The sequence below is a fragment of the Tachypleus tridentatus genome, chromosome 7 (assembly GCF_004210375.1).
Source record: "Tachypleus tridentatus isolate NWPU-2018 chromosome 7, ASM421037v1, whole genome shotgun sequence".
Taxonomy (NCBI): domain Eukaryota; kingdom Metazoa; phylum Arthropoda; class Merostomata; order Xiphosura; family Limulidae; genus Tachypleus; species Tachypleus tridentatus.
Window position 1 is genome coordinate 76594720 of NC_134831.1, and position 532669 is coordinate 77127388.

General features: G+C 33.5%; 12 protein-coding genes, 1 long non-coding RNA gene and 1 pseudogene across 32 annotated transcripts; 6 read left to right on the forward strand and 8 right to left on the reverse strand.

The window, feature by feature from the left end:
* Nucleotides 1-342: 342 nt before the first annotated feature.
* LOC143256012 (protein lev-9-like) lies at nt 343-55138 on the forward strand. The gene is made up of 8 exons (XM_076512562.1): nt 343-1268; nt 29183-29359; nt 42931-43119; nt 46058-46147; nt 48914-49042; nt 52777-52941; nt 53289-53477; nt 54846-55138. The coding sequence occupies exons 1-8, from the start codon at nt 1199-1201 to the stop codon at nt 55121-55123; spliced, it is 1287 nt and encodes a 428-aa protein (XP_076368677.1). The 5' UTR covers nt 343-1198; the 3' UTR covers nt 55124-55138.
* On the reverse strand, nt 24393-82807 carry LOC143256014 (uncharacterized). 4 transcript variants are annotated; one of them, XM_076512565.1, is made up of 2 exons: nt 82469-82695; nt 24393-27842 (listed from the first exon to the last, which is right to left on the reverse strand). In XM_076512565.1, exon 2 carries the CDS (start codon nt 27821-27823, stop codon nt 27140-27142), a length of 684 nt encoding a protein of 227 aa, XP_076368680.1. In that variant the 5' UTR covers nt 27824-27842; nt 82469-82695; the 3' UTR covers nt 24393-27139. The 4 variants fall into 4 exon arrangements, 3 of the variants coding, with proteins under 3 accessions (XP_076368680.1, XP_076368679.1, XP_076368681.1); XM_076512564.1 differs by lacking the exon at nt 82469-82695 and adding an exon at nt 52077-52503; XM_076512566.1 differs by lacking the exon at nt 82469-82695 and adding an exon at nt 30030-30156.
* On the forward strand, nt 61710-69612 carry LOC143256013 (uncharacterized). The gene is made up of 3 exons (XM_076512563.1): nt 61710-61787; nt 63619-63691; nt 68537-69612. Exons 2-3 carry the CDS (start codon nt 63633-63635, stop codon nt 69477-69479), a joined length of 1002 nt encoding a protein of 333 aa, XP_076368678.1. The 5' UTR covers nt 61710-61787; nt 63619-63632; the 3' UTR covers nt 69480-69612.
* Nucleotides 82808-88811: 6004 nt separating the features above from the next.
* LOC143256017 (mitochondrial import inner membrane translocase subunit Tim10-like) lies at nt 88812-89578 on the reverse strand. The gene has a single exon (XM_076512580.1). It carries the CDS (start codon nt 89262-89264, stop codon nt 88950-88952), a length of 315 nt encoding a protein of 104 aa, XP_076368695.1. The 5' UTR covers nt 89265-89578; the 3' UTR covers nt 88812-88949.
* Nucleotides 88812-150128, reverse strand: LOC143256018 (zinc finger CCCH domain-containing protein 15-like; annotated as a pseudogene). Its single transcript, XR_013030963.1, has 12 exons — nt 149934-150128; nt 146909-147010; nt 143624-143726; nt 138619-138759; nt 134974-135065; nt 131942-132127; nt 124284-124360; nt 120956-121025; nt 118166-118270; nt 117112-117238; nt 115259-115400; nt 88812-89584 (listed from the first exon to the last, which is right to left on the reverse strand). The product of XR_013030963.1 is annotated as a zinc finger CCCH domain-containing protein 15-like (transcript).
* A 12-nt stretch (nt 150129-150140) lies between these two features.
* LOC143256015 (electroneutral sodium bicarbonate exchanger 1-like) lies at nt 150141-323346 on the forward strand. 8 transcript variants are annotated; one of them, XM_076512570.1, is made up of 26 exons: nt 150141-150314; nt 155839-155898; nt 281314-281429; nt 284381-284533; nt 285214-285349; nt 285575-285735; nt 286841-287038; nt 287377-287484; nt 289099-289247; nt 289696-289941; nt 290759-290905; nt 291607-291710; nt 293617-293791; nt 294994-295127; nt 296070-296247; nt 296569-296865; nt 297613-297726; nt 298449-298610; nt 299981-300159; nt 304402-304474; nt 304861-304929; nt 306226-306402; nt 306595-306732; nt 307309-307326; nt 309573-309820; nt 315896-323346. In XM_076512570.1, the coding sequence occupies exons 2-26, from the start codon at nt 155870-155872 to the stop codon at nt 316110-316112; spliced, it is 3726 nt and encodes a 1241-aa protein (XP_076368685.1). In that variant the 5' UTR covers nt 150141-150314; nt 155839-155869; the 3' UTR covers nt 316113-323346. The 8 variants fall into 8 exon arrangements, with proteins under 8 accessions (XP_076368685.1, XP_076368689.1, XP_076368684.1 ...); XM_076512573.1 differs by lacking the exons at nt 150141-150314; nt 155839-155898 and adding exons at nt 260302-260620; nt 271548-271794; XM_076512574.1 differs by lacking the exons at nt 150141-150314; nt 287377-287484 and adding an exon at nt 150519-150905.
* Nucleotides 323347-324407: 1061 nt separating this feature from the next.
* On the reverse strand, nt 324408-361702 carry nop5 (nop5 ribonucleoprotein). 2 transcript variants are annotated; one of them, XM_076512576.1, is made up of 17 exons: nt 361550-361702; nt 353084-353160; nt 352065-352117; nt 350370-350494; nt 348961-349097; nt 347974-348038; nt 346738-346872; nt 342265-342410; nt 338490-338616; nt 337506-337669; nt 337019-337153; nt 335884-335945; nt 332497-332657; nt 330275-330358; nt 329909-329980; nt 328025-328125; nt 324408-324466 (listed from the first exon to the last, which is right to left on the reverse strand). In XM_076512576.1, the coding sequence occupies exons 1-16, from the start codon at nt 361592-361594 to the stop codon at nt 328067-328069; spliced, it is 1647 nt and encodes a 548-aa protein (XP_076368691.1). In that variant the 5' UTR covers nt 361595-361702; the 3' UTR covers nt 324408-324466; nt 328025-328066. The 2 variants fall into 2 exon arrangements, with proteins under 2 accessions (XP_076368691.1, XP_076368694.1); XM_076512579.1 differs by having other exon boundaries at nt 324408-326885.
* A 13546-nt stretch (nt 361703-375248) lies between these two features.
* Nucleotides 375249-376929, reverse strand: LOC143256019 (uncharacterized). The gene is made up of 2 exons (XR_013030964.1): nt 376756-376929; nt 375249-375964 (listed from the first exon to the last, which is right to left on the reverse strand). It is a non-coding gene; the product is annotated as an uncharacterized LOC143256019 (long non-coding RNA).
* A 3265-nt stretch (nt 376930-380194) lies between these two features.
* Nucleotides 380195-383875, forward strand: LOC143256020 (uncharacterized). The gene is made up of 2 exons (XM_076512581.1): nt 380195-382137; nt 383234-383875. The coding sequence occupies exons 1-2, from the start codon at nt 380374-380376 to the stop codon at nt 383363-383365; spliced, it is 1896 nt and encodes a 631-aa protein (XP_076368696.1). The 5' UTR covers nt 380195-380373; the 3' UTR covers nt 383366-383875.
* Nucleotides 383876-385670: 1795 nt separating this feature from the next.
* Nucleotides 385671-386172, forward strand: LOC143257697 (zinc finger BED domain-containing protein 5-like). Its single transcript, XM_076516738.1, has 2 exons — nt 385671-385748; nt 385900-386172. The coding sequence occupies exons 1-2, from the start codon at nt 385671-385673 to the stop codon at nt 386170-386172; spliced, it is 351 nt and encodes a 116-aa protein (XP_076372853.1).
* A 4253-nt stretch (nt 386173-390425) lies between these two features.
* LOC143256021 (uncharacterized) lies at nt 390426-406965 on the reverse strand. Its single transcript, XM_076512582.1, has 2 exons — nt 406855-406965; nt 390426-399295 (listed from the first exon to the last, which is right to left on the reverse strand). Exon 2 carries the CDS (start codon nt 399280-399282, stop codon nt 398677-398679), a length of 606 nt encoding a protein of 201 aa, XP_076368697.1. The 5' UTR covers nt 399283-399295; nt 406855-406965; the 3' UTR covers nt 390426-398676.
* Nucleotides 406966-418388: 11423 nt separating this feature from the next.
* Nucleotides 418389-479443, reverse strand: LOC143256022 (motile sperm domain-containing protein 2-like). 6 transcript variants are annotated; one of them, XM_076512584.1, is made up of 17 exons: nt 460381-460604; nt 460225-460269; nt 459755-459907; nt 458283-458429; nt 456353-456439; nt 447723-447877; nt 446287-446347; nt 441805-441843; nt 439940-440064; nt 436541-436627; nt 435371-435430; nt 434727-434815; nt 431621-431720; nt 430923-431019; nt 428982-429108; nt 421216-421351; nt 418389-420537 (listed from the first exon to the last, which is right to left on the reverse strand). In XM_076512584.1, exons 3-17 carry the CDS (start codon nt 459876-459878, stop codon nt 420361-420363), a joined length of 1611 nt encoding a protein of 536 aa, XP_076368699.1. In that variant the 5' UTR covers nt 459879-459907; nt 460225-460269; nt 460381-460604; the 3' UTR covers nt 418389-420360. The 6 variants fall into 6 exon arrangements, with proteins under 6 accessions (XP_076368699.1, XP_076368703.1, XP_076368704.1 ...); XM_076512588.1 differs by lacking the exons at nt 460225-460269; nt 460381-460604 and adding an exon at nt 479304-479443; XM_076512589.1 differs by lacking the exons at nt 460225-460269; nt 460381-460604 and adding an exon at nt 461110-461311.
* A 63-nt stretch (nt 479444-479506) lies between these two features.
* Vps25 (vacuolar protein sorting 25) lies at nt 479507-491679 on the reverse strand. Of its 2 annotated transcripts, none has more exons than XM_076512591.1 (6): nt 491524-491679; nt 489803-489948; nt 489431-489484; nt 487774-487862; nt 481593-481668; nt 479507-481176 (listed from the first exon to the last, which is right to left on the reverse strand). In XM_076512591.1, the coding sequence occupies exons 1-6, from the start codon at nt 491634-491636 to the stop codon at nt 481064-481066; spliced, it is 591 nt and encodes a 196-aa protein (XP_076368706.1). In that variant the 5' UTR covers nt 491637-491679; the 3' UTR covers nt 479507-481063. The 2 variants fall into 2 exon arrangements, with proteins under 2 accessions (XP_076368706.1, XP_076368705.1); XM_076512590.1 differs by having other exon boundaries at nt 491404-491588.
* Nucleotides 491680-491768: 89 nt separating this feature from the next.
* Nucleotides 491769-513001, forward strand: LOC143256024 (NEDD8-conjugating enzyme UBE2F-like). 2 transcript variants are annotated; one of them, XM_076512592.1, is made up of 8 exons: nt 491769-491840; nt 493804-493897; nt 497952-498090; nt 501160-501323; nt 504768-504870; nt 505516-505574; nt 505911-505973; nt 510410-513001. In XM_076512592.1, the coding sequence occupies exons 3-8, from the start codon at nt 497973-497975 to the stop codon at nt 510461-510463; spliced, it is 561 nt and encodes a 186-aa protein (XP_076368707.1). In that variant the 5' UTR covers nt 491769-491840; nt 493804-493897; nt 497952-497972; the 3' UTR covers nt 510464-513001. The 2 variants fall into 2 exon arrangements, with proteins under 2 accessions (XP_076368707.1, XP_076368708.1); XM_076512593.1 differs by having other exon boundaries at nt 491784-491889.
* Nucleotides 513002-532669: the final 19668 nt, after the last annotated feature.

Genomic DNA, 532669 nt, shown 5'->3' on the forward strand with positions numbered 1-532669 from the left:
TTTTTATAAGTATTTTATTTCAAAAATAACAAAAACAATTGTAAAGGAGACGCATTTGAATGTTTTTAACAAAATATAGCAAGTAACAAAATCTTTACGTTTCACGTACTGTGCTTCTAACGGCTGACAAAAATCGAGGTTCGTGATGTTCTATTTTCTGAGATGCAATGACCCATTTTTCTACATTTTCTAGTTCCTTGACACCTTCGAGCTCGTCTCGCTTGTTTTTCTTCCAGTTGCAAAACTGTGTTGTGACATGTAGAATTTTATTTATTTATATTTCCGCCAGATGGAGCATCTACTTTGGGTACACATGTGGTCGCTTGAGTAATTTCTTCATTACACACATGGTCTTACGTAAGACGTTTCACACGATTCACATCCTTGATGACCTTCTATTGGTATACATGTCAGAGAACAGAGAATAATTTAGTTTCATCTTGTGCGCTACCCTACGGCGAGCACGACACATGAATCATTAGCATTTGGAAAGAAATTATTTTTTGAAACTAACTTCGACGCTACAGCTAAATGGACTATGAACAAGTTGTGAACATATTAAAGGATTATGGGTAAAATTGTATTAAACAAATTATAAATCCTCTAGCCAAGGAAGCAGAACTGAATGTGCTCTGTTGTTAGGTCCTATGTTGTCCACTCTACAATTCTCTTTCGCTCCTCTACGTTCGGTGTTAAATTTCTTGTGAACACCAGTAGTAGTCGTCGATCTGGTGGGGTTACATTCGGGGAGGTATTCCGAAGAAACGCTAGACCATGAAGTGTAACATCCACTGTGTCTTATTATAACGTGACAGTGGTGTCCCTTCAAGCAGAGCGGGGTCGTCATTCTATCAAGCGTCAAGTTACTTAAAACTAGTATTAAAACGAGTTCAGGTCCAGTCAGTAAAATAGTACGACATTAATATCAAGTAAAAGGTCTGTATGTTAAATCGAAGCTTCGACTTGAAGAATGAACGCTTTCTTGTTCCGTGGTATTTTGCTAGCCATCTACATATAAAAACCCCTAACATCTCATTACGATGACTAAGCGAAAGAATACAATCCTGTTATTGTGACTAAATTCAGCACGTTGATGAGTGTCGTCGCTTTCACCTGTATAAGACACATTCCATGAAGTACCTTTCTAAGTTGTATACAGTGTTTCCAGACGTTACGATGTAGTAAGTGATGGTGAAAAATGGCTAATTTATTCTTCAGGATAATTATAAGTACCCTTCTGTATGTCCACGTATTATTTCTTTCAGAAGGTGAGTAAAACGTAAAACTCTCTCAATATCAGCTTTATTACTACCAGTTGGGCTAGTGTCGGAACACATATTAGATATAAGTACATATAATGATACATAGTGTGAAATATAACTTGGGCTAATGTCGGAACACATATCAGATTATAAGTACATATAATGATACATAGTGTGAAATATAACTTGGCTAATGTCGGAACACATATCAGATTATAAGTACATATAATGATACATAGTGTGAAATATAACTTGGGCTAATGTCGGAACACATATCAGATTATAAGTACATATAATGATACATAGTGTGAAATATAACTTGGGCTAATGTCGGAACACGTATTAGATTATAAGTACATATAATGATACATAGTGTGAAATATAACTTGGGCTAATGTCGGAACACATATTAGATTATAAGTACATATAATGATACATAGTGTGAAATATAACTTGGGCTAATGTCGGAACACGTATTAGATTATAAGTACATATAATGATACACAGTGTGAAATATAACTTGAGCTAATGTCGGAACACATATTAGATTATAAGTACATATAATGATACATAGTGTGAAATATAACTTGGGCTAATGTCGGAACACATATTAGATTATAAGTACATATAATGATACACAGTGTGAAATATGACTTGGGCTGATGTCGGAACACGCAATAGGCAGAGCCGGATTATTTATTAGGCGCAATAGGCACAGTGTCTAGGGCCTACGAATACTATGGGTCAATGAAAATTTTCCTTAGAAGTTAATCTTAGAGGGCCTAAAATAACAAACACAAAAACATGAAATACACATTTTACTGTGAAAACTTTATTACATCTTTAAGTTATACGATATATTTTTGTATATATGCATTAGTTTGTATACTCACAACCGATATTTAATTACAGTGTATTAATACACATGAACAGGGAGTATACATTATACACATATAAATACTTACATTTAAAAATAAACTTGTATATCTATAATTGTATTGTTGTAACATGCCCCATCGTTGGGTGGATAATTTTGGTAAAAATATTGTGAAAAAGAGCCTTCGGAATGATTATGGATTAATTTATCTCTTATTTAATACACGCTATAGGTTACGTTCTCTACTATGCCTAACTTCACACAAAAAAAGTTCCAACAGGAATTCCAAAACTAATTTACATCGAGCCTACAAATAAACTTATTTGCAGGATTTTCTCGCTAATCGGTCGATAATAAACATAAAAAATACGTTGATTAATTCGGACTAACTTAAAAACTGAATCGCAAATTAACAGCTGCAATAACAATCACTTTCTAACTTAGTAACTGCCAATGAACTGGTTTGGTTTGATTTGAATTTCGTGCAAAGCTATACGAGAGCTATGTGCGCTAGCCGTTCCTAATTTAGCAGTGTAAGACTAGAGGGAAGGCAACTAGTCATCACCACCCACCGTCAACTCTTGGGCTACTCTTTTATCAACGAAAAGTGGGTTTGACCGTCCCATTATAACGCCCCCACGGCTGAAAGGGCAAGCATGTTTGGTGTGACGGGTATTCGAACCCACGACTCTCAGATTACGAGTCCAGTGCCTTAAGGATCTGGCCAGTAAACTGGAAAAACGAATAAAATCGCTGATTAACTATCTCATTCAATCTGGCGCTTTTATATCGCAGTGTTATTTCTATATAGTACAAGAAGCTTCTAGATATTACGTCATCAGCACATCATAATAAGCTCCCTCTAGCAAACATCTTAATCAAGATTAACGACGTGTTAAGTTTATTTTGATATCATAATATTAATTTTATATTTTTACATTACGGTCGTACTTTAATCTTTTTTACACTTAATTTAAAATACCATAGTAACGTAACCGAAGGTTAATATTGAAATAAGTAATATTTTTGTATAATTTCAAAATTTAATATTCTTTGGTGTCCTATTTTAGTGTATTTTTACACTTATATCATACCGGTAGGTTTAGTCTACATTATAACCATATTCGTAACTTCTAACTACATTAATAAAAACCTGGTATGGCCAGATGGTTTAAGCATTCGACTCTTAATCTGAGGGTTGGGGGTTCGAATCTCCGTCGCACCTAACATGATCGCCTTTTCAGCCGTGGGGTGTTATTGTATGACGGTGAGTCTCTTTATTCGTTGGTAAAAGAGTAGCACAAGTGTTAGCGGTGGGTGGTGATGACTAGCTGCCTTCCCTCTAGTCTTACACTCCTAAATTAGGGACAGCTAGCGAAGATAGCCCTCATGTAGTTTTGCGCGAAATTCAAAACAAACCAAACCATTCATAAAAAAAAATTACGTTTACACCCGTATAATAACGCAAAGTTTAGCTTACGTTTGGCTAACATTTATAAATTTTGTTTTCCTTCATTGAATATTACTAAACTTATTCAATATTGTGATCATACTTATAATTTCTGTTTATTAAGCCTTCTCTTGCTCGGCAGTAAGTCTGGAGGTTAAACATTTGGTTTTGACACGGATAGTCCAGCGTGTAGCTTTGGATTTCTGAACGATTTGGTTGTTGAAACAGGAGCTGGGAAACCGTCATCGTCAAACACTAGATAGATTATGGAAAACAATCAAGGACAAATGACGTGCTTTGGACATGGCACCTTACAACAGATCCTTTTGCAATGAAATATATATTTTATGGCTATTATCAAATAGGATTTTCATGCTATTTCATTTTCCAAATACTATTTTATCCATTTCTCACCTTAGATCATGCTTCTACCCTCTATTGTACATTGGTGTCATATTGTTAAGCTTAGCTTACATTTAATAGTTTCAAAATTCCAACACTACTGATTTCATATTGTTAAACTCGGTTTAAATAACTAACATATTTCTACTTTCTGTTTATGTAATATGCAAGCATACTCGGTAGTGTTAACTAACTCCATAAGTTGATGGTTTACCAGAAAATGAGCTGCCCACTTGATGAGAAAAATAAATACTGCATGGTCGTTGAAGGAAGAAAAGTTTGAAGGTGGTCTGAAATGAAACTTAATGTTCTTCTTGACTCAAATTATGACCAAATGCGACTATTATTTTTAATTCAACGAGCTTCTAAGACTTCAAGACAACACTAAAAGCCAAAACAAAAGATAAAAAGAATCGTTTTAAACAAAAGACGAAACTTTCTCTGAAAAATAAATCTAAGAAAACTATTCGTTTTGTCGTTCCTGAAGACTTGAAAACGAACTTACACACGTTGTAAGTTTACAAATCCAATATATTGTCATGAATATAAACTTTACTTTTTCACTACCATACGATGTATACCAGCTACCTACTGAATCATGCGAAGGAAACGTTCAGGAGTGTATCCTCCATTAGACAATGTATGACTATATATTCCTAAGCATACTAGCAGCGTTCTATGTCTTTTTATTTAGAAGAGTGGACACTTAACATTTCACCTAAAAGGAACCACATTATAGATATTTTTATATAATGCTTTGGTCTCTCAATCTGTGGCACATCTTCGTACAACTATTCAACAATTTTGTCCTTTTGGTGAAATCCAGCGAAATATTCGTTTCTTTTTTTATTTGTTCGTGAGATAAATAAATATTTTCACTGATATATAAATATCTGTCCAGTCTCTTCCTTTACTGTTTCTCAGTTAAATTCAAGAGAAAAGAGATTTATTCCACAAGAAGTTTCTCGGAAGAAAAGTTTATTAGCAGATACTACCCAATTTATTGAGGAAAACAGTTTATCTGGAAGTACCATAGTGTAAGGTAAATGTAACGGGAGTTGTGTTTGTGAATTTTTACTATTGACAAATTAATTTAACTATATTATAAGACTCTTGTGCTACTAATTTTAAATGGTGTTTTTACAAGTCGAAATCCTTATATCAACGAGAACGAATTTTTCATTAAAGGTAGACAGTTGTCAGAAAAAAGTAGTTTGAACCTGAAGAAACTAATGCTTAAACATCAGAATTTAACTGATGGGGCAAAGAGTTGTAGCTTCTTTCTTGGTACAGGCACAGACTTAGGAAGGAAAAGTTCAAATATGGTGTCCTCAGTACTGTTAATTGATTCATCTTCCGGAGAATTGATATCGGTACACATCAGGCATAGGCAAGTCATCAGAGTAATGTATTGTCTCTACAAGGCTTCAAAGCATTTTGCTGGTAAGGATATCTCAATATCAACTCTGGCTGATGCCACCAGTAACTAGCCAAGAAAAAATGCAAGTATTACTGCTGAGTGATATCTATTAGCCCAACCTGTTTCACGAAATGATGACAGTTGGGGCAGTTGCAAGCCTCTCTGTGAGAGGCGGTGCACTTCGAAGTAAAACATGCATTATGGAGTGACTTGTAAAGCACATGGTTAAGTTACCAATTATAACTCATTATTCTGATGCTCGGGTGCGAAAAAACGTTGTATTTGTCTGAGTGGAGGGTTTTCCTCAACATATCTATTACATCATGCCCTTGACACTTTGAATTTCTCAACCTAGTGTAGGCTGACAGCCTGCAGGATAAAGATTTATACCACAATCGTAGACATGTGAATGAAGTTAAATAAATTTCTTCCCCGACTTTTATAGTTGCAATCCTATAAGATCTAAAGTATTTTAGAAGCTTGAAGCACTTCAAGCAGGCTACTGTTTGGAAAGGATCGAAGAAGAAGCAAACAGGGCAATGCTTGCTCTTAAGAATTAGAATAAGGAGGAATTCATTGAGGGACTACCAAGTTAGATGATGAGGCATCACTTGACTGTTGGAGACATCGTTATTCTGACATAGACAGTTTCTAAGGAAGAAAGTTTGAGGAGGTAACTTAGAATAAGCTGCAGAAGACAATGAAGTCTGAAGTGGTTGTGTATCTGCCATAGTGCTTTCTAAAGTAATTACATCACATCAAGCTCACTGATGGTCAATCAACAGTCAATACATACTTACACTGTGGTACAAATCTACTAGATTACAATGAGTGTATAAGACTTCCCTAACTTTCCTATGATACTTCTATTACACTTGTATCAATGATGCTCCACCCATGAACCACTTTTGAAAAGAGAAGCAAAGTCTTCTTTAGATGTAAACAACTGAGTTTAGTTTTTCAAATTGATCTGTTTGTACCTTGCTATACAGCAAAATAAACGAGGTTCCCAGTTTCAGCCCTTGGCATAGCAGGTGCTGAAAAGTCACTAACAAGCTTTAGCTGCTGTTGCTTTGACTTCAGAAAACTAATGTAGCCCAGAGTTGGTCTTGCCACTGGCCTTAGGGAACACAACAGATAATTTGTGCCAAACATTCTGGCCATCAATCCAGCTCTCACAGGGGCAGATGATACTTAGTATGTGCTGATAAAGTTTCAGAGGAGAGAGGTAGTTTCTGTTTGATAAAGAACTGCCAGGAAACTGTCAGTGAAGCACTACTAACCAGTTGATAGTTTACATTCTGGTCCATTGCGATAGGCTTGATGTAAATAATTACACACCTTAGACTGCATTTAGTTGATATTAACCACAGAATGAAGACTGTAATCTCTGGCCTTAGTTCTGGTATTGGATTTCTAAGGTGGATTTACTGTAAAGATTGTTAGGAAATTTGCCTGCGCAACAGGTAAACATTGTTTCTAAGAGAAAATCATCCAGTACTGACCACATCAGGTCTAGGAATAGTGAACTACACGAATATATATCATAGAGGGGTTCCAATGCTTCCAAATATACATGTGGTGTTCGGTGACACATTTGAAATCTAGTACAAGTCACTGCATAATGTAGTGGCGGAACCAATGCATGAAGTGTACTATTTCTTGTCAAGAATGCAGGCAGTGTTAGCTCAAATACTCATTTATCAAAAGGGTAATGTAATGAAATGGCTGTTATGAAATTGTAATTGATTGAGCATTCAGCTACCCTCTGGGATGGTTATTAGTATATGAGAAAGTGGAGATATATGAGATGACTGGTACTGCTAAGTTTCTTCTGCCACACTATATCAGAAGCAGATGCACAGTTACTAGTATATATTAGGTTCTAGTTGATGATTGCAAGAGTAATCTAGGTTCAATAAAGTTGCAAAAAGTCGGTAATTTGTTGGTTGTCCTTAGTTTTGAGTAAGAAAATGGATAATTGGGTTAAATAAATGTAACTTGCCATCACACAAATACAGACAACGCATATCTAATTAAACACTATAGTACATATAGTTCCCTAGGACTAGGAATGTAGTTAATGCAGAATTACAAATGATGTTGAAGCAGGGACTCGTACAGCCTTTACAGAGTGTGTGTGCTCATCTGCAATAGCGATTGTCAGGAAGGAATATTCACCAAAGTTCTGTGTTGAATTAAGATAGGTCAGCCGAAGCCTTTTCACAAATGTCTGGATACTTTGTAAGGTGCTTAATGGTTCAGCACTTCAGACCTGGCGTCTTAATACTTGTAAGTCAAAATAGAGGATGAGAGCATATCTAATAGTTCTTACAGTACTTATGTCTTTTGTACGAGTTTCACGTACTGCCATTTGGCTTGTATAATGCGTTCATCTTTTAAGAAGCTAGTAAAGCTTGAAGGGGTTGTAATGATGAAGATGTGATGTTTACGTCAATGACGTCTTCGTGTTTGGTGTCATGTTTAAGTTTGCTGCTGAAAACCTCAATCCGGTATTTCAGGGAATAAGAAAAGGGGATTTAAAGTTGAAATAACGCGTGCACCCTTACATGTGCAAATTGTACTTCTAAGTCATGTTAAATGCAGAGACAGAAGTTCCACTGATCTTGCACAGATTGCACTGATGCAAGACTGACCTTAATCCCTAACCAAGTGAAAAAAGTAATTTTTTTCCTTTGGTTTTTCATTGTACAGGGTGTTCGGAAAGTCACTGTGCAGTTTTGTAATCATATGTCTATTCAGTCTATTTCAAGCCAGCAACTGATAGCGGTGTTTAGAAACAAAATAAGAAGGATCCAAGCCTGTATTGATGCCAACGGGGGTCACTCTCAATATTGTTTATAATTGTGATTCATATTTACCTCCTGTATTCTATATTGAAACATGTCTGTTAATAAATATATAAGTGCACAGTGACTTACCAAACACCCTGTATTACTAATGTTTTATGTCCAATACTTCCAAGATTGCTGTATAATTATCTCTTTTATGCTGAAGATAATTCACATTTTAGATGGGCTGAAGAATTTTGCCAAGCATTTCAGAAGAGAAAGCATACTTTAATGGAACTTGTGGTAATGGCATATCCATGACAAGATTATGAATTTCTAATGAATACTGAAGCCAGTGGTAGTTGGATTGGAGCAGCATTTTTTCAATTGCAGGATAAAGTGGAACATGCGATCATATATACTATTTGCACAATAAAGAACTGCTTAGCTTTTACCTTTGTTAAACATTACCACCATCACCTGTATGACAGAAAGTTCACCATTTGTAGTGACCATGTGTCACTGACGTGGCTCATGAAATATCCAACAAAAATGAATGCACATTGAATCCAATGTTAAAATAATATGACTCTGTTTGTGCATTAATACAAAGCTCTTTAATCTGTGATTTTCTTTACAGTTAAATTCCATGTTTTGCTCATTTATTTCATGTAAGTATTATATGGGGGCAGAATTAAGTTAAATAAGAAATAACCAACGATTATCCGTATGTAAATAGAAGTATGCAAACACAATATTAATATTTTGTATCTCTTTTATACAGTAAAGTGTGCACCTGAAATTAACTTACAACTTTTAAAACATTTCATGGATGTGCATGTATGAAGTTTTAACATTAGAATGTTCGTTCTAGCTACCCTGGATCATTCCTTGTTTGTTTCATATGTATATTCTCGTGAAAAAGATCACTTTATAGTAGGTCATACAGGACATACTTTATAAAACTAGTCAGTGAATTCTGTCACTGACAGGTCAGGCGGCACCCGGAGGCTATTCTTTATTGTTTGATAGCAAGAAGCAGGAGCGACGTGCGTATAACGTGTGTATTTAAGGGATGGCACTATAGATATATAATGCTATGCTCTCTTTGTCTGAAACTGATCTTCATGCATGCTTTCAAGGGTCTTTTACTAGTCAGATTTCTTGTTGCCAGCGAATATCACTGAATATATTAAGAAAACAGTTTATTTAGTGAACTAACCTTCGTTCACTTTACAGTCAAATTTTTACCTTCTAGTGATAAGGTCACGCGTGTCCTAGTGTTTAATGTCGAATTGCGTATCGAAGGTTGCAAGATACGAGATTCGATGCCCCCGGGGGAATATTGTAAGAGATAAATCGATTTATTTGATCCCAAGAACCAGGCGGAGTCTTTGTAGGCAGGGTGGGGTGGAGTCCTGCTGGCTGATTGCCTTTTCTCTAATCAGTAGTTCAAACTTAGGGGAATCTGATCTGGCTGTTTCTTTCATGTGAGTATAACGAACATTAAGACTGTAAATTCCATTTCTAATTGAAAGTTATTATCACAAGCTTACCATTGATTCGCATTGATGTTATGCTGTTAATTCAGTTCACATTAGATACATATCTCTAACCTCTATTTATGCTGACATCAAACTGCTAAGACTGTTTACAATACCCCGTTACACCTAACATGCGCGCCCTTTCAGTCAATCCCACTATTCATTGGCAAAAGAGTAGCCCAAAAGTTGGCGGTGGGTGGTGATGACTAGCTGTCTTCCCTCTAGTCTTACACTGCTAAATTAGGGACGGCTAGCGCAGATAGCCCTCGTGTAACTTTGCGCGATATTCAAACCAGACCAAACCATTACAATAACATTTCTAACTTTGTTTATGTTGCTGTGATATTATTAAGCCCATTTGACATTACGTGAATATTTCTTTGCACCTCTGATTACTGTTTGACGATTATGATTTTCGTGACACTCGATTCTATTGTCGTGACGTGACAAGACACAGACTTGTATATAGATTAGATACGTTCATTACTTTTTTGTATGTATATGTAATGACGTAAGAGGAAACAAAAAATATACGCAGCTAAATCTTGGTAAATAATATTATCAAATACCTTTCGACATTACGATACTTAATCACGCTGTTCTTCACTGCCCAGTTTTCCATCTTACTTTACGAACAGCGATGTGATTAATTTCCTTCATAACGATGCATGTGAGACATTTCCTAATCGTGTTCGATTTACCCACTTCTGGAATGGGTGTGTTCGTGAATATTTACATCACCACTAAGCCGTACACCCAAACTGATTCTCAAGGCTGTTTCTTCGAATAAAGACGTATCGTCTGCAGAAAACATATTCCAAACACCCGAGCCAGATTTAAACTGGCTGTGTTCCAATTTCCTCGTAACTGTATATTATTTTTGAGAACTACCCTTGAAAGCCTGCAATAACGTAATCATCGGGTCGAGGTTGCTATTTCAGTTAAGCCTCTTGTTCTTCTATGTTAAGAGTTACAAATAACATTACGATAAAGTAAAAATAAAAGTCGATTATAGATCACTTGCAACATATCTAGACAGAATATCAACCTCACATACGATATAGGAATAACCAAATGTTACTTTGAGTATCTGTATCTATTAATATCGTCTATGTATTACTAAACAATTAGAAGACCACTTTAATTATCCGGAATCACTTTTCTCTTTCTTTATTTTTTAAAATAAAAAATTGCAACTAACAAATTTTATAAACTAAACTAAACAGCTTACGTAAGGATTAGTATAACAAAACGTAAAAGACTCTCACGTGTAGCGTCATTATATTCAGTTTATAAAGTACCACATACTCGTATGATGACATGTGTATTCGACCAAATCACAAGAACCTGTAAACTTTGTTTATCGACTACAAAAAATACACCTATAATTGATGCATCTCAAAACAGCTCGGGGACCCGTTTCTACCACGACCTGTCTGTGCACAACTTTCAAAAAGTAAATGTCCTAGAATTATACAACTTTGATGAATCAGTCAAGTTGACTTTATGATAGAACTACGTTGAAATTATTTGTCTTCCAATATTTTGAGAGAAAGATTTATTTGTTGATGACAACAGGATTCGTATTATATTAATCTAGCTGAAAATTATCCATTAGTTATTGTTAAATTGGCAGTTGTTAATGCTTTCGTCCAAAACAGATAATCAACGCCAACTTACACGACATTTTTCTAACAATTAGTTAACGTATCGGCTCGGCATGGTCAGGTGGGTTCAGGCGTTCGACTCGTAATCTGAGAGTCGCGGGTTCGAATCCCAGTCACACCAAACATGCTCGCCCTTCCAGCCGTGGGGGCGTTATAATGTTTCGATCAATCCTACTATTCGTTGGTAAAAGAATAGTCCAAGAGTTGGCGGTGGGTGGTGATGACTAACTACCTTCCCTCTAGTCTTACACTGCTAAATTAGGGACGGCTAGCACAGATAGTCCTTGAGTAGCTTCGTGCGAAATTCAAAAACAAACAAACAATAGTTAGTGTATCCAATATTTATTTATACGAAGAATATGGTTAAAAACAGTAACTTAGTTATTTTCCTACTGCAATAAGATGTGTTGATCAAAAGGTTAATAAACGGTGTTGATGACTAAGAAAACCTATTAAAGACTGTTTTTAATATAAATGTTGCAAATTGTAAATCTGTTTAGAAGTCAGCTTCGGTTATTTCTAATAGAGAAGTTTTGTTTGTTTGTTGTTGTTGTTTTACGTTTAATATTGAGATGAAATGGATTATATTAGATTTTATAAATAAAAATAAGTTATTACAACATTCCAGAAAGTTTTGCTTACAATATTTACTAAATCACGTACAAAAGAGTAATAATAACTCTACAGCAATCGTTTCGTGAAATTTTCTCGTGTGGAGTGGGGTGGGGACAGCACGTGTAGAAATATCCTTTTTAAACTTCCCTAACACTGGATAAAGCGTTATTTTCAGAGAATTTGTTATTTGTTTCAAGTGTTGTTGAAACTGTTTTGAAATCGTTTTTTCAGTAAAAGTAAAGTACTCCACATTGGCTATTATTTAAAATGTAATTGAGTTCAATGTATGGTGATTTGAGCTGGAGTCTTACGTTAAAAAGTGTCAGTTTTAAAGTTTTGTCATTCATAAACAACTGAGAAATAACTGGACAGTAGTAGCTACGTTTTCATTAGGTTAATTACCATAGTGTGAAGATTAATGTTTAAAAATCTAATTTTACATCTGAAAGTTAAAAAAAAAAACACATTAAAACCGTGCATTCTAACGTTACGTTTTCTTGTGTTTTTTTTTATTATAATTCCGAACAGTTAATATTAGTTCATGATAATACATGACACAGTCCTGAGTCAGGCGTGAATTTAAAGAAGTCTGACACAGCAGATAATGGGAATGTGTATTTATAGTCTCTAATTCTGGTGTTGTTATGCCAAAGATTAGGTGATGCTAATGTTTGTGTTGAGACGCGGGGGGAGCTTACTTCCATGACCAAAAGAATTATGTCACGGTAACTGAAAGGTTTGGATAAAACCTTTATAACACATGATACAGTTTAATGTGCTAACCAACAAACACGTGTTGTTGTTGTTTTTCTTTGCAGAAACAGCTTACTTAAAACTCCCGGCAATAGGGACTTTAGTAAGTCAGTAATGTAACCATATTAACTTTCGATCATAGTTTGAAAATCTGATGAAACGTTTTTGTTTCTTTTTATTTCTAAAATTCACATCAAACAGAAAGTTCAGAATGTAAACACTAACAGTCACTCAAATTACAAAGCCAGTCGTGCTGGACGGCAAACGAAGTTTTTTATCACATTTCTGAATAATCCTTAAATTCTCTCGAACTTAATTCTTTAAAACATTATAACAGAAAAGCTTTCATTCAGTACCAGAACCAATCATGTGGACTTTGATGTTGTTGTTTTTTGCACAAAGCTACACGAGGGCTATCTGCGCTAGTCGTCCCTAATTTAGTAGTGTGAGACTAGACGAAAGGCAGCTGGTCATCACCACCCACCGCCAACTCTTGGGCTACTCTTTTACCAACGAATAGTGGGATTGATCGTCACATTATAATGCCCCCACGGCTGAAAGGGCGAACATTTTGGTGCGACGGGGATTCGAACCCGCGACCTTCGGATTACGAGTCGAACGCTTTAACACACTTGGCCATGCCGAGCCGCAACTTTGTTAATTAATTGACTAATTAAAAAAAGGAAAGAGATAAACACTTTTCAATCGACAGCGATATTCATATTACTCGTTGGTCATAATTAATTTCACGTTTAGATGGTTAACACTACAGTCTTTACGTTTTGAACGTGTTTGTAATAAATCTTTTTACTGTTTCTTACGTTATTGTCATGATAAAGAAAATACTATATATGTATAGGTTACAGACCTAAACACCGTTTTGTCAGAGATAAACCTATATTAAGAATTCGTTATGTTTCCACAGCAAAACGTATGGTTATCTATTGTTTCTTCTATAACACTTTTTTAAATAGATTGCCATTCCCTCATTTCTCGAGGATTAACGGGAAACTCGATAAATTTATACCTTGGTCCAATACTTCTAGACAGCATCTTTTATTTGTATAAGGATTTTATGTCGTCAAAAAGCAAACAGTTCAAAACACTACATTTTGGGTTCTTGTGCTGTTATATTTACAGCAGTCAAATAATGAACATAGGCACAAACATACATTTCTATGTGTCCAACATATTGGCATACAAAGAAGCTGGATTTATCTATTTTTGAGTCATCTTAAGGAGAAAAATCTAGTAAAAAAATCAAAATTTGGTGTTTTGATCAATTACCGCCCACGTTTTGACCAATTTACATAGGATTTAGAACAGAGACATATTTCTACAAACCCCAGACACTGACAAAAAAAATGTGGACTTGCCCATTTCTAACAATTAAAGAGGGATCAAGAGGCCACATAAAAATAATTTTATGATTTTTTTTTGAGAATCACTCTACGCATTTCAAGCAATTTTCATAGGTTTGTTACAAAGTTATTTTTGAAGTTCCCAAACATGTACATAAAAATGTGGGATATGCACATTTTTGTCATTTTTGGGGTGAAGGATGTCAAAACGTTAAATGTTAGAAGCTTTGGTGAATTTCTTTGCTCCATTTTAACTTCTTTACTCGCAACTGGTTGCCTTGCATCAAGACAAACCAGATATATTCAAGGGCAACATTTTTTTTTGCAGGGAATGTTTTAAAATATCACCTATTGATCAATATGTTAGCAAATTACACACAAACACTGGTAACATTATAGACGTATAATGTTCTTAAACATTTACGTGAAGTAATTTCGCAAAAATAACTTACTGTGAAAAACCAATAAAAATAGGAAGTGAAGGAAAAGCTTTTGATGCTACGATATTTTACAAAAAGTCATCAGAACTCAAACCTTTAATGGTATATACAAGATGTACCTCTTCTGTTCTGTTTCAAGAGTTACAAAAAGTCATCAGAACTCAAACCTTTAATGGTATATACAAGATGTACCTCTTCTGTTCTGTTTCAAGAGTAAATGAAACCAAAATTAAAAGTAACAAACATTTTTATTTTTTGTTTTTGAAGTTCATATGTCATGCTCTGTTACAGCCTACAGAGTGCATAATTCTTCTCGTGATTCATGGCATGCGCACGTTTTACTGATGTCAGGAGAGTACAAACTGCAACGTTAAGCGTCTTTTGTGTTGCATCTTTTTAATGTCTACTGATTGACAGACAACACACTACTGCATAATGGTGCGAGGAGTTACAACAGGTGAAATAATGAAACTGACGTGAGTGGTCCCAGCCTAAGCTTTATTAGTAAAACGAACACAATACAAAACATTTCGTTATTATTGAGAAAAATAATCGATTTTTTATAACTAGTAATTATAATTAGTAACGATATTTATATTGAGGCAACATAATTGATTAATAATGATAAATATTAGAAGCTCATGTTGTTTTGTGTAAATCAAATATAACTTGGAAAGATTAATGCTGGTACAAAACATCCAGTGATTTTTTAAAAATATATATGTATGTATGTGTTTGAACGTTTCCGTCATAGTAACTGGACTTGAGTTTTAGTTGGGAAAAATTATCACTTTAGCTAAGCCTAATTATTCACTTCCGATCGGTAAGCTGTTTTTCTTCTTTATGAGTAGGCGAAAACAAAAAGTTCCTATTCACTTTCTTTTACATATGAGTGCAAATCAAAATACAGTAATTAAAACCTGTCGTATTTATCACTCGATTACCCTGAAGGACCGGTACCACTTACACGCATGCTATCCTTATTCTTCAAGATGAGCCAGGTGTTGAATTTAGTATAGGGAATCTTCCCGCTTTGCAAGTAAGGATATTACTTCCTCAATTCTTTATGTACGAGTTTATATTTATACGATCTCGTTGTACTTCCTGACTGCTTGAAGTATTATATTTATTTTCAGGCTACTAGCAAAAATTATAATTTGTTTTATGGCATATATAGGTCCAGCATGGCTAGGTGGTTCATGCGCTTGACTGGTAATTTGAGGATCGCGGGTTCGAATCCCCGTCGCATCAAACATGCTCGCCTTTTCAGATGTGGGGGCGTTATAATGTTACGGTTAATCCCACTATTTGTTCGTAAAAGAGTAGCCAAAGAGTTGGCGGTCGGTGGTTTTGACTTGCTGCTTTCCATCTAGTCTTTCACTGCTAAATTAGGGACGACTAGCTTGTGTAGTTTTGCGCGAAATTCAAAAACAGTCATATTTATAAAAATTTCTCCTACAACAAAACATAAAAAGAAACATTTGTAAATAAACTATATATTATGTAATTTCTTTGAAACTTATTAACATACGATTTTGAAAGCATGCTGTCAATTTTTTTTCACTAGTAAAAAAATGTATATATAAATCGATCTTTAATACTATCAGAGAGGCTGCTAGAACTTAAATAGCCGAACAAAAAATATTGAACTAGACGTAACAAACGTGTTTTCTGATAACATTATCTCTTTCGAACATAAAAATATGACGAAACAAAGCTCTTTGTTGAAATGTTTTTGGCATACGAACATATCGGGGACAGTGAACAAACTGTCGACTTTTAGTATTTCATGTCTCTATTCTAATCTGTTTTTTGTTTTTTCAAACACCAAGAATTTGACTTTCAGCGACAGAGTTATGACATTTTATACGTTACAACAGTAAAAGAATAAACAACCTATGAAATATATTTATCGTATCAAATATGTCGAAGTTCGTAATGTTAATCCAATCTTCAGTTTTTATCATTCAGCACAGGTAACAGGACAATGTTAGTCACCCTGTTTGTAACGGTTAGCAAGCAATAACACCCGATTTCATCGACGTAGTGTAAATATGTAACGAAGTTTGTTTTTTTTTATTTTAGTTAAAATGTTTCTATTGTTCAACACACCATAAGTAGAAGTTAACTGTTTGTTTGTTACTTTCTTTTCAAGACACGAGAAGGCAAGCAGAACGTTGCCCAGAAGTTAGCATGTTGGGCAATAAATCTTTGGTCCTAACGTTAAAACCCCGTGATCAACCGGTCTGTAAATCTATGGTTGCAATGTTAATGCCCCGTAATCAGCCGCGCTGTAGCTCTACGGTTGCAATGTTAACGCCCTATCATCAGCCGGGCTGTAAATCTACGGTTGCAATGTTAACGCTCTATCATCAGCCGGACTGTAAATCTACGGTTGCAATGTTAATGCCCCGTAATCAGCCGCGCTGTAGCTCTACGGTTACAATGTTAACGCCCCGTGGTCAGCCGGGTTGTAACTCTACGGTTGCAATGTTAACGTCCCGTGGTCAGCCGGGCTGTAGCTCTACGTTTGCAATGTTAACGCCCCGTGGTCAGCCGGGCTGTAGCTCTACGGTTGCAATGTTAACGCCCCGTGGTCAGCCGGGCTGTAGCTCTACGGTTGCAATGTTAACGCCCCGTGATCAGCCGGTCTGTAGCTCTACGGTTGCAATGTTAACGCCCTATCATCAGCCGTATTATAGATCTTCAATTACAATGTTGATGCCCTATGATCACAGAAGAATAAAATCAAAATGCTTTCCACACCAACATGATGGTGGCAGTCAAATATCACCTTTCGGTTAAACACGAACAACCTAAGTGCTGTACAACGGTGGACGTTGTTAACTAGCTATATTTCCGCTAGTCTTTCAGCTCAAAATTAGGGAAAGTCTTCGGATTTACACATCTAAAACCTGGGGTTCGATTCCCCTTGGTGGCTACAGCAGATATCCAAATGCGGCTTTGCTATAAAAAAAAAAAACAACCACAAAATTAGGGACGCTGAAAACAGGTAACCTGTGATTAATTTCGTCTGAAAAACAACAAAAACAAAAAACGCTCAAAGTTAATTATAGAACCTGCACTATAACCAACTGGTTTGCTTTTCACTTATTCAGGTGAACGTTTTTACAGCATTATATTTTTACTATTAACATCCTATCAGTTTTATATAGCATGCACTTTTTTATTTTCTGAGTTAACTCCGCACACTGGCGTTTTTGATCTAAATATGTAGTTTTGAATATAATATTTTGGAATCTATAGAACCTTAACACTCCTACGAAAAGACGTTTCTAGTCCTGATTTCTCCAAGCCCGTTCCCCTGGCTGTGGTTTCGCTAGATAGTAGATAGGGACAGTGGGAATCTCGTTAATCCATTCATTAATGGATTTAAATAGCAATTTCATTTAAATACAAAATTATTAGCCTAATATTAATAACCTTTCAAGTTGCTCTGGGGCCTATTAGGCCCCACTTTTCGTAGGAGTGTTAAGAAACATGTCTTGGACTTCGTACTCGTATCAGTACATGTAATTCTATACGGTTGTTACAGGGTGGGTTAAAACTTTGATAAAAAGTTTGTAAGGTTAAAGATAAGTAATATTAAACAGAAAATCGGTAGTATGATGATTGTTGTATTTCATCTGCATACCTACCTGCATACTGCACTCTGAATTCTTGAATATTAGTAACATTACTACTCTGGACTAATTTCTAAGTCATACAAAAGCAGTGCCTTTCGATACCTTAAATTTCTAACTCTAAAACATACCTTTTCCTGAACATTTTAAGGATAAATAAATAGCTAATTTTATGAGGTTCGTTTCTAACTGCTTATTCTCTTAAGCTGCTAGGGTTAAAGAAACGCATTTTCTGCTATTTTTGCTTTATCTTTCAATCTAGTATGAGGGTTCATACTGCTAAAAATCAGGTAGGGACAGCATTGCTGGCCCATTGTGTATTCTTGCGCTTAACAAGAAACAGAAAACCTCCAATGTATTGATTCAGTTATGAACATAATCTTTCGTCTCGATACTAATGTTAAGAAATGTACTAAAGCTCGAAACTATGTCACATTTGTGTATTAAAGTTATTATAGAAAGAAAGGTAGGTTCATAAAAGTGAACACTTTGGGCTGTGCCTTAATATATTTGCGATGTCTATTATTTTGTATTTTTGGCTTTTTGCCACGACCGCAGAGGACAAAGTAAAAGAACATATGAGTGACCTGAATTATTTCAACAACACTAAAATTTGTGAGTCATGAAACTTCACGTGTGACTCGTAACATTTTTTCAGTTTGACACAACAAAGGCTTAACGGGCACGTAGATGTTGTATACATATATATATATATATACACACACATATATAATTTAGAGGTATTTAGCGCCACTTAGAGGTCTTGCCAATGGGGGTGAAGACAAAGATGTGGGTTTTTTACTTCTAACCATCTGCTGTTGTTTGGCAATTTTACATGAAAAATAACGTATTTTTGAAGACAATGTATCATTCGTCTGTCCGTTTCAGCGTGTAAGAGAAGAACTGTAAACAGTTACTATAGTAACAGTCACTCTTTTTTTTATAATAATTAAAACCGTCTTTCTCCCCTAGCATCACACATACATTGTTCTTTTCTTACTTTTTCCCATGGTGTTTCCTGAGTAGCTACGTCTTTCAGTTCCTTCACCACCGTTGATTATACTGTGAGAAATCGAGTTTCGATACCATTGAGCAGAGTAGCTTTGTGCTTAATAACAAACGACAAAACAACAGTGTCTGTTCGGTTTAACTCGAATATTATGCGTTTACATTTGTCTGATCTCGGAGACTTGTAGCATCGTGTATTTGTTCTTTAATCTGATTGGTACCTAGAAGGAACTTATTCAAAATTCATGAACACAGATTATAACTTTAGGAGGAATAAATTGTCAGTTACACTTTTCAATTTTGTATTAACGCAATAGTACGTACTATGTTTAAAACCTCTTATTTTAAAATCCACGACTTAAAAAAACCTGGAGTATTGTGGGGTTATTCGCCTGGGTTGATTTTATCCTTCACATCAGCTGGCTTGTCGTGACTAGTTGTCTCCGCCATCGAAAGTGGACGGAGGTTATATTTTCACCTCTGTGTGTGTGTGTTTGTCAGCATGATTTCTCGAAAACATCTCAATGGATTTGAACGAAAGTTGACAAAAAGTTGGAATGTGACCCAGTTTAGAAGTGCTTTGTTTTTGGAGGGTCAAGGTTACGAAAATCTAAAACATTCCTGTTTGTTAACATGGGGACCGAGTTTTCACACTGTTTGTTCTGTAACTCAATCAAAAATTACCTGATTCTGATGAAACGTGGTGGACATATGTAGAATATTATTATTCATTGTCCAGCTCATAATGGTCTATGTCCGTTAATAATGCTGGATATATGGTCACGTTTTCTTATTTTTTAAGAGCTAAAAATGACCAACTCTGGACACGTGCTCCGCTGAATACCCCTCTAATGTCTTACCTGTGTTTCACTGAAGAGACGGGTCACATCCAACGCCCTTAGTCTATTATTATTATCCTGGTTTATTGCGTCAAATGGGGAACTTGTTCAGCCGTTTACAGACGTGTGTGAGTGAATATAGAGGCTTACCTATAGACGTGTGTGAATGTACGATGGTTTACCTGAAGACGCGTGTGTAAATATACGCAGGTTATATGAAATACTATCAGTCGTATCTTTACAAGATACAGTATAAATCCCGGATGTTCATCGCGCGCACACACACACACACATTACCATTAATGATAATTTAGTTTTTGTTTGAACACCTCAGCTGTGCATGAAAGCAGTATATAAAATCGGTTCATTTTTGTTTTCGTTTTCTACATTTGTACTTTAGGAAACGAAAGAAAAGATAAGAGACGAATTTAATTGTACATTTACTTAAGATGTTCAAAGGATGCGTTATTTATTTCATAGTATTTTATCAGAGTAATTATCAACCCAATCGCAACGTGTCAGGTTTAGCACTTTTTCTGGCTTTAAAGTAAACTATTATTTTATCAGATCAGGACATTTTCTATTATCGCTATCTCTACCTTATCTATCAACATTTGTTGTTTAAATGCTTGGCTGTTGCAGTACTTTGAATGGGTTCTGTTGACTAGTTACCTTCCCTCTCTAGTTAATCAGTTCAAAATTACAGATGGTTAGAATATTTGAAACAAAAAATCACTGATGCGATAAACGTGTACAGGTAGCATTGAGAGGAAAAACACTAACACTGGTTTAATCCTAAGATGTTTTATAAAATTCTGAAAATAATATATTTATGTAATAAAGTACAAGTGAGTAGCTATTGCTTGTTACTGTTGTGTTGGGCCCCGGCATAGCCAGACGGTTAAGGCACTCGACTCGTAATATGAGGTTCGTGGGTTCGAATCTCCGTCACACCAAACATGTTCGCCCTTTCAGGTGCGGGAACGTTATAAGTAACGATCAATCCCACTATTCGTTGGTAAAAGAGTAGCCCAAGAGCTGGCGATGGGTGTTGATGACTAGCTGCCTTCCCTATAGTATTACACTGCTAAATTAGAGATGGTTAGCGCAGATATCCTTCGTCTAGCTTTGCGCGAAATTCAAAAACAAACAAACAAATCCTCGTGTTGCTTTGCGCGGGGCCTGGCATGGCCTAGCGCGTTAAGGCGTGCGCTTCGTAATCTGAGGGTCGCGGGTTCGCGCCCGACTCGCGCCAAACATGCTCGCCCTCCCAGCCGTGGGGGCGTTATAATGTGACGGTCAATCCCACTATTCGTTGGTAAAAGAGTATCCCAAGAGCTGGCGGTAGGTGGTGATAACTAGCTGCCTTCTATCTAGGCTTACATTGCTAAATTAAGGACGGCTAGCGCAGATAGCCCTCGTGTAGCTTTGCGTGAAATTTAAAACAAACAATCGTTTAACGTTTTATTGAGAGTTCCAAAAATGTTAATATGAAACTGAAAATGGTAATTCAGAATTTGTACATTTAGACTTTTTATTAAGTATTGTGTGTTTTCGCTGATGTTTATTTCGAAATAAACGCATCTGACCACAGTTAACAAATAGACTACTCTGATCGCAGTTATAAAACAAATAAATCTGATCAAAGCCAGCAAATAAACTAATCTAATATGTTAACAAAACAAGCTAACCACAGTTAGCAGCAAACCTAATATGATAACAATTAACAAACTAATACAATGAATGTCAGTAAACAAGTTAACCTGACCACAATATGCAAACAGATTAATCTGGCTACAGTTAGAAAACAAACTAATCTGACAACAGTTAACAAATAAGTAGGCCACAATTAGAAAACAACAATCCTGATAAAAGTCTGTTAACAAATTAATCTCACCCCAGTTAAAAAACAGACTGATCTGACCACATTTAACAAACGCATTAATCTGACAACAGTTAGCAAACAAGCTAATCTAGCAACGGTTAACAAACAAACCTTACCACAGTTAGAATTTTCAAAAGACAATGCATTAATTATTAAATTTCCATCAACAGAACCTATCCAGTATTGGTAAATCAACAAATTCATCTGTCAAAAGCACTTTTCCTGTCTAAGACCATTCTGTCCATAGACCATTTACTCTCAAGCTATTCTGTTCTGTTCTACTTAGCATTTCATTTTTATTCTGTCAATATCTTGAACTTTTAAATAATTTACTTTTAGTCAGTCACAAAATTGACAAGTTACTTTTACGCCACTCTGATTTGTCTGAGAAAAAAAAAAGTTGAACTGGTTATTTTGAGTTTATGAATACTTTTTAACTAAATAATTACTCTGTAAATACTAGATGTAGACGCGTCATGCGGAAGTACAACTGGATACCCAACACATTATTTTTGACAATCTCCCTGGATGTAGTAATATTCTTAGCATTGTAATAAGGGTGACAGTTAGAAACTAGTGGTGCTTGACCTTTCATGCCATCTCAGTTGAGTGTTGAAGCAGTTAACCCGACTTATCTTGAAAATAACATAAACTGTACCCGAGTGCATACCTGTGTTTATATTAGCTTATGCCAGTTGAGCTGAATTTAAATCTCTAACTACTGCCTTTAACTTACTTTTCAACAGCTCAAATTTCCTTGTTATCACAAAGTAACAACTTGCAAGCACAAGTGTAAAGAAATGGTGTAGTTTTTTTATTATCACAAACAGCGCTTGATGGTCCATGTACAAGAGGTTGTCCAACTTCTTCAAACGTACGGTTGTTTCACAAACTATCTTCCATAAAAGTAAGAAATGCTACTTTTATGCAGACGTGTAATGTGCACACTACGGTGACGCAACACAAAACAAGAATCACTCATGTAAATGTATTTCTAACAAGATTCGGTTAATTACTCTTGAAAAGTATACAGTAAAAACTCACACAGTCTCAGTTCATCGAATTACCAAGTACCATTACGAACCTGGCGCGAAAGGGAGAGAGAATGAAAGAACAACAACTTCCTATTTGTCACGAATCATTCACTGTGGTTTGGTTTGAATTTTGCGCAAAGCTACACGAGGGCTATCTGCGCTAGCCGTCCCTAATTTAGCAGTATAAGACTAGAGAGAAGGTAGCTAGTCATCACCACCCACCGCCAACTCTTGGGCTATTCTTTTACCAATGAATAGTAGGATTGACTGTGATATTATAACACCCCCACGGCGTTGGATGTGTCGTGTAATGGAATAGTGGTGTAGTCACTAATTTTCATCTTGATATTTTAACCCTTGACCTTTTCTAGCCAGCACTAAGCGAAGATTCAAGATCATTGTCTATGGATTCCATGTCCTTCACATTCGATATTTTAAGTTAGGATGTAGCCTGTTTGAAACTACGGCACTCGATAACTAAAGTGGTGACTTGAGCCCCAAAACTTTTTTTTTAGTTTATTTTAAAACTGTATGCCATAATTAGGGATCTTTTTTTTTCTGTTATTTAATTTATGTTGATTCTGATGAACAGGTGATAAAACAAAATCAGCATCCTATGATTAACATAATGTCTGGAAGTATTCCAAATTAATGATTTTTCAAATTCATTTAAAATGGTACGTATGAATACTGCTAGTATAAGTAATAAAAAATTACAATATCGGTATCTATCTGCTTTTCTGGGCTTGCAAATATGTTACACTCATAATCTACAATACAGTAAAAACATTCACCTTTCCAAATAAACAAGTATGGCTGACATATGCTGGTAGCAAACAATATTTTTATCATCCTTTATCAGTGCCAGGTTACACTTGTTTAGTTCTTCACGAATACAGGCACCGCTGTTACTACGCGCAGCTAAGGCAAGGGTTCAAGAACTGTGATCAAAAGAAGCTGATGACGCCGAGAGAACTGACATCGAAGACGCAAACCGGTCTCAGGAAATGTCTGTATTCACTTCCTGATTTCATATAACTCCAGTTATCATAACTTAGACAAAAAAGCTGGAGATAAGCGTGCCGTGCGTTGAATAATACTCGAATAACGAGGTTGTGAATGGGAAGAATATTTCCAGAAAGGTTGAACGCCCTCAGGTGGCGTGCTACTAACAAACGTTACAAACATGTAATCCAAATTAGTATCAAAGTTAGTCAATCTGATTTCGTTTATTTCTTTGTTGTTGAGTTGAATTTTGCGCAAAGCTACTACAATGTTACCTTATCTAGCCACTCCTTATTTAAAAGTGATAGACAAAAAGAAAGTAGAGTTAGTATAGCCGGGTGGTTAAAGCATTCCAGTCGTAATTCGACAGTTACGGGTTTAAGTCCCTGTTGCACTATGTGGGTAGATGATTCTTAAGGTGAGGTATTTTATTTTTAGAAAAAAAAGCATTATTTGAAAACTGTAACAAGGAGAACTCAATGAAAAACGATGAAGATAAAGTTATTTTTGAAAGGCACTTTTTGTAAATGACAACAAACATATGTGAATTTTTCTAAAAAAATAAAATTTAAATTATTATTTGAAAACTTGTTTCTTTATATTCTGATAGCAAAGCCACATCGGCCTATCTGCTAAGGCCACCGGCGGGAATCGCACGCCTGATTTTAGCGTTGTAAATCCGTAGACGCACCGCTGTAACAGCGGGGCACATTTGAAAACTACAGCACGAATAATATATCTAAATATGAGTTTTGAAAAATCGCAATATGAAAAATACGTTTGAATATAATCTGTTTGAAAACTGCAAGAGGAAAATTGTATTTAAATACAGTTTGTTTGTAATAATAATAATACTTAACTCAGTACTGTCGGAGAACGACAAATGTAACGAACAATAAATAAGCGCTGTTGAATAACGACAAGTGTATCTAAATGAATACACGCAAGCGAAGCTATTTTCTTTTCCTTGGCCAGTGCGTTCAATAAACCGTCATGCCTGAAATGCACAAGTTCAACAGTTTTGAATCGTGAAAAGCATTCAAAATGTCCACATAAGTACACGATTGTAAATCATAAAATAATGATATCGTGCCTGGATCAACAGTTCTTTAATACACATGTAAAACATGAAACGTCGTAATGATATCGTGCCTGGATCAACAGTTCTTTAATACACGTCTAATACATGAAACGTCGTTTTTCATTTACCTATTAATCCTTAACCAGATGACAGAAAACCTGACAAAAAAATGCTAAACTTACACACGCGAAGAACTACATTATATTTACCAAGTCTGTATGTTTGTTTGTTTTTTCTGTTATACTATTTTGATATTCTGTTTACCTTTACAAAGAATTATTTATCTTTATAATAATAATGTTTTCAAACCAAAACAGGTTCCTACATTAGTAATAAAAATGTGTTTATTGTATCAAAGAAATGTCTTAAAACAAAACAAACATCATGGTCACGTTCAAGTACCTGCTTCGTGATTCGCCGCAGCCAGTTAAGCCAACTTCCAATCAGAACAGTGAATTCACAATAAGCCCTTTTATTCTATGTACGAAGATCAGCTTTCATCTGAAGTACACGATTCTCATAACCCGCACGAGGTTTCTTTATGCGCTGAATTCTAACATTACAAGAGAAATAGTGCTGTGAAAAAATACTTGTCACTGCTGTTCAAGGTCTCATGTGCACATATTTTGCGACAAAATGTGACAGGAGAAACATGACCTTTGACTCACTGATGGCAGCGTCAGATACAAATACTGGATGCTTTGCATACCAGATATTAATAACATGAGTCAATCTATCTTTACCGAAACGCCGAACTTAACATTAACGGTTCACGAGAGAAATATTACAGCCTTTAACTAAATGCTTGGAATTAAACCAATGAGATCTGGTTTAACATTTCAAATATGTATTATTTTTTATTTTTCACTAAATTTTCAATTACGTACAACAGCACTTCCTTTTTTCAAAACTGTATTAAGACACCAGTTGAAAGCAGCAACGGTTCAGGTTTCCTTCCAAACTAATGAACTAAAGACGCAGATATCGCAACATGCAAAGCTTTGTATGCTATAGTTCTAGCACTTAGCAGCAAGATAATTAAGAACACGGAACTTAGCTTTACATTTCGTAAATATAGTTTATGAGTGAAGCTGAAAAAAAAAAATGAATCGCTTCGAATGTTACATTTACCTTTTAAGTTCCTTTCTTGTTTCCTGGTAGGACAGCGGTAAGTCTTCGGATTTACAACGCCTAAAATAGGCGGTTCGATTACCCTCGGTGGATATAATAGACAGCCAGATGGCGCTTTACTGTATGAAAAGCACACACGTTATTTTATTACCTGTATTCTCTAATAATTCAATATTCAGGACAATTATGAAGAGGTATAAAGAATGTTATTAATTAAGACAAAATTACGATTATATACACACATTCACACTACACAAAATTACGACCGTATGCCTGAATACAGGGTGTCCCAAAAAATGTATACACACTTTTAATGATTATAAGTACCATGTTTATTAAGATATATCTTGGTTTTATAATCCAAGTTTAAGAAGACAAGTGTAGAATGTTTAGAGCTATTGCAAGTGTTTGAACTGATGACCGTTCTGATCCAGGCACTGCTGATAACGCGGACAGATGGAATTGCAAACTTCACAAATCATTTCATTTAGTATTTGGGTGCATGTTTATTAAGATATATCTTGGTTTTATAATCCAAGTTTAAGAAGACAAGTGTAGAATGTTTTGAGCTATTGCAAGTGTTTGAACTGATGACCGTTCTGATCCAGGCACTGCTGATAACGCGGACAGATGGAATTGCAAACTTCACAAATCATTTCATTTAGTATTTGGGTGCATTCTTTTTCAATTTCTGCTTTCAGTTCATTGATTGTTGCAGGTTTTGTGCTGTAAACCTTATCTTTGACGTATCCCCATAAAAAAAAAAAATCCAGAGGTGTGAGGTTTGGTGAACGTGAGGGAAATTCAGTGCTACCTCTTCACCCAATCCATCTGTTCGGTAAATTTTCGTCAAGATTGGTCCTCACATTACGATGGTAGTGGAGAGGTGCTGCATCTTGCTGGAAGTAAAACTCATCTCCAAGTTGTTATCAAATGCGTGGAACGACAGATTCTTGCAGAAAATTCAGATAAACGAGACCAGTGACTGTGTTTTCGAAAAGGAATGGTCCAATTACGCTCAACGCTGATAATCCACACCACACTGTAACCCCTGGTAAGTTTACGTGGTTCTGAGGTGCCCAGTAGGTGCAATTGTGATGATTAACTGAGTCATTTAATTTAAATGTGGCCTCATTGCTCCAGACAATCTTGTTTGGAAACTGTGCATCCTTTGCAGGTTTTGCTAGGTAACACTCGCAAAATTCAATTCTCCGGTTTGGATCATCTTCATTCAGGGCGTGGACTAATGTTGGAATAAAACTTTTCAAATGAACGCACTTCAACATGCGACGGACGCTCGAGTTTGAAATTCCTGTCTCACGGGCTGTTTGCCGAACAGATTTTCTTGGAGATCGGTGGAGACTTTCCAACAGCTCTGCTTCTCGTGTGGGACTGGTGGACGACCGCGGTCTTCTAGAACGCCCTTCATGGACGTCTTGAACAGTTCTATATGTTTCAAACTTATCTCTGATGTGAGTAATGGTGAGTCGCGTTGGTGGATCTGTTTGAAACTCCCTTTTAAACCGTCTTTGCGCTTCAGTTACGTTCTCACACTTCCAGTAACACTTTAAGATAAATTTTGTTTTCTCAAAGCGTAGTCTTGCTTCTGCCATTACTTCAAATCAGTTGCAGCTGTAAAAAAAAGAAAGTTTAAGTAAGTTATAATCATTCAAAGTGTGTACACATGTTTTTGGGACACCATGTATGTATAAATACACTATACATTCACGGATGATATCGTGTGACCTGCAACCATTGGTTTAAACTATGTATTAAGATTGATAAAATATTCATTTACTGTTGATTTCCAAACAAAAGCTCGTTTTGAGTTCTAAAACAAGCCAACTATGTCCTAAACGTATTCGCTCAATTAGCCTCAATATAACACATGTCAAGTCTTTCTTCTGTCTAAATATAATCCAATTATCACTGAGCTTCAATAAATCTAAAATAAGGCTTAACAAACTCAAGCTTGCCTGACGGAGTCCCATTTTTATCACATTATGTTTATTTAGAAATAACATGCTTTTATCTATCTGTCTATGGAATTCATGTCTGCAAAGAGAATAAATTAGTTTTGAAAGAATGATTGGTTACGTATTTAATCAATAAGGCATATGATTTTTAACTAGGTTAAAAATGGCCAGCATGGCCAGGTGGTTAGAGCGTTCGACTCGCAATTCGAGGGTCGCGGGTTCAAATCCCCCATCGCAACAAACATGCTCAACTTTTCAGCCATGGGAGCTTTATAATGTGATGATCAATTCCACTATTAGTTGGTATAAGAGTAGCCCAAGAGTTGGCAGTGGGCGATGACGACTAGCTGCCTTTCCTCTAGTCTTATACTGCCAGACTAGGGACGACTAGCGTAGAGAGCGCTCGTGTAGCTTTGTGCGAAATAAAACAAAAATTAGCTTATAATTTATTTCGATTTACACAACACTGTTATCCGGGAAATTTTAAAATGATTATATCACGTTTGCTTTAACCTAATTTATCAATTTACTCTCTACTGAAATAATATGTATGGCGGATATAAAGTAAAATTCACTGTTCGCAGGCTCAAGATGTTTTATTTTTAAACCAAATAATAGTAAGTAAATAATGACGAGCACTTAACAAAGAATTTAATATCTGTTGTTTTTGTTATTGAATACTTCCAAAATGGTATATGCAGAATGGAATAAAAAACACCATAAAGATAGTCCTAGAGGTTGGTATAGTTGGTTTAGCTGGTATCAAAAGTGGTTCTGGAGGCTGGCATAGTTTGTTTAGCTGGTATTATATGATAGGTATTATATAAGAAAATACATATACAAAATAAAACAATTTAATTATTTTTGTTACAAACTAACAACTATAAATTAAACGTTTTCCTAAATAAAACAGATGTAGAGTCACTTTTGCACCACTCTGAGTTTTAAAACTTGTGGGATGGTTTTAACAACATATTTTTTATCCTTATTTTTTAGCTCAGCATTGTGGCTATCCGGGAAGTCCAGCTTACGGAAAACCTAAAAATGTAAGAAATACCTACGAGCCAGGAGAAAGGGTTACTTTTAAGTGCAACAGAGGGTATTTCCTAATAGGAGCTAACACCAGACGTTGTTTGTCAGACGGCACGTGGTCTGGACAACTTCCAGTTTGTGGTAAGTTATGTTTGTCTAATTTAACGTGATATTTCTTCTTCTTAATGAAACTTTTGTACTAGTAGTCAATGTGATAGTTTTATTGGATAATTTGACGAGCTTCATGTGATGCTTACTTCTTAAATGTGAGATTTACATAATTCAATGAAATGCTTATAATAGACAATGTGGTAACTTCATCAATTAATTTGATATTTGACAACATTGGTGTGATATCTACTGTTTTAATTGTAAAAAATATTCATGTAGTATTTATTGTAAATTTATTATCATGGTGTCTTTTGAAGTTAATCACATATTTGGTTGTTTTGGCGTCACGTTTTCTATACGTTTACTATCAAACTTTTTGAAGTTTATTCATGTAGTGCTTTTCTAGTTTAGTAAAGTATTTGTGTCAATCTAGTGCCATGTAGCAGTTAAAGTGATATTTCGTGGTTACCTGATGCACTTATATTGGTAATATGAAGTTTGTCTAATAAAACATGGTAAATTGTCACAAACTACACAAAGATCATCTATTTTATTGTTATGTTTGGGAACTTTAATATTGTTTCCCAGATTTAATGTGAAAGTAACGTTTAGTTTAAAGTAGCAGTTGTCTTATTTTTAATTCCTCGGCCTGTATGTGGTGAGAGGGGCCTCCCAGAGAAGGACTACACTTTCAGTTTACCTCATCTGGGATTTAAACATCCACCCACATGTTTGCCATGCGTGATGACCCGTGAAGGGAAGAAAAGGATCCTGGTAGTTGTCTAACATACCACTTGGCCTTTAAATCCTGTAGACGGGCGGCCTTGGGGTTCAGCCCCCCAGGATCAATCGGCTGGTTCACTTGGGCTAGGGTCAACCACGTACCAGTGTTGGACGTTCTCAACAGCTGTTGTGAACATTGTATCTGATGCTGGTGGTGTTGGGGTATATTGCTCACGAAACCCCGGCGTTGATGCAGTGTTCTTGTTTGGCATGCAGTGCATCTCCTTGTAAGGAAACATGGTGGGTGGGGACGGCGCGCACTGAAATGCTCTTATTTTATTATGAATACCCCCATTTATGAATAAAAATAAAAAATGAAAAACAGAAAATAAACAGTTTATCGGAAAACGACAACATATGGACAATTGTTATACTGTCACCATCAAAAGTCAGATTCAACACCTCGATTTCTTATTCTGCATTCATTGTCTGAGAAATCATTAGAGCAGATGTTCCATTTTTCATTCAAAATGGATTAAAGGGGCTTGCTGGCACCCCCAAATCAGCAAGGAAACTAGGCTCAGGAGAGATTTTGAAGGAAACATCTTCACCACAACACACCAATCTCCTCTTGACGTCAAAGAACATGGGCGATATACCCATTGAAGTAACTCCTCATGCAAGTTTGAATTCTTTCAGAGGAGTGACAATTGCGAAAAATTTAAAGGACATTCCTCGCTGGTTTCTCCAACCAAGGCGTTTCTGTGGTGCGCCGTATCTCCATTTGGAAGGACGAAACGATAACACCTAGAAATGTACTTATTTTAACGTTTGCATCGTCATGTTCACCTGCCACTGTTAAGGCAGGATATTTAAACTGTAAGGTTCTGCCAAATATTCCCAGCCATCTCTGATATTTCCAGTGGCTTCAATTTGGACATTCAAAGATCTCTTGTCATGGATCTTTAACGTGCGCTTGTTATAGTTCCAAAGGCCAAGATGCCTGTGAGTGCAAATAGGAATTACACTGTGTTAACTGTAATGGTTCACACTCCTCGAACTTTCGTTCTAGCCCTAAATGGGTGGAAGAAAAAGAGTTGCAATGTTTAAAAACTGTAAACAATATTTCGTATCCCGTAGCTCGGAAGATACTGTCCTTCACTCCATCTGGGACGTATGCTGCTGCACTTCATTCCACTACTAAAATTGAATTGCAGACAGATCCTTCCGTGCTTTTAAAAGGGTTGTTATCCAACTACTTGAAAAGTCTTTTACCCTCTGTGGTTAAGAAAGTAGACGAGTCAACGTCTACTCCAGTCTCTGTAACCACCAGATTTGGCAGGAGAATGTTTTTCCTGATCCCTGGTACCAGGCTATTGTCCTGCCTTTCTCCAAGCCTGGGAAAGATCCCAAGATTCCTTCAAACTACCGTCCAAGTTACTTTGACGATCTGTCTCTGTCAGATCTTAGAGAGGCCGATTAATGCTTGTCTTGTTTGGTTCTTCGAATCAAACAACTTCCTCTCGCCCACCCAGTGTTGGTTTCAATGACAGCTCTCCACCGTGGACCACCTAAGTCGACTTGAAACGTCGATCAGAGAAACCTTTTTCAAGTGATAACATCTTGTATCAGTATTCTTGGACCTGGAGAAGGCTTACGATACTATGTAGAGATATGGCATTCTACGAGACCTCCATTCATATGGGTTGTGTGGCTATTTGCCAATTTTCATCAAAAAGTTTTTAATGGACTGACGATTCCAAGTTAATGTTGGTTCGACACTTTCCCGTTTTTTCCTACACAACCGTGTCTTGAGTATCACATTATAAAGATTAATGCCATCACTGGACAATTCCCTTCTACAGTTGCAAATGAACTCTATGTCAACGACTTCCACATCTCGTGCCAGTTTATTGAGCAACAGCTACAGACTTCCCTCAATCATTCACTGAAGTGGACCACAGCAAACGGCTTTACCTTTTCTCTCTCTAAAACCTTTTGCATGCACTTTTACCACAAACGGGGTATTCACCCTGATCCCTAGCTCGTTTCGGTGAAGTTGTGCTTCCTGTAGTCTCTGACGCAAAGTTCTTGGGGCTTATATTTGATCAGAAGCTGACTATCATTCCACACATAAAGCAACTAAGTGTCAAATGTACAAGGGCACTGAACATCCTTTGTGTCCTCTGCTCCTCCTCTTGGGGAGCAGATCGATGTTCTGTGCTAAAGATCTATCATGCTCTCATTCGATAGAAATAAGACTATAAGTCTTTGGTCTATGGCTTTGCCCGGACCTCGGCCTAGAAGTTATTGGACTCTATTCACCATCAGAGGCTTTGGCTCTGACGAGAGCTTTCCACATTTCGCCAGTCCAGCGTTTATACCCTGAATCTCATGAACCTTCTCTATACCTGTTTTCAACTGTCTTTACTGTATGCTTCAAAACTGCGATCCTTACCACAGCATCCCAACTGGGTATTGTGTTTTCCTTCCTCAGTGGGCCATGTGTTTGCAGAATAGACGGTCTGCCATTGTTCCTTTTGGCCTTCGTATACAAGTGCAGCTAGATGAATTGGGTTTGACCTTGGATGACGTTGCTGTTTCCACTGGTCAACTCATCCAACCAAGGCTTATTACCATCCCCAAATATGACCTTTTCTTTGAGCCATTTCAGGAAGACGGATACTCTCGATTGGAAGTACCATCTTATATTTGCCGAACATCTTAAAAATTATCCTTCCATTCCCATTTATACCGTCGATTCGAAATCAGGTGACTCTGCGGGATCTGCCGTGGTATGTTGTGGTTCTGTGGTTGCAAACAGGATCCCCTCTGTAGTTTCTGTGTTCACTGCCGAATTATACATACGTCATTTCTCTTGATTTGAATCATGTAGAAGTTATGCAGTACACGAATTGTATTATTTATACCAACTCAATCAGCTCTCTAGTGGCCCTGGAATCGCTTTACTTTAGTTTTCACCCTATTCTTGTTGATATTCAAAACCGACTGGCCCATTTCTCTCTGCCATCTACCTCTATCCAGTTTTTCTGGATATCAGGCCGCGTTGGTATTCGCGGAAAGAAGCTCGCTAACACCACATCAAAGTCCGTCTGTTCTGGTGCTATCGCAGCCGTGCCTGTCCCATACATGGACTACAGTCCTGTATTTAAGACTTGGCTCCGCGCCAGTTGGCAATCGACTTTGAATGAGAAACATGATAACATGCCTTTCCAGATAAAACCTTCTGTTGCTCCTTGGCCGGTCCTCCTTCCGTAGGGATTGGAAGAAGGAAGTTGTCCTGGTTAGGCTATGCGCTGGTCAAAGTTTTTTAACTCATCGTTTTCTTTTATTTGGGACTGATGCACCAATGTGTGACCTGTGTGTGTACACACATGCCACAATAGCCTAATTTTACTTCGTGCTGTCGTTACGACCGTGAGCAACAGCATCGTTTGAGATATGTTTTTACCATGGGTTCACCCTGCGTTGGACAGTGTTATTGGCGATAGTGACTCTGTTCACCTTAGTCTTGTTTCTAAATTTTTATGGGCCATTGGCCTTTTAAATTCTATTTATGTTTTTAATTCCAAAATTGGCCTTTGTTTTGTTTTAAAATGATTCATTCTTACATATTTTAATAATTTTACTCCTATTTTTAATTTTTTACCGGTTGCTTGGCGCAGATAGCGTAGTTGCTTTGCGCCAATAAACGTCAAACAAACAAACGTCTCATTTAATATAACGTATGTTTTGTTTAACGTGAATATTAATTAATTTACTATGACGTTTGTCAATTCTCAATTTAATTTTAAAGTTTGTATTCACTACGACACTTGTCTAGTTGTGCATGATGCTTGCCATGTTTAATACTATGGTTGCATAATTTAATATAATGTTTGTTGTGTTTAGTTCAAGTTTATTAGATTAAATTTCATTACATTTGTCTGCTATAATATCGTAGTCTTCGTCTTTAGTGTTTCAACTGTCTACCATACTATTTCACTTTGAATGTTGTTCAGCTTTCTGTTATGTATTTCTAGTTTAGTATGGTATTTGTGATTATTTTGTTCATTGTTAAGTTTGTCTAGTTTAATATTATATTTACTATGGTTAGTATGAAGGTGTTCAATAGATTATTTTAACGTTTGTCTAGTTTAATATTATATTTACTATGTTTAGCATGAAGGTGGTCAATAAGTTATTTTAACGTTTGTCTAGTTTAATATTATATTTACTATGTTTAGTATAGGCCCGGCATGGCCAAGCGCGTTAAGGCGTGCGACTCGTAATCCGAGGGTCGCGGGTTCGGGCCCGCGTCACGCCAAACATGCTTGCCCTCCCAGCCGTGGGGGCGTTATAATGTGACGGTCAATCCCATTATTCGTTGGTACAAGAGTAGCCCAAGAGTTGGCGGTGGGTGGTGATGACTAGCTGCCTTCTCTCTAGTCTTACACTTCTAAATTAGGGACGGCTAGGCGCAGTGGGCTACCAACCTACTCACTTAAATACCTGTTGAAGAATCCGCTAGTGATTGCGGCCATGTGTTCCTTGTAGGAATCGAGTAGCAGATGATGATGATGCTTAGTATGAAGGTGGCCAATAGATTATTTTAACGTTTTTCAATAGGTTTCTGTGACTTTGTCCAGTTTGATATAACATTTGTCATGGATATTTTTAATATAGTCAGTAGATTACTATGACGTTTGTCTAGTTTAATACATATTGTATTTGTTAAATGTTACAAACATAAGTTGAACAAAAAACAAAACAATACCCATTATGATAAAATATTATGCAAGAATGTGAAAGCGTTACAGCTCATAGCGGTATATCTCTGTGTTCAAGTAGATTGTGTGGCTTTGGTCCACTGATATGGATTATATGTTACGTCGTTGTCTATAGTACTTAGTATGCCTGAAGATGAATTCAAATGTCTTGTTTTCGCGTTTTATTGCCGCAAAACTGTGGTCTATACATTGTGACTGTGAATGTGTGATAAAAGTGATAATCAGATACTGCTATTCGGTCAGATAGTCATGGATAAATAGCTGCAGTGGGTGCTGTCTTCCGTCTACGAGTAGTTTATTGGTTCAAAATTACAGGCAGCTAACGCAGATAACCCTTATGTAGTTTTGGGTAAATATCTGAAACAAATAGACAAATGTAAGTTTACATTTACTGTTCTTACATGTTTTGAAACTTCAACAATTCTTTCAATTGAGTAAAGTGCTAACGTTATCAAAAGGATAAACGTCCATTTTTCAAAGTGAAAACTATAATGTGTAAAATGACTAAAACACTTGGAACAACACATTGTCCTATTGAACATAAAACTTAAACACAAAATTAGATTACGTATTGGCTTTCACACGTGGACTTTCCTGTTGTCAAAGACACTAAACACGACATTTCAGAGACACATTTTTTCACATAATATAGTGCTATTTCGGCACAGAAAAACTGAATTACCAACACCGACACTCGGTTTGTGGCTGTGTCTATTACATCTCTAAATCACTTGGAATGACCACAAGTACACTGCGCAAAGAACAATGACCAAAGTCAGTAAATATATATGTAATAAATAAAATTCAGCACTGAATTAGACAACTAATAAAATAAAAAGTATATAATGTCACATAGCTGCTCCCTCCACACACACTATACACTTTAGTGTGCAGTATACAAGAACATAACAACGTAGAAAAGCTTATTAAAACCACATGTGAACATGGAAGGCTTAAAATAATACAACTTAATAAACAGAACCGAAAATATTGAATCTTATAGTTTGAATGTGGATCAGCTTTAATCCATATTATAGATTCTCGATTGAGAATAACAAACATTTCCGAATGATATTTAAAACGTGTTTGTTCTTAAGACTGAAGGCAGTGGTTACACAACTGTTGTATTGGAAACACTTTTTATGTAAATTACGTAAAGACATGAAAGTATTATTTAAACATGTGAGACTAAGACAAGTTATTTTAACTTTTAATATGTTTTCCTCCTGGAATGTACTACGTAAAGCAGAGGTGAGAAACAGCAACAAGAAGTACGTTTTACAACAGTGTTTGCAAACTTTTATTGGGTGCTTCAATACAAGCACCCACTTGTATAGGCCTTCATATATAAGTACAAAATAAAAGAACGCGGCGTGTCAAGTGTTTCTTTTAACAAACCATGACGAGGTATTTAATAAATAGTACTAGTTCTTGCGTTATGTCCCATACTAGAAAGTGAATATATATTAATAATGCCAGGAAAACACGTTGGTTCAAAAAATCAGTTTAACTCCAAAATACGATATCCTATAACCTGAGTACTTTCTAAAGGTGGACCTTTCTTCTTCGGGGGTAAACTATTAATGCCCCTGAAGAATAAATTTACAGCGCTCGAGTTATAAGGTTTGTTAGTTTTGACTGAATACATATTATAAGTACCTAGTCTCTCTTCATCATAAAAATAGATGTAACATATCTCTGAAGACTGAAAAACAAAACGGCTTAGAACACGTTCCTTTCCATCATATAGAAAACTAGAAATGTTTAAAGAAGAAAAATTGCACGAAACGTGTTCCTTCCTTATAAACTACTCTCGTTACCAGGATACAAAGTGGTCCCTTTTCATGAGAAAAGTATGGCTGACGTAGGTAGCCTTTTAGTGGAGCTTTTCGCGAATATCTAACACAAAGGAAAAAAAAATCATAAATTTTCAGTCATCTTTCGTTAGTGTTTTAAATTTCCGTGAGCTGATTGCATTAATGATCAGAAAAGTGCTAAAGTCAATGAAAGAGTCTTCAGTTTTCAAAGTGAAAATGATACTAAATATTGCAAAATACAGATGACTCATGAAACACAGTCGAATAAATCAAGCTTAATGCATAATAATATCGGGCTATTAAATTAACCAAGATTACATTTAATGGATCACTCATCACTTAGCAAATATATCCTGCACAATCTCACGACAGACGAATCAGCTCCAAGTTCTAAATACATCCGCCAGGGGCAGTCAGATGAGTTATTTTTCTAAGTAATTTGTTTATTGTAGAGATAGCTTTTTCTAGCATTTAAAGTATCAGCAAACTTCACGTATACACGTACTACATTCAGACCTTCCTTCTATACCGTGGTCGCAAGCAACGAGACATTTAGGTTGTAAAAAAAATAAACTCCTACACAGTGCTCCATTTACTGCTACGTTGCCATATACGGATTCTCTAAAATTCACGATAAAACAAGTTCCATAAGCTTTGGCTCACTGAGATATGACGCAAGACCATTGTTTTTCCATGATGCCGAAGTATATTGAGAAAAAAGTAAAACATTTGTCGCAAACGTATGTTGTTTCTCTATTTTAAATCGTGGTCTCGAACACTAATACTGATAAATAGTTTTCCCTGGTGTTTTCATGAATAAAAAATAATAATAAAAGTTAATTTTCTTCAGTTAGTTGAAACTGTAATTTATAAAATAGTAATATAATTTTGTTGTATATCTGGCTGTTCATCCTTATTCACTGTTATTCCTAAAGTTTAAGATTTACTAGAAAACTGGGAATTCCGAATCGGTAGAAATAATTAATCTTTTGCCGGACAGAGGTCAAAACCACCCTTCGGTCTGTGCAAGAAAACTGGTTTCTCAGGGACGGGGGTTTTGAGTGTTTTGTTATTGGTAAAAATCCTTAAACATATGTGTTAAATCAATACTTAACAAAATAATAAAAAAATCACATGTAACTGCATTTAGAACCAATCTAGAGTGGCACAATAATGTAAGGGTATATCTGTGTATATATTGTTAAGAAGTCACATTTCATATTGTTATTTTAAAAATCGTTGCTTGAAATAAAGTGGCCCGGCATGGCCAGTTGGTTGATGCGCTCGACTCATAATCTGAGGGTCGCGGGTTCGAATCCTCGCCACACCAAACATGCTCGCCCTTTCAGCCGTTGGGACATTATTATGTCTCGTGCAATCCCACTATTCGTTGGTAAAAGAGAAGCCCAAGAGTTGGTGATGCCTTGCTGTCTTCCCTCTAGTCTTACACTGCTAAATTAGGTACAGTTAGTGCAGATAGCGCTCGTGTAGCTGTGCGCGAAATTCAAAAACAAACAAACAAACAAAATCTTGAAATACGTTTAAAATAAAGGGTATTGTTATTGTAGCACGTGGTATGTGTATACAGTAATAAAAAGACATCTCTGTGTGTATACTGGTATGAAGTCATCTTGTTAGTTTTAAAACCGTTTTTTTTTGTAATAAGTTTCAAAAACTGTATTGCTTTGTAATAAAAATAGTTACTGATTGTTTTTAGTTTTGGTAGTTATATATAATTAGTCGTATGTGTGGCCGATATGCGGTGGTATGTTTTATAATGTATGACATAAACTAATTATGTAGTACCCCTAGCTATGTTAATAAAGAGGGTATAGTTATATTAAAGCAAATTTGAAGTATCACAACATCGTTATGTTCTATGTTGCCACCACCGCTCATGCTCTATCACAACCTCTCCTCCCTGTATGCTTTCCATAATCTATATAGCGTATAAGGACAATTATTTCACAGGGCTCGTTTGAACAATTGAATTACAAATATATACAAACACTGCTTTCGACGACTTGACCACTATATTTTTATAAGGAACAAAAAGAATATCTATTTAGTTCTGTTGGGCTCTTTTTCCAGACAAAAATCCTTCTTGATTATGTTACGTACTGTTGCTTAAAACAAGTAGACGAGTTTTGCCACTGGCCTTTGCACTCATAAATTCTCTTCTGTTGCAAGACGCCACACTTCGTTTACCATGGTACGACTTGCTGCAGATTTCTTTCTGGATGATACTGGTTCCCCCAAGCTCATTCATATTTCGTTGTTTTCCAATGCTATTAAGTACAAAGAATGCCCTCTCTTTACAATTCTAATTCCAGGATCAAACACGTCTTTATGATCTAAGTGTATGAATATTTTACGTGGGATAGAACTGTTACATACCATTCCCAAAAAATAATTATCTTGCAGTGACACGACACTATCTACAATGTTAAAATGCAGTTCCTATATATGCTGCTCCGTCGTGACTTTATATTGGATGAAGCTGTTGCATCATTTGCTGATTTACATGTCCAAAATCGTTTTAATTTAGCATATTAAATCCTCTATTCAAAGTGATGATATGACAACTGTTGAAAAATATATCATTAGGACGAGTTGGATAAATATACTTATAAATAAATAAATGAATTAGGGTTACTGAGAATCAAAGGCTATAAGAAATGTCAGAAAATGAAAGAGCTTCTGGAAACTTTACTAGCACTGTTTAAGTTTAGAATTCCATGAGTTTATAAAGTAACCGGACAATACAACATGAGACATTGAATTCCATTTGATAATAAAATTAACAACACATTAATTAGTTTATTTCTCAGTACAAAATAATTTGTTAGTTGTGAACCACAGTTTCTGTCCGTTCGATCAATCTGCTACATCGATGGAAAGGAACATGTTTATAATTAGACTTACTGTTACAATAAGTAAATAATAACTCATGTACATTTGATTCTAAATACCTTTTAGTGGTTCGGTGGTAACTATGAAGGTTTATAATGCTAAAAACCGCGTTTCAACACCGGTGGAGTGAGGGTACTACACATATAGCCCATTGTGTGGCCTTGCGCTTAACAATAGATAGTTTAGTAATGATACAAGGAAATGGAAGTTAAGCAAACAAAAGTTTTATTTTAATCTCTATTGAAAACTGAAAGTAAGGGGATGAAGAATGGATTCTATACACGTTGAAAGAACAAATGTTAAGACTTAATAATAATACTGTTGAAGTGCGAGAGTGGGAATCTCCAGTTATTCCCCTCCATGGGTTAAACCCATGTCATTGAATACCACATCTTGTAACTGATTTAAACATAATTATTAATACAAAACTATCGACCACGTACTCCACTGTTACTGAGCCATTTGTCATGCTTAAGCCACAATGTAAACAACGACAAAACAGAACCTTCTGGCCAGCACTGCGTGGAAATAACAACTGGCTAACTTTTGGAAGTTTTTAAAAGTATAAATATTAATTACATTTGTGTAATTCATAATTAAAATACTTTTAATTAATTGACGTGGCGTATACAGGATTATTTCAAAGAAGAACGAGTAGTGTGTCCGTCAAGAGCTTTGAAGTGATTTTTCCAAAGTGGCCACATGTATAATACATACCGAAAAAGTCGCCTCTTTAGTCTGTAATTTCTAGACTTCCCTATAGTGTTATAATTTCATTATGGCGACTGTTAAACTAAATTAAGTCCTAAAAACGTTGCGATAAAACAAAAGCACATTTGTTTAAACCTTTGTAAATTGACGACGATTCAATAGCACCACTTTTCAATCCAACGGTGCCATTATTTATTCTATTTGTTCTGGAAAAACTGTTAAGATATCATAAACAACTGGTAAAAAATAAAGTTTATTTTATATTTAAAAGTTAAAAACGTCTAAGTTAAAACCGGCATTTTTTTTTTTCAAAGAAAGAAAGCATTGATCTGATGTCACGGATAGATTGGAGAAGCATGCAGTGCCTTGATCGGTTTACTTTTATCAGGATGTTCTAAAACATTCGCTAGCCCGAAAGGAAACCATATAAAACCATTTAAAAATACTCGATCAGGACTCGTCAATCATGACTTACGGCCCGGCATGGCCAGGTGGGGTAAGGAATCCGACTCGTAATCTGAGGGTCGCGGGTTCGGATCCCTATCGCACCAAACATGCTCGCCTTTTTAGCAATGGGGGCGTAATAATGTGACGGTCAATTCCACTATTCGTTGGTAAAGGAGTAGTCCAAGAGTTGGCAGTGAGTGGTGATGACTAGCTGCCTTCCCTCTAGTCTTGCACTACTCAAATAGGGATGGCTAGAGCAGATAGCCCTCTAGTAGCTTTGCGCGAAATTCAAAAAACAAATAATCGGGACTTCTAACAGTAGGAAAACTACTTTTTTCTTTACTCGTTTTTGTTGATGCTTAATGAGATGTTTCGAAAATACTGAACTTTTTGTCGTTCACAAGAAAAATTACCATATAAGAGGTAATATCCTCATCAGTCGTCATTTATCCTTATTTAAAAAAATATAACATTGGAAAAGGTTTGACTTCAGAGCTACCGTCACGAATCACAAGAATAAATAACCGTTAAAGTTTTAATAGTTAATAATACTTCCATATAGCCTAGCACGGTCAGGTGGTTAGGGCGCTGTACTCGCAATCTGCGGGTTTGAATCCTCGTCCCACTAAACATGCTCGACCCTTCAACTGTTGGGTGTTATAATGTTACGATTAATAGTGGTAAAAAATTAGCTTGTGAGATGGCGATAGGTGATGATGAGTAACTGCCTTCTCTCTTTTATTGCTAAGTTAGGGACATTTAGTGCAGATAGCCCTTATGTAGCTTTGCGCGAAATTCAAACCAAACAAACTATAATTCTGTAATTTATTGTATTTAAACACCTGAATAACATAGACAGTGTATGAAACATTGATTGAATGTTTTCGCATTATAATGCTTGTACGATTATGTAAGAGTAAATGCAGAACTATAGATTAAATATAATATGTATTACTACAGATTTATCAATGTTATAGTGTTTTTGAAAATATGAAGCAATTTCTTAAAGGCATTACCATTTAACCAATTTCAAAGTATATGTTATGTTTATTTTCTTTGGTGGTGTGTGCAAATTTGTCAATTTTTTCGAAAAAAAATTAGAAAATAATATCTAAGAGAAGCTTATTCGGAGGAAATAGTTTCCTAACGGATTCCAGTGGAATTTATAAGATATACGATATTATAATTCTTCAACAAAAAACAAAATGGCGACAGAAACCTATAGAATAAACCATGTTCATTGGAACCAAATGCCAAAAAAAGACCAGTTGTACAAGAATCATGAACATAAATACGTTGTCCTACACACAACACCAATGAATATTTTATAATGAAGAGCATCCACTATGACAACAGCAGTTTCAGCCTTGCATAATGAGTTGTCTTGATGGACATCATGTGTTGAAGTCGGTAACACACTATACTGCTTCTGCACTCCACAAATAAAATGCAACATTTTGGTCAAACAACTTTAAGCGTTGGTGAGCTAACCTCTCTGACATCATAATCAGAATAATCAGTAGAACATTTGGCTGTTACGTCACTTCTCTACTTTAGTTGTTGTTGTTGTTTTTTAAATCTAAACTGGAGATCTTAATAGCTTTTGTAAACCTCTAAAAATCTAAATCTTGTGTTTAAAAAAGTATCTTTCATTGTTATATAATACACGTCAGCCATTTTTTTTTCCGGGTCACCTCTACGTATTACGCTTTGTAATAAGATTATTTTCGATGTATATTCTTCAAGTTAACTCAAACTACATTTAAAAGTGAGAGTTAATTTTGTGATGTTGAGAAATGGTTCGTTTTGTCGAATTTCGAACACCACCTATACTAGCACTGTCCCTGTTTTAACAAGAGGGCAAACAATCAACATCACCTACCGCCAACTGTTAGGCAACTCTTTATTTCCAACGAATTCACATCACCTTATATCGTCCCTACGGCTGAAAATATGAGCAGTGTTTGGTGATAAAATTCGAACCCACGATTTGCGACTCGACTACCTTAGCCACCAAACAGGCTGACATGTTGAGAATTAATTAAGTTTTACGTTAAAACAGTATTTCTGCATCTTACAAATCATAGCTTTTCCCTCCAGAAAGTAGTGTTTCATGAGACTATTAGAACAACAGTATCAAAATGGCTGCCTTTCTCAGAAAGTTGTTTCTTATACTTGTTGCTTTTTTTACCCCCTTTAGATACAGCTTTATCACCATCTGGCGTTACCTCAGCTTCCAGTTCTCTGGACTCTTATCCTCCTGAGAATGTAGTAGACGGGAAGAGGCAGAGTTGTATGTTCACAATGCGCGCGAAACCGCGATGGTGGCGTCTGGACATGAGAAAAACTTACCACGTGCTCTCGGTGGCAATCACCATACCGTACTCAAGTGAGTAACACTTCCCTCCCTTGTAACGAACTAGTACGTAACCCTACTTTTTTAACTCTTCTAGACAGCGTAACGGTTGTGTTTTTAATATTTAAAAAAATTCACAATGCAGGACATTGTACATGTGAAGGGAAAAAAATACCGTTTGCAAAAACAAGGAAAAAGGTCTAAGAAATTAAAAACCATACCAGCATGTTGATACGAAAGTAAAAACTCTCAAATACAGTAATATATACTGTAAGTTATATAAAACCTCCCCCCTTGACATAGCTGTACTAACGACTTAAACGTTGATTGGACACTTCAGAGATGCTTTATTATAATGCATACGTGTGTATGTATACATGCATTCTCCTGTTTGTAAAATATAAATAGACCTCAGACAGTACTATTATGTTTAATGGTTTCATTTATTTAGTATGTATATATATATATATATATATATATATGTATTTAGTATGTATATTTAATATGTATATATTCTATAATATCGATAACCGTTGTTAGCGTTGTAAGTCCGCAGACATACCGCTGACCCACTGGAGGGCTCTAGAGATGTCTCATAAAAGTTTTTTGTTTTGTTTTTTTAATTTGCAAGATATTTTATACCCATTTATCCCCACAGATGTCCTTTCATCTACATTAACTTCGGGACTATAACTTCCTATGACATTGGAAATAAAAAGAAAAGCAAATTCTATACAATAACAACTTTTCTATTAATCTGTGAAATAACACTATTTTAAAACTCATCAGACATTAATCATTAATTAAACAGCGGGTAGATTAATAAAGGAAATCAACATATCATAAAAGAAATGTTTAAAATAGAACACCTATAGACACACACCGCTAGAAACCGGGTTTCGATATCCGTGATGAGCAGAGCAAGGAAGAAATGTTTAAAATAGAACACCTATAGACACACACCGCTAGAAACTGGGTTTCGATATCCGTGGTGAGCAGAGCAAGGAAGAAATGTTTAAAATAGAACACCTATAGACACACACCGCTAGAAACTGGGTTTCGATATCCGTGGTGAGCAGAGCAAGGATAGACCATTGTATAGCTTTGTGCTTAATACTTAGCAAACACACAAAATACAAATAAACACGTGGATATGAACAGAGACGAGCTAAACATCTGACATAGAAATTATTTAACATATGGATCAAGATGGCCAAACTAAACACATGAGGTGTTTTTAGTTAAACATCTAATGACTTATTAAACAATTGAACTAGACACATGGATTGTTTCCAGTTAAACATCTAATGATTAATTAAACAATTAAACTCCACACAATCTAAACACCTTAGTTGTTTAGTATCTAAAAGTTACGCTAGATTTATGTATCAGATTTTATAGTAATTAAACGTTTATTTATTTAGTTAATTCATATAATTTTGTTAGCACGTTAGAAACTACGCATTTTGTAGTTCAGTATTGCTTTTAAAGTCATTTTCCAAAGACATGTTTTGGAATAATAAAATAATCCCCTCACATTGAACAAAATAAACTAAATTGTGGCCATTTAGTACCTCTCGTTTATCATTATCTGTCATATTAGTGCTAAAAATGTTCATGACATCTGATTTGAATTACACGGTTTTTCATATATATGGTGTTAGTAAAAGTGCTCAACTGCTTAGGCCTTTTAGTTTGCTTAATAATTATTGTGAGTTTATTAGTTGTTTTTACAGATTTCTGTATGTAGATATATTGCATTTTGTTTAGAAAAGTTCAAATTGTAACGATCAATTTCGTTATAAAAGAACGAATCGCCTAAGCATTGTTGTACTTATTTAATGAAATGAAAGACTTAGTCAAGTGTTTCTAGACAAAACAGCGATAAACATGTTATAAAAATCAGTAAAACATTTTCTTATCACCCCATTTTGAAACTTTCCTTCTTTCGTAGATACATCAGGGTTACTTTCTGTGTTAAACTGCTTTTCTTTTTAGGCAGGGTATTGAGTGTAGTTAGCGTATCGAACTAGGAATCCAAGGTATTGGTTTCGAGCAACACATATCCAAACGCACCTCGTACTCTCAACTTTGGGTGCAATATAAGTGTCAATCATCTCAATAATTGGCTTTATCTCTAACTATACTCTTGCTTCAGCCAATATCTCTTGAAACAATTCGACTGTTGTTTTTTTTAAATAGAGATGTATTAATATAGAATACAGAATATTGATCAGAGCGCATATGGAATATGATTGTATCGTAGACCGTTTATAATCGTCTTTTGTCAGTCCAGATTGACTGCAATTCATTGTAGGCAAAGATGTTAGACTTTCCATTAAATGGATGTATTGGACACAATGGAGCGCTCATATTCAGTAAGAAGTCGCGGGATTTGTTTTTCGATGGATGCCACTGCTCCTTGCCATTTTAGTCAGTGCCAGAAAAATACCACTACCTAAATGGTCGCTTTTTGCCAGTTTTTATTTCTATAAGAAATGCGAAAGAGGAGATATTAAATTCAATTCAAATCAGTTTATTCGACGTAGTTCAATGAAGTCATGGAAGTATATAATATAAAATAATCGTTTTGATATATATATATATATATATGTTTTTTTTGTTCCTACGATAAACTGTTCAAAAAATAAATAGTGTGGCACCCAGTTAGACATCTATCTAGTATAGATATAGATAATATTTTCATTTCCGAACTGTATTCTAATACCGCAGAAACTACTGAAGATCAGCTATGTATAATCCAAAACTTACAAAATATAATTTTGTTTTTATGTAATAACGTAATTTTCCAGAAAGTTTTAACATGACGTCACTTCATATTTAAAAAAGACAAAACACATACGATAATCGATATGTGTGTAAATAAATGAGTTTAGTTATATAATACGCAGTGTTTCAAATGATTTACTATATAAGTGTATGTTCACTGTTATTTGTTGTTACTCTTTAGACTCATATCAACAATTCACCGCATATGTTATTAGTGTAAAGAACGAAAGCGCCCTCTACCACAGGTGTTCATCTTTCAACGGTAAATTCGGTAAGAATGTTTGTTTGTTTTTGCTGTTGTTTTCATTTTAACATAACTGCCTTTGTTTATTCTCGATTACTACACCATATGGGATTTATTATGGATGAGCTCTAGTCTGGCAGCTTGTCAAAGTCATGGCGCGAACGCATATGCATGCAGTTATTTTCTTTAAAAATGAGAAACTAAAATATGCTAAAGTATCAGAGATACACCTAACAAAGATCCAAGTGAATAAATCTCTAAATTAATTCAACTGAAATAATATGATAACACATCTCAGATGTATTAAATGTATTTCACGTAGTCTTAATCGACTTCTCTTTTGTGCCCTATATAAAACTGAAATGTGCAAGTTTCTGGCGATGGCTTAACCAATAGAAACTCTAAAAGTAAGCATTTATTTGTTGTAAAAACAATACGAAAACACGAAAAACACAAATTATTCAGTCCTCTAGTGGCTAAGCTGTAAGCTTAAGGACTTAAAACGCTAAGATTCGAGGTTTTTTCCGCTGTGAGAACAGCACAGATAGCCCATTTTGCAACAATTTTGTGCTTAGATAAATTACACAAACAAACATACAACGTTTTTAGATGTAATATATACAGGATTACGTACATCTGTTTTATAACGGGGTTAGCTTGTTGGATTGTAGATCTACAGGTCTAATATTTACGTCCCGTTAGTGTAAGTGCGTTGTAAGAGTAAAGAGTCCTTATGGAGCTTTGTAAGAATATTTGCAAATAGGCAAATCACGGAAGATATATTGAAAAGTGTATTGTTTAGAAGGTGCGGATTAGCCCATTGGTATAATTCGGAATTTCGAACCTGACGAGTTGGTTTCGAATCCTTGCGATGTCATAACATAGTCCCCACACTTTAAATATAAAGTTCGTTATCAGAGTAATACTTAATCCCATGGGTTGTATGGTGGGTTATAGGGCGCTGTTGACTGATGGCCTTCCCTCTGGCTAGTGTATCAAAACTATGTACGGTATCTGATAGTATCAGCAGCTTTCCCATAAACACAGAACTGTTTTATTTTTTATTAGAAAACTACATATGTCATAATGTTTTATTCTTTGTTTGAAAGTTTGTTGGGAAGACTAGATGAGAAGCAACTAGTTATCACCACCCATCGCCAACTCTTGGGCTACTCTTTTACCAATAAATAGTGGGATTGATCGTCACATTACAACGCCTTCATGGCTGAAAGAACAAACATGTTTGGTACGAAGGGGATTCGAACCCGCGAACCTAAGATTACTAGTCTAGCGCCCCTAGCCACCTGGCCATGCTGAGTTTGTTTAAAAGTAAATGTTTATTTTACACGATTTTTTATCTTGATTAATTTTTCATGTGTACGTGTGAATATTTTGATAATTTTAGGTAATTAAAGCTTCAAGACTGAAGTACTTTTATGTGATTTCTACAAGTTAATTACCTCTTAAACAAATACGATGTTTCTGTATAGTGCAAGAAACTGAGGAGCATGCCACTTTCAAGACTGTCCAACTTATAAAGTCGAAACCGAATTAGGTTTAATACTTAATACTGTTCAAACATTGTAACTGAAGTTACAATAGCATGTGTGTCCTCATATTCGTGAATTTTATTTGTATCATCAACCCTTGTGGCTTAGGAGTAAGCTTGACGTCTTCTGACGGTAAACTTTGGAGTTTGATCCCTCTGGTGAGCACAGCGCAGATGACCCATTTATGCGTCGTTGAGCCTAAAACAAATAAATATTTTATATTGTTACAAGTTACGGTTTGTTTGTTCTTTACAGCGAGAAATAGTTTTCAAAATAAGGACGACCTTTCGATCGCTGGTACGTGAGTGATCGAAACGTGATAATTGTTTTAAAATATTCTTCCTTACTTACAATAAAATCATACTTTTAATCAGCCTTTTTAATTCACAACGAAATTATTAAATAAATCTTTAATATACCGTTATCCTTAACCTCTGAATACAACAAATCCGTTTAGTTTTCATCATAAATCTACACGGAATGTTAACTATTCAAGAAAGGATTCAGTGTGCTATAAATGTATTTTTCACCCTTTTGTTGATCGACTTGTGTGTATCACGAATAGGGTCAAGTCGTCAAGTTTGTGTATCGATTTCTCTGTGAACTCCCCCCATCCAACTACCTTTTCCATGTATTGAGCTTAGTGGACTTTGTCTTACCATCACGTGTCATGAGATTTTTGAACTCTATTCTATTACGATCTGTTTCGTGTTTACGTGAAAATGTAGTCAAATTGTTTGTGTTGTAAGCTTTAATATCAAATACTATAATATATTCTGTCATCAACTGCAACGCCCTCGCCCTGAAAGTTATGGCCTTTCCTTTAATGTTTGTTGTTGTTCTTTTTATTCCAAAGCTACAGAATGGACTATCTGCACTGTGTAAATCAAACCCCGGATTTTAACGTTGTAAATTTGTAAACTTACTGTCTGCTGATCCACTGGGAACTATAATAAACTATCATGTTTCTTAAACGTAATAAGTGAATTTTTCTTTGTTAATACGTTTTCATTAATGAACTGTCATGTTTTTTAAACGTAATAAATGCACTTTTCTCTGTCGGTACGTTTTCTTCAATAAAACACTATATTTTTAAACATTATAAGTGCACATTTTCTCTGTTAATATATTTTCCTTGATGAACTGTCATGTTTCTTATACGTCATATGTGCATTTTTTTTCTCTGTCAATATGTGAACTGTCATATTCCATAAATATAGTAAGTGCTCATTTGTTTGTAAAGCTTCGCAGACTGTGGTTCTCGTCTGTGGTGATGGTCAGGGAATATTTGGTCAATACATTCATATTGAAGACAACCGGCCGGAGTTTACTTACTTTGCTTTGTGTCAAGTGGATGTTATCGTACTTAAAGGTAAGTTCCATCGAGTTCTTACTGCTTTTATTTATTAGTTTTTTTAGTGTACTGAAACGTTTTTGGAGCTTTTGAATTGTTCGCAAATTGTTTCTTGAAACTGAGCACTACGGTCTATTTTAGTATCTATACATTCAGTTTGCCGATAAGATAGTCTAATTTAAGTGAGCTAGTTGCCCACTCCCAATATTTTGTAACCATCTATATTATAATACCAAGATAAAAAGTCACTTAGCTATTCCTTATTATAGATATGTTCGAGTAATTAACGTTATGGAGTCATTAAAATGAGAATCATTTATTCACTCCCGTTCGTGTTGTAAACAACTCTCTGTCTCTCCATATATACATTTATCTCTCTCTCTGTATAAATAGTACAAGTAATAATAAACAAACAAATTATCAGCTGAACAACATCAAGTGTAACTGGGCGAGAAACATTACTATCGCAACACGGTTAAGACAGACAGATACAATTAGGGTACATCGTGGGAATTATGTAATGATCTTTGTGGGAGAGGTATCAGCAGGAGTAGAACCCACGTAATGTTGGGAAATTAATCTGTATACACAGTCCTCACGTGCGAAATGAAAGAATAAAACCAAATGAAAACTAAGAACGGATGTGATCTTGTATCATGCCACGTTTACACCTGCATCATCCATCTACAGTCGGCTATAGGAAGGAGTTAGTTTGTTTTTGAATTTCGCACAAAGCTACTCGAGGGCTATCTGTGCTAGCCGTCCCTAATTTAGCCCACACGGCTAAAATGGCGAGCATGTTTGGTGCGACGGGGATGCGAACCCGCGACCCTCAGATTACAAGTCGCACGCCTTAACACGCTTGGCCATGCCGGGCCCAGGAAGGAGTTAGTGCCTAATGAAACAGAATGAAGCAAAATAAAAATATTATACTCTATGAAACAATTAAGAGGATCATGAACTCATATCTGTGAACTCATGCTTCTATAAATCGGGTTTCGATACCCGTGGTGAGCAGAGTACAGATAGACCATTGTGTAGCTTGGTGGTTAATTCTAGAGAAACAAAACGTACATAGTCGGTCATAAGAGAAAAAAAAAACGTTTCACTGTAAAAAATTTCATTGTAATTGAGCAAAAAATTGTTAAATGTCTATAGAAATAATTGTTATTACAGGTGAAGGAAGTCAATAAACATGAAAAAAATTAAAAACTGAAAAATAATATTTGTAGCACACCAGTCACCATTTATGTCTACGTCTTAAACTAAAAAGTTTGAATATCACATGTTGTATTGTTTTATTTCTAATTCAATACGACGTATAGTCTATTAATGCATGACTCCAAAGAAAGAACAAACTTTGTTTTTAAACATACTATCACTCAGCAGATAGTCCAATGTGGCTCTGCTATAAAAAAACACATACACACACTGAAGTATCGTTCCTTGTACTTGAAATACCTAGGGAACCCGGGAAATGACTTAGAGGAATTAGCACCGAACACTGACCCTCTTTTGTCACTTTCCGGTTGCCCCAAGTTTGGTCATAATCGGTCCAGCAGTTCCCCAATTATAAGCGGACACACACAGAGGGTGTTGTCAAACAATGACTTAGACTTACCTATCATAACTATTAGTACTTTGCAAGACGTGGTATCATGCGATATAAAACCAAGTACCCTATAACGGTGTCACGAATCAACAGGATAAGACAAGTAAGATTACTACATCATGCTCTCATATCATAGTTTCCCATATTTTTTGCTTTAAGACAGCAAGATGGATAGTTTGTTATTCACTATTCTATCCGTACACTCTGGAAATTATTTTGATATCTTCTCCCATGTAGTAGCCTTATCACAAAAGAAAGGTTCCCCAGCATAAAAAGTAACTCGAACCCACAATTTATTGCTCTATAATCGTAGATATAATTCTGATTGGTTCGGGTTCCCTTTTGACTCGTCCCCAACGCAATTGCGGAAGCTACCTACGAGAACCTACTGCTCCTATGGGCCCTTTCATCTATATTTTACAGGGTTTTTGACTGAACAGTTTATATGAAGTGACCAACTAAATTACAGAGCTTGGTTTGACAGTATCCTGGCTAGAACTGTCCAGCAATTACATATAAAACTGCTGAAGTAGTGGTAAGATATGTACTTTTATCCCAAATAGTAAACAGTAGTTTAGCTTGTAATTCTTTGGTAAATACAAAAGGAGTTGTGACTGACTCGATCTTTGCTTTTACCAGCTCATATTATAAATATTTATTTCTTTAATTCATGTTATTTCCACCTCATTAATGAGCTATAATCCTTCTTGTATGTTTGTTTTGGAATTTCGCACAAAGCTACTCGAGGGCTATCTGTGCTAGCCGTCCCTAATTTAGCAGTGTAAGACTAGAGGGAAGGCAGCTAGTCATCACCACCCACCGCCAACTCTTGGGCTACTCTTTTACCAACGAATAGTGGGATTGACCGCACATTATACGCCCCCACGGCTGGGAGGGCGAGCATGTTTAGCGCGACGGGGGCCCTTATAATCCTTCTACACTTCATAAATCTATTTTTGTACTTCAACTTTATCATTATAGCCCCTCTGTACTTCGTCGATATTTTTTGTAATCCCTCTATACATCTTTAGTAACTTCATAGATCTTGTCTTTAATCATATTTGTTTTCCTTCTTAATTATTATTTAAATATTGCATCTCTGTACGAAATTAATTATTTTCTTAAATTCCTCTCTCTTCATTACTTCTAGCAGTTTTGATCTCGTTTCGTGTCGGTGTTGACATCTTGAAATTTAGACAAAATTCTATTTTGCTTTCACAAAAATAAGTACCACTCCTAAATCCCAAAATAAATTTATAACGTTGTTCTGTCATTGGACTTGTTCGCTATGATTATTTGGCAAAAATAATACAAAGTTCAGTCCACGTAATAATTACAAATTAATTCATTTTTCCATATCGTAGGCCTAACTTCACAAACAGCGTTTTAACAGGAAGTTAAAAGCTAATTTACCTTCAACTTACATATAGATTTACTTACAGTATTTTCTGGCCAGTTGATAAAAAACTAATACGGTGAAAAACCCGATGAATCACAGAAGAATAGGCGCAATGACTTTCGCTGACTCATTATGTGATATTTAACTGATTTACTCGCTGGGCACTTATTTAGAACGCTGAATAATACATTAAGGCTAATATATATACATATTTCTCGCTTTCTACTCACTGCATGGAAGTTCTAGATCATTGGATCATTATTATAATTAACTCCCTCTAGCAAATAGACATATAAATTAAAATATTAGTTATAAACCTATGATAAATTTTTGATGCTTCAGCAACCCAAAATTTCGTTTTCTGCCATAATTGTTTTTATAATATCAGTGCTGAGCTTACAAAAATTATAATAATTTTATCTTGCTTTAGTTGCCCATTATGACGTTTGCAATTTTAAGCCTCATTAGATTTTTTCAAAGTTCCAATGACCACGGTAATTTTTTAAGCCTCATCTAGCCAGTTTAAAGTTTTTGTTCATTTTATCACATAGTCATTCTCAAGAAAAAGTGTGAATAACATGTCAGTTAAAGGCAAAAATAACATGTTGGCACATTTAACACATAAAAAAGTATAAAGCGACTGCAATTAAAGAGTTTCGAAGCTTTGAAATGTCAAATTATTTTATTTAACTGTTTCTGAAAGATAACTAACTGATAAGAAATGCTTTTTTTTTTTTTCAGACTGGTATGAATGCGGTGAACCCGACCACCCACCTCAAGCTTATACAACGAGAGAGAATAACGCAGTGGAATACCACTGTGTGTCTGGTTACAGATTGAAAGGAAACCCCAAACGTCGCTGTCTTCACTCTGGACAGTGGGATGGTGTACAACGGACCTGTCTAGGTTAACATTACAAAGATACATTTTTTCACATACACAGTTTTAGCAGATAATTACCACACTTGCATAATGTTTAATTTAAAAATCTTTCTTTACCTCAAATACTGTTTGACATCAAATCTGACATTTTTTTTTTCGGATGTGTTTTTGAACTAAGTGTCGTAAGAAAAAGCAAAAAATATAACTTATTTTTTCTAAATTAAAAATACATTATTCTTTTTCCATAGTATGAACATTGTTCTATTTCCCTTAAAAACAATAACAAATGAAACGCAGTTGCTTCGTTTTTATTTCTAAACAATGTCAACGAAATACCAGTACCTGTGACTACGTTTTTCAATACTTTACAGAGGTAACCTGTCGGCGACTGGATGAAGTACAAAATGGAAGAGTGAGAATGACCGGACTTCGACGAAACCGCCCTGTTCAGGGCAGTTACGCTTTTTACTCTTGCGAAGGCGGGTATGTTTTACATGGCAATGCCACAAGAGTGTGCCAAGAAGATGGACTCTGGAGTGGTGGAGATTCCTCGTGTTATCGTAAGAATAGCATTAATTACAACAGCGAAGGCCCTCAGTAACTCTTTAAAGTTCAAGATTGTAGTTGCAACATCAAACGTCGTCCTTTTATTATTTAATCTTTTTAAGGCGTTATACGACGCCTTACACAATTGAAACCAATAACAATAAATGCAATTTGATTCCTACTTTGTTAATATCATACGCTCTAGTGACTCGTTTCTCTTTTTTTTTTTTACTACCGTTGGTTATAAGGGGGTAACCCTAAAACAGACTCGTGGATTCACTTCTCGTAACAGACTACAAACAAGCGAATTTATCACATGAACTGAATGTTAAAACGGAATACTGAATCAGATTTTTTTACTGACAGTCTCCAACTTGGTAAACTTGTTACACCACAAAAGTGTTGACATTTTATAACTTTTCATGTTATTGAATGACACTTTAACTACAGTTCATAAAAGAGAGACGAGCACTGTTAAGTTAAGAGGATGATGTACAAGGTGAAATTATTCTTGTACACCCCTTCTCCCCCCAAAGTACAGTATTTACATTTTACCTTCGACATTGGCCAGACATGGCTAGGCGGTTATTGTGCTAGCTGCCGGTCACGGGTTTGAATCCCGTCCCACTAAACATGCTCGCCATTTCAGTCCTTGGGGCATTGTGGTGTTACAATCAATTCCACTATTCTTTGCTAGAAGAACAGCCCAAGAATTGGCCGTAGGTGATGATGAATAGCTGCCTTCCGTCTGGTCTTACACTGCTAAATGAGGGACGGCTAGCGCAGATAGCCCTCGTGTAGCTTTACGCGAAACTTCAAAACAAACTAACAAATAAACCTTCGACTTTACAGATGAAATTAACAAAATAAAAAACAAACATGTTAAGACATGTAGTAATTAGTATAGGAATTTGAAAATGTTTTAATTAAAATGTCTAGATGTATTAAAGCTTGGGAGAACTTTCGCTGGATGGTAAATTGAACCCCAGGAGGTTATTGGATGTGGATCTTTCTCGGCCTTTGAAACATCGAAAGCAAAATAATGTATTGTTAACATAATAGTTGCATTAAAATAACGAGCCACAATTCAATTTTTAGGATTGTTTAAACTTCAATTTAACAAACATTTTTTGTTCATATATTTTCGAAAAGTCTCATCTTTGAAAAGAAACTATAACCTTTAATAGCAACATATAATAAAAATACTCAAAGTTATACAGTTATACACCAGGTGGTGATAGTGTCTGTGCATAAATTTAGAGCTTGTATATAGCCAAAGAAACCGACCAAAATTTGAGACTTTCGAATGAAATGTAACAAGAATTGCTTTTAATATCTACATTTCATCCTAAAAATGGTGCTTATTTTTGTTTGTTTTTTAGCTATTAATTGTGGTTTTCCACAACACCGAATTGTGGGAGGGAAATACGAGCTTCTCAACGAAACCACAACCTACCAAAGCATGGCAAAGTTACACTGTCTAGATAAACATAAAGCCTTTGGCCCTTCGTCTCTCATCACGTGCCGAGAAGATGGAACCTGGAGTCGACCACAAGCTAGTTGTCTTAGTGAAGGTCCGTCTAATTATTTGATAAGTTGTTTGATTTTAAATTTACTCACTTTTCTAGGAAACAATCGTTCTATTTTCGACCTATCGTAAATCTTACGCCATGATATTTCAAAATAATTTTATCTTTATAAAGTACATTTTAGTATTCTTTCTACATCTAATTGTGATACAGCTGAAGATACTACGAAATAATATTATTTAATACATGGTTTAATCGTGACGAGTTTTGTTGTTCGATACTCACTGTTTTTACAATAAACACCTGTATTAGTTTTCAATATTCATACACGACAAATTTTAGGATAATCTAATAAAATAGATAAATGTATTTATGAATTTACTATTAATCATTTAATGACGATTGCAAAGAATTCAAGGTATGTTTCTAAGATTATTAATATATGATGTTTAAGAAAGCAACATATATAAAGATGTATTAACTGTAGTAAACTATTCTGTGACGTATCGGTTTATTCTAACAAGATTAACTTTAAAAAATCACATTTTCTCTCCAAGGCGACGGGACTGGGGGGTAAAGAGAACAATTACCCAAAGTCCAGATAATTTAAAATCCATACAGGTTTATAAATACAAATAAAAGTAGGACAATATTTCATAAAGGCAGAGTCAAGTGATTATCTGATATTTATCGTTATCCTGAAATGTTTTGTTTTACGGATGCTTTATTTCAAGTTCTTTCTCTATGAGATAGAGTTTATTGACCTTTCTCTGTTTGTTTTTTGTCACTGTTTCTTCTCCTTTAAAAATTGGAATATTTCCCACGTTAACTGTTTCAGTTTTTGCTAAAGTTTCACCAGATATTCAAAGTCAGTCGATATATTCAAAACGAGCTTATTTTGGTTCTCACTTCTCTGAAAGGGAAACTAAGTTATTAACCAAGTTTTATCACATCTGTATTGAATCTGCCTGGTGTTGATGGCAATGATGAAAAGTCATATGGGGTCGAAGAAAAAAACAAGTAAACGCACAGCATCAGGTTCGATCGTTTTTAGGCTTCATACTTCATTCTTTATACCGAAAGTTCCAGTTAAATGTTTCGTAATAGTAGTGTACTGAACAAATTTAGTATCTGGTTACATTTCGTGTTGTCAACCGCACAGTAAAATCCAGTTAAAATATAGCTCAAGCTTTGCATGGATCGTTTTGCTGTTTTTCAGATTATTACTGTCCCCCCCCTCCCTCACTGGTATGTCCGCAGATTTATACTGCTAGAAAGCGGGTTTCTATATCCGCGGTGATCAGAGTACAGATAGCTCTTTGTACAGATTAGTCCTTAATAATAAACTGCAACGGACGTCTTCAACACTGCTTTCATAGAGCTTGAAAGTCCCAGAATGCAAGTCAGTCAGTTAAAAAGTAAGATAGGGTGGGTGATAAGAAGAAATTAGTTTGCTTTATAATTGTTCTTCCTTGTCTAGTCCTCAGTCCGTTGGAAGCTTTAGTTTACCACAATTTTCATATATTTTCTGTTACCGTTTGTAAATTCATGACTTTGAGGCTTTCCTCCAGATGACGTCGTAGTTCCACGCGTCACCGCTGCTGCGAATCCGCATGTCTCGAAACATTAACGTACACTTGAAGTTATCCGAAAAATTGTTCGTCGTCGAAAATTACCCGCATTGTCTGTGTTTTGTTTCTAACAATTAAATAAATAATGAAGATTTGGATCAATGCTGTACATCAGCTATTCGCTCATCAGGTGTCATGAAACTCGTACAACACACGATACTTATATGTGAACGATCTTATTGCTTCTACAAATGACTACAAGTTACTATGACCAACGGTATGTGTATTGAAAAACATAACGTGTACCTGTAATGGTTTAGTATTTCGTTCAACTTTTTTGCCATGTGATAACTTATAATGCTAAATTTCGGGATTAGATCCTTGCTGTTTGTCAGCATCGATATCTCATCGTATAGCCTATTTAATGATAGCGTGATTAAACATGTTATATTCAGTAATATTTTATCGTATTAACTACATTGAAAACCGAGTGACCTATTACAAAATAAAAGAACTTAAATAGGTTAGAAATCTCTAATTTTTTTCAACATTCCAGTTTAATATACTAATTTAATATACTTTTTTATATATATTCAACAACAACAATAACATATAAAGAAAACCCATAAATTTAAAGCACTGTTTATGTATTTATTTGAATTTCCTTTCATCTGGCATGTTGTAAATTATGTGAAGTAACACACACGCACACTCTATCTTTTGGTTTGTTTGTTTGTTTTGGAATTTCTCACAAAGCTACTCGAGGGCTATCTGTGCTAGCCGTCCCTAATTTAGCAGTGTAAGACTAGAGGGAAGGCAGCTAGTCATCACCACCCACCGCCAACTCTTGGGCTACTCTTTCACCAACGAATAGTGGGATTGACCGTCACATTATACGCCCCCACGGCTGGGAGGGCGAGCATGTTTAGCGCGACGCGGGCGCGAACCCGCGACCCTCAGATTACGAGTCGCACGCCTTACGCGCTTGGCCATGCTATGCTATCTTTTGGAAATTATCATATAGCTTCCTACCAATTTGCGGCATTTTTTCATTCATTCTAAAATGAGATAAATAATTTTGTTCCCACACAACAAGAAAGCACTGGAGTCATCAAGTGGAACGTCACACCTCAAATAATAAAAACAAACACCTTATTAAGCTTGTGTAATATAATAATAACTTCAATGCAGTCTTCAGTTTTTGTATATATATATACATAAGTACGTCTCAAATTTATGTTAATGCAGAACATATACAGTTAAATATCTTTCAACATGATATTACTTTTTTTATTTCTAATTTTATTTTCTCTACGTATTAAGATATTCTTAAATTCGTGTCCCTTTACTGGCAGTTAACTTTATCTTTGTCAAACGTTTCAGTATATATATAATATTAAAATATATGAATGGTCCCTATTTTAATGTCGTACATTAAAAGTTATGGATTTAAAACTTTAAGTTAGATTCGTTTTTGTTTTATTTTTTCTTCCATGCTTCAAGCTTTCTTCTAAACATGATAAACTGCTCTCAAATGAAGACTCCGAAGTAGAGGTGCTGTTTTTACACGAGTTAAAAGTAATGAGTTACTACAATTAGATGGTAAACTTATCATGGATGTCGTGAATTGTTACAGAAAATACAAAGAAAAACGAATAAATTTTATAGTGTACTAATATTTTGTATTTGGTTTAAGCAGAGCAATACATCTTGATTTTAGGCTACCATAAATTTAACAATGTACAATGATGAAATATTCTTCTAAATGTCCTGTTAAAACAATGAATTCATACTGTCGTTTATCTTTCACGGTTTTATTATAAGTCCATACAGCCGTGATTTGAAGGGTTAGGGTTCTTTCTAGGTATTGTTTCGCCACATTTGCTGAATGCTTGGGATCGTTGTCTTACAGAAAGATGAATCCATTGTATCTTCTTTTTTTTTTTTTAAGGAATGGCATGATGAATAATAATCTGCTTGTACCTGTCAGCAGTCAAGGTTCTGTCAATTTCCTGTTGACCTTCAACGCTACTGGCTGAGGTGTAACCCACATTTGTATTGTTTCTTCAGATGTTACATTTTGACCGTAATATCGTTCTTCTCTCTGCCATTGGACAAATTATTGTTCACTGTTGTTAAACAATTTGAATTTGGAATTACCTGTAAAGAGGTGATCCAGCTATTGAAGCCTGCTTAAACTTTCTGGTTTTGTTATATTTCCTAATCAGTGGTTTCTGAACAGTTACACATCCACTGAGGGTCACTTTGTACTAGTTCGTATTTTACTCTTCTGGATGTAACGTTCACGCTTGTGCTAAGAACTAAATCATTAGTAGAATGTTAACCAGATTTTTGCGTATCACGAAAAGTTTCTTCGTTTTAGAAGAGGTCAGGCTATCTACTCCGACTACTGTTACGATTATGAACAGTAACAGTTTTAAAGTATCTATACAACTCCTACTTAAACATGATATTTCACCTCAGACTTTCACATGATATTTCACCTATCCAGTCCAAATTAGGCTTATACACGTTTCTAATGTAGCATTTATGTCGTGGGAGCTATGGCTTACATCACCACACTACTGCTGGGAATAGTATGTCTAATTGTGATTTTACTCTAATCATGCTGAAACAACACTGTCTAATTGTCTCGATGACAACCAATAACGATGTAAGCTATCAGCACGTGATTATATTGTGGTGCAGTTTATTTTCATCCAGTAGTGGTGGAGCAATCCCATAATATTTGCATTTCATTCACTGCTTCAATAATTATTTCCAGTACTGTATATGTGTATACATAATCTAATATTTTTTACTTATACTGTTTTTCTGTAAACTACTTAACATCCCTCACATGCGTAACAGTTCGGGCTGGCACACAAAAAATCTCATTATAACTTTCAATAATTCTTGATGATATTTTGACAGCTGGTGGAAACCACGATCGTCCTCCATATATATTCTTCATTTCTATATTGTTGTTGTTTTCTATAAATGCCGACAGGTGGTGTTTGGTACAACTTACAGTATGAACCAGGAAAGTTCAAAGCTTCCTCTGTATATTTTATCGCTATAGATAAACCCAAATGCTGCAATTGTGGGGAAGAACACACGGCAAATTATAAAGGTTGCCAGAAATATAAATCCATAAAGACACACTTATACGAAATTAAAAATCCCAACATGAACAAGCCGCCACCACCACGAACAATTAAGGAACCCACACCTACCACTCCAGCACCACAAAGTACAACTACACAGACAAACACATACGCTGCAGTGGTTAAAAAATTCATCATCCCGACATGAAAAACCATTACCAAGTGAAGAGGAAATACCAAAACCACCTCAAAATACACAACCAACAACAATTGAAACAACATTGACATCTGCCATAACTTCCACCTTCTCGGAAATAATGGCAGAATATACAAATCCCACAAACACCAACAGTCTCACAGACATAATTGTTAAAATCATATTGAAAAACATACACAAGTTCTTGCCGCAAATTTTAACCTCCATCATAAACTCTACTAGACATGGATAACTTCACAGTTCTACACATCAATATCCAGGGTGCTCTTGCTTCCAAGAAACATGAGATTGAAGATACAACAAGCTCCATAAAACCTGATGTAATCATAATTAGTGAAACTCTTCTATATAACTACCATAGATTTAAATTAAACGGCTACTCTACTATTAGACATGACAGGAAGGATAATAGAGATCCAAACAGAGGTCTTTTATTATTGTATAAGACTGAACTTATAGTTCAGGAACTTACTATCCCTTCCAGTAATGAATCTATAGTTATTAATGTAAAACGCAAAATCAGACAGACGTTACTGTGGCGGGCATCTACTGCTCGCCTAGTACCATGTTAGATGTAAATCTATTGAATATATTGTATAATAGCAACTGTAATCTTATTATTATCGGCGACCTAAACAGTAAACATATAGCATTCAACTGTCGTTGCTCAAACGCAAATGGCAAATTACTTTATCAATTTCTGGACGAATCAAACATGACTTTATTAAACGATGCAACACCGACACATATCTCGTACGCACATGGCACCAGTGAAATACTGGACCTATGCCTGTGTTCGTCAAATATGAGTCGCAAATTCATAAATTTTCATGTTGGTCACGATATAGATAGTGACCACCTTCCAGTTTGGTGTATCTTCAATCTCACCCCACTTAAATAAAATCATAGTGAGAGACCAACTGAACTACAAAAAAGCTAATTGGCCAGTTTTCCAAACTATATTAAATGAAACCTTACCTCCAGAAGTACTACATATTGCCGCGGACGCATCAGATATAGATGCATACTGTCATATCATCTCTGAGTGTCTAAAACATGCAGCCAACAGTTCGATACCGAAACAAAAACACTTCACAACAACTCATTCATGGCAACCACATAAAGATATAATACACTTAATTAAAAACAGACGTATACTCCGCAGACAGTACATTCAAAATCGCAACCCCACACTTAAAACTCAGATAAACACAATAAGAAATAAAATACGAAACTTAATCAGACAACAGAAACAAGAAAACTGGGACACCTTCTGTTCCGATCTAAATCATAAAACTGATCCTAAACAATTCTGGACACATTTGAAAAGATTTACAAACACAGGAACAACAAAGCAGTATATCCACCACTGGAACTGGATGGAGAAACAGCATACACTAACACAGAAAAAGCCGAGATATTTAAAAAACACCTAGAAAACACGTTCAAAACACATCATGAACCAGACATGAACAGATACTTTTATAATACAGTCACAAACTTTATTGACCAAAACAGAAGCATTTTTACACCTAAATTTCCAGTCAACAATATTACACACCAAGAAAAAACAAAAGACTGGAGCACTCATCAACTGGTAAAACATATCACTGTTACAGAAGTAGTAACTGCTATTAAAAACACAAAAAACAAAGCTCCTGGAGAAGATGGTATTCAAGCTATCCTCCTAAAACAAGGCACTCAGAGATTATATGAACACCTAACAGCGTTATTTAATCTCTCACTATCAGCTGGATATATCCCCGTTTCTTGGAAGGAAGCAATAGTATTAATGTTCCAGAAGAAGGAAAGTCAGCGAATAAACCAAACAACTACCGCCCGATTAGCTTAACCAGTTGTATTGTGAGACAGTCAGAGGATAGTGACGAATTTTCCTTGAGTAAGTATTTCTTATTTGATTTTTAACACATAAATCTTGCACTTACTATTTATGAAAGTGTTTTAAGAACGTTTAAAGAAAGACATTCCCTAAGTCTCCCACGGGTACAGCGGTAAGTCTACGGATTTATAACGCTAAAATCTGCAATTCGATTCCCCTTGGTGGACTCAGAAAAGAGCCTGATGCGACGTGTACTAAAAGGAAAACACACACTCTGAAATAAAAACAGTCAACTATAATACCATATATTCTAATTATATTTCTTTTTTATTGGCCCAACATGGCCAAGTGTGTTAAGGCGTTCGACTCGTAATCCGAGGGTCACGGGTTCGAATCCAGGTCGCACCACACATGCTCGCCCTTTCAGCCGTGGGGGCGTTATAATGTGACGAAATCCCACTATTCGCTGGTAAAAGAGTAGCCCAAGAGTTGGCGGTGGGTGATGATGACTAGCTGCCTTCCCTCTAGTCTTACACTGCTAAATTAACGCAGTGTAGCTTTGCGCGAAATTCAAAATAACTATTTTACTCTTTTTCGTGGATGATTAATTAAAAAACAAACGTACGTGATTTAATCACCGTAAAAATATATCGTGTGTTTCTTGTTCAAACAAGATAATTAATTGTTTGCAATAGGGAAGGAATAATTAGATACTTGTATTCTAGCGGCCATGAGGGTTACGTCGCCATAAGGGTTACGTTGGAATCTCGTAGCACCCGCTGTCAGTAAAGGTTTATCAGTATCAAATGAAAGGCCTGTATCTCAGCTTTCAGGAAATGTATGTTAGATAGACAGATAAGTGGTGAACTAAACAGATACGAGGGGTTGAAAAAGTTTACCTATTGTTTGATGCGTGCCACAGAAAGAGCATAGATTTTAACAAGGGGAATTTATGAAAACCCCACAGCAGGTATTTAAATTAATAACTTGCCATGTTTAATTATTATAATCTAAAAAATCATGCTGGGGCCTGAGTTTGGCACTTACCCCAGTTTGTGCTGGAAACGTGACCGTTATACATGCATGACACATACATGTCTCGTACACACATAACCACTGACCAAAAACTACACAAGGCGCTTTTTGTAAACTTCTGTACGATCTCCTTGTCTCCACTTCTAGCCATCTTCATTCTCTCCAATCATTTCAATTTTCTTATGTCAGTTTCATATGATCTTCATACTGTAACTGGTACATATGTCAGTTTCACATGATCTTCATACTGTAACTGGTACACATGTACTTAGAATATCCTCATTTCGGCTGGACAAAAACATGGTATACGTTTTCGTCAAGCATTTATACACGAATAAAGGTACTGCATTATAACTAAAATTACCAAACATACATCTATTGGCGTATGAACTTATAAACAATATCCTCATTCGGTATTTATTATGTTGTTCTCATAAGAATATACTAAACGTTCAGTACAATACGCTTCTTATCCAAATATAGAAAAATGAGAAAGAAAAATAAAACATGATGGATTAGCATGTAAATAATAGCAGAATGTTTGTATACTTACATCGTTAGAAACAAGTTAGGTTTTACATAAGTTCGCGGAAAATACAATCACTTAACAAGTTTATCGATACTTGAAATTCGCACTAAACAATAGACAATAAAATGACATGCTACAGATATCATTGTTGTAATGGTGCTTTTAACATGCTTTGTTACATTACAGGTATCGTTGTTGGAATGGTGCTTTTGACATGCTTTGTTACATTACAGGTATCGTTGTTGGAATGGTGCTTTTGACATGCTTTGTTACATTACAGGTATCATTGTTGGAATGGTGCTTTTAACATGCTTTGTTACATTACAGGTATCATTGTAGGAATGGTGCTTTTGGGGATTATCATCGTGATCCTTGTGATTGGCTTCCTGGTAATTAGAAGGTAAATATTTTGTACGTATTTTAGTTATAGCCTCAATTTTATACTAACTATAACGCAAAAACTGTAACTGTTTACCATACGTTATGATCAACAATGATAAACAGCCATTATTGACATCCATTTAATTAGTTGTAATTAGCTATAAAACTTAACTTTTAATGGTTTGCCATGACCTGGTAGTTAAAATACTCAGCTCGTAACCTGAGGGTCTCGAGTTCGAATCCCTTTCCTAAATACGTTCGCACTTTCAGCCTTGGAGGCGTTATAATGTAAAAGTCAATCCGACTACTCGGTAGTAAAGAGCAACCCACGATCTAAGAGCGGATGCCTTCCCCTTAGTCTATTACTTTAAAATTAGGAACGAATACTGCAGATAGCCCACGACATTTAATAACAGGTATCTTTATATTTCAAGTAAACCATTTCATATTGACAGTATTTCTGTTTATGAAAATATTTTAAAAGAGTAACGATCGTGGTACCAGCACTAACTTTGAACTGTCAGACACTGATAAAAAAAACATCCTTGAACGGAAGTAGAATACGTTAACACATTTAATATCATTTACCTTTATGGAACGGAAGTAGAATACGTCAGCATATTTAATATCCTTGACCTTTACTATTTTCCATCCGTCTGAAACTGAAAACAAACATACAGTTACGACAGAAAGTGTTCATACCCCTGCGTCCCGAGTAGTTTTTTGCTCATAACTTAAAAAGTATCACGATATAGACGTATAACATATTATAAATATTATACTAACACACATCTACATAAATTTTTATGTAAATTAGACGACAAATAAACTGTTTATAAACAAATAACGAAAAATAGGAAGAGCAGAAAGTGTTCGTACATTTCAGAACGTGTGAAAAAACTGATATTCCCGTAAAAATTTTGTTTAGTTTGGCGATTAAACTACATTATACCATTTCAGAAATAGACACTTGGTTCATAATTATTAAAATTTAGCCAGCAAAAAATGTACTTCCGGCAATTTAGCGCTGTCTCCGTCATTATCTGCTTGGTCATCATGGCGAACAGGAAACAACTGCCCAGTGATTTAAAAAACCGAATTATTGTAAAATACAAGTCTCGTGTGTCTCTTTCCGGTATTGCTACACAACTTAATGTGCCGAAATCTACTGTTCAAAGCATAATTGCTAAGTTTAAACTAACAGGATCAACTGCTAACCTCCCTCATCCGGACGCCCCACCAAAATTCCAGAGAGAACCAAGAGAAACCCTCGTTTAACACGTAATGACATACAGAAACTGGTAAGGAAAACTGGGGTTGAAGTAAGCACCTCTACAGTTACGAACATGTTAGGCTCTTCTGGGTTCAAAGCATGCCGTCCTCGTAGAACTCCATATTTAAAACCTGTTCATTTAGAAGCACGATTGAGGTATGCAAGAAAGCATGTAGATAAATCCTTTACCTATTGGAAGAGTATTCTTTGGTCAAACGAGACTAAAATTAAGCTTTTCGGCCACAATGATATTCGCAATATTTTCCGTACGAAGGGGGAACGAAATCTTTTAAAAAACACCGTCCCTACAGTTAAACACGGAGGTGGCTCGATCATGCTATGGGGTTCCTTCAGCTTTTCTGGTATAGGCAGACTTCACCGCGTTAACGGAATCATGAAAAAAGAATAGTACGTTGATATATTAAGCACTTATATCAAGAATGATGCTCAGAACTTGCGGCTTGAGCGTCGTTGGATCTTCCAGTACGACAATGATCCTAAGCAAACATCAAAATATGTGCAATCCTGGTTGCAGAGGAACCATATAAGCGTTCTGGAGTGGCCATCGTAGTCATCCGATCTCAACGCAATTGAAAACGTTTAGCAGGAATTGAAGACCAGGGTTCATCAGCGTTATCCGAAAAACTTGCAAGAGTTGAAGGCCTTCTGTAAAGAAGAATGGAAGAAAATACCAGTCAAGTACTGTCAAACGATCATGGAGGGCTATGAGGAGAGATTGCGCCAAGTAATTCACTTGAAAGGCTACACAACTGACCATTAGAGTAGACGCACAAACACTTTCTGCCCCCCCTATGTTTCGTTATTTATTTATAAACAGTTTATTTGTCGTTTAATTTATATAAAAATTTATGTAGATGTGTGTTAATATAATATTTATAATATACTGTACTTTAATTATCCTAATCGTGATACTTTTTAAGTTATGAGGAAAAAACTACTCACGACGCAGGGGTACGAACACTTTCTGTCGTAACTGTATGTTCTCATATTAAACACCATTGACCAAATACTTGGATAAATATTATGATTTTACATAAAAAGTTATTGTACTGCTTGGCCTGATGAAGCTGCACTGGCGAAATATTGACCGAAATAAAGTTTTTTTGTTATTATTTGGAGAGTGAAGGTCGTTCTTTGTTGTTGCTTTCTAAGTTTATTGACAAAGTGTATAAATCTCTGTAATGTGTAATATAAATTATGAAAAATAACGTAATTCTGTTACACATACCTTGGTGTTAATACACTACGTTATCTTTGTTAAAACAATAAACAAAATGTATCCTTGTGTTGATGTAATATGTCATTGAGTTAATATAATATACAATGTAAAATTTATCCTTGTACTGATATAATACGTCATAGTGCTAGTAGAGTACGCTCTAAAGTTTATTTAGTGTTTCATGTTCTTTCTAAGTTTAACATAAGTCATGTTGCTTGTACGCTGTAGGCCCAAAACATGAGAAACTTCATTATTTGAAGAGTAAATAAGCAAACCAATTTCCCCGAATTTGATTACTGCTCCAGCTTCCTTCTACTACCATAACTAAGTTTTTGTAAGCTTCAGCCTTCATCGAGACAAATAAAGTTAAAGATATGTCTGATTTCTAAAGAGGCATTATTTTTGGATCTGACTAGCTGGAGACTTAATAGCCAAACCTAGGAAACTGATTAGGTAATGAAACGCTATCTCAAGTCTATGTGATATCGTATAAATCTGAACAAACTTCTGTAAACAGAGGAAACTGTACCAGAAGGAAACTCTTATGAAAGAAATACAGATGCAGTCAACAAGGATTATAACGGCGAATAGGAACTAAATAGTAATTTAGTTCTAATTTCTAATTTTCAATTTTTTATTTAAATTTGATCGCTATCTACTTATATTTTCATTACGTGTAACAGTTATGTAACAGATGTAATTTTGCTCAGAATTTTCAGTGGCACAGCGGTATGTCTGGGGACTCACACCGCTAAAAACTGGTTTTCGATATCCGTGGTAGGCAGAGAACAGATAGCTCATTGCGTAGCTTTGTGTTTAATTGTGAAACGCACACGCTCGCTTAATATTCCAGATAGTACGCACGCAAGTTCTTTGAATTCTGCACATGCGCCTTTGTCGTAAATTGTATGATCTGATGAAGAATGCTAGCTCGAAATGTCAGCTTTCAATAGAAAAAAGTTGTATAAAAACGTGGCTATCGTTCAAGCTGTTATTTGATTTTAATATCTCGCTGCCTGTGTGGTTTTAACTATATTTGTGGTCAACAATATACCATGAACATCACAATATCTGGAAGCTGATTATTTGTTATGTCCAGACAAATCACCGGTATAAACAGCCATCTATGGAACAATCAATAGAGGGATAAAAAACAACAGAATAATCCATGTAAAGCTATCTCAATCTATCTTCGTAAACCATTTTGACATAGTTTTCAAGATTCAGAGTGTATTCACTAAACTTGTCACTACAGTTCTCACAGAACAATGTCCGGCCTAGACGTCCAAAGCGGCAGATGAGAATGTGGCGCTTTCCACAAATCATATGATCAGGAAATGTCTAAATCAGAAACTATGCAAAGTCTTGGAGACTCTCTCCGTAGATTCTGATAATCGTTGACCTCTTATTAGGGCCCGGCATGACCAGGTGGTTAAGACACTCGACTCGTAATCTGAGAGTAGCAGGTTCGAATCCCCGTTACACCAAACATGCTCGCCCTTTCAGCCGTGAGGGCGCTATACTGTTTCAGTCAATCTCATTATTCGTTGGTAAAAGAGAAGCCCAAGAGTTGGCGATGGTTGGTTATGACTAACTACCTTCCCTCTAGTCTTACACTGCTAAATTAGGGACGGCTAGCGCAGATAGCCCTCGTGTAGCTTTCCGTGAAATTCAAAACAAACCAATCTTTTACTAGAAGCCAGAATGAGAAGTCACTTCTAGTTGTGACAGTTCTTCGCTTCCAATTCACTCGCGTGGGAAACTCGTAGTTAACTTCATAATAACTAATTTTTTCCGCACCTCTGGACTCCAGATAAAACAGATAGAAAATCAGCGCACCTCAGAATAAAACAATGTTGTATCCTTACTTTAATATAATGGATTGTGTGGTCATATATTGAATACACAATGTTGTATCTTTACTTTAATATAATGGATTGTGTGGTCATATATTGAATACACAATGTTGTATCTTTACTTTAATATAATGGATTGTGTGTTCATATATTGAATACACAATGTTGTATCTTTACTTTAATATAATGGATTGTGTGGTCATATATTGAATACACAATGTTGTATCTTTACTTTAACATAATGGATTGTGTGGTCATATATTGAATACTTATTTTGATCCAATTCGTCCATTTGTTTATATATTTATTTATAGTGTTGATATAACACTTTCTTGTGTTGATATAATGTGTCCTTTTTTTTCAGTAATATTGTGAACGAGGTTACTCGTTTAATGCTTTATATCATATAGATTAGCTCGTGCATATTTGGTACTATCCGTATTAAATAACTTTCGTTACCTCTTTAATATTATATAAAGGTTTTTTTTTTTTCAGAAGAAGGAGTGCTTCAGAAAAACAGAGTGTGTCCCTCCCTTCAAGAGACTTTGATAGCCTTGGATCTTCTTGTGTGGCCAGCACTCGTTCTCTAGCAAATGGCTCCCTCTACCAGAATGAAGATTACTATTCAGAACTTCCACTGGAGAGCATCAGTCAAAAGTCTAGCGTTGACGACTTCACCAAGAAGAATATATCTCATATTGGTATCTACAGTAATTTGGATCCCTCTGACAGCTTATGTCGCATAAATGTGTCCGAAAGCTCGTACAACTCAACGAACCCTTCCATTAAACGAAAGAGTAAGTCTTCAAGCAGGAAGAGTTCTACTTCTAAAGAAAATGTTTATGAAGAGATTCCGTTTACCAGAAATGCTCTGAATAATCTAAAAAACATGCAAAACGAATGTGACAAGAGAACTCATAATGAAACAGTGCTTTCTTCAGACGCCAATAACAGTAAAAATGAAGTGATTTTCTTGCCTTCGACTCTTGAATCTAACTCCAAACCTTCAACTTCTGTGATAGACCCCGCTATCTTAGCGTTATATGCGAAAGTAGACTTCGAGAAAAAAAGAAAATCGAGGATTTCAAAAAATCAAAACAGTCCTAGAGGTTTCGAGTCTGATAAAGAAAACGCGACGAATTCAGACTTAGGAACTGAAAATTATGATGCTTTAAGTAAACAGCCACAGTCTTCAATATTTAATGACAGCAACACCGAAGAATCAGGTAAGTTTGACATTGCACTTTTCCGACCACGAAAACGTCCCCCCACTCCGGTTAAGGACACAGAATACCTTGAAAACGAGGGCAATCACACAAACAGTGCAAATAAACAAATGTCTGCTGCACCTTGCGTTTTTCTCGACAACACTATATACGCTGGGAACAACGATAATACCACTTTCATGATTGAAAATGATTTGTATTCTTCCGCATGATGAAAATAATCCACCAAATTAGCAAGAAGAACAAAACGTTTACAAAAATCTCAGTTTACGAAATGATGAATTTGTGTTTGATTAAAAATCCTGGAATCTTGTTATTCAATAAAAGTAGGAAAAGAATATTAAATGACGAGAAAGATTTTTAATAATTTTTCAAACTCAAAAAACGTTCAAATAAACGTAAGTCTTTACTAGACTAGCATAACCTACCTAAAACCGAGCAGGTAAAGCTATATATCTTTGTTAAGTAAAATTAATAGTAAATATTTTAACTTGTGCAGGCTCTCTTACGACTGAAAGATGCATTTAGAATGTGCTTTGTTTCTCGTGAGTGTTCAAACAGTGCGTGTACTTTACATGTATCTGTAACCAAAATCAGTAACAACCACATTCTGTTAATAACATTTAGGACCCCGAATGACAACGGAGCTTCTCTGATCAAAACCAAATATGTTTTTCATTTTTTGTATATGTATTGGTGTTGGAAGCTGACATTATGTATAGTGTATAATATATTCAAGAAAGGCTAACCTGCTTGTGTTAATGATATTTCTTACACAAGGACTTTATAATTATTCAAAGTAACATAAAAGAATTACAATTAAACTTATCATAAGGCATTAATATTAGACCTATTATATTCTTTAACATTAGATTCATAAAATGTAATAGGCTTAATGCTAATGTCTTATGAAAGGTATAATTGTAATCCATTTTGTCGCGCGATGAAAGGCGTGTACACCATACCAGTTTTTGATGTATGAAATATGAAAAATTCTTTTGCGGCGTTGATTTGTTATTAAATAAACGTGAACGTAGGAAAAGTACGAGTTATTATGCCTGTATGAAAAGTTTCTGCAAAAACACGTGATAAAATCCATGTATATTTGACGTTTAATATATAAACACATGGAGAAGAACGTATATCATCTCTCTATAAAAATTGACATACATCAGTAAAGACGCGTGATAAATTCGAGCTATCAACACGAAACTCGTACACATTATTTATGGTGATAATACGAAACGCACAAAAACTAGGTTTCACACTCTAAAAACTTGTCTATTATGTTCAATGACTTCTTCTTTCTTGTGACATAAGAAGGCAGTTTCAGGGCGTCCACGATCCTGCAAAGATTGGGGGTTTTAGTAAAAGAAAATTGTAAAATATTACAAAACCTGGAAAATCCCTGAACAACTTTAGTATCTTAAAATAAACGTAAGTTATACTGCTTTGTGAGAAATCCCTGAACAATTTTAGTATCTTAAAATAAACGTAAGTTATACTGCTTTGTGAGAAATCCCTGAACAATTTTAGTATCTTAAAATAAACGTAAGTTATACTGCTTTGTGAGAAATCCCTGAACAACTTTAGTATCTTAAAATAAACGTAAGTTATACTGCTTTGTGAGAAATCCCTGAACAACTTTAGTATCTTAAAATAAACGTAAGTTATACTGCTTTGTGAGATATTTCAATTTATTGACATATTCTTTAAATGTAATATTGGTCATTATTATTATTATTTTTCATATAATTCATTATATTTTATTACAACTAATATTAAAAACTATTTAATACATTAAAATGTAATATATTATGGTCTGCCATGAGCTTATGATGTCTTGTTCGAAGATCTTTCTTTGTAGTACTCTGATCTAAAGAAAGTGTTTTTGAAGTGTGATTGCCTTTTTCTAATTATTTTACAAACTAGAGCGATGGTAATTGGATAGAATTATGAGGAAATTTCAGAGTATTACAATTCCATTAATGTTGTCCGGAAAGTTGGGGATTTGGGAAGAAAGTGGCCACTCTGATGCCTTGTTCAGAATTTCTTTGGTTTTATTCTAAATCTGAGTAGTGTATCCTTCGGCATAACATTTAATAATTAATGTGTTTATAATCTCAGAAAACTTAATCTCAATTTATTTTATTCACCAATAAAGTTTAATACCAGCAGAGTCCTTTTACCATGACAACTGCCACTGTTTTATTTCATCGACATGTTGTTCTGGTTATTTATATAAATAACCATTAACTACAGTATACACAAACAGTTTATTCTCTGTAGTGTAAAGATGTGGTTTCGAGTCGAAAGATAATATTATCATCAGAGATACTGAAAAAGAAAAATATCGAAGACGTTGTTATTTTCAAAGTTACACCGAGTTAACTGACTTAAAAGTACACAATATATGAATAGAACTTTTTTCTTTGTAGTATTTATTCGTTTAAACTTGTATTTTACTTTTTACCTTGCCAACAATAATAATGAAATATATCGACTTGTTAAATAATGCCGCCAGTCACACACACCCCAAATTAAGCGAGACAGTTTTAACTGCAGTGACTTGGGCAAGAATAATGTTATGGTGGTACTGAATTCGTGCACTCCCTATAAAACTGTAACTACACCAAGTAGATACAATATTTACACAAACCATCTCAGCAGTAAACTTAATAATAAAAGCTAAATATACTTAGATTACATAACGATGGTTTTTACACTGAAAGGTGTTTTCAAAACGTACTTGGGCCAAACATTACTAGGTTGTTAAGGCACTCGACTCGTAATCTAAAGGTCTCGGATTCGAATCCCTGTCATACCAAACATGCTCGCTCTTTCAGATGTGGGGACGTTATAATAATACGAGGCGCTGGGTGGTGATAACTAGCTGCCTTCCCTCTTGTCTTACACTGCGAAATTAGGGACGGCTAGCGCAGATAGCCCTCGTGTATCTTTGCGCGAAATTCAAAGCAAACTAGGTGTACTTTACGTGTCTGCAAACAGAAACAAGAGGTAAACACACAGACGCTACTAATGATATTTCGAACCCGAACTTTAGCTGACGATTCTCTGATATACACATTTGATATTCAAACCGAAAGGACCTCTTTACTTTTACATTACGAATGTCGTTATTTTTCTGGTACAAATGCCACAATTTGTGAGCTTCTAAATAAGGAAAAGATTTATGTCATTTGATGATGTAATTAATAAATTAAAACATTAACTTTTTCCCCAATTAAACAAGATTTCGCTACAAGGAAATCATAACGTGGTATCGAATAATCTTTATAGAATCACAAGACATCCACGAGGTAAATATGCAACGTATTTCACTGTAATAAGTCTATTTCTTTTTAAGTGTCAACTATTGCTTTAATTACAACGAAAATCTCACTTGTCGTCAGTTTTAATAATCTTTCATATTTAATGTCTTTTTTATACTTTCAAAAGTTTACATTTCGCGGATCGAATTATAGACAATATGTCTGCTTTATCTGAACAATTTGCCTCATTAATATGATGTATAATAAAAATAATTATAATAATTATAGAACAGTAGTAATTCACGACGCCGTCATTAACTTTAAACAGGCCCCATCATGGCCAGGTGGGTTAAGGAGTTCGACTCGTTACCTGAGGATCGCGGGTTCGAATGCCCGTCGCGCCAAACATGCTCGCTCTTTCAGCCGTGTGGGCATTATTATGTGACGGTCAATCCCACTGTGAGTTGTTAAAAGAGTAGCTCAAGAGTTTGCGGTGGGTGGTGATGACTAGCTGCCTTCCCTCTAGTCTTACACTGCTAGATTAGGGACGACTAGCGCAGATAGCCCTTGAGTAGCTTTGCGCGAAATTCAAAAACAAAACAAAGAAACTTTAAACAGCTATGTACGCAATATAAAAAAATAGTGGGTAGGCAACCTTTTGGTCGAATGACCGGTTACGTTCTCCAAAAAAAAAGGACAACTTGACAAAAGTTATGTTCCAAATTTCAGTAGACGAATCTAAATCGAGGCCATGAAATTTATGTTTCTACATTGCCAGTAATCTATTAATATTATAAGTTAAAACAAACAGTGGTAAAATACTTTATTATTCATTGCTACAAAATTATAAAATAAAACTAGCGCTGGTCAGATTTGTTTTGTCATAACTGTGCATTTCACGTGAGCAATGCTTTAACACAACAAAATTCTGACCGTTGGATACAATTAACCAAATACCGCACGAGAACCAGTATCAACTGAAAGTAGAACCCAATCAAATTGCACTTTATATTTAATATTATGGGAACTGAGGATCAGACCCAATGAAACAAATTTAGAGTTCACTTTCTAATCAATAGCGAAGTGCTGATTTTTAATGTGTTTTTTAATAATAGGAAATGTGGTTGTACCAAATGGTTATGTTAATCCGTTTTCGATAATTTTATCTATATTTAATCACTTCTAAAATATCTTTTAAAGCTATCTTCTCGGGAGTAAAAATATATTCACCATAAAAATTTCAGTAATAACTTAAGGTGATATATAAACAATTTTTTTAATGCACATTTATGCCAAAACAATACAGGTTTTTGGATTTCAAGCTTAGAAGCCACAAAAATAGGTGTCCCCCGCTGGTACAGCGCTAAGTCTACATATTTACAACAGTAAAATCGAGGCTTCGATTTCTTTCGGTGTACTCAACAGATAGCCTAATGTGGCTTTGACATAAGAAACGCACACACACACAAAAGGTTTACTGTGCGTTTTGGCTTCAACACGTGGAGAGTAAAAATGAAAGTCAGGGCTTTGTTGAGCAAGTACAATATCGCTTTCTATAATTTATGATAAATATAAAACACATTTGTATTTAAAATTATTTTTAAATTAAACCATATGACAAGTTTGTTTGTTTGTTTGTTTTGAATTTTCGCACAAAGCTACTCGGGGGCTATCTGTGCTAGCCGTCCCTAATTTTGCAGTGTAAGACTAGAGGGAAGGCAGCTAGTCATCACCACCCACCGCCAACTCTTGGGTTACTCTTTTACCAACGAAAAGGGGGATTGACCGTCACTTATAACGCCCCCACGGCTGGGAGGGCGAGCATGTTTAGCGCTACTCGGATGCGAACCCGCGACCCTCAGATTACGAGCGCATGCCTTAACGCGCTGGGCCATGCCGGGCCCCATATGACAACATAACTAGCATAACGTGTACAATGTGTCATTTTGTCCACTGTTGGTAATACCAAACATGTGAGGATAACACTGGTAAAATAACTTATTTCTGTTTTGATGTCTGTCTTTGAATCTAGTTAACAAAGGATATAGCAGTTGTGTAAACATGTTAACAAAGGATATAGCAGTTGTGTAAACATGTTAACAAAGGATATAGCAGTTGTGTAAACATGTTAACAAAGGATATAGCAGTTGTGTAAACATGTTTACTTCATGCTATTTACAATATGCATAGTTTTGCACACAAACTTTGTGTGTAATACGTTTTCGTCCGAAGCTCAGCCCCAGAGCCTGTTGGGAGAGTTTACAGCACTCCCCTGGATCACCTAGCGAGATATGTCTCTTTTTTTTTTTCTTAAAAGAGTCAACAACCTCAGACAAAAGGTGTATTTTTTATTATCTAATTACTTCTAAGATCACAAACGCCTGAAAGGCTGTTTTTGGATCTCAGTATTTTGTTTAAAATTACGAGCAAGTTGTCGTAAAATTTGAATATCGGTTTATTTTTATCTTTCCTTAAATTCCAGCCTATAGAGGGGGTAACGGTGTAATCGTCAAAAATAAATTAGCCCAAACACGAAATACCTTATTTAGAAATACGGAGTGAACCGAAACGCTACTTCTATTGCAGTTATTAATACTAATTAAAGACTACTCATAACGATGATTACAGAACGATAAATTAAAGAAACAAATCATGAATAAGTAAGAATAGGTCGTAAAACTATGTTAGATAGAATGGCGTTAAAAGTTTGTTTTTAATGGACAACACTGCTTTTGTATACCACTTTAATGATATACTGATCCAGACCATGGTATTATTATGACAATATTTTGGGATTGGTTTCATCAAGGTAATAGCACAGGCTCTTTGGTATTACCCAAAAATGGAAGCTAAAGTAATGTCTATGATAATACCTTTAAACTGTTAGCACTCTCAAATTAGCATAAATACTTTGATTGTACTGTGATTCACTAGAAAATAAAAATACAATGTGATAGACAGATGTTGTATTTAACCAAACTTGCTCACATACAGTCTTAATAGAATCTAATAAAGCTAAGATAAACACTTACTGTTTTCAAGTTATATTAATGAAACTTCGTGCATGGTTTCTTCTTGTTAGTGATTTACGTTCGGAGAGGTTTCCAAAACCAACAAACAAACTAAATCGTTAATATGTTGTACAATTTTTTATAATCAATTATATGCATTCCAATTTGGCCCGGTATGGCCAGGTGGGTTAAGGCATTCGACTCGTAAGCCGAGGGTTGCTGGTTCGAATCCCCGTCGCACTAAACATGCTCGCCCTTTCAGTCGTGGGACGTTACGATGTGTCGGTCAATTCCGTTGGTAAAAGAGTAGCCCAAGAGTTGGCGGTGGGTGATGATGACTAGCTGCCTTCCCTCTAAATTTACACTGCTAAATTAGGGACGACTAACGCATATAGCCCTCGAGTAACTTTGCGGGAAATAAATAAAAAAGCGTTCCAGTTTAACGTTAAATAATCGAAAGGCTGTCATTGGTCGCTCTAGTCTAAGTTTAGTATTAAATTAATATAGGGGTGAAATTCTCGAGAGGTAAAGAGGTACTGAAGCGGACGAAAGAGATGTATGAGCATTAAAAAAAACATGTAAAAGTAGCTCAAATAACTCCTGGTACTAGTACCACCTTAGAAAATAAGTTCCTGTGTAAAGTATCTGCAAAATTTCACGCCTGAATTAATAAAATGCTTGTTTGGTTATTTTTTAATTTCGCGCAAAGCTACACGAGGGCTATCCCTAATTTAGCAGTGTAAGACCAGAGGGAAGGCAACTAGTCATCACCACCCACCGCTAATTCTTGGGCTACTCTTTTACCAACGAACAGTGGGATTGATTGAAACATTATACGCTTCTAAGGCTGAAAGGGCGAACACGTTTGGTGTGACGGGGATTCGAACCCGTAACCCTCGGATTACGAGTCGAGTGTCTTAACCACCTGGCTATGCCGGGCCCAATAAAATGCTATCGGTGGTCGCGGTACGTTTTAAGTTTACTGTTAAATCAAGTACGTACTACTTGCGGTCGTTCTACGTCTAAGCCTTAGACGGTTTTACTGTGAAAATAATTAAACAGTATCGGTGGTCGCTCTATTTCCTCGTTTACTGCTAAATTAATGAAATGCTTTCCATGTTCGCCGTGCGTCCCAGTTAACTGTTTTAAAAATAGATCTCTTCACTCAACGTTTAAAAATAGCTTTCCTTCAGACTAGAATCACTCAAGTGTATACTGATAAATTGAGTTTTTAATGAGGATAAACTTGGTTTGTTTATTAATTTGTCGTTTGACACAAAAAAGGTACAAGATATGCGATCTGTACTACGTACACCATGGGTATTGGATCACGAACCATTCGATTTTACAGTTCGTTTTGAGATGAAATAGAAAAGCACAGCGACAGTTCGTTGTTCAATTAAAATACAGCTAGCTGGATAAAAGGCCCGGCACGGCCAAGCGTGTTAAGGCGTTTGACTAGTAATCCGAGGGTCGCAGGTTCGAATCTCGGTCGCAACAAACATACTCGCTCTTTCAGCCGTGGGGGCGTTATAATGTGACGTTGGTAAGAAAGTAGCCCAAGAGCTGGCGGTGGGTGGTGATGACTAGCTATCTTACACTACTAAATTAGGGACGGCTAGCGCAGATAGCCCTCGAATAGCTTTGTGCGAAATTGAAAACGAACAATACTTCGATAAAATGTTAAACATCTTCAGTTATCACACTTCATGATTAAGATAGTAAGCTGAAGTGATTTTATTGTCTACTGCCCTTGTAAATATTTTTCTGCGTTGGGATTCAGTAAAAATAGAATTCCTTTAACAAAAAAATGTTTTGTGGCAAGGATAAGGAGGAAACCTTATCACCACGAGACACATAAGATAGGCAACATTAACGAGAAACATACATTACCACGTATCTGTATTGTGGGTGAGAGACTGACAGGATATTTCGTTAAAATAACACATATATTAACTGTGCATGCTAAGAACCGTTGTTAACATGATACAAAGAACCGTTGTTAACAAGATACACACAAAGAATCTGTGATGACGAGAAACCAACTTAAAGAAAAATGTATCTCGAGACGGCTAGTATGGGTATTAAAACTTTAATTAAAATAAAGTACAGGTTATCCTGCCGTCTTGAGAATACGTACAAACGATCGTCGCATCACGATGCATTAAAAGTTAATAAACAATAAGCAAAAATATCGCTTTCATGTTTGTAACATTAAAGAAAGAAAAATTCAAATAAAGCATTAACCTTCTTGAATATGTTAAGTAATAATAGAATAAGTGCTAAAATATGTGTGTTCTTATCTAAATGAAACAGTAAATCACTTTAAGATTGTTATGGGTACGTACTACAACATGATGTGGTTGGGTGTTAACAACTGATGATATTCAGTTATTTCAAGCAAGTGGTAAGACAAAACCTCAAGTAGATCTAACGATCTAAAATAGAACTTATATGAATAGGGTACAAAAATATATCATCATTTATACCTTCCTATTTGAGCTAATTTATTTTGTATCTGTGTGCAGGTTTCACATAATGTGTGGTCTAGAAAGTCTTCTGTCAAGTTGCTTTGTTCCTTGTCATTCTTTTGAGAAGTGTGAACTTTTACCAGTGTGAACAGGACTGTAACGCTGCACACAGTGCAGGAATGTCGACATTTAATGCCAATGATAGTTCAGGTAGCATCTCTAAGTTAGAGTCACCTTATTATTGAAGTATGAGTTACAGTAGTGAAGGGACGTGCAAAAGCGAATAGAACACTTTGACCAGTTGAGTGATGAGTCTCTGCTCTCTGGTAGATTGGTTTAGCCGATAGTCAGGTAAGAACATAAAGACCGTCTTATTCAACTGTGATCGTTAAGGTAAAGAAGAAAGATCTGTAAAGAATAGATATGGTGAACTCGCTTCATACCTTTAGGCAAAAGACATCTTTGATGGTCTCCCATATCATAAAGCTATGATTAAACCCGATGATACAGCAACAAGGATAATCAATCAATGAAAAGAATGGGTGTTCCTTGCTTTCTGAGCTATAGGGAGCTACTGTGAGGTACACTGTATTATTATTACACAGCCATCTAAAGTTGTGATGGTTAGATCATCGCAAGATTACGAGGACTTAAAGGAATTCACAATCTTGCTTTCTGTGCCGTTGAGCGAAGCCTCACGACAGAAGGCATACATAATATATATTGGATAGTAGGAGTTACTTGGTTAACACAGTTTAAGGCGGCTGGTACCAGTAGCTGTAATGCATAAACAGTTTACGCAACTGAAGACTAGAGACGATTTTAAAACCTCATTTGAAAGGGTGTTGTGACCATTACTTTACAGGATCCTGAGTAGTTTTTCCAAAGGCAAAACACCAGAGGTTTTGCGAGGATCACCCAATTAATCTGGCTGACTGTCAAGATCTCTACTCGATCTTTTCCGGTAAACCTTACAAATATATGACTTCACGACTTTGAGAAAGTTGTGTTCCATCTAAGTGTATATTGGTATGTACTGTAATAACAGCATTAATGTTGACTCTGAATTATAAAAAAAGTAGCTGAAACTTCTTAGCTTTGCTTAATTATGTCAGTCATAATTTATTAAGTGAAGCCTGAAAAAAAAGGATTGAGTGTAACGACACTAGATGGCAGCACATTACTGTATTTCAACTATTATGAAATTGCAAAATTACCAAAGTTGTTTGCGTGGGAACCAAAAGCATGCAGTTTTATACTTTCAAATAGGAAAGTGTACCAGTCACAAGTGTAGCGTTATTTAATTTGAATAAATTATACATTACCTTAGGCGTAAGTAACCTATAAATTAAAACAGTGTATATGGTTTTGCCCTTCTCAGTTGAAGATATATAACATCCAGTAAAGCAACCATCCTCTGTTTCATAAGAGTGTGTTGTTTGCGATTTAAGAAAATATTGTATACTTTGTCCATTATTCTGTATCCAGTAGCTTTCTCTCTCAGATTCAATTATTGACAAGTTTAGTACTTTTCATGATAAATATTGTTGTGAGCAAAATTTTTAACATTTTAAGTGTTTCTGTTGTTGTTTTTGAATTTCGCGCAAAGCTACACGAGGACTATCTGCGCTAGCCATACCTTATTTAGCAGTGTAAGACTAGAGAGAAGGCAGATAGTCATTATCACTCACCGCCAACTCTTGGGCTACTCTTTTACCAACGAATAGTGGGATTGACCGTCACATTATAACGCCCCCACGGCTGAAAATATAAAACGGGCAATTATATATGAATAAATGATTCAGTTCAATGCATATCAATGAATTATTCAATTAATAAGCTACATGATTAATTAATTAATTTGTTTTTATCGATTGATTAACGAAGAAATTATGCAAATAAGTTTATAAATTAGTTGGGCGCATGAGTTAGTTTCGGAGTTTCTGTTCAAACGTTTTTTTGGTGGAGTCAGACTATGCGTGGATGTAGCCTCTAACAACTTTAGTGAAGAAATATGTTAATTGGTTATCGTTACGTACACTGGACTTGGCATTATTGTTGCAAAATAATTGAAAAAGAACACGTCAAAACATAACGAGAAAAGTCCTTTCATTGCGGATGCCAATTTAATTCAGATGGATAATAATTATACTCTATACACTTTTAAAAATTGGAAACCTTGAGTTTTTGAATGAGTGCAAAAGCCTGAAATTAAAATCAAAGTATTTTCTAGTTCAGACTTAATATATTTTTAATTATATCAGTAATCATCCAATCAGGTCCAGGAAAGTGTATAATTGAAAATAAAATCACTTTTCTGTTCCCAAGTGCAAACATTAACCTGGGAGTTATTCTGAGTTTGCTAATGGAGAACGAAGCCACTTAAACCTAAAGCAAATAAAAACGAACCCAAAATCGTTGATACAGAGACATTTAGTTAGTATCTTTGTCAAATCGATTGAGTGTGTGTTTGTTATAGCAAAGCCTTCGCAGGCTACTTGCTGTGTCCACCGAGGAAATCGAAACACTATTTTTAATGTCGCAAACCCAACGATTTACCATTGTCCCACTGAAGTGCCACATCGACTGAACGTCATATTACTAAATCACTGGAATTGAAATAACTTGTTCACGATTCCACTTCATTAAATGTCCGGCAAATGGATTTTAAAATTAAAATTGTATCCTTTTTTGCTTCTATTTTTTCCTTGTTATTGTGTAAGAGTTGTACTTACAGTTCTAAGTGTTTAATTTCTGACAGAAATTTCAAAGTTAAAAGTCAAAATTAACTAATTAATTTGCTTTGTAATTATTATACGTAAAATTGTGCTTCCTTAGCGGCAAATCTGCGGATTTCTAACGTTAAAAGACCAGGTTTCAATACCCGTAGACTTGGCATGGCTACATGTTTAGGGCGCTCGACTTGCAACTGCGAATCCGATTCCCCGCCCTACCAAACATGCTTACCCTGAAAATTTTTAAATTCGTCTTGTAGCTAAAATAATAAAAAATATATAACTTGCCCATATATTACAACTGTATAGTAATGGATATTATAAAATTGGAAAGTTAATTATAAATGGACGAGGCTTCGCGTAATACTCTAAATTACAAGTCATGTTATCTTTGTCATTTTTGGCTCGGCATGACCAGATGATTAGAGCGTTCGACTCGCAATCTGAGGGTCACGGGTTCGAATCCCTCACACTAAACATACTCGCCCTTTCAGTTGTGAGACATTATAAAGTTGCGGTCAATCCCAACATTTGTTTGTAAAAGAGTTGTCCAAGAGTTGGCGGTGAGTAGTGATGACTAGCTGCTTCCCTTCTAGTCTTACACTACTAAATTAGAGAAGCTAACGCAGATAGCCCTGGTGTAGCTTTGCGCGAAATTCAAACCAAACAAAACGACACCCATGGTGAATTCTGTTTTGAATTTCACTCAAAGCTAGTCAGAGACTATCTGCTGTAGCCGTTCCTAATTTAGAAATATTAGACTAGAGAGAATGCAGCTAATTAACACAACCCACCGCCAACTCTTGGGCAGCTATTTAACAAACCAAATGTGGAAATTACGGTAACATAATAACGTCCCTACAGCTGAAAATATGAGCATGTTCGGTGACGGGAATCCGAACTTCCGATTCGCAGACTGCGAGTCGAGCGCCCTAATCATCAAGCCATGCCACGTTGGGCACAGCACAGATAGCCCAATATGCAACTTTGTGTTTAACTGCAAACAAAAACATATAAAATTCAAGTTAGCCGTATCTTCTGTAAACCAATAAGCGTATTTTAATGGTTTGTTTGAGGTGAAAAAACTCTTAAGGCTACTATTGAATGAGTACATCCGAGAGAAGTGAGTCATATATTTCATAATAGTTTGTTTTTTTCATAAAGATAATTTTAAACATTTAATGTAAGATTAGGTATAATATTGTTTTGAGAAAAAATTAAATTAACATTAAAATAACAATATTTCTAACGGGAATTGAAAGGATTGATGATAAACATACAAATAGGCTTAACACTTCTAATAAAATTACACTAGACTGCAGATTATTTTCATATTTCTCACAATCTGTCCAATAAAGAACTTAAAAAGGGAGTCTGTACAAAATCTTTTGGCAAACTAAAGAGAGATTTGAAATGCTAATGTTACACACATATTATTTTGAAATTCATAACAGTACTTGGTATTTTCAGCCTGAAGGTAGACTTTATAAACAACGTGTAGTAAACTGTTACGTCAAAGACCCAAATGTTCAGATAATGCCACCACTAACTTAGGGCTGTTGACCAAGAGAAGAACAGCCAGCTAGCTACATAAACCGCACTTATTCTTAACCGAACAATGATATTCACTGGGAAAATATAACGTCCTATAACCGAAAGTGCAAAGTATGTTCAATAGAATTTTATGATTCAAACCTTTGAATCAAACTTACGATTTTAAGGCTTTATCGAGTCACTTGTCAAGGTTCATTGCCATACTGGGCAGTGGGTCTAAATCGTTGTATCCACACTGGCCTCGAAGGCACTTCCCACAAATGCCACACTTACAATCGATTTTCATATTTTCCTGTAGTAACGTTGCTTTATTAATGCGAGATCAATACACTTACTCACTGAATATTGATAATATGTTGATATATGTTTTTCGACCAGCTATGGATCCGGTTTTACAAATCGCCTACATTTTGTCCAATCAGGTTTTGGAAAAAGTGTTAAACATAAACGAATGATCCAGAATGACTTGAAAAGCTAGGTTCTGCAAAATACTGTGAGCCTGATCCGTGGAAACACTGTTAAAATACTTAATGTACTCCTTTATTTAAATGTTTACTTAGTGTTCAATACAGGCGTTGAATACTACTCCAAATCATATTTGAAATAAGTGGTTTTTAACTAACAAGCTCATTTTTTTTATTTAAATTCTACGTAATTTAACCTCTGTTTTGTATCTAAGTTTCTAATACAATGTAAATAGCTCAAATATAAATCATGATCGTATTTACGAATTTTAAACAATCACAGATAACCTGAACTAGAAAGTATTTGATATGTAGCTTCGTATATAAATTTGCTTTTTTTTTCGTAAAACGAGTTTCATAAATGATACTAATATTTGCCAAACACTTCCTGATATCTTTAAAATCTCTCTCTCTACCAGTGATATTCAGTTAAACTAGTGTCTAACAGAAAAATGAGAAAACTTCTGCAAAAATGCAAGTTCAGTTCACGATTTATTAATCAAAGTACAAGTTAAAAACACACAGCAAAGATAAACGTAAGTACAGGTTAACTTTTATTCACAGCTTTTACGTTAATATACTGGCCAGACTCTAATCTCTGTGACTGTATCCTCGATATTGGGGTTGGTAAACAAGTTTCCAAATCAACAGAAACAAAACATGGAACTTTGACAAAATCCCACTTTTATATTCAATCAAAGTCTTTGTAAACTTTCCCATACGTCTGTGGATTACATACTCAACTGATAATGTGGTTACAATACTAAATCATCCCAAGCAAGTTGTACACACTTTTGTATTACATGTTTGAATAGACTACCTTCCAGGAATCCATAATGAAACGCTTTACCAGCTTGGAATCCATGTAAATGATGTAAAACCATTAGCACATGCGAAATCCGATCAACGCGGACAGAATTAATCGCAAGAAAATCGCTAAAATTACGCGAATATAGCTGAAAAAAAGATATATTCTCTAATACTTATAGAAAAGTGTAATTGTGTTTTTTGTAATAAAAGCTACACAGTGGGCTATTTATGCTCTGTCCAACATGGGTATAAAAACCCCATCTTTAGCGCTACAAGCCATGAAGAGTGAGACCAACAACTGTTTCAGGTACGATATACATCTACTGCCATTAGGTCTAATTTTAAACAGGAAAAATTATTTCAAAACTTCCCCACATGTCTAAACATTTCGTATTTCTGTAATTTTACGTCGTCTTTAATATTTCATTAATTAATTTCTCTAGCTTGTAATTGAATTCACCACTTATATTAACTGTTGATTGCCACATTAATTACTACAAGAAATATAATTGAGAAATTAAAAAAAAAGTTTTTCGTTTTGTTTTTTAAATAAATTGAGCCTCTTATTAGTGCCATCTTGGTGAATACTTCTAATACTATGTTTTTGAGATGATGTTTGAGAACCAATCAGAGAATGTGTTCTTCAGAACACACAATTCATGGTTAAAAAGAATTGTAAAAAATCATAATTTTGTATTAGGTTGAGGAATAATTCGTGAGCGTTTTTAAATAATTTCATTCAAGCATTACATGCAAGACTATACAATACTTCAATGCATGAACACATTACACCCAAAACATTTATTATGATACTTTATTTCATGTAATACCTAGGTATATAGTATGCATTGTTTTAAACGAAATTGCAAGATATTAAATGCGAAATGCTCGATTTTGTCCACTTGACATTCCATTTAATGAGCTGAAAATGAAAGCAAAAATTAAAGACATATGAAAATCAAACACACCATCTATTAGATCAAAAAATTACCTAGCAAATGACATGAAATATTTTGCGAAAGCGTTTCATTTATGAATATATTTTTGTAACTTGAAAAAACGCTCACGAATTATTCCTCAACCCAATATTTCTTTTGAGCGATGCTACATTCCAAAATTCTGCACCCTTTATACTTTGTGACATATTTCAGTGTATTTTTAAAAGGACCGACTTGGTACAAGAACATACCTGTTAATACATTAAGCTTATTTTTGTAGATACTTCACATAAGATGATCAAAATATAATTTAATATTTGAAAAATTTCTTTCCAACTAGTCATTTATAAACCAGCAAATTCTAATCTTTTAGTGACGCCGATTAAGGTGCATTTGGAATAAAACTATTAGGCAGAACCACCTCACGGCGTGTGGGCTGAGCAGATAGCCCTTCGTGGGCTATACGAAAAACACACAAACACACGCATTTGGAATAAAACTATTAGGCAGAAAAATTGTAAAAGTTTAGAAAAGAATACTAAAAATAAGAGAGATATTTGAAGTGAATGTTTTTTGTTAGTGCACAAAACATAAATTAATATCGCGTCGAATAATGAAATTTCAGATAAAAATTTTAATATATTTATGTAACCTATGTGCAGCCCTTGGAATACCTTTACAAGAAAAAGCTGATACAAACCAATTAGGCCTGGCACAGGTAGATAGATGGTTAAGATACTCAACTCGTAATCCGAGTGTCGCGGGTTTGAATCCCCGTCACATAAAACATGGTCACCCCTTCAGCCTTGGGGGCATTATAATGTTACGGTCAATCCCACTACTTGTTGGCAAAAGAGTAGCCTAAGAGCTGCCTTCCCTCTAGTCTTACACTGCTAAATTAGGGATAGCTAGCGCAGATCGCCCTTGAGTAGCTTTGCGCGAAATTCAAAACAAACTAGTAATAAATATTGTATAGACGAAGTTTAATAAAAATATACCCACTTTCTTACATTTCTGATTTACAACGATCATCTAAATACACGTGGTATATTAGGTAAGAACTTATTACCATGGTATGTTTGTTTTTAACTAAGTACACCAATATTTCTAATATACTGCAACTGACAGCCTAATCATAACCTTACCAGTTTTAACATGAAATTGCACTTGGTTTCTAATCCTTTTTTCGAGAGTTTTGAACCTCAAAACAAACCAGTTTAATTTCATCAGTAAATTACTTCAAATATTCAAAAATTGAGTAGAATAATGAATTGAACTGTAGTTTGTAAGATATTAGATTACATAATTTAAACGATTACAATTTAGGGTTTATTTTATTGAATAGGGAATGTGAAAGACTATGTTTTAAAGAAACACAAAACTTTATTTTGGTAATTAATTACACTCACTTATAATTTTGAAAACAAGTATTACTACTTACAGCAGTTATTACCAAGTGCCTACTTTTAGAAATTTATTTCAGTTTCATATTTGTTTTGTAAGCACAAAGCTACACAAAGGGTTACCTGTGCTTTGTTCATCGAAACCCAGTTTTTAGCAAGAACCCTCAGACTTAACACTGAGAGCCTTCTGTTTCAGTAAAACATATGAAAAGATAAAATTTCAGTGCAAGTCTTGCTTCCTCAACAGTGTTTCTGGGATTACTCATCAAAAAAATTTAACTAAAAAGAATGGAACATTTTCTGGACCAATGTGTTGCTGAATTTCACCTGGATTCAATCAATCAATCAGCCACAGTATATTACAGAAAAACATCACTTTTACCAATACCCGATATTTTTGTTTTTAATATGTTTTATTAAGTCACATGCTCAATACATGAATATTTCTATTTCTGTATAGTGTTTTTTTTTTGTTTATAGTTTACACATTTGACGCCTTCAATTACTGATGTTGACTTATAATGAAATGTTTGTAACAAAACACAAACTGTTAATTTTCTTTTCGCATTTGTTGGGTAAGTCTATTAAATCCTCTAACAATTGGTACTGTGCTTAATTTGTTTACCACTTGGTGGTTAGATATTTCTACAGTTCACTTAGTAGAAAATATCAATACACTTGCAGCTTCAATGCTGGTCAAATGAATCTGTATTACATTTGATTTGTAATAGCAGCATAAACAACCTTATAATGTGATATTACACACTAATAAATGGGTTTTATGAAGAAAAAATGCAATACTATGATAATTTTATTTAAACAAGTTTGATAAATCCATTTCTAATATTTTGCTTTTTATTCCCAATATTAGTTTGGAAATTAATAGTAAAACCAGATTTTACTACAGAACAGTACTTGTTGTAGTTTAGCTGTTAAAATGTGCCTTACTTGTGATAGGTGGTGGGTTCAGTTCAGTTAGTATTGTTTATTTAGTAGACAAGAGATTCAACTTTATCTCAAACCCAAAATATATAGCTGTTGGTTTACCACAAGAAATTGACATCCATCATGGGGTCCAAACTAAGATAATGTCCAAAAATTAGGGAGGTACTGTTTTTGTAAAGTGAAAGAATCTTATAAGAGTATAATTCAGAAATGATCTTTCTAGCATCTTCTATCAAGTTAATCCTTTACCTCAGATGTTAATACAATACTTTTGTACGTGAAGTTCCAAGTTCAATCCTGCTCACAAGAAATGCTAACATTGGCTTACTAAACTATATTAAAAAATAAACAGTTACAGTAGAACTACAGATGAATTACACTGATTAGTGTCACAAAAACTAATCGATTAATTATTTGAAATTACTAATTATTTAACCAAAGTTTCTGATTATTGCTGTTTTGGTTATTCCAACAATCAATTGAAATTAGGGTTTCTAAATATTACTATTTATGATTATTCTAAAACAAAGGCAACTCCTGCTGACAAACGTTTTTTCTTGAGCAAACGACTAACAGGAAGGCATATTTCTTGCAGTAACTGCTACCTATGGTTCCATATTTTCTTGCTTTTATATACAATGGTTTGAAGAACATGGTACTTTTGATTAATTAAGTGTAATAAATTACTGGGGCCACTGATAATTATAATAAATTAAATACAATTAGTTGTCCAGCTCTAATCATAGATTAATGAAACTCATCAAATTCAAATAAAAATATTAACAATACAAAAAATAGCAACTGTAGTTTTTACTTGCAAATTATTTCTTTCCAACATTGTCACTATTCATAAAGTAGCTTATTTCCCATTTCTCTTACAAAAAAAGTTAACTACATACTCTTATCTTAAACTTGCATTTGAATATTCCAGGACTATTTTGAACTTTACTTTTTATTGTTACCTCATTTTTTTTTTCAGTGTGAAGAGATAAATTTGCATTTATGAAAGTTGTTTGCTACTGTTAAGTATTTTATAATCAACAAACACTTGTCCATAAATCATACGATTAATTACAGCTTTGAACCCAGAACAGCACCTACCACAGAGTACAAAGTTTATTAATAAGTTTGATATCTTGTAAAATGGGTTGAATTAGACAATCTTCAAACACAGTTGAGATGTGCAGAAATTTCCAGTTTGTCTTTGAGATCCAAAGATTATCCAGTTTCAACATGTGGTCATAAACCAAATGCTTCCTCTTTAATTTCTATTATTAACTAAAAAAACATGATTCAAACCATATTACACTTTGATGCCATTTCTCACTTTTTATCCACTATACTTTGCACAGTAGTACAATTACTTGTGGGTTATTTATAGTAAATCAAAAGTGAAAAATGGTTGGCACAACAATTGTACTGAATACAAAATAGGAGGTGAGGAAGAACATGTACTACACAAAAATTCCAAAAATATATTTGTAGGTAACTTCAGCTGATTTTCTTTGAATCAACTTATTTGGGCCTTATTGCTGGTTTCCATCTATTAATTTTATCACTATTAATAACTATGTCATCTAAAAACTTCAGAGCAACAGAACTGATAATTCAAGTACATCACAAATTAACAGAATACAGCATCAAAATGTCAAATACAGATCTGATGCTAATGAAATTAGTTTCCAAATATTTTGTTATGGAAAAATAGCTAAATTACTTCATGAAAAGTTAGAAAGAACCCACACAATATCTCATTTCAATTATAATTCTATATTCTTGATGTCACAAATCTGTTTTAAATATGTTGTTGTAAACCATGACAAAACACCCAAGTCACACATTTTGATAGCATATGTAGTCTTAATGTGCTTGTGTGACCACACTTTACAAACAATTTTTTAATTTCACTAATAAATTCATTTATCCCAACTTTAAACCATATTTTCTTGAAAACTTTATTCCATGTCACAGTTAATCTACAAATAATTTCTTCTACTAGCGTCAGTTACATGATGCATCTTAAAACAATTTTCTATTTGGTCCAAAGTTTACTAAAAAAGATTTCGAGTTTTTGTTTGGCTATTTTTTCTGACTTAAGGGTTGCTGCTGCTGTTCTTGTAATTTTTTCATAAGCTCTTCATCTTGCATGGACATAGTAGTGAGTTTTTTACCAATTCTTTCATGGATATCTAGATACTTTGCTACACACCTGTCCAAACAGACCGACTCCCCTTTCGAAAGTTCAGCATCTCGATACTTAGGAGGAACACATTTCCGATGGCAGGCAGCTGTCATGCGATTGTACATGTCAGACATCATTTCAATTTCTAGCTCTGCCACGAGCTGCATCTTTGAAGGATCCAACTGTGGAATACCTGGTGGTCCTGTGGCCATGGTAACCAGATGTTGGATTGTAAGCTGAAACTTTTTACTCTTAGTTGCAAAGAAGTTGAAGAATTAAAAACAAATGCAAGAATACAGAAAAGCTAAAATTTTCCAACCTAATATTGATAAGGAATGCGAGTTATCTTTCCTTACAAGATTTCTAAACTTAAGTTAAATATCAATCACTAAACCGTCTTTCACTTGGTTCATATTCTCCTACGTTGGCCTCTCTCATTCGCTGTCTTACTTTCATAGCTTCATATCGATTCTTGTCGACAAACTTCTTTGTGAAGATAAATGAGCCAACCCCTACAACAATTATCAAAGCCCTGGAAAATAAGTTTTGAATCAATATAGGTTTTTAATTAGTTTTTTTCAGAAAATGAAACTACTATCAATTTATCACAAGTTATTGGTTATATGAACTTATTTTCCACATATAAAATGATGAAAGAAGGGTGTCATTTATAAACAGAGTATGATTTTTAACTTTTCATTTACAATTGAACTTGCAATTTCCAACTTATATGCAACTTTAGGCATTGCAAGTTCTGATAAAATTAGCTTTGAGGTTTGCACATCTTCAAGTAAAACAGTCAAATTTAACATTTTTTAAATACAATACCAAGCCATATAGGAACTTATAATATTAACTGAGTGCATTGTGAATTTGCAGTCAACATCATAAAGGATGCTACAATTGTTAATCATAACAGTTCTGGCCTGAAATAAAATATAAATAGATTGCACTAAATTGTTCTGAAATTTGGCAAATATTTACTTCTTTTAGTGATACTTTTAACAATGAAGTGAAAAAACTCGATAAACTAGTAGAATATTCATATAATGAAATCAACAACAGAAGTGATATAAGTTTGCATCTGTAGTCTGTAATCAATAATATTATAAAAACAGATTGAACAGAGTAAAAAGTGATGAAAAATATTGTTACTGTCACACATTATTGATTACAAACACCATGAAAGCTGTCTGTCATAACCCCAGTATAATGTTCACATGGCTCTGTTTGTTGTTTTTTTTTTTTGTAAATTCTTTGCACATCTCATTACATAACAAATGCAGACCTGTAAGCCGTGGCTAGTGCAACCAACCTTTAAAATAATGAATAAATTTGATAAAAGCTGAAATTCATTGAAATATAGACTATTTTTAGTGAAATCTCACAAATGCACTTGTTTCCCACATTTCAAGAATAACCTTACCTTTTAACTAAAAATAATCGTGTCAGTTACAAGAAATATATACTTCTAAGGACATGCATAATAGTTACAACTATGAAGAAATTGACATTTTAAATGAAGTGAAAACCTATTTCTGGAAATATAAATTTCATACAGACTGACAAATTAAAAAACAGGATGCCATCAGTTACAACAGGATCACTGAGCAATTACACAAGTTTTAAAGAATAAGTGTCTGGTTGATTTAGTGTTTTATGGCACAAAGCAGTGAGGCTATCTGCACCAAACGTCCGATAAAAAGGTAAAAGGAAATTCAGTAAAATTCATAAAAGGAAATTAAGGTAAAACAAAACAAAGCTTAAACATAAATAAATAGCATAAAACCATTGTTTACATCTAGTCTACAATGTCAAGAGAAAAACGACAGTAATTCAAGTTGTAAAAGACTTTCTGTAGCATGACTGTAATAATCATATCTCACCAGGAAGACTAATAAGTAAGTACAAAAACCACCATCAGTCACCAGAAGTTGGCTTTTCCAGTCCTGGTTTTGAGTTACTTAATGTTATGGTCAGTTTCTAATTTCAAATTGAACTAGATGAACTGTGATTTTTAAAAGGGAGCCACATTAAAAAGGTGTAAAGTATAAATTAAAAACTTATATGGCATTAAAAAGATAGTGGCCTTTAAAAAACTAAAAACATTACCAAGGTGGACAGTGTCACCATCACCAATAACACTGTCTAACATTATGGACAAACCTTGGGACAGAACATGCTCAAAATGGTGCTGTTGTTGTGAATCCTAATGATGACAAGAAAGTAAAATGTGGCTTATTGTGAACTGAGTGTTACACAAACTACACAATGGCACATCAGTTTCAGATAATAGAAAACGATGAGTTACAAAACTGTGATCAACGTGTAGTCAAGTTAGAACAACTTCCTCTTTCCGATCCTTATGGCAACAAGACGGCCAAAATCCAATACAGGGTTTTATTTGAAAAGCTTGCTTTTGCATTGCTTACTCCAAATCAACTGCCAGCTGGCACAGAGCCGAGCCTTGAATACAAGGCCATAGTCCATGTATGGGACAGGCACAGTGATGATAATGCCAGAGCAGAGAGACCTAGCTGCAGTGTCTATGAGCTCATTCCCGCAAATACCAACATGGCCCGGTATCCAGAAGAACTGTATAGAAGTAGATGTTAAAGAGAAATGGGCCAGTCAATTTTGAATATTGGCAAGAACAGGGTGTGAACCAATGTGAAGCAATTCCAGGGCCAGTAGAAAACTAAGGGAAATCATGCAGTATGAGTATTGCTTAACTTCTATGTGATCCAGGGCAAGAGATATGGCATACAGTTCAGCAGTGAACACAGAAGCTGTAGAGGGGGTTTTGCACGCAACCACCGAACCACAACAAACCATGGAAGAGCCTATGCAGTCACCTGATTTCGAACCATCTGTATAAACAGGAATGGAAGGATGGTTTGAAAGATGTTCAGCAAATAGCAGACAGCATCTATAATTAGGAGTGTCGACTTTTCTCAGATGACTTAAGGACAGGTCACAATTGAGGACTATAAGAAGCCATGGTGGGATGGGCTGACCAGTAGATACAGCAATGTAATCCAAGGACAGACCCAATTCTTCTAACTGTACCTGAATATGAAGCCCAAAAGGAGCAATGGCAGACTGCCTGGTCTGAAAACACATGGCCCATCGAGGAAGGAAAACACAACCCCAGATGAGATGCTTTGGTAAGGAACAAATTTTCGAAGCATATAGCAAAGACAGTTGCAAATGGCGGAGGTGTAAAGAAGGTTCGTGACACTATGTATAAGCTCTGAACTGGGGAAGTGCAGAAAGCCACAGTGCAGAGACGAAGTCTTTGATGATAAATATGATCTAGCATCTTTAAGGCCAATGGTCTGGCAGAGCCATAGACCAGTGATCCATAGTCGAGTTTCGATTGAATAACAGCACGATATATCTTTAGCACAGAACATCGATCTGCTCCGTTAGTGGTGGTAGAGATGACACGAAGGATGTTCAGTGCTCTCGTACATTTGACCTGTAGCTGCTTGATGTGTGGCATAAAGGTTAGCTTACAGTCAAAGATAAGCCCCAAGAACATAGTCTCAGAGACCACAGGCAGCACAACTTCACCGATACAGAGTTCAGAATCAGGGTGAATATCCCATTGGCAGCAAAAAATGCATGCAAATGGTCCACTTCAATAAACAATTGAGGGCATTCTGTAGTTGCTACTCAATATATCTCATGTTCGATGACTGACACGAGATGTAAAAGTCGTTGACATAGAGCCCGGAAACTCCTGCCCATTAAAAGATTTTTAATAAAAATGGGCAAATGGCTATGTATCCCACATATATGGAGGTCTCACAAATTGCCATACCTCCATGTTGCATCATAATCCTTCTCAATGTCAAAGAATATTGACACAGGATGTTGTCGTTCGAGAAAGGCTTCTCTGACTGACATTTCAAGTCGATTCAGGTAGTCCATGGTGGAGCACTGTCGTCGAAACCCGCACGGGGTGGGCAAGAGGAGATTGTTTGATTCAAGGAATCAAACAAGATGAGCACTAACCATCTCTCTAAGGTATTACAGAGACAGCTCATCAAAAGAATTGGACAGTAGTTTGAAGGAATCTTGGGATCCTTCCCAGGCTTGGAGAAAGGCAGGACAAAAATTGTGCTAGGCATCAGGAAAAACATTCTCCTGCCAGATCCGGTTAAAAAACAACCAGAAGGATAGAAAGAGAAGCAGGAGATAGATGGCACAGTATCTCATAGTGTATATCATCAGGTCCAACCGATGTACTGCCAGACCAATGAAGAGCCAGTTTGAGTTCCACCAGTGTAAAGGGACGATTATAGTCATAAAGACAATTAGCTCAAAAGGGAAGAGGTGATTGCTCTGCCTGAGTCTTGATGGCTAAGAAGGTGAAAGAAGAGGCAGAAGTGCTAGATACCCACAAAAGCTTTTACCTAGAGTGATGGCAATGATCGGGGTATCAGTTACTTCCTAGCCATCAGAAAGCTAGATCGAGAGGAGGACAAAGTGATAATGCCCACTGACCTTTCGAATCTTGTCCCAAATAACTTTGGAAGTGGTGGTAGAGGGTATGCTAATTGTGAACTTAATCCAGGATTCCTTTTGGCTTTGACTCATCGTGTGTGTACACGGGCTCCCTGGAAAGCGATGCAGTTCAAGAGCGTGGAATATCTATGGAAAGTATCCCACGTTTGTTTTTGAGCCTTCTGTGCTAAGTGGCAAGCAGGATTCCACCATGCATGAAGATATAGTGGAAAACATGTTGAGGTTTTAAGAATACATTGAGCAGCTGCTTGTATAATACAGTCAGTTACTGCTGCCACACAGTCGTCTATTGATGGCTTACAGACAATGGCAGGATCAAGTTCTGCCTGATCCAGATTCCACTGGAACACACAGGTCGGGTGGCAATGACCATAACCAGTCTCTCTCAAGATTATAAGAAAATGATCACTGCCTCATGGATAACTGTCAACCCTCCATGAAAAATGGGAAAATAATGGAGTGTAAATTGAGAGATCAACAGCAGTAAGAGACTGACAAGATGCATGGAAATAAGTAGAACAACCAGTACTGAAAAGAGAAAGGTTGTGATCAGAGAGCATATGCTCTACAGAGTGACCCCTACTATCAATACCAGCATTTCCCCAGAGGGGATATGATGTCCATTAAAGACCCCCATGATAAAAAGGGAGACAGCAACACTGTTCAATGAGAGCATCAAGATCTGATTGATCATGTCTCTCCAGGTGACAGATAGAGAGAACAAACAGTGATGGTATGACCCAAAAAAACATGGATGGCTGCAGCCTCCAAGGGTGTGTCGAATGGCAAAGACAGGGTAGATACATGCTGATCAACCAATACTGCTACCCCTCCATCACACAGCCTGTCATTTCTGTATAAAGAAAACTGCCAAAAGGTGACTGTATTGACAGGTTTCAGAAATGTTTCCTGTAAGGAGAGACACACAGGATGGTAGGAAGCAATCAGTGTTTTGATGTCATTCAGATTAGAACGTAAACCTTGACAGTTCCATTGTATCACGGTGGTCATTTTTATTTATGTGTAGACGAATTGGGCAGAGAACCCTTCTGTTTATGGTCATGTCTGTTTTCCTTACTTTCCTTATTCGAGGGAGTTCTACTGACCTCCATGAATCCTGCCCTGGGTCGATTGGGCAGGTCTTTGCTGTTGGAAGGGGATTCCAGAGACTGAGAACGTGAACGAATGATTGTTTGGCATCTTGGGGTGAGAGAGGAAGATGGATCCTAAGAAATGTCTGTACCTGGAACGAAAGGATGTGGATCTTGGGGTTTGTATATAAGGGACAGAGATAGGTATTGAAGTTAATTCATCAAGTTTTTTAATCATGGAGGTCAAAAGACTTTTCATTTGTTTGGAGAACGATTCTTTAGGAGGCATAGAATGACCTGTCTGCACTCCCACAGTTGTTGTGGAACGAAGTACAGCAGCATACATCTGAGATGAGGTGGTAGACAGCAATTTTCGAGCCTCGGGATAGGTAATGTTGGGAATAATTTTCAAATGCTGCACCTCTTTCTTTCAACCATTTTGGGCAAGAACGAAAGTAGGATGGATGAGAGCCATTGCAATTAATGCAATGAGCATCCATTTCAGACTCATATGCATAGTGGTCCCTGACACCACAATGAGCACACGTCAAGGAACCAGTACATAACATCTTTGAGTGATCAAACCATTGAAACTGGAAACTTCGGAGAGGGTTTGGAACATATGGCTGTACTCTGCAGTTAAGATAACGTGCCTTGATGGTGGCAAGCAGATGTGGTGAATGTCAGAATGAGGACATTGGTTGGCACCATAATTCCATCTTTGCAAGTAGAGATATGCCTCACTGCAGAAATTCCTTGGGTGGAGAAACCAGCGAGAATCTCTGACTTAGGAACGTTCTTCAAATCCCTCTCAAGAATAACTCCTCGTGATGAATTCAAAGTAGCATGAGGTGTAACCTCTGTAGGTATATCCCCAATTGCCTGTGAATGCAACAGGAGTTCACTGTGTTGAGATGTGAATGTTTCCACCAATATGTCACCAGATCAAAGCTGTTTTACTGACTTTGGAGAGCCATGAAATCCCTCTAGTCCCTTGTGAATGAAAAAGGAAGACATCTGCCCTAAAGTTTGTCTGAAAATGTGTGTAATATAAGAAAATGAGGTACAACAGGTGGTACGTGCATTGTAAGGATTGCTGCTCAGAATCTTGAAGACGTGGTTGTTTACCTATAGACTGATTTTTCAGTCTATAAATTTTATTTAAATTTTTAATTGGAGTATCCATAATAAAGAAAGGGAAATTTTGTGCTCACTGACCCCACCCACCATGAAGCCCTACAAGGGGACACACTACAATGTCAAACAAGGACACTGCAGCAATGCCACGGTTTCGTGAGCACTGTACCTAAACACCAGCATCAGATATGTCCACAACACCTGCTGAGAACATCCAACACTGTTACTTGGTTGACCCTAGTCCTAGTGGACCAGCCGATTTACCCAAGGGAGGCCACCCCAAAGCTGCCCATATACAGGAATTCAAGGCTAAAGTGGTGTGTTAAGGTTGGACCCCTCAACCACCAGGATCCTCTCCTCCCCTTCACGGGTTGCCACGCATGGCAAAAACATAAGTGGATGTTTAGATCCCAAAGGAAGTAAACTGAAAGAACAGAACCTTTCCTGGGAGTTGCTCTCACCACATACAGGAATCCACACCAAAAAGATAAGTGTCTGAGAAAAATAAAAAAAAAAGTATTAAAGTTTCATTGGGACAGGACAGTAGCTTCACACTTTTTTTTATTATTATACCAACTATATTTATTATTAACATTTGTTGGGAAATAAAGTTATTGTATCAACTAAATGCTACATAAGCATACTACAAATTACAGAAAATTAATATTTGTTGTTTTCAAGTTGTCACCGAGTTTTATCAAGATGCTAAAAAAAACAACAAGTTTTTAACAAATTTTGATGGCCACTTTCAAATTAAAACAAAAATTCAGGAAATCAAATCCCTTTCTGAAAGTTTCCTATGTAATATGCAAATACTTTTATTCGGGTAATTTTCTCAAAATGTTACCTGTGATTAACTAGAATATACCTGACAATGAACAGCATTTAACTCTGCTTGTAGACAGTAAGTCTGGGTGATTAATGGATTTTCCTAATCAATTAATCAAGGTTTATTGATTGATTGCATTCAAATAATCCATTATTCTAATAATGTGACTAAAAGATACTTATTATACTGCAAATCAGATTCCAATACCATTGAGTGCAAGGCAAAAATAGCCCACTGTGTAACTTTGACTTTAATAACAAACATACCGACAACAGTTCAATTACACAGATAGTTGGAATAACTGAGAATAGCAATAATCTAAAACCCAAATTTTGATTAGTTAAATATGCAAACTTGAATACTTATATGCACACATCTTGATCATTGAATAGCTGGAATAATCAGAACTGCTTGATATGCGACATTAATCAATGTAATAGATGCTTATATGTACTCAGTTAATAGACTTAATCACCCAGCTACAGTAGGCAATAATTTATAGTCAGGGTTAGTGTTGGTGTGTCTGCATCTGTTTGTTCTCAGTATACTACTGAATTAAATAACTGGTTTTCATGACATCTAGCATATTGAACATATACAGAATTAAAGGCATGGGAAACCTTTTTTTCATGATGATTCTAGAGAATAAAAAATAATTTGCATGTACTTGATGATTTTAAAATTGATAGCAAGATTTTTAAGGTACCATATTAGCCCAATTATAAGTCTATCTCAAATATAAGGCAACACACCTTTTTCAGAAGCATGTGAAAGATAAAATTATATGATAATGTCCTTTTTAGGTCCTCAAAATACTAACTGTACAGCCTGCAGCTGAATTAGTTTCACAAAGTGGGAATGAACACCTGGCACATGTGTAAAGGGATAATATCTGGATATTCAGGAATATAACAGGCTAGAGTTGGGGGAAGGGGCATATGGTCATCCATAATTATAAGGTAACTATGAATTTTACAGCTTAGTTATTAATCAAAATCATCACCTAATACAGCATTTTAAAAGTAAGAAAAATGTTAAAACTAGAATTAAACCCTTAACCCATTGAATGTGGATTTGCCACACAAAATAGTCTGCCTCTGGCAATTTAATGCAAGTGTGCTGTATATGGTGTACGGCTTACAAAAATTTTGCATGATTAGGAAAGTTACAATCAAAGATGTAATTATAATGACAGGTGAATAATTTGTAATCTATAGTTTACTTGTGACATTGAACTATTGGGTATCTTTAGCTGTAATTGACGAGTTACAGAATGACTTGAATCAATTTGTACATTAGACAAATAACCTTTCTATTATATTGAGTGCAAGACAATGCATTTTGTTTGTAATCTGGACTACAGCTTACTAAGTATACCACAGATAGCAACCCAATCAATAGCATTACTGTGGAAAAAGATCTAGGCATTACAGCAGATTAGTCACTTAAGCTATTGAGGCATTCCTCTGTAATTAATAAAACTAAAATTAGTTCAGGATGCATTTATAAACCCATCAAAAAGCAAGTAATTCTCTTAATATAAAAAATAACTAGTTAGACCTCAAAGCACTATGTACACTTATGGCATCCAAATTAAAAAAAAAAAAAAGGAAGAATATAGACTTATTGGAAAGGGTTCAGACAAGCATTATTCGAATGACTGTGGATGGAAGGGTTATCTTATGAAAACAGAAGAGATTGATATTAAGTTACATTTTCTCAAGAAAACAAGGGTAAAAAGGTAATCTTATTGAAGCTTTCAGGAATTGGTAAGATTAAGGCCTCCAAATTATTCTTTAGAATCCAAAACTTGTCTTCTCCAGTCTTGTATCTACAGAATAAAGAAATCATTTGTCCATCTGATACCTGAAATAATGTTGAAAATGTCATGTCTTATCCTTCTTTCCTCAACTTAAGATATCTTAATCTATCCCTATAAACTAACTCTTCCATTTTTTCTTTGACAGATTGTTTAGGCAGAATATTCATGATGAAACTTTGTAAAATGGACAACAACTGACTGTTGTGGAGACACAACCGTAGAGGATGATGTTTCAAAAAGACTTCTCCCTTTGGTCTTCAAGTCAGAATGTGTGTGTAGGTGTTGTCGGTCTTTTACAGTGTTCTGGTGGATTGTGGAGAGCATGTTATGATTGGTTGAATTATCACTGTTTCTGATTGCAGGAAGAAAACTAGCGACAAGAATAAAAGCACCTAAAGATAGTACAAGACTCATGAAAACACAAAATTCAGCCATTGCAGAGCATGCCATGTCAACTGGACAGAGAATAAACTGGGAGAAAACTAGAATCACTGAGACAGACAAATTCTGGAAGACAAGAAAAATCAGAATCATTTTATATCAACACTAAACCTTCACTAAACAAAGATTCCAGATTAGAGGTAAATAACCTGTGGCTGCCATTGGTTGAATCTACAGGAAATCTCTCCCCCAATAAGAAACAGTGATAATCCAACCAGTCATAACATGCTCTCCACAATCCACCAGAACACTATAAAAGATCAACAACACTGACTTGAAAATGAAAGACAGAAGACTTTCAAAACATAGTCCTCTACACTTGTGTCTCCACAACAGACAGTTATCATCCACTCTTCCATTCCTGGAATCATCCATGTAGCCTTCCTCTAATACTCTTCAATAAGTTAATATCTTCTCTTTAATAAGGAAACTAAAAGTGATACCTAAAGAGTAATTAATGTGAGCTAATTACTGGTTTTGATTTCTAATCAACACTCATATCTATATATTGACCTTAAAATTCTATTAGCTTTAATACTAGTAACAGAGCACTGATCAGACAGCTTGAGTGATTTATCCACCACTATTTCAAGATCCTTTTCTTCAGCTGTGCTATTGAGTGGATTCCTATTTATAATTAAATTTATAGTAATGTTTAAACAAGAGGCTTCTTCACACATCTGTACACTGATATTTAAACTTTGTTTCATAAAGTATTAATCAAACCTTCTTTTGAACTCTTCAAATTTATTTCATCTACCATATCTAAAAGCAATATTTTCCAATGGCTGACCATTATATTTAAAAAATTAAAATTGCAAATGACTTGTACTGTGATGAATATTAGATCCATATCTCCTTATTGTACTACTCTTACCATTAAACACAAAAGAGCCACATCTATTGCCTTTACATTTTTACCACTCCAACCAGCTACCTTCTAAACCTTTTTTAAAATAGAAAAATAAGGACCTTGACTTGTTCTCAATACAACAGCTCCTTCATTTTTACAATTGCGTATCTTTCTCAAGACCTTTATGCTGTTGTAATTAAATCAGTTACACAATTTGAATATTATTGTTTGTTGTGAATGGTTAAAAAATCCTGTGTGAAAAAACTACCACATTTAGCAATTATGTAAATGTGCAGGTTATGTGTTCAGCCATTTAAATTTCTGTAATACTTGTGAACTAATTGGATAAGCAAGACTTTTACTTTTGAGTTCAACCTAACTAAGATAACTTGTAAGCCAACCAACAAAAAATTTCTGCATTTCGTTTAAAACTTCAACAGAACACAAAATTTGTGTCAAACTATAGTAAAATATTACATGAAATTATAAAATACAAAATATTCCGGTTTTATATGCTTTTAATTTTATTTTGATTTAATACATGTACAATTCATTTATCACCTACTAAGAAAAGCTTGAAGTTATTAAAATTACATCAACTGAAAAGTTTAAATACCTTGCAAGTTATAAAAATTAAAATCGGTACTTTAGGCTTCTAAAATAGGCTTAGCCTTACCACTAATAGCAATGCTACATTACTGATACTTTATCTTAAGCTAGGCTTAAATCCGAAGTTTAGTTTATAGCTAAAGAAAACACATTAATTTTAAATTTTAAAATCACCGAAGTTATTATCCCTACGTAATATTAATCATATCGATGAAATTTACTTACCAAGAAATATTCACCTTAGCAAGATTTCCAAACCTCATTACCTTAGAAAGCTTATACACGTGAGAAAGAACGCATTTATCTTCGTCAAAGCGACACCTCTTGTTAAACTTTAGTATCTCATTCGTAGTATTGTTTCTAACCCATACACTCTTAAAATTGAAATAAATGAGACAGTATATTTTCTAGTCTACGCATTATTCAATATTTAATAAATGTTTATGTATGAAAGAATCAAAAGCATAGCTTTACACAGCTTGTTAAACCTTGCCAAACAATATATAAACATATAAAAAGACAGTTTGTTTTCAAGCACAAAGCTACAACACTCGTATTAAAATCCGGTTTTTAACAATATAAATCCGCAGATATGCCGCTGTGTCACTGGTGTAAGGACATCTAGTAAAGTAATTAATTTTCTTTATTTATTTATTTTCAACTCCCTTTCTCCTATTTCAATGCAAATCTGATTGCCCTTACATCAAAAGCAGGTTTCGATACCACAGTAAAAAGAGCATAAATAGCCGATTGTTTTGATGAAAACCTGAAATTCAAAGCTACAAACAGGTAATTATTTAACAGTAAAAAACTTGAGCTTTAACCTGAGAAAAAAAGAAAACGCAAAGCTGCTAACACACCAGAGGATTCGAATTGCGTTAAATATTAAGTTTAATAGTGAGATGTATTTTAGCGATAAGGGGAAGAGTAACCGCTATTGTACAAAATTGTGCTGAAAGAATTTGTTTTACGACTTCTTTTCGAATTTGGAAAAAAAAGTGTCAATCATATTTATTTGTAATAAATATTAAGAAAAAATTATCACATTGAAAAATTGTTTGACTGTGTCTTAAAGACAACAACGACTTAATTATTTCATAATAAAACTTACTCTAATTTGTCATCAAACTCAGCCATTTAAATGTTGTTAATTTATATTCATCTTAAGTATTATAATTAGTATTTCGTGTACCACTTATCTGTCGCTTGTGTTTGTATGTTGCTCAACCTGTAGTTAACTAACAGAATCACTGTTTTTGACTTATTTATGAAGTTGAGTTTTGAGGATTCCCTTTCAAAATTTGTCTTTAGCTTCCCAAATCCTTAATTTGGACTTGGTTGTAGAAGCTTGCTTATTTTTACGTTTTATACTTTGGCTCAACTGTTCCTTTATAGATGCGTCTCGAGAGTCATTAATGGTTATTAAATAAAACAGATCACTCTTACCTCACTGATTGTGTCTTACGTGAATGTGACATGCATTTCAATAATTTAGGTTTCTTAGCAATTCTCCAACACGGGTCTATATTTACTTGGGAATCAATAATTGAAATCAAACTACCACAGCCATCTTGGCTTATTTATTTCACACGACCCTTGATATCTTACTTTAAGTAGCAAGAGTCAAAGTTACATTAATAATACGGTCTATTACGTCATTTCAGTAATTAACTTCGTGCATCAATTTATATAGCTTCATGTTCCATGAGATTATCACTATTCATACATTATACGTGACTGTATAAAATATACTGACAATTCTTGTCTTTCTTTACGTATACTTAAGTGCTGCCAATATTAAAAACAACTATCTTAACATTTGTGATAATTCACTGTATACTATTGTGGTTGAATCCCGACTCTTGGATGTGTTGTTGTTTGGCAAATCCTTGGTTGGTCTCCAGTCTAGTGCAACATGGGTTCCTGGGCAAAATGGTTTGAGGTGAAGTCACTACAGCTGTTGCAACAGGATTCCTCTCTTGTAATCAGTTCAAAGTTATTACTTTTTACCACGTTACGAAAGGACGATATCTGTTACACTCAAATAATGCCACCTTATTTCACTGCGTAGATTTTATATAAAAATGTTAACAGGGAGATAATTGTGAATTGACGAGGCCACTGTAGAATATGGCTTAAAATGCAAAGAATATCGGTTACGTTTTTCTTCCAAATCTTCAGTTCAACCAAATATATTTTTTCATTTTTCACCAAGTTGAACCTGTGTCACAACTTAGTAATAAATTTTCGTTTTTTCAAGTGTTGAGCCAGGTTCCATTCAGTTCTTCCAAGCAGTTAAATTGCTTGAAATGCTTTGGGAAATTGTATCTCAGAATGACTGGTATGGGTATTAATACTTTTACTGATAAGGAGAGAACAACGTTTCGACCTTCAGTTTTCTTAAGGTGGCCCAGGAAGGTCGAAACGTTGTTCTCTCCTTATCAGTAAAAGTATTAATATCCATACCAGTCATTATGAGATACATTTTTATTTCAAGTGGGTTTCTCGTGAGAAATTATCAAAGTCCTCCATCACTGTATCCTCAAACGTCAACAAAGTGATCTGGTTAATCTTTCTCAGAGAGAACTGTTGAAGGGGAGAGAGCCTCTCATTCACGAATTTATAGCTAGAATGTGACCAATATGCTCTTAACATCGTAAACACAGCATTTTAGGTGTTCTCAGGAACCTCAAGAATCATGAGCAGTAGACCTTTTCATTAGAGTGGCAGCTCATCCATCAGCTTTGCATTGCCCCAAGCTTCTCTGTGATCTATAGTTATCTTAGCAGTATTTCTCCTGGCTTAGAGAGGTATACTAAAATACTATGGTCCATTTACCTTGCCGCTGAGTGCCTACCATCTCACCCGCTCTGTGATAATAGTTCCTTTTGCCAGTGTAACAAAGCTGGTAGACTTGTCATTTGAAGTTCGACTTTAACACCAGTTACAAACGAATTTATTTCAATCCAGGGGTTTTGCAGTTGGGAGTGGAGTATACAAGTCACCAACTCGAGAATGTTTACAATTGGAATAAAGAACCGACTTGGAGACTGAGATACAAACTAACATATAACACTAATTCACAATATTCAAATATTCATTCAAATCTACAGTACCCAAACTATCTTGAAAATCTTCTTCATTAAAAGTATCAAGTTCTTTGTTCTGTGGAATCAACTGTTCCTTGATTAAACCCTTAACAAAATTCATTAGAACTGACACAACAGTAAAAAATAAATTAAAACACAATTCACACACTTTACATAATCTGGTTAACACTTCTTATGAAATGTCTCTCAACAAATTGATTCTTCAATAAATCCACCAATGAGCTCTCTCAACAATCTTATTCACACACATTATACATCATTTCATAACTATGCTGTTAGACTAGAAAGCACAGTAAATAACAATCTTTGAGAGTTTGTATACTGTAATTGTTTTTGAATTAAGCACAAAGCAACACAATGGGCTATCTGTGCTCTGCCCACCACGGGTACTGAAACCGATTTTTTAGCGTTGTAAATCCGCAGACATACCACTGAGCCACTGAAGGGATATACTGTAGATTCTGGATCAGATATATTGTCATTCATCGTTTTGTAGCTTTCCAAGAACTTGTGTAAAGTCTGTTGGTCTCTGAATTGTGGTTGGAGAACTGATTTCTGGCCCAAAACATGACCTATCATCACATTTTTGTATGTATGATTCAACTAGTACAAAATGATTACTTTGCAAGTAGATCTGCCATCTACTTGATTTGATTCTGATGTTTTATTGATGAAAATAAAAAATATTTGATTGTTTATGGTCGTAAATCATAAATTAGCAGACTATTAACACGTATTTCTCTACATTTTCCTTTCAATCGAAGTTTTGCCAATCATTTTTAATAAAACTCACTTCCTTTAAGTAGTGTTGATAATATAAACTTTTTTCAACCTTTATCTGTGCTATCATCATGTTTGTTAAATGTAAGTAAAATAATCCACTGGTTTCGATTTCACATTATACCTTTTTAGTGCATCAGAGTATTTACCTTAATATTTTTATTTTCTTATCTGGACAATCATTTCTACGTACCTGAAATTTCATTACATGTTCACTTGTGTATGCCTTTCATTTTTTGACGTGTGTGTGTGTCTTGTACTTGAATATTCATGAAACATTATATTCTTTCATTCACCAAAGCATTTACAATTCTCACAAAATGCCCAAATGATTCCATAAATGTCATCCACTAATGGCAACTCCAGTTTTCCCTGATTTTCTTGGAGAATTTTGAATGGATCTGGGGTTGGTTTACCCAGGCTGGAATAAGTCTCTACCATATTTGGTCTCAGACTACTCAGACAACACATCACTGCGATGATCATCAGTTTTCTGCCTTTCCCGTGGAACAAGGTTTATCCTTAGGGGAAGAGCATGAATAGCCATTCTGAATGCACCAGAAACTGGTTGCTCTTCTCTCTCAGTTGTCTGCTGTAATGAAATAGAAGAGAGAGACCAGATTATTCTCTCGGACAACCATATTCCTTCAGTGACCAACTTTCCTTCTTGGTTAGCAGCTCTTCTAACTGCTCTTCATTTGCTTTAATAATGTCATTTTCTTTAAGAAACATTTTTAAACTTAAAATACACAACGCCAAGCAATGGGCAGTACACGCTTCAGCAAAAATATCAAACTTTACAGTATAATATCATGTGGTTACAGCACCACTTTTCTACTTTCTACCCATTTTGTAGTCTATTCAAGTAAAACCGAGTTAATCTTAGAGCATAAGAATAGGTCATTTAATAACACTGTTTGGTCAAATACCTTTTGCTGAGTTATGCTATATTTGAATAACTGGATTGTGAGGATGAATGAAACTGAGACACACAGAGTGAAACATGAAATGAACACAGTATGAACACTTTCTTTATTGACATATAACTGCTTTTACTATAATATGGAATTATCACCTGACTTACCACTGAAGGATACTGCTTTTTAGATCCTTCCACACTGTTCATCAATGTAGAAATATTGACCACAGGAAGAGCAGGTTGTACCTACTTGAAAATACCAATGGTTTGGATTGTTTTGAATTTTGCACAAAGCTACACGAGGGCTATCTGCGCTAGACGTCCGTAATTTAGCAGTGTGAGACGAGAGGGAAGGCAGCTAATCATAACCACCCACCGCCAACTCTTCAGCTACTTTTTTACCAATGAATAGTGGGATTGACTGTTACATTAATGATGTTGAGAAAGCCCACTTGTAGAGAAATATATGTAAAAATGGCTCGTTTGGGTTGAGAAAATATTTTATGTAGAGGAGTTAACAACGTTTCTACCTTCAAACTTGACGTTCAACAACCACAACTATATACAAACAAATGGCCTAAGCATTGGCAACCCAATATCACCAGTTCTAGCCAATATTTTTATGACACAAGTTGAAACACAAGCAATTAACAAAGCATTACATCCACCACTATAGTGGTACAGATATGTATATAACACTGTTGTGGGATTCACATCTACAGAACACACACTTAATTTTTTCAATCACATAAACTCTATACATCCCAACATTAACTTCACATGTGAACAGGAAGAAAGCAATCAAATATCATTTCTTGACGTCAAAATTATAAGAACCGACACACAATTTAAAACAGAAATCCACTGAAAAATCACCCATACTGAACTATACATTCCTTGGGACTCAGCACATGCAATAAAACAAAAACTCAACATACTAAGAAACCAAATAAACACAGCCATAAAACTATGCTCACCAAATAAAATTAACGATGAATTAGACAAAATAAAACAATACTTCATCAACATCAATAAGTTACCTCCACAAACCTTAGAAAACATTATATGCATACACCTACACAGAAAGCAAAATCAATCAACAAAAGTAAATATATCTCATGAATCAAAAATTCACGAAACCATAAACTGCTGCATACCACATCAACAGAAAAATAACAAACATTTGGCAAAAACTAGTAACAAAATATGACATTCCAGTTAATACCAAACTTATTCAAAAACCAGGCACAACACTGAGGTCTACACTATGTAAAAACTACACTGACAAACACCACACCAACATTATTTATAAAATACAATGTGATAACTGCCACGATTTCTATATTGGAGAAACAAGTAGAAAAATGGAAACCAGATTCAAAGAACACAAAAAGTCACCTTCACACGTTTTCGAACACTGCAAGTCAAGTAAACACAACATAACCATAGAAAACACTCAAATACTAAATAAAGAAACAAACATAAACAAACGCAAAATCAAAGAAGCCTTACTTATACAACAACTTAAACCCAAAATAAACTAATACAAAGGAACACGGTTATACCTATATTAAAAATAATAAAATAAATAATAAAATTATATAAATACTGTCCTCTACATTCCGACACTCAGTTACACAACCCCTTTCAAACATGGTTAGCTTCGGGTGAGTTACCTCTCTCTTTCTTTGTGAACCTGACGATGACTGAAAGTCGAAACGTTGTTCGCTCCTCTACATAAAATATTTTCTCAACCCAAATGTAATTCTTACATATATATGACGGTTACATTATAATACCCTCATAGCTGAAAGGGCAAGCATGTTTGGTGAGACTGGGATTCGAACCCGCGACCCTTGGATTACGAGTCGAGTGCCTTAACCACGTGGTCATAACAGGCCTGAAAATAACAAAGAAACAAAGGCAGCAAAAATGAAAAACAGTTAAGGACCTTCTCAATCATGTGTTAAATGAATCTTGCACACATACAGAAGAAAGAACAAATAATGAATAGATATAAAATAATACAAATTATTGATGCACATGGTATATTCATATACTACACAAATACAACTTCTAGCATTAGTTCAGTATACTCTTTCTTACTTCTGCCACTTTTCTTTAGATGCATTTAAAAAGTATCAAAATAGGTGATACCTTAGTTCTGAACAGAATTTACAAAGTTATCTTATATTCCCTAAAGAAATCAGCTAACGTGGAACATGTACATGAACAAGAAATAAAACACGGTCAAGAAGCTAGAAATTTATTTTGTCATATTCCACATAAAAATAAAGCCACATAAAAAACAATGTGATGGCCAGTATTCAGGTACAGAATAGATCTTGGAGTTTGAGGTCATTTTTATTTTCTGCTATTATAAGCATTGTCTATCTTTTTTTTTTACCTTAATAATAATATGTAAAAAATATTACAGTAACATATCTGAATTTTGAAATGTGAAAAGGATCAACTGTCATTGTCTTAGTTATCTAGTTTTCTCCTGTTTCTGTTTCACATTAAAGGGAGATTGGCAATTGAATTGGTAAGAAACAAGTATTAATGATTTTTTTCAAAACTGTGTTTGTGTGTGTGTTTTTCTTATAGCAAAGCCACATCGGGCTATCTGCTCAGCCCACCGAGGGGAATCAAACCCCTGTTTTTAGCGTTGTAAATCCGGAGACATATCGCTGTACTAGCGGGAGGCATTTTTCAAAACTACAATTAACTGTTTAATTATTTTAAATTCAACAACTAACTTTTTCTACATTTTCATTTTTATTGAATAATATAAATGACAATGCCTCAAAAAAGAAAAATATCATGAGATGAAGCTTCTTAAAGTTTTAGTTTCACTTTGGCTGTGGAAATTATTTACACTGGAAAAGAAAATATCAAACACTTTGTTAATCCAGCACAGAAAAACTATTAACTTTTGCAGTAACCTTTTATTTGGGTTATCCAATTATTTATCATACAACCACACAATATTTGAATGACCACTTATATTGCTTTATGCTAGAAATGATCAAAGTTTCTGCATAATTCTCAGCAGAAAAAGTGTGCAAACATTCTTATGTTATACAACCATAAGTTTTTATATTTAACTGAACTGATCAAGCTCCTTACCTATTAATGTAGTGACGTGAAGGCAGAGGAAGTATAGTGGGGGCTTCAAAACAGTTCTGAATGTGACATGATGGGAGTACACAGAAAAGCATAAAATGAGAGAAAAAAATGCCTTTCTTTGCTGGATTCAAACATATAAGCTAGACAGGGATTATTAATAAAGGACAGTAGGAATCACATTTTACTTTGTATTTTGCCTACAGCTCCATAGTACCTAAAGCTGGCAATGAACTATGCCCATGAGAGCTGATTTTCATTTATAAAGACCATATTTTCTCTTAAGTATTATAAGATGGATCTAGACCCACAGGTACAATGTATAGAGTGGATAACACAACCATGTAAACCATGACCATGAGAAATGACTTTGGTACAGATTAAATATTCTCCAAAAATCACAAAGTAGGCCCAGATAACTGATCTAATGAAGTCCTTAAATATAGTTTTCACTCTTAAAAACTCCTATAAAAATCAATAATTTTTCTTTTAATATGTACAGATATGTAAAATTCTTCTTACTTCAGGAGTTTGTTTGTTTGTTTTGGAATTTCGCACAAAGCTACTCGAGGGCTATCTGTGCTAGCCATCCCTAATTTAGCAGTGTAAGACCAGAGGGAAGGCAGCTAGTCATCACCACCCACTGCCAACTCTTGGGCTTCTCTTTTACCAACGAATAGTGGGATTGACCGTCACATTATAATGCCCCCATGGCTGGAACGGTGAGCATGTTTGGCGCGACCGGGATGTGAACCCGCGACCCTCAGATTACGAGTCGCACGCCTTAACACGCTTGGCCATGCCGGGCCTACTTCAGGAGTTATCATCAAACTTAAACATGGCAAAAATTCACTGTGCCTTGTAATCAATACGATCTTTTCTATACAACATACTTGTACATCACTAAAAGCTTATCACATTTTGTATAGGCACGTATAATAAATACAGCTTCCAAAAGTACAGTGATTGATAAAGTTGGTTGCAAACACTTCTAATTAAGCTAAGGGCCACTGTAAAATGGGTTATTAAACAAATAATTATAAATCAATAACAATGCAACACTCATCTGTTTGAAACAATATAATTACTTGGTAGGGTTAAGCAAAAATTAAATGTTAAAGTTTTGATCATACAGAATATTATAATTCATTGACTATAAGCTTTATTGGTATATTTAAAAAAATCGTGACAAGACAGAAATTATTAATAAATAAATAAAGATCATTGGTTGGTAAAATAAAAAAGAGAAAAGAAGTGAAAGAAATTTTATGTAAAAAATAAGTCTTCCTCAAAACATAAATGAATGAGGAAAACGTAGTAGTTGCCAGCAAGACACAAGTGGTGATCCAGATACAATTTGGTTCAGAGCTTTATTACTACCAATACAAATTTCATAACATTTTTCTTTACTGTAATTTTTAAGATGAAAGCAAAAACATTAATAACATGAGAATTGTTTATTAAAATAAAAAAGTACAAGCAATTGTGTTTTGATCCATAGTATTAAATTTTCTTTATTTATAAACAAAGCAAAAACTAAATTTTATTTGATAGGTTTTCTAGCATTTCATTTCATAAAACAAAATATAAGTTGCTCTGATCTTGTAATTTGTTTTTATGATACATACTATTCAAAAAGCTGGTTAATTTTTTTTTTAAACAGTAAATATTTAAGACTAATATTGTCCAGAAAAGTTTAATCGGAATTGGATGATACATTAACATCAAGAAAAAAATATATTTTTACGAATACAAGTAAAACAGGATCCATTGTTAAAAGTTTATTCTTAATATTTTGAGCACACACTGAAAAGTTTGGAATACACGATGCTGACTGAAGTTTCCCAGATTTAACAAAAATCTAGATATAGATGATAAAGGTATCTTTAGTCTGCTTTAAACTAGCACAGTCAATACAACTTTTTTAAGTGGTACTTAAATTTTGTCATATAGTCTCAATTGAACATCTTCAAAAATGTCATATCAAATAGTTTTTTAATAGAAGCAACTGGATGAAAATAACCAATCACTTAAAAAATAAAAATTGGCATTAAAAATACATTTAGCATATGTATACACAATTCACTCAAATATCAGTACAAGAAGACTTAAATCTTGCATTTAAAATGTTACTTTTATTTCTCGGAAAACATCACACTTTCCTTGTAAGTAATACAATAAGTGTTCAAGTTTTTCTTCCTTTAGAACTATTGATTTGAATAAGTTACTCAATACAATTTCAACAGAAACATTACTACTGTTAATATAAAAATGACATTTTTTTTGTGAAACAAATGCTGCCACATTCATTAGAAATTTACAGACAAAACTATACTTTCAAAGAATCTATCATAGATGAACAGAATAGGGAACCTACTGAAACAAACAGCTAAAGATAGAATCTGCTGGAAGACTATCATACAGTAATTTCTATTTATATCCTGTCAGGAAAGACCTTACAGCAATACAGACCATTTTCATAAGCAATAGATACTTTTTCTAGAGAAATATTATCAGTACTGAGTGGGGGAAGAGATCTCGCAAGTACTTCACCCATACTGACAAACAGCTCCATTTATGTCCAGATTAAAAGAAATTACTAATGCATTCATTGTACAAAATATAATGTTGAATATCTTGAAATTTACACTTTCTATTAACACTTTTATATAAAAATATATTTACAGTCACAGTGAAGTCTGTTTACTATAGGAGGTGATGTATTTCAAATATTAACAGAACTGCCAGCTATTGAAGTGTCTGAAAACTGACTCCTGGTTAAGAATAGAAATATATCTTACTGACACAATTAACATAATTCTCCTTTAAGTGGTATTTCTTAGCACCATACAGATTTGTAAAACTCAAATCTCTGGCATCTTTAAGTTGAGAAAATGTACAGAATGGCCTATTCCTAACACTTGTAACATATTAAAATAGTTATCCAAATCTAACACTTGTTAACCACTTAACCAGGAAAGACAAGTTAACTTGTTTACACAATTATTTCTTCCTTTATAGCTATTATGTGTTGTTTAATGGATGTTTTGGTTACATGGCTATGTACTGGTGGTGTAATTTAGCAGTTTTTTACTGCTGAAATAATGGTATCAAACAGACATAAGCACACAGCTGCGTCAATTTTGACTTAAATTTTAGCTACTGACGATTCGTTGTTATAATTAGATTCTGAAATTGATACTGAGTCTGAGTTTGACTACTGTCACCTTCTAAGCTATCAATGCCAAACTTTGACTTATCAATTTCAGAATCTGATGAAACTGTTTAATACCATTATTTCAGCAGTAAAGAACTGCTAAATTACACCACCAGTACATAGTCATATAACCAAAACATTTAGTAAACAACACATAATAGCTATAAAGGAAGAAATAATTGATCAGATGAGAGAAAACAGTCTCTTCATTTCAGAAACGGTAAAAATGACATCAGGACAAGTTAACTCGTCCTCCCCAGGAGAAACACAACATGTGGAAGCCAATTAACTATGCTAAATTTGACAGTATTCAGTTAAAATAATTCCCCTTTGAGTGAAGGTTTAACCACTGGGTATATCCTTGGTTAAGGGGTTAATAGTCCTCAAGACTTATTAAAATGTGATATATGATACTCCACCTCGAAACTTCTTTCATTATGATACAGGGTAGCATAATGAGTGAACTGTTGATTTTAAATCAAATCAGCTTTAAATTGTTGTGATATAGCCATGAAAATTCAAAGGGCAACCTAATTGTGACCCAATATTACTATCTGTCAAAGTCATTAAGGTCATCAACATGTTGAGACTCCTCACCACAACTGAGGATGTGTGCAGCTGGAATAACTAAGTGTGTGGCAATTGATTGGTTGTTGTGCAGCCATACAGCTCAGAGGAAACATTGACTGACTCTACTTAATATTTTAATGAGTGAACTCAGCCTCTCCACTAAATATTTTATCAACATAGAGTTTCTTTTAGTTTTGTATATAAAAAAAGTGATACAATAATACCATATTTTTAAAATTAAGCCCAGTACTTGTATCAAGTGTGGCTAAACTACTCATGTAGAGTTTCTCAAATGTAGCTGAACTAGTCGTAGTTTGTTTCAGGTATTCTTGAAGCATGCATTAACTTACTGGGTCACACCCTCTCCAAATTTCACTCATTTAGCATAGTCAGTAATGTGAATGTGGACCATTCTTGTTCATTGGTTTCTCTGTCAAAGACTTGTGACTCTGTTATCAATTACACCACAGCAATTAGCTTGCTCAGACATCAGTGATCTGAGTGATAAAGTGATTTATATAAGAACACACAAAATTTTCCAAGTACAATTCATCTGATGATAATAGGTTTTCGAATTGTAAGCACTTAAGTTTTTACCAGTTTTCTTAATTTGCCAATATTTTTTATTTTGTTTATTTATAAAAACAAAAAAAAGATCCCAACTGGGGTGTTCAGGGATACTGATATCCCCCTTTGCCCTGCTCACGATAGAATTTTGATGTAAATACTGGGAATTTGGATTAAATTTTTGGTCTGGGTTGTTTTTGTTTTACTCAATTGATACTGAAGATTGAAGTGGTGAAGTAGTTTCAGAGAAGAACAAACATAAGTCAAGAACAAATTAAATCGGAATTTTATAAACCTACTACAGTTTAGAGGAAAAGAGAGTGCCAAACGTAAGAAAAAAGACATTTTTACACTTTAGTATTTCATGACACTATTAATAAAAACTTGGAAATTGCAGCACATTCAGTACTGAAGGAATAAAACAGAAGCTGGTACACAAAATTATTGTATTGTAGGACAACATTGAACTTCTTTATATTTAAAAGTATACATTTCTTGAATTAAATATATATTTTTTTATGTTTATCTTCATCAAACATCATACTTTCTTTACTAAAAACGGAACAAAAAGAAATCTTGTTCTTAACCTAACAAGTTTTCTTTCACCTAATATTATTGGTTTACTCACTATTTATTCATCAGATGTATCACCACTGTCAATGGAGAAAAACATCTTATTCTAATAAAATACTTTAATCTTAGTGCACAATACAAACATTTTCGGGATAAGTTTAGGTTAAAATGAAAGAATCAGCTCTTTCAGAGTTCAGCATTCCTTGTTAAGAACTACTTCTTAGAAGTACAGAAAATATTTATTGGGTTTCATTCTACCCATGAAGCTAGTTCTTAAACACTGTTTAACATTCTGAATGATGTTTTGCAAAGATTAAACCTACTATTGCTACAAGCAATGCATGAGACAAACTTAGATATGCAAGTAAAGGTGTTAAATGTGAAACTTAGAGCAGGTGCCCAACACATTCACTTACTTTAGTATTTCAAGGCAGTATGAACTTAATATGATCTGCAAGCTAATAAAATCTTTAAAAAACTCTCTAAACCTAATGCCTTCTTTTACTACACTGTATTTAATCAACAGTGCCAACCATTAATCGTAGTACCAGATTATATGGATATGAGGATTTCGGTCTCTGTCACCTGTATTATCCAGTGACTGGGACTTGCGTCACTTCAGAGAATATGGACACTTACTGAAAAAATTAATACAAGAGAAAATTATAGCATTTTTTAAAATATATGTTAAACCTTTTGATATCTATCTCCCATCTGTGTTTCTTTATAAGAAAGTTTTGCTGTATCAATCCTGTCAATGTATTCAAGAATATAAGAGTGTGCCAATATTAAGGCAGTGGGGGTACTGATCATCTAAGAAAGCAAACTGATGTGTTGAATTAGGAGATGCTGAATCAAAATATCACACAGGGTTCCAATCAATCATTAATATGATACTGACTGCAATGCTTAGAAAAGTCTTAATTTTTAATATTCAACCAAGATGTTAGATACAATGATTTTCTACTACAATCCACGTCAGAACTCTTATTAAGTATAGGATGAAGTTAGGGGGCACAAGTTAATATATAACATCTCTCTGAACCTACCATGATTCAATGATGAAGATTTAGCCTGAAGATGATTTGCCAAAAGATATGTACATACAATTTTATGTTAGGTGTTCAATAATACAACTGAATGTTTAAAGACTCCGTGTGGAACACCAATGGGCGTGTGTGGAAGCTGATTAGAATTTTACATCCTTTTTTCAAACCAGTCTCACTCTTCGTATTGTCAATGCTGGCATCTCCTATTCTCTCCCCAGTTTATAACACTCTATATACAGTTTGGGATGTTTGGTTTGTTTCTTTAATGTAGTGCCTTTGACAGGTTGCATGTAGAGTGTGCGCGAGCGTGAATGTATGTGTGTGTGTGGGGAGGTGGGGGTGGAGGAGGAGGAAAGAGATATTATTTACCTTTATCTTCAATCAACCAAGCTCTTGGTGTTGGAATTCTTTCTCAAACTTTTCATATATGCTAAATCTGTTCCTGATCAGGAGTAAGGATGATAAATATTCATCAATCTGTAGTGCTACACATATGATGCAAACAATCAGTGTCATCATTTATTCTTACATGTTACATTAAATCCTGGTTAAAATGTGGTGTTTATCTCTATGAAATTGTGATCATATTGTATGTACTAGTACATCTGTTTTTGTACAATGTTGTAATTTTAATTCCATAGACATTATCAGACAGTGTGTTGAGCACTGAAGTATCTCAGTATGAAAACTTATTAGGAATAAGACGACGAAGCTGCAATGTTAAAATCAGTACAATATTCTTTGTTGAAACTTTGCAAAAAAAAAATACCTGAATTTAACCAATGTGTCAGTTGTAGCAAGAAATTAAAAAAAGGTATTTACTCATGAAATAAAAAGCTTTTGACAGTTTATCAATACTTCCAGAATTAAGTCAGTGAACGATGTCTTGGTTGCTTTTGATTTGGACAAAAATAGCCAGATTTCAATTTTGATAAATTTACATAAATTCTACTTATTACACATGTTATTCCACCTCCAACCTTTCTAGATCTTCTTCCAGTTCTTCAAGATCTTCATCATCTTCATCAAAGAGATTTTCATCAATTGGAATAGCTTCTTCACTAATTTTGACTGTAATATTATTTTCTCCACCTACTGCTTCAGGAAGCTTTTGTTCCTCTCCTAAATGTTTAGTTAAAACAATTAGTGTGTCCTTGCTACCTCAAGCTAGTTATTATCGTTATGTCTACATTGGTGTAACACTTCAACATATGTTAAATAGCACCTAAGGTCTCGAACTTCTTTCATTATAAATTACAAAAAGTGAAAAGAGTCACAGAACTCTTAACAAGGGAAGAAACATGCATCAATATATTTGACCAATGAGAAATATTTAAGACCCCTGATCACAAAAAACTGACCCATATTTAGGAAAAAAAGGTCAGGGCTGAAAAACAGATTATATAACCATAATCCAATAACAAAATCTAAAAAAAGCTTATTTTGATTGACAAAATATACACATAACAAAGCCTCAAACTATTACCAATGATATACAGCTATATCTTTTCATACTTCATGGATTTCAAATCTGAAAAAGTATCGGAATAGTAAAGTCACGTGGTTTATTTCTACCAATCAGCACCTTCTGGGACCTAATATTTTAAAATTTGGCCTGACACCTTGATGGGTCAGTTTGTCATGACTGAGGTCTTAAGCAAAAGCTTTATTGCAACTAAGTCTAAAAATATCTTAATAATGTTACCATATGAGACTGTAACATCTGGACAGAAGACAAGGTTATGTTGTAAGTGCATAAACCAATAAGTGAAACACTACACATTCTAAAACACAATGAAAGAAGATATGGAAATGAAAACGGTTTTGCAACAAAAAGATCTTTCTGAAATATGTTCTGATACACACTACAAAAGTTCCATTACATTGAACAACAAAAATGTAACGATCACATTGTGCAAGATAAATTTTGCTAACATAGCATTGCTTTGCGACTTGTATTTAAGCATAGAATTTCCATCTTTCATTTCTATTGGTGTTTGTTTTTAACAGTCATACACAAGCCCACCCCAACGAGTGCCAAAATTGACATTTTAATAAGCAGTTCTTATCAATATGACAGGGTGAAGGGGGTACCAAATAAAAAGTGTATAAGCCAAAACCACAATTTCTCCTCGGCTCATCTCTCCTCATACAGTGTACTGATGAGACATTAGTTAAATGTACACTGAGGTTTAAACAATTTTCTCTGCATTTATTTAGCTTTTTTTATGGATAACTTACTGTACCAAAAGTATTTTATATATTTTGAAGTTTTCTGAATAAAATGAACTTCATCATTATTTATAATTAACCCTTTTCAAACAAGTTTTTGTTTCACTGGAAAGGAGCTTGAAAAAAGATAGTTTTAAAAGCATATTGTAATACAAGATAACATGCACATAAAATTTGGACAAATAATTAAAAATATGCTGAGAAATAGTTTGCCTAAATTAACTTGGGCAAATCATACAAGAGGCTAACATACATAATGTATAATTTTTTACAAATATGATAAACACAGTTCAATGAAAAACTCACTTTTGCATAATAAATGTTACCTAAATCACTAGTGCAATACATAACTTGTGCTATGTTATAAATACAGCTATCATAGCTCACACCTTGTGATAAATTTCAGCAACAACTTTATAAAGCAATGTATACTTTGTAGTAAATTTGAAGGATAATTTTCTTCTGAATTGCACATCTTATAACAACTTTTAGCTGCAAATCTCTAAAGTAAACTATGTTTAAAAAAACATTCTTAGTTACAGATCCTTTGGTTAGGTCTTAATGCAACATACTTTGTCAGGTTGTAACCAAAATACCATACCATCTAATTTTTCTTTTCTTCTGTTCACTTCATGAAAATTATTTGGGGCAGTTGTTCCAATGTTTTGAAACTGCTGTGCTTGAAGGCTAAGGGCTTCAGGTGTTATTTCTACACACAATTCAGAGTTCTGTAACAAGTATGGAAAAATCAGGTTTTATGATTTTACATGGACTTTTGAAAACAATTTTAAATATAATAAACATAATTTCTTTTTCATTACCATTACCAAAAGTCAAAAAATAAAAAGGATGCTATTTTTGATGTCATTTGGAAAAACTCTGCACTTATAATCACGAAATATTTTATTAAAAAAATATAACTGCAGGCTCACTGAAATCTGTAATGACAATTCTCACTGAATAGACTCTTCATTAACCAAAGTAGTGAAACATGATAACACTAACACACCCATTTAATAACAAACAAGGTAAATATTGGACATTAAAACACCTAACTAAAGCCAGCAATTGCCAATAGAAAAATTCTTTAACATTTTCCCAATAGATAGCAGACATTTACTGCTGCTCCCAAAAAATTAACCAATATCTTAGATTTATTTATAATAATTAAAACCAAAGAAACAAAATCACGCTGGAAAAACACTGCTCTTCTCACTAGACAACTCCTAAACAGTTTAATATTTCATCTATGTTTACATTCACTTTTCTAACAATTTGTAAATTATTCTTCTAGGCAAATCCCAAAATTTTTCATGCTATTTAGTAATTGAAATGAAACTACTCCAACAATAATTAAGCCTAGTGTCAACAAGACATCATTTCATTACCTGAGATCTCTTATAATGCTGGTTAAACTTGATTTTAGCAATGTGTGAAATATTTAAAGCTAATTAGGAAATAGTTAACCAGCAAAGTTATCTACTGTCAAGAAAAAACTTATTAATGAAACGTAAAAGACTGGTACATAAGATAAAGTTATTTTTTACATTCAGAATTTTTTTATTACAAGTATCTTAAGTAGTCTGTTTCTTTGTGAAACTACTAAACTCGCATGTTTAACAATTTACTAAGCTAAGACATCAGAATAAACTTACTTCTTCATCTTCTCGAGGCAGAAGATCATAAGCAGCCTCATCTTCATCCATCTGGATATCCAAAGCTAATTCTGGATTGAATGTAAACATCTCTCGACCACTAAGCTATTTAAACAGTTCAAGAACATAACATCTTTTTGTTGCACTTAAAACACAGCCCAAAATTGTAAAGATAGCATTGTAATCACTAGCTTTGAAAAATAGGTAAATAAATCCAAGAACCCACACACACTCATAAAACAGACATACTAAAATATATACAAAAATAACAATGCCTTGATCAAAAATATGATTATTTTTATCTGAAAGTTTAAAAGCTTAATAGTAATGTGATACTACATAGTCAAAATATAAATGAGAGACAACTCACATTTATCTGTACCATTGAACACATCTGCAGACTAATTTAGTTCAGAATTCAACATCTAAATGAGAAGACTGTCTTACCTTAAATAATGTTAAAAACTGGCCATTACAATAATAAAAGATATTTAGAAGACACTACTTTATCATGCATTGTTAACATCTAATGGGGTGGAAAATTTTACTGATATATTGCTGATTTTTGCAGCATTTTAGTACTGAAATAGGGAATTTAGTACTAAAGTAGAACAATGAAAATATATTTTAAAGGGTGTTTTTAGTTTGTTTAGGTATAAATACTTGAACTTTTATTATTGTTTGAAAATTGCAATTTTGGGTAAATTCTCCAGAAAACCACATCCTTTTCCAGGCCATTTTTCTCTTTATTTTATTGTTCTAATGCTTTTTCCTTCTTTCTTTCCAGAATATAAATGCAAATAAATGATAATTTTGTTATTATTTTGTTGTTTTTCAGGATGAATATTTATGTTGACATTTGCACACGTACAGAATTCATAATGAAGCATCCCTGGACTCCAACTTCACTCACTGTTTGCCTCTAATTCTCTTTCTATTTCATTAGGTTGATGTTGCTTTTAATTTTCTTCTCATCAGGAAACTCTTTGATGGGATTTGCCTCTTTATCATCTTATATCTTTCTAACAGAATATTGATAGAATTATCACTAGGTTAAGGAAGACTTGAATTTAGCTCCATTATGTCATGACAGAATCAATACACAACAGTTTAGCCAATTATCTTCTTTTCCAGCTTAAATAACCCCATGAGACTAAGAACAAATTTGTATCATGGAGCTATGCATTAGGTGTTAATAAACAAGATAAACTTAAGCTGTTCTTACTCCACAAGTTGAATATTTCTTGATATCGTGATATACGATAAAACAAGTTCTCTACAGCCAGGGTTTAGGCTTAAAAGTATCTGTCAGAACCTCAGCCCAGTTAAGTATACAGTTAAAATCACCACAGAAAAAAAGGTGAAGTCTTTTTTCGAAAATGTTATTTCCAAGTTCACTTGAAATACTTATTTAGATAAACTGTGAAAGATCATGACATTTCTCAGATAGAAAAGCAGTACTAAACTCCTTGTGCAGAAGATAAAACATGGGCTTATCCCTCAAAGCCAAGTATTTTGTCACTCATGGAAAGCAGCACAATTTTAATGCCTCAATGTTTTTTGACTTTTCATGAAACTTCCATTACCAAAGTTAGTTCTTTTAAGCAACATTACGAAATTTAGCCTGAAATTGCATCACACATCTAACTTTACATGCCAAGTTGTTTGAAAGTAATTATATTGTCTTTAAGAATTCCATGCAAAATACAAGTGTTTAACAATCTGTCACTACAAACATTAGCAGGGTTAGCAGTATTTCATTTACAATAATCTATTTGAGAAAATTAATGTCTGTCCATCTCACGATTAGCTATAAATAGCTTTATTCAGGGCATGGTCATTTGATCAGTTTAAAACTTGTATCTTCGTAAGTACAAATATTGCATACAAGGAAATTTTGTAAACAACTTGTCAACATGAATTCAATAGTCCTTAACTTCAGACTCTGGCTTCAAATATAACATATTGTCAAACTTCATCCTATTATACTAACAGAAAAAATTACAGACAGTTTGCTCAGTTCACAGTAAGATGCAAGACAGAATCAAGAACATGTCCACTGGAACAATGAAACATGAAGCTAAGTAATGGGAATATACTAATTTAGGTTGAATCTGTAAATCAGATTCATTCCTGTTTTTATAGACACATGATCATATAACAACGGCAGAAGTGTAACATAGCTAGAAATAAACATAAACAAAAGTATCAGCCTCTACAATATGTTCAATAGTAACATTAATGTTGCAAGATTACATGATCCAGTTCATACAACCCTTTATGGTACCATCTGCTGGTACAAATGACCCTGATTGACATACTGTTCAAAAAAGAAAACCACTGACTGACTAAATGTAGCCTTTAATCCCCCTTAAAATGTATGAAAAATTCTTTACAGATGCATTCCATCCCACCAATCATTTTTGTGGTCAAGTGTACCTCAGGACTTTGCTGACACTCAGATTTCTAATTACACAACAGAAGTTTCTAAATGTTCTTGTACTTTGCAAGTGACCATATGCTGTATGGAAGAGAAATTTTGTGAACTGTAGAGAAGTACCAAGGCCACCTCATGTTTTGTATCTTCATTTATGAACTGAATGATTAATCACTTGCTTTTCATTAAAGGTGGGTGGATGATGTTATTTATAACCATAGCTTTCCTTATTTATCTTCTAAATATTTTGTGCAGTATAATAACTTAGACCATGTAAAGATTAGTTTTAGAATAAAATCTATAATACTAACACAAAGACAGTTACTAGGAGAGATGAACATGATATAACTTACACCAATGTGATGACCAGCTTTAAATTCAGCTTTTTTTCTGTCCTGTTCCACTTGAGCTTTTTCTTTTTATCTTGAATCTGAAAAAAAAACAAAAAACATTTAAATTGATATTTAAAATCTACTTGTGCAAAAAAACGTTTTCAAAAATGTAATACATCAACATGGACAAAAACAATTTATTCAACAGTGTGCTGCTAAAAATACATCATACTATTAAATATACTACCTAATTGCTTGTTACATAAATACATTTATCAAACCTCCCAGACATATGTAGTTTAATTTAGAATGCAAAAATTGTTAGAACGCAAATTAATCTAGTATTTTTTATATACATTTTATTCATATAACGTACAAGTGTTACTACAAAAGAGTAATATTCAAAACTTCTATTTATATTAATTTTTTTCACTTTACACACATTCTCCTGAAGTCTCATGGTAATAAAATGACTTGTTTGAATACGCAATTTACCCTAGATTTGTATTTTTTAAAATTTTAAAAAATCAACCAACAGTGACAGGATTTGTAGATTTAACTAATTTCAACTTTTTATGTTTGTTTTTTAGCAAAAGCATTATTGTCTGTAGTTCTATTATGGTTTAGTGATACTACTAAAAAATGTAATATAGTAGTTCAGCAATTACAAAAATATCATCTAAAAAAGACATCTAATTCCACAGTCTATGACTTCTTAGAATAAGTATCCAAAACTTACAACTAAAATGTACAGTTCATGAATTTAGTAATTATACACTTCATATACTGCATGCTCATATGAAAAAAAGTTATTTCACAAAACATGGTTTGCAAGTATTATTTGGTAGTAGTGGTATTAAGTTTTATAAAATACACTAACAAGTTTAATAAATCAGTATCTGTATTTATAAGTTATATTATATTAATTATATCTTATATTACTTAAACCTACCTACTGCCTTAAATAAATATTTCCAAAGAGAAATAAAAGCGTCAAAGACTTGTCTATTACAAATCTCACTTTCAACTCTAAACCTGAACAGTTGATGCCAGCATCTGATAACATTTGTTTTTTGGTTTAAAACTAATCTATACCATGTTCTTAACTATCTTTTCTAAATAGGATTGGACATTTTGTAAGGTGTGGTGATAATTATTTGGGCATCATTAGCATAATTCAGGCAGAACTTGCAAAGAATTATGGTTTTAAAGAGCTAAAGATGTTATGAAATTAAAATCATATTCTGAGAAATTAGGTATATTCATTTCCAATCAGATAAAATAACTTGCTTATATTATTTGTGATGACAAGAAACCCACTTGAAGTAAACATGTATTCTAAAGACAGCTGGTATGGGCAAGTGCATCTGTAAACATAGAAATAAGACAGATAAACATATAGATTTATATATTATCTTTATAGGTAGGCTCTGGTAACGTAGAACTATCTACTAGTCACCAGGTACGACTGGTATTACTGGAACTTGCAGTGCAGATAGTTAAAGTCTGCTGATAAAAACAACAGCTCCTGTTGAAAATTTGAAAGGGTTTTGACATAACATATGATTATGAAAAGTCATTGTGAAACATTCTCCTACTGATATACATCTTGAGATAAAAATGTATTCTATAGATGGCTGGTATACATATTAAGACTTTTACTAAAATAAAGTAGAAAACAACAAGGTCAAAATGTTGTTCTGTATTTTAATTAAAGTTCTAATACCCAAATCAGTTGTCTTGAGAATACATTTTTTCTTATCCTTCAATATTTGTAATTTAACCCAGTTCTTTCATTTGTCTTTCCAGGCTAACAATTTTTGTCATGTTATTTATTTTAAAATGTACAAGTTCATGATGAAACTTTGTGGAATGGATGACAACTGCCTGCTGTGGAGACATAAGTGTGGAGGATGACATTTCAAGTCTTCCACCTTTCGTCTTCAAGTCTACAACAAGCAGTTGCCGTCCATTCTACAAAGTTTCATCATGAATACTCTGTCTAACGAATCTATCAAAGTGTACAAGTTTATGTTTTCGGTCTTCTATGCAAATTTAAGTCCTTCAACTATGTACTGTGTATTCTATTGTTTCTCTTCTTTCTTCAGTTTCTGATCCTACAAGCAAGCTAACATTTGGGCTGGTTGGTGAATTTTTACTTTTAAAATTTCTCATGCATGTTTCTTTTTAAATAAAAGCATATTTTACCTTAGTCTACCCATGTAACAGCAGCAGAAACTTAACTTCTCACACAATCTCTCATTACACTCTACATTCAATGAATTTCCATTTTACTGTACAACTATCAGCTGTCCTCAGAAGGAATTTGGGATCTATTTGACATGTATTTCCATGTTGGAGACTACTAATATAGAGTATCCCAGAAGTCTGGACCCATAGGGAAAACAGATGTTATATTCTTAAAGTTAAACCAACACATTTCTAATATCAGTTGTATATATTTCAGGAAAGAAGATACCCTGATTTTACAGGATACCAAGAATTGTAATGAATATGGTTGTTGGTGGTATGCAATTTGAATAATACATTAAGACTAAACTGTTTATTTCTCTCTATGGTTTCAGACTTCTGAGAGACCTCTAATTGGTTTACAAAGTAATTTAAAAGTACTTTTAACAACAGTAACTTTTTAAAGCAGTCCTTGAAATTTTGGATTGTACACGACTGGAATTCAGTTGGATAAAAATTTGGAACCACTGTTCTACAGAATATGATAATGTAAAGAAACAATTCTGCACAACAAGATAGTCCTGGAACTCAAGACAGATTGTAAAGATTTTCTGTTAAAGTATTTCTGATTGTAAATTCAATAGATTCCTTATCAATTAACCTGTTGACTGCCAAGTATTTCAGCTGCTATGGCAGCTCCTATGATGGTTTTTTTTCAGCAAAAATGAGTAATTTTTAAAACACTGGATCGAAAGTGAAACAGTTTGTAAGTAGGTCACATGCATGTATGGTGCTGACATCTACTGTTGAAGTTAGGTATTATTGAGAACGAATTAACTCATCCGTGGCACTGTGTTACCAATCGGCTTGGACGAGTTATCTCGTCTATGGCACTAAACAGGTTAACTAACTCGACTTTACTACTACGTCAAGGAGACCGAAGTTTCCAAAATACTTCCCAATTTCATAGTTACTGTTACCAATGCATTATGCATATATCAAACCAAACATTTGTTATTTAAAAAAGCAACTTTACAAATTCATAGTGTACAGATCACATTTTATATAATTCGACTAAGTTCAACTGCCATTTACCAAGAAGTTATGTCATACTTGAATATTCTTATAGCTTCAATAAAATGTATTAAACAGAAATAACAGTCAAACCTTTTTCTTTTTCCAAGCTAAAAATGTTTCAAATGTTATCTTGCAAAGGTCAGACCCAAGAGCAGCTCTCTGGAAGTAGACAGAAAAGTTTGAACATATATTAAAATCTACAAAGTTGTGATATTATAGCAAGTAAAATAAAATAGTAATAATTTTAAAATTCTAAAATATGCTTTTTTAATATATTTGTTTTGATGTATAATAATGTATAATTTAGCTTAACCAGTAGGTCTAAGCTAACTAATGAACATGTTACTTGGCTAATGGTCAGAAACAGTTCCATATGACAAACATTTATACCAGAAAACCAACTACGAACATTTATCTTATCCATTACAAAATGTCCATCTTCTGCAGTACAAATAACAGGTAGATTAATTAATCAATGTTGATAAATATCTTGTTCATAAACAAATCACCTATTCACACTGCAGTCCAATATGACATATGAGAGTGAGCAGGAGCCATATCAAATTCAAATTTCATAGAGAAAAAACCAAAAGATATGCATATGGCACACTGGTCTGCACACAGCTAGTACTACAAACATCATACAATACAAGAATGCAGTTTCACAATCATCAGTGTTGCAAGTGCAGTTTGACAGAACTTTCTTCTCAAAGCTAAATTTCTGAAGGTCAAGCATATGGACAAGCCAACATACCCATCAGATTTGAATACAAAAGGCAATAAAAGGATGCTCTGTAGCATAATTCACATGCAGGTAGTGTTGAAGAACTTGAATAAACTTCGATAAAGATGTGAACTATGATATCCCAAAGCAGCTCTGATTATTCACTCATATAAATAAATGTTGCACATATGGATAGGTTGTATTATTATCCCAAGTAATCATGTGACTTAATAAAATTATGATTCTTCTGAGCTACAGAATCCATAGTAAGAAATGAGTATTTGTCTTAAACTTGAAGGTCAAACACTTGCATATCAAATTATATAACTACTCATATGACACTTGTTTTATGTAAAATTAAGTCAAAGGTGTGACACTGACATTTATTTTATAATAACAATATAGCCTTGTCTTAGCTAAACTTTGTAAACCCTAATTATGTTTTAACCATTTTGAAAAGTTTGCTTAGTATCATAAAATCTTGTGAAGATAATCACAAATATTAAAACGAATAACAAACTTATAATATAGTGGCTAGTCACTGTATGTGCTTGGACTCAAAACTAGCCTATTTTATACTTGTTGAAGAATGTAAATGTTTGATGTACATTTAATAGCTTACAGTTAAATAACACGGTAAAGTTTATCATATTTCAGGTTTTTTAAAAGTTTAATCTGGAAGTTCTTTAAGAAATATAAAGATACATCAAAAATTAAATCTACAAATTCACACTCTGATGTGTGCATGAACATACACATATGGCACATCAGGATATATACAAATAGGCCTCTTTAAAAGTGCATTCAATACAGGAGTTTCACTTACATATTTCAACTAATTTTACAGTTACTTTTGAGAGTTTGAATGTTTTCAAAAAATACATAGTTAAGTGATAGTTTTCAGATATAATCAAAGGTGGGAACATTTTATAAACTGATGATATACAAGGTTAAAAGTGCATTTAATTAAGTGTTTGTGCACGTTTGCTTTGTTTTTTTAACCTTGGGTATCATCAGTTTATAAAATGTTCCCACCTTTGATTATATCTGAAAACTCTCACTTAACTATGTATTTTTTTGAAAAACATTCAATCACTCAAAAGTAACTGTAAAATTAGTTGAAATATGTAAGTGAAACCCCTGTAAAACAAACACAAGGTTATTCCTTCTTTTCACAAAAACACTAATCATATCTTCTTCAAAAGTAGGTGGGTAAGTTCATTTTAATTTAATCTAAAACAACTATAACCTACCAGTCACAAATATACTCAAGAAAAATGAACTTGTACTCATAAAATGTATCTTATTGTTTAATAATCATTATAATGTATCTGAGTTAAAAATTCTTACAGTATAAAAATATACAAAACTTATATGAAAGGCATGTTTTTTCTTTTTTTTAAGAGAAATAATCTATAATTCAATTTTACACAAATTATACTAATGTCTGAAAAATTAAAATTTTTCTTCAAAACTTTAGAAATTTGGTTAAGCAACTTTTTAAATGAAAAAGTATTTAACTTTTCATAAACTTTTCACTGTGGAAAACTCAATGTTTTTTATAATTTTTTTTCACACACAAAAATTAAACATGTATTTCACACACACTCTTGAATAGAGTAAATCTCACATTGCACAGACTTTTAAGTTAATTTAAAACATTTATTTATATTTACAAAGCTCCTGCAGGTGATTACCTAATGTAGCTGTAAGGTCACAACAGTTTAGGTTCTTCTATTTTCAAGTATATATTTTAAAGGACACCAGCAATCAAATTTGTTTCACATTTTAAATACCAGATTAATTAGTATCAACCTGTGAAAATGATAAATGACATCAATAAAGAGCAATATCCTTTATTCCAACATCAAATCCAACAGGAATGAACACTGTGATGTTACTTTAGTTCATCGAGAAACCTGCAATATTTAAACATTTTCATACACAAGCTGGAGCACCCATCTCCTGGATGAAAGTTATGTAAATTCATGATTAATGATAGGTTATCTCGGGTCATTGTAATGATAGGTTATCTCGGGTCATTGTAATGATAGGTTATCTCGGGTCATTGTAATGATAGGTTATCTCGGGTCATTGTAATGATAGGTTATCTTGGGTCATTGTAATGATAGGTTATCTCAGGTCATTGTAATGATAGGTTATCTTGGGTCATTGTAATGATAGGTTATCTCAGGTCATTGTAATGATAGGTTATCTTGGGTCATTGTAATGATAGGTTATCTCAGGTCATTGTAATGATAGGTTATCTCAGGTCATTGTATTGATAGGTTATCTTGGGTCATTGTAATGATAGGTTATCTTGGGTCATTGTAATGATAGGTTATCTCGGGTCATTGTAATGATAGGTTATCTCGGGTCATTGTAATGATAGGTTATCTTGGGTCATTGTAATGATAGGTTATCTCAGGTCATTGTAATGATAGGTTATCTCAGGTCATTGTAATGATAGGTTATCTTGGGTCATTGTAATGATAGGTTATCTTGGGTCATTGCTTTCTCCACATTTAAGGAAAAAAAATGAAAGAAAGAGCCCATTAAAAACTTCAAAACACAAAAGGTGAAACTGCAAATCTGCATGTAACTCCACATGGACCAACAAAACTTTATGACAAATTTGGTAAAGATCAATCCAAACCCTGCTAGTTACATATACATACAACAGAAAGTGCTTTTTACATAAATACATCTCAATAGTTTGAATACATAATAACAATCAATGGCAATTAAAACTGAGCAAATAGCATATACCAATCTGCTAAGGAACATTTTAGAAGTTACAAGATAAAACAGCATCAATTATAATGTATATGCCCAGATATGTGCATGATCACTATTTGAAAATGTACCAAGTCTGGTAGATATATACTAACATTAATTGCACAAGTAACTGATATTTTTGACATACATTTCTCCAAAATCTTATTTTTCGTATACAACAGTATACTGCATTGCAACATTTTAAAGAAATCTTAATCTTTGTTATTATTAGAAATAATTGATACAACCACCTAGGATATACACAATAATTTTTCTTCTCATAAAGAAACTTATTTTTGCATAATCCAAACATGGTTAGGACTATTCAGGGTAAATTCCTTTGTAAAAAACAAAAGTTAGTGATCTGAAATCTGTGTATCAATTATTGATAACAACAACAAATGAACAAGACATGAATATCAATTTCCATATTATAATTTGTTTCTTATCTATTCTTTTCCTAGGTGTTCATGCATCATACATTCGCCAACGATAACTCAAACCAAATCCAGATACTGTTTCTCAGTACTTGTGTTAAGAGAGTGAAATGAAAGAACATTTCACAAAACATGGTAACTGGTGATGAAAACCAGTTCAAAAGCAAGCTTCCCTTAGTTCCCATTTTGATTTATCTCTATTATTTATCATCCTCTTTTTTTTAAAAAAAGAATATGCAACTCAACAAACACATACAACACAAAAATTATTTCAACAGTATAAATCCATGTTAATAAACAATTTTTCAGTAATCATATTAACAAACTGATTTTTACCAATGAAATATTAACAAGTATTTAACGACCAATTTTTAAAGTTTTCCTTTTCAGATGTTACACTGACTACTCACTTCACAAGGTCAGTGTGGAATTGTTTGGAAAGAACAGAAAAGCTATTTCCTCCTGTGCTCTTTGAACTATTAGAGATGCTTTTCCATCCAAATCACATGAAGGACTCAAGTACCCAAGAGGTTTCTGATATTAAATAATTTAAATTTCTATTTTGCATCTTGGAAGTTTCTACAACAATTTTGTTGGCATATGATAATGGTAAAGCAGGATCATTTCTATCATGTGCTTGTATCGGCACATGTATAAACTTCCCACAGGCCAAAATTCTTGTATTCCGTCGAAAGAAAACAATATCACAAGGCTGTTTTCTATAATCAAAAGATAAATTAAATTACGTATATTGAAGGTGTTTAGAGCTTCAGAATTCCTTTGCTGTCACTGTATTAGTTATTGCACATGTTACTCAGTTATACGCATTTTAAACAAGATTCAGGTAAACATTTTACAAGTTTACTATTAAACAAAGTGAAATGTAAGAAAATGCACTGAACATGCAGTCTTTAATTGCTCAATGTCTCCTTTGTTATGTCCTCTTCATCATCTCATAAAATGTCTATTGGTGATTCCCAGTCCTCATTATTTGCCAAAGTGATCTTATCAATCCTGTGTCTGCAGATCAGAAGTCAAGAAGTCTCACTGAATGTCCATTTCAGTTGCGTCAGGTAACATCATGAAGCTATTATAGGTGGAGTTCTTTTAACACAAGGTTCTGGCTGACTGGTGATGCAACAACAATATCCAATTGTTTTCTTTATATAATGCTGAAATAAAATGCAACTGAAAATTACTTGTACCTCATGCACTACTAGGAAGTTAAACTACAGGAGAACTTGGCAAGACCACTGACCTAAAGATATTTCAGTATTCAAAGTGTCTCATTAAAATACAAAGAAAAACTGGAATTTGACACCAATTTTAGATCAATGATGCCAAGAGAAACAAAATGTCTGACTCTAGTGGATTTTGAACAAAGAAACAACAACAAAGACTATTTTTCTAGCACATTTTCTGTAGATTATGATATAAATGTCTATTTTGACACTACAAAATGTTATGTCATAGTTTTCATTGCACTTATTACACTGATTACCTAATTATCTTCATTGAAAATGTTTGGATTTTGTGCAACAGCAATAACAAAAACTAAGAATTTCATGTAGGTTTTGATTATATTTCCTTTCACAATATTTTCTGTAAAAAAAAAGCATATTACAGAAGCAGACTTAAAAAATCATTATTTACCATAATTAAGAGATATTTTAACAAATAGTTTTCTTTTTATACTTGATACATGTGGAGGAGTCAAACATCACTGATTGATTTTATTATTACACTAATCTGTTTTTCATTCACTTGTATATTTCTTTATATTTTATAATTAGTTTTACTTTTAAGGATAATGACAAAACAAATTATGTTGTATCTTTGGCATTAACAAGGCCATATATATTTCCTTATATTATTTATAATAGAAAACAATCAATAAAACAATGAGCTGACAAACATAATAAATATCACAATACTATGTTGTTTTTATTTGCTACACTCACAAGTTTTATGACATTTGACCTGTATCATTCATCTTTGCTCAACTTGCATTGTTTTGTATTTTCAGTATGTCACAGAATATTCAAAACTAATACAAACATTCAAAACTGTGAATTTTGCATTATGGTGAATGATGAGGAAATTATCACATTTTCTACTTTTTTTAATTGTAGTAATAGATTCCATTCTTTTATCTCCAATAAAAGAACACTGTAAAAACATTCAAGTGAATTTATACATGAAAAGAGATCAAACATACTAAAATGGCTTTCTATAATAATTGTATATGCACAAATATTTTTCTATAGAAAAATACCACTTTCTCTGGACCTAATGTTATGTTGTTTCTGTTGACCCAATTGAACTGAAATTCATGTCAATCATCCTGTATATCCAACGATACTAAATACTAATTGTAACTACAATATCTGACCATTATTTTTGTAATTCCCCTCCAACAGTTGTGGAAGTTCTAAAATAATTAAAATTAAGCTATTTAAAAAATTGCTGACCTATGTAACATACTATAAAAAATATCAGTATTTAAAAGTTGATATCAAATTACCATGAAACAAATATCCTTTTTCAAACAGTATTATTATTAAGAGTAAAAAATGCTGAACTTAAATTAGATGTAACACAGTGTTACCTTGATGTAGATGTTTATCTTGACACCGCAAGATGTCATAATTTTCACTGCACTTATGATACTGATTACCAAATTATCTCCAATGATAATCTAAGTCGTCATCATATACTGAAGATGTCACAAGCATTAAAGTTGAATTGTTCTAGGCTTTAATTGCTCAAAATATGTTTGTAGTATCTAAAGTACTTAAGCACTGTTATCTTCTATGGCATTATAAAAACAAAACAAAAAGGACTGGAAAAGAGAAAACTAAATATATTTTCTCTAAGCTTGGCTTTAATAACTGAGTTCCATGATGTACAGACTTAAATTTGAGCATTACTTGACTAAATATTTTATGCATACACACACTATAATTTAATACATCACATATACCACAAGAATATTATTCAAGAGATCTATTACACACATGCAAAATTAAAAAATGATACACATTTGTCAACTTTCTTCAAAGATATTTTTATGTTAAAAATAATTTTGACATACCCTTTTCTTCTTTTGTAAACAGAAGATGATTTGCTTTTTAATGCCAGAGATGTTGTCCAGTTCATGTTGTAAATCTCAAGAAAACTGTTTCCAACAGGATCTTCCAGAGGTTACAGATGTTTGTCTTGATTATACTTTATAGCACATACAGTTCTCAGCATTTAGCTAGCTCAAGTGAAATTGTCAAAACAAGTATGAAATTTGTGTATGGAACCCATAATTTGTCTGCAGAAAAACTCTGATCACAGATGTCCACTCATCCAACTGTTACAATCTATTACATGCACAATGTTTCCTTTTTGGAGGCCATTAAAAAACAAAAAAACAAAACAACAACTTGTCCAAAATCTTGTCCAGCTGTATGTCCAGCTGCAATGCAGTGTACCAGAATAAAGAATTCTATCTAGGCTCATACATTTTAACTTTCATTGCAAAGAATAATTTCGAAACCAGACAAACAAGTGACACTGATGATCTAAATATATACATTTAGGAAGGTATCAAACAAAGATGAAGTTTGGAATTCATTTAAACCACCTGTGCAGTTACCCAAACTAGTAATAAGTGTGTTTAGTAACAAGTTATTTCATTAAGAATAATAATATATTAGTTTTAAAACAATTTCATTACTACTGTTCTTCACACATACACATATATATAAATCCAGTAAAACAACTGTCAATATATCTTTTCACATTCAAACACACCTCTTTTTCAACAAGATCTTCAAGGGAAATATCATCTTTCTTCTCTTGACTTTTCTTCTTGTCTTTATTGAGAACAAAACCAGGTGGAAGCGCATGTCGATAATGGCACGTGTCTCCCCCATTAGGGCATTCCCAGAACCAGCCATACTTATTATTCTCAAGAGCTTCCAAGAAGAACTTACAGATCTTTGAGGCAGGGGAAAAAGAAAAAAAAACATACAACTGCAGAATCTAAATGTTTAATCGTAACCTAGAACATTTAATGGAAATTTTTGTTTTCTACCCTTCTGTGATTTCTTCAAGGTAACTCAAGTACTTTCCATGTTTCATAAAGTATTTGTCTGAGTTAATTCAGACAAACTGTGTTTCACCATACTTTTAATTAGTTGCCCAAAGTTACTTGCTTGTTATTATATATTACAATCAGTACTCACTTCATAGCATGGGAAATGTTGTTTGTGTTGAACTCTATTGGATTTACTCTGAGTTACGTATGAAATCTCAGAGAAAAAAATCCCATTCTATACTGTAGATTTACTAAACTAATATACTTCACAAACAAATCTAGAAGTGTAAAACATTTATCAAGTATATTTTGTGTAAAAATATAAAAGAAAAAAATAACTTTTCTTTTATTAATATATAAATACAAGCTAATAAAAAGTGAAATAAACATTTTTCAAGCTTGTCTCCATAAAAAAGCCTTACATGGAAAGGACTAATTTTACTACACTTTAAGCTTTACTCAATTAAGACTAACATCATCGGATTTTTATTTTAAGAGGTGTATTTACTAAAAAAAACTATTTAAAACCTAAACAGATCATGAAAAGTCTTTTGAAATAAAAATGGTGTGCCACAATCTCCAGTAACATCACAGTACTGCTTAATAAATGAAAAAACTGTTAAGCAAAATGTGTACTTAACAACAAATCAGTCTGAGGAATATTTAATATTAAGTTACATGTTTTAGTTGTGTTTAATGTATTCTTTACATTTGTGTTTAATGTAGTCTTTAAAAACTATTCAAATTTGTTGTATAAATAATTCACTGTTCAACATTAGCAAGAACAAATACTTTTTAAAAATTTTTTGCACTGAGTGTTGTAACTGTAATATTAACATTTAACGGTTTCAGTAACTGTAATAAGAGGTATTTTCTCCAACAACACAGACTTCCAAATTCTGTAAAAGCTTGTACACTCTTTTCCTTGTAACATACACACTTGATGGAAGAAAATTTACAGTTACACAGAATATTTAACTATTGGTGAAACATCATAAAAAGAAAACTATAACTGAGAAGTCTGTTAAAGTATTGTAATTTTTTCTTTGTATTAGCAGAAGAGACCAAAAATCAAAATCTGTCTCCAAATATACACAAACAGTTTATAAAACCCCACACAGTAAAATATAAATTAAGAGTGAAAAAAATAGAAATAAAAACAATTACAGAAGGTCTGATACCATGAGCTCTAACAATCATACTGGTAGGAAAAAAGTGACACCTGCAAAGACATCTATACAAGTGTGGAAACGCACCACAAATGTATATAACAAAGAATATTTTAAAGAGTATGAGACACTATCAAACAAGTACAGTTAATATCTCAAACAAATTAGATTAGAAAAAATAAATTTACATTAAACCCTCTGACACACAAATCTGCTTTATGCATGTTATGATGTTTTAGTGAGTTGTGTTCAAAATTTCATTTAACCACTTTCTTTATGTGGTATACCATTAAATATAGCATAACAACATGGCAAATATCCATATTTTAATCATATTGAGATTTTAAATTATTACTTTATAAGGCAATATTTTTTTTATATCTAGAATTTCCTCTAATGTAAAATTTGTAGCATTTGATCTCTAGGTATTCCCTCTTCTTTAATATATTTGTCACCCCTCCAAGAAGTATGAAAGTTAACATTAATTACTTATAATATTGTCATCTCTCAGACAATGCATAAGTTTTATAGCCTTCAATCTTATTTGATTACAGAACCATCAAATAGAAAATTGGACCCCTCCTGCCTCATTCATTTCTCACACCCTTTCCTTTAGTAACTGTCAATAATTCTCCCTGATGTTCAATACTATAATATTTATAACCATTTGAAAGTCAAGGCTGTATCTACCAAAAGATATATTACATTGTTTTTTGTTGGTGGTGTTTTTTACAAGATTGTTAGTTTCTTTTCCAGTTTGTTTTGAGACAAAGAAAAGTATTTTTAATCTTAACTTGGAAATCACTTCGTACTTTAATGAAATCTATATTCATGGACAAACCTTTAGTAAGACTTGTAATGTTCAGCTAAAAGTCTGCCACATGTTGTATATTAAAAGTTATAGCATGGAAACTATAACAAGTACAAAACTGGTTATGAGGTCAGTTGATTTGACTGCTTTCTGAAAAGTTACCTTATATTTATGTAAAGAATAACATCTGCAGTTATAAATTAGTTTGGGGTCTTCCAAACAGTGGTCACTTAATAAATTAAAACTAACATTTTTTAAAGGCAATGTGTGTTTTGCTGTTTTTAATACTTTTATAATAGTTCCACACACACACATGACAAAGCATGTTTTGAAAACAAAACACAGAAATGTTTAGAATGAACTTATATTACTACAAGTTGCATAAATAACTGAGAATAATTTTTATATTAGCCTTATATTTAAAAAAAAAGGACAGATAATTCACAAATAAGTTATCTTTAGCTCAGCAAGACACCAGTATCAATCTATTTATTATTGAAAGTAAAATTACAGGTAAGCAAAAATAATAAAAATACTAGTATACAAACCGTATTAGAAAATTTTGAGTTGTGGATTACTTTATTTGGATCTTCAGTAATTATATTATCAGAATGCCCAATTCCAGTTCTGTACAATTTCTGTATTCTTTAAAGGTAAGAAATAATCCTGCATTATGGAACTGTGCATCCAAGCAGTAACACCAACAATAGTCAGAATAAACTTGTTATTCTAGAAAACAATAATTATTTATTATGCTTCAACTTACTATGTTTGTTGGTGGCTTCTTTTTATCAGCCTCTCCATGTTTTTTCTCAACAACCTCTTTAAGCTTGGCTTCATCCCAATTTTCCATTGAATCTGTAACCAAAAATCAAACTGTTACACATAAAATCTTACATTTAAATGCAAAAAGTACAAAAGATTATTTTCTAAAAAAATGTCTACTACTTTAAATATTAGCTCTAAGTAATATACTAAAGAAACAATAAAAATAAATGTTACAAATTAAACACTAAACTCTTTACATCCTGATATCTATTGAGTTTTAAAAGAGCATACAGTCCTTGAAATTAGTAACAGCTTATAGCAAAGCCATTGGAAAAGTCTTGGCATTTTATAATAATAATAGAAAAATAACCCCTCAAACATTGTCCCTTTTGATTTTTTAATTATTTCTGTGAATAAATTTAAAGATTAAGATTTTACAGGATGATAAAACTGCTCCTAAATATACAGAATGTTTAAATACAAACATCTCACTTTGCGTAAGTTAATACTTGAGTTACAACTATTGTAGTGGACAACCCCTTAAAGCCATGATTATTATTCTGCTACATACATTTACACTGCTTGAAGAAAAACCAAGAAAAAAGTAGGAGCAGGTAACATTCCAAGTACAGTTTCTGCTTCAAATATCTCACTATATTTTTATATTTCCCACAAGTTACTGAAAATATACATCCTACTGAGGAGCTTTTGTGCTATTAGTTAGATCCATTTGTTTTAATCAAAATATGATTCAAAACCAAAACTAACATGCACTCTGTCAAAAAATATATAGTTTTAATTTGGATTAGTGTTCTAGTACTGGAAGAGAGAGAGAGAAGTTTATTACTTTTTACATAAAACAGAACGACATATTTCAGTTGCTTCATACATAGAAAAGATCAGTTTCATGCTACTTGAATAACAGAAAATATAAACGTCTTGCTATTATTGAACAATACAGCTATTTGTTTGTTTGTTTTAAATCGGTATTGTTCAATTTCAATTTCCCATGAATGTTGAATATCATATGGGTAGAATATGACAAAGTTTATGCCTCATGTTTAACTTGGAGAGCTGCATATAATTCTATGATTTCACCAAAAATACTTAATCAATATAGAAATCTTATATAATATCTTAATTACCTTGCCCTGTATTCTGCTAGCATATTAAGTGCTTTATAGTAAAATAATTTCTTCATACTGCCATGCATGTTTTACAGTAAAGCCATATTGAGCTGACATGTCTACTTGGAGGAATAAAACTCTAAATCTGTAGCCTTACTACTGTCCCACCAGAGGACCTTCAGAATGGAAAACACCATTTAAAATGGTGTTCTGTTGACTAATGTACTTAAAATTGCATTTCTTTTGTTGTTAACTGATGTCAATTTGGAGGATTGACATATGACAGCATTAACTTTTTATAAATCCTGTCTGAACTTACACCCTCAAATAACATACTAAATTAAACTGAAATGTTGAAAATTTGAATTTTGTTTTGATATAAATATTAAGATTTGTTTCAGATAAATACAATGAAAAAAAAGAATTCAAACTTTTACTTAGGTCGTAGAAAAATATAAACTTTGGGTTTGAATAAATACAACTAGCATACAAACACAGCTGCAAGTCGGTTGTTTCTTACCATACTTTTTGCTTATTTCTAATTTGAATAGTTTGAAAATGACAAATTTAAACTGATAGTGTCAAAACTGTTAAATTAAGCTAAATGTAGTTTTCATTTTAACAACTTCAAACTTATAAATCCAGGAAAGCTGTAAATAAATCTACAATTAATTTCTTTTTATAACCTACAATAATAGCTACTTTTCTGATTTTCATGAACTGTAAATTCCAAAACTTTCAGTTTAGTGCTTAAGACAATTTTTTGCTCTTAGAAACAATCACTTACAAAATTCTGTCAATAGGAATTTTGTTTTTGTTTAATATATATAAAGTGCAGTTGTAGCATTCTGCAAAAAAGTAACTTAAGAATTATTTCACAAGATGCAATATGGCACAGGATTAATTTGGCAAATTAAATCACCAGATGTAGTCATAATAAACACAAATAATGATGTTACAACTTTTTTTTACCTTTCACAAGAACACCAAAATAAATTTAGCAGTTACAGTGCCCTTACTATTGCAGCTCTACTGTGTGATCTTGTATAGAGCTACAAGAATGTGCCCTTTAATTACTGTACTTCCATTAAAATGGCTTGAGCCATATTAGTTTTCCCACAGCAATGAAACAACTTTTCAGTGTTTGTTTAAGGCTGTAAAATGTCTATTTCTGGTTAACAATTACACCAGTATGCACATTATCTGGAGCACTGGTTATTACTACACAATTTTGTTTGATTACAACAAAATAACTGAATTGTTTCATGGTCTTGTTTCACATAAATTGAATGAACTAAGTTTATTGATTTACTTGCATGTTTAGTTTGTTGGAGTTATTACTTTGGAAGTTTTAATTTTTCACTTTACAAAAACATCTGGAAATTTGAAATAAATTACTATAGATTTGACCTAGCATTAGTTCAGAGGTTAGTGAGGGATTGTTTTCACACAGTTGTACATAATATGTGAAGGAATGCATAACTAAATTTATAAACAAAAGAAAGCAAAGTGTACTTTATAGCAAATTTTTCCTTTTGACAAATTGGGATGGAATATTAATCATTAAATCTGTGCTCCACACATTTATTGGAATAAAATAGATTAAAAAACAAATAAGTGATCATGAACAAACTGACATATTAATGTAGATGATGGAATTCAGGTAAATTCCAAAACATCCATATTAAACATATTTTTAATATTATCAAATTTTTAATATTTATTGCAACTAACACGTCTTTATAGTAAATAGGCAATTTATAACCATCATGAAATGGTTTATTTCTGGGGAAACATGCTATGTGTTTCAACATAAAGGAGAAGACTGACCAATGTTCTGTCAAAGCTGTTATAGAGCATTATGCTCTTTTAGACACAAGTAAATAACATGGTTGTACAAGTGTATAAATACTGACTTTTATGTTGAATATAAACTTTTTTTTTTATAAAGCAATAATTTTATTTTTCAAAATGAGGTAATATAAGAACAAAAGGCCAATGAACATTCAACACACAATTGGTGCAGCCTTTATGACAAGTTTGAGTAATACAAGATTTTTTAGCCTATGGTTACAGGTATATTATGCAATGATGCAGTCAACAGCTATGTCTTAAAGTGTTTCTATTTCATCATAAATTTACCAGAAAAAAGTTTTACATTTGAAATGAATGTTTCAGACATAGTGACATATTAGATATTATGTGTGCAAATTCAAAACTGGCAATATAATTTTCTGGAAAAGGTTATTGCTTATCTTAAAATTTATTTTTTAACAGTAGCAGTGAAGCACAAAAAAACAACACAGCATTACATTTATAGTTCCATTTTGTAAAATACACTATTCTATTATGCATTTCAAATAATTTAAATAATACAACCAGCATTAAAAGAAATTTACTCAACTGCATGTTGCATTTTTAAATTTTTTCTCTGATCCTTAATGTCACTGTAATGCACCATTATACTAAATAAATCAAACTGAACAACCTATGAAAGAAGAAACTGCTTGTGTTACCTTCATCCCGTACATCAAAATATATGTTCTTCTTTTCACTTTTTCTTTCAATGGTGACATCATGGGAGAACTTGCACTTATCACCTTTCTTACACTGACCTTGCTTATAAAAGGCGCATAATACAGATTTAGGGTCAATCCCTGAAATTAAAAAAAAATTACTTAATTATGAAAATGAATGATATCAAAATAAAACCACTGAAAGAAGTAGATGACAAACAGCCTCTTACCACTTTACAGTAGCTATTTTAGTTTTCTAAAGGCATGCAATATTAACCCTCTCTAACACTTATACATTGCAATATTTGAGTCACAAACTCAGTTCTTTACGTTCTGGTGTTGTGCAAATAGGATTAACTCTCACTACAAGGTCAGTTGGAATGATAGACTTCCTAACCATTTTGCATTCAGTTGTTCCAATACTATACCTTTTAACTCTTTTGTGATGGGTCAAAGGTCATGTCATTGCATTTTTTGACTTCCATTAAAAATTTTATTGAATTACTATTTTATGAATTTATGTCAAGTTTGGAATCAAATTATAGATAATAATTCAAATACTATACATAATACTATATAATTATAACTTTTATATTATACACGAATTATTTTCTTAATTTAAAAGCGAATATTAAAAAAACATTTAAATTGATTTTAGTGAGTTGCATGGTATGTTGAATGCAGCACTGTTTAAAATTAAATGTTTGTGATCTTCAAATACTAAGTCTACAATTTTGTAGAAATTATGATCTCACTGATGAGCCAGAATATAAAATAAGAACCTCATATCTTTTTATTTTGCTGAGATATAGTTTATTTACTGAATCAAACATGGTGGCCCCATTCAACTCTTTCCATTTTTTTGAAATGATCCCTTATATGCTCTTACTACAGTATATGACATGTGAATAATCAATCAACAGCTTATAATGACCCCTAGAGTGGCTTTCTCAGCCATTTCAATCTTTGAAAAAGCTACTACATTCTTTTGATCCAAGTTTCCAAGGAGATAGGCTATATTATTAGTTTGCTCAAAGTTTCACGTTTTAAAAATCTATATACATTTGAGTTATTAAGCTTAATAAATTATAGTAGAATTGTATGGCACCAGTGGTTATATATTTTGTGGTTAATCAACTGTATATATGAAACCTTTAAAAAAAAAAAAAAAAATATCCTCAGCTTATGTCCAGCAACAACCAAATACAAAGGTTGTAGCAAGATGAAATAATTGTTTGCTTTACTTCTTGATTATTCAGTATTTTAAGAAAAATAAGTTCAGTAATTTATTTCTAAATAGTAATAACCTATATATATAATGTATAATAATTCAAATATGACCACATATTACAAAATACTAGTCCAATAAAACACAGCTTTAAAATCATAACACTATACATTTACTTAAATTTTGTTTAATTGTCCTTTGAACCATGTTTAACTACTATTTGTGTCATTATAAGTTGGTTATAAATAATAGTATTAACCATCAGTGAGAATTATTGGCAATTCCTGAAGGAAAGAATGTAACAGGTATGAGAAAATGGGTCTAAGTTCTATATTTGTAAACTAAAAATTATTCTTTGTCTGACTGATAACGACATTATAATGAGTAATTTATGTTAAGTTTCATACTTCTTGGAAAGGTAATAAATCAGAGCCAGTGAGGAGGAAATCAGGATTTTTTAAAATTGACATGTAGAAACTGAGCTTAAAACACATGTAGTATTAAAACTTGGATTATCAGCTACATTTTTATGCTAAAGTTTGTACACCATGATAAGAAAGCAGTTTAATTTCATTATAACTCATTAAACTTGATGACATGCACAAATAAAGATGCTTGTAGTAAACAAGTTAATGAAAAATACATTGAAAAATAAAATGTAAAATCTTTAAATCAGTTTTTTTCTACAATTTATATCACTAGATTTATAATTACCCTTTATCCACGACTTCTAAGTCTTTAACCAAATATGCAAACCTTAGAAATGCTCTTCAATTCTTCCTCAGTTATGCATTTCAACTGATCCTTGTTATTTGGTGGCTTGGTTTTAAACCCTCAAGTCCTGTCACGTTCTAGTGAAATTAAAATCATGTGACTGTATTTGCCACTCAAGCTTTTGACATTCTTTCTAACAAACTTTTGCATTAAAAGCAGGAATGGGGTTATTTTCCTGGAATATCCATACATGACCACAGAGATCCTTTACCTCACTGTACCATTTTCCATTACAAAATTTCTCAATACATCCATTGATCTATACTGTTATCTATGAAAATACCAGCAATACAAGTGAATAACAAAATTTTACCATCTGGGACAGTTCCTGCAGCAGAATGTTTCCCAACTTTTGATAAATACAGCATTTATATTTCCCATTTGAGTAGAAAGTTCACTTTTTTTATCATCAGGACTGAAGTTTACTAACACACCAGCATAATCAGACATTATTTTTAAGTATAACTTATTTACTTTTTGCAACTTTCTCACAAAAAAATTCCTTGCAAATCCTTCTCTTAGCAGTCTCAGAACTGCTATCTTCTGTGCATGTTAAGTTCCTGCTTTTTGCAGCAGCTTCATATATCTTACAATCAAGCATAAAACTATTTCATATGTCACTTCAGTGTACCCAATGTTTGTTGTTGTAATTATCACTTCACCAGTGGAATATCTCATTTCTGATATGTTTGTAATTTTCAAGTTCATCTCTACTGTTAACAAGAAAACAAATTTTCAAAAAAGGAAGTAAATGTAGGAATGGCTAATATCAATTTTTTAAAAACAATAGGATAGTAAGGATAGTATCTGCATCATCCCTACGTAATGGCATAGTGTAGTAGAATGTTAACAGATAAAAATCTGATAAACTAAACTAAGTCGTAATTAAATATATATTTATCTACTGATACATGTTAATTCTCGTCTTATGTACAGACGATGCAAATGCCATCCCTACTATCTTCAATGTACTGTTTTTTTTCAAGGGTTGATATTAGCCATCCCTACATTAACTTCCTTTTTTTTAAATATGTTTTGTTTACTTGTTTTAATTCAGTGTTTCATAGACATAGGAAAGTTATATTTATAGCAAAGTTTTAAATGCAATAAAGTTCCAATTGTAATATTTATTATTTATTTGTCAATAGCTAGTAATTCTTGTTTCATCTTGTATGCAAGTTTCTGAAATAAACACAAAATTTCTGTAAGAAAGCTAACTTCAAGGGGTAAATATAACACCAAATACAACAGAATTATGTTTTTTTTGTTGTTTTTTTAATTACTGTTAGTTAATAATTCTTATAACAGTAGATACTCCATTTGAAACTATGTCACCTCAGTGAAATCGTCTGAAACCATTGTTTTGGTTTTTGAGTTATCATGTCACGAAAAAGAAGACAAAAATAAATTCAAACTGTTTGCTATAATATTTATAGACATTTCCAGAACTTGTGACTCAGTTATTATACAATTATAAAAGAAAACACTGTATAGTATTGTAAAGTTCTGATGACCTGTTGACCAGATGTTTAAAATACCATTTCAATAAACAATCTAAGCCTTCCCTATACAGGCAGTGCTACTACCTGTCTGATATCTTACACACAGACAGCCTACAACCAGTAGGTACTTCTTTTTATCCAGGTTAATTTTATCTTTAGAATTAAGCAGTATGCAGCTGGAGTTGTTAAATACAATTCTTTTCTTCAAAATGTATAGCTAGCTGCTTAATTCCTATGTTTCTTAGTAATTATAGAATTTTTGTTGACTAATTATACATTTCTTTTGTTTAAAATCCAATATATAAAGAGTTAAAATGCTTTTTGTGATTTCCTACAATGAAGTTTGTTTATATATTGGTTTTCCTTAACAAATGTAAATCAATTATAGAATTTGACATTTGTTACAAATTAATATAAAATTCATTCCACTATACCTCTGTTAGTGTATACTTATTATAATAGATGTTTTGACAGTTATAATCACAAATGTTTCTATAATTACAAGTCATAAAATAAGTTTCGCTTTCCGTGCACATTCCAGTATTAACAGAATTAAAAGCATTGTAACATACCCTACTCTACTCTGTTGTTACAGTTTTGAACGTTCCAGTATTAACAGAATTAAAAGTGCTGTATCATACCCTTCTCTACTCTCTGTGTTGTTACAGGTGTGAACATTCCAGTATTAACAAAATTAAAAGTGCTGTATCATACCCTTCCCTACTCTGTGTTGTTACAGGTGTGAACATTCCAGTGTTAACAAAATTAAAAGTGCTGTATCATACCCTTCTCTACTCTGTGTTGTTACAGGTTTGAACATTCCAGTATTAACAAAATTAAAAGTGCTGTATCATACCCTTCCCTACTCTGTGTTGTTACAGGTGTGAACATTCCAGTGTTAACAAAATTAAAAGTGCTGTATCATACCCTTCTCTACTCTCTGTGTTGTTACAGGTGTGAACATTCCAGTATTAACAAAATTAAAAGTGCTTTATCATACCCTTCCCTACTCTGTGTTGTTACAGGTGTGAACATTCCAGTGTTAACAAAATTAAAAGTGCTGTATCATACCCTTCTCTACTCTGTGTTGTTACAGGTTTGAACATTCCAGTATTAACAAAATTAAAAGTGCTGTATCATACCCTTCTCTACTCTGTGTTGTTACAGGTGTGAACATTCCAGTATTAACAAAATTAAAAGTGCTGTATCATACCCTTCCCTACTCTGTGTTGTTACAGGTGTGAACATTCCAGTGTTAACAAAATTAAAAGTGCTGTATCATACCCTTCTCTACTCTCTGTGTTGTTACAGGTGTGAACATTCCAGTATTAACAAAATTAAAAGTGCTGTATCATACCCTTCTCTACTCTGTGTTGTTACAGGTGTGAACATTCCAGTATTAACAAAATTAAAAGTGCTGTATCATACCCTTCTCTACTCTCTGTGTTGTTACAGGTGTGAACATTCCAGTATTAACAAAATTAAAAGTGCTGTATCATACCCTTCTCTACTCTCTGTGTTGTTACAGGTTTGAAAATCTGGTTTAGTTCTTCTACCTCTTTTTTCTTCTCATCTTTCTTTCCCACCTGTTTCAACTGATCTACCTAAAAGTATTAAGATAATTTAAATAAGTAATGAAACATGCTAATACTATTCAAACAGTCATTAACACCTTGTACTTCAGTTTTTAAAGGAACAACAAATTTCTCTACAAACAATTGCTATGATATTTACAGACATTTCCAGAACATGCAACTCGAGTCATTATACACATATTGTCATAAAAGAAAACACTGTATACTAGTGTAAAGGTCTGAAATGTTTTCTCTACATTTAAAATATTCGAAAATTGTTTTAGATATCAACCATGGCCAATCTCTTTTAAGATTATAGAAAATGATCACTGCCTCATGGATTACTGTGAACCCTCCAAGAAAAACGGGAAAGTAATGAAGGGGTGCAAATAGACAGATCAATAGCAGTAAAGGACCGATGAGGCGCATGGAAATAAGTAGAAAATCCAGTATTGAAAAGAGAAAGGCTGTGATCAGAGAGCATATGCTCAACAGAGCGACCCCTCCTATCAATATCAGCAATTCCCCAGAGGGGATGATGTCCATTAAAGTCCCCCATGATGAAAAAGTAAGACAGCAACTGTTCAATGAGAGCATCAAGATCTGGTTGATCATATGTCTCTCCAGGTGACAGATAGAGAGAACAAACAGTGATGGTATGACCCAAGGAAACAAGGATGGCTACGGCTTTTAAGGGTGTGTTGAGTGGCAAAGACAGGGTGGGCACATGCTGATCAACCAACAGTGCCACCCCTCCAAGCACTCGTCCATCACACAGCCTATAATTTCTGTTCAAAGCAAACTCCCGGAAGGTGACTGTATCAACAGGTTTTAGAAATGTTTCCTGTAAGGAAAGACATACATGATGGTTGAAAGCAATCAGCACTTTGATGTCATCCAGATTAAAATGTAAACCTCCACAGTTCCACTATATTAAGGTGGCCATTTTTATTTACGTGTAGGCGAATTGGGTGGAGAACCCTTCTGTTTACGACCACATCTTTTTTTCTTTACTGTCCTTATTCGAGAGAGGTCTATGCTGTTGGAAGGGGATTCCAGTGACTGAGGACAAGAATGAATGATCATTTTGCATCTTGGGGTGAGATAGGAAGATGGATCCAAAAAAATGCCTGTACTTGGAACCAAAGGATGTGGATCTTGGGGTTTGTTGGAATATATGTTAAGGAAAGAGATGGGTGTTGAAGTTGATTCGCCAATTTTTTTAACCATGGAGGTGAAAAGACATTTCATTTGATTTGAGAATGATTCTTTTGGAGATCTGCCTGCACTCCCACTGTAGTAGTCGAATAAAGTGCAGCAGCATACGTCTGAGATGAAGTGGTGAACAGCAACTTTCGAGCCTCAGGATAAGTAATGTTTTGAATAATTTTCAAATGCTGCACCTCTTTTTCTTTCAACCATTCAGAGCAAGAACGAAAGTAGAACGAGTGAGAGCCAATGCAGTTGACACAATGAGGGTCTGTTTCACACTCGTAGGTATCGTGGTCCTTGCTATCGCAATGAGCACATGTCAAGGAACTATGACATGACGTTTTCGAGTGACCAAACTGTTGACACTGGAAACATTGGAAGGTTTGTAATGTATGGCCATACTCTGTAATTAAAATAACCTGCCTTGATGGTGGCAGGCGAATGTGGTGACGTAAATTTTAGAATGAAGACATTGGTTGGCACCGTAATTCCTTCTTTGCGAGTGGAGATACGCCTCACTGCAGAAATTCCTTGGGTGGAGAAACCAGCGAGAATCTCCAACTCTGGGATGTTCTTCAAATCCCTCTCAACAATAACTCCTTGTGATGAATTCACAGTAGCATGAGGTGTAACCTCACTAGGTATATCCCCAATTGCCTTTGAATGCAACAGGAGTTCACTGTTAAGATGTGGATGTTTCCACCAATATGTCACCAGATCAAAGCTTTTTTACTGACTTTGGAGAGCCAGCAAGTCCCTCCTGAATGAAAAATGGAGACATTTGCCATAAAGGTTTTGTCTGAAAGTGAGTGCAATATAAGAAAATGAGGTACAACAGGTGGTATGGATGGTGAGGATTGCTGCTCAGGATCTTCAAGACATGGTCGTTTACCTATAGACTGTTTTTTCACTATTTTAGTAAGATTTTTAATTGGACTATACATAATAGAGGGAAATTTCAGTGCCTACTAACCCCACCCACCATGGAACCATACGAGGAGATGCACAACAATGCTAAACAAGGACACTGCAGCAACGCCAGGGTTTTGTGAGCACTATACCCAAACAGATATAATGTCGACAACACCTGTTGAGAACATCCAACACTGGTACTTGGTTGATCCTAGCCTGAGTAGACCAGCCAACTGACCCAAGGGGGACCACACCAAGGCCACCCTTGGTATATACAGTAAATTATTTGTATATATGTGGATGATCTCAAGGAACTAAATGACTTTCGGTCACTTTGATTTTCTTATATATTTATACAAGATTTACAGTCCTTTTTACTACAAAACTTGTTTAAATTTGTTTAACAATTTTAGCCATGACTGGTGTGCAGAAGTTTGTACACCAATAACACAGGGCTATGATACTTTTACTGTTTTGAAATCTTTACATGTTCTTCAGTAATTGCTGCATTTGGAATCCAAAAATTTTATCCAGTTTTCTCCATTGTGTAAAGTTTTTCCCAAAACACCATAAAGCAACACACAAGAGAAAAACCACAGCATGTAGTTTTGAGACTAAAAGCTGTAGATTTCACAAAATAATCAGGTTGAAAGAGGATGCACATTCATTTGACATCAATGTTCTTCCCATTTCTTCATTTTGTCTGAATTTTTGTTAATAAACAATAAAAAAATGTTCATTGTAGTAAAAGAAATAATTTGGTCTAAGTAAGACGTTTTCTTTCCAAATGGTAAAAAACCATTGCATGACAGAAAAAAAAATCAATATTATTTTCAAAATCAGCATAGCTGAATTATAGAAAAATTTGTTATTAAAACCAAAACTTTTATGAAATTTAAATTTTCAGACTTGTGTTATTTAGAAGTTTCTGTTACCACAATGCAATGCAGGTATGAATGTAGTGAGTACCTAGATTTGTTATTGGGAGCTGTTATAAATTCTTCTTAAAAGCCAATTAAATTTTAGGAGAAAACAAAGTTCACAGTAATTTGCACAGCAAAATGTTTGTTTTTAAACTCTATACAAACCTTTCGAACACTTTGGTTTCCAAACTTTACTTGGTGTTGAACTTGCTGGATGAATTTCTGGCTCTTAGCACCCTTCTTATTTTTTATACCAAAAGTTTTGTCCTAAACACAAAAATATATAACAGAAAAGTTACTAATAATACTGGCACGCAAAAATATTAATACACACCTATTAATAAACGATAAAAAAAAGAATACAATTTACATAATACTTAATTTTTTACATAAAATAACTGATGTAAACTAGAAAGTTGTATTTATAGCAAGTAATGAAAAAATACGAATGTAGTTAGTAAACAAGTAAAAAAAAGTTAAATATTTTAAACATTAATCTATGACTGGAATAAAGTATTTTGTGTGATACAATTTTTTACTGGTCAAGTAAATTGTAGAAATTTCAATTAATTTCAACAATATTTTATGTACACTGTATGACATACAGATTAAGGAGAATTCCCAAATTGCTTCTTGAACGACTTTGGATGATAGCAAATACACTGAAACTTATCACCTGCAATCTGGTAAGTCTAAGTATGATAATTGGGTGGAGTGGTCAGCACCCAACACCCTGTGAGAAATTTCTATGATGTAACTAATGACTTTCAGTTTTAACCATCTCAAACCACTTGGTGATTGGCCAAGGAAGAAATAGCATCATGTGAACTAACATTCCCAGTAAATTTTATCACTTTAGTTTGTAAAAGCCACTGGCTCAATTTCTAAATTCAAACAGCCATGATTGTCTGAATACAAAATTTATGATCCACATGAAAAACAAATTATTAGAAATGTGTAGGAGAAATGCAGCCATGCTAATATATATCATTTTGTACCTTAAGCACTTTGTGTAACAATATAAACTACTGTTTAACAAGTTTTACAAATTAAAAATACTTCATATTCATTTGAAGATACTTTTGGAGTTTTTATACCATGTATTTGTCTGAATGCAATATGGATTACTTAGTTTGTTACAAGAGTATGTGTGTGATATTACTTAGACATGTAATATGAATATTGCTAAAATAAAACAAATAAATGTAATAAAATTGAGAAATTTATTTTTTCATAAATCTTTTATTCAATTTTAAAATAATCACATGGTTTGAGTCTTATAGCTTGTGTAAGGTAATAAATGCTTAAAAATAAGTATTTTGTTGTGATTTACCTTTCTGTTACTTATAATTCAGAGGTATCAAATATTTGTATTTGAGTAGGCTAATGCTTCCTCAACTACAAACATCATGATGATCAGTGAGAACCTGAGGAAACAAAAACATTTGAACCATGTGCTTATGGAGATAACAAAATACATTTCTGCAAGATTATAAGAAACATATGTTGCATAGTTTTTCTGTGTACAATGATAAAGTAAAATTACTGTAAGCAGATCATAATAAGTTCATTATCACTTTCAGTGTATATTGGACTAAACTGGACCAACATAAGAGGAGGATTTCTACTGAAATCATCTTGGACTTGATAATTTCAGAAAAACACTTCTCATTATAAAGAATATGTGGATATTGAACAATACAAGGATACCCTTAAGAATAAAAGCTCCCTCCTGCAGAAAAAACAACAAAACTCTGTAGTGATAAAGGAAGTAGCACACAGTGTATCTCGCAGTAACAGATCTACACCAAAGTTGTTTTGAGTACTAATCCATGAACATTTTTACCCTTCATATAAACATCACATGAAATCTAGTGTAATAAGAATACAAGTATTGAACAATAATTTAAAGTATAACAGAATATGACTTGATGTTATAAATAGATAGTGATTACTGTCCCTCCTGTGAATTTACAGTACATACTTTTAAAAGCCACTTCCAGGTACATGTGTTTAATGCAATGTAAATTTAATTATGTTAAACAGTGTGCAATCAACAGATGCTGTAAAGTTTGTGTTCTGACTGTTGTGCATGTTCTAAGAATTAATTTGATATCAAAAAACTTATTCTTGGGCAAATTTAGTCCCTATTTTGGTGAATTTTGTTCAAGACATAAAATCTTTATCTTAACCTCTGTGTAATGTTTCAGTTTACTGACAAAAATCTATTTACATTTACCTGGACAATGGCCCTATTCGTCTTGCTCTTACTCATCTTAGAGTATGTACTGAACTTCTTGGAAATTTATAGCCCATAATAAAATTTCAAGAACTACATTTGAGTACATGGTTTTAATGCAAACTATTTTTCACATCTGGTCAACTGTAAACAGCACACTGATGTGATTGAAAAAGAGGTTGTTTCCCAACTGCCATATGCATTTAAAATATACTAATAATAAACTTTAAAAAATCATCAAAATTAGTATTTTGCTGTTATATATAATGTTAATATACTATCTGTTACGTTTTATACTTCCCATGCATATAAACATAACTTCACAGACCTATTTTTAATAATTAAAACGTTTGCTTCCAATACCAATTCTTTTTTACTTTTTGATGTCCTGTTTATGCTTCTGTAGTATAGTTAGCCTGAATTAGCCATAAAAATATGTACAGAGCACATGCAGCACTTTGCAATCACATGTAAGTAACCTTAGGGGAGCCCAAAGTTGACCCTGGCAGCAGTTGTTGAATTAAATTGGCTACAAATTTGTGGTTCTTTCAACCACAAACTATTTAGGTGCATCTTCACTGGATACTTTATAAAAGGACAATTACCTGAATAAGCTTAAAACTAACAGCATGGAACGCTTTATTTGTTACTGTTAGAGGTAGAACTTACATGTTACAAGAAGATAAATATAATCATCCTTATTTTAGACTTCATAGAAATTCCTCAACCATCAGCATACATGAGAGTTATACCTCTACACAAATCTAGGGAGAGAAATCACTTCCGCGGTTCCCTTACTCCAACTTAGCCCTGAGCTTAACTTCATTTGAAGTTCATTGGTAAGTCAAGATTTGTACTTGTATAATTTTTTCCAAGCTTCCAATTTATTAGGCCTATTTTCATGTTTCATTGCTAATTTGAAACTATACTATAATACATAAATATCCCTACTTCAATAATTTTTTCTTTTTTCTTCTGATCAGCTTTCTTTCCTGGCTCGTTTGGTTTCTTTTTTGGTGGCATTTGTTAAAGCTGTTAATTTAGTCCAAATTAAATTTCACTCTACGTTGAGGTACACAACTTGTCCAAATACCGTGATTAACGAATTCGGTATTTCTGGGTTTGCGGGTATATCTCTAACGGAGCGACCTCTAGAGATTAAAACAAAATGTGTGACGTACTAGCGATTTTTTAGGTTCCATTTATATATTTTTGATAACAGATATTTTTGTTTTTTCGCCAAGTTAAATCTTGAAAGTTTGATGTGGATAAGATTCGATTTTCTTTCCACAAAAATTTCTAAATATAAAATTTATTCAAATTATCTTAATAGTAAGTTCTTTGTATTTCTATAAATTTTATACACTTCTAACTTTAATTAATTACTTAAAATTAAATTTAAAGCATTATTAATTATTGTCGTATGCAAAACCTTATGTGAGTGAAGCGTGATCTGCATATTACAATACTTGTTTGTGTGACATCACAATATTTTTATTTTATTGTAAATTACACAAATAGTCTAAACGTTGTATACGATTACGAGATGCAGACTTACAGAGCAAACTAATTCTAACGTCTTCATCGTAGTAAGGGTAGATAAAGTTGTAAGGACGAACAAGTTTATATTTTCAATGTAGCATAGTATCTTATGTAAATAATATCAGAATATTTAAGGTTTTCCCTAAACTTTAACTTAAAATTAAAATGCCTAAAAGGATTTTGTTTGAAAATATATTTCGATTAACTTAAGTAACTATAAACAAATTATTACAATATGCTTAGTTGTTCATGAATACTTGTGATATTTTATAATTTTTATTAAAATCAAATTTATACTCATCAAGTTAAACTTTATTTCCCAATGTTTTTCAAATCTTAGAATATTTTGAGTATTGCTATATTGTGGATCTTATTTAAGAGGTAAAAACTAGTAAACATATTTTATTTAGTAAGCTATTTAAAACTATTTTGCTGTGAACATGAAACAAAGAATCATGTTATTAAACTGTATATACTGAACTTGTGGCACAAAGTATTAGAGTGATATGTGAAATAAGTATACTTAGAAGAACATAAACATTTGCAAAAACAAACACAATGATACTCCTTGAGTATTTATTTTGTATAACAATTTCTGCATAAGCTCATTGCAGGAATTATAATGAGTTTGAATATTCCACTTTCGTATCTTAAAAATAATTTGCAGATTTGAATAATCTGTGATTTTGTATGATACATTGATAATAACAATAATATTTAGCAGATTTAAATAATGTGTAATTGTTTTTGATATACTAGGCCTAATAAAATTTTCAAGGAATCTCTTCTTTTTTTTGTTAGAACATAAAATTAAATAACATTACTTTTTTCTCTACTTTATTTCTGTTTGAAAAGTGTAAAAGATTATTTTAATATTTAAGTAATTTCATGAAATTGTTTCAAAGCCCAATATGTTGTCTTCACTACATGATAGTGCTGCATTACAGAAAAAGTAAATGTTTTATGTTGAATTACACTCTTCGCAGTTTAAAAACTCATTTTTAAGTACCTGTGCCCTTGGTGTTTAAATTTTAAATTTATAATAGAATGCATATGTTTTTAAGTGTTAGACTACTTCCTGAATCTGAATCATGAGTAACAGAATTCACTGTTCCTGGCACATTAGTATAATCAGCAGCTTGTAATAATACATTATTAGTGGTAATAGTAATATAATTACATATAATAAAGAAATAACAAAGGCATTTGATATAAATCCCAGTAAAAACACTTGCAACTGTTAGCAGTTGATATTATTCTGAATTAGATTTGTATTTTGAAAGATATATCACTGACACTGTAAGCTAAAATTTTGGGGTTTAACTCCAACCATGTTTGTTATGTTGTAATTCTGAATAATATAATTGGTTGATTTATAATGCTGGGTAGAGGTTGCATAGAAGTTAACTTTTTTAACCTATTTAATAGAATGTTGGTCCTGTAAAATTTATAAACTTTTATAAGTACAATCAGGGTTGAACTTGATTGTATTCTTTTTACATTTTTGTATGGAAAATTGGATTAAAATAATTTCACAATATTGGCTTCTGCTGGTCTTCTGTGGAAGTTTTTGGTCTCAGCTCATGAAAGTCCCTATGGACTATATTTATCAGGATAGGATATGGATAAACTTCTAGACATTTACATCCATTTCTACAATCACTGTCTGTCATTAATTCTGCTGACAGATTTTATCTACTTCCATGTGATAGTACTTCTCTTTTTATGTACTTCCAAGCAGTTGTACTTGCACCTATTTTATGTGGTCTGTACCTACTGTCTGTCTTGTTTATTACATGGTTGTATGTGTTAAGATGAGATATGTGGCAATCTATCATCTTCTCTACCTTTCCTTTTGTGCAGAATCATTAATAGTGTAGCTCAGTGCTTCTCAACCATGGTTCCTTGATAGACATTGAGGGGTGTCATGAGATATTGGGTTTTTATAGGGTTTCACAAAATGTAAGAATCCTGCATATTTTAATGTATAAATACATGTTAGTCTGATAATTACAATCTGGCTACATTATATTTCTTTACAAGTGTAGCAGGTTTCATACTGAAATAACGTAACAGCAAATTATTGCATTATTTTAAATTAGTGAACAAGACTACAAACAAATAGGTGTTGAGTCATTTAAACCATTATTATTTGAGAGAGCATGTTTCTTGTTATGCATGTTTGAGTAATAGTGTCAAAAAAATTTCACGCCTTGTATGTATACGTGTGGGTATATATATTCCTTGTACGTATACGTGTGGGTATATATATTCCTTGTACGTATACGTGTGGGTATATATATTCCTTGTACGTATACGTGTGGGTATATAGATGCCTTGTACATTTACATGTAGGTATATAGATACAATAAACATACACGCTCTGTCTGGAATTATTGATATAATATTGCAGTAATGTGTTTTTAATAAATGCTGTGAATGTTTTCATTGCACAAATGTAATGCCAAAAGAGTTCCATGAATTCAGAAAGGTTAAGAACTACTAATGTAGCTTACATTAAAGAAGGTGACATCATCTGAACACAAGTATCCTATAGAGGATGCCAAAACCTCTAAAAGAATGATTTTAATTTTATTAAGAAAAGTTTGGCGTAATTATTGTGAATGTAACATGTATACTATACCCCACAGTAGAAGTAGGGCAGTAACTGCTACCCATTAGTGTCCCTCTTCTCATAATCCTGCATATGTTTATTGTATGTGCACATACATATCAGGATGAATTAGTGGTTTTCTCACACCAAATTAGCATTAAAATATTGTAATTCAGTTTATAAAGTAATTGGACGTACTCAAAATAAAGTTCATGAATCTAATGTGTTCTTTTATGCAGTTTTTTAAAAACTATATCATGTTTTTCTTGATAGTTAAATTTGATTTTCAATTGGCTAATAATAGCTTTTAATGAAGGCATTCATGTATACTGCACTCATTAAAGTTTTAATACTAGTTAGAGTGGAAGAATTAATTAGCAAAGAAAACACGAATTCTTCGGTAAAAATATACACTTTTTAAAATTAATACAGGGAAATTTCAACACATAATTTAACTTTATATAGCTAAAGTTTGAAGATCTTTTTTGTTACAACAATAATATTCAGTTGGTAAGGAGGGGTTAAGAAAGCAAGCAGGTTTGAAAGGATAAAGCCAGTCCTCACTCAGAAATTTGATGTGCTTCACCTATTTACTTGTTACTTTAATACAACAAAGTAGATGTTCAAATGTTTATACATTGATTTACAAAACCATCAGTGTACAGTCATCTGTAACTCTCTTTTTTTTTAACCACTTAGAATAGGAAATTTTTTTATAAACCATTTATTGATTTCAATTTGATAAGTCCAAAAACAATAAAAATTAATGAGCCAAGTAAAACTTTTTTATTTTTGGTTTTTACATGATATCATTCAAAAGCTGAACTTTCCTAAAAATGATAGTTAACTCTAGACTATAATGCAGAAAGGGCTAAAGAAACCATCTCCAAAAACTGTTGAACTTGACCAAGTTAACTCAAAAAATAAATTATCTTTCTTTTATAGTAGTACATTTTGAATTGAAAACAAAGATAAGGTGAGTCATGTGCAATACCACATGTATTCAATACATTCTGCTTAAATAATGAAAGTAATAAACTTTTATACTTATGTCAATTTTGTGCACAGTACATATACATGATACAACTGCCAGCACACCTGGTAATTTTGGCATCAACTTTTGTGCAGTATCTTAGTTTCTTCAGTTTAATTTAAATGAAGTGACCATCCCTATGATAAAAAAAAAAGAGTATTGAATGCATTAAAGAAATGTTGTAGCAAAAGTTGCTTTCTTGTTTATTCCTTCAGAATTTATATAATTTATGAAACATTTATTGTGGAATGAAACAGGTACTTTCAGTTTTCATGCCGAGTACTGGAAACTCTAAGTAAGCCTTTAATTAAAAGAAAATATGTAGCTGAGGTATAGAAGTATTTCTGTGTATGTGTTCACATCAGATCAGAAAAACAAATCTTATGTTGGTACAGTGTTTTTTTTCACTGCTTAAATGCGACAGGTTCAGTAAATTCAACTTTTAGCTGAGGTCATCTTTTTTTAGCTGAAGGTCATCCTTGATGGCTAAGAGGAACTCATATTCAATGTAATTTGGTATTTTCAGTTTTAGTGAAATAATGTCTGTGCAGTGTTAAAATATTTGGTTATGACTACACATTGTAACAGGTGAGATGAAAGTTGTATGATTTATACTTGAGCTTGGTAGCTCATTTAGTAGGGGGCCAGTTTAAGCCAAGAGCCCCACACTCAATCCTAAGATACTGGTAATATATTTTCTGGTAGTCATTTCAACTGAATAAGGGTTAAATCAAATCATCTGTTACATTTTTAGCTTAGCATTTGACCTGATGTTTAATGTATATAGTTGTGTATGTGGCCAGAGTAGGTTAGCTGTTTATAGCTTGGTGATATAATATTGTATTATGTGTTTATGGCTTGGAAATGTTTGACTGTGTAGCCACAAGAAAAAGCATTGGTTGAATATGGAAGCATCACATTATATTTCAGTGAGATTGGTAGGTCATTTTGTATAACTTATGTTTTCAGGTTTAAACTATATAAGAGTAGGTTGCTTTTCGTTTATTTGAGGTTATTATAAGTTTGTGTACAGTATAAACACAAATCTATGTTTCATGTGTGCTACAATATTAGTATAAACTTATAAGTACATATAAGATATATTTTTAGGAATATGAATATATGGGTTAGAAAGACATACAGTGCTCTTGTGATGCTGGTTGACTGTTTTTCCTTTGAACTGTCATTCAAACTTAGGAACAACTCGACATGTATCCAAGGGGTCTATGGCCTGGCAATTTAGCCCATATGTCAATTATGTGCCATTCAGGTTAAGGATTTTGTTACACTGTATTTAGTTGCTTTGGGTCATATAAACTCGGCTATTATTAGATTTGTGGCAGGCATAAAATGTCTACAAAAATATTAAGAATCACACAGTTACACCGCCACTAAAATTTATATTTGTATTAGTTGAGAGATTATTTTTACATAATTTTATATATTTTCAAAAATGAACATGAAACCTAATAAGTCATTTCGTTCACCACTTGCCACTGAGCTATATAACAATAAATTAATATTATCAAAACTGTCTTTGTTTAAATTCTGAATAAATATGAACCACTGTGGCAAGTAAAAGACACCTTATACAATTAATGAAAATTGTAATTTGTTCTAAGTATAAAACTGATGCCATATATATATGCATGTTTTTTTAATTTTAGGCACTTTTACATTATATCTTTATATTGGTGAATGAAAAAAGGAAAGAAAAGGTGGTCTAGGTAAGGATTTTTAAATGTTATTCTATTTGTTTTGGTGCTATACTATATTAATTTGAAATACTTACTAAAAATATTAGTCTTATGCATATGTTCTGGTGTGATTACTAAGTGTATGTTATTACCAGTGGTATACATACACATATGTGATTACTAAGTGTATATATATATATAGGTGTAATTACTAATTTTACATTTATACAGTTGTTAAGACTAATTATGAATGTGTACGGGTATGATTACTGGGTGTAAATATACATGCTTGTAATAAGTAATTGTAAATGTGTACCAGATTGATTTTAGTATGCAGTTCTTCAGGAGCATCACACAGCTAAATATGAGGTAGGAGGTCACAGTGAGAAAACAAAGTACTTCTGTTATTAGTGATGGGTTAATAACGTAGAAAGGAGTTACATTCTACTTTTCATATTGTTAAATTTCTAGTGATACTTTAATTGACTTACTGATTTCCAATACAAACAAATATTTTAAACATATTTAATTCAATGTTTATACATGCATTTATGATTATTAAAACTGTGAAAAGCATAGGGTTGGGAGGCACACTCACCCATAGCGTATGGACATAATACCACTGCAAAACATCACATATGTACTTGTAATACATTATATACAGTTCATCTAGTTGTACAGTTTATAAATTATAATTTCAGTATTCCTATGAAAAAAAAAGAAGATAAAATTCTGGTTGGCTAGAAGAAACATGGCATTTTTTTACAGGACTACTATGGTACACACACAGACCTTAGCTATAGATGAAGCCTTCTAAACTGTAATATTGCTTGTCAGATTTCTTTTTTAACCAGTTGTATTCAGAGCAAAACAGTGCACAAATATGTTAGCATTGTCCAGCTTTAGTTTTCAATGAACTTTGGTACTGCATAATACATGTCTCAAAATAAAAATTAATTTTGTGTGTTTTAAAAAAAATCTTTAATATAATTTATAATGTGTACAGGTAAAATTATTACAAGGTATAAACATATATGTCTGTCTGTCTGTCTGTAATTACTAGCAACATAAATATCTTTACTGTTGTGTTTACTTATACATTGGTGTGATTACTTAGATATATATATGTATAAAGTATAACATTTTTGCATCATTGTAGAATTTTTTTTTTTTATTCGTAGTGCTGGTTATGTGTAATACAAATATTGTGACTTGAATCTAAGTCATGAAATAAGGATATTTAAATGTGCATTGTTATACTACATAATATCATAAATTTCCTTTCAGACACTATGTTATTCCAAGACTTGGAATTATAAAATTCATAAAAACTGTTATAATAATAGATTTGCAGAAATAATTAGCCAATGAAAAGATTAATTGTGTTATAACTTGTTATTGGTGAAATTAAAGAGATAAGGCTTAACTGTGAAGTGAAATACCAAAATATCATATTAAACTGTAGGACAAATGAATAAAGTTTGACAACATATGATACAAAGACAAACATCAATGAAATAAAAATGGTTTCATTTATGACAAATAGAAAGTCGAAAGCAAGATAAAATAATTGTCAGACTTAGACTGGGTTGAAATCAAAAATACAATACACAATCAGTTATAGTAATAAAACAAAATAGTGAAGAATCTGTTGAAAATGTTAGAACATCACAGACTGCAAATTTTAATAACTTCTGTAATGAACAAGAATATTTTAGACAAGACAAAATCACTTTTACAATGTATGTTGCTTTTTATTGCTATCCGATGGAAGTCAAGTTCTAGGATTTATATGATAGCAATAAAATAATCTTAACACAAAGCTGATGTTAGTCAGCAGTACAACTGTTCAGGATTGTAACAATCACTAAAGGCACTATGTGTGAAATATAGACCTATAGGTTGGCACTCTGTTTGCACACAACACTCACACTACTTTGATACAACCTTGGGAACCATCTCATGGGGTAACAGATACTGTTCTTGATCAACTCTTTCTATCATGTTAACACCTGAGACTAAACTTAACATTGCTTACAATGGATTTCTCTACCTCATCAGAATAGTGAATGATAGAGGACAGTCCAAGTCCATTAGCACTGGAGAATGCAGTTTTTCCATCTCACTGAACCCTTTGGTAACTGCCATCTTGATTAAGCCCTCCAGAAGCACATTTGAGTTAATATCAAGCATTCTTCTACTGTTGTGGCAGGGATAAAGAATGTTTCACGGCACAAGTAAACACAAGTTAGATCATAAAAAGAAAAGAAAATTTAAAATATGACTTTATACTAAGGAAAAAACAAGGAGTCAACACTGGTTTGTTTTTCATGTTACAGATCAAACATTCACTAAACTCCAGGGTCAGCTTTTCCTTGGCATTTTACAGAATTGTTAAGGTGAAACAGATCAGAATTATTTCACACTTACAAGTTAAAAAGAAAAGTTAGCTGGAGCATCTGCTTTTATTATATTAAAATCACCTTGTTCCTTTTGCCTGTTCACTGATACACACCTTAGTGGCTTAATGCTGTTAATTCATACATATGGGCACAAAGTTCAGTTCAGAAGTACTATGACAAAAATAAACTCATTTTAATGTTTTTAGACTGTTTTTTGCTTTTCACTGAACCTTTTACTGAAACCCTGTAACAAAAATTCATGGCTTAAACTAATAAATCATTCAGTTATTATTTTCTTTCTCATTAGTGTTACTTTTTAATTGACTGTTGTATTGTACCTTCATAGTATTTATTGTATTGTAGATAAGGTCCAGCATAAACAGCAGTGAAGTATTTTGTTTGAGAAATCTTGAAACAGAACTCTGTTTATTTACACCCAGTTATGGTGACTTGATAACTTGAAGGACTATATATATATAGATCTTATAAATTTGCTGTGGACATCTCTTACTAATTTATTTTCATCATAAATATTATTGTTCAAGAAATATTGTTGGCAAAAGTTTGGTTTCAAAGTATGCAGTTTCCCCAGTTGAATTAAAAGTAACATTCTTAATTTTGATGTAACATCAGATCTTATGTAATAGTGTAATAATCATTATTACATTTTTCAAAACTCAACAATAAAGTACAACATAGCACTTCAAGATTCTAAAATAACATTTATTTAAAAAAAAGGAATTTTTAAAACCAATAAATTCACAGATTAACTGTAAATTTCTATGTTAAAAGAAATGTCTTATAACTTTTTAATAATTCTGAATCAGTCGTTACAATAGGGATGGGTCCGCCAGTTTTCTAGATGTTTTCTGAACATGCTTCTTCCCCCTGAAAATAATCACAACCCAGAATTAACACATTTCCTGAGGTTAGTTTGAAGTTTCCAAAATATGTTAAAAGCACTAGAAATGATCACTGATTATCAAAAGTACTAAAATCCTACAACTTTGCAAGTACTTGTTATGTATACTAAATATGACTCTAAGCTAATAGCAAACTCTTGAAATCCCATTCTATGAATAATAAGTATACTTAAGTAAGAAAAGTGTGAAAGTACACTAATCTAAATTTGGCTTCTCTTGAGTCAAACATTTATTAAAAATACTTGTCTTAAATGTTCTTTGAAGCCTGAGTTTTTCTTATTTATTCTTTATTTGTTCATATTTTACTTCGTTTTCAGTTAATTGTCATAAAAGCAAACATATTTTAGTCTCTCAGTGACAGTGTTACAAGTAATTCTCATGTAATTCAAAACTGCATGTTCAGTGTTGTATTTACCCTTGTATGCTGGGAGAGCAAAGAGCAAGATACTTTCAGCACCAAATAAACACAAATATTACCATTGTCCTCGCTCTTGTGACCTTATACCTCTCACAAAATATAGAATATAGATCCATTTTTAATTTGAGATAAAAAAAATGTCAAAATGAACCTGCATACCTTACTTTTTAAGGTAGAAAAAACTGTGTTAATTATTAATTGGTTTTACTTTATCATAACCATATTGATTCAGAACTGAACCAGCTGTATTGATTTGGAGTTAGACTTCCAAAGTATCATCATCACTTTCTCTAAAACACATCTAAGTAAGATGAACTGGTGCTTTCATGATGGTCATGCTATTTATATACATTGCTTTCAGCTTCCTGTTTTAGCCAACATTTCAGAGGTTCACTTATAACATGTAGCTTCAGCTTATCTACATGTAATAAATAACCTATGGTGACTAGGGAAACTCATTGTATGATGGAATGAATTTTTATAGGGCAAGATAAAGTCCAGTCTGTTGAGGTTCGATGCTCTTTTCCTAAGTCACATAATCTTTTCTGCTGTTTCAACACATTATTTATTTGTTGGTGTGGACATTCACATTTTTATCAACTAATACAGATGTTAATCACATCAACATCAATCTAAACATTATATCTGTTGATAGTACAATGTCTCTTTAAAATATTAACAGCCAACTGGCTGCTGCTATGTTGCATGGTGTACCATGTAGTTTAACAGTCCTAATTAGCTGAGCTGAAGCATACTCTTTACAATTTAGATAGAACTAGCAGCTAAACAATCAGACTTTGATGATAGGATGAGTCTTTACCACATCTACTCTTGTTAAGCTAAATTGTGAAAGTTTACTTCTTGTTCACTTCTTATATTTTACAGAGTTCTGAAACAAGCCATTCACTGTTCAGTTAACTTGTTAGTGACTGATCAAGCAGACATATTATCAAGTGGATAAGTTTCAACTCATTTCATGAACTAATTGATAACATCTAGCACATTTTCATTGCCATAGCTAGTTTTCAGTAGAAGCCTGTCAATACCCAAGGCTATTAGCTGCACTCACAATACAGTGTCTGCACCAGGTCTCTACATCCTTACAGGAAAGAGGCCAAGAAACTTACCTCTGCAAGTGCTGAAGACAGTTTCTGCAATTTGTTTTTCTTAAATTTCACCTATAAGTAGCCAGATCTAGTGAACCAAAAAGCTTTGCGATCCTTCTTACACATTCAAATCTTCATTTGTGTATGTTAGTTAACGTCTTGGTATGAATTACCATGCTCACCCACATAAAGTTATCACAAAATCTTGGAGTATTTCATTTCTTCATCACAATTACTATTGGTGCTGGATGATTGAATACCTTTTTCAATGTTGGCTAATCTCTGTGCTCTTAGGTTCTCTTGCATAGCACTTGTTTTTTGTGATGAACATAACAAGTGACTATTAGGGTTTATACAATTCCTTGAAAGTCTTAAGGTGATTTAAAAGTTATCATAGAAATTTTCAGGCCTTAATACGAAATCTTGTTATCAGAGTTAAACCTTGAAAAATAAAAAAAATCCACTATAAAAATATATTTTTCAGTGAAATTGCCAATTTTCAAAATGCTGAAATTTTAATTAGGTGTTATGAAAATTAGTTTCACAGTACTCAAGTTCTAAGATGTTGAGCTCTGGGGGAAATGCTCAGTAGCATGATAATTAAGTGGATGACTCACCCTTATTTATTGGACATTTGTACATGTATTTCAACCTCAAAGCTTTTACTGATCAGAACAATAGGAAAGTGCAATTCAAGCTGATAAGGCTATAAATAATTTGACAAATATAAAGTGTGGTTGGCTCTTCATTCTGACTCACAATACAAGTTGTGATGTAATAAGTTTTATAACTCATTTGCTGTGAGGTGAGGGTGCATCTTTGAAAAGATATATGAACAGTAAAAGCATGCTGAAAAAAACTAAAATCCAGGGGCATTGGTAAATATGGGACAAACATTAAGCCATTCTTTTGTACAAAATTAGTATTATACAGACATTCAACTTGCTTGTTGAGGTACAGCACTGTGTTGAAAATTGTGGAAGAAACATTAAGTTATTCCTTTGTACAAAAATAGTATTACATAGGATTTTAACTTACTTGTTGAATTAAGGTAATTAGGATTGTGTTGAGAAATGTTGAACAAATATTAAGCCATTTTTTATGCTTCAAAAATAATATTAAGCAGGCATTTTACTTACTTGTTGAAGTAAGAAATTTTGGGTTTATGACTAAATCTATGCCTAACTATTCCAGGTAGTTAGGGCACTTGACTCACAATCTAAGGATAGCAAGTTTGAGTTCCTGTCTTACCAAATATGCTCATCCTGTCAACAGTGGAGGTATTATAATGTGACAGTCAGTTACACTATTTGTTTGTAAAATAGTAGCCCAAGAGTTGGCAGTGGGTGGTGATGACTGGCTGACTTCCCTTTCATCTTTTACAGCTATATTAGGGATGGCTAGTGCAGATAGCCCTCATGTAGCTTTATGCAAAATTCAAGACAAAACAAACCACACTTCTTGTAGATGTGAATCAGATTGTGTGAAAGGTCAAGTGTTTATATATCATTGCATCTCATTACTTATATAAAAGCAATGAGAACATTGTGAAATAATTTCAGCAAATATTTCTGGAGAGCATAATGGTGAATTATTCATGTGCTGAGAAAACATTTGTGCTTACCTCAGTTACTCTGGTCTAGCACAATCTTTCCAAAGTGAAATGGACCACAAAATCAATAGTTGAAAGATCTCTGTGCTTTTGTTTTTTACAAACACCTGAATCTCAAAACTCAGAAGACAAAGTCTTATGTGCTTACAAGCACATTCATTGAAAATACCATGCTGATATCCAAACTACATTATAGCAACATTTACTGGTTATGACACAACAGAAAATGTAATGAAGTGGCTGAGGAAGTAGTGAACTGAAATTGTTTCCAAAATCAAATACTGTAAAACTTGCAAAGATACAATAAAACTTTATTAGTCAGGTGTGAGGTATTTAAATGTATCTGTATCCAATAGACACATAGAAGTACCCACAAAATGAAGGTATTTAAATGCAATGCAAGAAATAAAATGAGCACAATCAGCAAAAGAAATTTGAAGAAATACAAATGTATAAATAAACAAAATCTCAATTCGCACAACATTGAGCTTCAGCTACAACTCAACTGGCTAGTTTTCAGTTCACGGTTAACTTTATTTGGCTACTGAAGCAAACTGAGGGTTTGCACTTAGTAAAGACCAGAGATGAGTAATCAAGATATTATACTATTAAGTCCAATCCCATAATCCTGAGATTGCCTTCATCACTGATCATTCTCATTAGATATATTCAAGGGAGATAAATTCTCAGCTCATACTAATTTGTACCACAAATATTTGTATCACTTTTTAAATGCATATGACTTTTGTATAGAGAGTATTGTGGTATATTAAGGTAAAACTGAATTTACTGGAGAGCAATGGAATAGGTCTGTAAAGTAACAGGAGATTTGATCAAGTTACTTATTGCAAAGTAATGGTAAATTGCTGAATAACTGAGTTATGTGAATGGATGAAATAGAGACAAAAGTAAAACACAACATAAATGATTTTTTATTAGCATTACTCTTTTCACAAGCACAGTGCACATACACTTATTATTCCTTGGTTCTGTATCTTCAACAGATCAGGCCAAGTTCATCTATCATACTGTTTAAATTCAATGTTCCTTTTTTTACAAGAAATGTCATATTATAACAGGACAACTGGAACTGTCCAAGTGAGTTGTCATTCTCATTCAGTAGTAGGTGAGACCATAACATTGAAATATCACCTGGACTACCATTAAAGGACACTTCTGCTGAAATCCTCACACAGTACATCTCGTGAGCAGAACAGATATTTCTTCTTCAAGATTAACAAACAGCAAAGGCAGCTAGAAAAAAAAAAAAACTAAGCAACTCTGTCAAATGTGCTATGTGAAAATTATAAATATTCAGGATAAATGATAAATTCTGAGCGAATGTTATAGTAACAATACAAGAAAATAGAAATGTGTGATGTCTCCATATACTACAGTTTAACACACAAACAGAGCAAAACAAAAACGTGCTGTATAAGAGTCTCATTGTAGTGCATATGTAACTTTTATCTAAGATAGAAAATTAGTGCCAGTGTACAACCCTTTCATACCCATATTATGAAGATATCTTAATTACATGCAGAATACTGGCACATAAACTTAGAAAAAATATCATCTGAATGTAATTGAATAATATATTTTTCAGTAGTTATATGGTAAATATGAAATTTCCAGTAATTGTATTCAACTCTTTATTATTTCAAGGTCTTTTTACACCTAACCCCTGAATTTTAAAGGCTAAATTAGTGCTGAACTATAAGGTCATAAATTCCAGTCATCATCTTAGTTGATGATGACTGGAATTTATGACCTTATAACACCATCCCAGTTATAGATATATATACACACATAAGAAAAGGTTTATTAAACTTGAACACTAAATGAATCTCAAAATGGCAAAACAAAATAAAACTCAATAATGTATTTAACTGAAATCAAGTTAAACAAACTGAACCTGGGCCACTGTCGCTAAACAAAGTAAGTTTCTTTTAGCCACAGTGACATTTGTTTAGCCACAAGTCTAGGTCACCAAAAACTGTGTGGTGCGTGACTTTTAATATGCATCAATTCCAACCAGTAAAAAATAGTTGTAATTATGTGAAAATCTACAAAACATTAAGTTTTGTACTATATTTTATTCCCTAGCAATCTTCCCCACCAAAAAAAACAAAACAAACAAAATAACAAAATAAACATGATAAAGAAGAAAATAAAGAGATACATTTCTCAAAATGACTTAAAACTAGAATACGGTAGCATGACTAGTAAGTAGATAAATCCAATGGCAGCTCTTCAGCCAAATCATTCTCAACAGAAGATGTGGTAGAAGTTGGCACCTGAGGTTCCAAAACACATTTCTTCAACAGGGAATGGTACCCACATCTGTCTTTGTGAGTGATCCAGTATCTGAATGCAGAGTTGAAATTAAAATGATCCAAAGGTTTGGACTCCATGGATAAGTTCAGTAACATTTCTGTCTTGGCCACAGACAGATTGCTCCTGGCATCTGTTTTGATGCTGTTGTACCTGCTAATTTTCTGCTCACAGTCAACAGATGTAACAGGAATTATTAATCCAATTGTTGCAAGTTGAGACAGATTTGGAAAAGTTTGACGGGTCTGGTAGAAGCTCTTCATGTTTCTGTTTTTGTGAGCATCCTGTTCCATTATGTTCCTTAGTAGCAGCCATTCAGTCAGTGCCTCATCCTCATTGACGAAAGGAGAGAAGTGCTGGATGAGTTTCTTCAGGTCATCCTCATGAGATACTGCTCTGCTGTGACATGGGCTAAATATTGAAAAAATGGCATGATGTCTGGGAATGCTTGCTTCCAGAACCCGACACAACTTGGGAGGATATTTCAGGCTTTTTGCAAACTGGTTCAAAACTGAAATGCACTTCACAAGGTATGGCACCTGGTTTGCTACCTTTTCAGCTGCCAACTGTAATCTGTGTACCAAACAATGACTTATTATTATCCAGGGGCATTCCTCTTTAAATTTTGTAGCAACACATGCTTTTATTCCCACCATGACATTTGCACCATCAGTTGCAAGTCCAATCAAGTCAACATCAAACAATCCTCGATCTGCCATGACTGAGAGCATATTGTTGTAGATAGAATAAGCCCCAGTGTTGGTCAGCTCACGCAGAGCAAGGAATCGACTTGTAACCTGACCTAATGATGAAAGATACCTGATATAAAATATCAGTATAGAGGTGTTTCCTGCATCAGTTGCTTCATCTGCTTGAAGAGCAAAAAATGGGAAAGGCAATGCCCAAAAGTCTGCCTGCATTTCATCCTGAACTACATGATTTAGGGCACTGTACATATCATCCAGAGACTGGCTGTGGGTGTATATGAAGCTCTCTGTTCCACTTTGTGACTGCGTCTGTAGTTTCTTTAGAGAGGTCACTCCCTCTTAAAAATATATATAAGAACTTGTGTTTTGAAATAAGACCACTAATTAAAGTAATAAACAAAGATATTTGGAAGAGTTGGCTGGCTACTTAATTTTTGATAAATATTTTCAAAAAGGTTCACTTTTAGAAAATTGTCAAATTGCCTTTTGTTTTAAGAAAATACTGTAGAAAACAGAAAGTATCTTATTAATACTAGAATGAAGAATATTCTTACATTGAATACTTGTAGTGAAAGGAGGGAATGAAACTTCACAGTTGGGATGGCTTCCTTTGCTAGTATAAGTAATGTGGCCATCTGTGCCTGAATGCCACCTTTACACCCCACTTACACATTTACAGCACCAGTTGACATGTTCTTCAAAAGTTGTGATGCTGTTGCATTGCGATGATCTTCTGACCATGCATGTTCCATCAATCATCTTTTTTAGGCTTATTAGCAGTTTTCCCAGTGGTAGCATAAATATTTGCCTTTTTTGTTGTCCCTGCATAATTTGCAAAGAAATGTATTTTGTTGGGAAACATGTTCCAGCCAAGGAAACTATGAAAACCAAGTTTCTTTAACAACTCTGTGAAAATTGCGGGTATATTTTGTTTTTCACACCAACAGTCTGATCACTGCTGCAAGCTTCAGTTTTTCAGAGCTGTCTTTTCTGTTGGAAGTGGATTTCCCACCATCAGTTGATGTTGTTGCTTTGACCTTCTTTTGAAAAAAACTTGATATATCTAACTGTTTAGACGTCTTTTTATCTAATCTAGGAGTTGTCATGATCTTAATTCAAACACATGTCAAACGAAACTTGGGATTTCCATTTGAAACAGACCATATGTTGGTTTGACGAAAGTCATGTTTTCTCTGATTACTGTTTGTGTACCACAGGCAGAATCAAACATGTAGCATAAGAAATGAAAATAAAATAAATCATTAGCACAGCTGAGTAGTAATTTTTTTTAAAATTTAATTTGTTAGTTGTCATATCCCTGAAATCATAAAAATACATATATAAAGAAAATATAGATTACAGTCAGTGGTAGTTTTTAAAGACGTTTCTTGTTTCTTCAACTTGCCGGGGGCGCCTCTGGTCCTTTGTCATCATTAATGGTGTGAATGGCGGTAAAAACCATGAAAGCTGTTAAGACTGAAACTTGAGCAGAATAAATAAAGGAAAACCATTCAAGACCAAAAAATTATTATCTTTTGCCACTGTAGCAAAACCAACACTAGATGTTTTTAGCCACAGGCTGTTTCTTTTCACCAATGGCAATGTGGCTAATGGCTAGCAGAAGTCTAGTGAACTAAATCTAGATAAAAGATCAAAATACAGAGAAATTTGCATGTACAGACACTATGTAATAGGATAAGCCATTGCTAAATCATGAAATAAAACTAGATATATATATATATAATTCAATATAATAAAAAATGTCAGTCAATGAACATTCAAATTTAAATATTCAACAAAATGTAAAAAATATGTATTTTTAATTAGAATTGTAAGACATTTTAAAAATGGAACATGCACATGGTAAAATAAAACCAAACAAAACACAGCTTGAATCCAATGCAATGTAAAACAAAAGAAATGTTAAAATTCAAGATGCAAATGCCCATAGTAAGAAAAAAAACACTTTACACTGAATTAAAAAATAGATACTTAATTACACTCAACATCTGGTCAGATTGTTGGCAAGAACCACTTATGTACTGAGATGCCTTTTTTGAATATAGTAGCTGTTTCTCAGGGTTCCATTCCAGAACAAAACCCTATTTCACTACTACCCATTAGTAATATGGAAGACATAACAAGTTGGCTCAGCATGGCCAGGTGGTTAGGGCATTACATTCGTAATTTGAGGGTCAGGGGTTCAAATCCCCATCACACCAAACATGCTCACTCTTTCAACCGTGAAGGTGTTATAAAGTGATGGTCAATGTCACAATTTGTTGGTAAAAGAATAGCCCAAAAATTGATGGTATGTGTTGATGACTGCCTGTCTTCCCTCTAGTCTCACATTGCTAAATTATGGATGGCTAATGCACATATCCTTGTGTAATTTTGTGAGAAATTAAAAAGCAAACCAATGTAACAAGGTGTCGATTCATAAAGATTTATTAGTAGTTGCCATGTGTGGTTACAGCATATGGTCATCACCTTCACTGTTGTTTTATGTCAGTGATGTATCCACAACATGCTGAAGAAGAAGTCACCACTAAGTTCCTTGCTTCAGTTTTAAAAAAAGTCTGGAATTTCATGTGACTCATAAATCCATTGATAAGTCAGGATTAAAACTCTTTATGACAGGTTAAAAGTTCAGCTAGCAGTATAAGATTAAACATTACAGTAATTCAGACAACAAATAAACCTTTTCTAGAAAACTTTGTTGAGAGACAAAGTACAAAATGTAGAGAATCCCAAAGTTTCTCAGTGCTGAATACATTGACCACTGTACTACAAGAATGAGTTTGTCTCAATAACATACACGTAGCTCCTATGGAATAGTGCACCAACAGCTACATTATTTAGGCTCCTGGCAATAGGCTTATAAAACTGTAACTACGGTCATCTCACATACAGATGAGTTTTCCCACCATTATCTGGTTATCTAAAAAGTGCAATGTCAGTTCCAGTGTGGAAAGGATTGTTTGAATTGCAAACTAGAAACTGGAATTAAATAAATTGCTTAAAAAATGGTGACTAATACTACTAACTCAGAAATATTCATAATCAATCTCTTCACAACTCCAACTTGCAAATTAAATCTATTACAAGTAAATAAATAAAATGATGCTTCATTTTGCAGATACATTCAGAATTATTTTCATGTGTCTAACACAAAACTTGCCATAATACTACAATTGAATCTAACTAAAACTGATGTATAATAGCTACCTTGTTCAAAAATAATATTGAGATAAAATCTTCAGTACTATCCAGAAAGCTGAGATATAATAAAATTGTACAAATAAAATATATTTGTAAATAAAAACTTCTTGAATATAATGTGTACACTACATTTTCTTTCATTTGTAATAAACAGTTAATGGTGATTTCACTTTCAAATTCTAAATAACAGAATCTAACAACAACTTTTTCAGTTGCCTGAATTACAAAATATCTTTCACCAACAGCAATGAAAGCAGTAGTTGTACTGTCTCATTTGGTATGATGTAGACTATCCATTAATTTTGTTTCTTTTTTTCCTAGTTAAAAATCATATATTTATAAGTGTCCCACTTTGGGACCAAACTGAAAATATCCTTCACTGGCACTTAGAAAGCACAGAACATATCATGTTTCTCTATTTAATGTGATTTTAACCAAACACCTACTTCTTATTATTTCAATCCAAGATTTTTATATGTCCCATGATATTGTTCTTGTATATGTTACATTCATATAAATATTATTTTATTATAAGTTACAGCTTTTACATTAAGGAATATTACCTTTATAGAATAGGTAAAACATTTCAATCACTGGTGTGATCATTCTCAAATATTTAAGAATGATTGCACCTGTGATAAAAACATTGTACCTGTTTTAAAGAATAATCTTCTCTGCTGTAACTTGTAATAAAATAATAATTAGTCAGTGAGTAAACTCAAAGTGAAACTATTAATTCATATAAATAATTAATAATGCCCAAAATGACCCATATATAACATAATTAAGACACACACACACACACATATGTATATACTATACATACACATCCATCTAAATGTTATACATTAAGTAGCACATACTTGCAGTAAGAATCACTTTTCACAGGCAGTATTTGATGTCACTGTTCAGCAGTTAATCTGATAACCAAAAGCACCAACTTAAGAGCTGGGTTACCCCAATTCAGATGATATCATAAAAATAAGCAATTGCAGAAATGCCCATTCCCACCATAATCATCTATTCAGTCACATCTAACTATATCATATGCAAAATAAAAACAATATACGTATGCACTGCGACATAGTAGGTGCACAAGTAATAACAGCAAAATTACTTTTGCTGCCATAACAAGAAGTTGTAAAGAATCACTACATAATATAAACATGAAAAATAACTCAGTTAAAAAAACAACAACCTATATATGTTTCAACTTGTGTCATGAAATACAAGCAATTAACACAGCATTACACCCACCATTATACTGTTACAGATATGTAGACAACATGATTGTGGGATTCAAATCTACAGAACACACTTAATTTTTTCAGTCACATTAACTATATACATCACAGCATTAACTTTACATGTGAACAGGAAGAAAGAAATCAAATATCATTTCTTAACCTCAAAATTACAAAAACTGATACACAATTTAGAACAGAAATCCACTGAAAAATCACCCATATTGGACTATACATTCCTTGGGACTCAGCACATGAAACAAAACAAAAACTCAACATACTAAGAAACCAAATAAACATAGCCATAAAACTATGCTCTCCAGATAAAATTAACGATGAATTAGACAAAATAAAACAATACTTCATCAATATCAATAAGTTTCCTCCACAAACTATAGAAAACATTATATTCACACACCTAGACAAAAAGCAAAATCAACTAACAAAAGTAAATATATCTCACGAACCAAAAATTCACGAAATCATATACCACTGTATACCATATATTCCCGACATCAGCAGAAAAATAACAAACGTTTGGCAAAAACTAGTAACAAAATATGACATTCCAGTTAATACCAAATTTATTCAAAAACCAGGCACAAAACTGAGGTCTATACTATGTAAAAACTACACTGACAAACACCACACCAACATTATTTATAAAATATAATGTGATAACTGCCACAACTTCTATATTGGAGAAACAAGTAGAAAAATAGAAACTAGATTCAAAGAACACAAAAAGTCACCTTCACACGTTTTCGAACACTGCAAATTAAATAACCACAACATAACCATAGAAAACACCCAAATACTAAATAAAGAAACAAACACAAAATTAAAGAAGCCTTACTTATACAACAACTGAAGCCCAAAATAAACCAATACAAAGGAACACATTTATACCTATATTAATAATATAATATAATCAAACATCTAAGCATGCCCTCTACATTCCTACACTCAGTTACACAACCCCCTTCAAACATATGGTCAGCTATCGGTCAGTTACCTCTTTCTTTTTTTGTGAACTTGACAATGACCGAAGAAGGTTGAAAAGTTGTTTGCTCCTCCATATAAAAAATTTCTCAACCCAAACCAGCTGTTTTTACATATATATTTCTCTGCAAGTGGGTTTTCTCATCATCACTGATTTTAAAAAAACCTAGTTGACATGATATACATTTAGAAGAATTTACACAATTTTGATCATGCTGCATTAAGGAGAGCTAAATTTTTTTATTGTTGATTCAGAAAACCTGTACATACCTTCTAGATCATCAGGTTCAGTCTTGCTTGGGCAACAAAAATGTCATGTTGACTTAAGAGCAACATTGCTCTTAAGTTTGTTTGGGTAGTTTGTGTTCTGCCAACATTCACCATAAAAACTTATCCTGGGTAGTTGGAACACAACGGTTACAAAGTCTTTTCAACTTATTGAAATGTCAGTTTCCAGTCATCATCAACAGTCAAGATTAATTGTCAGTTTCCTTGTGATCTTGTCCAACAGTTTAATCTGTTCTAACTGTGAAAAAGCAAGTATTTTGCAGTTTATTCCACAAAGATGCTATATAGATCAAGTTAATTGTTGGCAGTGTTAAATTTATGCTTGTTAATATGTTTGATGCATCTGTGACTGTTGTAACTTGTAGTTAATCTCATCAGCATGCAAGTTACAGGACTATTTAACCAGAACCAAGTTGCTGTATAGTATGAATCAACCCAGTCACTAGGCTTGAATTTCAATTCATTATTACTTCATTGTAATCTACTTTTTAATGCATGACTATTTTACCTGTTTACTGAGGTGCAAACTTACATGCATTAACTATTACAGAATGTAACTGCTCCAAATATTCATTTGTACACTTCAGTGACCTATACGGTATGGAGGATCATGCATCAGATCTACTTGGAGCTGTACTTCTCATCCAAACATCTGAGATTAAAAAAACACAAAAAAAACTAGTTTAATGTTGCTTCATTTGATGACATATTGTTATGCCATACAACAGGTCCTCATCCAAACAGTTCATTTAGGGTTCACAAACTTAGCAAGCAAATGCTTGGCAGTATGCACTGTCCAATCATGAAGATCATTAAACTGAGGATGATAAGTTGAAATACACATTTTACCATATTTATCACTCTACACAACTCATTAAACAACTTGCTGTTGAAGATGGTTACATAATTTGTGTGGATCTCTCTCCAGGTGCTCTGAATTGTATTATTCATGGTTAGGCCAGAACATTAATGACGGACTGTGATAACTAAATAAAGAATTTGGCTTCAGCTATATTAGTAAAATAATAGATAATCCCCAAAAATGTCTGTCATATATCTTAGTTTTGGTTAATGTATCTAGGGCAGTTCTGTCAAGAATAGAACCTACGACCCTCTTCCATGCACTGCTCCCCGCTCGTACAGTGGTATGTCTACGGATTTACAACGCTAAAATCATGGGTTCGATTCCCCATGGGCTCAGCAGATAGCCCAATGTGGCTTTGCTAGAAGAAACACACTGTTCCATGCACTTCCTGATGTGGTTGTTTTTTATTTGATAAACATACATGGTGCAGTCTGTGCATTACTGCTCAAGGTCTTTACACGAATGTGGCTAGAAAAACTACTTCCATATTTTCATGTTACATTTTTGCTTTTCTTTCCTTGCACTATCTGTACACAAAGTCTCTCCAGCATTAGGATTCTGAAGACCACAATCTACAACACAGGTTGGTCAGTCATAATATAGTACAACAACACATCATTCTGTACTCATAAGTGTCTATACAAGAATCATATGTTATGCATATTGGTGCTTATTCATTGTTTTGTGGTAGTCATGGTTCACCATACTGTACAATAAATATTGCTTAAACTATGTATGGGTCCTTCAGTTGCTCTTAACAAAATTCTTGATTGGTTATTTGTGATGTCTATCCAACTGTAAATTATAACTAATCATATTCTTCATTGTAACCTAGTACTCATGATGATTGTTGTTCAACCCCAATCCTCTCAGCCTCAGATATCCGAAAACTGGTTAAAGACAGTAAGAAAATAATAACTATTAATGTGAAAAGAAATGTTATTCTTATTAGAGTTGATGTTTGTCACTCTTCTTACTCCTTCTTTTGTTTTGAATTTGAGAAGCTGTTTGTATTTTGTATTAATTGAACAGTGAATAGTATCATAATTTGGTTTAATAAACTATTGTTTGAATATTCTCTTGCTATGTAGTTCTAGCAACAAATGTTTGAAATTTTACTTTATCATGGTAGTACATGGCCCTGAAAATTGCTTTGAGTGTTTGAATATTGTCAGAAGTTATTCTGTTAAAATAGTGTGAACCCTGAAATATAATATTCCATGATGTTTCTTTTTTCAGGTTAGCTGTCTTATTCAGCAAAAACATAACAAACCTTACCAGTAACTTCCTTAGCTCTCACTATTAGTGTATAATCCTGTTGTCTGCACAGTCTTCTGTTATTGACCTCACATATACTGATATTGTGTGCTTAAGTATATGCAAGATGTTGCAAAAGTAATGATAACTTTAGAGCTGATTTTAGTTATTTTCTACTCCATGCACCTAGCTAAAATCATTTTAGTCGATACTTGACAGCTGTCTTTCTATAATTACAAACTTTAACCAAATTACATGTTGATTTTTGAAACGTAACTGTCTGGTAATGCATGGCTTGTCCTTTTTTTAAACAAAAAGCAATGTCTTTCAGATACATATTCACCTATCATATGAACTGGTAGTATTGTATGAAATTGAGTTTGTATTAGGCAGAACTGTAATGTCATCCACCATCTATATCACTTGTTTAGTTCACTATGTGTATATTTTAGATATTTTATGGTTCCAAAACAGATCAAAGTTCATCTGTTGCACAGTCTACATTAACAGTTAGCTTTTACAGGACATCAAAATATAGAATGTTAGTGTTTGAGCCTAGATCTTTGACAAGTGCTCTTACACATTTAGTGATGATGCAAATATTGATACAAAGTCAAGGTTTTCCAATCATCATTTGAAAAGATACTCTGTATCATTGTGTTTAACTGTTGGTTTACTTGGAATGGGATGATAAATCACAAAATGTAGTTCAGCCATATTGGCATCTTCAAATAAAAATTCTACATTATGCTATTGTCTTCTTGCATGTATATATGAAGCTATGCTAGGCCAAATAGTTGATGAAATAACACTCACATCTGTTTTAACAAATGGATAGTTGTTTGTTTTCAAATAATTGGTCAGACCTGACATGGGGCCCACTAATTTACTCTAGCAGATGGAATGGCATTTACAAACTTTATTTCTTTATGTATTTGTTGCCAAACATTTGGCATATATGGTTGATGTCTGGGCATCTGTGAAGACACAGACAGAGAATGAACATCAATAACTGAATTGTTTCTAACATGTAACTATTCTGTCTTGGTGCTGCTCCAGGCATTTTATCACCCACATCTCTGGCAACTCAGAGAAAGCTCAGGAAATTCCTGGTGACCAGCAGAGAGCCATTTAGATTGTGAAAAGTTGTCAGATAATGTTTATGGATGTAGTGCCCTTCACTCTTTTTCTTTTTTTTTCATTAAATGGTGAATAGACAATAGAATAGCAGAGGATCACTGCAATAAATGCTTTAAGCTTTCTTTGCATACTAACTTTTTATGTTTGAATCCTTCCTGGTAGGTGGCCTTGTTCTTTATCAAATCAGAGTACTGATGCATCTGTATTTACTATAAGGTTGCAACAGCATCACCAGTCAGATTCAAATATTCCAAAACATATAGTTCTTGACCACCTAAGCTACACAACAGATGTAGAATTGCTTGGTCATGTGACCAGAAATTTCAAGTGGTTACTATGTGAAACTGCTTGAAGAAGTAATTTATGTCTTTTTCTTTTTGTAACCTTTTTAAGTACAGCAGAGACATTTATTTCATCTCGCTTGATCTAGTGAGGACAACAAATCATCATTAATTTATTTTATTTCTAAAAAAAACTGGGAGTGTAATTAGCAGGGGTGCCCAACTCCACTTCTTTCTAGCTTAAATTTTTAATGTCATTAAATATGCTCTCATTTGAGTATGCCCAAGTGCATGTTGCCATAGTAATGCCACCTCTGCTTAACATTATTGAAACTTGAAGTTCATGTTAAAATAGCACGTTTTACTTTAATCTTTTCCATTAAGATGGCTTCAAGCTATCCTGGAAAGCATTATACACACAATAAAATTTTAACAATGCCACCCGGTTGCGGGAATGTTCTTGTTCACCAACATAATCCACCATTTAAGTTTTACCTTTTTCAACCACCAAGGTAATTATCTATCATGGGTGCCAAGTGTTTTGGGTTTAACAGCTATAGTGCTTTAAAAACCATACAATAAGGTTCAAGCATGCTCGGTTCATGTTTCAGTTGGTATTTTCTATTTTGTGCAAAAAACACTGGTAAAACGTTTTTTTCTTTTCTTGAGTTTCATAGAAAGTTACAGGAGAGCTATCTTCTCTAAACTACCTTTATAATTCTATCACATTTTTATTTGGTCGTAGTTTAAAGATTTATAACGCAAAGTAACTGGCTTCGATACTTGTGGTGGGCGCAGCACAGATGGCCTATGGGTGGCTGCTCTGCGCTTAACAACAAACAAACATACAAATATTTGTCCCAGGCCTAACTTATTTTTAGCCATAGTCAGAGAAGTCTGCGTAATACAAAGTGATGTAAGACCTTCCTTTGAACAAAATCCAATAATAAATTTTTGAATATGACAGACAACTTAAGTCCTCAAATTCTTAAAACAAATATTTTCATGTAAATACTAAATACCAACGCGAAATATTCACAGATAGGTTGTATGGAGAATTAAATAACTGACGTCATAGGATTAACCCACAACCAGTGCAGGAAAGGAAAGAAAATATATAAAAAGGTTAACAACCTCTTTTCTTTCTTTCTCCTGTTTTTCGTACCGTGGCTGTAACAACATTCCTGCTAGCGTATTTCAGCATAGTGAAAAAAATAATAAATGCTTTTTTTATTTTTTGTACGTGTTTGTGTGTGTGTTTTGCAGATAAATATAGCATTAAGAAAAAAAGTTTTTAGTCTGTGGTTGAAATCGATATATTAATATTGTAGATACATTTCCCGAAAACCGACTTGCGATCATAAACTGGAATTACCAGACTGAAGGCCTGGCATGCCCAGACGGACTTACAACGCTAACATCCGGGTTTCGATACCCGTGGTGGGCAGAGCACAGATAGCCCATTGTGTAGCTTTGTGCTTAATTCAAACACAACAACCATGCACTGGGAAGAAAAAATAAAAGGATTGATTATTGATTGAGTTAGCCATTTAGGTAGTTCAGTGGTGTAAATTGTTAGTTTGTGTTTTCAACAATATGAGAAGTACTACATACAAAACCACGCAATATATGGACTATCTGCACTATTTCCACTGTGGTGAGTCGATTTCCGGACTTCAGTGTTGTAAGTTCATAAACTTACTGCTGATCCACTCGGGAACAAGTTCTAAGAGGCACATCTTAAATTAAAAATAAAATTAAAGAGACACTTAATTTGAAACTACATTTTGAATGTTTTTTTATCTTGCATTTTTGGCAAAGCTAATAATGCTAGCTGTCACCTTCCATAATTTTGAACGACTGACCAGAAGGAATGTCGCCAGTCTACAATATCCCACTACACAAGCTAAATGATTTGCTTTTATTTTTATAATTCGTCTACAGTTTGAAGTTCGAGGAATATTTTCTGGTATTGCATGTTCAGAAATCCATGACTCTACCGCAAAGCCAACTGGCACACTACTTTGTTAAAGCACAAGATTTATCGCACAGAAAATGATTTACTAACTCACTCACTCACTTAGGCCCGGCATGGTCAGGTGGGTTAAGGCGTTCGACTAGTAACTTGAGAGTCGCTGGTTCGAATCTCTGTCGCACCAAACATGCTCGCCCTTTCAGCCGTGGGGACGTCATAATGTGACGGTCAATCACACTGTTCTTTGGTAAAAGAGTAGCCCAAGAGTTGGCGCGTGGGTGGTGATGACTAGCTGCCTTCCCTCTAGTCTTACACTGCTAAATTAGGGACGGCTAGCGCAGATAGCCCTTGAGTAGCTTTGCACGAAATTCAAAACAAACAAACAAAAGTAGCTCACTCATTCTGATGTTTTTTAATACAATAATGTGCCCACATCTCACGAAAATTCGAGACGTCACGTCAAATCTAGACACCCAGAAAATTTCTTGGCGTTACACGTCATTACTGCGTCATGTCAAAACGTTTTCTCTAGCATACAGTTTAAAACGTCTTCATTAAAATATTAAAACTTCATTCACATCACAATGAAAGCATGCAACATGAGAGATCTGTAACAGATGTTTCTAAACAAAATTGCTTTTACTTTATAATAATAGGCAATCATGAATTAAAATTGGAAGGAATCGAAATATTTGTTCCAGTTAAAAACAGCAAAAGATGAATGATTACTTATTATTTACTTTGTTGTTATGCTGTTTAGAACATATGTAACAAATTGTTCAAAGGCAAAAAACATTTACGAAATGAAAATATATTTTGTGATCAAAATGCCGATATTTCATTCTGTTTTCACTTCTCCCTGTTTCTGTTTCTGTTGGTGTGTCCTATGAGGTAATTGATCTGTTAACTGGAGTAATAGAATTTATTGCACAACATTGTTATTTATAGAATAATAATAAAAACAGAACCTTCATGAGAAATACCTTTTTTTTTCATATAATTTAGAAGAAAAATAGGGTTAGTTTATTATGTAGATAGACTGTAAATCTACATGTAATACAGTATATTACACAAAACCTGAGTACCAGTAGTGGTATACTATTGAATTTTTATATTACCGAAAAATCAAAAATCGGGTTAGTTTATTATAAATACTAGTAATGATGCGGTGTTAACATTTTATAGTGCTGAAAATAGGGTTAGTTTGTTAAACATATGGACTGTAAATCTACGTGTATCTATACAGAATATCACACAAAACCTGAATACTTGTACTGGAACAGCGTTGTAACTGCATGATACAATAATATAAAATTTATACGGGTTTCTTTTATCTAAACATCACGTGTCCCCCAAAAAAATGCTTCACCTCGACGGAAAGCAATCGAATTTGCTCCCGGGAAAGTAGGTCAAGAACGATCCCTGAACATTTTTGTTATTGACCTTATCGTAGCAATGTAAGCACTAAAGCGTTTTCTGTTTCACCGAAAGAGAAGTGATCAATATATAGACCCAGTCGAGACCTTCGTTGGAAAAGTGCTTCCCTCACCTAGTCTAGAATCTTCTTTCACGAAAGATTCTTGTTGATTGTAGCTCACCCACCCCACCCCTAACCTACAGTTTTAAATGAAACTGTATCCGCAACTGATTTATTAGGGTCAGGACTTTGAATTTCGTAAACTTACAATTTGTTTTTTCGTATAATTTGTGTGTAGTAAACATTTATAAAAAGTAACAGGGCGTTTTATAATGTGATATGATTAGAAGTGTTTCGGCTCTTCGTATTTTAAGAAAATAATAAATATATCAGGTATATAAACTACTGTTTATAAATGTATTCAACTGGATAGTGTAGGAGGATATAGTCTGATAAGCTTAGTAAATTCAGCAAAGAAGATGCTTACTATTTCACTTATCTGGACCATCATTTGACAAAAGTCTACATGTACATCCATTTATAACTGGCGAAGCGCTGAGCCGATTGACATCAAATCTGGCATATATCCTTAGGATTCCCCGGAGAGTGGCGACAGAAGTCGGGGTTTCAGTCTGGCCACCTATATCACCCTCGGCGGGTTTGTTTGTTTGTTTTTCTTATAGCAAAGCCATATCGGGTTGTCTGCTCAGCCCACCGAGTGGAATCGAACCCCTGATTTTAGCGTTGTAAATCCCGAAACATACCGCTGTACTAGCGGGGTGCCCCTCGGCGGGCCTTTGTGGCTTCCTCGTGCATTGAACGAGTACGTTTAGATAGGGCAGAAATTTCTTATGGACTTATTTTGCCTTATTTATTGACATGAACAACATTTTAAAATATATGCTTTTGCGGGATATTTTGTTGTTGTTTTCTCCATATTGTGTGAGGCTTTAGCAAGGAGCGTCGTTGCATACAGGTCCGTGCCCCAAATGCATTTTTTAGTGTCCTGAATATATATTTCGTAAATTATAATGCATTGCATTGCTGTTATGTTATAATTATTTTGAATAGTCATTGCTACCTGGCACCGCAGTCTCGAGTCTTTTCGGCAGCTAATAAACACCACCCAGTCTATTTCAAACCCCAGACAGAAGCAGTCCAAAAAATAAATCTCACTCTGAAAAATGGAGGAAAACAAACACTTAAGAAAAAACATAATTCTTCTTTTTAATCTCGTTGAAAGTAAGTAAGTAAAAAGCGTGCCATAACGTCACAAACAAATACCGTTTAGTATCATTGGAGGGATTTCTTTATCTTATTTTTGTTATCGTTTATTCTCGAAAAGCGACCTCTGATAATGTTTATTTTACTGTAGTTGTTTACACTTTAGATTATCACATGAAATTCCCCGATAATTTTTATTTCGCCATTTTTTTCATGCGTGCGGGTGTGATTTTTCATTTAATGATTGTTTGTTTTGAATTTCACGCAAAGCTACTCGAGGGTTATCTGCGCTAGCCGTACCTAATTTAGCAGTGTAAGACTAGAGGGAAGGTAGTTAGTCACAACCAACCACCGCTAACTCTTGGGCTTCTCTTTTACCAACGAATAATGGGATTGACTGAAACAGTATAGCGCCCTCACGGCTGAAAGGGCGAGCATGTTTGGCGCGACCGGGATGCGAACCCGCGACCCTCAGATTATGAGTCGCACGCCTTAACACGCTTGGCCATGCCGAGCCTTTATTTAATGAAGATGATTTTTATAACGCGTGACGTTTAGGCTGAATTAAGGATGCTTGTTGGTTCATTTGATACTTTCTAAAAAATAAGTTATATCGAACTAAAACACAGGTGGAGGTGATATCTCCTATACATTCCACATTTAAATGGAAAACGATAAAAAACTGTATTTATTTTAAGTGCAGAGTTTGTTTGTCAAAACAATTTGCTAAATATCTGTAAGAATATTCATAAGTACTGTCAGTGAGTGAAAGTAAAATAGTTACCTGGATTTGAACTTACGAAACTTTTTATTTAGATACACTAGAGTAAATTCCCTTTCCCATAGGTATGTGTGTGCGTGTGTGCAGCATAAAGACGGTTTTATATCTGTAGAGATACATCATCCACTCAGGTATTTAAATTAATTTTCCAAATGGAAGTCATGGTACGATCAGCTTTTTTAAAAAGCACTCTATAGTTGAGTTGTTTGTGTACTGGATTGTATAAATAGGTTTTTAAGTTCAAGATGTTTTACTGTTGTCAAAATGGTATACAAATATTTTCCACATCATAAGCCCTTGTCTTGATGTATATGTGTCAGCACTTTCTGTTGTTTTGTTATTATTTAAGACTTATGATAAGGTCCTCGTATTCACACTTCTATAACTTTCTCCCTCTATTAGATCCTAATGTTATTATCATTTGCAATTGGTTGAAAATCCCTTGAGGTCTTCACAAGTAGGATGAATACTTGTCAGACCAAAGCGGATACGGGATTGTAGGGGGCGTTGCAGTTAGGTGTTAGGTTATTAATTAGTATAGGTATAAAGGTGTTCCTTTGTATTGGTTTAATTTTGGTTTTAGTTGTTGTATAAGTAGAACTTCTTTGATTTTGCGTTTATACTCTCGTCCATAAGACGCGTCCGGTAACGGTCAGTTGCAAACTTTCTCTTTGTTAACCTGAAGATGACCTAAAAAGGTCGAAACGTTGTTCATTGCTTTATTAGTGAAAGTGTTAATACCCATACCAGTCGTCCTGAGATATGTTTTCGCTTCAAGTATGTTTCTCGTCATCACGAAAGAACTAACCTTTGATATTCATTTCATTTATTATCTCCTCGGCCTGGCATGGCCTAGCGCGTAAGGCGTGCGACTCGTAACCCGAGGGTCGCGGGTTCGCGCCCGCGTCGCGCTAAACATGCTCGCCCTCCCAGCCGTGGGGTGTATAAAGTTACGGTCAATCCCACTATTCGTTGGTAAAAGAGTAGCCCAAGAGTTGGCGGTGGGTGGTGATGACTAGCTGCCTTCCCTCTAGTCTTAAACTGCTAAATTAGGGACGGCTAGCACAGATAGCCCTCGAGTAGCTTTGTGCGAAATTTCAAAACAAACAAACAAACCAACACAATTATCTCCTCTTATGTTTTAATGCTGTTAAGTTACGATACTATATTTGTTTTTGGTATCTCTCGCGAATGACTGGTGTTACCATCAAGCCTGGTGGTAACAATTCATTCTTTGTGGTGGTCACATATTGATGGTGTTGTAATTGTTTATTGAAATCTTCAGTCGACACATATACGTAAATGTCACGTCGTTAAACCCTTTTTAATATTTTATTAACATCTTAAATGTGTTAAGTTAGTTAGTTATCACCATTAGATTCCATCTAGGAACATAGGGCCGCAATCGCTTGCGGATTCTTAAACAAGTATTTAAGTCAGTATGTTGTTAGCCCACTGCACCGAGCCGTCCCTAATTTAGCAGTGTAAGACTAGAGGGAAGGCAGCTAGTCATCACCACCCAGCGCCAACTCTTGGGCTACTCTTTTACCAACGAAGAGTGGGATTGATCGTCACATTATAACGCCCCCACGGCTGGGAGGGCGAGCATGTTTGGCGCGACGCGGGCGCGAACCCGCGACCCTCGGATTACGAGTCGCACGCCTTACGCGCTAGGCCATGCCACGCCCTTAAATGTGTTAAAATTAGTCGAAATTATACACTAGCTGTAATTTACCTAATTATCCCATGTTAAGAAGTTTGATATTTAACGTATGACTACGTCTGGTTCTAAACCTTGATATTTAGTATTACATATAATACTTTATTAGTTTCTATCTTCGTAGTCTTTAAAGAAAGAGGACAATTTCATATTTCACAAAAACATTTCTAGCGCAAAACATCATATACATAAAATACATGTAATGGTTTTAGTCCTTCACAAATTTAATATCTTCGTACCGAAATCCTTCACTAATATAATACATTCGTACTGCTTTCAAGCTGTGGTGGATATGACGTGGATGAATGCCAAACTTTCAGCGTGATCTACCTGTACAACATTGGTTACCAAGAAAACATGTTGACATTTTACGAACTATTTACCAACAGCTGTGTTAGACTAAGGATGAAAAATAACCGTGCTCTGTTGCGGGCAATAGCCTTGGTATCATTAGTTGTAAAAATCAGCTTCTTCTAACTATCAGAATTAAGTATGTATTGTTGCTCACCAACTGTTTGTTTGTTTTTTGAATTTCGCGCAAAGCTACACGAGAGCTATCTGCGCTAACCGTCCCTAATTTAGCAGTGTAAGCTAGGGGGAAGGCAGCTAGTCATTACCACCCACCGCCAACCCTTGAGCTACTCTTTTATCAACGAATAGTGGGATTGGCCGTCACATTATAACGCTTCTACGGTTGAAAGGGTGAGCATGTTTGGTGTAATAGAGATTCGAATCTGCGACCCTCAGATAACGAGCCGAGTGCCTTAAACACCTGGCGATGCTGGGCCTCTCACCAATTGTACAAGGTGGGGAGTTTTTGCATAAATATTTTAATAATTATGGTAAAACATACCCGAACTTCAGAGGAGAAGTCACTTGGTTTCAGAATATACCAAGTCAAGTAAAATTCGCTGACATGAATGTTAAAGTTTCAGTCATTTTTCTTCAGATTTTTCGTATGAGATAAACAAAGAGCTCTCTATGTACCTGTGAATTTGAACAGATAAACTAGAAGGAAGGGACTTAGCTGTTGTAAGTCCGCAGGCATACCACTGTGCCACCGATGTGTGTGTGTGTGTGGGGGGGGGATGATTACAAGTACTCGGCGTTTCAAAAAAGCACTTAACAAATATGCTACTAGACTGCCAGTATATTCATGTGCATCTGTCTTTCACTCTATCGAGAACGGCAATAAGCTGCCGTATAGTTGGTCATTTATGAAACTGACGAAGGTTGAGTTGTGAAGAGTCTGAGACAAATATATTATGTTGTTCTCTGAACACGTGTCCATCATCTCTGTTTGGCTTAATTTCTTAGCCTAAGTTGGAGTTGCAGCACACGAGCGAAACACATCTGGATTCTCTTCAACATCATCATCATCCTTAGGTAAAACAGTGATAGGCTGGGTAATCATCTTGGGTTCAGCAACAACTTTTCCTCCAACCATATCGTTTCTCAATAATAACGATACACCCTTAATCGGCAGAGTAGGTCCCGAAACTAGGTCTGATATTAAATAAATTCTATGAAGAGGAACATTAACAAACCCACCCTCAATACTCTGAGCAATAACAGACTCACCAGTTAAAGTACTCGGAACTGAAGGCAATACACCTTCTAACAACAATGATTGAGTCACTCTAGTATCGCGTAAAACACGTATGGGTATAGATTTAACAGTGTCATTTGTCAAATACACAGAACCAACAGACACAAAAGGTGTAAATTACCCCCTAAATGCATTATCCTATTCATTAGTGGTCAAATAAACAATACCGGGTGATCTGGTAAAGTTATGTGTTACCCCTTTTTTCTGTTTCAAATACCATCAATCAAATATAACATGACCAGGTTTTTACAGAAATAGCAGACAGGTCTTGATGATTTTGTTGAAGTTTTATCTTGTCTGTATTAAAATTTCAAACTATAGGAGCTGGATTTTTAAAAGGAATCCTCAACTTTAGTGGATTGAACAGGTACAGGTTATTGCTAAGATGGCAATAATTTATTTTTATTAAAAGTGTTTTTTTTTTTTGTTAAAGTGTAATTATCGAAAAGAGCATTTGCTTCCTGTAGTGTTTCAGCTTTCTTTTCATCTAAGTAAGGTTTGAGGTCGTCACTTGTACAACGTTTAAATTCCTCAACTGGATACAATTGTCTTAGTTTATCGAAACTGTTGCCAAAATGCATAGAATTACACCACCAATGAAAATAAACCTTTTTTTTCGTTTACCCATTCTATAAAATTTGGCCATCTTGCTTGTGAGAACCTCGATAATTTTGGCGATAAGCCTCTGGTACTGACTCGTGTATTTTGAGAATAGCTGCTTTAACCTTGTCGTAATCCGTATAATCTTCTACAGAGGAAACAGCAGAAGCTTTTCGTGCTTTACCAGTTAAAACACTGTACTAACAATGACCGTTTTCCGGTGGGTCATTTCATGATTTGGACAACTCTCTCAAAATTTTGGAAACATTTATCAGCTTCATTTTCATTAAATGGTGGTACTTTATTATATCGATTGAGTTCAAAGTTGTCATTTTTCTTAGTCGATTGGAGTTGAGTCTAATTTATATTTCTCTCAACCTGATTTCATTCTCGGCTTTGATACAGGCTTGTTCGACCTCGAGAAGTATAGTTTCGCTTTCTGTTTCGATGCGGGCTTGTTCAAGCTCGTTTTGTTTAAGTTTTAATTCGATATCTAACTTATATTTATTACTAAACTCAGACTGGTTAGTGAAAGCACTGGTGTATTCCTCTAATGCTTCCTCACACAATAAATCATCATCGACTGATAATGTGCTTTTTAGTTCATTTTTGCAATTCACTTTTGCTCTATTTTTCTAAATGTTCAAGCGAAGATGATTCAAGAAAACCTTAATGATTAGACGTGGCCAAATCTTGTTGGCACTGATAAATATAAATTGAATTATGATTTTAATTTGAATTTATTGTGCCCCCCGCTAGTACAGCGGTAAGTCTACGGATTTACAACGCTAAAATCAGGAGTTCGATTCCCTTCGGTGGACTCAGCAGATAGCCCAATGTGGCTTTGCTATAAAAAAACACATTGAATTTATTTTGAATTTTATCTCTAATTCAGGTCTCCATATTTATCTTGGACGAGCCCTCAATTTATTATGATACTTACGTTACATATTACGATTTCAAATAACCGGAAATTTCAGTTTTAATTTAGAAGTTAATTACATATCGACATGTCTAAAATTTATTACACTTGCCAACAAGATTGAGACACACAAGTTTCTTTCTTAACATATAAAATATATTGATATACAAATAACAATACAATTGATAATAATGGTTATTGCAAATAGTTATGATAAATAATGGTTTATATACAAGAGTTCTACAAACTTACAAAAATATTCAGACTTCTCTCTGGTCTGGAACTGAATATTTTATCGATGGTCCAGGTCTACGATGAGCTAATTAATTTTATGTTAATACACAAATACACCTCACTTGACGGGAATGTACTCAACATGCCCAAATGGTTTGGGCGCTCGACTTGCAATCTCAGGGTCGCGGGTTCAAATTTCCGTCATACCAAAAGAGTTGGCAGTGGGCGATGATCATTAGCTGCTTTCCATCTAGTCTTACACTGCGTGTAGTTTGTGTAGCTTTGCGCGAAATTCAAACCAAACCAAATGTACTTTGCTTTTGGTGAGTGTTGACCTGCATGCACTTTACGTGTCTGAAAACAGAAACTGGAAGCAAACATACGCGTTTCATATGACATTTTAAATCCGAAATTGCACTGAATATTCTCTAATATAGACAATTGATATTCAAATCGAGAGAACCATTTTTTTACATTACGAATTTCGTTATTTTCCGGGTACAAATGTCACAGTTTGTAAAATAATAGACCAAGAATTGGCGGTGGGTGGTAATGATTGGCTTCCTTCCATCTTGTCTCCCCGTCACATCAAACATGCTCGCCCTTTCAGCCATGGAGGCGTTATAATGTGACGGTCAATCCCACTATTCGTTGGTAAAAGAGTAGCCCAAGAGTTGGCAGTGGGTGGTGATGACTAGCTGACTTTCCTCTAGTCTTACACTACTAAATTAAGAACGGCTAGCGTAGATGGCCCTCATGTAGCTTTGAGCGAAATGCAAAACAAAATTTCTCAGGAGTACTAGCTAGCTTTATTCTTGTTTGGCCTCACACGCTTACGAGCTTACTTTTTACAGCAGAAAGTAGATATCTAATGTCCTCGTAGAAATACTAAGGCCCGACGTTAATTCTCTGAAGTTGAAGGGTTTGTAATGTTCAAAATCTATAAACGTTCCTGGTCAAATTCTGTAGTTTTCCGATTAATAAGCGTTTATCACAATTATAGCTTCCGAGGCTTATAGTATAATGACTGTAGCAAACCAACAATATTCTGTATATATCTCGTGGCGTATTGTTTTATAAACTGTAGGCGAAATTCTCAAAAGTTCGCCTGTCCCAAAAATATTCGATGATGCGCTAGAGCTTTCATAAAACATATGTTGTTGATTCTTACTCTCGAGAATCTTCTACAAATTTAGAAAACAGGCGGGACTTGCATAATACACTCTTAACAGTACAAGTTACATTCATTTAACTGAAACAAGCATATATATTAAAATAAATATTTAACAATAAATCCGTTACAATAACAATGTTTATTACGCTAACATTGATGTTGAATCGCTGTGTGCAATTACACTGTTAGAACTAAACTAATGGTGATTTGATTTTAATACCTATTGTGACAATCTGATGAACCTCGTTACAAACGAATCTCATTTTCTTCCGCCCTCCATTGGCAGAGCGGCCTGTCAACGGACTTACAACGCGAGAAACCGTGTTTCGATATCTGTCGTGGGCAGAGCACAGACATCCCATTGTGCAGCTGTGTGCTTAATTACAAATAACATTTTCTTTTTGATTTATAACCTTGTTTGGCAGAAATCTTTTGAACCCATTTACCATCGCAGCTATTTAGATGATACATTTACCATTTTTAGAAGCGCTGGTCAAATTTAAGAAATTTTTGAGTACTCAAACAATAAACGTAACAGTATAAATTTTGCTGTTGAACATCAATAAAGCTATACGCTCTCGTTTCTTGAGACAGTGATTTATAGCAAGGATAGTCACTTCTAATGTGCACACCAAACATGCTTGCCCTTTCAGCCGTGGGGTCGAATAATGTCACGGTCAATTCCACTATTCGTTGGTAAAAGAGTAGCCCAAGAATTGGCGGTGGGTAGTGATGATTAGCTAATTTCCCTTTATTCTTACACTGCAAAATTATAGATGGCTAACGCAGATAGCCTTTGTGTAGCTTTGCGCGAAATTCAAACAAAACCAAACTTCCAATGTGCGTTATACCACAAAAAACAACAAAAACAAACACTTAGTGACTTGGATTCAAGTTTTACAAGTTTTGTACCAAATGTTTGTAAAGAAAACTTTGTCCCATTGTACGTGCAAATTATGTATTACTAATCAAGGTATGCATAAAGAATTCTTGGTTTTTATACTTATGTTATTGTGAGAATTCTTCGTAACTATCTGAATAAGAAAAGTTTTAATAAACTATTTACACACAAAATTCATAAATGACCTGTTATACTGTTACTGCCTTGACATGCACGGATAACCATTTTTTATTGTTAAATATGTGTGGACGTGTTTTCTTATAGCAGAGTTATATTGGGCTATCTTATGTGTCCACCAACGGCAATCGAACCCCCTTGTTTTAGCGTTGTAAATCCGTAGATTTATCGCTGTACCAGCGGGGGCATATAAATATCAGTTTTAAAATGTATTTCGTAAGATATAATGTAAAAGATGGTTGAGATGTCTTGAACTGGTAGTGACATAAACTTTATTACAAATGTACAATGTTCCAACAAGTTTACGGCATCATCGGGTACATTAGCAATTCAAGCCATCTCCAAATTTTATTTTCTTAGAACAATGTGTTCCTCGTCATCAGATAGTTGAGATGTATTATCATACCTAATTGTCGCCCAGATTTTCCCTTTTTTGTAGGTGTAAACTCCTTATTCCTGCATTAAACTCTCCATCAAATCACAGTTTCTAAATTTACTTGTCCCTGCTGGCAGCAAGAGTAAAGGTTGTCCACAAAGTCCTGTTCCGGTTTTAAAAGTTTATTACAACAAAACCAAAATAAATAGTTTTATGCAGACGTGTTCACCTTGTTGCTTAAGATTTACAGATTGTAATTGTCGTGTCCAGTTGGTAATAGGTGAAGTTTGAAAGAAAATGACGACTACACGGAGAAAGCTCAATGTTTCATCTGGATTACAGAGCTGAGACCAGTGACAAATGTTCAATGAAATTACCGCCCTCTACATGCAAAGGTTCCTCCCTCCAAACCCATCATTAAGATGTGGTCTCACAAGTTTTGGGAGACAGGAATTCTGAATGACCTGCCTCGAAGTGGGACGTCTAGGCGTTTATGAAGAAACCGTTGCTAATGTCCAGGAGACGTTCAAACGCATCTCTAAAAAGTCTATTCGTCGTTTTTCAAGTGAACTTCATATATCAATATCATCGGTACAAAAAGCCTTACACAAGAAGCTGTATTTTGACGCCTATCAAGTGCATGCATTGAGGTTTCTCCTGTGTAGTCGCCATCTTCGTTCAGAATATAATAATTAGCAACTAGACACTCCGATTACATTCTTCATTAGTAAAGCAACAAAGTGCTAAAACTTCATAATTATAGCTCTTTTTGGTTTTGTTCTTATAAACTTTAAAACCGGGAGAGGCCTCTCTGGACATTCTGTATATCTGATCCACTAAAATAAGATCGTTAGCTTACGTGAAAAACATGCAGATTTGCGATCCGTAACTATGTGAAGTGTACTTGAACATGATTAGATTAATGTAATGCAGTCGTATATTGAAATTACATTAAGATCTTAGCAAACACCAAAGTTGAAAGAGAGCTTTCTCATGCGCAAAGTGAGCTAATACTAAAAGTATTTCTAGTAATTACGCTGATATAGCTGTTCTATTAATATTGATAGACACCAGTTAATTTGTATATTTTTGTTTGATGTATATATATATATATATATATATCTTTTATATAACGTGTTTTTTATTTGTTCTCAGTACTTGAAAGTCATTTACGATAAGTTCGTTTAAGTTCTATTTACATATTATTTAGTGCGAAAATGCGGAGTTCGATTCCCCGCCGTGGACAGAGGGTATTTAGCCCATTGCGTAGCTTTACGCTAAAACAAAATCAACCAACCTGATTAGCTAACCAGTGTAATATTTGATAAATTTATTTCATATATAAAGTAAAATGTAGTTTATATTTTATTAAAGTCTGATTACAACGTACCATTGTTAGTTTTTGAGGAAAGGAAACAACAATTATTTTTCATTGTATTGATCAATTTATCACATCCCCGACAGATGGCACACTAAAATTGTAATTCTTGTGAGAAACAAAAATCATAACATTAAAAAAAAGCACGTTTAATTTAACCCTAGTTTGGATTTTAATAGTAGAAATCTAGTTACAGCTTTGTTTATTTTCTCAAAGAACAACTATAGTAGTAACAAACAGATTGAATTGGTTAACAAATATAAAACGTATATTTATTTACACAGTGAAGCATCAGGTGTTTTATATGTGTTTTAGTGTTTTTTACGTTTGCACTTTTTTATGACTTATCGCTGAAATTTTATTCTACTAAATATAGAACAGGATCAGTTCATCTAAGTTTTTGTTCCGCCAGGGGTCTTTGGTCGACGTATTGGTTATTTTTGCCTGGCACTCATGATTTTCAAGTAGATACGTCTGGCAATCAATAGTTGTCTAATCTGTGTCTAACCTTATGTGTAGCCCAAAGTGAAAACTAAAGAGTTCTTCGCTCATTCTAAATCATTACAATAAGGTTTCTTATTATGTTTCACCTTTTCAGTTTCTATCAATAAATAGATTATATTATGTTGTGTAATTCTTTTGTTTAGACTCGAGCTGTTATGTAGTGTATGACGTATTTTATGTAAATAACGCGATAAATTGGAGGCGCTAAATTACTTGATAATGTATACTTTCAGTTTTTTGTTTTTAAAAACATTGACTTTTTACTACTTCTATGACAGGATTCTATAGATCCTAAGAATCAGGGGTGCTCATAAATATAAAACTGTTCGAACGTTCTCTCATGGAACTATTTATGGCGTCGCCTTTTGTGTGGTACTCTGATGCGTTGAAGGTCGGCATTATCTTTTGCATTGATTTATATTTGATATCTACGGCCATTGAAACTATGTTAGATTTATTGAATGTTAAAGTTAAATTTTATTTTATTTTTATTTTTTAAATTAGCCAGTCAGTTATCATTAATGTCGAAACGGAGACAAGTTCTGTTCCATTCATCAGAAAGAGTTATGGACTTTTTAAAAGTCCATAAACTTCTGTTAGTAACATAGAATTTGTTAAAGATGCGAAATAATTTCTGAGACTTCCATTCCACATGCAGCTATTTTGAGCCCATGTTAAAACAATTTAGGGGTGCGCTTGCGCGCAAGTACACACATACAAATAGAAATATGCATGTTTGGGTGTTATCACGTGTAGTACTTTTGTTGTTTATTTATGTGATGTGGTTTTACAATATTTGTGTTTGTATTTTACTACTTCAATGGCAAACAGGTTCAGTGTTTATAAGAAATATTTCTAGAGAAGATCTGAGTGACTCAGTTTACTCAATACTCATTGTTCAAACGTAAAAATAACGCAAGTTTTACTTTATAGTTTTTTTAATTGCAGCAAATATGCTCTAAATGAGGGGAAGGTATAAATAATAACTTTATGTAAAATAGAAACAAATAATAGGTTTTAGAAATAACAAAGTTTAATTAAAGTTACGGTTAATTGTGTTTAAAATGATAAGTGAAGTACACTAATAGTGTAAAAGTTAGGGTTAATTGTGTTTAAAATGGAAAGTGAAGTACACTGATAGTGTAAAATTTAGGGTTAATTGTGTTTAAAATGGAAAGTGAAGTATGCTAATAGTGTAAAATTTATGGTTTGCAATTACATTCTAACTTGAATTGCATAAAAATATTAAAGGAATGTAATTTTCAAATACTGACTTTTAGACCCCGAAGTACTTAACTGTTGTTATGAAACTGGGAATCCATTTTCATGATTATAAACTCTTTAATTACCATTATGAATGAGTGCAAGGTTTGTTAGCTTCATGTATCGTCGGTTTCCTAAAGTTTAGTCTGGGAGTGAATGTAATTTTTTGCAAGCTGTCTCGTAAATTTATGCATATTTTAAATATACGATAGGAGGTATGTTTGCATTATTACAGGAAGAATGTTTACTATCGTTAATGTGCGAACAGTGAAAGAGAGACAGGGAAAGCTGTTGGAAAATCGGAACCCTTTGTAAAATATAAACATTTATGCTAATAAACTTAAAAATGCAGCCTACAAGCAGAGTAGAAAGTTGAGAACATTGGCATTTAATCAACGTACTCTGATAACATTACAAAAATGTAGTTTTCATTTTTATCAACCATGCGAAATTAGGAATCTTTCTAGTTTTTGCTATACAATATTTTTCGGCTGTCTAATGCATAGATAAGTGTTACATTCAACCAAATAACACTTATAACGAACCTGGCATGGCCAGGTGGATAAGGCACTCGACTTGTCATCTGAGTTTCTTGGGTTCGATTCCCTGTCACAACAAACGTGTTCGCTCTGTCAGCCATGAGGGCGTCATAATATGACGATCAATCTCACTATTCATTGGTAAAAGAGTAGCCCAAGAGTTGGCGGTGGGTGATGATGACTAGCTGCCATCCCTTTAGTCTTACACTGCTAAATTAGGGATGGCTAGCGCAGATAGCCCTCGTGTAGCTTTGCGCGAAATTCAAAACAAACCAATAACGAATTATCAGGTCATCCCATAAGTAATGTCCGAAAATTTAATACAGAAAGTACATCATCATTTCTGTCTTTCTTAAAGGCTTTAATGACTAAAATATGTAGTAGGACGTTGATCTATTGTAAAGGTGTGTTACACCAGGATAATGCACAGCTCCATACAACAAGGATCACATCTGCAAAGATTGAAGAGCTAGACTGGGAAAAACTTCCACATCCTCCTTATTCTCCAAACCTTGCCTCATTTAATTATCATCTGTTCCGAAGTTTACAGAACTATCATGAGGGAAAACAGCTTGGAACACATGAAGATGTCAAAACTATCCTCTCTTCGTTCTTTTCCTCTAAACCCCAATAATGTTATAGAAGTGGCATTTAGAAGCTTGTGAAGCGTCGACAGGAAGATTAATAATAATGAAACATACATTATTGATTAAATAACATTAAAAGCGTTTGAAATCCTTTCTTTTTTTCTGAACCTAGAATCGGACATTACTTAAGGGATGACCTGATAGATACTCCTTATGTGTAACAGTTGTTTTTTCTATCGCAGAACTACACAATGTGATAGCTACACTCTATGTACCGCTGGGAATGGAACCTAGGATTTTCGCTTTGTAAGTCCTTAAATTTACCGTTGACAAACCAAAGGACAATATTAATTAGTAATAGCTTTAATTTGAGATATATACAAAAAAGTAACTATTTTCCACGTACAAGTTTGTTTTAGTTGTTAAGAGCAAGGTATCACTATGGACATTCTGATTTTTTCTCACCACGGGTATCGACGCTTAAATTTTAGCATCGTAAGCTTGTAGACTTACCCCTGAGAGAGGGCTATATATAAGTAAGTTTGATAAAAATAGATTAACAAGCATGTTATTTAGTATTCATGTTGTATAATTTACAGTAAATATGTGTAATAGTGAAAATATAATCTGTTATCGTTGTGTTTCTTGTTTTATATTGAAGTTCTGGTCTGGTGATGGTCAAGGCATTAAGTCGCAACATGAAGGTCGCGGGTTCGAAATCAGGAGTCACTGAACATATTTGCCTTTTCAACTATGGGGGCGTTGTAATAGAACGGCCACTCTAATTTTTGTTGGTAAAAGAGTAACCTAAAAGTTTGCGGTAATTGGTGATGACTAGCTACCTTCCCTCTAGTCTATCACTGTTAAATTAGAGACTGTTTCCACAGATGATTCTCGACAGTTTTGCTCGAAATTCAGCAAATAAACTTCTTTTTTTTTACTGAAATGAACCACAAATATGTGTGGTCATCGTGAATAGCTACAAGCCACAAAATGGTATATATACTTAAGACAGCAATTTTTAGCATAACATTTATCGAAAGTTACAACTTGTTTCGATACAGTATTGATTTTAAAAACACCATCTAAACTCCTCGCGTGTATAAAACTGGTTAATATTCTTGTAACCAGATCTGAAAGATTTAAAACAAGACGTTGGATGGAAATATAAGATTTGCTCTGTGACGTCAACATGTATATATATATACATATATTTTGTTTCTTCTGACTGACCAAATTTTTTCTTTGTTGTTTAATTTTCAACATGCGAGTTACAAAGACTTAAAACATCAAGCAACAACGGTTGAGTTTAAATGCTGTCCCTGGTTTGTAAAAGGTCAACTAGAAATAACTTGTTAAGGCTCTAACAAACCTGACTTGTCCAAGAACACCTTGAGCACGTCAACGCTTTTATTCTGGAAATTCAAGACGCTGACTCTTCCAACCAGTTTTTCCTGTTGGGTTGTGTCCTGAACCCAAGGGGCCTTGGCAGTTAAGCTCCAGACGCCGCGTCATAGTGTAATACACTTCCCGTAAGAAATGCAAGCTGTTTTTTTTTTTTTTACTGTAAAATAATGGTAGACCAAAAAGAAAAAGAAAATTACAATCTAGCTGTTTTATACACGTCACACGCACGATGTGAACGAGATAACTAACCTACGAAAGTGCTAGGAAAAAAAAAAAAAGAGATTATATCATTTGTTCCAGAAGAGTCTCCTTTATGTATTTAATTTATACCACTTACTCAAGAAGGACTTTGACTCTATTATTAAAGTTTTCCGTTGAAGATATAAATTCACACTCACGTGACTAATGAGTAATGTACTTCTAATGGCATTTGCTTTTTGAATTAGTAAATAAGCACTATACATTTGAAAAGTCAGTCTGCCTCCGATTTTTTATGTTTTTATGTGCGTTTAATTTACAAAAATTAACTCACTGAGGAGAGTATCTTACGTAAACACATACAAAATGATATGTACCTGTAAATGTATGCGCCATTTTGTTTCCTTATAATCAAGCAAGATGGGCGATCTGTGTTTTGCCACCATGGGTATTGAAATTCGATTTCTTTTAGCGTTATAGGTCTTTAGAATTACAACTGGAAACTTGTTTGTGTTTATTCCTTGTGGTAATTATTTCTCCCAACTTTCGGTAGTTATTCCTGATTAGATACTGTAAAACAGAATGGCCAAGTTACTGAGTGTTATTAGATACTCGCTTGTTGTATTCTTAAGCACGTCCAACCCCAGACGTTATAATGTGACCGTCAATCCCACTATTCGTCGTTAAAGAGTAGTCCAAGAGTTGGCGATGGGTGGTGATTACTAGCTGCCTTCCCTCTAGTCGTACATTGCAAAATTAGGGACGGCTAGTACAAATAGCCCTCGTGTAGCTTTGCGTGAAATTCAAAACAAACCAAACCTTCCAATCTATCATTTGTAAATTAGGGATTGCTAACGCTGATAGTCCTGTACTAGTTTTGTGAGAAATTCAATCAACAAACAAAATGGTTTACAAAATAAAATTTTAAATTTTTGCTTTTGTTCGAAGTATTAGATTGGAACATAAAAACTTGAAACATAGTGAATCCGTAAAAAATATTCTTTATTATGGTTTTAGCGCGAAGTCATTCACAGGAGGCTGTCTTTGCTATGTTCACCGCGTAGAATCAAACCCAGGATTTTAGGGTGCAAAGCCTTAAGCTTAGTGCTAACTTACCGAAATGACATTCTATAATTTGTACACGAAATAAAAACAACAACAGGAGAACAGTTTAGCATCTGTAGTTTTTTTGTTTGTTTGTTTAGAATTTCGCGCAAAGCTACACGAGGGCTATCTGCGCTAGTCATCCCTAATTTAGCAGTGGAAGGCTAGACGAAAGTAGCTAGTCATCATCATCCAGCGCCAACTTTTGGGCTCGTTTTTTTTTTTTTATCAACGGATGGTGAAATTGACCACACATTATAACATCTTCACGGCTAAAAGGGCGAACATGTTTGATGGGACAGGAATTTGAATCTTCGATCTTCAGATTGCGAGTCGATCGCCCTAACCATCTGGCCATGTCGGACAAAGCATTGCAATTCATTATAATAATGATAGGATTGTTTCCTTGTAAACGTTAGATCAGTGGCATATTTAGGTAAGGGTTAGAGAGGGCTCAGCCCCATCGCCCATGATTTTAAGGGGGGTCCATTGATAATTTTATTTTATATAAAATCACGTGGGATGTATGACCCACAAAACATTATTAGTCCCCAAGCCACTGCATTGGATGTCTTGTTTTGCTCGGCCATTGAGTGTATGATAAGAGTAATTATTACTTTTAATTTTTCTGTTGTCCATTAATTCATTTGCTGATTAAAAAACAGGTTTTTTTTATATTTTTATTATTGTGGTTAACTGCTCGCATAGTATCGAAATATTTTAACAATTTATTATAAGTACTGAAAAATTCAAGAACATAGATGTTTATGTGTTTTTCGCCATATCTTCAGTAGTGCAGAGAGACATATATTTGAGAAGTTTGTTGATATGGTTATCATGATTGTATCGGTTTGTTAGAAGTTAAGCACACTACATAATGGGCTAATTCGCTCTGCCCAACGTGGGTATCGAAACGCGGTTTTTAGCGTTTTAAGTGCGCAGACATGCCGCTGTGCTACTGGGGGGTGGGCGATTCTATAATACGGTTTGTTAAGTTATTCAGTTTTCGTCAGCTGTGAAAACAAGTGTGTAGTTTTCACTGACAGAAGTTTATCACATTGTCAGACAATATTACAGTTTGGTGCCCAGAGATTTGTAGCATCAGTGATATATCAAAAATGGCTTAACGATGTCAAAGTTTTAGTTTCACGAACTTTTTTACTGCGAATATTTTGAATAATTATAAATCGTGTTTTTGGATAAAAATACGATGTTGATACCATACAGCTTATTATAAAAGCTATGGTACATTATCAGCTATTTATAAGTAAAACGTATTTACTTTTTGACTACGTACGTTATTTTGCAGTATTTTTCAACCATGTCATTAAGTTTTTGAGTTCCTTAGGAAAGGCTGTTGTTGTTCTTTCTAATAGATATTGTGTGTATTGTGTAAAAACACTTCTTACGACTTAAAAGCGAATTTCAATAAAATGAAAAATCACACATGATACGAAAATATACATATTTTGGGCCATCATTTCTTGCACGTTTTTGGATAAGCAATTTTTGGACTCGGATATTTTTGCAGTCTCAACAGTTCGTGAAATAATACTTGTATCGATATTTTTATCCAGGGCGTGGACGTGTACTTTATCCAAATAAATTACCCTTGCGGTAAGTCTACGAATTTACAACGCTAAAATCAGGGGTTCGATTCCCCTCGGTGGACTCAGCAGATAGCCCGATGTGTCTTTGGTATATGAAAACACACAAACACCCCCCTGCCCATTATATAATGTAAAAGTTGGTAAGATAAATGTTATCACGATGTGAGGGCCCATCTCTGAAACAAGCACAAAAATACGGTAACATTAACAGTTAAGACTCTCATTTCCACTTTTATTAGTAGCTCATGCACAAATAGATACGATAATCACACCAGATATTTGTACAAGTGAAGGAAACTATCAATGTGATATGTCAGAGGTCACCACTTGGGATTTGTAACTTCAGAAATGCAGTCAAGTTAAACTTGATAAACAAGACGTGACCAATATCAGGACAGCGGTCCAACGGGAGTGTCGTTATTGAAGTCTGTTACCAGGGGGAAATGGTATTCACTGGGGAAAGTGTAGCTTCTAACCGAAGGAAAAGACTGGTTAAAAAAAGATGTTAAATGCAATAGACTATGTGCTAATTAATCGATACCGCGAGAAGTAATTACTATTTATCTGCCTTCAACCATGATCATGAGGTAAACATTAAGTCGACAACTACTCATAATACTAAAACATCTGAATTACAAATAGGTATAGCACGAATGCGTGTATTAATGACAGTGAGTGGCTGTAAGTGCACGATTTGGTTCGATAAATCGTTTTAGACCCTTTACTATCCCAAAAATATGGTTAAAGTAGAATAAGATGCGCCACGAGTCTTCTGACCAGTTTGTGCTCTTTTTTATGGTGCAAGTTGCTGTAATAGTGTGAGAAATGTTTTCATGACGTGGCGGGAGTTCTTTGGACCTTTCAGAAATGCAGACTACATTTACTGCACATAAAATGTTGTTTCTTACAACAATTAATTTACAACAATTCTTGGTAAAAGAAAATAACTTTCCAAGGTGATATTGTTGCAGTTCACCTAATACTATCGACAGGAACGGTCTTGAAGAATACAATAGTGAATCCAGTGATACCTGTCCAGTATAATCACAAATTTTCGATGTAATCGAGTATACTTACTATCCTATTCTTCTTCTGAAGGCTGAGAATCAGATTCTGTTCATACTCCAGAACGAATTAGCTGCTGTCAAACAGCTTCTTGAATTGTCTGTCCAACGCTGAGCCTTTGGTTGTTATTGTTGAGAAAAATAGTCCATCAATAGATGAATCAGAGTTCCTGACAAAGTGGCAAATCAGAGTAAACGGTAGGTCACGAAGTTCAAGGTCACATGTCTCTATGTCTGTTGTTTTTTTTAGATAGTAACATAGTATATTTTGGAGAAAAATAGCTAGTGATAAATTGAAACTGTAAACCGTTTTTGAACCCGTGTACATATTAAATAAAAACATGTACAAATACCACTTTTCTTTCTATATTTGTTTCTTTATAATAAAGCACAAAGCTACACAATGGGCTATCTCTGTTCTGCCCACCACCACTATCGAAACCCGGTTCCTAGCGTTGTATCTTTGTTGTTTTTTTTAAATTTCGCGCAACTCTGACCAAGGGCTATCTGCACTAGCCGTCCCTAGTTTAACAGTATAATACTTGAGGGTAGGGTGCTAGTCATCACTACCCACCGCCAACTCTTGGGATACTCTTTTACCAACGAATAGTGGGATTGATCGTAATATTATAACGGCTGAAAGAGCGAGCATGTTTATTGTGATGGGGATTCGTACCCGCGACCCGAGTGGCCTAACCACTTGGGTCAGATAGTTTGCACAGTTTTGGTCTCACTTATACGAAGTCCCATTGCAGCTACTGACAACGAAGTTGGTGATATTTATTTTGACATAAGGAATTGTTACCCTTGTTGCCACATAGCGATTTCATCTTCTTAGTTACAATGTAAAAGCAGTAATTTTGCGTTTTTCAAAACATGGTATGTGCGATTGTGTTTTGCAAAATACTTTAAATTTCACGCTTTCTTTTGCAAAACACGTTTATATAAACCTGTAGTATCTTCTAGATCAATCTTCATGATTCTATATCATTCTTGAAAGATGCCTGTTGTTTAACTGGAGGGGGAGGTATTCTCAGTTGGTCCTGTAGCCTGCAAAATTACCAGGATCTGTTAGATACTATATTAAAGACTAAGCCTGCAAAGAAGCGAAAAGAGACAGGAGAGAAATTTGTAGACAGTCACAATATTTATTATGAACGGAAACAGTGCCAAGTTATACTTGAATAAGTGCTTAATACGACTGCGTATGGCAAAAGTGTATCAACAGTACCAAAAATTTTAATAATGAAACATAACAATGTATGTACAAAGTTATATATTTTCACGCACATGATGGAAGACAACCCTCGCGTCAGTAAGGAGTGTTATATTCTTAGGTAACTAAGTGGTTCGTTGTCCTAACATACCACAGCTTTCCGTGATGACAAGAAACTAACTTGAAGTAAAAATGTATTCTCAAGACGGCTGGTATGGGTATTAGCATTTTAATCAAATTAAAGTACAGAATAACGTTTCTCAGGGGCAAGAAGGTCGAAACGTTGGTCTGTACTTTATTTTAATTAAAATGCTAATACCCATACCAGTCGTTTAGAGAATACATTCCACTGCCTTATCCATAGAACTGTTCAAGCTACAGTGATTTGTTCTGATGCAAGACACATGTAACAACATTGGTGACTCATGTAGTTCCGTGAATACCCGAGACCAGAGGAGTTTAATAGACCCTTCACTGATGTTCAACACAAGGAATAAACCCTGAAACCCTGTGAAAAAAGTGTAAACTTATCTAGAATTAAAGGTGCATGTGTGTGTTTTCTTATAACAAAACCACATCGGGTTATCTGCTGTGTCCACCGAGCAGATAAAGGAACACAAAACGCATAACTTATTATATACGTGTACTAATATATTTTATAAACTTGCAAAGTTAGTTTTAACTTATATGTCATGTTACTCGTGTCATTTTGGCTCGGCATGGCCAGGTGGTTGAGGCACTCCAATCGCAATCTGAGGATCGCCGGTTCGAATCCACGTCACACCAAACATGCTAGCCCTTTCAACCCTGGGGGCGTTATAATGTAACGGTCAATCCCGTTATTCGTTGGTAAAAGAGTAGCCCAAGAGTTGGCGGTGGGTGGTGATGACTAGCTGCTTTCCCTCTAGTGTGTTATACTGTTAAATTAGGGACGGCTAGTACAGATAACCCTCGTGTAGCTTTGCACGAAATTAAAGAAAAAACAATTCTTTTCATTTTTAAAGTTAAGTTTCAAATAGAGAACAGTTGTGATTGGTTTGTATTTATGTAACTGTTTATTGATGTTATGTATATATAGACGTAGGAATCACAACATTTTATTTTCTTTAGTATATAGTACAAGCTAATTACCATTTTGCGTTTGTTTTGTTGTTTATTGAAATGAAGGTCTCAGTTAATAAGCTATATACACCAGGTGCGTCACGATTACTTGAATCACTGGCTACAGTTCGATCCGAAACTAACCGGTTCAGAATTTTCTTTACCATTAATTGAAACAGTTGTTATTATTATTATTACCTTTTATTGTTTTATATACAGTTTTATTTATACCGCCACACGCACCAAGAGTCGAAATTCGATTGTAGTCAAAGCTCACTCGATGGGCACATCTGAGGACTTACAACGCTAGAAACTAGGTTTCGATACCCGTGGTACACAAACAAACAAACAGTTCGCTCGCATGGCCATCACACCACATGCAATAGTAGATATCAAGGTTTAGAAGCTTTGCAGCACAAAAGGATATATCTAAACAGAGTATGAGCGAGGACTTTTGGTCTGATTCTAAACGTACGAGCTAAGGCGGTTATCTTGTAATGGCAGCTTGTCTGAAATATTTCACATATTCTGAAATATAAGACCGATTTAATGACATATTTGCCATTTTAGGCACAAGTGCCATAAAGAAAAACGTTGGTTTAATTTATCTCTGCCTTCTCCATAACTTAACATCGACGGTATTCATTCTGTGGTTTGCGGGTTTCCTCCAGATGGTAGATGGAAAGGCTGCATAATTACGGAAAAGGTGAAGCAGAATAATGTATAGATGCCATTGTTGTCCACCCAGAGAAGAAAAAAATATCAAGTGGTTTACGAACAGAAACGTTTGAAAACCACTACTAGCAATTAAAACAGTTGATCTAACCGGTTAGGAATCGGTTCAAACATAGAGTAACCGGTTATTAAAATTTCAAACCGTGACACCCCTGGTTTTAACTTTGAATATATGCATGTTTGTGATCCATTACGCTGTGCTTAGGTCATCAGGAGCTCTTCGTCCATTTTTATTTTTTATTTCATTTCTGTTTAACAAGGATTTTCTCCCTGGTGCCCCGGGTTTGGATATTATTATTATCTGAGTGCTCTGAAAAACTACGATACGCCCTGGGGCTTGCCATGTATGCGTTTACAGCATAATTCGGGTATTGCATAACAGGTCATATATGTAAGTGTGTAAGGTATGATAAGGTCAACATTTTTGTTTCGCTTTTAACTATTCTTATTAATTTTAAGTAAGGTATGTTGCGAGGTGACCTGTTTATTAGGTTGCTCTGAGCTTGCTACTTGTCCACTAATTGGTTAGTACTAGGTTTACGAATTAAATATGCAAACATCAGAGCTTAGGTTTTCCGCATTAGGCAGAGGGCAAATAGCCAATTGTGTGGCTTTGCACAAAAAACAACAACAGCCACTTTCTGCGTTGTTTTTGAAGTCCAGTCTCAGCTTCCACATCTAATTGGTTAATTGCCTAGTATATATATATGTAAAACTACTGTTCTCAATGTATACTAATAACATAAATTTTAAGTATTTTAAGGCCACCCAGTAAAGTTACTGTAATTAGTGTTGAAATAATGTGTCTGGAGCTAATTTTAATGAAAATATGTCTTTTGTGGCATGGGCAGGGTGCTGATAAAGTGAGTGATGGGATGATTCGCTTATGAGTGTAGCAATAATTTTGGACTTAAGTTGTTAAGGTTTGCCGTCATAATTATTTTACATGGGTGTAGAAAATTTGCACAAACTTAAAAAAACAAATTAAATCAGCGTTAAATCTGGAAACGTGAGATTTTGTCTGGTATGGGTGTAGAAATATTCTGGCTATAAATCAAAGTATTGATAGTACCCTTTCGCATAAATTTGATATTTTGGAGCTACCTTAAATTTAAATTAAAATGGTTCAAGATATTTAGGTTTGTGAAATGTATAGTAATGTACATTGAGTAGGAACGAACGAACAGTCATACTCTTCCAATTGCTGTCGTCTTTATTATCTTTAGTAATGGCGCTCTAGAGAGGTCACATATGTTAACCATTACACCACTTTATAGTCATATGTTCTCAGTCAGTCAGTAGGCATTAAAATAACGTTACATTTGGGACGCTTAACGTTACAGTTTGTAGTGTTGTGACGTCAATGAAACATGCGCATGACATGAATCACGAGGATAATTATGCACCCTGTAGGATACAACATATGAACTTCAAAAGCAAAAAATAAATGTTTGTTACTCTTATTTTTGGTTTTAATTGCTCTTAAAACAGAACACTTTGGGGAACCCTGTGGGAGTACATCTATTTATATTTGTCATTTTAATATTTTTGCAATTAATATCTTTTTTAACGAACCTGCCTTTATTATTTTTTTTTGTACACTTTGTGCAAGATCTAATGAATGTTTCTTTGGAAATGTTATCTTCAGGCTATTAACGTGTTTGTTTCATTACACTAACCTCAAACGAAATACTTTTATTTACACTAAAATACATCTTTACGTGAACATTTGGATTTGAGATTAATTCACATTACATCTCGTATAGACCCTTTACTTCCCATTTTGGATACTAAATATTATGAAATTTGTAAGAAAAATTGTGAATGATAACATCCTCCCAGTGGAAGAATATTTTTTTCTGTAAATGTTATATCCTTAGAACATGTATTAAAATAAGCGAAATTAAATAGAATTATAGTTGCTATTTACGGCAGTAATAGCTTATTTAAAGAAAAAGCTGTTTTATCAGAAGTAAATGTACTTAAATTCTCCTTTCTCAAACAGAGTTTACTCCCACAACACTTACGTAAATACTATAGCCAAATATAATGGACGCCTGAAATGACTCCGGATTTTTTCTATACCTATCATTAGAAGCTCTATCTCTGGTATGTATGCCGCTTTTTAGCTATACAGAGCGATCCAAGGCCAAAATAAAACGGATAGTTAATATTCACCATTTTTATATAATGGGATTAGAGCTGACCTAGTTCTAGCAAAAACTATAATTTTATGAGAATTTGAATGAAGAAAACAATCTTCTCTGATTATCTACTTTATTCTTCTATGCAAAATAAAAAAGAAAAGTACATAATTCTTGTATCAACACTGTTATCATTAACCCTTGCAGTTAGCTTTCTTACAGAATTTTTTTTTTTACTATTCGATATAAAATGTATAAAGCTTCAATATACACTGTATAACCTAATAATCTACGTACTCCATGTTATATAAAATTAAAGAAACAAGTATTATGAAAAAAATATTATTAAATTAAAACTCCACGTAGAGCTAGCTATTGATCGTAAAGAACGAAACCAAACAAGTTAGGGGTGAAAATTGGCATATCACTTGATCTGGTTAATGATCATATAGCAGACTAAGCCGTCTCGACTTTACATGGATAATAAATTCCCCATAATTCTGGCTTCCTCACTGAGAAAGCAAATAAAACCAGAATTTCAAATAGTTAAATATTACTTCTGAATAGCTATCAAAGTAATATTCTAAAGTTAATGACAAAAAAGTATAATGATGAAAGCTGAGATACTATTCAACAAACTTGGTCAGAAAACAAAAACAAAAAACTTTTGATTTAGAACATATTATTCCTGCTTATTTTCTCCACATTTTTATTGATATGTCTTTAATAAAAATCTGAACAAAATATATTTTTGATTTGTCGTAATACAAAAATTAAGAATATTTTGGTCCCACAGTGTGGATTTCTGTACGTGGTGAGGGGACATCCCAGAGAATGTTCTGTTCTTTCAGTTTACCTCCTCTGTGGTTCCCTCAGTGTGGATTCCTGTAAGTGGTGAGAGAACTTCCCAGTGAAGGTTCTGTTATTTCTGTTTACCTCCTCTGAAGTCTAAACATCCACCCACGTGTTTGCCGTGTGCGGTGACCCGTGAAGAGGAGGAGAGGATTCTGATGGTTGGATCCTTCAAATAAAAACTTAAATATAAAATGGTGAAAAAAACAGTCCATAGGTAAATGACCACGTGTAGAAGATTCTCAGCAGCAATCTTCAACATCTGTTGTACATATTTTCTTATACTACATTCTCTTTCAGACAGACATATAGAGCAGATTTCTCCCTTTTTAATTCAGAAGGGACTAGAGAGAGGAACTTGTTGGCTTTCCAAAGTCAGTAAAGAAGCTTCGATTTGGTGATATATTGGGGGAAACATCCACATATCAACACGGTAAACTCCTCTTTCATTCAAAGGTAATTGAGAATATACTGATTGAGGTTACACCTCATGCTACTTTGAATTCATCACGAGAAGTTATTGTTGAGGGGGATTTGAAGAACATCCCCGAGTCAGAGATTTTCGCTGGTTTCTTCACCGTTCTCTCTACCTGTCTTCTGAAGAGACTTATGATCAATCAGACCTTGATGCTCTCATTGATCAGTTGCCATCTCCCTTTTTAATCCTGGGGAACTTCAATAGACTTAATCCTCTCTGGGGAGGTACTGATATTGATGGGAGGGGTCGCTCAGTAGAGTGTATGCTCTCTGATCACAACCTTTCTCTTTTCAATACTGATTCTTATACTTATTTTCATGCACCCAGTCATTTCTTTACTGCTATTGATCTCCCAGTTTGCTCCCCTTCACTATTCATCCACTTTTCATGGAGGATTGACAGTGATCATTTTCTTATAATTTTGAGAGAGACAAGACATGGTTGACACCACCAGACCTGCATGCCCTGGTGGAAGCTGGATAAAACCAACTGACCCTCTTTCACTGCTCTCGCAGAACTTGATCCTGCCATTGTCTGTAAACCATCAATAGACAACTGCGTGGCTGCAGTGACTGATTGTATTGTAGGGGCAGCTGCTCAGTGTATTCCTAAAACCTCTACACGTTTTCAACGATCTCCTCATCCGTGGTGGAATTCTACCTGCCACATGGCACAGAAGGCTCAAAAACGGGTCTGGGATACTTTTCGTAGATATCCCACACTTTCGAACCAATTTTTTTTTTCAGGAGGCCCATGCACATGCTCGGTGGGTAAGACGTCAAAGCCGGTAGGAATCTTAGATTAAGTTCACAACCAGCATATCTTCTACCACCAGTTCCAAAGTCGTATGGGACAACTTTCGAAAGGTCAGTGGGAAATATAATTCTGTCCTCCTCTTGATCTTGCTTTCTGATGGCCAGGAAGTAGCTGATACCAGGAGCACCGTCTATACTCTGTGTGAAAGTTTTTGCTGGGTATCTAGCACTTCTGCTTCTTCCTTCACCTTCTTAGCCATCAAGACTCGGGAAGAGCGATTACTTCTTTCCTTTTGAGCTGATTTCTCTATGACTATAATTGTCCCTTTACACTGGTGGAACTCAAACTGACCCTTCATCGGTCTGGCAGTACATTAGTCGCACCTGATGATGTACATTACAAAATGCTGCGCCACCTATTTCCTGCTTCTCTTACTATTATTCTGATTGTTTTTAACCTGATCTGACAGGAGAATGTTTTTCGTGATGCCTGGCACCAGGCTATTGTCCTACCTTTCTCTAAGCCTGGCAAGGATCCTAAGATTACTTAAAACTACCGTCCAATTGCTTTGACGAGCTCTCTATGTAAGATTTCAGAGAGGATGGTTAATGCTTGTCTTGTTTAGTTCCTCGAGTCAAACAACCTCCTCTCACCCACCTAGTGTGGGTTCTGACGACAGCGATCCACCATAGACCACCTGATTCAACTTGAAATGTCAATCAGAGAAGCCATTCTGAAATGACAAAATATTGTGTCAGTATTCTTTGACATTGAGAAGACTTATGATACAACATGGAGGTATGGCATTTTGCGAGACTTCCATATATATGAATTACATGGGCATTTGCCTATTTTTATTTAAAAAATTAATAGACAGGCAATTCCAAGTGTATGTGGGTTCGACACTTACCTGTTCTTTTCTGCAGGAACTTGGAGTCCCTCAGGGCTATGTTTTGAGTGTCACAATTTTCCGTAAATGATTGAGGGCAGTCTGTAGCTGTTGTTCAATATACCTCATGTTCGACAACTGACATGATATATGAAAGTCGTCGACATAGAGCCCCTTTGCAACAGTGAGAGGGAGTTATTCAGTGATGGCATTAATCTTTATACTGAAAATTGTAAACAGTAAACAGCTTTAACTTCTCTCTATCTAAAACCGTTTGCATGCACTTTTGCCATCAATGGGGTTTCAGCCCTGACCTTGAAGTCCGTGTCAGTGAATTTTTGCTACCCATGGTCCCTGAGAAAAAGTTCTTGGGGCTTAATTTTGACCGTAAGCTGACCTTTATACCACACATCAAGCAGCTACAAGTCAAATGTACAAGAGCACTGAACATCCTCCATATCCTCTCTTCCACCCCTTGGGGAGTGGATTAATGTTCTATGCTAAAGATGTATGGTGTTCTTAGTTGATCAAAACTAGACTATGGGTCACTGATCTGTGGCTCTGTCAGGGCATCGGCCTTGAAGAAGCTTGACCCAATTCATCATCAGGGACTTCGGTTCTGCACCGGGGCTTTCTGCACTTCTCCAGTTCAGAGCTTGTACAAAGAGTCTCATGAACCTCCTCTACACCTCTGCCATTTGCAACTGTCTTTACTGTTTGCTTTGAAACTTCAATCCTTACCACAATATTCCACCTGGGATTGTATTTTTCTTCCTTAGTGGGCCATGCTTTTCCAGAGTAGATGATCTGCCACTGTTCCTTTTGGCCTTCATATCCAGGCACAGTTGGATGAATATGGTCTGCCCTTGGATAACTTTGCTGTATCCACTGGTCAGCCCGTCCCACCAAGGCTTATTAAAATCCCCAAATGTGACTTTTCTTTAAGTCATCTGAGAAACGTAGATACCCCTGATTGGAAATACCATCTTTTGTTTGCTGAACATCTTTTGAACCATCCTTTCATTCCCATTTATTGGGATGGTTCGAAATCAGGTGACTCTGGACTCTGCCATGGTTTGTTATGGTTTGGTGGTTGTACACAGAATCCCTTTTACAGTTTCTGTGTTCACTTCTGAACTGTATGTCATTTCTCTTGCCCTGGATCATAATGAAGCTAAGCAGTACTCAAATTGCACTATTTATACTGACTCGCTTTGTTTTCTACTGGCCCTGGAATCGTTGTTAGTGACGTTAGTTTTCACCATATTCTCGCCGATATTCAAAACGGACTGTCCCATTTCTCTTTAACATATACTTCTATCCAGTTCTTCTGGATACTAGGCCATTTTGGTATTCACGGGAACGAGTTTGCAGACACGGCAGCTAAATCTATCTGCTCTGGCACTATTACCACTGTGCCTATTCCATACATGGACTATGGTCCTGTATTCAAGGCTAGGCTTCATACCAGTTAGCGGTCAGTTGGAATGAGCACTGTGAAAACAAGCTTTTCCAAATAAACCCTCTGTTGGACTTTGGCCGTATTTTTTCTGTAACGATCGGAAAGAGGAAGTTGTCATGAGTAGACTACTCATTGGTCACAGTGTTTTAACTCATTGTTTTATTTTATCTGGGCCCGGCATGGCCAAGCGCGTTAAGGCGTGTGACTCGTAATCTGAGGGTCGCGGGTTCGCATCCCCGTCGCGCCAAACATGCTCGCCCTTTCAGCCGTGGGGGCGTTATAATGTGACGGTCAATCCCACTATTCGTTGGTAAAAGAGTAGCCTAAGAGTTGGCGGTGGGTGGTGATGGCTAGCTACCTTCCTTCTAGTCTTACACTGCTAAATTAGAAACGGCTAGCACAAATAACCCTCGAGTAACTTTGTGCGAAATTCAAAAACAAACAAACAATTTTATCTGGAACTGATACACCTCTGTGTTGTCTATGTAACACTCATGTCACAATAAGCCACATTTTACTGTCTTGCCGTCATAAGTCTTTTAACGACGACACCATTTTAAATATGTTTTATCCCATGGTTCATCCATAACATTGGACAGTGCCATTGGTGATTGTGACACTGTCCACCTTACAAATGTTTTAGTTTTTCAAAGGCCATTGACATTTTAAACACCATTTAAGTTTATAATTCATAAATTAGACATTTTCTTAATATGATTCCTATTTACGCTTTAAAATACAACTAGTTCAATATGAAATTAGAAAATGGCCGTGACGTCAAATAACTCGAAACCAGGACTGGAAAGACCAACTTCAAGCGGCTAACATTGATGTTTTAACTTGCCTGTTATTCCTCTTAGCGAGTTATGATAATTAAAATTATGCTACAGGAAGTCTTTTAAAACTTGTATTACTGTAGTGTTTCTCTTACTGCTGTTAACTAGATGTAAAAATTGGATTTAATGTTATTTATGTTTTTAATTCAAAAATTAAACTTTGTTTCTTTTACCTTGATTGCTGTTACGAATTTCAATAATTTTACTTTAATTTAATCTTTTTACCGGATGTTTGACACGAATAGCCTAGTTGCTTTGCGCCATAAAACACCAAACCAATCAACCAACCAACCAAAATATTTTAGTGTAGATTTATGGTAAAAAAAATTATATCCAGTAATTTTACCTTTACCCATCTTTGTGGCCTGTGACAATACTAGTTTAAAGCTCATGTCCTCCGGTGAGACAGCAGTAAGTCTACGGGCTTACAACACTAAAGTCCGTGGCTCGATTCCCCGTGATGGACACAGCAGATATCTCAAAGTTGCTTTGTTCTGAAAAGCAAACGATCAATTAACCAACCTAATCTTATGTAGCTGAAGTTTAGGGATTTTCAAATGCAAATGATTCTTAAGTAACTAAATATTGACTCCTTCTATCAACAGTCAGACGTGGTTTGATAGTTAGGGTAATAGACTCGCTATTTCAAATCCCGTCACCGAACATTTTTTTCTTTCGGCCTTAGGGGCGTTATACTGTTACAGTCAATCTCATCATTTCTTGGTAAAGAGTAGTCCAAGACTTGACGGTGGATGACAGTGACTAGTTGCCTTCTCTGTAGTCTATCACTTCAAAATTAGAGACGGCCAGCATAGATAGCTCTCCAATAGTTTTGCGTGCAGCTCAATAAACAGACAAACAAAACTTCTAGGAGGAGGAAATTTTGACTTGAAGTTTACTTCATCCGCTATTTTAAAAGCGTCAAGGAAAGAAATATTGACGTTTCGAAGAAAAGGATGCTTGTAGATTACTGCATCAGCAGATCAAGGGAAGAACCGTCACGATTACCAGTTGCACATCTAGGACTGTGAAGAGAGTTAAACATCTTGTCATCGGAAGTATCTCAAGAACACAACAGTTAATTTCAGGTAAAATTAACGATTCACTTAGAAATGGCCATGCATGGCCAAGTGGTTAAGACGATCGACTCCTAATCCGAAGGTCGTGGGTTCGAATCTCCGTCGCACCAAACATGCTCGCCCTTTCATCCGTGGGGACGTTATAATGTTACGGTCAATCTCATTATTCGTTGGTAAAAGAGTAGCCCAAGAGTTGGCGGTGGGTGGTGATGACTAGTTTTAGCTGCCTTCCTTCTAGACTTACGCCACTAAATTAAATGCGGGTAGCGCAGATAGCCCTCGAGTAGCTTTGCGCGAAATTCACAACAAACACACCATTAGAAATGTAAGGAAAACAGGGCAAAAAGAGATACCAGAGCCGTGTTTAGAAGTTTCTATGAACTTACGTAACTGAAACGAAAGACTAGCTATCGCAAGCAACGTGAACGATATTTGGCATGCGATCACGTGTCAAATGAATGTATGTCAAAGCATTGAACAATTGTCTTTTGCAGTCATACAACATTTCAAAAGCGATATAATATGCAACGAATATTTATCTCAAGGGTTTTGTGTTGACTGCAGGTTACAGTTGTGATGATAAGTTAAACATTTGGATGGTCGAGAAGTACGTTCAGATGCACACTGTATACCATTTCACATTACTATACCTCAAAGAAACAAAAAGACATCAAGCTATATGTCCAAATCAACATGTCACTTACTCCGCAAGATGCAACTACTAATAGGAAGTCACGCCATACCATTCACATAGACTTATGATAGACTTCTGTGCCTTTCAATTGCTCAGACAGATTGATGAACTTTGACAAATGTTTAAAGAGAAGAGGACACAGTATTGATCTCAATGTATTAGTAGAAGCCTTCTGCGGTGGAAATTGCATTGCAGAGCAATAGTCCATTACCAAGTCAATCCCGTATGATCACAGTATCATTGATACGGAAAAAGGCTGAAGCTCATGCTATTGCATTTGTATGCTGAGACTATCTAATGATTGTTACATAGTGTACTTTATAAAAGGTAAATTATTACTTCTTAGATGAAATATTTGCTACCGTATTTCATATCTCCTAATATTCGTTGAAACGTACAAAAGTTTGTGTACAGCTATGACATTAAAATCTGGAGAGATCTTTTATCAGCCAAGAAAGTCAACTTATAAATTTTGTTATTTGAAACTGTGAACAACTACAACTTTATGTTACACCTATTTATGCCCCCCGCTAGTAAGTACAGCGGTATGTCTACGGATTTACAACGCTAAAATCAGGGGTTCGATTCCCCTCGGTGGGCTCAGCAGATAGCCCTATGTGGCTTTGCTATAAGAAAAACACAGATATGTTTTTACAGTCTTGATACCATCTGTTCAAAGGAAATGTAAATAAGTTTTAAATCCATATTACTTTTACCAATAAACCGTGATATCCAGTCAACTTGCTTATTTCAATAGATTTAAAGTTTTGAATTTCTTGTGAGCCATTTCTTCTTTCAACTTTATTCCTTAAACCATACACTCAACAGCACAAACTTTTAACAGCATTAGTAAAACATCAGTCAGTATAATTTCTTTTTGACGTCACAATTCCAGTTCTTTTAAATCAGAGAAACAGAACGGCTCGTTCTTCTGATAAGTAATTTGAAATATGCGAAAGATTGCCATGTACTACAATCGGCGATCCTGACTCTCGGTGTTGATCGAGGGCATAAAACACAGTGGTGATATCGCGTGACCTATTTATTCTTATCATGCCTCAACTCTGTAGTATGAAACTTGCAGGTGGTAATCTTCGTTATGTCGTAATTTTGAGCGTATTCACAACTTCGATTAAAGAAGTTTTTTTTTTCCAGAATTTATGAATTTAATTTGTAATGACAAAAAGAAAAAGAAGACAAAGTTAACAGTTAACAGAAACTTGGGTTAACTCTTGACCAGTTTATAGTTCAATGGCAGTAATCCGAGGGTCGCGAGTTCGAACTCCCGTCATACCAAACATGCTCGTCCTTTTTGCCATGTGGGCGATATTATATGACGGTCAGTTCCACTATTCGTTGGCAAAAGAATAGCCCAAGAGTTGGCGGTGGGTGGTGATAACTAGCTGTCTTCTCCCTAGTCTTTCACTGCTAAATTAGGGACGGCTAGTGCAGACAGCCCTCGTGTAGCTTTGCGTGAAATTCAAAACATACAAACAAATCGTGTGGCCTGGCATGGCCGAGCGCGTAAGGCGTGCGACTCGTAATCCGAGGGTCACGGGTTCGCGCCCTCGTCGCGCTAAACATGCTCGCCCTCTCAGCGTGGGGGTGTATAATGTGACGGTCAATCCCACTTTTCGTTGGTAAAAGAGTAGCCCAAGAGTTGGCGGTGGGTGGTGATGACTAGCTGCCTTACCTCTAGTCTTACAGTGCTAAATTAGGGACGGCTAGCACAGATAGCCCTCGAGTAGCTTTGTGCGAAATTCCAAAACAAACAAACAAATCGTACTTTTCGACATTCTTTTTATTTTGAACTATATTTTTGAATGAGTTTGTTTTTGAATTATTAATGTTTGTTAAATAAAAAAGTCAGCGTTACAGGTGCTGATCAGAGGGATAAAGGAGATGTTACAATGGAATGTATAATGAAGGCTAATTGTAAGATATTACTCTAGCACACTATTTCGCAGAATATGACCAGAAACGAGTACAGTCGTTATCTGTACTGGATTGTGCTACGGATGCTGATAAAAGTAAGATGCTATACGTGACTATAAAGTCATTACGGGTACTTGGAATAATCTGTTGGGTTAACCGTTTTGTGTGTGAGAGAAAGGGATGTATTTCACTGGTTTCTGGTGTTGGGGCGTCACTATAGCAATTGATTTGTTTGTTTTTGATTTTCGCGCAAATTTACACGAGGGCTACCTGCACTAAGTGAATCAAACGCTGCTATATTTCATGCCACTACCCCATCATATAGTTTGTGAATCAGACAAACTCAGGCGTCATCCAATGATCTCGAGGGTATTTCTGACGAACTAGGTCTTTCAAGAGTCATCTAACTATCACACTGCTTATTTCTAACGATTGAAATCTTTAAAACATCATTTAACCATATCGATGTTTATTTTTGATGAACCAAATCTATGTAGCGTCATCTAACTGTCTGGTTGCTTATTTCTGACGAACCAGATCTGTAAAGCGTCATCTAACTGTCTGGTTGCTTATTTCTGACGAACCAGATCTGTAAAGCGTCATCTAACTGTCTGGTTGCTTATTTCTGACGAACCAGATCTGTAAAGCGTCATCTAACTATCTGGCTGCATATTTCTCACGAACAAGATCTGTCAAGCGTTATCAAACCATATAATTACTTATTTCTCACGAATCCAATCTTTTCTAATCACCACAGTAATTACTTATCACTTTGGTAAAACAAACTAGCTGTCGTTAAGTTTTGGCACTCTTTCTATTACGTGTATAATGTGCATAACAAAATGACTGGCATCAGACTATATTCAGTTTCAAATTATTCTGTGTACATTAGTATCATCTTTGGGCTCAGTTTGTTAAACTTCCAAAGAATACGCCCCCTAGTGGCACAGCGATATGTCTGCGGACTTAGAATGATAGAAACCGGGTTTCAATACACGTATTGGGCAGAACACAGATATTCCATCGTGTAGCTTTGTGCTTAACTTACAGACAAACAGTCCAGAAAATATACCCTTATACGTTTAAAATAAAGATTTTTAAAACCATTCTATCTGTGGATATTAGTATTGCATTATTCTGTGGCCATTTTGTTTGGCCAAACCACATGGTGTTAAACAGTTTTACCTGATTGCTTAATCTGTTTAATACTTTGCATCAAACAAGATTACTGTGAAGTTTCAATTCGATAACCCTGTGTTACTTAAAATAAGCCCAAAATGTTTTTTGTGTGTTTGTTTAGAATTAAGCATAAAGGTACACAATGGACTATCTGTGCTCTACCCGCCACAGGCATCGACACCTGGTTTCTAACGAAAGAAGTCTGAAGACATACCGCTGTGTCACTGGGAGGCTCCCAAAATGGACCTGTATACCACAAATATCACACATTATTAATTCAACTACATATGTTTTACTCCAGACGTTCATGAACCTGTGACTTGAGGTTTCATAATCATTTAAGAACATGTGCGGCCTTGAAAAACGTATTAGCCTAATATGAAAAACAATACTGCCAAATACACCGTTCGTTATATAAATAAATGTTATTATAATAAATGCATGCGTGCATCACATGCCAGCATTGATGCCGTTAAAAACACCATAGAGCAAACCGAGACACAAAGTCGAATGATCAAGGTCTCCTATGATAAGACTGTTCTGCGTGCATCTGAAGTAGCTACGCGCATTCGTAATAATTGATTTAAAAGTATTGAACCTAAGATCAATCTTCATTCAGATGTTTGTCTGTAAGAATAAAGAGTTTATAAGACGTATTTGTAATTAAAGACACTTAGCAAAGGTCGCATTAACAGTGGTCACTATGACTTGTCTAGGATACGTTGAAATTCAGCTGGGTCTTTCTAAATTTGTTCATAATTTATAAAAAAAAAAGTATAACAGAACCCGGATTTTGTAATTTAAGGGTGGATCGAATGAGTGTGAAGACAAAAACTGATAAAGACTGGAAGTAGTCTATAAGTATACGATGCACCTGCTTTTTCAGTGCTAGATTTATTTAGTACTCACTTGTGACTAGCACTATAAAACCGTCAATATATGTATATATCTGTCTGCTTCCATTGTACCTGAAACATAAAATTTTAATTTTGACTAAGTGCCCCTTAAAGTATACGTACTGTCCAAACATAAATTCTAGGATATGCTGTATATTTTTAAAAATGAATAAAAATCACAATCAAAATATTATAATATTGGCATTTTACTGCTTGTTTTCTTTACAGTTCTTACATTTTATTGAATAGTAAATTAACATACGTGTGTGAACCTGTGATTCTGAGTCCTTAACTCAAGTGTTTAAAACAGTAGGTTAAAAACATGTCGATTTTGTTTGTAAAAGACTTTAACTACACAATTTAGGTGCTATATTTGCCTATATAGACAGTTACTGTTCCTTGTTATTCCACTGTGAGTCAATATCTATACTATGATGACACTGCGAAGTTTGCTTTTCATAGCATTTAACTCTCAACCTGTTGATGGAACAAACCTCCAGGAGAATAATTATGGGTTTATTATAATAACGCTAGGAAAATGTTTTGTTAAAGATTTTGCAAAACAGTGATTGGTATTTACTATCTATAAATTAATCAGTGTAAAACTAAAATATTTAATTGAAAACAAGAAACTAAAACCAAACTAGTGCCCTGTATTATAAGCCAATCTCCTGAACATGCTTGTTTCAATTAGCCCAAACGACAATGTCAGTGGTTTGGTGTTACCATTCCATTAACTAGATTTATCATCATCTTTCGATACGATATCAGACATCAACGTTCAGTTACATGGTTTAGTTTGATACAATAATAAAACGTGTTAAAAAATAAGGCCACAGAAATGTACGTATGTATAATACAAAAGACAGGGGTATGTATAGTCGTTGTATTCAACACAATAATGATCAGTTAGGGCTATCGCGCTGACTTAACTTGATCCAACTGATTGACGTCATTAAAAGAAAATATAAGACATTTATACATTAAAACTTAAGACCAGTTAGGGATATCGCGACAGAATTCGGTACAGTGATTGGTATTGACGTCATCGAAATTAGATATCATAGAATATTGTCAGAAACGTTTGCTTTAGGTTTATTTTCGCAACGTTAAGCTGCTTAACTAATTTCAACACTGCTATGAAATGCGATACTTAAATTCGATCACAAACAGTAAGTTTTGGCCAAGAAAGAAAACATGTCTCGGCTGAGTGCGAAAGTGTTTAGTGATTTAAGACCGTGACGCAGCAGAAAAAGGATTATATATATATATCCGCTTTAATATACACGTATATCTGCTATATATATATATATCCGCTTTAATATATACGTATCTCTGCTATATATATATGTATAATAACAGATAAGTTAACGTATTAAAACTTCCTGAAATAAATGGATTGCTGTTTGTTTTACTTTTGTTATTTCCAAAAAAACTTGTTGTATTTTAGAAAATAGAATGGACAGTCTAAGGAAACTTCACCTTTATTATAGGTTACTTATTGCAGTGGACCTTAAGAACCAAAATGCACTTTTGGAAGGACTTGAGCAGTTCAATACTTAATTTAAAAATTAGATGAAATGTACTAAATCCGTTCGAATACACCGTCGGAAAGTCCACCAAATTTTCAGTTGTTTGTTTCAGAATTTCGTGCAAAGCTACACGAAGGGCTATGTATATATAACTGTACCTAGTTTTGAATTTATAGGTTAGAAGGAAGGCAACTAGTTGGTTCCCCGGTGGGTCAGCGGTAAGTCTTAAGACTTACAACGCAAAAATCAGGGGCTCGACTTCCCTCTGTGGGCACAGCAGATAGCCTGATGTGGCTTTGCTACGAGAAAAACACACAAACATACGCAGGTAGTCAACAGCATCACTCTTAGACTACACTCTTGTGACTGAATAGTTTATTATTTGTAATTAAGCGCAGAGCTATATAAAGAACTATATGTGCTCTGCCCTCCCAGGGTATCGAAACCCGAGTTTTAGCGTTGAAACTTCGCAGACGTACCGATATGCCACAAGGGAACAGTTGAATTTGAAAATCACTTATTAAAGCACATCTTCGACCGCAAAGACAACTGGTCACGAACATTAAAAACTATATTCACAATGCAGGCGCGATAACTACTATATATATATATTTATTTAGCTAAAGATTAAAGAGAGGAAGGATAGCCTGAAGCTAACACAGCATATCCAAACCTTAGATGAAATACAGTTAAATGTGAATTCACAAAAGAGAAGAAGGAAATATTGCAACCTCATTACAAACATTCGACACCGTGAGACCACAAATCATAAGGTTGGTCATCATGTAATCGTGCCCTGATGTTTGTATTGTGGTTACAATAGTTGTTTTTTCTTCTTCCTTATGAACTTATAACTATATAACTACTTATTAACACTCAACTAGTGTTGAAGATATGGTTATTAGCACTCAACTATAGTGTTGTAGACAGTACGTCTCTTAACATATGCACGAACTTTGGTAAGAATCTGTCGTGAAACGACACATTAACACGTGAAATTATTAGAGGGTGTTTATGTCTTCGTATACAGCAGTGCCACATGAATTTAGAATGTGAAACCTTTATGAAGAAAGGGTATTCCTGTTTGGACTTTTCCGTAATTTAATAATTTCGAATGTAAGGTTAACAATGAAAAATTAAAATGTGTCCATTTTTTACATGCGTTTATCGTGTATCTCAAAATAAATCTGGCGTTGAAAGAGTTGATTATGAACGTGACAGTGAAAGAATTGACGAAGCAGAAAATTACACATGAATTCCAAGTAACATGTTACAAACTGAAAATGCTAAGCATATAGAGAAGTTATTGTTATACAGAAATGTTCTGAAATACCACCATATTGGTTAAAATCTAATTTGCTCACTGAGGCTGTTGTTGAACCTACATTGTACGTTTTGCACTCAGAAAATGTCTTCGGATTAACAACGCTAAATTCAGGGGTTTGATTCCCCTCGATAGACTCAGCAGTGTGGCTTTGCTATGATAAAACTTACACACACTCAGAAAATGTAGCCGACGTTTATTTGTGTTTAGTTTGGCTGTTAAGCAAGGAACTACACAATGCGTTATTCATGCTCTGCCCACCTCAGATATCGAAGCCCGAATTTTAGCGTCGTAAACCTGTAGACATACTGTTTAACCACTAGGGGAGCTATTCCCTCCTCTTTTTATTGTCTTATAGCCAAACTTATTTCCGCTGCTGCTTCATTACGTTTCACGTGGTCGGAATTTATGATGGTTGCTGTAGTGTATAATATATGATGGTTGCTGTAGTGTATAAAAGTTATTGTTTAACAATGAAGAAGGAACGATTTCCAACAATGTAGTTTGTTTGTTTTTTGAATTTCGCATAAAGCTGCTCGAGGGCTATCTGTGTTAGCCGTTCCTAATTTAGCAGTGTAAGACTAAAGGGAAGGCAGCTAGTCATCTCCACCCACCGCCAAATCTTAGGCTACTCTTTTACCAACGAATAGTGGGATTGACCGTCACATTATAACGTCCCCACGGCTGAAAGGGCAAGCATGTTTGGTGCGACGGGGATTCGAACCCGCGACCCTCGGATTACTAGTCGAACGCCTTAACTCACCTGGCCATGCCGGGCCCTAACAATTTAGACAAAGCATATTGTACTGGTGTCATAAAACATAAAACATATGATATCTGTTAGTTATCTCGCTCAGCCATTATTATTCTAAGACTTATCAAACACTATCATGAAGCTAAGGCCCATTATTTATCATCCTTTATCCGGCTAATGGCCCCAGTTGCACAGCTTGTTTAAGACCGGGTTTCGATACCCGTGGCGGGCAGAGCACAGATAGCCCATTTTGTAGCTTTGTGCTTAATTCCAAAAACAACAACAAAAACAGAAACAAAACATCTGGTTGAGTATCGTCTTACTTCATTCTTAATCAAACTAAGACCTGTGATATTTTGATAATCAGTGTTTTGTAGGTGTGTCTGACTTTGGTCATCGTGAGGTCAAGTTTCTTTCACCACACTAATGAGATTCGTCTTACTTCGGCCATTATTAAACTCATTCATCGTATGTCTGCAGATTTATAATAAAGTATTTGTTTTGAAATTCGGTAGAAATGCATTATAAAACGCTAAAACTAATTTCGTATGGTTAAACTGAATCAGTTACAGTTTATGGAAAAGTGATTTAGGTAAGAACTACGTCACGTGACAGGCAGTCATCTGTATACAGACGTGATTGTTCTCTGAAAGGGTATGTTTGTATCTTTTTTTCCCCGCGACTGTTAAACAATGATTTTGACTCGCAACATGTCTCATAAGATAGACTGTATTTCAATGTTCTTCGTAGAAGCGTAAAAACTGGCATAACCGTGACTTCGAAACTACCTCCCAATCCAATCAAGATCTATCATCAAGTCATAAAGCGAAGACAATGGGGTAATGGTTATAGTATAGAAATCTCCAAACAAAAATGCCTTTGCACTGAAACTAGGCTTATACTATAGTGTCGTTAACAAAATAACAGTTTAAAATATTGAGCTGACAAAGGCTTAGAAGACTCCAGGACACATCTCGAAATCAACGCGTGCATTCATCATAAAGAATTGGAACCATAGCAACCCTGTTCATTATTTACTGTCAAATCACTCAATAACGAACTGCCTGATATTAATTCCCTCAAATAATGAACTGCCTAAGATCAAATCTTTAAAATATTGAAATACTTGAGGTCACGTACCCAAACGATTAACTATTTGATATCAAGTCTTCGAAACAATAAATTATCCGAGATCAACTTCCAGAAACAAACTGCCTAATATGAAGTTCCTCAAAAATAAACCAAACAAAGGACAGGAACAGTTATTGTCTATCATGGAATATTTAGTTAACTCTGCATTCAAACGTGTATTTCATGAACAGACGTTTTTATCCAATATTTTAAATAATTAAGACATGTCCTTTCAATAATTAAAATTGACGTTTCCATCATGATATCTTATATGATATTAACGACTAGAACTTGGTACTTGTCTTCAAGTTTGCCCGTTCGTACAAAGCGTTGTGGTCAAACGATATGTACGGCCTGGCATGGCCAAATGTGTTAAGACGTTCGACTCGTGATCCGAGGGTCGCGGGTTCGAATCCCGGTCGCACCAAACATGCTTGCCCTCCCAGCTGTGAGGGCGTTATAATGTGACGGTCATTCGCACTATTTTTTGGTAAAAGAGTAGCCCAAGAGTTGGCGGTGGGTGGTGATGACTAGTTACCTTCCCTCTAGTCTTACACTGCTAAATTAGGGACGGCTAGCGCAGGTAGCCCTCGTGTAGCTTTGTGTGAAATTCAAAAACCAAAAAAACATCAAACGATGTGACTTGTTAAATGTATGATTTTTGTTCATTTCAGTTTTTCCCTTTACAATCTTAATCACAGCTAGTTTGGGGTCAGCCGGTATTTTTGTAAATATAAAAAAAAAACACTTTTAAACCACGGTGATTAGCCCAGTTAACAAACATATAGGACGTATATGTTCGGTTATAGGCATTTAAACTCGCGAGCGTCAGATTGCGGGTCAAGCTTCCCTAACCACCAGCTTATGTCAGGCCCACATTTATCCATTTCAGTAACAACTTATAATAAACTTGAGAATATAGATTTCTTTTTCACTCTCCTATTTCAGGACATAGCAGCAACATTTATAATATCAGGTGTGTATTTTTAATATCATTTAACTTTTTTAGAGAAAGAATTAAAAAAAAATTAATTGCACGTGAAAATGAATAGTATGCGGTATATTTTAACCTCATCTGTTGTTTAATATAACAAGTAGCAAACCAGGACATGAAAAGCTTGTTTGTTGAATTCGGTAATATCTATTGAATACCCTATCAAGACACGTTATTCTGTTCTGTTAAAATTAGATAAATCTCCACCAATCACGAGTTAGCTTGGAGAATTTATCGAATTACGTTATTCTTTTTTAAGTTCAACTCTGCGTTATATTGCTATACAACGAAAAGAAGTAATTTATGATAATCTTTAGTCTAAGAAAAAAACAAAACTTTATTGCTATGATTTTGACAACCTTTATTCTGCAGAGACAAGCTCTGTATAAAATTACTCTTCGATCCATTGTTTTGATTATTGTTTCTAATCCTACAAGTTCAGCAAGATTTTAGTTCCTGTTCTAAAAACCATACCTACAAATTGTTTCACTGTTAAACTTTTTTTTTCTCTAACTGTTTAATTTCATCTGATCACTAGGCTTCAGTTCCGGGAAAACTGCATCACGACTAATTCTTTTCATAATCCCCCCCCCTTCTTCACTTATTAACCATTGAATTTCGTGTCTATTCTTTTTCCTTTTCCATATATTTCTGAATACGTCATCGTGAAGTTGGAATCAACTGGTTAAAATGATTACAACAGTTATATAATAGATAAACGTCTTTAATATTGACTTACTAGCTAAAGCATACTCGGATTGGCTTGTACTTTTATCTTTTGTCACTAAAGCTGTAGTGTTCCTCGCGACATGAAAGGTTAAAACTAAAAGGCCATTTCAAACCAATCTTTTGTATAAGTTGGATTTATTTTACTTTCGTTTTTTGTTTTGTTTTTAGGATAGCTAAAAACACGTTTTTGATTTTTCAAAATTTATTTATATTGTGGGAGTATAATTCTAAACAGGAATAGCGAAAGATCTGTCTGCTTTATTTCTAATTTTTGTGACTTGTAACTGTAATATCTCTTCATTTTAGTTTGCTATAAGACAAAAAACAACAACTAAACATTTTATTACCATTTTCTGAACTTTGAAAGTTCTGTTTTGTCTTAATACAAATGAAACTTTTATTACTTTATTCTAGACAGAGTTTATAAAATGAGCTCCAAATTTCCTTCGTTCGTGAGATCTAGCATCGATCACGTTGTACAATATTTTATTATTTTATCTGAAATTCCTTGAACTGCCTTACAGGTTTCATTAAGTTATTTTAAACTAGTAGAGACCCGTAAAACATTTGCGATCAAATTAGCATTTTTTATTGCAACAGTACGTTTTTTAAATATAGGATTTCTAGAACAATACAAATTATTTGTAATCGCAGACGTCGAAATCTGTAAGTCCACATGTCTTAGGCTTAACATTAGTTAAGCCGATATTCGTTAAAAAGATAACATTGTAATTTGTATACGTTTTATGCTGTAATTTAGTTAGGACCAAACTTTATCGTGTTTAATACTATCACGAAATAACTTTATAATGTTATTCTACGACCTTATATTAGACCTTTTTAAAACTCTGATAAACTTTTAATATACTGGTGTACAATATGTCTACTGAAGTATATTTGGATCCGCCTTTTGTTTATATCCGTTGAAATGAAATGCTCACACATGAGCATTGAAATAATATGATGCTACATTTTCAGGAAAGACAGAACTGAATAATATTCGAATAGACACTTACTTTAAAATTACCCCTTATGTGAAACTCATGTTTATTCACATGTAAAACAAGCTATAACGTCACATTAAATGACATTTGACCTACAGTTACATAAATTTAATGTCTTAGTTTTGTAACTTTTAAAATCCTTGGTTATCTTTTGCTTTGCACACAAAACATCTAGACCCACAAAGTTTGTGACGACGAGAAACCCACTTGAAGTAAAAACGTATTTTCAGGTTAATCTTAAGATGACTTAAGAAGATCGAAACGTTGTTATGTACTTTATTGTAATTAAAGTGTTAATACCCATACCAGCAGTCTTGAGAATATAGACCCACCAACTGTTCTGGAAAGTTTTACAACCTTGCTTCAGGTTGTTCTTCACAGTAAGCTCCTAACTAAAGAATGCCTAATAACTTCACATCCTGTACCAAGTCCCCCTTAGGCATGTAAAAAAAGCCTAGGAAGAACACAGCTTTTGAAAAGAGGCTTCTATTCATCAGATAAAACCACTATGTTCTCAAAGCCCTAGAGCATTTTTAATAAAGTTCTAGTCGCGTGAAAGTTGGTTTTTATAGTTTTTCGTACGTTAAACAAAATATCCATTTCTTAGTTGAAACGTTTGACGTCCTAGCTGAAATTTATATATACAACTTTGTAATGGTCAAGAACACTACAGTTGCTTCTCTGATCTGCTGGACTGAGGCAAAGTGGTTAACATGCCAGACATTTAGAGGGCTTATGTGGCTCAGTTGTGCGTTATAAAAGGGTTGATTGATCAAATCATAATATTCGGTAGGAGTAATGCAAGAGTTAGCCACAGGTTTTGTTGGTTAGCTAGCTGCCTTCCCTGTACTGTATCAAGTCAAAATTAGGGACGACTAGTGAGGACAGCCTTTGCGGTTGTTTTTTTTTTACGAGTTCCGAAACAAATAAGCAATCATTCAACTTTGTATGTTTATGCTGTGTTAAACATTGTTATATATGCAGCCAACTTATTATTAAATTAGAAACACACCAAACAAATATTCTTCATTAAATACTTATTTTCAATGATACGAGTTTCACTAATTTACAGTGTTATGTTTTGTTTTCGGTTAAGACAATACCATGAACTTGGTGACAAGTGGGTCAATGGAGTATCCGTATCAATAGTAGAATCTGATGGTCACTGGTTCGAATCCCCATCACACCAAACAAGATTTTCCTTTAAACCTTGGGTGCGTTATCATGTTACGATTAATCCCACTATTCGTTGGCAAAAGAGTATCTTAAGAGTTGGCGGGGAGATGACTAGCTGCCTCCCCTCTAATCTCACACTACTAAATTTGGGACGACTAAATGCAGATAGCCCTCGTGTATCTTTGCGCGAAGCTCAAAACAACAAAAAACTACTTGTGTACTTATAAAGCTAAAATCCAAGGTTCGAATCCCCGTAGTGGATAGAGAAAATATCTCAATGTGTCTTTACTCCTCCTCATCCACCCATAAAAAAAAAAACAAAAACAGAATCAGATCACAACATGAACTTCATCTGATATATCATCGTGATTTAGTATAGTCACGCAGCTGACAAATTGAGGTAATGGTTAATACTAAAAGATTCATATGCACTTTGGTAGCACATTTTAAAGTAATTAAATAATAACATTGTATTCATCACTTTGATAGATATCTTAGTAGTATGAAAACTTTGAAGTAGCGTATTGTGTATCTGTGGTGGGGTTTAGGCAGAAATCCTGATTTCGTTCGTTTCGTGCAGACATGAAAATTCCTCGCATTTCAGGAACAAGACCTTCGCTGGTTTTGTTAACTTCACTCGACTTTCAACTGCTTGTGTGAACCGGTTAAGTATAGGATAATTCACGTGGTTGGCATTTAGCCAGTGGAGTACTTACTGCTCGATAAAGATACGATTTACATATTATCAACTATATACTTTTATAATGTAATTTATTTCACAGAAGTGCCGAATGTGGCACTATTCATTGTTCTCTGTTTGTTCCAAACGATTTAAACATAATGAAAAGTTTACGTAATAACGAAACTGATATTAGTCAAAAAGCTTTGTTTTTGTTCAGTGTAAAACTTGTTTATCGGTATTAGTTGTGTATAAGTTAAAATGTACTTTAATGTTTAATACATCGGAGTTAAATTTAAGAGCTTGTTTGTTTGTTTTTGGAATCTCTCGCAAAGCTACACGGCGGCTATCTGCGCTAACCGTCCTTAATTCAGCAGTGTAAGACTAGAGGGAAGGCTACTATTCATCATCACCCACCGCCAACTCTGGGGATACCCTTTCTCCTACGAACAGTGGGATTTACCGTCACATTATAACGCCCTCACGGCTGAAAGGGCAATCATGTTTGGTGCGAAGGGGATTTGAACCCGCGACCCACAGATTACGAGTCGAACGCCTTAACCCACCTGGCCATGCCGGGCTCGAATTTAAGAGAAAACGTACAGGACAATGGTGTCAAGATGTGATCCAAGAGATTCAAGTCCTGTACGTGATGTAAAGAATTTCAAGCTCATCGTCGCATTTTGATACTTTTTTTGTATTTAATTATGGCCGAGCGTGGCCTAATTGTAGCGTGCTTAAAATTGAAGTCCGGAAATTCACGGTTCGCAACTCGTTGCCACAAAAATGTGTTCCACAAATGTGGTTGCACTTTAACACAAGGTGCCAAATCCTACAATTCGACCAGACAATAATAGGTGGTGGTTCATTAGCTAGGCATATCTTCTTTCTAGTCTATAACAATGAGCCATAAAGTGAAATACGAATTGATCGGCTGAATGTTTGTTGAGTTAGTAGTGAATTAATGAACAGATTAAAAACGCTATACAAAAATAACTACATACGGTTGTTAATGAACTTAGGTCAAATGAATTGTATATAGTGATTGAAACTTGATTACCTCAGAGCACTAACATTTTGCTGCTTAGTTTATCTTATGGATTTAACATAAAACTTTCAAATAATAATGAGTCACACTTATTTATAATTGGCAATGTAAATAAAATAATTTCATTTTTAAATATTAGGTTTTTGACTGAATTAACATTTTGGTATCTTGGACGTTTACTGTATTTTGAGAAATTGGTTATTTGTTATTAAGCGAAATCTGCACAATGGGCTGTTTATGGCGCACTAACCGGGGTTGGGGTATGGAACTGCGTCCTCGAATTTTAGCGTTATTAGCCCTCAAGCTTAGTGTTGAACCACCAGGGGAATTACCTGCAGTAATGGTGTTATAATTCATACATCTTTGTAATTAATGTGAAAGAGACTTTAGTATTAACAAAATGATATACTTAAATATTTACGGGTGTAGGTTAATACTTTTGGAAGTGGGTCAAAAAACTTTATAGTTTTCTGTTTGACAGAGAAAATTCGCCTCTTTTCTTTATAGGCCTGGCATGGCCAGGTGGTTAAGACGTTCGATTCGTAATCTGATGGTTGCGGGTTCAAATCCCCGTCACACCAAACATACTCGCCCCATTTAGCCATGGGGACGTTATAATGTAACGGTCAATCCCACTGTGAGTTGTTAAAAGAGTAGCTCAAGAGTTTGCGGTGGGTGGTGATGACTAGCTGCCTTCCCTCTAGTCTTACATTGCTAAATTATGGACAGCTAGCACAGATAGCCCCGTGTAGCTTTGCTCGAAATTCAAAAAACAAACTTTTGTTAAATTTGTTTCCATTTAAGTTCAACCATCTCTGTGTTGTAAGTTTATTTTTGTGTGTAAATGTATATGTGTTAGTTTCCTGTTTGTTTCTCAGGTTTGGCACCTTTGTTTGCTAGGTTTGTGTTGGCCAGAAGTATCGAAGTTTTTTCACACCTTTCATTTCCACAACAGACTTCAGCACGTGTTCATACCTTTCAAAATGTATCTTTCGTTATGGAATTTCCTTCGATTCTATAATTTCTAATATCGTGTTTTTTTTTAAATACGGAGACACTTTTTGTTTGTGGATATGCGTGTTTTTCATTTTAAGTTCAGTTTAAATACCCAAATTTTCACATGTGTCTGTTATTCGTAATATCGTACTTATCTGAGTGTTTGTGTGTTTTTGAATTTCGCGCAAAGCTACTCGAGGGCTATCTGCGCTAGCCGGGCCACTTATCTGAAACCGAGCCTAACACAAATTTCTGAACGACAACTGTTTTGTGTTTTGTTTTTTCTTACTTGTATTGATATTCTATGGTATCACATTCTTAATTTGAAAGAGATGAATATTTATTTTTGTTATTCTTGTTCTCCAGAAAAAAAAAAAGAGAATAAAATTATTTTATTGTCAAGCGCATGCGTTTTGATTGTTTATTAACAACACGATCAGTGTAACACTCTGAAACTTTTAGTACAGTTGTCCCAAATTTGGGATTTTTTGTCCCAAATTTGTTTTTGCTGTAATGTGATTGGGCGGTCGTAGCCTAATGACCAGCTGTGAACTTTATTTGGTTAAGAGTAGCCATGTAGGCGAAGGACACAACTATATGGTTGCCCTCCTTCTGGTCAGCAGCTCTTGATTAGGGGCGGTTATGTTTAAGCCCTGAGGTCTCTGACCTGGCCTGTTAACCCATGCATTGCATAAGGTTCCATTAAGGCTGAACACAGTAAATTACCTTTAACATGTAACTGTTACACGTCTGATATGATCACGCGAAACAATACATAAGAGAACAATAGGCCTAAAGCAGGGAATCTCAAGCTGTGGAACGCATACCGTTGGATGTGTGTGGAGCTAACATTACAAGTAGGCAGCGAAAAAATATATATTCCAAAAAATTATAAAAATTTGTAATTTTCCTAATTTGAGCTCCCTCATGCATATGTATTTTACACACACACATTACAATTCTCATTTCTAGATTCAGTCTCCGCCTGCATTGACTCGCTCGTGTTTTCTCACTTTTAAACTAACAACAAAAATAAACAAAAAGTGTTACTTGAGCCCCTGGAAATTTTGATAAACACGGGGTTGTGGTATTCGTAACAAAATATGCTAGACTGCTGATTTGATTTCATTTGTCACATTCTTTTTCGATTCACCCTTTACGGATTTCAAGCCAGAAATGTTTAAAAATAACATTTCAGGTGCGTCCTTTGTCTTCCACACGCCATTTTCCATACGAATTTTCGTTCAATACCAAAGCAACTAGTGAGCTATATATAGGACGTTGATATGCTGTTGTTTACCTGCATGTGAGTATTACAGAATACTTTACTGTACATATTCTTCTGTGAATCGCTTTTAAAAGAAGGACGAAACTTTAGGCGAATTTCACTGTATAAGCAGAAACGTTAAGAAAACAAAGTTTCTGGATAAAATACAGGATTTCTTAAACTTTGTGCGAAACATTTATTTAAAAAACATAAAGCTGTTGTTTACTTTGACTGAGGGAACGTTTTGAAGATAGTTTTGTTTCTTTAAACGAGGTCTCCCAGTGGCACAACGGCTGGTTACTGGACTCCCGCCATTAAAAACCAGGTTTCGATACCCGTAGTGAGCAAAACACAGATAGACTATTGTGTGGTTTTGTGCTTAATTCAAAACAAACAAATAAATTCTTGAATGAGAACTTCCAAATACATTTTAAACGCTCAAGGTTTTACTTTAAAAATCAATTTATCAGTTTATGTGTATTCAACTTTTAATTAACCATACAGGACCCATAAAATTTATCATCTAATTTTGTATCTATTGGCTTGGCATGGCCAAGCGCGTAAGGCGTGCGACTCGTAATCCGAGGGTCACGGGTTCGCGCCCGCGTCGCGCCAAACATGCTCGCCCTCCCAGCCGTGGGGGCATTATAATGTTACGGTCAATCCCGCTATTTGTTGGTAAAAGAGTATCCCAAGCGTTGGCGGTGGGTGGTGATGAGTAGCTGCCTTCCCTCTAGTCTTACACTGCTAAATTAGGGACGGCTAGCACAGATAGCCCTCGAATAGCTTTGTGCGAAATTCAAAATAAGTTGTCGTAAAAATATGATTTTAAATGTATTTGTTACATGTCAAAAGTCGCAATCCATAAGTTGGTTGATATTAATTTTAAAACTGTTGATTTAGATGAAATCGCAGCAACTAGAAGTTCAGTTTGAATCTCCTGAAAGGAATGCTAACACTGAACCAGTTATGCAATGATAAGTGTTTAACCAGAACTCTTGTCCTCAGTGGCACAGTGGTATGTCTGTGGACTTACAATGCTAAAAATCAGGTTTGGATAGCTGTGGTGAGCGGAGCACAGGTAGTCCATTGTATGGCTTTGTGCTTAACTTCAAACAAACATATAATCAGAACTCTATTCTACCAGCCATGTGTAGCCTATTGGTTAGGGTACTTAGAATTTGAATCGGCGGTTCGTGATTTGTAGCCTGTTGCCAGACACATGAGCTTAGCAATTATGGGGCTGTGAATGCGCTGATGGTACCCCACTAAGATATGATAAAAATTACTAGCAGTCAGTCTGTGTAATTATTTAATTCTGTTGAGTTTAGCATCACGTATGCGAATATATTCGAACAGTTTAACAAAAAAAATTAGTTGTTGTGTGCTGGGCTATGAACGAAATTTTATTTTAAAAAAATAAGTAACTAGTTTATTTGCAAAATTAATCAACGAATACCTAGATAAAACATGACATTGTTGTTGAATAGTTGACACAAGAAGCCACAGAAATAATAACACCCTTTTTTACACTGCAGTTACTATTTATATTGTAATGTTTCTTTAACAATTCACAAAATAATTTAACTTTACAATTTCGTATTAAGTGATTCATTGCTTGAAGAAGTCTCGTCCAGTTTGGTCACTTTTGCAAATTATCAGTTGACTTCTTTTAACTAAGATATTACCAGACTTAGTTTATCACTTCTGCTTTTTAAAATATGATACATTGTATTATTTTTGTTCTTCACTAAGCTAGCGAACGTTTAAGAGCGCAGACTCAAATTAGGAGGTGTATCTTTCGTCTTTAAGAGGTTGAATAACCACATTACATCACCAAGATTTCTCAGCGTCAACGTCAGCCAGTTCCTTCATTATCTCACAGCCCTCAGCTTCTTACGATCCTCAGAAAAATCACGGCTAACAGCACATCAAGGTCTTTTAGGTTCTGTAGTTGCAATCTTGTTGCCCAGTGGCATATTATGATCCTAGGTGTTCTTGTATCATTCTACTTTTTTTTAATTACAAACTTCTAGCTCATAGCTCCATCATCTTTTTCCGATTTGAGATCTAATTACAGTTTAGAACTCAGGAGGTCAAATCCTGTCGTTTGATATATTTGATCCCACCGGAGTCATCATAGGATAATTTACTCTAATCCTGGTTATAAGAATTTCAATTTGAGAATAGACTAGTAGTTGTTCTGTAAGTAATAAAATTGAATCGGATATAGGTGCAATCCACAGCACACTTGGTATTGCTGGCGCACAAAAATATAGATAAAAGAAAGGTCTCATAGATTAATTTATTCTAATCCTGCCTGAAATAATTTCAAGTTCCGATTTTACTTATTTTAAAAGATAAAAAGAGTTGGCTGGACGATTGAGGTATAACACCATTCTTCCACATATCAGCAGTATCCAAGTTCTTCAAGTTTACAAAACAATGATATTTGAGTCAGCATTCTGAGTTTGTGTTATTGATTTTAAAATGTGAAATGGTGATAAACTTTGTTTGTTCGTGTAGCTTTAACCAGTTTGAATGGTCAGTTTGAATTCTCCCTCGGGTTTAGCGCAGCTGTCGAAGAAAAAAATATCTTAACCAGTGGTGGGATTCAGCCGGCTCGTAAGAACTTACTCTTAAAATTACACGAGTTCACCGAACCGGTTCTTACCGAGTCTTAGCCCTCTGATGCTAGATGTACAATGTATCGACTCTCACTATGGGAATTCATGCTACGTAATCGACTTTCACTAGGGGGATTCTTGCTAGGTAAAGTCACGCGCAATGATACACATGTAAATTAGTACGATAACGTTTGATGCCGGATTTGCACAAACCTCTACAAGTGACAGATCAGCCATCTTAGACGAAGGAAGAAGAACATTACCGTAGACTAATGTTGGCCTACATTTTCCTGTGTGAACATTTGGTACCAGTCATCTGTCATACTTGGAGCAGACAGAGAAAAGAAGGTGAGTTTGACAAATGACATAGTCTGTGTAGACTTCTACGCTATTAACGTTAAACTGTGAGGCTCAATGCTATTTTGTAGGTTTTACTATTTTAGAGAAAAATTAAAAGTTCATGGATTGGAGATTTAGCCTGGGTTGACGTTTTCGTTGTCAATCTTTTCAGTACTGGTTGGTCAATATTGCTGTCCCTCATCGTTTTAAAGCCAAATTGTGCTGGTTAAACAGTTAATTGGTTCAGACACGGACACATTCTTTTAGTATGCATATTATCAAAAATTGTAAACGTTGTACGTAATGGAGTCTGACTGTCTAAGGGAATAAAACACATCTCATGTTTTTGTTCGGGATACTGAATCTCTCTTTGCTTGTATTTTCATACTGACAGGATATGAAATTTGGATACTAGGATTAGTAGTCTGTTACTCACGTAGAAAAACTATTCCAATAATGGATGTAAACATGAACCATAACGCCGTAGTACTATATTTGTATTATAATTGTATGGCTTGGTAAAACAATATAATTTACTATATTATGCTTGTTGATATAAACATATATAAAATTCCTTATGTAAGCAGAACAGAGTCACCTAACAAAAACAGTTAAACGTTAAATTAATTTTCTTTGTTTATACGCCGCCAAAAAATTAAAAGATGATTATAAAAATAGTTTTCATATGAAAATTTATAAAAATAATTTATATTTTTACCCTTTGTGGTGAAAGTTTGATAAGAGGTTATATTAATACATTTATTTTTGAACAAAGGAACTTTGGCATTTCAGGTTTGAGCCTCTAAAATGAAGCGGCGACATGATATACAGGAGTTTGTAAGAAAAACCTCAAGAAGTGAAACTTCAAAGCAACATGTAACACCAGCAAGTTCAAGAAGCGATGAAACTTCAGTTTCTAATACTGCTGAAACAAGAGATGATGAAGATCCAGCAAGCATCTGTCAGAAAAAAAACGAATGAAAATTTTTCATCGAAGGCACAAAACATATGTGCAATGCAGTTGAAAGATCGTACAGATGATGCAATTACCAACTGCATAGATAAAATAAACCAAAAAATGTGTTAGCTCTACATGTAAAGTTTTTAGTACAATCTACAATGTAGCAAAACGAAGCAGGCAATTTTATTACGTTGTAGATGGGATTGAGATACAAATAAAAATGGGCTGAACATGGGCTGTGGGACCCCATTCTCGGAAAACTGCTGTTAAAATAATTGATCGCATTGCAAAGGAAATTAAAAATGAAATATTTACTAAAACAATTGAACAAAATTTAAAACTCTGTGTCATCATTGATGAAACTTCAACCATATCTAGTAAACCAGTGATCATAATTTTTGTAAAAGTTGAAAATTGTGACCTGTCATGAATAATTTTTCTTGATTTGGTTCAGTTGAAAGGACAGAGTACTGAAATAATATACACATCTCTATTAAAAAGTTTGCATGATGCAGGATCTGATCGTGGATATTTGAAAAATAATTTGGTCGCATTCTGCTCAGATGGTGCAAGTGTAATGCTTGGCTGCAAGTCAGGGGTGAGCACTAAACTTAAAAATGATTTTTCTGACACTATAATTTGGTAGTGCTTAAATAACCGCTTGTAACTGGTTTCGGATTATTCTGTCACTGATAGTCATCAGAGTGTTCATAGATAAGATCTGTACGATTTTTCACCAATCAAACAAAACACAAATGGAACTTTTCGACATTTCGGAAGAAATTGGACTAGAAATTCTGGAGATTGATAGAGTTTTGTGACCAAGATGGGCTGCTTGCAATCTGAGATCAACACTTGCTGTATGGTATGCTTATCCAACATTATACAAGTATTTTTCTACAGAGAAAAAATATTCAGGAATGGCTAGCCATCTTTGTAACAAATTCTTCTTGGAGAATTTAGCAGAAATGATAGATATATTACAAGAAATTTCTTTACTTCAAGTGTGACAGGAATTTGAACTCGCGACCCTCTGATTACGAGTCGAGTGCCTTAACCACATGATAAAATCTATTAGTAGCCAATCTATGTAATTATATAGTTCTATTAATATTATCGTCACCTACGCAAATATGTTCAAGCAGTTTTACAACAAATTATTGTTGTGTGCTGGACCATGAACTAGATTTTATTGATAAATAAGAAACTAATTTATTTGAAAAATTAATCATTGAATATTTATGCAACAACTGATTGATTGATTATTTGGAATTAAACACAAAGCTACACAATGGGCTATCTGTACTCTCCCCACCACGGGTATCGAAACCCGGTTTTTAGCAGTGTGAGTCTACAGACTTGCCACTGGGAAGCTTCCAAGACACCCTCGTCGAAAAGTTTAAAGGTACGCCTAGAAACACCCACTTGACGCGTTTTTTTTGAATTAGTACAAATTTATGTATAAGTTTTTCAGAATAAGATAAACGTGTGAGAGGAAAGCTAGGATTCTTATAAATATTAAAAAGCAAAACAAAAAAGAAGTAGACAGTCTGATAGAATTAACTACATTAAAGATTTAACAAAAATATGGTGATAAAAATGAAGACCATAATTTTTTTCAGTTGAATGATAAAGAATGATGCTGTTTTTGATTTACTTAACTGTGGTCTCAGTTTCTTTGGTGTAACTTTTGACATTGAACTTTATTTAAGTAGGCTACCTAAAGTGGGAAAAATCAGAAATAACAGATTGACGTCGAAAGTTGCCACCTTGTGGGAAGCCACCTGAACTCAAAGTGATTAAGATAAAACTAAAGTGGGTTATATTGGTGTTCAAAAACAGTAAAATGAGAGATAGAGGTCACCATCATCAGCTAACCACGTAACTTGAACAACATAACTTGTTGTTTTTTTGTGATGTTGAAAAGAACTCTCAAGGTTGATATTTCCTGTAGTTCTCCCCTTTTCACCCTCTCATAAAAAATATCAGTATTGATAGATTTAAGTTTCAAGATTACATTCACATTTGTAAACATTTGCTGATCGCTATGTTGAAGCTACACTTTTAGGTCATTATTACAAGTCCTCAGTTTTATGGATCTAGTTGTTTGTTCCGGTCACCTACTGAACTCCAAGTGATATAAAAAAAATTCAACACCCCGTGTGAAATCTTTTGTATGAAAACAAAATTTCAACTTGAAACCAATTTAACCTTAAGTTCTTTAAGCGTGGCTTCAATTCATTGAATTCAATGAACAGAGATAAATTACTTTTTAATTTATAAAATTTAGTGACGACTGGGTTTTGAATAATTTTTTTATAAGCTGGAAACGAAATTACGTCATCTTTTAAGTGTTTAGTTTGTATATTTCATTTACTATTATTATATTCTCTTCTGCTTAACTTTTCCCCTAGTGGATGAGTGGTAAATTTGCAGGCTTATGATGCTAAAATCTGGGTTTTGATGCCCGTGGTGGGCAACACATAGGTAGTCCAATATGTAGCTTTCCACTTAAGAATAACCAAACCAAATCTTCTTCCTAACAACTAGTATTTGTGTATAAGCTTAATTACGTGCCTAAGGACAAGTTTTAGTGCAAGGAGGTTTTAATTGTTATGGTCTGTTCCATTTCATTATGATCCAGCTAAATTTCAATTTCTACACATAAGTCAAGAAGTATTTTTGTTTTAACAATAATGAGCGCATTCATCACACTACTGCTGGGAATAATATGGTTATCTATACTTTTACAGATGTTATACTGGTATGACACTATCGGATTAGTTGAATGACAGCCAGTCAATGTTTAACCTATCAAACGTGACTATAACTAGTACACTTAATTTTCATACATTATAGTGGAACATTGCCGTAATATTTGCACTTTGTACCCATATTATTCACTGTTTTCATAATTATCTCCCAAACTTTAAACCTATGCGTTCGTATTTTTCGTCATTTTGTTAATACTTTTTGGTAGATAAGTATCATTGCGTGTCTCGATTTTGAATCTACATTGCCTGGCTATTTTAGGATCCCTTCCTTCCCATGACACACACACCCTTATAAAACACTTCATAACATGTATATGCTAAGTGGTTGTTTGAGCCTTTAAAATGCAAGGATTTAGCAATACCATGGTTAACTTAGCTGCAAAACAAAGATTTACCCGACTTTCAAAGGGGCGTCATAGTAGGTGACCATGAAGTAGTAGTGTTGTTATCAAAGATTGTCTCCTTGACCAGCTGTTCAAGGATATCTGTCATCAAAAGGCTATCAACAGTTGCAAATGAAAGGGAATACTTCAGGGAATGTGACTGTCAATCCTACTATTCGTTGGTAAAAGAGTAGCCCAAGAGCTGGCGGTGGGTGGTGATAACTAGCTGTTTGTTTTTGAATTTCGCACAAAGCTACTCGAGGGCTATCTGTGCTAGCCGTCCCTAATTTAGCAGTGTAAGACTAGAGGGAAGGCAGCTAGTCATCACCACCCACCGCCAACTCTTGGGCTACTCTTTTACCAACAAATAGTGGGAGCGATCGTCACATTATAACACCCCCACGGCTGAAAGGGCGAGCATGTTTAGCGCGACGGGGATGCGAACCCGCGACCCTCAGATTACGAGTCGCACGCCTTAACACGCTTGACCATGCCGGGCCGTGATAACTAGATGCCTTCCACCTAGTTTTACACTGCTAAATTAGGAACGGCAAGCGCAGATAGCCTTGGTGTAGCTTTGCGTGAAATTCAAACACAAACAAACTGTTCTGATTACGTCTCATTTTTTGTAAACATTTTTATTTGTTCCCTTCTATAAGAATATTTTCCTTGAGTAAATACTATTCATAAATCTTCTGTACAATCTTCTAAGTTTCCTTTTCTCTACATTTGTTTTTATTTCCACTGTGTATGGAAGTTTCTTTGTTTTGTTTATAACTTTTTGTGTTTTGTTTATATATCATTGATCCCTATTTTTTTCTCTCCTACACAGCTTTATCTTTCAGTAATTCAAGATGCATCTTTTCTATTTTTCTCTGTAAAAGTTTCTTGGCTGCGTTAACACATCCTTTTATATCATTCTTTACTTATTCTATGTCTCCTGCTGGTACAGTGGTAAGTCTACGTATTTATAACGCTAAAATCAGAGGTTCGATTCCCATTGGTAAACGCCGCAGATAGCTCGATGTGGTTTTGCTATAAGAAAACACCCACTTACCGTATATTTCAGTTGTGTGTATACACAAGTTTATATTTTTCTGTGTTCTTTTTATTTACGTCTGTTTTTGTATTGATAATTCTGACTCTCTCTATATATATATTAGTTCCTGAATGTCCACGTGTATATTTTTTTGTAAACATCTTTCTTCCCCTATTTTTTCATAACTCATGGGTTTTTCATTGCGTATACGTAATTTTCTGTTTGTTGTATAACTTTTCATGATCTCGTGTGTAATATGAAATATAAATAATAAACTCCTTATTGAACATTTTGTAGCAATGACTTAACATATTTACTTATCATAATGTTTCGCTTTAATAAAAGGTACTGTCAACACGTGCATTAAAGACAGCTTGTAAAATGTACAATTCCTCTAAAAAAAACTATTTCCAGAATATCTTTAATGCTTGGAGTCATTTTATGAGCTGAGATGCATTCAGAATGAAGATCCATACCCATACACCTGTGCTTGATGAGACTATGCATCTCCAATGAACACCCACACCCATGCTTAATGAGACGGTGCATCTACGATGAACATCCACACCTATCTGTGCTTGATGAGACGATGCATCTACAGTGAACATCCATACCCATGCTTGTTGAGACGATGTGTCTACAATGAGCATCTACATCAATGCTTTAGGGGATTGAAGTCCGTTAGCGTGTAGGCCCCTCCACTCTGTCTTTTTTTTTCAAAGAGAATGTTGGATAGTTTAGCGCTGTGGGAGGCAAGCGTCAACATCTAGTAGGTTGAAATCAGACAAAGTTTCTACAATGAATAGTACCATACCGTAGAGTAGAAAGGTTGAAACTTTCACCAATGCGTATTTCATCCTACACCTCACTTTTTATCACCGCCATATGCGTCATGTCATGTTCCCCAATGAAAATGGTATAGAATCTAGTCAAAGAAGCCCCCAGATGTTTATACCTGTTACACAGCTGAAGGGTGAAGCTCTAAAAAGAAGATTGCCCCACGTGATACCACTACAGCCAAGCTGTTTTGTGTCTTGCTGTGAACGGAATGCGTCTTTTTGGGTGTCTAGCACACCAACCGGGCCTGCTTAGTCTGTTTACACACGTCTGTATACTGATATAGAGTTCAGTTGAGGCTGTGAACAACTGATTCAGTGTTGAAGCACGTACACTATGACTGGATAGTGATCAGTTAACTGCTTGTATTACAGATTAGAGTTTACGTTTTTCTGGGCGTACGATTAATTGAACCATTAGTTTGCGGAAGCGGTTCTGCATAGTGCTTACGACACCGGTTAGCAACATCCTGCTGTTATTTCCGGCTTCCATTCGTCCAATGACACTTAACATGAGTGAGTCTCTATTATTCTTGGACAAGACTCTGGAGACTACGATATATATATATATATATAGCATAGGCTGAATTATTAATGAATGGTCATTAAATACGTGATATTTCTACCAGTGAATTAAAGACATGATTGACCTTACATGATATGTGGTTTTGCTTTTTCGTAGCTATGTGTTACAAGTTCGGATTGCCCTTTGTTTATTTTTATTTGTTTTAGAATTTTGTACAACCATACAAAACATGCTATCTGTACATAACTCTCTCCAATAAGATAAAGAAATCAGATAGTCAAAAGCACCAACTGCCAATCACGAACCTTCGGATTCCCATTCCGGGCACGCAAAATATTTAGCCATCTCTGGCCTCTTTTTTTATTTATTTTTGCATTTTAATTTAAGTAATATATATACAATGCTGCAAAAATAACTAGACAGGTAGATATAGTTTTCATTTAAGTTGAATGTGTTTCGGTTTACCCAATATTTCAAAGACAGGTAGATTGCAGAATCAGTTTGTGGTTTTAAAAAATAAATACCTCCGTTAACTAAACGTCAACAATCAACAAAAAAAAACAAAAACTAAGGACGATAGAAGCAGCGAAGAACTAAAATAAATTACAAGGTAAAATATTCCGGTTGAGGTTTCAAACAGCTACAAGTATTAAATAACTTTAGCCATATTGAATAACGTATGAAGGAGGATATAGAACAAAGTAGTTTAATTTGGAAAGAGTAAAAACAGCAAAGGTTATAAACATGATGTAAGAAAGAGCAGATACATAGATCTCTTCTGGTCCCAAACTGTATCCTCTAACATACAAGTGGCTCGGAATGGCCAGGTGGGTTAAGGCGTTCGACTCGTAATCTGAGGGTCTGGGGTTCGTATCCCCGTCGCACCAAACATACTCGCCCTTTCAGCCGTGGGGGCGTTATAATGTTACGGTCAATCCCACTATTCGTTAGTAAAAAAGTAGCCTAAACTGTTAAATTAGGGATGGCTAGCGTAGATAGCCCTCGTGTAGCTTTGTGCAAAATTCCAAAACAGACAAACATACAAGTATCAGCAGGATATTGCATTTCTTTAAAATATTAGGCAAACTAAAAGATGGGAAAGTAGTTGAACTTTGAATAAATATTACGTACATATATATATATGTGTGTGTATATTAATTCGTTTCTGTATTATTTTTCTCCTGTAGACATTTCATATTTATCTTTTCACACGTCATACTATGCAGTTTTTGTGTTGTTTTAAAAATACAGCATCTCTGCTTCTTTTCTATGTTTTCTTCTGTTTTACCTTTTCACACATGCGGCTTCTCATATTTTTGTGTTTCTTTCAAATACAGCATCTCTGCTTCTTATCTGTTTTCCTCTCGTGTTTATTTTGCACAGGTTTGTTCGTGTTTGGTATTTTTATTTCATGTGCCCTCTTTTCCTTTTCACTCATTTAACATCATTCTTGTTTGTGCAAGTTTGTATATCTCAGTTTTTGTCTTTCATATAGTGTCTATTGTGTCATCAGATCTATTTGTTTTTACATACAGTTGTGGTTTTAATTTCACATAGTTTTCTCTTCCATGTATATCTTTCTATATTTACCTCTTTGTATTCTTTTATTATCGTATTACTGTTTTTTTATGTAAACATATTTTTGTATATATCGTATTTTTATTATTCTCAGTATCTTATATATGCATGTATTTTTCCGTATACATCTTTTAAAGTTTTCTTATTTTATATTCATATCTTTCTGTTTTCTGTTCCAAATATGTTTTTCTTTAATTATTCCAACAAATGATATATTCTTTCTGTTTTGTTATGGTTTCATTGTTTGTTTTAGTTAGGTGGACTCAGCAGATAGCCCGATGTGGCTTTGCTGGAAGAAAAAACACACACCATCTGCATACACTTTTCTTTATTTCTCTCCTAAACGTATATTTGATTTTTTTTGTATAAGTATTTCACTTTTACTTTTTCCATTCATTTTACTTTTTTATGTAAATCTTTCTCAGTTGTTATAAATTTCGTATTTATCTGGTTTTGTGTATATTATTTTATGAATTATGGACACATTCAATGATCAAAACAGGGAACATAGTATTATTAATTCGAAGTCCATGTAATGGAAATTACTATTAAAGTACAGTTTGACGAAGCAAGCTTGTTTGTTCCTTAATACGGGACAAAAGGACTAACCGCCTACGCGTGTAGTGTGATAATGACACTTTGTTAACACGTCATAAAGGTTCGCGCCTACTCTTGTTCTAAGAGCGTCTACTTCTTATAAAACAATGTTCCAGTGCAGTGTGCGTAACTTCTTTTTGTTGTCGCATGCATAAAACAAAATGTTCCAGTCGGTGGTGCACGGGCATTTCAAAAGTCTCTTATAAACTACAATGCTCAGAAGTTATTTTTGACGTAAATTTAAAGTTTACGTTCTTGCAGGGTATGCATGCGCTTATCAATCCTTTATATCTAATTTAAATGTACAGCTATTATAAGTTTTAGCATAGTTTGGTTTTTTAAATATAAAAACTTATTATTACAGAAAATAAAATATCATTTCTCTCGAGAAATAGTACTCGTTAAGAAATCAGGTTTCAAACAAAATCTTATAAGAAAAAAAATGCCGTTCTTTAGATATGAAATATACGTGATATAAACACTGTCCAATAATGTGTGTATATATGTGTGTGCTGCCCGAATGATAAAATTATTTTAAGTTGGCGAATTTTTCACCATTACTTTTTTTATATGTTGCATTCTATATGTTTTTAGTTCAATTTAGTTTGTTTATAATTAAGCAGAAATCTATCCAATGGGCTATCTATAGTGTACTTATCACAGGTTTGAAAAACCGATTATAGGAGTGTTAATTCTGCAGACATACCTCTAGAGCACTGGAGGCAACAGTATTATTATTATTTTAGTTACCGAAAATGATGCTTTTGAAGAATCAGTTTAATAACAAATGAAAATAAATAAGTAAACGGTTACTCTCTTTAACAAGCTGAACCCGAGACATTTCCCAGGAAACCCAACTAACTGAAATCCATTCATTGAAATTCTTTGTTTGGTCGTTTCTTTACAAACACAGTTAAACGAAAACAGCGAAAATAAACTTAAAAGTTTCCAAGCTAAAGAAACACGGGCAACGTGGAAAAGCGACAAAAACTCATGTTGAAGAAACCTCATAAACATATAATTTATATAGAAGTGTTTTTGTTTGTATACATATGTGAAGCTTTGATGTAAGTTGCTGGTTGATCTAATACTACACACTGTAGTATGTGTTTGTTATTCAACATTTCTGTTATTTCTAGTTTGAACTTACTTTTCTGGGGAGGTCTAAAGTTTTACTTTTTTTTTTACAGCATCTAAATATATAATTTAATAGTTTAGCAATTTTAAACACGGAAGAAATCAGCTTAATATAAGAAGTTCAGTGGAGAAACAGTACGAGTTTTTCGTACATAAAACACTTTTTGAGTTATTTAACTTATCTTTGAAGGAAAAACCTTTAAAGGCTTATATGTTCTTTATGTTTGATTTATACTTAGTTTTGGGTTTATGACGACGTATATTTTTTTTGTTTCTTTGTAATTCAGCACAAAGTTAGCTACACGATAGACTATCTGTGCTGCACCAACTAGAGGTATCGAAACTCAGTTTCCGGAGCTAAATATCTGCCGACATACTGCAGTGTAAATGGGTGCCCGTATTGGGCTATCTGTTGTATCCACTGTGGGGAATCTAACCTCAAATTTTAGCGTTGTAAGTTCGTAAACCTTCCGCTGTCCCTTGGGGGGATCTTTTTTTGCATCATTTCGTGGTGTGTTTAACAACTTCGATATTTCATTTTTATTTTCATATTTATGCATTCGTGTTTGCTGTGTATCACCTTCATGTTTCTTTACTGTAACTCATCCTTTTGTTTTCATACATTCGTTTATTCTCGTATTTTATTTCTTATGGAACGTGTCATCTGGTAACACTTCAGGAACTCAAGAAATGAGCAAGATTATAAGAACAGAGATGAAACAAAAAAGAAAGAACTTTGAGTAAGTTGTGAGGTTATATAGCCTGTTAACTAAAAATGAAATGTTCTGAAAGTTTTGTCTTCCATAAAATGTCTCAAATTATATGAAACAGATCATCACTGCTTGTGACTCGAGTAGGCCTAAGTTTAATACCTGTGCAAAAACTAAGACTGGCACTGGTTACTCCGTAATAAAGCTCTGGATTTCGGAGCTGTTGAGCGTGGATCAAATCCGTGCGATACCACAAAATACTTCCTCCACTTTCAGCTGTGGATGCTTTTTAAAAGTGACAGTTAATCACAGTTAATATGGATTAGAGCTGGTAGAGGGCTGCTGACTGCACTTCTATAGGTGTGTTTGGTGCTTGTTGTTTTGGGGGACATAACGTATGTCTATCTCTCATTTACAGCTTTTCTGCAAGTGTGTTTGGTATTCATTGTTTCATGTGGACATGGCATATGTCCAACACTCATTTACAACATTTCTGTAGGAGTGTTTGGTACTAACACCAGGTGGACATGGTATACATCTAATTTACATTTACAACATTTCTGTAGGAGTGTTTGGTACTAACACCAGGTGGACATGGTATACATCTAATTCACATTTACAACATTTCTGTAGGAGTGTTTGGTTCTAACACCAGATGGACATGGTATACATCTAATTTACATTTACAACATTTCTGTAGGAGTGTTTGGTACTAACACCAGGTGGACATGGTATACATCTAATTCACATTTACAACATTTCTGTAGGAGTGTTTGGCACTAACACGAGGTGGACATGGTATACATCTAATTTACATTTACAACATTTCTGTAGGAGTGTTTGGTACTAACACCAGGTGGACATGGTATACATCTAATTCACATTTACAACATTTCTGTAGGAGTGTTTGCTTCTAATACCAGGTGGACATGGTATGCATCTAATTCACATTTACTAAGTTTACGTAAGTGTGTTTGACTCTCACACTCCTATATTTTTTGCTTTATATCCTTCGCCCTTTTCTTGTTATTTTACTTCTGTTTGAAGTAATGTTTCCTGTTTTTTAGTTGTTATTGCTACAAATGTACTTATCAGATACATGGTGTGGTAAAGCCAATCATCTTCATAAGCGCTAAAAGAGCTTCATTTGTAGTTGTTGTTTAACTAGAGAATAATGAATGTCTTTTTCTCATCTTTTCAGAGTTTACGTCAATATACTTAAGGTGTACTTTCCAGAAGATTCTGCTGAACACTAAAATATCATTATTCGTAGACATAATTCTGTCTACATTTATCATAAACAAATAAACCTCTTTAATAATAATTTACTTTTAATATTCCCATGCAAAAAAGAACAAAAACAAACAAACAAACTCCAGCTGTTGTTACTATATTCTGATGTTTAATGTGTTTTGTGTTATGCACTTGAGAATATTGATTACTTTAAACCTGTAAAAAATGTGTAGAAATCCTGTCTCGTAAATTTTGGATAGCAATTCACATAAGCTGTGAAGCTTCAACGATTGTACTTTCCTTGTTGGCCCGGCATGGCCAAGCGTGTTAAGGTGTTCGACTCGTCATCCGAGGGTCGCGGGTTCGAATCCCGGTCGCACCAAACATGCTCGCCCTTTCAGTCGTGGGGGCGTTATAATGTGACGGTCAATCCCATTATTCGCTGCTAAAAGAGTAGCCCAAGAGTTGGCGGTGGGTGGTGATGCCTTCCCTCTAGTCTTACACTGCTAAATTAGGGACGGCTAGCGCAGATAGTCCTCGAGTAGCTTTGCGCGAAATTCAAAAACAAACAAACAAACAAACTTTCCTTGTTATATACAAGTAAAGTGTAGCAATTTGGGAATGACCTTTCTGACATCATATGTAGATGTATGGTTTTATAAAACTGACTGAACGTTTAATAAGTATTACCTCTCACCATAATCAGTACAGTTAACAGAAACTTTCGTATGTTAATGCTAAACCTTCGTTGTATATAGAGCCGTAGTTTCCACCTCTAGTTAGTCATCGCGGTAATTGTGGTAATTTGTTGAAAACGTCCCCCGTGGTACAGCGGTGACTTAATGGATTTACAACGCTAAGATCAGGGGTTCGATTTTCCTCGGTGAACTCAGCACACTTGTTGAAAAATTATACTGGTAACCAATTGAAAATGGTTCAACCGGCATAATAGCGCTATATTAAGCGTTAAGCCTAACCAGGCACTTGATGACCAAGTTTAATGATCGAATCTATCTTAGCACGAAGTTTAAAATTCTAATATAAAACTATGTTAACAAATGAGATGTTTGAATAACAAAAAAGAAAGTTATTTCTTCCCAACCACATTTTAAATTACTAACATAACTGATTAACCAGATAAAATATCTTGTAACCAGAAAGTCAGCTTAGGATAATTAGCACATCCAGCTGAAAGCCTGGTTTTCTTCGTAGTAATAGAACAACAAATTGGATAATTAATTCGACCAAGTATCGAAATAACTGACGCAATGTTACAAGCACCAAAACAGTATCTGTAACATTTGTATATTATGTGGGTGTTTGTAGTCCTATTTGTTTATGGACTTTGGTTCTTGTCATCCTTCTCGATATTTTAATTATAATGTTGCATGGGCAGAGTTCAGTTACGTTGTTTGTCAGGTGTTATTAAGCACTTCTGAGTATGGTCAAAGTTATGCGTAGTGTATCAGCTTACATTTGGACCATATAAATTCGAACGTGTCACTTAATGCTGACTTTAATATCTTATCTTGTTCGATCAACATGGATCTCTCTGTAATCGTGCCTTCTGCGGTCAGATACCAGTTTCGTTACCGGTAGGTTGAAACACTTGTTTTAGTTCTTATAAGTTTGTAGAACTTGCGTTTATCACAGAAATGTAAATATATAAAGAATGTATTAAAAACTTTGATAGTATATGCATTTCACTCATTACGCTTTCTCGTATAGTAGTGGTATGCTTTCCTACAAGAATTTCATAAGCAATATCTCAATAACGCGTGCGCACAACTGCATCAGTATGTTGTTTCCATACATAAATTAACACTCCTACGAAAAGTGGGGCCTAATAGGCCCCAGAGCAACTTGAAAGGTTATTAATATTAGGCTAATAATTTTGTATTTAAATGAAATTGCCATTTAAATCCATTAATGAATGGATTAACGAGATTCCCACTGTCCCTATCTACTATCTAGCGAAACCACAGCCAGGTTATAAAGGGCTTGGAGAAATCAGGACTAGAAACGTCTTTTCGTAGGAGTGTTAAAGTCTCAAAAAACATGAACTGGACCCAGATGTGTCGCATATTCAGAAGAAGTGCTAATTAGAAGATGTGGAAACAAAAACAACAAAAGAGTACTTCTTGGTGTATTAGGTATATTATAGTTGGATGTGTTATTAGGATAAACAAGCATAACACTTGTCAACTATATTAATACAAATGCGCTAACACAAAACAGTAATATAAACTAGTTCACAGGGATTTGGAAAACATTATCAAAATAGTCGCCAAATAAAAATATTGTAAATAAATAAATATATGTATATTTGAATTTTTAACAAGAACATATTACTGGTTGAAAGTTAGTCATCTGGCTATAAGTTGACTTGCTAATAGGTGATGAAACATGGCACGCTTCTGTTTTAACTGGATTTTATGTTAGTTTTGAAATGTTATTACATTATGTAAAATGACAGTGTTACCGAAGAATTGCAAAAGTGTTGCCATCAGTAACATTTACAAAGATTGTAGCTGTTTTATGTGATATTACAATATTACATATCAATGATAGTGGTATTTGGTTTTATTTTTTACTGGCCCTATGTTATTGGATTTCAGGAGATAAAGACTTGTTTAAAATTATTATAAAGACAAAATATCAAACTGTCTACTGACTAACAAGTCATGTTTCGCTAGTAATATTTGTTTTGTTTTTTAACTTCGCGCAGGTCCCGGCCTGGCCAGGCCAGATGGGTTAAGGCGTTCGACTCGTAATTCGAGGGTCGCAGGTTTGAATCCACGTTGCACCAAACATGTTCGCCCTTTCATTCGTGAGGGCGTTATAATGTTACGGTCAATCCCACTATTTGTTGGTAAAAGAGTAGTCTAAGAGTTGGTGGTGGGTGGTGATGACTAGCTGCCTTACTTTAGTCTTACGCTGCTAAATTGGGAACGGCTAGCGCAGATCACCCTCGAGTAGCTTTGTGCGAAATTAAACAAACTTCACGCAGAGCTACACGAGGACTATCTGCGTTAGCCGTCTTTACTTTAGCAGCGAAAGACTAGAATGAAGGCAGCTAGTCATCACCACCCACCGCCAACTCTTGGGCTACTCTTTTACCAACGAATGGGAGGATTGATCGTCACGTATATCGCTGAACTAAGAACGAACATGGTTCGTGTGATGGGGAACCGAACTCCCCACCCTCAGATTGCGAGTCGAGAGCCTTAACCACCTCGCCATGCCGGATCCGCTAGTAAAATAACAAAAGATGTTGTATACCATAATAATTTGTGTATTGATGATACTTGGTTAGAACCTTTTAACATAAGTTAGTTACTAGAAGATTTGCTTCAACAGATATTTTTGTCTCTTATGGCCATGAATAAAATAACCAATCTAATAATTCTAAATTTCACAGTGCAAGCTTTTAGGAATTCCAAACCGGTTGAGTTTTCTCGTCGTTGAAAATATATTTGTACAACTTACAATAACCGATACATTTGTTACCTCAGGTTTTGACAATTAACATTCTTGCATAAAAAACAACAACAAAGTATTGGAAGTAAAGTCTGGCGTTTATATTACTTTGTTTTCATGTTATTGATAGTTTCAACCTCAGGAGTGCACATGCGCAGTAATTACTTGATAATTCCTCAAAGTACGGATATTCATGTTCTTTCACAGGACTGTTTCGTCACACTAGTTATTAAAGTTCAACAGGACATTCACCTTCAAAGACAGCTCTGCCTTTTTTGACCAGTTCGTCTCGCACAGTGTATTTCATTCTGAGTCGTTTGAATTTTATTTTTTGATTTTGTTCTACGTCAGGGGATTTTGATAAACCGGGAAAATAACGCTTATCGCATAGCATAAAACAGTAGTACACGATATAGTCATTTTTTCCTTAAGTGATACTAGGTATGGCGGGGAATAACCTGTATAAATAACTTCTATATAACTCGTTGTAATTTTTATGTAAGATCACCGTTGTATACAACCATTTTACCGTTTCATACCTGGCGTCACTTGTACTAGTGGCTGCGTCATGTAAAACTTACCTTATGTGTTTAGTGTTTGTTGATTGATTAATTATACTTACAAGCGGCAGGAAAGCAAACTGACTATGTGAAATGTCAAGATAATTTAAGAATGACTGTAATGTTTGTGTAACACAACGCTGAGTTCACTAAGTGTACTTGTGGGAAGAAATATTTACACAAATATTTATAAAGAAGCAGTTGTTAAGTTTCTGCGGTTTGTAATTTTTAAACAGCCCCTTACTTGGATATTGATCCCTTTTCTTGGTCAGATTCATTGATGCGTATTTCGAATATCTCAGATGATCCGCGTCACTAGTTGAAAGTAGCTACCACTAGATAAAGTCTTCGCGGGAAGGTTATACTTTGGTGGATACTTAGATTAATGCTGGTGTGGAATCCCAAAAAATATATAATAAACAGATTTAACTTATTCTTATGACATATAGAACAGAGACAAAATGTTTGTATAGTAAAATTTAGTTCATAAAACAGGACTCGGATAGCCTATTTTACCTGTTGGAGCATTGTAAATTGACGGTCAATTCCACTAGTCGTTGGTAAAGAGTGACACAACAGTTGAAGGTCGGTGATGGCGGCCAGTTTTATTCCTTCTGGTCAACAATTTAAAAGAGAAAATGGTGGCATGTAGTTAGTATTGTCATAAACAGTCACACATACGGTAGTTCACAAAGTATTTTGAATCATTCATGTTAATGTAGGTAGATATCTTAGGTGATTCAGAAGTGAATGACAGTCAAATAATTCAAAATATAGAGGTGTTTGGTTTGTTCTGGATTTTGCACAAACTTGCACGAGGGCTATCTGTGCTAGCCATCCTTAATTTAGCAGTTAACAACTAGAGGGAAGGCAGCTAGTCATCACCACCCACCGCCAACTCATAGGCTACTCTTTTACCAATGAATAATTGAATTGACCATAACATTAAAGCGCCGCCACAGCTAAAAGGGCAAGCATTTTTGGTGAGATTAGAACCAAAGACCCCAGGTTGCAAGTCAAGCGCCCTAACCATCTGGCTATGCCGGATCATAAGTATATGGAAATAATTGTTGTTGATGTGAAGTGAATTGTTGTGGAAATTTGTATTAAAATTCATGATATACCAAAAATTATTTCAAAACAAGAGCCGCTTTAGGCATAAATTTTGATAACGAATCAACGTAACACGATAACGGAATGGTGACAAACAGTCAAGAGCTGTGTTCATAATGTTGCCCAAATTTGAAAAATGCCAAATGGCGGCTTCATATTCGATATTAGTTGATGTTCTAGGCCTGCCCTCAAGGCGTGTATCTGTAAAAGTTCCTTGTAGTACGAAGTCGCTAACGCATATTCCCTATCATCTGATGCGAAGAATAATGTTTATCTGGGAACCGTTTAGCTTACAATCTGACAGCAACCCAAGAATTCTGGAGACATTTTCCGTACCGTAAAAGTTTGTTAAAGTGTTTGTCAGCTGAATAGTATGATATTAATTAGGTGATCTTAGAGCAGCTGGTGCGTAATTCTTACGTACTACCTTATATAGAGGGCTTTTGTGATGATACTTTTAACCTCATAGACCCCTCTACGATGCAGTCACTTACTCATGCAAAACTTTAACCTTTTACATCAGACCATAGTTTGTGTAATAACATTTGTTTTAGTTGGATTTCGATCTTAGTTTTTGTTTGTGAATTTCGCACAAAGCTACTCGAGGGTTATATGTGCTAGCCGTCCCTAATTTCACAGTGTAAGACTAGAGGGAAGGTAGCTAGTCATCACCACCCACCGCCAACTCTTGGGCTACTCTTTTACCAACAAATAGTCGGATTGACCGTCACATTATAACGCCCCCACGGCTGAAAGGGCGAGCATGTTTGGCGCGACGGGGATGCGAACCCGCGACCCTCAGATTACGAGTCGCACGCCTTAACACGCTTGGCCATGCCGGGCGAATTTCGATCTTCTGTGGCACAACTCCATATTCGTGTAAGTGATGCTTTTATTCTGTAACTATTCTTTTTCAGGAGTGTTTTTACTAAAAGTAATTTATAGTCCGTTGTTTGTTAGTTTCTACACCTTTAGTACTGACATTTTGTGTGTGTGTGACACATATAAATGAAACTTCCAAATGATATGACATTTAAGAAGACCTCGAATGAACTCAATGATATTGTCATAAGATAAGCTCGTGATACCGCATTCCATACCACTAACAAATACTTTACTTACACCTCTTGCTGTAAAATGAAAAAAAAAAACAACCAAAAACTAACCTATAAGTTCATAAAGGGATACTTTAAAAAAGTTGAGTTTTTCTTCTTGGCAGACGACTGTTGGTACACTAACTAATGATTGTGAATGACAACTACTATTGATCAGTTACATGATTTTTATTCTTGTACACTACAGTTACTTTTGATCATGAATATGATTGAATTCTTCTACATTTTGATGCATGACAGTCACAAATAGTAATCGTGAACGTGGCTGTATTCCTCTATACTTTTGGTCTTAACAAAGCATGATGGCATCCTTCTACATATTTATACATGACAATCACAAATGGTAATCGTGAGTATGGCAGTATCCCTCTATATTTTTATTCTTAACAAAGCATGATGGCATCCTTCTACATTTTTATATACATGACAATCACAAATGGTAATCGTGAGTATGGCAGTATCCCTCTATATTTCTGGTCTTAACAAAGCATGATGGTATCCTTCTACATTTTTATATACATGACAATCACAAATGGTAATCGTGAGTATGGCAGTATCCCTCTATATTTTTATTCTTAACAAAGCATGATGGTATCCTTCTACATTTTTATATACATGACAATCACAAATGGTAATCGTGAGTATGGCTGCACCCCTCTATATTTCTGGTCTTAACAAAGCATGATGGCATCCTTCTACACTTTTATATATGACAATCGCAAATGGTAATCGTGAGTATGGCTGCACCCCCCTATATTTCTGGTCTTAACAAAGCATGATGGTATCCTTCTACATTTTTATATACATGACAATCACAAATGGTAATCGTGAGTATGGCAGTATCCCTCTATATTTCTGGTCTTAACAAAGCATGATGGCATCCTTCTACACTTTTATATATGACAATCGCAAATGGTAATCGTGAGTATGGCTGCATCCCTCTATATTTTTGCTCTTGACAGTTGTATTGGTGTTTTTTTAATATTTTAGAGGATAACAATAGATTTTTAACGATATCAGAGTTCTTTGATATCTATGTGGAAATGTTGTTGTTTTTACGTTGAGAAATTATCACGATATATTTGCTGCATAGGCAGAAAGGGGAACTCCTCTAACGTTTTCCTGTTAGTGTACGTAAACTATTATTAACAACGGGGTTAGATTGACTTAGCCTCCCTCCACTTTCCAACAAAGTTGGACAATCACGTTGAGAGGGACTGAACAGTTAAGATTCTCAGATATCCTGGAACCGTTGTAACCTTCTACCTACACATTTTTTGAAGAAGGGGTGTGTGTTTTCCTATAGCAAAGCCACATCAGGCTACCTGAAAGCAGAAGAAATGGTTGGAAACGTAATTTCTAATTGAATAGTTCCTTAATATTTAAGCATACGTTTAAGATGTGGGTTAATGATATACTTTTATTATATCTTCAACTAACTACTTTAGAAAAACTGAAAATGTTAAAATTAGGGTGGTGCTTTCCAGCTGAACATAGAATCCAGGCTGGTGGAGTCGTTGAACAGGTTTTTAATCTGAAAGAGTTTGTGAACATTAGAACAGATTAGCTATGAACCTTCCTGTGTAACGAACTGGTTTGCCAAGGGTATATTAGCTGTTCCAGAGAACCAACAAAGTGTGTGCTTAAAAAGGTAATTACCCCCGAGGAGATGCGAGGCCTATTTTTATTGGGTTAATGTGACGTTCCACTTACGTCTAGTTAGAACATTTCTGAGAACATTTTGTGTGACCAAACTGAGGCCGTGAAACTAGTGTACAATGATTCATATGTATATATCAAGAAAGCACAAATCACATATAAAGTTTACATTTCCTGATAATAGACAAATTTATGAAAACAATTAACGTTTTATGAAAAGTTAAAAACGACGTTGAAAAGCGATTATTTTATTCGTAAATAGTGCAAGAATATTAAATACAAGTGTTAGAAACATTAAAGAAAATTCGTTTATGGTGCATTTTAACGTTAGGGTTAAGATTTTGTCTTATTGCATTTAAAACGTATTCAACTTTCGAAAGTGTTCAAACTTGTTGGATTAAAGTCGATTTCATTGTTGTGTAGCCAGTTCATGGTAATTTAGACTAACCTACACGTAGACTGACATAACAGTACACCCAAGAGTGTTGATATATTGCCCATTATTAACTCTTACATTCACAGCGCTGTGAAGCTGTTAATTTGACTTGTCTCATTAAATGGTCACTTGTTCGATACAGAACACGGCCATTAAAAAAAAACACAAAAAAAACGAGGTTTAGAAATAACCAGTGGTTGTTGTAATAAGTTCTTGCTGTTGATTTTACTAAATAAATTAAATAAAGTCATATGGAAATACTAGTTTTAAGTAATTCTTAAGACACCATTCAAGAAGCAGTACAGAGTTATTAGAATTTTCATTCCTTTCACATTTGTTTATCAATCTATGTGTCGCAATTTTTGTAATATAGTTAGAAATAAAACTAAAATATCTTTATTTCATTATTTTTTTTATTTCTCAGTTGCCTAAACGTTTTACTAATCGATTTATCTTTTTATTTATTGTTAACATGTTTTGCCATTGATCCTAACGCACTTGTGACTGTTAGGAATGTTTAAGATTGTCAACTAACGTAGGTATTTTATATATCATTAAAGACATATCACACACTGGAACTAACACGTTTATAACTGTTAGGAGTATTTAAGATTGTCAATTAACGTAGGTATATTATATAATTAAAACATATCACACACTGGAACTAACACGTTTATAACTGTTAGGAGTATTTAAGATTGTCAATTAACGTAGGTATATTATATAATTAAAACATATCACACACTGGAACTAACACGTTTATAACTGTTAGGAGTATTTAAGATTGTCAATTAACGTAGGTATATTATATCATTAAAGACATATCATACACTAAAACTAACACGCTTGTAACTGTTGGAATTTAAAGTAATGTCGTAAGATTGTGCTCTCGTAACTTCTAATTCTAAAGATTCGCTGTTTTTTATAAATCAGTTGGTGATACTTGTGTCTTTATGTCACTGTCTGATCCACTTGCACGTGTTTCAATCATCCCGTAGAAACAATAACAACTTTATTAGCGTACCGTTTTTTCTCTGAGTCGCTTCTTTTACTGTTTCAATCGTTTTTCCACAGAAAGAGAGAGAGAAAAAAAGTGATTAACTTGTCAATTTTATTTTACTATTTTTAATGGCACAACTGGTATTATTCTCATAACTGTAAAATAATGACTGTCATTTAACCTCCTGCTGTCTCGAGTGGGTAATCGTGACTTTTATCCGCCTCAGTTAACTATCTTGAGATTATGATATCAGTAATATGTCATGTTAACAGGCGAAAATACTAGTTATAGTTTTTCTTACACTTGATTCCGTGTCTGGAGAGGATAGAGTCAAGTGACTGTTTCACCAGTCCCACTTCTTTGTTTGGAGGGGATGCTAGTGACTTTCGGCCTGTTTCATACTTATGTTTTTTTTTGTGATTTTTTGTTGTTGTTTTTTATTTTGCGCAAAGCTACACGACGGCTATCTGCGCTAATCGTTCCTAATTTAGCAGTGTAAGACTGGAGGGAAGACAACTAGTCATTACCACCCATCGCCAACTCCTGGGCTACTCTTTTATCAACGAATACTGAGACTGACTGTAATTGTAACGCCCCCACGGCTGAAAGCGTAAGCATGTTTGGTGTGACGAGGATTCGATCCCGTGACCCCTCAGATTACGAGTAGAGCGCCCTAACCGGGCGTTTCATACTTACGAAAGTTTTTTGACTCAATTGTTATTCATATTTCCGTGCTGGAAAGAACATAAACAATTCTTTTCCATCCTCACTTCCATGTGTGAGGAAGTTGTTACTGCTTTCCGTGACCCCACTTCCTGTCGTGACTAAAAACGCCGAAAGATGGCGAATCATTAAAAACCAGTACACCAAACAGTTTCATAAGATTCATTTAAACCGTAGGTGTGATCCTTTCACACACAATTACTTTAATTTCTCCTTTTCTGATTCGAAATCAGATTTGTGGAATAAAAAATAACATTTGGAACCTGTGTTTTGTTATTCAGAAGTCACTGTCCAAAATGTCGTTCGCTTAATAACAGAACTTGTCAGTTTGCGTGATGTTTTATTCTTTGGTTTAATATTCTTACTATCCTGTCTGAAGGTAACAACTACTTCTTAAATTACAATTTTCATAACGTTTTATACAGTGTATCTATCCTGTCTATTAAGTATTTTATTAATCTTACTTCCCAATATGTTGAGACCCAACTTAGTGATTCTGTTAATATAAGACAGTAATACATCCAAGACTTACCTTGTAACTAACTGTAGTCGCAACTCATCCATTTAGGCTTAACGTTATGTTGCAAAAATTTGTTATTACTATTTATGTATTTTACTTTGTTCATTTTATAGCATTATTTCAATGATATATATAAAAACGTTTTGTTTTAATTCAGCTGTCTCCATAATTATGATGGTTAAGGATTACAATTTACATAACTTGTTATTTAAAATATATCAATTAATATTTCTTTTGCTTTTGAAGTACAGTATATAATGGACAAGAATAATAGGTTTTCTGCCTCTGTAGCAGAGGGTGTGAAGGTATTTAGTTTGTCGTATTCTCTGCCTGAAGAGTAGTTTATGTACACATGAGATAAACAGCTAACTCAGAGGCCTCTACGGCTCACGCAAAACCGTCTCTAATTTTGAACTGCTAATCAGAGAGAAAACAGCAGGTTTTGTACCGCTTTAACCCGAATAAATCATCTACAGCTGAAGTAGAGCATGTTTGACAGCGTCACTATTCGAATGTTGGACCTTCGGATCCGTAGCCTGGCCGTTAACCATAAGTCACGCCGAGCCATGACGTGTAAATCCATTTTTGTTACTCTATATCCATTAGTTGTAGGCAGAGGATAATAATATTGTATTTATTCTTGTTTGTGTATCATTACGAATATAGTGAATTAAACATATTTATTTTAAATATTTGTATTAATTTATATGATGGGCATTAATTCTTCGCCCTTCATGATTTGGGCGAAAATTGATTGTAAATGTAGGAATTGTATTACTGAGTATGTAAAGTATATTCATACTACACCACGACTTTTATCTGCTATATATCAGTGTTTCTTCTATGCAATGTAATTTTAATTGAGTTCCAAGAAACTTTGGTTCAAGGCTGTTGTTTTTTACCTGTAATATTGAAATAGCCAGGAAGTTGACCTAGGCTTAAATCTTGATATGTTCTGAAGTGCTAACCAGAATCACTCGCTTAAACATTGCTAGAAATCTTAGAGTAACTATGGATATAATGGGCCAGATGTTCCCTTTTCTCAAAACCGTTGAATTACTTATTGAGAGCAGTTATTAGCAATATTTTGATAAGTTTTAAAAAGGAAGTCTTTTTAGTGTATTTAGAATCTAAACATGCATTTTCGCTGTACAGACCCTTAAATTTTATTGGTTCTATTCACCTTATACTGTATCGCGCACTCGTGCCCTTCATGTGTATACCATTTCTAACAAGTTGATTGTTAAACTCATTAAATAATTCAGAATCATAGCGATTCATACCCCACACGTGTGTAGCAGTAGCAGGTGTGAAGCTCAGGATGTGAAAGTATTTCGTGAACACTGTCTGTTTTCAGACAAGGCATAATATTTATGTCTTGTGAATGTTCTAGGAGGCTCACCCATCTTGCTTCCTAGAAAAAATACTCGAAAAAAAGAGATGATACATTAAAAACATTTTCTCACTTAAGTTTTTGCTTACGTATTAGCTGTTAATGCCAGTAGAATGATTGTGCGACGAGAAAATGCTTAGTTTAATTGTTTAATCAAAGGACAAAATAAACACAAGATCTTTTAAACTGTAAATATATTTTTCAGATAAAAGTGCCTAAAACGTTTACTTGTGTAATTCATTACTATTTTAGGTCTACGGAGCTGCTTTAAATTAAACTATATCTCATGAAGTTCTTTGACATGTTTCTTTATAGTTTATAGCAAGTCGTCGAGAGTTTTCCTCACTCCCCCTGGTGTTACCGAGAGGAAAACGAAGGTGATTTGCCACTCAAGCTCTCGGAACACCATTTTTCCTTGCTCGAAGGTGAATTTTCCTTGAAGGATATATTGAGAAGTATGGTATTTACAACTTTCCTTGACAGAGGAAACCTGAACTGTTGAGAGCAATTTATGGTTACCTCCTTGGACAGTGTGTGTGTGTTGGTGAATTTTGAGTCTTAGAAAATACTAATTTAAACATTGTTGAGGCTACTAATTAGGATGGGACAGGAAGACAGTAACTTAGTTGACGACATTAATCAAATATCAACCTTAAAATTAATTATAGAACTTCCGCCTTTAGTTTAAAGAAAAATGAAACAGAACAAATCTGGAAGAAATTAAGCACCACTCCTGATTTTCCTTTTTACTGTTCTAAGTATGGAGTAACTGGATTTTTAGATTGGGCGTTCGGTGTCTTCCATTACTTGCCTGCAGTAGCATTTTAAGTTACCTATAGAATAGACAGGCACAGCGTCAGCAGTGTGATCTATTAGAAAAAAATATTAACTTTGTATTAAGTGGCTACAAATTCATGGTCAGAGGTGTTAGGTATACTGTGTACAAAATTATCAGAACACCAAAAATGTATTCATTTGATTTTCATGTTTTGTTTCTTTTTCACGATCTAGGATGTCAAAAGTATTTTCCGCACCCCTTTTCTTAGGAGATGTTCCTTACTTAATAGTGATGTAACGTGCGTGGGTATTTGTCCTCTTATACATAATATTTTAATGCTGTGTTCTACGCTATAACACAAGCGATCTCGACGCTTATCAAATAGTTACTTCCACGTGTTAATAACTGCTGTTCTACGAACCGAGAGTTTGCATATAGATATAAGATTCTGATAATAGATGATTGCATAGACAATTAAATAATGCCATGTACTTCTCAAGAAAGGTAAAATTGTAGAGTAAATGTTATTTCGTCAGGCTTAGTTTGATGAAATGTTAGCATTGAAAAAAAATAATGAATGGGGCTCAGACGTTACTCACTTTTGTTATGAGTGTGAACACCATGATAATGGCGTAGGCTTAGGAGTATGAGTAATGGTAGTGGTAACGTAACTTAAGCGTAACTCTTATGTAATATGTGACAATATAATAATTCCAACGAATATACAATGGGAAGCTATTCTAATCACATGTCTTTGATATATGATCATAAGTGGAAAACATTCAAATAATAAGGAAAACACATGTGCTCACATGACTTTGAGTACTAAAGTTATGATAACATTTTTTTTTAAATAAAAACATATTTCTCATAGAATCAAGTCTCGTTTGTGTTATCTGGGAAACCGTGTCTTACATTGGTAATATATAAACTACTATTCTGGGAATCCGTGTCTTATATTGGCAAAATGTAAAATATTATTGTGGGAAATCGTGTCATAGATTAGTAATAGGGATAATATTATTTTATGCTTTTTAGTATTACTGTTGCCATGCGAGAAAATTACGTTTTAGAAGTTCTGATCTTTGAGTGATTGCCATATTGCTCACTTTGAAGCCACTTGCATTATTATATACATGTGTTTAAATCGTTTATCTTTTGAATGACCAGTACAGAAAATATACTGGAAAAAAAAAAGTTGTACTTTAAATTGGCACGAGCATTGTGTTATTTCATAAATCGTGTTCCCCAAACACAGACTTTTGTGAACTAGAATGTTATTAATCGTTGTAGCGATATAAACACACAAGTTTATATTTTTTCTCACAAAATAAACGTGATTTTCAGTTCATGATTACCTTTATTTAAACATATCATGATGCCGTGAAGTTACATTTTTATTGCAGGTTCCTATCTAAACCGTTTAAGAACCGTATACAGTAGAAACCTATCGCTCTTCATGCTATAAAAATTTTAAAATGTCGTTTTTATGCGATATTTTACTTTTAAATTATGTTATTAAATGCACTATTTCATCAATGCGATTGTGCAGATAATATCACTAATACACCTGCGTTTTGTTTTGATAGCCCCAGTGATACTGTTGTAACCACTCACGCACCAGACTCTTGTCGAGACACAATATTTGTTGTCCTTTATTGTTTTCGTTTTTACAGGGTAGGTAAAAAACATTATTTTCCATATTTACTGGAAAGAAGATTCGAATAAAAAATGAAATAACTTACACCCTATTGGATGGATTTATTTATCTGTTGTGAATATACAGTGTAAAGGTATAGTTTTATTACGTGTAGTTATTGTAATTTTATTTTTCTGGTAGGTTTGTTTATTTGTAATTGAGCACAAAGCTACACAGGTATCGAAATCCAGTTACTGGCGTTGAAGTTCGCAGACATGCCGCTGTGCCACTGGGAAGGGGAGCTTTCCAGTCGAAGACTACTGATGGATCCATGAGGTTCAATATTATTTTGTTTCTGTACATTTCTTTCTGTATATTCAACAACGTGCAGACGACATAAGCACAAGGGCTTATTGTCAAAGAAGGGCATCAGGTATGCCTTTTATTATTTGTGGACAGTTTTTTATGTCTGAGAAAAGGGGAACTTTTGGGACATAAGAAGAGAAAGACAGGGGCTTTATCCTATTGACGTCACTGTATATTATCGACGTTACTGGTCCATCCTTTCCCCTCCTGGTGGTTAAGCGGTGGGTAAAGCGTTGCACCTAAGCCGTTTGGCCTTAACATACAGAAAAAACAAACTTTGTAAGAAAATGGTTCTGACCGTTAGGGGTCGCTGTCTGTGAAAAGAAACACAATAACTTCTTTGAACATTTTATAGCCCACCAACGAAGAAATAAAAAATGAATAGGGGATCAATGTTTGTATTAGTGCCAGCAGTTGAGAAGGCGTCGTGTTGTATCTAACTACATACTGTAAAACACTAGAAAGCAATAAAACGTAATGTCACTTGAACGTTTATAATTTTGTCCGTGTATGTGCAATAGAATTTCATGGTCAAATATTAAAGAAGGCCTGAACTTCAAACGAAGAACAGATATTTCCTGCTTAAAATCATTGAAAGAAGTTCACACACCATAGTTTTTTATTTGTTTTACGCTTTCTATTATATACTTTGTGTATACATATCCCAACATTCAATGTTACCTTAATGTCTGACTCTGCTAGTACTGAACATTCTACATTCTTGTCTCCCCTAAACACACACACGCACAGTTCTTGTGTTCAGAATCGTATAATCTAGCATTAACTATATAGGCATGTTGATTCTGTCTGTCCTTTTGTGAATTTGGACAGGATACAAACACCCCTCTTGTCATTACATGTGTATTCGATCAACATTTCTCATAAACGTATAACAAGCAAGTAGTTAGAAACTTTAAACATAAGTAGGAGAATGTTTATTCTTTGATGTCAATAAGACGAAAAAGCAGACCATAAAATTGAAGATTTACAGTTTACATTCAGAGTGAGAAAAAAAATCGATAAGTGAAACCAAATTAGAGCAAGTTGAAGGATACAAAGAAACATAGAAATGATGTTAAAACTTTATGTGAATAGAAGGCAAATCAAATAAGAAGAATGATCGTTGAAGATAGAACGAAAACATCAAATAATGAAGATGTAAGATTGTAAGGAAGACAAAATTCATTCATATAATGTTTTTTTAGGCAAATTTTTAGTTTAAGGAATTCCTGGGATTTTATGTTTTATCTTTGGAATTGGTTTGGTTTGTTTTTAACTTCGCGCAAAGCTACACGAGGGCTATCTGCGCTAGCCGTCCCTAATTTTGCAGTGTAAGACTAGAGGGAAGGCAGCTAGTGATCATCACCCGACGCCAACTCTTGGGTTACTCTTTTACCAAAGAATAGTGGGATTGACCGTCACATTATACACTCCCACAGCTGAAAGGGCGAGGATGTTTGGTGCGACGGGGATTCGAACCCGCGACTCTCAGATTACGAGTCGAACGCCTTAACCAACCTGGCCATGCCGGGTTCTTTAGAATTGTAAGCGTGTTTAAAGTGCCTGAACGAGTAGTATTGATTACTTGTTATCAACAGCAAGAGGCGTAGCCGTGGGGAACCCAGCCCCCTAACAAACGTAGGCATACTGTTCACATTATTTTTCAGTTTTTATAAACATTATAAGATTTGATTTATTTTAATGACCATGTTATTAAACATTTAGACCAATTTTAGATTGCTAATCCCCCCAAGTGGAGAAACTTGTTATGCCACTGGGCGAGAGGAAAGTTCAAACCATAGTTCCATAGTCCCGTCCCACCAAGCATGCTCGCCCTTTCAGGCGTGGAGACGTTATAATGTGATGGTCAATCTTACTATTAATAGGTAAACGGATAGCCTAAAAGTTGGCGGTGATGACTAGCTGCCTTTCCCCTAGTCTTACACTACTAAATTAGGGACGGCTAACGCAAATAGTCCTCTCGTAGCTTTTCGCGAAGTTAAAAAAAGTAAACAAGCAAATCGTTCTTCTAAATCAAATGTGATTTATTTCAAATGAAAATTACAATACCATTCAATCCACTATTTATGTTTTATTAAATTCCATTAAAACTGGTAAGGGAAATATAACTTGCAGTTTAATCTAAAAAAGTATTGAATGTTAGTGTTAACAAAAATTAGACAATTATTTTGTTTCACGTTGTTATAAGCAGTGCTTAATTTCTACTGGATTCAAATGGATTTAAAATCTGGATCTAGTAGTTTTGCATACTGGCTCTGAGTTTATCAAAATTAATGGTGGACTTGAATTGGGTTGTAAATTTAGTTTACGTCCCACGTCAATTAAACAGTGGAAAGTAAACATCTTTGAATTCTACACGCAAAATACTACCCTCGCTTTCAGCTGTGAAATAAGAGTGACAGTCAACCACTCAGCGTGAATGGTTGGTGGTAGTATTCTGGGCTGGTTACCTGACCATAGACTTACATATATACACGTATGCTGAGCTGGAAGTGTTAGAGTAACATCTAACCCTGCAAGTTTTAAAGAAATAATGATGCTATCAGTGACATTGAAGTTCTTGCTTTGTTGGAAATATGTTACTATGGGGAAGAACAACTAATTCATCAACTAGTTGACTTACTCAGTTTTGTTATCTCGGTATTCTTTATGACTCTGCACTTTTCTCTCATGATTTCATGTGTCTTTGCATTTAAAGTTCATTTTTTATACAATCTTATTTATTTTATATGCCTTACCTTTCGATGTTTCTGGAGGGGTAGGGGTGCTGGTTGGCCCCCGATTAGGATCTGGACTTTGGAGCTGGCAAGCCGAGTTCGAATCCGTATACAAAATATTACCCGCGCTTTCCGTCGTTGGTGCATTATAAGAGTGACAGTCAATAATTTAGTATGAACGGTGGGTGGTACTGCGCTTGCTGCCTACCTTCTGGTAAGAATATTAGGGATAGCGGCATGTAGTACTGTTAGCTTTACCAGTTTGGTTTAATAGTTACTGGATTGTTCGAACCAGCTACAAGAGAGATAAAATGGTAGTGTTTAGTTTTTACCTTGACTTACCAGTTCTATAATACTTCCTATGGCTTCTCAGACATACATATGTATTATTTTGTTCGTAACATTGGTTTATAAGTACCGGCAGTTATTCAGCCAAACACACTGCTTTGTTTGATCCATTAACTTAATTGTAATTTAAACTTAGTAGTTTTTTTTAGATACAGTAGTATACTATTTGGTTTGTTTTTTTCAATTCTTAACATTTTTGTTGTGTACGTTTGAGTATTAATATTTACTGCTCCTTAACTGTAAAGGTAATACAATACTGGCATATGCGTATTTGACTTAGTTATCTGGTAACACACGTTTTGTTTCTTACATCTGTCTTCTTGTTTTTTATGTCAACAGGAAGTACAACTTTTACAGAGCTGTAATTTGTTTAAGCATTCGAAGGAAGGCCAAGGCGATGACCACTCTGTGTTATTTCAATATGGTATCGGTTATAAGGATAAACTGAAGGTCAGAATTTTTATGTAAATAGAACATTTTACCATCTTTAAACCGAAGCCACAAAGACCCTCAGAGCTATAAGCCTTTCCATCCTTTCTACGTGATTGAAAGTATTTTTATGACAAGTGTTTCTAAGGGGTGTTTCTTAGTCGTTATAAATCTCTTAACGCACAAGAACCACACTGAAATATTAATAACTCACCATGTACGAATTTTAATCATCTCATAGAAGAAGTTTGAAATACTGGTTTGTTACAAATAAAACAGTAAATTGCGACGTTTCTACATCGTCTAAAGAAGCTATGATTTTTAACCTGTTGTTTGTCCCACAACTGCCAAATGTCTAGTTTAAAGTACCCAAGACGTTTAGACTATATATAAAGTAATGTGGTAGTAATATACATCCTTCTTTCAGGTAAAAGAAAGGTAAAGGTGATTTTAAAATGGGATTTTTTTAAGTAGATTATTGTAGGTTAATGTGGGATTTTATTGATGTAGGTTATTGTAGGTTAATATATGATTCTATAATCTAGATTAATGTATGATTCTATGATGTAGATTATTATAGGTTAATGTATGATTCTATAATGTAGATTATTGGAGGTTAATGTGGAATTTTATGATTTAGATCACCGTAAGTTGATATGGGATCATATGATGTAGATTATTTTATGTTAGTGTGCGATTTTATAATATAGGTTATTGTATGATTCTATGATGTAGATTTTTGTACGTTAATGTGTGATTCTTTGATGTAGATTATTGTGGGTTAATGTGTGATTCGTTTGAGCTCTAAGCGCGTCATTCATCTCATATTTTTACTTCGTGTGGGATTTGACGTCAGTAGCGCAATCATAGCGTGATTGGCTGGTCGCCAGCGAGATGGTTTGTCAATACTGGCAGAGAAGATAAAATTGGTCGTGTTTGTGGAGTTACGTGCGTATGTTTCCTGTGTGCGCGCGCCGTTCTTCTGTCGGGAAGGTCTTCAAGTTTTCCAAATTTTGCCGCAGTAAGCCTCATTTGTTTGGCTGCTCTCGGTGGTGTGTAAAACCGTTACCCATTACTTCGTCTCTTGTAGGCGATGGAAATATAGACAAAGTTACATAACCAGATCTATTGTGCAGTGCGAACTTTGTTTGTTGAGTATTTCATTCGTGTAGGTTTCGTTGTAAAGTTCAAAAACTAACGGTTTCTCTTTTTGTAGACTCATTGAACAGAATCCTCCGTTATATGTAAATAGTCCCCAGTTTCAGTAAGTACCATATTTATTTTATTTTCAATTATTAATCAGATACTCTATCGAGATCAGTAGATATAGTTCTTCCAGTCCGGTTCACTCAGCATCTATCTAAAGATGTTCGTCAGTTCTTGATACATTTTTTTTAATAATTCGATACCAGTTCTTTTCCCTGTTCAGTTAATACTTAACGTATTTTTGTTGATCTTCTATGAGATAAAATTTTAAATATATTTGTTTGTTGTGAGTGTCTCTAACGGTTTCTTTTTCTCTCCTCAGTTAGTATCCCAGTAAGACTTGTATTAAGACATTGGTTTCTTTTTCTCTCCTCAGATAGTATCCCAGTAAGACTTGTATTAAGACGTTGGTTTCTTTTTCTCTCCTCAGTTAGTATTCCAGTAAGACTTGTATTAAGATGTTTGTTTCTTTTTCTCTTCTCAGTTAGTATCCCAGTAAGACTTGTATTAAGACATTGGTTTCTTTTTCTCTCCTCAGTTAGTATTCCAGTAAGACTTGTATTAAGATGTTTGTTTCTTTTTCTCTTCTCAGTTAGTATCCCAGTAAGACTTGTATTAAGACATTGGTTTCTTTTTCTCTCCTCAGTTAGTATTCCAGTAAGACTTGTATTAAGATGTTTGTTTCTTTTTTTCTCCTCAGTTAGTATCCCAATAAGACTAGTATTAAGACGTTTGTTTCTTTTTCTCTCCTCAGTTAGTATCCCAATAAGACTTGTATCAAGACGTTTGTTTCTTTCAATCTGTGTTATTTTATTTTCCTATTCAAACATTATCATCACAGTTTCACTATTCACTCATTCAGTTAGTGAGATTTTGTCGTTTCCTTTGTGCAACCGGTATTTGTTTCTTACATCATGAATGTTATTACTTGTTTGAATAGTATTCAGTTTTGTTCAGACATTTCTGTATGGTCTAACGCAGTGCTTCTCAACCTTTGAAAATTTAATTCAATCCCTTAAGTTATTCACAACAGCTCATGCACCCCAGTTCTAAAGCAGAAAAAAAACACAACACCTTTCAAACTAAAATACGAAATTCATTATTTTGACTTAAGTATACATGAAACTATAATTAGAATGAATGCAACATAAAATAACAAAAAATAACTATTTATCACGGTACAACTAGAATAGGTAACACTAACTAATGACTTTTTCGCTCTTGAATTTGTTGTAGAATTGACAATACTCATTCACTGTGATACTGATCTCAATAACCACTGAATGAACCATTCACCCAGTTAAGAAACACTGGTCTAACGAGTTCAAGATTTTTTTTTGTCTTTTCGTTGGTATCGGAGTTATCAAATAATTGGAGTTTTTGTGTTCGAAGCCCTTAGATTACATCTGAAAAGTTCACAGCTTGTAAAACACATCTTTTCTCTCGTACAGAAAATTTATTTTAAAGGTAATATTAGGCTTAGTCCACTTAACTGTATGAATATTTCTGATTAATAAATATCCACTTGTAATACTAATAGTATGAAGTTGCATGCTCAGTTATTCAGTCAAAATGTTTTTCTAGTTAGTAGCCAGTAATTTATTTAATTATAGTTTCAAGTTTAAGTTTAGTACTTATTTGTGTATTTAATCATAATTCAGTTGTTTGATCTGTTAAAAATACATATTTAACTGATTAACCAATAGTGACAGGTTTTATGTTTGTAGAAAAACAACTAGATTTTTGTTCATTTAATAATACTAAGCTTTTACTTTGTATCAACTTACGTTTAACTAGTATTTAGTTATGAGATCAGGTAAGGGTGTTACGTTGTTGATTAGTGTCCAAGTGTCTGTTGAATTGTTGCATATTAAAAGTGATAAGTCGTATATTAATTATGGCACCTTCTGTGATAAGTTATATCGATGTCTCTGCTTAGTCAGAGCCCTGTTAATGCTTTTAGCTTTGTAAAACCAGTTTTATTTATTTTACTCTTTAGTGGACAACTGTTCGTTCTATTCAACATCGTTTTGCAACTTACCTGACTTTCTGCTCTTTCTTTTTTCAGTTATTTTTAGTTGTTTGTTTTTTTCTATCTAGCCTATATCTAGGTATTCTTTACATTTCTAAAAACGTTCTTCACGTGTGTACACGTTGCTTTGAAGCGCACGCTGGCTATTTGGAATTGTACATCAAAGTGACTTGACGTCACTTTATTTCTTGTTATCTCTAGTAGCTTTACGCTTTAGATCTAAAAGATAGGAATCCTTGTACATGTATTGCAGAAGGGAAGGACTATTTCGAAAATACGATGTTTATGTGATTTGAAATTAAATCAATGAAACGAGTTGAATATTTTAAAATGAACTAAAATACTGTCACATTGAAGTTTTGGATGAAAACTTTGGGTTCGTGCGATTACTGACTTTTGTTATGTTAATATTAATATTATCACACTTTATTTGGACAGTTTTAGTGCCCCATTCTCTCCATTTTTACCTGTCCCGGCATGGCCAGGTGGTTAGGGTGCTTGAGTCGTAATCTGAGGGTTGCGCGTTCGTATTCTCGCTACACCAAATATACTCACCTTTTCAACTGTGGGGACGTTATAATGTGACGGTCAATCCTACTATTCGTTTGTAAAAGAGTGGTCCAAGAATTGGCGGTGGGTGGTGATGACTATCTGCCTTTTCTCTCATCGTACACTGCTAAATTACGGACGGCTAGCGCAGATGGCCCTCATATAGCTTTGCCCGAAATTCTAAAAACAGCCACCAACCAACGATTTATACCAGGAAGATGGAAATTTGGTAAACATAAATCAAGGAGACTTTAACCCTGAAAAGATTGGAACACGAGACAGTAATTTAGTATTTTTGTAACTGTCTGCATTTAGTTAAAGGGTCTTGACAGATTTTAATGTTCAGATGAAAACTGTATTCCAAAGAAGAAAAAATACACACTTATTCTTCTGTAAACAAGATCATTATGTTTTAATGGTTCCTACTGAAGGGCAGGTTGTTTAAAGGGATTATTCGGTAAAACTTAACACAAAATCCAGTTTACTTGAGACCAAAAACATTCTATTTCTTCTTCTACAGATTCTTTGGTTATTTTAACTAATATTCACTTCACAGTAGACGTTAATACAACAGTTTCACTTACGTGTTAATTTCATCATATCTGTAGTACTTCGTTGAAACATAAACGAAATATTCACAAAACTAAACTAATTGGCTAACGATCTAACTGCGTCATAGCTAATAAATAGTATAATTCTACAATCACCATCCATTCTAATTGACATTTTTATACTGATCAAATCGTTTTTTACACTTTCGTGAAGGTTTCTAATCATTAAAAACTCCTTCTGGCGAAACATCAATTCAAAAATCTAAATTGCAAAATATATACTACAACACTGCCCTCCTCTGGATTGTGAAATCTCTTGAACACATGTTGTGCATTAACTTTTCACTTCCATGATTAATAGTACTGTACTTCTGGACACATAAAAACATTTATGACGTTCAGAAAGCACGTAATGCTTAACAAAATTAATGAAAAATCAAATTAAAACATCCTATAATCTGAGCGCTTTCTAAAAAATAAACCTGTCTTCTTTGGAGCAAACTGAATGAATATGTTAAGTGTGTAATAAAACATGGAGTAATGTCCGAAGTATTCATGACATCATTATAACTTTTCAGACACCTTACTAAATTTAGTCATTTTAAGTTTGCCCTTGGTGAAGAAAAATAACAAAAATACAGACATTGTAGTCATTAATAAAATATGTGAAACAATATAATTTGGTTTAAGAAACAAAATTTTCTTTTTTATTAATTTAGAGTCCCTAAACTATCCATTCATCAAATCACTTTGGTGATAGCTCTTGTCGTCTCAGCACTGAGGAGTTTTCTTTAAGTAGGTGATTGAGGGAATAAATTGGTAGCTTTATCCGTGAAATTTCTCTGGAACTGGTTTTGACAGAAACCTCAGACTCTTCAAAACTTAAATTTACCCTTAGCGAACTCATCTTTGAAGTTAACCATTTGGCTAACCTCTCTTTAACAGTATCCTTTCGAAAATAACGGTGGATTACTTTGACTTGAACTGATTCTTCTTCTGGATTCTGCAAAACACATCATTGATTCTTTTCACTATAGTGTGTGACCATTCCAGACATGTACTTAACTTTGTGATCGCTCTTGCTCGTGGCATGTATTGTACAATCATACCATGTTACCATGGTGAAATCACGTTTTACCACCGTTCATATCATAACAACTTTTATCCTATCGCTAGCTGACTTAAATATTTCTCGAGTAAACTTGACTATGAAATCATTGATGTTCCTCAGTATCAGATGTTCTCTTGTAAGATTCTGCTGAGTGACTGTCGTAAGGGTGCGAGTTCAGAAGTAGCAATGGCATTTTAAGTTCTCTTTGAAACAACAGAAGTGTTTATACAAGTAGTTTTTGTATTATTTCTGGGCTTTCTTACTCGTGGCATAGTTCACGTGATTTATACTGATCTACATATTTCTGGCATCCAAATCAATGGAAACCTTCTCTTATCCTTTCCAATGAAATCCCAGTATTCAGTTGTATTCTGACTGCAGTAGCTGTGGAAATACCAATTGAATTCGTAAGTTATGTTCATTGATATCTTCTCATTCGTCTTCAGAACGAATCTCACTGTGTTCATAACTTCTTTTTCTTTGAGTTGTATTGAGTTACTGTATGTCATGAGGCTCTTCCTTTTTCATTTCATTGCTGATAATTGGTTTAATCGTTATACTAGTTGAAGGTTGGACCATATTAGTTCTTCATCACCTTTGGTTGGATTATTCTGTTGCAGTTTGAGTTGGTTGTCATTATTATCTTCTGATTCTCTTTTTTCAAATTGTTTCTATTATTGAGGAGTACAACTTTGCATAATGTCAAAGTTGTATTCCTGACGTTTCTAGAATCACCTTAGTATTAAGCCTTCTGGATTACAGAAATCAATGAACAACTCCATATTACGTGATTTGTCCAAAAACGTGAGCGTTTTGTTCGTATAGGTAACAATAGAAGTAACTCAGGGCTCCAACGACACTTTTCTATTGAAAATATTCCTTCCCATGTTATACATGTAATAATGGTGTTCCCATTGCATAATCATTGGCATCTGTATCTGTCATTAATGAATCTTCAAGAGCTGGGTATACTAATACAGGACTAGTGGTGATTTCTTTCTTCAGTTTGTTGAATGTATTTTCAGAATTATGAGTTCAACAAAACCTGTTTCATTTTTCAAGTAGTTTATGTAGAGAACGACTCATCTGAGATAATGATTTTGCAAAATGATAATGGTAAGAGTGCAACTCGAGAAATCTTCTTACCTTTATGTACAACTTTTCTTCATGGTATCTAAATTGTTTAGATTTTCAGCCCATTTTGTAAAAGAAAGATGTCTGGCCAAGTGACATATTGAAGCTGTTCTCCAAACACTAATCTTACGAGATATTTTTCTCTATCTAGATCCATTAGAAAAAGTATCGTGGTATTCTTTGAGCAAGTAACCTAATCAACTGTAAGATTTTATAACCTCTAATCATAAAGCTTGTTATGTAAGTGATATGGTCAGTTTCTTTTATGTGAAGATTAGACAGAATTTCTATGTATTATTTCTTAAGCAACGAATTATTTTTCTTTCTTCTTGTTTATCTTTTTAAACAAGATTGTTTTTTCATCTAGTTTTATATTTATTTCTAAGAGGTATTATTTTACTTTTTTATATAGAACCAATATTACTCAATACATTGCAAGTTTTCTTATTATTGTATTTATTTTCTTCGTGGTCTGGTTACTTTAAGGAACGAAAACTTTATTTAGTTTAAGAAAATGGAGTATTGTCAACTTCACTTCTTAACTCCAGCTAATTTCTATGTTTTTGTCCTGTCTAGAATTGATTTGGATTTTGTTGTTTGTGTGTTTGTGGCCCACTTGATGACATATTTGTTCTTGAGATAAATAAGAGATTTTCCAGACAGTGACTCCACAGGACAAGTCAGTGTGCTTGATTCTATCACAACTTTTCGATTTGAAGCTATTTCTAAAAACAAAATATTGAAACGAGTGTTTCATTTCTTGACAATATAATAACTGCCCTTCTTGTTTTCACTGGAAGTTCATTCTCTAGGACCATGACTGTCGTATATTACCTAGGGATTTCCTGGTCATAGACTATTGTGACATTGCTTGAGACAAGTCTGACTTCACATCCACGTGTTCTCAGAAATCATTCACCAATGTAAATTATCATGCTGAGTAGAGATGCTTCATGCAGTGAAGTGATTCTAACTTTTTTGTTGCTGGAATTTTATGATAACTTGTAATTTCTATCACCCAATCCTCTTTATTCGTATCTAGGAGCAGTTTTCCATTTTTCATTATCTGATTGGGTCCAACAACGAAAGCTGAATGTATAATCAGCATCAACCAACATGTTACAGGCCTTTCCATCACTGTATTCATGGGCTGGTTTCTTTCAATAATTAATACCTTATCTTAGTCAGAGCAAATGAAGTATTTTCAGCTGGATTACATCTTCTAAATCCAGATAATTCCTATTTTTTGTTGCCGTGTTAGCTCTTTGTTAATTTTTTCATTTCATTTGGGCTCTTAAGACCCATACTCAGGTTATCATATTGTTTCGTCATCTGGTGGCACAGTTTGGGATGTATATTCCATGTTTGCTCACATTTATAGCAATTCCCTTTTTATGCCATCCTTTGTGAGCAATTTTGTTATTACAGGCTTTTGTCTGCCGCTCTTGGAAATGAGTCATTTTAAGTTGCAATTAAAACACTTACTGTCTCGTAGTTTAGTTTCCATTTTGAGTAACCAGTTGTCTAATTCATTCTTTTGAGTTTTTCTGTAGTTCCATCAGATGAGTTGATGTTTTCACACTGTTTGATCTGATGATTACATAATTTCAGGACGGTGCTTTAGTTGTTTATCTGTAATTTCAGTTGATTCAAGTTCCATTGCATACTGAACAGCTCCCTAGGTGCTCACCTACTTTGTGCATAATTCAAATTATGTCCTCATCCACTTTGGCATCTATAAATTTGTTACATACCAATGAATTAATCATTTCACATCTTTTGTAAGTTTGGCTGAGGTTTCGTTCTTCTTTTCATTCATTTATTTTGGAAATTATTTCAGATTTTTTCGACTCGCTTCCCATGGTATCTTTTCACAACAGTCTATTAGTCATTTCATTAGGCTATGCTGTTGAACTGGTCTGTTACCTTTAGTGGAAGCAAGTGTAAACTAATTGGTTTATCCTATTTAAAGTTGCATGGTTGTGTTTAAAGTTCAGTTTCTTGAGTGGATGCAGGGAGTGGTTTGGATGGTTTGATCCTTGTATTTGCCAGTCTGATTTCCAACTGTTTTATCCTGACAATGACATCATTTTGTACTTCGTTAATCTTGATTGTGTTATCCTTCTCTGTTTCATTGATGTCTTTTTTTCTTTTTGCTTGCATGATTCTGTTATTATATTCCTCCCTTACATTTCCTTTGAATTTTAATAAACATTAGGGCTTTATATCTGTGGTGAGCAAATCAAAGGTATTCCATTATGTAGCTTTGTACTTGAGTAAAAACAAAAACTTTGGATATTTTGATCTGGTCTTTGATCAAATTGAATTTCATTCGTAGTTCTTGTAATTCGTCTCTTAACTTTTTGCCTCCTTCTTCCTGATCTTCAACGTTCTCATTCTTTTTCTTTAGCTTGTAATATTTCTCTCTTTTATCAAGTTTTATATCTACTTATTTTCCGTTTTATTTTAATTTTTTGTATTTTTCTGTTCTGCTAATGGTTTTCTAAGGTTCATTGGCATTGAGCACATGGTTACAGGTAGCCTAAACAACCAATCAGATTTGGCGAGGAGTGTCCAGTATTTGATTGGGGAAGAGTAAACACGGATATAGGATAGGATAAAAGTAAGAATATATATCGATGAAAGTCATCTTGATATTTCAGGATGCTGTTTAGTCGACTCAGATTATCAATAAATTCCTGCACTGAGTATTCGTTTGCTATCTGGAAGAGTGTCCAGAAGTGTCTTTAGGTAAGTTTATTAATCACTCAGAGTAAAGAGCAAATTGGAATATTAATATGGGTTGGGCAGTGGCTGGTTGTCAATTTGAGTCTGTGTGTATAGTTCTTCATCACTCAGACTGAAGGGGAGATAAAAAAATTTTACACCTGCTCTGGGCCGTGGCTGGTTATGGGTTTAAATTCTCGGTAATCTGTGTGTAAGCTTTATCATCACTCAAACTAAAAATTAGATCGACAATACTAAACCTGCTCCAAGCAGTAGTTGGTTGTGGATTAAAGTATTCGGTGATGTCTCTGAATGTGTGTGTGTTTGTAAGCTTGTTTGTAACCTAATATTAACATCTAGTATACAAGTGAGTGATACTAAACAAAGGGGTGTCACAGTTTAAGATATTCAAGTTAGGGCAAAAAACGTAATCTGATAAAGAACTTGATCTGTTAACCTAATAATTCACACCATGGCCGTCGTTATCGATATAACGTGCAAAAACCTAGGAGAAAACAGCTATATCGAGATGAGGAACCAGATCTTGAATGGCGCAACATTTGTGACCATTACTGTGTTTTTATTACAGGTACAGATTTCACTTCCTCATAGTGTGTCTGAAAACTAGTGCGAATCCGACCATGCTGGCAGACAATTCATGTTCCAAATATTGCAAGAAATTAAATTTTCTGTTCGGAATTTTAGAGAGAATACCAGAAAGTGTTGTTTAAGAATCAACTCACCAAATATGTTTCCATGACTTGCAAACTGCTGTTAAAAGAAAATCTCACGATTATCTGCGAAAGTCTCCCATCATATATCATCTAATAGTTCAGCTCTTAATACGACTTAGATCCGTTATACGTTTGACAAAATGAACGCAAATCTAAATCGATTATACCGTAGACCAAAAATCAGAACTAGGTTGTTTTAATAACCTCAAAAAGTCACAGGTTACACATACAGCGATCATATTCTTCATTACCTAGAAATAGTTATAGAATAAAATAAATAAATATATATATTTTTTCATCATCATCAGAATATTTCACTCTAGGGGTCAAGTAGATGGGGCATAAGGCGCTGGAAACTGAAGCTGTGAAATTCTTTACATAAAGAGTTGGATTGAAGTGCAAGTAACTTCTTTAAACACACTGACTTTGATACTGAGCTTTATATCTTGGTTGTGAGTATGTTACACATGCATTAGTGTGAAATTTGAGTTTCCAAGACTGATATTACTGTAAAGTTAGGAATAAAAGTTTTTGCATGCTGCACTAACATGTCGAAAAACGATAAAGACAAAGTGAAATAACAACTTTTGTTTGTATATCCAGGGTATAAAGTGATGTCTGGCTTGTGCAAACCTATTTTCATGAGTAAGTTTTAGTTCCTCCTTTGTCAAGTTTCTCTTCCTTTGGGACAACACTGCCTGTGGATCACCTGATGGAAACCTGTAGACCCTTTTTTTTTTTTTTTTTTACACACCCTTCACGTCTAACACATGGTTTCTTGAACATGCCTAAGTGATGTGAGGTGAAAAGTAATGCTATAGGTTATACAGGAGTCTGTCGTTTCACGTGAGAAAAATATTTCCTATCGCTTTTAGCCCGCCATCGGGTGAGGCTGTGAACAGTACAGCTTTCAAAACATGATTCAGTGCCCTGCAGACTATAGAATGTCGTACTGCACACAAGTAGGAGACCTTTTTTCTGTTTTTTTCTCACGTGAAAGTATACTCTTTGGGTGGGGAACACTCGCTGCACCGAACATTTTGTGAGCCCACTGAGACCTACTTCGTTTGGTGAGTGTGTGTCACTGTGTTAGTGGATCACGTCAGTTTGAATCTTTTTACATATCTCTGAGCCTGCTAAAAAATTATTTTAACAAACCACGTAATAACCTGTAAGTTTTGTCCTTATTATTGTTCTCTGTCAGAGAATTCTTTTAACAAACTACGTAATAACCTGTAAGTTTTGTCCTTATTATTGTTCTCTGTCAGATAATTCTTTTAACAAACCACGTAATAACCTGTAAGTTTTGTCCTTATTATTGTTCTCTGTCAGAGAATTCTTTTAACAAACCACGTAATAACCTGTAAGTTTTGTCCTTATTATTGTTCTCTGTCAGAGAATTCTTGTAACAAACCACGTAATAACCTGTAAGTTTTGTCCTTATTATTGTTCTCTGTCAGAGAATTCTTTTAACAAACCACGTAATAACCTGTAAGTTTTGTCCTTATTATTGTTCTCTGTCAGAGAATTCTTTTAACAAACCACGTAATAACCCGTAAGTTTTGTCCTTATTATTGTTCTGAGAATTCTTTTAACAAACCACGTAATAACCTGTAAGTTTTGTCCTGTTTTTCTTCATACATTGTTTAAAGTTTCGCAAAATCTTCATTTTTCAAAGATTTACTAACACACGTTATTGACTTACAAATAATATTTAACTACTGATCAATATTATTCATATGCTATTTTATCTATGTGTGCAAAGTTCATACAACATTGTGTAGTCAACTTGTACTGACCAAAACACGTAGTTAGAGAATGCTCTATAATACCACTATATACTGATATACATATTCATCACATATTGTCTTAAGTTGTTAATTAGCGATAATTATTTACCTTATATTGTCTTAGTTATACGTATAAATTTAAAAAAACATTGTTTAACCAACATGTACTGATTTATACACGAAATTACAGATAAAAGTAATAGCAGTTCCGTGTACGTTATGTACTGACTTATTTGCTCAATGGTCTTACGTATTCCTTATGCAATTAATACTCTAGTATTCATTAACCACTTTTGTGTTGAGCTGTTAGTTTCGCAGCCTTTCAGCGTATTATATCTTTTTTTTTTTTAATTTCAGTGTTGTTTGTCATGTCTGCTTGGAGAAAACTTGAAATTAAACAACTCGTTTCATTTGATACAATAATTTTTTTCTATACTGTGGGCAACTTCCATATATGTCTTACTTCCTCGTGACGTCATCGTACAGTATCAGTTTGAGATTGGGGGATATTTTACAGTATCTGTGGAGGCTGAGTTCGTATCTACTATCCCATACGTGAGAAGTGTCACTGGTTTATCAGCAATATTCGGTCAGAAGACCAAAGGTATACGGTCTTTTTAAAAAAAACTATGACCTTTATGCGATAGAGTTCTGTTAGTCGTTGATGGTAAGATGAAATTCTCGGTAAACTGTTATCATTTAGTCACTTAAGTTTGCACAGTACTTAAAGTTATTGATACAAATTATCACCACATAGACTTCTGGTTTGACTGATAATTGATAGCATTTGTATAAAGCGATGAAGAAACGAGTCTGCTGTTAAAACAGATACATTTACAGATTGATGCATTTGTTTTATTAAAAGTGCGCGCACCGCAGATATAACTCCTGGTGCAAGAAATAGATGGTCGAAGGATCGTTGATATATATATATATGTTCTATGGGCAAACCACATGTTTCAATACTGTTAATGTTCGAATGAGAAGGATGCAATCTGAAGTTAATGAAAGTGACCAATGTACCTTTCGTCTGAAGTTAATGAAATTGACCAATGTACCTTTCGTCTCGACCGATTTGTAAACTACATCTATGACCTCCGGTACTTTGATAATTTGATAAGTTTGTATGTTTCTCTTAGTTCGCGCAAAAGGTTGTTATTATTCAAGATATATTTTTCAGAAGTAAAATGAATTGCGGTAGCTCAATACGGGGATCGTAATTGGCCGCCATTTCTGTTGTCAGATTGTCAATCCACTCACTCGTTAATAATGTTGTAGGAGGGTTGCTGGAATAAGAGATATTATACTATTACTGGTAGGTTAGATGTACTTTGACGTTTACGCTAAACCGAAATCAATAAATACAGCTTTTCATTCGGTTAACTGATGACAGCCGACCAATCGCAAAACGTCTTTTGAAGCCAACGGTATCTTAACATCTCAGATTAGTATAACTCACTTAATGTAATGGCGGACGATCGAAGTGGATCAGAACAGAATACGGGCTTTAAAACTTTACTTTATATTTTAATGTTTAAACTTTGCTTCACACCGCGCTTTTCGCTTATTTGTTGAGTAAAGAACAAACACGTTTCTTTTATCGAACATTATTTTTATGCGTGAAATCGTTTGAATCGAGCATAAATTGGATGCATATAGAAACGACCAGGTTAAAGATGGGAGAGAGCAGACATGTGACAAAACTTTCGAAGTTGTTTTTAATAATTAAGGGCAGTTGGCTACCAATGGAAAAGTACTACTAACGTATTAACTGTCAAATATTACAAAATAATTGTCAAAGTGTATGTATCCAAAGTGTATCCAGCAAAACCGCTGGATGGTTGAATTTAAGATACCAGCCCGGTATGTCCAGGTGGTTAAGGCTCTCGAATAGTAATCCGAGGGTCGCGGGTTCGAATTCCCGTCACACCAAACATGCTCGCCCTTTCATCTGTGGGGGCGTTATAAAGTTATGTTCAATCCCACTATTCGTTGGTCAAAGAGTTGGCGGTGGGTGATGATAATTAGTTGCCTTCCCTCTAGTCTTACACTGCTAAATTAGGGACGGCTAGCGCAGATAGCCTTCGTGTAGCTTTGCGCGAAATTTAAAACAAACTAAACCACAAATTTAGGATACACAAATGATGACTGAACACAAATGTAATTTTGTTTACATTTATTTTCTCTTCTTCAGCAAAATGGAAGAAGTACCTAAGTGTTTGGTGTGTGATTCCTAAAGATGAAAGACTAGTATCTAATTGAAGAAGACGAGAAATTAAAAACGTTAAGTAAAATAGGCAGCGGTTCATGCATGAACGTAGACATATTCCATAATTTGTCTTGTAAAAAACTGTTTTGAAATGACTTGTCAGTAATTTGTCCCAATGGAAGCGGTATGTACAATTACTGCCTTAGTACTTCATGAAATGACCAGTTCATAGGTAACTGGTCTAATTATTTCAATTCTAAAAACTTATTTCTAGTATCTATCTAAATATTTCATGAAATAACTAATTTGCGTGATAACTGGCTGATGATTTTGACCATTGGAGAAAGAGTCGAAGTGGCAAAAGTCCAGTGTTGACATATTATCCTAGCAGTGAATATTTAAGGCCATAAAATGGCCTAGATGTCCTCAGTGAAACGCTTTGGCTTCCAGGTACCTGGGCTTCTAAGGGCCCAAACTCGGGACCAGTTAAACCTTTTATATGCTGCAGTCACCTCTCGTTATATTTAAATGTAAAAAAACGCCCTATTTATTCTCCTTAAATGTATTTATTAGTAATCTAATAATAGGATGTCTTATCTGGTATTATTTAGGGTTTCGATGACAGTCGAGAACCTCTAAAACTCAGGGTAGTGATGGGGGTGAAGAAGAAGAACAAAACAGAAAACTCAGTGAACAGTTGTGACGTGTAACAAGAGTACAGAAGCTCAGTGAACAGTTACTATAGTGAACAGTTGTGACTTGTAACAACAGTACAGAAAACTCAGTGAACAGTTACTATAGTGAACAGTTGTGACTTGTAACAAGAGTACAGAAACTCATTGACAGTTACTATAGTGAACAGTTGTGACTTGTAACAACAGTACAGAAACTCAGTAAACACTTACTATAGTGAACAGTTGTGACTTGTAACAAGAGTACAGAAAACTCAGTGAACAGTTACTATAGTGAACAGTTGTGACTTGTAACAACAGTACAGAAACTCAGTAAACACTTACTACAGTGAACAGTTGTGACTTGTAACAAGAGTACAGAAAACTCAGTGAACAGTTACTATAGTGAACAATTGTGACTTGTAACAAACGTACAGAAAACACTTACTATAGTGAACAGTTGTGACTAGTAACAAACGTACAGAAACTCAGTGAACAATTACTATAGTGAACAGTTGTGACTTGTAACAAGAGTACAGAAACTCAGTGAACAGATACTATAGTGAACAGTTGTGATAAACTGTGTGAAACGTAACAAGAACACAGTAAACGTAGCGACTCTGAAGAAAAGCTACGTAACTCTCAGAGATTTTGAACGATTTATAGTGAAAATAACAGTGATCTCTGAGGAAGTGTAAATGAGAGTACGATAAACTTTATGTTACGTAACTAAAGAGTACTCGAGACTTGTATCAAGATTACCAAAAAGGCTGGGCAACTTTTAATTCGAGTATAAGTAAGTCGCCAGCTTTGTTACCAAAGCTCAATAAATGTGGTTACGCGTGAGAAGAACGCATTACATGAATGAAACCTATTAGATGCTCGCGAAATGAAAAGTTATGCGGTTTACAGTGAGAGTACGTATAGAATAGTATATAATTTGCCTCGCCGTTAAACAAACAAGAGACTGTTTTCAAAGCTTAAAAGAAAATATTTAATATGATTCCCCCCCCCCCGTAACAATCCCAGTGGTTAGGTAAGATTTATACATACAGTACAAATATATAAGTTACAGAGTTAAGTGGAATTCTGTGTGTCTCTTTGTCTTGCGCCCTTGGTTCAAACCATATATCTGTTACGTAAGTTTCTTGTTTCTAAAACATGCTATGTAAAAAAAGAAATGCATCCTCGGGGTGTTCCAAAGTTAAATGTGTGTGTGAGTTGGGATAGATCGTTTCTTTCTAAAATGAAGAAAGTTATATATATATATATATACGTACATAAATAATATTAAAACTAATTACCATAAAAATGTTTGGTGTTTCACTTGCAGAACATGTATATATATATATGTCTATCAGTAGCCAAGAAACTATGATTTTTTTTTTCTGACAGAATAGAAAGTTTATATATGTATAAAGCGCGTATAAAGAACGCATTTGGTATATGAATGGCAGTACGGAGGTTTATGTAAATCATATAGGTTATATTTAATAACTCGGTACAGACGTTGTAATCGGGGGGTACGTTCTTCCCTCATAATTAAATTCTATGACCCGAATGGAAATAACCTCCCCCATCCTTAACGAACGACTTTTTTGTTTGTTGTTCAACACAAAGTTACAAAATGGGGTATATGTGATGTCCCCATCAAGAGTATCGAAACTCGGTTTTTAGCGTTATAAGCCCCCAGACTTGTCGCTGAACCACTGATAGGTTTGCTTGTCACGATTTTTTGTTGGCCTTCTTTCTATACAATTAGCTCATTTTTCCAACCAGAATGAAAGACAACTGCAGTCATTTGGAAATTTCTCACCATTGCGCTTTTTGTAAAACATTTCTGTGTACCTGTATATCCTAGTTATTACTTGAAATATTCTGGTTATTTGTATGCCTTACAATTTTGCAGTGCATAGCAAATAATTTGATGCGTATGTTTGATATATGTACGGTATAATACTTGTTATTGTATGAAATTGACGAATAATATTTATAAACGTTTTTGTTGATTTTCTAACAACTGCCCCTCCTAGCAACGTTTCATACGTTTCAACATGTGAACTAGGGTGATAAAGAAATATTCAAAGGCATTTGTTTTACTGAAACAGGAATTTTATTTGACAGGTAAACGGGAGAAAAGAGACTTTTCTTAGTTTTGTACGTTTAAACAAATGCCTGGAGTTCTGTCTTGTCACAGAATAACAGATTAAGCGTAAAACTTTCAGATGAACTAAGTGTAATATCAGAGTGACAGAAAAGAAATCGCGCTGAATAACGAAAATAAAGGTGTGTGTACGTTTTTATTTAGTTATGTTAGTTGACAATGAATTACAAGAGATAAAGGGTTTGCGTATTTTAAAAATTACGATACGTTATCTGATATTACATATGATTTTTGTATGCGGGTGGTGTTTAAAACATATTATGGTATAATTTATGCTGTTAGCATTTCGCAACAGGGTGTTTAGCATTATCTACAGATATAAGATATGTTAATTCAAGAATCATAAGACACTGTGCTGAGATAATGCTCGTATTAATTTGTATAATAGATATTATTTTCAATTATTTGATAAGACTAAGTTCTTGGATTATGTAGATTCTTAAATTAACTTACTGTATGTAACATAATGGTTTGAGTGTTTGTGTCTTTTCTTATAGCAAAGCCACATCGGGTTATCTGCTGAGCCCATCGAGGGGAATCGAACCCCTGATTTTAGCGTTGTAAATCCGTAGACATACCGCTGTACTAACGGGCGTCTATGATGCTTTCATTACTGAGGCATATGATACAGAGATTCGTTTACATTATTTAATCACTAAAGTTTAAACCACTTCATTAACAATATGGTATAATTATTGGAATGGGAGTATCGTATTTAATAAAATGGTTCATTCGACTGACTGTAAAAGTGCACATATATTTACAGTATTTAGCTTGATGGTGATATTGTTACAGTGTACTAAATATTAATATACCAACATTATTTTGTTCGATCATTTGGTTTTCTAAGTATATTAAATGATCACTTAGTTAAGTTGTTCGGTAAAGTGATATGACTGTTTGCGCACGTAACATTTATATTTAGTGAGAAATTCAGTTAGGCGACATTACAAAAATGGTGGCCGTTGTAGGAATAAGAAAACAAACCACGTGGCCCTAATTCTAACTGCTTAACAACGTCACTAGAGAAACACCAACCTATGGCCTTTAGCCAAGAAACAGCTAGAGGTATCCGATGTAAGTTGTATTTTGGTGACGTGTCAGTAATATGAAATTTGTGGTTTTTACTACAGCTGCCCAGTTTACAGTAATAACTCTGCACATACGAGCTTGTTATTTGTACTTTTGTTTTTTGTGTATGAACAAAGTCAATGAACAAAGGCGCATGAAGTACTATTACCCTGACGATGGTTTAATGTTGAACCATGCTTAAAATATATGCGTTTAGGTTAATTTATGTTATAAAGAAAATTTAAATACGACATCTTTTTATCGTCGGCTTAATGAAGCCAGTTTGTATTGTGCATGTTACTCAATGACGTCCTTAATAATAATGCCCCCCCCCAGTGGCTCAGCGGTATGTCTGCGGACTTACACGCTAAAATCCGGGTTTCGATACCCGTGGTGGGCAGAGCACAGATAGCCCATTGTGTAGCTTTGTGCTTAATTCAAAACAACAACAACAAAACAACAACCTTAATAATAATAGTTTCTCATTTTTAGGCGTAATACATTACATAGGTAATTACGTCTTACCTGCATTTAAATAAATGGTAGTATAAATCGCATAACAGGTTGTTAGAGCTTTATTTTTCTGCAACGTTCATTTTATGTGAGAGATCGGCGTACGTGGTGAAAACAGAGCGGGCCAAAGTTCTTCATCACTTTCGTCAATGTTGCCAAGACAACGGACGCTCTCACCTTGGCACGCAGCTTTCAATGTTCCAGAGCCCTAGAGCTCCAGAGCGTGGACAGTCGGTTGCCAGTTATTTCGGGCTGACATTAAGTGCAGAATTCAGCAATGTTTACAGGAAAAGCAACTTCAGAAGTGTTAATACAGACGTAAAGCCCCTTGTATCTGCAATATTGCCTTAAGATTGTGTTTTGTTAACCTTGATATATGTAAAATAATCACAATAGAAAGTGACCCAAGATAATCAAAGGATTTTGTTTTTACGGTCATTATTTTTAGTTCTCTGTTCCAAGAAAATGCAAATATCTAGATATCTGTCAAACTACGTGCCCATAACCAGGTCTAAATATTACATCTCTTTATCTTATAGTGCATATCTGTCTTTATTTCTACACATATTCATTGTTTTTCTTATCAGTATTAGCCAAACTCTTTAACTATATCTGTGTGTTTGTTTCAAACCAGTATTGTCTAAGTGTGTTAAGGCGTTCAACTCGTAATCCGAGGGTCGCGGGTTCGAATCCCCGTCGCACCAAACACACTCGCCCTTTCAGCCGTGGGGGCGTTATAATGTGACGGTCAATTCCACTATTCGTGGTCAAAGAGTTGGCGGTGGGTGATGATGACTAGTTGCCTTCCCTCTAGTCTTACACTGCTAAATTAGGGATAGCTAGCACAGATAGCCCTCAAGTAGCTTTGCACAAAAAACAAACAAACTCTTCATAACCATCTTTGAACTTTATTACCCAATTAGTTCTGGAAAACACCATACTTTTTTTGCCTCAGCTAATACATAGTTTCATAAACATACTAGTTAATTATTATTAACAATTTTACTATATGAAGTTTCTTTTGTTTTGAAGAATAGGATTTATTCTAAATTTTTTTACCCAAAATTTTTTATTAGATTTTCCTTTCAAACTGTTGAATATGTAAATTTGGTAAAATATGATAACTTTCAGAAATGTTTCTACTATTTTTTTACCTGTTAAACACATGTTCAAAATTAAAAAATGCATAACCAAAAATACTGCTGCAAAACTTTTTATCATTTTTATCAAAATAAACTCAATATTTACAAGAAAAATTCATTTTGGTTTAAAGCATACTGTTTTAATTTTCTTATTAGAATTCCTGATTTCCTCAAAGGCATAAAAAAGTCTAATAACTAATTGAAAGTGACAAACGAATTGATTTTTATAGTTAAAAAACATCTTTTACAGTAGGTAAAGAAGTTGTATTTATATTTCTTTGCATTTATAGTGTGAGTTGTAAAATGTATGTACACTTGACTATATGTTGAGTATTCCTTAGTGTAACTTAAATACATCAGCATTGACTTCTGCATAAAGTATTTACTTTTACAAGGATACTTTAGAAGGTTTGAGAGAAAACACTGAAAACCTCAAATTATAATCTCAGTGCACAGAAAGGTGGTGGAAATCCAGAATATTTCAGAAAGTTGAGATAAAACATTGAAAGCCTGAAATTATAATCTCAGTACACAGAAAATCAGAAAAGACAAGATGCAAAAGTTACATATTTTTATAAGGTCTGTTAGCAACAGATTATTGTGTCATTAAAGGAATAATTTAAAGTATTCTTTTTTTAATTTGGGACTTATTCCGTGTTTTAAACTAATGTTAATAACCATGGAAGTAAGATTCACAAAATGTAAAATTGTACTTTTTGTCATTTCAAAGGATACAGTGCCAGTCTATGATTTCCCATAAGTATTAGTTTAGTTATTGAAAGGTTAAACTAGGCTGAAAAGTCAATCAAGTAGCTATATTTATCTTCTACCTACAGAGTAGAATTATCACACCGAAAGAAATGGTAGCTCAATGTATTTGATGAGAAGAATGAAATAGGTTGAGATGGCTCTTACGTCATTCACAGATTTTCACTTCTTGCAGGAAAGGCTACAAGGCTACACACTGGAATATGTTGTGCAGAACACTTGATTGATTCTCTAATGTTTTCCTCTCTCTCTTTTTTATTTGTCTAGACAAAAATATATCTTGCATTATTTTACTGCTTAACTGGAATCTTGCATTATTTTACTGCTTAGCTGGATTGTAAGAAAATGTATTTTAATATCAGCGATTTCTTTTCATTTGTTTCCTTTTTCCATTTTGTGTGTGTGTGTAAAAAAACTGATTTATTCATATCTTCAACACATAAAGATTTAGTTGATAATTCGAACATTAAAGAAAAGCAGGTAATGAAACAATGTGCCTCTGTCAGGTGCTATCAGTACACTTGTTCCTTAAACAGTATTATTAATGTAAACATTGTCCATGTTTCGCAACTAAGCAACACTTCCCAACTAAATTGTACACTTGAAATTTCATAAAAACCAATAATGTTTTATTTATTTAAAAATGCAATAGTCTTTTTAAGAAACACTGGTCTATTAGGATTGCTATAAGAAAAGTTCTCAAACATTGATAATGTAATGATTTAAAGATAAAAATGACCATAATACAACTGAATTATTCTTTTTGTTCCTTATATCAGTGTCAGTGATAAATTTATTCAAGTAAAATAAAAACTAGAAGTATGTGAATTCCATACACTCATATGAATACAGTTTATGTATATATACAAAAGATGTTGCTCTTAATCAATAAACTGTATTACAGGGCACATAAATATTATTAAATTTATAGTGATTTACATGTTTTAATTTTACTTGCCATCAAATACATACATAAGCTAGATATTAATAGCTACCGTATCAAAAATACATATATGTACATACACACACCTTGTTATAACTTTTGAATGTGTATCGTCTTTCATTAGGTTTGTCGCTGGAACTATCAGAGACAGATACTACTAGCTTTATTAACACTGTTTCTAGCTTATAGATGTTGGATCCTGGTAAACCACAGATAGTTTAAGTGAATATACAATTTAGAAAGATGATGCTCTATGATGTGATATTTGTAGCAGTTTTAAAGGTAACAAATTGACACGCCACCAAATACCTTAAAATTAGACATACAACTTGAGTTATCATCACTGTATTTATTTTTCAAGTTTAGAAATCATATTGGCATGTAATAACAAGGATGAAGCTACTTCAGAATTACTTGTGAGGTTCTTTTAAGCTTCAAACAGGAAGATAAGAATGCTGTATAATTCTTCAGCAAACATTAAACTTTTATGATGCAATATCTGGTGTAGTTCTAGTGGAATTAAATTCTATAAATTATGGTTTTTGGTTAATGAATTACATGGTGTCTATGAAATTCAGTAAACAAAATTTTCAGATTTTTGGTTTCATGCTATATTTTAAATTTTACAATTTATGTCTTTAGATCCTGGGAAAATAGCACTTGTGTTGACATGTCACACAATGAAGAGGCTCCAGCACCTAGAGACCCAGGTGTCTCCTTGACAACTCATCCTAGCTTCACAGATCAAGATTTTGAAGGTAACTGTCCTGATGCCATTGGAGATTTCCCTGAATATTTCTCTCATGGCACTGAAGTACTAGTTTTATTCATAACATATTTAAGGGTGATTCAATAATATGTTTCAAGACAATGGTTTTGTAGCTGATTAAGGATTTTGGAAAAGGATAACTTCTGACACTTACTGACAACTTCACTACACAATTAGTGCTGTAGACAACTTTTAATAGTTGTTGTGTGTGATTAACACCGAAGTTGACATAATGGTTTTCCTTCACAGCTCTTGCACTAGTATTGATATATTTGTGTCTAAAGAGATGAAGTGTAAAGGTAACAAAAGACATTATTTAAATGAACTAGATGTAAAATGAGCTTTCAGATACCATTGTTTAAAACTGTAATTGAAGTGATTGGCACGTAAATGTATTGTGTTAGATCCAATTTAAATTGGATATTGATTAAGTGTCTTACACATGTGTTCAATAATTAGAATTTGAATGAATGTTTTTAGTTATGGGTTAATTAGTTGTATTTAAAACCTCATATTTTCTGCATGATTGAGCTGAGTTAGTTTAAATATGGATCTTACTTTTTACATCTCATTTAGCTAGTTAGGTTTAAGATCAAAGTTTTGACATATCATTTAGATATTTGGACTAAAGAGTATGATTTTGCTGCATGTGAGTTAATTTGGAATGTAAACGTTTTGTATTGCAGATTATTTAACCAAGAAGTTAAATGTTTATATTTTATACAACATTTAGGTAATCAAAATTTGGACCTTTTGTATTAAATATTTACTTGGGTTTCATCTTATATGAATGTGTATCTCATATCATGAATATGTCATAAAGTTTGGGTAAGTATAAATATTGTAGTTGCAACCAGGTACATTTTTTTTCTTTTAAAAATATTAACACTTATGTGTGTCATCTTATACTTAAAAAAACAAAAACAATTATTTTCTTAAGCATAATGGTACTAGTTTAATATTTTTAGTGCTATGTCCTTGACAGTTGTACCTTGGTGAGGAAAATAACAACTTGAGATATTTAATGGTAGCTATAAATCAGTTGTTACAAGAAGAACTATAAAGATAAAGAGAAAGACGTAATAGATTTAAGTGGATTGCTATAAATTTGAAAATTATCAGAATGAATTATAGATACTTCTCTAGGAGTACCGTTTAAAATTGTCGTTGAGGGTCACATTTAAATTATGTACATAAATGTAATGACTGTGACAGTACACAATTAGCAAGGTGTGGTATTACAGCTCATAAATGTGAACAATATACTCCAACAGTGATAAAATTAGAGATTAAAACTAAGGACAAGTCTCAGAATCTAAAGTATGGATGATTTATACACCTTATTTATGTACTATAAATCAAACATAACTTTCTTAGATATCTTGATTCTAGGCTCATTTTTGTGTTATACAAGTAGACTGTCATATTGTTTTGTTGGGTTTTTTTTGGGGTGCCTAATGTCTATTTTCAGATTATTAGTTGATATCACATATGTAGTTTTAGTGTATAATAACTCTTCTTGAAAGATATTTGAGTCGTAAAAATGAAATGAATAATTCATGTAATAAGTAGCTATTTCAACTGTCAGTATTATTATTACACCATAATATGATCAGATACTTGCTAGGATAACAAAGCTGATGAAACATATAAATTGGTATTCACAATATGAAAATATATTAACTTTCAAAATATTGTTTATTTTACACATTTAAGCACACTGGTAATATATTTCATCAGTAATTAAAAACAAGCAAATAACATTTGATGGATTTTAGGTAGAACATTTAATTTTCACTAAAGTTGTTGTGAATTTGTTTCTCAGGATAAGCTTTAATGTAAGAAAATGTAATATGTAGAAGAAATAAAATTCTCTTTCTTATTGAAAAAAATAAAAGTAAGATTTTACCCATAGTTATAGAAACACGAGGTATCTCTATGGTAAGTAAGGTAGAAAAAATTTAAAATTTTTAAAGATTAAATTAGAATACATTTAACTGTAGGAAGGACAATGAAATTGAATCTACTGATTATAGAAGAATTATTATTATAAGGCTTAGCTAACCATAGAAAGGAAAATGTATGATTAATCAAGTTTATTTTTGAGTGATAGAACATATTTCGATTACACTAAGATGAAAATATAGTAAATAAAAGTTAACTATAAGAAAAGAAGAATTTTGTAACAAACTAGAGTACTCACAACTTATTTACGTGGCCTACATTTTCTTTCACACACAGTCTACACACCTTACACATGTAACTAGTGTAGTTTATAGTAAAACCTTTTCATATTGTTCTTTCACACACACAGTCCACACACCTTACACATGTAATTAGTATAGTTTATAGTAAAACCTTTTCATATTGTTCTTTCACACACACAGTCCACACACCTTACACATGTAATTAGTATAGTTTATAGTAAAACCTTTTCATATTGTTCTTTCACACACAGTCCACACACCTTACACATGTAACTGGTGTAGTTTATAGTAAAACCTTTTCATATTGTTTGCCTTCCATTTTGTTGCAGATCAGAAAACACAGATTTTGAGTTGCTCTAATTGTGATAAAAATATTATTTTTACCAAAAGGTAAAATATTTCTTTGTAAGCTTCTGTTAATTCTGGTATACTTTGTAGAAGAATCTTCTTTATATTTTGTGTCCCATTTTTCTGCATAGATCACAACATAAGCACACTCAACAAGGTCTAGTTGTTTAAGTAAAGCTTTTGATTTTATGTTACCACATTTTTTTTTGCAAGACACAGGATATACACGTTAATGTTAGTCTGAATGTTAGTCTGATTTGTTGAAGAAACTTATGTAAGGTATGTGTCACTTTCCTTTTTGCAGGCCTTACATAAGATATTTTAAATACTGGTGAACTTTCTGTTAAAAAGTTATTTTAAATATGTGTTACATTTATCTTCACAGGCCACAGAGCACATACAGTTTATGTTGGCCTTCATGTCCCTGGCTACAGAAGGAGAGGCCACAGACGTCATCGTCACCACCATCATAAAAATGGACACAAGAAGAAAGAGGATGGAACTGCCGCTGACTACGAACATGGAATTAATCGTCCAGGTAACACTGTTCGTCCAACAAAATATGCATATTTATGTTCAAGCAATATGAGGTATCTCATCTGATTTGAAAGTTTGTATATTTTTATATATCATAATATTTTTCTTGTTTAGTGCTTCCATTGTTTGTAAAGTACATATAGATAGAGTGAAACTAAAACCTGGAAATTTATATATGGAATTATTTACAAAAGTGTGTTAGAAAATTCTGATTATGCTCTGTTGTGGTTGAGTAACAAACCTATATTATTCTAAAACTATTGTCAAAGTCAGTATTTGCATAAAAAAATGCTAGAAGTCTTGCATAAAATTTGCTTTATGTATTACTAACATATTGTTATTTTGTTAATGTATTCATATTTAAACACACCATATTTATTGTGACAATTTTTCATCAAAACTAGTGGTTTCTATGCATTAAGGAAGCATAATTTCTAATATAGTGATTTCATTTCAGTCGATCATAACTGTGAAATATATTTAGCACAATAAGAAAGAGAAGCTGTTTATAGTTCAGAAGTGGACCATGTGCACGCTCCCTGCTGATTGTCATTCAGGAAAAATGAAATCTGTAAAGTCTGATAAGGAAAAAGCTTTTGACCATGATGTCATAAAGCAGCAGTTTAGTAGTGTTTTAATAACAGTTTGTATTTATACCTTTTACTAATTTCTGTGTTGTAGTCACTCCTCCTGCTGAACGTGTTCACTTCATCCTGGGAGAGGGGGAAGATGATACCCATGAATCTCACCCTCTCTTTAGTGAAATGGAAGAGCTCCAAGGAGATGGAGATGATATGGAATGGAGAGAGACTGCAAGGTAAAATTATGATTCTTTATTTTCTTTCTCCTTTGCAAATCGTACAGTAATTGAATAATGTTAAATAATAAACACAAGTCAGTTTTTTTCCTTTTCCTTTACAAAATACACTTTGGAGCAGAGATTTTTACAAAAAATTTAATATTTGTTTCACTCTGATTATTATTTAGTAGCTTAAAATAAAAGTGTTAACAAATTTTCTATAAAATGAGACTTCTTATATAGATGGGTGAAGTTTGAGGAAGATGTAGAAGAAGGGGGAAACAGATGGTCAAAACCACATGTAGCTACCATCTCTCTCCACTCTCTCTTTGAGCTTCGCAGCTGCATATTAAATGGCACTGTCATGCTAGACATGGATGCTTCAAGCCTTGATCAAATCTCGGGTGAGTATGCTTTTATGGTTAAAATCACATATTTTAGTGTTTACATGTTAAGAAAGTTGAATGACTCAAGAATGTGCTTGTGATTTGTAAAATTAAAACGCATTGTATGTATTATTTTAATAATGAAAGGTGTCAAATTAATATACTAATGTGAAAGCACTTACTATTTTTCAACATAAAAATATTCATTCTATAATTTATGGTCCAACTTTAATTGGAACAGTTAAAGAAATGTTTGTCCCTACAATACTCCTACAGTTTTTCCCATAGAGAACTTATTCACTTGAGGTTTGAATAAAATATTTGCAATCGCATATTTTGACATTACTAATCTTTCTCATGTCTGAATTAATAAGCATGTTTCTGAAATGTGAATATGTTGAACACTATTTTCAATCAATGTTTAATTTAGCAGTGACAAAATACAGTACCATGAATACTGTATTGAAAACAGTATATTAGAAGTAATGAAAGATCACATTATGAACTTTTCATTCTTTTTCCATTCACATTATATTGTTTGTGCTTTTTTGTTGTTAAGTGTGAACTGTGAATTTTTACAATATAAACTCTCAGTTTTATCACTGAGCCGTCAGAGTTTTTGTACTAAAAGTCATTGAAGTTTACATCTTATATAACAGTGTTTGGAATAGATTGCGTTTCATGTAAAGCATTAGGTGTTGCAACACAGGTAACATGATAAGTAAAAGTTAAGTGTTATTGAAATACAATCCTAACACTTTACTAACTGACAGTCTTATTTTTTCCTGTCTAATCATCACTGATGTTTAATTATAATTTGTGCTGTAATGAATATAGGTCTTTAACTTGAAGTTTCTGAATTACACACACCCTATAATTGAAATATTAGTTATTTGTATTCTGATATAAAGTGTCTTTAAAAGACTAAGTGATTGCTTAACAATATTTTTTGTTAAGAATTACAGGTGCAAAGTTGCTAGATTTTAATGAAATCACTCTTTAAATTAATTTAAATTCAATCACTAATTTTTTCTTTGAGTTTCCCTTCTTACAAAATCTTCATTTGATATACAAGAGTTTTTACCAAAATATAGTTTTTTTAAGTTTTGTATAAATTTTTCAGATCTTATGCTGGAAAGTATGGTTAATTCCAATCAACTGCAAGGTGATATGAGGGAGAAGGTGAAAGAGGCCCTTCTTCGTCGGCACCGACATCAACATGAAAAGCGTCATGGTGGAGAAAAGGGCTCTCGTTTACCCTTAATACGATCTTTGGCAGACATTGGACGAAATTCAAGCAAAAGCGTGTTTGGTTCTAATAGTGAGTGCTTCCTGAATCCTTAGCTGATTATTTTTGTTTGATTAAATAACAACTTTTTATTTACCATTCATTATGTCTTCTTGAGACCTATATAAGTTTGTTTGTTAAGTTCTTTAATTTTTAGTTATTTCTTTCTTTTTCAACTGTAGAATAAGCTTAAATAACAACTATATTTGATTTAATTACTTATACTTTTGTGCTTACACACAGATTGTAGGAGTGCTGGAGAATCAAAAACTGCTATCTTCTTCCACTGCTTTATATTCGCACTTTTATCTTGTGCTTTAATAAATTAGTATTCTTTTCTCTTCACATGGCATCTTTTTCCTGTTTCACAGCACATTTGGACAAAGAGGGTGGAGGGCATTCTATCCCATCTACCCCCAACAGCCCTTCAGCCCATGGGGAAGGAAAACCCAACTTTGGAAAGTTCCTGAACATTCCTGGTAAACCCCTGTGATAATTGGGTTTGCCTGCATTATCTGAAATAGTTGAACTTTATGATTAGTTGTTGTCAGGTTTTGGTTGCATGCTACGAACTTCTACAGATTGTCCCAGTAGATGTGTGACATACAGTCATGTATATCCAACTTCAAGTCTTCTGTGACACCTTTGCCTTTTAGTCTCTTATGTTGTCATTCATGTTGGTCATAGTAGAGCTTTAAAAAAAAAAAGACTCTGTGAGATCTAGCCCAGCTGTTTGTCTCTCTTGTTGTTTTAAAAAAACAAATCTTTGTATGTGATGCTTATTATTGTCATAGGTATTTCTATAATGTTTTGAAAGCAAACTTCCAGAGGAAGGACATAGTTCTCCTGGAAATTGTTGAAAACAAGCAATAACTCACGGTATTAGAAACTGATCATAGTCTTTTAAAATTAACATTTTGATTATTTTGCTTTGTTTCATTTTCTTTTTTTGATAACATTATTGAGGGAAAACAAAATTTACATGTGTAACATAATTAACATACAGGTGATTTTTTTAATGTAAGAAAATACATTGATTAATAATATCATTTTTGTTGCACAAACTAAAAAATACGATAATATTTTCCTCATTTTACAGCTTACAACATATCTAATTATGTCAGCAAGAGCATTAATGTTTTTGTTTTTTTTATAAAATGTAATACAGTTAACTAAATAGCGCTGTTGTTGTTTGTTATTGAGCAAAAAGCAACTCTACTTATCACTGATATCAAAACCTGGTTATTAGAGGTATAAGTTCACAAACATATTGTTGTGACATATGGGGGAGTGTTAATAAAGCAATTTATTGAAACTGAAAACTTGAGCTGATTTAAAGAGGATTTTTAGTTGCTTTTCTGAAAATAATTATTTTCTCATTGATAAAAATACTCCATGTGACAATAAGCATTTATTACTAGTGCTTTCTAACCCTCAAGCTTATTGAAACATTTGGTAGGTGGCTTAATTTTTGTTAAAACAGCATGTTATAGGGAATGATTTGACTAAATTTCTTTGAATTAACAAGTCAAAACTTTCAAAGATTTATTTTTAATGTTTCCTCTCCCTCTGGTGTTTTTTATGTTTATTAACATCAGTGGTATATTTTTAGTAGTGTTTCAAAAGATTTTCATTGTTTATATACTGGTGTGTGTATATATATATAAACATTTTCCATGTAGTGTGTTATACACAATATTTGTAGAATAATTTAAAAATTTGTAATTGCAGACACCAAAATCATTAAGTCCACTTGTTTTGGTCTAACTTTAATTAAGCCTTTATTAAGTACAATCTATATTTGATAAAGAGATATAAATTAACACTGTATCTTGTGTATGCTTTTTTATTGAGTTTAGTTAGGATTAAACTTAACCATACTTGTTACTACCAATAAATGAATTTATAATTTTATTCTTTGACCTAACATTGAACCTTTCTAAAATCTTTGCTAAAGTATATTTAAATCCACCTTTTGTTTACATCGATTGAAATGAAGTATACATACATTTAGGTAGTAAGGTTTGCACACATCCTCAGGATAGAAAAAAAAATTGAGTATTATTATAATTGATATCTTGTTTTGTAAACAGATAGTGGACAAAATCACCAAGAGTCAGGAATACCCCAAAGCCCCAGTTCTACATCTTTGCATGGACATAATACACAGCCTTGTCTTACTACCACTGGTTCTACCCTTACAGAAAACACTGGAGCAAGTTCTGCAGACCTACAGCACAAGGTAAATAGGTAATGCTGTGCACTTTTAACAGGACCATATATGTAAGTTTGTAATCCAAACTGAATAGTTTGAATTTCCTCTACTCATAACAGTAAGTGCACCTTTCAGACTTAGAAAACTTGAGAAATGAATTAATTTTTTAATTTTATAATAAGACAGAAATAATCTTAGAAGTTTTATCCACAAAGATAAACAAGATGAACCATTTTGTTAGTCTCCCAGTGGCTCAGTACTAAATCTGCAGGCTCACCCCACTAAAACGTGGGTTTTGATACTTGTTATGGGCACAGCACAGATAGCCTATTTGGTATTTAACAACAAACAATCCTTTTTCTAGTAACATTGGGATAATTTTGATGAACTTCTTAGACAAATTTATAATGCCAAACAGTATACATTTTAAATATAAGAATTACTTTACTTAAATAAAATATTTAATTTTTTTCAGCTAAATCAAGCCTTCATGAAGAAGATCCCACCAGGTTCGGAAGCCTCCAACATCCTGGTTGGAGACGTTGACTTTCTAGACAGAGCGATTATGGCTTTTGTTCGGCTGAAGCAAGGTATTCACTTAGGTGATCTAACAGAGGTTCCCGTCCCTACTCGGTTCCTCTTTATCTTACTTGGTCCTAGTGGTAACCTTCCTCGTTATCATGAGATTGGTCGTGCCATGGCAACACTTTTATCAGATGAGGTATTTCTTCTCAAACAGCAAAAATTATCTTAATTTGTAATACACTTGTTATTAAAAGATATTATTGTTTTGAAGGATCAAATTAAGTTTGAAAATTAAATTTTACTTTGAACATCATACTGAAAGTGCAAATATATATTTGACATAGTTTTATAACTTATGATTCATAGGATTTTTTTTCACTCTTAAATAATTTTTTCTTACAGCGTTTCTTACACTTCTTAAAAGAAGCCACAATAGATATAATATATACTTTAATGATTACTTATCTCTCAGTATTTCATATTATTTTGTGAAAACTTATGCATTATACAAATGACAGAATCTTTCATTCATTCTTCTGTATTTTTTCATTTATTTGTTTCAAAATAAAACATTATGAATTTATCTATTAACAAAAGTCAAAGTTAAACTTTTATTACAATAAAATTTGCGTTTTCATAGTTTACATTGGTATAAAGCGACCCTTCTGCCACCTACATTATATGAATAAATATATCTATACATTTATAGCAGCACTACATATTCTGATACAGAAGCTATAATTGTACTATATTGCACTATTTGTTATCAGGTGTTAAAAAGTAAAACGGTAGTGTTTTTTTAACTGTAATTTTTGGTAATGTAACTTTCTCATTTTTGTTGCTTGTGATCTATTCAAAAAATTTCTTATTCCTCTCATTTTAAGATGTAATTTGAAAATTAGGATATGCTCAAACTTGTAGCTGGTATGATATTTGATAAAACAATGAAACAGATGAGTGATTCTACAATTTGAAACCTTTTCACCGAAACTTATTTCCATTTATTCACTCAGGTTTTTCATGATGTTGCATACAAAGCAAGGAACCGACAAGATCTTTTAGCAGGGGTAGATGAGTTTCTGGATGCTGTTACAGTGTTGCCTCCTGGTGCTTGGGATCCAAGCATTCGGATAGAACCACCATCCCATGTTCCATCCCAGGTTAGCTTAGAGAATTTATGCTAAATGAAACTTTTAGTCATTAAATCAATGAAGTATTTTTTGATAAATATTAATAAATATTTTAATTAATTTTCTGTCATGCTGCATATGCTCGAGGTATATTTTAAGAGAGATATTTCTTTGGTACTTGGGTTACCTTTCATTTACTGTTTCATGGTTCTTTACAAACAAGATATTGTTATTTTGTATAACCTCATAAAGAATTTTAAGACATTTTGTCTTCTTACTAATTGTCTGATGTACATTAGTTGAAAATGAGAAGCCAAATAGTTTGTTTGTTTGTCTGTTTTTAATTTTGTGCAAAGCTACACAAGGGCTATCTGCGCTAGCCGTCCCTAATTTAGCAGCGTAACACTATAGGGAAGGCAGCTAGTCATCACCAACCACCACCAATTCTTGGTCTACTCTTTTACCAATGAATAGTGGGATTTATCGTCACATTATAACACCCCCACAGCTGAAAGGGCGAGCATGTTTGGTGCGACAGGGATTTGAACCCGTGGCCCTCGGCTTGAGTCGAACGCCTTAACCCACCTGGCCATTCTGGGCCTAGCCAAATAATGATGTTTCTTTTAAAATATAAGTTTATTCAAAATGTTTTGTACATTGAGTTATGGAAATGCCTGCTTGTGCATGACAGTAAAGTTTCTAATACTTTGCTGTTGTTTTTTCATATTTAGGAAGGAAGAAAGAAGCATAAAGAACCAGATAAAGAACCACATATTGAACCAGAAGAAGAAGAAGAAAAACTGCGAGAAGAAAGTGGATTAAAGAGAACAGGAAGGCAAGAGATATCAGTATCTTATGTACATTATATATGTAATGTTGTAATGCTAAAGAAATGAGAATTGAACCCAAACTTGGATTAATTTCCTTTGTGTTAAGGGCAGAGATCCTAACTGGATGAGATAAAAATCTTAGCAACTTGTCTTAACCTTAACCAGGTTTTTTTTTTTTTTTTTTTAAAGAGAAATCAAATAAGAATAAATTGGGATTTCATATTAAAATATCAACAGGAATCAAGAACTTTGCTGTGAGAGTATTTATATAAAATCTGTTAGTTTTGAATTAGAATCTATGTATGTTAACTTTTTCATCATGTGTAAAATACTAGCAGTAATGAAGAACTATCATATAAGCATTGGAGGAGAATTAACAAAGAGTAATTAGGTTTGATCTCACTGAAAACAAATCCAGCAAGAGTAAAGTATTCTTGTTGAAAAAGTACCAGTGAGATTTTATAACTGCAGAGAAATGCTTATGAGAAAAATCCCATATTTAAAATAATTTTATCAGAACTGAAAAACATTGCTTGTTCTAAAGTAACAAGATTTCACAACCATAGGTTATATTTCAGAAGGCTTGAACGTGGTACAGGATATATCAGAAATTGTCTCAGAAGGTGTTCAAGATCCATCATTGTAAATCAGTCTATAAGCATACCTATAAATGAAACTACTGCAAGCATTATCTGTTCTAGACAGTGTTCATCTTTATGCATTGCCAGTGTTATTTAAGAAAGGGAGAGAAAAAACAAGTTGTGCTACTTTTGGAGAAACGTAATTTAGATAAACAGTGTGATATGGACTTGAAACATCCTTACATTACTGAATAAAGTTTATTAAATTGCTTCTGGTAAGATTTTATTCTTCTAAGACAAATAGTTTTTATGGTGTAACCAGAGGAATCGCTAAGTGCATAAAAGATTCAGGGCTTGTGCCCATAGGTTATTAGCATTTCAATATAATATCAATCATGGTTTTCTGTTCAGATTTTTCAAGGCACCAACTGGGGATTCGGGGCATTGTCATATATTATCATCACATGGAACCTGTGCCAGTGCCTAGCAATGCCTCTAGATATAATCATTTTAAATATAAGTTTTCTTTATAATTATTCAATATTATGCAGAGGGTTGAGTAAGTTTAATAACACAGTTCCATATCTGCATTTCAGCAAGTCATGAGAAAAACCACAGCTCATATAAGAGATACATTTGATTGCTTTTGAGAAAGGTATGTAACAGCCCTTCCTGATGTGAAAATTTCATACACTTAAATTATACAAATATATGTTTAGATTTGGGAATTTTTAAACAGTACAATTTTTAGAATGGAGGTATTCCTTGAACTTAATGGGTCAACTTGGAGCATCAGGATCATTCAGAAAGATATTCACAACAAGTCACCTACCAGCAATACTATGTAAAGTAACAGGTGTATGTCTGTGAAGAAAATGTTCAGTGGCAAAATGCATTAACATGCCAGAAGCAATAAATAGTATGCAACATAACCAAGAAAAATCTCCAACTAAAAATGAGGCCAATAGGGTATGGGTTCACCAAGACAAGGCTTCATGTTATACTTTCTATAAAACCATTGCATACTTAAAGCAACTGGAGAATGAAAATGGTATTTATTTTATTCCATATGAAAACACACCAGATGCATCACTTTTGGAGTTTTGTGCAACAAGTACATTGCAAGGCTATTGTCAAGGTGTGCAGTTGCAGATAGAGCATGATTGGACATAACACCTGGACTGTAATGTTGTGGTGATACTTCAAAATAATTTTAATATAAATTCTTGACTTTTGTGTGTATGTATGTGTTAGAGAAGGATTCTTTCATACTTTTTTGTTTTACAGTTTTATCTTTTAAAAAATACTCTTAATTTTTTTTGTATTGTAGGATTTTTGGTGGGTTGATCAATGACATTAAACGGAGAAAACAGTGGTACCTCAGTGATTTCAAGGACGCCCTAGCTCTTCAGACTGTAGCTTCAGTGTTCTTCTTGTATTTTGCTTGTCTTGCTCCAATAATTACATTTGGAGGTTTGTTAGGAGAAGCAACAGGTTCTCGCCTGGTGAGACATGCACTCTATAAGATAGAATAATTTTTTGTGAAACATTTGAAGTTTTGGAATGACCGATTTATATTGTGAAATAGTCTTATGTGTGAAATAATTCAGTTGTATTATGAAATAGTACAACAAGTAGCCATGAAATAGTGTATGTTTTAAATTAATTTAAGCTGTAGATAATACACTGTTTTGTAACACAATTAGTAAGATAATTGAGCAACATTGTGTAATAATTAAAACTGTGGAATAAGTTACTGATGTTGTAAAATAGTTCCAGTGTAAAATAATTCACTGATGTTGCCTGCTCAGTAGTTCTAGCACTGAAGACAATATAATTCAGTTAATTCAGACTTGATGTTAGCAGGTTAAGCTGTAGAATAGTTTAGCTATGTTGTGGAAGAGCTCAAACATTGAGAAATTTATGATGCACTAAAAGTAGTGATAGTTTTGTTATGGGAAGAACCTGATCAAACATGTGAGATTTCTGAAATGATTTAGTTTGCACTTATTTCCCTTTTTCTGAATGTAGTATGTTTTAATTTAAGTAGTTATTAGTTATGCTATAGTTTACTATTTTAAAGTAAGGTTTAATTATATAACATTAATTGAAATTATTTATTAGTGAGTGTGTTTGATAGTTTTCTTATACCAAAGTTACATCGGGCTAACTGTTGTGTCCTCCGAGGGGAATCTAACCCCTGATTTTAACGTTGTAAATCAGTAGACTCACTGCTGTCCCAGTGGGGGACACATATTAGTGAACATCTGTACTGTTTCTTATTTTTTATTTAACTTTTGTTTTCATTACTCGTGTTTTTAAATTAATAAAGTTAAAACATTAAGTTCAGTTAGGCAATGAGTAAATCTACATTTTGTAATCTTTGATTCAATAATCTTTTGTAGGTGGCTTTCCTTTATTATAAATTCTAATTCACTGACATTTTATTTCATTTTGTTATCTATTAAAATGCTAAATGTATGTGTGATGAACATAAAATCAATTGTTGGTTATAATTATTTTTCTAAAATATCACGTTAGATTAAGTATTAAGTTTTGGTAATCTTTATTTTTGCAGTTTTTTTGTATTGCGAAAATGTTATGAAATATAAATATCACAAATCATACCATTGACAAACCATTTCCTTTTTTTCTAACATAATATCACAAATCATACCATTGACAAACCATTTCCTTTTTTCTTCAGGCTGCCATGGAGAGTTTGCTGTCTGGAGCTATCAATGGAATCTTGTATGGGCTCTTCAGTGGACAACCATTAAATATTCTTGGAAGTACAGGACCAGTGTTGGTGTTTGAAACAATTGTATATTCGTTTTGTAGGTATGAATTAACACTTTTTATGAACATAACTTTTATCTCAAATGAAAATAATGTGGGTATGTTCAGATTGTCAGGTTCAAATTACATTCTTACCAAATAAATAAGTAAAAATCATATATATTGAAATGATTAAAAATACCAGTTCTGTAGTTTTATTGTGGTAGTTAGCACAACAGCCAATTAAATGCTGCACACTTTATTATTACAGCCACACACATCCTCAGTAACGGTGAGGATTCTCGACACATTGATGATCTTAAAGACCCTGACAGCTGATAGGCCTAAAGTCTAAATAACCAACTGGTAGCATTGTAGAGTGGCCTAATGATTCAATAGGGTTGACGGTCTAAAAATACCCCCCCCCAAAAAAAAAAGTAACACTAATTTGCACATTGCCTTGTAGTTTGTACAAAGTAATTACTGTTTGCTAAATTTTAGTTATGTATATGGTCTATATGAAAATGTTTTATAAGTTAATTTGTGTGTGAGTGAACCTCTTTAGTAACACTCAAATAATAAATTTTTACAACTTATTTATGAGAAATAATCCCTTTAGTACCCTAAAGATAAAATGTTTGATAGAATTTTGTATGAAAGGTCATCCTCTTTAATGACATACACATAAAAACATTTTGATAATATTGTTGAGTAGAAATTTGTGTGATAGAAATAACCACTTTAATTGGAATAGTGTTTTCAGATTGTTTTATCTAATACACAATAGCAATACTGCAATATTTAAACCAAAAGACGAATATTGCTATTATTTAGTTTTCATAAGCAGTGCATGTAATTTCTTTAACAATTTCTGTTCAAAATAAAAGCATTGTCAAAGTAAAAGTTGTAATAGTCTTTATTTCACCTGGTACAATTAGTAATGCTTATTTCAATATTAGTAAAGGTTATTATAACAAAATATTACCTTCTATTTTTTCTCCAAAGGGATCATGGTTTAGAGTACTTGCCTCTTCGCCTCTGGATTGGGCTCTGGACGTCAGCTATATTAATGGTGCTAGTATCTTTGGATGCTAGTGCTCTGGTGTGCTACATCACTCGATTTACTGAAGAAAATTTTGCCACTCTGATTTCCATGATTTTCATTTATAAAGCTATAGAAAAAGTAGGTTTATAAGTAGTTACAGTTATATTGTGAACATCAGTTTAAAGTTATAAATGTTGAAAGTGAAAAGAAAATGCTTTAAACATTGTTCTAAATTTTAAAATAATTTTTTATATACTTGATAAAACATTTCATAAGTTAGTTAACCACAAGACCTTGTTTAAAATTAGTTTGTGTGATTAGTGATAAAAACCATTATTATTTTGTGTTAGTTACTGTAATGTTTCTAATATCAAAATTTACAATGTACAGTGAGTGAGTGAGTGAGGAAACATTGGTTAGTAAACCTAAAAATTGTGTTTGATTTTTATTTCTATACAGGTGTTGCATATCAATCATGACTATCCATTTGAAACTCATACGACAAGCCTTGTGAACCAGAGCTGTTATTGTGCTCCTAGTGAGAACTCCAGTATTATTGGTCAACCTCTTGTAAACTGGTCAAGTTTATCAACTGATGAGTGTGGTTACTATAATGGTACTTTGGAAGGAGATGGCTGCACACCACATAAATATGTTCCTGATGTGTTTTTATTCTCTATAATCTTGTTTTTGGGAACTTTCACTTTATCAGTCATCCTGAAGGATTTTAAATTTACTTCTTTCTTCCCCTCAAAAGTAAGATGTTGTAACATGTTCTGTATGTTGTAACGTGTTCTGCGTGTTGTAACATGTTCCTTGTGTTGTAACATGTTCCTTGTGTTGTAACATGTTCTGTATGTTGTAACATATTCCTTGTGTAGTAACATGTTCCTTGTGTTGTAATGTGTTTCTTGTGTTGTAACGTGTTCCGCATGTTGTAACATGTTCCTCTTGTTGTAACGTGTTCCTTGTGCTGTACATGTTTCTTATGTTGTAACATGTTTTTTGTGATTATATCTTTTATAATCAGGATAAGTTATTGTTTGCAAGTTGTCTAATTTTTGTGGTATCAAAGTAAAAATGTGTTAACAAGAATTCTAAAAATATTTTTGTGCTTGTATAAGATAATATTTCTGGTATAATGACATTTCATGTGTTACCATGTGGAAATATTATTGTGGTTCTAATGTGGTTTGTATGTTATCATGGATAAGATATATATTTTTGTGGAAATTAATACTACTTCAGTGTAATTACTGTTGTGAACATGCAGACACATAACAACACTTTTCTTGTCATGATGTATCTTACTTCTTTCAATGTTCCTTTCTTTTTACAAATTAAATTTATTTTGTATAGATAGAGCAATTTTTATTGTTGAAAATAAAATAATTAATTTGCATTTTTTATTAAAGTTTAACAAGAAGACAAGTATATACATATATATATTTTATATATATCAGTTATAATACAGGCGTCAGTGATTTTCTTGAAAATTTTCAGATCAGAGCTGTCATCAGTGATTTTGCTGTTGTTATTTCCATTTTGATTATGACAGTTACTGACTTGTGTGTTGGTATAGAAACTCCTAAGCTTGAAGTTCCTCATAAGTTTAAGGTAAGTTGAAATTGTTTTTGTTTTTTATAATACAATATGGTATTTGAAATTTCATAGTATTGTCTTCTGTGTTCCTGATGTCATATGATATTGTTTTGTCTTAGAATACATTTTACCCAATGTTTGATTATCATGTTCTACTTCAGTGGGTCAGTGTTCCAGGTATTAGATTATAGTGTTAAACTGTTTTGTTTTTTACATTTCTGTGTTCTACTTTGTTGGTTTACAAATATAAATTTTTACATATTATATAATTTCCTGTACATTACACTGCTGTTTTAATGATATAAATGAATACTTTTCTCCAGGTAATATTTTGAAGTTTAACTTTTATCATGCAGACATGGTTTTAAAATTTCAGTTTTAGTCACTATGCTCATAACATTCCATGTTCCTAGACTTTCATTTAATGCTTTCAGACTAGCTTTTCACATTGTATCATAAATTCGTTCACCAAAACAGCTTGAATTACAACTGAGTTTCCATCTTGTGGATGTTTAAAACACTTTTCTCTATTTCTAGTAATTAAAGGTTTAAAAATATATCAGCATTTTGACTTTAGTGATTATTTAATTCTAAGTATTTTTACTAGTTGAGGAAAAATGTTACAACATGAGATGTTACATAATGTTCTGTTTGTTAGTTTTATCAGTGTTTAGTTTTTTTCTCTTCATTTATTTATGGCTTCTTGTTCAGTAAAGAAAGGGTGTGTTTTGTTGTAGCCAACATGGGAAGGTCGAGCCTGGTTGATACCTTGGTTTGGAAGCAATCCCTGGTGGACATCACTAGCAGCTGTTGTTCCTGCTCTGTTGGCTACCATCCTAATCTTCATGGATCAACAGATTACAGCTGTCATTGTTAATCGAAAAGAAAACAAATTAAAGGTTGGTTAAGAATTACTTGTAATAATATATGAAACAGATCAATCAAAAAACTAAAAACTATTTTTTTCCTCAAATGAATATGTATGACTGTTATTTTTATGTTCATAAGCTGACCATACAAAATTACTTTTATGTTATTTTTAGTCTATAATCATTCCAACCCATTTCTTTATTATGGAATTTAGAAAAATAAGGACATCTGTATGTTTCACACAGTTTTTAATTTATTATGATTGTGGCTTTACCAGTAAAGGTATCGTCTTTATTGTCATAAATACCTACACCTGTGTTACTAGATTAATCATCTAGGGTTGCCCTTTTTTACACATCTTCAACTGTTTCTTTATTATACTTTGGCTAGAAAATTGTAATATGACTTTTCATGTTTTTGGACCAATTATCTTGAACTTTTCTTGTTTATGTACTAAAATAATTGAAACCTATGTCTATAATTTCTGGATTATTCTTTTGGTAGTTAGGATTAACTGTGTAAGAATGTTATTCTGAACTAATAGCATATAACGTTCATTTTTCCCATTTTTGTGTGTGTATAGGGGATGATAATCAGTCAGAATAGTTTTAATATTCGTGGAATAGTAAATCAGAATTTTATTCTTCGTTTTCTTAGACTAATGACCTGGAACTGTTATTTTTTAAACACCTCATTAAAGAATCATCCAGAACCAATTCTTTAGTATCTTTTTCTTCTTTAATATGGTTCTTGTAACTTGGAACCATTTCTTTGTATTAGTTGTTAGACCAGCTGTATAGAAATTTTAATATTGTTGAATTAGTCATGTAGAATTCTCTTAACTGTTTTTTTTTCTCAATTTAATTCTACATGGAAAAATCATTCAGGTCTAGCTTTTTCTTATTCTTGGCCCAGCATAGCCAGGTGGTTAAGGAACTTGACGTGTAGTCTGAAGGTCATGGGTTCGAATCCCCATCATATCAAACATGCATGCCCTTTTAGCTATGGGGGCATTATACTGTGACTGTCAATCCAACTATTTGTTGGTAAAAAAACAGTACAAGAGTTGGCAGTGGGTGGTGATGAATAGCTGCCTTCCCTCTAGGCTTACACTACTAAATTATGGATAGCCCTTGTGTAGCTTTGTGCAAAATTCACAAACAAAGGAACTTTTTGTTATTTTCAGTTTTTATTCTAGTGCTTTTTGTTAGTTTAATTATCCAAAATCTACTGTCAAGAACTGTTCTTCGTGGGAAATAGATGTTGGCTATCAACTATAAATGTGACTTATGAAATGAATAAAGACTTGTGTTATAGCATATTTTATGATGGTATCTTAATTTTTATAAGTTTTTGTTAATAAGATGACACCCTTATTAATCTGTCCTTTGTTTTGCAGAAGGGTTGTGGCTACCACTTAGACCTATTTCTCCTTTCTATCCAAATTGCAATTTGCTCCATTCTTGGTCTTCCTTGGTTTGTGGCTGCCACTGTCCTGGCTATGACCCATGTGAACTCGTTAAAAATGGAGTCGGAGACAGCAGCACCAGGAGAAAAACCTCAATTCCTTGGAGTTAGGTAAAAAGAATTTATTTCTGTTTCATTATCTGATAGTTAGATAAAACATTCATATTAAATTATTGGAAGAGATCTCTTGAAAATGGACTCTTATTAGTTTCTAGAAGTAATTTATGTTAGCTGTATGTTAAATCATTAGGAAACTCAAACCTGCTCAGCCAGTTAGGTATTTCACGTTTTATCACCTTGACTTATAATTTTCATCTTTGCTTACTGGTGATATAGAAACTAGTGTCCTGAAACAGTTCTTAAAACTGTTATTTTTAGTTCAATTAATATAAACTTAAAGTCCATGTTATGGTACATAAGCTATCATTCACAATTGAGTATTTATAACTTTATTATTAAATTTTTTCTGGTTGCAGCTTGAACATTCATACATACAAGATCTTTCTCTTACATTTTGAAAACCTATCTTTATACGTAGACATTTCTTTATTAAATAAATTACTATCATGAGGAATGATATTAGTAAATGGTTATATCCGTAATTTCGTATATACTGATGCAAACCATGTAATAACACATAAACTATACATAATTGTCATTTCTATCACAAAAAAATAACTTGATATATATGAACATTCTTCTAAGCATAAAAAAGGGCTTTCACAATTGGATGTCATTTTTGGTGATGCACAAGTTAAAATTTATAACTGGATGCCCCTATTAACAACAGAACTAATTTATTGCAACTCAGCATTTTTATTGGCATGTTCACTTAACCTTATAGCTAAACATCATTAAGAACATGGAAAGTTTATAAATGAATGTCATAGAAACTGGCATTTAAAACTACACTTGGTAAGACAGAAATTAATCTTAACTTATACCTTCAGATCTTCAATGATACACACATAAAAATCATTTATAACTTTTCTAATTGAGAATTCTTGTAATAATAGGAAGTGTAGTTCATGAATGTATATTGACCTGTAATAATGTACATTGTTATTACAGGAGTTACATCACAGCTCAAACTAATTTTGATCATTGTTACAGGAAGTAGTTTTTTTTTTCTTTATTGGGTGTGTCCATTAACTACAAGGTGCTTTTGTTGACACAGGAAGTAAACCTCATAAATGGGTATTGTTCTCAACACAGGAACTATATATATAACACTCATAAAATTATATTCCTTTTAATACAGTAACTGGTTCACTGGATACTCTTATAAACTTTTGTGTATGTCATGACCAGGCCTAATGCTAGCTATTTTATCACCTCAGTTGAAGAGCAGTACTTCCTAATGATGTGTTGAAGCAGAAAAGTATACATACATGCTTTGAGTCAAGTTAAAGAACGTCATAGCCTCAGTGCAACAGTTAGCTGAACCTTTCAACATGAGATTTTGAGTGTGTAAAGTTTGTGGTACAAAAGTGTCTCTTGGATTTTATTCTTTAATGCCTTTTTGAAGATTACTCTTCTTGCCTCTTACAATAGCTCTGTTGTCCTATTCTTGGTGTTACATTAGCTCTATTGTCCTATTCTTGGTGTTACATTAGCTCCATTGTCACATTCTTGGTCTTACATTAGCTCCATTGTCACATTCTTGGTCTTACATTAGCTCTATTGTCATATTCTTGGTCTTGCATTAGCTCTATTGTCATATTCTTGGTATCATAAATCTTCCGTGAGAAGTGTCATTTACATAAATTTGCTCAGAACACTTTCGGTCATACCGGCACGTTTGTCTTTCAGCAATAAAAAATCAAGGAAGTGCTCATTAATGCAGAGCTTAGTTGCAGTGTCTAATGTTTGTGCATCTAATTTTGACCAGAGTACATTTAAAGACAACTAAGTAATGCTTGACATTTCTATCAACAGTTAACATATTTAAGTTAGTACTGTTTTAGTTAGTCTCACTTCTTCCAGTTTGTAAGAATGTTTTTATTCTGCTTGCTTGTTATGTAGTCCAGGAACTCTGTTGTTTCCAGAATTGTTCAGAAATTTCTTGTCACATAATTTTTGTATTTTGAAGGAAAAAAAACGTATAGGAAACTAGGACAACTGTTGTCTGCCTGTGCTTTCCCATTGTCTGATTGCATAACATATGCTCAGTAAAGAGGTAGGTGGTATAAGTGTATCACAACAATGACAAATTAATCCATCAGTAAAAATAAATGTTTTTGCAACCCATTTCCTTTGATATTAAGGCTTGTCTCTTAAATAACAATGACCCTCATCATTGCTGTAATAGCATAGGTAGTGATATACTTAAATGAGCATCCATGTTAATATAGTAGCTGCATATTACACAATTGTTAAACATATATATATATATATGAAAATCAATATTTGAAGAATCTGTCAAAAATAGTGAAATTCAGTAAGTACTTGTCACATTTTATACTATTTGTAAAGTAATGTAACATAGTTTATTACTGCTATGGCATACTAAACACATCAACCTCTTTGGTGTTATTATATTTGTGCATTTTTTATGCCATAGGTGTCACTTTTTTTTGAAAAATTTCAGTTCTCTTATTATGAAATTAAATTTGCCAGTCATATATATATATTAATCCACCTATACTCTTTTTCTAGCAAAATCCCTTCTTTTCTAAAAATCTTGTATTAATTCCTGCACTGTACAACTTGTATGTAAAAAATAAAATGGACTTATATATACTTCAATGATCAGTAATTTTTTGGTGTGATAGTTCTAGAAGCAGAAAAATAATTAAGTGTAATTCATTCAAATTGAAAAGGAAAAATCTTGATATTTAATTACTTGTACTCTGGATTTAGCAATTAGAATTAGGATTTGGTATGGTGTTTCTTAAAGTAGGGCACCACGGATAATTCAGGGTTGCAAGAAGGACAGAAGAGCTCCAAAAGTGTATACTTCCCTTCCTGATGTCAAATAACCATTGATGGTAGTTGTACACAGAAGAAAAACTCAAAAAATGCTGCAGAATCAGATATAAAATTTATTCCAAGAATTTCTCAGGGTTAATGGTTCTTGTTCAGTTTGCTCACTCTGGGACTATCTTGAGATAATCACCATGAAGGCTAAAACAAATAATGTTTTACTAATACAAATTGAAATTTCTTTAAGCTATAGTAACATGTACGATATTTTTCTTCATTAGTGAACGTGTGTATTTTTTTTATGCTGAACATGCTTCCTTTATATTTTTGTCATTTAAATATTTTAAATACTAAGTAAATTACTGTAGAAAGCAAAACACTAAGAAGTTTAGCACAGATGAAATTTGATTTTTTTATTAATCCTTGTGTTGAATGGTTTTTGACATGATATTTGTTTGTGTGTATCATACCTTAGAATGTGTGGCACAAATCAACTTTATTTCCTCTTATTCCCATACAGAGGTATTTACCTTGACTTTTTTCGTATAATACATCCCATGAATGCCTACATTTTCTTGTGGTTATAACATATGTTGTGTAGAGCACATGAGAGTCACGTGACTGCCATGCATCTTCTTTCAGCAGGATAACATGCTTTCAAGGAAACTGAGAAAATTTCAGGGACTTCTGCAATATCCACTAGTTTACTTCTGCAGTTGTGTGTCGCTGTTGGACATAGGAATTTCCTTCCCTGTTATGCCATTAAAATCAGGGAGTTAGCATCAGAGAAGTTGCAAGATAAGATTTTAATACTGGGTATCTGTAAAATATGCAATGCATATACATTTATAAAGATGAATAAATTATGCAAATGAAAGCAGTGAGGCTACTGTTGTGCAGGCATTTATTGAGTTCTTGTTAAAGATGAATGAGCATAGCATCATAAAATGAAAATTCTTCTATAAACTGATAAATAAACCCATATTAGTGGCTTTGAAACTATGCAACAAAAACTGCAACAGTACAATAAATGTATCTCTCTCTCCAAAAAATAAAAGGAATAGACACATTTCTGTTACAGTGAAAAGGCTCAATAGTTAATAGCCAGCAACCATAAATATATTTAAAGTTTAATTAAGTGTATTTTCTGTGTAGCCCTCTGTGGTTTATAGTTTGCTATTGCATATTATGGTAGAGAAGAAGATATATTTTTATATATATATATATATATATATGTATTTACTTTCATATACAACAAGAGTAGGGTTAATGATTTGGTAAAACAGTCGGCAGATATTTGCATTCCTTGAATAAAATGTCTTGTTTTTAATAACAAAAACGAAAAGAGAGAGAGAGACATTTTTTATTCAACACTAACTGATGTCTGTTGATTGGATGCTTTTTTGAAGTGTAAATATTGTATTACAGAGAACAACGAGTCACTCATATCTTAATCTTCATCTTGGTTGGTTTATCTGTCTTCTTCACTACTGTTTTAAAGGTTGGTTAAATTATTAGGCTTTCTCATATTTTTCATTTATAATTTATTGATAAATTAATGATCAGAATATTTTAATTATTTTTGGGAGTATATTGAACACATTTAATGGGATCATAAATGGGGAACTTTCAGCATGATTGATAAAATTTGCAGCCATAAAGAGTAATCATATTCATTAATATTATTAACAGTTTTCTTTCACAAAATAATGTGAATCTAGTGAGTTCAGAACAAAACTGTAATTTATCACTTTTTAAAATTATCTTAATTACAATAGAATACTTTAACTTTTATGTATCATAGTTAATTCCTGTGCCAGAAAAATACTAAATAATTAATATATAAACCAATATGATTCTAGAACTATAATTGAACTCTCTTCACAGTTCATCCCTATGCCTGTTCTGTTTGGAGTGTTTCTGTACATGGGTGTTTCTGCACTTAAAGGATTACAGGTATGTTATGTTATAAAAGATACCAGATTGACTATAGTGCTTTGCAGAGATATTTTATACCATCTTTACTTGGTTAACTGTGGATGTAGTGGTTTTGTTATTAAAACTGGGTTAATTAAAAACCATTTTGTTTATATTCCTGATGTTAGGGCTTTCCATTCGTACAACACTAAACACACTGACACTAAGGTGTTGGACATATTTTCATACAGTTGTCACTTGATTGCTGAATCAACAGCCAATGTACGTAATTACTGTTATTTTGTTTTCATAGTTGTACTTGCAGTTACTGACTGGTACTGGTTTTGTTTCTAACATACTATTATCCCCTTAAAATATTTCTTAATTGGGTTTATCACAAAAAAAGAAAAACACATTATTGTAATACTAAATTCACTTCAGTGCATAGAGAATCTGAGAATTAGAACTTCCTATTAGCTGCTAAGGTTGTTATTACTTTTTTATAATATTTATAGTGTTTTACTTTTTTATGGTAAACAAATTAATGAATTATAATATTATCATAAGTAATTTATCATGACTATTAAAAATAAAAAAATTGTTTGTTTTCTCTGTATTACTTATTGATTTTTATTGAGTTTAATGCTGCCATCACATTTTGTGTAATATATTTGGCTTGGTTGGAAACATATGTATTGCTACTCTGAACTACCATATAAATAATTAACTCATAAATGTTCTTTATTATCTTAACAAAAGAACAGTAGCATCTCTTTTGAATTAGTATTCAAAGAGTTTATCAAGGCCATAATATTTAAAATATTGCATTTCATAAATTTTACCAGTTGTTTAAATTTGTGTAAACTTAGTTCATGTATGATATTTTAAAAACAATAGAAAATAAATAAAATTTCAAAAGAAAATTTTTATGGAAAAAATTATTTGTACAGTGGGAATGAATTAATTAGCAGCAAAAAATACTGTGTAAATTAATCTACTCCTAACTTTCCAAGTGAGGTTAGGGTTCAATTTGTACCATATTTATTAAGCCTTAATATCTTAATGTTAATGATTTTAGGAAAATTTACTGGAGATTATTATTAATTTAATCTTCTACTTAAACTTTATAATAAGATTTCTAAAAGTTATATAATGTAATAACAGTGTTTAAACTTTTTGTATGGCATTCATAATTTAAATGCATCTTTATAATAAGAATATTTTAAGGAGAGTTAGGTTTTGATAAAAGTAGAAATATTAAAAAAGTTAAAGGTGAATTGTGTGCATGTACTTATAATGTACAGAAACCTTAATCATGTAATTTTTTTTTTACAGTTGTTTGACCGTATTCTGATCCTTTTCATGCCACAAAAGTACCAACCAGACTTGATGTTTCTTCGATCTGTAGAAACCCTGCGAGTTCACTTGTTTACTGTTGTCCAGTTAGCTTGTCTGGTAACTTTGTGGGTAATCAAGTCATACAAACCTACTTCCATTGCTTTTCCTCTCATGGTAAGCTCAGCGTGCTTTATTTTCAAAACTTAATTAATTTTGGAGATACTACTTTAACTTAAAGTTGATATCAAACTACCTTCTTGGTTGTCATTGTTAGGATGACAGCATTTAGGGACTTCAGTTTTTCATTGTTGAAATGTATTAGTTTGTATATCATTAGCATTAATTATTTTTTTCTCTCCTGATCAGCTGGTAGTGATGATTGGTATCAGAAAGTTGTTGGACTTTGTCTTCACTCAACGTGAATTAAAGATCCTTGATGATGTAATACCAGAGTCAGCTAAGAAAAAACTAGAAGAAGAAATGAGAAAATTGGAAGAGGAACAGGTGAGTTGTTCATCTGTTAACATATAATTTGAAAAGTGGTGTTTAATTTCATGAGTTATTCTATCTTTAGATTATATACTAAAATATTATGAGGTTAATTTCCTAAATCCAGTTATTAAGTAGTTTCTGTACTTACTAAATTACTAAAGTAATTATAAAAAAATGCTGTTGAACATTTTGAGTTTCCAAAATTCATATTTTCAACATTAAATAGACATTTAAAACTTTATTGATTAATTGTGTTGGTGAAGAGAACTCTGTATCCTTGAGAAAAAGGAAAGCTTATAGTTTTTGTTCTGTACATATATACAAGCTAGAATTCATATATATTTGTGTGTATTTTGAGTTAATTTTACAAAAATCAATATTTTAATAAAATCTGTTTTTTGAAGTTCTTTACTTTGTATGCCTATATTTGTTTTCATATTATCAAATAAAAAACTTCATAAAATGTATATCAAAGTACCTTTATAATAATTTCTTGGCTAAATAAGTTATTTTTACATAGAAAACACATAGGCTGTCCATTCATAGTACAGCTTGCCAACTTATTTCCCCACTGTATTTGTTCTTCAGGATACAAGCACAGAGAAGGTAGGACTGGTTTGCTGGACTGACCACACAAGCTGACAGCTTACAAAGATTGTTCTTACCCAACACATCAGCATCATTAATTTTAATATCTACTGCTGCTTTAATATTTAACTTCTATTATCTGTCCGTTTAGTTATAATTGCTTAATCATTTGTTTAAATGTACAACATAAAGCATTGCATGTTATTGTTGAAAGGACTTCATAACAATATCACATGCTCTTTTGATACATTTATTTGAAAGTTTTTGTTATCCATCAGAATGTTGCATTTTTCTTTTGCAAGTTTTTATACTTTTAATACAACATAATGAAACATGTTTCTTTTTAAAAAAGTTTTTGTTAAATATACAATCTTTCATATTCATCTTTCAAAACATAACTTGCATTACCCATTACAGAATATTGCATGTATTGTTTTACAGTCTTATTTTATACAGAAAAGAACATAATAGACTCTTATATGAAAACCTAACATCACACAGTCTTTCATAATTTTACATCAGTGTTTTGATATTAAAAATTAAAGTTTCGCATGAAAATTTTTTCATATTCATTACACATGTACTGAAAGCCCTTTTTTTGTCTTCTATTCATTAATAATTTTTAACATTGTCTCACATGGTACAGGAGAGTATATTTTTCCTTTGTTGCATTATATACAAAGATATTTAGAATGTTTCTAAATCACTGTTTCTACCAACACAATTTCTTTATTCATTCACATTTTCCAGTGTTTGTGAACTTGCCACTAATATTTCAAATGTAACTTTTAACAAGTTATCTTTTGTGCAACTAACATTTACTAGGTACCCTAAATAAGTTACAGTCTTTTATAGTCTCTTCTAACTTGTGTGTATTAAAAAATATAGCATGTTTCTTTGCTTCAGTTCTGTTGGTTCCCTCTTGCACACTTCACATATTTAATAATAAAATACTTTTGTTTTATTCACTTATACTGAAATTAAAGGTAAATGCTAAGAATTAATGCCTGTTTAAAGTATTAGTTAAAAGATTACTGGATTTACACTGACACATTTTAAGTGTTGGTATAGTGTGGTAATGACAACTGGATATACATCAGTAATGATACTAAATCTGGTTATTGGATATACAGTGGCAGAGGTGCTTTAAGTGAGTTAATAACGTTGGTTACTGAATAAACATTGGGAGAGGTTTATATATGTAAAAACGGCTGGTTTGGGTTGAGAAAATTTTTTACGTAGAGGAGCAAACCCATACCAGCCATTTTTACATGTATATTTTTATCTACAACTGGGTTTTCTCGACATCACTGATTGGGAGAGGTTTGAAGATGTAGGATGGTATGGTAATAAAGCTGACAATTGAACATACATTAATAGTGATATTAAGAATGAGTGACTTGTTAGATTGGGTTTCCAGTGCTCTGGGAAATATACATCCCAGCTGCAGTATAAGGGTTAATATGTACACTAAATTTGGATGGATGGTATGTTAAGCTAAATATTTACATGGGATGGAACAAAACAGTTAAGAATGGTATGTAGAATTAATCACTGCATATATACTAAAAATAAGTAGGTTAGCTGATGTATAAAAATGATAAATGAACATGAATTTGGAACAATGACTTGTAAAAATCCATTTCTGCACGTACGTGGGAGTGATGGCATGATAATACTTTGTATAGTAGTTAAGCCTATAATACAATTATGTTATATAAACTGACTTTTTACTTCTCTGTTAATTGATAATATCCTAAATTAAATAAGACCTAAAAGTGAGATAGGAACTTGCATATCTCACTGTGATGTTCACACCATACACTTGGTAGTTTATACAGAGGTAAGTTTCCTTAATACATTTAGTGTTTTGCACCTCTTCAATACACAAGTTAGTTTATTAGCATAAAGTCTTCAATTGTTTACTCAATAAAGAACAATGTGTATTTTTATCTCTTAAATATGTCAACTTGTTTAATCAATAATACTTTTTTATGAAATTTTGGCCTTTTAGTACCAACTAATTTGTCTAATTTGTTATTCAGTACCACATTTTTAATTTGATAAACTTAAAATGTTCTCCTGAAATAACTTCTAAGTAATATTATGTATACTATAATTTTAATATAAAATTTACTTTTTTATATAACAATTAGGCTAAAGGTTTTTGAGCTTAGACTAAATGAAAAGAATATGTTTTCACCTTAAGTTTACCAACTAACTTGTTTCCAGTTTTAAAGTTAGCCATAAAATTAATTTGGTAGGAAGGAAGAATGCTGCCCAATGCCAGTGCAGGAAATGTAGCTATCCCTCTGGCAAATGGAAATGTACTCAAGATTCCTGTTACTAAATTCAAAGAAGAAAATGAACAACTGAATTCAGATCAATCTAATATTAACATCTCGGAGCAGTTGAACAAAACAGGGTTGTGGCAGAGCTTACAGCAGAAGGAGCATAGCACCCCCAAAATACAGCATAAAAACAGCCCCCCATCCTTAAAGATCCCAAGCAGGTATTATATCAATTTACTTCATTTTTTGATGGTTTAATGTAACTTCTAGTTTATCAGTCAGAATATTCAGGTTTTATGATTTGGGTTATCGCATAAAGACAAAATAAGAAATTATATACTTTCTTAATAGTATGAATTTTATTTATAAAAGACACAAGTGTGCAATATGTTCATAAACAACAGAATGGCCTATGTTTGAGACTTAGCATACATTTGTAGCCAGTTAACAAAAATATAACTCTAGACAAGTTATTTGTAGAACTATTTAAATATTTTTCACCATCAGATTTAATTCAGCACTTATAATATCAAAAAAATAATCAGTTATTTAATTCATAGAGATTAGTGAAGTTTGTTATTCGATTAATTTTTGGGCTCATAGTTTGATTGCATTCAACTGATAAGTTATTCTTACGAGACTTGGATAGTTGGGAAAATAAAAAAATAGTAATTTTGATAAGTAATTATTTTTGTGAATTGTGTCACTAAGCTGAAGAACCTTCAATTAATGAAAAATAATAATGAGAAATTGTTATGCCAATATTTCAATAATTGGTCAAAAACATTAATAATATGGAATACCAACCTTCATTAGTTGGTTATTTTTGTGACACTAGTGAGTGTCATAGATGCTCATAGTTAATTAATTAATTGGTCATCTCTATATTTGAAATTTGGAGATTTAATAGCTAGGCAATGGAAGGGAAAGAAAAAATATGCTAAAATAAGTGAAAACAACATGAACATAACTCTGTAGAAATAGATAAATCAATTCAGTTATGAAAAACTTATAAAAAATAAAACCATAAAATGAAGAAGATAAATAAAAAACAAAGACCACTAAAACAATCAAGTTCTTCATGGAAATCTTGGACCACTGGCTCCTGCTTTTGTCATTTATATATTTACTGCACACTTCCACTCTCTGAGGATGGTACGATAGTATTATAATATCTACAAATCGTGGTTAATCAAGTGATGACTCAAAATGACAAGAAGTTGTGGTATAAACAAATGTGAAATAAAAGTATCACAACAGGCACATCAATGATATCCTTAGATGAGGGGTTATTAGGGGGATTGTGAGATTATATTCCTAACATTTCATTAGTTTTTGAGCTTTTGTTTTTAACTTAACCACAACAAATGACACAATATATTCAGATAAAACTTTAAGATACTTAAGTTATTCAGAGTTACTGATAGCTTTCATATATGTCACTGAATTTTGTCTAGCAGATCACTGGACTTGAGGATTCAATATTAGCAACAAGATTTATTAAACTAATTGGTACCCTTCAAACACACATGTTCACCATAGTTACAACACTTTTCAAACAAATTGGTACCCTTCAAACACACATGTTCACCATAGTTACAACACTTTTCAAACAAATTGGTACCCTTCAAACACACATGTTCACCATAGTTACAACACTTTTCAAACAAATTGGTACCCTTCAAACACACATGTTCACCACAGTTACAACACTTTTCAAACAAATTGGTACCCTTCAAACATATATGTTCATCACAGCTAAAACACTTAACCAAGATGTTGGTATTTCTTTAGAATCGATGTTCATAATAAATACAGTTAAGACACTATTCTAATATAACTCTAAACATGCATTCAATGTTCTAAAGCGTTACAAGTTATCTAAAAGTTTAATAATTCCTTAAAACGTGTGTGAGTGTATATATTAAAGGAGTTACGTTAGTTTATTGTCTATCTTATTGTCCAGGTATTTTCCCACAGCTTTAAGATTTAAACGTTTTTTTTGTGAGAACTGTTATAAACTTCATATCTTGAAACCTGCATGATTTCATAGCATAAACACTATTGGAATGTTTGTTATATCTATACAAACTTTCTATGATATTAGTAGTTTGATGCTAGCTTTATTTGAGCAATCCTCTATAGCACTTTTAATATAAATTATGTCATACTGCATGCATTTTTTTCTATTCTTTTGCCTTTGCTACAGAAGGCCATGTCTTAGGCATTGAAAGAAACTGTTAACAGTGTTATAAACTTTACATCCATTTTAGCTAAATTTATTTACAGCTACCTTCCTGTACTAAAATTCAAATCTATCTTAAGTTTTTGTTAATGTGAATTTTACATCCTTTTCATCCTTTAAAATGTTTACTTCCTTCTTTTGAAACAACCAGTGTTTTCATAATTGCTCACTTCCTTCCTGTTCTTTTTCCCTTCATCCTTCTCTATTCTGTGTACTCTACCACTCATACATGGCCAGTCAGGTAGGACACCATCTACCATGTTTGATGTTTTTAGAAGTTTGTGCTAGTTAGTTCAGAACTTGATGTTTTATAGTTAAAATATATAACTACTAAAATTTTTATAAAACTGTAAGGTAATTGCATCATGTTATCATTTACCCTGTAGACAGTGGTCATTGTGAGGCTTAAAGTCATAATGAATTCATCATTTTATACCAGTATAAAATAGATAACATAGCAAAATTTTACACACAAAAACTGAAGATGTACCACAATCAATAAAATAAGCAGTAGAAAATTTGATTGATAGTTTGTAAAAAAAACACAATATAAAACAGTTTATATTGTGAGCATCACTTTTTGTACGATTAACATCATGAATCTTGAATATTTTTGTACTCTTAGTGTACATTAACAAGAAAAAAAAATATATACATATAATAAGAAGCTGTTTCAATTTCATGCTTCCATAATTTTACAGACACACATTTATGGTATTGTAAAAGTTTATATTATGAGGTGAATTATTTTATATTACTCAATAATATATAATGTAAAGTCAAGTGTTTTATTTCATCTCCTTCAAGTTCTACAAGTTAGCTTTTACTGTTAATTGATTGATCTAAATTCACAGTGGACACTAAATGCAAAAAAACATAACTAACTTGGTTATTTCCTTGCATGCACCATACATTTTGTCTTAAATTAATTAACTCAGTAATCAGTTCACAAGTACTTTAGTATTACTCAAGTTTCTATATATTGATCAAATTATTTTCTAAACTTTAAAGAATATTCTAGATGTTGAACTACACATTCATCACCATGATGTCAAAAACTTTGTCCAGCCAAACATTAATACAAAGGTCTAAAAAATGATCTACCAGTATTATTTTTATTTTTCAATATTGAAGGCCTTTCTTCGTCATGAGAGATGACCTCTGAATGTGTAGAAGTTTTATGATGGGCATTCTTTAAGATATGAAAACATTTTATTTTTAGTAATGTTCTGAACATGATATTGGGATAAGAATATTTGTCTTATTGGTTTCACAGGCTGTTGTTTTTCTTTACTCATTAAATTGTTCCTTACCAGGAAATAAGGTTTTGCCTTCAGGGTTACTGTGATACTTTTATCTGACTTTACCTACCTCAACGATGACCACTGTCCAAAGATTGAACTATTTGTAAATGTAAATATGTGCACATAACATACACACACATATATATATATCCAGATATTTAATTTTTATATTTTTAATATGTTGATAAGATCATGACTTTTAATTTTAAATGCTACTGAAATATAGTACTATTATTGTCATTTGCTTGAGGCCTCTGGTGTATCAGAAGCAAGTCTGATGGCATATACCATTAAAAATCAGGCTTCTATAACTATGGTAGGCACAGCACAGATAGCTATCATGTAACTTTGTGGTTAATGACAAACAAGTTTCTTTGACACTCACTTTCAGATTTATTTGTATTCAATGTTTAACATGGTAGTGCAGTAATGAATATCATTTCTGTTTCATTGTACACAGTGTTGGTGAGAGATTTCTGTTTGTTTGTGTGTCTCACACTAGTTTATATAAAAATATAATTATTGTGTATGTAGCCTAGTCTCTTGAGTCATTTCTAACTGTTTACCTAATTCTTGATTGTGTGAAAGCTTCTCGAGACATTACTGTGTGTACCTAATTCTTGATTGTGTGAAAGCTTCTCGAGACATTACTGTGTGTACCTAATTCTTGATTGTATGAAAGCTTCTCGAGACATTACTGTGTGTACCTAATTCTTGATTGTATGAAAGTTTCTTGAGACATTACTGTGTGTACCTAATTCTTGATTGTGGGAAAGTTTCTTGAGACATTACTGTGTGTACCTAATTCTTGATTATGGGAAAGTTTCTTGAGACATTACTGTGTGTACCTCATTCTTGATTATGAGAAAGTTTCTTGAGACATTACTATGTGTACCTAATTCTTGATTGTGTGACAGCTTCTCGAGACATTACTGTGTGTACCTAATTCTTGATTATGGGAAAACTTCTCGAGGCATTACTGTGTGTACCTAATTCTTGATTGTGTGACAGCTTTTCAAGACATTACTGTGTGTACCTAATTCGTGATTTGTGGTGTGATGATATATACTTTGCACCTTACAAGTTTTATATGGTAATGATTACTGGAATTTGTTCTGTTTTGATAGTATTATATGAAGTTTAATGTTTGTTTTTTTTTTATTATGAGATTGAATTCCCATACCCACACACATTCAAGTAAACACAAGGGGCATTTAAATGAAAGGAATAAATTACTTAAAAGTATAATGATGAATGTAAGTTAAGTTTCTGTCATTTCCTCAGAATCTTCTTGTATTTCTCATCACTTAAACCAACAGCAGACTAAACTTATTTTGGTTGAGTAGATTCTCATGCACCACATCTTGGACATTTTTGTTTGAAAATGTTTGCCACATGTGCCATAGGACCAGATGAGTAAAAGCAACTTTGTGCAAAATCTGGGTGATGTGGCAAGACCTGAAGAGTTATAATACTAAACTGCATGAACAGATTGAAGACGTATAATCATGGTGAAACGGGACTCACTTCTTTTCCAATCATTCACTCACAGCAAATTTCATTATTAATGTTGTAAAACTTTCATCCAGCAAATGGGATAACTTCACATATTTCTTCCTTCTTTTATGCATGTTGTTTTGTGATTTATTCATAACTTTACCCATCACATTATTAAAAAAAAAACTAGTGGCAGCAAATTCAAAATATACAGTTTTGCTTTTTATCCCTTCTTCATATGAATGCCTCTTGTATAATGTGCATGTGAAATAGCCTGTGTTTCATGCTTCTGTTCACTTATGCAATTAAAACAAGCAAAAAAACTATTACACTGAATACTGTAAAGATGTGTCAACTATAAGGTTGTTGTTGTTAATCATGAGGTCAAGATTAACATAAATAGTGAGTAGCAGTCTTCTCCAAAATGCACACACAGGTGGAACATTATGTACGTTTTACTCTTTTTATCAAACAGAGTAGGGCCCGGTGGTTAAGGCACTCAACTCGTAATCCGAGGGTTGCAGGTTTGAATCCCCATTGTACCAAACATGCTTGCCCTTTCAACCATGGGGACATTATAATGTGATGGTCAATCCCACTATTTGTTGGTAAAAGAGTAGCCCAAGAGTTTTTGATGGGTGATGATGACTAACTGCCTTCCCTCTAGTCTTACACTGCTAAATTAGGGATTGCTAGCACAGATAGCCCTCGTGTAGCTATGCTCAAAATTCAAAACAAAACAAACTAAACTGAGTATCCAAACATAGGCCATACTCAGTAATCAAATATCATCCAAACTCCATTGTTGTCCAAAAAATGTTTCACATAATCTTTGTGAATTGAGTCATTCTTTAAATAAATGTTCTACATAACATTTAAAATTTAAATTACAAGTAAAGTTCTAGTTTTAAAATATGGATTTGTTACCCAATAATTACAAAATCTTTAAGTGATAAAAATTTCTTCTATATTTCTTCTGAATCAAAAGTCATATTTCACCATTTTTATAAAATATTATGTGAAATTGTAAAAGATTTTAACAATTTCTATTGATAATTTTCAGTGTGTAGATATATTATGTCCTTCAAAATGAAGTTTGCACTTTTTCTTGAAAAATTAGATTAATAATAGAATATAATTCCTTGTCAGGTAGTTGTGGATTTGTAGAGAAACAGTGTAACAAAAGTCACCATATTTTAATTGAATTGCAAGTTTTGATCATGTGATAGACAAAACTTTATTTTAAATAGTTTGAAGAAGAAGCGAGGCAATAAAAATGATGCAATAAATGATGAGGAAAAAAAACGGCTTTCAACCATGGCTGAAGATGAAGAAGAGGATGACTGTGGTATAACAATCAAAATTCAAGAACCTACCCCTGTACCTTCCAATAGTCCATCAAAAGAAACTTCACCAGACGACACAGCTTCAAGAGAACAGGTTAACCACAGTGAGACTCGGGTTTGACTATAGTGACCTTTAGTTCTAATTAGTAGGTCAAATTGGTCATAGGGTGTATAAGTGTTCGAGTCTTTAGCCAAGCTTGGCTCCTTACCAACATCGCTCAAATCCTTCTTATGTTTCATTCACTTTTGTTCTTTGACAGACATAGCTCAACATTTGGTTGTGACTTCCACAGTCTCAGGAATTACCAAAGAAAATCATTTCCACTGGCAGGTCAATAATGTCAAGGGAACTAGATCAGTGGATGCATCTTAGGGCCTCTGTGGCTGGCTGGGATCACATGAAAAGTATGACATTATAATGGACTAACTAGTTGAAAAAAAAAGAATACAGAAAAATAAATGGTTCTTTAACCAAAGATACCAACTGTGTTTACACTGTTGTGCTTCCTATATGGGACAAATATTGGTTCACAAATGTCATCTTTATCTACTAAATACAATGTTTACATATATGTTTTTGGTATGGGTTGGTGATGGTATTGATAGGTTTTGTCAACACTATCAGTAAATGGAAGGTAAATTTTCTTCACAACTTTCATGGTTCAGTCTTACCTAGATTGACTATTCTAACATATTTGTGGTTTAAGTCCGAGTTGTCAGAATCTTCAAGTTTTCATTAGATTTTCTGTCAGAGTAGTTTGTATACCAAAACGTAACAACAGTTTTCATTTATGTGAAGAACCATCAATCATACATGCACATGTAAACATATACCTTTAAACTAATTTGTCAGATTTGTAGTAAGATGAGGCTGTACACTATCAGAAAAAAAGTACACATCTAGATTTCTGACTAGTCTAAAAGTTTGTGATAAGTAGGTGAAATATCTGATTTAGTTTGAGCTTATAAGAATATACGTATGGCTAGAATGTGACTGGTAAGTGATACTCGTTTTCTTGGGTATCAGACTGGTCTAAATTTACATTTACTTATTTCTTTTGAAGGTAACAAAAACTAGTTTTTGTGGGATTTTAGGGTATAGAAAATACAAAGGAAATTTGAAATATTGCTTTTTGTCAGATGGTTATTATATTCTATGTTCTACAACTTTTTAACATGCCTTTGTGCAAATAATAATTTTTATGTTTATTTATACATCAACAATAAGGGAATAATTTAAATATGAAAATAATTTGTTTCATTAAGATCATTTTATTTGCCTTGAGAAAACTTATGTAATTGGTTTAGCAAAACTTGTCTGTTTTAGTAATCATGTCAGTAAAATTGAAAGTAGATGTAGTAGAAATAAGGCCCAAATAAATGATTTATTGTTGTAACTTAAGAAATTAGTGATATTCATTTTCAGTTGTTACTAAGTCTATATGTATAATGATCATGACTGACTTATGTGGTTACATCTAGGTTATATTATATAACCTAATTACTTGCTTAGTTGTACAATTGTAATACTAATTCAGACAGTGTGATTCAGGTGAAGTGAACAAAATCCTAAGAAAAATTAACCCCTCTGATACATTTTGAACTTGTAACCTGATTTCATGCTTTCCAAGTCTGAAGAGGTTAAGATAACTTGTTTTTGTTTTGTTTTGAAACAGAAACGTCATTCCATTATAAACTGGAATCACATGTGTTATGGATAGAGCAGTTTGTATACTGAGGAACATAAAATACAATAATTTTATCAATGAGAAGTAAACAACTCATCCATTTACATCTTTCCATTAATCTTATACTAAGCCTGAGGTACATATCCTTTTCACACTATATGTATAGTACTGTAAACTGTATCAGCCAAAAGAACGATATTCACTCAATAAAGAACAGGTACTGCAGTAGCTATATAAAGTGCACAGTGCTCATCCACATAAAAATAGATAGTGTAATAATTTTATGAATCAAAGGAATAGCATCCACCCATCTAAAAGCAGATAGTACATTAACCATATCATTCAAGGTTAGAGTACTCACCCATCTAAAAACACATAGTGCAGTATAACACCCATCCACCTAGATGAAACAGTAAATGACCTTGTTAATAAGTAGAGATCTTACACTGTCTTCTGTTGTATGTGTAAGTTTCACTGTTTCAGATATTACCAGTTCATTCCTACTTTATTAGAAAGTAATTCACAATTTTTTAATACTGTAATTTCATCTCTTGATCTAATGGAGTATTTTCTTTAGAGCACTCACTCCTCAATACTCCTGTTGGATATCTGTCCTGATGAGGTTCTGGACTTAAAATCTTTAGCAGTAAAATGTACCATTAGTCCATGCCATGTCAGTAAATTCTATAATTCCTTAGTGTCAAAAAAAAAAAAAGAAAAAAAAGTATCTTTTACCCAGGAGGTTTTGAACTGCACCCTTTCTTGGCTGTAAATGTACCATAGTTCCATTACTTGTCAATGGGAATTTCCACAGTTACCCTATTATTAACAGAAGTAGATACCATTCCATTTCTAGTTGATGGATTCTGTAACCTAACCACCTTCTGTAAATACACGTTCTTAAAACAGGAAGAGTAGGTCCTCCCACTTTAATATTAGGATTTACTGTAGCATTCTCCCTTGAAAAAAAGGTGTTGCTATAAATTACTTACTATCTCCATTTTCTTTGACAGTTTCTCAACTTCACTCATAGTAGAATACATTATAATACCATTGGGATAGACTATTATTCCCTTTATTCAGTAGAAGGTGCCAAAGTTTCATCTTTAATCAGTAGTGGTGTACTCTACTTTTCATTTCTAACAGTTAGTTTAAAAATTAATTGATCCCAAGACTTTAATAAAATCAAGTAAAATTAAGTCTTCAATTATAGGTAAATTTAAATTTTACACTTACTGGTGGCAAAATAAAGTTTCATAATTTCATCAACTTGGAACAGTTACTATAAATTAGTCTTTCGGAAAAACAATAAAAATTAAATTTGGTAATTATTATACTTCTGTTCAGATCTGTTTAACACTACCCATTTTACTTGTCTTTTCCTTATTTGCTTGTTTTTTTCATGTACAGTTATAAAATGATTTACAACTAAACTAGGTAATAGTATTTATCAGTTACTTTGGGATGAATATAATTAAACTGTGGTTTCAGTTACTTAATTAGTAATATGCTACTTCATTAAATATTCAGAAAATTTTCACCCTTTACTAATTAAATCTAGATATGTTTATCAGTAAAGAACTAAGGAGAGGTAAAACCTGCTTGAAAGTGAGAGTTAGGATGATTTGGAAATATTGCTTATAAGTTTAGCAAGCAAGAAAATAAAAACTATATACATCTACTATGTTATTGTAATGGGTTCTGGAAGTAGCAAGATATTCCTAGTTACTACTGAATATTCCTTGTGTTCCATGGTACTATAGAACCACTGTATTTTTAATTACTTAAAAATCAGTATTCATAAGGAAAATCCCATACCATTTATTAATAGTTGAATCACAAGTGCATTTCTTCAAAAATGCAGGTCATTAGACCTTCTGTGTCTCAGTTTTCACTCCATTAGCAAGCCTGTTGTATTTACGATATGTATTTGTACTATATTTTACTTAGCAATCCATGCTGCTTAGTACAAAGGGTAACAAACAATGTGAATAACAACTTAGATAATTTTTCCTTATGTAGTCTACAAAGTGTACTTGAAATGTTATTACAATAATCCTCTTGTCTAAACAGCCAGTTACAACTGCAGTTCTGAAGTTATTTGCAGTCTTCTGATGATTCACTAGTTTTGTTTGCAGCTTATAATCCTTCTTCAGTTTTAAGGCTACATCCCCAATAATTTAAAGTAAAGAACATCAACCACACTACATCCAGTACTGATGAGGCCTTATCACCAATACTACAAATCATCGGGCCTGCCAGGCTGTGACAAACATAGTAGTGGTTTAGATGCGATTTATATTAAATTGTATGTTCTCTGAAAAGCATCAGTTAAGTCAGACTACCTTACTTTCACCATGGTTCTTGGTTCTTCCCATAACATTGACTAAGACAATACTAGTAGAAAATATTTTAAGAACAAGTTTATGGTCAGGTATGGGTGGTTAAGTTTGGAGAGGTGTATGGCTCTGTATGTGGCTAATGTTAATGAATGCCTACTAAGAACTAACAATTCAATTCTAAATGAACCTCTCATAAAAAAAAAAAAAAAACATAATTAGTAAATGTTTCATTATATCAAACATGGATGACTGTTTTAATTATTTCAAATGAAATCATATGTTATAACTAAATGCATTTTTCATTATCTTTATCATATAAATAAAGTTAACGTGTTTATAAAATATATCAAAAAGAGGTTTAACTAATGCAAACTCACAAACTAAGATTGTGGGGACCTCTAACATCTCAAGTCAAGTTCAGTTAATATTACAACAGGAATAGCTTCATTTATGGCTAAGAATGAAGGAAAGTTCTGTAAACAGCATATAGCTAACTACATTTATAAAGTGTCATTTATTTTTTTCATCAAGGTAGGTCTTCCAAATCTTTCATCCCCATTAGTAAAACTGAAATATCTTCAGTTCCTAAATAACTTCATTGTACTACAACTTACATTTCAAAACCCAGTCACAGGTAATTATGACATATTGAAGAAGTAGAGAATGCCTCTTTATAATGGAAATGTAATTACAACAGTGCTCTAACCTTGATAATAGAAGTTATATCCAATCTCCTGAAACATCTGTTCAGTTGAAATTATAACAACTAAGCACTAAGTTTCCTCACAATTTTTCTTACTAAACACACCAATTGGCAAACGTTTTTAGCAGAAAATTTAACGGTGTAAATATAACTAGATATTAATCACAAATTGTTTTTACAAAATACTGTATTTATTATATATTATGTTCACTAGTATGTGAAACTAATATTCTCCATATTGAGAGAGAGAGAGACTTGATTCAAAACCAACACTAAATTTAATATTGTTATTCAATTGGTGCATGTTATATACTTCCCCAGTTCTGAATTCTTTATGTTCATACTGAACAATGCAACATATATAAATACAGTATTAAAAATTGTTTTGGACTGAATTGACTTGAGAAAAAAAAAAGTGCTTTCTAAGCTTTAATTTAGCATATTGTTTGAGGCAAAATTTTAGGAATCACACCTTTAAAAATTGTTTGGTCTATTTTGATTATCTCTGACATAAAGATGTTGTATAATGGCCTTCATTGTTTTCATTGTATTTCCTTAAAATGAATTTTTTTGTATCTTTTGAATGATATTTTATATTTTGGACTTCCAAATTTTAGTAAACAAGAGTGGGGAATTCAATATCATGTATTTATCCATTAAGTACACAAAGATAAGTGATACTGTCTAAATTTTCAAGTTACATCTTTACTGGAAGAATGATGGCTTTGCTATAAGGACATGTAACATGTTTTATTTGACAACAGTTATCCCCAAAACCACTAGGAAAAACAAAATACAATTTTATGATTCATTATTCTTTTAATTGGTCATGTTAAACAGTCTTTTACCTCCACTAGAATTTATGTGTAAATAATGTTTTTTTTACAAAAGATAAGCCAACTTCTCATTTGTACGAGTCAACCACTATTAGTTGGTTATTTAGTATAATCCTTTGAATTTGTAAAATTCACAAAATAGGCTTCTTTGTCAGTGTTGCATAGTGATTAATATTTGTACCTGAAAAGATTGTTGGGGGAATTGTAGTAGAGTAGTCAATAGGCTATTGTGCCAGTTCTCTCAGTGTTTGACATAAGCATTAAAACTTGTAATTTATGTCTGTTCACTAATGAGGTTGTCATGTTTTGAAAGTTCACACAGAAACAAAAAACCTCAGAAGTTTAAATGGTTAAATGCTGCTTAGAAGAGAACAATGTTGTAGAAACTATAGTGAAAAAAATAACTATTTGAATCACTGATGTGAAGTTAAAAGTACCCATTGTATACCTAAGTTTTTGTAGCTTTCTTTCCTTCAAAAATGTATATTCTGTGTGTATAAGTATATATGTATTTCATGTAGCAAAACATTTCAAGAGATTGATAAAATACTACAGATTGTCAGATTTCAAAACATTATATAAAAATGATAAAAACTTCTATTTTTATTTTTTAAACCATTTCTAAATCAGTGTATGTTTATTTTTTAAATTTAAAACATCTACATTGTTTGAAGATATAAAACAGAAGAAATACTTTCAATTAGATTGCAACTAAATGTACGCTAGCACAACTTCATTGCAAAAAATAACATTACTAAATCTTTCTGTACTAAAGGATAATTATTAATAAATTACTTCTAAACTCAACATTAGCCTTAGTAAATATCATAATACATTTAGGTTTATGTTATTTGCTAAGATGTTGTTAACAGTGCTAACTTTTACATCATTATCATTTGAAACCATTGTACTATTATTAGTTTGAAGTGAAAACTGTCAAAAAGTTGGCTCATAACAGAAAACAGTAAATCAAGATTAAGTCGTAAAGCTACCATGGCATCATTGGTTTAAAGTACCACAATGCTTACTTTGATTCTTTTTTAGTTTTATTAAGTACAAGACAACTATTTACTTAAACATTACAGCTAACCCTTTTTAATAATTTTAAATGAACTGACATTCTCACCAAGACCATCAAGATATTTTTATGTTAATCTACAAGACGTTTCTAGCAAGATGTACTTGAACATATTTAATCCAGGTGTTTACAAATTTTGATATTAGTCAAGAATTATACTGTACTTATAGGAATCTTTTTTTATCTAGTGGTAAGTAGTAATTGTTGAGATAATTAACTAAGATACAGTTTAGTTTAAATATGCTTCCAGTATATAGAAACAATGGATGTATAGCAGATTAGGTTTAAAAGTTACACAAAGTAGGAAGTGTTAAAATATTATTTATAGTTTGTAGGAATAATAAAACAAGTGATATTCAAGATTATACAAACATATATTTCTTGCTACAGTTTGGTTTTACATTTTTAAACTATTTTACTTGTAATAGTTTTATCTATAGCAATACTGCACAAATTACCAGAATCCTCAGAAAATATGCATGTGTACATTTTTCTTACCACTTAAATGTGGAGATTATGTTAGCAGGTAGAGGAGGTTGTTGTGTAATATAAAGTTCACAACGATTCAGTTTATGTCATTTGTGTTTTAACTGTAATAAGTAGCTACTCATTTACTGAGTACTATGTATGTAATTAGTAGCCTGGGATGTTTTAAAACCCAGCCTTTAATGTAATGCCTGGTGCAATAAAGTTGTGTGGGTACGGTTACTCATCTGCAAATTACTTTAAAAGCTTAAAACGTACTTAAAAGAAACAAATTAACTTTCTGTTTAACCTCAATTTAAAATAAACACCATAATTAGATAACCTGTTACCATAGCCAATTTCCTTGAGGAAACAATAATTACATTGTAGCAGCTGCTACATGTTATAGTAAGCCTAAGTGAAAGTGATAATTTTAGCTGAAATACTTTTTTTTAATGCCCTACACAGTCACTCATTTCTATTCCTGAGTTGCATTCAATTAGATCTTTGCAATGATAAGATTCTAATCATGAAGGTTCAAACACTTTATCCGTATTATTTGCAGCTGAAATGGTATTAAAGGTTATTCTTAGAAAGTTTCTTGGGGCAACACATATGTGTATAATTAAGATAATTCCTTCAGGGTAGTTAAACCCTGCAGTACGTGCAAGATGCAACACAAACTAAAATATTTTCAAAGATACTTAAAGTTTATGAAGCGTTGCATCATCATGGTGTGAATGCATCTGCAGTTGTTGCTAAACATAAGAGAGAAGTGTCCTGGAACATCTTTTATACACCTGTCCTTTGAGTATTTTAATTTTTATTTTATTATTACTCTTGTACTTTTAACTTGTATTTTTAAAAATCACCCTTATTTTGATGCAAACATTGTGAAAACAGTTTTCTTCATATGATTATTTTTTTACCTTCTGATAGCAGGTTGCTCCAGCAAATAAGACAATCTTTTTTTAACATTTTCATACAAACTTAATCCATTAAAAACACTTTTAGTTAAAAGAACACCCAAGGTTTTAACAAACCGAATCATTGATATCCCTAACATTTTACAAGCTTAGAAAAAACTACAAGTAATAAATTTACTTTAACTTATTAAAATTACTAATCAGGAAAATAAGCTTCACTTTAATATATTAATAAAACCCTGACCACAAAGATAACCGTTTTGTTTTTTCTCAGCATTTTGGTGACAAAAATAGGATTAACAAGACTTGAAAACAGGCATGAAGTTTTTGATGGAACACAAAGTTAATGAAGAAAACATGAACATGAAAACACAAATCTTAAAAAAAAACATTTATTTTTTTATGAAATGCTGTGGAATCTTACAACTGTACAAAATCTGAAAAAAAGAAGAAAGAACCATTACATTTATGCAAGTGAATCATTCCAAACTTAACTAAAACAATTAGTACAGGTTCTAGATGACATTCCAAATTTTTACTTACCTGAAGAAAAGAAAAAAACTCTTACACCAGCACTCAGGTTAATATAAGCACAATGAAATTGTGTATCTGGTTTTTCAACTTCAAACAAAGATAAAATTTAGTTTTATAAAACTAAAACTATTTGAAAGTAGAACTGGGAAATTTAATTACTTATAAGCATCAGTTACATAAACCAATGTCACAAAAATGATTGACCAAACATTGTGTTTCAATTTATTTATGTTTGAAGTAATAAATTATTCAAAATCATAATCAAATTTCTGTAATAACAATAAGTAGCTTGTCAACATCAAGATTTCCAATTACTGTCTTCAATTATTTTAAACAACTGAAATACTGCAGTTATAGTTAAGTAACAAGCTACACAATGGGATTGAGGCTGTGCTGAAAGGGTTAACAGTCTTGTGAATTAACACTCACTCTATCAGCTATTGTTTGCATCTTAACAAATAAATTAGGCCAAGCTTTACAACCTTATCCAATCAAAATTCATCTTTAATATTTTTCATTTCTTGTCATATATATCTAACATTTTCTGACCTGACTGAACCGTTTTTGTTATATCGGTGAATAATCTTTAACCAGCAGTGCTGTCTCTTGAACTGTATTAAGTTAAGAAGTTACTTCATCCAATAAACCATTCTGTAATATTTATTTGTATCACTACTATAACCAATACTGGTTGAATAAATAAATTATAATTATACAAGAAACAGCAGCTGCTGCAACCATACTCAAAAATACACTTTTTATAAAATGAAACCACTACAAATTTCAAAAATATTGAGAAATTTTCTCACAAATAAAAAAATAAAATGCACATTGATTGACAAAAATGTTTAAGACACATTACAACTAATGAATCATTATCATTTTGTTTTCAAACATTTGTAGATTAGTGGCAGGCATGATTTTTACACATAATAATGACAAGCTTGTACCTGCAAGTAGTCTATAAGTGCTTTTTTGTTTTGTTTTTTAAATTAGATGTCCCTTGGCCCTATGGAATTGGGTGGTTGAAAGTGCCTTTTTACATTCACATTCAGAATTTAATTAAACTTTACTTATGTATATTAATAAGCTTAGAACCAAAACATACTTAATTATAATTCAAATTATTGAAGTTTTAGTTTCTCAACTTCAAAAGGAAATATTTATGTAAGTTCTCAATCTTCACAGTGTCATGCAATACTTCAAGTTACTCATTTTAACTTTTGTTTCTACCCCTATATATTGTTCTTTTCCTGCCACTTTCTTATATTATAGATACTTCTAAGCCATGATAGAAACTTTACTGAGGTATAAATAAGAGAGTCAAACCATGTTTTGTATCTATTTTTGTCTTTCAAAAAAATGTCAGTAATTCTCCTTACATCTGCTGTTGAATTATTTATACCTCAGTAGAGTGAGAAGCATGGAAACATATAAGTTTCATTACTTGTCCTTATAGTGTTCAGCATCAAACAATATTTTAACATGTTTATAGCTTGTATAGAAAGCCTGTTATTTTGGAGTAGTCTTCTTCATTCTGTTTCAGTGTGTGATGTATGTTTCTGTTTTAAAATGTGTATTTAAAAGAAAAATTGTTTTGTGAAGAACTAACATACTTAAAGCATAAAAGTAGTCTTGTTAATGTATAATCCTGAATTCAATTAGGTCTATTTACTAAGACAAATCAGCCTTAAATTACTTGTTAGATACATGTTTTAACAAAAGTTATCGAAAAGTAAAAATGAGAAAACGTATTATATTAGATAACGAAACATAAATAAAAGAATTTCATCTCAAGCTAACTGTGTCATGTGATTGTAGCTTGACTGATTATTTACAATGTTACCTCTCTATGGTAACCACTGTATCACATTATTAGACAGGGTCTAAAACACACTGTAAAAGAAATAGATGTTAAATATTAAAGGCTGTGGGCTATGTTTATCATGAAAATCACCTTTCATTAAGTCTGACTCAGTAAAAGCTTTGCATATTCACAGACAAATCTTTAGTAGAATCTGATCCTATAAAACCAGGTTCAGAATACTTACTAAAATGTTTTGACAATAAATGTTGTATTAGGTTGAGGAATAATTCGTGAGCATTTTTAAATAATTTCATTCAAGCATTACATGCAAGACTATACAATACTTCAATGCATGAACACATTACACCCAAAACATTTATTGTGATACTTTATTTCATGTAATACCTAGGTATATAGTATGCATTGTTTTAAACGAAATTGCAAGAAATTAAATGCAAAAAGCAGATGGTGTCGAAAATGCTCGATTTTGTCCACTTGACATTCCATTTAATGAGCTGAAAATGAAAGCAAAAATTAAAGACATATGAAAATCAAACACACCATCTATTAGAGCAAAAAATTATCTACCAAATGACATGAAATATTTTGTGAAAGCGTTTCATTTATGAATATATTTTTGTAACTTGAAAAAACGCTCACGAATTATTCCTCAACCCAATACATGTACCAAATAATATGTAGCCCACCAGTTCAAAAATTACATAAAGAATAATAGTATGTAAAGTTCCATGATCACAAGATCAAAGTGAATGAGCCACACACTTTGAACCCAATTTTAAAGAATCAATAATAAGAACCCTATGTAACAAAAATTAACCATTTACAGGGGAGAAATAAAGATAATAAAAACATGTAAGTAAAAAACCCATTATATATAAAACTACAAGATGAGAATCTCTAAATCTCAAGTTCATCAAAACAAAAAGCTGAGCAGCTAACTTGATTACCCATCAGCTTTGACTGCACTGATTAGTGTTGCATCAAATAGTCAATCAAAATTACAATTAATTTCATAAAAACAACTAATCAAAATTAGTGTTGTTGATTATTCCAACAATACTTATATGATATATTGCTATTATGACTACTGTTATTATTACTTACAATTACTTCATGTTTGTTCTGTTTAATCAATTAGTATCATAAGTCACAAAAATAAGGGTTTCTGATTATCCTAACTTAAGACTTCATTTGTGTTTCATAATCATAAAACAATACTTGTGTGAAATGTTAAGAAATTATGCAAGGAAGATTTTTATTTTCTCCCAAGTTAAACCTTAAGAGCTGTACCTGTCAATACATATTAATCATCACAAACATACAAAATATGTTCTTTTAGTTCTTTAAAATTTTCTATTAGCATGGTATGAAGGAAGAGAATATTACAACATCAAATCTAATCACAAATTGAAACTTACCAGGGAATTCGTTAACTGGCTGAAACATTATTAAAAAAATTAATAAGTATTAAAAGAAAGACATAAAAACCACCTGCATCAATGGTCACGTATACTTACTGTACTTCCACATACTTTTCTGAAAGTAATCCCACAATTTATCAATTATGGATATTTAGGTTTGTAACAGAAAATGTTTTCACATCTATATTCGATATGCTAAAACTTATCATTACCTGAATAATAAACAAAAAAACATTTTCTTCGATGTATTCAAATCATTCTTTCTCTTTTTTATTCTTTTTCTTCTTCTTCTTTTCCACAACAGAACTACCTTCTGATATGTTAAAAAAAAAAACCTGAGTTAATTTATATAGAACTAGCTGGCAAGTTAACTAATTCTTATGAATGATAGTAAAGTTAATTAAACATAACAATAACCACAAATAATCAGCATCAAAACAAAAATAAAACAAATAATGCTATGTTATTTGCTACGAATAAAAATTGACAATAACTACAGTTGGATTGTAATTACTTTTATATTAAAATATTAGAGATCAGTAGATATAGAAATATCACTGAACAAAATGTCCTTCCACAAGATTGACTCTATCCAAAAAATAAAAGGATTTTTTTAAAAACATAAAATAAAATATATATGTATATTAATGCTTAAACAGTTACATCTGTTATATCCCAATTGACCCAGTAAGCCTTGATGTTTGGCAAAAGGCTTCACTAACAATGACTGTAATGTGGTTAATATTATAACACATTCTCCTTTGCTTTCACTCATGGGTCCTTAAAGTAACCAAATTATCTAAAAATAGGCCACCCAGCCTCAGTTAAGTAACACTACTTTAAAATTTCTCCTAATATATTAACAAAACCAGTTTGTCATGAAGTACATTTACTCCCGAACTTTTCTTCAAACATAAACCATATGTAGACTGAGTAGTACTATGCAGCTGTCACATGAAAGAGACATTTCTGCATTCTGGTGCCTTTTCTCTGATTAGTCAGCTAATGTGCATGCAGTCTTGTATCAGATATTCTCCAACTTCTGAAGAGTTTATTTCACTTTTTGGAGAGAAGCAAGCTTGTGACAGAAGTCACATCCTTGTTCAGCAATATTAGCTTGTAACAGAAGTCACATCCTTGTTCAGTAATATTTCTGTACCCTCTGATCATGGATATTTTATTCTAACTATATTTTATTTATTGTTTCAACTAATTTCTCCATGTAAATACAGTTCCATTTATTTCTTCTTATTATTATTAACTCAATAGTTGTATCTATCTATGATCAGTTACTGTTAATATTTTATATTTTACTTTTATATCTTATTTCACGTGAAATTACTATACCTGTCCTTCTACCAAATTCTGCATACTGCATTGTCAGATCTCTTATTTTGTAGAAGTTAAAGTGACTGTGTGTAGGTATACAAAAGAAAACAACAACATTCTAAGACACATGAAGAAACAGTTGCACAAATGTTTCTCCAACATCAAGAAACAAATACTAACAGAAAGACAACCTTTACGTTTAACAAAACTTTTCTTAATACAAACATAAAAAATGGATATATTATTAATTATGGTAGTACTTAATAGTAGAGATCAACAAAGATTCCATAAAATTTACACACCAAAAAATATCCTACTGAATTCCCGAGAAATAATTTGATCATTTAAAGTGTTGGTTACAATATATTACGCATACATGCACGACTTATATGCTAAAACATAAATCAACAACATCTACAATAAATCATCTACTACCTACTTGATCGTGTCAATGGTGGTATTCCCCACGTGGCTCGGACTATCGACACACGTTTTTCCAGTTTATTTGACTGGTTTTGAGGTGTTATTTCAATATTCTTAAATAAGTGATACAATATATCATACACAAACTTAAATATCTTTTAAACCCTATTCAACCCAACAGATTCTGTTAAATATCAATGTATATCAGGTGTAACATACATAAAAAGGAAATAAAAAGTATTAAGAAAATTATGAAGTTTGAAATGAAGGATCCTGTTACAAAAAACTAATGAAACAAGAATTAAACCTACCATCACTAATTTATAAAATAATAATGTCCTTACCCCCAACTTCTTGTTTAACATCCTCATGTTCTTCCACTTCTGGTTTAATCTTTTCCTTCTTCTTTGGTTGATCTAAAATTTCCATCCAAGAATACATATATGTACAGTAACTTTTCATTCTAAAGTGTAAATTGAGTTTCATTAAAAACCAGCATTATATTTGAAGAACAAAACAGTCTTCAATGTTTAGACCAACACCTAACAATATTAACTTGTACCATTTCTCATTCAATACTCTTAAAATTAATCACTGAGCTTTGTTCTTTTACAGTGTGACAAAAGAAACAAGTAAGGAAAACCAATCTTAATATGCATAATTATCCTTGACATGAGATACAACTCGGAAACAGCCAACATAGAACTTACCAACTTCTTCTGTTTCTTGACTCACATCTGGACCCACTTCTGTTTTTTCTCTCTTTTTTTTCTTCTTCTTCTTTCTCTCTGAAGCTTTAAAAAATTCAAGGCAAAAGTAACATTTTAAACCAGCTGTTCAATCAGGTAAATCAACGTAACCCAAGCTTGTCACACCATGGTGGGACATTAAACAGATACCTCTCACAAAGAACAACAGTACGTCCTTTTACACCCCGTCTAAGATTGCTCAAAACTAAACAATGTACACCAAAGTGTTTGTCAAAATTAAAATGTCAAATGAAGTAAACCACTGTCGTAGCACAGAAGTTTTATTATAAATAGTTTTCAATGCACTCACTGATGGGGATGACTTTAAATAACAGTGAACAACTGAAAAACTTTTACAGTGTTATCAGTGTAAGGCTGTCATCCAGTAGTACATAAAGGATGTCCATTATACTCTCTAATATAAGTACATATAACCATAATTAAGCAGTTTTTAGGTAAAGTTACTTGAATATACTGAATATATAATCACAAAGTTTTGAAACATAACTTAAAGCTTGACAAAATGTTTTGCTGTAGAATCTGTGTCTCTGAAAGAGACCCTGCAACTAAAGTGGTTTATTTTTATTTTTTTTTCAGAATGACAATTAACATAGCAAGGTTACTTAACTATGATATTCAGAACATGTTGAAATAGGAGAGAAAATAATCTCAATTTTTATATACCAATATTGTATATAATCAATGATGAAGTTGCAATTACATCAATATTAACTTCTTTTGCTCCTGGAAAAAATTAGTATATGAAAAAATTATCCTTTAACTTCCCAGCCTATATATTATGAAAAGTATGACAATGATATTGCATTTGTTTATCTTTAAATGATTCTTAACAATTTTACCTTCCTATACAACACCTTTTGTGAAATATGATCCAATAAACTTGGAAACTACATACTGGATTAAGTTTCTAGTGAAAAATTAAAAACAAAAAAAGTGGCTTGCTTATAATTTTTTCATGATAAAAAAGTTATTTTTCAACTCAAAACAAAGATAAAATTTAGTTTTATAAAGCAAAAACTTTGACAGTATAGTTAAGAAATTTAATTAATTATTTGTAAGCACTAATTACATTAATCAATGTCGCAAAAATAAACCAATAATCAAACTTTGTGTTTCAATTTATCGATGTGTGAAGTAATTATTTGAAATCATGATCAAATTATTGTAATGAAAATAAATTAGCTCCTCAAAATTAAGATTTCAGATTATTACTATTTTTGATTATTTCAAACAATTGAAATAGTGAAGTCATATTTGTTAAGTACAAAGCTATATAATGGGCTATCTGCGCTCTGCATACTGCACTCAAGGGGTATCAAAAGCTTAATTTTAGAATTACACTTTTTTTTTTAAATTCAAGCCCTTTCAGAGTCTCAAGTAAGATTCCCATTGCCACCAAACTTACTTGACATGTCTTTATTATGACAAGGCTACTAAAGCTATCTACTACCATCACTAATTTTGAACTACCGAATAGAAGGACGACCGACATTTAGGATTTAAATATTTGTTTTCATCAAGTTCTATGTAAGCTCGATAGGAAATTTTAAAAGAATGTAGAAAGACATAGAAGTCAATAACTAAACTACAATTTTATTTCTTAAAAACTGTATCACAATTAAATATCTCTTTGAAATTTCAAGACTTAAAATTCATACAATTACAAATATTTCATTTGCAGAAAACCTACATAATCAGAAGAAGATAATTCTGAAGTTTCAAATTATCTTACCTAGTTTTACTTGCAATGAAATTTTATCAAGTCAAACAACAGGTGTATCACCTAGAACTCAGAGTTATCTGACTTGTAAAAATGCTCAGTTTGTATGTCAATAACAGAAGTTGTTAACAATACATGTGGAGAAAACATAAGATTATTATTATATAACATCAGTAAATCAGCCATTTACATTTATTCCTATAAATCTTGCTGGATCACTGAAAGTTACTCAAAATTGCCCAAATATTAACTCGTGAAGAAAATTACAAAAACTACATAGTTCATGTTTCAATTGTGCAAACTCATCTCTAGCTTTTTTTATGATTACAAAAATCTCGTCAACAATGTTTTCAACATTTGTTACTCATATTTCTCACATTACGAGAAAACTTTGTACTTGCATTTATTATCAAAATTCTAAAAGTTAGAAAAGTTAACTTACTCTCTGCCTCTTGAACTTCAGGTTCCCCAGAATCTTCTTTTACTTCAACTTTAATTTTTTTAGGCTGAAAAGGAGAATCTGCTCCAATTTCCCCAATCTTTCGTTTCTGACCAATAGTTGGGACTGTCGAGTCCAAACCTGGTTTGTACTGGTAAATCTCACTAGAGGTAAAAAAAGCAAGAAAGAAAGAAAGAAGTCGTCAGGTTTTATCACAGTGAATGATATTTATTATCAAGTCAAAGTTTTAACATTGCTCAAAACTCTACTAACAAACTAAAGAAAAAGGATGTATTAATAACATGAAACACAAGTTACATGGTAAATCTATATTCCTGGTTGTATAACACAAGAAACATGAAATTTCTACATTTACCATTTTCAGATTCATGATTAAATGTAGATCAAAGATAGCTCTTGTTCAATTTTTAGACTGTTTAAGGTAACTGAATGGTGTTTTTTTTTTTTTTTAATGGCCTTTTACACTGCAAGGCCATTTGCAAAGATGAAACTTAGAGATCTTGACAGGAGTGGCAAGTAACTCATTGCCCAGCTTTCATATTAACTTTATTTGCAAACTATATTTGTGGAGATGCAAGATCAGATTCACCCACAAATTAAGTTCATAATGAAATTTATAATGTTAAGTGTTTAATCCTAACTAAACAGTTATATTTTGTTTGTGCTTTTACTTTAAGCATCAAGTATACATGAAATTTATGAAAACAAGTCTTTCTCATATTTATAACTTCAAAAATTATTTTACTGATGATAAATTATTATTCTTGAAAGAAGTTTACAAAATTAGAATATTTTACTCTCTACAAATATGAAAATTCTAAAAGGTTTTCATCAAAACAAATGTCTAAAATACATAAACACATGCAAAAAAATAGATACATGGTCTAGTACCAGTTCTTGTGTTTTACACTGAATTTAAATGATACATCTTCAGACTTACCAATTATGCTTTTATCATCGTTGTAAAGGAAATTCAAAACATATTGCAATATACCAAGATTAGCCCTTTTTAGCAACATTTTCAACATTGATACATTATTTTTCCAAAGTTTGTTTAAATACTTTTTTTCTAAAAAACTTACAACTAAGTAAAATTTAATCTTTTAACTTTATTAACTTCATAATCATTTTATATAGAGTGTCATTTAAAGCTAAAATGGCTTTTAGCAACATGAAGTTTTACAAAGCATTGGAAACGTCCTTTCAATATATGCACATTATCCATCATATACAATAGCACAAAATAAAGTACACATTAGGTTGTTTGTAATATGCACCAAAATCACACTTAAACATAGTAGAAGTACAGAAAATGAAATAACCTAATTTGGAATGGTTCATTAAGGGTTAGGGAGTTCACATGTGCAATGAACATTGTAAAAAACATTACTTTATGGCAAGTTTAATCTCCATTTTACACAGTTGGCTTAGCATACCAAATGTTTAAAGGTGCAAAATATGTGAAAAAGGCTGACAATACAAACAGAAAATGTATTCAATGTGAATATGCACTGATTCACCCGTAATAGTAACGTTAATTTCAGTTAAATTAGTAGCCCTAAATGTTACATCTTTTTAAATGTGGCTGTAAGAGATGTTATAATGTAATAAAGACAGCTCCAAGACTGTTAGATCCAACATACAATTACTAGCCCTAAATGTCATGTATTTCTAAATATGACTGCAACAGAGATAGGCTGTAGTAAAGACAGCTTGAGGATTACAAGAGCCAATAAACACACACAAAGGAGGAACTGTGACCCTAAAGTATCATCTGAGGTACCACAAGAATAGTCTCTACATGGATACTCCTTAGAAGTGCAAGCTTCTTACACTTTTTTACAATCTGAAAGTCTATAATGCACAGTGGGAGACAGGACGTATTTAATACTTGTACATCCTGCCTCAATAGTGCTGAAAACACAATTTAGACCTAATATCAAACAACTATCCACAAAGTGTGAACAAGTATCAAAAGCTCAATTTATTAAACAAAAATGCATCTTATGGAAGATATCTTTTAGTATGACAGAAAAGTGCAGTTTTGAAATACCATGATCAAACTTAGCATCATCACTTTCAAACTTCTTCCTTTGCCATAGTGAAAGAGAATGATCAGAAAACTCCCTATTGAGCTGTAAACCTATACATTAAAAATATGTTGAAAATATAGTTTTGCATCTGTAGTGAACCTCAACATGCAAGTTGGTTTTCATGATAACTTAACAATCAACATGAATGTTCACTGTGGATCAGCTTTTTTTTTTTTAAATAATACAGTAATAAATAATAAACACTTTTGAAAGTGAAGTGTAACATAAGTCATTTACAAGTCTATACTTTAATTACAATAGTTTTATATTGCATTTATTTAAAATAAAACATGGCTCAAATACTAATTTATTGTACTTATAAAATAGGTAACACACAATTTATAGCAATGAGTTAAACATTAAAATATTTTAAAATAAAAATGGGTTTCCAAACAGAATGAAATATGGTATTGTGTGCAATATTCAACAAGTGAAATTCAATGCTTCAAAACAAACAGTAATATTTCCATATTACAGACATTTATTGAATGTGAAAAAATCAAGCAAGTAATATTCTTCATAGGACATAGGCTTAAGATCAGTTTTAAACCTGAATATAAGGTACACATTTTTTTAACACATGCACATAGATTTTCATATTTACAAAATTACGTGATATATAAATTTAAATTTTCCAGATTTAATTCTAAATATACTGATCCACCCATCAAAATAACTATACAAACCCATAAAATATAAGGACACAAAGAAGCCTGTTCGTACAACTAGGTTGTCCCACTCATTAAATTAAAATCTTTGAAAGAAAAACTTCAACACTAGCACATGTAAATTTGGTAACAATTAATAAATATAGTACACACTAGTATGGTGAGTGTGTAGTTATATAGTGTATTATACTTAAGGTTCCCATTACGACCCAATTACAATAGATTATCTACTAAATTTATTAAACCAGAAATGAAAAGAGTTCAGCTGCTAAATTATTAGTTTCATCTAGTGTGCATATTAGTTTCCTCAGTGCTCTAAAGCTTCTATAATTCTAATCAAGTCATATTCTATTTTTCAGAGAAACAGGAGGTTTAACTTTTAAGGGTAAAAGCATTGTAAGAAACATTTTCTGTTATAATTTTCATGTAATTAAATTGTGATTTGTGTCAATAATCTATACACAAGTAAACAGCAGCAAGATATCAACACAAATAACAAAAGTAACATTTTAACACTGACCAAGATATCAACACAAATAACAAAAGTAACATTTTAACACTGACCAAGATATCAACACAAATAACAAAAGTAACATTTTAACACTGACCTTTTACTTTCATACTTTTCCCACTTAGCTCTGGCTTTTCCTGTACCACTTATTTTCCTAAACTGTGAAATAAAATTAAAACACAAAGTCAAGAAAATTATGTTTAAAACAACTAAAAATATAAATTTAAAGAAAATAAAGAAGTTACCCTTTTTTTCTCTTTTTAAGCTTCAGTTCTGAAGTTAAATTATGTTTACATCTTAACATTTTATCAAAATCATGATGTCAATACGAAAAGTACTAGTATAATGAACTTGCAGAAAAACATTATTATTACAATTACAAACACAGTAAAGTACTTTTCTAAATTATAATAGGTCTACTGATATTAACTTTACTGACCATAGTTCTAGTGGTATCACATAACACATTTTAAGTGTTAATACAACAAAATACATTTATTTACTAATACTACTATGGATAGCTATATCATACCTTAACTGAACTATCACTGTTATATCCTTGTTTTGTCTGTATATTAGTTTACATTAAGAAAAAACTTTTGTAACTGCTACGTGTAATATATTTTCCTCAAAGGTGCATATAAATAAAAAATATTAAACCAATGCCATCCTAACTCTTTCACAAACTTTGTTATTAATATTTCAAGCTCATTAAAAGTTAAATATCTAACAAAATCTGGGAGTTCATATCATCAAAACAAATAACCCACTATTAAATCTCAAACACAGCAAAACTTGAAGACAAAACTTTTACTTTTAAAATATTGGATTTCTGGTTCAAGTCAGAGTTTGTTTGTTTTCTCATAAAATGTCTTAACCTCATTATATAATTCACACAAACAGAAAACATGCAGTTAAACTGTATTACTTTTTAATGCAATTACAATTAGATGGGAAAACAGATGGAAGAACAACACTGCAAAATTTTTTGCACCAATGTAAAAGTATGCTTTACTTTTACTAAAATATATTTTTAATATTTTTTCTTGGTTTGATCGAGAAAACATACACACAGAAACAAAAATCCTTTTTCACACAACATTTTGTTAAATTTCTCTTCAAAGCTTATCCAACTGTTGATAACACATTTCTAAAAAACGAGACTAATTTGTTGGAAATTTAAATGTTAGAAATAACAACAGAAGGACATGACACTGTGGACAATTACGTACACTTCCTTCTTCGAGCTGTTTCAGGCGAGTTTCTAACTTTGCTCTATGTTCTATTCCAAGCTCTTGACTTCCATCTTCACCCAAAGCATCGACACGAGTGGCTAGAGATGCCTTTGCCGCTAACATTCTTGACATCTGTGCATAAAAAATAACTACTGTATTACTTTCTAATAGAAAGCCCTAGATGTTTTGATACTTATTCTTAAACAAGAAACACCAACAATACACATTTGATTTAGAAAAAAATGATAATTTTTACACTGTGTCAAGATGTAAAAATAAAAAACCACCACCATGTTCACATGCACACAAAATATCTGTATGCATACATCCTTTTCATCTCTTACTGGATGAATACTCTATGGTCAATCAACTATAGTAGAATAACCCACATGTTTATTGAACTTTCTTCAGTTTTAAGTTACTGTGCATAATTAGCCAGAGTTTTAAATCAACCCACACTTATGACTTTACTTTCTCCACTCACCTTTCCTTTAAGTTTTGGGTTACTCTGACCAATGAGCTGAGCATGATAGATCAACCCATACTTAGGTGTATCATGTTTAGTTTTAATTGCCCGGAAGAAGGCTTTTTCTGCTCCAAGAATCTGTACAGTAGATGCAGGGTGTTTGGCCAAGTTTAATAGTGAACCTGACAGGGAAAAAGTTACCAAAAACATCATAATAATTACAAGAGTAAAACAGTAACATACACAAGCTATAGTACAACTAGCTAATTATACACATTGTGAATATTTCAAGAAGTTTACTATTTACATATCATCTAGTTCTTCATCTGCTCACACAGTGTAGGAAGAATCTGACTTTCTGATATTTTGCAGTAAATCTAACTTTTTTTTTTTTGCAAAACAGATTATCTTCTTAAATCAGAAATAGACAGAAATAAAAAGATATTGTAATATTTAAGTTCTAAGTATAGATTCATAAGTTTTAAATTTTCTTCTATCTTTGAAAACGTTTAGTAAAACAACTAAGCTACTGAATAACTTAAAGCCACAAGTTTATTTATTTATTTGGACAAAGTACAGTAAAAAATTATCAAAGCACTATCAACCACATAAAAAGAGCCTCAGTGGTAGTGACGAAGGACAACCATCACTTGAAATTTTTCAGGTCCAGAAGTTTCTACATCATAGGCCAAGAATTAGTGAATAAAGAATATTCTAAATATTTGTCTAATTTTAAATGTTTAAAAGTAAGCTTTTATGAAAATGACGTGTTAAGCAAATATTTTTTTTTAAAGTTAAAAAATAAAGATTTTTGTTACTTAAAATTTCCATGTTACAATTCTAAATCATTAGTAAACTAAGCTCACTGAAGTTTGATTCTCTTAACAACATTCTAAATTCTGAAACAAACTTAGCAAGGTTACAAGACTTAATGATTCTGATGTGCAGGAATAATGTAAATAAGCACATCTTAAAACACTTATCTGAAAGAAAAGAAATTACCTGCATGTGCTATAAGTCTAGCTCCAACCAACTCACCAACCAACACGGTCAGATTTGGGGCAATAGCCATCATTCTGTTCTTTAGATACTCATAAAGCTGTGTTCTGTAGTTCTGCATTTCCAGCACCTAAAGCATAACATTCATCTTATTAAACATTCATAGAAATGAGATTAGTAATCTTAAACTCCTCAATACTACAATATTTGCAAGCATTCTATGATGCAACCAGCAGTTATAAATTCCTCTGGAACCAACAAGAAACACACCACTAGTATATACATGGTTAACAGATCACACAGTGTGTTATTTCTGGATATTTGTTTATGTATGCACTTTGACATTTTTTTTTTTTCTTTTCAATGGCTCAAACATACTCTGTTATATTTGTGGTAAAGAAACAAAAGCAAAACCACAGAATTCATCAAGAGTATAATTAAGCATATTTTAGAATAAAACTCAGGGATAAAGATAAATCATGGGCTCTCCACAAAGTTTGCACTGTTTGTGTCAGAGTTGAGACATTGAAATTTAGGTAAAAAAGTCTGGCTTTTGGAATTCCAATGGTTTGGTGCTAACCTAGAGACCTTGGATATGACTGCTATTTTTACTCATAAAATGTGCAATGCTATAACACTCAAAATGAAAATGATATTTCTTATCCAGACCTTCAATCTGCTACAAGACCAGTTGCTCACAAGACTGATATACCTGTATCCACTCCACTGGAGATTCTTGATACAGTTTCATCTGATTCTGAAGTCAATAGAACTAACTGATGACAGGGGCTGTTTTTAATCTGAAACATCTGGTGAACCAAAACTTTTCAAGTCAGGTGAATTTAATAATTTGGTGAGAGATTTGAGCCTTTCAAAGGATTTTTCAGAGATCTTGGTGTCCAGACTTCGGGCCAAGGACTTACTTTCTCCAAGAATGTTATTTTACTGGTATAGAAATTGTGATAAAACATTTATACCATACTCTTTTGCAAGAAGGTTCACTGGTTTGTTTAAACAATAATTCTGTATTAATACCAATGTTAGGAGTTGAAACCTATGAACCAAACAAAGGGGTGGCAAATGTTCACTGATTCCTCCAAAAGAAGTCTAAAAGGTGTTCTCTTCAACAATGGTAACATTTTTGCGTATATTCATATTGCTCATTTGGTTCACCACGTACAAAAATTTGAAGCTTTTTCTTGGTAAGGTCAAATACAAAGAACATGGTTGGCTACTGTGAAGATTTAGTTGGTTAACTAATTTGGTGTTTTCTGGCACAAAGCAGCTAGGCTATCTGTGACAAACATCTGGTAAAAAGTTAAATGAAAGCAAATTTAGTAAAATTCATATCAGGAAATTAAGGTAAAACAAAACAAAGTTTAAAAAACATAAAAAGAAAGGAATAATAGACTTATTTATCACAAGTTAAAATATTTTCAAGGTCTGAAAATCATGAAAACATTCTCCAATACACAGTGGTACTCTACACTCTGTAGACCAGGTAGTCACCATCTTTTCACTTTTTTTCTTTTTTGTTGTTGTATGCATACATACGTGACATTATCTTGGTCCACTTTTTCTAGATCCTAAGAATGAAATGTTTTCTAAAAAGTGCTGAGAAAATGCTTCTTTTCCAACAAGGCTATCAGAAACAGTAAGGTCATGTCTTCCTGGGAAATGTTGTTACCTTTCCAATAATTGGTAAATTACACTAACTGAACTGCCTAAATGAAGACTTCTTGCCAGTGTTTACTAGATACATGTTATAAGAATTCAGAATTGAGATATCAATTAGGTGATAAAAAAGCCTCTTGTACCTCTTCACACATTTACGAAGGCAGTCAATGTTTGCAATTTGTCAACTTGCCTTATATTGATAGTATAATCTAGAACTATATCAGGTTTGGTTATTGGCTGTTTAGTTTTGTAATCATCCTTTCCATTGTATTTTATTTCACCTTTATGTACTGTATTAAGCAAAGTAACAGGATGTTTGTCTTTCCATTGAAGTGTGAAAATATTCCCTTGCTTATTGGTCTCAACTATCTCCCTTCTTCAGAAGTGCAAATTTAGGCACATTGATCCAATTAGTTCTAACTATTCCTCAAAACCAATCTTGTTTTCAAAAAGAAAGTTGCATATTTCTGGACTTGTATAACAACTATCACTATATAATATATGACCTTTTCCAAGGTAGTCTTTCATCAGTTAATTAAATCTTCACAGTTTTTAAGCAAAAGTCCTTGGTATGTAGATTGGTAAACAAACCAGTTATACAAAGTTTTCATAGGTGTGAATGGGATAGCAGAGCACAAAATCAGTATTGGATAAAGAAATTATGGTCACAGAGTCAACCAGATACAGAACCAAAAAACTCTGAATATGAGTCTTGTTGACACAAAGAAAATCCTATTACCTACACTTCAGATAAAACTGGGCTTGATGAAGCACTTTGTGAAGGCCTTAGATAGAAATGGCAACTGTTTCAAGTATCTATGTCAGCAGTTCCCAGTTCTTTCAGAAAATAAACTTAAAAGAGATTTTTGTTAACCTACAGATTAGGTAATAGACTTCAAATGAACAGTTTGAAAGGACAATGACAAAAGTTGAAAAAGAAGTGTGGACTACCTTTAAAGATGTTATTAGCAAATGTTTAGAAAACAAGGACCCAAATTATGAAAATATTGTCAATGATATGCTTGATAAATCCAAAGAGCTGGGTAGTAATACAAGCTTGAAAGTTCACTTCTTACGCTCACACGTTAACTACTTTTCTGAAAATCTTGGTACCATCTACAAAAACCAAGAGGAAAGTTGTAATCAAGACATCAGGGAAGGTGGAACATTAACATGACAGCTAATTACTGCTGATCATTGAAACAAGATGCTCCAGATGTAATAAATAAAAGATCAAGACAGTTTTGAGATAAAAAAATGTATATTTCACACACACACACAAAAATCAGGATGAATGAGGATGTCATTTGACATCGATGTTCTTCCCTTTTCTTCAGTTTATTTGTATTTGTAAACACTCTCAATAATTAAAAATATGTATTGTGGTAAATGAAATAATTATATGATTCAAACAAGATTTTTCTTTCGTAACTTATAAGCAATTCTTACGTGATAGAAAAATTAATATTATTTTGGAAAGAACAGCTGAATTATAGAAATCTCTTATGAAAACCAAAACAACTTTTACAAAGTTTAAATTCACAGGCTTGTGTAATCAATGAGAAAATCCTGAGAAACCAGGCTTGCTCTAATTGCAGGAATTTTTCTGGTTATTGTTGTATTTGCTTGTATTGTCAGAAAAGCCAGACTTTAGTCTCAATATACATAATATACATACACATGAATACACTGTCATATGTTTCAAAGCTGTCTCAACATGACTGAAATAACTGAAAGTTATTACTGAAATTCTTGCAACACTTCTGTTAAAATCTTAGTGACCTATTGTTTCTGTAACATTCCTGTTAAAATTTAAGAGTGACTTATTGTTTCATTATCAAACTTTCAAAAATATTATCCTGAAGACTCATGGGATTGAATGAACCATTACACATTATTAATCATGAACACAAATATATTTCAATACATTTAATAAAATAGCAAAACTGCTAGCAAATTAATATATTACAAGAATCTGACAACAGTGTCTAAAATTACAAACTAAAGATAAATAAAAATTAATCTAATTTAATGAGGTATTAAAGTAGAAATTAGTAGTTTTTAAACAATGGTTAATTTTCTACTACTTCCCTAAACATACCTCATTACAAAGATGCTTGATGTTCAAAATGTCTTCTTCTGTCACCTCTGTACCCATGGAAACCTCAGCAATCTCCTTTACCTTTTCTTCCAACTCCTCAGGAAGAAACTCAGACATATCACACCCAGCAGCATTACTCCTCAATCCTGAAGTGAAAAATGTTACTGATACTTATTCATCTCCAGACTGCTGGATGTTCAAATCACTTTGAGCATACACTCACACCTTCAAAAATGTACTTGAAAAATGTAATTATACTTTTATTTCAAAACTTATATATATCAGTTGAATTTATATTTAAAGAAAAAAAATCTGAAGAACTTTCAATGGTTCTCACAACTGAATATACCAACAACAAAGGAAAATTTCAAGCTTTAACCCTTTTCAAACAGGTTATAGGTCAAAGGCCAAGTTGTATTTGTTTACTTGCTTTGAAAATTTTATTGAACTATTATTTTATGAATTTATCTCCTTAAGTTTGATATCAAACTATAGATTATTATTCAATTTTTAATATTATGTATTATTTAACTTCTTAGTTTGAAAGTAAATATTAAATCCACTTAACAATTTTTGTGTGTCATGTCGTGATGTGTTGAATGCAGCACTCATTCAAATTAGATGTTTGTGATGTCAAAATACTAAATCTATAGTTATCAAATTATCAATACTGATGAGAAATAAAATAAAATAATCTCATTCCTTTTATTTTGCTGAGGTATGGCTTATGTACTGAACCAAAACGGTAGTCTGTTCACCTGTTTGCATTTTTTCAAAACAGTCTTATATACTATAGTAAGATTTTCTCAACCATTTTCATACATAACAGCATCTTCTCATTTTCTTTGAGAACCTTTGAGCCAGTAAAATGAATCTTTAGTCTGTTAGCAATTTAATATTTTTTTTTAGATGCAAACACAGCTTAGTTATTAAACTTAACTAATTATATGGTATCAATGTGCTTATTTATGATTTTTTGGTTTTTCAAATTGTATGTATAAAACCTAAAATAAATTATTTCTTTTCACATTCTCCATATTTAAATTTTATTAAGGCTTAGGAAGCTAAGACAAGCAGCAATGAGCACAAAGGTTGTAACTAAGAAAGCTAATCGTTTGTTTTAGTTCTTTATTTAATGTTCTATGTTTTAAGAAAAACTTGTTTAAGAGTAAATAGTAATAATTTATACACATATACAGTTTATAATACCCAAAATATGAGTGTATTTTACCAAATATTAGTCTATTAAAACACAGCAAAGGTCACTTTATAAAAACTGAAGGTCAGTGTTATATTATTGGATACTGAAACACAAGTGCACGTGCATCACATCCTTGTAATTTCTGGCACAACTGAAGTGTCAATATAATAAAAATGACAGATCAATATAAAATGTATAAAGTTATGAGATTTAAGCTATTTAGTCTAAATATATATTTTCATTTTATAATCTGTAATCATTCTAGAACAAAAAGAGCATAATTTATGTACATTTTCTAACTTTGCATGGTGGTTACAAAACTGCTCAAATTGACTGAACCCACACAGAGATATGTTAGTGAGAATAACAAAATTAGATTTTATCTTAGGAAATGTCTGATAATACTATCTGGATATTATAGATATTTTGCATGTGAAATTTGAAAATTTTCTTATGCTCAAAAGTATTTTTAATCTTATAATGAAAATTACTTTACAATTGTATAGGCAACATATGAAAAAAAGGGAAGAAAAAACATTGTTTAACAAACCTTAAGACTTAATAAAAAATATGATATTTTGCTCATGAAATTATTAATAATCTACCAAATTTTGGAAACGTACACTTAATAATTTAAAAGTTATAGCATGAAAACTATAACAAGCACAAAATAGTTATGAGGTCAATCCCAAGGATTGAACTCATACTAAAGGAGTTAATAATGCTGTAATACACTTTTGAAAATGTCACAGTTAGGTGTAGTCAAAGTATTGATATAATTAAAAAAACTTTTTGAAAGATACTTTCCTATTCCTAAATGGAACATTTTTTTAAAATTATGATTGATTGTTTTCTTACTAATAAGGTCTCTGTCATATTACATCTGTTTGAAATACACAAAAATATTAATCTATGGCATAAAACCAATAAAAAAAAAATTAGGTTTAACAAATATATTACAGCAAAACCAGTAACTAATCCTTCTGTATTCAATATACTATTGATTTTACTATATTCAAAAACATGGTAAAAAATTATTATTTATGAATCATAAACCGTAACTATTACACACTGATTTTGCCCAAGAATATTACTTGCAAGTTATCCTTGTCTAATAAAAATAATAGTTATACCATTAGAAAAGTGGGTAATAGTTATACCATTAGAAAAGTGGGGTTATTGTTCATTACAAACCTTTGTCAGTTATAAAATGTTAATACAGATTAGATATATAAAATAGTTTTGTGATAAAATATTTCTCAGGTTACAGCACTTTTTGCTTTTTTTAAAACAGTATTTAAACAATTTCAGAAGTTCCACAACCTAAAATGTAAAACAGATATAGTAACTAAAATTTCTAGTGAATTATTTCACACTCAAACTGTACACTATTTTGAAAGTTTGTATGAAGTTTCATTTAATCTGGTTCAAAAGAATTTTCATTGTGAGAATATAAAAATAGCAGATATTGCTAAGTCTCCATAAATCTGGAAGTGATTAAGTGATGGTCATTTACGAAGTTTTCTTACTTATCATAAAGAAGAAGAAAATAATACAGGTTCTTTTATACTGATACAGTGGAGTGCTGTTAAGCCGCGGTATTTGGGGGGGGGGGGTCAACCTGCTTAACTGCGGCTTAAACCTTTGTGACTGAAAAGCCAAAGTCTCCAACAGCTCTGCCGAGGAGCCTCATCCGGGCCATTGCGTGATCATTATATCGGATTATAGAATTAAAAATAATACTTTAATTATTGATCACTTTTTTCATGAATTTACCGCAGATTAACTTTAATGTATGGAGAGGTGTGATTCGGTAACAATGGCAGCCTCCATAAAGCTGACATAGAGAGCAGATAAGGTAGATTGACGGTCGATTTCTATTGTATAATATATTTTATTTATTTCCCAAATTAAAGCAAATCCTTTTTAAATATCCCCTTGAAGTTATAAAGCCAGGATTAAATTTGTAAGCCGCGTTTTTACACGTTCTTAAATTAGCAGTGAGCCGAGATAATCCTCGCTCACAAGACTTGCTACAGCGGCTTAAGCGATTTAGCGGTTTACTAGTCCACGGCTTAATGGAGCTCCACTGTATCAATGACAACTATTCCTGCTTCATATACTGCTCCTTTTTTGACATTACAGAACTCTCATTGCTGTGGCACACATGCACTCGCGTTATTGTATCTAGTAATATAAAACTTGCCTTTAGTCTTTACAAAGTGCCCCTATCTTGGCTGTGTATAGTAAACTAGTATTTTATAACATACAGTCATGTTTCAATTATATGTATAGAAATTACTACTACTTAGAAATATGTTTTTAATTTTCTTAAAACACAGAACAGTAAATAATGGAAGGAAAGTACGTAATTATCTCTTCCAGCTATGACCTTTGTACTTGGTTGCTGCTTGACAGAGGATGCTAGGCATTCTAAAATTTCACATGTGGAGGATATGAAATGAAATATGTTTTCTGGATTTATATACATACACTTAAATAAACATAAAATCATAAATTACTATATTGATACCACAGAATTCAACTACGATTTATTAAGCGTAGTAATTAGGTTTAATAACATATGAAACTTCAAGCATACTAAAGACAAAACCTACCTTTTTGAAATCTTAGTTTGAAGGAACGAGGTAGCCTTTTCACAGAAGAACATTCTAAGCTGTTGGTTGGTTATTCATGTTATATACTGTAATAAGAGTATATAAGGGACTATTTCAAAAATGGAAAGAGGTGAACAGGGCCACTGCGTTTGATTTATAAGCCATGTCTCAACAAAATAAAAAATATGAGGTTCTAATTTTATATTCTAGCTTGTTAATATTACTAATTTGAGTTCCTAATTTGTATAAAACTATAGACTTAGTATTTTAACATCACAAAAATCTAATTTTAACCAGTGCTGCATTTAGCATATCATGCGGTTCACTAAAATCTATATTTGTGTTCTTTTAATATTTGCTTTTAAATTAAAAATTTAAGTAATGTATAATATTAAAGTTTAAATTATAAGCTGCAAGATAGTACCAAACTTACTGACATACATTAATAAAACAGTAGTCAAGATAGGCAATGACCCATTGGGATAGAGTTAAAAGGAATATTTAAGGAAAATAAAAAATACTGTTTTGTGAATACAACCTTAAGAGTACATCACATTTATCAACTTAATTTTTGATGTTATACAGTGTAAATCATCACTTCCCACACATTTAAAACTCGTCCGCAAGACCCAAGTGCTAATAGAAAACACTTACCCATAGCTAACACGGTACGCACATACTGATTATTATCTGTGATAATTTTTGAAAGCTCAGGAAAGTGCCATCCATACCACTCTTTACTTCTCATGATATAGTTGTTAAGCTCTTTGTCCAAGTCATCTAATAAGGCTGCAAACAGACCAAACACATGGTTACTTAAAGACAATGAAAAGGATGATTACAGAGCAAGTAATTTTACTTCATTATCACCTACAGACAAGAAAATGTTCATGTTATTCCTCTTTACTTAACTATACTTCATTGTACACTTTTAAACAGCTATGATGGATTTCTATTCTGTTTGAGAAAAATAATAAAAACAAATAAGAAAGAAATTTGAGAAATTTATTTGTATAATTTTCATATTCACATTTCCTTTTAAACTATATGTGGAAAAATGTAAAAAATAATTCTCACATGTATAACATATATTAGCTATCAGTTATTAAAAAACAATCCTTACAAATTGGAGCTGGAAAGTGTAATTAGTTACCTACAAACAGTAATTATACTGAGTAGTGCCATATAAAAACTAATTAAAATTAGTATTTCTGATTACTCCAACAACATATTAATGGAAATTCTGACTATATATTCACAAAGACAATAAAGTTATCAAAATTATTTGTTCCAATTATCAGTGTTTGATTACTGCAATATACATTGTCAAAATATTGCCATATGATTGTTGCTAAGTGCAAAACTACACAATGGATTATTTGTGCTCTGTCTTCTTGGGTATCAAAATCCAATTTAGCATTAAAAGTTTTTTTATTATATTTTTGGGTTTCTAATTTGATTCCCATTAACATCAAACTTGTTCACCCCGATTTTGTTATGGTAAAGCTACTAAGCACTATCTGCTATTGTCACTAATTCTGAACTGCTGACAGAACCCACCAACAATTCTCAGGTTACTTTCTTAGATTGTACAGTGAAATGCTTATCATGATTTGAGGAACACTTTATGAATTGATTAGTCATATGTAATCAACTGATGGGCCTGGTGATCAACTGATTAGTAAGTGCCACAAGTCATCCAGGTTTATTACTAACACTATAATAGATTTTTAAAACCCCAAATATACAATAAAAATATATTAAAGAAAAAACACTTTCTTTTTGTAGTTATGAAATTAAATAGAAAATAAAAAAACCTACATATTACTGATCAAGCTACACTTACATTTTGCATAACAACAGTGTGGTAAACATAAACTGAAAACTTACACACAGCTTGAATTATCATTGTGTCAATTTTGTCAGGACTGAACTTTAGCTTGTACCTGGATAGACTGTAACAAAAGAAAAAATAGCTTCAAAATCAATGGAAAACAAAACTATATATATCTATAATGAGAGAAAGAGCCTCTTAAGCCTCAGAGGTAGTGACGAAGAAATAAACATTCTTCATTCTGAACATACTCAGTTATAATTCATTCATCACTGGCTTGATAATTATATATTAATTTCAGTCTTCAAAAGAGTCTTAAAAATAAAGAAACTTACATGTGTACCAAGCAGTTTCTTCCTGCATGTAGTGTATTAACAATATGAATTACAGAAGTATGCCAGGTTTTTACTACAACCATAAAATTTTATATAAAAATTGTGTGTTTAGTCTGTTTACAGTTAGAGATAATAACCCAGGGATAGAAATAATGAAATAAAAGTACATTCTATCAAGGGAGAGCTAGCAGTAAATTTACATTCACTCATGTAAAAGTTAAACTTATTCAATTTTTTATTTTTATTTTTTACTTAATACTTGCAATATGTACACTTTCACTGATCATAACTAAAGGAATACTGATGAATCATGCACTCTTGATTGGAAAGCCAACTAAAAAGATGAAATTCCTCAGGCAAAGTTAAATTCCTAGAGAATTCTGAAATATAATATTTTGATCTCTTTAACCAAGACTCATATGATATTTTCCCTGCAAACTAATTTTGTACTAAAAATATATATCTTTTTCAAGTCTCATGATATTTTACCTAAAAGCTAAACTGCACCAAAAATATATTTCTCTCAAAGTATCATATAATATTTATTTGTGAGCTAACAAAGTAAAGATTTTTCTGAAGACTTGTGACATTTTACCTATGAGATAATGCAACACTAAAGATATCTCCTTCAAGTGTCATATGACATATCTGTGAGCTAACCAAGAGTCAAAAGTGTATCTCTTTCTCAAGTCTCATATGACATCTTACCTGTGAGCTAAACCAAGTGCCATAGCTGTTATCTCTTTCTGAGGAAGTCCAACAATAAGATTGTCTATCTGCATCCGAATACATCGTATCAGCTCTTGTATAGCACTGTTGTAAACACAGCTGACATTCAATTTTTCCTATTCCCCAAATACAAAAGTCACACAGTATATGTCAACTACATCAAATACACAATTTTCAAGTACACAAAGAAAAACATTGAGAAAAGGATGGCAAAGAATTTTCCTTTGAGAATGTTTTAACTTTTTATCTTAAGTGAAATTTGACTGTTGAAAAAAATAAATATCGAAGAATGTACACTTTAAAGTACCTATAATAAAAAGTTACATATTACAGTTCTAGCTTTATTCTATAGAATCAGAGTAACTGCAGGGATTCCAACCTAACCTAAAGTCAAATAGCAATGATTTGATTTTAGTATTTGCTTTCTGTCATGAGAAATGATAAAATACACTAAGTATACAAGGTGCACAAATTTTTCTCTTCTTCTGAACAATTCAAAGCATTGCCAAAAGGTAGTACATTTACACTTAGATGTCTATAAGACATCTGTGGTTGGTGTTTTTTTTTGTGGTTTTTTTTACAGTTAGTGTACAACATGTATATTACATGTCACATATTTATGAAGACCAGTAATCCCCTTGTATTAGACAGTAAATAGTTAAAATTGTAGTACACATTTTCCACTATCAACACAAAAAGATAAAAACTGTACTGTACAGATACCTGTGCTTATACACTGCACGTACCTACAGCTGCATGTACTTGTTCACGTATTTATTAAATTGATTAATAGGCGTTTTGTGACACAAAGCAACAAGGCTATCTGCACCAAACAAGTTTTAAAAATACAAAAGTTAAAACACTATAAAAGATAAAAATAAATCAAGTGAAAAACCAACAAAATCTCCAAAAGCAGGTGAAAAAACTTTACATTGAATTAAAAAAGTCAATGGCCTGTAAAAAACTTGAAAAAATGTAGCTGAATGCAATTTCTTCACATTGTAGTTTTTGCAATTTATTTTCTTAGCTTTATCTATATTTGCAGGTATCAAATAAGTAGTATTTTTCAGATGCTTTCATTTCTACATTCTTCTAAAAAAAGTAATATGACTATTCCTTCTGAATTGGCTAACTACAAATATGACTTCTGAATGACCAATATTTCATTCAGAGTTACAAAAAATCATTTAAATCTTATTTGAGTACAGATTCAGAAGTATGAAGTTTAAGTGACTACAATCTCAACAACATCAAAACTTCAGTAAGACAGAATTTAAAGGGAATGACAATAATGCTGTCATCTGGAGTTAAAATATCAGAATGATTCTACCAAACTGAAATGTTTAGTATCATAGTGATGAAAAGTTACAAACTATGACTGTTTTTACCTTTATTACATTCCCTAATTTTGCATCAGCAACTGCAAGACTTTCTTGAGCTTCTTTGGCAACTAATTTCTTGAGAAGTTTTTTCAGCCCTTTACTCATCTTTCCTTCTACTGCTGCTGTTGCAGCTAGAGAGAGAAAAAAAAAAACACATCATTAAGGCTCAGATTAACCTGCTAATAATTACTAACTACACAAAACACTTTAAAAAACATTACAAAAGGAACAATTTAGGTTTTATAATAAGTTCTAAGAAACAATTTCAAAGTATTTCACAATCTCTAAGCTCTACCTAACTACAATAAAGTATATTCCACTGTATTGTTGTCTGCAGCTTATATATAACAATACTAAAAACAAATTATCATACACCGCTAAAAGTTTGTGGACTCATGATGACAGTAGTAATGTTTTTTTTGCTTTATACACTCAACAAACTGCAGGACAGAAAAAATAACCAAACTACTTATTTTTTCAAGTCTGCAGGTTTTTTACAGTGTACTGGCCATATTTTTTAAAGTTCAATACAACTTACAGAACTAAAGAATGGCAACAAAGCCAAGATCACAAATAATCAAATCATTTAATTACAAAACCACATACAATTCACATCAACACAAAGCCTATAAAACAGATTTTTAATTAGAGATCATTCCAATCATCACTAGTGATTGTTAATTGTGTGTGGTGACTCATTTAAAGCCCTTCTTAAATGCAAGATCCCTCAAAACCTTGTTTATTTCTACAGTAATTTTACAACCATCTTTGAAGTACAGAACAGACTACACCTAAAACTCAAGAATATTTGTTCAAACTGTCAGTGACACAAAAGCATCTAACCTTATCAATGCTATTTGCTGTTTACAATAACTGTGTTCAAAAGTACAGTGCATGTACCGAACATTTCTTAGTTGTTTCAAAAGTGATTTTTGAAGTAACCACAACACTGAAGGACAAAAATATAAATGCAAGTTTTGGGATTTGTGGTCAATTGATCTGAACATGCCTTTTATCTTCAATTTTGGAGCTGAAGCCTATGTTTCTGAGATGTAAAATTTTTTTTCTTTTAAATAAATCCATTCACAACATCCAGAAATGTAAAAATCTCATCCTGATAGGACTCTGGAGCTCTCTGTGAACAACATTTTTCTGTTATATGCAAGACATAGTCAGCTTCACAGAATGCAAGAAGAGCAGACCATTCAGGACTAACAATTATGCCAGTGCTATGCCATTGAACTTAACCAATGAAATAACACAAATTATCCATACATTGTAAGAAGGCATTTCCAAGTTAGGCAAAAAAAGAAAATTAAAGCAAGTCAACAAAAGGCAAAAGGACATCAAATATTAATGCTAAAAGTAACAAAAACTTGTCATCAAGACATCCTGTAAAGACAACCATTAACTTTAAATTAGATTGTTACAAATATATACATAATTAAATTAGCTGCAGAATTTTTTTTATTTTTTTTTTGGAAAGCCTGCATGGAATTAAGAAATGGAATGTTTTTACAACACAAAAAGAAAAACAATGCTGAACAAGTTTCATCCACCACTAGCTTTTTCTTTTGCACTTGATCTCCTCATGTTTTAGCCAGTAGGCAATGTAGATACAAATATACATATCTTAGATAGCTTAGTCCTAAATAAGGCAATCTTGTTAATTTATCAATACATATGTAAACAACGCATTACCTGATAAGGCCTCTGTCATGTCTTGAAACTTTTGAAAGTGCTTAAGTTTCACACTGTAATAAAAAAAAAACTTATCTATTAAATTTCATCAATATTTATATTTACTGTAACAAAACGCACAATCATCGCATAATTCTCTTACATCTTGTCTGAAACGGACACAAATAACCATTGTGTTATTTCCTGGCAAAAATGTAGTAGTTAGATGTTTTGTAAAAAACATTTGTGTCATACACACTTTTTTTTTATAAAATATTTATCAAAACATATTGGGTTGAGGAATAATTCGCGAGCGTTTTTTCAAGTTACAAAAATATATTCATAAATGAAACGCTTTCGCAAAATATTTCATGTCATTTGGTAGATAATTTTTTGCTCTAATAGATGGTGTGTTTGATTTTCATATGTCTTTAATTTTTTGCTTTCATTTTCAGCTCATTAAATGGAATGTCAAGTGGACAAAATCGAGCATTTTCGACACCATCTGCTTTTCGCATTTAATTTCTTGCAATTTCATTTAAAACAATGCATATTATATTCCTAGGCATTACATGAAATAAAGTATCATAAATGTTTTGGGTGTAATGTGTTCATGCATTGAAGTATTGTATAGTCTTGCATGTAATGCTTGAATGAAATTATTTAAAAAAGCTCACGAATTATTCCTCAACCTAATATTAAAAGTATGTAAATATATTTTAATTCCACAACTTTATGAAATATTAATATTTATAGATGTTTAATCTGGTAAATTTTCTTTTAATACTTCTAACTTAAGAAAAACAAATTGTAAAAACATTCTTCAACAGAATTATTCAAGGATAGGTTTCAAAACCTTCTAAGTAAAACTGAAAAAAAATTAACACAATGTGATATTTTAGGTGTATTAGGGTCAACACACTTAGGTTACTAGCTATTTTATACATTTATAGCTTTTTTTTAATCTACATTTCAATGAGAAGAATTACTGTATTCAATTAAACACTTATTATCAACTGACTAGCATTGTGAATACCTACACTTTGCTTGCAGTCTCTGAGCTTTCAAAATCTTTGTACAAGTTTTCAGTCTCTTGCAACTTCTTCTCATCCAGTAACTGAAAAGTATTGAAAAATATAATCAAATGAATTATTAATTATGCAACATTTACAAAAACAATATCTTTAAATAGCCACACTTAGGCAAGGTAAATCTTACAAAAAAGTAACCATTTCATCACACTGTTCTACATTCCACCTTTATTACTGCATGAAATAATCAATAAAAAAAATTCAGTTCAGTCAATCAATATAATAAAACAAGGCTTGACATAAACTCTTGAACCCACTTCTCCAAATGAGAAATTGGATGTTAAATTTCACTTGTTTAAAACCGATATTTAGCTGCCTGAAGATTTTCAATGGAAACCAAAATATAACCTGAACAAATTAATTACCTTTTGAAATAATAACTGATGTACAGATTATCATTGTACTATAACTATTATATACATTTCTATTACTTAACCATATGTTGCAGAAACAATAGAATTCTACAGTATATGTGCAGGAAATTTTAATAAAATAAAAATAAATAAAATTGCATTTCTAAAATGCAAATACAACAAAACTTTCTGGCTAACATTATCACAATTTCATTTAGCATGAAAAACTTCCCACTCTGTCATGCATACTTTAAATAAATAAAAAAACAACTTTAAACGTATATATTCATTAGCAATATATTCACTTTTCATTAGGATGGTAATTAACCATAGCATTAGTTTTATTGTGTTGACAGCACTGTACATGCCATCTAATTCAACGGGTTTATTGTTTATCCTCTACAGAATTTTAAACACCTTCATATAACACAATATACATCAATATTATTTCAACTTTGACTTAAAGTTACTTTAGTGCTATATTGTTAACACAAATTAATCCAAATTATTGTATCACCATAGTGGAAGTATCTCTTCATATAAAAAGAAACTGTTTTGGAAAAAAATTTGACAATTTTAATACGTTATTCGATTAAATATTTTATTGTTCCTAATTGTTCAACATTGTAACATCCTAAGGTAGAGCTTTGAGATAACCAGAATGCCACATACCACAAGCGAGCAAGGTTTTCAAGTGTTAAGACATTATCCAATGTAGGTGACACATTCGTAGTGGCGAGAAACCCTGTTGAAGTAAAAATGTTTTCTCAAGATGGCCTAAGAAGGTTTAAAAGTTGTTCTGTACTTTATTTTAGTTAAAAGTTTTAACACACATATCAGCCATCTTGAGAATATGTAGGTGTGATTGTTAAATATTAACTTAATCTCTAATAAAATACTGATATAACGTAAAAAAAAGTGTGATGGTTGAAAATGACAATTTTTAGGAAACATATTAAAAATATTCAAGTTTTTGTTTTAAAGAATAACCTGATCCAACTAAAGATGCAAACACGAATTGGTAGCCAAAACTATTACACACATCAGACATTCTTAATTTACAATTCTGTTATGTGAAATACACAATAAAGTGCATTTCTTTAATTGACCACGCAGTAAGCTGCGTTAAATATATTGCAAGTGAGATGTTTTTCCGTCCCCTCAACTTTAACCATTTTGTTATGGATCATGGGTCAAACGCCTTGTCATCTTGTTTGTTGACTTGCATTCAAAATTTTACTGAACTATTTTATGAACTTGTGTCAATAAGTTTACAATCAAATTGTAGATTATAATTCAAACTTTGTTATATAATTAATTCCTTAATTTATAAGTGAATATTAAAAAAACAAATTAGATTTTGGTGAGTCATGGTATGTTGAATGAGCACTGTTTAAAATTAGACGTTTCTGATGTCAAAACACTAAGCCTATAGTTTCATACAAATTAGGAACTCAACTTATTAACACTGACAAGCTAGAATACAAAATAAGAACCTCATATCTATTCATTTTGCTGAGATATGGCTTATGTACTGAATCAAACATGGTGGCCCCACTCACTTCTTTCCATTTCTTGAAACAGTCCCCAAAATACTCTTACTACAATATGACATGTGAATAACCAATTGATAACTTAGAATGTCTCCCTGGTGGTTTTTACAGCCATTTCAATATGTGAAAAGGCTACCACATTCTTTCAAAGAAAGATTTCATGAAGGTGGGTTGTGTCTTTAGGCTGTTCAAAATTTCATATCTTATTAACTAAGCTTAATAAACTATAGCAGAATTTATGGTATTGGTATAGTTATTTATGATTTTTTTGGTTATTCAACTGTATGTATAAAAACCTAAAAAGGAAAAAATTATTTGATATCCTTCATGTGTAGATTTATTGTTCTATATTCTTAGAAAAATAAGTTAAAATAATTTATTTCTAAATAGTAATAATCTATATACATACATACATATAAGATATAATAATTGAAATATGACTGTATATTACAAAATACTAGTTCACTAAAACACAACCAAGATATGCAAGACTAAAGATTGGTTGGTTAGTTAAATTGGTGTTTTCTGGCACAAAGCAGCTCGGCTATCTGAGCCAAACATCTGCTAAAAAGTTAAAATTAAAGAAAATTTAGTAAAATTCATTAAAGGAAATTGAGATAAAACAAAACAAAGTTTAAAAAAAAACAACAAATAGCACAAAACCAACATTTACATCTAGCCTACAGCATTAAGAGAAAAACTACAGTAATACAAGTTGTAGAGGACTTTCTGTAGCATAACTGTAATATTCATAACTCACCAGGAAGACTAACAGGTAGTTCAGACAGCAGCGTTAATCACCTGAAGTTGGCCTTTACAGTCCTGATCAAGTTATTTGACATTATGGCCATTTTCTAATTTCAAATCGAACTAGAACTGTGATTCTCAAAAGGGAATCTCATTAAAAAAGGTCTAATGTGTAAATTAAAAAACTTAAATAGCATTAAAAAGATTAATAGCCTTTAAAAAACTACAAACATTTCCAAGGTATACAGTGTCACCATCACCAATAATACTGTCTAAAGTTATGGAAAACCCTTGGGACAGAACATGTTTAAAATTGCACCATCATTGAGAGCCATAATGACAACAAGAAAGTAAAATGTGGCTTATTGTGACCTGAGAGTTGCACAGACTACACACTGGTGTATCAGTTCCAGGTAAAAGAAAACAATGAGTTAAAAACTGTGACCAATGCATAGTTTAGTTAGAACTTCCTCTTTCCAATCCTGACAGAAGCAAGACAGTTAAAGTCCAATACAGTCCAATACCAACTGGCACAGATCCCAGCCTCGAATACAGGACCATAGTTCATGTATGTAACAGGCACAGCAGTGATCGTGCCAGAACAGATAGATTTAGCTGTGGTGTCAGCAGGCCCATTCCTATGAATACCAACATGGCCTGGTATCCAGAAGAACTGAATAGAAGTAGATGTTAAAGAAAAATGGGACCCAGTCGGTTATGAATATTGGCGAGAATAGGGTGAGAATTAACGTGAAGCGATTCCAAGGCCAGTAGAGAACTAAGCAAGTCAGTATAAACAGTGCAATCCAAGTACTGCTTAGCTTCATTGTGATTCAGGGCAAGAGAAATGGAATAAAGTTCAACAGTGAATACAGAAACTCTAAAGGAAACTTTGTGTGCAACCACCAAACAGCAACAAACCATGGCAGAGCCCACAGTCACCTGATTTGGAACCATCCGTATAAATTGGAATGGAAAGATGTTCAGTAAATAAAAGATGGTACTTCCGATCAGAAGTATCTGCTTTCCTCAGGTGACTTAAATAAAGGTCACATTTGGGGGCTGTAATAAGCCATGGTGGGATGGGCTGACCAGTGGATTCTGCAACATTATCCAAAGACAAACCCAATTCATCCAATTGCACCTGGACGCAAAGGCAGATCATCTGTTCTGAAAAAAGTATGGCCCACCAAGGAAGGAAAACACAACCCCAAGTGGGATACTTTGGTAAGGAACAAAGTTTCGAAGAATATAGTAAAGACAGTGGCAAACGGCAAAGGTGCAAAGAAGGTTCATGAGATTCTACGTATAAGCTCTGAACTGGGAAGGTGCAGAAAGCCCCAGTGCAGAGCCGAAGTCCTTGATGATGTATTGGATCCAGCATCTTTAAGACCAAGGTCCTGACAGAGCCATAGACTCAAGATCCATAGTTGAGTTTTGATTGAATAAGAGCACGATATATCTTTAGCATAGAACATCACTCTGCTCCCCAAGAAGAGAGAACATGGAGGATGTTCAGTGCTCTTGTACATTTGACCCGTAGCTGCTTGATGTGTTGTATAAAAGTCAGCTTACAGTCAAAGATAAGCCCCAAGAACTTAGTTTCAGAGACCACAGGCAGCACAACTTCACCTATACAGAGTTCAGGATCAGGATGAATACCCTGTTTGTGGCAAAAGTGCATGCAATAGGTTTTAGAGAGAGAGAAGTTAAAGCCATTTGCTGTGGTCCACTTCAATGGCAACTGTTCAATGAGGTCTGATTAATCATAGGTCTCTTCAGGGGACAGGTAGAGAAAACAAACAGTGATGATATGACCCAAGGAAGAACAGACAGTTACGGCCTCTAAGGGTGTGTCAAGTGACAAAGACAGGGTAGACGTGCTGATCAATCAATAGTGCCACCCCTCCATGCACTCGTTCATCACACAGCCAGTCTTTTCTGTACACAGAAAACTGCCAAAAGGTGACTGTATAAGCAGGTTTCAGAAATGTTTCCTGTAAGGATAGACATACAGGATGGTTGGAAGTAACCAGTGTTTTGATGTCACCTAGATTATAACATAAACATCGACAGTTCCACTGTATCAAAGTGGCCATTTTTATTTACTTGTAAGCAAACTGGGTGGAGAACTGTTCTGTTTATGACCATGTCTTTTTTCTTTACTGTTTTTATTTGAGGGAGGTCTATCAACCTCCATGGATCCTGTCCTGAGTCAATTGGGCAGGTCTTTGCCATTGGAAGAGAATTCTAGAGACTGAGGATGTGAACAAATGATCATTTTGCACCTTGGGGTGGGAGAAGAAGATGTATCCAAGAAAATGCCTGTACTCGGAACCAAAGGAAGTGGAACTTGGTATTTGTTGGAATGCATGTAAGGGACAGAGATGGGTGTTGAAGTTGATTCACCAACTTTTTTAACAATAGAGGTCACAAGACTTTTCATCTGTTTTGAGAACAATTTTTTTGGAGGCACAGAGAGATCCATCTGCACTCCCACTGTAGTAATGGAACAAAGTGCAACAGCATATGTCCAAGATGAAGTAGTGGACAGCAACTTTCAAGTCTCAGAATAAGTAATGTTATGAATCGTTTACAAACACTGCACCTCTTTTTTTTCAACCATTTAGGGCAAGAATGAAAGTAGGATGGGTGAGAGCCATAGCAATTGATGCCATGAGGGTCTCTTTCACACTCACAGGCATCGTGGTTCTTGCCATTGCAACAAGCACACATCAAGGAACCATGACATGATGCCTGAGTGATCGGCAATGGAAACATCAGAGAAGGTTTGGAATGTATTGTCGTACCCTGCCTTGATGGTGGCATGTGGACACAGTGATGTAAATGTCAGAATGAAGACATTGGTCAGCATCGTAATTCCATCTTTGTGAGTGGAGATACGCCTCACTGCAAAAACTCCTTGGGTAGAGAAACCAGTGAGAATCTCTGACTCTAAGATGATCTTCAACTCCCTATCAACACTAACTCCTTGTGGCGAATTCAAAGTAGCATGAGGTATAACCTCAAGAGGTATATCCCCAATTGCCTTTGAATGCAAGAGGAGTTCACTGTGTTGAGATGTGGATGTTTCCACCAATATGTCACCAGATTGAAGCTTTTTCACTGACTTTGGAGAGCCAGCAAGTCCCTTCTTAATAAAAGAGGAAGACATTTGTCCTAAAGATTTGTCTGAAAGAGAATGTAATATAAGAAAATAGGTACAACAGGTGTTACATATGTTGAAGATTGCTGTTCAGAATCTTCAAGATGTGGTTGTTTACCTATGACTGTTTTTCCACTATTTTATTTAGTTTTTTATTTGGAGGACCCATAATGAAAAAAGAAATATTTCGGTACCCACTGACCACACCCACCATGAAGCCCTACAGGGAAACGCACTACAATGTCAAATAAGGACACTGCAGCAATGCCAGGGTTTCGTGAGCACTATACCAAAACACCAGCATCAGATACAATGTCCACAACATTGCTACTTCGTTGACCCTAGTCCGAGTGGACCAGCCGATTGACTCAAGGGGAGCCACCCCAAGGCTGGCTGTCTACAGGAATTCAAGACCAAAGTGGTGTGTAAGGGTTGGACCCCTCCACCACCAGGATTCTCTCCTCCTCTTCATGGGTTACCCCACATGGCAAACATGTGGGTAAATGTTTAGATCCAAGAGGAGGTAAACTGAAAGAACAGAACCTTCCCTGGGAGGTCCCCTCACCATGTACAGGAATCCACACCAAGGGGGAGTTATGATGGAAGATTTAAGAAAGTGTGATTATCTGTTGCTGTATTTCTTAAGAGACAAATAAGAGTGAAACCTGAAGTTAGTAACTGGCTCATGATATGAATGGTCTTCAGTCACCATAACTCTTTCAACTTCAAAAGTTCAAGTTAATAATATAGCATTATGACAAACTATATATAACAAGAACCATTTGATCCTTCAAGGCTATCTTTGTCTTGCACAACCAATTTTTTGAAAATCTCAAGTTTTCTTCCTAAACTTTTGTGAAATGCTTGCTTCCATTACTATCAATAATGGCTCATCCCATGAATTCAATTGCACTGTTAGAAAAAACATAAAGGTCTTAAGTAAAATATAACCCGTCTTTTCCAGACCTTACATCAATGTTCCTCTTGCCCTTTTATCTCCTGAAAATAACACAAATCAGAGACCTTTATCCTATCACTCTTTCCAGATAATATTGTACATTTTAAGTTCACACATCTTCTTCCCAAATGAAAATAAGTTGAGAAATCTTAAATTATCTCTGTAAAATAATCTTTCCAACCCTGGAATCATCCCAGTAGCCCTCCTCTAAACCAATGAAAACTGAAAAAGAAGTGACTACATTTCTTAAAGAAAACATAAAATGTGTATTATGGTATCTGCCATTACGTTTTTATAAAATAGAAAGTGAAAAAACAAAAAGAGAAATTGTATATATATTCTTACTTTTCTATTCCACCATTTCCTTCTCTCTCTCTCTCTTTTTTTTTTTTTTAAATGAAGTAATTTTCATCATCCAGTTAAAATACTCTAACATTTAATTCACATGAGCATTAAAATACAATACAGTATTTTTTTACTGTATTATAGAGTAATAATAAATGTCAATCTGGGTGATTAACTTCATTATCAAAAACCAAACAACACCTTAATAAAGTATGCCTTTTCATAATAAAAAACAACAACAATACTAAATTACATGTGCGTGTTGATTTTGTTTACTTTATTATAGGCTAGTATTGGCAAAGAACTCCATTATCAAACAATTCTAAAAGTTTTTCAATCTCCTAAAATCTCTTTTTATTGCCCAAAACACAAAATAGCAGTTTTTCCTTTCCATCAGGCCAATATTAATTCATAAATGGAATACAAACTTTATTGAAAAGAAATGTATGGGTGATGCTGCAGTAGGCATGTTTTTCATATACTTTGGCTTATATAGCCTTTGAATCTCCAAAACTGTAAAGCCTAAAAACATATACCCTGATGCACGTGAACTGACGGTTTATCAACAGGCTTTAGGTAATAATTTAAATAAGACATAAACATATATCACTAATACAACATAGTGACCACAAGCACTAGCAAAAAACTCCTGAGCTTTCACACAGTGAAAACAAAATTTTGCAATATGATAGTTTATATTACTTTTTATTTTATTATGAAAAATAATAAAAAACTATTGTTTTTATGTTTTTCTACTTTATTACTAATAAAAAGTATTGCCATAACTTCATTTTCAGTGTTTATTAAGACCCATCTGAATCCTGTCCAGTAAGTTTTCTGTTCGAAAAAAATAAATTTATTTTCACTAAGCTACAGGAAGACAATCACAATCAAAAGACCACAGTAGCCGAGTTTTCTTTTTCCCTTCGAATAATTACCAGTTTATTAATATATGGTTTACACATTATATACTTTTCTGGGATAGGGAGTATACCACACAGTTGACATGTAAAATTAACAGTAACGTATAATTTTAATCACGATAAACAAACTGAGGTGTACCACAAAGACAATGTGCTATTAGTAGTAGAAATTATAACATACTATACCTTAAGTTTAAATTACATATTTTTTTTACGGAATTTATGCGGCGAGTTATGGTTAAACTAACACAAATCAGTAACAAAGAATTTGTCTAGTATTACCACCAATACCACACTACTCGTATCAAACATTCTTCGACCAGAATGATTGTTATAAGCATAAATACTAATGTTGACTGTTAAAACTTACTTTGAAAATAGCATATCCTGCTGGCGATTCAAATAATACTAACATTTTTACTTTTAACTTTATTCACTACAAACTAAGTTTCGAAAATATATAAAGGTATTCAACACCACTTCATTACTTCCCATGAACGCAACGTGGTTTATAAAATCAGTTTCTACGCAACGTCTCGTGACATACGTGAGTTGGAGAGATTAGTGTTATCACTCTGGAAATTAGATAATCCCAATCTGTGAAAAGTAAACATACAAAAATAATTTCGACAAAAATAAAATGAAAGTATGGGAGTCTAACAGACCTGAATATTATTAATATGAACTAAGTCAAGCAGAGGGGAACGGTGACAGTCCCCTGAGATTACGTCTCTGACATAATCTCAAAATTAGACCTATGTATAATTGCCAAACGTATGCAGAATTATATATTTTTTTAATTTCGCGCAAAGCTACACGAGGGCTATTGCGTTAGCCGTCCCTAATTTAGCAGCGTAACACTAGAGGAAAGGCAGCTAGTCATCATCAACCACCGCCAACTCTTGGTCTACTCTTTCACCAACGAATAGTGGGATTGACCCCACGGCTGAAAGGACGAGCATGTTTGGTATGACGGAGGATTCAAACCCGCGACCCTCAGATTACGAGTTGAACGCCTTAATCCACCTGGCCATGCCGGGCCATATGCAGAATTGAATGAAATCTTTTTTATCAATTATATATATAGTAATAAATAATAAACACATTTATTTTCAAACTATTCAAATTTTATTGCAAAGCGAAATGAAAGAATGGACAAATAGAACTTCACTGGTTAGATGAACAATTATGTTAACTTTAAGATGACCTAATAAGGTCAAAACATTGTTCTGTACTTTATTTTAATGAAAGTGCTAATACCTATATCAGCCATCTTGAGAATACATTTTAATTTCAAGTTGGTTTCTCGTCATCACGAGATGAACAGAAAAATTTATGAAATTGCAACCTTCAGGTACTCTGTGTCACTGTCGTAACATATAGTATTTTATATTTACGTGATCGAATAAAATGTAGTTGAAAACACTTATCACATATTATGAATCTTCATTGCAAAATTTACAAAAATTGATAAAAAATATTACGTTTTATAGAAAGTTGAGATCATTCAGACACAAACAAATACCTCAGTTTGACAATGTCATCCTTCTTATCGGGTACAGCATTATGCACATAGAGAGTGTCTTCCTCTTGATGTTGGCACTGCTTCTCGATGTACCTCCTATGATAACTCCGAAACTGTATATCTTGCGCGAGACTTCTTTGAGGGCTTTTAGACGTGACATTGTTCACCATGATCGACCATAGCTTGCTCAACCAGCAATCTAACAGCCAGAGTTGATGCATGAAACCTGTTTGCTTGTAACGTTTTTATCATGCTGACCTTTGAGATAATTAGCTCAACACAAGCACATGAATAAGGCAAGGCGAGAAGATTGCACATAAAGTTGCTGAAAGTTCCAAACTTTATTGCATATTTGTCGTCTCCAACAGCCCGAAGTTTATCCCAAATCCTGCGTGGGGAATCATTCATGCGACTGTGGGAAGCAATGGCTACTATAAATAGCTATCTCTTCTGGTCATCAAACACATACAACTCGTTTTTTCAGGAACTAAGAACACGAAGTGCATTGCTGAAATTAATGGTAAAAATTAGTGCATGGTCAGAAGACAATGTCTCTTTTGCGTCAAGAAATGACGGACACATTGAAAAGGATGCCTTTTCTTTATCTGACAAAAAAAGCCTGGCAGTATCATCCGAAATGTACTTCTTTATTGTAAAATACTATTTTCTGACCATTCCTATACATCTTACACCAAGATGCAAGTCTTAAATGGGTTTGTAATGCTCAGTATTGGCAGGATTGATCTGACTCACTCGTGCGTTCTTGAGTTATCATCTCAAATGAACATAACCAAAATGTTTCTGTATTCATGTGAGATAGAATTGAACCATGTGTGCAAATTTAAATTCAATATTCAATCAAAGAACCTTTTATAAAGTATAATTGTGAAACATAATCATTTGCTTCATTTCAATCGTATTGTTCTTTTCATAAATTTGAATTACTCTGTCAAAGCAGTTTTCTCAAGAATTGGAATTTGTAAAATAAGAACTAGTGCATTATATTATTCCAGAACTCTAGAGATGACTTTTTTCTCAGGATACCTATCAAGTTTGTAAAGCTTTGAAAATTTTATGATGAAGTGTTTGGACCATGTCCTGAATAAGGCCAAACTGTGCAAAGTAATATCAAATGTCTTTAACGAATAATAACTGCAACCACGAAGATAGATAGTTGCTAAATTGGTTTGAACACATAGCAAATGAGTAGCATTTAAATCCAAAGATAAAAACACCAGGAATATCATCCTTTAGGAGAGCTTGGAAGCCAGTACTTGTTCCCATCATTGTCGAGCAATTATCACTTCTAAATCCGATTACATTATCAAAATAAATGAATTTTTCATCAAAGATGTTCTTTATAGCAGTGTAAAGGCCTTCAGCAGAACCATTTTCTACTTAAACAGTCGTCAATAAGGTTTTTGTTGTTTTCCTGTTGTGGTAAAATCTCATTGTGATAGCAAAATTTGACAGATGAAAATGTCAGTAGATTTTTCTATGATTAGAAGCAATTTACTGTCTTTGTAAATTAACAACAAGGATTTACTCTCTCTTCCAGAGCAATTTCTTCTTTCATCAAATATGATTGTTTGTTTCTTTTCATTCTGATGTTTTGGGCGATTTTACTGTCCAGAAATATTCTTCTAAATACTTCAGTCAAATGATCCACCTAAAAGAATGGAATTTTATACTCAGCCAGATAGCAATAATTCAGATTTTGTGGCCATTTTCATGGTATTCTGTTTGGTCAGTTTGTTGCAAAACTTGCTGAGCTGTACTGTTATTTGTTTAGCTATGAATGCAGCAGCGTGATTATTCGTGACTTTATGTTTCATTAACAACAGCCTGTTTGTATCCTTCAACTTACAGAACCTCCCTAACTAAAAACAATAGAAATGCAAGTATTATCATAATCAATTGATACATTTTAACAATAGAAATGAAATCATATTAACAAATACAGTATAACCTTGGTGTCGTCTACAGGATGAGCGCTATTTATTCTATTCAATCGGACAAATCGTTATTAAAAAATACAATTTTTTACAATCTTATACATTAATTACAACACTGTGAAACACCAAATTTTACTATTTCAATCTGCCAGTGCAAACTGGCCAATCATATTACGCCACATTTTCAGTCAGCGGACTTTTTACAGACCGTTATAATATTGGATATTAACGATTATAATGTGACCAAATTGTGTCCAATGAAGCTTATAACAGATCTTTTCGCCATATCTGTCATTGATAACACTGATGATAAATCTAGCTGAACAGGTGTTCATGACTCTGGATTCTTGATCTACCATTTGTACAGCATACAGCCAATGGTCATGATATTGTAGAGAATTTGGCTCTGTTATAAAGATGTGCTACATGCATACCAAATGCATCTGGTCTTCATTATTGATATGCCAAATAATATTTTATATACATTTTCAAATGCTCCCGTATCTTTATATTTTTAATATGTAAAACGTTATCATTCAGTCAAAACTATATTTGCCACAAAAAGTGCAATGTTGTTTTACCTGCCTATCGGAATAACGCAGAGAAGGTAGCTAACTACTCTCAGTATTTGAGATGCTCTCACATGATTCATTATTTGTTTGATTTTCCAGATTTTTGATACAAAATTGTATAAATTTGAATAAATATTTATGCAGAGTCATCATCAATTTTAGCCTGATACATTAGAGACACCATCCGTCATGGCTGCTTTTATGTAACTGAATAATGGGATTTAGCCATTACGCTTATAGTGCATGCATTCACGATCACACAGTGTAGAGGTCATGAATCTTCCAGATTTACAGTCCAAGTACACGAAACACTATGCCACATTGTTGATCAAGTAGTGTTAGTTGATTATCATTCTTATAGCAAATTCATGGCTCTAAAGTCACAGGGCATATTAATCACTAGCCCAAATCTGGCCTAAAGAGTAATGAATGTCTAAGAAAAATATTCATAACAAAGAATAACACAATTCAGAGCATTTTAACATAAAATCAATTTAAAAACCTCAGGAATTAATAAAGAAATACTAGGTGGGACCAGTTAACCAGAGCCAAACAACTTAGGTGCAGCAAACATGTATCACTGACATAGCCAATCTCCAGGCTAGATGGTCTTCTTCTTGACTGTCTTGTCATAACACCATTTTTGGTAAACAACTTTAATACCTAGTTCTCTACTTACGAAAATGTGCTGTTAATATGTGATATGACTATTTAATTTGTGTCTGAGAACATAATGTTACTTCGGGACTATGAGGTAAGTTGTACATCTTGTCGTCATGGAGCAATGCTTCATGCCTAAATATTAGCATGTTATGCTAGCAACCTGTCAATATCTACTCAGTTTTATGTTATGCTACCATAAAGTAAAGCAGGTTGTCATCCTAGTTGATTCAACATGAGTCCTAAACTTTGCAAGAATCTGATTGATCATCTGTATCAAGCGATCTGAATAGAAGTGTTATTGTGAAATTTACATTTTCATCACATTGAACACTGCACATATTAGAGAGTAAATGATTGTTGAAGTTCTTCTCTGATCCATGTGAATTTTTATAGGTGTGCCAAAATGTATTATTTACTGTTCTATCAACACATTAGTGACAAATTATGCAAATGTATCGACGAATAGATACTTTTGAGCCCACTTGTGAAGTAAGTGATGATAATGGCAATACAATATACATTACATCTCTTGGTCTCTTGGAGGAAACCAGTGATGTCCAGAAGAGTTATCTGGAGAGAAAAGTCAACACTTCTTTGTTGGAGTTTGTCTTATCAAGACAAGGTTTCCTTTTGTATTGCCAATAAAATCATTGTCAGATATTGAAGATTGTGGATAACACCCTGATGACCTTCAATCCTTGCATGATGCATTGTTTGAAGAATTTGACCTTGCAGGGCTAGATTGTCATGAGCTGCAGCAACGTCTTGATAGGTGATACTGATGGTATTACATGCCATTGTACCATTGTAACTGCTTGCACAAGTGCCATAAACTGCATACACTCAAACCTAGTTTACCTCCCCCACACACGCGCTATTTCTCTATGAGAAATCCTGTGACATATTAGTTAACAATCACACAGTAATATAAAGACTACAGTGGAGTTAAGAATAGTTGATGGTTAATGATTTTCGTACACTCTGTTGGAGATACCTTTCCAAATCGCTGAGATGGAAGGAACTAAGTGGGTCATTTCTTTGTGATTTTTAGTGATAACATGTAGTTTATGGCACTGTCTTCCATGCTTTGAGGTGGATTTACTTAAACGTCTTGAATGAATATGCATTACTTAATGATGGACCCAGTGTGTAAACTCTGGAGGCAATAAACTATAGGATTGGTCACTCACTCTTAAATTGAACCAACAGCTACCTCACCTTCGATCTCCTGAGATCTGATGGTTGTTAAGAAGCCCATCATAGGTGTAAAATACGGTAAGTTGAAAATTAGTTCTCCATAGATAAATCCATGGCAAGGCATAAAAATTGTAATTAACTGTGTGATGTTCTGAGAGAAAATTGGTGCCAATAGTTAAGTATTAAGTCTTTTGTATGGAAGGTTTTCAGGCCTTTGCTCCTTTTTTGGAGCTTCTTATTTTCTTAGCCTGTTTTGGTCACCCTAACACCTCACCCTTCCAAACAGTGGCTCGGCGATATGTTTGCAAACTTACAACGTTAGAAACTGGGTTTCGATACCCCTGATGGACAGAGAACAGATAACCATTGTGTAGCTTAATTACAAACAAAGAAACCCGATATCTCAGTCTTTCTTCATCTACTTCTACCCACTAAGCCTACTAAGTTGCCTGTTACAAGCTCAGTATTACTCACGTAAGACTGAATAATACCAGGAATGACTTGCTTATTACTAAACTTGCACTAGTAAAGATCATATTAAAGTACATTCATAAATGAAGATTGTCCAGAGGATGAATATTAACAAAATCTTTAGTAAATATCCCAAAATTCTTGAGTTCTTTCTTTTTGTTTGTTCGTTTCTTTGCTTTTTCATAGCAAAGCTGCTATCGGCTATCTGCTGTGTCTACCGCGGAAAATCAAGACCCGATTTTAGCGTTGCAAGTCCGTAGACTTATCATTGTCCCATTGGGTGACTAAAGTTCTTGGATATTCCAGTTCTTAAAAATAAAAAAACAACCTTATTAGAACCCAAGATAACATTGAATAGACGGTGTTTTTAAACATTGTAGATGTGTCTTCTATTGCGTACAAGACAGAGAATCCAACTATGAATGGGTTGAATAAAGAAAATGCCAAAAAAATACATATACTTACAACCAACAGATAAATGTGAAGTTTGCAGCATAGAAAGGTCCAAGGACACTTCCTTGTAAGATAATATATTAAACACAGAGATGACTGGAATGACTTTCACTTCAGACCAAATATCTGCAAACTCATGAATATTTCAGTTCTAAATATCGAACATAATATTATTAGAACCAAAGAGAATACCGGGTAGACTGTGACTTCTTATGGTGTGAAATAAACCAATAATCTGTATTTTCATGTTATTCAGATAAACGCACAACTCTATGGCAATTACATTTCGACTCATTTTAATAAACCTTTCATTGACATCAATGAACATTTCAGGTATCCTATACGGTGTAGGTTAAATATATCAACAGCACCTTTTATCTTTCCAGATAAAATGTATTTATAAAATATATATGGTATTTATAAACATCAGTGACAACGTTGAGTCTATCACGTTCTTGGAATCATAAATAAACACACCTCTTTTACACCTCTCAGGATTCTAACCAAATTTCGTCATTAACTAAATGCTGTATTTTCGGTATATTTTATTCATCTTTGTTTTATAACACACACACAAACGAAGTTATGTGATAAAAAATAAAAAGATTTTTCCAACATAATTCTTCATAGACTGTGACTTCGCGTGCTACTTAGGAGCACAGTTTTTTGACTGTAAGTCTTTCAGACTCAAATATACGGACTGATGTGTAAACGTAACATTAAAACCAACCTAATATATGTATAATAACATAACACGTCTTGGGCAGTCTCGCATGTAAATCTTTGTTACTATTAGTTCTGAAACTCCATGTGATAAGCAAGTGTTGCAAAGTATTTTCAGCTTACGCATACGTTAAAACTTTTAGAGGCCATTAGGAATCATTTGGATTGCTAATGCTCTAGGTATCACGTCTAAAACTTCGGTTGCCTTATATGAAGTGACTTATTGGATCTAAGGTGGCCTGCTCTAAAGAATTGCCATACATATTCACTTAGAATGGAAGAAACTCTAAATCTTTTTAGTTTCCATGTTTTCTCAGCCACACACGTTCAATTATATGGTCATGAAACCAAAGTGAGTACTGATTAGCTCAGTCTATCTATGCTGATATGGAAATTAATATAATCAGTATGACTGAAAGCACTTGTAGCATTTTCCTCGTCAGAAGCTGGATCAAGGTGGCTAGACCCAGTACCTTCACTAACTTCAAAATGATTAGACTCTTCCACCTCTGATTTGTGGTCCAACCAATGCATAAGAGCCTCATCAGTGACTTGTGGCTTCAAACTGTCAATGTGTTCAACATGTTGCTACATAATGTGTGGCTGATGCAACTCAAAATCTGAGATATTGTGTTGTGCAAGACACGGACCAAAAATGATTTATTTCCATTTTACAAGTACGTATTAAAGCCAGACTCACTCTCCACAATCAAACATGTGTTCCATTGTTACCTTATCACAACATCTCTATTGATGTAAAGCTGCTTTAACCACATTATAGGGTTTAAATCCATAGGAATCACTTAATACAAGTATAAATAACTTCAAAGATTCCTGGAAACACTGTGGAACATCACATTCTCCGGGTACTGTTCTTCACTCCATAAGTGTGCTCGGTAAATGGCCAAACAGCTCTGGTTATTCAACTGGTCATCCTAGTCAGTTTGACCTGGATTCAGAAGCTTGACAAATATGCAGAGACCTTTCAACCACGTCATCAAGCTGAAGATAATGCGATGAATTATGCATTCTCATTACTCCTAGTGTTTGACAAAACTGTGAAGACAACAGACAATCAAACTTTCCTTCTTCATTTGTGCAAACTTCTCCTGATTTTTGTAAATAGATGTTTTATCCACTGTTCCTCTAACTTACAAACAATATCCAATGCTAATATGTCAGCAAGTACTTTGATATGCTTGGATAAGCAATCGATAACAAATTGTATGGAGCAACATTCGTTATCGTTCTCCAGGAGTAAACCGAATACATCCAGAGACATTCTTTGTAATGGAAAGTATGCATCTCTCTATTTGAATTTCCCTGTTATCGGTAGTTTTTCTTTTTAGCAGTACACATACGCACAGTTAATTTAATATCTTCATGTCTTGTCACGTTGTCAGTATGCATGAAACACACCACTTCCTTTTAGTCTTTTCACTATGCAAAATCTGAAGAATATCCCACTGTATAATCTCTAGCATCATCACAGATTACAATATAATTTATACGGGACTTAGTAGTACTATAGTATACATATCGTACTTTCAGCTCCTGCTACAAGTACTAGAGATTATATGCAATTCCACCTTATACCTATCTTGTTGTAGAACAAACAAAATCAATCTTATATTTGAGTCTTTTAGTTGATCCTCCAAAACTATTTATTTATTATCCATGATGTATGTTAAATAGTGCTACAAGAGCTATTTGCATTACGAATATGATTCATCATCACTCTTCTTGCTATTGGTGTTAAACACCAAAATAAACTGTCACTGTTTGGTGAGATACTCTATCTCCCATACCGTTCTGCTATTCTACAACAAAACTGTATTACAACAACATTGTGATCTAATGTGGAATCATACCTTCTGGGTTTTTGGAATTCATAAACGATTTGTATTACACATGTAGCCATATAAAAATAGCTGTTAGTGCTTGTCAAATACTGCAACTGCAAACACTTCCTTTTACAACGTCTGGTAACAGTTATTTAAAGCTTTCAATGTATGACTTGTGTATATAATTATACACACAACATTGAAATGCATTTATTTGGCTTCATTAAGACATTCATGTTTATCCAGAATAAAAACACTGTCCTAACTTAGATAAATCAACAACAGTACACTAACTAGTTATCATCTGAGTGGCTGAAATGTATATTCATTCCACCTTAAATAAAACTGTGCTTTAGCCAGTGCTGACAGTTTGTGGTTATGTGAAAGAAATTGGCCATAAAATGTCAGTATAATACAAAGTCTAAAAGACTACTTGCTTGGCAGAGGTTTTAAGTGTGGCAATCCTGTTTCTGACTATTGCATGACTTAGCAGCTCCAATCGCGCACCTATTCTTCATTTTCATACATGTGTTTTATCTGCAGAAATACTATTTTCATGTTGCCATTAGCAATCTGAAATGAGTTGTCAAATAACAATGTGTCATTGTTGTTGTTATTGTTTTGAATTAAGCTACCGAATGAGGTATCTGTGCTGTCATTGACCTAGATAAGTTAGTTCTGATATACATTTTTAGTTCTGAAAGGCGTTCAAAACATTGTATCAGTTTCATTCTTCGCCGATCACTGTAAATCAGTTAGTTATAGATTTGTTTTGAATTTTTGTGTCAAATCACACAAGATCTATAATCCTACGTTAAAGCTTTTGAGAAGGGCATGATTCGGTAAGGAAATTCTTCGAAACACTTTCATAATAATCTCAATCTTAAAGGTATAATCACTCTCATGCCCTCAAAGATTACAGTAACATTATCATAAAACCTGTTGGCAACGGAGGAACGATTGCTATACTTGTAAAAAAAAGTCTCTGAAACCAACCAACAACTCAGCAATACGACGTATTAAAAATAACTTGTGACCCAAATAACTGGTTTACAAGAGCCACTAAGAACATGTTAAAACAGTTTCTTCAGAACAACCAAGTTTATAAAAATACTTTTGCACAGCTAATACCCAAAGAAGCTTACCAAAGGAGAAGATGTTGCATACTCTCCTAATCCATAAGTCCAACTGGTTGTGCTGTTGTTTCTAACACTTGTGATATTGCCAGGTAAAAATTATTTTTCTTACAGCATGGGGATAGGCTTGGTCGGCTTAAAGGTTTAATTAGCCCTAGGCTTTTCAACTTATGGAGGCCCCAAATCACCATAAGATAAGTAACATGACAAATTAAATACAGAAATTTAATTTATAAAGTATATTTTATTACGTGCATGAATAAACCAATATATAAAAAAAATTGAAAAGCAATGTTCAAAAATATTTATAAACGTCTTTATATATACATAAAGAGAATAAATTTCCCAATATAAAGAAGAAAGTTATTTTTTAAGACAGGTCAAAATGTTTTTTCCTTGATTTCGAAAATGAACATTTCTTTTCAATTATTGTTAATTTTTTGAACGATGTCAATCTCCATGCTCGTGAATGTTAACTAGTTTAAACGAGATTGTTTCATTGATATTCCCAGCGTGTTCTTTAGAAGCTTTAGTTTTGAGAATGAACGTTCTCCGGATGTATTTGTAATCATTAGAATGAGGAATATTTAATATGAAATCTTTATATTTGGTAGTGAAGACTGCAAACCATTTTTCATTAAAAAGGAGTGCAATTCTTGTGCTGAAATTGTTTCTAAGTTTCTGACAAATTCAGTTTCAATGAGTAGGAGGAACTCTTCTCCAAATGAATCTTCTAAATCAGAAGAATATGTTTTTTGTGGCATCTCACAGTTTTCTATAATAGTCTCTTTCGATAAGGTATCAACCGACACCAGAAAGCCAAATAAATCAAATACTTCACTATACAACTTAATGCATTGGTGGGGCGCTGATAACAATTTGTCAATAATTGGAAATAATGTTTTCGTTTTAAATTTTTATCTATCTGGTAGCTCAGTGTCTTCCCCAGATTCACCAAAAATACGTTTTCGTTTAACTGTGCATTTTCCTTCATTCCTATAATGTTTTCTCTTTGACTTTGCTCTTGTTACTTCTTAACCTTCAAATCTATTTTGCTGTTGGCTAAAATACTCACTCAAAGAATTCAGTAATTGGATATCAGTTCCTAAGTCCATGCTTTCTTTTTGCAAATGCTGATTAACTTTATCCACATTTTGAATTTTTTTCAATTAAAAATCTCTCATAAATACTATTTCTAAATGCTCTAGTTTGTTTTGCAATAATTTCGCGTAGAGCACCTTATATTTTGGAATAACCAAGTGATAGAGCTTTAACTGCATCAACATATGTTGACAATCGTGTCTCACTAAGCTGCTTCACCACTTCTGAACCATCAAGATGTTCGAGAAGAACAGACCATCAATGTGTAGATTCACTGAAGGAAGATTTTTACACCAAAAAATGAAACTGCTTCCAAACAACTTTCAACTGCACACAGTGCAACCAAGTTCAATGGGTATGTTGCCCATGGAATATATACAGCTAAATGGTTTTCTGCTCGCACTTTTGCCTGCATCCAGTTATAACAATGTCATATTTGCTGCGTTGTCATAAGATTAACTCCTAATATTCGATATGTAAATATTGTTGAGTTTCAAAAAATCCAACACAGTGGCAGCCAAATATTGGCCTGTGTGGTTTTCAATGGGCAAGAATTTTAAAAATCCTTCTATTGGCACATGCGAGGATGAACAAACATATCGAAGAATCGCACATTACTGATCAATATGACAATTATCTGGTGTTGAGTCAACATTCAATGATGTGTAGCTTGCCTTGTTCACTTCTTCAATAATTTGAGAAAACACTTAATTTCCTAAAAGCTCAATAATTTCTTTAGATATTGTTGAAGATAAATATGAAGATTTTCCTTTACCCTTATTGCCATACACCTCAACATGAATTGCAAGAAAAGGATTATACTCAGCAATAAGGTATAGAATTCCCAAGTAATGCCACTGTCATCTGAATGTAAAACCTCGCAATCTCCTCTGAATGCCAGATAAAAATAAAAAATTGTAATTATTTTGGTTTGATTGGGACTTGATTAAATGGAAGAGAAATAGATGTAAATAAAATATTTAAACAAAAAATTATATTTTTGAATCTTAAAAGCATTTAGATTAAAAATGTTAAGTTTCATTTCTTGATTATAGAATGAAAATTTATCGATATTCGAGAAAAAAAATCAAATTTTCTTGAAATTAGTCTCGAGAATTCTCGAGACAGAATCTCTAGATGCAATACATTTATATTCATAGCTTGAGGCCCTGAGCTCCAGCCCGCTAAGCCCATGCCTTAATCCGTTGTTGGAGTTAGGTCAGCTAAATAGAGATTTGCCAAAATATTTATTACGGAATTGTTCTTTAGTTCACTTAAACTAACTGGGTTTGTGAAAACGAATAAAGAAGCTGTGTCAAATGAACAATAATAACACAATTGCAGTGTGCATAGTTGCAGTGTGCATAGTTACAGTGTGCATAGTTACAGTGTGCATAGTTGCAGTGTGCATAGTTGTAGTGTGCATAGTTGCAGTGTGCATAGTTGCAGTGTGCATAGTTGCTTATAGCGCTTGTTTGTTTGTTTTGTTTTAAACAAAAGATACATTAAGCTAACTACTGCATCCGCTGCGGAGAATCGAGCCCCGTATCTTAGCGTTGTAAGTTCGTGACCTTACTGCTGTATGACGCTGAAGAGTAATTTTTATTGCAACTTTAGCTGTTTTGTTTAAACATTGTATTGGTGGAGATAATACACCTAACAATTTAAATGTTACTTTGACTAACCGAGAAGTTATGTTATAGTCAGAGCTACTAGTGCTACTCAAAGACTTTTTATACCAATTGATTAAAATATTTCTTGAAGTTTGTCCAATAAAAATAATTTTTTAATGTTACTGTACCCTTAAAAAATGACTTTCTGGGTGGAGCCTTGTATTGAATGTGTGTTTTCTTTCAGCAAAGCCACATTGGGCTATCTGCTAAGCCCACCGAGAGAAATCGAACCCCTGATTGTAGCGTTGTAAATCCGGAGACATACCTCTGTACTAGCGGGGGGCGGAGTCTTGTAAAAAAAAAGGGGAAAAAACAACAACGGACGAACTAATATACCATCACTACAAAAACTGTTATTAGATTCACACAAAACTTACAGAAAGCCCTTTGTAGGAAAAAGACCTGCAATAACACTAACGTTTACCAAACATATGATAAAGCGATAAAATTATTCATAAAAAAGATGTCATAACATTTTTTAAATAAAAAACGAAATTGAAAAAGCTAACATTTTTTTCTTGTGTGCCTTCAAACACTCTGGTCCTCCGGTTTACAGGCTTACAAGTTTAAAATCCGGGATTCAAATGCCCGTGGTAGACAATGCAAATAGTTCAAGTGTGGCTTTTCTCTAAAATGAATATACAAATCAACTTCTATCACTCCAAATAATTTAAAAGAGTTCCTGTGGATAACATATTTCAAAATAATTTCTTAAGAAAAAAACATTTCCATTTTTATTTCAGCAAACTTCTAAAGCAAACCTTGTCCCAGAGTCCCTGTCGTTTTCTTTCAATCCTTGTTTCAGAGTCCCTGTTGTTTTCTTTCAAACCTTGTTCCAGAGTCCCTGTTGTTTTCTTTCAAACCTTGTTCCAGAGTCCTTGTCGTTTTCTTTCAAACCTTGTTCCAGAGTCCCTGTTGTTTTCTTTCAAACCTTGTTCCAGAGTCCCTGTTGTTTTCTTTAAAACCTTGTTCCAGAGACCCTGTTGTTTTCTTTCAAACCTTGTTCCAGAGTCCCTGTCGTTTTCTTTCAAACCTTGTTCAAGAGTCCCTGTTGTTTTCTTTCAAACCTTGTTCCAGAGTCCCTGTTGTTTTCTTTCAAGCCTTGTTCCAGGGTCCCTGTTGTTTTCTTTCAAACTTTGTTCCAGAGTTCCTGTTGTTGTTTTTTCAAACCTTGTTCCAGAGACCCTGTTGTTTTCTTTCAAACCTTGTTCCAGAGTCCCTGTCGTTTTCTTTCAAACCTTGTTCAAGAGTCCCTGTTGTTTTCTTTCAAACCTTGTTCCAGAGTCCCTGTTGTTTTCTTTCAAGCCTTGTTCCAGGGTCCCTGTTGTTTTCTTTCAAACTTTGTTCCAGAGTTCCTGTTGTTGTTTTTTCAAACCTTGTTCCAGAGACCCTGTCGTTTTCTTTCAAACCTTGTTCCAGAGTTTCTGTCGTTTTCTTTCAAACCTTGTTCCAGAGTCCCTGTTGTTTTCTTTCTACAAAAACAAGAACAATAAAAAAGAATTTAGATATATCATTGTTCAGACAATAGTAAATTATACAATGATACAGAAAATCTGTTCCCCTATTAATAAATTTCATTGTGAGGTTTTAAGTATATAAAAAACACCAATACTTCTTTCGACGAGCATGGAAGAAAACCACTACATCACTAGATATTCTTCTGCATGGTCCTCTAAAGTTTTAAGATCAAATACACCCTTATGCAAATTAATTGAAACAAGACAGAAAATTACCATTTTTTTAATTTTTTGCAGTTTATTTCTGAGAATCCAAAAATTACTCATAAATTAATACATGATATGACCGCCTTTATTTTTCAGAAGATCATTAATCCGCTTTGGCATCGAGTCCAAGAGTTGACTGCAATCTTTACTAATTTTTGGATCGCGGTACCACACCTCAATTAGCTTATCTTTTGTAGTACAGTCTTCTCCCCGAAGTCTTTCTTTACAAATCGCCCAAAGATTTTCAATAGGATTTAAGTCCGGAGAGTTTCCAGGTCAGTCCAGCATCTTTATTCGCGTTGTAATCATAAAATTCTTCACAAGTTTCGATGTGTGGCACGGAGCCAGATTTTGTTGAAAAATGCCGGATCCACCTCGAAATCTGTTTTTCAATTCTGGAACGACTCTTCTCTGCAAAACTTCGATGTGCTGTAGTCCTCGCATCATACCTTCTACGATATGTAAGCCTCCGACGCCATAGTAGCTGAAAAAGGGATGTTTTACGAACTGATTGATGTAAGATTCTCGAAGTTTCTCACCTGGAAATCTGCGAACATGCAGACTTCTTTGACTCTGTACTAAAAAATGAGTCTCGTCATTGAATAACACCTTCCTCCATTGTTCTTGCGTCCAGTTCTTGTATTTCAGACCCCACTGATACCGTGTTTTCTTCACTGAGTTGGTAAGAAGTTGTTTTTTGACTGGTCTCCTTGCCCTTCTAACGCAATTTCGAATGACGTAATATTCCTCAAAATTTCGTCATATATCCCAAAAATAGATCGACCGTTCTGCCAAACACAGTTAATGACGCCGTCTGTGTGAAAAAATGACTATTAAAGGAAATCAGCGGGTCCAGCGAGCCTACATCGGCCGCCATGCTGAAAATGTTGTAAAAGGACCATTTGTTTCAATAAATTTGCACAAGGGTGTAAAACTAAAATCGAGAGTAACAAATATTTTTGTTTCTCGAATTTAAAGTTGCTGTACTGTAGCCAAAAAATGCTTAATTCTTTTTGTGATTCATGCCATACGAACGTTTTGACGTCACAACAGCAGAAGCTGCAACTATAGCGTTCCTGATGTAATGTCATTTGGATACTGTTTTTGTTTATAACAGAGCACAAAGCTACACAATGGGTTTTCTGTCCCCCCCTCCCCCCAAGTGGTATGAAAACCCGGATTCTAGCGTTGTAAGTCCGAGAGCATAGCGCTGAGCTACTGGAGACGCATTTCAGTATTAATGTATTGTGGTGAGAGTGATTAAAACAGATGACCCCTAGTTGGTCTTCAGCCCCCTTTCGGGGAAACAACAAAACCAATCAGTATCTTGTGAAGCTCAAAATACGATATATCATGTACGGTGTAAAGCGTAAGTCCTACGTGAAGACCAACAAAAAGAGACCTTCCTGTTGGGCAACATTTTAAATTTCTGGCTACCTCAATATTGAAATAGTTACATAAAAAAAACTAGTAGGAAAGTGAAATAAGCCTACAGAATCAATATGATTTAAAATTAGTCATGTTTTGGAATTTCGCACAAAGCTACTCGAGGGCTATCTGTGCTAGCCGTCCCTAATTTAGCAGTGTAAGACTAGAGGGAAGGCAGCTAGTCATCACCACCCACAGCCAACTCTTGGGCTTCTCTTTTACCAACGAATAGTGAGATTGACCATCACATTATAACGCCCCCATGGCTGAAAGGGCGAGCATGTCTGGCGCGACGGGTATGCGAACTCGCGACCCTCAGATTACGAGTCGCACGCCTTACGCGTTTGGCCATGCCAGGCCTGTGATTTAAAAAGTGTCATCCAATATGGTATGAACCTTGACTCCGATATCCACGATTTCCGCTTTTTAGCTGAAAGTCTCTCTATGAAAAAAGCTTAGAAATGATTCTCTCTTTTATTGCGTATGCAATGGTTTATTTCCTTTTACTTTATTAGAATCGTCTATCTTTGAAATAGTTAATGTTTAATATCTATTATTTTTTATGTTCTAATTTATAAATATATAAATTCGCGTATAATTAATTGCTTTTTCAAATAAATTTACAAATTGATTTCGACGTTTCTTCTTGAACATATACGTATTCTTGTAAACTGTTGGCCTGGTATGGCCAGGTGGATAAGGCACTCGACCTGTAATCCGAGGATCGCGGGTTCGGATCCCCGTCACACTAAACGTGCTCGCCCTTTCACCGGCGGGCTTTATAACGTGACGGTCAATTCTGCGCTAGCCTTCCCTAATTTAGCAGTGTAAGACTAGAGGGAAGGCAGCCAGTCATCGCCACTCACCAACAACTTTTGGGCAACGTTTATTACCAACGAATAGTAGGATTGAACATCACATCATAACGCCCTTTAGAGCACGTTTGGTGTGAGGGGGATTCGAACCCGCCACCCTCAGATTATGAATCGAGTGCCTTAACCACCTTCCATGCAGGCCCGATTTTCTGTTAGGAATATATGATAGGAATTTTAATTTTACAGTCTCTTTGTATAACGTTTAATAATGAAGATTAACTGATATTTCGACGTTTGTTTTTACCATTTCTGCTACTTCTTAAGTGTCCCGGTGGCACATTAGATAACGGGTTTCGATATCCGGGGGGGGGAACAGAGCACGGTTAGCCTACTGTGTACTTTTGTGCTTAACTACAAACCGAGCTATTTCTCGATTGCCTACTAGTAACATTAAAAACTTATAATGTGCTTTTGTCTGTGTTAAACGAGTTATTTTATCATAATAGCTTTAAGTTTTAATATTTAAGTCAGGTAGTTGAAACGTTTCCCTCGATTTTTCAACTTTTTTAAGGTGATTCTAAACATGTCTTGGTAATTTCAATTGTTGTTTTTTTTTTCCTCATTGTTGTTGGATTTGTCTATTGTTCTTATTTTCATTATGATTTATTGTACCGTTGCTGTGCAGATGGTCTTTCTCCTCCTTTCGAATCAAGTTTTAAAAAATATTTGTTGTCTGTGATTGAATAAATAAGCCACTCTCACATTCGTTATACACTTCAACTTTTGTAGTTTTGACTTCTTACTACAGAAACATCTACTAAGTTATTCATAACTGCCCCCTCAGTGACACAGCGATATGTCTTCGAACTTACAGCGCCAGAATCTGTGTTTCGATACCCGTGATGGGCAAAGTACAGACAGCCCATCGTGTAGCTTTGAACTCAATTTCAAACAATAACAGTATTCATAACTGTTCATATACATGTTTTCAAGATATCTTCATAAAACCAAAATTAACCAGACTCAGCTCATAATACGTTTCTTCTTTACTTTTATTTATTTTTTGAGCATTTGAAGTTAAAAGAGAGGGGTTGAAATACACGTGTAAAATGTAATAATTAACCTTTTACTTTTGTTGCTAGTTAATCAGATGCATATTAAACATTTATGTCAGTACTTAGCTTTTTAAATGATCTCGTATGTGTTAATTGTTTGAACTAGAAGGATAAAACAAAGAAACATTTCGAACACAGTCTAGACATTCGACTCTTTGTGTATTGTATTCTCCACGACGTTCTGAGTTTTACTGTTCAATAATAAGTTTTACTGTTCAATAATAAAAAGAGGACGATAAAGTTTAACTTTATTTGGCCAGGCCTTCATGACAAACAGCAAATTCTCGTATATGCAAGACTTACTGTAATAGTCACCTGAATTTTCGCAAATACTAGCATCTTTCATCAATACTTGCCTATAGAATTACTGATAATATATATTGTTGTTATATATCAAATACATCTTGTCAAATATTTCTGTCTAATCACCTCTGAGCATTGCTCAGTAATAGATGCTCAATTTCATGTTATAAATCTGTACCCATCATTCAGTGTACTTGTGCGCAGCGTTTTACAAAACGTCATGTTATTAACATAACACGTGCTGACGTCAAATAGTCTGGACAAACAAAAATGGCTGTGTCACGCATGTATCTACCAATCAATCCAATCTATTTCCTTTAGGTCCTTTCTTTATTTGCATTCACACCCTATGATGTTGTATCAATAACTCGCGTTCACCTCGAACATAGCAAAAACCACGAATGGAAGTAGATCGCAACATTTGAAGTTTAGTGTTTTGGTGGAACATAAATTGGTGTTTTCAGTAGCATGTTTTGAACAGGAGTAAAACACAAAGATGAACCAGACAAGAAAAGTGAAGACACGTGTCTATATGATAACGATTATATATAGTTTTTGTTTCCTTGCTGAACTTGTAAGTAGCCACATTACACAATCCCTTGTATTATTGGCTGAGGCTTACCGTACCTTATACTGTATAATGTCTCTATTAGTCCTTATTATCAGCTTTAAAACAGTAAAAATACATTCGATGACGAATACGTTTGGTTGGCTTCGGGTAGAACTTTTGGGTATGTTAATTAACAAGTTATTTTTACTCGCATCTTCTTTTGTCTTAGGAATAAAAGCTTTTCAAACAATGTTTCATTCGTTCTCATTGAAAAGAGGGGTATGTCATCCATATGTTCTTATGATATTCGGCATATTCGACTTTGTACTCAATCTTACTTCATTCATCCTTATCGGTTGTCGACAAATGTCAGAGAAGAGAGGTGCCTGGGTGTGCTTAGAGAAAATGGGGTGTAATACTTCATGCCTCAGCAACAACAAGTTACCTACGAGTCCAAATAGCTCTTTCTCCTCTCCAAACAGCAAGTCTACAACTTTTACAGAAGAACCACTGTTGTCTGGTGAGTCGTTCAGAAAACAATCTCGAAATCACCAACTTTTGGATTTTCTGTGTGGTTGTTGTAGTAGTTTGTTGGTTGTCAGCTGTTCTTGGTCTGTGAGTTACTTTCAGGGAACAACATCAGCATACATAGACCCTATTCTCGCGACATTTGCAGTGGCAGTTTTCCTCTGGACAAGTTACTCACAGCTGCGGGACTGTGGAATGATCCTTCTTCAAAGTGCTCCACGTCAAATGGACCCTAAAGAAGTCCGAGCCCAAATAATGCAAAAATTTCCATCAGTTCTTAACGTCCATGAAATGCATGTGTGGCAGTTGACAAGCAGTCAAACCATTGCTACCGTTCATGTTATTCTCTTTTCTAGTGTTGATTATAAGGGTGTCACCAAAGGACTTTACAACTTTTTCTTTGCACACGGTGTGGATTATGTCACTATGCAACCAGAATTTTATACGTCTAGACACAGTGGTTTTCGTCCGACATCTGCGTGCATCCTCCAGTGTGCAAATGCTCAAGTATGTAATATGTTTACGTGTTGTGGCCAGGTAACCCAGTCTTTCACAAAACAAATGTCACTTGTGAAGAAAAATCGCCAAGTCTCCTGTCTTCATAGGTGTATAACAAGGATCGTAAGTGGATCAGATATTCAGTTTCCACTTCACAATCGTTTCAATAATAAACCAGTCTCTGTTCATCAAAGCAAGACCAGTCTGTTGTATAAAACATCTGTAAAAGCAATAACCGGTAAAAGGCATCCCGAACAAGAATTATGTATTAAACAAAATATTAACGCTGTCCAAACTGAGTTACACATTTGTGTTACAAAATGTAATATAGCCTTAAAAGATTCGATTAACAACGAAGCAAGTGCAGTTAATAAAAAGAGAGATAAAGCTAGCACTAAACTCTCAAACTTACCAGATACTGTTAAGGAACAGTTTGATAAAGCGACCTCACACAGTTGTGTTCGACAGATAATTAGACCATCGCAAGACAGTTTAGTATTCACAATAAACAGGAACGCAGAATCAAAGGTATCTTCAAAGGAGAAACAAAGAGTCAATTTAGAGTCGGATATATCGTCAGAAAGGAATAAACAGTTGAACAATGATTGCGGAAAACACAAAAATCGAAGATACAATTATGAAACCGATGAACGAGGAGAGAAGAAACCACATAAAAAATATGAGGTAAAAAAATCATCTTTTGATAATAAAGACAATAATTTTGAGTCAGGAAGTGTTTCGGAGCCAAAATACCAGATTCTTAAAACTAATTTTCAGCCTCTGGACAAAAGTTCTGTCAAAATTAAAGAAAATTCGGGATTAATAGAAGAAAACTGTAATTCAGATAGTGTTAGTAAACCTACATCTGGAGGTGGCAAATTTACATGTACACAACCCACAAATATAAGTGAATACGAAAAAAAAACACATGAAATTAAAAGTAACCGTCTTGCCACCATGAAAACACAGAATGACGAATGTTATTTTAAAGCAAAAGGTTATACGCACAAACAACGAAAGACTCGTGGCGTTAGTGATACCAAACATTCACGTCCAGAGAAAAATAGAAGGCACAAAAATGTCAAAAAGCATACCACAGAAGAAAAGTTAAGGAAATCAAAAAGTCGCAGATACAATAAATATTCTGATATTACCCGCCAAAAATCGCTGAGATCAACAAAGAGTTCACAAACCTTCATATGCAAAGAAACTTCAGTTTGAGAAGAATCGAACACTTTGAACCAGTCAACAATGTTTAACTGTAAACGACGTCAACCACAATAAACTCTTTTTGTTAGTAGGTTAACAGTGGTATAGAGAGGAGTTAAAAGGCGGAGGAGAGTTTAGTGTTTGGCTAGACATGCAAATAATATAATTTACAGTTACTATATAAGTCAATGAAAGTGCTAAAGCAACCATGGTTCAGACAACTCTGGTTAAAATATAATGGGTCTCTTAGTTTGTTACTAATTTATACATAAATAAGGGTTTTGATATTACGTAATAATAATAAAAAGTGTGATTTAGAAAGATGATATGTTTACCGCTACTTTCTTACTTTCTTCACCATTTATTTATAGGACAGATTTCGTAAAGGTTGAAGTGGTGGTAGGTAGCATAGTGTCGATTATTTCTGAGGGCAAAGCCCAGAGATAATATTTTTTAAAGATGGTTTTGGTATTTCATAGGATATAAGTAGTTTCTTTTAGAGCTGTACTGCGGAGAAAGAAACTTGTTCCATCAACAAAGCTAACAGTATTTACTTGTCTTGTTTGTTTAGAATTTCACACAAAGCTACGCGGGAACTATTTGCGCTAGCTGTCCCGAATTTAACAGTGTAAGACTAGAAGGAAGTCAGCTAGTCATCACCACCCACCGCCAACTCTTGGGGTACTCTTTTATCAACGAATAGTGGGATTGACCTACATTATAACGCCCCTACGGCTGAAAAGGCGAGCATGTTTGGTGCGACGGGGATTCGAGCCCACGACCCTCAGATTATGACTCGAACGCCTTAACACGCATGGCCATGCTGGGCCCTTACTTGTCTTTCAGTGAGATTAATTAGGTTCAGCTGTAACCTTCTATTGTGTCAAAACATACTTTAGTTGTAAAATGTTGGTGTTTTTATGGCACAAATCTCTACAATGGGCTATGAGCCCTCTGTCCACCATGGGGGATCAAGGTTCGGATTTTGACATTGCAGCTTCGTAAACTCGTTGCTGACCCACCAGGTGATCTAGTTTTAAAACCTAAAAATATTAAGAAGTTCAAGTTGTGCTACAGGGTTTCTTTATATGTTACATTTTTGGTCTAATTGAATATTTTTAAATTTTCTTATATGATCACAGATTCAGCATGTCTTGAAAAAATTAAATGAAATTATGAAAGTTTGACTGAAAAAAGTATCCAATTTTATTTATAATGTGAATACACATATACATGTATGTATGTATGTGATATTTAACAAAATGTGTAAGTGAAATCCACATAAAAGTTGTTGTTTTGAATTAAGCACAAAGCTACACAATGGGCTATCTGTGCTCTGCCCACCACGGGTATCGAAACCCGGTTTTAGCGTTGTAAGTCCGTAGACATACCGCTGAGGCGCTGGGGGACGTCCACATATCATAAATATCGTATTGCAAAATGTGACAACAACACACTTTTCTTTAATGAAATAGGCACAGAATAACCTTGACGCTATAAATTACACACACACACACAAATAGCAAGAAATTTCTCCTTCTAAAGTTGTTGACGTGACTAAAGTTTTTAGGAATAATATATATATATATATATAAGCATTTATATTACAGCTTACAACAAAGATAAAACATAAAATAAAAAACAATAATTATATTGATTTGGCTCTTACTAAGCACAAAGCTACACAATGGGCTATATGTGTTCTGATCATCACCAATATTAAAACCAGATTTTTAGCATCTTAAGCCTGCAGACTTAACGCTGAACCACTGAGGGTGTGGATAGTTATATTCCACCACGTGTTTTGGAATAAAGGAACTCAGCAATTGAAATTGTGATCGCATTATAAAACAGTTACTTTTATTGATTCAAACAAATATCTGAAGCGTAAAAAGTTTAGTACACTAAACCGAAGTATATTAAAACTTACTTAACTAGAAATCAGAAAACGAACTAATATCGTCAAGGTTTTTTATTAAGAAAAAACATGACGTTTCACTGAGTTAATACCAGACAACACTGATTTAACTAAGTGAAACGTTCCTTCTTTATCAAAATATTCAGATTCCAAGTTTATAAAACATTTAGTAGAATCAGTGGCGGACATTTCAAAATTTAGTGGGGGGGACACGATCTTGTCCTTTTATCTTGAAGATTTTAAGACGTATCAACCTCCACCTAATCTCACTTGTCTTCTTGCAAAAACCATTTGACAAAAAGGAAAAACACTTCTCCCATTTCACTTATAGATGTATATACATAGAAAAGTGTTGAGTATACATACCAGAAGTGGAATAACAGTACACACAGATAGCGAATCTTTGTCAAACCACTGACTGTTTGTATGCAATTTGGAGGATCCTGTGTTAGATCATGGTCCGTATCTAGCTTTTAGGTGGAATATTCGTGAAACAAATTTGCATATTCTGACGTTATGTCAAAACTATTTTCATCTAGGTGGCAACGTGATATAACTGTTATAGTTTCAAAGTTTATGGATGTGGTGTATCTCCTTTACAGCCTGAATATAAACACACATCCAGATGTTATTCATTTAGTTTGTTTTTTTAATATCGCGCGAAACTACATGAGGGCTATATGCCCATCCCTAATTTAGCAGTGTAAAACTAGAGGGAAGACAGCCCTTGTACATAAAAATGAAAAATTTTTGAACATTAATAAGAAGTGTAGGAGTGAAGAAAATGTTGGAGAATCACAGACCAGTTGCAATAATAGGGAAATACGATGATAGTTTTCTAGATTTTGGTTTTACTTCGGTATATGTCAATCATGAAGAGTGTCCACAATGTGTATAATGTCTAAAAGTATTGGCTCCAGAGTGCATGCTTCCAAGTAAACTAAAACGCCACTTAGAGACCAATTATCCTAACGTGGCTAGTAAATCCCATGATTATTTTACCAGAAAATTAAAAGAATTGAAAGAAGAAAATGGTACAATTTTGAAACAAGCATCAGTACCAAGCAATGCTTTGTTAGCATCCTACAAGATGGTATATAGAGCTGCGAGATGTAAAAAGCTTCACACCATTGCAGAAAAACTGATTTTACTGGCTGCAGTTGATAAGGTGAATATTATGGTTGGTGAATCTGAGGGAAGACTGCTTTCAAAGGTGCCTTTATCCAACAATACTGTCAATCGTATAATCCAACACATGACTGAAGACCTCAACGATCATTTAATTGGAAAAATGAAATGGAAAAAAATTCGGGTTACAGCTTCATGAAGCAACAGACAGTAACAAAGATGCTCATTTGATCTACAACACACGGCTCGTGGATGATGACAAAGTTGTGGAAGACCTTCTCTTTTGTAAAAGTATCACTGCAGGTACGAAGGGTCAAGACTTGTTTGAGATTCTTGACACTTTTATATGTGAAAACAACTTACACTGGACTAAGTGCGTTGGCACCGGTGGTGGTCACTCTATATCCGGTTGTTATGGACGATTGCAGGCACTCATACGAAGCAAAACTTTTGATGCACTGTGACCCACTGCATACCCCCAGAGAAGCCTTTACGTCAAAGCACCTGAGTCCTCCACTGAACCTTTATAGAACAGAAAATACGTGAGCTATCAACTGTCAGTGTTACTGACAATTTTGCGAATGCGTATTTTAAAGCAAAATAACATGTTTTGTATATAGAAAAATACCATGGAAAATAAATTTTTTGAAGCGTGTATCGTAATATTTTACTTATTTCTTGTCTCACTACGAGATCATTCTTATTGTGGTAGTAACATACTAGAGGGTTTTGTAGAAAAACTAGCGCACTTGTTTATTTAATAATTTCTTATAAAACTACACACTGAGTAATTGCGCATATCAGTCTCTAATTTTTAACTGATGGACTTAAAGAAACATAACTAGACAACAACACCCACCAACAACTCTTGAACTAATTCTGTTTGATCGAATATTGGGATTTGACCGTGGAATATTTTGGGGCTTAAAGTGCGAAGGTTCACGGTACAGGTATGATATACAGTGATACCTCGGTTCTCGAATTTAATCCGTTCCAGAAGGCTGTTCGAAAACCGAATCGATTTTTCCCACAAGAAATACTGTAAATTAAATTAATCCGTTACAAACCTCCAAAAATTACGCGTTATGAAGCATTTTAAGTAAAAATATTGCTTATTTATACCTGTATAATAATACTTACATATATGGGCGTAGATTTTTTACACCCGATGAGGAGGATGATTTTTGCAACCACTTATGTGGACTGTTAAATTTACAAATAGGTAATCTCTGATTACGTGAACCTGAAAGCTGTAAATATGCAGTCAGAGAGTAATCTTGTTGCCACGATACTTGCATGTATACTTAGGCCTACTGACTGATACTTACGGACTATCTCTTAGATCGAAAAGCTTAGAAGCACGCCTATATTAAAGATGTACATTTCGGCTACTGAAAAAGCCTACATCTAGGCCTAATTATGTAATTCGATTGGTAAGAACACGAGAATCACAAGAACAAACACACAATTTGTAGGCCTTGATGCAATAAAACAATTCAACAGACCAAACTGTAAGGGGGAATGATTGTATGCACCATATCCTCCACCTAAAATGAAGGGGAGATGTATCCCCCATCCCACCAGGATCTACGCCCCTGCTTATATGCATAAAGTCAACCACAAAAACTATAAACACAATAAAAAACAATAAATGAAAATTTAACTGCACTTTACCTGTGCTGAGGTGAGCTGATGGCGTAAGTGAAAGGTGGTGAGGAACGTAGAGATTAGGAGGGTTATTGTTTGTAAGGGGAGTCACCTTACATAAAAACGTCAGGTAACTCTCCTTCTGGGGTTCTTTCTCTTTGCACCTCTACAACCTGCTTGAGACTCACTGGACCAATTTCTCACTAAATAATTGTCTAATAAGGTTTATTTCTGCCTGGCACCCTCCCCATGTCTCACCACACTATATATGCCACTTCTCTTCCTAAATTTTTCAAACCACCCCTACTAGTTTTAAAGGCATCACTTGTATCAGCACTCATTCCAGGGGTGTTTTTCAGGAGATCAGTATGCAACTGCTTTGCTTTCTCACAAATGATGGTCTCACAAATGCTATCACCAGCTAACTGTTTTTCGTTTACCCAAATCAACAACAAGTTTTTTCTACCTCTTCCATTGTTTGTGATCTTTGTTTCATAAGCACTGTCACTCCTTTTGCAACATCAGCTCCTTTGATGACCTCTTTATTTTTAAGTATGGTGTAGACTGTAGACTTTGCCATACCAAACTGTGTAGCAAGGTCAGACACACAAACACCACTCTCATACTTTGCTATGAGATCTTTTTTCACCTCTATTGCAGCTCTAACAACTTTTCTTTTTGGTTTGCTGCTTTCATTATCCTTCTTATACCCCATGGTAGCTTATTTAAATCAGGGGTGTGGACTGGCGACAGGTGCAGGTAAAATTTGGGCAAGCTTGGCATGGGCGAAAATGGTCAAGGGTTAAGAAAAACAAAAATACCCCATGGTAAAATCAGAAGAGAACGTTCACAGCAGATTTTAGCAGGGGTGTGGACTGAGCGACAGGTGCGGGTAAAATGTTTTGGGCAAGCTTGGCATGGGCCGAAAATGGTCAAAGGGTTATTTCAGAGGTTCGGGCCACGACAGTTTCGTTCGGGAACTGAGTTTATGTTCGACAACAGAGACATTTTTTTCTCAAACAATATGTCCAAAAACTGAATTGTTCGAGAACCGAGGTACCACTGTATTAACAACTAGACCATGCTCAATCCAAAATGAGCACAATAGCAATGAAAAAAATATTCTCTCTTGACAAAGAAATTGAAAAAGACAAAGATATTGATGACAGTCTGGCTACAACCAATCAATATCATTGACTTAACTATGGAGCAAATTGATAACTGTTTACAAGAGCGAGAGAAGCCAATAAACAGTACCCACTACCAAGTAGCATGATTATTACAGATGGAAGTGTGGAATGTGTTCTGTAGCATGTTGCAACTCATACCTTGGGCAGTAGATCTGCAGTCTGGCATACAAAAACACAAGAGGAAGAGACTGGGTAAAGCAGTGGGTTCCAACTGTAGATCAGCTGGTTCCAATTCCACAATTTCCCAGATCATTCAAATTTTGACTTTTAAAATACTTATAAGTTACTCTGTAAAATGACATATATCAGTTCCCAGATATTAAAATATGAATTTTTTTTTTTTTCCATCTAGCTTGTAGATTGGCTGAAATTTCTCTGTTTGGAACCAATGGAATAAAGTATTACATTGAGATATTCTATGTTGTTTCATGTATTCTTGTGAAGTCATTAACTTCTAGAAGGATTGAGAACTGTAGAATTGAGGACTTACAAATTCTTAATGTGCCAATTGTTTTCAGAAAAAAAAGTTTTCTTAAACACCCTAAATTATATCACAGAAAAATAATCATTATTAATAACGATACAAATTATAAAATGACATGAAAATATACCTACTCATTATTAAAAAGTATACAAATATAATAGTACCGTCTGTTGTATGTCCATGTATCTACTTTTCAAGGTTCATTGGGGCCCTGGGAAGATGTACATGAACGTTTTTTTTTACCACTATTTCACCTCCTGGTGATGGATCTTCACCAGATTTGGAAGGAAGGTTTGATTGGTTTGTACAGAGATACATGCAAACTTTCAGTTTCACATTTTGTGTTTTGCAGTTTTTATGGGCATTTTTACAATTACATATAAGAGGAGCAACTTTTCATGTCCTAAAAGAAGTTCCTTTCATTAACCATAGATTCAGGTCTTCCATTCAGGGAATGTGTACTCCAATTAGTATATAATGTGGATAAAAATATTTACCGATATTAATTTCTTCTAACACTATATAGAATATAAATGGTATTTTCAGATAAGAGTTAATTCAGTCTTCACACATTATACACTAAAGAAAAGAATGAAAGATTCAGTGAGGAAATGACAGAACTGTATAATGCATATTTTGTTATTATGAATTTTCTATTTCAAGAACTGATGTTTTTTGTTAATATATTTTTTATTGTTTGTAGTTAGGCACAAGGATACACGATAGGCTATACATGCTGGAAGCTACTGGGTGGGGGACTTCTAGAATTTTGCAGATATGTTATACATAAGATATATCATTATAACATAATTAAGAAGTTTTCAGGTTAAAGGTATACAGAAACAGAAATACTAGATCACACTGTAGTTATTACATTTGTTGTAAAAAGACATGCATAAGTTGCATATATAAATATAGTGCTATAACATAAACAAATAATAAGAATTTGGATTTTAGGTTACAGAAATTTAAAAAAAACCTACAACAGTCAACTTTAACTACTGGATTCTGTCTTGCAAGTTTTGGGTATGTTTACAGGTGTTTTTTTATCTGCATATACAAAAATGTGCAAAAATAGAGAATTAGACCATTTTTAGGAAGCATTTTGTTTACAAACTTTATTTGTTACAATTTTCTCCCACACAAAGATGTCAAAAATGAATTATGCTGATGGCCCTTATTTTAATAAACAGATGTAAGTAAATTTTTGTTTGAACTAATGTATCTGTGAAAACAAAAACAAGATATTGAAGTTCCTTGTAAATAACATTTATTTTGAAAACTTAACTCATTATTTCAAAGTAAGCCACATCTGCATGATCTATTCTGTAATACCATGAATTGTTTTTTAAATAAGATAAAAACACCATTAAGTACGTTTTTTATATGGAAAATATTTAGGAAAATAATTTAATCACACTGTTACACATTAATATAGGTTAAATTAATTTTAAAAAGGAATACAAAAAAGTAGAACACAGCAAAAATAATACTATAACACAACACTTGTATCAAAATATTGGAATGGTAAAAGTTTGAAATATTTTACAGAAAAAAAAGCTACACATTGTATTTCACATATCTAAATTTAGTCTACAATATTTCTATTGACAGTCACCTTCAATTGTGCAAATTGGTGCAATTTTTACAGGTATTTTGAACACATAGAAAAACTTTAATAGTACATTAGAGTACAACAGAAAATGTTAAATGTAGCACACAAGGACACTTCAATAGGGATTGAGGTAGGAAAGAACAGGAACAAATAGAATGTATGTTAACTGAAGATTACAAGAACATAGAGCTCACGATTAGAGATGCCCACACAGAAGAGAAATGTAATAAAATATTGAAGATTAGGGATCCTAAAAAAAAAAAACTTGTGGCAGCAGGTGCTTGGAGAAGTAACAAAATAGTAATTCACACTGAATTAATGGAAAATAACTGAAACAATTCCAGCAGTATAAGTTAAATTAAACTTGTGTAGGGTCAAAATTTTGTAATTGGTTAGTGTGAACATTAAAAAATTTAGTGTTGATTTTTATTAATTGACACAGAAGCTCTGTTAAGTACAGATTTATCAAATAAACATCTGACACTGTTAGACAATTCACAGAAAGAAGTTCACAAAAGCATCTTAATATCTATTACAGGGCATCCAGTTAAAAATGTCAGGAAAGTATAGCATGCACATAAAACTTGGAGGTTCAAAACTTGAACATGTATTTTATATATATGTGAGCAGATAAATTCAGGGATGTTAGGACAAGAATTCCTAGAAATTACAACACTGATATATCCACTACAAGACGTAAAGTAAACACAACACTAGAACTTCAAGTGAACATAGTAGTAAGACTACGTATCAAGAGTAAAAAACAGTGCCACTGATACTTCTTGTAACAATACAAAATATAGTAAAAGTCAGAATGATGGTAGATTTAAATGCCATAAGAGAAAAATGTGTTAGTGGTAATAATGAGAAAATGTTAACCCAGTGATAGCAAAATAATAGTTTAAAACAAAACAACAAATAGTGGTAAAGTGAATAAAGTGGAGAGTAACAAGTACACAACCATACGGACCCCACAGATAACTCTACACCTACAGCAGGCAACACAGCATCCCAACAGGAGATTCACTTAGTAAGTGTGCCTAAAGAAATACCTGAGATATTACAGGTTTTCAGTATTTTGCTACCTCAACCATGTCATAGCATTTATTGCTGGCTTCAAGAAATACTCAGAATGCTTAAAGCATGTCTTCAATAAGTTACAAAAGCAGAACTAAGACTCAAACTATCAAAATGACAATTCTTTGGAGCAGAAGTTCACTATTTTAATGATATAACTGTGAAAATGTAAAATCAAATCCTAGAAAATTAAAGGAAGTTACCCAATCCCGAAAGGTTTGTTTCACAGTTTGTAATGCTTTCAAGACCTTTAATGGAACTGATAAAGAAAGACAAAAGTTCCAGTGGACAGAAGAGAGACAAAAAAAAAACATTTGAAAAAATTAAGAGATCCCTTACTAAAAGCTCCAATTTTTTAGTTACCCAGGCTTAAGTAAAGAATTCAATAAGTGGGTCATATTTGTTTCAGAAATGATCAATATAAAAACATTCCAAGTATGGTTTTGAATTTTCACATCTGTTACCTTATTGGTTGACCCTTGCATCAAACACAAGGCCTCACTCAAGCAGCATAACAGTGAACAATGCATAGTTAAAATGCCCTGCTCTTCTTACTTTAAACTCATATTTGGTCAGTGAAGAGAGATGTCAGTATTATTTTCATGCTGTATCAGACTACACCACAAAAGAACTAGTTCTTCTACCAATGAAAAAAACATACAACATATTTCAATTTCCTTAACGACAATTTATATTTTCTGTGATAATCAAATTAATTTCTACTGCCAACCATGTATACATAACACAGGACTTCAGATATTCCATACAAGAAGCCCATTGAAAAAAAAAAAAAACGTTCTATAATATTGCAACACAGAGGAAACAATGTTAAATATTTTAAATACATCTTCATATATAAAACTCCGTTTGTTTCTAGTAGATGCATTCTGCGCCTTTACCATAAACCATTCTTTTTTTTTAATTGTAGAGAAAACAACAAACAACTCCATGACAAGAAATTTCATGTTTTGCAGAGTTGATAAAGTGATAAACTTTTTAAATAATATTTACATGGCCAAAGAATGAACACATATACTACTAAACATCGGTAGATGTAGAAATGTCTTGATATAAGTATATAAACAATCTTCATGTAGTTGGATGTTCAAACATAATATTCTGGTTAATTACCTGTTAGAACATGATGCAAATCATTAAGTCAGTCACATTTCACATTGTCAAATTGCTTTACATAAAGTGAAAAAAAAGAACACTTGTGAAAATAAAGCCTAATTTAAAGAATACATTGCACAATGTGTAAGAACATGCAGACAGAACAAGATATTTGAAATTGAGCAATTTCAGGAAAAAGAGTAAAATAGTTGAAAAGTCATCTACCACTTTGTAAGAAAGTTAGTTTTACTGAGTTTAATTTTCTATTTAATTCATTTATTCATAGTCTCAAAGAGGTTTTAAAGCTCTTAAAAGTGCCTTTAACAGTGTTTACAATAAAAAACTTTACATTTAAGTGTAAAACAACGAAAATGACCACTAATTTTTTTTATGTGGATGATCCTGGAATCCTTGAGCTAAATATACTTTTGCATACATACTGAATATTGTTTTTACAACTACAGCAGAACACTGAAATTTAATGACTACTTATTTTGACCTGCCTTCTAAATAAGGTACATTCCTAGAAATATACAAATGGTGTTTAGGCTATCAAAGGAAACACTGTTACACTTTTAAAATCATTAGGGGGGAAAAATGTTGTTTTTTTTACTTCATTTATTTCATACTCTATAACTTCACTGTATTAAGGTTAGGAAAAACATTTATCAGAAGTTGTTTGTCATATTCATTACAAAAAGCATGCATAATGTCTTTTTTAGTGTTTAAATACTATTACTACTACTATAATACTGCTATTTAAGCATGCCTTGTTAAACCTACTGAAAAATGTGCTACTAGTAACTCAGTGTTTAAAGTTAATCTTTAATCTAGTGCAATCTTCTGCAAACAATAAAGCTTTCACCTAGCCTAGTTAATTATTTTTCTCAACTTGAATGTGCACAGGATCAGTTCCATGGACCAACCCTGTATTGGAGAAATGTTGACTACATTTCTAAATTTACCAAGTGTATTTTTACAAAATGGTGCAAAAGGGTACAAGTCTAATGTACCTAAAAAATAAAACGTTTAAGTTATACATGTGTACTAAATGTGTCTGTAAATTGCTGAAACTGATCTGACTAAGCCTCTAACAAGATGACATTCACATGAAGAGTAAAACTACATTTATCCACTTGTACAGTTTGTAAATTGCATTTTTGTAACCTCTTAAACATTTCAAATTCATATCTAAAGTTTTTCAGCACCTCCATATGTTGTAGCTGATATTTTCTTAACTCTAACACAAACTATTGCATAACAAATAGTGTAGAATAAGATGAAATGTTGATAACTTTGACATCAAATACATGCACCATTGTTGAATAGCACTTTATACATGGTTGAAGCATGTACATTTTTAAGTCCAACACATGAACACAGGGTTAAAGAACTTCAAACATCAACTGAACATTAGAAAGATACATTATCAAAAATTATTGGGAATTGTTTTCATATAACAACAGACAAATAATCCTATTTTATAATAAAATAATAATACACTGAAACACAACACATTTCTATGGTTATTGTTTGTACATACGAGACACACTAATGAAAGACAAATACCAGAACTTAATAAATCTACAGTCCTCCTTTTACCATTTCATTGAAAAGACACACATACACCAATAAACACACAAATATAAATAGCAAAAATAGGCCATTCTAGACTTCAGGGTGAATTATCATATTAGTGATACTGAATAACATTTCACACCATTTATCAGAACAATGGAAATTGTAACCATTGAGAAAATACCAGAAAATGTATTCAACACAAATTATTTTGCTTCTCTGTGTTTTATGAACTAACAGAATCATATGCATAAACCTTAAAAATGTGCACAATAAAAATCTGTTTCAAGATAAGTGCACCTCTTACCAACATGACAATTTACAAATCTTTAACATACTCCAAAGTTGGATAAAATACATACAGTACAGTGCTTAAACTGTATGATTCAGTGTTAAGAGTACACATGTAGACACAACAAACATACTGTATGTGACTTAGCAAAACTACAGGAATTAATAATAACCATATATGTAAGTGTATAAAACAACTGTGATGAACATAATGTTTCTGCTACTCAAGACAGTTCACACACATCTACCTCAAACCAATTTGATGTTCAAGCTCTTAGATAAATGTTTACTCATAAAAAGTGATTTACACATAATGAACTCACTTAAATGAAACTGCAAACAATGATAATTTGGTAGAAAATCAGTGTTCTCAAGCTCACACCTACACGTGCACATAAAGAATGAACACATTATTAATGGTATTAAATGTAAAGCACAAAGAACAATGCAGCATACTATAAAAACCTAACTACTGTGCTTAACTTATAATCATACCTATAAATGCAAGAAAATTACCTTTACTAACTTTATCACAGATATATAGGTCATTTAATAGCACAAGGGCACTGCATCACAACAACAAAAACTAATTTTACTTTTAGACAAAAATGTTACAGAATGAAAACAGTGTCAGGGAAATTTGCCATGGATGTTTAACATATTATACATCAAGCTATTTTAAAAATCCCAATATTGACACACTAAACATGTAATAAAAATATGCACGACATTACAAACATAGTCTACCATATAACATTATTATATATACTTGTCAGTGGTTATGACAGCTCATACAGCAAAATCTAAATTAAATTTTCTAACAGACATATTTAAGGAAGATCTATATTCAATACTTGTCTGTTACCTACGTGTTCTTTTAAATGTATGCATGGATAAACAGAGTAATGATGTCACAATGAACACCCCCAATTTGTATGAAGAATTTGAATGTTAATTGAGAACACAAAATGTAAATGATGAACTTTAATTAATTAATGTCAAAATGAAAGTGTGGATGTGATTTATGAAATATGAAGTACATCATGCAGCAAATAAACAATGGATGTTACCATGTGAACCATAAAGAATTGCATGGTACTGATTGTTAGCTTTAAGTTAGCAATATTTTAAATCAATCTGTGATGTTGTACAACACTATCTATAGATTCACAAATGTCATTCAACTTTGTTTGCATCAAATTGTATGTTTCTATACACTCTGTATAGTCATTGAAATACAAACACATGAACATATTTCACTTGTCTTCTACTTACAACAGCAGTGTTGGTAAATGTGGAACTTGCTACGTATGATGAGTCCTTTGATTCAAGGTAGTTTTAAAATGAACATATACTTTCTTTCCTTCTACACTAAATAGAAAGTCAGTAGTAACAGACAGTAACAATGTTGGCTAACTCCCATAACGATGGATCAAAAAGAAAACAGCTGTACACAAACTGACTAGTAGATCCCTCATAAGAACCTACTAATTTGTGATGCAAATCTTTCTCTCTTTCAAACATGGGATAATGGCACTGAGGAGTCACTTTAAGGTAAAAACACACAAGAACTCGGCAGGAAAATAACGTAACCTGACTCAAAAGTAGTCTTTTTCCAGTCTGCAGTAACCCATAAATCAAGGAGTTACAGTTCAAGTATAACAAAGATACATAAAAGCTTGGTTAGGCTTTGAAGAGATCTAGATTCAAGTTCAAAATACATATGTATGACTGACATAACTATTCCTTTGTGACCAGCACCACCACTGACACAATAGCAAGTTACTCAAATGGCAATAGCAGCCATTGCTTCACAGATAACCAAGATTGCAGTGACAAAAGAAAAGCATTTAAAAGAGATTTTATTATTACTGATGTTTGTGATATATTCAAAGGAATGTTTCCAAATAACAGCACAGCTCAACAAATGAAATGTGGATCTACCAAATAATGCTGGATAACAAGAAAAATACAACATATTATATCATGGTTCAACAAGTCAGGAAACAAAGGCAAAATAGCAGTGACTGAACTTTGTAGTCAGGTGCTTTAAGAGTGAAGAACTGTGTTTAGATATCTGAACTCCACACTCCTTGGTCACAATGCAGGAAAAAAAATTTTTTTTGAAAAATTCAAAGAAATTACAGAGTAGTTCTACCCGAAACAAATGGTTCAGATGTAAATGACAAAATCTGAAATGGAAGATATATAAAACAATAATTGATGGAAAAATAAAAGAATGATCCACATCTTTTTGACCTGCTTGAGGTTGGGTCATATAGCCTACTATATATTATTGATGGTATATTTTGCAGCAGTTTAGCACTCGGAAAGGTTAGGTACTATTTGTTTGATGAATTCTCAGATAATCCTTAACTGATGTAAAAAATTTAAATATTTCTGCATTGTGTCTCCTCCCTCCCTCCTCTCACTGGATCTGTCTCTGTCCTACTCAGATTCTATCCAAATGATCTTATACATAAATATAATGTCAGACAAAAGATAAATGTCTATTCTAGATAATCCTAAAGGAATGGGCAAAACAGTTCACTCCTTTAAAATAGATACAAGTTTTAAAACCTATCTCTATGCTAATTATTTTCAGTTGTCTGTTGTTACACTGTAAAGAGTTTGTGCATTTCTGAGATGATCAAATACCTTTGGCTTCAAGACATTTCATGATTGGGTCACTGTAAGTGAATTAGCCAGTTAAAAAGTAGCCTCACATGTTGATTCATGTAGTGTGAGAATCAAATCTGTCAAGGCAATCAGATTGAGCATATTGGTACTATTATGCTGTCTTCAGCTCTGGAGATGGTGTATGGATGGATGAAAAGGGAATGTTACTAATGAGTGGTTCCCAAAAAATCATAAAGAGTAAAAGTTAAGATGTGTTTAAAGCAAAAGTTAGAAGACAAATACACACGCATGAAAATCAGTTTCATATAAAATATTTTAAGCACCAAGTAAATGACAAGGAATGGTCCAACAAGCTACATTTACAAAGAAAAGGCATAATGGTATTGTGACTTTTATGACTGAAGTAACTTTCACAATGTATACTGAAGATAGCCATTAGCATTCTCCAACTTTCATAGTTTAGTTCTGCATGATTATTACTACAATAACAAGCTATTGTTGCTGAAATAGAATTTAAAGAAACATTTTAGCTTGCACTTTGCACATACTTCTCAAAACTCGTGATGTTCTGTAAAGAATTTCTCGGACTTTTTCCTTTATTACTCATAATAATACTGTGGCTTCACTTTTAACCACATATGCACAGCAGGTAGAAGTAATACTAAGTTAATGTGTTCAGCTTTTACAAAACATTGCATTCTTTCTACCAAATTCAATGACTACTTTTAATTTGCATTATATTTTCTTTGTTTTTATGGGACCACCCAACAGTAACTGGTAGTTATTTCACAAAGTTAAGCTGCTTAAAAAATTAAAAAATCTGTTGCACCATAAAAGTGAAACCCCTGTGTGCATACAAATATTTAAGTCAACTTTTCCTGAAAAGGAAAAGCTTTACAAATAACTATTTAATAAACAACAAAAGCAAAGATATTCTTGAAAAAGTAACTTATATTTAAAACTTAAGTTACAAAAAGAGACAGATATATTAATAAACATGTATAACCAGTAATAAGAAACAATACAAGAAAATAATGACTTCTTACTATAAATATTAAAGACATAAATTTGTCTTTTAAAAAAAATGTCTCAGGCTCACACATACAATGTTGTGTTCCCTCTCAAATTTTAAACTATTACATTAACTCTGTACAAGTTGCACAAACAAACATTCAATTATGAAAAAATCATTTCAAAAATGCTTTATAAATGAATGCATTCTTGCTAATATCTTTTAACATAATGTGTCAAGATAATAAGGCCCCAAGTCAATATAAATTCCTCTTCTCTTCCTATTTAGAATCATTAAGACTACCATAACCTAAAAGTTCAATTACATGTGCACATCAGGATTCTTATTTTGTTGTAGCGGAGAGTGGGTACTGCACTGTCTGTTGTCATCCACAGACTGGTTGAGATGTTGAGCTGTTAGTGGTAATGTGCTTTCATCTTTAGATGAGAGTCTCTCTGTATGATAGACTACATGTTGAGGGATGGGTTCTGTTGTTGGTTGGTAAGGACTATCTGTGTTGGGGTATGCTTCCAATTCTGGGTAATAAGACTGAGGTACGACGCACACTCCTCCAGCCTGAATATGTTCAGGTGACTGCATCATGGGATGAGTAGCACTTCCATGTTCACTTTCAACTGATATGTTTCGAGCAGAACGAGCTGCAAAAGCACACAAAATAACACCAAAGACTAAGAGAAGTCCCCCTCCTACTAAAAGAATGGGACCCAAGTAATGACTAACACCTCTATGATGTGGAGTTGAGTATGCAATGGCAGTTGTCACAAGTCCTATCAAGAAGGTGAATATTCCCAAGAAAACAATAACATAGAGACGTGACCCTGAAATTCTGAGATGACCAAGGTTAACACCAGTTCTGAGGAACCCAAATCTTCGAGAGAAGTACGACCCCTGCTGGTTAGAATGCATGTTTCTTTTTAACCTGAGGAAAAAAAAATTCAATAAATATTTAGAAATAAGTATTGGCAAAAAAAACTGTCCTATGACAAAAAATGTGTGTGTTAGACCTCTTCACAAAATTATTCAATCAGTTTTTTTATTCTTAGTAAAATTCTAACATTTGTTGTGATATTGAACTATATACAAATTGTTACTTTTAAGGTATAACATTCCAAATGATTAAATGTAATTCATACAATATTATTCATTATGTTGAAATTATACTATACATTACATAAGTTCCTCTCCATCAAAGGCAATGAGCAATATTTTGTAATTTTTAATGATATAAAAATTTTCTATTATCAATTGTTTTACATTCACTATTTAAATCTTCATTAAAAATTTCTATTGATGCAATTTCCACAAGCATCAAGTTACAACACACTAGAAGGTTTTATTACATCTACAGAGATGACAAAATGTAAATTGTCACTGGAGATGTACTGAAAGTCCCAAGTTTTATTTTAAAAACCTGGATTGGTACACAATGTTTCATAACCATCAGAAATTCTATACCAAACTAAAACTGGTCCTACTTTTTAAAACCTACAAAATATGTGATATGAATAAAATGTATGTTGCTAGGCAGGTATTATGAAGATCTATGAATACTGTCCACAACACAGCACTCAGAGTAGCTTCCTTTATTTATACGCTTAATATATTAATTTAGAATACCTGCTACTTCCTGTACCATTACAAAACTTTTCTGAATAATATTAATGATATTCACTGCGCTTTTGGTGAATTTTAGCTTTACTAGAAAAGAAGGTCTAAGAGGCAAGGAGTTTTCTTAATAAATGTGCTGTATGTTCTGAACAGTTGCTGTATGGAAATAATATAACTTTAATATGAGTTTGGTTACAAAAAAATTGGGAAGTTTGTTTAAAGAATGATAAAACTCTGGGGCTAGATATTTCTCCAAAAGTTTTGAAGGAGGTTAAGGACTAGATATACAAGCCACTTACTAACACTTTTTGTACATCCTTGAAAAATCGGCAAATGTCAGAAAAGAAAGTTGCAAATATCACTCCTCTTTTCAAGGGAGGTAATAAAAATTATTCCAGCAATTATAGCCCTATAACTGTACATCAGCAGAAAAAAACAGTTTTTTAAAATCTGTTAAAAAATTATTTGCGATATCAAATAAACATCATAATTTTGTTGGACAGTCAACATGCTTTCATTATGGAAAATTTTAACTTACTAATCTTTCTACATTCTCTGAAGATGTTACTTCTCATATAGATGAAGGTACATATCTAGATTTGGTGTATTTGAACTTTTAGAAAGAATTTGACAAGGTGCCACATAAAAGGCTTGTAAAAAAATATCTGTAGATGTGGGAAACAGGTTGACTCATTGGATCGATGGAAGAATGTAGAGGTTTGTATAAATGGAATTCAGTCAAACTGAACTGATGTCACAAATGTAGCACCTAAGGGCTCAATATTAAGGTCTTTATGACTTACATCAATAACATAAATAAAGGATTAGTCTGTAAATTACTTAAGTTTTTCAATGATACACTTTAGGAGTTACTGGCTACAAGGATGATGATGCTACTTGACAAAAGGTTTTGGATTATTTGAAGAGTCTGGCAATTAAGTAGCAGATTGTTTTTAATTACAACAGATCCAAGATGGAGTGTGCGAGTTAGAAGAATATGAAATTAGCACATAATTTTGATGTTCATAACTTTGACAATGTTGTGAAAGAAAAAGAAATTTGTGTGCTGATTAGCTAGTCTCTTGAACTATCCAAATAGTGTGCTGTTGGTAGTGGCAGAGCAAATAGGATTCTAGGTTGTATATTCAAAAATATGGAAACTGGTTAGGCCATATTTGTAATAATTGGCTTGATATCCCTAACTTAGCAAAGGCATTGAATTGTTGGAAATGGTTCATAGGAAAACAACTAACAAAATACCTGTTGTTTTGATTACATAAAAAAGAAGTCAATATTGTTTTGCATTTTGTGATATTTAACATTAATAGGTTGTAGCTATATCACTAAGTACGCTTAAATGTATATAGGATTGTGTGTGTGTGTGTGTGTGTGTGTGTGTGTGTACACACAAATTTTAAGATTCCTAGTAGCTTGTAAAGTTTAAGAAAGTTCTGAATATAGACTAACAAAATGAAAAAATTTATGAATTACAAATTACCATGCAACAAAATATCAGCTATCATGAAGCTATACAACTTAAAAAAACACGTGTAAACAAGACAATCTCACAGATACTTCTCAGCAGACTACAATTATTTTACACATGTTCAGGCGCACATAATGATACTGGATAAAAAATTTAAATGTGATTTTATGTACTTATTGTACTCAAATAGATATTTGTCAGTATATAGAAAAAAATAATTAATCCTAACAGTTTATATTTGCATCTCTCCTTTGTTACTTCTGGCCTATACCTAAATACACTAAAATTATCAACTGAAGATGATAAACATTTAGCTGAACATAATACATCAACACCAGTTTACTACATAAATGCATAGCATAAACAAAAACAAAAGATAAAAACTGAATGATTGTTGAGCACACAACAATTTTCCAAGTTCATAATTTTATAGTTTATTGATTTGTTGATGGTACTTCTGCAATATCCACAAACAGTATAATGGTTTTAGAGCTTCAAACTGAATTTTACTGATTCTTAAGTGCTGGTGAGTAGAAACTTGGGAAATTTATTAAATTACCTAAAAGCAGCCACTATGTCAATTAATGTTATGTAAATTATTCAATTAATAAAAATTATAGTTAAAAACACTTCTCAAAATTAGTACTTTCAATTATTTCAACATTCAATTAAGCAAAGTTCCAATTAATCTGATTGTCATCAAAACAATTACATAGTCAAAAAATATAATTTTCCTATACTGAAAATGTATTTCCAAAAGGTACTCACATCCACTCACAAGGATACGAACGAATGATTGTTTTTCATCTTGGGATGGGAGAAAAAGATGTATCTGAAGAAATGCCTGCATTTGAACCAAAGGATGTGGATCTTGGGGTTTGTTGGAATGTATGGGAGGAACAGAGATGGGTGTAGAAGTTGATTCATCAACTTTTTTATCCATGGAGGTCAAAAGGCTTTTCATTTGTTTTGAGAATGATTCTCTTGGAGGCACAGAGAGATCTGTCTGCACTCCCACTGTAGTTGTGGAAGGAAGTGCAGCAGCACGTCCAAGATGAAGTGGTGGACAGCAATTTCCGAGCCTCAGGACAACTAATGTTATGAGTCGTTTTCAAATGCTGCACCTCTTTTTCCTCCAACCATTTAGGGAAGAACGAAAGTAGGAAGGGTGAGAATCATTGCAGTTTACACTATATGGGTCCGTTTCACACTCATAAGCATCGTGGTCCTTGTCACTACAATGAGCACATGTCAGGGAACCACGACATGACATCTTTGAGTGCCCGAACCTCTGACATTGAAAACGTCGGAGAGGGTTTGGACTGTACAGCCACACCCTGCAATTTAGATAACTTGCCTTGATGGTGGCAGGTGCACGTGGTGATGTAAATGTCAAAACGAGGATATTTGTAGGCAGTGTAATTACATCTTTGCGAGTGGAGATGTGCCTCACCACAGAAACTCCTTGAGTGGAGAAACCAGCGAGAATCTCTGACTCTGAGACGTTCTTCAAATCCCTCTCAACAATAACTCCTCGTGATGAATTCAAAGTAGCATGAGGGGTAACCTCAATAGGTATATCCCCAATTGCCATTGAATTCAAGAGGAGTTCACTGTGTTGGGATGTGGATTTTTCAACCAATGTCTCTAGATCAAAGCTTCTTTACTGACTTTAGAGAGCCAGCAAGTCCTTCAGTCCCTTCTGAATAAAAAAGGGAGACATTTGCTCTAAAGGTTTTTCTGAAAGAGAATGTAGAATGAGAAAATGAGATACAACTGATGGTACAGACGTTGAAGATTGCTGATCAGTCTTCAAGACATGGTCGTTTACCTGTTGACTGTTTTTTAATTATGTTATTTAAATTTTTATTAGGAGGATCCATAGAAAAAAAAGAAAATTTTGGTGCCCACTGACCCCACCCACCATGGAGCCCTACGAGGAAATGCACTACAATGTCAAGCAAGGACACTGCAGCAACGCCAGGGTTTTGTGAGCACTATACCCAAACACCAGCATCAGACACAATGTCCACAACACCCACTGAGAACTTCTAACACTGGTACTTGGTTGACCCTAGACCAAGTGGACCAGCCGATTGATCCAAGGGGGCCACCCAAAGGCCACCCGCCTACAGGAATTCAAGGTCAAAGTGGTGTGTTAGGGTTGGACCCCTCAACCACCAGGATCCTCTCCTCCTCTTCATGGGTCGCCATGCATGGCAAACATGTTGGTGGATGTTTAGATCCCAGAGGAGGTAACCTGCAAGAACAGAATCTTCCCTGGGAGGTCCCCTCACCACATACAGGAATCCACACCAAGGGGGCAGAAGATGTGAACAGCAAAGTAGGAAGGAAGGGTCAGAATAAGTACCTATATGAAATACATTTTCAATATAGGAAAATTATAACTTCTGATAGGGTATTTACCTAAACTCACAAAAATAGTTAGAATTCTACACTTAGAAGACCAGTGCGAGGAAGTAACATAAGGAGCCCAAGAAGCATCCAAAGGATACTCATAACAATGTTACAAACAAATCCAAAGATCAGAAGAAAGGAACCTCGCCACTTCTGAGTCATGTATTCTTTACCCTTGTATATAATTCAAAAACATAAGGGCAGAAATGGCATAGAGTGGGTAGGATGCATCAGAATGTACTCAGCAAGTCAGCTACATCCAAAACCTCCTTTATAGGGTGCCAACATCCACATGAGGGTAGAATAAAAATCGTACTGTCTTCACCTCAAACCCAAGAATTGGGGACTAAGATCCACACCAATTCCTGGGTATTGCACAAGGATCAACACCCTACAGTAATATGGGGCTGGCCATTCAGCATCAAAAGGATGGATTCAGCTTGTGCAAGGGCTTATGTTGACTGGTTTGCAAGAATCCAAACTTCAACTCTGGGAACCAACATCCACACAAAGGTAGGTTAAGGGCTCCTATCTATAGACTTAGTATTTTGACATCACAAATACCTAATTTCAACCAGTGCTGCATTCAACATGCCACATGTTTCACTAAAATCTATATTTTGGTGTGTTCTTTTAATAGTTGCTTTTAAATTAGAAATTAACTAATGTATAATATTAAAATTTGAACTATAAGCTACAATACGATACTAAACTTGCTGACATAAATTCATAAAACAGTAGTTCAACAAAATTTTGAATGCAAGTCAACAAATATAATTATATGGCCTTCCACCCATGACCCGTAGCAAAAGAATTAAATCTTTTTCCTATCCACAAAGAGACATGAAAGGGAGGAAGACTGATAAAGGAAAAACATTTAAGACTACGTTTTGCAGCTCCATTATTGTTAAACAAAACTTGAATAAAGGAAAAACATTCAGCAGTTAATTATATCAACAAAGTCTTAAACAATTATATTATTACATCATATACAAAATATCAAATAAATATAGTCTATAATCCAGTCACTTTGCACATTTAACATTAATGTACACAATCAAAATAAAAACCAGAGCATGCTCCTTACAGATACAAAATGAAAATCAAATGGGACAATGTCATTGAACAGTATAAAATGGTATAGACCATTTGGTTAGATCACAGTGTTATAGGTGAAAAAAGGGGTATCATGCAATCTGACATTATTACACACACAATAGGAGATTGGATAGCTTTACTTTTGGTGTAGGCTAGTTCTAGTAATTTTCACCAAAAGTAAAACCCAAAGAGATGTAAAACATTAAATGACATTTAAACTACTATGATCAAAAACAAAGATAAGATACTATAGAAAATATGCTTATAATTACTATGAATAAGCCTTAGTTCAACAATGGTACAAAATTATAATTAAATAATAATCACATTTATACTAGCTACATAAATTCTAAGGTCTGGTACAGTAATTAATGAGTAATTAATTCTAAGACATATACAAAGTTTCTATCAAATTCTAAGATATTAATTTATTCTCCCAACATTCTCAAATTACAGTTTAAAGATTCATGAATGACTAGGTTAATATTCTTTGCAGGAACTTCAGCCCAACCATCTTTTTCACAGAATTTCTCCAACAAATTGATCCCACAAATTTATCTAATGGTTTCCAAATGACACATAAATTTCAACTTATAATTTAGTTCTAACTTACAGATTCCTCATCAAAATTAGAGATTGTTAACATTTCCAATGAAATGAACCTATAATTTCTAGGCTTCAAAGTTTCAGCAATTTCCTACACTTCTCAAATAACTTCTCATTATTAGACTTCAACACGTACTTCAAAACTAGTATCCTTACTGACCCTCTTAGCTTTATTGCTGAACCTAGTTTCCTAACCTTAACCACAGGTACTTAACATGTCCCTCTTTTCAAGTTCACTTCAGAAATTTGCAAAGAGAGTGATTTGCATGTGTCTTTTCAAGAGAGGTTTTAAACTGTAATTAATAAATTTATAAGTGAAAAACATCATTGTCAAGTCTTCATAGTAATTAGTACTAAGGTATAGCCACTGGGAGTAAATTCAGTATATATTAATAAAACCACGTTCTCAGCATCATTAATTAAACAACTACAAATCTTTTATGTTTTTATCTCCTTTATATGTTCAATTTTCAATTGAGATATGGATGATTTCATCTGTGATTTGGCAAGGAAGGTCAAAGCATCATAACAGCAATAGGATGAGAAGACAGAAACACTTTGAAAGCAGCTAAGGCATAATATTGTACTTGGTTTGTTGCACAGTATTTACCAAGGCGGTTCTAAACAGTTCCTGAATACTTCTTATGTAATTTAGTGACTTCCATGCTTCTTTCGCTTGGCTGTTAAGCATGCAATGTACTGAAAGATTTGAGTCACCTTACCACATTTTTTCACAGCCCCAATGCTGAAAGAGTGCAGGAAATACTTTCTTTTTAGCCAATAAAAATGCCCAAAAATTTCATATTCACTAAACAGTTATGTGTAATTATTAATAGTTTAAGTACTTACTATTAATGAAACAACTTATGACTATTAATATTATGTAAATTCCGTTTCAAAATCAAGTTTGTACAATTTGATTTCAGTAAACAAAAACATTAACAACTTAGTATTCAAAATTGAATTCTATTACTGTTGATATTACCGTGCGTTACTTTACTGTCTTTAATTTAAAATTTTAATAATTATTTTTTCGCATTTTTCTAAATATTTTGGGCAATTATGAAAATACCATGATAATGATATTACTAATAATAGTTATCGTATTAAGTATATACTATTGTAACTGGTAGCGAAAACTGAATATCACTTTATGAATAATTACAAATAGTCATCACGTAATATCTTCAATTCTATTATAAAACTTACTGTGTAATAAATAATTCGCAACAATAAACATATATCCAATTAACAACCTTCACCTTTTCTTCCGTATTTTCAAAGCATTTAAGCCTATACAATCAGTACCCCCTCTAGAGATATGTGAAAGAAACAAAAACAATAACCAAACTGAAAAGTGAATAAAAATTTCTCTTTTCCAATTGGTACCACCGATAAAAACAAACAAACAAACGTTCATCATCTAGTGTACCAAAAATAATATATATTTTCCACACTCTATGTTATGTAACACTCTTTGTAATAACATAGTCATGATAGTTATTTTTCTCAACGTACTGTATTATTACCATTTTCGCATAAATTGTTTTACATAAAGTTTAACTTTAAAAATGAATATTGAAAATGGTTATGATATTTTTTTTGCTATTTTTGTAATGAATTATTCCACGTTTGAGTCATGACTTCTCAATAATACTTTGTCCCTCTCCTGATAGCTCGGCAATTAGAATACAAGTTGAAAAATATAATTATTCCACATATTTCTGTTATAACTGTAGTACATCTGCACGAGCTAGAAGGCCGCACATCAGCTCCACGATGATAAATACTCGTGTTCAAACATCAGAAGATAATATGACAACCACTTCATTGTTGATTAATTTATTGTATACCATCAGACATGTGGAGGATGCTTATTCAAAGTTTACAAATTTAGTGAGCATCTGTTTCACATTCTACATCGTCCATTGAATTAAATTATCAGAATGAGGATGATATGGTTATATGCAAGTTAAGTTTTTCACCATATCTAATCATAACTCTAAACAACTAATTGTTGAAGTCGTATCCTTGATATTTGTGGATCAATCAGTGAATAAGCTTTGACCCTTTTGGTAAAATAATCAATAACCACATACTGATTACCTTTCTCAATTTCAGGCAGTAGACCAGCTGTGAGGCCCGGCATGGCCTAGCGCGTAAGGCGTGCGACTCGTAATCCGAGGGTCGCGGGTTCGCGCCCGCGTCGCGCTAAACATGCTCGCCCTCCCAGCCGTGGGGGTGTATAATGTGACGGTCAATCCCACTATTCGTTGGTAAAAGAGTAGCCCAAGAGTTGGCGGTGGGTGGTGATGACTAGCTGCCTTCCCTCTAGTCTTACACTGCTAAATTAGGGACGGCTAGCACAGATAGCCCTCGAGTAGCTTTGTGCGAAATTTCCAAACAAACAAACAAACACAAACAGACCAGCTGTATCCAGGTTGTTATATTTAAAGGGTGTGTGTGTTTTTTTCGTATAGCAAAGCCACAAAGGGCTATATGCTCAACCCACCGAGGGGAATCGAACCCCTGATTTTAGCGTTGTAAATCCGGAGACATACCGCTGTACTAGCGGGGGGCATATTTAAAGGGTCACGTAAAACTCTCTGACAGAGAAGTAACTTGTCATAATAAATATCTAATCTAAGAAGAACAAGTAATACAATGGTGCTGGCCCCGCATGGCCAAGCGTGTTAAGGCGTGCGACTCGTAATCTGAGGGTCGCGGGTTCGCATCCCCGTCTCACCAAACATGCTTGCCCTCCCAGCCGTGGGGGCGTTATAATGTGACGGTCAATCCCACTATTCGTTGGTAAAAGAGTAGCCCAAGAGTTGGCGGTGGGTGGTGATGATTAGCTGCCTTCTCTCAAGTCTTACACTACTAAATTAGGGACGGCTAGCACAGATAGCCCTCGAGTAGCTTTGTGCGAAATTTGAAAAACAAACAAACAATGTAGCTAGAAAAACTATTTTACTACATTTAATATTGTTCGATACTTCCTGGTACCCCCCAGATTTTATACCTCCAGTCCGAAGTATCTCTATCAAACAGGTTCTCTATCAAACATATCTGCCTCATAACAACAGTACAACACAGTCTCGTGTACTTGTAATTGATCAAACAATTGTCAATTCTCTATAAATTAGTATCTAATCCACCACTTTGTGACAGTTGCATTTCACCGTTTTGCGTGACAAGCAGTGCCAAAACTGGATTTCAGTTGTTCTGAAATTTTATGATGAAGGATCTGTAGTATCCATCAACAAATAGAGTTGGTACCACTTGTGTTTTTCATTCGAACTGCTGATCTAATAGTTTTGATTGTTCTATATTTCCAGGATATTTACATTCAATAAACATCTCATTGCTAGTTGGCAAGATGAGCCATCAGCACCTCCATAATAACTTACAACATTTATATACTTAAAACATCACTACCCCACACACAATAATATTTTCAAGCTCATCTATTATTTAGTGGTGTAAGGGCCTCTCGAAATATATTTATATTATGCAGTTAGTGTTTGACAAGTGTTACAACTGCATTCATTCTTTTTGTATCATGCAGTACAGTATTAGGAAGCTACCAACGTATTGTTGCATATGCAACTACACGCTGACTGCAGTCCTATATTAGCATGTGTCGCTCTGGTTTCAGTGTTATTTGTGTCAGCATCCATAATAAATGAACAGTTTGTTTGTCCAAAATGTGTATCAACTTTAATAATTGCAGATTAAGGTGTAACTACTTAAGTTGGTTATAAATCAGTAACAATACAAAAAAATCAAACAAATCTTGTTTTGTGTCTGATTAGGGTAATCCTTGAAAACTGTTGTCTTTGTATTATCAATGGAAATTGTATCCCTGCCTACAACAGGACTGAGTAACTACATTTCCCTATACAGACTTTCTTAGTTTCAGTTTTAAATTTGCATCCTTGATCCGTTAAAGTAACCATTCTTATGTTCTTGGTAGTGGCATGAATACACAACAAGACATTAAAATGTCATCTGCATAGTTAAGGCTTCTTGAAAGTGACAAGCACATATCACAGGCCAAATGAAAATATGCAGAATTCGAGCTGTCCCTCCTGAGAGGCCCGGCATGGCCAAGCGTGTTAAGGCGTGCGACTCGTGATCTGAGGGTCGCGGTTTTGCATCCCCGTCGCACCAATTATACTCGCCCTTTCAGCCGTGGGGGCGTTATATAATGTGACGGTCAATCCCACTATTCGTTGGTAAAAGAGTAGCCCAAGAGTCGGCGGTGGGTGGTGATGACTAGCTGCCTTCCCTCTAGTCTTACACTGCTAAATTAGGGACGGCTAGCGCAGATAGCCCTCGAGTAGCTTTGCGCGAAATTCAAAACAAACCAAATCAAACCCTCCTGAAAATAATTTAGTTTACTTTCGTTGACCACTTCAAATTTTTAGTGGCTGGAAACTACATCTATAACAGAAATTCCCAAACTTTTTAGACCTGTGGGACTTCACATCAGAAAGAATAAAAGATTTCGGAGCCTCAATAAAACAAAATACACCAATAATAGAAACAGTCGGTCAGATAAAGTTTACTTCAAGCTTTTAGAACATAAATCTATTAAAAATATCAATATTTAAAGAAAAAATTTCTGCTTGCAAAATTTATATCAGTAAAAGTACTGTGTACTTATTTATTTATTAGTAGCTCGGATGGATTGCTTTTGTTCTCAGAGTAGTTCAATATTTGGAATTATGGTTGTTATCTGTAAGCGCAAATCATCTTCAGTGTTTCTAAATTCGGTCTTTGTAGCTGTATACAGTAAAAATGTTTGCTCACAAAGATATGTTGTTGAAAAACGCATCAAAATTTTGAAAGCTTTGTTACTTATTTCAGGGTATTCCATGGCCATTTGAATCCAAAACTGTGTAATTTCTTCGTGCTGAAATTTTGATTTTAGGGTATAATCAGTTGAAATTTCTATAAGCTGTTTTTTCTCTTTCAAAGTCAAATCGTTGGTATTTGCAGAGTCAAGAAAGGGATTTTATATCCACAGTAATTTTTCTAAATGAGGAGGGAAGTACTCTCCAATAGTTCTAAACAAATCAGATATGTGCTGCAAGACTGAAACTTTTACATCTTAACTTAATGAAATTTAATTCATGAGTAAAAAAACCACTGATATTTTTGAAGCAACCAAGTTCTTCAATAAGTATACATTCACCCCAGAGTTTTAGCTTACATTGAAGCGCTTGCATTTTACTCTGAGCTTTGAAGTACGTTACCCTTGTACCCTGCATTGCAGCATTCACTTCATTTAGTTATCAAATACGTCCGAAAAGTAAGTCACTTTCTGAATCCAGCATTTGTCCCTTAATTTGAATTCAAGTTCAAAATGACATTCATATAAAAAGAAACCTATCTCCTCAAACAGTTCGTAAAACCGAGCAAGCACTTTTCCCTGAGAAAGCCATCAGACTTCAGTATGAAGCAACAAATTTTTATGCAAACTTTCTACATCCTCAGAGAGTAAACTGAAGATCCTTGCATTGAGTGATCTTGATTTTATAAAATAAACTATTTTTATGACATTACCTAATACCTCTTTTAAGCCTTCTGGCATTCGTTTCATTGAAAGTGTATGACGATGAAGACAGCAGTGGATGCTCTCGATGTCCGGGTTTTCTTTTTTATGCTTGTCACTGCGCCTGAAAAGTTTCCAGTCATAGGTGCAGCCTCATCAGTGCAAATATTTGAGCAAGGCTACCCTTTGATCTCATGTTTTTCCATAAATAAATCGATCATTTTAAATACTTCTTCGCCTGTTGTTTGAGTAGGCAAAGGTTTGCAAATAAGCATGTCTTCTTCAAAACTAGCTTCGTGAATATCGCGAACAAACACAAGCAACATCGCACAATCTGCGACATCTGTTGATGCATCCATCTGAAGCGAAAAAGTTGGACTCGCCTTTACTCGCTTTATTAACTCCGTTAAGCAATGTGCTGACATATCCTTGATTCTTCGAGAAACCGAGTTGTCAGAAAAGGGCACAGAGTTAATGTTTTTAAGAAATTTCTCATCAATCGTGCACTCTACCAAATATTTTGCGCATGGTTTTTATTAAACCTTCTGCAATTGTATGAGCTTCACCTGCTTTTGTAATACGGTAACTAACACGATATGAAGCAATAAGAGCACCTTTGTTGTCCCGAAGGACAAAAGAACGAAATATAGCTTTCCTTGCATTTAATTGCAAACACTTTCTTTTGAAGTACTCGGTAGTTGGATTTTTTAATTGGTAGTGTTTGGTTTTTTGATGCCGTTTTAACTTTGCTGGATGCAAAACTACTTGAGTTTTATCATCATATAATGGCATGCTGACCTAAGATCAGTGTCGCCATAACGAAGTCAGAAATAAAGATTTGTGGAAAAAAGGCTAAGCCGCTAGAATAAAATATTTTCTACAATAAAAGGGAGCCCTTTTATTTTTACAATTTTGTTTTATTTTTTAACAGAAATGTTTAACCCAAATAACAAAATATTAAGCCAAATCTCACGTGCGTCTAAATCTCGAACGAAATGAAATAAAAACATGACGTAATGTGGGCGTATGACGTTATAGAGCTCACTGGTACCAAGCTTGTCTGATTAAACTATAACGAATCTAACCTTATCTAACAATTACCAAATATAATTGTCATAAATATGATTATACTTCATATAAGTATATTTTGAAATTGAAACAACTGATACTGCATCTAATTGCATTACAATGTTTCAAACTTGGACAAATTGGATTTAAAGATCACTATCCTCTTGTGTTTTTTTGGGGGGTAGGAGTCAATATTTAACCTCTCGTAGGCAACCATTTGTCACCAGTCTGCGACATAATCTTGTATGCTTAAAATTCTTACGGTTTAGCTATTAATCACTAGCCCAGTAAAATTTAACTTTATGAGTAGGGTGAAGAGAAGGTCCCTTCTGAACGTCCTCGATTGCTTTGCATTTCTTTCTGAGGCGTAAAGTGTTGAATCGAAATACCTGCCATGAATTTTGATTTTGACCCAGTGTTGACCGATGTTTCGTACGAAACGTACTAGGCTATCTTACATCTCCTGTGAAGTGTGCAATCTTGAGATGGTGCCATACATACTAGCAACCAGTGGTGCCCCTGTCAAAGTTATTTGAGATTGTATTAACACTTTCACCGCAAGAACTTCCCCTGGCATTAGGCAGAATAAAATATTAAAAAGCCAAATACGCGATAAACGTGTTACATTAAAGGTACATTTTACTTTTTTGTATAGCGTATTCTGATTCAATTTTATAAGTTTAGGTTGTTGTTGGTTGGAATTAAGCACAAAACTACACAATGGGCTATCTATGCTCTGCCCACCACGGGTATCGAAACCAGGTTTTTAGCGTTGTAAGTCTGCAGACACCGCTGAGCCACTGGGGGGCATAAAACAAGAGGGAAGGCTACTGGTCATCACCACCCACTGCCAACTCTTGAGCTACTCTTTTACCGACGAATAGTGGGATTGACCGTAACATTATAATGCCCCCACAGCTAAGAGGGCGAGCATGTTTAGTGCGACCCGGATTCGAACCCGCGACCCTCGGATTACAAGTCGAACGCCTTAACACGCTTGGCCATGCCAGGCCGTAGTTTTAGGGAAAAAAGTATTAACATTCTAAAATTTCTTCGTGGAGCTCCAGATAACTAGTGGACCCCAAGGGCTCCTTGGAGCATAGTTTGAAAAACCATGATCTAACATACTGAACCATCAGTCTTATTACATTACATACAGACACTTGTCTTCAGCAAAGAAACTAATTTAATATATGTTAACACATTTACCCACTTAAGGTCCATAAAAGGCACTGATATTCCTTTTTCTTGACAATAATTATTGGCATAACCAGTTTCATCACCCCAGGATAAAGTGACAACACACTAAAATATATTCATAGCATACCCTGGCCATGGAACACCACATAAATATTTAGATATTATAACCTCTGTTTCAACATACCACATGCAGTACACTGTTCCCAGGTTATTACTGGATGGTCAGCTCACAGAATTACATTTCATCCATTGTACGTACGTAAGTGGCTGACCCTTTTTTCGGAAGGTCCATCCCTAAGTTCTCTTTCTTTGGTTACAGTGTAAGGATACAGTCAACAACATACCTTTCCATTTACAGCTAGTTTGTCAAAACAAAATTTGTGTTAAATGGTCAACGTGGTGTGTTCAATTACAGTGCCTGCTATATAGTGAGATAAATAAGGCCTTTGCTATTTCAGGTTTGCTATCAAACCAACTTTATGTCCTTGTATCATTCCCAACACATACACCATGTGATACCAAGTTCACGTTTATCCAAAGAAGTGATCATACCTCAGGGTTCAAGCTGGTTGCTACATATATTTTGAGCTGTGTGTAGCTTGACCTAACTCACACTTCACTAAATTAAAGTAGATGGAGATGCAGCAGTCATTGAATTTGTGTTGGCATCAGCAATAATGTAATTAGCACCTGTCTATCCTGTTGGTAAAGAACAAATGATCTGGAAAGCCACTGCTAACACTCTATGTGCACTGCTGGGTCAAAGTGCACAAGTCACAACCTTTTACATATACATTCAGAAAGTAATTAAACAACTTTATTATTAACGTATGCCAGTACGCTTAGTATCAAAATGCATCAACTAATTCAAGTTTTTATATTTCTTAATTTCAGAAGGAAATATGTAAATCAATTCTCATTTTTCATTTCTTGGAGACATTTGATGCATCTGTGTTCAGAATTTCCCAGATTTTCTTTCTACCCTCACATGATTTTCTAAATGTTTAAATAATAAGAAAAACATACTACAGACACTTGCATGCAAGAACATAACACATCCTTCCCATCTCATCCTTTCTTTCCAAAAATGCCAGTAATTCTCTCTAACATTTTTATTGGATTATTTATTAGCAACAGAAAGAGTAGCTTTTTATTTACAAGATTTCCAATACAGTTGTTTTGGCACCCATAAGTACTTAGCCTCAGTTTCATTGTTTGCAATAGTTTCTTCTGCTCCAAGAATCTAACAATTTTTTATAGTTTAATTCAAAAGCCAGATAAGTTACATTAGTTTTTGGACATTCTATTCTAGGGTTTAATATGTTTTTGGTTCTAAAATGTATATTTAAAAGAAATGTTTATGATTTGTTTAGAACAAATGCACTATAAATAAAGTAGTTCTAAGGAAGAACACTCGTAAGTACAAATCATTGTACTAAATTAACTTATTCCTATCAAGATTTTTCTTAGATTCATTTAAATTTACTGCCTCTACAATATCTGCTGGCAATCAATCCCAAAGGTCAACCCAACCACCCCACTAGAAAAATACAACTGTCTTAGCTGAAAGGGGCTCCTCCCTTGTCAAAATGTATATTTGTGTTCCCTAGTCCTATTATTCTTACTGTTAAATATGAAAAAAAAATGATGTATCAACACTGTCAATTCTCTGTATAATCTGAATCACCTCAATCAGATCCCACTAACTCTTCTATTCTCAAGAGAAAACAATTTAAGAGATTTCAGCCTCTCATCACTTGACAACCCTTCCATCTCAGGCATCATACTAATAACCATTCTCTGGACTCTTTTCAATAATTCAGTGACTTTCCCAAACCAAGACGCCCAAGACTGAACACAATATTCTAAACATAGCCTTATCAGTGGCCTATACAATGAAATTATAACTTCTTTAGACTTGTATTCAATATTTCTGTAGATACAACCTGAAACCCAATTTGCCTTACCACTAGTGACAGCAACTGCTTCGATGGCTTTATAGACTGATCAACTATTACACCAACACCCCTTTATAAGTCCAAAATTTCTTGTTGCATATTTTTAACATACTTTGATAAGGTCTAAAAGGCAGTATAAAGTAATAATAATATTAAAAGTAAGCAGATGTAGAAAGACTAAAAAGCTGAAGCTGTTAGGACAAATAATGTTTGGTGTGGTGGAAAATAAATCAGACAGACCAAATATAAAACAATCAGACCACTAAGAAAAGGTCAGATCCTGAATATATTGTATTCTCTCATTTAATGCATATGCAATAACCTATAACCCAAACAGTTTTGAAAACACTTGAGTTATAGGGTATTATATCATTTTACTAAATCAATTTCTTGAATTTGTATATTTTTATATATTATGAGTGTATTCTTCTGTGATGCAGCAAGGATTTTAATGATTGTTTCTTACCACTATTGCATTTAATTATTAATTTACTTAATTTATCCATAATTTCATAGTGATTTAATAATTTTCAAATAAAATTTTCATGTTTTATTTTCCAACAAGAAGTGGTTACAGTTGTTGCTGACTTACTTTTGGCCAATAACAACAAAGTGAATTAACTAGCACTCTGACACTGCAATGTGGAAGACTAAAAACACATAATATAAATATAATTTATTTTCAGTTGCAACTCTCATATTGACTCTATCATCTCTCTTGACTGATTTGATACCCAAATAGAGTTTTGGACTCAGGAAGTAAAACACTTTCAATTGATGTATTTGATCATGCCTTAGGTCTCTTAGTTTATTTACTTTAACCATGCCTAAAATAATTTCAATTTGAAGGTAGGATGACAGAGATCCAGATGAGTAATTAAAGGAAAAGAATAAAAAGGTCTTACTGTTAAATTTACTCTAATCGTACCTAAAAGAATTAAGTGCTACAACTATTGATGATTCTCCCTTGTTTTCAGTGTTAGTTCACAACTGTATCATTAAATAACTTTTGAGTATTCTACAATAAAAAATAACTATCAATCTGTATCACTGTCAATAAATTGGAATAAGATGAAACTAGAAACGTTTTGAAGTTAACTTATTAATTTTACTAAGAACCTATCATATGACTGATACAAAGCTATAAAAAAGTTCCTACTTTAATATATTTCTTTCTTTACTGCTTCAAGAATTCTTTTATTCAAGTGTATACATTAAATACTGATAATATACTTAAGGGCCTTATCTGATATAGAAAATATTCAGAAACACTTTTGTTTTTATCTTGAAAGTTATGTAATAATTTAATAAATGCTTCTTACATATAGCTAAAATAACAACACCAGCAAATATCTACTTTGTTTTATACCTAGTATACAAGCATATCTATATATAATAATTGAAGGATAACAACAATAATGATAACCAACTGTGACCAGGTAACTTTTTAAACATTTTAAATATTCATCTTATAACCATGGTTAGGTTTTTCACAATAGGAAGATTTAAAACAACTTAATTGGTTTTCTTTAAATAATAGTTTTGAACATTTCCCTTGTTAATATGATGTAAAAATGTATCAATAAAAAGAAATATGGGGTACTTTTTCAAAGCAAATAGAAATTAAAGTTGTGTTTTCAGATTTGACGGTGTGCAAAAATAACATTGAAACTAAAATATGTAATAACATTATTTATTAATAAAATTACATCTTACAAAATAAGTTGGTTATAAGCAACCCTTAAAATATGTTGTAAAATTTCAAAATATGTTTGAATATACATAAAAATAAACATGCCACTCAACTTGTGTACAAATCCCAAAATTGTATATAAAGTTAATTGTTAACATGAGACCAGAAACAAAATTAACAAACATCACAGCCAGTAGAAGTACATCTAGAAAAAAGTCCTAAATACACCATAACTTTTTGTATAAAAATATATAACTATAATTTTAACAATATTTATTTGTAAAGAAATAAGTCTTCATCTTGTAACTAATACTACTTAAGAAATATGAATCCTCTAACCAGAATTAGTTTAATAATCAAAATAAAAATGAAACAAACTGACCAGGTCTGATTTTATGTATAGTGTCTTAAGTTAATGGACATAGAAATAGTCTAAAACTTGTCTACTGTGGTTTTTTCTATGGCTTTCTTAACCCTTGTATTACTGACTTACATTAATACTCTTCACTACCATCCATATATTGTATCATATGGGTGACTTTTGTTTTTGCCAGGCAAACAAGGTTTTAATAACTTTCCACTACTAGTAGTACTACAATAGTTTTATGGGTTTTTTAACCCTCATAGTATTGACTTATGTTTATACTTTTCACTGCTAATTGGGTCCATATATTGTATCATATGAGTGACTTGCATTTTTGCCAGGGACAAGACAGTGTTTTGATAATGTTCCATCACTAGTATTACTAGTGCTTTTTTCTTATTATTATTCAACTTTAATTAGGGGTAATAATAATATAGGTCCCTGGAACGATTACAATTATACCTCAAAATGACATAAGATTTGGTGGGAATATTTTTAGTTGAATGGGCCAATTAAAAATCCTGTTTCTATAATAAGAATACTTATACTACTATTATAAGGAAATATGAAGTAATTTTTCAAAAGATTACAAAGCTTTAATTAGGGGTAACAATAATATAGGTCCCTGGAACGATTACAATTATACCTCAAAATGTCATGATAAGATTTGGTGGGAATATGGGTTTCTGACTTACTATCAGTTTACAAACAAGGGAAGCTAAATACTATAAGTAAATTACGAAGCATTTAAGCAGTGATTTCACTAAAAGTTCATACTCAGTTTTTTTCTTTGTTTGGCAAATTGCAAATCATCTGAACATTATCATTTATGGAGATAGTATTTTAAACAGGTAAAATCATTACTTTTTTAAATCAAATGGTATTGCAACTATCAATGTTTTATAACATTTGACAACAATTCAGGTAAGTATTGTCAAAGTAACTTACATATTCACACAACACTGTGTTAATATCTGTCTTTTCAAGTGGTTATAATATACCAGTATTTTCTTTATTTTACAGTTAACTGTACATTTTCTCACCTGAACATCACAGAATCTTAATGGGTAAAAAATAAAGAATCTTGTAAGGTGTGTGTGTTTATATATACGTATACACATACATAAATGTCTATATTTACAATAAAATCCTTCAAAGAAAGTGAGGTGAAAGGTGATTCACAATGGAATTTACCACTGTGATTCAGATTAAAACTAGTATAAAAACCCAATATAAAAACATGCTTTTCAAGCATACTCAAAATTTCCACAACTAACCAATTAAGTGATTTGTGAATCTAAAGTAACAACTTGGAACACCATTAGGTTTAAATAATCTTTAAAATATTATGGTCTTTCAATACTTACTAAATGTCTTCAGTTAAAACAAAACAAAACAAAAAATCACAAGGAATTGGAATTTTCACCCTGAACATCATATTATATGCCCATGGGGTATATATTATAGGAGACTTTTATGGTTCAGACAGATGTCCCTAATACTACTCAAAGGAAAGGTGGTCAAACCATCAATATCTCTTATTACAAGGACCTTCTTTGGTTCTTTGAACAAAATCATAGGATTCACTAACAAATTAATGTGCTTTCATAATGTACAGCTTGTTATGTTAAAATGCCATAAAACCATTCAGTTCATTCAATTCTCATACATAATTAGAAGGTATATTCCACTCTAAATATTTTAATAATTACAAACACAGTAATAAAGGTAATAACAAAACACAGCATAATTGAGAACTACTTCTTAAAACAATCTACTTAGGTCTCAGACTGTTCATTAGATGCAGGTGTGTGAATATAATCCATAACCACAACAAAACCATTATTTTCTTCTATAGACATAACATCATAAATCATGTGGAATGATTATTTCTGGAAAATGAAAAGAAAAAAAACAAAAAAAACACCTATCTAGTGGATGACTTCAGTTTAATCAAAAGTTTTACATTCAACTCTTTAGTGTTAGCCCTGTGTCACTGCAGGGTCCTGGACAATATACAAAATTTAAGGCCCCTCATTATACTGAGCAATCAAAAATGGGATGGAAGTCATACAACATAACGAGATATATTTCTCAATGAGTCAACCATGTGGATTTCGAATTTTGCAGCTTCATCTTTCACAGTCCCTTATACAAAATATTTATGAATGTCCCCCTTAGCAAGGGATCCTAAGCAGCTGTCTTAATGTCTTTTGAAACTCTGAGAAAACTTATCTTATTGAAATGAGAATATGAATTTGGAAGCTTGTTTGATATTGAAATTCAACTGTCCTCCTAGTGATATTTAGATTCTAATTTTCATGTGTTTATATACACATATCCAACAAGGTGTGAACAATGCACAATTCAGTAAGTTACTGGTGAGGATTCTCAGTTACTCAACAGTACACAGATTCAATTCCTAAAGATAACAACATTTTATAGATGTTAATGAAATTCCTTTCTGAAAACTACACAACCAACTTTTTTCACATTTTCCAATTATTTATTAACACTAAACTAAAAGGTTAAAAACTGACAAAAATTATAACATATTTAAGAACACATATACTCCACTATTTTAAAAACTTTGTAGTGTATTAAATTATATACATAAAAATCATGAACACATAAATCAAAACTTTTGTTTAACATACTTTCTCATTACATTAATATATTTTCTTTTAAACAATGGATAACACCTGTTTTCAATCAGAAATCTAATACTATGACCATTCTTTAATCAAGAACAACCTCGTTAAGAACTAGTGACAGCATGATAGAACACTAAACAGACATTTCTAATGTCACATGAAACACAGTATAAGATGAAATTGTTATTTTCTATAAAGCATATTTTATCCAATATTTATTGAAATACTGCTCTCAAAATATTTAATGTTATTTAAAATTGTTACTTTTACCCTAATAATTTATCTCAAATGTACTAGATGACAGAATAGGTTGGTCATAACTGTCCCTGGAATAAAACTGTTGGCTCACTATAACAATAAACTGAAGAAAAACAAGCAGTAATAACAATATTATCATCATCTTCTGACATTTCTGAAGGATGCCATTCTGGTTTTGCAGCTGCAGTATCTGAAACAATGAAAACTTGCATCTCATTACAATGACTTTAATTTTACTTTTTCTATTCATGAGTTAATAACAACAATAATAGATGCTCTGTAGGCCTGTTATGTTTCTTCATATTGTATTTTCATTTTTTATTAAAGTGGAAACTGAATAATAGTTACCTTGTGTTTCCGTAATATTTGTTATCACGTTTAATTGTATCTTATGATGATAGCTGAGTAGCTCACAAACTAATAATAATAGTTTCCTTGTGCTTACTAAATATTGTGCTTCAGTTATAGAAGCTATACTTTAGTTTTACCTTATACCAGAAATGACTTTCTGAATATAAAACAGATTATTACTGTTCATTTCCGAGTCACATTTGTTACTGCTTGTTAAATAAATCTCAACATGAAAAAAGCCATTTAAAAGTAAAATTTTTTTAAAATTTTCCATAATAAACTCACATTCATTATTGCTTACTACAACATATAAGATGTAATTCAATAATGATAAATTACTTTTACAATATAAATGAAAATTTTAAACCATATATACACTACAGCATGTTAATGTGATTGATGCACAAGCCACACCTATTTCTACACATATTACCCATGGTACGTGATACAAGGAGCTAAGCTATTTAACTTATAAACTTTATTTAATGGTATAATTGAAGCAACCTAATTTATTTACCTCCTTCTGCATGCTTTCTAGTTTATCTTCTGAACTTTTGCATGGGGGGTAATCAGTTTGGGTATGAACAGAGGCAGTCTTGAGAGATTTGTTTACCCCATCTTCTAGCATAAACCCAGGATGTACACATCTAAATCTGAAAAGAATTAAAGACTTTGCTATAATTTCCTTTATATCCACCCAGATAGATCTACTTATGACAAACAAGCCCATTATGTTAAAAATCAACCAGCCATTTATTAAAATTAATTTAAAAGCAAGAAAGCTAATATCACAAATAACATGAAATACCAGTACACTAGAAAAGTCATAATTTTCCAATACTGAAAACATATTTCCAAAAGCTACTTAGGTCTTCTCACAAAATTAGCTATTCTTGTTCAGTGCTATTTTTTATATGCAATTTTTTTCTTATATATATGCCACAAGCCTTGCACTCCACCCTCTCTGGAATTACTATATTCCAGTGCATCTTTCACGCATCATATGTTAACCAAAAGTAGCACAGCATGTGCACTTAACTCCCTCAACACTTTCTACTAAACCTACCCTTCAAAGTTTGGCAGAAAGTGTGAGAAACAGAGAAGTGAGGAGGAAGGTGTGAAAGGAGGTAAGTACATATTAGAAATACATTTGCAGTATTTGGAAAATTATAGTGTTTAATATGGTTCTTACATCTTATCATGAGATTAGCTAGAAACCCTCACTGATAAGAAGGAGGGACCAGTGCAAAGGAATAAAAGAAAGATCACCAAAGCATCCAAAGGATAACCCTGATCTTGAGAGAAATAGATCCAAAGATAAGAATGGTGGAACTTCACCACTTCTGAGGAAGGTATACTCTTTGCCTTTGTGTATAATTTGTAAAGCACAAGAATGGAAATTGTGAGGTATAGAGTTGCTATGGCATGTCAATCTGTACTCAGTAAGATAACTAAATCCCAAACCTCCTCTATGGGGTAACAATGTCCATGCAAGGGTAGGACGAGGGCCATAATGTCTTCAACTTCAACCCAAAAACTGGATATTAAGATCCACTCTAATTCTTGGGTACTACACAAGCATGAACACCCTACAGCAATCCAAGGTCAGCAATCCAGCATTGAGAGGATGGATTCAGATTGTGCAAGGACTTGTGTTGTTTGGTCCATCCCAATCCAAAACCTCAGTGTTGGGACCCAACATCCACATGAAGGTAGAATGTAGACTCCTAATGAAAGGGGTGAACTGCATTTGCAACAGATCAACCCTAGTGTGCATTGAATGTGTAACATGAGACATCATCACCTAATAATGTGATGGACCAACTCTACTGTTTGTGTGAAATAATGGTAGGAATATTAGTCAACCAGTCTGGTGACAAATCAACTTCAATGGTAGTGGAAATTCTAAAAGGAGGCCACATATAACAGATGACAGATCTGTTCCACTGGTCATGAAAAATAATAGTAGGAAGTGATACTAATCTGTCAAGTGATGGCTCAAATCCATAGTATAGCAAAAGTTAAGAAATTTAAGTCTCCCAGAAAAGTGATAGATTTTACTCCACTGATCATGAAAAATAACAATAGGAGGACACATCAACTTGTAAGGTGGTAAATTAACTCCATGATAGTGCAAGTGGTGTGAGGAGGCTACATCTTGGAAAGTGACAGATCAACTTTAGTGATTGTGTAAATAGCATCATGAGGCCACGTCAGTCTGTAAGAGGATAGATCAAATCCATGTATTGTGGTTGTTATGATATAAAAGATAGTTTAGTGTAGATATTATTTAGTTTATTTTGCATGATTGTGTTGTTTTTCTTTTACTGTAAGATAGTTAAGAGCAGACAATTATTGGAAACTGTGTTTGTAACTCACTGATGTCCAAAATATAGCAATCAGGCAATTTAGTAATAAACATATAAATACTATGAGATGAGTGGGAAACAGTCATGATCAATGAAAAGTCTAGCATGAAGTAAACTGCATCAAAAGTGATAGATCTAATGTTTAATATGTTAGAGTAAGACTAACAGTAATAAAGGAAGAATAATAATTCATTCCATCAAAGTGTGGCTCTAAAGTAACTGAATCAGCTTGAGCATACTCTGACAAAAGGAACAGAGGATATTTTGAAGACATAAAACCAAACAATTACTGGAAGAGCAGCATGTGAGTGTGAAAACTCACACCACCAACTGTAAATGAATCATACACAGAATACTAGTGTGACAGAAATAAGGAAAGGTAGTTCAGCTTGTCAACCAAAATTCTAAAGTAATTGAATGGGCTTAAGTGGATTTGTCACAAGAAAAGAGAACCATACAGTGTTTATGATGCCTCTATATTCACTATAGTGTAAAGGATTTGTTGTACACATGTTAAACTAGTTTTGAATATATATATACAATTTTGAAAACAGGTGGAGAGCATGTTGTTTGCTCATCTTTGAATTTACCACCAACACATCACAGACACCTACAACAACATTATTTATTTACACTATAAAGAAATATAAGTAAAAGCCTTTAAATGACAATTGAAAACTCAACCTTTTAACATTTGACAGTGAACAGGAGGCCTTGTCCACCAGCAAATGGATGGATCAACTTTATGGAGCCAACATCCACACTCACAGTATACCACCACCCTACTCTTGACTGAATGGTTAAAGCAACTTTTTGTGTAACCTATTCAGGAGGTTACCTCCATGATCGACCACCTCAATGGCTTGGAAATGGAAAGTTGTAAGGACCCCCATACTCCACTTTAAGAATGAGGGTCAAAATGTGATAGAGAATCCAGAGAAAAACAGTTCAATGGGTGACCACAAAACCCAATTCTGAAAAGGAGACCATATTGAGTTATTCACTCAAGGTATGTGTGGGATGAACAGCTATCCTGTTCTGCTTTACCTATGCAGTCCATGAGTGGTACAGTCCAGAACAGCAATATTTATCAAGAAGCTACTGAAAGGTAGATAACCTTTCAGTAATCTTGTGGGATACCCCATCTCAATTGTGATTGTGTGGAGCCACATACAAGAGAGCTCAAGTCAACATGGCTCAAAGTGCAGATTTTAGGTTAAAGAATACTTGACTAGGCACCACTTACTACAGAGCAGGATCCATTTGAAAAAGAGAAAAAATAAGAAAGGTTCATAAAAGAAGAGGAAAAGGAATAAAACATACCAGTTAAAGTTGTATTGATGTTTGGAGCACGGATACAGCTGGAAGACAAAACCCAGAAGCAGATGAAAGTGAGATGTGATGAAGATAATGAGAGACAATGAAGACAAGAAGGGAGGAAAAATGTGAGATGACAGATTTAATGGAAAGACACATGAAATAAAGCATGGGAGGAAGAAGGGCCAGACCAAACAAAAAAGGAGGTGGATCCACCTTGTAAGGGTAGAGGGTTGAAAGATTACAAAAGGAGAAGGATTGCCAGGGAATGAAAAGACAGTTGCATGTACCCTGAAGTGTAGCTGCACATGCAATATAACACTGCAGGACACTGACAGGACAAGGCAGTCTATTGTAGTCTGAATGAGCGTAAAGATGGACAATAGAAAATAAAATAAAAGGTACATGAAATGTCAATTAGAAATAAATGAGTGATGTCTGCAAACATGAAAGACTTGGGTCAAGACAAATGGGATACAGAAGATAAAAGGGTTGATTGTTGTTGGGTGGATGTTATCCATGCCTCAATATGCCAGGGATAGTGTCAAAGTAAAGAAAGAACAATGTATGTCCCTGAGATAAGTGGAAGGTAGATGAACACAAGTCAATATGGAGTCCTGCTAATCAATAAGTTCCCAACAACAAAGAAACCATTTAGATAACAACAGAGTTGAAAAGGAAATATGGGCCAAAGTGGAAGAGAGAATTATGAAGGGTATCAGCAGAAAACCCCTTGGGATTTCTGTGAAAAACTTCTGAAATGAGATTTATAGAAGACAAACACCAGAGAAGGGTGGTTAGGGCAACATGAAAAAATCAGGGCAAGAATATTGGGCACGTGTGAATTACCATTAGATTCAGGAACTGCACCCAAAGGGGTAATAAGGAACCCAACAACTGGTGTATCCATAAACAGATATTTTGCCAATGGTGAGCAAGGGTGTCTTGATTAAATGTTCTTGGGGAACATGACATATAGATCTCCTTCACCTAACTGGGGCCCAAATATCAGGAGAAAAAAGAAATACCAAAAATGGTTGATAAGAATGATCATGCAACACAAAAAGAGGAGGTGAATAAGAAATAGGGGAAGGTGACAAAATATAAGAAACCAGAGATACAGAATCTGTGAAAGCTGGAAAAGGCCCAGGTGAATCTTCAAGCTGGAACTGAGAAGGAATGGCAAACTTGGGAAGAGGAAAAAGACAATCAAAATCATCATGCTGAATACTGTCAGCTGAAATTGAAGGAGCTTGGGCAAAATCAGGGGGACAGAAGGTGACCAAAGTAGAGTTCAATTTCCCTATGGAAAAAAATTAAAAAGATCCACAATTGGATCAACTCCACCTGGGGCAGAAAAATGGGCATTGGTTTGGCCCCAGAAGTGGTAATGTTGACTTTGGAATTTATAACTCATGAAAATTGCATGAAATTTTCTAGTGCAGGAAAGCAGTGATAATAAACTGGGAAAAATGTGGTAATTTAAACAAAATATAAAAATGAAGATCAAGACTATGTCACAGGGGAAATGCAAAGCACAAAAGAAAATGTCTGCACTCTAAAGCTATGGAATGACAGAGGGAATCAGATGCATCATGTGAACATACTATGCTACTATTGGTTAATAGATGATGTATAAAGATTTGCATGACGAACAACTTCAAATGTATTCATTCCCACAAGGTCAGAGCACAAGGCTTGCTGCATGCATAAAGAAATAGTTTGCATACAGAAGGCAACACTGAACAAGAATAGCTAGTCTTGTGATAGCAGTTAAGTACCATATTGGTATCATATGCTTAATTTTGCATATAAATTTTACCCAAAAATAAAACAAAAATTCAAAGTAACTTTTAAGTAGCAGATAATGAGCAAGTTTGCTAGATACAAGTTTAAATGATTTATCATAGCTTGAAGATGACAGAACTGTTCGTTTTTTTTTAAATTAAATCCAAGTATTAGTAGAATTTCACAGTAAAAAAAATGGTTATGATAGAGTTAAGAAGTCTGTTTTGGAACATGTAAAACTTGACTGAAGTGACATCCAATCATATCAGAACAGCGTTTTGACCTTTAACCCAAGAATAACCAACAAGGTAATTACTAGAAATTTAAGAAATTATGGAAGCACAAACATTTGAATAAAATTTTCTCAATTTTTTGCAAGTGCTGGAAAATTAAAAATTATGATAGCAACTTATGCATGCTTCTTTATTCAAGATGAGGACCATACAATCAAGGAAGTTCAAGTTTCTCACCAGAACATGCTGCTGTAAGGTTTTCTCTTGGAGTTGTATATACTTTTTTCAGCAGCATTTTTTTGTCATTCCACCCAAATTCTAAAAGCTCTTTGTCTGATGTTTGATACTTTCCTTTGATTTCCATCAGAATGTTTTCTGTCTCAATATTAACCTTCAGTTTAGATAGATCTCTGTGGTTTGATGCATCCTAGATGACAAGTTGTATAAATTTAAATGCAGATAAGACATTTTCCATTAATTCAGGTATGTTGAATTTTTCCATCAGTCCCTTGATCAAATATGTCATGTCATTGGAGAGAAGCTGTAACACTGATTTGTCTGTCTGATAAAGTTTCAAAAATGGCATGACTTCTCTAGCATGCAGGAAGCAAAAGTTTAGCTTGGCTTTATAAATATAAACATCTTTAATAATTGTCTGGACATGTCTAAATGATTTATTGTTTTGTTTTGTAATATTTTGAGATTTTACTGCATTGACATACCATTCAACATGAAGCATGACCCAAAGAATTCTCTCAGCAAAAATCAACATTTTCAAATCACCAATGTCTGCAAAAATCAAAGAGGTAAGATGTGCAACTTGTCATAGTTATGAAATCTTTATGTTAAGCTGTTGATTTTTTTTTAATTTCAGAATTCAAAGAGCATGGTTAACTTTCAAATCCGTAGCTGCACAGTTTAGTTCTGAATTAACTTAACAATACATTGAATATATTAAAGCCACAGTTGCCCACATTAAGAATGTTCTTACTTGTTTACTTTTTAACATTTTCTCATAAGATCAAATACAGCTTCCAGTTGATATCAGGTTTATCCATGAAGAGTTACACAAGATCACTGAAGTCCAAATTTTAACCACAGTTTCATATTTCTTGTAAATCTGCTCAGACATATGATGAACCATGAAGTACAATGTCGGGTATCTTTGACTGAAAACAATTCTCATTCCATAATCTAATGAGCACATACAGTAGACTACTTTGAACCTCACAATTCAAACTCTCATCAAACAGCAAAAACTATCCTGAATGTTATTTGACTATACATTTTTAACAGAAATAAAAAGTGAACTGATTAGCTATTACATTGTTATTAAACATAAACTGAAAAAATGCTTCTGATCGCTTCATACAACTAGTATGAGTACCAACCAAAGACAGATCTGAATTGACCAAAAACAGTATGGTTTTTGCTGATAAGGTTAGGTTATAAAATCCAAACTGGTATAAGACATGTAAGTAACAGCTGATGTTGATGGCATCAAGAAATCACTGGTCTTTGGCTCTGCTCTTGTACATTGTCTCTCACAAAGTCCATGTTCTTCTTTATTTTCCTTGGCATTAGCACTTTCCTCCATTAAGGATCTTTTCCTTTCGAGCCTTCTTAAATTGAGTTAAATGCAATTTAATTTTCTCATTTTTAAGAAATCCAGGGGAAAAGATATAATTAAAAAGAGATGGAAACATAAACTGTGTGAGCATATAGTATATGATAAGGGCTTAAAAATGAATCTGGCTTATGTTACCCAAATAATAAAGCCTTATATTACACTTTTTGTTACTAATTTAATATCAACAGCTGGGTCAAAGGTTTGATTTGGTATCTACCAAAGGCTCTGAGAAAGATTGTAAAAAAAAATATAGTAAACTACACCAAATCATTTTTACCACAAATATTACAATCTTTAGCATGATTTCAAAATGCAGATTCACCCATTACAGATAAGTTAATCATTCTTTTGCATGGAATGCAGGGAACTAGCTTATGTTCTGCACATCATTTTTGCACCAATATTTACATGTTAAGCCCCCTGCTGTTCACTACACATTTACCAAACATTTTGACACTCAAGTTAACTAAATGAGTTTCAGTGTGAAAGTAAAAACGAAACTGTAGCACAGTTTAAGTTAATCCACACCCTTTGAGTCTGCTGAATGTCTAGCATGTACACTGCATGTTTAATAACAGACCTTGCAGCTTACAACACTGTCTATACACATGAAACTTGTTATTACACATTGAGGACTATATAACAAGAATTAATAGTTCAGATTTATACAAGTTTTGTTCACACTTTTCCCAAAATGGATAAAATTTAAGATAACACAACTTTAAACAAAAAATAAAGTACTTTCCCAAACCTTGTAAAAAAAAAAAAAAAAAAAAGTCAAAATACAAGTAATTTTAAGGCCTTGAATTTGCTCTTGAAAAATTCAAGAACTTTCAAGGTATTCAAGAACCCTGTTGTTTCTTTGTACACAATGATTTACTCTGAAAATAAGGTAATGATAATATAAAAACAAATCCCTTAAAATCATGTTAGATTTTATACTTACTTGTGTTTTAAAATCTTTCTTGGAGAGTTATTTTTCCATAAATTGTTAATTTGGAATCCTTTTACCTCTTCATGTTCAATTTCCATAGCCAACAGAAGTAATTTATCTGTAGTTCCACAGCGAGACCCTAGGTTTAAATGAAGGATATATTTTATCAATATCAAATGATAATTCATACTCAAAGAAAAAGTTCTGTTAGAATAAGAATAAGTGAACTAAAGAAAATACAGCTATGTCATAAGTGATCTATTCTATTCTTCTTAAATAAGTGTACAAGATACGATGCAGTTGTTGTCGAAATTAATTAATCTAAGATATAAATACAGACTGTAAAGGTGGCATTAGGAAATAATTTGTGTAAGAATAAGGTATGCATATTAATCCTTTTAGGAAAAAGTGTTGCTCATGCTATGGAATGAAAATATCCTATTTGTCAGAAGCTATTCAACTTTTAATAACAATGTTTCACCCTTTTATTCCTATATAAAGCTTTAAAAGTTTCAAATTTGATACTTTACAAAAAATAATTAAATGTTTGAAACATTTTTGAAAATATAACTTTTTTGAAAAACCAATCAAAACGATAATCTCTCACACAATACTTATCTTCCACAACTGTTACTATATTTAAATAGCCTAACTATTACATTCAAAACTATATCAAACTAGGGGATAAATCATGCTTCTCAAATAACATACATACTCAAATTACTTAATTATCAAAACACTGTATGGAATAAAAAAGAAAATATAGACAACATTGAATCTTTAATGTCCAACATACAAAGTACAGGGTGGCCTGTAAGTCCCTACCCATCCATAAGTTATGTTATATTCAATTACACATGTATTATAAATTTGTTTCTTTTTTTTTCAGAGAAATATGGACAATGTCAGCCCATTTACACTTGAAGAGCATATTGTGACAAGTATTATGCAGCGAGAGTGAGGGACAGCACACAGATACACTGGATACATAAGATATATGGATGGGTAGGGACTTATGGGCCACCCTGTATATGAGGCAAAGATTTTCTTCCACACATATATATGTTTGAAGCCTTACTTATACAACAACTTAAACCCAAAATAAACCAATACAAAGGAACACCTTTATACCTATATTAAAAATAATAAAATAAATAATATAAAATTATATATTCAAACATCTAACACCGCCCTCTACATTCTGAGACTCAGTTACACAACCCCTTTCAAACATGTGGTCAGCTTCCGGTCAGTTACCTCTTTCTTTGTGAACCTGACAATGACCAAAGACGGTCAAAACGTTGTTTGCTCCTATACATAAAATATTTTCTCAACCCAAACGAGCCGTTTTTACATATAAATTATACACTTATCTTTATCAGTAAAGCTTTTCTATTTAAATATTAAATTAATACTGTTTCCTATTGAAATGACATTTTAAGTAAATTAAATATTTCAAAAACTTGAAGTAATAAATGATATTAATAACAAATATATATGCAAAAACGGCTTGTTTGGGTTGAGAAAATATTTTATAGAAAGTAACAACGTCTCTTCGGTCATCGTCAGGTTCAAACAAAAGGTAACTGACTGAAACATGTTTGAATATAACTGATGTTGTAATGTAGAGATAATGTTAGATGTTTGAATATATAATTTTATTTATTTTATTATATTAATAACAAGCCGTTTTTGCATATATATTTCTCTACAAGTGGGTTTTCTTGATATCACTGAATATTAATAACAAAAACCCTTTTATTCAAGTGTTTAAAAGCCTAATTTATGTTACACAATGTATTTAAGCCTTCTTAATCAAGCACAAGTTTTTAACTCAGATGGCAAATATAAAATGATATTCATACAACAAATTATACATATAACAAAATAAATTATCCAGTAAGTTTGTAAGATTTCAATGATATAATCAGTGTAATTCATTCCTGCACTAACCTGGAGTTAGTTGAATATGAACAATAATGTATTCTCCAGGCTTAATTACACCAAAGTATGGACGGACATGGTAGTTTCCCAAGTTGTTTGTTTTTAACTAGGGGTAAAATAAAGAACTAATTCATAACTCTTGCTTCAATGTTTTGTAGCTCTCTGTATATTAAAACCAATTGAAAATCTTAGCTAATTCTTTTAATCTGATTACAGATTAAGAAAGCATTCATTTACTATAGTTTCATCAATATATCATACGTCTAGGTATTTACAAGTAAAAACATGCAAAAAATTGTTTCTTTTAAATTCATAAAGCTTACACATTATTTAACGGTAAGCAACTATGAATCTTCTTGTTTGAAACTTAAAAAAATATTATAGCTTATATGAAACAATTCATAAATTATAAGAAATTAATTTGATATTTTTGTGTGTATGCACACATGTTAAAGTACCTAGAAATAAGATTTTAATGATTAAAATATTTCAAATACTTTAGTCAAAATGTCTCAGTTAATTTTAAATTCTGACTTAATACATTGTAAGACAATGGTTAACATTGTTTTTAATTATATGCACTAATGCATTTGTCAACAATACAAAGAACACATCTGATCAAGTCTGAACAAGTTTTAGAGAGAGAGAGAGAAAACAACAAACATTAGCTAGATTCAACCAAAGAAATGACAATGCAAGTGCCTTACCTTGTAAGCTACACAATTGTTGGTGATGCTAGTAAGGGTAAGGCACACATGTGTAGCTTCAGAGTCATTAGTTTCAGGGAACACTATTGCCAAGCCTGGGCTATGAAGATATTGAACAATGCAGTGTTATTTCTTGCATCATAGACAAATATTAAAAGTATCCACCACAGCTATAAATGGGTTTCACACAAAAATTTCATAGACAAGCTGGTCATACTCCCTATCAGCAACAAATGACAAAGATTAACATATTCATTTATAGTAATTTTCTGACATAAACTCATGTTTATGACTACTACTTTTTACCATGACAAATATTTAATTATACATAGCATTTTCCACAATGGCATGCACTTATGTATATAACAAAGACTTATGTTTTAACAAAGACTAATACCTCCAAGATAGAAGAAAGTCTTTGCACATAACGACATTAGAAAACTAAGATATATGGATCAACTTGGGTCCCCAGGGCCATCCAGAAAGAGACCTTCAACCAGTTGTATTCCAGTTATGATAAACATGTTTGCTTATGGCAAAGCTACAAAGGCTGTTTGCTGCTGTTCCTAATTTTGAGCTGGTAGCCAGAGGGAAGACAATCAACCAACAGCACCATCAGCTCCTTGGCTACTCTTTTGTCAGTGAAAAGTGAAATTAATCATCAAATTACAAAGAGCAAAAAAGGTGAGCAAGTTCAGCACCTGATTCCAGCTTAGAGATACTCAGCTTATGAAATCAACACCTTAATCAAGTCACCACAGTAAGTAAAGTGCAACATCTTATAACAGGTGAGAATCCATCTAGCTAAAAGCCATCCACACCTACCATGCAACAGCACAAAATAATATCAAGATTATGAAGAATATCCTCCTGGACAAGCTATACAGGTTACTTCAATGACATATTCATGGTCAACCATTTGTTAAACATATCCTACTGAGCGAGCTATACAGGTTACTTTAATGACATATTCATGGTCGACCATTTATCAGATATATCCACCTGAACAAGCTATACAAGTTACTTCAATGACATATTAACAGTCAACCATTTGTCAGATATAAAAGATTGTGGTGTAGCATAGCTAACATTAATTAATGTATTTTGTGAGTTAATATTTTATTAATGTTTAGTTTTTTCACAACAAGAGAGTTAACAACAGAAGATTGTTAGAAGTTGTGCTTGTAAGTTACTGATGCTGAGGGTATCAAATGTCATGTGCATTCCATTAATGTTGAGGGTACAGAGATTTCTAGAAGACTGGAGCAACCATATAAAGATAGTGACAAAATAGAGCAGACAAGAAAGTAAAGTCATAGGAAGTAGGGCTCAGCCAAAGAAAATTTAAATGTAAAATTAAGTACTGTAGGACTAAAAAGACTTAATGTTTAATACAGACCTTGCAATTAATGTGTTTGAATAAAACTAACAGTTGAAAAAGATAAGTATAGTTGTTTCCAATAAAGCAAGTTCTAAAGTAACTGAACCACCCTGAGTGAGCTTTGACAAAAGGGACAGATAATATCTTAAGTATGAGGCCCAGACTATTATCAGAAAAGCAGCATATGACTTTGGGAACTTACACTATAAAAGAATAAGTAAATTTTACATGGAATACTAGTGCAACAGAAATAGAGAAAGGTAGTTTGACTTCTCAACTAAAACTCTAAAACAAATGAATAGGCCTAAGTGATCTATTGACAAGAAGAAGAAAATTATATATAATGTTTATTATATGCCTATCATCTTTATACTGTAATGAATTTGTTGTACATATGTTTAACTAGTTTGAATATATATTATTTTGAAAACAAGTGGAGTGCATGCTGTTTGTTAATTTCTGAATTTATCACCAACAAGTCACAGATACCTACAGTAAAAAAATGTTTAGCCCAACACAACCTCTTCTCTCTCAACACACACACACACACAGCCTTATTACTTCTCAAAAAGTAAGTTACAGACATCATTAAATCCTTCAAATAGCTGTGTAAAATAAACATGCTGATAAGAACAACAAAAAGTAATTTATTCAACAATAAAAACATTTAGAATGTAATTAAAACACTTAACAAAATATGATTAACAAACATGTGCCTAGCCAGGACTTAACACTAATGTTGATGAACAATATATCATAAACATTAATATTATTTCAAGTGATGATATCAGAAAAAGAAAATAACTAATTACAAACAAATTAAGCATTAATAACAACAACCGATAAACAGAAATAATTCACTAACTATATAATTCACTATCTTGTGACTCTCTCCTATAGTAAAGCTTCTGGCAGGGTATTTATTCACTGAGTAGGTCACAAGAGTACATTTCATGTGATCATAAATTTACATAGCCTTCTGCTACATTAATAGTATCTGTACATCATCATTAGGAAAGCTGGTGTCAGTTTCATCATATTTATTTATTTACTCCAAATACAAATGAGTTGCTAGAAGGTGAGTTGGCATTTTAATGCAATTAAAAAATCATAGAAAAACTAAATGATTAAAAGGAAATAATAAATGAACAGTAATCATAACCATAATAAAAATAGAATTTTCTATCTCACAGATGGAGAATGAAACCAGTGTTCAAATTATTCCATAATAAGACATACCAGTTAAGAAACAAGGTGCAGAAGTATCTGGATTTCTATGAGATTAGACTTAGGAAATGGTCATTGGAAAAAACATCATTTTCTGAAAATAAATGGCTTATCAAAAATAATGCAAGTAGAATGGGTGTGCTTCAGGTACAACAGCCTTTTGGAACAGGAACAATGCTGCAATATTATTGCAAAGATGAATGGTCTTTAGAAAGTGCATGACTGAACAGACTGTAACAATGTGGTGAGGCTTCAAACTCATTTTAGTATAGCAAAGAAAAACATTTGTGTGAATCACTTTCATGAAGAATACAAGCTTATTTTCTGTTGTATTTTTAGCAGAAACTAAATTTTCTATAAAAAAATACTTTCAATAAAAGACTAATACTTTGTAGGTATAGTCCTTTCAAAACAGATTGCTTGTGTGTTTTATAAATATAGGACTTTCAATGAAAACTATTATTTGTAAATAGTCTTTCACAAAAAGCCATCACCTACCACATTTTGAGCAGTGAACCAAGACTTTGGATATCCTCAGAAGAAAAATATGGTGAGGGAAGAATGTTTTGGTCAATAGATGTAACCTTCTGTAAAAACACAACAACAATACAGGTATTATAAATTTATTTACCCTTTATCTTTCAACTTAAGTTGTACTTGTGAAATACAATATTATTAAGTAACACACCAAAAAAAAATAGTTCCACATAAACCATTAAAAGGCTCTGATATATAAAATGTATTAACTTTAACTGTACATAAAACCCAAAACTTACAATTCTGTCAGATTTTACTTTTTTCATGAGTTATACAATTACTATCTTTTCAAAAAACAGACAGGCCAAAATTTGTAATAATGTTCTTACTAAAGATACAACAATGTGAAATGTATCATCTTCTAAAAAGTGCCACTAACCACTAGGAATCCAAACTAAATAAAGGTATTTATAGTATTTTTAATTGTCTTTTACTCATCACAGTGAACCTACATTTATGTACAATTTGAAGAAATGTAGTATTGATGCTTCTAACTTATTTTTCCGAATTATTCAGCAAACTGATTAAAACACTAAACAAGTGTAGTAGAGTAATATTAACCATTTAATAAGAGAAATATCAGTCTACTAACAGCTAAAACCTACCTTTTCAATGGTGTAGTTCTTATCAGACTCATACACTTCATTTTCTTTAGCAAAATAAACCTGAAGGCAAAGATAGAAACAAAAGAGAAAGTTGTGTTTTAGAAACTTCCTATACAAATACTGTAGTTAAGTTTGACATACTTGATGATCAACTTCTAGTTTAAGATAGTCATTTACACAGACATTACATTTACAATGTGTTTGTTCTTATGGCAAAGCCATATCAGGCTATCTGCTGTGTCTACAAAGAGGAATCAAACCACTGATTTTAGCATTGTAAATCCAAAGACTTATGACAGTCCCACTTGGAGAACACTTTTACAATATACTGTCATTAACTTTCCAATAGACATCATCATTATGTTATATAGACATCTCCTTTGGAATACATAGAGAATGTCTTCAATATATACACACATCTTTACAGTACTACAATGTAGAAATAATTAAATTATATCTTATGTGCTGTGGGCTAGAAATAATCAGATGATGTTTTATGTGCTGTGGGGTAGAAATAATCAGATGATGTTTTATGTGCTGTGGGGTAGAAATAATCAGATGTTTTATGTGCTGTGGGCTAGAAATAATCAGATGTTTTATGTGCTGTGGGCTAGAAATAATCAGATGATGTTTTATGTGCTGTGGGGTAGAAATAATCAGATGATGTTTTATGTGCTGTGGGCTAGAAATAATCAGATGATGTTTTATGTGCTGTGGGGTAGAAATAATCAGATGATGTTTTATGTGCTGTGGGGTAGAAATAATCAGATGATGTTTTATGTGCTGTGGGGTAGAAATAATCAAATGGTGTTTTATGTGCTGTGGGGTAGAAATAATCAAATGGTGTTTTATGTGCTGTGGGGTAGAAATAATCAGATGATGTTTTATGTGCTGTGGGGTAGAAATAATCAGATAATGTTTTATGTGCTGTGGGATAGAAATAAACAGATTTTTCTGTGCTGTGAAGTAGGAATAATCATGTGATGTTTTACATGTTGTGAGCTAGGAATAAGAATATGGTGTTTTATGTCTTACAAATTAGGAATAATCAGCAAATATTAGTAGATATATTTAAATAGGGACAACATTTTAATATATGCTACTGCACAAAAATACAATGGAAATCATGAGAAAAACACATTGATTAATCAAACCAGTAAATGTTTGTACCTTCCTTTTTCTTGGATTTACTTTTGTGATGCTTGAGAGCTTCTCTCCTTTGTCATTAGATTGAAGAATAGCATAGTCTCTTGGACACTAAGTTGAAATAACAACAATTTTTTTTCATGTAAATTACTTGGTGTTTGAATAATGTTCTTTTCTGCACCCATATACCAACTTATAAACAACAGTGAGGCCTAACCTAAGGCCTATCTTTGCAATTTCAAGTGTCACAACCTCCTTTTTTTTCAGAGTTGTTGTACTTTCTACACAATGGTCACTGATGAGATTATCCATTTAAACATTACACTTATTTCTAAAGCAACTGTCTCCAAAAAATATCTTTCCAGTATGTTCTTCATTCACGTTGAAACACATAAATAAAAAGACATTTTTTTACCATCCAATGAAATTACACAATTCTTAGATTTTAAAAAGTTATTGCAGAATGATAACTTTGAAACGATTTGGGCTTTGGTTACTTTGTCACATTGAACCTTTTACAATATTACAGACCTTAAGTATTAAAAATAATTATGCACAAAAATAGTTTGAGTACACTAAAAAATTAGAACATTACATGAATAGATGGATTAAGTCTACAACATGATAACATGTAGAACCAGTACTACAATTGAAGTTGACAATATATTTGAAATTTTATTCTTGATAACAAATATAGGAAATTTATCCTTCTAATAATGCCTAATTCAGTATTGTAGTTGTTAAACTTATATCACAGTGATTGTTCACAGATATACAGATTTATATCATTTTAAGTAATGAAAAGAGTCGTAAGCTCGACTGACTTAAATGGAAAGCACTAAATAATAAATTTAAATAGTCTTATACTTGTCCATTTTAATATTTTATACTCAACTATTACTTACCTTGTAATTAAAACAGGAACCTCATTACAATATTCAACTATACATTTACGACTGCAAGATTTTGATATAAAATGTTTCGTTTTGTATAAAAAAATAGGATAATTTAATAAGCAAAATCACAGTGTACAAATTTATTTCTCGATAAACTATTATTGCAAGGTTATAACAATTAATTATGTTTCAGTGATCACATGCAGTTGAAAATACCAGAATATTTTTGAAGCAACATCTTTTCCTTCATGCTACACTTTTAAAACATAGCTTTTGATGAATTAATTTAAGCCTATATGATCTGTTTATAAAAAGTTGCAAGAAACACAACTGAGCAACATGCATGAGAATAATATGATACAATAAATAAGTGTATCCAGCAAAATGCTGAACAAATGAGCAGAATTAGTTCTATACTCAAATAATTCATTATGGAATGCTGAACCATTTTCACAACCCATACAGTTTCAGCAGTAAGTAACTTATTGTATACCCATGGTCAGAAAGCAGCTGCACTTGTTTAATGAAATTAAAACACTGTTCTAGGTAGCAAAAAACCTGATGATGGATGTTGAGAGATGGTATTTTATAATTTATGGATAAAAATACTTTGACTTTTATTTTCCTGGACTCCTGCCTACATTCTAATCTTTCAACAACACTTCAGACAAAAACGTTTGAATAACAAGTTTCCAGGACCTAGATTCATCATGGCTCATAAAACTTAGTTCTTAATGTGTTTTGATTATTAAAACAAATTAATTTGTCTACATCCATACATATATCTGCAGGCTAGAGTAAATATATCTTAATTTAAGGTATTTTTCACAAACTTCCAATGAAAAGATTAAGTTTGTAACATTTATAAATCCATATATCTTGATACCAACAAATGTTTGTAAGCACTATGTTTAAAACCATAAAGTTATATATTATTACAAAAGTTAGTGTATCTCTTATATGTCTATTACGTAGTTTTAAAATCAGAAAATTCATTTGGTACATTAATAACTAATAAACCAATGAACCTAAAATGCTCTAACCAGGTGATTTAGAGGAATTTTCATTTTTATTTTGTGATAAAATTATTTACTGAAAAAGCCTTTTCCACTTTCAGGTTTCTAAATAATAATTAATTTTCTTCAATAGATTAGTAGTTTTAACTACACAAGAAATAAACATGGACTGAACAGGATGTTTATGTAGTTTTAGAATTGCATACGTACAGAGTAATTTTGAAAATACATCAGTTTTAGAAGCAAATCTTTTAAAAAGCTTTATAATATTATTCATTTCTTCAGATGTTTTTTGTAATCTGAAAAGTGCCAGTAAAATTCAACTTATTAATTACAGATTAAACATACAATTTTTTTTACAAACAAATCCAAAGCTACATACTCTATCTACTGGTGTTAAACTTTATCTCAAACAGATAAAAAGCAATTGGATTATCCTTCAATGTAGTCCTTTTTTTCAATTTTAACCAAAGGAAAATATTTCCACTCTGGAAAAAAAATCTAGATGTATAACCTGTGATAGAATTTTGTTTTTTTTTCAATTAGCTCTCTCTATAAGGTCATTTTTGTTACTTTTAATAATAATTATTGGGTCCTTTATCAACAGTTATTAGTAATAATTTTCTTGTAAGCTTAAGTAAGGAAGCACATTATGATAATATAATAATAATTGGCAAACAATTATTTAAAAGCATAATAACGTGATTTATTTTTTGGGGGGAACATACTGCTTGTTTCAAAAGACCAAAGTTCTGTTAAAATTTACAGTATATTCCCCCCATAGTAAATCACTTCATTATGCTTATAAATCATGGTTTGCCATCTTATTATTATGGTCATAAGTGAAATCAGTTAAATTATAAGTACACTCATTTTGTAAATCATTTTATATTACCAAGGTGAAAAACAAAAAGTATTTATAATTACTAATCTAAAGGTAAATAGGAATTCAATGTTTGTAGTTAACAATCAGTTGGAATGATTTAACTAGAATTACTTTTCACATGCAAACTGATGTGATGTAGTTGGTAATATTATTTCAAACAAAATTTGTTTAAAATTTTAAAAAAAGTAAGATTTGATCTTTTTTTTTATTGGCATTTTTAAAATGTAAAAATATTTATATGTGTTTGTACATACAAATATAACTGTGTATGTACACTGATATGTGTGTGTTTTAGTATGTAGGATGTCCTAAATCATTATGTTTAATTGTTCCAAAGTATTATAGTAATTCTTTATAATGTTAACCTGTATGAAATTAATGTAAAGATTATTTAAACAGTGCATAAGTATCACATACACACAGAGGGATAAAGAACCAATCACTTTTAGTGCTGCAATTCAAACAAAGAAGAGATCTGAGCACTGACTGGTCCATTAAATTTTGGGTCATCAAGTATATATATAATGGATTAGTTTAGTTGAATTCAGAACTTTTAAATGAATGCACATAAAGAAATTTATATGTCTAGTTTTCTGAATATCTGTTTGAGAAATAGGGTACATACAGAACCACCCAGATGGACAGGAAGCTGATCAACAGCTATATACTCTCCAATAGAAGATCTGTTGATAAACTTAAACCTCACTGTTGCTTCTGCTGGTAACAAGTTCTTTACAATCTTCCAACAGGCTGGAATGAAAATAAAACATAATCTATTCATGATTTAATAATGGTAAAACTACTAAGGCAATAAGACAGAGAGTAAAATAAGGTTTTGTGATAAAGTGGGATGTCACTTAAGTTTCCTAAAAGTGAGAAAAGTCATCCACTAAAATTATAATTTTCGTAAGAATTAGTAGTCAACTTTATATAAATTAATAATAACTTCTGTATTTCCATTTTTCATCACATAAAAATGTGACATTTAAATATTAACTCGAGTGAGATTACTTTTGGAAGTTAACTTCTTTGTACATTGGGATAATTACAGATAATCATTGTAATATATAAATATATCTTAGCAATGGAAAATTCACTGTAGAGAGAATGCAAAGGAGCTTGTATTAATCCATACTCTTAAGGACAAAACTACATTGAACAGAAAATATGACACGTAAAACACACACACAATATATCTTAGTCTGGAAGTTTTGTGGGAATAAATGATGAGATGGTGAGCTAAATATCATTTTTCTTTCTGGATAAATTAAGCCATTCATAATTTTGAACCAGCTGACAACAAAAAAAGTAATTAGTCAATAGCTATCAATGGCAACTCATGTACTGCTCTAACTAAATAACAGGATTTAATCTTCACTATTATACAGAGGATAAATATGCTACATTAAATGTGGACCTCATCACATCATTACAGTCCATCTCTCACATTTAATTGCTCCATCTATTGACATTACATCTTAACAATAACTCTGTAGAATAGTTTTCATTGCAAAGGACTCCATTGTAGGGGGTTATCATATTCAAAGAAAACCCATTCTCTCTGCATGGTTTCCTTAATCCACCTACTGTAGGAGGATAAGAGTCACACAAGGCCAAATCTGATCACACAGAAGTCCACAGTTGCTAGGTCCAGAAACTTAACTGGTTCGTTTTCATACAAGGTATTCAATGGTTGAATAAATACATCATGTGTAAATTTGATTAATGTCACTTTTCAAGACATAGATCCTTATTAATTTTGTTGCAAACCGTTTCCTGGGGTACATCAACAGTTTTCCCATTGCCCTTTGTGTTCATTCATGGGCTATTATTTAATTCAAGACACATTTAACTGCAACTAGAATACAATTTGTTGCATCTTTCTGAATGATCCTGTATTCCATGTTGATTTTTACTTTCCAATCTCATTACCTGTAAAGGACATCCCTAGCTTGAAAATTCTACATATCCAATTTGAACACATCCTTATAATCTGAGTTTATGAATGATTTGCCCTGGAAAAGGATGTTACATTCACTTTTCAAAAGCAATAAATTATTGTTGACACCACACTACCTACAAAATGCCAAACAATATTAAAATGTAGCTCTGATACATGTCATTCCACTGCCACTTTATATCAACTGTGAATGTCAATTAAACTTAAAACTCTGAGTGAGAGATATTATTAAGATCAAAAACACAAAAGCATTTACCATTCACCACACTACAGTTGTAATGAGTTTACATATACATATATGTGATCTACTAATTTGCATATTAAAATATTTTTAACATAATATACTCAACTCTTTACAACACACATGCAACCTCAAAACACAAGTGCAATTTTACATCAGTGGGAAGGTAAACTATGGACTCTAGATTCACAGTCTAACATGCTAATTACTTGCTCATAATTGACACATGAACTAAACAAACAATAAAATAATACTGCAAACAAACTTTCCAAAATAAATGTATACATACCATTAAAGAACCAAGGCATTTCATACACATAGACATATCCTATGAAACAAACCAAAAGAAAATTTTTTTAACACTACTGCATGAAACATATGAATACTTTATATTTAAAGGTTAAAATGTGAAAGCTTTTGACATTTTCTCACAGAATTAGTTGTCTGGAATAATAAGATATACACAGCTTCAGAAAATCTAAAATACTGACGATAATTTTAATGTTGATTTAGAAAAAAATTATTTTAAAGTTTTGACAAACAACTATCAATCTTACTGAATTGTTAAAACATGTGACTTTCACAATGATATGAAGATTTGTGAAAATTACACAATTATTTGTTACAGAACAAACAAACATTTTGGATTTGTGAGTAATAAATTTTGCAGTACATTTTTATAACAATAAACAGGTAAAATACCTAAACTTCTTTGATGGAAAAAATGGAAAAGCTATCAACCCAGAAGGGATCTGGTGTTTTCAATTAAATAAAACAAACTGTCATTTACAATATTATAACATAGCTGCAGATAAGGTTTCTAACATGCAAAATAACAATTATGAAAAATATTAATTTTTTTCAATTCTTTGCACATAATAATGTGCAAGTCATAACAAGTTTTTATGGCAACCATATACCATCATTAGTATGGTTACTGTCTGTGCCCATCTATCCACACTCTAAAAGAAGTCACACATAGACTTCTCCTGTATCATAAACAAGTATACCCTCTTTTAATCTTAAATGGTGAAAAGACTAGAAAACGTGTCCCATACATAGGCTGTCTCATCTCCACCTAACTGAACCACATCTCCCAGTGGGTTCCACCACTTTGTACATGGGAGAAAAATGTGTTTGACCATTCCTGTGGGCAAATTTTAACCAACATACAACATAAACATCTGAAAGTGACTGACGGGAACACAAAAAGCACAAGCGACAGAAGAGTAAAGAGAAAGGAGCCAACCCTTCTTTGTTACAATATCTTTCTCGAAGCACTATCTGCTAGAAGTGTTTCAAAAAATGTCCATCTTGAACTGGGCTGTTCAGTTACATAAGAACACATTCACCTTAGGTGACACCAACTTCACACGCAAAGAATTTTCATGTGTGTGTGTGTGTGTGTGCGTGCGTGTGCAAGCAAGATAAAGGAACAATACAAAGGAATGTTAAAACTGTTATATTTTTGCTGATCACCTTCAAAAAGCTACAAAATCAATCATACCAAAAATTTTAAGAGATCACTCTAAATGTAAATTGTTTTTAAGGTTGAAAATTTTGTTAAGATTTTCACACACTTACTGGCATTGGCAATAAGACACATAAATCTAAAATACAAATAACAGTTTGGATATTAATATCCAAAACTTCATACTGATAGTTTTGACAAGTGACAAGTGATTTTTCTGAACTGTTAAAATATAAAACTTAAAATCAAATTAATGTTAGTGAAAATCCTAAACTACTAAAGAAAAAGCCACTCATCCAATTTAAAATCACCCAGGACACACTCATCATTGTGTCCTTCAGCATATAAAGGTAATAACAATTATATTAAAAAAAAACACTAAAATGCTGGAAGTAATTGCAAAATTATTGTATACAAAACAACATGTACAGCTTAAGGAACCATAAGTGTGAGAGTTGACATATGCTGTTTTATGAAAATTGTACCTCAACACCATATACAAAGTGCACAGTAGGCTAGCAAAGCAGTAATATACAGAATATACAAAGAGAAATTGTTATTTCTTGTTTGGTAAATATCTACATTTTTGGACCAAAGGTATAATTGATTCTCTCATAATTTTTTGTTTGCTTTTATAGAGATCATGCATTACTAAATTTTAGTAAATATGCTTTTCATTTTGTTCTTTTCCTGTTTTGTTCCAAGTTATGTTTAAGAGAACACAAATATAATTATAATTGAACATTTCTAATGCCTTCTCAACTGCTTGAAAATCTCAAAAACATGTTAATTACGAGTAGATATTTTTCAAGATTACTGCAAATATAAACTTTTAGAAATTACTAAACTATTGCATTGACTGCTTTACACTCATGCACCTTGATTTATGAAATATAATTAGGGAATATTTCATGTAACGTTTGGATATTGTAATTTTGAAAATACTAAATATCTTCCATCTGTGATAAATTTTTTCCTGTATTTTTAACATGATACAAAATTTATAGTTGGTCTACTACTGGTTATTTGATACAGAAGAAAAATAGAAAACTATAATGAATGTTTTTATAAGCATTCTGGGATATAAGAACTGATCAACACTAAATGAAAAAAAATACCATCTAGCAGAGCCTGGAGTACTGAAACAAATGAATATTCAAAACAAACATAATTACTAAATGTTAACAGTGATGATAGGCCAGGTATTTTTAGTCAGGGATTATATGTTGCCTGGAAAGTCATAAATTTTAACTTGTTTAAGGCCTGGAAAATGGTTTTGATGCCCTTAAAATTTGTGTTTTGGGCTATATTTTGTTTAGAAAGTTAATTTTCATCAAATGTCAGGAAATGCTGTCGATCATTGAAGAAAAATCACTGTATATGCTTTGTTGTTCACAGTTTGTATTTTGTATTATTATTGTTGGATTTAAGTACACCAGGATCTTGGTCCTTCTCCAACAATTTGTTTAGTAATCCATTCTACTCTGAAGGTTTAGTCGATAATACAAATTATAAATGTAAATTAGTAGAACTTCACGAGTATGATTTTTCCTTAAACTGTAAACTTGTACCAATGTTGCAATTTTTCTAGTTTTAAAAAAATCATGTCTCCTAGTATGTGAATGATAACTTTACTGATATTAAAATTGTTCATTTTCTAATTGTGAACACAACATGGATAACTTGTTGTGTCGTTTTGCACTAAAACCAACAAAAGAATCATACAAGACCTTAAACCCAATTTATAAGCTTTGCATTTTCAGGTTTTACAACAAGAATGCATAAATAATAGGAACTACGAAAATATAAATCTTCTGAGTAAATATCGTTAAGTCAAATACACAGTTGTTGGTATTACTTATCATCCCCTTTTTAAAGTTTAACCAACAAACTGGAAATCATGTTATCAGCTTCTGCCTAGAAGTTAATCACTGTTTATAAAAATGATTACATTGGAACCCCTCTAATCAGGCCACCCCTTGAAAGTGGTCATTCAATCACAGTCCCTTTTTTGTTTACATAATCCCTAATTATGTACAGTGGAACCCCTCTAATCAGACCAGTTTGTCTCAGTACCGAAGGTGGCTGCTTTAGAGGGGTTTCACTGTATTTGAAACAATGTTGTATTGGAGAAATAATGTTTACTATAAATCTGAATTTGTTGTGTGCATTTTTATGAAACTTGGCATTTAGTTATCAAGTAAATTCTGTTGTACATAAAAAAACTGATTTATTTTAACTAAACAACTGTCTGTGAATTTCTGAATCCTTTATTGAATTTGAGTGAAAGGAAGTTTTTCATGTTAATAATAAAAAATACTTTTAGTCTTTCAAGTTTTTGTATTTAATATGCATAACCTACAGAACATTCAAAATTAATTCTTTTCAGTTTCCAAAAAAGAAGTCATATAGCTTTCAAAATATGATCATCAGAAGCCTAACAATTCTACTGATTAAGGGTGAGAAATTAAAAATTTATAAACTCCAAGTACAAGAAAATTTGATCCTTATTTAAGTTATAAAGTTGATTAATAAACAATGTCATGTTATCAGATAGAGAGGGAGAGGTATGAGACATCTCTAGTGGATTTGATCATTGCAGATCATTAGGTAAGATCATTGAATTCTACCTTCCAAAGGGTTATGATAATATTTTTAAGGAAGAGTTGTGCAATTGGGAAGCATTTATCTATCAGCCCCTGATATGAAATAGAAGTGGAACTAGAGAGGTTAGTAAAAAAGCAATCTGCATCAGATCACAGCTCAATTAACTTATTGCTTCTGTAATTGTTAGCATTTAATTCAATTACTTCTTCACATCTGGGCCTAGCAAAGTACTTTTACAGTTTTATATTTGAAGCTCACTTAAACTATTATATTATCAAATGTATTTCAGTAAAGTTGGCAGGAAAATGTAGTTATTAATTGAAGTTTGATTATTATCTGGGTTTGAACTTCTTAATTTCAAAAAAATACTTAAAATATTTTCTTATGACTAGTCTGAAATTCGATTTATACTACTCAGAATTTTCTGAAATAAAAAAGATTGCTGCAGTTTACAATGAATAAGAAACACAAACTTTACATAATTATAAGCAGTAATGTAAAATTGAAACTTTGATTTGCTGAGATACCAGTATAATGTCTTATGAACTCACGTGATAACATTAGGGTTAAATAATGAAATAAACTTTTGCAAAAAAGGAAATGACATCAAATCTACATTAATGTTAATAGACTGGTACTGATACATTTTCAAACATTTCACATTAACTGTTCCACAAGGAAAATCACACTTACCCAAGGCAAAAGGAAAGTAGTATTTAAACAAAGATATGATATAGAAGATGAGCTCCATATCCTGTTATAGACAGAAAAAAAACAACTTTTTACAAGCAAACAAATTAAGTTAATATAACCAACTTTAAACAAAGTTAAAAATACTGTGTATTTTACTACCGTCTACAGACACCACATAATATTAATTTCTGCTCTTCAAACCTCTGGATATTAAATCACATACAATTCTGTTATATAAAGTCCATAAAATGAAACTCATAAAAGTAATTCACTACCTGATAGTGGGAGATCAGTATGGCTGCCATTTTTCAGTACAACATCCTTTATCCAAACAATATACAACCAAAATATCAGTCTAACAGTTATAATAGATAGTTTCAATACTTGCAAAAACAGATTATACAATGAAGAGATATTATACAATAGTGATTTTGTGTTGCATCATGTTTTTTAAATTAAGTATAATGTAAGAAGTTTTTCAGTTAACTGAATGTATATGGGGTCAGTTCACTGAACAATGAACATTGAATATAATTAAAAATTTACTTATTTTTACAAAATAGGGCAACCTTTGAGTAAAATGTACAAGTTTGTGTTCTGAATATCTCTGTCCTCAAGAAGTATCTATGAACTTATGTTAGTCAGATTCTGATCTAACAGGCTGGAGTAAAAGTTCATATTCATGTGAAAGACAAAAATACTTTTCATTGTGCAGTTTGCAAATTGACATTTGCATAACCTCTAATTCCATCAAAATACATATCTATAATTTTTATTGGTATCCCTGCATAATATTTCTGGTATTTAGTCTCCTCTACCATAAAGTGTCACTAAATCAGCAACATAGGACAAAGTGAATAGATGATAAATCTAGCATGAAATACATAATAACCTATTAAATGGCACTATATAAAAGGTTGTGTCATGTACATGTTGTTATGAATCCATGCACTTATGATTAACAAGTAAATATTTGGTGAAATACATATATTTGTACAAATATAGGAGTAAAACCACTTGTTTAACAACAGATACATATTTGAGAAAGAGAGTGCTTAGTTTGTTTCAGCACAAAGCTACACAATAGGGTATCTGCACTCTGCCCACCACAGAAATTGAACCCTAGATTTTACCATCGTAAGTCTGCAAACATTCCACTGACCCCTTGGGAAACAGAAAGGGTCCAGTTCCAAAGAAGTAGGAAGGAGTCAATTGTTTTAAACATATTTTTAATTATTCAGTGTAATTTATTATAGTGATATTATCTCACCAAGATACCATGATAGTTAAAACACTAAAGAATATGAGAACAAAACAAATAATAAAATGTTAAAATAACAATACTTTTAACACCATCAAAACTGAAATAACCAAAGATATTATTGTACTTTTAATTAGACATGACAAAGCTCACACTCAGAGGATAACAGTCTCACCATATTTGACAATCCAGAATCAGAAAAGTCCATTAAGATTGAAATTTTCCCTCCATTTGTTTCATGGTCCAATTTTTCTATCCAGTAAGCTACAAATTTCTTTTGTTCTAGCATGGTAGCAGCATTTTTTGTGTGTAGTTTAACCCTCATTACCACTGGTAATAAAACAGAAATTGTTACGAGTTATACAACAGCTTTTCTTTCTAAAATTTTACACTATTAACTAAAGTAGTATAAACATAAATGTTTCCCTCCTTCCTTACATAAAAAAATATTAATGACAAAAACTTTCAAGATGTGTCTTTCCATTTTACGTTTCCTAAGATTATTTGTCAATCAACTACACAAATGATTGACGTAAAATATATATCTGGATTGCAATAAATTTAAACATAATCAGACACACAGTTTTTAGTCATTATTTCATGCATTTTTCAGTAATTAAAAAATAAAATTTACCTCTACGATGAATTATATATATTTCAAAAGGTTTTATTCATATGCTAAAAAAAAATTAGTACAATTTTACGAAGATCCTTTCCTACCACTGCTATTACAGTTAAAATATTCCTCACAAGTTAGATTTACTTTCAATTAATAATCCATAACTTCTGATAACCTGGTCCAAGCAGATTTCAAAGAAACAACATTAAAAACTGGAGAGCCAAGGTAGACAAAAAAAAACCAAAATTATTCACTGAGCTATTATTATTTTTTTTTTTTTTTTTTTTTTTTAGAGATAACTGACTGGAAATAAATAATCTAAACAGGAAATTATATAGTTTAATTAATTTTACACAAAATATAATAGTTATGGTTGAGGCAATAACTTCTTTAAATGATATTTCAGTATAAAATATTAATTTCAAAGGTGATAATGTATCTACTATAACCTTAGCCAAGAACCAAAGTTCAAACTATGAAATAGAAAGGACTGCATGAAGTAAGAAAGAAGCATGGGTTCTGTAAAACCAACAAAAATGGCAATACAAAAAATAAAACCCAAAGAATAGTTTGTTTAGGGGTGATATTATTGGTTTTTACTGTAATGTTAGTACAAGTGATCAAGAGGTGAGGAAACCCCTATGTCAGTGTCAAATTCCTAATGTTCAAAGATACCACACATAGCTGTCTAAAGACATTGTATTAAGATGACATCTATGGTACTAACCTAAAACAGTGGTATAATATAGTTCTGCACTTGCACTCTATCGAATGGATAATCTCAAGAACAATGAAATGGCCTTTGGAAGTAATTCTTAACATACTGAAAGTACCATAAATCCCTAACCCTAATGCTAAATGATATATCTATCAATCTACACTAGAAGTAAAAATAATCAGTAGAAGACACAAGGCATAAAGATTCACATAGTCTTATCTGTTCCAAGCAGGGATTTATAAAATCCAAAATACAGGAAGACTAAACATAAAAACAGCAACACAAAACCACTTAAGAAAGAAACTACCAGTTTTGATGATGATAAGTGACAACACAAGGTGATTTTCTAGTCTAGCTTGACAGATATGTCCTGTTAAGTCTGATCAATCTGCAGCTAAAAACACAAATAGGTGATAGATCTAATGAGAAAACAACTGGATATAAGTGTTTGTTTGTTTTTTGGAATTTTGTACAAAGCCACATGAGGGCAATCTGCACTAGCCGTCCCGAATTTAGCAGTGTAAGACTAGAGAGAAGGCAGCTAGTCATCACCATCCACCACCAACTCTTGGGCTACTCTTTTACCAATGAATAGTGGGATTGACCTTCATATTATAATACCCCCCACGGTTGAAAGGGTGAGCATGTTTAGTGCAATGGGGATTCGAACCCGCAACCCTCAGACTATGAGTTGAACGTCTTAACCCCCTGGCCATGCCGGGCTGGATACAAGTGATGAACAATTTGTGTCTTCTTGAGAAAGAACAGACAACTCAGATCACCAATTTCTGACAGCAACTGGAGAAAAACCTAAAATTCCACACAACTAACTGAACTAAAAAAAGGGAAATGGAAGTTACTGATCCAAATTGGCCTCACAAGAAGCTCACATAGTGAAGGAAGGTGCCAGAAAAAAGTGAATCTAAATTCTCTCCAGAATGATCTGCAAATGCAGCTTCAGAACTCTGTGGAGAAACACTACCAGACTCAGTATATATCTCCATCTCACTGTGAATAACATCACAGACAGCTTCAACTAATAGTGACTGTTGAGCAACACTAGATATCAGAGGTGGGACTTGATTAGCAACTATGCCTGAAACAGTAATAATATGCTATAAATCCTTCAGAAGAAATACATACAGGCAACATAGAAGTACATTCCCATAAAAAAGATACATGAGCAAATCAGGGACAAAGTGATCATTTGAGCCCAGTAAGCTCAAAGACATATGTAGGGTGGAGAGAAAAAAAAAGCTATCTTGATTTTCTAAAGCAAAGTTTATGTCAGTTTAAGTATAATGAATAATGCTGTTCATAAAAATAAGATGCAATGAGCAAATGGCAAGTCTGATAAGTGATGAGTCACAAGTGGTTGAAGGTTCAAAAGCACTTCATGTTAATAAATGTTAAACCAAAACAACAGCCAACTCAAAAAAAGACTTGAACAATTTGTGATGACGAGGAATCCACTTAAAGTGAAAATGTCTCTCAAGACTACTGGTATGGGTACTAAAACTTTTAATAATAAAAGTTTTAATACCCTTACCAGCCATCTTGAGACATATTTTCACTTAAAAGTCAGTTTCTCATCATCACAAATTACTTCACAATGGTGATTATACAAGAAGTGAAAGTCTACAGTGTTATCTTTTTAAACTCCATTATACCTGAACTTACCTATATTATGCCATTGTTAACTGTACACACTTGTGTGATCCTAACAAAACTAAAACTTAAACCAAAAAATTATCAAAGAAGAAATGATATTTATTTCATCCAATAGTGCAGAAAGGAAAACTAATCCTTAATTATATGAAGATAATATTATCCAAGAATTTTAATCAGTGTACAAACATTATCTGTAATTTACAGAAAAAACTACTAAAAGCCATGTTAAACTCAAAATATAAAAAACCAAATGACTTTTAGAAACAAAACATGAGTCTAGACCATCAGATGGCATCAAACAGACATTTATGGACTCATACAATGCAACATCAATCAAATCGACAGTAACAATGACAAGGAAAAGAAGGTCTGCCACAATAATTAGATAAACTAAGGTGCCAAAAAAGATGCCAACATGACAAGCCATTAACCAACCTCGAAATTAATAGATCTGAATGATAATTAAGCAATGAAGAGATACATCTGCTCAACAAAAAAAAATTCAACTTTGCAGTAATACCAAGAAATAATTCCATCCAGCAAAATAAAAGCCTGTCTTGAACACCTAGCTAGAAGACTGCTGATCCATTCTACATAAAATGAAAACACTAACAAAATATGAGAAAACAACTACCAGAAAGAAGATAACTTTGACAACTTAACAACCTAACTTTCCAGTTACAACTTAAAACTCCTATTTCCCCAAATAACCTCAAAACAGCATCTTAAACTTTTTCAAAGAATTTTCATGCAAAGCCATCAACATAATTTCACAGAAAAGGAAACTAAAAAGCAACCTCACACAGAAAGATATTAATTCTATAAACAACCTAAAACAAGACAACAACATCAAAATTCTAAAAGCAGATAAAGGAAATGCTATAGTTATAATGACCACAAATGAGTACACCCAAAAAAAGATACAAACAAATTTAAACTAATGTACACAAATCCAACAAAAACAGTCTCAAAAAACCCTTTATTCTCACCTACACAAGACCGACTCACACACACCAAAACTATACAGCATCCCCAAACCTTAAAAACCTGATTGTTCACTACAATCCATAATGTCAACTTATGAATCCTTCAACCACAACCTTGGTAAATACATGTCATAAGCATTTTCTTAATATGCAACATCAGCCAGGTCCTTTTTCAAAGACTCTTTCAACTTTAAATCTATTCTTGACTAAGTAAACCATAAAACCCTAATGGCAAGTTTTGATGTAATCTCCCTCTTCACAGAAGTCCCAACTATCAAAGCCTGCAACATAACTTTAGAATTTCATATCCAAGACCCCAACCCACTGATACACATCCCCAGCAACCAATTGGCAACCCTTATAGAATTTACTAACACCAAAACTAACTTTATATTCAATGACCAAAACTACATATAAATAAATGGCCTAAGTATGGGCAATTCTGTGTCACCAATTCTAGCAAATGTTTTCATGGCACAAATTGAATCTCAAAGCAATAAGTTCAGCCTTACACCCTCCACTATACTGGTACAGATATGTTAATTATACAATTTTTGAATTCACATCTACAGAACACACACTTAAGTTTTTTCAACCATGTTAACATCATACACCCCAACATTAAGTTCATCTGTGAACACGAAAAAAACTAACCAAATAACAGTTCTCAACATCAAGATCACTAGAACCAGTACACAATAAATTTAAAACAGAAATCCACAAAAAAAAATCACTCATACTGGACCATACATTCCATGGGACTCAACACATGAAGCAAAACAAAAACTCAACATATTAAGAAACCGAATAAACAAAGCCACAAAACTATGCTTACCTAATCAAATTAATGATCAAATAAACAAAATAAAACAACATTTCATCAACATCAACAAATTTCCTCCACAAACTATTGAAAACATTATATATGCACACCTAGATCAAAAACATGGTCAAGAACACACAATAATAAATCCCACGAAACAACAAACTAAAAAACCTTACACTGCTGCATACCATATATTCCAGTTATCAGAAAAAAAAAGGAAAAACTTATAACAAAACACAACATTCTAGTAAACACCAAATTTATTCAAAAACCAGGTACAAAACTAAAGTCCATAATATGTAAAAACTACACTGACAAACAAAACACCAACATTATTTACAAAATACAATTCAAAAACTGCCACAGCTTCTATACTGGAGAAACAAGTAGAAAAATGAAAACCTGGCTAAAAAACCATAAAAAAAATCAAGTTTTTGAACACTGCAAACCAACTAAACACAACCATAGAAAACACCCAGATACTAAGTAGGAAAACAAATACAAAATCAAAGATGCCCTACTTATACAACTCAAACCAAAATTAAACCAATTTAAAGGAACAGCTTCACACCTATATTAATTAATAACCTAACATATACTGCAATGCCTCCTACAATCCCATATCCTAGTCCATAACATGTTCCCAGCCGCAGTCAGTTGCAAACTCTCTCTGTTAACCTGAAGATGACCCAAGAAGGTCAAAACATTGTTTCCCATTTTAACTTAATAAAAGTTTTAATACCTATACAAGCCATCTTGAGATACAGATTTGAATAATGCCATCACATCAGGACAGTAAAGAGGGAAACAAGTTCCACAGGAAATATGATAATGGTACATCCAGAAGACAGTACAGTAAAGCAGACTGGTAAACTCTTGTTAATAAACAGGAAGCAAATGAAATCACTCAAATGAGGGATCAAACATGACACAGAATCTATCCAGCATCGTCTATACCATTTGAAACAAAATGCAGCATTTGCCAAGAAAGATTGATTGAAAACAATCTCAATCCATCCAATGAATCAGAAAGAGAATGTCCCCTTTTTAACTAAAGTTCTTGAGAAAAGTCATATGAGAAGCTTCAACTGGGAATTGTTTGCATGAAAAAAAAAAACATTCTGGGTTATTGAAGAGGTATCTAAAGAGGAAGTGGAAGTTACAGAGCCAAAGCTATGTCAGCCAAGATAATACGGAAACCTCATGAAAATTTTCCCACATTTGTCAGGACTTCAATTATATACACAAAGGAACACATTCCTGATCAATCCTGGAAGTTATAATTTTCCTATACTGAAAATGTATTTCCCATAGTTGTTTACCTCTTCTCACAAGGTTAACTATTCCCATTCAGTGCTGTCCTCTATATGTAAAATATTTACTTATGTATACTACAAGTCTTCTATTCCCCTGTTGAAATTGCAAGATTACATGTCTCTCATACAAATCATCAAGCTTTACATCCTCACCAAAAGGAGCATGACATGCTCATGTGACACATGACTCCCTTTACACTCATCTATCAAACTATCACTTCAAAGCCTGGCAGATGTTAGCACCAGAGAAAAATGGGGAAAGGTGGAAAGTGTAAGAAGAAATAAGTATATATCAGAAATAGATTTTGTAAGTGTGAAAATTATAAATTCTGATACAGTATTTATCTCCTTTCACAATATTATCTAGAATATCACAAAGAGAAAATGAGAGAACAACAGAAGTACTTCCCAAACAAATATGAAGGATGCCCCCTGAAATTCAGAGATTCAGATCCAAAGAGAGAAACTACACCACTTATTAGCAAGGCATACTCTTCTTCCATTTGCAGAATACATAGGATATAAGGGTGGCAAATGAGAAGAGCACATCTTAGGGAGAGAAGTTGGCAGAAAAGTGATCCTAACCAGAGAATGATATTGTAACTTAATCCTCCATTTTCCTTGGCAACACTAAAAAGGCAGGAATAAAAACACATGGGAGGATGGCAAACAAGTTCTATTCCCCATTGCAAGAGCAATTCTTGAAAAATTCTGACAGGTAGAAGGTATAGGGAAAAAATATATCATAAGAGGTGAGAATATTCAGCATGGGTAAAACTGGCAGTTCATTCAGCATAACAAGGAACCTAATGACTACTACTGCTCTAAAAATTGGGAGTCAACATGATGATAAAAAAAGACAAACTAATAAGAATTCCTCAGGAAGGCATGACATGCTAATCTCTCACTTAATTGCAAGACAAATTGATCAGTATGAACTGAATATCAGGGAAGGGAAGAAAAGCCAAAAGGAAGGGTGAGGTGAAATAGGTGATATGGATAACACCTCAAAAATCTGAGACACAAAATCCCTAAAGATTAAATTAGGCCTAGAAAGAGCCTGAATGATATTTGAGGACAAAGGTTGTCCTATATAATGTTTAATCTATTGATGTGTCGAGATAATTCCACTGTCAGGTTGCCAGCACCTGAGGCCAGAGTAAAAACACTAGTCACCGATATAACTCCTGACGCGTAGCATTAACTTTGTAATTCATTGCACAGAAAAGGTTCACCAAAACTGATTGCAGAAATAGAGACTAGAATTAACTGATAAAATACTAATACACAAAAATGGATTGAAGTGAAACAAATTAAGTTAAAAAATAACCACTTTTGGATGAAAACAAAGTTAAAAATGAAGCACTAAGCACACAAAAGAAAGAGCATGTTCCAACTCAAATGCAACCAAATGAGAAGTGAAAGTTTGGTAGAGCAGTTACATGTCATGTGAGCAGGTCATGATCCTGTTGGTGAGGATGTGATGCACAATGATTTGCATGAGAGACATGTTGGAATCTTGCAATTCCAATGGGGGGGTAAAAGCTTGTGATGTGTAAAAAAAAAATAGTTTGCACACAATGGGCAGCAATGAAGGGGTATAACCAATATTTTGAGAGGAGGTAAGAACCATATTATAACATAGTATTTTCCAACACAGTTGTTGGATCTGGGCCAGACAATCAAAAAGTAGAAAATAGTGGTTTGAAGAGATCATAATCATCTTACTGCAAGTGATAAAATTTATTTACCATTACTCCTGAAATAGGACAAAATAAAAATCATGGAATAAACATTAATTAGGAAACTGATATTGTACATAGAGCCTACGAACAAGTCCCACTTATCTAGTTGATATAGGAGATTACTATAATGTTATTCCAATACAGCTCCACAAAATGTCTAACATTACAAACTGTTTACCATTTCAGGCAATTTATGTGATTCCATTGCTCTGCTGAAGACCAAACATCATGAAGTGTATGATTTTTTGAAACATCTCCTTTCAGTCACTTGGAATGATGAATCCATAAACAAGTGAAAATCTGGAAATGGAATTTCCAGTGGGACATTTCAAGAAGTGTTATTTCAGTTTAACCACAGTTTCTGGAGCATATGTTCTTTAGTAAAGAGGGAGAGAAAGAGAGCACAAGATTGGAGAAGTGATAGAAACATCCAATTATGCAAGTAGATTATAGTAACCTATCTCTTGCTATTGAGAAAACCTATCTATGAAAAATGTAACCATAAAGGATTGTGTAAGCACACAGATCTTATATAATGGTAGTACTATGTGACAAGATGACTGACAAAGAAACTTTGCCCATAGAAGATTTTTAGAAAAATGTAATTATACAAGTAATTTTCTCACACACAAGTTTCTAAAAGTTTCCAAACAACAAACAGTGGAAACTGAATAGGGGTTACTTGATGTTAAGTGCAAAATCTACACAATGGGATATTTATGCTGTGTCTGCTACAAGTATTAAAATAATATTTTTAGCATCATAAGCCTTTAGTTTTACTGCTGAGACACTAGTGGATAATTAAGTAGATAGAAAAAAAATAAGGAATGAAAAAAATTGATATTTTTCTAATCAAAGTTCAGAATTATAGGAGATACACTGATACTTATCATATTTTATTCAGAATTTGTTGGCTGTACTTACATATTCTAAATCCAGCTTTGTCACAGTTGTATGGGAATGTTGCTCCAAGTGAAAAATACTCTTTATACAAGTTGTGTTCCCCAAGATCTATAATTACATAAAATTACTCAGTATTATGTTCACCAAGGCCACAAGCAGGCATAAAAATTGTAACTACTTCAAAGAAAATTCCATTTCCCTAAGTAGAACAGAAAGTATATTTTGAAATAAACTCTTGATGAAGATGTATATGCCAAAAAATAAAAAACAGACCACAAAAAATGTATCATAAAAATAAAAAACAAAGGATTAAAGGACTATTCCACATTTTTGTTATGTTGTAAAGTCATCAATACACTAATTTGTATTTACAGATGTCAAAAAAATAAAGAAAAAGCATATTACCTACATATTCTTCCAGTATGTTTTATTCTAAAATATAACAATTTTTGAATACCTAAACCAATGCCATTCATATAATTGTAAAAAAACAAACCATTTTACTCTAAACAAAAAACAATAGAATAGCTCTTACTCTTAAATAAAGAACTATAGTATTAGGACTGAATTAAGGTGTTTAGACCATTGTAACTTAAATAATCTGCCTGTAAGTGGTCTTATTTAAGCAAGAGGGAGAATATATTAATGATGTGAGATTGAATATCAAAAGATAATCTTAAGCCTTGGGAGACAAAAGTTGTAATGCTTTCAAACAAGACCAAAAACTTGAGCACTTTTGAAAAGTTAACTATTCTTCTTCAGGAAAATGAAGGATTATGTTTAATCAGGATAATGAAGTATACATACAGGTATGGATGTTGACATCACATAAACTGGATGTTCAGTATGAGTTGACCTTAAGAACTAACCAATCATAATATAGAGTTGTTTGCATTAGATTCAGTTTGTGCCAAAGAGGTGTGTAAAGTTCATAAAAAACTTAAGTGGTAGAAAATATAAAAACTGTTAAATAATTTCTATAAAGATTAAAAAAATAAAAATAAAATAACAAAATATGGTGGGAAATAATAATGTGACATAATATTTAGGAAATAATATTAATATAGAGAAATTTAAGCAAGAATAATACTAAATAATGTACAACAAATCCAATTATGAATTTAGTCTCAAAAATTTTTTCAGACTTGCATAAAGATTTATACCATTTGGCATTACAGTTTTGAACAATGCTATCCAGTATGCTTATTTAATTTACATGTTTCTGTTATTTGCCTCCATACCTGTCAGTTTGATGTCATCAAGAGAGTGTCCAGGCATGTTAGAGTGTTTTTTGTGAGTTGAAGTTCTCCGTTTTGTTTACTGATTTGTGGTTATTAAAATGTTCCTGTACAGATTTCTTAGATTTGACCTACATAATGGGAACTTGCATTTCAACATTACAGCAAATAACATTTTCTGTGGATCATTAAACTAATGGAGATAAAAATTTTTCAAAAGTGACAAATTTTGTTTTACACATGTCCCAATGTTAACACTACATCTAATATTTAATTTTGGTGTTTTGATTTTTGTTTTTTTCAAGGATACAAAAGTAGTCTGTAGTCACCTTCCTGTGTATGATCTTATACTGATAACATTCAGCAACAAACATTGTTAAATTTGCAGACCCTAAGAAATTTGCCATAAATATGTTTAATTATTATGTATGTTTTGTTGATGTCTAAAAATTTTATTAAAGACATAAAATAAAATGACATTTCAGAGAAACAGTTATATAATTATGAAGCTCAAGTATAACTAAATAGAATAATTTTAAGTTACATTATATACATAAAATCTTACAGCATTCTTGAATTTAATTTTGAAATATTTACATTAAAGTACAATAAACAGCACAGCTGTTACAAATGCCAAGTTCAAAGCCACTTCCCTGTTTAAAACACAAAATAAGACATTTAGTTACAAACTTATTGTACTTTCAATATGATACCATTTATCTCCATCTCCTTTCTCCATTTTAAGGCATCTCTTATCATATTCAAGCTATTTTCAATGTCATTCTTCTGATGTTTAATAAACCGAGCACAGTACCAACTATCTTGCATCAATCTCTCAATATCTCTTTGATCATAATTGCCTGTAAAAATACAAAAATCAATAAACAATCTAGTCCAAGTCTTAAACACAATTTTCATAACACATTTTTACAAGAGGCGGATTTTACTAAATAAAAACAACAAGTAATTTTTCTAGAAGTAAACAAACCAAGTGTAGAGATTGTTTTATAACTATTTTCTTTATCCCTTAAAAAAATCCAACTTTTTAATTTATAAACTTTGAGATTCAAGAGTCCTTTTCACTCAAAGGTTGTCCTAACTACTAAACTACCTCAACAAAACACAAAACTAATCAATAAATTCACCCAAGTAAATACAATTGTTAGTAACTGCATCAGTAAATGATATAATTAAATAGTAGCAAAAGTTGAAAAGCTTGCACCACAAAAAATAAATTAAAAATCAAATAAGAAAATAACAGCTAAGCTTTTGCAGTATACGTTTTGAGCAGATACACCTAAAAACTGTGTATATTTTGTAGTTAAAATGTTTAAAGAAGATTTGGCTTTAGTGTTTATAACTTCTACTATAACACTTATAACACCACACATACAATGTAACATCAGTATTTATTAAAACAGTGAAAACTATTGAAAAAAAACTGTAGTGTTCATTATTATGCTGTATAAATTTTGTGTCAAAAATTCATTTACATTAATTTTTGATCATTGAAGCTCTAATAGCCAGTGTAGCAGATGCTTGAAAAACAAATCCTGAAACACAAGTTAAGAATCTTAACATATTTTGAACAACAGAGTTTATAAGAACTTGAGAAGGTCCAACCAACAAATCAATAAATATTAGAATTCACTGTATTTTTCTTTATTTTAAATGAATCAATCTTTTGATAAGTTTAAATAACATGTATTTTAAATTTTCGTATTTCATGAAACATGCATTGATTATTTCAAAAATATGCACAAAATACTGCTTTCACATCTCATGTTTTTTAGTTCTGCTGTAGTATAGGAACCTTCAAAAAGTTTGTATCTTCTCATACTAGTATTATATTTATTATGAATTCGTTCTTTGTTCAGACGTTGTGCACATCTTACATCACAAGTTGTAAGAAATTCCATTAAATTAATTTTATTTCAAGTTACCTTTGTTCTTTTGTTGTTGTCGTCAAGTATTTATTTTATAATGGGCTGGATTCTAAACATAATACATGAAGTGATGTATTTGTATTATTCCATTATGTAACAATAACTCCCAAACTAACTATCAAAAACATAACTTATAACCTTAACTAAACTGGACAGATTTTAATCTGCATACATTCTTTAATACTAAAAAGGAAAACAATTCCATCTGTTAGGCATCTATAATGGTTAAACCCTCATACCTTTCCAATCAGGTAGATCTAATTCTTCAAGTATTCTTTTTCTCACTTTTTTAACTAATTCCATATTTATGGATGTGTTATCCAAGAGGCTTTTGGTAGGGTTAACATAATTTCGAGGACTCATCACTACAATTTTGTTTTAGAGCTCCACTGCTAGAAATTGAATGATAAAAAGAAAAAAAAATATGCTGTTTTTTAAATTCATATCAGAAAACTGAGCTAACTCTATATAGCTGTTTACACCATCTCCCAAAGCAAGTTCTGTTACAAGTTCAATCAAGTTGTGACACACAAATAGTACATAAACACTTATAGTTTTTACAAAAACCTGTGGATAATGGACAATTATCCTGTCTTAAACTATTGTAAAATGCTAGCCTTCAATACCGCCGGTAGTAATTCAACTTCATCAACTCAATAACTTTGTTACTGTTAGAATATTAAAATTGCTTTGACTGAATAAAGCCTACCATGTCTTTTCCAAATCTTAACCTTGTGTCCACTCATCCTGTTACCTAAAATACAGCACAAAGTACGATTACGAGGCCTTAACCTATCAATTAAACTAGGCTTTATTTATTGTCAATGAAACTTTTCTAAAAATATGCATTATTATTACTACTTACATATGACATTAAATTGATAAAAAAACGCTGCTCTTCAGGAATTTTATCACATAGTCCCAAAACAGTAAAATTCAAAACCAAACTATGAAGAACACTATTCTTAAGGAAACTTTATCAAATAAGTCCCAACCTTCGACGTAGAGGAAAACAATCCTGCTATAAAGTTGCTACAAAAACAACTTAGGACCCTAAGGCAAAATAATACAAAAGCTTCAACAAGTGCAAGGGAAAGTGTAAAAATTACTAAAAAGTATAATACAAACCGAAGTACTCAATCATAAGCATGTTTTCCCTTGTTTATTTTTATTCCAAGACATATTCATTTACTTCTTATACATGCGAGAAAACGAATATAATTTATAAACCGCATTCTAGACCACTTTAATAACGTTACATGAATGTGCTATAAAATTTTACTCTTAAAAAGAAACAGCAGAAAACTGAAGCTTAACATATAACAATAATGTAACACAATAATATATTTAAATATATATATAATAATAATAATATTGAGCATAACATTATAGTAATATCAACTAAATACAGTATAAGATAAATATAAAACCAATATTTATAGGTTTAACTTTTTAACAGAGTAAGGCTGTTTAACATTTGGACTACATCTCATATTATTTAAAAGAGAAACAACCTTAAAACATTAAGTGGATACGCCGAATTTTGCTTGCTCAGTATCGGTTTCAAATTTGTAGTCACAATATTCTCACTTACTAAAATGACGTCCCGCATGGCCGGGTGGTAAAGGCACTCGACTCGTAATATAAGGGTTGCGGGTTCGAATACCCGTCAAACCAAACATGCTCGCCTTTTCAACCGTAGGAGCGATATAATGTGACGGTCATTCCCACTATTCGTTGGTAAAATAGTAGCCCAAGAGTTGGCGGTGTGTGGTGATAACTAGCTACCTTCCCTCTGGTCTTACACTGCTAAATTAGAGACGGCTAGCACAGTTAGCCCTCGCGTAGCTTTGTGCGAAATTCAAAACAATACCAAAATGAAACTGCCAACATTAACTCTACCAATATGCTACGTTAGTACTGGTTAAACAACATTGTAAAAAACATTTCAAGATAAATTGGAATGCGTTCTTGTGTAAAAATAGGCAATAATATAATGATGCTTTTGTTTGTTCATTTTAAAGCAAATCTATACAATGAGCTAATTGTACTCTTTTTGTTGAGGGAAATCGAACCTCGGACTTTATCCTTGTAAGTCTGTAAACCTGTTGCTGACTCGCCGGAGGTTGTAGTGATGTACACTGCTGGCCAAAATCCTAAGGCCAATGAACATAAAAAAAATAAGCATTTTGCTTTGTTAGACTCAACTATTTATTTGAATAGAGCTTCGAAAGATGAAAACAAGAAAAGGGAAAAAAAAACAAACTTTTTAGCATTTAATAGGAAAAATGTGAACACTATGAAAATAGCCTAAATACTAACTGGTAAAATGTTTAGGACCATACCAAAAAGAAGTCCAAAACAGAGTAAGAAATGTCCAACAAGAGGGCTCAGTAGTGAGTTGCATGGCTGTCATTACGAATAACTTCAAACATTCGCTTTGGCATAGTCGATATAAGCGTTTGCAGAAGGCTGGCTGAAATGTTATTCCAAGTAATGAAGATAGCTTCACGAAGATCATGCACTGTTTAAAATGTACGTCCATTTCTATAGACTTCCCTTGCCATACACTCCCAAACATTTTCAATGGAATTCAGTTCGGGCGAACAAGCTGGATGGTCCAAAAGAATCACGTTATTGTCCTGTGGGAATTGTGGATTGCAGCTTTGTCCTGCTGAAAGATCCAGTCATTTCCACACAAGCGAGGGCATTTAGTCAATGAAAATGCTTTCTCCAACACATCAATGTAGCCAGCTGCTGTTTGACGCCCCTGTATAACCTGAAGCTCCATTGTTCCATGGAAGGAGAAAGCACCCCAGATCATGACAGAACCTTCTCCACTGTGTCGTGTAGAAAATGTCTCCAGTTGGATATCCTTATCGTGCCAGTAATGTTGGAAGCCATCTGGATCATCCAGGTTAAATTTTTTTCTCATTAGAGAACAAAACCTTCGTCACTCTTCTATGTCCCATGTTTGGTGCTTCTCAGCAAAATTTAACCGAGCTGTTTCGTGGTGTGGAAGGAGGTGTAGCCTTTGAAAACGTTTACGGTTTTAAAGCCTTTCTCTCGTAGATGCCATCTTATTGTTCTTGAGCTGCATTCTGCGTCCGTAAGAGCCTTAATCTGGTTCGACGATCGGCTGGTGTCTTGCCGGACAACCTGTCGAATCCTCCTGCTCAACTCTGGCGAAATTTTCTTAGGCCGACCACTTGAAAATCTCGTTCCTTATCCCTCAGAACCTTTTAAGAAATTTGCAGTAGCAGTTTTACTTCGCCCAATCTCACCAGCGATGGCACGTTGAGAGAGACCTTGCTTTTGCAGCTCGACAATTCTGCCACGTTCAAACTCTGTCACCCTATTAGCTTTTGCCATGTTTTTACCCAATGTAACACAGGAGATGTCAGTGGGAACGCTAATGCTTGAACACAAATGACTAAATTTCGTTACGTGTTAACCGATTAACGCTTCGTTTCAGTATGGTCTTAAACTTTTGACCAGCTAGTATTTAGGCCAATTTCATAGTGTTCACATTTTCTCTATTAAATGCAATAAAATTTTTTATTTTTATTTTCCCTTTTCTTATTTTCATCTTTCGAAGCTCTACTCAAATAAATGGTTGAGTCTAATAACGCAAAATCCATATTTCTTCTTTATGTTTATTGGCTTTACGATTTTGGCTAGCAGTGTATCCTATTCATTCTTTCGTGTAACAAGAGCGTTTTAACTAAAATAAAAAAAAAATATCAACTCAGGTGGTGATGCAAACTATTTATAAATTGCTTCCGCCCAATGGCATAGCTGTGTGTCCGCTGACTTACAATGATAGAATCAGGGTTCACATACCCGTGGTGAGAAGAGCACAGATCGTCCAATGTGTAGCTTTATGCTTAATTACAAAGAAACAAACTTATAAATTCGCATAGAAAGGAACTACAAACTTATAAATCACAAATAAATGTTTGGTTTTATAAATTGAAATAAATTCATGGTTTTGATATTCGAAATTAAAATATATGTGGTTTGCTTGATTGATTTATTTAGTGTTTTATGGCACAAAGCAGCGAGGCTATCTGCGCCAGACATTCGGTAAAAATGTAAAAAAATAAAAATAAAATGTTGCCTTGAAGACAACACCATAGTCCATGTACGGAATAGGCATAGGAGTGATGGTGCTGAAGCAGACATATTTAGCTGCCATGTCTGCAAGCTCGTTCCCGCGAATACCAACATGGCCTGGTATCCAGAAAAACTGGATTGAAGTAGCTGCTAATGAGAAATGGGCCAGTCGGTTTCGAATATCAGCGAGAATAGGATGTGAGCTAACGTGTAGCGATTCCAAGGCAAGTATAGAACTAAGCGAATCAGTATAAATAGTGCAGTTGGAGTACTGCTCAACTGCAATATGATCCAGGGCAAGAGATATGGCATACAGTTCAGCAGTGAACACAGAAGCTGTAGAAGGGATTCTGCGCGCAACTACTGACCCATAGCAGAGCCCACTGAATTACCTGATTTGAAACCATCTGTATAAATAGGAACTGAATGATTGTTTGAAAGATATTCATTGAATAAAAGACGGCACTTCCAATCTGGAGTATCTGCCTTTTTTAGGTGACTGAAAGAAAGATCACATTTGGGGGCTGTAATAAGCCATGGTGGGATGGGCCGACCTGTGGAATCTGCAATGTTATCCAAGGACAGACCCAATTCATCCAATTGCTCCCGGATGCGAAGGCCAAACGGAGCAATGACAGATCGTCTGTTCTGAAAAAGTACTGCCCACTGAGGAAGGAAAACACATTTCCAGGTGGGATGCTTTGGTAAGGAATGAAGTTTCGAAGTATATTGTAAAGATAGTTGCAAACGGCGAAGGTGTAGAGAAGGTTCATGAGATTCAATGTATATACTTTGAACTGGAGAGGTATGGAAAGCCCCAGCGCAGAGTCGAAGTCCTTGGTGATGAACGGGGTCCAGCATTTTTAAGGCCGAGGGTCTGGCAGAGCCATAGACCATTGATCCATAATCGAGTTTCGATCTAATAAGAGCACGATATACCTTTAACATTGAACAGCGATCTGCCCCCCCCCCCCAACTGGTAGAAGAGAGAACATGGAGGATGTTCAGTGCTCTTGTGCACTGCTTTAAGTGTGGTATAAAGGTCAGTTTACGATCAAAGATAAGCCCCAAGAACTTGGTCCCCGGGACCACTGGCAGCAAAACTCACCGATATGAAGTTAAGGATCAGGGTGAATACCCCGTCGACGGCAAAAGTGCATGCATACAGTTTTGGAGAGAGAGAAATTAAAGCCGTTCGCCATAGTCCCTTCCGTACACAATTGAGGGCGGTTTGTAGTTGCCGCTCAATATTTCTCATGTTTGACGACTGACATGAGATGTGAAAGTCGTCGACATACAGCCCATTCGCAACAGTGTGAGGGAGTTGTTTAGTGATGGCATTTATCTTTAAACTGAAGAGTGTAACACTCAATACACAGCCTTGAGGGACTCCAAGTTCCTGTACAAAAGAACGGGAAAGTGTCGAACCCACACGAACTTGGAATCTCCTGTCCATTAAAATTTTTTTAATAAACATGGGTAGATGGCCACGTAACCCATATGTATGGAGGTCTCGCAAAACGCCATACCTCCATGTTGTGTCGTAAGCCTTCTCTATGTCAAAGAATATTGATACAAGATGTTGGCGGTTGAGAAAGGCTTCTCTGATAGATGTTTCAAGACGAATTAGGTGGTCTGTGGTGGAGTGCTGTTGACGGAACCCACACTGGGTGGGCGAGAGGAGGTTGTTTGATTCAAGGAACCAAACAAGACGAGCATTAACCATCCTTTCTAATGTCTTACAGAGACAGCTCGTCAAAGCAATTGGATGGTAGTTTGAAGGAATCTTGGGATCTTTCCCTGGCTTAGAGAAAGGTAAAATAATAGCCTGGCGCCAGGCATCAGGAAAAACATTCTCCTGCCAGATCCGGTTGAAAACAATCAGAAGGACATCAAGAGAAGCAGGAGATAGATGGTGCAGCATGTCATAATGAATATCATCAGGTCCAACAGACGTACTGGCAGACCGATGAAGGGCCATTTTTTAGTTCCACCAGGGTAAAGGGACAATTATAGTCAAAGAAACAGTCAGTTCGAAAGGAAAGAGGTGATCGCTCTGCCCGAGTCTTGATGACCAGGAAGGTGGAGGAACAAGCAGAAGTGCTAGATACCCGGCAAAAGCTTTCACCTAGAGTGTTAGCGATGTTCCGAACATCAGTCACCTCCTGACCATCAGAGAGTAAGATCGAGAGGGGGGATAGAATTGTAGTGTCCATTAACCTTTCGAATCCTGTCCCATATGATCTTGGAACTGGTGGTAGAAGATATACTGGTTGTGAACTTAATCCAAGATTCCTTCTGGCTGTGACGTCTTACCCACCTAGCATGTGCACGGGCCCGTTGGAAAGCAACCCGGTTTGAAAGTGTGGGATATCTACGAAAAGTATCCTAGGCCCGCTTTTGAGCCTTTCGTGCTAAGTGGCAAGCAGGATTCCACCACGGACGAGGATATCGTGGAAAACGTGTCGAGGTTTTAGAAATACACTGAGCAGCTGCATGTGTAATACAGTCAGTTACCGCTGCTACACAGTCGTCTATTGATGGCTGATTTACGATGGCAGGATCAAGTTCTGCGAGAGCAGTGAAAGTGGACCAGTCTGCCTGATCCAGCTTCCACTGGGGCACGCGGGTAGGGTGGCATCAACCACGGCCAGTCTCTCTCAAAAGGATCGGAAAATGATCACTGCCTAGTGGATTACTGTCAACCCTCCATGAAAAATGAGAGAATAATGAAGGGGAGCAAACTGAGAGATCAATAGCGGTAAAGGACTGACTAGGTGCATGAAAGTAAGTGGAAGAACCAGTATTGAAAAGAGAAAGATTGTGATCAGAGAGCATCCCCTCTACAGATCGGCCCCTCCCATCAATAATAGCACTTCCCCAGAGGGGATGATGTCCATTAAAATCCCCTAGGATTAGAAATGAAGATGGTAATTGTTCAACGAGAGCATCAAGATCTGATTGATCATATGTCTTTCCAGGGGACAGGTACAGAGAACAAACAGTGATGGTATGACCCAAGAAAACACGGATGGCTACAGCCTCCAAGGGTGTGTTGAGTGACAAAGACAAGTTGGGCACGTGTTGATCAACCAACAGTGCCACCCCTCCATGTACTCGACCATCACACAACCTGTCATTTTTGTACAGAGAAAACTGCCGAATGGAGACAGTATCAGCAGTTTTGAGAAATGTTTCTTGTAAAGAAAGACAAACAGGATGGTAGGAAGCAATCAACGTTTTGATATCATCCAGATTAGAACGTAAACCTCGACAGTTCCATTGTATCAAGGTAGCCATTTTTTAAGAACGGGTAGGTGAAGTAGCTGGAGCACCCTTCGGTTTACGACCACGTCTTTTTTCTTTACTGTCTTTAGTTGGAGGAGGTCTATCAACTTCCATGGATCCTGCTCTGTGTCGGGTGGGCAGGTTTTTGTTATTGGAAGTGGAATCCAGTGACTGAGGACGCGAACGAATAATTGTTTTGTCTCTTGTGGTGGGAGAAAAAGATGTATCAGAAGAAATGCCTGTATTTGAAACTGAAGGACGTGGATCTTGAGGTTTGTTGAAAGGTATGAGAGGAACAGAGATAGGTGTGGAAGTCGATTCATCAACCTTTTTAACCACGGAGGTCAAAAGGCTTTTCATTTGTTTTGAAAACGATTCTTTTGGAGGCACAGAGAGATCTGTCTGCACTCCCACTGTAGTTGTGGAATGAAGTGCAGCAGCATATGTCCGAGATGGAGTTGTGGACAGCAGTTTCCGAGCCTCAGGATAACTAATGTTATGTGTCGTTTTCAAACGCTGCACCTCTTTTTCCTCCAACCATTTTGGGCAAGAATGAAAGTAAGAGGGGTGAGAACCATTGCAGTTTACGCAATGTGGGTTCATGTCACAGTCATAGGCATCGTGGTCCTTGCCTCCACAACGAGCACATGTCAGGGAACCACGACAGGATGTCTTTGAGTGGCCGAATCTCTGACATTGGAAACATCGAAGAGGGTTTGGTATGTATGGCCGAACCCTGCAAATGAGATAACCTGCCTTGATGGTGGCAGGTGCACGTGGTGAAGTAAATGTTAAAACGAGGGTATTTGTTGGCAGTGTAATTCCATCTTTGCGAGTGGAGATGCGCCTCACTGCAGAAACTCCTTGAGTGGAGAGACCAGCAAGAATCTCTGACTCAGGAACGTTCTTCAAATCCCTTTCAACAATAACTCCTCGTGAAGAATTCAAGGTAGCATGGGGTGTAACCTCAATAGGTATATCCCCAATTGCCTTTGAATTCAAGAGGAGTTCACTGTGTTGGGATGTGGATGTTTCAACCAATATGTCACCAGATCGAAGATTCTTTACTGATTTTGGAGAGCTAGCAAGTCCCTCTAGTCCCTTTTGAATAAAAAAAGGGAACATTTGCCCTAAAGGTTTTTCCGAAAGAGAATGTAATATAAGAAAATGAGGTACGTGTGTTACTGATGTTGAAGATTGCTGTTCTGAGTATTCAAGACGTGGTCGCTTACCCATTGACTGTTTTTTTACAATTTTATTTAAATTTTTTAGAGGATCCATAGGAAAGAGAAAAAAATTTCGGTACCCACTGACCCCACCCACCATGAAGCCCTACAAGGGGACGCACTACAAAATCACGCAAGGACAATGCAGCAACGCCAGGGTTTCGTGAGCACTATACCCAAACACCAGCATCAGGCACAATGTCCACAACACCCGTTGAGAACATCCAACACTGGTACTTGGTTGACTCTAGCCCAAGTGGACCAGCCGATTGACCCAAGGGGGGCCACCCAAAGACCGCCCGTCTACAGGAATTCGAGGCCAAAGTGGTGTGTTAGGGTTGGACCCCTCAACCACCAGGATCCTCTCCTCCCCTTCACGGGTCGCCACGCACGGCAAACACGTGGGTGGATGTTTAGATCCCAGAGAAGGTAACCAGATAGAACAGAACCTTCCCTGGGAGGTCACCTCACCACGTACAGGAATCCACACCGAGGGGATGTGGTTTGCATTTGTGAACAAACTTCACCTAAAATTAAACTTCTTTTTTAACACAATGAGAGCATAACACTACATAAGTTAGTTTCCCTTGAACATCAAATTTTAAAACTTTAGGAATAGGCATCTTGTTCAACAGTACAAAGATGCCGATATAAGTTGTTTGCAGATGCTAAGTTTGCATTCTCCTTTAGTATATATTTGATCTATTCATGCTTTCGGTTAGTACTTCCTCATTCTGAATAAAACCACATGCTAATTCAGTAACTGGTTTCATTCTTTATAACTTGAGTCGGTAAAGGATATGATCTCTTGTTTCATCCGATAGTTATGTTGTATTTAATACCGAATTGATTCGTAAGTTTGAGTGATCTCTTGTTTCATCCGATAGTTATGTTTAATACCAATTTGGTCGTAAGTTTGTGTGATCTCTTGTTTCATCCAATAGTTATGTTGTATTTAATACCGATTTGGTCGTAACTTTGATTTACCAGTATTATATGAAGCCGAAATACTTCAAGATTCTTGCAATTCACTTTTTTCTCGTGGTCAGCTATAGACAAAATTGTGATTGTAAAAACAACTTTGGTGTTTTGGAGGTTCTTTTTCAACTGTGAATGATTTAGAAGATGTTCTGAAGTTTCATCTACCAGTAATTTTTCAACTGATACCTATTTCCAATTAATCTACAGATTAAATACAGTTTACAATGTGTCATATTTCCCTTCAGGTCGCCCCCCCCCGCAGTGGCTCAGTGGTATGTCTGCGGACTTACAACACTAAAAACCGGGTTTCGATACCCGTGGTTGGCAGAGCACAGATAGCCCATTGTGTAGCTTTGAGCTTAATTCAAAACAACAACCCTTCAGGTGTCATGAGTTTATTGTATTCTGTTTTGTTTTGTTTTTTTGGAATTTCGCACAAAGCTACTCGAGGGCTATCTGTGCTAGCCGTCCCTAATTTAGCAGTGTAAGACTAGAGGGAAGGCAGCTAGTCATCACCACCCACCGCCAACTCTTGGGCTACTCTTTTACCAACGAAAAGTGGGATTGACCGTCACATTATACACCCCCCACGGCTGGGAGGGCGAGCATGTTTAGCGCGACGCGGGCGCGAACCCGCGACCCTCGGATTACGAGTCGCACGCCTTACGCGCTAGGTTATTGTATTCATCTTTAACGACAGTACTTTTAAACTCCATCTTAGATGCTCAACAAAGGTCAAATTCTCCTTAAACAAAGAGAAGTACCCACCTTTGTCTGGATTCTGAAAGTAATATCAAGTTTGTTGAATATTCTTTTGCAGTTTATCCTCGTGTACTAATCGAATTGAACTACCAAGAAATAATATACAAAGTAATAATAATAATTGGAGCTTGTAACAATTTTCAAAAATAGGCTCTACACTTGGAATTTCATAAAGAACTGGCACTGAGTAACTAACTGCAGAATTTCTTCCGTGACGACCACTTTAATAATCTGTTTGAATTTGCTCCTTTTAACCCCCAGTGTTATCTCATTCATTCAATTAGCAGCGAATTGCTGCACTCGCCCTTCCACATGAGGTATTTCAAGGCACAAAATATGCAAGATACGCATTTACCCGGTCCCCGAAACAGTGACAGATTCGGGGATTTACTATATGAAAGGATAGGTGTAATGATTTTGAAGTGGGTAGTTTGAAAAGGGAAAGGCGAAGTGTAAAGATGACAAAAAGAGGTTTTTAAAAATATTTAAAAAGGGCCACAGACATAAATACCGACTTTACTAATGGTAAGGAGTTATTATCTTTATAGATCAGTGAATAATACTGGCTGAATTGAGAAAAAGGATATAAAAAGACCAACTGTGTTTTTTTTTAAAAAATTAAAACAAACTGTATTTTAATTTAAAATTAGCCATTGTTATCTGTATTAAGAATGGGTATAAACACACATGGTTACATAATATTGTAAAAATTAGATTTGAATTTGTGAATAAACTGTATCTCGAGTGGAACTTAACTTCTTAACGTACAACATACCAACAAAAGTTTGATTGTGTTTAAATGAAAGGTTATATAATGGACTATCTACTTTGTGTCCACCGCGGGTATAAAAACTACGATTTTTACTGTCATAAGTCCTTTAATTTACCGTTAGGCCATCGCAGACACCAACAAAATAAACAAGATGACACCAAATCATTTGGGCTTTCCAGGTTACTCTTCACCTCTAACCTAAATTAAACAATAAAAATATTACACACAATAATAACCGTATCAATATGAATATCTGAAGGCATAAACAAAAACCTCTCACAACTTTAAAAGACAAAAAAAAAAAAAACAAGGAGAGAGAGAGACTACGATTACTGCTTCAGCCTCGAAGCATTATGAACTTTTCTCAATAAATTCTCTAAGATCTTCATGCTCATGACCATAAATTATGGTTATTTGTTGATATAACTCCTCCATTCGTTATTTGTGTTTGCAAATTTTGGACTTATTTTCTCTCTCTCAGTTATTGTAATTTTCGTGATTCTAGCAATATCAGATTAACAGACAACCAGGGATGTTTGATTAATTGTTATTTAGGCAAATAATATGTTTCCTTTTCTTCAGACTATTTCCCCTTTAGAATCATGGGAATATATTTTCTTTGTGTATTCTCAAGACGGATGGTATGGGTAAAAAAAACTTTAATTAAAATAAACTTTGTTTGTTTCTTTCTTAATTTTGCGCCAAGCTACACGAGGGCTGTCTGCGCCAGCCGTCTCAAATTTAGCAGTGTAAGATTAGAGAAAAGGCAGCTAGTCATCTCCATCCACCGCCAACTCTTGAGCTGCTCTTTTACCAATGAATAGTGGGATTGACCTTCATATTATAATACCCCCCACGGCTGAAAGAGCGAGCATGTTTAGTGCGATGGGCATTCGAACCCGCGACCCTCAGATTACGAGTCGAGCGCCTTATCCACCTGGCCATACTGGGCCAGGGGGTGTTGCTTAGCTACCGAAAAGGAATAAACGGCTGGTTTGAGTTGAGAAATTTTTTTATGTGGAGGAGCGAACAACGTTTTGACCTTCTTCGGTCATCGTCAGGTTCACAAAGAAAGGAAGAAGTAACTGACCGATAGCTGACCACACGTTTGTACGTGGCTGTGTAATTGCATGTAGGAATGTAGAGGACGTGCTTAGATGTTTTATTATATTTATTAATATAGGTTTAAAGGTGTTTCTTTTTTATTGGTTTATTTTGGGCTTGAATTGTTGCATTAGTAAGGTTTCTTTAATTTTGCGTTCGTTTATGTTTGTTTCTTTATTTAGTATTTGGGTGTTTTCTATGGTTATGTTTTGTTTATTTGATTTGCAGTGTTCGAAAACGTGTGAAGGTGACTTTTTTGTGTTCTTTAAATCTGGTTTCCATTTTTCTACTTATTTCTCCAATATAGAAGTCGTGGCAGTTATCACATTGTATTTTACAAATAATGTTGGTGTGGTGTTTGTCAGTGTAGTTTTTACATTGCATACACCTTAGTTTTGTGCCTCGTTTTTGAATAAATTTAGTATTAACTGGAATGTCATATTTTGTTATTAGTTTTTGCCAAATGTTGTTCGCTTCCACATAAAAAAATTTCTCAACCAAAACCAGCCGTTTTTACATATATATTTCTCAACAAGTGGGTTTCTCGACATCACTGAAACACCGTGGATGTTGGTAATACTACTGAAAACAGTCATAATAATATTCAGAAAAATACCACAGACAGCGAACCAGACACAGAAGACCAAGAAGGTTTTATCACTGTCACATCCAAAAGAAAAAAAAAACATTACAGAAACAACAGAAAACAAGTAACAATATGACACAAAAAACAAAACCACCACAATTAGCAATCATAATAGATTGGCCAGTACAATCAACCCCTGCTTGCGACAGAGGTTAAACGCTGCAAGCCGAACGTAACTATAGTTAATATTAAGCGTCTGCCCAGAACGCAGCTGACCTTAACAGATTAGTGAAGGAGTAGCCAGCAGATGCCTTTAAACCCGGAAATATTAAAATCCACCTTCCAGGAAGTAAGTCGCAGCCTAAAGCCATTGTGGTAAGAGGGGTTCACCAGACCATTAACTTAGAATCAGTCACAAAAGCTTTAGATGAACAAGGCATTCCACACAAAAAAAAATAGAACGTATAATCTCTAAGAAAACACAGGCACCCACGAATCTCATACGCATCGATATTGACGACAGTTACAACATACAAAATTAATAAATAATGGGATAACGCTTTGGTATCAAAAATACCAAGTAGAGCAACTAAAAACTCCGGCAATTGTAGTAACACAATGCTACAATTGCCAAAGATATGGGCATGTCTCAGCAGCCTGCTTAGCAACACCGAGGTGCTGCGGATGTGGCGGGGAACACCATATCAACCAATGCAAAAAAGATAAGGAAACGCCTAAATGTTGTAACTGTGGTCAAACCCACACAGCAAATTATAAAGGATGTGATAAATACAAACAAATAAAACAACGTATTTATCAGATCCGAACACCAACAGAACAGAATCAACCTAATACAAACAGCTTACCTAAAACAGACATATCAACAGAATTCAATAAAACAACAAAAACCACGTACGCAGAAATGCTAAAAGGAAAACAACCCCACGAACAGCAAGAACAAAACATTAATACCCAGGGTAAGAACACTTTAACACAAACACAAAAACCAGAAGAAAACAATACCACCATACAAGAAACGAATATTAACATATCAGACAAAACAAGCCTGTTCACAACAGTAATCAAAAACATAATTACAGAATTCGTAACAGAATACACCAAACCAAACCAGACAACTAACTGTATTGAATTACTGATTAATATTTCCATAAAACGCATCACACCACACATACCCTACACGATATCAACACTTACTGGATACATGCTTACAGCACAATGTTCACAGTAGTGTATATCAACATCCAAGGTGCAATAGCTTCCAAGAAACATCAGATCGAAGACTTAATACAAGAAATTAACCCCCATATTATAATAGTAAGCGAAACTCTGATATACAATAACAATAGATTTAAAATACCAAATTATTCAACCATAAGAAAAGATGGAACAAATAAGAATGATGAAAACTGAGGCATTATGCTGCTCTACAAAGTGAAGCTTTCAGTAATAGAAATTAAATTTAGCAGTAGCAATGAACATGTTACTGTAGACATTCTGCAAAGTAATAAAACTAAAGTAACCGTAGCAGGAATTTACTGCTCACCTAACAAACAAATAGATATAACATTACTTAGCAACATCTTTTCCCACAACCAAAACTCCATAGTTATGGGGGACTTAAATAGCAAAAATGTTACCTTTGGATGCCGTAGCTCAAATTCCAATGGTAGAAATCTAATAAAATTCATAGATGATAATAATATAGCTTTATTAAATGATACCACCCCTACACATACAGCATATGCCACTAACACCAGTGACATACTAGACCTGTGTAAGTGTACATATAACCTAAGCCAGAAATTAATAAAATTTCAAGTGGGAAAGGATGTTGACAGTGATCACCTCCCAATATATTGTGTCTTCGATCTCGCCCCCCATAAAACTATAACATATAAGAAAGAAAAATTTAATTACAGAAAAGCAAATTGGCAATATTATAAACAGGAATTAGACAACCTATTACCTAATAAAGTTATAAAAGAAGTTAAAACCCATATTGAAATGGATAACTACTGTCAAACAATTACGGAATGCCTTCAGAAAGCAGCCAAGTTAACAATACCAAAACAACACCATAAAACAACAAACAATACATGGAAAACCACCACAGAAATAATCAATCTAATCAAAAAACGAAGACAATTAAGAAGACAGTTCATGATAACAAGAAACAGAGAAACCAAAACACAAATAAACAATATTAGAAATCACATCAGAACACAAATAAAACAACAAAAACAAAATAAGTGGGACAATTACTGCAATAAACTAAATGATAAAACTGACCCGAAAAAATTCTGGTCACATCTTAAAAGACTCACAAATGAAAACACAAACACAAAGAAATATCTTCCACTTGAACATAATAATACTACAGCACACACAAATAAAGAAATAGCCAAAGCTTTCAAAGATCAACTCCAAAATACATTTTAAAACTCACACTGATCTGGATATGAATACATATTTCTACATTAATGTTACTAATCACATAGTAAACAATAAATATCAATTTGAACCAATTTTTCCAGTAAACATAACTGATACAAATACAAGATCCGATACAGATTATGCAAGCACATTACTAACAAATGAAATATCCCTTCAAGAATTACTAGAAGCAATAAAAAACACAAAAAACAAAGCACCAGGTGAAGACGAAATACAAGCTCTCCTCCTAAAAAAGGGCACTCCGAAATTGTTTGACCACCTAAATTCACTTTTTAACTTATCACTATCCTCAGGATACATCCCAGTTTCTTGGAAGCTTGCAAATATATTAATGTTCCATAAGGAAGGAAAGCCAGCAAATAAACCTAACAACTACCGACCAATCAGCCTGACCAGCTGTGTAGGCAAAATTCTTGAAAGAATAATCAGTAATAGACTCTCCACATTCTTGGAGATAACATCAAAATTGCCAAAAGAACAAAATGGATTCAGGAAATTTAGACAAACGACAAAACACATTAACCGAAACCATAATAGATAGCTTCAACAAAAAAGAATGTACAGTCGCTTGCTTCCTTGATATCGAGAAAGCATTCGACACTGTTTGGCACGATGGTCTAAGGTTCGGAATGAATGAAATGGAACTACCGCAAGGAATTATTCACTGGTTATCTAACTTTTTGGAAAACAGAAAATGTAGAGTAAATGTTGAAGGAACATTTTCTGAATACTTTACTCCACAAGCTGGTGTCCCTCAGGGAGGGGTGGTTAGCCCTATACTCTTCATCATGTATGTAAACAATATGCCACTGAAAGATCCAAATCATGGATTCTCTTCACAGTTCGCAGATGATGTGGCAGTCTGGAAAAGTGTTTCAACACCCTCGATAGCAGCCACTAACATACAACCGCAACTAAATAGAATAAGTGAACACTGTAAAAAATATAGAATAAAAATAAACACAGTAAAAACACAACTCATAGTCTTTTTGAAACCCACAAAACACAACAGCCAGAACTATATATGAATGGCACTCTACTCCAGACTGCCCCATCGGCAAAATTTTTAGGTCTGACCTATGATTCAAAACTAACTTAGATCAATCATGTGAATGAAATTAAAAATAAAGTCTGGCGAAGAACTAACTATGCTAGAAGTCTAACTGATAAAAACAGTGGAGCATCTACAGATAACATTCTAAAAATCTATAAAACATATATTAGACCTGTAATAGACAATGCAGCTCCAGCATGGATAACTGTAAGCAATAAAATAATTAAAACTAAACTACAAACAATCCAAAACACACTCCTCACAACTGCATACAGAGTTCCAAGAACAATATCATCTGAATTCATTCACAAATACTCGAACATACCAACCATACCAGATAGACTCCTACATATTACAATTATGTACTTTAATAAGAATTGGATGAAAAACGAATTACTATGCGAACAAGACAGGTACCTCATACATGATGAAGCTAGTTCTAAATATCTCTCCCCAGTTAACTTATATTTCAAATATAAAAATAAATAAAAAAATATAAAAACTTTAAATAATAATAAAAAATATAAACTTTAAATAAAAATTTTAAAAAATCTTTATAGTTTCTTTATTTATGTATTAAAAAAAATGCCACCAGCAAACTTGACATTCTGCTAATAGAATAAAAACTGTATACGAACCAAGATACATGGACATTGCCCTGAAAAGGACCAAATAAAATTCAGTTCACAGTCATAAATATCAATCAGCCAAGAATATAAGTACGGGGAGGAGGAAGAGGTCATAGAGAACCTGGCCCTCTAGGGTATGTACCCAAACACCGACGACATTCATTCATTAAAGAATCTTATATACAAATTTCGAGAACAGGCGGGGCTAGCGAAATACATATTTAACAATGTATGTCATATGCATTAAAATGACACAAAAGTAGATATTGAAACAAAAATATTGTTTGTTTGTTTAGTGTTAAGCACAAAACTACACAATGGGCTATCTGTGCTCTGCCCACCACAGGTACCAAAACCCAGTTTTTAACGATGTGAGTACACAGATATATTGCTGTGCCACTGCGGGAAAAAATAAATGTATCACAGTAAATCTGTTACAAACTGTAGTGGGAAATATTTTAAAATGGGTTTCATACTTTAATAATGATAACAGTAATAATTTGTCTTGTCAAAGGGTGTTCTAGAGTAAATGAACCCTTCTGTGTTGACTATGACAATAATTTATTAAAGTTCTGGATATAACGGTGGCAATCCACGAAAAAATGTAAATGAATTTATTTCCCTTATCATTTAGGTTCTAGCTGAGCTAGCAACAGTATGTGCGAACTTTTGACAAGATGCAAATGTGACATCCTGTAAATAATGTTTGTACACACATTTGACTTGTTTTGAATATAATTTAAGACAAGTGGATTGAGTGCTGTTTGTTTATTGTTCGAATTTATTGCCAATAAGTCACAAACACCTACTGTAAAAGAATCTCAACCCACATATATATAAATCCTGACACATTCTCACAATTTCCAATATTATATACACATATAATTATGTTTGCAATACTGTGCAAAAAAATACTAGGACAAAGTCAAAAATTAGATTTCAGGCTACTTTCAAAGAACAATGGAAGGTAAATCAGAAGTTAAACATCCAAATTTTATTAATTTTGATATTTAGTACATAAGAAACTCAGTGGAAGTGCTTTTGTTCAGCAACCAATTAATATTTTGTCTTTCCCTTTTGCTTTAATAGCTGCAGACGGTCTTTAAGGCATTGTTGCAACACATTTAATCAACGTGTTGTCCTTTGGGAGTTTACTCCAAATACATCTGATACACTTCCATAAAGTTTCCGTGGAAGTAATTATTGATTTGTTACGATTTTGATCTATAAAATTGCAGATCTACTCATTTGGTTTGAGACTGGAGCTCTGTGGGGACCATTGCAACTCTTGAATGACTCCAAAAGCTTCTTTTGTAGCTAAATAAGTTCTGCATAGGTTGATCGTGATAATAGAATACTTTACTAATTACACGCAAACCACTGGCTATACTATAATGCATCAGTATCTGATGATACTTGTGCTGGTTCATTATTTCACCATTTTCTAAATAGATCCTTTAGTCTCAGCATAAAACACCCCAAACGACCACATTGCCTCCCGTGTTTCATGGTAGGTACTATGCTTTGAGGTATCTTTCACCTTTCTTCCACCAGGCATGCAATCTACACTTTGAACCAAATATTTCATCTGTCCATCTTTTCCTGTCGTTGACAGTACAGTTTTTTTTTTGTTTTAGAATTTTCTGCAAAGCTACACAAGGGCTATCTGTGCAAGACATCCCTAATTTAGCAGTGCAAGATTAGTGGGAATGCAGCTAGTCATCACCACCCACCTCCAAGTCTTGAGCCACTCTTTCACCAAGGAATAGTGGGATTGACCATTGCATTATAGGGTCACCATGGCTGAAAGAAAGAGCATATTGAGTGCAATGGGGATTCAAACCTGCAACCCTTTGATTATGAGTTGAGTGCCTTAACCACTTGGCCATGCAAGGCTCCAGTTTTTGTACCTTTTAGCAAATTTCAGTCTCTTGTCAATATTTAGAGATCTAAGAAAAGGTTTTAAAACTACCACACAATCAAATATTCCATTCTCATTTTGTCTTATTAAAATTGTAGATCTGGACACTTTTCTGCATAAACAATGATACTTAACATCAGTATCATTGAGTTTAGATGTTCTGCCATTTCCTATTTTCAAATTTTCTTGTCTTGGTCTCACGATTTAGAGTTTGCTTAACAGTGTTTGGGGAACATTTCAAGCCTTCCATACACACAGTTGTGATAGTGCATCATGAAGACTTCAACTTCAAGCAGTTTGTTTTTATTATTATTATGTGTCTGTATTAGAGAGCCATGATTGCACAGTTAGCATACACAATTACGTTATATTTCACTCTGAAACTATGTTAACACTGCCCGTATTCAATTGTCACTAGTATCAACATTTCACTTTCTTGCTATGAATATGCTAGTACTAGAGTATTCACCAAAGCAAGAAAACCCACTTGTAGAGAAAATTATACATGTAAAAAAACGACTGGTATGAGTACAGAAAGCACAATGTAGAGGAGCAAACAACATTTCAACCTTCTTTGACGACCGAAGAAGGTTGAAATGTTGTTTGCTCCTCTACATAATGCTTTCTCTACCCATACCAGCCATTTTTTTATATATGGAAAACAGCAATGCTCAAGTTATTAATATAAATACAGTGTATATGTGTGTAGTTCTATTAAATGTTGAACAGTTGCCTTTCCTGAAGTGGTGAGAATTGATCAGGCTGGCAAAACTCCCTCAAGATGCATTTCCAAACTAACCAACTCACTCAAGATGATGTTTCAGTCTGTCTAAACTACCATGTTAATTAGTTAAAATGGTAACATATCACTTACCCAGGGCAACTAGTGCTACCCATGCAACTGGTCATTCCCATTCAAATGTAAGGAATATTGTAACCTCAAGATATCCACTGACCTACCATTGAAGTGCAATGCTGTTGGCCTTTATGCACAAGGTGCAGCTTTATTACTACATTTCCTGTGGGCATACCAGGTGTTATCTCTATGAGAATGACAAAGAACAAAGGTAACTAGAATAAATTCAACTTAAATTTATTGACCATCCATCGTACAAAAATGACACATACCTTCAATAAATGAAAAATTTGAAACATTCTACATTAAAACAAGAAGGTATAAAATGTACTTTGAGCCTATGTATCACAACTGGACTGGAGGAAACAATATTAAAATTTTAGGTTTTTAGGTACAACTTCAATACAGTTTTATTTTTCTATCAAGGTGACTGATATGCAATGAGTTTCTGTCAGAAGTCAGCATTTTATTAGAGTTTAAGAAGGCAATCAATAAATTCCTGATAAATAAAGGGTGGGTTTAAATTTTTACATTTCACAAGAATGGTTGAGAAAGGACAAAATTGAAGATAAAATGATCTTTTGATGTTTGTATGTTAACATTTTAGATAGTTTCTGTTTGTTTACCTTGATTACTGTTATTACTCAGTACAAGTTTTATGTACCCTCTTCAATCCTGTATACTGTGTGCTGTTGACATTTTTTGCATGGCATATCCTTAAACAGCAAAAATTTTTATTTCTTTATGATTGTCATTTAGTAATTTTAGTTCTCATAGTCACGCCTGAAATCACACTACTACTGCTGGTTATAGTTAGATTGCCTGTACTTTTATAAGTTTTATACTGATATGTAGCACTTTCTGATTACTATGCACAGTATCTATACCATGTTGTAGTTCATTTTCCCATGATAAAGGGGTTGCATTTCTTGTGTATTTTCCTTTTATATGTTTTTTAACACCACTCATTCAGTAAATACTTCAAATACTGTATGTTGTAAATATTAAATCTGTTAAGACAAAGATATCAGACAACATCATGCAGATTATACAATCCAATTTATTGCAATGGGTTGACCAAGTGGAATTTCACGATACTGACTATGTGGAAATAATATGCTGACTTTGCATTACAGACAAATTAAAAGGAAAAAGAAAAATCTAATACTTTTATTTTGTTGCTAAACAATAACATTGTTTTGTTTCGATTGTTTTTAATCTTAATTTATAAATCAATTAGATATCTAGGAATAATATTTTACTTAATCAGTTAGTTACCAGTGTAAATAAACAAATTTTAATAAAACAAGTAGCAATGTACTGATGCATAATTCAAGAAGATGAGAGAGCAGTGAATGCAAAGTACTATGTAATTCTAATAATTTTGAAATATTATATTATCATTTTAAGCCACTGGGAAGTTATCAAGTGAAAAACTTCTATGGGAAACAAACTGTCAAAGGTAACACTTTGTGACCTAAAACTAGCCTCACAATAAATGTTCACAATTATAATGTTTATTTCAAATATGTACAAAACATTAAACATAACTTTATAAACAGCATATACTTTAATGGCAGAACAGGTCAGTACTGTAAACGTGCTGATTTTGGACACAGCACCAAACATTGCTCTCTTGTTTAAAAGTCAGTTCAGAAGTTTGATTGCACTGTGGCAATTTCCTAAATAACAATTTCCCTTACAAAACAAATAGACTAATCAGGAAAATCACTTACTTAAAGATTAGAAACATAGAATTAAACCTTGATCTTGGTAAGCTAGAAAAACTTTACTCCTTCATTTTCATCAAAGAAAATCAGTTCTGCTCTGCCTTCATTCTCTAGAGTACGTAAGGCTTTTTTAAATACGTCCATCTCCAGGCCATGGAATTCTGTAAAAATTATATTTTTTCTTCATTTTTGAAAAATACAAAGTACTTAAAGTGTATATAATCTAATTAATGGAAGAGTTACAAAAATGTTTTTTTTTTATTAATATGAAAAAAGTAAAATTTGTTAAAAACTAGACCGTCCATATCTAAATTATTACTTAATTAGTTGAAAAATTAGTAACTACTTCACATACTTTTAGATAAGATGCATCACCTTTTTAAATTATTTATTCAAATAAATATATGTGTCACAATAACTTAAATGTATTTTTTAAATCAGCAATTCTTGTGCCATCACTTAAAAGTATGTTAGGTAAATACTGAACAACTTAGATACATACATCAATCACTGCAAACTTTTATTAAATGAAGTTTAAATATTTGTTATTGTCAATAAACTTGATTATACTCTTAACCTTCATCTCGTGTATCATCGCCACTGGTCAGTTCATACAAGGTGCACACAGTATTCACCATTCCATTCTGGGATGCCTATAATATTTGAAAGAAAGCATGAACATATGCAGTCTCAATGAGTACTAAAAGAACAGGCTGCTTTAAAAAATCATTAATGCTAAAGTAACAAGCTATTTAATCACTGTACTTATCACCAAGACCATATTACTCAGTTACAAAATATATCAAGTGGGTACTGAGTCAAATATACACAAATAGAGAGATACACTTAGTTTGAGACCATTTTTAAATTCTGTGGAATTAATTCAGTCAGTGTAGCAAATTTTAGCCTTCTACCACCATTACTCTTACAGCTTTAAGCAGTCAAAGCTGCCTGAAAATTAATTTGCTAAATATAAAAAAAAATTAAATTTTACAGGTCTGTAAATCAGAAACTATTAGAGATATTGATCTAATCTTTAGCAATTTGGCATTATATGGATAGATGAGCACATGTGAATTTTTTCAAGGCATTCTGTGAGGGTCACCTGCAGCCCCCTGGATGATTTGACATGGAATGACCCTAATTTGTTTTCCACATTCTGCTGGAATTATTGATGTCCTAATAATTATAACCATACCTTATAAAATTTCCAGTCTATTTATAAAAGATGAATAACAACATTATTTGGATTAGTTTTCAACCAGTTAGATGTATTGTTGAATGTTGTAACCATCTGATGGGTAAATTAGGATTTCCAGTCAGATGCTAGCAGTACCCATTCAGGTTAACAAAATTAAGGATACTTTGTAAAGCCACCTAACAAGGTTGACAATTTGGTTGAACAGTTAACATGGCTCCATGTTAGTAAAAGCTTGTATCAAAAATCTTGTGATTTTCATTAAAGATGTCACTGTTTATGTTGATGAAGGTAAAGGTGTGGATTGAATGTGGATGGAATTTTTAAAGGCTTCCAACAAAGTAACACATAAAAGTTAAGCCAATCATTGGCTTCAGAGCTTGTTAGAGGAGAAGAATACAGGTTTGTAATAAACAGTGCTAAGTCAAATTGGATTGGAATTCAAAGTGAGTTATCTCAAGGCTCTGTGCTGGGACACTTAATCTTTTTTGATGTACACCATTAATATTGATAAAGAATAGTCAAGTTTGCTGATTGTATTAAAGTTTAGGGTGTAGTTTGCTATGAGGAAGATGATGTTTTATAAAAGGATTTAGCTCATTTTGTGAATATGATAAATAAATAAAAGATGTTATTTAATTATGTTAAGTGCAGTATCATGCATGTAGGCTACTTTAACTTAAAGAATTATTACCACCTTCAGGTAATAAACATTAAAAAGTGATGAATTATCCTGAAGTGTGATGTATCACCTTACCAAATGGATGCAGCAACTTTTCAAAGCTACCAAACAAATTATTTAAAACAAAAGTATATTTGAATTAGATGAGGTGCAGGTATGGTCTAATTTAATTGGCCAAATGATGCTACAAGGATGAAATTAAACAGACCATACCCTAACAAAAGAACTAAAGTGATTAAACAAAACGTTTTCTATGAGGATGTGATGGAATGAGTTAAATGAAGGGTATATACCCTAGTATCTGATGAATTAAATCACTAGTTATGCTTATGTATGGATGCCGCAAATAGATTTGCATTTTAAAAAGAGGATAGTGAAATAACGTAAATGAAAAATAACAGGAAAAGCATCACTTTATCTTAAAGAATATCTGCAAAGTTCACTGACAAGATTTTATTTGGGTTATTCTGGCTTTTTCTTACTTAAAATGTTTTGGTAATTGTGAGTGTTTATTTTTTGCTAATTAGCATACATCCCCCATAGATCAGAGACATAAAAGAGAGCAATTGTAAATTGACTAAAATATTTGAAAAATGTTCTTAGTCTGAACAGTATGTTGTGATGTCAAAATACTTAGTCTGTAGTTTTGCACAAATTAGGAACTCAGATTACCAATATTTACAAACTAGAATATAAAAGAAGAACCTTGTATCTTTTTTTTGCTGAGAAATCACTTATGTACTAAATCAAATAAATTTCCATTTTTTGGAAACAGTCCCTTACATACACTTACTTCAATAAATAACACAGGAATAACCCCAAATGAAACTTCAGAATGTCCCTCTTGTGGTTTTTGTAGCTGTGTTAATGTGTTAGAAGGCCATCTAATTCTCTTGAAATAAGATTTCAAGCAGGCAGGTTGTATCCTCAATGAGCTCACAATTTCACATTTTGTAGATCAAAAATACAGATTAGTTACCAAGCTTGATAACTTATAGTGAAATTTTGTGGTATCAATATATTAATTTGTTTTTTTGTTATTAAATTAACCTAAAAAGAAATTGGTTTCATATCTTCCACATGTGAAATTTTAAAAGACTTAACAACCTACATCAAGCAGCAAATGAGTGCAAAAGTCACAGCTAGAAGAGATAATTGTTTGCTTTACTTCCTTATTTACTGTTCTACTTGTTAAGAAAAATAACTTTAATAATCTTATAAATGGTAATAACCTGCATACATACATAATGTATAATAATTAAAATGTGATTATATGCCACAAAATACTAGTCTACTAAAACGCAGCCAAGATGGGGTCCCTTTATGGAAACTAAAGGTCAGTTTTAGATTATTAGATAGATTAACACAAGTGCATGTGCACCAAGTAATTGTAACTTCTGTACTTTCAGTCAGGCATGGATGAAAGGTCAATGTAATAAAAAATAATAAATATATATAATTGTATAATGTTATGAGATTTAAGCTATTCAGTCTAAATATTTATGTTTTTGTGTTATAATTTGTTGTCATTCTAGAATGAAAGAAGCATAACTTATATTTATTTCCTAATTTTTTATGATGGTTATGGGATCTGTCAAATCTACCAAACCTGTATGAAGATTAGTTATTAAAAATAACATATAAAATATAAAAACATCTAATAACTATCTGAATGTTACAAAGAGTTTTGGAAATGTTAACATTTTCTGATGCATAAAAGCATTTTTAACATTTAAAAAGAAAAAAACAAGAAAAGCATGAGAAAAACATTGCATAAGTAACCTTTAGACTTAAATAAGTACAACTTTTTTTTTGTCCAATACACTAGCTAGAAACTAACAATTTTGAATGGTGAATACATCTTACTTACACATACTACATTTACTCACAATTATAAAAATAGTGCCCTAGCAACATTATAATATTAAGACATATTTTGTAGACAGGAATTAACTCCTTATTGTATATTAACTCTCCTACGAAAAGTGGTGCCTAATAGGCCCCAGAGCAACTTGTAAGGTTATTAATATTAGGCTAATAATTTTGTATTTAAATGAAATTGCCATTTAAATCCATTAATGAATGGATTAACGAGATTCCCACTGTCCCTATCTACTATCTAGCGAAACCACAGCCAGGGGAACGGGCTTGGAGAAATCAGGACTAGAAACGTCTTTTCGTAGGAGTGTTAAGGGTTTTAAATTTGAAATGAACCAAATATTTCTACAATAACAATCAACTATATACTGTGTCACTTTAACTTTATTTAAATAGGATAAATTCATAGGTACACAAATATTTAGTTTTAATATTTCCAATGTATATATTTGACAGGAAAATATAGTTAAACCAGTATATTACTACAAGGCATTACTGTTACTTTTATATATTTGTGGAAACAGAGAAATATGTTTTCCAGCTTTTAATTTTGCCATCTTAAGTACAAGAGGGAAGTAGTTATAGAAATGTATAAATGATATACATCCAGGATAAGTTGTATGATGAACTAGTATTTTGTATTTGCTTGAAACAGAGCATTAGATTTTTCTTTATTCTACCATACATTTACCAATGTATGATTACAATCTACTGTTCTGAATCTCTCGTTCACTTTTCACATTTGAGTTGTTGGAAAATGATTCAAAAGAGGATACTATGATGATATGGAATGTCTGTCATACAAGGAAATGCTAAGTTTCTGAAAACTATTTTTCTGAAAAAAAGAAGGGTTAAATGGGATCTGACTGAATATTTCAAAATTATAAAGGAAATATTTAGGATTGATGCACCACCTTCTTCTCTGCAGTAGGACTAAGAAACACAAAATTAATCTTTGGCAAAGTAATCTGAAACCTAGTGTTAGTTTTAAACAAGGTGTCCAACCTTCAGATGTTGATAATACAACAGGATTTGGAGAGCTCAGGAGAGGGCTTGATGAGTACATGGGATACCAAGACTGAATACAGGCAGATGGATTTTTGACTTAAATGAACACAATAGCTGCAAGTGGCTAAGTTATGTCATACAGCTTTAATTATATTCATATTAAGACCTTATGCAGGTCAAGCAATATTTGTGAGCTTTCCCATCAGCCTTTTCCCATAAAACTATTGAATCACCACACCTTTTGGATGCTTTGGATCAGTGTCTTCCTGGAAGATAAATTCCTTTGAAGCAACTCTTGTTCCTAAGGAAGTAATACAATAAATACGATTTTTCTTTCACCTGTTACCATTAAGAATAGTTTTGTGTAGATTCTAGCACCTTTGGCTGAGATGCTGCCTACACTTGTATTGGTCCCCTAGAATGTTGTATGTCATAGACTAGCCACAATGGTGTTTTCCTCTGCACGGAACACCTATTTGTGATTGTTGCAAAGATATTTGAACTTGTATTTACCCATACAAAACACCCTAATACAGGTTTGATCATCTTGCTGTCTGAAGACTGATGTCCATTTCTGTTTTTTGATTTAGTTATCTCTTTTATGGAGTAGTTTTTAAACAGCTGCTCATTTACTAAGGCTATTTCATTGTTAAATGTATAGTATTTTGTTATGGAAGTAAACTCACACACATACTTACAGCTAATTTGCTGCCAACATTTAGAAGTGAGGGGGGGTAGGATGCCTTTTCACTTCTTATAAAGAGGGTCAAAACCCATTCCACTACCTTTTAACAGAACTGAATCTTCTGCTATGATACTTCTACAGTTGCCTAGGTCTATGCCAAATATCATACCCTCTCTTTAATACCAGCACGGAATGCAAAATGTTAACACAATAAAACAAAGCGCAACACACAGGGTCATACAGGTTTTTTTTCATTCTCAACTCTGGTAAACAGCTTAATTTGTCAATCTAACACAATAATAAATTACTAAGCAATCAATAAGAAATAATTTAAAAGTCAGTCACCTCTGCTATTGTTATTAATGTAAAGAAAGCTTGCTGCATGAACTGAATCCTAAACTGACTGATTGATTACATTTTTCAAATTTCTCCTCATTTGAAACAAAGGATAAAAAGGCCCAAATTTATGCACAGGATAAGTAGGTTATGCAGCAGCCAACAGAATGCCAATGTGGGGGTTAAATTGGTACCATTGAATAGTCAACACCATTAAGTCTCATGTTTATCAACATGGTTGATCTTCCTCTATATGAAAGAAGTTTGTGATTATATGATTATTATAAATGTAATTAATAAACTACAAAAATTTAGAGTGGTCATTTCAGGCTGATATAATTTGACCTAATATAAAATTATACACAAACCAATTAGATTCTCTTTTCTTTTTCAAATTCATCAACTTCACACACCATCACACTCCTAATTCAAGCACTGGCTCTACAGGATTATTGTTTATTGCTTAAAGAGAACATCCTTTGAATTACTTAACATAATTTTGAAAAGTTTAGCTTTCTACCTCAACAGCTGCTATCAACAATATGTTTTACAGACACCCTCCTGAATATTTATATACCTAACTAATGAAATAAATTTTGCCTCAATCTTCACAGAGTAGGCTCTTTCACAAATCAAAACTTCAATCTATACATGTTTCTCAGTAGAGTTTCTGACCAGAGACCCATGAATGTTATCATCACCCTACTGTTATGAATAGTATGAATGCTTGTACTTTTATATGCATTAAGCAGGTGTAGCACATGCTGAATAGTTGGATGACAATCAATAACAACGTAAGTTACCAACACATCAATGTTATTCGATGCAGTTCATTTTTATGCAATAGAGGGAGAATAATCCTATAATAATTGTATTATACACTCATTTAATTCGTAACTCAACATCTGAACTGATACCTCAACATAACACACTAAACAAAAAGACAATATGATGTATTGTATAAGCCTTACCCACTTATAAATCAGTTTTCCCCATTCTTCTAGTGTCCTCCAGTAAATATAACATCGATGGTGTTGTTTGTCTAACCACTCAATATGTCCTAGCAAAATTAAAAACTGAAAACACTGTATATAAATAGTTATCATAATATATTCAGTAATAATGAAATTAATACACAGCTATTTAAAAAATATCATGAACTGTTGGTAAAACAAGTATTTTCTGCTCACTGTCACCCACAGAAAGCTTTTTTCAATCACAACAATGTCACCGAACAATATTAATATCATGCTATAAACAACCAGCTGATGCATATTTTATTAAATATTTGTTTAAAGAAATCTGCAGTTATAAACAATATATAGTTACTTTAACACAAAATAAATTCCCAATTGCCTGATAGCTTTCAATCAGATTTTGCTTCTTCAAGGATAGATTTGGAATGAATAGGAAGTGTGACTTGTAGAAGTTAATGACTCAATGACATCATAGGTATCTAAAGCAGATCACCATGACAACAAGGAGTGTCCAATTTGGCTTTCACTAGGAATGTGATTTTCAATGTATAAGAAATAGGAAGGGAGCTGAAAGAAGTAGTGTGATAAACATAATTAGTAAGGGATAAAGTACCCATGAAACAATATTAAAAATCTCTAAAACAATGTGTAAATATTATAAACACATTGTTAATTAATATAAATATCTGTTTTGGACATTTGTTCAAAGCTACACTGTCTATGTGCAATATCTGTCCCTAATTCTAAACTGATAGTCTGGAAGGAAGACAGATAGTCAACAGCACTCAATGGTAACTCTTCAGCTGCTTAATTAAATATGTTGTAACAACAGACCTATATGAGGAACAAATTTTTTTCTTGTAGGAATGGAACATGATCCAGGGGCCCACAGTCCATCATGCTGACAACTAACCCATGCTCATTCCATTAAAAAAAACAAACTGATTTAAACAAGTTATTTTATATAAAAAAACAAACACTCAAACATCAATTCCAAATGACTAATAGAAGATGATATAGATAGTGTAAGTCATAAAAGGTTTTGTTATGTATATGAAATTCCATGTTTACAAGGAATTTGGCAAAGAAAACACAGTCTAGTTGAGGTCACATTTTTTTTGTGATAAATTGTAGAGGTTTCATTTTCTCAAACCTGCAGATAGCTTGTATGGGTGGTTAAAAACTTATATTAAATGTTTATTAAACAAGGTTTATAACAACTTTTATCCTCATGAGCTGAAAGTTGTTTTAATTTCTTGGTCTCTGATACAAATGCTATATGATCAAAATTTTGAATTTTTAACATACGAAGTTCTGGAGTGTACATGTCAAATCTTTATTGAAGATTTGCATTTTGTACAAATTTCACCAGTTGAATAATTTTAACATATATTGAAAAATGGTGGACTTCATCATCTTCATTTATTAACAATAAGTAGGTTAGCTAAATATTAGACACTAGGAATGTACTGTAGAAAAGAGAGCATTCACTAAAGTATGACATCTCTCAGTGTATTCTGAGAATTACAACATTACCAAAGGTGACTGTTAGTCAAATACAATCTACATAAGGTGATCTACAAGATACACTTAGTCTAAGTAATTCTTTGGTTAAAATGATTAACCTCAAAATATAAAAAATAAATATTACCTCTTTTACGTAAATCTTCCAATATCACAAATATTGTCTCCACTGAAAGTTTTCCTATGAACTGGTGAAGGATTTTTACAAAAACTTGAAAGTATTAGTTTTATATATATCAAAAAGTATACCACTCTTAAAAATTATGATGATAACCATACATAAAAATTTATATTAAGTTTTGTACCTTTATGATTACATCACAAAAAATTCAACTTTCACTTGCTAAGTGTCTGAATTTCTGAGTTTATATAATATTCTAAGCCTACTTTTGCATACTATAAAAGGAGTTACTTATTTCTATACTGGACCTAAAACATGCACACAATGAAAATAATCATTTGTAACTACTTTTGAAAGAAGACTAAACAAAAAGGATACTTTTTAAGGATTTATTATAAAATAAAGGACTATTCTGTGCTTCAGTGATGTCCAAGATATGCATTTTATGGGCTCTGTGGTACTCCAGGATTAAATGTCTCCATGCTTCTAGCTGTTTCTCTCTGGTAGCAAGGTTTGGTTGTAGTCTAAAACAGATACAGAATACTTTTAGTCCTCATTTTTAAAGACCCATTTTAGTACAATATTCTTTTGTCATAGCATTTAAGTACAACAAAGGGCACACTGCCCCACTGAGGCTACTCCAAAAAATAAACAACCCTTATAATTTAAACATTTATCAAGCCTTCTCTTTAAACTCCCTTAAATTTACCACAATTATCAAATCCCGACTACTATGTTGGAAAAATAAAACTGTCTTTGCCAAAGATGGTTCTACTCTGCTAAAACTTATGTGCTCACTTGCCCAACCCTTCTTATTATTAAGTATAATAAAAAAATGATGCATCAACACTACCAATTACCCTAAACACCTAAATTAGGTCACCTCTAGTTTTTCTTTTTTAATGATAAAACAATTTCAGATGTCTTAGTCTGTCCTTGTATCTCTTTCAATCCCAGGTGTTATCCTAGCAGCCATCTTTTGAACTCTTTCCAACAATTCAGTGTTCTTCTTTAATATAAGTAAGATTCTAAAAATAATACTCCAAATGAAGCCTACCCAGTGTCCCATACAATGAAATAACTTCTTTAGATTTATGTTCAACATTTCTTTAAATACAACCTAAAATCCTATTTGCCCTTCCCATAGCAAAAATGCATTGCTTAGATAGATTTTAAAACTGATCAATCAAATCAGCAACATTCTTATCTTCTGCAGCATTGTTAAGGTTATTTCCATCAGTGATATTTAAAATTATCATATCCCAACTGCATTATCTTGTGTTTATTACAATTAAAAGCTATCTGTCATCTATTCATCTGACTCACCAATTTAAATCCTTTTGTAAACCAGAAGCATCCTCCTATAAACAGCAACACTCAAAACTTTAGTATCATTAACAAACTTATCAAACAACTAATTGACCATTCCTTTATTTACATCACTGATATAAATCAAAACAAGTGAATGTTCCAACAGAAACACTGATGCCTGAGGTATCCCACTTGTAACATTAATCTGGTTTGACTGAACTTCATTTACAATCCCTGCTTTTTTCTATCCAGACACTTGTTTGATCCAATGGGCCAACTTACCTTCCACACCTACACTATAGCATTAATTTTTAAAATCAGTATGCTGTGGGGTGGCTTGTCAAATATGTTCTGAAAACCAGATACACCAAGTACGTATTAAACAAAAGTTGCTTACATAAACAGTAACCTTTTTAAACAATGTCATAAAATTTTCCCCAATAAAACTGTTATTTATTCTAGTACTCCCTTCTTCAATTAAAAGAACAACAAAAGACGGTGAAATAAAAAATGCTTCAAATTTCATTTCCTAATAATTAGTAATATATCACCAGGCTTTTGTACAGTGTCGTAAAACTAATTAAACTAGCACTACCAGTTAATATTATTAATGCTAATAACTCATTCTTTTCGAAGTTCACTCAAGTAAAAAACAACAAACAAACAACCTTGTTTTTGTTATCTTTCTTATCGTGACACTTATCTTATTGACTAGTCTAAAATAATAAACAATGACGTATGAAAATACTGTAGAATTTATACTCAATCTGAACATAACAGACACATACGTAAAAAATGGTGGAAAGTTATACTGCCATGGCCAATCGAATTCCGCCATCTTTAGTTTGCCGAAGCTTTTTTGCTTTTCAAACGTATTAACAACTATTAATTTTATTTTCATAAAATATTATTATTTCAATGTATAAAAATAAATATAATAAAGCAGAACAGCCAAAGTATAGTTTTCAGATAATTTGTTATTTTGTGAAACATGTAACATACAATATTTTATATCCCTTTACTTCTACAATAAAACCAGTAGAGGGCGCTGTAAGTAAAGTGTGGGTTTATTCCAGTTAGTCGTTTCAGATGGGTCACAAATTAGGTATGGTGTATTTATTTATGGTGATTTAAAAGTCTATTGAAAAATACAGGTAAATAGAATATCTACCTATTACTTAAATTTCTACTCGTATCTTCATTACCAAAATTAGTAAAAGTTTATGTTTTCATGTTGTACAAAATATACGCGTTACATTAGCCTAACTTCTTGCTAGTTTTATTACTATGAAATATAATGATAATGATTTAATAATATTAGTAGTTAATACTGTTAACATTATCAATACGATATTAGTTTTTATGATTATTAACATTAATACTTAGCATCAGAATTACTGAGTTATAATTTATAATTTCTCTTTGTGTAGCTTATTAATACTATCTTAGTTTTCTAATCCCGTAGCTTAGCTGTACTGACATTTACTGTAACGTCTAAGTGTAACATGTTGTATATGTTAGTGTTCATAACTTAAATGACTACTTGTACCATAGGTATAATTAAATTTATGACTTGTACAACATATTACAAGTATAGGCTTACATTCTGTTATTTATTAACTTTCAAGTTTCAATTTCCAAGGGGCTATCTGATCTATGTTTGATGCATTATGGTGTAGTTTAGGGTTAGAGTACCAATTTTAAGTATTAGTTGTTCTAATAAGAAGCCATCTTCTTATTTTCAACCTTAATTATTAAATTCTTAAAAGCTCATTGAGTTTTGCAGTTTATGCCACACCTCAGCATGTTGAATATAAGCTATTCTGTAGGCCAACTAGTTCTGAGGAATTTAGTTAACATTATTTCTTCCTTTGCAAGTGTATATTGGTACATAATCAATACATGTTATTAAAACATTACGTACCTATCACATTACACACACACACACACACAGACAACCTATGAATAATTTATGTTTCCTACTTGAATTTCAGGTAATCATTTTCTTTGAGCTTAAACTATAACTTACGATAAAATTCAAAAGTCACATGCTTTATAAAATGTGTTTATTATTGTAAATGTGATGCCAATGTATGTTGACCATCAGTACTTAAATACTTCACAACCAAGTAAAAAAGATGCATTTCAGATTAATAGTTTTGAATTGCTCTTGTTTCTAATCAAGCAATGCTTATTTGGATTTATTGCCAACATGTGAATGCCACTTCTCCAGTGTTTACAGATTGTTTGGTATGTCTTCAGATGTTAATAAACAGTTCCTCAATGTATTGTTATTGAGCCAGTTGAATGTTACCTGTGATTTTGATGTTGCTATTTGGTATGTGTAATGTACCTGCAATATTTCAGAGGATAAGAAAGGTTTGAAAGGATTACTAGTCTATAGCTCATCAATGGTTGTAATGAAAACATCATCCCCACCCCATGGTGTATTCTAACCTCAAATATCTTTGCAACATTTATTTATTCCAGTTCTCTGAATGTGCCACAAAGAATGAGTTATTATGAGATTTCTTTATTAAAAGTATGTGTAATATAACAAAAAATAATGTAATTCATATTACACATACTTTTAATAAAGAAATCTCTTTGATCAACTGAGACTCTAAATTAAGAAATCAACAAATAGTTTTTGTTGATATTTGATATTTTAGAATTGATATTTTTATTTTAATGATAAATTTTATGCATTTGGTTCTAGGGTGGGTGATCCCATACTGCATCTTTAGGTTGATTATTCAACACTCAATATATTTACAAAGTTTCACACCCCCCTTGCACCTCTGTCACTAAAATCAATGGACATAGAGTAAGCAAACTGTTCTATCCAGCTAAATGTATTTTGACTTTTATGACCCCTCCTGTTTTGAGAAATCAGGCATGATGTGACACACTGACTTGTATAGATTAAATTGTATAAGTGTATTTGTATGTAAAGGTAATGCAGTTGTAGCTTCTACATTTGAGCAACATCTGTTAGATTTTTAAACATTATTTGATAGTCTTTTCTAAGCTAGTTTAAATTAATTGGATAAATGTCATTTCTGTAGATTTGAATTTTCCATCCTTGATGGTATAAAAGTGGATCCTGATTTAAAAAAAAAGCTGTGAACAAAAATCACCGTGCCTAAGAGAATTACATAGGTGAGAGAATTTCTTGAATATTTGTATATTACAGTAGGTATATCTCAGATTATGCTACTTTGGTTAAATCTTTGACAAAGCCAATTAGAAAATATTCTGTTCTGTGGTATTCAGCTTCTCAAATGTCTTTCAGTTGTGTGATGAGCCAAAGTTGAAATTTCCTGATTTCCAGAAAAAAAAACTTTGAAATCTGTACTAATGCTTTACATGTAGGTTTAGGTACTGATAATTCTGAAGTTTTTTTTTATGCATCACAATGAATATAATTTTTTTCTAACAGAGAGGGAACATCTAGATATAATTTGGACTCTTCAAAAGAGACTTAAAAATGATTGTACAAAAGATTCAACTTGTATATCAAGTAATTTGTCATCTCCTTCTCGCATGGTTGATGAAGTTATTTATGTTATTGAAGTCTGCAGATGATGTGACAGCCATTCTTCGATGTGTTGCAGGTTCCTTTGTGGTGCATACTAAGCCTCCTCTTTCCATCCATTCAGCCAGTTTTTATTTTCTTTAAGACCCCTGGTTACAGAAAACTGACTCCTTTAGAAGTTGCATCAAATTTTTCTGATATTATGTCCCAGGAGGCACTGATTGGTTGAAATAAACCACTTGACTCTACTATTACAAATCTTGTTTTCAATCCCTCGATGTGGATTTCTGTACGTGCTGAGGGGATCTCCCAGAAAAGGTTCTGTACTTTCAGTTTATTTCCTCTGGGATCTAAATGACTATCTATGTGTTTGCTCTATGTGGTGATCTGTGAAGGGGAAGAGAGGATCTTGGTGGTTGTGGGGTCCAACTCCAACACACCAGTTTGGCCTTGAATTCCTGTAGATGGGCAGTCTTGGGGTGGCCCCCCCCAAGATCAGTTGACTAGTCCATTTGGGCAGGGTCAACTGAATGCCAGCATAGGACGTCCTTAACGGGTGTAGTGGACATTTTCAGATACTTGTGTTTGGGCATAGTGCTCATAAAACCCTGGTGTTGCTGCAGTGACCTAATATGGCACTGTAGTGCATCCCCTTGTTGGGCTCCATGGTGGATGAGGTCAGTGGGCACCGAAAATTTTTTTTATTATTATGGATACCCCTCAAATAAAAAAAAACAAGCATGACAGCATAGAGAGAAATCCAACTACTGGCACGGGACTGCACATGACTGTATGGTCACTCACAACTTGAATCTGTCCCATGATTTTTAATATGTTCTTTAACTAAAAAACCCTTAGGGCAGATGTCTCCATTTTTTGTTCAGAAGGGTTTAGAAGGGCTTGCTGGCTCTCCTAAATTGGTAAAAAAATTACAATCTGGGGATATTTTATTGGACACATCTTCATCACAACATTCCAAACTCCTCTTGAAATCAAAGGCCATTGGGGATATACCCATAGAGGTTACTTTGAGTTCTTCCAGAAGAGTTATAGTTGAGAGGGATTTAAAGACTCTTCCAGAGTGAGAGATCCTTGCAGGTTTCACCAGCTAAGGTGTTACAGCCGTGCACTGAATTTTTACTCGTAGAGACAGCATTATGAAGCCGACAAATGTTTTAATATTAACATTTACAACATCACGTCCTCCTACCACAATCAAGGCAGGATATCTGAATTGGTAGGTGTAGCCTTATATTCCTAACCTTGTTAGATGTTTTCATTGTCAATGATTTCATAAACATCTTGGCATGGTTCCTTGACATGTGCCCATTGTGTTGGTTAAGATCATGATGTTTTTGAATACCAACTAGAACTGCATAGTATTAACTGTAATGGTCCACATCCTTCTTATTTTACTTCTTGCCCTAAATGGGTAGAAAAGAAAAGTACAACGTTTAAAGACAGTTCACAATATTACTTACCCAGTGGCTAGGAACTTACTATTCCTAATGCCATCTCGGACTTATGCTGCTGTAATCCGTTCCACTACTAGAGATAGACCTTTCCATGCCTCCTACAGAATCCTTAACAGTGCACCTTAAACTTGTATCCTCCAAAATCAACAAAGTTAATGAATCAGTATCTCCTATCTCTGCCCCTACCACATCTTTCAGTCATTGTCCAACTTCACCTTGTTCAAACCCAGGTGTTTCCATGAGGTCTACTTCTCTTGACACTCCCAAAACTAAACAAATCATTCATTCATGTCCTCAGTCACTGGAACGTACGTCTACAAACACTAACCTGCTTACTCAATCCAGAGCAGGATCACTAGAGAGTGACTGACCCACATCCAGTAAAGAAAAAAAGTGCAGTCACAAACAGAAGATCTCCTTGCCATATTCCTCTCCAAAATAAATAAAAATTGCCATGCTGATCCAATGGAACTGTCAAGTCATTCACATTTCATTGAAAACCATCAAGGCTTTGATTGATTTTTTATCATCCCAAATGTCCTTCTTTACAGGAAACATTTTTAAAACCTACTAACACAATCACAATTTGACAATACTTATACCGAAATGACAGGTCATGTGTAGGACAAAGACATGGGGAAGTAACACTGCTGGTTGATCAACATGTGCCCCCCTGGTCCTTGTCATTGAATATGCCCTTGGGGGCTGTAGTCATCCGTATCTCCTTTGGTCATACCATCACTGTTTGCTCTCTGTACCTTACCCCTGGGAAAAATTATCATCCGTCAGACGTTGATGCCCTCATTGAGCAAGTGCCAACCCCTTTTTTAATTTTGGGGGATCTTAATGGGCATAATCCCCTCTGGAGTGGTTCTAGTATTGATGGGTTATGCTCTTGAATCACAACCTGTCTCTATTCTCAACATTGGCTCTTACACTTATTTTCATGCACCCAGCCAATCATTTACTGCTTTAGATCTTTCTATCTGCTCCTCTTCACTTTTCACTTGCTTTTCTTGGGAGGTTGACAACAATCCATGGAGTAGTGATAATTTTCCCATCATATTAAGAGAGATTGGCTGTGGTCAGTGCCAATTGGCCCTCTTTCACTGCTCTCTCAGAACTTGATCCTGCCATCTTATGTAAATCATTGATAGATGATTTTGTAGCAGCAGTAACTAACTGTATTGTCCAAGCAGCTGCTCAGTGCATCCCAAAACCTTGACATCTTTGTCACGGCATCCCTGCCCTTGGTGGAAATCTGCTTGTTCTGTAACAAAAAGTTCAGAAACATGCTTGGGATAAATTTCATAGATATCCCACACTTTCAAACTGCACAGGCTCAGCAAGTTAGATGCCAAAGCCAGAAGGAATCTTTGATTAAATACACCTTCAGCATTTCTTCAACCAAACAAACAATCTTATATGTATAGAAAACATTTGTGATGTAATTAAACATCACAGAAATACTATGAAGGAAATTCAATTTGACATAACTCTACATTCTCTTAGAATCTTGATAATTTACCATCAACATACAAGTGATGATTTTAAATAGGTTCTGATAGTTGGTGCTGAAAGTTTCCATTTTCAAAACATTGTTAACATTATATTCCATGGCAAAAAGAGTGACTGTATTGGTCTAAAATTTATAACTTGGTCACAAATTTTCTTGAGTAAAAGCAGGGATGACCCCTTCCCCTTAATTGGGTTAAGCTATTATCCTGAACTATATGATTTATTGCTGACATATGATTCCTAGTTTTTACGTCATACCTTTGAGCATTAAATATTTTTTTCATTTGTTTTTTTCTTTATGACCTTGAAATTACTCTTTATACTCAATGATTGTATGTTTTTGCTTGATGTGGCAGTGGTGTAATGAATTGACAGAAATATTAGGTGAAATATTTTCTGTGTAAAATACATAGGAAACCTAATTATAAGTAATGAGTGTAATTGCAATATTGATGGCTTTTGTTATTCATTTGTTGTTAAGAATATCATAATCAACAAAGCTGTAGATCACAAGCAACTCGGTGTATAAATAGTTTAGAAAAATGTATTTAAAAATCTGATTGGATGAGTATTGAACCCCATCTTCTAATTACGGGGCCAATGTACAGTGTGATGCTTTGTGTTAATGTTATTATTGAAAACTTTAGCTTTATTTCTTGCTTGCAGTATGTTTTAACTTTTTCAGATTTTATCAAAATAATCAGTTATGATCACATTATCTAAATTGAAAAAAGAAGCTGAAGAGAGGAAAGGAAGGAATTCTCATAATGACAGTCTCGTTTCCAGACGCAGAGCTTCTGTTCGGGACAAACTACTGGTTAAAGGTTTCATTTTAACTTTTTGGACCATGGATGTAAATTCAGACATTTGTTCACATGACGTAATCTTTGTGTGAATTATTAACAGCTAAAAATGTGAAGATTTGCTTTTACATATTTTTGACCAATTATTCATTGCACCAGTTTATTTGAGTATGACATTTATGTTAATTATAGACAAGTAAAGATATAAAGAATTCAGTAAGAAAACTTTTTGATATGCTTACAAATTAGTCAAGCAAAGTGTCATTATATACCCTGGATTAAATCAACATTCAACCCTCGTAGCTGATAAAGGATGGGTCTCCTTGAGAGCCATCATTGGCCTTAAAATCCAATGAATAATAAAGCACTAATAAAGGAATGGTAAGCATTGCTTTTGGTTATCCTGGTACAACCCTGTCTCCCAGCAAGACAGTATGAAGATTTGTGAAATGTGTTTGTCAATATGAGGTTCATATAACTTTCCACCAAAAATAACTCGTTTACACACAAACAGACTGAACTTTTAATACAAAGCAGATGCATGTACCACCATAGTATGTGTACATTAAGTTTAATGAGACAAAAGACACATGGTACATAAAAAGGAATGTGGTGTGTACATGTGTTTATGGAAGAAGGATAATGAGTGTCATTATGAATGCTCATCTGCTGTGACATTGTACAGGGTGTTTTGGAAAGTCACTGTGCATTTATATGTTTATTAAAGGACATGTTTAAATATAGAATACAGGAGATAAATATGAATGACAATTATAAACAATGTTGAAAGTGACCACGTTGGCATTAATACAGGCTTGGATCCTTCTTGTTTTGTTTCTAAGCACAGCTATCAGTTGCTGGCTTGAAATAGACTGAATGAATGCTGTTATCGCTGCTTTCAAAACTGCACAGTGACTTTCCGAACACCCTTTATATACACTGACACTAAAATTGATACTTTGTTTTTCAAGACTGACCAGCAGATGTGTCCGAGTATGGAAAGTGCAGCATCAGTCAAATGACTTTCCTGTGGTTTGTGGACACTTTCAAGATCATGTCATTGATGCAACAGGGTAGAGCAGGAGCAGTAGTTGTTATGATGTTCATGACTGAGGTTTTAATGACAGCATAACATGAATATTGTGAATTTAAACACTTTATATCTATATCTTCTTTCACATCACATTCATGCTGTATTTGCTATGCTTGTACTTTTACAGGTTATAGGAGTAACATTGTGATTTAATGTATGAAATTCTTCCTCAGTTTTCCTCTTAATAACACCATGATAAGGTAAATAAAGGTGCTTTTATAGTTTATACATGCCAAATGACCATGTGTATTCCAGTGACTTGAAATTTATAGTAGGCCATGAACAGTCTTCTAGGACCAGTTTTTAGTAGTATGTATTACTACATAAGCTCCATTTGGCCATCACTGCAAAATTTCATGTTTGTTGTTATACTACATTTCTGAGCTTTACTATTTATTATATCACTGTCAAAGATATCTTCATTCCACCTTGTATTTTTCATAATGTTCAGTGTTATGTGGACAGTCGGTACAGGATGTTTCAGTGTTATCTGGACAGTTGGTACAGGATGTTTCATGTTGCTTGTTATACTCAGAAAACAGTCTTCTCATAGCTCTTTATTTCCAAAATTGAAGGAAGTTTTTTAAGTGGTAGGTTTACATTTAAGTGCACAAACATTTGTTCAGCTAAAAGTTTATGGGTCTTATAAACCATGTCATGACTAAAAAAAAATCATTTATTTCCTCTTTACAGAGGCCAATATTGTTTGCACTGTACCATATTTACACCAACCTTGTATTTTAAAGTTTGACATACCAGTTATGCTTTTTAAATCAATTATATAGGTTAGTGTAATATCTTGGAAGCTGTTAGCATTCACGAGAATATTAATGGTCTTGAGGTGTTCATGTTACTTGTATGTGTCTTGTATCCATTTGTTAAGTCCCTAATTCACTTTTGATAAAAATGAGCACATGTGCACACAAAATAAAAAAAAAAAAAAAACTGCTAATGTTCTAACTTGGAATAGAGGTGACTGCTCTGAAAATTGAAGTGAATCACAATTTCATAAAAAATAACTTTGGTTATTTTATACAAGATAGTTTTAACTTTGTTGTTTTTAACCTAATAGTGTAATTGAATTAAATCCAGCTGCGTTTCAACTCTCTTCACTGTAAACGTATTATGGAATGCTTCTTTCCTACTCAGAATAATGCTTTTATTATTTTCATTAAAGATAAAAATGTTTTCCTAGTCTACAAATCTCTTTCCAATAGATATATTTCACTTAAAATAATTTTTGAATACTTTTAGCTACAAAGCTGCTATATATATTTTATAGATAAGTTTATTATCAGTGACTTTTGTAAAGAAAAGAGTGAACCTTGATTAAATATAGTTACGTTAACTGCGTATTAAGTTTGATTATAAAATTTTCCTATATCTTTTGTGTAATATTTTAATGTTTATGTTGGAACAATCCTTAGTACACACTGATACCTATGGGTTGTGCTTGAAAAATATGTTGTAAAAATTGAACTATTTGTCACTTATATGTCTTGACATGCTTTATCATCACATGATAGTCATCAGTCATTTATTTAATTGTAAAATATTATTTCATGTTTTATGACTATTTCAGTGAATTAAATAGTGAATTAAATTAAATAAAAAAATTCAGATTATTTTTTGTATTATCAGCATTTTTTGTTCAGAAACATGAATTATTATAGCTAAGATATTTGTTGTGTTTCTTTAAAAGTTTTGTCAAGTCCAATTCTTAGATGAACTCAGCAAATAAACACAATCTTTACTTATCATTAAGGATTTAAAGAAAACTAATCTAACTTTACAGAAGAAATCAAGAACTTTTATTTCATGGTAGTTTACAGTGAGTTGTTGAATATTCTAAGTTAAGAATAATTGGGACATAATTTGTAACTGTATCTCATAAATGGAATTTGACATTTGTTGGGTGTTTTTAATTAACTTCAAATGATCTTTTGATAGATATTTGTTCAAGTTGTATAATAAAGAACTTGTTTTATTAATAACAGAAATACAAGAAATGGAGCTTACTTTGCCTGCTACCTGTAAAGTCAATTTTGAAAATCCAAATGAACTACATAAGTTTGATCTGAATGTATCCCCAGATGAAGGCTACTGGCAGGGTGGGAAATTTCATTTTACAATTGACATACCAGAAGATTACAATATGGTGGTATGTTTGTGAGTTATTGCCGTGTTGGTTTTCAGTCTTATAGGTTGGTTAAGGAACATGAGGTACAGTTTTATCTAATCTTATTACCCAAAAATGTTCGTCTATCATCCTCTTATTGTTCTGAATTATGTAGAGTAGTTTTAGAAGGTTTTTATAAAGTAAAATTAAAACAAAATTCTCTGAGTTGTAATTTTTCTTTTCTTTTCCTCTGTTTAGAATCATAATATTTGAAAGTTTCAAATCAAGGTCTAGTAGAGTTTAGTGGTCTTTTATAAATTTTGAGTTTTAAAGTTGTGCAAGGTATTTATTGTTAGGTTGTCCAGAAATAAATGTCGAAATTCTCACAATAACAGAAGTTGAATATTGAGTAACTTTTTGTTGGCTTAATCTAATGTTTGTTGTTTACAAGGTGTCTTAATCGTCTGCTGTTTCAACTTGGAGTAAGTTTTGCAATCCACAAGATTTGCATGAACAAGAAGGACTTTTGTCTGATTTTCCTCTACAACCTCAAACTTGGATGAAAAGCTACAAAAACTATACAGAACATCAATCAGGCATTTGGCCATTGTTCTGTTACTAAGTGTACAGTTTTGTGTTAGTTTCAAAGATTTTGACATGGAGATGAAAGTTTTGAATACCATGAAATTGCAGAAGGAAGCCATCCGTAGATGAAAACATATTAAGGGAAGCAGTTGAGACGGACCCTTGCACAACAGTACATGAGCTTCCAGAAAAGTTAGGCACAAGCAATTCAGTCATTGCCAACCACCTGAGTGTGATTGGAAAGACGAAAAAGTTGGATAAGTGGGTTCTGCATGAGATGACTGAAGATCAACAAAATCAGCATTATGAGACCTGTTCTACTCTGCTACTGCAGAACCAGAATGATCTATTTCTTTAACCTGTTGACTGCCAAGTATTTCAGCTGCTACAGTACAACTCTAATGCTTCTTTATTTTGTAACTTTTTTCGTGACACCATTTTGGATCAAAAGTGAAACAATTTGTAAGTAGGGCAAATGCATATATTGTGCTGACATCTAGCTTTGATGTTAGGTATTATTGAGAACGAATTAACTCGTTTGTGGCACTGTGTTATCGATCGGCTTGGACGAGTTATCTCGTCCACGGCACTGAACAGGTTAACAGATAGTGACATCCTTTCTGACTGTCATACAGGATCTGCACAATGGCTTGCAAAACAGCCCCAAAGCCCAAGTGTTACCAAAGAAATGTCAGGGTGACTGTATGGTGGACTGCAGCTGGCATCATTCACTACAACTTTTTGAATCCAGGGGAAATAATCACAGCAGACAAATACTGTCAAGAATTGGTCAAAATGCATTGAAAGTTGTGCATGAAACAACCAGCTCTGGTCAATCAAAGGGGCCCTATTCTTCTTCATGACAATGTTCATCCCCACGTGTCAAAGATGATGCTCCAAAAATTGTACAAGTTGGGAATTGAGCTTCTGCCTCATCTACCTTATTCCTCAGACCTTTTTCCTACAGATTTTCATTTTTCAAACAGTTTGACAACTTTTTGAATAATGAACAATTTCAAAACCAGGCAGTTGCAAAAGAAGCTTTCAAGGAGTTCATTTACCACAGATACTCTGATTTCTACAACAGGGGCATAAACAGCATCGTTACACGTTGGCAAAATTGTGTTGAAGTAAATGGTGCTTACTTTGATTAAAGCATGTTTTACAACACTGGTTTATACTTTTGCAAATCTTGCAGTTCAAAAATGACACTTATTTCTGGTCAACTTAATATTTCACAAGAAACTTAAATGTCCTTTTCAAAGTTCCCCACAGAGATGCAGGCTATTTAAAAATTTACTGTGCAATAAAGACTAAATCAACAATTAGTCACGACTTAGCTAATGTGTCCTCTCTTAATTTTCATAATGCGCTGAGATATTCCTCTTTACCTTTTACTTTCAGCCTTAAAGCAAAATATATTTTTCAGTTGTTCCTGTTTTGAGAATATGTTTTGCCATTTGAAAATTTTGCAATTTGTAATCAGTGCATCAATTGAGGGGAGGAGATGGAGGGGAAAATCCTTTCTCTTGTTAACAGAAAAAAAACAACTAAAACTGTCAAATGCCTGATTGTGAGAACATGCATCTTTCAGTAGATTTCAGGAATTCCTCATGTTAACTTCTAGAATGCTGGTTATGAAATAGTTTGACCAGATAAAATCAACAAACTGTTAAAATAATGCTTATCGAATGACGTGAAGTTTAAGGAAATGTTATGAGTGAGAGAAGGAAATGTGATAAGTGAGAGAGCACCTACAAAGTTTGACCATTTTGAAAGTGAAATAATTATGAATTTGTTAAAATGATTAGGACTTTAATATCTTTTATCTAATGCATGATTCATTTTTACAGTGAACCAAACTCTGATATTAGTTCTTTATGAGACAAAATGTTGGGTGATATGCTACTTAAGGACAACAAGGGCATTGGTCTGTATAAGCTGTCCCATTTACTAAATTAAAATTAAAGTAAACAACTCAAAATCAGCCCTTTTTATTCAAGTATTTATGAAGCCTTCCCTTAAACTTCCTAAAATTTACTTTTTCCACCGGATTTGAAGGCAATCTTTTCCAAAGATCAAGCATTGTATTAGAAAAATAGATTTGTCATAGTAAAAGATGACTTGCACACTTCCAGAATTTGTCTCCTATAGTTCTACCATTCTCACCATTAATATGACAAAGATGTTACGTAAGCACTGTTGATTCCATTAGCAATCTTAAATATTTCAATGAAATCCCTACTAACACTTCTTTTACCAAGAGAAAATAATTCCAAATATCTTAATTTGTGTTTCCCAGGCATCATTCTAGTAATTCTCCTTTAAACCATTTCCAACAATTCAATAAAATGAAAGTATAACTTATTTAAATTTGTTTTAAATATTTCTGTAGATACATTCTAAAATTATACTTGCCTACTACTGGCAACAGCATGCTACATGCATGGCTTAAGACACTGACCAACTGGAATATCAAGATGCTTTATATTCAGTGTGTAGGATTTTCTGTTCATGGGACAAGTTACATAAATTCTTTTAGATTAAAGTACACATAGTATGTTCAACATTTAATAACGTAATAGTTAGACTCTTCAACATTTTTGTGCTGTTTTAGAAACAGTTTTATATATTTCCCTTTTTTAATGTAAATTATTAAATGTTTTGTTAATCATTTTCTCTTCGTTGATCAGTTTTGATAAGGATGTAGATATAAATATCTTAGTTTAACAAATTATCTCCTGAGTATCATCATTACTTGCCAAATAAGGTGTGTGAAAGGTTCAGTGTCATTGATTGGTTGATTAATTATTTGTCATTCACTTTCAGTATTGTTGATCTTAGCAAACTGTTGTTTTCTGTCTTAATGCCACTTAAGAATCTATTCTAAACACATTTCAGCCTCCCATTGTAAAATGTTTGACCAGGTTATGGCATCCTAATATTAATGAAGGAGGGGAAATCTGCCTTAGTCTGCTACGTCAAAATTCTATTGATGGAATGGGTCAGTAGACAAATTAATTTTTTCAATAAATAATTGTTTTTTGAGTTGGTAATAAAAGGTTTTGCATAGTTTTACTGCTGTTTTACACACACACACACACACAACCATTTTTGCAGCCATAGTTCTATATTTAAATTGAAAGAATCTGGTTCTAAATATACTTTGAAGCCTCAAATAATAATCAATCCAGGTATGCTCTTGCAGATGGTGATAATTTATTGTAAAACAGTTTCTCATGTAATGTACCTTAAATTAAGTGAACAAATTATTTACAAAATAATTATAAAACAGGACTGAAAATAGTGAAGTTATTTGGTGTAACATTTTGAAGTTTGAAACAATTTTTATAAACCATTATATTTTATTAAGCTTGTATTTATGATAATTAACATGTATTACAATATTCACTGTACATATTCAGTTACATGTCTGTACTGTAACTTTAATAAAATGGTTATTATGTCAACAAATTTACCATTGATTTTCTGCTTTTTAATGAGAGCATTTTATAATAATTTTTTAATGCTATGGAACAATAGTATTGCTGTAATATATTTATATCCATCTTGAACCAAGTATTTCAGTAACAAAGAAACATTTGAATGTCTTATGATCCTTAAGTGTATTTCCTGTTATATTTATTAGGGTGGGCTCCAACTCGAACACTTAAGGACGTTGTGTGGGGACTGAATTCTCTTTTTACTGTGAGTCTCGAATCAACCAAAAGGTTTTCTAGTGTGTGCATATGTGCATCTGTTTTAACTTATTATAAAATAATTAAAATGTAAGAAACCATCCTTTATGCACAGTGTTGGAAAGCTTCTATAATAGAGTAAAAAATATGGTATTCTTTAACATTTTATTTGCTAGAAGTGAACTAAACTTTCTTTCTGTGATATTAAAAATCATAGTAAAACATCTTGAGTACTTTTGATATGTAGTATATTAAAGTTTAAAATCATTCTTAAAAGAAAAATTTCTTAATGTAGCAGACTCCACACATTTTTATGAAGAGATTTTATGTTAAATTCTCCTTTCAGGACTTACTCAATTTTGATGATCCGTTAAATAATGAAGCTGCAGAGCATTACCAAACAGATAAAGTAAGTCAGTTTTTGTCCCTTGGTTTGGAATATTGATAAAATAAAATTGTCAGGATTGGTTATACTAAACATAACTTAATATAAGAAGGCTGTAATTAAATGTAATAGAAAAGTTCAACAAAAATACTTAACAAATCGGGTAATATTAAAGATTACATTTGGAGCTACAAAGTATTGATATACACCACTAGATGGCAGCAGTATCTATTAGTATGTTATCCACTGTAAAGACAGTCTAATGCAGAGTATAGTACTGTTATACAATCAGTTGGAATTTCCTGTGGTGACATACTTGCAAGTTATTGTTTCATTTAGAACCTTTTTCTTTACAATCGTCAGACTAATGGTCAGAAATGTATACAAATCAATCATAACATTTATAGAAAAATACTATGGGTAGTAGTAAAAATTGATTTGTTAATAATAAACAACGTACAATTGAAACTGTGCTGTGAAACTAGTATTTTGATGTGAAAGGTGAGTTATTCCAAATGTTTCAGTTGAGTATAGTGAAAATAAATGATGTATAGAATTGCAAATTATTTCTGAAGTTTAGTTCAGAATAGCGTTATATGACACAACTTTACCTGTGTAAAAAAGCTGAGTTTCCCATACATAATGAGACCATAGTGGTGTTTCTGGTGTTTGTTTTTATAATTTCCACATATGTCAAGAAAACTATTGCTCCTACAAATAAGTCCAAATTGGAAATGTCCCATTCTTTGCACTATCAGTTTAAGAAACTTGAGAATTTATTGTTACATTGTCCACTTACTAATGTAACATTGAACAGGCACTTGGTCATTATAACTATCAAAAAGAAAAAATAACTTACTGTTCTATCACTGAGAAAGTGTATAAATTTGTGACTAGTAAAAGGCCTTTAAAAAATCAGAAATAATGAATATACGATTACATAACTTGTTTAAAAATATATATATATATTGTGAGGTTTGATTTCAAAATGCTTGTAATGAGCTATTTTATAAACTTGTTTGTTGGGTTCAGTATAAAAAAATAATTTCTAGGATACAGTGGACATTATGAACAAAGAAATAAACCACTTATATGTATATCTATAGTTTGTGTAAATTAACAATCATACTTCAGTATAAATAATTTCTGCCAGATTTACTTAATGCTGTACACAATTTTTTGTGTGGATTTCAACAATGATTATTTTCAAAATATAGTTCCAACCCATATGAAATGAATATATTGTACAAGTTATACTATATGCATATAATCATTAAACATGCACAACCTTTCTTCATTCGTGAACTTTCAACCCAAAAGTAATTAGTTCCATAATGAAGCTCTTTCACCAGTTTTAAGACCAATGCTTAACCATCGGCTCACCAAATAAAACATGAAACCTGACTGCAATAATAACAGGTGTTTCATGTTTCTTGCCATACAGCCATAGAAATGCTCCAGGAGACTGGCTGCATTGTTCAATGTAGTATCTTCTACATTTTGTTAATCAGAAGTTCTGTAAAGTAAGTAAGTAAGGGTTTCTTTCTAGAGGAGACCCTACTGACCCTATATACCCTTCACATTCAAAATAGATCAAGTTGGAAAGTTGCACTTTGACATGTTTGTAATATTTACACAAAAAATTAACATGAAATATCTATAGGAATAAGATGAAATAGCTCTAACATACAGGAAGAAATTAACTTATAATTTGTTCATAAATTTACATTACACGCTGAGAACTGAATTTGCAATTCAAATTTTCGAATGTTGTATATTGCAAACATTTTCTGAATAAAACATGATCAGAAGCTTTATTAATGTGTGTTATCTAATGTGTATTATTGTAGTCCTACAAAATGAATTTAAAAAAAAACTTACATAATGATTTTGACATATAATTTTAAAAATAAAATACCATATGTCTTTGACATTTGTGGTCACTAAATGATTCATTTAGTGAAAGACAATCTGCTGGAGTGTCTCTCTGTATGATGTGATCTTTTGACATAATTTTGTTTTGTAAAGATAATTCAGAAAAATGTACCAAAATGTCAGATCAAAGGAATTTTCCAGAAAGTTGTCCAATACAACTCCATTTTACCATATCTCAAAAATAAAAGTGGGAGAATGTAAAGAATCACAATCAATGCATATTTAATATTCACTATTTTTGAAGTGCTGAAAAGTGTTTAGTTTTTCTTTTTTCTTCTTCTGGCTTCCATATTTCATTTCCTCAAGATCATCGTGTGGTTCTTATTCAACCATGCTTCTTGTCATTCTTGACTCCAATACCTCTGACAAAAGTGCTTGAATTTCCATCTCAAGTGATTCATTCGATATACATGTTGTGAGGTGTCCAAGTAATGAAATTGCTAAAATAAAAGTGCTTTAGTATAGTTATTCAAGTAGTAAAAGTTCTAACATGTTTGAACTATACGTAGTGAACCTTGTACTTGGCAATAATATGTATGTATATTTTTCATTTTTATTTTCAAGTGTCGTGTAACAAAAATCTGTAATTGACAGCAGTCTGTACGGGAGTTTTTCCTATACATAGAGTGGACATTTCACATCACTAAATGCCATCAGTCCATAAAGGATTTCTAGTTTTAGTGAACTACTTAAGTACAGCCTTATTTTACATTTTTATCATACTAGAGAAAGATGAAATGTGTAAAATATTCTTCATTTTAGCACCTTTAATCTTAATCTCTCTACAATGTACACAAACTGAAGTTTCTTGGCTTTCTAATGAATATTTTTTGCTTTGAGAGCTAGCTAAATTGTGCAAACTCCCATTCTTTAAGTTTGTATTTTTTAAATGCATAAATTGGTTTTTTTCTGATGCTGGATCTCTAGGCCAGATTATATGACATACTGGTCCAAGTTGGATAGCTAAACCTGCAGCAAGTACTTATTTAATGTGAAAACTTCATTTTAACTTACAAACCTGTTTGCCACCAATAAAGTCCATCAAATATGTCTGATCAGTTACTTGTTGAATTGCTTGTATGATGGAATGCTTTTCTGACTAATGGTTTTAAGAGGTATCATATTTAAATAGTCAGTTTTGTTGTCCAGTTATTTTGCATGAGAACAGTAATATGATTTTCAGTTATTGTGATCACCAAATATATGGTAGGAGATGGTACTTGAGTTTCCTTTCAGTTATTTCACTGCATTACTGTTTTATGTATTCTGCCAAATAATTCCATGACCAAATGTTTTTAGATTTGGTGTATCTTTTCATTTTTATGAAATAAAGTTTTTGCAGCAATTCAATTTATGATATAAGAAGACATAATATATCATTTATATCATATAAAGTGGGGAATGCCAATAATTTCTTTCTTTATGTTGTGTGATTTGCTATATTAAGAGCAAATAGTATAAATATGTACAAAAGACAACAATGTAAAGTTAAGCCTACTTATCATTGTTATATTTTTATCATACCTTAAAATTAGGAAAAAATATGAAATTATAAAATTTTTTATTGTAAAACCAAAAATAGCACAAATATAATAATACAAAGTGATACTGTAAAGAAAACTTAACCTGAATGTATGTAATTTTTGGTGCAGTAAAACATGCATATGAAGGTAAAGTAGAAGCCTCAAGTACTAGAATTTTTTAAAGATATACACTAAACCTTAATATCTTAATAGATTTGAAACTTATTTAGAAGAGACTTCAAAATTTCAAAAATTTTGTTAATGAACTCTTTACTAATTATTAACCACCTCCCATTTTCCACATTCCCAAAAATCACAATTAAGGTTTAGGTTATTTATTTGTGCTTGGGTATCTGTATCTCTGAGCATTTCACTGTTATGTTCCTTAAATAAGTCTTTGTATTTAAGTTTACTGTAAAAAGAAAGAACTTGTAAAAGTAAAGGATGAGAAATATACTGAAAATTACATACTCATTAGCAAATAAAGTGCAAGGTTTAACGAGCACTTGTGTACTTTTTTTTTAATTTTTGTTCGGAACAATTCAGCTCATGATTGCAGTTTCAACCAGATAGATACAATCTTTGGGTATAAATGGACAACATTTGATAAAAGTGCCACTTGTTACTGTTTGAGGCATGTTTCTTAAAATTTGCACATGTGTACTTTTTATATGGGCTAATGGTTAAAACTTTTAGCAAGATCAAATAACATTAAAGTGAAAATGTTTGATTAGCTGGCATGAAATGACTTGTATAGAAAGTTTGTTCTAATTTGTGCTATAATAAAAATAAAAGTTATATTCTATATTGTTCAATTTTTATATGTACATATCTTCACTGATTTCCAAGTATATCTTCAGAAGGCTGCCAGTTCATTTTTTTCAAATCTGATGCACATATGTTAAATATTGATAAATTGAAAAGTTTCATTTCAGTTTTAATGATTTAGTCAATGTGTTTAGTGTTAATTATTATATAACTGTTGTTTTGGTTTTTTTCCAGGATGGGTTTAAGCTCAAAGTTAAAGACTATATTCAACGCTACGCCAAAAGATGAAAAGAGTAGCTTAAACTTTAGGAGTTTCAAATTATTAGCTGTGCATTTCGCTCATTCTATTTCATGTGTGAACAAAGCTGATTTATGATTGCTAAATTTGTAAGTTGTGATGTGATAATGGCAAAAACGGTGAATAGACTTTTAACCACCTTGTTTCTAAGTATTGAAATCAGAGTAGAAGGAAGTGACTGAGCCTACTACGAGTATTTGTTAACAGGATGTTCAAACAGACTTGTGTCCCAACTTGAATTGTGGATTGCTGAGTGTATGAATTTTGGAGCCTGACCTCTTAATATCTCTTTATAGTGTAAAATCTTTAAATCTGGCAAACTTGAAAAGTTTGTAATTTAGAATTATTTAATGTTTTACTTGTATCGTTTTGATCTTCTTACATTGTCCATCAACTTTGTTCATGATGTGGTTGATAAAATGCGATAATGTACCAGTAGTCGGTACACTTGACCCTGTCATAGTTCTTTCAGAATAATTGGTAGTCCAGTCAGCACTGCAGCATTCTTTGGACAATTTATAAGTGTAATTCAGTCAGTGAATAAAGTACACCAGCATTCTTCTACAGATATTGTTTGATTATTATTAAGTGAGGTGCCATTACAGTTTTATAACCAATATTGTCGACAGAGAATGAACAAAATTTTATTATTGGTTTCTGATCAAGGCAAACTAACTAAGGAGATAATAACTAAATGTATCCAAGTAATTAATATGGGTATTTTAATATACCATTCTTACTTACAATTATTAGAGTGCATTGATTCATCAGTTGAATACCTTCACTGCTAGTGATATTTTCAACCATATTATGTTTAAACACAACAGTAAATTACAGGATATGAAAGTTTTATTTTAGTTACCAGCCTTCAAGGAAAAGTTCACTAAATGATAGATATGGTTATAAAGGAAATATGAAAACATTGTGTAAATGTACTCTGGTCAAATAAGAAAGCAAAGGTCAGATATAAAATAACACAAACTTGACTAGTTAAACAAAATGTGATCAGTATGTGAAATTTACCTTTAGTATTTGTCTTACTGATGGAAAATAATTGAAGATAGTCTTAACTACAACTTTGTAGAAGAACATATTGAAAAGATGGAAGAACTAAATAGATGGTACAACAAGTAATGGTAATGTGGATTGATGTTTTGGGCCTAAATTTAAAGAAAATCTAATCACATCAACACAAAACAGTTGTACAGTGTTTATATATAAAACACACACACACTAACAGCTATACAGGAAATATCTCTAACAACGTTGTTAGACAAATAAAATAATATGATGATTATACTAATACAGGTAAAAGTAAAAATTTCTTCATTTAAGCCATAAGGGGTAATAGTACCTATATTGAAAATGAGAAGTTGGTCTTCATCATCTCTTGTTTGTTCTCTAGGGCTGGTTTTAGTACCATAATACGACACATCAGGAGATGGATTTGTAGAAATTAACATTAGTTACAGGACAGTGGTGTTTCCTAAATTGTCTGCTGACCATGCATTCAGTCTCACTGAGTTATAAAATTCAACACAAGTTGCAGATAATTAAGCATACAGCTAACTGATATATACAAGTGAAAAGCTGAGTAATATAACATTTGCCTCTAGGCCCAACATTCAGATTGTGGATACTGATGCAAGCACAAAAAATGGCTGCATGGACAACATTAGTATTAGTATTATCTTTGTCATTAGTAGATAAAATGGAATATACAAGGATCTCATGGAGGCATAGGTTTTCAGTGTAAGCAACAGTAGATCTGTTAGGAAAAATGTCTAATTATAGGGTTTGGTTTGTCTGTAAAATATGAAAATTGTCAAAGATAATTTTATGAATCTGTGGAGTAATAGGATATTATAAGCAAAATATAGTGTTCTCATGGTGTCAGTAAAATGTTGCTGGTCAGGGGGTGGTTTTGCTCCTGTATATATTTTGTTAATGTGCATATATACAATGCTGTATGATTGTTTTTGAAATTAATTGTTTTTTTTTTTAAAGAAGGTCTTCAGCTTGTTGTCTATCTAATTCTTCCATCTTTTAAATATCTTAAATTTTTTATCAGTCTATATTAACTGGTGTTTAGTAAAATAACTAATCAGATGAAAGTACTTTTTCTAAATGTAGAATGTTTTCAAGAATGATTAGTTATGTACATTGTGTCAATTTCTCTTGCAGCTTTCAATGGAACTTCTTCAAACATACCCATATGTTAATTTGATTTTCACAAGGCTTAATTAAGAACCTTTTTGAAGTAATAAATAGGTTATACACTTTTGAAAGGTGTATATTATATTCAATTTCCTAGTATAAAATTGTATTTTTCTTTTTAAGTTGTATTCTTCATCAGTGAAGAACTTCAGCATGCAACATCATTGTCATTTTGTAGATAGTGTGTGATAACTCATAATGAGAATGCAGCATCAATCATTCTCTGGCATTGTTTTATGAGTGAATTAATTTTAGTGTAATGTTTTGTATCAGATAAAAACAGGATGGTTAATAAAGTACTTGAAAATTAATGCTTTGTTTAAAGCACTTAATTACAGATACAAGTATTATATATCATAAACTGCAGTAAGGTATCTGGCCAGTGCAATGAGCAAGTAGATAAGAACTATGTATATAGATGATATGAATTTAGCTGATTTATGTTCCAGGATATATATAATCCTGTAATATTTGTTGTTGAGACAAAGAAACTCTGTATACTTAAAAACAGACTTGATGATTTGCAGTATTGCAAATACTGATACGAGGATTCTTAGAATTTTTTTTAGTGCTTGTTATTGTCAGCTTTACAAGGTAAGGATATTTTAGATTTCTTAAACTAAAAAAAATTATATTTATCAAAAATGTATTAAGAGGTTACACTTTCATTTAATAGGTCATTGATTAGGCCTTGTTTTACATATATTTATTCATTGTTTTCTTTAAGAAGGACATTGAATTGTTGGAAAGGGTTCAGAGACGGGCTACAAGAATGATACCTGGGATGGAAATGTCATATGAGGAGAGGTCAAGATCACTAAAGTTGTTTTCTATTGTAAAAAAAAAAGGAAGGGATCTGATCAAGGTTTTTTTAAATTAAGTGAATTTATACTATTGATGTGTCAAACATAATACTGAGAATGGTAGGACAAGTGTTAAAAATCCAAATTTCAGCAGGGTAGGAATAATCTTAAACTAAGTTTTTTTCTAAATAAGATGGTTGGCCTATACAATGGGTTGCTTTCATATCTGGTGGATACAATAATTTTAGGGGACTTTGAGTGGAAGTTTGATAAATAATTTATTTGTGTAGGTGGGTCAGTCTAAACTGACCAACAAACAACAGAACATTCTTGGTAGGTATTTTGATTTTAAATATTTCAGGTTTATTTGTTAAGTAAAACTGGTAAATGTTAAACAGCAGTTGTGATGCTAAGCGACATTGTTAGATTTTACTGATGGGGTGTGGAAGATGTTTGACAAGTGAATGACTTGACAGGTGTATGTGTAGAATGTGACAAATGAAGTGATTTGGATGTCTCAAGAGTCTGGTAAAACCACATGAAATCATGAGCTGAGAATAGGAAGTCACAGAAAAGGAAGAAGACTCAAATATTTGGTGATACATCCTGGAAAATAACTAACTGTAAAGGAGAAACAGGCTGCTGAAGAAGTGTAAAGTCATGATGAAGCAACCAGCTTCAGTGTGGTATTAAAAATAGTAGAACTGATCATGAACAAATGTTTGAGTTAGCTGAAATCATAGAATTAAACATGAACTGATTGATTAATACCAGCTGGCTGATAAGTATTATCAAGCTACTGAATTAAAAAAAAAATAGGACTTAAAAATTAAGTAATTGGTGTGGTTCCTACTCAGGGCTGGGGTCTGTAGATCTTAAGGTTCAAGAAAAATTTTGCTGTAGGGACGAAATGGGAGTACTCTGAAAAAAAACACATTTGTGACCATGGTGCTGAAAATGAAGCCCTGACTATGCTTGGAAGAGACTAGAGGGAAGGAAACAAAATTATTAGTAAATCAAATATTTAAAATAAAGTTGAGGGGAGAGTTGATGGAAGACAAGGAAAATCTTGAACAAATTCTTCAGTTTTGGAGTCATTGTTAGGGAACATAGGTGACTGGGACATTATGATTGAATGAAGTAATCTATGAAAGTTGTGTTGTCTGTCTATTTGTGGTTTTTAGTGATCCTTATCTGAAACTTGAAAGACTAGACATCTGTGGGTTGTCAGTGACTACTGAAGCATTGCCTGTAGAGGTTTGTAGTGTCAGGGCTGTTTTGGATTTCTGTGATTTCATCAAGACTTGTGTAGTTTGGGCAGACATCTGTGCATTCTGCCAGTTTCTGTGACTGATACTGGCTATTGATGTCTAGGTAAACTTATCTACCTGGCATTTACTGTAGATCTGTGGTTGATGTGATTTGAATATTTTTACTTGTCAAAACTCATGGTTCAGTACTTGTCTGGGGTGATCTAGTGTTTGCACAGGGTGGTTGGGAAGTTTACTTCAGTCATTTAGAGAAGTAGTAGGATGACAATTTCTTTCAGCTCTGAAATGAAAGCAATAAAAACAATAGTAGGTGTTCTGCAGTGAGTTTAGATGGGGTTACCATCTTCATAAAGTGTTTTGGTTGTCCTATGTTTCCAGACCAATGTAATAAACTGTGGATAGAATAATTGTTTTCTACTTGGCAAAAAGTAGTTTTTCTTGTGGTACTGACTATTTGATGCCCTTAAGGAAGACAGAAGAGAGGTGTGTGTTAGATTTGGGAAGGTTACTTAAGTTTTGGAATTCTATAGTTAACAAAAGTAATCTATGTTTCCTGTCAAAAGAGGATGAATGAAAATTCCACCCCTCATAAAAGTCTCATTTTAGTAGAATCCATAGCAGCATTGGGCTTGTGTTTCTTCATGAAAGTATTAATCTGGTTAAACTTGAAATATTTGGGGACCCCACCAATTATTATGGGAAACACTTTTCATTCTGATGACACTGATGTTCTTCCCATGAAAAGACCACCTACATGGTTAAGGAGTGAAGATTATAATATCTGCATATCCCAACAGCTGGCCTTAGAATGACTGAATAGACCAATAGGTCCCCAATCTGTAAATGGGTATTGGGTATTTGTGTTACTTTGTAGAATTACGGTTTTGAAATAAAATCACCATGGATTATGCCAGTCTTTTGTTTCTCTTCATTATGAACCACCCTTATAAGTATTTAATTTTGGTGGATTATTTTATATATATATGCTTTGTAAGTGATGTGAGAATTATCTCATTTTGATTGAGAAATAGTTATAAATTGAAAGAGTTATATAAAATGTTTAATTTTCAGCAGGTGTAATTTTTTTTTCAAATAAAACAAAATATTTAACATTCACATGTTTTATTTGAAAGCATAATGAATTAAAGTTTATATAAAGTGCATAACAAGAGAACAAATCTTCAAGGTTCTGCTATTTAAAGATTTCTTTTTTCAAGTAGAAAAATGATAAAACGTATTCCCATTTATAGTTTTAAGTGTTTTAATAGACTTACATATCACTAGATATAACAGAACAATAGAATAAACTTCATTTATTTTTTAATTGTTTCAGCAGCTTTGATCAAATTTTGGTTGTGTTAAAGTGTAAAGAGTTAAGAAAACTGGTATTTTGCTACTTTTATTTTTCAGAATTAAAGAAACTTGCTACTGTGCTAGCTACTCAGATTTTCTTTTCTAAAGTGTTTGTGAGTAGGTCCTAGTAGACTGAATTTATGGATAATATTTTGTTAAGCCTAAACTAATTATGAAGTTCTAGTGTGGACTGAAGTAATTATTATTAAATACTGCTTCTATATTTCATAGTAATCAGTTACTAGATTGTTAACAAGAAAAATATTTTTATAAAATATTAATGTTCCATTTAGTTCATTTTTTTCTTCAGAAGTTGGAAATAGCTCCAGTAGATTGTGTTGTTACATTAATCTATGCTACCTAATTATGACTTGTGACTGAAAAAACTAGCCATAGAATGGTAGTAAATAAATGAAATACTGTTTTAAGATGTCTAATAAATGAGAAAAGTGGTTAAGAATTTAGTTTTTAATTGAAAGTGCTTGAGCGGTTCTGTGATTTTTATGCGCTTAATCACGAACTGGTTAAACGACATAACTGGAACCATAAGAGAACCATTATTCTAAAACATTTCACATGATTAAAACAATGTTTATGAAATATATTCTTCAAAAAAAAAAAGAAACGCAAAAGGCAAAATTTGAGACATATTGTTAACAAGTTTATTCCGGGTAGTTCTGTATGACGTGTGAAACTTTGCACATTCACTGCTGAACATCCAAAGTCTGCAAAGGCGAAGTCCACGCTCACGAGTTGAAGTTTAACGTTCACTCAACGTCAATAACGAGTATGCCCCCCCGTGAGCATCAATAACTGTTTGGCATCTCCTGCCCATGGAAGCGATGAGATGACGAATCACATCCTGTGGAATGGCTGTCCACTCAGCCTGCAAAGCTGCTGTAAGCTGAGGTAGAGTCTGCGGTTGAAGTTGTCGCCGTCGCAGACGTCGGTCCAACTCGTCCCAAAGATGTTCGATGGGGTTTAAATCTGGTGATCTGGAGGGCCAGGGAAGAACGTTGATGTTGTGGTGTCTCAAGAAGACAGTGGTGAGTCGGGCTGTGTGAGGACAGGCGTTGTCATATTGAAAAACGTCGTTGACGTTCACCATGATGGGTTGCACATGGGGCCTAAGAATCTCGTCGACGTATCGTTGAGCCGTAAGATTCCCTCGAATGTGTAAAATGTCTGTTCTGGCATTGTAGGCGATGGCAGCCCACATCATGACGCTGCCACCACCAAATCTTGTTGTGGTGTCTCAAGAAGACAGTGATGAGTCGGGCTGTGTTGAAAAACGTTGATGTTCACCATGATGGGTTGCACATGGGGCCTAAGAATCTCGTCGACCGTTTGCGTACGGCCTGATCAGAAATCCTACGCAGCCCTGGTATGGTTGAGGTAGTAGATGTCGCAGTGGTGGTCCTATCCCGAAGGTGACGTAACCGAATGTTGCGATCTTGAGCGGGCGTGGTCACACGAGGTCTGCCAGATCGTGGACGGTCACGAGTTGATCCATGTTGTTGGTGACGATTCCATAGCCTTGTGATGGTGCTTGGGTGGACATTCACAGCTCTGGTAACATCTGATCGAGATTCGCCTGCTTCCAAGCAACCAATGGCGTTGTTGCGTTGTGCTTCAGTCAGTCTTGGCGTAACTGTATTGCGTGTCGGTGGCTTAACACTGAGCTATGGAAACCGAGAACCCGTCACTTTTATAGGGATTTTGCACATGTTGTACTTGCAGAACATGCAGATCTCTCAAACAAATGTATTGGACACGCATGCGTTTTGGCGAAAAATCCGATGTTTTCCCCATTTTCAAAGTGCACAACTTTTATTGTCATTTTGGTCTGACAATCAGTGCCTTAACACGTGTAACATCACATACTCTGAGCTTGTAACGTTCTTACATATATTTCTCTTTAAAATAACAAAAGTATCCCTTTTGCGTTTCTTTTTTTGAAGAGTATATAAAATCATGAGTGTCAGTATGTGCTAAGACCTAACAAATAATGTATGCAACATAGATTGTAGGATTGTTTGTTTTAGAATTTTCCTTCACAGCACTCGAAGGTATTTTTTACACATAACTGTTCCTATTTTTGAACTCGTAGACCGAGAGATGAAGGCAGCTAGACTTACCAACTCTCTGTTCTGACCAATCAGTGATACTTCATCATCATACACTTAGCCTATCTATGGCCCTATTTTTATGGCAACAAGTTGTGAATTGCAAACCTACAGAGTATGGCAAGCGTTTCTCAACCCAGGGTTTGTGACCCAAAATTAGATTATCAAAACGTGTGAAAGCATCACGAACAGGATTTTAAAACAGCTAATACTATATTTCTTTCTTTAAGCGTTCCAGGCAATTTTTGTACTAAAGATATTTACTGGGTTGTAGCTGGCCATCATTATTTACAAATGGGATCTAAGAAATAGGCCTAACTCAGCCAAATTTCTTGAAAATGGAAGAAAACATTTTCAATAAAATAAGAGCACTAAAAATTCACATAATTTAATTGATTATTGTTAAAAATTTATGACTACTCAATAAGCAGTATCTTACCAAAGTCTTCATCACAAAGGTAGGTAGCCTGTTTAGACTAAATATATAGCTATACAAGGATGTGTTATGCACAAAAAGGATCTTCACCTCAGTAGCACAGCAGTGTCCTTGTGGACTTGCACCTCTACAAAACTGGTTTCAATACCGTGGTTGGCAGAGCACAGATAGCCAATTGTGTCGCTTTGTGCTTTATTTTAAACAAATAAAAAGGAACAGTTTACAAAAGTGTTTAGATCTAAAACGAATTGTAAAACTTCCCTCTTCCACCTTTCATATCGTTAGTACTGCAATTCTTGGTAGACTAACAAAGAAACCGAAAATCTGTTATATTGATAAGTTCTATGTAGAGTTTATCCATTTTAACTTATCCTTTATTCTTTTGTGAACCTGACGATGACCGAAGAAGGTCGAAACGTTGTTCGCTCCTCTACGTAAAATATTTTCTCAACCCAAACGAGCCGTTTTTATATATATATATAAATATCTGACTTGTAAAATCCTAAAAATACAGTTATTTCATAACGATTGTTGAAATGTCATGACATAAATACTGAAGAAACATGATGTTATACCAAACTGAGATGCTTTTAGTAGATTTCAGATTGTAGATGAGTGGTTTGAAGCTATGAATGGAATATTACATTCCTTGTTCTTGTAAATATCAAACAAGTTTAGTTAGATTCAGCTGCATTTGTTTGCCTTTTTACTTGTATCCCTTCTTAAACCAAGGAACTTCAAAACGGTCTTGTAATGTTTTTATTATTGTCTTTGACTTGATTAGCTTTGTAGTCAACAGCAGTGACATTTAATCATGAGTAAATACTGCTTAAAGACATTATGTAAATGGAATATCATCATTCCTTAGGCATCTTGAATCCCTGGCAATCCCACTACCTGTGATCGAACTTTCGGACACATTTTTTTCATTAGAAGTTACAGCTTCTTCAACAAGAAGTTTTTTTTCCAAAACAGGTACAACATTTTGATGGTACGCACCACTAAGCAAAATGTCTTGCCTTTTTAAAATAATTTTCCTTACTCTAAAAGCTGTAATTTGTAATACAGAAAATGGTTATAATTAGTAAGTAAACTCGCAATGAAACTTAATTTCGGATACGTTACTTGAACTCTAGTTCTTCAATGTTAATACAACATGTGATTATAAGTCGAGAGTAGCAACAGTTGTAGTTATGTTGTGTCTGTGTTATACAATCATTATCAGTCTTCGTTCGATAAACTTTCACATAACGAGCCGTGAAGTTTTTTGAACTCCAAAATAAATAATTCCAGGTTTGGGCAGTCTGCAGTTGTTATTTCTCCTCAGTATCATAGGCATCAATAGTGACATCATCACGGTATTAAAGTTTGCCCCTCAACAGTTATTTTCTATTCCAAGTACTGTTGGATTCATTGACTTCGCTAAAAGTGGTTGGTAGGTATCATATAGTCGCTTGCAAAAGCAGCGTCATTTAATATTTTTTATTCGTATGAAACGGGGCCCGGCATAACCAAGCGTGTTAAGGCGTGCGACTCGTTATCTGAGGGTCGCGAGTTCGCATCCCCGTCGAGCCAAACATGCTCGCTCTTATAGCCGTGGGGGCGTTATAATGTACGGTCAATCCCACTATTCATTGGTAAAAAGAGTACCTCAAGAGTTGGCGGTGGGTGGTGATGACTAGCTGCCTTCCCTCTAGTCTTACACTGTTAAATTATGGACGGCTAGTACAGATAGCGATCGAGTAGCTTTGTGCGAAATTCAAAAAACAAACAATCGTATGAAACGGAAAGAAGAAATTACAAATTATATTTTGATCGGTGAAGTGTTAATGTGTAGCGGTAGTGATTATGTTTTTGCCAAATGTGTACATATCCATATTAGAATGAAATGCATTAAAATTATGAAAATTAACAATAGAATTTGGCAGAAATTAAGGGTTTTGTTTATTTCGCATGAAGCTGAATGTACCTGTAAGATAAAGGCACGTCAGAGTTGAGATAGCTATACGTTAAGAACAATCGCTCATCCTTTAAGCCTCCACCTCAAACCTAAACCATATACTTTTTTTCTTATTGAAGTTGAATATAATGAAAGTAAAAAGAGAGATCTTAAGTTCGTTAAATTGGGTGTGGATTGAAAATAACGAAAGAACACTAGCGCTATTTCATCACACTTGCGTGGTTTCTTCGAGTTATTTTAGTCAAATTGTGTTCCTAAAAATTGGCTCTCTGGGCTAATATCCGACACATTAAAACAGCAACAAACACACTTCACCTATGAAGTAATATGAAATTATTAAGAATTTCGTATTTGAAAACTTTTGGTAATTATTAAGAATATTTGTATGCAGGACATTCCGATCTATTACTAGGAAAGTGATTTTACAGTGTTATGTTGTGGAATACAAATATAGTTTCATATTAAATCTGATTCATATTGGTATGAAATTATATACAGGGTGGCCCGTAAATCCCTACCCATCCATATATCTTATGTATCCAGAGTATCTGTGTGCTGTCCCTCATTCTCGCTGCATAATATTATGCACAATACGCTCTTCAAGTGTAAATGGGCTTACATCGGTCATATTTCTCTGAAAAAAAAGAAACAAATTTATAATACATGCGTAATTGAATATAACATAACTTATGGATGGGTAGGGACTTACGGGCCATCTTGTAGATAAGGTAGAATATTCCCTAACTTTAGAAAAAAAAAACGTAATATAATTCATCTCGGACGATTCTCCGATTTATTACGTTGCGTAATAATACGATTTCAAATAACCGGAAATATTAATTTAATTTAGAAATTAATTCTATGTCGATATGTATCAAATTATAATATTTACCTACAAAGGTGATGCACACAATTTTCTTTCTTAACAAAAATAGATTTTAATGTTTTAATGTACAGATTTAATGTAATGTATTTAAAATAACGTTTATTAGAAATAGTTATTACAATTAATGATTTTTATACAAACAAAGAATACTGAGCCTTATATCTGATCTAGAACTGAATATTTTATGGGCGGTTCACGACGAATGAATTAATTACAAGTTGATATCGGTACAGCTTACTTAATGGGTAAACTATCTCTCCATTGTCACACATGAGTTCTTTACAGACGAAGATACCTAATGTCTTCGTAGAAACTCTAATGCTAGAAGATAATTCACTGAAGCTGAGCGGTTTTTTAATATTCGAAATCTAAACGCTCCCGGTCAAATATATATCCATATTATCGTTTAATAAGGGTTATTTGCAACTATAGCTTCCGATGCTTATAATATACCAACTGTAGCAACCCAATTATATTAAACTGACTCTCCGCGAGCTGATTTATAAACTACAGGCGATGTTCTGAAAGTTCAGTTGGCAACAGTGTAAAACATATTGTTGACGTTTACACTCGAGAATATTCTAAAAATTTAGAAAACAGGCGGGGGGGGGGGGGCTTTTGCCATATACATTTAACAATATAAGTTACATGAATTTCTAAATATATATTAAACTGAAACAAAACATAGAGTTAAATACATTAAATCATTCACATTGAACAAGCGCATATACCATAACTCCAAAGACTGCTATAAAAAAACTCTTACTAGTGCTTGCTCAGATTGTGATTATAGCAATAAAATGAGAAAATATATGATTATTATATAAGTTTAAATCAGTTAGTTGGATATTAATTAGATTATTTTGAAGCATTTATTATCGATTTTTAAGTCCTTATTCATCAGACTAAGGTATGTAACTGGTATTACATTATTTATTTTATAACATCAAATTCTTTATTATTGTTTTTTTGAGTTTCGCGCAAAGCCACACGAGGACTATCTGCTAACTTAATTATTCTTAATTAAGCTGTGTAAGACCAGAGGAAAGGTAGCTAGTCATCACCACCCACCGCCAACTCTTGGGATACTCTTTTTACCAACGAATAGTGGTATTGATCATCACATTATAACGTCTCCACGGGTGAAAGGACGAGCATGTTTGGGATTCGAACTCGCGCACCTCAGATTACGAGTCGAGCACCTTAACCACCTGGCCATGCCGGACCTTTGTTTATTATTAAAATTATTTGAATGTTAATTTTATTCGTCATGTAACGGATTTACCGCTACACGTTTATTTTAATACTTAGTTTGCTTTAGCTTGATGCATGAGATGGATATTGTTGGATGTGTATTGCGCAAGTTCCGCCTGTTTTCTAATTTTGTAGATTAATGACAGTAAGAAAGAAGCAACAATATTTGTTTTACGAAAACGCTAACGTGTTTTCGAACACTATTGAACGTTTTAGAATATCGCGTGATTGGTATAACTCGACACGCCGAAAGACAGTTATTATTATTATTTGTTTGCTACAGCCAGCGGACTATAAGCCTCGGAAGCTATAATTGTGATTAATGTTTATTAATCGGAAAACTATTGAACTGACCAGGAACATTACAGCTTTCGAAAATTAGTGCCATTTAATTTCAGTGAATTAACGTTGGATATTTGCATTACTACGAGGAAATTAAATATATTCGTCGGTAAAAAGCAAGCTTGTAAAGCGGTATGAGACAAGCCAAGAAAAGACAGCTAGCTAGCGAGGTGTAACAATATCAACTCAGAAACTTTGCTTGTCGTGGGCCTAGATCATCGATAAAACATTCACTTTAAGATTAGATGGAAGACTTATTAGAGTTTGTGAAACCATGTATATAAACTTATATTTGTAATAACCGTATTATAAATTGTATTGTTGTTTGTATGTTAAAATATTTGTGTTAAGAAAGAAAATTGTGTTTATCAATCTTACTGGCAAATATTATAAATTTGATATCTATCGACTTTCAATTAACTTCTAAATTCAAATTTCCTGTTATTTGAATTCGTTATACGTTTCGTACGTAACATCAAAAATTGGAAACTCGTCCGATATAAATTATAATATGTAACAACTACTAATGTAAGTGTTACTGTGTACGTGTTATTTATTTGAGATGGATTTATAAAAGTAGAAATTAATTTCAAATATTAGACTTTTACCCTGATAGTGGGCCAGGCATGGCTAGGTGGTTAAGGCATTCAACTCGTAATCCGAGGGTCGCAGGTTCGAATCGCATTTACACCAATATGCTCGCTTATTCTGCCGTGAAGGCATTATAATGTGATGGTCAATCCCACTATTCGTTGGTAAAAGAGTATCTCAAGAGTTGGCGGTGGATGGTGATGTCTAGCTGCCTTCCATCTAGTCTTACGCCGCTAGATTAGGGATGGCTGGCGCAGATAGTCCTGGAGTAGCTTTGCGCGAAATTAAAAAACAAACAAACCAAAGCCTGATAGTGACATCACATGGCTGATGAATTTTAGCAGCAGTCCGACATTTAATACTTAGTTAGACACCACTAGGTGATCTAAATTATAGCTTAGAAAGACGTTGTACATAGTAAATATGCACTTTAGGGAAGCACGGTGTGTAGTATTTGCACATCATCCGCAAACTGAAAGCAAAAGCTGAAATTTGGACCAGACAGTGGCATTTCACTCACATACATAATGAAGGTAATGGGGCTAACCACCCTCCAAGATAAAATATAATACGTAACAGTCATTCAAAAGAAATGGTGATACAGTAACTTTCATCAGATAATACACACGTTTGATTTTATTAAAGAGCAAGTTATAACCAAATATTTGTAGGTCGCGGGATCGGATATTATAACTGAACATGTTCGTCTTTTCGCTTATGGGGGGAGGCGGCGGTTATAATTACGGTCAATTCTACTATTCGATTCGTTTAGCTCAAATGTTAGCGATGGGTAGTGAATTTTACCATGTGTATTAGTATCGAGGAAATATGCAATTGTGTGCTATCATTTATTCTTTGGGAAGTAGTTTTAGATCATCACCCCTATTGTATCATTAGGCAACTTTTAAATGCTAACAGCTGGTTATTTGGGCTTTAGGCTTTAGTTTTAACCCATATTTTACCAACCAAATATGCTATATTTCAGTGAATTGTACATTTCTACATAAAAAAGTAAAATCACCATAAAATTGCAACTGAAGCCAAAAGAAAAATTATTAATAAACGGGTTAAAAATTGATGCTCTTAGGATAAACGTCCGTCCATAGGGGCGCTTCCCCCTTATGAAATTTTAGAAGAGAATCTATTTAAATAATCTGTTTAAAAATTGTAGTAGATAGTAATACTAATCAAACTTATATGACGAAATTAGGTTTACATAAATAAGCTATAAACAACCAGAGCATCCTATTCAAACTTCAAGACAAATGGCCTGCTCTTTGCGATAGCTTGACCTAACCTGGAATATATTTTGTCGACGGACGCTCATGACTCTTGGAAAAGACCAAGTTCTCTTATAAATGACATATGTGCTGCAACTAGTACGACCATTCTCATTTCTTAATAATGGGTAATAAACGTAGCTTTGGTGATAGAAGGAAAATATACAGAAGTATTTACATAAATGATGAAACAATTACTGTATTATTCACGCAATAGAAGAAAAAAGAGAACTTAAGGAAATTCTGTGTTTTATGAAAAATGGGTACTTATGATGATTAAGAAGTTTCTATGTATGTACTTTATATGTATATAAGGAATTAGATTATTCTTAATGAGGTTGTTTGGCAAAAATCAAAATATAAATACATAATTAGATTACGTTTTGGTATATCACTTGCGTCACTATAGAGTATGCATGTTGGTGTTAAAGATTTGACCTACATATTGTTATAACATTTCAGAAGCACTTAGGTTTGAAGAACATGAAAGGGTCACATTATTGTGAAGAAACACTTGACACTGCAATGGGATACATGGCTGAACTAGAGACCTTGAAATGCTGTTAGTAAAGGGAACTTCTACACTGAAGTGGGTTGATCAGGTGTTAGTTTACAATAGATTTTCTATATGAAGTAATCTTTTCAAGTAATAACGAGTTAAGATTTTTTCACTCTTTGTTTATTACAGTCAAACAACACGTTGGGTTATTTGCATCCTGTTTATCGCGGGAAATTATCCACGAATTTTAGGATTTTAAGTAAAAAAGTATCTTCAACCACTGGAGGACATTGAGCAAACAAGCGTCCGTATAATCACCGATTCCCAGAATTTAGAGGAAAACAAAACAAACCACATTTCTGTTGTGATCTTCCTTGCATAACTGTCTTGTATGTATATGTATATATATATACAGACACACACATACACACATACAAGCAATGCATATAAATGAATCTAGGTGGTGAATTTAGTATGGGTATTATCACAGAAAATAATGGAGGGACACTCAGTAGAGCACATATCTCAGCCACACACACAAGAAAACGACAATGTGTTCGTCGTTATAATCGGAAATGGACAATTTTGGCACGAGTTTCATTAAAATCCGATCAATTTTGAGTGAGTTTTAGTGAAAAAATAGTGTGAAAAATTGGTCTCCATGTTAATAGATAGGGATTTTCTTTTATATTCTTGACCTTTGATCTTCACCTTCCAAGACTATCTTTTCTAAGTTGGGCCATAGTTCAAATGTATACTAACTTTCGTCCAAATTCATTCAACAGGACCCGGCATGGCCAGGTGGTTAGGGCGCTCGACTCGTAATCTGAGGGTCGCGGGTTCGAATCCCTGTTACACCAAACATGCTCGCCCTTTCAGCCGTGGGGGCGTTATAATGTGAATCAGTCCCACTATTCGTTAGTAAAAGATTAGTCCAAATCTCACACTGCTAAATTAGGGATGACTAACGCAGATAGCACTCGTGTAGCTTTGCGCGAAATTCAAAACAAACAAACAATCAGCCGTTTTTGAGAAATCGTGTTGACAAACACACACACACACAGAGTGAAACTTCCGCCCACCTTTGATAGTTAAGGTAATAGAATAAAAGCGGAAATGTTTTACCTCTTGTTTTAATGTTACAATTTATCAATGTACGATTGTGGAGTGTTGTACAAAATATCATTTTACTACCGATAATTCCGTCAAACTCTTTGATCGCTTTTTATCCTTAGTTTGTGTAGAAGCCCACATTGCCTAAATAATATCTACAATGGGACTTCATGTAAATGAAATCATGACTGTGAATATCCCATCGGCCTCTTTACCGTAAATATCACATTTTCTGTAAACTTGAAATCATTGTGCAACTGAAAGATGAAATCCCGCTCAATGAAGAGTGTTCCTAAAGGAATAGCACAATGGATGAAAATTTGAATGTATTTATTAGCAGTTAATGTGCTGTTAATCGAGTGTATTTCTTCATCATTGAATAAACCCCCACAGACCGTTCCCAAACAATCCAAAATTGGATTCACCTGTAAAGAGGGTATATCTCCAAATTTGTTCATTTAACTGTTTGACATCTGATGCCAATTACAGACCCTTCGTCTGGTTACCACCTTAAAACATCAGCATCAGTTTGAAGCAGTTAGACGTCCATTGAGAACACTTCACATGCTAATATGTAACATATTGTTTTCGAGATGACATTGGTACTTTTATTTACAGCGAGGTCTTTCGTAAGATCAATACTCGACCTGATTTATCTTATAAAGAATATACCCCGAAATATTTCACCTCACATTTATACATATAGTATTCATCAGGGTGACCAAACTTACTTAACGTACGATCAACTTCAGATGTTTGAGAGCCTCAAGATATAAACAAATATTACACACACGTTTTTATTCATACATGCAAATTTTTTTTACATAAATTTTACACAAATATTAAGAAATACATGTACGTAATAATATTTATTAATGTATGTGCTTTTTAAACTGTTAATTTGTATTAGTTTCAATAATTACAAAGTACACACATATATATAACAAATACTTTCAACATCCTAGCTGATTATTGTTTTAACTATATTCAGCGTATTTAATGCGATAACGAACTACGAAAACACCTAAAAAATATGCAAATTTGCATTTCATTAATTTTCATTAACATTAAATGAAACTACCAAAAATAAAAATAAAAGGAATTAAAACAGATATTTTAATGATATTTATTTATCTGGTCAAAATACAGAGAAAAATATGTAAAACAATAAAAGTAGAGATATTTTAATCAGATACCACCTTTCTAACACAAACAGACATTGATATAATTATCAGGCTATTTACCGCTAGTAGAGGTCTTGTGAGTTTTCATCTTGGTTGTGAGTTCTTGAAATTCCGGCTGATATGTGGTCAAGGCTGTACGAATTAGCTCCGTCAGGTATTTATTTGTAAGGATTGCACGATGCTTCGACTTCACAAACATCATTACAGAGTACAGTGATTTATAGTAGTATGTTGTGCTAAAAATTGAGGTGAGTTGCACACTAGTTTCCTTCAGTTCAGGATATTTTATTTTTGGAACTTGCTTCCAGAACTCAGTTGTAGAATGGGATTTATGGATCATCTTTAGACACAGGTCCTCTTGTAGTCCTATTAGTTCCATTTCCGCAGCAGATGATTCTGTAACCAGAGGTTCGAGGATTGGACAACCGTCATTGATCATATCAACCATGAATGGATTTACAAGAAAGGCAAAGCAGGGCTTCAGCTTCTATAAGTCCTCAAACCTGTCTAAGAAATTACCAAGCAGTCCTTGTGATTTATCTTTATATTCTTCCACTTTGTGGTCTTTTATTTCAATATCAGGAAATGTATTTACTCTCTTTTTGAGATTGGGTAAGTAACTGAAGTTTCTTGACAACATGTCTCTTTGAAAAAGTCTTATTTTATTCTGAAAGGCGAAAATTGTTTGAGTAAGGTCAGAAACAATCTTATCATTCTCCTGGAGTGCCAATTTAAGAGTTTGTAGATGATTCATTATATCAGTAAGGGACATTAGGTTTTGCATCCATTCATCATTTTCCAGTTGAGGATAGAATATTTTCTTTTCTTCAAGAAGAGTAATAATTGGCTCCAACAGATCTACAAACCTATTTAAGACATTGCTGGTTGACAGCCACCTCACAATGCAGTGGAAAGAGACATCACTGGATTTATCTTCAAGCTCAAGTTCTTCAATAAAAAAGTTTGACTGTCGATGAGTCTTCCCATTTAAGCGTATAAAATTGACAATTTCAAGAACAAATTTAATAACATCTTCATACTTGAAGTATCTGACTGCCAGGTGTTCACGATGAATAATGCAATGAACAAGGAGAAACTCTGGAAAGCTGGGGTCACTTTTCATAAGTGCAATTGATCCTGCATTTTCCCACACCATTGCAGATGCTCCATCTGTTGCAACGCTGACGAGTTTATCCAGTGGAATATCAGCATTTGTTAACGCTCTGTCAAGCGCATTTTTAATGTCAACACCAAGAGTTGTTCATTTTAGTACCACTAAGTTCAACATCTCTTCTTTCACAGTTACATCAGAGGAACAATAACGAACAAATTCCGCCAGTTGTGGGTTGTCTTGCATGTCTGTAGATTCGTCAAGGGCTAGGCTGAATACAAGGGAATTCTTTAAATCATTTTACAGTTTGCCTACAACATTAGCACTGATCTGGGAGATATATCTCTCTGTAGTGTGGCTTGAAGCTTGTGTTCGTGCTATTAGTCGCTGAAGTTTTGTGTTATTTGGATCTAACACTGCAACAACTTCATCTATATTCTTCTAAATCAGTGGTTCCCAACCAGGGGTGCGAGATAACATTTCAGTTTTTTTTTGTTTATATTAAGTGTACTGTCCTATATATTCAAAAATTACGTTCGATTTTTATTTCTTATTTTTCTTGTTACAGACGTAGCTTTTTACCTTGTTACGATAAACTATCGTTTCTACCATCATCGGCGCAGACCGAAATCTTAACGTGATCGTGACCTAACTACTCGGCACAACTAATTAGGTAACGTTCGTGAACGCCGTCTTAAAGTGTCTATTATTTATTTATGTTAAGTATTCATGTGATCGTGACTCGAGAAACTTCCAAAAGTATTCAGAATTAATCTATGACGTCATGTGACGTGTATTCGAGAATGTTCTAGAAAGTTTTGCAGAGTATATAAACCCATGCGTGATGCTATGGTTGTCAGTGCATTGTTGATTCTGTGTTCGTACAAAAAACTTCATTATGTCAAAGAAAAGAAAATGGAATGATGATTATGTGAAGTTTGGTTTCACTTGCATCGGTACAACTGAGGATCTGCAAAAACCCCAGTGCATGCTTTATGATGCTGTCCTTTCAAACGCAAATTTGAAGCCATCTAAGCTGTAGGAACACTTCAACAACCGACATGGTAGAACAGCTGTTGCAGGCCATGATGTTGAATCGTTGAAAGGTAGAAGGACCCGCTTTAGTTCTCGAGCAACCCTTCCAAAATTAGGTTTTTTATATCTGCTGACAAACCACTGCTGATGACTTCATACCACGTGGCGTATAATGTAGCCAAATCAAAGAAGCCCCATACAATTGCAGAAGAGGTGATAAAACCGTGTGCATTAAAAATGGCAACAATTTTTCTGGGAAAAGAAGCCTCAAACAAGCTTAAATTGGTGCTGTTATCAAATAATGTTATTTTAAACCGAATTGGTGATTTGCGTTCGGACATTTTGGATCAAGTTATTGCAGATATCAGGGCTAGTCCCTTGAAAATCTCTCTCCAATTGGACGAAACAACTGATGTTGCAAATTGCAGTCAACTCATCGCACTAGTGAGGTATGTCCATAATGGTGCCATAATGGAAGATTTCCTGTTCTGTGAAGATCTGAAAACAACCAAAAAAGGGAAAGATGTCTTCCAGTGTGTGAAGGACTTCTTTGTGAAATATGATTTAGATATCCAAATTATTGGTTCTGTGTGTATCGACGGTGCCCCTGCTATGCTAGGAAATAAATCAGGATTTTTTGCACTGATGAAACAAGAGATTCCGTACTTGCAAGGTACTCACTGTTTTCTTCATCGACATGCTTTGGCATCAAAAACATTGCCTACAAAGTTGAAAAAGGTCCTTGACACTTCTGTGAAGACCATGAACTGGATTATGGGTTGCACTCTTAACCACTGCCTCTTCAAGTGGCTTTGTGAAGATTTTAGAAGTGAGCATTCAGTTTTGCTTTTCCACACAGAAGTCCGCTGGCTGTCATGTGGGAGAGCTTTAACGTGCTTCTTTGAACTGCGAGAAGAAGTCAAAACTTTTCTGAAGGAACATGACTATGATCTGCCCGGAGAAATAGAATCACAAGAATTCAATCAAATGCTAGTCTATTTGAGTGATATTTTCACTTGTCTGAATGACCTAAGTGTATCTCTTCAAGGGAAAAGCATAAACATATTGAAATGCTGCGAAAAGTTAAATGCTTTCAAAGAAAAGTTACATCTTTGGTGTCGACGAGTTAAAAGAGGGAATTTTTCAAATTTCCCATCACTCGAAGAAATGGTAGGTGAGGATGAGTCCCTAATTTCATGTGTGTGTGAAGAAATTGTGGGTCATTTGGAAATACTATCAAAGTCATTTGATGGATATTTTGGAGGAGAACTGGAAACTTCTAAAGAATGGATTATGAATCCATACTCCTTCAATTTGGATAATATGTCGGATGATGAATAACTGAAGGAAGATCTTATTGAACTGCGCACAAATCGAGTTCTTAAAATGCAGTTTGAAAGCAAAACTTTGGAACAATATTGGTGTTCGGCAATGGACATGTTTCCAAGACTTTGTGAAAAAAGCACTAACTGTGCTCATCCCATTCGTGACGACATACTTATGCGAGTTTGGATTTAGTGTCCTTTTGTCAATCAAGACAAAATCTAGAAATCGCTTAGGTGCACAGGCAGACTTGCGGATTGCTATCAGCAACAAAATGCCACGCTTTGAAAAACTCGTAAGAAATAAACAGGAACAAAACAGTCATTAAATTTAAATTGGCTTATAAACATTTCAAATTCAAAGAAATTTCATTTCATGCATGGATGAAAATTTATTTTTTATAGGCCATGTAGGGTTTATGCAACTTTTAGTTTCTTATAATATTTTTTTCTTTTCCAAGTGTTTCGTTTTTGATTATATATCATTAAAAACTAATTATAAAAATTTGTTTGGGCCACCTTCACCTTTATTCTTAAATAATTACTGTGAGGTGTGCAAGAACATATTAAATTTTTTTAGGGGTGCAGGGCATAAAAAAAGATTGGGAACCACTGTTCTAAACAAATTCACCATCAGAATATGTGCGTGATGTAACAAAACTAGCTTCAGTTGTTGTATCAACTTCCTTACTGAACGTTGTCAACAGTGTCTGCTGGCTATTTAGTGATGATTTTCACACAGTTAACTTGTGCTTTCGTAATTCTGATTTAGGTGGATAATCAGATAGAAATATTTTGTGATTTGTTTCATAGTGGCGTTTTAAGTCACTGGTTTTGTAATGACTGAGTAACACATTGCAGACAAGACACAAAGGTTTACTTGCTTTAATGGTGAATACAATAATCTTCCTCCCAGTCTGGCTTAAAATTTCCGTTTTCATCTTCATACTTTCGCTTCTTACAATGTGATGACGCCATCTTCCTTCACAAAATGTTCACAGACACTTCTAAAAAATTAAAGTGAAAAGAAACAACAAGCTCCAACGTGTGCAACGCAACCAAACTCTACAGCGCCCAGTATCACACTAACACTCCGATAATTCACTGCCCGCAACACAGCCACAATCACGCGATCGCAAGCTACACCCACTAAAACTAACATTGTCAGCACTGGCTTGTACAATTACTGATTTTCCAGTACAATTCCTCTATAATCCTCGCTAATCTTAAATTTCTTTAATCCCTGACTCAAATCTACCATTAAAACTAGGATTTAAATTCTTAAATATATTTACTCACCATGAACATTAAACGCACGTTTTAATCCAGTGGACTCTCAGTTTATATCCGGTTTAATAATTATAAAGCTTAAAAATATTTTATTTACCTTTTATATTAAATGTGACGCAAAAG

What these genes read in the sequence shown, in the direction of transcription:
- LOC143256012 (XM_076512562.1), top strand. Translation starts at nt 1,199, where the DNA reads ATGGCTAATTTATTCTTCAGGATAATTATAAGTACCCTTCTGTATGTC. An exon ending in TGGACAACTTCCAGTTTGTG is followed by an intron (nt 29,360 to 42,930) that starts GTAAGTTATGTT and finishes TACCCCCTTTAG; the next exon opens with ATACAGCTTTATCACCATCT. An exon ending in TGGAGATTCCTCGTGTTATC is followed by an intron (nt 53,478 to 54,845) that starts GTAAGAATAGCA and finishes TTTGTTTTTTAG; the next exon opens with CTATTAATTGTGGTTTTCCA.
- LOC143256014 (XM_076512565.1), bottom strand. Translation starts at nt 27,823, where the DNA reads ATGGCAGAAGCAAGACTACGCTTTGAGAAAACAAAATTTATCTTAAAG.
- LOC143256013 (XM_076512563.1), top strand. Translation starts at nt 63,633, where the DNA reads ATGGTGCTTTTGGGGATTATCATCGTGATCCTTGTGATTGGCTTCCTG. An exon ending in GGCTTCCTGGTAATTAGAAG is followed by an intron (nt 63,692 to 68,536) that starts GTAAATATTTTG and finishes TTTTTTTTTCAG; the next exon opens with AAGAAGGAGTGCTTCAGAAA.
- LOC143256017 (XM_076512580.1), bottom strand. Translation starts at nt 89,264, where the DNA reads ATGGCCACAGGACCACCAGGTATTCCACAGTTGGATCCTTCAAAGATG.
- LOC143256015 (XM_076512568.1), top strand. Translation starts at nt 272,208, where the DNA reads ATGTACCTTTCGTCTGAAGTTAATGAAATTGACCAATGTACCTTTCGT. An exon ending in CCTCAATTCCTTGGAGTTAG is followed by an intron (nt 300,160 to 304,401) that starts GTAAAAAGAATT and finishes ATTGTATTACAG; the next exon opens with AGAACAACGAGTCACTCATA. An exon ending in TCCTTAAAGATCCCAAGCAG is followed by an intron (nt 309,821 to 315,895) that starts GTATTATATCAA and finishes TATTTTAAATAG; the next exon opens with TTTGAAGAAGAAGCGAGGCA.
- nop5 (XM_076512576.1), bottom strand. Translation starts at nt 361,594, where the DNA reads ATGTTAGTATTATTTGAATCGCCAGCAGGATATGCTATTTTCAAA. An exon ending in AATGATAATTCAAGCTGTGT is followed by an intron (nt 346,873 to 347,973) that starts GTAAGTTTTCAG and finishes GTCTGTTTGCAG; the next exon opens with CCTTATTAGATGACTTGGAC. An exon ending in TAGACTTATAGCACATGCAG is followed by an intron (nt 337,670 to 338,489) that starts GTAATTTCTTTT and finishes TTTCCCTGTCAG; the next exon opens with GTTCACTATTAAACTTGGCC.
- LOC143256020 (XM_076512581.1), top strand. Translation starts at nt 380,374, where the DNA reads ATGAACCAGACAAGAAAAGTGAAGACACGTGTCTATATGATAACGATT. An exon ending in AACCACATAAAAAATATGAG is followed by an intron (nt 382,138 to 383,233) that starts GTAAAAAAATCA and finishes TTGTTTGTTTAG; the next exon opens with AATTTCACACAAAGCTACGC.
- LOC143257697 (XM_076516738.1), top strand. Translation starts at nt 385,671, where the DNA reads ATGGTATATAGAGCTGCGAGATGTAAAAAGCTTCACACCATTGCAGAA. An exon ending in TACTGGCTGCAGTTGATAAG is followed by an intron (nt 385,749 to 385,899) that starts GTGAATATTATG and finishes TTCGGGTTACAG; the next exon opens with CTTCATGAAGCAACAGACAG.
- LOC143256021 (XM_076512582.1), bottom strand. Translation starts at nt 399,282, where the DNA reads ATGCATTCTAACCAGCAGGGGTCGTACTTCTCTCGAAGATTTGGGTTC.
- LOC143256022 (XM_076512588.1), bottom strand. Translation starts at nt 459,878, where the DNA reads ATGAGTCCTCGAAATTATGTTAACCCTACCAAAAGCCTCTTGGATAAC. An exon ending in CTGTCCATCTGGGTGGTTCT is followed by an intron (nt 436,628 to 439,939) that starts GTATGTACCCTA and finishes ATTTCAACTTAG; the next exon opens with TGTCCAAGAGACTATGCTAT. An exon ending in AGAAAGATTTTAAAACACAA is followed by an intron (nt 421,352 to 428,981) that starts GTAAGTATAAAA and finishes AATTCTTTTCAG; the next exon opens with ATTTAGATGTGTACATCCTG.
- Vps25 (XM_076512590.1), bottom strand. Translation starts at nt 491,573, where the DNA reads ATGGCGGAATTCGATTGGCCATGGCAGTATAACTTTCCACCATTTTTT. An exon ending in AGAAAGATAACAAAAACAAG is followed by an intron (nt 489,949 to 491,403) that starts GTTGTTTGTTTG and finishes TATCTGTTTTAG; the next exon opens with ACTACAACCAAACCTTGCTA. An exon ending in GGAAGATTTACGTAAAAGAG is followed by an intron (nt 487,863 to 489,430) that starts GTAATATTTATT and finishes TAATTTTGCTAG; the next exon opens with GACATATTGAGTGGTTAGAC.
- LOC143256024 (XM_076512592.1), top strand. Translation starts at nt 497,973, where the DNA reads ATGATCACATTATCTAAATTGAAAAAAGAAGCTGAAGAGAGGAAAGGA. An exon ending in AAATTCTATTGATGGAATGG is followed by an intron (nt 504,871 to 505,515) that starts GTCAGTAGACAA and finishes TATATTTATTAG; the next exon opens with GGTGGGCTCCAACTCGAACA. An exon ending in AGCATTACCAAACAGATAAA is followed by an intron (nt 505,974 to 510,409) that starts GTAAGTCAGTTT and finishes GTTTTTTTCCAG; the next exon opens with GATGGGTTTAAGCTCAAAGT.